This window comes from Homo sapiens, chromosome 1 (assembly GCF_000001405.40).
Source record: "Homo sapiens chromosome 1, GRCh38.p14 Primary Assembly".
In the NCBI taxonomy this organism is placed as follows: domain Eukaryota; kingdom Metazoa; phylum Chordata; class Mammalia; order Primates; family Hominidae; genus Homo; species Homo sapiens.
In genome coordinates, this window is record NC_000001.11 from 233,881,920 (window position 1) to 234,345,277 (window position 463,358).

General features: G+C 42.1%; 1 protein-coding gene, 4 long non-coding RNA genes, 1 other non-coding gene and 2 pseudogenes across 7 annotated transcripts, besides 14 other annotated features; 5 read left to right on the forward strand and 3 right to left on the reverse strand.

Moving 5' to 3' along the window:
• Window positions 1-22,756: 22,756 nt before the first annotated feature.
• On the forward strand, window positions 22,757-442,592 carry SLC35F3 (solute carrier family 35 member F3). 2 transcript variants are annotated; one of them, NM_173508.4, is made up of 8 exons: window positions 22,757-23,211; window positions 23,610-23,839; window positions 349,498-349,822; window positions 427,182-427,401; window positions 434,683-434,808; window positions 436,832-437,024; window positions 438,179-438,268; window positions 441,089-442,592. In NM_173508.4, the coding sequence occupies exons 1-8, from the start codon at window positions 23,159-23,161 to the stop codon at window positions 441,322-441,324; spliced, it is 1,473 nt and encodes a 490-aa protein (NP_775779.1). In that variant the 5' UTR covers window positions 22,757-23,158; the 3' UTR covers window positions 441,325-442,592. The 2 variants fall into 2 exon arrangements, with proteins under 2 accessions (NP_775779.1, NP_001287774.1); NM_001300845.2 differs by lacking the exons at window positions 22,757-23,211; window positions 23,610-23,839 and adding an exon at window positions 332,300-332,655.
• LOC107985363 (uncharacterized) lies at window positions 75,795-85,601 on the forward strand. Its single transcript, XR_001738530.2, has 2 exons — window positions 75,795-77,457; window positions 82,490-85,601. It is a non-coding gene; the product is annotated as an uncharacterized LOC107985363 (long non-coding RNA).
• Window positions 91,515-91,717: a silencer, noted in NCBI's record as "fragment chr1:234109180-234109382 (GRCh37/hg19 assembly coordinates)". NCBI's record gives its function as "represses an EF-1alpha promoter that drives an FKBP-Casp9 reporter gene in an ReSE screen in both phorbol 12-myristate 13-acetate-treated (for megakaryocytic differentiation) and untreated K562 erythroleukemia cells {active_cell/tissue: K562 | K562(+PMA)}" and the evidence as "EXISTENCE:reporter gene assay evidence [ECO:0000049][PMID:32094911]".
• Window positions 141,688-142,887: an enhancer, noted in NCBI's record as "CDK7 strongly-dependent group 2 enhancer chr1:234159353-234160552 (GRCh37/hg19 assembly coordinates)". NCBI's record gives its function as "activates an origin of replication core promoter dependent on BRD2, BRD4, P300/CBP, MED14 and CDK7 cofactors, with strong dependence on CDK7, by STARR-seq in HCT116 cells {active_cell/tissue: HCT116}" and the evidence as "EXISTENCE:reporter gene assay evidence [ECO:0000049][PMID:35650434]".
• Window positions 144,954-145,308, reverse strand: RAC1P7 (Rac family small GTPase 1 pseudogene 7; annotated as a pseudogene).
• Window positions 190,896-192,095: an enhancer, noted in NCBI's record as "BRD4-independent group 4 enhancer chr1:234208561-234209760 (GRCh37/hg19 assembly coordinates)". NCBI's record gives its function as "activates an origin of replication core promoter dependent on BRD2, P300/CBP, MED14 and CDK7 cofactors, and independent of BRD4, by STARR-seq in HCT116 cells {active_cell/tissue: HCT116}" and the evidence as "EXISTENCE:reporter gene assay evidence [ECO:0000049][PMID:35650434]".
• Window positions 249,907-250,076: an enhancer, noted in NCBI's record as "experimental_6338 CRE fragment used in MPRA reporter constructs". NCBI's record gives its function as "activates a minimal promoter by MPRAs in K562 erythroleukemia cells, with activity observed for the introgressed 1:234267657 variant allele {active_cell/tissue: K562}" and the evidence as "EXISTENCE:reporter gene assay evidence [ECO:0000049][PMID:34662402]".
• Window positions 271,500-272,001: an enhancer, noted in NCBI's record as "H3K4me1 hESC enhancer chr1:234289165-234289666 (GRCh37/hg19 assembly coordinates)". NCBI's record gives its function as "activates a minimal SCP1, AML or CMV promoter by ChIP-STARR-seq in primed H9 embryonic stem cells {active_cell/tissue: H9 hESC(primed)}" and the evidence as "EXISTENCE:reporter gene assay evidence [ECO:0000049][PMID:30033119]".
• Window positions 306,334-307,045: an enhancer, noted in NCBI's record as "NANOG-H3K27ac-H3K4me1 hESC enhancer chr1:234323999-234324710 (GRCh37/hg19 assembly coordinates)". NCBI's record gives its function as "activates a minimal SCP1, AML or CMV promoter by ChIP-STARR-seq in primed H9 embryonic stem cells {active_cell/tissue: H9 hESC(primed)}" and the evidence as "EXISTENCE:reporter gene assay evidence [ECO:0000049][PMID:30033119]".
• Window positions 325,044-325,338: an enhancer, noted in NCBI's record as "tiled region #1313; HepG2 Activating non-DNase unmatched - State 10:DNaseD, and K562 Activating non-DNase unmatched - State 20:ReprD". NCBI's record gives its function as "activates a minimal TATA promoter and a strong SV40 promoter by Sharpr-MPRA in HepG2 and K562 cells {active_cell/tissue: HepG2 | K562}" and the evidence as "EXISTENCE:reporter gene assay evidence [ECO:0000049][PMID:27701403]".
• Window positions 330,798-333,163, reverse strand: LOC124904553 (uncharacterized). Its single transcript, XR_007066948.1, has 2 exons — window positions 332,949-333,163; window positions 330,798-332,192 (listed from the first exon to the last, which is right to left on the reverse strand). It is a non-coding gene; the product is annotated as an uncharacterized LOC124904553 (long non-coding RNA).
• Window positions 332,409-332,508: a silencer, noted in NCBI's record as "silent region_1966". NCBI's record gives its function as "represses an Ori minimal core promoter by ATAC-STARR-seq in GM12878 lymphoblastoid cells {active_cell/tissue: GM12878}" and the evidence as "EXISTENCE:reporter gene assay evidence [ECO:0000049][PMID:35858748]".
• Window positions 332,609-332,708: a silencer, noted in NCBI's record as "silent region_1967". NCBI's record gives its function as "represses an Ori minimal core promoter by ATAC-STARR-seq in GM12878 lymphoblastoid cells {active_cell/tissue: GM12878}" and the evidence as "EXISTENCE:reporter gene assay evidence [ECO:0000049][PMID:35858748]".
• Window positions 332,759-332,878: a silencer, noted in NCBI's record as "silent region_1968". NCBI's record gives its function as "represses an Ori minimal core promoter by ATAC-STARR-seq in GM12878 lymphoblastoid cells {active_cell/tissue: GM12878}" and the evidence as "EXISTENCE:reporter gene assay evidence [ECO:0000049][PMID:35858748]".
• Window positions 334,388-334,477: an enhancer, noted in NCBI's record as "active region_2745". NCBI's record gives its function as "activates an Ori minimal core promoter by ATAC-STARR-seq in GM12878 lymphoblastoid cells {active_cell/tissue: GM12878}" and the evidence as "EXISTENCE:reporter gene assay evidence [ECO:0000049][PMID:35858748]".
• Window positions 364,905-365,044: an enhancer, noted in NCBI's record as "active region_2746". NCBI's record gives its function as "activates an Ori minimal core promoter by ATAC-STARR-seq in GM12878 lymphoblastoid cells {active_cell/tissue: GM12878}" and the evidence as "EXISTENCE:reporter gene assay evidence [ECO:0000049][PMID:35858748]".
• On the reverse strand, window positions 388,489-391,103 carry SLC35F3-AS1 (SLC35F3 antisense RNA 1). Its single transcript, NR_183711.1, has 2 exons — window positions 390,283-391,103; window positions 388,489-389,512 (listed from the first exon to the last, which is right to left on the reverse strand). It is a non-coding gene; the product is annotated as an SLC35F3 antisense RNA 1 (long non-coding RNA).
• LOC105373206 (uncharacterized) lies at window positions 391,144-394,910 on the forward strand. The gene is made up of 2 exons (XR_949283.4): window positions 391,144-391,964; window positions 392,249-394,910. It is a non-coding gene; the product is annotated as an uncharacterized LOC105373206 (long non-coding RNA).
• On the forward strand, window positions 403,032-403,737 carry RPL9P10 (ribosomal protein L9 pseudogene 10; annotated as a pseudogene).
• MIR4671 (microRNA 4671) lies at window positions 424,548-424,620 on the forward strand. Its single transcript, NR_039818.1, has one exon. It is a non-coding gene; the product is annotated as a microRNA 4671 (primary transcript).
• Window positions 432,124-432,418: an enhancer, noted in NCBI's record as "tiled region #10620; HepG2 Activating DNase matched - State 5:Enh". NCBI's record gives its function as "activates a minimal TATA promoter and a strong SV40 promoter by Sharpr-MPRA in HepG2 cells {active_cell/tissue: HepG2}" and the evidence as "EXISTENCE:reporter gene assay evidence [ECO:0000049][PMID:27701403]".
• Window positions 444,663-444,832: an enhancer, noted in NCBI's record as "experimental_6359 CRE fragment used in MPRA reporter constructs". NCBI's record gives its function as "activates a minimal promoter by MPRAs in K562 erythroleukemia cells, with activity observed for the non-introgressed 1:234462413 variant allele {active_cell/tissue: K562}" and the evidence as "EXISTENCE:reporter gene assay evidence [ECO:0000049][PMID:34662402]".

Here is a 463,358-nt window from a genome sequence, read left to right on the forward strand (position 1 = left end):
AATCCCATGGTTTTCTTAGCACTGGGGCATGCTGCCAGCATTGGGAGGCCAGGGGCTAGTCCTCCTTTGCCTTCTTTCTCTCTCTCTCTCTCTCTCTCTATCTCCCTCTGTTGCTTGCGTCATTAAGCAAGTAGCTCCTAAGTCTAGAAGTAGCACACATAACTTCTACCTACATTCCCATTGGCTGCTGAAAGTACCTCAAGCAGGTCATTTGCTATATTAGAAATCAACAGCCTTCCTCTGTTGTGCCTTGGGAAATAAGCCACTAACCCTGATGTTCTTGGTGTCCCCTATACTTTCTTGGAAGCTTCTATGGCACCTTGACCCTACTTCTGGAGATGTACACTCAAGTCTGGGTAGAAAAGGGGTTGATTCCTTATCTTGGCTATTGTGAATAGTGCTGCAATAAACATGAGAATACAGCTATCTCTTTGACATACTGATTTTCTTTCTTTTGGATATGTATCTATCAGAGGGATTGCTGGATCATATGGTATTTTTATTTTTAGTTTTTTTTTTTTTTCTTTTTTTGAGGCAGAGTCTCACTCTGTCGCCTATGCTGGAGTACAGTGGCACGATCTCAGCTCACTGCAACCTCTGCCTCCCAGGTTCATGCCATTCTCCTGCCTCAGCCTCCCAAGTAGCTGGGACTACAGGTGCCCACAACCACGCCCGGCTAGTTTTTTGTATTTTTGATAGAGACGGGGTTTCACCGTGTTAGCCAGGATGGTCTCGATTTCCTGACCTCATGATCCGCCTGCCTTGGCCTCCCAAAGTGCTGGGATTGCAGGCGTGAGCCACCGTGCTTGGCCTATTTTTAGTTTTTTAAAGAACTTCCATACTCTTTTCCATGGTGACTGCACTAATTGACAAGAAATGGGAATCTTGACCTTTGTCATCTTTGTTCTACTTCTGTCTCTCTCTTGCTTCCCATAATTCATATGGGAAGCTCCCCTCTTCTTTCTGTTTGGGTAAGACTTCCCTAACGGCAGACTCTTCTTCTACTTCCCAAACTTACCTTGGCTCTTCGCCCTCCCCTAGAGTTCTAGCAAAATGGCTGCCATAGAATACTGTTTACAGAGAACAGGAATGCAACACACATTGACTTAGAAATATCAAATGATAATTCTTACTACATCTAATCTCTATCAGATGGCCAAGAGAAAAGAGAAGAGAAAAAGACAGAGAAGAGGCCATAAGATCCAAACCATTTGGTTATTAGATGGCAATCCCACTGAATGATTTGATGGGATATTAACTAAAACTGTTGGTTTAAATGGAAGTTTTAAATAATATGAGTATACCATTATATGTGTGTGCATATATATATGTATGTATGTATATGCATGTGTGTGTATATATATATAGACATATATACACATACACAAACATGCGTGCATGCACACACACAGAGATACTCTTCCCTACTCCTCTGGATGACTGAGAGTTGGTTATAACTACCATTTAAAACAAATTGTTATTAAAAATAGATAATTGGGAGCCTAGTACATGGATGATTCATCAATAATGGTAGCAAGAAGTTGGAAGGAAACATTAAAGAAGGGGTAGCAGAAACCATAGCAGAAATTGTGCTTACACTGATACATTCCCTGACCTCTATGTGGATTCATCCCACTGAGAACATGCTGCTGGAAACACAGGAAAAGCCTGTCTTGGCGACAGCTCACGATTCCTGTTATTCACGCAGACTCCCTCCTGCTTTTCTGTTTGAACCCACTGACACCTGAATCTTTAATCTTGTGGTTCTGCATTCTGATTTCCGAAACCTGCCTCAACCCTCTTCATCTGAAGCTTCATTTGAATCCTCTTCTCTGACTCTGACCCTCAGAATCTTCTCTCTGTGAGCATGACATTGCTTTCATCCACCTAAACCTGTGTGCAAGAGCAAGCGCCTCCTCTCCCTGCTTGCAGGATGCATACCTGCTGGACCAGCCTGCCTGGATTTCTTGCAAATGATGGGCTGGGAAGAACTGTGGAGTCACGTGCTCATCAATTCTGGCAGTGACAAAATATCTCCAACAAAAAACACTGCAGACATTCTTGCAAGACTTTACTTATCAACAGGCAAGTAGAAAACAAGTAGAATTGGCAAGTAGAAAACAGATGCAAAATTTAAATAACTTTGCATGGAGTCATAGAAAGAGAATTGGAATCAATCTTAGAAATCACCTAGTACAATGCTCATTTTTCTTAAGAGTGCACTGAGGTATTTGAAAGTTAATGGAATTACTACTTAAGATTATATAGTTATTTGTTACCAACATTTACAATCCTACCATGTATGAATGTCATTAACATCATCACTTGGAGGGTGGCAAGAATGCAATGTTGAATGACTGAATGTAATAGACTTACTATTGCAAGAGGCTGTTAAGTATGCCACAAATTACAACCAAATCCTTCATCTTATCTCACTAGTAGCACTGTATTCGTCAGTTCGTGTTTCTTTATAGAAATACCTGAGGCTGGGTAATTTATAAAGGTTTATTTGGCTTACAGTTCTGCAAGCTGCACATGAAGCACAGTGCCAGCATCTGCTTCTGGTGAGGGCCTCAGAAAGTTTCCAATCATAGTGGAAGGCAAAGAGCCATCATGTCACGTAGCAGGAGAGGGCACAAGGGGGCGGGAGAAGGTTCCACACTCTTTTAAACAACCAGATCTTGCAAGAACTTACTCACTGCCACAAGGAGGGCACCAAGTCATTCATGAGGGATCTGCCCCTATGACCCAAACACCTCCCACCCACCGCCAACATTAAGGATCACATTTCAACATGTGATTTGGAGGGGATACACTCCAAGCCATATCAAAAACTTTTAGCCAAGGATAACACATAAGGGACTTCCCTATTAAGATTAAGTGTATGAACAACAAGCATGGCATATGTTCATTGCAGCACTATTCACAATAGCAAAGACATGGAATCAACCCAAATCCCCATCAATGATAGACTGGATAAAGAAAATGTGGTTACATATACACCATGGAATGCTATGCAACCATAAAAAGGAATGAGATCATGTCCTTTTCAGTGACGTGGATGGAGTTGTAAGCCATTATGCTCAGCAAACTAACACAGAACAGAAAGCCAAACACCACATATTCTCACTTATAAGTGGGAGCTAAACAATGAGAACACATTGACACAGGGAGAGGAACAACACACACTGGAGCCTGTTGGGGGAGGGTGTGCGTGGGGGGAGAGCATCAGGAAAAATAGCTAATGCATGCTGGGCTTACTACTCGGTGATGGGTTGATAGGTGCAGCAAACCACCATGGCACACGTTTGCCTACGTAACGAGCCTGCACATCCTGCACATGTATCCCAGAACTTAAACTTTAAAAAGAAAAAGATAAAGTGTATGTCTGTTTCCCCCTAGATGATGTGTGTCCTTAGGATTAAAGAGTGTGCCTCATTCACATTTGCCTCATGACTAATACTGTGTTTGACCAGAGTCAGTGTTTAGCAAATTCTCAGTAATTTAAATGGAATGAAAAGGGACCATTCCTCTGTTTTGCTGTAATGCGTGAATTCCTAATTTGAGGTCCATAGGTGATCTTCAGAATGTCTGTGAATTTCCTGAAATAACATTCTAAATTGTACATGTGTGTGTTTGCACTTATACATCCCTGCTCACTCCAGGAGACATTACGGTTTTTGGCAGCAGCATCTCAAAGGGATTAAAAGATTAGTTTAGCAAAGGAAAGACTGACATGTTGAATGCACGTGTTGACTCACTGAGTTCCCCTGCAGTCTTCGGAGGTCCTGGAGGGCACGGGGCCAAAACAGCTAGAAATGGGAATTCCTCCAAACAGAAGCTTCGGCATCACTGAAGAGAGGGAAATGGCTCAGAGTGATCATGATGGAGTGGTTGTAACTCTCCAGCACCTATTGGAGAACAAAACAAGATAAATCACAGTGAGCCTAAGGGCAAGAGGCACAAAGTCTGACTCCACCTTTCTCCAACAGAAGAGCTGTGGACAAATATCTGTACCTTCTCTCATTCCTCTTTCTCCATACAGAGATTTGTTATTTCTCTCCACTCATATGACATTCCTGCCTCAATGAATCAATGAAACATTATTAGAAAGGAACAAACAAACATTAAATAAAGTTCAAAATGGAAGTGATTCATGTGCTTAAGCTATTTAAGCCAGATGCCACATAAAGTATTTCTCACTGAAAAAGACCCCAGGATTAGCTGACTACTCAAGTCTTTTCTCGAAAACCTAATGTATTTAATTGTGAGGAATCTTATATTGGTTACTTGTCCATGTAGAGGGCAAAGTCACAAACACCTCCCCTAAGATGTATGATGCTTAAAGAATTTACATTTATTTGTAGACATTCTGTTTGAAATTAGTTTCCTGTGTCTACTGATATCTGTTCGGGTTAAAACTGAAATTGTTTTAATTCCCAGAGCCCATACACACTGACAAGAGTTGAAAATTTTGATACATGCTGGCAGGCAGGAATCAGCTTAGAATTTAAAATATGAAGTGGATATTTCACAAAGCAGATAAAGTGCACGTGTAGGTGATAAATTATTAGGAACGGAGGGAGGGGCAGAGTAAGAATTTTTTTAAATAATTTGGGCCATACATTTATTGCACTTAATTTGCAATATAGAAAGTAATCACTTCTTCCTCTGAATTCTTACAGAACTTTCTGTTTAACTTAAGCACCCTGTACTTTTTTCACCTTTATTTTCATTATTTGTGTTTGTGTCTTGTCTTCTGCTGCCTTGTAATTCCTTGAGGACAGAGCTTTCAGCTTTTATAGTATTCAGTGTGCCGGAAAATGTTGGAAAGATACAAGAGGATTGTTTTTTTCTGAATTAACTTTTCTTTCTTTTTCGTTTTCTGTGAATCAACAAAAATGCCAGAAACATGAACCATATAGATAAGCAGAAACATAGAGCCAAGTAAAAGGTGAGAGGAGAACCATAAAAAATTTGTGCTAGTACATTGTATTATTCAAGGTGAGCTAGATAATGCTTTTATGCTGCAGCAACAAAGAAATTTGAAAATGTCAGTGGCTTACCACCCATGAAAAGTTTTAGTTTTATATTTTAACACAATTAAAGTTTTGCTTTTTTTATCATGAAATATCCAAAGAGTTTGTTCCTGATTAGGTGGCTCTCCAAGGCAGCTCTCTTCCAGATGAAGACTCAGGGACCCAGGTTCCTTCCTCCTAGTGGCTTCATTATTCTCAGCATCAAAACAGAGAGAGCATGTAAAGTATTTCTCAAGAAGTCACAGGGAACAAGTGTGCAAGTAGCACACATAACTTCCACACAAGTTCCAGTGTCAATAATGCATTTCATGGCTTCACTTTTAAGGGAGGATCAGACATGTAATCTTATGCCCAGGTTAGGGTATATAAGATGGGTGAAATAGGATGAAAAATATAAAGCATTATCTGCCACAGTGACCAAATATTCATTTTATCACTATTTGAGCTTATATGCTCATTCCTCCCCTTAACAACAACGACAAAGACTCCACATTTCATTGAATCATTGTATCTAGTTCAAAGTCCAGGATCTCTCAGTGATGTAAGTTTTTAATTTTCCTCTTCCTAGATTCAAATGTGACTTCTTAAAGCAATCTTTAAGAAAACATAAAATTATCTGGTTGTTTATACACACTCAAAACATAATCATGGAATAATGACAGATGCCAGCATCAAATACTCCCTGGCGAAAAGGGAAGGGAATAGATAGAAAACACTGATCTAGAGCATGATGAAATTCTGTAGAGAAGGCTTTGGAATGGCTCCCTACTGTCGGGATAGGCATAATTATTTAACTAAATCCTGCTACTGATTTTAAGAAGAAATCTCTTGTCCACTTTTCCCCATCACTCTTGGTTCAGTCCTTTGGGAAGTTTTTTTTTTTTTTTCCGTTTTCCTCCTTGGCTACAACAGAAATTAGCATTGAGGAGAATGCTCTCCATGAGATCTATAAAGCTTTTGCAGTCTGCTTCCTGTCCTAAGTCAGAGCCCAAACATAGTATGAGGTGTCTAATAGTCAAAGGCATTTTTAGTTGGAACTTATGTTTCTTTGGCTGTATATTTCTCTTAAAAATGTATCTGTTGGCTTCCAGTTGGTTCTATGTGCCATCAACTATGCCCCAATTTTTTTTGCTAGACATAGTTTTCATGTCTGCCTTACTTCTTTGCTTTCTCTTCGAAAATTATTGCCTTTTAATTTAAAGGCAACTACACTGAGGCTAGTAGGACTGGGAAGATTCACGTTTCATTTTTCAAAGCCTTCAAAGTCTCATATCATACTCTTTGGAGTCTAGAAGCAAATGGCTTTATCAGTCCTGCATGACTCTGAATTTCTAGACAGTATCTGTTTCTTTTCTTTTCCTCTTACAAGTTGGCATTCTCTCTGGAACTCATCTCTTTCTTATAATGCCTTAACAAACACAGATGATAGTAGCCAATATGGTTTGGCTCTGTGTCCCCACCCAAATCTCACCTTGAATTGTAATAATCCCCATGTGTCATGAGAGGGACCAGGTGGGAGGTAATTGAATCATGAGGGCGGATTTTTTCCATGCTGTTCTCATGATAGTGAATAAGTCTCATGATATCTGATGGTTTTATAAAAGGGAGTTCCCCTGCACAAGCTCTCTTGCCTGCTGCCATGTAAGACATGACTTTCCTCCTCATTCACCTTCCACCATGATTATGAGGCCTCCCCAGTCATGTGGAACTGTGAGTTCATTAAACCTATTTTTCTTTATAAATTACTCAGTCTTGGTATATCTTTATTAGCAGTGTAAGAACAGAATAATACAGTAGCCAACACAGAGGAATACTTTGAAACATGTAGCATTGTCTTTGCTACAATTATGTCACAGTCATATTTGAGGATATTGATCTTAACTGATCTGGTCAAATATTTGCAGAATCTGAGTAAAGACTTTGTTTTCTAATGCACATTGTGCAACATTAGAAATCTACTTTTCTTTCCATGATAGTGGTTAATCCACCAATAATATTTACTTAGTCATTGAGAATGGGAAGAGTTAGAAAAGATGAAAAACATGATGCCTAAATTAAAAGAGGCTGCCATTTATTGGGACATAATAAACAAAATGCAGTACGTGTGGGCATATATCTTGTATCAGTTCATTTTCACGCTGCTGATAAAGACATACCCGAGACTGGGTAATTTACACAGGAAAAAGCGTTTAATGGACTTACAGCTCCATATGGCTGGGGAGGCCTCACAATCATGGTGGAAGGCAAGGAGGAGCAAGCCACGTCTTACATGGATGGCAGAAGCCAAAGAGAGAGAGAGAGCTTGTGCAGGGGAAATCCTCTTATAAAACCATCAGATCTTGTGAGACTTATTCACTATCACGAGAACAGCATGAGAAAGACCTGCCCCCATAATTCAGTTACCTCCCACTAGGTCCCTCTCACAACACATGGAAATTCAACATGAGATTTGGGTGGGGACATTGCCAAATATATCATATCTCTATCTATCTATCTATCTATCTATCTATCTACCTACCTACCTATCATAACCCATATACCTTACATAAGATATCAGAGAAATATATCACAGCAACTATATTTTCTGACCCAAAAATTGTGACATATTATCTGACAAAGACCATACTCTTTGAAAACAATGGAACAGGGAATTTGAAATCACAACTGATTCAGAAAATTCAGGACAGTTGGTTGCTACACATACTGTCTGGGTTAAAGCCCCAGAGGAAATTGGCTGGGAGGACATTTGAAGTCTCCCCAATGCCAACCTTTTATGGAGAATTTAGTGTTAACCTAGAAGTGGATACTGACAATAGCAGATAGTCTAAATAAATTTTGTAAAGTTGCATGCAATTAATTCCTCACATAGCTTATTTTCCAATTACTGTCTCCCTCAGTTTTACTCGTTTCCTCATTTGTTTAACGAATAATTATTTTAGCAGAACCTACACAGGTATTACATCAGATATCAGAGTCACAATGAAAGCAAAAGAATTTTTGCCTCATATAATTTTTAGCCTAGTGTGGGAATCAGGCACTAACCAAATAACACTGTAACTTAATCTGTAATAATACTCTGAGAAGGGTTATAAAGGCAATTATAGAGTATCATAGGGTTATAAAGGGAAAACTTGGTCCAATTTGGGAAGGGTCAGGAAAGCCTTCCTGGAGAGAGGCAGTCTCAGCAGAAAATTCAAGGCAGGTGAAGGAGTTGACAAGGTATGGAGGTGGGAGGTGGAAGGCCTTCCCAGGCAGGGAGGGTGTCTTGTGCACTACCCAGAAGGCAAGAGAAAGTAAAGCACATTCCATGGGCTCCAAGAGGCTGGTATGGATAAAGAACAGCTACAGGGTGCAAGTCAGGAGGCAGCTCAGGAGAAGGATTGGGTCTTGATATGGTTTGGCTGTGTCCCCACCCAAATCTCATCTTGAATTGTAATTCCCATAATCCTCACAAGTCATGGGAGGGACCCAAAGGGAGGTAATTGAATCATGGGGGCAGTTACTCCCATGCTGCTGTTCTCATGATAGTGGTGAGTTCTCGTGAGATCTGATGGTTTTATAAGGGGTTTTCCCCCTTTTGCTAAGCACTTCTCCTTCCTGCCATCATGTGAAGAAGGACATGTTTGCTTCCCCTTCTACCATGATTGCAAGTTTCCTGAGGCCTCCCCAGCCCTGTGTAATTGTGAGTCACTTAAAGCTTTTTCCTTTATAAATTACCCAGTCTCGGGTATGTCTTTATTAGCAGCATGAGAACAGACTAATACAGTAAGTTGGTATCACAGAGAGTGGGGGTGCTGCTATAAGGATATCCAAAAATGTGGAAGTGACTCTGGAACTGGGTAACAGGCAGACGTTGGAACAGTTTGGATACTCAGAAGAAGACAGGAAAATGTGGAAAAGTTTGGAAATTTCTAGAGACTTGTTGAATGGTTTGACCAAAATATTGATCATGATATGGACAATGAAGTCCAGGCTGAGGTGTCTCAGAGGGAGATAAGGAACTTGTTGGGAACTGCAGCAGAGGTGACTCTTGTTATGCTTTAGCAGAGAGATTGGTGGCATTTTGCCCCTGCCCTAGAGATTTGTGGAACTTTGAACTTAAGTGAGATGATTTAGGGGAACTGGTGGAAGAAATTTCTAAGCAGCAAAGCATTCAAGAGGAAGCAGAATATAACAGTTTGGAAAATTTGCAGCCCAACGATACAGCAGAAAAGAAAAACTCATTTTCTGAGGATAAATTCAAGCCTAGTGCAGAAATTAGCATAACAAATGAGGAGCCAAATGTTAATCACCAAGACAATGGGGAAAATGTCTCCAGGGCATGTCAGAGGTCTTCACAGCAGCCCCTCCCATCACAGGCCCAGAGGCCTAGGGGGAAAAATGATTTTTGGACTGGTCCCAGGGCCCCTCTGCTGCTCTGTGCAGCCTTAGGACTTGGTGCCCTGTGTCCTATGTATAGCTAAAAGGGGCCAATGTACAGCTCAGGCCATTGCTTCAGAGGATGCAAGCCCAAGGCCTTGGCAGCTTCCACATATTGTTAAGCCTGTGGGTACGCAGAAGTCAAGAATTGAGGTTTGGAAACCACCACCTAGATTTCAGAGGATGTATAGAAACACCTGGATTTCCAGGCAGAAGTCTGCTGCAGGGGCAGAGCCTTCATTGAGAACCTCTGCTAGAGCAGTGCAGAAGGGAAATGTGCAATTGGAGTCCCCGCACAGAGTCTCCACTGTGGCACTGCCTGGTGGAGCTGTGAGAAGATGGCCATCATCCTGCAGACCCCAGAATGATAGATCCACTAACAGCTTGCAGCTTGCACCATGTGTCAGGAAAAGCCATAGGCACTCAACACCAGCTCATGAAAGCAGCATGGAGGGAGGCTGTACCCTGCAAAGCTACAGGGGCAGAGCTACCCAAGGCCATGGGAGCCCACCTCTTGCATCAGTGTGACCTGAATGTGAGACATGGAATCAAAGGAGATCATTTCGGAGCTTTAAGATTTGACTGCCCCACTGGATTTTGGACTTGCATGAAGCCTGTAGCCCCTTTGTTTTGGCCAATTTCTTCCATTTGGAATAGGTGTTTTTACCCAATGCCCCCCATTGTATCTAGAAAGTAACTGATTTGCTTTTGATTTTACAGGCTCGTGAGCAGAAGTGACTTGTCTTTTCTCAGGTGGACTTTGGACTTGGACTTTTGGGTTAACGCTGGAATGAATTAAGACTTTGGGTGACTGTTGGGAAGGCATGATTGTGTTTTGAAGTGTGAGAACATGATATTTGGGAGGGGCCAGGGCAGAAGGATATGGTTTGGCTGTGTCCCCACCCAAATTTCATGAATTGTAGCTCTCATAATCCCCACATGTCCTGGGAGGGACCCGGTGGGAGGTAATTGAATCACAGGGATGGTAACACCCATGCTGCTATTCTCATGATAGTGAGTGAGTTCTCATGAGATCTGATGGTTTTATAAAGGACTTTTCCCCCTTTGCTTGGTACTTCTTCTTGCCATCGTGTGAAGAAGGATGTGTTTGCTTCCCCTATCACCATGATTGTAAATTTACTGAGGCCTCCCTAGCCCTGTGGGACTGTGAGTCAATTAAACATCTTTCCTTTATAAATTACCCAGTCTTGGGTATGTCTTTATCAACAGCATGAAAGGGGACAAATACAGGTCTCTTGCTTAAATAAATGAGATACCACTGAAAGAGCTTTACATGGGAAAGTGACATGATCAAATGGCCTTTGCAAGGATTGCTCTGGCAAAGGAGGTAGAGGGAGTGGATGTGGGAAGGAGCCAGTTAGGATTCTACTTCAGTATTCCAAGAAGTAATAATGGTGGCTTTATTTACAAAGCTCTTTGTGGCTTCTCCACTCTCCACCTATTACAGCCTCCTCATCCATACTGTACCCTCTAAATAGGTTGCTGTCTTACACCTCCAGGCCTTTGCACCTATTGCTTTTTCCTTCTTTAACTCCTTCTTCTTGTTTTCCTGGCTAATTTCTATTTATTTTTCAAAACTAATTTGTGTCATTGTATTAGTCCATTTTCATGCTGCTATAAATAACTACATGAGACTGGGTGATTTGTGAAGAAACGAGGTTTAATTGACTCACAGTTCTGCAGGCTACACAGGAAGCATGACTGGGAGGCCTCAGGAAACTTACAATCATGGTAGAAGGTGAAGGGGAAGCAAGCAGCTTCTTCACAGGGCAACAGGAGAGCGAGAGAGAGTGAGGGGGGAGGTGTCACACCTTTAAGCCATCAGATGAGAACTCACTCACTGTTATGAGAACAGCGTGGGGGAAGTCCACCCCCATGATCCAGTTGCCTTCCACCAGGTCCCTCCCCTGACACATGGGGATTACAATTCGACATGAGATTTGTGTGGGGACACAGAGCCAAACCATGTCAGTCATCTAATCTGGGAAGCCTTATCTGACATCTCTCTGGTGCCCCATCTTCTTCATTCTTTCTCTAGTACTGACTTGTAAATCCCTCCTGCATGCTTCCCTAGTGTCATTTGCATGCATCCACCATGGCCCATGTTGCACTACATTGCAATTGTTTGTCTGTTTATTTATTACGTTGTGGGTTTGTTAAGGGCAGAAAATGACTGTCTTATTTGTCTTACTAGCCTCCATCTTAGAACCTAGCACACAGCATGTACTCAATACATTTTTATTTAATTAATTTAAAAACAGACGTATATGTAAATATCCTAAATATTTCAGGAAACCTGGACCTTTTGTAAAAAATAAATCATTCTCATGTCAAAAAACACATTTTTAATAAAGTTATTTTTAAAAGTTAATGAGTTAAACTTTCATTTGGTGATTTAAAAAATACAGTTATTATCCATGGGGAATTGATTCCAGGACAACCCTTTTATCCCCCAACCCCACCAAAATCTGCAGATGCTCATGTCTGCTCAAATAATTTGCATATAAACTACACACATTCTCCTGAATATGTTAAATCATCCATAGATTACTTATAATACCTAATGCAATGTAAATGCTGTGTAAACAGTTGTTATAATGTACTGGGGTTTTTTGTTGTTTTTATTTTTATTTTTATAATTTCAACTTTTATTTTAGATTTGGGGGGTACATGTGCAGGTTTGTTATCTGGGTATATTGTATGTTATGTGTTGATTTTTAAATTTGTATTCTTTTGTATTGTGTTTTTTCCAAATAGTTTTTGTCTGAGGCTGGTTGACTCCAACAATGTAGAACTCGGAAATACAGAGGGCTGACTGTAAGCTATAGAAACATATATGCAGAATTTATTCCTTATTTAAAAGTAGCATATGATCAGCTTGGCTTTCAACCCAGGACTCATTGGAAGAAATTTACTCATTGAGGTTTTATTATGGGAAGAAAATGAAAAGCGCATAACTTCATTCAGGCAGTGAGTATAATTCCTTTAGACAGAGGATACAGATATATTGACTGGTTGCTGTTGAAACCCTCGTCTCAGAACTGAAATCAATCAAAAGTGAATACAGTGCCAGCTAAGCAAAATGAAGCCAGTGCATGATCATTTCTATCCTTGACCCCTTTCCTTCAAATTAACCCAGGAACCATAGGGAAGACAGAAGGGGAAAAGCATCTTTACATGTTACATTTCTGAATATATCCTGATAAATGTGTTAGCTTTGATATAATTACACACATGTTTTGAAAAAGAAAAATAGATAAACATATATAAAATTGTGTATCAGGAATATATCTACATGCAGATAGGATGTATCAAATTTTGGAGTGCCAACAATTAGAAAAGCCAGTATATATTTTTAAAGACATCAGAAAGCTGTGGAAGGAACATGTATTAGGTGAATTAATAATCTAGAGAATTAATTCTATTCTAAGGTGAGCTGATGGTTGCCAACAGCCATTTGTTTGTTTTTTGTTGGTTTGTTTTATACCTGGGAGCACTTGCCAATTTGGAGTGCAAGCCAAAAGTTGAAAAAGACCCTGGAAGAGGGCCTTTTCCTAAGATCAGTGAAATTAGTGAGGGTTTCAGTGATTAAACAGAGCTGGGGAATAAATTGGAAACTTAAAGGGCCCCAAGTTTTCCCCATGGAATATTTACTAAGTTCTGGGGTTGGATGAGAGGTGGAAGAAGTAGGTCAAAACTTCTAAAGACAGAAGAAGCCATATCTTAGTGGTGATTAAGCAACAAAGACTCACCGAGAGAGGGACTGACTAAAAAATGCCAACAGTCTCTCTCTTAAGCTATTTAGCGATTTTTAAAGCTATAAAGATAGGTGGCTGGAGACCTGGGCTGGGGATCTCTGAAGCGCAGAGATAGATTTCTTGCTGTGAAAGCCCTAGGAGGACAATGCACAAAGAAAAAGGGAAAAGTAGAGCTAGAACCTTACTAAAACTGCAATTAAACCTCAAGCCAGTTTACTGTCTGATTAGGTTAAGATGATCTATTTGTCATGCTACCTGATTAACAGAAGAAGAAAATATTCTCTTCTGGGGAATACAATCATCTGAAGGCTCTATAGTGTTTCAAATCAAAACATCTAGAATAGGAAAAAATTACTAGACATGCAAATAAGCAAGAAAATATGACCAAAAATCAACAGAAAAATAGACAATAGAAGCATATTCACATATGACCTCCATATTAGAGCTAACAGATAAGAACTTTAACATAACTATGGCGAATATGTTAAAAGAACCACAGAGAAGCTCTTTGAAAAATGCTTAATTGCAGTCCATATATAGAAGTTTCTTACTGAGGGATCTGAAGAGCAGTCTGAAATTAGTGTGTAAAAATGCTTCCACATGGTTTTGAGACACTCCTTTCTCTAAGGGGTGTCATTCACTAGTTATCTACATCAGCCTCATCAGGTTGCCTATTAAAATTTAGCTTATCAGGCCTACTTGGAGGGGGGAACCTTCCCTATAATTGGATAGGATATGAGAGCCTGCATTTTGAAGTAGCATCTGAGGTGATTCTGGAGAACTATAAACTTTAAGAACCAGGAGCATAGAGAATTTCTGCTTTGTGATTCTGAGGATTCTGAATATCCCAGGCAGAGCTGGTCTCAAGATCTTGTTGATATTCTTGAGGCACCCATAATGTCTACAGGTTATAATAAAATCAACTTACACCAAATTGTACCACACATGCACAGTTATTAAACAAACAGCATTTACTGGCAAGTGTTCAGAAAAATGTTTATATGGCCTGTTTCGTAGCTCACACAAAGGGCAGCATTCTGTTCTTATAGACCCTCTAACCACAAAAAAACATAAAAAGCTCACTCAGAAGCAACAATATTCTAGAGCAGGATTCTTTGCCCAGGTTGGAGTGCAGTGGCACGATGATCTCGGCTCACTGCAACCTCCGCCTCCCAGGTTCAAGCGATTCTCCTGCCTCAGCCTCCCAAGTAGCTGGGATTACAAGCACGCACCACCATGCCCAGCTAATTTTTGTATTTTTAGTAAAGACGGGTTTCTCCATAGTTGTTAGGCTGGTCTCAAACTCCTGACCTCAGGTGGTCCACCCACTTCAGCTTCCCAAACTGCTGGAATTATAGGCGTGAGCCACTGCGTCCTGCTCTACTACTCTTAGAGTTGGCATCAGGCAACTAAAATTATATAAATGTTGGCTGGAAAAACGATGGCAAATTTTGGGTACTATCCCTAGGAATAGAAGTTAAATCCTGGGTAACCTGATGGAGAGGGTCTCTGAAATATTGTATCCAATCCACACACCATGTACATCTGTAATTCCCCAAGGCAAACTCATTTCTTACACTTATAGATACCATTTAAAAAGCAAAATTTTCACCAGTGAGAGCCCACTTCTGATATTCACTGTGCCAAAATGCAAAGCATTAGGTGTTAATTGACATGTGGATAATAGAAGAACCTATGGTGGCTGTTCTGCAATGTGGCATTTATGGTATAATGCTGGCTGATCACAGCTGATTGGAAGAGTGGTTTGCTGGCCTCGACTAGTGAATGCACACCTGGTATCACATGGTCCAAGCCAAAGTATTTAACTTGAGAGTTATAGCCATAAAGAGAACTGTCTGGAGAGGTGAGGGTACCGAGGGGTAAGGAGATAAAAGAGGTTCCCCTGTAGCACTTGGTGGGAGCAGCAGCAGTAATTGCAATGGCTGACAAAGTCCAGATCCAGAAACTTCCTGAGATGTTATGGAAATTGCTACATTTGACAAGTGGAAACGTTATAGAAGTGACAATAATAATCATTGCAATATTTACTGATAATAATCATTGCAATATTTACTGAGCACTAAACTCAGGCTCTGCGCTGTGCTAACTTCTTAATTGTTCAATTCATTTAATCTTTATAATAACTATTTGAGATTGATGCGAAAAATGAGGATTGGAGGAGTTCAATACCTTTCCCAGTTTGTCCAGCTGGTGAGTGGAGAAGCCAGTATTTAAGCCATTGTATTTGATTCCAAAACCCAAGCTATTGACTTTTTAAAAGGGAGAGGAGAGTGATGTGGCTTAGCAACTGCACATGTAAAAATTAAATAGGGATTTTAGTCAACATGAAACTTGGGTATGAGTCAACAGTTTCATGTGGCTGTCAAAAAGCCGAAGTCAACCTTTAGCTGCACTGCTAATTATATTAACTCAGATCTGTTGAGTACGGGGCATGTGCTAAGCACTTTACATGTATTAATGCATTGTATCTTTACAACAGTCTTACAAGGTCTTCCCTTTTATATTGATGAGGGAACTGATAGAAAGGTTAAAGACCTTACCCAGAGTTAGAGCAGCCTAAGAGAGAGAATGTGGTGATTAAATGGGGAGAGGCCTATATTCTGGTTATGCCTGAATCTTACCCTTAGTTTACCCAACGTGATTTTAAAAGCAAGGGGAGGATTTTGAGCTAACAAAACTTCGGTCATTGTTTACATTAGTGGTTCTCAAACATTAGTGTGCATAAAGTTTGTCTGGGGAATTCAGTGAAATTTACAACTCCCATGCCAACTTTGAGAGGTGATGATTCAGAATTAGCATTTAAACAACTGTCATGAGTGATCTCATGTCGGGTTGTGCTCAATGATCCCCTAAGGATGCTCTGAGAAACATTCGATGAGGTGTTCTTTGTAGTAGTTCAAGACTAGCTTAAGATGAAATACTTCAGGTATAAGGAAAAAAGGAGTCTTGTCCTACAGTCTCAGAAAGAGGGATTAAAAGCTTTCTGGCACACACGAAAGTGCACATGCATTCACACACACACAGAAAGAGGGAGAGAGAGCACCTTGTTTCTAAGGATCTCACAAAAAGAAGAGTCAAATTTATGTAGAATTATGAAGGATCTTATTTTTAATTTATACACCCAGATATTACTTGTTACTTTTAAAATAATGGCTTTGTAGTTTTTATTATTATAACAGCTATACAATAACAATACAGCAAGTGAGAATAATATTTTATCCAAAATATTACTGCCCAGAACAATGTCAAGATTTCCCCCTGTGCTTTCTTTATGAGTTTGATAGTATCAGGTCTTATGTTTAAGTCTTCAATCCAGCTTGAGTTGATTTTTGTATATGGTTTGAAATAAGGGTCAAATGTCATTCTTCTGCATGTGGTTATCCAGTTTTCCCAATACCATTTATTAAAGAGACTTTCCTTTCCCCATTGTATGTTCTTAGCACCTTTGCCAAAGATCATTTAACTAAATGTGTGAATTTATCTCTGGGCTCTCACTTTTGTTCCAGTAGGGTATAGGTCTGTTTTCATGGCAGTAACATGCTGTTTTGATTACTATAGCTTTGCAGTGCATTTTGAAATCATGTAGTGTGATGCTTCCACCTTCATTGTTTTTGCTCAAGATTGCTTTGGCTATTCAGGGTCTTACAGGGTTCCACACAAATTTCAAGATTGTTTTTCTATTTATGTAAAAAAATGGCATTGGAATTTTGATAGGGATTGCATTGAATCTGTGGATAACTTGGGGTGATATAGACATTTTAACAATACTAATCTTCCAATCCATGAACATGGGATATATTTCCATTTATTTGTGTCACCTTAAATTTCTTTCATCAATGTTTTAAAATCAGTGAACAAATGTTTTACCTCTTTGGTTAAATTTACTCCTAAAATTTTAAATTTTTTGGTAGCTATTATAAATAGGATTTATTTCTTGAAATATTTTTTCAGATCTTTGTAGATAGTGTATAGTGTATAGGAAAGCAATTGATTTTTGTATTTTGATTTTGTATCCTGTAACTTTATTGAATTCATTTATTCTACCAGTTTTTTTTGTTGGAGATTTTAGGGCGATATATATCATATATATATATGATAATGTCATCTGCCAAAAAAAGACAATTTTACTTCATTCTTTCCAATCTGGATTTCTTTTATTTCTTTTCTTGTCTGGTTGATCTCACTAGGACTTCTAGTACTATATTGAATAGAAGTGATGAGAGTGACATCTTTGTCTTGTTCCAAACCTTAGAGGAAACATTTTTAACTTTTCATCATTGAGTATAATGTTAGCTGTGGGTTTTTATACATGGATTTTATTATGTTGAGATATATTCCTTTTATGCCTAATTTGTTGAGAGCTTTTATCATGGAAGGATATTGAATTTTGTCAAGTGCTTTTTCTACATTTAATAAGATGATCATGTGGTTTTTTATCCTTCACTCTATTGATGTGGTATATTACATTGATTTGTGTATATTAATCAATTCCTGCGTCCAGGGATAAATCTCACTTGATCATGGTGTATGATCCCTTTAATATGCTGTTGAATTTGGTTTGCCAGTATTTTGTTTAGGACTTTTGCATCTACGTTCATCAGGGATATTGGTCTATAGTTTTCCTTTTTTGTAGCCTTCTTCTCTGGCTTCAGTATTATGGTAAGCTGGCTTCTTAAAATAAATTGGAAAGTCTTCCCTTCTCTTCAATTTTTTGGAAAAGTTTGAGAAGGACTGATATTAACTCATTCTTAAATGTTTTTTAGAATTCATCAGTGAAGCCATTAGGTCCTGGGCTTTTCTTTCTTGGGAGGATTTTAATTACTGGTTCAATCTTCTTACTAATTATAGGTCTATTCAGATTTTCTATGTCTTCATTAGTTAGTCTGGGTAGTTGTATGTTTCTAGGAATTTATCCATTTTTTTCTAGGTTATCCAGTTTGTTGGTGTATAGTTGTTCATAGTAGTTTCTTAAGATACTTCGTATTTCTGTGGTATCAGTCGCAATATTTCCTTTTTCAGTTCTGATTTATTTGAGTCTTCTCTCTTTTTTCTAGTTTGTCTAGCTAAAGGTTTGTCAATTTTGCTTTTTTTTAAAAAAAATTGACTCTTCACTTCACAATTTTTTGGATATGAACCCCAAAGCACACTCAACAAAAGCAAAAATAGATAAATAGGATTGCATCACACTGAAAAGTTTCTGCCCACCAAAGGAAATAATCAACAGAGTGAAGAGACAACATAAGGAATGAGGGAAGATGCTTGTAAACCATATATCTGATAAGAGGTTAATCACCAAAATACATAAGGAACACAAAAACTCAGTAGCAACAAAACAAATAACCCAATTAAAAAATGGACAAAGGACAGGAATAGACATTTCTCAAAAGAAGACACACAAATGGCCAAAAGGTATATGAAAAAATGCTCAATGTCAGTAATTATAAGAGAAATGCAAATTAAAATGACAACGAAATATCACCTTACACCTTTTAAAATGGCTTTCTTCAAAAAGACAAAAGAAAACAAGTATTGGTGAGGCTATGGAGAGAAGGGAACTCTTATAAACTGTTGGTGGGAATGTAAATTAATACAGCCATTATGGGAAAATGTATGCAGGTAACTGAGAAAACTAAAAATAGAACTACCATATGATCCAGCAAACCAATTTCTGGGAATATATCCACAGGAAATGAAATCAGTATATCAAAGAGATATCTGCACTCCTATGTTTATTGCAGCACTGTTCACAATAGTCAAGTTATGAAATCATCCTAAGTGTCAATTGATGGATGAATAGATAAATAAAATATTATATATACACATATATTTATACACACACATGCAATGAAATACTCTTCAGCCTCAAAAAGAAAAGACAATCCCGTCATTTGCAATAACATGGATAAGCCTGAAGGACATTGTGCTAAGTAAAGTAAGCCAGGTATGGAAAGACAAATACCACATGATCTCACTTACAAGTGGAACATTTTAAAAAGTTGAACTCATAGAAGCGGAGAGCAGAATGGTGATTGCTAGAAGCTGTGACTATGGGGAGGAATGGGAAGATGTTGGTCAAAGTGTGCAAGGTTTCAGTTAGACAGGGTGAATAAGATCTAGGGTTCTAACATACAGCGTGGTGAGTATAGTTAACAATAATGTATGTATACTTGAAAACTGCTCACAGAGTAAATCTTACATGTTCTCCTAAAAAATGTTAAGTATTTGGTGTGTCAGATATGATAATTAGTTTGATTTAATCATTTTACAGTGTATCCATATATCAAAACATCATGTTTTACACTGTAAGCATATATAATTTCTATTTGTCACTTAACCTTAATAAAACTGGAAAATATTTTAGAAGAACATAGTGACATAGAAAAGCAGCATAATGAAGTTTTTAAAATAGACTTTTTTTAAAGAACGATTTCAGGTTCACAGCAAATTTGAGGAGAAAGTACAGAAAGTTTTTAAATACCTTCCCCCTGTCACACACCCACAGCTTCTCTCCACCCACGTCAACATCCTGCACCAGTGGTACATTCGTTACAAATAATGAGCCAACATTGACACATCACTATCACCCAAAGTCTATAGTTTACATTGGGGTTAACTCTTAGGGTTGTGCATCCACTGAGTTTTGACATATGTATAATGATATATATCTACCATTACAGTACTATACAAAATCAACCCACTGCCCTAAAAATCCTCTGTGTTCTGCCTGTTCATCCCATCCTCTCCCCAACCATTGGGAACCAGTGATCTTTAAACTATCTCCATAGTTTTGCCTCTCTCAGACCGGTTTCTTTCACTTAGCAATATGTTTTCAATTTCCTTCATGTCTTTTTGCAGCTTGATAGCTCATTTTATCACTGAACGGAATATTCTTTTGTATGGATGTACCACAGTATGTTTATTCATTCAGCTACTGAAGGACATCTTGGCAATCATGAAAAAAGTTCCTATAAACATTTGTGTGCAGATTTTTGTGGGGACTTAAGTTTTGAACTCATCCAGGTAAATATCAAGGAGCATGACTGATGGGTTGCATGGTAACAGTATGATTAATTTTGTAAGGAACTCAAACTGTCTACCAAAGTGCTGTACCATTTTGCATTCCCACCAGCAATGAATGAGAGACTTCTTGCTGTTCCACATCCTGCCAGCATTTGATGTTGTCAGCGTTTGGGATTTTATTCATTCTAGTAGGTGTATAGCAATACATCTTTTTTGTCTTAATTTGGAATTCCCTAATGATGTATGATGTGGAGCATCTTTTCATGTGCTGATTTACCATCTGTATATCATCTCTATTGATATGTTTGTTCAGCTGTTTTGCCAATTTTTTAATTGGGATCATTTTCTTATTGTTGAGTTCTAATTATTCTTATTTTTTATTACAGTTCTTAATCATGTATATGATTTGACATATTTTCTATTGGTCTGTAGCTTTTCTTCCCATTGTTTTAACAGTGTCTTTTGTAGAGCAGAAGTTATTAATCTTAACGAAGTCCAATACCAATTTTTACTTTCATGGATCATGCCTTTGATGTTGTATCTAAAATGTCATTTACAAACCCAAGGTCACCTAGGTTTTCTCCTTTTTATCTTCTAAGAGTTTTATAGTTTTGCATTTTATATTTAGGTCTATGATCTATTTTGAGTTAATTTTTGTGAAAGGTGTAAGGTCTGTATCTATGTATCCAGCTTCTTTTCTTTTTTTCTCTCTTTCTTTCTTTTTTTTTTTTGTGATTGGATGTCTAGTTGTTCTAGCACCATTTGTTGAAAAGGTGATCTTTTCTCCATTAGATTTCTTTTGCTCCTTTGTCAAAGATCACTTGACTCTATGTGTGGGTCTATCTTGGCCTCTCTATTCTGTTCCATTAATCTATTTGTCTGCTCTTTCACCAATACCACACTGTCTTGATTACTGTAACTATAGTAAGTCTTGAAGTTGGGCAATATCAGTCCTCAGACTTTGTTCTTCTCCTTTAATATTGTGTTGGCTATTATGGGTCTTTTGCCTTTTCATATAAACTTGAGAATCAGTTTGTGATATTCACAAAATAACCTCCTGGGATTCTGATTGGAATTACTTTGAATCTATAGATGAAGTTGGGAAGAACTGACATCTTAACAATATTAAATTTTTCCATCCATGAACATAAAATATCTCTCTATTTATTTAGTTCTTTGATTTCTTTCATCACAGTTTTGTAGTTTTTCTCATATAGATATTGTACATATTTATTAGATTTGTACCTAAATATTTCATTTGAGTGGTGTGCTAATATAAATAGTATTGTGGTTTTAATTTCAAATTCCCATTGTTCGTTGCTAGTATATAGAAAAGCAGTTGACTTTTGTACATTAATTTTGTATCCTTCAATCTTACCATAATTGCTTATTAGTAACAGGAGAGTTTTTTTGTCAATTGAAATTTTTCTACATCAACAGTCATGTCAGCTGCAAAGACAGTTTTCTTTTACCTTTTCCTTCACAATACGTATACTTTTAATTTCCTTTTCTTGTCTAATTTCATTAGCTGGGACTTTCAGTATGATGCTGAAAAGGATTGCTGAGTAGAGACATACTTGCCCTGTTCCTTATTTTAACAGGAAAGCTTCTAGTTTCTCACCATTAAGCATGGTGTTAGCTGTACGCTTTTGTAAATGTTCTTTTTCAAGTTGAGAAAGTTCCCCTCTATTCATAGTTTGCTGCTATACAATATGATTTTAATATAAAAAAAGCAGTACATAAAGTAGTGTGTACAATTTCATTCCGATTTTTGTGACAACTGTATTTTGCGTTGGAAAAAAGCCTGGAAGAGAATACGTTCATAATTGAAAGTCGTCATTTTTGGCTGGATAATGGATATTTTCTTCTCCACATACTTCTATCTTTTCTAAATTTGCCCCGATGAAAAATAATATTAGGAAAGGTGATTAGGTAGTCTGAAGAGAATGCCTTTCGGCCGTCGGGGGCAGTGGGGTGGTAAGGAAAAAGATGAGAAGCTTTTAAAATGGAAATCTATGAAGAGAGAACTGATTTCGTAATTGCATCATCAGTGGGAAAGTAAGCTCTCTGAGGACCAGGTCTGACTGAGAGATCCCCACAGCGTAATAGATAATACATTTTGTGTCTCAGCGTTGCCTATGAAACGCCATTTATTCACTTGGCATGCTGAGCATGGAACCAGGTTTCTTTCTTTCCAAGTAGTTTTGCTAATTTAGAGAAAGAGAGAGACAGACATATACATAGAGAGAGAGAGAGAGAGAGAGAGAGAGAGAGAGAGAGAGAGTGTGAGAGAGAGAGAGAAAAGTACTGAACTGGGAGCGGCAGGGTTTGAGTCAAAAGAGAAGGGTGGAGGAGCGCGTCCGGTGCCCCAAGGCTTCCAGGCGGAGCGCGGGCGCGAGGTGCGGGCTCCGGGGCGGAGCGCACGCCCGGGAGGCGGGAAGTGGGCAGCAGCGCCCCCGCCTGGCCCCTGTGCGCCCCGACCCGACGCCTCCCCGCCCGACCAGGTGCCTCGAGAGCGCACAGCTGGGAGGGCTCTCCCGGTCGCGGCGAGACTCACGCCTGCGGTGTGCTAGGGCGGCGGCGACGGTGACGGGCGTGGGGCGCGGCGCTGCCTCGGCTGCCGGGTCGTTGCGGCGAGCGCGCGGGCCGGCCTGGAGTCACCGGGCTGAACCGCCGCGCCTGCATCGTGCCGCACGCCGCGGAGGCGCTCGGGTACAGACCGCGCGGGCGCGCACAAAGCGGCCCGGGGCGGCCGGCGCGGCGCAGACCCTCGGTGGGCAGCGCACTCCAGTCTTCCCAGGCTAGCGGCTGCAGGGAGCTCCGGCCCGCGGCCCCTCCGCCTCAAGTCTGGGAGCTGCCGGTCCCACTCTGTCTTTGCCTATGGGGATTCGAGAGTTTCCCAGCGGCGCACCCAGGGGCAAGAGCATTGCCGTGTGAGTAGCGCCCCGGGCGTGGGTGAGCGAGCCGGCGGGCGGGAGGCCGGAGCGCCGGGGTAGCCCTTTGCAGCTGGGACACTGGGCAGTCTGAGGCTCGGGGAAGGGCGGCGCGCGCGGTGGAGCTGCTCGGGAAGTTTCAGTCATTCTTTCCCTCGCCACTCGCCCCAACCCGCACTGCCCCGAGACGCCCAGGATAGGGCACTGGGGACAGCTGCCCGGGGAAGTGGGTGAGTGGCGGCGGGAAGGGAGGAGCGCGGGCTCTGCCGCGGCGCTCGCCCCCGGAGGGCCCCGGCCGCGCTCTTGCTCTCGCCCTGGGATCTGCTCCTCACGAATCCCCTCCTCTCTGTCCATGCTCCCCCTGCCCACCCACCTGCCCGTGGCGCCTGCGACCGCAGTGGCATGAGGAGGTCACCGGACGTCAGCCCCCGGAGACTGTCCGACATCAGCCCCCAGCTCCGGCAGCTCAAGTACTTGGTGGTGGACGAGGCGATTAAGGAGGATCTGAAATGGTCGCGCTCCGTGGAGGATCTCACCAGCGGGCCGGTGGGGCTCACGTCCATCGAGGAGCGGATCCTGCGCATCACTGGCTACTATGGCTACCAGCCCTGGGCAGCGAGCTGCAAAAGTAAGACCCCCTCACGTCATGTTTCCCGTTCACTGGTCCATCTTCTTACCATTGTCACAGCAGCCTCGGGGAGCGCACGCAGTGAGGCGTCCAGCCACCCCCTCCCGCCCTGCCTGCTGATACAGACCCAGGTTTGCAACTTCGAGGAAGAGGCCCGGAGACGGAGTTCTCCTGGACCTCTGAGGCGTTCTGATGCGTTCTCTTACACCCCTTCCTCTCCCACACACAGGATCTCTCTGTATCCTTATCTCTCCACTGCCAAATACGGAGGACACTCCTATGTGGCAGACCGTGGGAAACAGATCAGAAACTCAAAGTATCCCGGACAGTGTGGCTTCCCCGCGGATCTGAAAGTCTCACAGGGCCCTCGGTCAGGTCTCACCAGGCTCAGATGGAGATGCTGACTTACATAGCCAGGATTTTAACTCTTCCTTGCATCTCCTAGCCCTGATGATAGAGGACAATTCTTGGGGTCTTCATTTTGGATGCCGTTCACGCCCTTCTCCCCTGGATTTTATCGGTCTTCAGTAAGGAGGTTCTATAGGGATCATTCTAGATAGTGGTGTTGGTCCCTGCAAGTTGAATGTTTGGTGTCAGGTGGAGAAGCTGAAATGTTTTTCTTTCCGTGGGTCCTAGCTAATGGCTTTGAGGATGCTGTGATCAATTAGACAGACATTATCTTATGTCACCAGGACTAATTTGGTGGACATTTCTTTTTCTCACTTTGCAAGAGAGAGGTTGATTATGATGAAATCCAGATATCTATAAATATAACCATAATTAGGTGGTCTCATCACTGTAGTTTGACATAAGAGATTGCCATTTGCCACCTCAGTCCGTATGAGAAATGGGCCTTGACGTCTTTCATTTGTAATAAAGACTAGATTAATAGCTTGTTGATTTTGAGTTTTTTTCGACCTTTTATTGCTTAAAATTGAAACATTATTTATTGGTCTTTAAGGGGAAAACGGGCGTTTGTAATTTAATCATATTCATCACTAAAAAAAAATGTCTATCTTTAGATTATTCCTAAAACCTGCGAGTCCAAGGCAAAGGTCAGTGGTATGCTAGCAGTTAGCTGGTTAGTTTAAAATTATTTGCAGGAAGAAACAGGATTTGAATGTTTTGTTTTCATGCAACTTGCTTTTAAAAGACTGTGTTTCATTGGGTATAAGCCTTTAAAAAAATTGTCTGTATCTCTTCCAATCTCTTGCCTCTGCTGCTAAAATTGTAGCTTATTACAAAAGGAAGACAAGGGGCCAAATTCTCTTTTTGGTTGAAAAACCCTGGGCATGGGATAACAAAAATTAAACCCCATTGGAAACCATATTTCTTATGGGCATGGATAGAACGCTCAAGTTTTACTTCTGCTTTCTAAATTTCTATTAGAAAATAGCAATTTTCTATTCTTATTTCCATTTTCTGCTTCCTTAATAACAAAAGACAGTGGTATAAATGACAGCCTTCATAAAGTCATCTCTTTGGTGCTTGAAGTCATAAAAAGGTTTTATCTTTATAAATCTATTTGTGACTGGCTGTATGTGCTTTGTGGAAGTTATCACCAAGGTTTGTGATTTGGGGGCTTGCCAGAGAGCTTACAGCAGTGATGACTGTTTGGTACAACATGTTTTGTAATTAAGACAAGAGAAGGGCCATGTGGAAATGGAGTCCCTTGCATCACTGGAGGTAATTCTTAAATGCCTCTCTCTGAGGCTTCACTGGAAGAGTAAATAGTAGCAGGGAAGGCTACAGTGATCATTGAAATATGAATAAAATCAGCTCATTCCACTCTCTCTATTCCTGTGAGGATTCTTCTTTATTCCAAGGTATTTCCTTGTTACTATAACGCTTTAGGTGACAACTGACATTTTGGTGAATTAATTAGGTGTAATGTTTAAATTTAGAGAAGGTAATGTTTTATTAATGTATTAATGCAGCAAAAGAGGTTGTCTTTTTGTTTTTTTTTTCTTTGTTTTTTGAGAGGGAGTCTCACTCTGTCACCCAGGCTGGAGTGTAGAGTGCAGTGGCATGATCTTGGCTCACTGCAACCTCCACCTCCTGAGTTCAAGTGATTCTCCTGCCTCAGCCTCCTGCGTAGCTGGGATTACAGGCGTGCGCCACCACATCCTGCTAATTTTTGTATTTTTAGTAGAGATGAGGTTTCACTATGTTGGCCAGGCTGGTCTTGAACTCCTGACCTCAGGTTATCCACCCACCTTGGCCTCCCAAAGTGCTGGGATTATAGGCGTGAGCCACCACGCCCGGCCCAGAAGAGGTTTTAAGGCAGAACTTTTGCTGTTTGCCATTTCTACTCAATTGATAATAATAAAGAGGCTTATCTATTACCTGTAGGTATCACCTAGTTGCTTTATTTGTTGGTTGGTAATTGTACTCTATAAATGGGGAGAGATGATGGTTACAAAAAAAACAAAACAAAGACAAAAAAAAAAAATTCTCATGATCTCCAGAGTGAGTTATGGAAGCTCCAAGCTATTATGTCACCTTTCAGTCATCTTTCAAAGTGATTTATCTGTGTCCTAACTGAAGGAGTTGCCAGTGAAAGTTTCTGGATGTAAGTCATTTGCCCTTGTAGCAGAAGAAACCATTTGAATGACCCAATATTCATTTGTATCCTCTTCATTTTTAGATTTTGTTTGGGTTGTTAAGATAAATGAGGTAATTGTGAACAGTACAGAAATTACCTTTGCTCAGTATTCTCAACTCAGTCATTTGGATTCGCAAGTTTCGCTCTAGACAAGAGAATTTTGTAAAGGATTCTTTTTTTTTTTTTTTTTTTTTTTTTGACAGAGTCTTATTCTGTCACCCAGGCTGGAGTGCAATGGTGCAATCTCGGCTCACTGCAACTTCCACCTCCCGGGTTCAAGCGATTCTCCTGCTTCAGCCTTCTGAGTAGCTGGGACTAGCACCACCATGCCTGGCTAATTTTTTGTATTTTTAGTAAAGATGGGGTTTCACCATGTTGGCCAGGCTGGTCTCGAACTCCTGATCTCATGATCTGCCCACCTCGGCCTCCCAAAGTGCTGGAATTACAGTCGTGAGCCACCGTGCCTGGCTTAAAATTTGCCCAGCTTCCCCAAATAATAGTATTTTTTTTTAGAAGGAGTTTTGCTCTGTCGCCCAGGCTAGAGTGCAGTGGCACAATCTCAGCTCACTGCAACCTCTGCCTCACAGGTTCAAGCGATTCTCCTACCTCAGCTTCCTCCTGAGTAGCTGGGACTACAGGCACCCACCACCATGCCCGGCTAATTTTTGTATTTTTAGTAGAGACAGGGTTTCACCATGTTGGTCAGGCTGGTCTCGAACTCCTGATCTTGTGATCTGCCCTCCTCGGCCTCCCAAAGTAATGGGATTACAGGCATGAGCCACCGCACCCAGCCTAGGATTCTTTTTTAAAAATCCCAAAGGCTCCTGGGTCTGAAAGGGATGGCTTTTGTGAAACATTCAACTGAGAATTAAACTGTAAACAAGGAAGTAAGAAGGGCCCAGTTCCTCTTCTCAGTGGCAAAAGTCCTCCAAGCTCCACATTCCATGTTTTTGAACCAAACCACTTGGCAGTATTCCTGGGAATTCTTCAAATTATCATCTGTTGAGTGGATCCAGGGCCCAGAAAGCACCTGGGCCACAGGAGGGACTCAATAAATATTTGTTGAATGAATGGATGGCTGCTGCACGAAATACTGACCTCTGGGACAGGGAGCTTTGAATATGCCTCTGTAGTGATTTGTATCATTTACCTCTTTATGCTGACTTCCTGTTATGTGGAATTGCTCTACTCTTTCCTAGTTCTTCCATCACAAGTGCTTCCTGAACCACAGACTGGACCAGAATTCTTGGTGATAAGCTTTGGTTTGGCCCAGGGTTTCTTGATCTCAGCACTATTAACCCTTTGTGCTGTATAAGTATTTGTTGTAGGGAGCTGTCATGTACATTGTAGGATGTTTAGCAGTATCTCTGACCTCTGCCTATTAGATGTCAGTAGCTTACCACCCTGCCCCCTAAGTTGTAGCAACTCAGTATCCCATGGGGGGCAGCCTTTAGTTGAGACCCACTCATTTAGGGTAACCCCCAAATTTATGCTGCAATAGAACTCTCTTCTGTTGCCCAGTAATGCTAAACAAGCAGGCCTACCTTACAAATTCCTGACCCTCTCCTTCCTCACCTTTCTTCCTGGACCACTTTTTAGGTTTTCAGGATGGCCAGATCGAGTAATCATCACCACTGGCAGTGCAAGTGTCTTCTGAAGATTTGAAAGAGCCTGTTCCTTCTGCAGCTGGCATGATTCCACAACCAATCATCATAAATTGACACCCTGTAGGAAGTGCTTTAGAATTCAGGAGACTCTGAACAGTTTCTTTTAATAACTTCCTTTTCTTTCCTACCTTTTGCCCCAGTAGAAGAGAAATGACTGATTAGAATATCTTCTGCTTCCTTTTCCTTTCTCATTTCTCTGGGATGGACACCAATTAGGGAGGAGATGGCTAGAGAAGGGATGAGGAGAATCAAAGACCAGGAAAAATCTGTATAGTAGACAGCCAGCCCCAGGCATCTGATAGGGTGGGACAGCTGGTGGCATTTCCATACAGGAATGATTGAAGGAACATATCTTGGAGTTTCCAGATAGAGGCTCTGCTGCAGGATGAAGGAACATCTGCGAATACTCCTTTATTTTCATTTATTCATTTAAAAAACCTTTTTTCAGCAGTCAGTGTATGTCAGAATAGAGAGAGAAGTGCTGGAAGAGGTGGCTCACTGTCCAGGTGTGCCTTCGTCTAGAAATACAGGTCAACACAAACCTGCATTAGAACACAGACATTCTAAGGGTGGGCAGGATGTTTCCCTTTCCGAAAGGTTTCCCTAAAGGATGTTTTCAAATATTGAACTCTTAAATCCTTTTCTGGGTAAAAAGTCCCCAAAACATTTTACGAATAGCTTTTTTGAAGGGGGTCATGCTTATTGCTTAACATGAAGTGCAATTATCATTTGAGTAGGTTTATACACTTTGTTGAACGTCAACTATTATTCACTACAGGTTCTGGTATGTTGAGATTTAAATGCTTTTTTCCAGAATGTGAATGGAATGAGTTTTAAGTCATTTGTAGAATGGAGAGAGGGTCAGTCTTAAAAGACCAACTGTCTCTAGCCCACTCCAGCCCGCTATTGGCAACGTGAACCTGGGACAGGAACATGCAGGTTAATGAACAAATCCCAGCTTATCTGGGTGGAGGTTTTCTAGTTCAAGCTGAAAAAATGTAGGGCACTGAATAACACACCTGGTGACAAGGAAATTGCATGTTTCAGGATTCTCCAGGTTTAAAAGTTGTAAAGGGTTTGTATGAGGTGAGGGGGAAGGGCTCATGGAAAGGCTGTCTTCCTAGCGTCCCTGTTAGTTCACCCTGAACTGTGAGTATATGTTGCTGGCGTAGATACCGGTGCTAAATGGAACAGTGACTTATAGTATCATTGAATTCATGGTGAGCAACTTCTGTCTGATCCTCCTAAAATAGTAAAGGTCAGGTCAGCAATTCAAAAATGACCCACTTGTAAGAGATGTATAATTTGGTTGTAAAAGTTTATTCTAGAATGGAGCTTGGCATATGAAATATGAGATGGAGAAGATTTTAAAAGAAAAGAGTTAGAGGGCTTGAGGGGGTGGTGAGTTGAGCATTAGAGCACAGCATTTTTTATTGGGTCAGAGAATTAATTTTATTCTTAAATATGCTAACAATTTAGTAAATAGTTTCTGAGTTTTGATGTAATGAAAATGCAGAACTATTATCTTTTAAGGAAACGAGGTGACCCCAGCTCACTTAGATCATTGCCATGGGGTTATAAACCCTTCGCATCTGCCATGGGGTTAGAAATCCCTCGTGCCTATTAATGTGCCTTTATTTTCATTTGTTCATTTAGCAAACTTTTAAAGCATTTACTATGTGCCAGAATACAGAGATAAGTGATGGGAGACACAGTCCTCACCCTAAAAGCTTTCCAACTAGAGCAGGTGAAATCTGAAGTACGCATATGGTGGTGATGGGGAAATGGCCTCACCTCCAGGGAAGTGAAGTCTTCCAGGCTTTAGGGAGACGTGGGCAAGGAGAGTTCTCCCTGCTCTTCAGAAGTCCCTCCTGGATCTCATTAAAAAGAGTCTAGTCTAGTCTAAAACTCTCCAGCTTTGAGCCTTGGTCCTTTCCTTAAGCAGCTGGAAACATTCAGGTTAGTTGCATTCAAACATAAATCCACATGCAAATGCACCATTGATGTTTGTTAAGCATTTTACTGTAAGCTGTTAGGGATGCTCTGGCCCTGCAGCCCTGAGGGGTGTCCACTTAGTTTTTTTAATGTCTGGAGGAGCAGAGGAAATAGAATTCACATCCCAGCTTCATAGCTATATGACAAGTTCACTGCTATGAGCCTCTAGTTTCGCCGTGCGCGGTGGCTCATGCCTGTAATCTCAATGCTTTGGGAGGCCAAGGCGGGTGAATCACGAGGTCAGGAGTTCAATACCAGCCTGGCCAAGATGGTGAAACCCCGTCTCTACTAAAAATACAAAAATTAGACCGGCATGGTGGTGGGCACCTGTAATCCCAGCTTCTCGGGAGGCTGAGGCAGAGAATTGCTTGAATCCGGGAGGCGGAGGTTGCAGTGAGCCGAGATCGTGCCACTGCACTCCATCCTGGGCGACAGAGTGAGACTCCATCACAAAAACAAACAAACAAAGAAACAAACAAACAAAAAAAACGAAAAGGAGATAATAGAACTACTTTCTAGGATTGTCGTGAAGATTAAATGAAATACAGTAGTCCCGCTTTATCGGAGGGAGAATGCATTCCAGGCCCCCCAGTGGATACTGTGGATAGTACTGAACCCAATATACACTATTTTTTCTTATATAGTAGTGAGCAGGTGGCGTAGACAGCGTGGATACGCTGGACAAAGGGATGATTCACATCCTGGGTGGGATGAAGTGGGAAGGTTCAAGATTTCATCATGCAACTCAAAATGGCACACAATTCAAAACTTGTGATATGTTTGTTTCTGGAATTTTCCTTTTAGTATTTTCAGACCATAGTTGACCAAGGATAACTGAAACCATGGGAAGCAAAACCATGGAAAAGGGAGGACTCTTCCAATGTCTGTACAGCTGGCATCTATTAATGCACCTTTATATCCATTTAGCAAATCTTTTGAGCATTTACTTTGTGCCAGAATGCAGAGATTAGTGATGGCAGACACAGTCCTTGCCCTAAAAGCTTACTTACTGGAGTAGGTAAAATCTGAAGTGTTTATATGGTGTGATAAAGATCAGTTTGCAGTGCCTGGGGAGCCCTTTCTCATATCAGTGAGTTCATTCTTCAGCTGGAGGAGTCATTCACAACAGAAATAGAGGGGAGGTTTGCATTCCAAGCAAAGGGACAACATATGCACGGGAATGTAGTCAGCTATTGCTAGACGGTAATTCCGCTTGATTAGAACATCATGGGGCAGGAGTGTCGTGTATGAAGTTGGACTTGTGAGCAGAAACAGACTACAGTACATTACAGTACCAGTCATCTGATGCCTGTCACCTTCCTCATCCAGGTCCCAGCCTAAGTGTCACCTCCTCCCAAGAGCCTTTACTGATTACAGGAGGTGCTCTTGCATCTCCTATAGTGTTGTCACTTCTTTTACATAGTCACGACTAGTTTAAGAATGTGGCTGAAGCTGTTGCAGATAGAAAGCTCTCTAGGGGCAGGGCTTGTTATTGTGTCTCCACCCCTCACTGTGGTCTTGGCACATAGAACTCTGGTGATTCTTCCACAGTGCACAGAGTATCTCGATCAATAAACATTTGTTAAATGTACTTATTAAAGGCCTAAGTGGCCGTTTCCTCAGGCACATACACAAATGGCTCCTAAGTAAGCATCTACATTTCTGTAGGGTCGTCCAGAATTATCCTGCATAGAAACACTTCTAATTGCATTCCTCTGTCAAGAAATGGGACTTCTGTTGCTGGTTCTCTTCAGTCTTCACTTTAACCCTGCTAAAAACACTGACAAGTAATCGCACTCCTAGAACTTACATTATCCAGTCTTATATTGGGGTGTTCTGTCCAGTTTTGGTAACTTTAAAAATGATGTGGAAAAAATGAACAGGGCCCAGGGAAATACAGAAAATGTATTGATGGAATCAAATATGTGTTCTACAGGCAAGGTTAAAGGATTAGGGGAGGAGGAAATTAGGGAAGAACGTGACATGTCTTCATGAGAACCATCAGAGCAGGCACCTTTGGAATGGCTTCCCAGCTCAAGACCCCTTAACTGCCCTGTACTACATCCTCCGTTTGGGCCCTTAGCAGCCAGACTGACATCATCTTCCTCCTGGGCCGTGTAGATTAGACCAGGGGTAGACTCCTGATCCATGCTAACTCACTCAGCTCCTCTCTCCTCCAATTCGAGATTAACACCAGAAAGTTGGGGTCTAGTCTGACAGAGCGGTCTATTGAGTGGAGGAGGCTAGTCTGTCTCCCATATGGATAGAGAGGCAGAGAAAGCTAGTCTACATAAAAGAAGGCAGCGGCAGGTGTGTCAAGTAACCCAGAGAGAGCAGTGGTGGTTTCCAGGACTCCATGCTGGGGCCTGTTTCCCTCCTACATCAATGTCTTGCTGCAGCTCCTCCTCCAAGCCCCTGAGACACCACTGTTGCAAAGCAACAGCCTTCTTCCTGCTAAGTGAGCAGAAACCAGGTTCTGTTGTGTGCAACTACAGGCTCCTTTCTGGATAGGATTTCAGAGCCATTTCCATTCAAGCTCGTGCATGACAAAATAAGGATCTACATACCAATGAAGTTTCAACTGGAAATACAAAATCACTTTCTGACTACTAAGATCATAAAGAAGGTCAGGAAGCCTCAGTCACTGGAGAGATTCACAAAGATGTGGACACCCAGTCACTTGAGCTGGATGAAGTACTTACTTGTCCCACAGCAGGAGGATGAACCATATTTCTTTTTTTTTTGTACATGATGTCTTTTGGTTCAAAGCAGTGGTGAATGTGCATTGATTAATAGAGCAGGGAACCAGTTTTGTTTCATTATCTTACTGCACAGCCTAGAAAGGGACTTGTGCAGTTAGGAACCTGGCAAATTCTTCTGGTGGATGATGGTGGCAAGCACTGAAACAATTGCCTAGGACATGGGCACAGATTTTTCTTTCATGCAGCTTAATTTATGACAGCATTTGAGATTGGAGGAAACGAATTGCTCTCCTCAGGTGATTTGCAGTGTTAAAGGCTACAGGCTGTTTTGAACTCCTCAAACAGAGATATTCAGTGCAACTGCTCAGAACAGTTTTCTGGTTTTGAGAAATGTTTTCTGTGACATTCAAATTTTCTCCTTGTCAATCTGCTATCTACCATTTCCAGTGCTTGACCAGATCAGGATCTATCAGGAAACTATTTTTATCCTTCTTCACCATCTACTTGTAACAATGTACTGTTATAAAAATTCAGGTCTATCCTCAAAGTTTTATTCAAAAGGGTCAGAAGAAAAATGTTTCTTAGTGTATGTCAATTTCGCTACCTTACTTTCTTTTCAGAAATTGAGTCAGCTCATTTTTGATGAATGTATATTAAGATGTCCTGTTCTTAGCCAGCAATGGTGGTGCGCACGTGTAGTCCCAGCTACTCTGGAGGCTGAGGTGGGAGGATCACTTGAGTCCAGGATCTCAAGGCTGCAGTGACGTATGTATGATTGCACCACTGCATTCCAGCCTGGGTGATAGAGCAAATTCTTGTTTTTTTTTAAAAAAGTCCCTTGTTTCTAAAAGAAAAAAAGGAATAGAATGATGATGGCAGGTGTATTAGTCTGTTTCACGCTGCTAATAAAGACATATCTGAGATTGGGCAATTTACAAAAGGAAGAGGTTTAATTGGACTTACAGTTCCACGTGGCTGGGGAAGCCTCACAATCATGGTGGAAGGCAAGGAGGAGCAAGTCACATCTTACATGGATGGCTGCAGGCAAAGAGAGAGAGAGCTTGTTCAGAGGAACTCCTCTTTTTAAAACCATCAGATCTCATGAGACTTATTCACTATCATGAGAACAACATGGGAAAGACCTGCCTCCATGATTCAATTATCTCCCGCCAGGTCCCTCCCACAACATGTGGGAATTCAAGATGAGATTTGGGTGGGGACACAGCCAAACCAGATCAGTAGGTATGGGACAGTTGGGTTTTGTGCAGCATTCTGTTCATGCTGTGCACGTGTGGGAGTTTAATAAACATTTTCCATGGCAAAAGTGCATTACACTGGTGTGAGTACTAAGGAAGAACTGAAGTCCCTTCCTATATACTTTCTTTTCTTTAAATAATTGGCCAGATAAAATATAGTTTGAAGACTTTTAAATGCCATATTCCAGAACAACTAATTTCAAAGGTTTATTCAAACACTTTTACTTTAAGTCGACATTTTGTTTTATTAACTATTAAATGTAAAAATATTTCATTTACTTATTTATTTATTTTTATTTTTAGAGGCAAGGCCTAGCTCTGTTGCCCAGCCTGGAGTGCAGTGGCACAATCATCGCTCACTGCAGCCTCTAACTCCTGGGCTCAAGCAATCCTCCCGCCTCAGCCTCTTGAGTAGCTGGGACTATAGGCTTGCACCACCACATCTGGCTAACTTTTTAAAAAACCTTTGTAGAGACCAGGGCCTCACTATGTTGCCCATGCTTATCTCAGACTCCTGGCCTCAAGCAGTCCTCTCACTTTAGCCTTCCAAAGTATAAACTTCTTTTATAGGTTTATCTGATTTAGCAGTGGGTACGATTTCAAAGTTACGTGTAAATAAAGTATATGTAATTACGATTAATTGTAAAAATCCTCAGAAAACATAGTACTGGTGTATAAGAAAATGTGTTTGTTCTATCCGCAACTGACATTGTATCTGGTGATTGTCTCTCAATACGTTGGAGAGTTCCTATGTGGTGGCTGGAAGGTGGAAGAAGGAATATTTTTCAGCAGGACACACCACCACCATGTGGTCCCTCTTTAGAAGCCCATGGACGAGGCCGAGGCTTCAGAAAATCACTACATGAAATTTCAGACACTATTCATGGAGGAATTCATTTGTGAATGGGTTGGAAGCAGATGAAACAAAGGAACCAACTGTTGAATGTAAATTCATTTATTTGTTAATCTATTTATTCAGTGATTCATTCCTTCTTCATTCAGTCATCAAATAATCCACGATCTCTAAAACACGGCAAATGTATTAGCTCCTCAGGGAAGTATATACTAAATATATGGTATGGTTGTTATTTCCTAGAAAATAACATAGTGGGATTACAAGACATATACATCTCGATCCGTCAGTTGGATTGGATTGGCTCCATGCCATACTTTCTTTGTCTTGGAGCCCTCTCACAGGTCCCGTAAATGTCTCTTTTTGCTCCTTCTCTAAATATCTTGGGAGTATTTTCAATCAACAATGACCAGCCTTAAACTAAACTCTATATTATGTACATAATTTTGCATAGTATTTTATTGTAGGGCACCATAAACAGCTTCTTAGCTACAGGGGGAGATACTTCAGGAAACTTCTTTTTCTCTTCCTTTGGAAACTTGAGCTCTGCTGCTGTAATCAGAGTTCTAATTTGTTCATTTGGTGTATCCCAGTCATTAAACATTTTTTTTTTCTCTTTCATGAAATCACGCAACAATGAAGATTTTTGACTGGGTTGATGAGATCAAGCTACTAAACCAGCACATTTCTTCTCTAATGTTTTATGCTGCCAGCATTCTCTTTCTTTCCAGCTCTAAAAAAGCTAGCCTGAGACATTTTTCTTCCTCTAGCAGAACTAACATGGACTAGAATTTAAAGGAGTTGGGATATGCTCCCAGCTCTACCTTTTCTCTCTTGCACTACTGTACATTATGTTTGTAGAGTTTCTCCAATTCCTTTAGGAGAAAATTCCCAAGTTCATAGAAATGATCTTTTAAAGCTGTTTTCTTGGCTGTTCCACTTCACAATAATAGCACTATCCAATTCATATAGATGTGAATGGAGTGATGTTTCTAAGGGGAGTCTCTACATTTATACGCTAATAAAAACCAAAATACCCTGGTGAATGTGACTGTTACTTTACATAATGTCGACAACAGTAAGATCTGGAGTTTTATTCAGCACTTCCGTGCTTGAGTTGATCCTGGAATCCCTTTCTACAGTGGATACATGTAAGACTCAGGGATTTGGCTTAGCTAAAATGCAGGGAAGTTTGGGTTGTTAAAGGATTATCCTTCCTGCTCCTCTCTTCCTGACTTGCTTGCTTCTGATCTTGATCCCCACCTTTTCTTTGTGCTGAGCACGTGGAAGTCTGAGTCCCAAAGGGAAGGCTGTGCCTCTTTGGAACAGATGACTCCTAATGGTCAGCAGGTGGTCTGAGGTCACTTGAATACCCAGGGCCATGCCCTGGATTTCTTAATGGTTTTTAGGCTGATGTGGCTTCTTTGTAGTGAGGGAGGTAGCTTAGGCTGCCAGAATCTCTTGGCCACCTGTGCCTGATAAGATGGCTGTGTGTGATAACAGTTATCTTATGGTGGCTTGGCTCTCTTGTCCCGAGACCTCAGCAGTGCACTGGGACTGCCTCATTTTCTATGTGGAGGTGTCTGTGTGATTTTGGGGGAAACATAGCTATAAAAGACATTTTGGAGCCAGTTGGGAAAATTTGAAGGTCTGTTGCTTATTAAATTATTGTATGGGGGCCAGGCACTGTGGCTCAAGCCTGTAATCCCAGCACTTTGGCCAGGAGTTTGAGACCAGCCTGGCCAATGTGGCAAAACCCTGTCCTACTAAAAATACAAAAATTAGCCGGGTGTAGTGGCGGGCACCTGTAATGCCAGCTACTTGGGAGGCTGAGGCAGGAGAAGTGCTTGAGCCTGGGAGGCGGAGGTTGCAGTGAGCCAAGATCATACCATGCACTCCAGCCTGGGTGACAAGAGTGAGACTCCGTCTCTCTCTCTCTCTTTCTCTCTCTCTCTCTCTCTTTCTCTCTCTCTCTCTCTCTATATATATATATATATATTTGTGTGTTTGTGTGTGTGTGTTTATTTCTTGTGCTTAATAGTACTAGTGTGGTTATAAAAGGTCCTTTTTCTTAACAGATGCTGAGATATTGTCATTTTGTCTGTAATGTACTTTAAGTAGTTCAACAAAAGTACACACAGATACATCAAATGACAGATGAATAAAATGTGGCCAAATTTTAATATTTGATGAATCTATCTATATATATATGTTCATGGGACCATTTTTTCAACCTTTCTGTAAATGTGAACATTTTCAAAATAAAAAATGTCATTGCTTCAGCCAATGGCCTTACGTAATTCAGGCTTGAAAGGGAAATACTATGCCTATTTACTTCAGTTATTGCAAAGTAAGTTAGCCAGAGCAGGGAGAATGGTGTGAATTTTGGCTAGTTGTCCTGAGGGAAGGTGGAAATTCTTTGTGACAAAGGGCAGCACTTGTCGTTGCTGGCTTCAACCACACTTAGTGCCATCTTCCAGATAGAACTGTGCCTAGGACAGAGTCCACCTTGGTTGCAACCCCCCAACCTCTGGCCACATCACTGTCCCTCAGATATGCTCATTGGTGTGTGGTGACCAATAAACATGCTTGTCTCAGGCTCCAGAATTCTTTTGATAAAGGAAATCTGTTTTTTCAGAGATTTAGACTTCTGGTTCATTTCTTTAAATGGTCTAATGTTGCACCCTAAAAATAAACATATGTCCCGATTTGGGGACCACTTGCCTTACCCAGGAGTGGGCAGGTAGCATAGAAACTTAGTCTGCAAAATAGACAGTTTTTAAAGGACTCATTGGCCTGTAGTGCAGATTGCATTTTGTGTACTTGGTCTTCTGAATGCTGGTGTCTTATCTTCCTATTATATTTTGCATCTTTCCCAACCAATTTTCATTTATGCTCAGGCGTTCTGTCCTTCCCCCCGGCTACCAAGACTTAGGGTGAGGTCACAGGGCGGGGGTTGGTGTGGGGATGGGGAAGCCGTTTTGAGGGCTGCTCTGGAGGAAGTTGCTGTATCACTGCTCCCTGGAGAAGGATGGGCTTGTGGCAAGAGAGAAAGAATCAAACAGGCTTCTCAATCTCCTTCCTCGCTCTGTACTCCGGCCTCAGACCACTGAGGATTTCCATTTGCCTTCCGCTGCTTAGAACCCTTGGTAGGATTCACCTCATGGGTGAGTCATCTCTAGGAGGGTGTTGTTAATGCCGTTTGCAGATAGAGAGAGACCTGAAGTTACAGAGTAATGAAGAGATTACACAGGAGTTCAATCAGAGATAATACTGCTTTTGTCTCAAGGTGAATATATGAGAATTGGAGGCAATATTGTAAGTTACGGGGTTACCCTTATTAAAAAGGGGAAGATCTGTTTCTTAAGAACAAGAAAAAGGGAGGTCACAGAGAAAGCAGAAATGCTATAATGTTAAAGAACAAGTATGCATTATTCTGGGAGTGGGAGCAATTGATTGGTTTCAGAATGAAATATGCACAAGGTCGGAGAAAGGAGTATTGAGTGGAAGGCAAGAGTGGAGTTTGAATTTCAAATAGTATTTGTGAGAGGAAGCCTGTGTGATCATGCCAACCGTGAAGGAGGAGAGATGGTGACTACTCATAAAGCTGCCACAAGCATGTTTGCAGTTGTCTGAAATGAATGGAAGCACTCATTTCTACATACACATCCAGGAGTGGGATGTCAGGGTTGTAGTGTCCTGACGGACAAACTCTAAGGTGAGCACCAGGTACCCCCTCTGGTGTTCATACCCTTGAATAATCACCTCCCCTTGAGTGTGCGTGGGACCTGTGACTAACTTCTAAGCAAAAGAATATGGCACATACTGGGATATCAATTGTGGAATTGTGTTATGTTACATGAGATTCCGTCTTGCTAGCAAATTCACTTCAGAACTTCTCTCACCCTCTTTTCAGCCTTGATGAAACAATGACCATGTTGGGAGGCTTATGTGGCAAAGGATGGCAGGCGGCCTTTAAGAGTTGAGGGCAGCCTCTGACCAAGAGCCAGCAAAAATCTGAAGCTCTCAGTCCTACAACCACAGTCAACAACGCTGTAGGCAGAAAAACAAATCTTTCCCTGATTGAGCTCCTGGATGGAACAGCCCTGGCTGCTTTCTTGATGTCAGCTTTGTGATACCCTAAACAGAGGGCCAACTAAGCTGTACCCAGATCCCTGATTCACAGAAACTGTGAGATAACACATGTGTCTTGTTGGGTTTGTGATAATTTGCTACATAGCAATATATCACTATTAGAAGACAAATCAGGATTCAAAGAAGCAGAACCACAAGACATATAGAACTCCCTTAACCAAAGTACACTTTCAAAGGAAATGAATAAATTCTCAAAAATAACATTTTATAATAGAACACTATGTAATTTTTTAATAGACTACTTTTCAGAGCTCTTTTAAGTTCATACCAAAATTGAGCAGAAAGTACAGAGATTTCTTATATCCGCCCCACCCCGACACATGCACAGTCTCCCCCATCTTTAACATCACCCACTAGACGGGTCCATTTGTTACGACTGATGAGCCTGCACTGACACATCATTATCACCCAGAGTCCATAGTTTACACCAGGGCTCACTCTTAGTGGCACACATTCTATGGCTTTCTACAAATATCTAATGACGTTTATTCACCATTACAGTATCATAACGAATAGTTTCACTGCCCTAAAAAATCCTCCATGCTCTACCTATTCATCCCTCCCTCCCCTCAAACCCTCTCTGGCAATCGCTAATCTTTTTCCATAGCATTGCCTTTTCTGGAATGTCAGGTAGTTGAAGTCACATAGTAGGCAGCTTTTTCTTTTTTTTTATTATTATACTTTAAGTTCTAGGGTACATGTGCACAACGTGCAGGTATGTTACATATGTATACATGTGCCATGTTGGTGTGCTGCACCCATTAACCCGTCATTTACATTAGGTATTTCTCCTAATGCTATCCCTCCCCCCTCCCCCCAACAGGCCCCAGTGTGTGATGTTCCCCACCCAGTGTACAAGTGTCCATTGTTCAATTCCCACCTGTGAGTGAGAACATGGGTATTTGGTTTTCTGTCCTTGCGATAGTTTGCTCAGAATGATGGTTTCCAGCTTCATCCGTGTCCCTACAAAGGACATGAACTCATCCTTTTGTATGGCTGCATAGTATTCCATGGTGTATATGTGCCACGTTTTCTTTATCCAGTCTATCATTGTTGGACATTTGGCTTGGTTCCAAGTCTTTGCTATTGTGAATAGTGCTGCAGTAAACATATGTGTGCATGTGTCTTTAAAGCAGCATGATTTATAATCCTTTGGGTATATACCCAGTAATGGGATGGCTGGGTCAAATGGTATTTCTAGTTCTAGATCCTTGAGGAACCTCCACCTGTCTTCCACAATGGTTGAACTAGTTTACAGTCCCACCAACAGTGTAAAAGTGTTCCTATTTCTCCACATCCTCTCCAGCACCTGTTGTTTCCTGACTTTTTAATGATCGCCATTCTAACTGGTGTGAGATGGTATCTCATTGTGGTTTTGATTTGCATTTCTCTGATGGCCAGTGATGATGAGCATTTTTTCATGTGTCTTTTGGCTGCATAAATGTCTTCTTTTGAGAAGTGTCTGTTCATATCTTTTGCCCACTTTTTGATGGCCTTTTTTTTTTTTTTTTTTTCTTGTAAATTTGTTTAAGTCCTTTGTAGATTCTGGATATTAGCCCTTTGTCAGATGGGTAGATTGCAAAAATTTTCTCCCATTCTGTAGGTTGCCTGTTCACTCTGATGGTAGTTTCTTTTGCTGTGCAGCAACTCTTTAGTTTAATTAGATCCCATTTGTCAATTTTGGCTTTTGTTGCCATTGCCTTTGGTGTTTTAGTCATGAAGTCCTTGCCCATACCCATGTCATGAATGGTATTGCCTAGGTTTTCTTCTAGAGTTTTTATGGTTTTAGGTCTAACATTTATGTCTTTAATCCATCTTGAATTAATTTTTGTATAAGGTGTAAGGAAGTGATCCAGTTTCAGCTTTCTACATATGGCTAGCCAGTTTTCCCAGCACCATTTATTAAATCGGGAATCGTTTCCCCATTTCTTGTTTTTGTCAGGTTTGTCAAAGATCAGATGGTTGTAGATGTGTGGTATTATTTCTGAGGGCTCTATTATGTACCATTGGTCTATATCCGCGTTTTGGTACCAATACCATGCTGTTTTGGTTACTGTAGCCTTGTAGTATAGTTTAAAGTCAGGTAGCGTGATGCCTCCAGGTTTGTTCTTTTGGCTTAGAATTGTCTTGACAATGTGGGCTCTTTTTTGGTTCCATATGAACTTTAAAGTAGTTTTTTCCAATTCTGTGAAGAAAGTCATTGGTAGCTTGATGGGTATGGCATTGAATCTATAAATTACCTTGGGCAGTATGGCCATTTTCATGATATTGATTCTTCCTATCCATGAGCATGGAATGTTCTTCCATTTGTTTGTGTCCTCTTTTATTTCATTGAGCAGTGCTTTGTAGTTCTCCTTGAAGAGGCCCTTCACATCCCTGTAAGTTGTATTCCTAGGTATTTTATTCTCTTTGAAGCAATTGTGAATGGGAGTTCACTCATGATTTGGCTCTCTGTTTGTCTGCTATTGGTGTATAGGAATTCTTGTGATTTTTGCACATTGATTTTGTATCCTGAGACTTTGCTGAAGTTGCCTATCAGCTTAAGGAGATTTTGGGCTGAGACAGTGGGGTTTTCTAAATATACAATCATGTCATCTGCAAACAGGGACAATTTGACTTCCTCTTTTCCTAATTGAATACCCTTTATTTCCTTCTCCTGCCTGATTGCCCTGGCCAGAACTTCCAACACTATGTTGAATAGGAGTGGTGAGAGAGGGCATCCCTGTCTTGTGCCAGTTTTCAAAGGGAATGCTTCCAGTTTTTGCCCATTTAGTATGATATTGGCTGTGAGTTTGTCATAAATAGCTCTTATTTTGAGATACATTCCATCGACACCTAGTTTATGAGAGTTTTTAGCATGAAGGGCTGTTGAATTTTGTTGAAGGCCTTTTCTGCATCTATTGAGATAATCATGTGGTTTTTGTCGATGGTTCTGTTTAAGTGATGGATTACGTTTGTTGATTTGTGTATGTTGAACAAGCCTTGCTTCCCAGGGATGAAGCCAACTCGATCGTGGTGGATAAGCTTTTTGATGTGCTGCTGGATTTGTTTTGCCAGTATTTTATTGAGGATTTTTGCATCGTTGTTCATCAGGAATATTGGTCTAAAATTATCTTTTTTTGTTGTGTCTCTGCCAGGCTTTGGTATCAGGATGATGCTGACCTCATAAAATGATTTACGGAAAATTCCCTTTTTTTCTGTTGATTGGAATAGTTTTAGAAGGAATGGTAACAGCTCCTCTTTGTACCTCTGGTAGAATTCGGCTGTGAATCCATCTGGTCCTACAGTTTTTTTGGTTGCTATGCTATTAATTATTGCCTCAATTTCAGAGCCTGTTATTGGTCTATTCAGGGATTCAACTTCTTCCTGGTTTAGTCTTGGGACGGTGTATGTGTCCAGGAATTTATCAATTTCTTCTAGATTTTCTAGTTTATTTGCATAGAGATGTTTATAGTATTCTCTGATGGTAGTTTGTATTTCTGTGGGATCGGTGGTGATATCTGCCTTATCATTTTTTATTGCATCTATTTGATTCTTCTTTATTAGTCTTGCTAGCAGTCTATCAATTTTGTTGATCTTTTCAAAAAACCAGCTGTTGGGTTCATTGATTTTTTGAAGGGTTTTTTGTTTCTCTATCTCCTTCAGTTCTGCTCTGATCTTAGTTATTTCTTGCCTTCTGCTAGCTTTTGAATGTGTTTGCTCTTGCTTCTCTTGTTCTTTTAATTGTGATGTTATGGTGTCAATTTTAGATCTTTCCTGCTTTCTCTTATGGCCATTTAGTGCTATAAATTTCCCTCTACACACTGCTTTAAATGTGTCCCAGAGATTCTGGTATGTTGTGTCTTTGTTCTCATTGGTTTCAAAGAACATCTGTATTTCTGCCTTCATTTCGTTGTTTACCCAGTAGTCATTCAGGAGCAGGTTGTTCAGTTTCCATGTAGATGTGCGGTTCTGAGTGAGTTTCTTAATCCTGAGTTCTAGTTTGATTGCACTGTGGTCTGAGAGACAGTTTGTTATAATTTCTGTTCTTTTACATTTGCTGAGGAGTGCTTTACTTCCAACTATGTGGTCAATTTTGGAATAGGTGTGGTGTGGTGCTGAGAAGAATGTATATTCTGTTGATTTGGGGTGGAGGGTTCTGTAGATGTCTATTAGGTCCTCTTGGTGCAGAGCTGAGTTCAAGTCCTGGATATCCTTGTTAACTTTCTGTCTCGTTGATCTGTCTAATATTGACAGTGGGGTGTTAAAGTCTCCCATTATTATTGTGTGGGAGTCTGAGTCTCTTTGTAGGTCTCTAAGGACTTGCTTTATGAATCTGGGTGCTCCAGTATTGGGTGCATATATATTTATAATAGTTAGCTCTTCTTGTTGAATTGATCCCTTTACCATTATGTAATGGCCTTCTTTGTGTCTTTTGATCTTTGTTGGTTTAAAGTCTGTTTTATCAGAGACTAGGATTGCAACCCCTGCTTTTTTTTTGTTTTCCGTTTGCTTGGTAGATCTTCCTCCATCCCTTTATTTTGAGCCTATGTGTGTCTGCACATGAGATGGGTCTCCTGAATACAGCACACTGATGGGTCTTGACTCTTTATCCAATTTGCCAGTCTGTGTCTTTTAATTGGAGCATTTAGCCCATTTACATTCAAGGTTAATATTGTTATGTGTGAATTTGATCCTGTCATTATGATGTTAGCTGGTTATTTTGCTCATTAGTTGATGCAGTTTCTTCCTAGCATCGATGGTCTTTACAATTTGGCATGTTTTTACAGTGGCTGTTACCAGTTGTTTCTTTCCATGTTTAGTGCTTCCTTCAGGAGCTCTTGTAAGGCAGGCCTGGTGGTGACAAAATCTCTGAGCATTTGCTTGTCTGTTAAGGATTTTATTTCTCCTTCACTTATGATGCTTAGTTTGGCTGGATATGAAATTCTGGGTTGAAAATTCTTTTCTTTAAGAATGTTGAATATTGGCCCCCACTCTCTTCTGGCTTGTAGAGTTTCTGCTGGGAGAGCCGCTGTTAGTCTGATAGGCTTCCCTTTGTGGGTAACCCAACCTTTCTCTCTGGCTGCCCTTAACATTTTTTCCTTCATTTCAACCTTGGTGAATCTGACAGTTAGGTGTCTTGGGGTTGCTCTTCTCGAGGAGTATCTTTGTGGCATTCTCTGTATTTCCTGAATTTGAATGTTGGCCTGCCTTGCTAGATTGGGGAAGTTCTCCTGGATAACATCCTGAAGAGTGTTTTCCAACTCGGTTCCATTCTCCCTGTCACTTTCAGGTACACCAATCAGATGTAAATTTGGTCTTTTCACATAGTCTCATATTTCTTGGCGGCTTTATTCGTTTCTTTTTACTCTTTTTTCTCTAAACTTCTCTTCTTGCTTCATTTTATTCATTTGATTTTCAATCACTGATACCTTTCTTCCACTTGATTGAATCGGCTACTGAAGCTTTTGCAAGCGTCACATAGTTCTCATGCCATAGTTTTCATTTCCTTCAGGTCATTTAAGGTCTTCTCTATGCTGTTTATTCTAGTTAGCCATTCATCTAATGTTTTTTCAAGGTTTTTAGCTTCTTTGTGATGGGTTCCTACATCCTCCTTTAGCTTGGAGAAGTTTGTTATTACCGATCTTCTGAAGCCTACTTCTGTCAACTCATCAAAGTCATTTTCTGTCCAGCTTTGTTCCGTTGCTGGCAAGGAGCTGCGTTCCTTTGAAGGAGAAGAGGTGCTCTGATTTTTAGAATTTTCAGCTTTTCTTCTCTGGTTTCTCCCCATCTTTGTGGTTTTATCTACCTTTGGTCTTTGATGATGGCGACCTACAGATGGGGTTTTGGTGTGGTTGTCTTTTTTGTTGATGTTGATGCTATTCCTTTCTGCTTGTTAGTTTTCCTTCTAACAGTCAGGACCCTCAGCTGCAGGTCTGTTGGAGTTTGCTGGGGGTTCACTCCAGACCCTGTTTGACTGGGTATCACCAGCGGAGGCTGCAGAACAGCAAATATTGCAGAACGGCAAATGTTGCTGGTAGGCAGCTTTTTCAAATTGGCTTCTTTCACTTAGTAACATGTACTTAAGGTTCCTGCACATCTTTTCTTAGCTTGATAGCTCATTTCTTTTCAGCATTGAATAACATTGTATTGTCTAGCTGTATCACAGTTTATTCATCCATTTACCACTGGAAGACATCATGATTTGTTTTGGTAATTATGAATAAAGTTTCTATAAACAAACAATCATGTGTAGATTTTGTGTGAACATAAGTTTTCAACTCCTTTGGGTAAATGTTAAAGAGTTAGATTGCTGGATTGATCTCTGTAATTTTTGATATGTAAGTAGGAATGAGCTTAACTCATTGAATAATATTTATTTCCATAAGAAAATTTTTACATTTGTATCATCTAATTTACTTCAAAATGGTTTTTCAAAATTTATACCTATAACAACAAAAAATAAGAATAAGATTGATGCTAAACTCTCTCATTCTAGCAGTAATACTCATGTATGGGCACGTGTACTACTTAAAAAAATTTCCGTCCATTTTACTAAGAGACGCATTCTAATAATTTTATGTTAAATAACTATCGAACTTGTGAGATGTTTACATAATTTTCATTTGAAGTACTAATAAAAACTGAAATTTTAACCCAATTCAGAAGACATTTTTGAACACTAAAATACATATGGACACAGAAAATTAAATAACTGAATTTCCATTCTTATACTTAATTTTTGTCTCCCAGAGTATGATCTATGTCCATGATGCTTCACAGATAAATATATAAGGGAGAAAATGGAATGGTATAAAATTGCTTGTTGCTAAAGAAAACTATCATTTATGTATTTTAAAATAGATTATTATTGGTATCAAATAACTATGGTAATTAGATTCCTTAAATAGATATAAAAAGTAATGTAGTAGCTTTATTTTAAAGTATTAATATTTATAAATTCTGAAAATCATATCTTATAACTTTCAAATTTATTATGGAAAAGATTCAGAATGAATGAAAACATTCAAACATGATACATTTTTTTTCAGAAGTCTTTTATGGAGGGTACAGAAGTCAAAATGTTTGAAGACCTCTGATAAACCCTTCCAACTTCCCTGTTCTTGGCACTGTAAATTTTCTGCATAAGCCCTAGCCCTCTGCTTCCTCACATGTTGCCAGCAATAAACAATGGGCAGCAGTAATCATGGAAGTCAAGTCGACCTATAGTGAGCAAATTTTCTGGTAAAGCCAAGGAGAAATGGGATAATTTTCTGAGCACTGAGGTCACACTATGGGTTCTGTAAGAGGTAATTTATCAAATAGTTTTTTAGAAGAAATGTGAGCACATCACTGAGTGAGTGAGTCACTGTCTCTCCCTTTCCTTTACTCACAAATAATAATAATAATTGGAACCTGCAGTTTTACACATAACCTAAATCTACTGAGAGAGAATATAGTAGAGTGATTAAGATGATGGACTTAATTAGTCATTGCTGAGTTTGAATCCCGCTACCTGCTTACTGCCTGGGCTCTGGGGAAACTAGTCAGCCTCTCTGAACCTACTTTTCCTTTTTCCTTTTCCGTAAAATGACAGTTCTAGTTCAGATAGTTGTTGAAAATATTTTGAGATAATGCATCCAAAGGGCTGAATACAGTACTGGTGTTTGGAAGGTGGCTAGTTAGTGACAACTTTGGTTAATATTAGATTATTATTGTTGAAAGTCTTGACTTACAAAAGGAATCTTATGAAAGGGGTTCATTATAGGGCCCTTTCAAAAGGAGAGCTTCTCTGATATATTTGAAATATAATTCGACTTCCGAAAATAATGCAGGGTGGTAAGTAGTATCAGCGAGCTGTTACTGTGTAATGCTTCCTGGCAACTTACCCTGATCTGATCTCTATACCTTATTATGTATTGAAACATGGCTATGCACTCCATGAATATGTACAAGTCTGATTTGTCAATTTAAAAATTAAATTAAATTTAAATAAAGTCTTAGTGGCTTCAAGCAATAGTACAAACATTTAAAGCCTGTGTTCTCCTCATGTCTGTTAATATAGAATACATTTGGCCAAAATAAGTCTCATGGTCAACCCCAAGTCAGAGGGCAAGGCAGTACTCTGTCTACCATGAAACCATGGCAATCTGCAAATATAGTGAGGAGTAAAGATTTGGCCCAATAATACAATCTACCACAAGGGTAGAGAAACAGAATTAGCCCTTAGGGCACACCTGAATTCTAGTTTTGGGGCTGCCAATTCCGTTGGTGTCATAGACCAAGTCTCTTATCCAGCTTGACCAACATTACCTTTTATGTTCAATTAAGGGATTCAGCAAGATTACATCCTGAATCTCTTCCAGCACTAAACTTTTAATGCGTCTAAGATTTATTTACAATGTCTTAGGAAATGTACTACTCTGTAAGTGAGAGTTATTGAGAAAAGCAGCCTAATCTGACCTCTTCACTTTGTAGTGGAAAAAGCCCACTACTTTACCCCGATCCTAAATCACTGGAAATGGACACACATAATAAAATAGTTCCTTTTCTTCTTACCACTCTTTTTCCTTTTCATTTCTTTTAGTACATTGACTAAAAATATATTGACTAAATCTCTTTGGATTAATTATGTTGAACACTACTATGTGGTGGATTGAGTGTTTGCATTTCAAAGCTTTGGAAATGAGAGGAATGACCACTTGGATTTCTAATGCAACCCTTAAAGAGCCTGAGAATTTCTCTTGGCCTCAGGAGCACCAGGTTCTGGGGTAGCATTTTCCAGAGAGCAGAGGAAACAGAAGAGGCAACCAAGAGACCACTCTGGTTTTCACTGGTTTGTTTACCTATGACAACTACAGGGATTAGAATAAGTTTCTTGTAAAGGATGTTGTGCCACTGTTGAAGCCATTTCAAAGCTCACTGGGATCTTTGTGGAGAGTGACTTTCTAGAGATAGAGCAGATGGAATCAATCTGGCTGAGACCTATTCCTGGAGGTGAGGAAGATGACAGAAATAGAGGAATTTTAAGAGCTAGGTGCAGTGGTTCACGACTCTAGTCCCAGCTACTCAGGAGACTGAGGTGGGAAGATCTCTTGAGTTTATGAGTTTGAAGCCATGATGAGCTATGATTCTGCTATTGTACTCCAGCCTGGCTGCCAGAGTGAGACCCCATTTCTTAAAAGAAAAAAAAAAAAGGAAGAGAGAGAGAGAAAAACTTTGAAAGGTTCTTGAGAGGTACAGCTCCTGAGAGTTGTCACTTTGAGAACAATTGATGAGGGAAGCTACCGCAGCCCCGGATGTAGAGTTATTTATTCTACCACTGGAGATTCCTAATGAACAGAATTGTCTCTGCCATTGCAACATGAGCTCCCTTTAATTGGGTGCTCATCAAAAATCTTTTGATTTTCTTTCTTACTGCAAAGAGGTATTATAATTTCCCACCTGGCAATCTATAGATGTTAGAAGGTGAGATGAGAACTATTGAACAATTTATTCATACGACCCTTATATTTTTATGTGGTTCTCAGAGTGCCATTGAAGTTTGTGAACTTTGAAAAAAGGCCTTATCTCAACAGGTGACCCTTGAAAAACATGGGGGTTGATGCACACATTCTTTATATAGTAAAAAACTACATGTGATGTTTGACTTCCCCAAAACTCAACTACCAGTAGCTTACCGTTGACTGGGAGTCTTACTGATAGCATAAACAGTCAATTAACACATATTTCATATGTCATGTTCATTATAGCTTATTGTATACTATGTTCTTACAATAAATTAAGCTGTAGAAAAGAAAATGTTATTAAGAGAATCTCAAGGAAAAGAAAATATATTTACTATTCATTAAATGGAAGTGGATCATCATAAAATTCTTCATCCTTGTCATCTTCACCTTGAGTAGGCTGAGGAGTGGGAGGAAAATAAGGGGCTGGTCAAAAACAGCATGGTACTGGTACCAAAACAGATATATAGACCAATGGAACAGAACAGAGGCCTCAGAAATAACACCACACATCTACAACCATCTGATCTTTGTCAAACTTGACACAAACAAGCAATGGGGAAGGATTCCCTATTTAATAAATGGTGTCGGGAAAACTGGCTAGCCATATGCAGAAACTAAAACTGGACCCCTTTCTTACACCTTATACAAAAATCAACTCAAGATGGATTAAAGACTTAAGCATAAGACCTAAAACTGTAAAAATCCTAGAAGAAAACCTGGGCAATACCATTCAGGACATAGGCATGGGCAAAGACTTCATGTCTAAAACACCAAAAGCAATGGCAACAAAAGCCAAAAGTGACAAATGGGATCTAATTAAACTAAAGAGCTTCTGCACAGCGAAAGAAACTATCATCAGAGTGAACAGGCAACCTACAGAATGGGAGAAAATTTTTACAATCTATCCATCTGACAAAGGGCAAATACCCAGAATCTACAAAGAACTTAAACAAATTTACAAGAAACAACAACAGCAACAGCAAAAAACATCAAAAAGTGGGCAAAGGTTATGAACCGACGCTTCTCAAAAGAAGACATTTATGCAGCCAACAAACATGAAAAATGCTCATCATCACTGGTCATTAGAGAAATGCAAATCAAAACCACAAGGAGATACCATCTCACACCAGTTAGAATGGCGGTCATTAAAAAGTCAGGAAACAACAGATGCTGGAGAGGATGTGGAGAAATAGGAACGCTTTTACACTGTTGGTGGGACTGTAAACTAGTTCAACCATTGTGGAAGACAGTGTGGCAATTCCTCAAGGATTTAGAACTAGGAATACCATTTGACCCAGCCATCCCATTACTGGGTATATACCCAAAGGATTATAAATCATGCTACTATAAAGACACATGTACACGTATGTTTATTGCAGCACTATTCACAATAGCAAAGACTTGGAACCAACCCAAATGTCCATCAATGATAGTCTGGATAAAGAAAATGTGGCACATATACACCATGGAATACTATGCAGCCATAAAAGAGGATGAGTTCATGTCCTTTGCAGGGATATGGATGAAGCTGGAAACTATCATTCTGAGCAAACTATCACAAGAGCAGAAAACCAAACACCACATATTCTCACTCATAAGTGGAGTGGAACAATGAGAACACATGGATGGACACAGGGCGGGGAACATCACACACCGGGGCCTGTCTGGGGGTGGGGGGCTAGGAGAGGGAGAGCATTAGGAGAAATACCTAATGTAGATGACAGGTTGATGAGTGCAGCAAACCACCATGGCATTTCTATACCTATGTAACAAAACCACACATTCTGTACGTGTACCCCAGAACTTAAAGTATAACAAAAAAAGAAGGGGTTGGTCTTGCTGTCTCAGGGGTGGCAGAGGCATAAACAAATCTGTGTATAAGTGGACCCTTGCAGTTCAAATCTGTGTTGTCGAAGGTCACCTGCATAATATGCCGACTCTATAAAGTTCAAAAACTAGCAAAACCAATCTGTGGTGATAATGATCCGACGAGTGGATACACTTAGGTGTATGGACTGGGAAGAGGTGTGTGGAAGCCTTCTTTCTGGGGTGGCAGAAATCTATCATCTTCTGGGTGGCAATGTATGTGTATGTAAAAGGGTATGCACGTATGTAAGAATTCATCAAGTGCTTTGCTAGCTATGTTATACCACAATTTAAAAATCTCTTAAAAAGGTGGTATTTAGGGAAAGGGAGCCACTCCACATACAGACATTGATCCTTGATGGATCAGTTGTTTATACAGGATGATGACCACCTAGGACCTATGGAAATCAGAACCGGAAAATGAGAACTCTGCTTCCTTTGTTGATGGTGTTGTTCCATTAGTCTTGACATTAGTCTTGAATAGTGAGATAACTCTTAAACATAATCCCATTTGTTTTGGATATCTACATGTTTGTAAATGGAAGCACATCTTATTTTCCCTTTTAAAATAAATGCTGCCTTTCTTAACTTCCTGGAAATTACACTTACTGATTTAGGTGCTGCTTTATTGCAACATAATTTCTGAAGAGCATATGCTTAAAGAAAACCACAGTTTTGGGCTATTTAAGTAAAAAAAAAAAAAAAAAAACTATGACCATGGTAAAAATAATCAGGACTTTGTATATGCTATACCATTCCTTGCCATTATTTTACTACTTATTTGTTTTCCCCCAAAAGATGACAAAGGAGGCAGAAGAATAGTGAAGCACAGTTGGTTCATTTAAAAGTTTTATCTATGTTAATTGCAAGTTTTTATGAAAGAAGCAGCTTGAACAAAGGTTTGAGGGGTTTTCCCTATTTATATTTCCATGGTTTAATTCCAAATAGTCCAACCAAATTATTGTTGTATACCGTTATTTTTTTTTTACTAAAAAGTTATTTTTTAACTTTTTTTTTCTTAAAGACAGGGTCTCCCTCTGCCATCCTGGCTGGAGTGCAGTGGTGCAATTCTAGCTCACTGCAACCTTGAACTCCTGGACTGAAGCAATCATCCTGCTACAGGCGCACACTACCATGCCCAGTTAATTATTTATTTTTGTGTAGAGAACTCAGATGAGGACTCTGGAACTGGAGGTGAAGAGCATTTCAGGGGTTGGGAAGTAAGAAAAGGGAACTGGGCTGGGTGTGGTGGCTCAGTGCTTGGGGAGGCCGAGGCGGGCAGATGACTTGAGGCCGGGAGTTCAAGACTAGCCTGTCCAACATGGCAAAAACCTGTTTCTAATAAGTTAGTTGGGTGTGGTGACATGCACCTGTAATCCCAACTACTGAGGAGGCTGAGGCAGGAGAATCGCTTGAACCTGGAAGGCGTAGGCGTAGGCGCAGGCTGCAGTGGGTGGAGATGGTGCCATTGCATTCCAACTTGAATGACAGAGTGAGACTCCATCTCAAAAAAGGAAAGGGAAGCACACGGAAGAGGAAGAAAAGGAGAGTGTCCCAGGAAGGATGTTGCAGAGGAGGGACTCTTACTTTATTTCCAAAGCACGTAGAGATCATCTAATGTTTTGAGGCTATTCACTCCTCTTTGTTTTCTACTCTATTAGCACAAATAGTCTAGAGTTTAGCGGGAAGTGCTTTATTCCATTTGAAACATGATTGCATAACTTGCTCAGAGTTTTTCACATGCTGCTAAGGATAGCATAGGATATCAGTTATTCTTCAAAGTGAATTCAGAGTATGTCTTTAGGTTCAGAAGTATTCAGGCTATGAACCGGATGCATATTTTATCCTACACATTAAAAGTGGCCTTTATTCAGGTAAGCTTCCTTAAGTGAGGTTTTAGGGGAAACTGAGTGCCCCAGGGGTTAATATTCAGTTCCTCATTTTCTAAGACACTTCCCCACTTTCTAAGACATTAATTTGCTGCTTGAGTTGCCATTACATTTGTTTCTAGGTTTTTTCTATATGTATGAATTCCTTATTCTTAAAATCAACCTTCACGAATACACCCATGTAAAGCAAATAATTTCCCTGATAATAACTAGTCAGCTAGATGGGTTATACTATTGAGTTACATGTGCATTTATCTTGTTTTACAAATTACCATTAGACAAGAAAAAAATCAATTATTACAGAGATATTTTAATGAGCTGTCTTAAAAATACACTTCTTGTTGAAGTAAAATATCCAAAATGAAATGAATGTTAATTATAAGTGTACAGCTTGATGAATTATTACAAAATGAATATACCTTTCTTTACTGCATCTAGAGCAAGAAACAGAATATTACTGGCATGTAAGTGATTTTTTCAGATACCACTATACAGGAGATCTTATTAATTTTAAAATAATCAAAAAAGCCACTGGCTTTCCCTCTGAAGCAAAGGTAGCTCCCTATGCAGATAAACAATGTTTCAATGAAAATCTAAGTGGATCCTGTCTTTTACAAAGAAGCTGTGTCTAGCCTGGTATTCTGCCAGGATGATCAAGATAGCTTACATACATTCTAATCAGTGTATCATGTGAAAAATGGGATCTTATCATGCTTCTTGGAAGCTTTAGGTTTTCTTTGTAATTTTAATATCCCTTTGCAAGAGCTGACTTCCAGGCAAGATCTCTGTGCTGAAATTCCCATATGTTATGTATGTTTACTTGCTTTTCCACTAGATACCTTAACATTTCAGTCATGATTATTTTAAAGTTTCATTCTGGTGAAACCAGGTTGTCTCTGCATCTGGTTCTATTGATGGCTTTATTTCTTCACAATGAGCTGGGTTTTCCTTGCCCTTTTTTTTTTTTTTTTTTTTTTTTTTTTGCATACCTGAAAATACATGATTGAATACTGGCTATTGTGTGGAAAAGAACAGAAGAGACTGAGCCATACATTATTGATATCCAAAAGTGGACACACATCTTTTTGTGTCAGGCCATTAGTGGAAGGTTGAGTCAGTCTAGCTGGGAATTGATTTAGGTTTGAGTGTGTTTGACTGCCTCTTCTAACTTTCCTCCAGCAGCAATTGACCTTTGCCTGTATCCTGGAGGCAGGGCACTTCCTATATTGTCCTCAAAGTGAGCTGAAGTTTATCCTACTCCTAACCCAGAAGCAACCGATTTTTTTTTCCTTGGCCCTAGGTTGACGGAGTTTGCTGTCCAGTGACTTAAGACTTTTGCTTTCTGTAAGGGTTGAGAAAGTAGGCAGGGCTTTATGCCTGTCCCCAGCAGCAACTATCTGATCACCTCCCACAAGCTTATGTTGCCTTGAGAGGCTCTTTCTGTCTCTTGCCCTGCCCCAGTTCCTCTCATGAGCTACTTAGTGGAGGCTCAGGGGTAAGAACTTGAGCCCGAGTGCAAGCTTCCCTGTGCCTGAGACATCCACCTATTCCAAATTGACACGTTACTCTATATTTTGCCTTTAAGGATTCATTTAAAATGTAGCTGATTCCTTGTTACTCATTGGTATGGATGCCTCCTTTTTCATTCATCCTCTGCTAAAGGTAAAGCAGACGGTGTGTTTCATATTAACTCAGGAGTGCTTGGCACTTGAATTCAGTTTGTTTGCCTTTCAACAACCTCAGCTCTTGATGGGCTCAATAAATAACATAATTCTGTTGACTGTCCAGCTTTCTCTTGTAATTTTCTCTTGGGTCTTTCTGCATCCTAAGCAGAAGTAGAATTTGGTTGTAGGTTTTAAGTAGTGTTAACTATGTATTTGTTTTTGGTGCTGGTAAAAAGACCAGAGAAGAAGAGGTAAATATTATTACCTATCTGAGATCATTCCTTTTCAGTAGCCATGGCCCCCCCAGGGTTGCAGGTTAGCCTAGTGAAGATAGAAAAGGAAGATAGGAAGAAAGGAGATGTTATTGATATTTTGGTAATTGTTTATAAAAGGAGAGCAGCAGACAGAGTGACATCTCCAGCTCAGTTCAACAAGTAAACTTTTACTGGATAAGTTTTTCTAGGATACTATCCTGTCTGTATCATAATATCGTCTCTCTGTTTCTTATAGCCTGTGCCTGTCATTATAAAAACCTACATCTCAGAACAAGAGGGTAGTGGGGAACATTTGATGCTTCCCTTCTTGAATCCTATCCAGTGCCTCTTTCACCTTCTTGTTCTCCTCCTCCTCCTCCTTCTTCCTCCTCCTCCTCCTCTTTCTTCTTCTTCTCCTCCTTCCTCTTCCTCCTCCTCTTCTTCCCTGTCTTCTTCCTCTCCTCCTCCTCCTCATTCTTCTTCTTCTTCCTCTTCTCCTCCTCCTTTCTTCCCCTTCTTCTTTTTCTCCATCTCCTTCTCCTTCTTCTTTTTTTGAGACAGGGTCTTGCTATGTCGCCCAAGCTGAAGTGCAGTGGTGTGATCATGGTTCACTGCAGCCTTGACCTCCCAGGCTTAAGCAGTCCTCCCACCTCAGCTTCCCAAGTACCTGGGACTGCAGGTGTGTGCCACCATGCTGGGCTGATTTTTCAGAAATGTTTTGTAGAGACGGGGCCTCCTTGTGTTGCCTAGGCTGGTCTCGAACTCCTGAACTTAAGTGATCTTCCTGCCTTGGCCTCCCAAAGTGTTGAGATTACAGGCGTGACCACTGCATCTGGCCACCTCTGTCTTCTTACAGGCTCTGACATTTTGTGATAACAAGACTTGCCAGTCAGCATTTTACCATCCCTGCTTCCACTCCCATCTACCCCCATGAATCTAGCAGTTCACAACACTTGGCACCAGCATCAAAATAAGATACTTCCTCAAGTTTCATAGAAAGGGGAAAATCAAGAAGAACTGAACCTTAATGTAATGAAAGACAGAAGAAAAGCCTCATGGTAAATTAGGGTGCTGCTCATGTGAGAACCTAGATTTTAAAAAGGAGATTAAGGGCAATTTAGAAAATGATATCTTTGATAAAGATCAGGATACAAAAAGTAGCTGAATGCAAATTAAATGGATGAAGAGTATTTGGGATATCCATTCTGTTAAAATCAAGATGTGATACACCTTTTGTTTTAAAGTCAAGAGAAAAATTGTCCAAGGCTGCCTGTCTGAAGACTTCTGCCCCTGCAGAGACCAGTAAAGATAATCCAGCCATCTGATTATCCCTCTGTTTATGCTTGCCCAAAATAAGCAAAATGAGGACTTTTCCTATGAATCCTGAGACATCAGTTATTTTATTTTAGTACTAAAGTGCCCCACTGGAGTTGTTTGATGTTTTGGAAGGGCAAATTTGTAGACAAAGAAGAACCTTTGAAGTATTTGAAAAAGGGAAGTGATGGGATTGAATTTTCATTTTGAAAAATATACTCTGAAACAAAACGGAGAAGGGACTGAAAGCATTGCCTGGTTAGGAAGCTAATGCTATAATTTAGCAAAAGAAGATGAAGGTCACAACTAAGGCTGGGTCAGTGGGGATGCAGAAGGTGAGATAGAAGCAAGGATAGTCAGGGGGCAAGGATGGGAGACAGAGTTCGATAGTGTTGGTGAGTGCGGGAGAGGGGTGAGTGGAGGATGATGTTCAAATTTCTGACTCAGGTGACTTGTTAATGTTCAGGTAGTGATGTCCGTTAATTAGTTGAAAGTAGTTTGCAGAATTCAGGAGAGAAGATTGGGTTGACAATAGTCATTAAATTATAGGTGACAGAAGACAGGTGAAGCCTTGAATCAATGCCATTGCCCCCATTGATTAGTTGGGGTTCTTGGTTGAAAGCAACAGACATTCAATGTTTTCATCATAGGCAAAAAAATAAATTTCTGGAAGTAACTAAAAATTCACAGAAACAATAGGAGAATAGATGGCCAGACCTAAAAAGTGGGCATGATGTGGGGGCCCCAGATACTAGCAAGCAGAGAATACAATAAAGCTCATCCCTCAAAAGAAAGCCTGCAGCTGTGAAAGCTAGTTTTCAATTTGTCCCTCTGTCTTCATTGTACTGGCTTAAGATTTACAGGAATCTGATTGGCTGAACCCGGGTTATATGGTCTTTCTGTGGCTCTCCTAGGAGGTAGAATGTTGAAGAATCATATACCCTTGGCTTAGGAAGCTGCAGTGAGAGGCAACCTAAGAATATTGCCTTCTGACGTTGTACACAGTGGAAATTTCCCTTCAAATGGATTTTGGGATTCTAATATCAAAGGGATGGATGCTAGAGAACAACACAAGGGTCATTATACCTAAGGAAAAAGGTAATTATACCTAAGGTCAGTGAGAAGACGAAGAGCTAACAATGGATGGACAGATGGATGGATAGATGGATGGATGGATGGATGGAAGGATGGAGGGATGGATTGGTGGGTGGATGGATGGATGGATGGATGGATGAATGGATGGATGGATGGATGGATGAATGGAAGTATAGGTGGATGGATGGAAAGATGGGTGGATGGATAGACACAGAGGAACTAGTCTAGGGAACTGAATGATCGGAAAGGAAAGCAAATACAAGAAATTGAGTCATAGAAGTGAGGAAAGGAAAAACTTATCAGAAAGCAGTATTGGTTAACAATGTCAAACTGCAACACTGCAGTCAAGGAAGATGAGGACTAAAAAGCATCCGTTCGGCTTAACTATTAGTAGATTACTGGGTCCCTAAGCACCCAGTCTCCATTATCCATCATAGGGTTTGGAACTGCCAGCATATCCATTCTTCCCAATCCTTGTTATGATGCTTCTGGTTCTTTCAGGTTGCCAAGATCTGCAAGTGGTAGTCAGCTCTTAGAACACTAACTTAAATAAATAAATACCACTTCTTGTCTAATTGACATAGATACTGGTATAGTTAAGTATTGTTGGCCAGGTGCAGTGGCTTACTCCTGTAATCCCAGTACTTTGGGAGGCCTGGGCAAGTGGATCTCTTGAGGCCAAGAGTTCAAGACCAGCCTGGGCAACAAAACAACACCCTGTCTGTGCAAAAAAAATTTAAAAAATTGGTTGGGTATGGAAGCATGTGCCTGTAGTCCCAGCTACTCAGGAGCCTGAGGTGAGAGGATCACTTGAGCCCAGGAGATTGAGGCTGCAGTGAGCTGCAATGGTGCCACTCCACTCCAGCCTGGGTGACAGAGCAATATCCTGTCTCCGAAAAGAAAAAAAATTGAAAACATTCCTCTTGTAAAGAAGAGGCTAAATCTCAGCTTATATTAGAACTGTGTTCTTTACATGATTATGAACGGGTGTGTTCCAGAGAGTTGAGAAGAGGCTAAATCTCAGCTTATATTAGAGCTGTGTTCTTTACATGATTATGAACGGCTGTGTTCCAGAGAGTTGAGAAGAGTCGTTGCTATAGCTGAGAGATGTCAGAGTGCCTTAACCATGGACAGTGCTGATCCCTGCTCCTGGCACTTATGGGCTCACTTGGGGAAGAACCACTTACAGAAGTCAGCGTGAAGCCTGTTTAGGAGAATGGTTCACTTAAGCTTTCCTGGGACTGAACATGTCCTGAATCAAGGCAGCACACAACTTCAAAGAGGATGGAGCCTGAGAAACTATGGAAACCATTAAAAATTCAAAGATCAAAGGTCACAGTAGGTCCTTTATTCCATCTTTTAAGACTTTTTTCTCCTTGTCAAATTATATTAAACTTAATAATACACACAATAAATAACATCCAATAATTACTCCTGCTCAGTTTTCTAAAACCACTCCCTAGAGGTGACCACTATTTATATATTGGGATGAGCCTAATTAATTTTATTATGGGCATCCACACTCAGTCACATACATTCACACATGCAGTTTTTGCTAGAATGGGATCATAATCTGCACTTTGTTCTGCGGTTTGCCTTTTTCACTTAATCTATGTATGCATATATTATTATGTATGCACACACACACATATAAAATATTGTTGATGTCTTTCAGTGCTGGTACCTCTCAATCACAGAGGAAAAAAAGCAGCATATGAATATTGAACTTATTTCTATTTAAGTATTTGGGTTTTAGAGGAAGAGATCCAGAAAGAGGCCAAGGGATACAGACACACACACACACACACAGAGAGAGAGAGAGAGAGAGAGAGAGATAGGAATAAAACAATTGAAGTGGTTCTGCAGCACCTGCTTGCCATTCTGCTCCATCTGCTCTTTCCTTAGTAGGTCTCAATCCCTGCCTAACTCTGCGCAAAGTATGTGCACTTTGCCACAATCAACATGATTCTCCCATTCAAAGATAGATTTCTAAGCAAGGTTCCTAAACAGAAGCCAATCCCTTCATTTGTTACTCACCTGACAATACAGCAGTAAGGTATAATTTTGACCGAAGTAAACCTAACTCTCAAATAAGATATATTTCCTTGTGCTCCTCTATTTGCATTATGCTGTCATTTATTTAAGTCTTTCCCTATTGAGAGACAATGAGATTGTTTCCAGTTTTTCACTGTTGCTAAAAATTTCTGCACTGACTAGCCTTATGCATTCCTTGTGTAGATTTCTCTTTGGTTTTCTGTGTGATGGATTTTTAGACATGCAATTACTGGGTCAAAGAGAATGCACATTAATATTATTGATAAGATACTATTACTACAAAATGTCTTTCAAAAAGGGTATACTGATTTACAACACTCACCCACTGCCCGTGAAGATACCTACCTACTTCCTCATGTAGTGGATAGGCCATAAACTTATTTTTCATTATTTTTCCCCAGTTGTCACCACTAAGAATCCCTTGACTGACTGCTGCATCGTGCTTGCATTTAGTGTAGGCAGTTGGAACAGTAACGGAAATGAACTGCTGTCTTTCCACACACCGTATATGGTTATAACTAAGGTGCCGAGTCTCTGTGAGCATGCCTTCCTGCCTTCCTCTCATTTTTGTAACTATGGTATTTCCACTTCTCAGTCATTCTACTGGTATTTCAGTTACTTTTCATAGCACATTAAGACCCTTTTCTAGATACCCAATTTCTCTGAGCTGATTTAACCTTGCATTATAACATTTTACTGGAATAAGTGTACAGATTTATCACCTTGTAACTGAATTTTCTAGGATGCAGTAAGGGATATGTCTTTAAGGCTACTATATAACAATTGTCACTAAATATTTACTGATTTCATGTGAATCTCTCGCATTAGAACAAACACAGTTAGAGGAACCTCCAGGAAGGCAGGGGTCATCTTGCTGTGCACTATGGTACCTGGGCGTCTAAAACAGTGGCTGATACACAGTTTGTGCCCAGAACACATTTGTGAAGTAAATTAACCAGTTAATTAAAGTTTTGTGGGGTTCAAAAAACCAATTATACCAAACTGAAACACACAAATGATTGTCATAACTCCCCGATGATCAGGGAACTCTGTACCTAATGACACCAATCCTGCAATTGCTCAGAGCATTTATATATTGCACCAAAAAAATAGTTTTCATTTGATTATCCCTGGGGTGGAAAATCACTAACCTTTAGGACTAGATTTTTTAACAGCTTTATTGAGATATGGTTCATATACAGAAAACTGCACCCATTTAATGTACACTATCTGATGAGTCTGAATGTATGCGTACACCCATGGAACCATCACCAATTAAGGTAATAGACATATTCATCATCTCAAAAGTTTCCTTGTGCCTCTTGGGGTTGTTTTTTGTTTTTTTGTTTTTTTTTTTTTTTTTTAGATGGAGTCTCACTCTGTCTCCAGGCTGGAGTTCAGTGGCACGATCTCGGATCACTGCAACCTCCACCTCCCAGGTTGAAGCGATTCTCCTGCCTCAGCCTCCCAAGTAGCCGGGATTACAGGTGCCCGCCACCACACCCAGCTAATTTTTTGTATTTTTTAGCAGAGACGGGGTTTCACTATGTTGGCCAGGCTGGTCTCGAACTCCTGACCTTGTGAGCCGCCCGCCTCAGCCTCCCAAAGTGCTGGGATTACAGGTGTGAGCCACCGTGCCCGGCATACAGCCTCTTTTAAAGAAAGACACTGAGCTTGTGACAAAATAGGGAATGCCAGAAAGGGGGAGGGGGAGAGGCCAAATGCCTCTTGGGGTTTTTGATGTTGTTTTGTGTGACCTGTGATATGAGCACTTAATATGACATATAACCTTTATTCATTTATTTATTTTATTTATTTATTTTGAGACAGGGTTTTGCTCTGTCACCTAGGCTAGAGTGCGATGGCACAATCATGGCTCACTGCAGCCTTGACCTCCTGGGCTCAAATAATTCAGCCTCCCAAATAGATGAGGCTACAGGTGTGCTGCCAGCACACCTGACTAATTATTGTAATTTTTGTAGAGATAGAGTTTCACCATATTGCCCAAGCTGGTCTCAAACTCCCAGGCTCAAGCAATCTGCCCGCCTTGGCCTCCAAAGTGTTAGGACTACAGACATGAGCCGCTGAGCCCAGACAACATCTACCCTTTTAACAAATGTTTAAGTGCAAATGCAGTACTCTTAACTCTAGGCTCTATGTTGTACAGCAGATCTAGAACTTACTCATCTTGCATGACTGGAGCTTTAATGACTGAAACCCATTGAATAACAACTCTCCATTTCTCCCTCTCCCCAGCCCCTGGCAACCACCATTCTACTCTCTGCTTCTGTAAATATGACTATTTTAGACTCCTCTTATAAGTGGAATCATGCAGTATTTGTCGTTTTATGACTGGCTTACTTCACTTAGCGTAATGTCCTCCAGATTCATTCATGCTGTTGCAAATGACAGGATTTCCTGTTGTTCTCAATACCCAAGATATGAAACCAACCCAGTGTTCATTGACAAATGAATGGAGGCTAGATTTTATTGTAGGAAATAGCCAAACATCATTTCCAGGGTAATTCTGGTGATGAAAATGGTGATCACAATGGATAACGCTCTGTGACATTCATTTCCTATGAAACAAGGTGATTTACCTTATTTGGCTTATAAGCTAATTCAAAGAGTGGTCTATAGGTGTCCATCAATTATCAGTAATCCAAAGGGAATTTGGTAATTTTCTGCAGGGAAAGTGGTGAAATAATCTTGTTCACAGATATTTCCCTAATTTTAAAGTAAGATTCCACAATTTTGTTCTTTATAGCTCAGTCAATACACAAATCATGTTTTATTAACAAGATGCAAGTAGCTTTGCCCAATATGTTTATGTATCATGTTCCAGTTATTACATCTACTAAGTTTACACTTTTCATTGTTTCTGTTGTGTGATATTACATTCCTGGTATAAGAAATGGATGAGTGTTGCAAATTTGATTCATCAAAGTGTAGGCACAGGAATAAAAGGGTAATAAAAATATTTCGGTCTAGAACAACCCATTGAATTTAAAAATGCAAAGGACTCCAGTGTAAATATGGAATAAATCCATATGGGCTTGGCTATATATATCTGGTAATGTGATCACTTTGAATAAGGAAATGAAAGGAAAGGTGTAAAAAGATAAACCTTGATGAAGATGTTTGAAATGGAAAGTTATTGGATAACACATCCATTTGCCTGTAGCCACAAGTGTGTTGTGATGCAACTTTATCAAATATTGAGGTTTAAGGAAATAATCAGCTTTAATTTTTTATTTTTATTCCTTCATTCTTCTTTGAGGTTTCCTTACATGGAAATTGAATAACCTGCTCCTGAATGACTTTTGGGGAAAAAATGGAATTAAGGCAGAAATCAAGAAGTTCTTTGAAACTAATGAGGACAAAGATACAACGTACCAGAATCTCTGGGACACAGCTAAGTCAGTGTTAAGAGGGAAATTTATAGCACTAAATGCCCTATCCAAAAGCTAGAAAGATCTCAATTTAACAACCTAACCTCATAACTAAAAGAACTAGAAAGCCAAAAGAAAACCAACCTGAAAGCTAGCAGAAGATAAGAAATAACCAAAATCAGAGCTGAACTGAAGGAGATTGAGACACAAAAAAACATCCAGTAGATCAACAAATCCAGGAGTTGTTTTTTTGAAAAAAGTAATAAAATAGACTGCTAGCTGTAATGTTTTAAAGCCTTCTCAGTTGAACACTTGCTTCATTTATTTCTAAATTTTATGGTTTAATATATATATGTATATAAGGCTGTCAGTACCAGTTTAATTGTATTCCAAGTTTTGATGTGTAGTGCTTGTATATGCATACAATTCTCAATATTTTCTAGTCATTTTAGTTTTCAGTTTAGTTTTAGTTTCTGGGTCAAAGCTTCTACATCTAGTAGAGGGTGTGACAACTGCAGCTCATATCCATCGAAGGTGCAGCTCGGGAGTTCCGGTACCTCTGGATTGACTGTGTTTTTACCCATTGGCTGAGGCAGACATCCAAAGCCTGTTTTGGTCAGTTTCATAGAAAGCACACTGACTTCTAGTAAACCAGGTATTTCTAGAGGAACACAGGATAAATGTTTCTGGTATGAAAGGGTTGGATTTTGTTGCTAACAGCAGAGGAGAAACAAAAAGCTATAGAAGAATTTAAAGTGCCCTGCTTGTTGCAGAAACTGGTACAAGTCTATTGCCAAGAAGCTTGTAAAACCAGCTGCAAAGTTAATGATAAACGATGCTCTTACGATTGTAGAGGGGACGGAAGGGACCATGGCAACATTCCTTAGTTAAATGACACCGATGGAACCTGCATGATATCTGTAGCATATAATTGGAAGAACAATTGCTATTGGTTGTGCATCCTAGGAGGTATTTTGTTTTGCACTTGGATGAAACCACTGGTGTGCAAAGTGTGAATTAGTATACCTGTGAGCATATATGAGAGGCTAAGGCTTGGTGGATTTTTGTTGTTCTGTTCATAATTGAAAATCCATACAAGGAGAAGAGAATTTTCATTCGGTTAGTGATCATGTTGTGAGCCCTGACGTCAACCAGAAAAGGTGATTCAAAATCAATATTGATGGAGCACCAGTGAAATGTACAAGCAGAAAGGGCACTGCTATTTGAATAAAAGCCTTTGCTCCTGAAGGCCAGGCGGCATGCAGCCTCACTTACAGAGCACAGTTGGAAGTCCCCAGTATGCCTCCAATTGTAATTCAGCACTAAGGAAATAGTGGAAATTATTAATTCAGCAACATTATAACAATAAGTGTACTTCTTTTCAGAGGATTTTTAAGAAGCAATAAGCTGCAAGTACAAAACTGTTCTTCCACAAGGATGTGTCTGGTTATTGAAGGAAAGATGTTCTGTAATGGGGATGAAATGAAATGTTTCTTCATGGTATCCACAGCATCTGGAAAAGGTTCCTATGATTTTGAGCAAATTGTTCAGGTCACATATCTCAGGGATGTTGATACAGTTTGGCTGTGTCCTCACCCAGATCTCATCTTGAGTTATAATAATCCCCATGTGTCAAAGGCAGAGCCAGGTGGAGATAATTGAATCATGGGGGCGGTTTCCCCCATACTGTTCTTGTGGTAATGAGTAAGTCTCACGAGATCTGATGGTTTTATAAACAGGAGTTCCCCTGCACAGGCTCTCTGGCCTGCTGCCACATAAGATGTGACTTTGCTTCTCATTCACCTTCGACCATGATTGTGAGGCCTCCCCAGCCATGTGTGACTGTGAGTCAATTAAACCTCAGCAATCTCAGGTATGTCTTTATTAGCACAGTGAGAACAGACTAATACAGATACATTCAATGTTTTAAATAGCCAAAAGCTACCACTTTGGGGCCAAACTATGATAACTTTTAAAGTGGAAGATAGACTTTCAGAACTTCTTAAAGAGACCAAGCTGGTACATACAATTTGATTGCTAAATATTTGATTCTTTCCCAGTAGTCACTGGTTTTCTTTAATAGTTGAAGTAAGAAATTTTTGACTGTACAAATACTGCAACTGACCAGGAAGAAATACTTGACAGAGCCCAGTGCGGAAAAGAGTGCTGGAGCAGTCACGGTGTACAACTGCTCAAGCTTTAGCACTTGAAGGGCACTGAAGATGCTGTTGATGTAGCATCTACTGAAGCAAAGATTTCTTCAACAAGATTCTTTTATCTCCCCACAAATTCAGGATACATGTTTCATCTGAATATCCAGAACTCAGACAAAGCCAGCCAACACTGGCTCATGTTTCAAATGGCCTATAATTTTGTTTGGACTTACTAATAGAATACAAATAAAAATTAAGAAAAGATATCGAATGAATATAATCCAAGCTCTCTGTCTTGGAACCAGATATACTTGTGAACAGTTGCAAATTATCCCATTGCTGTGAAACAATTACTATTGTCATTTATAATGTTTTCTTATTAAATTTTTTTCTTATTTAAATTTTCTTATTTAAATTTTTTGGATGAACTTTTAAAGACGATTTATGTAAGACCAGTGGTGTACGTGCCAATGCTTGTTATGGTCAGTGGATGTTGAGAATTTGGAAAGCACTGCTCTGAGGCCCTTCATGGAGGAGAAACGTGTGTTGGACAATGGTAACCACTGAACTGACTGTGCGTGCACCTGAGGTGAAATGGGCACTGCATTTAGAAGTGCAAGTTCATGTGTAAATGGTGAAGATGACTGAGGAAACAGAGCAGGAGAACCTGTGTTCTAGTCATTTCTGCCACTGCCTGGCAGACAGGAATGTCACCTAGGAATGTGTGTGTGACCCAGGAATGTCACTCATCCCTTCTGGTCTCAATTTTACCATCTGTGAAATGGGAGAGCTGGATTAAATTTTGGGCAAAATATTCAAATGTCATTGATAGATAAGCAAGTAAAATAAATGACTGAAGTGGGTCATTTGGGAGCAGTGGGTCACCTGCTTCTGCCATCTGTTACCATGGATAGATCTTGGACTTTTTCAAGAGAAACTTAAAATTAGGATTTCTGGGTAAAAACTCCTAAATTTTAATATTTGCAACTAATTCAAGTTTTTAAAAGCTAGTTTAAAAAACCCACTGGGCTAAAAAGAATACTTCTGTGGGCTCAAGGCTACTTGAGATTCACCAACTTCTGATTTCTGATATATAATCCTAAAAATCTATGCCACATAGGGCATATGTCCATACTCCCACAGGGCATATGTCCATACTCCCTGAAACAGTAAGAGGGAGGAGAGAGAGAGAGAGAGAGAGGAAGAAAGAGAATGTGTGAATGTGTAGCAAGATGATTTATTCTTAAGGCTGAGAGCCAAAAAAAGAGAAGTCTTAGTGGGCATTATCAAAGTTTGTTCTTCCTCCAGCCCCATCTTCGATCCTGCTGGGACTCCCAGGAGGGATTTCCATGTCAGTCTCAGTGCTTTGCATTGAGGTCAGCGTCTTCTCAAGCGAAGGGCTCAAATGGGTACCACTACAGTTAAACCACAAGGCTAGATAATTAGGAAAAATTATCTAAAAAACAGGGCTGGAAACAGGCGTTTCTATGATAGACTTGCTTGCACCTCATATGGGAACCAGGATGATCTGAATTTTATCAAGCATCCCACAGGACATGTGTCCATACTCCCTGGGACAGTAAGAGGGAGGAGAGAGAGAGAGAGAGAGAAGAGAGAGGAGAGAGAGAATGTGTGAACGTGTAGCAAGATGATTTATTCTCAAGGCTGAGAGCCAAAAAAAGAGAAGTCTTAGTGGGCATTATCAAAGTTTGTTCTTCCTCCAGCCCCATCTTTGATCCTGCTGGGACTCCCAGGAGGGATTTCCATGTCAATCTCAGTGGTTTGTAATTGAGGTCAGTGTCTTCCCAAGTGAAGGGCTCAAATGGGTACCACTACAGTTAAACCACAAGGCTAGATAATTAGGAAAAATTATTTAAAAAAAAAAGAGGCTGGAAACAGGTGGAAAATTAGGTAAGGCATTTCTATGATAGACTTGCTTGCACCTCATGTGGGAACCAGGATGATCTGAATTTTATCAAGCATCCCACAGGGCATGTGTCCATACTCCCTGGAACGGTAAGAGGGAGGGGAGAGAGAGAGAGGGAGAGAGGGAGAGAGGGAGAGAGGGAGAGAGAGAGAGAGAGAGAGAGAGAGAATGTGTGAATGTGTAGCAAGATGATTTATCCTCAAGGCTGAGAGCCAAAAAAAGAGAAGTCTTAGTGGGCATTATCAAAGTTTGTTCTTCCTCCAGCCCCATCTTTGATCTTGCTGGGACTCCCAGGAGGGATTTCCATGTCAATCTCAGTGGTTTGCAATTGAGGTCAGCGTCTTCCCAAGCGAAGGGTTCAAGTGGGTACCACAACAGTTAAACCACAAGGCTAGATAATTAGGAAAAATTATTAAAAACAAGGCTGGAAACTGGTGGAAAGTTAGGTAAGGCGTTTCTTTTTTTTTTTTCTTTTTTTAATTTTTTATTATACTTTAAGTTTTAGGGTACATGTGCACATTGTGCAGGTTAGTTACATATGTATACATGAGCCATGCTGGTGTGCTGCACCCACTAACTCGTCATCTAGCATTAGGTATATCTCCCAATGCCATCCCTACCCCCTCCCCCGACCCCACAACAGTCCCCAGAGTGTGATATTCCCCTTCCTATGTCCATGTGATCTCATTGTTCAGTTCCCACCTATGAGTGAGAATATGCGGTGTTTGGTTTTTTGTTCTTGCGATAGTTTACTGAGAGGTAAGGCGTTTCTATGATAGACTTGCTTGCAACAATTCAAACAAGCCTGGCACAAGCATTTTCTAAGCTGGGAGGCTGTTTCTCCCTCACAGCCTTACAGGGGGCCAGGAAGAACTTGCTGAGCTGGCATGAGGACACACAGCTGGTGGTGGAACCAGCACTAGAGCCCCCAACCTCCCATTCCAGAGCTCCTTCCATCAGTAGTTCACACATAATCTCGTCTGAAAGTTCTGTCCATTCCATCATGTAGGATCATGCCCATGGGAGAACAAGCCCATGGATCACTGGGCTTGTTCTCCCGTAATCTCACATTCAGTCCTTGGAAGAGAGATGTCTGCCATTCTTCACACTCCTAACTTTTCCTCGAATGCCTCATTTTCTTTCCCTTTTCTCATGTCAGCCTCCACGTCACCTGAATTATATTAGTGGGGTCCTTGAGCACATGAAGCAAGTTAGCCAAGGCTCCTACATCCTTCCTGGTGTGCCAGGAGTGCTGGGCCTGATGATAGATAAGGCAAGTACTTTAAACATCGTGATGTTCACGGATAGTATTCCATGAGTGTAATGTCTAGAGGGAGAGGAAGACCAGTGAAAAACAGTATATTTGCTCAAGGAGCCAGGTGGGGCAATGTTATAGAAGAGGGAAAATGCAAAGATGGAGGGAATTAACCAAAAGTCAGTTCTGTTTCCAGCTGGGAGATCACCATGGCTGGTGGATGGATCAAGTGGCTAGTGAGAATTTCCCCAGGACCATGCTGTTTACAGAGCACTTGAGAAGCGTGCCGTCCAGAGAGACCTTAGCCCTTTTACAGCATTCACTGGGGCTTGTCATGTTAGGATCGCTGGGCAGGTTAATTAGTGTCGCTAGCAGCCCGAGTGAGGCTCTGACAGACTTGGATGTTTAGACCGTCTGCTGTACCGCTAAATTAAATGAGCACAGAGAACGTAAGACATCAGGGAACCCAAGCTAATGCTCTTGGTGGGGCAGCCCCAAAGCAGAATGTTAGCAAGAAGCCAAAGTGAGAGACCCAAAAGCCGTACTTCAGACCCTGGGCAGAGATGCCCTGGGCACAGCAAACAGCTAAGATGTTTGTTGCTGGTTAAGGCAGCCTCTAGTCAGGCCTGGTGGGGAACAGCCTATTTGTCCCCAGTTTTTTTCAGACACCTCTGCACACGAGGTGAGAAAACCTGTGGGCACCAGCACTTTTGGACACAAAGGACAGCCTTCTATTTCCATTGTATTGATTGGTTCTCAAAGAGAACACTCTCTGGAGGAAAAAGAGAAAATCAGGTATTTGGGAGGCTGAGGTGGGTGGATCACGAGGTCAGGAGATCGAAACCATCCTGGCTAACATGGTGAAACCCCGTCTCTACTAAAAATACAAAAAATTAGCCTGGCGTGGTGGCAGGTGCCTGTAGTCCCAGCTACTCGGGAGGCTGAGGCAGGAGAATGACATGGACCCATGAGGCGGAGCTTGCAGTGAGCCGAGATCACGCCACTGCACTCCAGCCTGGGTGACAGAGCAAGACTCTGTCTCAAAAAAAAAAAAAAAAAAAAAAAATGAAAATAAGGTAGAAAATGGTCAGCAAAGAAATGTTTCCTTCCTTCTTTCCTTCCTTCCTTCCTTCCTTCCTTCCTTTCTCCCTCCCCACTTCCTCCCTTCCTTCCTTCCTTTTTCCTTCCTTCCTTCCCTCCTTCACTCTTTCCTCCTTCTCCCCTGCTTCTTTCCTTCGTACCTCCTTCCTCTTTCCCTCCTCCCTCCATCCCTCCACCCTTTCTCCCTCCATATGTTGAGTGCCACCTCAAACCAAAAATGGCAGAGAAAAACAAATCAGAGAGACTAGGAAAAAAATCTAAAAGAACATCTCCTATCACACTTCATCCCTTTCCTTTGCTTTATTTTTTCTCATCAGAGTTTTAACTCCCTTGACATCTATATTTTTATTAATTTATCTGCTTGTTTTCTGTCTTCCCTCACTAACATGGAAACTTTTGTTGGTTTTTTTTCCCCCTGCAATATCCCTGCAATATCCCCAGTGTCTGACTTTAAGGTTTGACTGAACAAACCTTCTAGCTTTTAGAGTAACAAGCTCTGATGACAGTAACCAAAAGTAAAGAAATAGGAAAGATTTCTAATCAACACACTTCTCCCTGGACAGTTTGAGAAGGAAGGAGAAGTGGAGAGTGGGGTCCAATTTATTGGCCAGAAATGCTTTTCATGTCCAGCTTCATGCTCTATAATATATGATAACACGTCTCTTGGATCAAGTATGCCTGGACATGGTAAATCAGGGTTTTGAAAGAACATAGAGTCATGCACCATGTAACAATGTTTTGTTCCATGATGGACTGCATATGCAATGATGCTGCCATAAGATTATACTGAAGCTGAAACGTTTCTATCACCTAGTGACATCATAACTGTTGTAGCATGATTAGTTAGTGTAGCCTAAGTGTACAGTGTTTATAAAGTCTCCAGTAGTGTACAGTAATGTTCTAGGCCTTCACGTTCACCCACCACCCACTCACTGACTCACCCAGAGCAACTTCTAGTCCTGCAAGCTCCATTCATGGTAAGTGCCCTCTACAGGTGTACCTTTCTTTAAAAAAAAAATCCATTATACCATATTTTTTTCTGTACCTTTTCTTTGTTTAGATATGTTTAGATGCATAAATACTTTTGTGCTATAATTGCCTACAGCAGGGGTTCCCAACTCCTGGGCCATGGACCAGTTCATAGCCTGTTAGGAATGGGGGTGCACCAGCAGGAGCAGTATTTAACTAGGATGTCTCAGAGCTGACTCTTCTGTGTCAGTTTCTCCTGGGATATTTTGTAACCTTTCCACATGTAGATGATTCTTCTTCTTCTTTTTGTGTGTGTGTGTGTTTTGTTTTGTTTTTTTGTTTTGAGAGAGAGATGGGGTCTCACTATGTTGCCCAGGCTGATTCCTGGGCTCAAGTGATCCTCTCCCTTGGGCCTCCCAAAGTGCTGAGATTATAGGCATGAACCACCATGCCCAGCTATCAAGACTTCTTTTATGTCAAATATATTTTAAAATATTTACTTTGTTCATTATTTGAGTTTCTGTCCTCTGGGATTTCAATTATATATATGTTGGTTCTCCTTTGCCTGTCTTTCACATCTATCATTTTTTTCTCTAATCCCAATAACTTTTCCTATACTTTCTTTTCATTTTGCTTGATTTTTCATTTCTAACCTCTGTCATTTATGATGTCAGCAGTGGTTATTCTTCCTTCTGTTCTTACAATTTCGTTTTCTTTTTATGGTGCTTTTTTTTTCTTCTACTTCTTTCATGAACTTGAAGATATAGTTTCTTCAGAGATGTTCCTACTTCATTATGCTTTGTTAAATGCTTTGATCAATGGTCACAACTTTCATCTGCTCTGTGGGAACATTTTTTCTGTATTCTTTATCTGCCATTTGCTTTTACCATGACTTTCCTCCTTTTTTGACTACTTATCTTGGAAGCAGGTGACTTTCTCCTAGAACAATTATTTGTGGAAAGCTGGGGTTGAGGTGGGTGTGGGCTGTGCTCCAATATAGCTGGAAATTCCTTATAACCCAGGGATTTATGTTTAATTGTACCTAGATTTTATTTCTCCCCATCCATTGAAGATAAACTGTGGTTTTTCATAGGGCAAAGTCTCTTCCACACCATTGCTACAGAGATAGGCTTCTTCCTCCACACAGACTCCCACCTGTGTTTTGTCTGTGAGTCCTGTCTCTTTTTCTTCTTGCAACCAAATCACATCCAGTGTCTCCCACACACCACACCCCTGCTGTGGTGAACAAAACATTTAGGTTTTGCAGCTCAGGATATGCCTGTCAACTTTGAGAACCATGCTTTCTTCACTCTGTTTGTAACCCTTGGCATCTGGTTTCTCTCTCCTCTCCCTCACATGTGCACTGCTGTCCATTTACCATTGACACGGGTAGGCTTTCCACTCATTTTGGGAGTTGAGGATTTTAACTCTTAGTATCATCAAAAGATGGAATTCGCCCCCCTCCCCGCCCCACAATTCTCTTTGTTGCTTTGGGATGATTTCCAAAAAGATGAGGGAGAAAATATTGATTTTATTCCACCCTCTTTAAAATAGTAGTCTTCCCAAATGGAGGGCTCTGATCTTTAGCCTGTGAGAGATGGGTAGCCATTACAAACCTTTGAATAGTGAGACAATGTGAAAAAAGAGCTTGAGACTTAATATTGTGGTTGTATTGGGAAGAATGAGCTCGAAATAGGAAAAGACTAGAGCCTGGGAGATCAGCTGGAAACCTAAAATAACATTGAGTTGTGAGAATAATGGCCAATAATAGCCTCAAATAAGCTAATAATGATAGGACTGCAAAGAAAAGATACAAAAACATTAAGAATGAAAAAAATCAGTAATACTTGAAGGTATATTACATTTGATAGAGGAAAAAGAGTTAAGAGTGTTTTAAATTTTGAGCCTAAATGAGACATAATAAACGGGACTATGGAATTATAGCTGGGAATTCACTGAGGTTTGATATTTTTGATAAAATAAATGAGATTACCCTCTGAGAGTGAACTTAAAAGTCAACACATCAGTAATGATTGTGGGTCTGAACAGTTAGGTTAGAATGAGAGACCGGGAGACACTTTGTAAAGGTATTGCAAGTGCCCTTCAAATCACATCCCAGAGGACGGTGATCTTTGTCAACTCTCCGTCATAGCTCTGTTGGCACAGCCACCCTGTGGAGGAGATGGATGCACCACGCTGCCTTGGCTGATGGCATCTGTTTAGCAGGCAGCTGGCTCTTCAGGAAGAAGATTTAGGAGAGAAGTGGTCACCTGCACAGATACACGCACATCCATGAAGTGTCGCAGGGTAGAATGTACAGAGAGAAAATCAGTGACTAAGGCTGGATCCTTTAGGAACAATGACATAGAATGGGAGGGGAAAAAAGACCTGGGTAAGTCAAAGAGGCAGGAACAGTACTGGAAGGTGCAGCATCAAAAAGGAAAAGAAATGTGTAGACCATGGGAGCAACAGTAAGATGTGGCCCAGGCTGCATTTCTGAAAAGAGCACTTCCTGACAATCATGATAGGTAATAGGCCCATTTCACTTCTTCAGTGATGGGCCGCATCTGAACAGAGGTCCAAAACTAGAGCCTCTTTTTTTTTTTTTTTTGAGACGGAGTCTCGCTCTGTCATCCAGGCTGGAGTGCAGGGGCACAATCTCGGCTCACTGCAACCTCCACCTCCCGGGTTCAAGCTATTCTCCTGCCTCGGCCTCCCGAGTAGCTGGGACTACAGGCATGTGCCACCGCACCTGGGTAATTTTTTGTATTTTTAGTAGAGATGATATTTCGCCGTGTTAGCCAGGATGGTCTCCATCTCCTGACCTCGTGATCCGCCCACCTTGCCCTCCCAAAGTGCTGGGATTACAGGCGTGAGCCACTGCTCCCGGCCTAGAGCCTCTTTTAAAGAAAGACACTGAGCTTCTGACAAAATAAGGAATGCCAGAAAGGGGTGGGGGTGTGGTGGGAGGGGCCAAATGCCCTGCACCATGCAGGAGTTAGGCCAGGGAAAGAGAATACTAAGGAGGAGGTGTTACAAGGAGTCTCAGAAAACTAGAGTGCTTTTGTGGCTGGCTTCTCCTCCTTGTCACTCTAATGTGAAAGCTCTTCTGGCAAGCAACTCAATCCTAAGCATCCTTTGTAGCTAAGGGTGACCCATGCAGTGGTTTTGGACAATGAAATATATACAGAAGTACCTGGCATAGGAGTCGCTTTCTAAATAAAAGGGCAAAGCCTCCCAAAGATAAAGGGCTTTATCTTTTGCTCTTCCCTTTTCCCCCCTGCTGAGATTAGGACAGACATGGTACTGTAGCCTTCTTGCAGCCTTGAGGATGAAAGCTCCCTGATAAGCATAGCAAACCAGGAAGATAGAAGAAGGCTGGGTCTTTGCTGACATCCATACCATCCTGGGACAAGGAATCCCCAGTCTTCAATTTTTTTTCTTTTTTGAGATGGAGTCTCACTCTGTTGCCCAGCCTGGAGTGCAATGGTGCGATCTTGGCTCACTGCAACCTCTGCTTCCCGGGTTCCAGCGATTCTCGTGCCTTGGCTTCCTGAGTAGCTGGGATTACAGGCACACACCACCACGCCCGGCTAATTTTTGTATTTTTAGTGGAGATGGGGTTTCACCATGTTGCCCAGGCTACTCTTGAGCTCCTGAACTCAGGTGATCCACCTGCCTCAGCCTCCCTAAGTGCTGGGATTACAGGCACGAGCCACCGCACCAGGCCAGTCTTCTTATGTGAAAAAAATCAGCCTTACTGTTTCAGCCATTGTTGGCTGGCTTCCTGTTATTTGCAACAGAATTGATTCTCAACTGAGACAGCTATACACTTCTGAGTTGTAGGAAGAAAGATTTAAATTCCACCAAGAAGGTCTTTCTATTGATTAGAGTAGTTCAGCAATAAAATGGACTTCCTTTATCTTTTTCTCTGAAACTGCTCTTCCTCCCTGCAACCCCCAGCGTATGCCCCAATCTGGTGAATGTCCCCACCAGCTCTCTGCTCATCTTGGCCGGGGACTAGTAGTCAACCTTGATTCATCCTCCTACAACCTGCATATCTAATTGGTGGACACTTCGGTTGCTCCTATTTCTGTGACATTTGTGGGCTTGGGATCCAGAGGACACGTATGAGGATGATGTGTGTGAAGTGGGTGATATTATTTTCAGGTCACCCTTCTGCCCCCCTGTCTTGCTGCTTTTGTTCAGGTTTTAAAACATCTCTTACCTGCACTACCACAGGACACTTGCAACTGGTCTCCTAGCCTCTGATCGTTCACACTGATACTCAGTAATCCTTCCGAAATGCAATCTGTTCCTGTGACTTCTCTACTTGAAAATCTCACGAACTGTTTTTTTTTTTTTTTTTGAGACGGAGTTTTGGTCTTGTCTCCCAGGCTGGTCTTTGGTCAACTGTGTTTCCATTGTTGACCACAAGGGAGTCAGCAGAGGAGGTGTGGGTATCTTTTTTTTTTTTTTTTTTTTTTTTTTTGAGTTGGTGTCTCGCTCTCTTGCCCAGGCTGGAGTGCAGTGGCGTGATCTCGGCTCACTGCAACTTCCACCTCCTGGGTTCAGGCTATTCTTCTGCCTCAGTCTCTCGAGTAGCTGGCATTATAGGCATGCGCCACCACGCCTGGCTAATTTTTGTATGTTTAGTGAAGACAGGGTTTCACCATGTTGGCCAGGCTAGTCTCAAACTCCTGACCTCAGGTGATCCTCCCGTCTCACCCTCCCAAAGTGCTGGGATTACAGGCATGAGCCACAGTGCCCAGCCCTGCAAACTATTAAGTTAGTTTAGAAGTTAAAAGTTGAGTGTGACTTCTCCTATTGCTCTAGAATTGGTAGCAGAGTCCATATTCTAAAGAAAGTCAGCAAATATTAGGGCCAGATCTTCCTGCACCCTCTTCATACACACACACACACATGCAACTAACCAGGTATTTGTAGGAGGCAAAGGAGCTGGCCCCACTGCAGTCTCTCACCACTCTAGTTTATATAAGGTAAGGGCCAGGGTATGGCCATAAAACCATTTCTAGTTTCATTGCTATTGCTATGGTTGTGGGGGAAAGGCAATGTTTATGCTGAGACTTTTTCTCCCCTCTCCCTGGTTCTTTCTTCTTCCCCTATGGAAGAGTAGAGTGCACATCTGCATAGGTACTAGGCCTATCTGAGCAGGAAAAGTAATTGGAAAGAGAGGCAGAGCAGAGGGAAAGAGGGCAACAGGGGAGCAGCCTGCCAGCTGCCTTTTGAATGGCTGATGAAGTGTACCTTTTCCATGGAAGGCAACTGGGCGTGAGACATTTCCATTACCCCTCCAAGGGGGCTGCCTGCCAGCAAGGGTCCTGCAGCCTCAAGCAGCTGTGGATGAAACCTGGTGGGAGGTGAGAATGGCGGAGGCGGGTAAAGAACTGAAGCTGAACCCTAAACTCCTTTCCCATTCATGGGGAAGCTTGCAAGGCCCCCTAGGAATCCACACAGGTGCCCCCGCCTAGTGGTGGAATGCCAGAAAAAGGATAGGGGTAGAGGCCAAATGGCAAGCCGTGACCATGCATCATGCAGGAGTTAGCACATGGAGGGCATCGACCTCTTCTGCTAGCCACAGGAGCTAACCAGGACTGGATCACAACTGCTCCCAGGTAAGTGAAGAAGCCTTTGCCGGTTTTATTTTTCCTGGTATCCTCTCTCTTACCCCGAAGGTCCAGGACCCTAAGAAACATGGGTAGGAGAAGAATAAAAGCTCTCACCCCTATTCCAAGACCTGGATCACAGTCTAGTTTCCAGAGTGGGAGGAGATTGTTTTATGTCAGATATGAAATTGGATTTTTGAACTGGACTGAAATGTACTACTTAAGGAGGCTGAATATAAAGGAATCTGAACCATAACAAAGGTAGGAGGAATGGCTGGAGGAAGCGATGCCACTCCATCTTCATTCTACTAACTGATGCGCTACTCAGTTCATCAGGGTGTGGGCTCTGTCACCTTTGTAGCCTCATTTATTCCACTCCTTTCAGGATTCCCTGTATTCTAGCCTTACTAAATTCTGTGATGTTTTCTGAATGTTTCAGTTGGCTCTAGCTCCATAATTACATCAAAATTTAGTGGCATAAATACAATAACTGGCTGTGTGTGGTGGCTCGTGCCTGTAATCCCAGCACTTTGGGAGGCCGAGGCAGGTGGATCACCTGAAGTCAGGAGTTCGAGACCAGCCTGGCCAACACGGTGAAAGCTCGTCTCTAATTAAAGTACAAAAATTAGTTAGGCATGGTGGTGGGTGCCTGTACTCCCAGCTACTTGGGAGGCTGAGGCAGGAGAATCACTTGAACCCAAGAGGATGAGGTTGCATTGAGCCGAGACTGCATGATTGCACTCCACCTAGGGCGACAAAAGCGAAACTCCATCTCAAAAAAAAAATACAATAATCATTTTATTATTGCTTGTGGTTTTATGAGATGGCTGGGCTCAGCTGGGCAGCTCTTCTGCTGGTAGTTCTTGAGGCCTTTTATATGTTTGTGGTCAAGTGGGTCTAGGGTTCAACTTTGCTGAGGCTTAACTAGGACTTGATGACTAGACCGCTTTTCCAAATGTTAGGACTTTTCACTCCTTGTGGCCCTTTGTGTAGCTTCTCCATGTGCTTTCTTCACCATTCCAAAGGAAGGACAGAGAACTGCCAGTCCTCTTAGAGACGAGGCAGGACATGGACATAATGTCACCACTGCTGCCTTCACCACACTGAGGACTCTCTTCTATTTTATGTTTCTAATTTTTTGATTATGATGACTCTTTTGATGATATGAACTACCTGCCCCTTAAGCCTTCTCTGAATAGCACTTATCAACTCAAGCTAGGTCTGATCACTGTCTTCTGTGTGCCCTGAACATAGGTTTTGGTTTAGTTGCCACTTTTTCCCCAGCTAGACTAGAAGCTAACAAATGGTCATGCCTTTCTCACTCTTTTTCCTTAGGGCTAGCAAGAGGTGTTGCTGGACACATAGTAGGCAAGTAGTAAGCATTTATTGAATCAATGAATGAATGAATGAGCTTATTTATACCTATGAGGTCTATTCCAGCTGAGGTGATCACCATAAGGATTTTTGTGGAACACACTCCAGCAAGTTCAACCAAGTGACATCTGATATCTTTTCCAACTAAGAAATTTTATGAATCTTGATCAAGAGAGGGGACAGCTTTGGGGCAAGAGTGGGAGGATGTGTTGTGAGAGATAATGCATGAGGAAGTATTTTTAAAATTACAAAATGTAAGAGCAAGTATTATTAGTCTCTCAATTTCAAGATCCCAGTGGATAGCTATACCACAGGACTTAAATCCAAGATTACCTTGTGATGTTTGGAGAGGAGAGAGTTAAAGATTAGTTCCAAGTTACATAATATGAAATAAGAAAAAGACAAACAAGTTCTTTTGACCTCACTTAAGTTTTACTTGACCTTTGAATACAAAATAACGCATGAGCAGCTGCCCCAAATGTTACCCTTTTTTCCATGATAGAAAATAGAAAAACATTTCCAACAATTGTTTATATCATGTTTTTCTTTTGGAACTGTGTGTATGATCAGATGCCTCAGAAAACACCAAAGATAATGAAAAAGCCCTTGGTTCCTGAAGAAGAAAGGTTAAGGGTCCATTTCCCTTTCATCGCTAGAGGCCATTGTAAAGTAATACATATTTTAATCGCTTATGGAATAATTTCTATTGACCTTTGTGTGTTTGAGTAACTCTAAAGCTTAGTCTCTTTTTCCTAATCACCTAATTTATTCTCACGTATAAAGTAGCGTACAGTAGTCATGCATTAAAGTTACTTATCACTGATTTAGGTGTTTTTTTTTTTAAAGGAGGCAGCTTAGTCTTATCTGCAGTTCCAGCAATGAATAATCTGACAGTCAGATATTTCAAAATACTTAACGACTTTTTGCCCTTAACTGCAGCTGCTACAGAAAAGAAAAAAGCAGTAAGTACACATAATGGAAATCTCTCCCCAATGGCCTTTTCATTTCCTCCAAGCCCAGGGGAAAAGCATTTCATGGGGTAGCAGGCATAGGGAGGGTTAGCAGCAAACAATATTAAAAGAGGTATGAAAGATATAATTTTTTTTCAGTAACAGTAGGTCACACCAGGAAACTAATGGAATTCTGTGGTTTGATCCTTGTGAGTACCATGAATGTCAGTCAGGTTTTAAGACTAAATGGGTAGAAATAACTAGAAGCTTTAAAAGTTTCATGGAACAATAGGACATGTATTGCTGAAGAAGACCTCAGCCATGGATCTTTCTTATCTTCTAAGTTTCAGCTGGACCCAAGAAGGTTAAGTGCCTTGGCCAGGATTTCTTTGTTGGTGGCAGAGTGGGGATTAGATCCACGCTTCTCAACCTGGGACTGTACCTTGAAACCACTTTGGAGTCTCAAAAATCTCAATGTCTGGATCCACCCCCAGATATCCTGACTGTGATCAGTCAGGTGTGACCTGGACATTGAGACCTGGAGTGCCCAACTTCTCTTTCAGGATGCTTTCCACATCCTCACCCACCTTGTGCAGTGTTTTGTTGGGGACAGGACCTAGACATACTTGCCACAGTGTGTTTCCTCTTCAGCACATGTGCCTTTCTATCTTCCTGCCTCCTGCAGACTCATCTCTGAAGCTAGGAACTGAGCAAGATTGTTGCAATCTAGATCCCGACCTGTCTGTCTAGGTGTGGGTTCCATTCTCATATAAACTGCATGTTTTTGTCTTTGCGCAATATGCCAATTGGTGTGCAGAGCTCTGCTGTTAACATGCCATCCGTTCTCCTTCCTTCACCTAAATGAGCAGCTGTACCCTCATTTCTGCCTTCCTGGGGAAGCAAGTCCCTCGTTTCCCCTCACCTGTCACTTTGCCAGGAGAAGACACAGTGAGGAAGCTCCTCACTCGCCTTTAGGTGAGGACATTAAACATGTCTTTTTCTCCGTTATCCTCCAATACAAGCGGCCACTTTTCCCACCAAGCAGGTAACCCCGTGTCAGTTTAAAACACAGAATTTAGAGTTGGAAAGGACCTTCAAGATCATCTGGCTCTGTGTCTCACTGGGCAGAAATCCTTTCTCTGTTCGCCTGGCAGATGGCTCTCTGGCTTTGACTTGGATGCCCACTGTGAAAGGAGCTCATTTTGTCCCATCCCAGCCCATGCAGCTGTTGAGTAATGCTAGTTATTAGCATAACTTTTTAAGTTAGATCATTTCTCATATTCCCCTGGCAGATTTCCCAATTATAAATGCCACCACTGGGTCCTAGTCAACTCTGTTTCATCACAGAAGATGGGTTTAGGAGAATGGCCAGAATGGAACCCCACTGCCAGCATTCCCCCTTGGAAGGACCAGTGAATGAGGCATGTCTGAAATGGGGTACCTAACAAGCTGTAAGTTCTTTCGACCTTGACCTTGCATAACTCATTTTCTCCATTAGCTGAGAGCATCAGCTGCATTCTGTGCAAAGGCAGGTTATTAGAGTGAGCCTGTGTCTCTCGGTGGCTCCACACACCTGCACCACCATGCCAAGAGCCCAGATCAAAACAACCTCATGGAGATGAGTGCATGCTTCCCCAGGAGGGTGCTATGTCTTGCTAGTGGTGCAGTTCCTCACACTGCCTATAAATCCCTGAGCTCCCCAGAAGGTTGTTTATGAGAGAAGGATGTTGGATCACATACTTCTTCAAAAAGCAACAAAATATTTGCAGTGGTGCCTGATTTTGCCTTAGCGATGGATGAAACTCCAGAAAGAATATAGATATAACCTACGAGTATCCGCTGAATGCTCGAACAGGTGGGGATTTTGAAAAAACCTGTGAAGGCACTCTCTGTGCCTTGCTACCCAGTGTGCGGTGGGCAGACTGGCAGCTTATTAATCACCTGGGGGCTTGTTAGAAAGGCAAGATCTTGGGCCCCACCCAGAACTACTGAGAAGAGCTGCTTGAGAGATCTTTCAGAACACTTGCGTTTCCACCTCCCAAATCCCGACTGACGTGTCCTCATTTCAGCTTTCTTTTTTTTTTTCCTCTCTTTTTTTTTTTTTTTTCTTGAGACAAAGTCTCGCTTTGTCCTCCAGGCTGGAGGGCTATGGCGTGATCTCGGCTCACTGCAGCCTCTGCCTCCTGGGTTCCAGCGATTTTCCCACCTCAGCCACCCAGGTAGCTGGGATAACAGGCGCACACCACCACACCTGGCTAATTTTGTGTTTTTGGTAGAGATGGGGTTTCACCATGTTGGCCAGGCTAGTCTTGAACTCCTGGCCTCAGATGATCCACTTGCTTTGGCCTCCCAAAGTGCTAGGATTATAGGCGTGAGCCACAGCGCCTGGCCTCTCATTTCAGCTTTTTTAGAGATCTGCTGTCTGTCAGGTCGTAGCTCTCTAGCTCATTATAATAATGGAAAATAGGTGCATTTCATGAAAATAAGGTGCATTTTAACTGGATGGAGACAGCATCTTAACCCAGAACAGTGGGCAACGTGGCAATGAAGTGAGTGGTTACTGGGACAGAAGAACTTCTGGCGTGTTTTAATCCAAAGGCATAGGGATGAGGCTGCAAGATCATGGGGCGATCATTCTTGAATTATCATGGGGTCATTCATTTGTTCATTCATTCATTCATTCTAAGAGTAGATATGATCATTGTAGCAACTTGATTAAATACAGAAGTGTATAGATCAAAAATTAAAACCATACATATTTCCACCACACCAAAAACTATTGGTAACATTTTATTGTGGTGCATGTGCTTACAGATATTTTTCTATTAAAGACCTACCATTTATATAATATGCATTTGTATGTTTGCTTAACTTTGACATAATATTATGAGCAGTTTCTATTTATCTGTATTCTTCAAGAATGTGATCTGATTTTAAATAGTTGCAATGTATATACTTATCAAACTATGCTTGTCCAAGTTCTTATTGCTGGAAATTTAGTGTGTTTTATTTACAGTTCATCTTCATTATAAGTAGCATTGGGATAAGCATCAGTGTGCATGAATCTCCGTGCACACATTTAACATTTATTGAATTCCAATGTGCCTTACACTAATTGCCAGGCATGCAAAATTAAGTCCAATGGAATCTTGCTCTTTGTGAGGGGCTTATATGCAGAGTTCATAATAAAATGAATCAAGGTCTTTGGTAATGTCTACAGAAAGTTAAAGTCAGTGTGTTCGTATTTTTATCCTGTGCATTTTTCTCCTTTGTTTTGTACCTTGAGGAGTTGCTTCATTCAACGTTTCACAGGTGACACACTTCTTAATTACTAAAGGAGACGGTACTGATAATAATTCCTAATTGAGCATATAGTGTTTAACATCTCAGGCAGAATCTAAACATGACATTTTCAAGATATTCTCAAAACCTCTACAGTGCATTCCTTTTCATAGTTGAGCCTTGTGACTAGGATGGGACTGTAATGGGAATATTGCATTTTTTGGCATGGCAGTGATGAATTAATCCTCACTCTTTGCACGGACCTTGTAATGAAGAAAGCCATGACTTGCATAGCAAAATGGCTTAGCATTTTGGAGGAGCAACAGTGAATTTTGTGCATAGCTGCAATCTCTTTCAACCATGATGGGGATGTGTCCCAGACCCTCAGCTGCAGAGCCCTGCTGGAGTACAGAGACAAGCATTAGCCCTGTGACTCATTCCAGCCCTCGGTAGCTATCTTTTCTTTTGCTCTTGCAGCCTTTCACTGGTAGCATTGAGGCTTCGTTTTGTACATTTTAAGTGATAGGTCACTGTCAATGTTGGGGGTGGGTACTTCTGCCTTTCACATATCTGAATCCCATTTCTCCAGTCTATTTCTCCCCATTGTGGAGAGGCTTTGGGGCAGGTCATAGCTTTCTTTTTTCTTTCTTTCTTTTTTTTTTTTCTTTTTTTGAGATGGAGTCTCGCTCTGTCGCCCAGACTGGAGTGCAGTGGTGCAATCTCGGCTCACTGCAAGCTCCGCCTCCCAGGTTCACGCCATTCTTCTGCCTCAGCCTCCCAAGTAGCTGGTACTACAGGAACCCGCCACCACGCCCAGCTAATTTTTTTGTATTTTTAGTAGAGATGGGGTTTCACCATGTTAGCCAGGATGGTCTCGATCTCCTGATCTCGTGATCTGCCCACCTCGGCCTCCCAAAGTGCTGGGATTACAGGCATGAGCCACCGTGCCCGGCCAGGGCAGGTCATAGCTTTCTTTAGTGTTTGGCGCAGGTCAGTTCCGTAAGAGGCAGGTGCCAGGGGTGAGGGCAGAGTTCCACAGGCAAACACAGAAGCCTGCATGCTCTTCAGCCTCTCAGATGTGGGGGAGGTGAAGGTCATGTTTCATCTTACACTGCTGACTAATCTAGAGCAGTGTCAGAGCATCTCATTGCACAGCCATAAGGAGGTCATTCACTATCACACAATTATTGCCCCACATTTGCACTTATAGTTGGCTCTTCTCAGCTGGAGTCACTCTGGGTTCTGGAGCCTAGTTTTTTTCTGGGATCAGGTTGGCTGATGCACCTGGGGGGCCCATACCCCAGATCTCAGCTTCTCCATAGCAGGTTGAAAGACTTATCATCATTTCTAAAGAGTTTAGCAGAAACTCAAGTTACTCTCTATATAAACCTGGCAGTTCAAACTTTTCAAAGTGCCTCTGGAAGGTCCTTGTCATTGGGACCTCCTAATACTCTGAGGAGTTGCCTCACTTTACGTCTGGCAGGCCAGGGCTCCAGCCTGTGAGCTCAGTGACTTGCTTTGGGTCCACACTTGCACCACTCTGAATTCTTCCCAGGTGTGGAAGAGTGAAAATCCTGATTCTGAGCTCACAAAGGAGTAGACGGCTAGTTAGTGCCAAGAGGGGTAGATGTGAGGCGTGCTCAAAATGCACACAGCCATACGTAGAACCTGCCACCCACAGTCTCTTCTGAAGTGGCCTGGGGCTGGATGAAGGTTTCAGAGTGCACCCTCAGCTCCACTCTGCTTATTCCTTCACCTACAGATACTCAACTGGAGCTTTCCCAATGCCAGGCACCTTCACAGCATGGAGGACCTCACCATGAGGGAGGCAGATGTGGTGTTTATAGAAGAATGAGATCAACAAACAAGAAGTTAAATATGGAGCAAGATGGCTTCAAGAATCCAGTACATGCTGTAAAGGAGGCGAATCAGGGTGTTAAGACTGTTCATGTGTCGCGAAGGCATGCGAGGAGCCAACATTCAAGCTAAGAGCTAAACAATGGGAGAAGTCAGTTGTTAGTGGATGAGCTACAGACAGAGGGACAAAGGAGTGACAGCAGAGAGATGTGCAACAGAGAGAAATGCAATGCAATATGAGTTCTGATGGTAGCACCTATGCCATGCTGATGAGTTCCTTTGAGGGCTGTGCCATCCTGGGTGTTATCATTGTCTGCCTGGCCATTTCCCCTCTTGAGGACATGTTACCAACTGCTGTGATTGAGAATTCAGGGGACCACACTAACATCAGAGGAAACTAGTGCACACTAACCTCTTGCATAAAGTGAAAGGAAATTGATCTACCACCAAGATTCTTATAAGTGATGTTTTTCCCAATCCCTGACCATGGCCAGTGTCATGAAGTTGTCATTGCAATTGGACTCAGAACATTAGGGGCCTGGAGAAAGAAATACAGGATTAGGTCTTCTAAGCCTTTGTTTATACCCTGGGTCCTTTTAAAATTCCTATTTCAGACTCTGGGCCTGTGGTCCTTCCTAAAATGTACAACTAAAGCAATTCTCTAAGGGTTGAAGTTTTTTTAGAGGGACATTAAATGGTTTTTCTTCAAAAATTTGACTCAAAGAAGGAAGGGACCAAAGATATACACATATTCTTTGGTACCGTTACTTGCACTTAGAATCTGCATGAAAATGTTTAAATAGCTACCCCAGGCTTACAGCTTGTGGGCTGAGCTTTTTATCCCTATCTCCTGGTGCTCACCTCTTTGTCTAATTCCTTCCCCTTGAGTATGGGCAGGACCTGTGATTGCTTTTAACCAATAGAATACAGCAAAAAGAGTGGGCCATTGTTCCCATGGTTCTATTATGTAAGGTTTTGTTTTGGTTGCCAACATGAGAGACTCTCCTTGCTGGCTGGATGAAGTAAGCAGGCATTTTGAGGAAGCTATGTGGCATGGGTTAACAGGCAGCCTCTAGGAGCTAAGGACAGCCTCCCAACATCAGAAAGAAGCCAAGGGCCTCATTCTCACAACCTCAAAGAAATAAATGCTGCCAATAACTGGAGTGAGCTTGGAAGTGGATTCTTCCCCACTCCAGCCTCCAGATGAGAACACAGCCTGGTCAATACCTTGATTATAGCTCTGTAAGACCCTGAGCAGAAGACCCAGTAAAGTTGTGTCCAGATTCCTAATACCTCAAAACTGTGAAATAATTAATGCGTGCTGTCATAAACCTCTATGTAGGGGTAATTTGTTATGTGGCATAGCAAACTAATACATTTATGAATCTATTTAACCTGGGATTGATAAAAGCAGTGGCTTTGGCTAGGTTGGATATTTTCATGGGCAGCAGTTCTCTAAGTGACTTATGGGTCTGTGAGGTGAAATCTCCATGGTCTGGGGCTTGGCTGTGGGCAGGAGAGATGACCCAGAGTCAAGATAGAGAGTGGCCAAGACCAGCCCTTAGGCCAAACCCCAGCCTGCCTCCACCCACAAGAGGGAAATGGTCTTCCAGTAAGTTATTTATAGGCAACAGAGGTTGTTAGCAGCCAGCAGAAAAAGCTTACATTTGGGAAGAAAAAGTACCAAGATAGCAAAAGTGAAGAAAAGACTAGTGGTAAAGAAAAAAGAGATAAGAAATGGTAGGAAAGATTTTCAATAAGAGGTGACGGGTCTGGGCTAATATGAATGGGGTTACCCTAATCAGACCTAATCAGGACAGGGATACCCTAATCAGACTTAATCTCAATGGGAATACTTAAATCAGACCTAATCTGGATGGAGACACCCCCAGTGAGGCCCCATCTGGATGAGTACACCCCAATCAGACCCAATCTGGACAGGAACACCCCAGTCAGACCCAACCTGGATGCAAATGGCCAATCAGATTTCATCTGGATGGGGACACCCTAATCAGACCTAATCTGGATGGGGAAAGCCCAATCAGAACTAATCTGGATGGGAGATACCCACCAACTCTTGCTCCCTAGCCAGCTAAATTGCCAACTCCAAGAATTTATAAAGATCCTATTAAAAAAATAATAACATTAGGAAAGCAACCTCTGGCACTTACAGCAGAAAACTAGAACTCATTCATTTAAAGAACAGCTTTAGAATTTTCTAAATCATAGAAAGCCTTCCTTCTCTCACAAGCTAATTCTGCAAAGGATCAAATACAGATTTATGGGGGTGGTTCTAGGAGTCTAATTGAAAAGTAAAGGAAATTCATGACTGTGCTTCAGTTCCTTTATTTTCTTTGGAGGCAAAGCATCAGTGCTGGCCCTGAACGAACAAGTATAACCAACTTCCAGCCCTGTGTGAGATATTACTGGTATTGTCTTTTTCTGCATCAAAAAGGTCCTTTGCATCTGTGGAACTTCTACAGGGTCATGAGTCAACTTTCTACCTATACTTTTTGAGTAGGGTTGCCAGACTGAGCAAATAGAAATACAGGGCACTAAATTATATTTTAATTTCAGATCAACAAAAAATAATTTCTCAGTATAATTCTATGTCAAATATTGCTTGGGACATACTTATCCTAAAACCAAAATTCATTGTTAATCTGAAATTCACATTTTATTGGGCATGCTGTATTTTTATCTGCAGTCCTATCATAGACGCATTTCAATGAAAAATGCAAGCCCCCCCCACCCCAAACATGTGTTTGAAGTTTTCTTTTAGGAACATCATTCCACTGTAAGAGCTTTAAAAAAGAAAAGCCAAGATTATTAGTAAGGATTCTAGGCATCTATATGTAGTTTTAACTTTACCTTATTAGATAAGAATTAATTTTTAGCTAGATTATCTGGCCGATGAACTATGATGAATATAAACAATTGAGGATCTCATAGTACCTGTTCTTCAGTATTTTATATAAGAAGGAAATGTAAAATAAATTTGACTTTGAATGTCAGTATCTGCATTGCCACCTTCTATTTAACATGGTAACCATGTTTTACTGATCATGTTTATGATAAACAGTCCATTATCATTTTATGAGTTGAGACCAATGTGGAACCCAGTAAGAAGAAATATTCCTCTAGAAACTACATGCAGGATGACTTCACATTTAAATAATCTTTTAAAAGTAGATTTAATTTAGTCTGAGAAACAACAGCCCCATGTCTAAACAAATTTTTCCACTCCGGAGTATAGAAAGGCAAGTATTTATTCTGAGGCCTAAGACAGGTTTAATTGCTATTGAAAACAAAAACGAAGTTATTTAGTGTTTTCATTATAAATCTTGGTTTTTGACTTAAAAAGGAGAAACAGAAAAAACAACCCATGGCTCCAAACTGAAACTGCAATTTTACCACTGAATGGAAAGTTTTAGGAACATGCGGTGAATTGTTTCCCCAGGACTGCCATAAACCAAGTACCACAAACTGGATGGCTGAAAATAATAAACCGTGTTGTCTCATGTATTTGGAGGCTAGAAGTCCCAGATGGAGGGATCTGCACAGTGGGTTCCTTCTAAGAGCTGTGAGGGAGAATCTGTCGCATGCCTCTCTCCCTCTCTCCTAGTTTCTGGGGGTTGCCAGCAGTCAATGGCATTTCTTAGCTTGTGGATCCATCACTCCAATCTCTGCCTCCATCTTCATATCTCCCTGAGTGCATTCTGCCTGAGTGTCTGAGTCTTCACATGGCTGACTTCTTATAAGGACACAAATCATTTTGGATTAGGGGTCCTTTTGACTCCGGTATGACCTTATCTTAACTAATGACATCTGAAATGACCCTATTTCTTTTTTTTTCCAACTTTTATTTTAGATTCAGAAAGCATATGTGCAAGTTTGTTACATGGGTAAATTGTGTGTCACTGAAGTTTGGTATACAAATGTGAGCATAGTACTAAATAGGTAGTTTTTCTTTTTCTTTTTCTTTTTCTTTTTCTTTTGTTTTTGAGACAGTTTCACTCTGTCACCCATGCTGGAGTGTGGTGGCATAATCTTGGCTCACTGCAACCTCTGTCTCCTGGGTTCAAGTGATTCTGCCTCGGCCTCCCAAGTAGCTAGGATTACAGGTGCACACCACCACACCCTGCTAACTTTTGTATTTTTAGTAAACACGGGGTTTCACCATCTTGGCCAGGCTGGTCTTGAACTCCTTACCTCAAGTGATCCACCCATCTCGTCCTCCCAAAGTGCTGGTATTATAGGCATGAGCCACTGCACCCAGCCAATAGGTAGTTTTTCAACCCTCATCCCCCTCCCACTCTCCCTCTTCTAGTAATCCCTAATTTCTATTATTCCTGTCTTTATGATCATGTATACTTAATGTTTACCTCCCACTTATAAGTGAGAACATGCAGTATTTGGTTTTCTGTTCCTGCATTAATTTGCATTAATTGGCCTCTAGCTGCATCTGTGTTGTTGCAAAGGACACGATTTCAAAGACCCCATTTCTAAAGAAGATCCCATTATGAGGTACTAGGAGTTAGAATTTTGACATATTTTGGGGGGGGGGACACAATTCAACCCATAACATAGAGTATACACATTTCAGCCAAGCAAAGTTTACAAAATGTTGCCTAATTTTTCCTCCTTTTTTGCAATTCTCATCTTCAGTTTTCAGACGTCTGAAGTCTCCTCCATGCCGATTTTGATCTATTTCTCCTGAGATGTTTCCCCTTCCACGAAGACCAGAGGATCTAAAGGGGCTATAGGAATGGCTGATTTTCAATGGGCAGAGAGTTCTGTGCAGTGGCCGCGTGTGCGGTCATGATGGGCACTGTCGGTGGAGAGCTGACATGGTGTGATCATCAGGAGGTGCAGCTCTGGGGGCTGCCATCTGCGGTGCCTCCTCATCTTAGCGCCTCCCATCCTTTGCCCTTCTTCTTTCCTTTCTTCTCTCTGGTGCCGTTCCTGCCTTAGTGTGGCCACCTCCTGTCTGTTCTCCTGGTGTTCCTGCACCTCTGTTGGGCAGTGAGAGGAAGATTAGCTGTTTGAAATCTCTCTGTGTAGCTCCCCTGCTTCTTCAAAGAAAAACTGTCACATAAAAGTCACAAGTAATTAAGTCTGGAATGTAGACTGCAGCACAGGGCATTGGGCCTAGTGTTGGAAGGCATGGCTCGTTCGAATGACTGCTAAGAAAGACCTGAAATAGTAATCGTATGAAAAGATAAGTCTCTGTTTTTCTCTCACTTCACGTGAGTTCCATAACTATGCAAGCCAAGGCTAGTAGGGTGGTGCCATGAGATCCTGTGAGATGCAGGCCCCTCTTGTCTGTCTGCTCCACCATCGAGGATCCTGGATTCTGAGATCTGGTCATCACACCTTCCCTCCAGGCAGGAGAAATGGCTGGGGAACGGGGAAGGATTCTCTCTCCTCTCTGAGTAAGGCTCCCTTCCAGAGCTTCCTGGGAGCCCTGACCAATGACTTCTGCTCCTGCCTCATCGGATGCCCTCTGTCTAAGGGAGGCTTGGAAAAATACTTCTAGTGGGACAGTTTGCTACCTCTCAGCAATGCAAGGGTCCTGTTTGAAAATAAAAGGAGGAAAGGAGATGATGGGCAAGCACTGGTGGCCTCTGCCACAGCCTGACCCAGCCTTATGGTGACACCTGGGACTGGTGCACCACTAATTGTGTCTCCTCCTGTCTGCTGGATGGGCATCAGAGTTAGCACCCGGCCACCTTCTGGGGGTCTTGGGAAAGGGAACAGTGATGGGAATGCTCAGTGAGTTCTTCAGAAGAAGCCACCCCCTTCAAGGGTCTGTGATCCAAACAACGGCAAGACCCACAGCCTGAGGATGGATCAGACCTCGAGTCTCACCTGTGCCTGATGCAGATAATATTACATGAGATTTTGGGCTTAGAGTTGATGCCAGACTGGGTTAAGATTTGAGGGCTTTTGAATGAGGTGAATGTATCTTGCATGAGGAAAAGGACATGAATTTAGGGGGCAGGGGGTGGAGTTTGATAGGCTGAAATGTGTCCCACCTCCCAAATTCACTTGCTGAAGTCCTAACCCCTAGTATCTCCGAACATGGCTATATTTGAAGACAGGGCCTTTAAAGAGGCAGTTAAATTAAAATGAGGTCATTAGGGTGGGCCCCAATCCAATAGGCCTTGTGTCTTAATAAGAAGAGAAAATTTAGGGACAGAGACATCAAGGGAAGACTATATGAAGAGACAGAGAGAAGACGGCCATCTGCAGGCTAAGGAGAGAGGCCTCAGAAGAGACCAATGCTGCAGACACCTGGATCTCAGCCTTCCAGCCTCCAGCAGTGTGAGAGCATACATTTCTATTGCTTAAACCACTGTTTATGTGGTTCTTTGTTATGGCAGTCCTAGCAAGCTAATAAGGATTTTAGACTGTGTTCAATTCCTAAACTTGCAGGATACTCTTTAGCTGGGCTTATTCAATGGCACTGAATGAGAAGAATTGTTTTGTTTTTATCTTTCTGTATGTGGCTAGCCTCTTCACTCATGTCTAGACCCTGACACAGAGGCAGAGTGTTGAAAGCCAGGGACTTCCCTTCTGATCACAGGCACCATGAGCCAATGTGCAGAATTTGCTTCTGAATCTGAATGGCATTGATATACATCTGACTGGGGTGCACACATACCCTCTCCTCCAATTTCAGAGTCGTCAGCCAAGTAAAGGGAGCACTGGCTGCCCAGAAGGGAGAGGCCCCTTTCCAGACCCACTTCATCACAGTTCCCTCCGACTAAAACTGAACCTCATTACGAAGGAGAAGAACCACTTCTGAGAGCTGTTGGTAAACAAAATTTTAATGTAGTGTCTGGTGACAGCAAGGAAAGAGAGGAGGAAAAAACTGCTCTTCAGGTCAAATCCTATGAAAATAAGGACAGTTATCAAAAGATACCCAGCTGGGCGCGGTGGCTCACGCACAGGCGTGAAATCCCAGCACTTTGGGAGGCCGAGGCGGGTGGATCACAAGGTCAGGAGTTCAAGACCAGCCCAGCCAACATGGTGAAACCCTGTCTTTACTAAGAATACAAAAATTAGCCAGCGTGGTGGTGGTAGCCTGTAATCCCAGCTACTTGGGAGGTTGAGGCAGAGAATTGCTTGAACCCGGGAGGTGGAGATTGCAGTGAGCCGAGATCACGCCACTGCACTCCAGCCTGGGTGACAGAGCGAGACTCCGACTCAAAAAAAAAAAAAAAAAGATACCCAGGCCTCCTCTGCTGACTCCCTTGTGGTCAACAATGGGACCACGGTTGACCAAAGACCAGTCTTATTAGCTGGGCATCGACTGCATGAGAGGGAGGCTGAGGCACATACTGGAAAGGATTGACCATCCACTTACACCCTGCATGGCCCAGGCCTGTCACCCCTGAGGGGAAGGGACATCCCCCGCTGCCCGAGAGCTCAGCCTACAGCGTGCTGGCCTGCACAATGCCTCAACCTGTGCCAGTGCCGTGTGTGTGTCAGGGACCCTGGAGGTGAGGGAGCCCCAGCAGCTGGTGGCTGTCACTCCCCTTTCACCCATGGCTCCTCGGGTAACAGTATTTGAAACAATGTACAAAAGCTATTTGGCCATGACAACTAAGGTTGCTGGCTGCAAATGTGTGATTGTCTGTTTGAAATGAGAACAGCGTGGTGGATTGTTTAAGCCCATGAGCTTTGGTGTTAGACTGCTGGGCTTCAAATCCTACCTCAGTGTCCCCAGGATTAAACAGGTGAATTGTGACGTCTAGGTCAAAGGACTTATCTGAACATTAAACAGCATAATATGTCAAGAAGCATCAAGCATATTTTACATGATGGCTGAAACATTATGAACACTCAGTAAATGTGAGCTCTTTATGTTTTATATATATGTATGATATATTTCCCTGTTCCTAGATGGGTATAAACAGTGAAGAGTAATGATTAAGAGCACAGCTGGGATTGAGTCCTAGCTCCACCTTCTATAGCAGTGTGACTCCTCTCTGTGCCTCAGTTTCCTCATCTTGAAGATGTGGACAGTGCTGATATTACCTCACATGGCTGTTTTGAGGAGCAAATGGACCAAACCATGCACAGCATTTAGGATAGAGCCTGGCACATGGCGAGCCTGGTAAATCATGGTTATTATCATTATCATCATCATCATAATTATTACAACAGATTCAGAGGAGAGGTCAAGATGGACAACGAAGGCCTTTTTCTCATTTCTCTGTTCAAACATTACTTGGGTGTATGAGGCATCGTGATGACTTACATACATTGTATAATTTAATTGTCACTCAAGTCTGATAGTTGGCTGTTTTATTTATTTTAGAGATGAGAAATGTAAGATTCAGGCATTGGGGCCATTTCACCATGTCACTAAGTAACAAGGCTGGAAATCAACGGCAGACAGCCCTGACCCAGGGCCACCTGAGCCCACTGTGCCTTGCCCTTCCCCTGTCATATTGGTCCCCACTGTGACTAAAAGAGGAGCCCCAGGCTCATCATAGCTCTGTGTCCTCATCTGACCACACTTCTTGTCTCTGGCAATAAATATGCCTGAAGGCAAAAAGACACTGTCCCCTTGGGTCACGATAAAATCATGTGACTCAGCAGCCACATCTGCAGGGTGCATTAGTCATCAGAGGCACATGGCTCCCATGTCCCCTGTAGAGTCGAGAATAATATATTTTGGTGCTGAAATCTAGGGTCTGTGAGAGCCACAGCTTGCAAAGCAGAGCCCCAGGACTTGACTTCACAGTCTGGGCACCTCTAGTGGTGAAAGGTGCCATGGAAAGCTGAGCAGTTACAAGGAGGGGAAGACAGATTCCCCGGGTCATTTCAAGTAGGGGTCCAGGAAGACCATGTTCAGGCACATGAGGTGGCCCAGTAATCCCGCAATCTTGAACAACTTGGGGATCGAGTATGATATTGCAAAATGGAGTCTGATGGCATTGACTGTAAATACAGATGAGCTTTCAGAAATACTCAGACATTAACGATGCTTCAGCTACTTCCCAGGTTCTTGGGAGGAATTGAGGATGCAGAGTCTTGTGAGACATGGTTCCTGTTGCTGAGAAGCTTATGAGTTAGATGAGAGGCTGAAGTCTGTAGGTACAATTTATAACCGACAAAAGGCTAAGCGAGATGTATGCACAGGTCTCTTTGGCCACGTGGGTGGGGAAGCAAGGCAGACACTTCCACTGAGGTGTGGAAAAAAAGCACAAATGCACGTGGTCACATGGCAGAGATAGAGCAGCTTAACCTTAATCTTAATGAAACTTTTATTAGCATTGTGAACAGGTTCAGCTTTTGCTGAAACTGGTAATTTCTAAGCATAAATTTTTTTTCTTTTCTTTTCTTTTTGAAACCAGTGCAGACTGTCCTTGTATTACTTAGCTAGTCAGAAGTCTGATTACAGACTTGGCTAGACAATTGATTCTGAAGAAATAATTTTAGCCTATCTAATACCTTCATACTGATTTTTGATTATTTCTCCAAGCCTCTGGCTACATGTAAATCCATACTGATGACTTGGTACGTTTGCTTATTGAATAGAAACTTTATCTGATGGCAATGTTCTTTTCGTTCCCTGAAAACGTTAGTTTTCCAGGAAAAAGCTAAACCCACTCTTGGGCAGGAGACTATTACATTCCAGGATGTATTTCTATTTCTTTTTTTTTTTTTTTTTTTTTTTTTTTGAGATGGAGTTTCACTCTTGTTGCCCAGGCTGAAGTGCAATGGCACAATCTCGGCTCACTGCAACCTCCGCCTCCTGGGTTCAAGCAATTCTCCTTCCTCCGCCTCCTGAGTAGCTGGGATTACAGGTGCCCACCACCACCCTCGGCAGATTTTGTATTTTTAGTAGACGTAGTTTCTCCATGTTGGCCAGGCTGGTCTCAAACTCCTGACCTCAGGTGATCTGCCTGCTTCAGCCTCCCAAAGTGCTGGGATACAGGTGTGAGCCACCGTGCCCGGCCTCTATTTGTTCTCTAATAAAACTAATTTGAGTGATTATACTGGAAACCAAATTGTGTTCTTCCTCCTTGAGCAAAGTCAAGTTTTCTCATAGTGGCCCAGTTAGCACTTCCTTTCATTTTAATCTACTTTCTACCCATTTGCTGTTTCTTATGTCTTTGTTCTCATCAACTCTTGGGATTGATTTTCATAGTTTCGAAGCAGTGGCTCCATGCTCTCCACAAACATGTCAGTGACATGAATGTACTAAACGTGCAGCAAAGACATTTGAGTTTTCTCAAAAGTCAGAGTTTTGTTCATTTTTTGTCCCAGAGAAACTGAAAAGAGGGATTTGGACATTTACTATGCACAAGAGATGTAGACCTTGATTATTCTGAGATCATAATGTTGGAGGGAAACGTACCACATAACGTAATGTTGGAGAAGTAAATGGAATCAGATTCTAACCTGTGCATAACAAGGTGCAAAGCTCAGAAAGGCTTAGAGAGAAGACATCAAGATAAGCTATGTAGTTCAGGGACACCCCTGGGCATGGAAGGTGAGCGAGGCTGCAAAGTAGAGGCTCTGAACAAGTGAAGACCATCATCTACAGAGAAGCCAGAATGAAGATTTCCAGGCCCCATTCCCAGAGAGTCAGAGTCAGGAAGTCAGGCCTGCGGCCTAGGAACCTGCATTTTAACAACTGCTCTGTGCCCTTCTTATGTAGGTGGTCCATAGACCATATTTTGATAAATACAACCTTACAAGGTAGTTAAAGGGTTTCTGTGGATAAAATAAGGGGCAGCATTTTGATGTTAAAAACAAGCACCCAGCTGGAAAGTCATAGACCCCTGGTAGTTGCTAATGGCAGAAAGTGCTCACTGATGGAACCCTCCATGTTACTGAGCCAGAGCCCTTAGGGGACCTTGGAAAACCAATTTTAGTATGCCATAACTGCGGAATACCTTTCTCCAAGAAGCTGAAATAACCTGTGTCAATCACGGCCCCGTGAGTCTGGCAGATTGTGTTTGGGGGGAGAATGAAGACAAGTTGCTCTTTCCCCATTTGACAAATGAGGAAATAATGGCAGCACCAGAGGGGCCGTCCTTGCCGACTGTTAGTGATAGACATGATATCCATGATGGGACTCCAAGGGCACTTTGTGGTGGGAGAGGGGCGCTGCTGTGGGCAGGAGCGTGGTTGAACGGGGAGCAACAGGCCATCCAGTGAGGAAGTGGCTGGGAGCTGCTGCCCAGGGCGACATGCGTCGGCCAGCACCCAGAGTGGCCACGGGAGGCTCAGGAAGTTCTCAGTACCCGGAGCACATGTGCAGCTCGGAGGTGCAGGTTGCCAGGGCAGGGGTGGAACTGGACAGCCCTTAGACCTGCCTGTACTGGCTTTCTGCTCCTCTGTTTCCAGAAAGGACTTGAAGATGTGCTTCAATAAATGACCCAGAGGTGTACACACGTATGGTGTGTGTTTTATATGTGCGTGAGTTAGAGATGGCATATCAGGGCCATGAGAAAGAGGAAGAAATAAGATAATCCTGAAACGTAAGATCATTACCCTTAGTGAACCAGTGCAAAAAAGAAAATATGCTGGGTTATATAATTTTTGTTATGAAGAAGGCGAAGGAGGAGGAGGGAGGGAGAAAGACAGAGGAGGAGGAGACAAATTTTTAAGAAAATCTACATTTTTATGGCACAATGTTTTTTAAGTAGCCTGGCTCTTTATCATAAAGATACTATAGTCTCCTTGTAGAAAATTTTAAGATGGCATGAAAAGATAAACAAGAAAAAGCAGAAATTGTCACTGATCCTACTACACAATATTAAACACAGTTCACATTTTATTCTATTTTTAACAACTCCTTTCATTTTTCTTTTTTTATCCTTCTTACTATGGTAAATTGCAGGCTTACGCAAAAGTAGGGAGCAGAGTAGAGATCTCCCATATATCCAGCACAACTTCAGCAATAGTCAGCGTTCTGCTGTATTTTACTAGCTTCTCGGCTTCAAACTATACATGAAGATGTACCTGTTGTTTTCTCAGTGTGTGTCCTATTTTGAGTTTACTTTTATTGCTATGTCATTTAAAAGTATCTGTAAACAAAATCTGTAATGTTGTGCATAATTTCATAGTATGGTTGGTACTCAATTTTTTTTTTTCTTGAGATGGAGTTTCACTCTGTCACCCAGACTGGAGTGCAGTGGCACCATCTCAGCTCACTGCAACCTCTGACTCCTGGGTTCAAGCAATTCTCCTGCCTCAGCCTCCCAAGGAGCTGGGATTACAGGTGTCTGCCACCACGCCCAGCTAATTTTTGTGTTTTTAGTAGAGACATGGTTTCACCATGTTCGTAAGGCTGGTCTCAAACTCCTGACCTCAGGTAATCCACCCACCTCGGCCTCCCCAAGTGCTGGAATTACAGGCGTGAGCCACCATGCCCGGCTGGTACTCAATTTTAAAGAGAAGTTATCATCCAAATGTGATACTGGTAGCCTTTTGACAATTGCTCTCACTGTGGGTTTACAGCAAATACAGAAGCCAGCTCTGGGAGACCTTTCTCAAAGCATCCTTGTTAAAGTTAAAGAGTAGGACTTTCAAATGTCACCTGGTGAAAGGGGCTCTGCGCATGCCCTTCAGGTTAGCTCAGCCAGCAGTGTCCCATCCACCCACCTCCCCGTGGGTCTGAGAGTCAGGCTTCCATATTGCAGCCCTGCACCTGCTTCTCTCTGGGCTTGTGTTTTGGAGCCTGGTGCTTCCCTTAAGTTGTTGCAAATATTCTTTTCTCTTCCTGCGATAGCTGTTTCTTGCAAGTAATTTTATTAGAGAGTTGAACAAGTCATCCACCTCCATATGCTTATGGGATTACAAAATTGCAGCTTTGTCTTTTAGAAGAGAAAATTCACAGAGAAGGCAGGCCTTTGTAGTCACAGCTCTCATATTAAAGAAGCAAGGGCTCAGAGTTCAGCTCTCTCACCTCCCAATGTGCCAGAGTACCTGGTTCTGGTATCATCTGATAGAGTTAGGGGACAGGGAGCTGCACGTACAACAGTGGCCTTGCTGTTGGATTCTCTTTTTCAGGATTGCAATCATGAAGTATCTACTTCATAGTATTTCCTGAGGGCTACTCTATGCTATATATTTTAAGTATTGTTGCTATGTGCTGATAAATTGTACTAATATCCTCATCATCCATGAAACATTTTGGCCACTTGCTTGCATAAATTATGGCATCAAGTCTGTCTTGGGACTGAAGCCCTCAACAGCAGTTCAGATATTTGCTTATTAAGTTGCCCATAGTATTGCAGGTGCTGCTCTGCGCTCAAGATGCAGATACAAGTCTTATAAGTCTACCAAGCAGGACTTCTGGCAAAGTAAGCAATTGTCAGGCCAGGGCGTTTGGACTCGGTGAGTGGATGCTTTTTGTTTGACATGGAAAATTAGGAGAAGCCTGATGACCTCAAACAGAAAGTGGGAAGGAGCTGTACCTCTGCTTTATGCAGGTTCAGAGACGACAAGGGATAGCAACTCATAGGTTTCCTTCTAGGCCATACCATCAGGTGTCCGGAAGCTATCCCTGCATCCAGTAAAGTATTTCTGCAGGTTGCTGGGATGTCCCACGTGCTTGACTCTGGGGAAGTTGATTGAGGTTGCTGGAGGCTAGCAGGTGTTTGCCACTGGAGGAGGCAAGGCTCTGAAGAAGGAAAAAAAAAGGTAGTAAAGGGAGACAGGACAGAGCAGAGAAACTGGGTTGGCAGTGGCTTGTTGAAGGTATCCAGCACACCGCGCTGTTTTTGGCCACTATCAATCTACATTGTTCATGCCACACTGAGGTTGTATGTGGAACCACTGCCTGATTGCATGAACGTGATTCAATTGCATTGATTTCTTATTTTACAAAGAAGACTTCTTAAAGGCGTATGTAATGACGAGGGTTTTATTGGTTCTCTTCTGCACAGACTTGTGTGTAGAATACATTTGTTTTCCAAAGAACCTGGTTGTTACCTAAAGCCACCCCATATTACAAGGCACTAAAACAGATGATGACTATAATGACAATAAACAGCTGAAGTCTTCCTAGACAAAACCTGATGCTGGGACTGCGGCTGCAATCCAGGATCCCTGTGGGGAAGAAAGTGTACCCTTGTGTGGGTTTATGAATAATTTTCTACCAGAGAGCTCTGCTCCTGATGTCTTGCCACTGCATCATTCATGGTGTTTATAGGATGTCACCTCTGATCTCATCCAGAAAGTAAGGGAAAATAGTTGTTAAGGATTAAATGAAGTCAGGTGCGGTGGCTCACGCCTGTAATCCCAGCACTTTGGGAGGCCGAGGCGGGCGGATCACCTGAGGTCAGGAGTTCAGGACCAGCCTGGCCAACATAGTTAAACCCCCATCTCTACTAAAGATACAAAAATTAGTATTTTTAGACCTGGTGGTGGATGCCTGTAATCCCAGCTACTCGGGAGGCTGAGGCAGGAGAATCGCTTGAGCCTGGGAGGCAGAGGTTGCAGTGAGCCGAGATTCAGCCATTGCACTCCAGCCTGGACGACAGAGTGAAACTCCGTTTCCAATTAAAAAAAAAAAAACAAAAAGCAAAACAAAACAAAAAAACAAAAAAGAAAAAGAAAAAGAATTAAATGAAATGAACAGTGTGATTCAGGGCCAGGCCAGTCCACAGAACGTGGTCTAAGAAGACTTGAATTTCAATTCTTACTTACACTGCTCCTTTCTGTGCTTCAGGAAGGTACCTGGCCTCTCAGCACCAGTTTTCTCATCTGTAAAATGGGAGAGCTGGTTCCATCTGGACATTCAAGTCTCTCTTCACGTTAGGGGATTTTTAACTCTGCCAAAATGATTAGAAAAGCAATTTGAGTTTAAGGCCCACAGGAATAATAAAAGCAGGCATATGGTGAATTATTCGGGCCGAACAGTACCCAAGCCTTTCAGACAGCATGATATGAAGAGAAAGGACATTTTGTCCTTATATTTGGCAGCCTAACTTTGTTCGCTCGCTTCTACGAATGACAGCAGTAGGCTCATTCATCTTGCAGAGACCTTACCCAGGTGGACAGATGTTAAATAGCGTGTGCTCTGTGGATAGATATATTGCCTCGTCATTGGATAGGTTAGGTCAAAGCAATAAAATAGGTGGGAACTGCTTAGGCTCCATGCACTGTTTTAAAAAAAACTTTCAGCAACGGATAGCTGCTCTTCATTCAGACTTTCACTTCTTGCTCCTGGGGTTAATGCACTGGGGCCACCTGCTTCTGTAGGTGAGTGGTTATGGGTTCTGAACAGGCTGCACCGGTCTGATGCAGAAGGGTGATATGTAGCCACAGGCATATGAAAATTAAAGAAACTCCATGGGAACTCCATCTGGTTCCGTCGTTTGATAGGTGAGGGAGCCCGTGGTCGTGATGGCATAAGTCTTGTCACCATCAACTTCAGGTGACCTGGTGAGGCTGAGGTGGGTTTGGGCAACCTGAAAGCAGACAGGGCTGTCACCCCTGCACCTGATCTCCACCAGTTGTGCCCCTCTAAGATATAGCCAGGCTTCCTGGCAGGAGGTAGAGAGGACTGGTATGTTTGAGTTCCCACTATGCGTGTTGTGTGCCAGCTCTGCCTTTGCAACCATTTCTTTTAATCTTTACCACACACACAGCCTTGTGAAGAACATAGAATATGCCCTTGAAGGATGAGGAGGACTTTGGTGTTGGGAAGAATGAGAAGAAATTACAGATTCTCAATTCAGCAGATACTTATTTTGCATCTACTATATACCAGACCCTGTGTTAGGTCCTAGAGATTCAAGAGCAAGCAGCCTGGCTCTCAAAAGCCTCACAATACAGTGTTGATGATGATGATGCCAACGACAATGATGGCCCATAAAAAGCCCAGGACTTAAAAGGCAGAATGAATTAGTGCCCACCTGGGACTTGGCCTTGGTCTCTTCTCCGCATCATGCTACTCCCACTGCAAGGCCTGTGTCTCCCCAGCCCACATCCCTTGCAGGGACTTTCTGACTCCCCCGTGTTGAGCATGCTCAGGGTTATTGCTTTCTAGAAGCCTAAACTGCCAGAATTGGCTCTTCTTCTGGCCCTCGTGGGAGAAGGCAAGGTGCGTGACTAAAGACTGAGGGCACATCTCGGTCTTTAGTGGATTCTCAGCTTGAAATAAGCTGAGAATTTCCAAACGGAATGATGTTATATTTTCATCTTTGTACCTATGTGAAACTGAATTTTTAAAAGAATGATGATGATTTTGTTAATACACTGAAACAAGTGAGAAATTTGAGCTCCCTTCACATCGTACTGTCAATTGTGATAATTGATAGTAATCATTACTATTATCAAATAATAATAGGCAACATTCATTGGGCATTTGGTGACAAGCATTGTCTTAGCATGTTTAATGCATTAACAAATCTAATCCTCATGACAAATCTACTAGGTAATATTATTTCCCTCATTTTGAAAGTGAAGAAACTAAAGCATAGATAAATTAGTTCATTTTTGTCCTCCTAACTCACACACATGGGAAGTGTCTGAGTTTTTATCTTTTAATTTTGAAGTAATTAAAGATGGATGGAAAGATACAGAAAGAACAGAAAGAGATACTGTGTATGCCTCATTCAGTTTTCCCCGCTGGTAGCATTTTACATAACTATAGTACAATATCACAACCAGGAAATTGACTTGGGTACAATCCACAGACTTTATTAAGATTTCATCAGTTTTATGTGTACGTGTGTGTGTGTGTACTTTATGCATTGCATAATCAAGACACAGAACGGATCCTTCACCACAAAGATCTACCTCATGCTGCCCCTTCACAGTCACGCTTACTCCTTTTTCTGCCGCCTCTAACCCTACACAATCACTAATCTCTTCCCCATCTCTATACTTCTGTTATTTCAAGAATGCTATACACATGGAATCATATCGTATAATCTCATCTTCTGAGACTGGCTTCTTTCTCTCAGCAGAAGGTCCTGGAGATTCATCCAAGTCACGTGGTGCAGGATCCTTGCTTTTTCTTGCTGAGCGGGATTCAACAGCGTGGATGTGTCACAATTTGTTTTACTGTCTACGCATTGAAGAACATCCATGTTGTCTTAAGTGTTTGGCTGGTATGAATAAAGTTGCCATGAACATTCATGTACAGGTCTTTGTGTGGACAGAATTCCACTTTTCTCTGGAAAAAAAAAAAAAGCTCAGGAATGCAGTTTTTGGGTTGCGTAGTAAGTGTATGTTTAATTTTTTAAGAAACTGCCAAAGTGTTTTTCAAAGTGGTGGTAGTATTTTACATTCCAAATAGCAGTGTGTGAATGATCTCATTTCTCTGCATCCTTGACAGCGTTTGATGTCATTGCTATTGTTTATTTTAATGTTCTAGTAGGTACGTAATAATATCTCACCATGTTTTTAATTTGCATTTTCCTAATAGCTAATGATGTTGAACGTTTTTTTGTTGTTGTTGAGACAGAGTCTCCCTCTGTCGCCCAGGCTGCAGTGCAGTGGTGCAACCTCACTGCAACCTCCACCTTCCAGGTTCAAGTGATTCTCGTGCCTCAGCTGCCTGAGTGGTTGGAACCACAGGCTTGTGCCACCACGCCCAACTAATTTTTTTAAATTTTTAGTAGAGATGGGGTTTTGCCATGTTGGCCAGGCTGGTCTCAAACTCCTGGCCTCAAGCAATCTGCCCGCCTCGGCCTTCCAAAGTCTTGGGATTACCGGCATGAGCCATGACGCCCAGCTGTGATGTTGAACATACTTCTGTGTGCCCATTTGCCATTTAAATACCCTCTTTGGTGAACTGTACTATCAGTCCACGTCTTTTGTCCATTTTTAAATTGATTTTTAGATTTTTTTAACTGTTCAGTTTGAGAGGTTTTTTTAAATTTATTTTTATTTTATTTTATTTTTTGACATAGTTTTGCTCTTGTTGCCCAGGCTGGAGTGCAATGGCATGACCTTGGCTCAGTGCAACCTCTGTCTCCCGGGTTCAAGTGATTCTCCTGCCTCAGCCTCCTGGGTAGCTGGGTTTACAGGCATGCGCCACCATGCTCGGCTAATTTTGTATTTTTAGTGGAGATGGGGTTTCTCCATGTTGGTCAGCCTGGTCTCGAACTCCTGACCTCAGGTGATCCGCCCACCTTGGCCTCCCAAAGTGCTGGGGAGAGTTCTTTATATATTTTAGATATGATTCTTTTGTCAGATACCCACATCTTTTTTTTGTTTGTTTGTTTACTGACTATATGCAAGGCACCGACACAGCACCTGAGGATTTGGCAATGAACAAACATCATTGTCCCTGCCTACACAAAGTTTATTCTCTGATCGGGAGGGAGACGTTAACAACTACCCTGTTAGAAATTTTTAGCTGTGGTCATAAAGGATTCTGAGGGAGAACTGTGGGTGCTATGAGAACAGATGATGGCAAGAGGGACCTTGCCTAACCAGGGGAGTTGGGAACCCTGGAGCTGAACCAAGATCTGAAAGAGCAGGATATGACCAGGAGCAGGCGCGTGCCAGGTGTGTGCCAGGGGCAGGTAGGAGCGCAGTTCCTGTAGCTCTCCACGTGGCTGCACGTCATCCCCCTGCTCTTACTAGAAGCTCATTTTTCATCCCTGATAAGAAAGTGCACCAAGAACAATAAAGAAACCACAGAACTTTGTATTCATCTTTGAGATCAAGTCCTCCCTCTGCCGCCCTCCCTCTCTATCTCTCAACAATCAGAAAATACATTTCAAATTTTTTGCCATCATGAAACTTGTTACATTAAGATTAAAAAAAAATTAATTAAGCCAAAAGAAGGACTATTTGTTTCCTTTATTACACAATCCTTCATCGAGCTCGGGAACAAGTACCTTATTATAGGAGGAAGGTGGTAACTTCATTTACAACAGAATTGGATTCATAAATAATATCCTCCCTACAAATTTAATTTTGAAAAATTGAGTAATTTCATAAAACATCTACAATCGATTTCTATTTGTGCAGTACCCCCACAGAAGCATAGCAAAAGGCAAGAGTATAAAACGTGAAAAATATCTTTGATGATTTCTGTTTAACTTTTATCCTACCTTTTACAGATAGAATTACTCCAAGTGTTTCCTCTATTGTCAGTTTCTTAATTTGCATGCGAAGTTTAAGGTTGCAGATTTCCTTCTTCCCTTGCTAGCCATCATTACCAGCTAGCTCCTTTGGAAACCACTTCATCAACAGAATTTAAGATGATCAGTGTCCAATATACATAACTTCAAATTAAAGTGAAATCTCCCACTGGTGTTCTCACTGTAAAAGCAATAAATAGGGACCATTTCTCTCAGTCAAAATTTTAGAAGCAAATAAAAGAGCCCCATGAGGCGGCATATCTGAGCATTTGTGAGTTTCCTTTGGATTTGGAATCAGTGCTTCCTGAACTGAACTAAGACCACATGGTATGACACCAAGATACAACGTTCTAATCAAGACTATGCCGGAAAGCTCAGGAACTAGGATTATCATACCCAACGCATTTGATTTGCTAGTCACTGTTGCCCCAACCACATCCTGCGTTTTCCCTCCTCTCTGGCCTTGTTCAGGATATGTTTCTCCTCTATGCTTTCATCAGGAGAAATTAGATCAAGATGAAGCGCATAGGTGCTTGGTCCCAGGAAGGTATTTTCTTCCCTAATGTTGGGATTCAAAAAGCTACTCGGCTCTTCTCTTTTGTTCACCTAAGCTCACCACAATATGAATATTCCTGCACTGCTGCCTCTGTAAGATTTGGGCTAAAACCCAAGAAAAGCAACAAGTATTTTGAAAGTGTTATAGAACTGAACTGGGGTCCACTACTCCACGGAGTAGGACCAGATATGCACACCGAGGTTTGCAGCAGTAGAAAGGAAGGTGTTTCTTTGCAAAGCGCCAAGCAAGGAGGACCAGGCAGCTGATGCTCAATCCTGACCTCCCTGATGGCTTGCAAGTAAGAGTTTTTAACGGGATGGGTAAGTTTTAGGAAAGCAGAAGCCACGGGCAAAATTGCAAATCAATACGTGGAGGTTACACATTGGCTCTGGCCTGAAAGAGCGGAATGACTTGAAGTGAGGGCTTACAGGTCAGAGGTAGACTCAAAGATTTTCTGATTTGCAATCACTTAAGGAAGAGAAGCTTTGTTTACAAATTTGGGGTCAGTAGAAAAGAATGTTGTCTCTGGCTCGTGAGTGTGACTCCCTCCAGGACCCTCAGGAAGAAATTTAGAACAAAGAATGGCAGTCAGAGTTGCGTCCTCAGTTTCCCCTTAGCTGAGGTCTACAGGCCAGTGGATGTCTTTGGTGGGGGTCTAGGATTCTGAAGAGCAACCCAGGGACATATGTTAAGATGTTATCTTTAATTTCTATAAGAAAACCAAACATCCCATGATTCTAGCTTCCTTGGTTATTGTTTTAAGCTGCTATCATCTTCTTGTTCATCAAGTTGCTTATTTATTTCTCAGGACTAGCTAGGTGCCTGGAATTTCCTGTAAAGGAAATCAAGATTTTCCTTTATTTTCATGCAGGGGTTGGGGGGGTGCCCCTAAGAGGGGTCCCTGCTCCATCTCCAAGGTGTAAAATGTCATATAAAAGGCTGGTAATGATGCTGATGTTCTGGTGGTGAGGTCTGCTCAACGGCCCTTAAAGGACAGAAAGAATTCACTGTGAATTCATCAAAGTTTCTTTCCTAGAAAATCAGTGAGACCCCTCAGTGGCATATGTCGTCATATCTTCTGATTCCAGATGAGATTCTCCCTTCTGAAATAATAGCGTTTACCAAACAGCACACAGTAGAGTTTAAAGAGAAAAATTGAACAGAGCAAAACTTGTCATGTAGCTTCTGTTTGTGCTCCATGCAGAGTCTTTTTGTAGGATGGATTAAATATTGCATAAATTGTGCAGTCATTTCTGCTTTTATCTGATCTTATTTTTATTGAATCTATAGCTGAAGAATCTATCAACTGTTTCCAAATTTAGAGATATGGAAGACTGATTTAAATCTTTAATTTCTTAACATGTCATGTAAGTGTGCAGTAGTCTTGTGACCATTAAGAAAAAAATTCCACTTTGATTCTTGGAGCCGCTTGAGACCCACACAGTTCTTTCTCCATCTAATTCTAATTACAATCATTGGTACGTGATGTAAGTTAGTGAGAGTACATTTTCAGCACAGCCTTTCAGCAATCTGCCTTTCTTTAGACATTCTGGGGGTGCTTTATTGGAACGTTTTAAATGACCATGTTGGATAATTCTCTAAGCTAAAATCATCCACAAAAGTATAAGACAGAGAATACTGGAACCATAGCTGTCCACCAGTCTTTATGTGGGTGCAGACTTTGGGAAAGTTCCTGGTCCTGCCTGGAGAAACTTCCTGCAGAGGTTGATGAACTTTTAATCAAACAAACGTTCTTGTTGTAGCTTTTAAGTGTCTTCCTTTGTAGTATAACAGAGAGTTGAAGATTGAAGGCTCTGGGCCCAGGCTGTGTGGGTTAAAATTCTGCTTTTACTGCTTCCTAGCTGTGCACCCTTGAGCAACTTACTTAAGGTCTTTGGACCTTAGTACCCTGATCTTAAAAATGTGTATTATAACAATAGCACTTAGCTCATACAATTGCTGGGAAGAGAAAATGAGTTAAATCATGTAGAGTGCTTCAAACACAATATATATGCAGTAATGTTAGCTATTACTCTTACATTCTGCCCTTATTAGTCTGTTTTTGCATTTCTTTTAATTTTTATTTTTATAAAATAATACATGTATCTTTCTTTTAAAATTTTCAAATAATTCTTTGAGGATTTTAGGTTTTACCCAACTTCTCTCCACCCCAAGTTCCCACTTATGTGAGGCTGCCACATTCAACTCTCTTCTTCTTTTTTCTGCTTTCATAAATGTTTGTTCTGAATATTCTTCCAATTTTTAACATGGTGGTTTAGCTTCCAAATGTAGAAAATAAAGATTTATCTCTCATGATTTGTGCATCAACATCTAGACAGTTTATGAGCTTGGCTATAGCATATATGTATATGTATGTATTATATGTTGTTATATATTATATACTATTATAGCCAAGCTAATAAAATATACATATGTTTATGTGTATCTGTTTGAGGCATTTTGTATACTGTGAGTATATTTCTTCTCTTTAACTTTTTCCCTTGCAGTTCTTAATTGAATGATTTTAACATTTGCTTATTTTTGTATTTGTATCTTCCTAACTTAGCCCATACCCTTCAACAGATGAAAATCTCCCCTTGATGGGTTCAACCATCTAGATCATCTATTTCTTTCACTTTTTTATTTCTTTGCAGACATTCCTTTTGGAGTCTTCTGTTCTGCTGCAACATGGATTGATTACGTCCCAGGCTTTCTGGGATCTTCCTTCATCATCCTCCTGGAAATTTCCTTCAGTTCTTTTCTGTATTGGATCCTCTGTTTCCTCACCTCATTTTTTCTTTTTGTATGTGTGTTCTTTCTGATTTTATTGAGCCAAAACCTTCATTAGCAGCTTCAGAAATGATGCAAGAGGCTGGGAGCACTCATGCTTTTAATCCCAGCACTTTGAGAGGCTGAGGCAGGCGGATCACCTGAGGTCAGGAGTTTGAGACCAGCCTGGCCAACATGATAAAACCCCATCTCTACCAAAAATACAAAAAAAATTAGCCAGGCGTGGTGGCACATGCCTGTAATCTCAGCTACTCCAGAGGCTGAGGCACAAGAATCACTTGAGCTGGGAGACAGAGGTTGCAATGAGCCAAGATCGCACCACTGCACTCCAGCCTGGGAGACAGAGTGAGACTCCATCTCAAAAAGAAAGAAAAAGAAATGATGCAAGATTGCCACAAATTTGTGACCTTGTATGTTTGAAAATGCCTGTCTACTGCCCTTTTCTTGATTGAGATTTACTGAGTATGGAATTCTAAGTATCAATTTATTTCCTTTCTGGACTTTGAATGTACTTCTCCATTCTATTCTAGGTATATTGCAGTGTTGCTAAGGAGAAGTCTGAAGCTTTTTTGATTCCCCATCTTTTTATTTTGATCTATCTTTTCTCTTTGGAAGCTTTTAGTATATTGATTTTGCATCTGGTATTTTGACGTCTTACAATAATATGACTTGACCTTGTGACTTTTAAAATGATTTTTGCTGGCTATCTGGTGGAATCTCTCAGTCCAAAAGTTCACGTTTTCTCAGATTTGGGAATAATATTTATTTGCTCATTCATTCCCTCCCATTTTCCCTCTTCTCTCTCTCTGGACCACCTGTTACTCAGATGTTGGACTTCCTAGACTAATCTTTTAATCTTCTTATATTTGATCTCATATTTTCCAAATGTCTACCTTTTACAGAGATTTCTCCAAATTTATGTTTCAACCCTTCTATTTATTTCTTCCCTCCTGATACCATATTTTAATTTTAATGAGTTCTTTTATATTGTTATTTCAGTTTCTTCTCACTCCTCAAAGTCTTGAAGGTTAATAATTATAGCAATAGATTTTAAGTGGTCTTCTGCCTTCTTCATTGATTTTGTTTCTGTTTGCTTTTGTCTCAGTTTTATATGCTAGAATATTTCCTCTCATGTCTGTGATTTTTACTGTTCATTCATTTTTAAGCCAGAAATACACAAGGTCTATGTGGGAGCTCTGAGAACACGAGTGGTATTTATCAAGCAGTGAGCTTCATTTCAGGGTCACGGTCTAGGGATCAGATGGTTTCATTAAAAGACTCCAAAATATTAGTAACTGGAAATCTTTTCTCTTGTGTTTCTCCAGAAAGCAATCATCCAGGCTCTTGCTTAAAAGGTATGAAGCTGGTTGCTACTTTTTAGGGAAATGAATGGGGACAGAGGCTCACCACTGGATATGTAAACTTGAACTTAATTCCCTACTTTCAGTTGAGCCAATTGTATGTGGATATCCCAGAGCTCTTGCTTGTCTACACATATTCAGAATCTAACTGCTTCTGATACAGACTTGCTATCAGTTCCCCTATTGTCAACCCCACCTGTGCCTTTGCCTTCAGAAGTGCCTGGTGCTATTCGTGTCTGAGCTCTTTGAGGGTCCTGTGGCTCAAACATGCTTGCTTTCTGTCTTAATTCCCACCCTCCACATGCTCTTTCCATCCTCCACACAGGCACGCTTTCAGCTTCCTTTGGGTGTCCTAAGTAAGCTGCCATTTGTCCATCTGTTGCTTACTTCTAAAATTATATGGACTTCTCTGTCTCTTATAACTTTTTCTCCCATTTTCTCTGTTCTTGTGCAGTTTTGTCCTCGTTATCCTTTACTATCATTTAAGTGAGATTTCCAGAGAATTGTAAAACTTCTGCCAAGCCTTACCAGATGTTTCTCCTTAAGTTTCAAAAGAAGATTCCAACCCTACTCCTGCCCATTTGATTGTCAAAGCAGTGCAATAGAGTTGATTGAGAGGCAGCAGATCATGGTGGTGGAAAGCAAAGTTCTCCAAGAATGGACAGATGATCCACTGACATTAGAAAACTATTAAATTTCCATGTATATTTTAATCCAAAAATATAAAGAATTTAGATTCACACTGTTAATATTCTAATTTTTCATGTTTGATGCTGGATTGATCCATTTGTCAAGATGGTCACAGATTACACATAGTGCCCAGGACTTCCTGGTACCAGAGGAGTATAGGGAACTCCCTGACATAGCAAGCTGGACAGTGGGGCTGCACGCATTCTCTTTCAGAATGTTTAAATACATCACCCTTTGATAGTGCTCCAAGTTAGCTTGATCTGGCTAGTTTCATTACAACAATACTAAAATAATGCAATATTTACTAAGCTTTATAATGACAGAGAATTTCTATGAAAACTTTTTTGTTTCATAATGAAATTTTCTGTTTGTATTATAGCAAAATCCTCAGAAATGTTGACCTTAAGGATGTTATACATTTATGTTTTTCTTTTGCAAAAAGTCAAGCAATATAAGCTGTGGCCTTCTCTGTTACAACAGAGGCTGTCAGAATGTGGTACTAAGCAAATATTACACACAAAGAAACAAACAGATTCTATCCAATAAAGGGAAAGGTGATGTTTTCATGAGTGAGAAAATAACGTATTTTTAAAAGGAACTGGTGATTCATAGAGAACATTTTGAAACTACATGTTTTAAAATATTTCTAGTATTATATGAATATTTTCACTGAAAAAAATGCTACATGTTAAAACTCATACCTAAACTCTTTTTCAGAAATTAGAAACAAATTTTGTAACCAGTTTAAAGATATTCCTGAAATGAAGAGCTTTAGTAGGTTTTGAATCCATTCATGAAACATATATAAATATCTGACCTTCTGATTAGTTTGCACCTGAGTTCAAGAAAATTTGAAATTTACTAGCTGGGCTATCACAAAAATCTTTGACTAATTGGTGGATGAGATTGAAAAAAATGATTATCGTTATTTAATAAGAAACTCAGATATACATATTGCATTTTGATCCCCATGTCTTTGTATAGAATATTTTTTAGTCGTGAGTATCTGTGTCAAAGGAAACTTAAGTTACATTCAGATCTTTGGATCACTGTATCATAAACTAGCAAACCAAGGTTTTAAAAAATAATGATGTGTTATTCATAATATTAGTGATAGCAGAAGATTGTACTAGTAATAAAGAAAAAATTTAAATATTATTTTATTTCCTCTTTAGGTTTTTCATCCTTTAAAATATATGTTTTAGCGGTTTCACAATGGACATAATAGTATTTATTCATTAATACATAATTTACGTAAAAGTGACTCACATATACTAGAAGTGCATGCTCAAGTTTTATTTTAGTGTTTGGAGTGTATGAATTTAATAAAACACAAAGACTGAGTTTACAGCCAAGGATTTAGAGTAGACTGACCTTGATTCTAAGCTCAGCTTTGTTACTTATTAGCAATGTGAACATGGGAAAATTCACATCCAATTTTCTATTTTTTCCATTGTTTCTTTACTTAAATAATATTCAGGGGGTGGAAAAAATGGGACGAAGTTAGTCAAAGGGTACTCACTTTGAGTTGTAAAATCAGTAACTTCTAGAGACCTAATGTACAGCATGGTGACTGTACTTAATAGCAATGTATTGCATTCTTGGATTTTGCTAAGGGAGTAGATCTTAGGTATTCTCGCCATACACACACACACAAAGGTAACTCTGTGAGGTGATGGATATGTGAATTGACTTGATTGCAGTAATCATTTTACAATGTGTGCACATATCAAAACATTACATTGCATACCTTGAATACTCACATTTTAAAATGTGTCAATTACACATCCGTAAAGCTGAAAAAATACTCAAGCATCAAAAAATATATACAATATGTGTAAACTGTTTAATTAAATGCCTAGAAAATAGTAACTGCAAAATAATTGGCATCTGTTGTAAAGGTATGTATGAAATGATAATGAAGATTCTGTTGACAGTGATGATGGTGATGCAGCCTGCAAATCTGCCCTTATGTAATAGAAGGGAACATCTGTATTCCACATCCTTTCAGAAGTGAGCATTGTGAACTCTCCAAGGCCCCTCTTTTATTAAAATGATGTTCCTGGTAAATCTTCTAAAGAGAGACTGCAAATATGTGCAGTGAGTCCTGCTTTCCATCGCTGCAGTGGTGTCAGTAACTGTGCCCTTCTTCCTAAGGCTGGACCTCTGGCACAGCCCCAGCATCTTGCAGGTAGTACTCCAGAAAGCCACAGCTGTAGTGAGCAGAAGGGAGTGAAGACAGAAAGGGAAAGTGGGAGGGCAGCCTGTCTGGGCCCCTGTGGCAGCTTCCAAAAATCATCTCCCACAAATGCTTACCCTCTGTGCTGTAGATGCTTCCCAAATACACTTTGTGATTTGAATGTTCTTGAAACGCCCGTGCCTTGCCTAATGCTCCCTTTGCTCTTCATGTTGGGAATACTTAGCTCATCAGATCCTGCAAACTAACTTCCATGGAAGAAAAAAAAAGAAAAAGAAAAGAAAAATAAAGAAAAAAGAAAAAAAACTAGAGGGTACAATTACCTGGCTGCTGATTCAGACTTAGAGAGTGTTCAATTCCTCCTTTGTTCTTGGATTACTCTCTCCTGTCCAAAAGCGATGAACTTTGCCAGCTCATTGGGCCCCTTGTGCTATAGTGTTAAGGAAAACTTACCCTAATTTGTTTTTTACTTATGACCACTACAAGTATTTTAGCTAATTAGTGTCTCTTTTTTGTTCTGGCTACCAGGAAGCTCAACAACTAACATAGTCTGTATTTTGCAACTTCAAAGGTACCTTTCATGCATTTAGAGGACTAAGTTTTGCCTCCAGCTACTTTTCATCATCATCATCAGCATCATCATTATTTTGCCTGTTTATTTAATTTTATATTATTACCTGCATATTACATATTTTTATGAAATACCCCAAAATCAAGTTGAATAAAACAAAATGAAAACATAAGCCTGTGAATTTTCCTAACACAAAGAAAAAGAACTTCTCTTGAAATATTTAATGGATAATTGCTCAAGCCTCCATTGCATTGATAAGAAATGGGAACATTGTGGCGAGTAAATGCAGGAATTTGTAAGGTCAGTTGGAGAATAGAAGCAGACACCCAACCCACACGATGGTGAGCAACCTTCCAATCCCAGACGGCCGTGGTGCTCTCTGGACAAGAATGTGAGAGGGTGGGATTGGTGGGCAAAGGGCAGGAGGGACACCCCCTCTGTTCATTTATTTTGAGATCTGTTTGCCCCATCACACTAAATAAATACAATAAGTGAATGCTATTTTATCTGGTAAAGGAACCCATCTGTCTTAGTCCATTTCTGTGTTGGTATTAAGAACACCTCAAGCTGGGTAACTTATAAAGAGGTTTATGTAGCTCATAATCTTGCAGGCAGGGAAGTTCAAGAGCGTGGCCCTGACTTTTGGCAAGGCCTTTCTTGCTGCATCACATCATCTCAGAGAAGGTCGACGGGGAAGTGGACACATGTCAAGGGTGGAAATATTGAGGGGTGTCCTGGCTCTGTAACAACCCACTCTCTTAGGAACTAATCTGTTCCCATGAGAACTAATGCAGTCTTGCAAAAGAGAGAACTCACTCACTACCTCGAGAATAGCACCAAACCATTCATGAGGGGTCTGTCCTATGACCCAAACACTTTTCACTAAGCCCAGTTCTCAATGCCATCACACTGGGGATCAAATTTCAACATGAGTTTTGGTGAGACAAACACACTATATCCAAACCATAGCACCATTGTTAACAATCCAAATATACAATGATTCTTACAAGAGTTCATCTCGATGGGGAATGTAGCAGGGACAGGGATTATTACAAGAGCATCTTAGAAAAGAGAGGGCATCTGGAGTGAGATGTGAAGCAAAGGAGAGAAAACAGAAATGGAAAGTGGGAGGGCAGCCTGTCTGAAAGGGAAAGTGGGAGGGCAGCCTGTCTGGGCCCCTGTGGCAGCTCCCAAAAATCATCTCCCACAAATGCTTACCCTCTGTGCTGTAGATGCTTCCCAAATACACTTTGTCATTTGAATGTACTTGAAATGCCCGTGCCTTGCCTAATGCTCCCTTTGCTCTTCATGTTGCTCTTCAAACTGACTTCCATGGAAGAAAAAAAAATCCAGAGGGTACAATTAGCTGTCCACCGTGCCCGGCTAATTTTATATTTTTAGTAGAGACGGGGTTTCACCATGTTAGCCAGGCTGGTCTCGAACTCCTGACCTCAAGTGATCCACCCAACTCAGCCTCCCAAAGTACTGGGATTACAGATGTGAGCCACCGTGACTGGACCAAACATTTTTACTGAGCTCTCAGTGAGCATGAGATGGTCAGTTTTGCTGGGCTGGTGGTCCAGGGAAGTAGAACTCACCCTTGGAAGAGAAAGCGATATGCTGAATGGGAAGATCTAACTTCCTTAACCTCGTGAGAAACTTGCTTGGAAGCCCCAGCTCACTAGCTAAAACTCACAGCTTTCTTTATGATAGATTCATCAAAATTCTCTTTTAAATCTGAAGGGCATCATATAATAAATTTTTCTCATACAACTAGCCTTTCTTAGGTAATCAAAGACCTTCAGTGCTAAGGGCCCATTGAGGGGCTCTCTGCTCTAATACCCTCATTTTACAGCTGAGGAAGCAGAGATCCAGGCCATTAAACGATGCATCTAAGATCACACGGATCTTAGGGGCAGAGTCGAGCCCAGAGCTGGCCTTTTGAAGTCTAGTTCAGTCACTATTCTCAACAACACCTGACCTCCTGAAATCTCGGATCCTGGACCTGAGTCAGCATAGAGTTCATCTGCACTGGTGACTCTGTATCTGTTCTCAGCTCAGCTAATACCTGGGGAACGATTAATGGCTCTTCTCAAAACCATGGTCCCTAATTGTACCTCTCAGGAAGTACAGATGACTCAGCTGCCCAACCTGCCGCATGCTCAAATGAATCAGAGTGAGGTGTTTTGAGCAGTTTCATTGTGTGAAAAGACTGTCAGTTGCCTGGTTACCAGAGTGAAAAATATAAAGTAATTGTGCTTCTCTATAGCCATGGGGGAAAGGTATTTAATTGTCACCGTGCAATCTGAGAATTAGAGTCAAAGGCCAAGTTCCTGACAGATAGATTTGAAACATTTGTTACTTTCTGCAGCTTTGTCTTGCCGTGTTATTGGCATAGGTCATGCAGAGACAGGCCAGTGGAGAAGAGAGTAGCAATTATATTAATGATAGATAGATAAAATCGTATGAGCCCTTACTATGGACTAGGTAGGATCTGAGTACATGATCTTTGAAACTTTATAAGAAGTTTTTGAGATAGGTGCTCTTATTATGCCCATTTTACAGATGAGGAAACTGAGGATGAGAAAGGTTATCCAAAATGGCAGACCTCATAAGAGTGCATAGGGTAGGAATTTATACTCAGGTTGCTACAACTCAAGAGTGCAGCTCCTAACTACAACCCTATTCAGCTTCTCTGTAAATGTCAGAGTGTGGTGTGTATCAGCCAATCCTCCTGTAGGAACACCGGCCTGTTTTCTAAATGCTGGATACTGGTTAAGTTGTGAATCAAAGCAGAGGCAGTCTGCCTTGTTCCTTCTTGACTTTCATTGGAAGAGCCTGCTCAGCCCAAGGGAGTTAATGAGGCTTCCCTACCCTTCTTTCTCCTTATTCCAGAATGCAGCCAAGGATTACATCTAGAGAGGTTTCCTGGTATAAAAGTATTTTATGGAAATTAAGTGATTGGGTTGTAGCCCAGGCTTAACCACTGGCTCTCACATGACTTTGGAAAAGGCGGTTCCCCAGCCCTCAATTTCCTCATCTCTAGAATGGATTGTTGAATAGGCAGTTTCTAAGTTTTTCGAGCTCTTAAACAAACAAGAAAAAAAAAAACCCAAACCAAAATACTCCAAAATTTGAAATTACATCATAACCTGATGGGAAGAACACAGATTCTGGAGATAGCTCACCTTGGTTTGAGCCCCAGCACCTTCACATCTTGTGTGAATTTTATTAAGTTAATCTTCATAAACCTCAGATATTACATTTGTAAAAATAGAGTGATCTACCTCATAGAGTCATTAGGAGGATTAGACATGCTACCATGTGTGCAATGCACAGCACAATGCCAGCTACAAGTACATAAATGTCCAATAAATGTTAACCGTCATCAACATCATCATCAATGGGAGATATGGGATTAAAACTAGTCTAGAACTCAATACTAAGTATATGTGTAAAACATATCCTTGATCAAATACTGACATACACATTTTTCCAGAGGACAGAGGCAGATATATAGGTCTGGAGGTTCATGGAGTGGGGATTTGCCATTAGTGCTTCTGAATGAGGGCAGAGAATGGTTTGTTGTGAAGGAGATGGCAGGAGAGTCAGGCATGATTGCAAGCTGTGGAGATAGAGGGTGGGAGCCCCTGGCCAGATGGATAAACCTGAGCCTGGCTGGCGTTTCTGCCTGTATATTCCCATATTCATGGGCGAGCATTTATTTTAAATGAAGTGTTAAGGATGCCTGATCCCTCCACTTGTGTTAAGACTGATTACTGATCTTTGATGGGAAAGCTGCTTTGATCTGTGATAAAGTCAGCCAGGCAGTCAGCATCCCAAATTGCTTCTACATATTTTCTGATGACTTCACGCGGAGGCTTTTCTTGGACAAGTCTCAGTATAACAACAGCAGCAGAGGAGAGGAAGGCAAAGGTCCCTGCTTATCCCTGGTAAACAGCACGTGTCTCATGGCATGCATCTGGGCACCCCATTGTTACAAGTTCAGCAGCCTTCAAAAGTCAGTGAGCCTGTGGACTACATCCCTCCTGCAGCAAGGAGGCAGGACTGTAACGGGTGGGACCTGTGCCTACTGCTAAATCAAACATCTGCAGCCTCTTGGTTAACCCCCATTCTAGTATATTTTTCTAGCATTTCTTTCTGGCTCCTTTAGGATTAGCATAGCTTGAGAGAAGAGGAAAGCAAAGTTTTTCTTATCTTTATTCTGAGTGCCTGGCAGACTTATCAATTGAACAAAATTGAATTGTCCTCAACTGTGGGCATTTTATTGACATCTTTGAACAGTTGGAGCATTTTATTAATATTTTATATATATACACAGTTGGCACTCCATATTTCTGGGTTTCACATTCATAGATTCAACCAATCAAGAATTGAAAATATTCAGGAAAAAACGGTTAATTGTGTCTGTACTGAACATGTACAGACTTAAAAAATTATCGTTGTTCCCTAAACAATACAGTATAACAGCTATTTACATAGCATTTACATTGTGTTAGAGATTATAAGTAATCTAGAGATAACAAAGTATATAGGAGGATGTGTGTAGGTTATATGCAAACACCATGCTACTTATCTACGGGAATGGAGCATCCTCGGATTTTGGTATTTGAGGAGGATCTTGGAACCAATCCCTCATGGATACTGAGGGGCAACTCTGTATGTGCATGTGTTATTCCTAGTGCTCGGCCCACCAGGTGTGAATTTGGAAGGGTTGCCAATTCAGGTGAGGAAAAGTGAGCTAAGAGACATCCTCAGGGGAGGATGAGGACTTGGGGGGAATTTGTGGGTTCCCTGACAGCCTCACACTGGTTGCCAAACCCTTCCCTCTTTGGAATGTGCCATGGCAAGGCATTTATTTCCTCACATGGTGATCATTTTCACTCACACATAGGGTGTGTCCAAGGGTATTCCACTCTACAATGATTAATAATGATTAGCCATCATTGGGGGTTGGGAGGGACCAGGCTCTGTGCCGAATGGCACTTATTTGCACTCTCTCATTCGATACTCTCAGCAAGCAGGCAATCTCATCCCATTTTAAAAAGTGAGAAAACTGAAGTTCGACTTGGTTCAGAGGCTTGCTGAAATTTGAATAGCTGGCAACTGGCAGAATGGGATTTGACTCCATATTGGGTGACCCTGTGACCCCCCACCCCTTACTCTTTGTAACCACCATTTTATATTTGACATTTTGGGGTGTTTTTCGATTTCACATGTAAGTGAGATCATCTGGTATTTGTCTTTTTGTGTCTGGCTTATTTCATATAGCATAATGTCCTTCAGGTTCATCTATCTTGTCACAAATGACAGGATTTCCGTCTTTTTTCAGGCTGACTATTCCATTGCATATATACACCACAATTTCTTTCTCCACTCCCCTGTGGTTGAACACTCGCGTTGCTTCCACATCCTGGCTCTTCTGAATAGTGTTGCTGTGAACATGGGCGTGCAGACATCTGATGAGCTTGTGATTTCATTTCCTTTGGGTATATATCCAGCAGAGGGATTGATGGGTCATAATGATCATTTGAGTTTTAATTTTGGGGGTATCTCCATACTGTTCTCCATAATAGCTGTACCAATTTACACTCCCCCCACAACAATGAAAAAAGGGTTTCCTTTTCTCCACCTCCTCATCTATACTGTCTTTTTGATGATAGTCACTCTAATGGGTGTGAGGTGATATCTCATTGTGGTTTTGATTTGCATTTCTCCAATGATGAGTGAGGCTGAGCACCTTTGCATATACCTGTTGGTCATTTGTATGTCTTCTTTGGAAAAACATGCGTTCAGATCCCACTTTCAGCCTTTCTTGATCCTCCTACCCTCATAATAAGCATCGTTCTCCCTGGGGGCACACCATTCCTTCTTGCACCACAATACTGATTCTTTTCTTTTCTATGCTCTTTCACTTCTTTTATTTTGAGAAATATAATATTCTGAGTGGGAATGAACAACTGCTAACATGTTCATATTTTCTTTCTTTTTTTTTTCTTTTGAGACAGAGTGTTACTCTGTCATCCAGGCTGGAGTGCAATGGCACAATCTTGGCTCACTGCAACCTCCGCCTCCCAGGTTCAAGTAATTCTCCTTCCTCAGCTTCCCAAGTAGCTGGGATTACAGGCACCCACCACCATGCTTGGCTAATTTTTGTATTTTTAGTAGATATGGGGTTTCACCATGTTGGTCAGGCTGGTCTCGAACTCCTGACCTCAGGTGATCCACCCACCTCGGCCTCCCAAAGTGCTGGGATTATAGGAGTGAGCCACCGCGCCCAGCCCGTATTTTCTTCGAGTCTATTTTTAATTAAAAACGAAAGCATTATAGATGGATATGTGTGTATTCATATATAATATATACTATGGTTCTGCGTGTTTAAATTCTAATGTCTCATACTATAAGCAAATAAAGTCTGGTTCAATCATTTAAACTGCCCCTGTGGTATTCTATCCTATGAGTATGCCCAATTCAATCATTCTCCTACCTAGCTAGCTTCTCATTGTTATATGCATTGGATATCAGGGATTTGTCATATGTGTTGCAAATATGATAGCATCTAATTATATAATTAATATATCTCTTCTTCCTCTACGTAGCTATAAACTCTTTCGGGGCAAAAATCATGTCGGATTTTTCTCTGTGTTCCCAACACTTACTGAGTATTATACCAGATACAGAATGACCATTTGTTGGAATGTAATGGAACAGGGCTGGAATGTGGAGGACTCTTCAGAGGAGATGCTATGCCTGACTAGTGTAGTGATTTTCCACTTAGGAAGGGATTTCTCTCAGGAAATCATACGAGATTATAAAAAAGCCCTATCAAAAAGAACAGTAATGGAGATGTTCTCTAATGAACTGTTCAACTCAGTAGACACTAGTCACATGGGACTGCTAAGCGCCTAGAATGTGGCTAGTCTTATTAAGAAACTGAATTTTAAATTTTATCTAATGTTGATTAATTTAAATTTAAATAGCCACATGTGGCTTGTGACAGTTATAGCAGCAGGAGTTAAAGGAACATCTAATATCTGATGATAGTGGGAAATAGAGGATTTTACTGATGTGTTCTTACGTGATCATTTTGGTACTTATTAATGATGAGTACTTTAATAAATATTTTGCAAGTATCAGCCTCTGGGTGCCAGACAGTTTCTTCACCTACAGAGTACAGCCCTTGATGCTTACTTTATAGGATTACTGATGGAGTTAAATAGGGTAATTATGCAAAGCCCTTGAGCCTCATGCTCAATACAGACGGCAGCTGTCAGAGTTCTCATTTTTCCATTATTACTACATAGCAAGCATTAGGGATCTGGATATGACTGTCAGTTCCTGGCCTCAAGCTGGGAAGACAAGACAGGACAGATGCAACCCAGGGTATCCCCTTTGTCTAAGCTGTGTTCCTGAGACAAGCTGAGGTCATCCCACGTTTTTTCCACCGCGTCCCAATTACCCACTGACTTAGAATATAAACTCCAGGATATTTTAGCACCAATTCCGAGTGATCATTCACGGCAGAGCTTCTGAGCTCTTTTAATCCTTCTAGGCCTTGTCACCTTGTGTCCATTGTCTCTCCTGTCCCCTCCATTCAGCACGTCACAAGAACAGTTTCCCCAAAGCACCACTCTTATCCTATTTCTCTGCCGCTCCATATCTTCCAAGGGCTCCTTATTTCCTGGAAGCCAAAGCCTAGGTTCGATGCCATCCAGGCTGATCTCTGCTGTTCCGTGTGGGGATTCTGCTTTGCCGGACTGTTTGCTGTCATTTCAGCACATGTTCAGCTTTCCTGTATTGTGCCTTTGCTTGTTTCCTGTTTCGCTTCCCATCTTCAGTGCCTCCACTTATCCCTTCCGGCCCTGCTCTCCTGCCTACTGAGACTCTATCCCCCAGTGTCAGTCAAAGGCTGCCTCTGCCATGCAAGTGGCCGAGCCCATTTGTGCTCTGCAGCACACTCTTTCATACCTCGTATTTTCTGTTTGTGCTACCTTACAGTGTATTTATTTGCATTAATTTCCTTTCTAGACTTTAACATTTGTGAAAACAGGGATGGCATCTTTACCTCTCTGCATCCCTCACTGCATGAGTATACCAAACACAGAAGATGATAAAGATTTGTTAACAAGTGAATAAATAAATGAAAACATTTCAACATTTAGGATATGATTTCTTCTTTAAAGCAAAGTCCTTTTATCATGAGAATGACCCCTGAACTCTCTCGCACAATATGACAATGTTCCTAGAAAAGCCCTTTAAAGGGCTATATAAAATCACAAAATGCATCCTCTTAATCACAAAAACTCTGATCGCTGTGTAACGAGGATATTCAAAGATTTTTAAAGTGAGTATGAATACTCACAGTGAATCACAAGGGTTCTAACTAAGCAAAGAATTAATATACGCAAAGAGTAGAAAACATGGGCTGCGTTCCATTTCATTGGTGAAAAACAGCTCCCTATTCCTAGTGCAATAAGCATGTATGTAGTTAGTTAGGATTGCAGTCCAACTCAGAAACTAAAGATGGAATTTAACTCCTTGCCTTTCACTTTGATTTTGCTTTCAATATAGGTTTGATATTGACATTACCATGAAAATAGTTTACCTTTGTTCCCAATTTTACGCAATGGCAGGGGACACATTGCTGACTAACAAGGCTCTCTGAAATCAACAATGTATGTATTGGACATCTTAATGTGCTTGGCCCAGTACTAGGTGCCACAGGAAATTATTAAGAAAGACATGGAGGTGCTCATCATATCCAACAGAGAGATGGTTTATAAACCATTGCTGCGTACAAGCAGTGCTACTGATTTCTGGATTAGACTACAAAAGCAATTGTTGAGTGCCCCTCTGTGACCAAAAACTGGAATGGAACAGAAGCTAGGAAAGGGCTGAATTCACTGCAAATGGAAATGTAAAAATCCAGCTGTTTTTGATTTTTTATAGTACAAATGGGAGTTAGCACATTGTCGAGCTTACAGAGGAAGTCACACAGCTACCCCTTTGTCAGGGCTTGTAGGGGACAGGCCAGAGCGGGTGTGGAGCTGTTGGGGAAGCTAATTTCTTTATTCAAGCTGAGCTCTGCTTCCTCTGGCTATTGTTGCTGTAATTGGCATCAAGGGAGGATGGCTGCCACTGTTTGACAGTGACAATGACATTCTCCTCAAGGGCTAATACTTTAATTTATGAGAGACAAAGAGAAGGAGCAAGTCTTACGCCAAGAGGCAGGAGTACAAAGAGAACTTGATCCGTACAGATGTCAGCTTCTTGAAAAGAGAGTCCTGACAGGGCAGTTTGGCCTGTAACGTGCAGCCACATGACACATCTGGAAAAGCTCTTTTTTTGTGTGAGGGATGATGCCTATGGCTGGCCTGCTGGACCAAGATGGATGGCAAGGCAAACATCTGTGGACCTCAAAGTGTTCACACTTTCAGAGATTTTGTCATGCTTTATGACATATCAAGACCTTAAATTAACATGTGGACTTCTTTTTAATGTATCAAGGAAAGCCAGTAATGCAGGTGGCATCTTTCTTTTTAACCAACTCTTGATCAACAAGCAACACTTACTTAAATAAGCTCTGGAAAATGCCAGTGAGGCAATAGTGGTTGCTGTTCATTTACTCATATGACAAATATTGGAAATTGGATTTCCAATATTGAATGAATGGCTATTGTCATAATTGTTATCAGTCATGCTAAGAAAAGTTTTCATTTATATTGTGCTTTATAAGGCTCCAAGTGTTTTTGCCTAAGTATTCCCTCTGGATTCTCATGATAATACTAGCAGGTATACAAGGTAGGTGTCACTCCCCTTTTACATGCAAGAAAACTCTGAGGCCAACAGAAGTGACCAGGGGTATTACTGATGCAGTAGAGACGTTATTACTGTTGGTAGTTGATTATTTACAGGTTCTGCAGTTTAAGAAATCTTTTTCTTATTCAGTGGGAAAGAAAAGACTTTAGCAAGGAAGAGGGCAAAACCATAGATTGATTTTACACTCTGCATCCTACTATGTGTATTTGAAATTTCTTGGATGAATCCACTATTCCCCCATCTTGCAGGGAAATATGCACTGAATGATTTTCTATTTTGGCATATCCATCATCTTCTTTGCTGGCCCTCATCATCAAGCTGTCCTAAATTTCCAAAGGCTTACTATGAGCACTTAGTAACAGTGGCAAATCCATTTAAACAAGTGTGTTTGCTCCAATAGCTGAAAAGCACTCACTGACTCACCCTGTAGGAGGACCAGCCTCTGCCTGGGGGTGAGTTGTGCTGCTGGCTGTAGACAGGACTTTCAGCATGAACAGAGAGTCTTGCACCTCTCTATTTTTTTTAAGTAAGTGTTTTCATTTTATGATACTTTTGGATTTACAGATCAATTGTGAAGATAGTACAGAGAGTTCCTATATATCCAGTACCCAGTTTCCCTATTATTAACCTCACACAAAACATTTGTCATAATTGAGGAACCAGTATAGATGCACTATTGTTAATGTAAGGCCACATTTTATTTAGGTGTCCTGAGTTTTTCCCTAAGGTCCTTTTTCTGTTGTAGGATCCCATCCAGGACACCACATTATCTTTATTGCCATCATGTCCCCTTAGATTCCTCTGAGCTGTGACAGTGTCTCAGACTTTCTTTGATTTTGAAGACCTGGAAAGTTTTGAGAAATATTGGTTAAGTATTTTATAGACTGTCTCACAGTAGGAATTTGTCTGATTTTTTTTATCATGATTAAACTAGGGTTAGGGTTTGGGGAGAAAGACCTCAAAGGCCACGTTTATGATGTTGTGTCCAGGTTACATGCTACCCACTTGACTTATACAGTTGACGTTGGCCTTGATCACCTGGCTGAGGTTGTGTTAGTCAGATTCCCCCACTATAAAGTTACTCTTTGCTCCACTCCTTCATACCATACTTGTTGGAAGGAAGTTGCTATGCATAGCCCACCCTTAAGGAGGGTTGCGTCTACCTCCTTGAAGGTGGAGAGTCTACATAAATCATTTGGATTTCTTCTACAAGGGAGAATTGTCTCTCATCCCCCATGTATTTATTCATTTACTTATGTCAGTATGGACTCATGGATATTTATTTTATCCTTTGAGCTACAACCTGACACTATTTATTTTCTTGTTTGCATTGTTCTGGATGTGCCTACTAGCCACTCTTTCAGTTGGCTACTATGTTCCTTTGACATACCTCCATCATTGTGTCTGACATTTTTGTTGATCTTTTTGTTTTGAGCACTTTCTTAATTCCTGCCGCTACAAGATACTCCAGACACATTTTGTATGTTTCCTGCCCCAGTCCTAGAATCAGCCATTTCTCCAAGAAGCCCTGGTTCTTTTCGTTGAAGAGTGGTGTTGGAAACCAAGATCTGTGTGAATCTTTTCTTCCCATTGGTAACAATGTTTTTAAATATTTGCAGGAAATGGATAAGAAATATATGAAATATTTTGCTTCTAGGGATGCTGGAGAATTAGTAATCAAGTCCAACTGTCTCCATATCAGGACCTGAGGCCTGCAGGTGTTATGTCACTTTTACAGATCACTCCCATAGTCAGTGGAAGAGCAGAGGACTCTTTATGTTTCACTATCAGAGACAATAATATGACAGGTAATTGATGGTTTTTCCAACAGGAAAAAACAGATTATTCAGTAAATGAGATTGCCCCATGGGTGAGCCATACAAAACAAAGTTAGGCTTCTACAACCAGCCAATTTAACCAATAAGTTAAAATCCAAACATTAAAAAATGAAACTTTATTAGAAAAAAATGTGGCAGTATATTTGCACAAGCTTACAGGAGGGACAGCTTCTTAAACAGACACACACAAAAGGGCAAAATCCATAACAGGAAAATATTGTTAAATCCAACTACATTAGCATTTAAACCTTATGGATTACAAAGGACAGCATGAAACCAGTTCCAGGCTAAGGGAAGTTGTCATGGAGGAATACGGAATGAACTCCTACACATGATAGTCAAACGACAAACCAAGAAATGGTAAAATAAGAAATGCAAGCATTCGGTTCACAAAAAAAGGAAAATCAGAATGGTCAATTAAATGATGCTCAGCCTTACCCCTAATTAGGAGAATGCACATTAAAGCACTAATGAAGTATAATTTTTCATTGATCAGATTGTCCAAGAATTTAGCAGTGTGATAATATGGACAGCTGGCAATGTTAAGAAAGGCAATACTTATATATGACTGATGGGAGAATAAATGACTGCAGCCACTAGGAAGGGCAATTTGATAGAATCTAATAACACTGTCACCAAGCTTCCCCTATGCCTTAGAAAGTGAGTTTTAAAATATCTGTCCCAGAGAAATGCAAACATAGATCCACGTGGATACGACAAATGGGAATGTTCTCTACATCATTATAACAGCAAAAAATTAGAAACAATCTAATGTCTGTCAATAGAAGGATGTATAAATAAAATATACTAAATGATTACAATGGAAAACAAAACACATTCAGAAGGAAGGAATGAATGAGAGCTGTCCTTTCATCCATTTTATCTATTTTCTGTCTGCATTTCAAAATGGATATATCTCAGAAATATTTCTCAGTTAAAAGGCAAACTGCAGAAGGAAACAATATTAACACACAGAATAGTGTAATATATTTTCTATGTTTATATCCATATAGATATAAAAGTATTTTTAAAGGTAGTTAATGACACTCAATTATCATAATTTTGGTTATAATTGGGGGTGATAAGGGGAGTGGGATTGGAAGTGTGGAACAAAATATATGCTGATGGTCTATTTTTAATAAGGAAAATAGACTCTGTATTGAGTCAAATTAAAAACTAATTTTGAAAAGAAAAACTTGTACAGAAAGAAATTACAGAAAAGGAAAGATAATAAATTACAGCTCTTCATAAAGGCAAACTGCTTTTCTAACCATACTTATCAAAATTCCAAGAGCTGTCATTTATTTCTGAAGGGAAAATAGCTTTTCTTGGTTAGAAATCAGGTAATTTTCTGATAAATGCACCTGTATCATGCCCCCAGTACATGAGTCACTGTAATTTTCCTCTCTTCTTTATTTTCAAATGGCTTTTCTACCTTAGAGGTTCTGAATCATCCTCTCACTTGCAAATTTGCAACTCAGTCAATATGCATTAAGATGGAAATTCATTAATCATAGAAGCAATAATCTTTAGATAAAAGGCATTTATTTAACAGAATTTTAAGGGGAGAATCTTAAGCAGGAAATGAAAGAATTTTTTATTCTTGATTAAAAGAATAAAATAGAAAAGCTGAAAATCTTTAAAGTCTTTTAAAAAGATTTTAAAGACAAATTTTTATTACTCGTTGATTCCTTCAAGCCTGGATTGGAACCACAAGAGGTCAACCACTTCAGTCTCCTGAAAAAACCTAACCTAAACCCTAGATGACATTTTGCAGATCTCTGGGAATGAAAATTTAGGTTATCAGAATGTTCTAAAACTACCCAGGACTAATAATAAGGAAGCAATTATTTTTTCCTTAATTTTAATCTAAATCTTACGGTGAAACCATTTTCTTGAGCTCAGCTTCATATGAGTGACTTGTTCGATGTGGTACATATGACGTTGAGTCACCTTACAACCTGACTTTCCTTATTTCCTGATCATCATATACTTGGTGGATTGTTTCCCTGCCTCCTGCAGATCTAATTCTTGTTAATTCACCAGGTGAAATGAAAATAAACCTCCACTAAAGCAATGGAGGCTGCTGCTGCTGCTGACGACAAATAGATAACGTTGATAATGACAAATAGATAATATTGATCAGTGGTGATGTGTGGAGCCAATGGGATTTCTGTGGGGGATGACTGTTTGGTGATACAAACATTTGTCTCTATGCATATGCTAATTTGGATGCATATCTATGTTGTTGCTAAATGCCACAAAATTAGGGGCAGGAAGAGGCGCCCTAACCTGATTCTTGAAGTGAGAGTTACAGGAACGGCTCTTGCCATCTCTAAAGCCCAGAGCCAGACAAAGTGAGATTGAGACAGAGGTCACTAAATCAAGTTGGATGGTTTGTGTGGAAAGACTACGAAGCATTAGAGGCAGGACTCTGGCCACAGAGACAGAAGACTGGATCACGCATCCTGACTCTGCTGCCACCCCAATCTCTTAATTTTGGGCAAATTTTTGAACCATGCTTTTTTTCTCTGGGAGATGAGCACATTGACTTAGATAATGTTTATGGTTCCTTCCTACTGATATATTCCAGGATGATGCATTGGTACTTCACTACCTCGATACTTCAGAAGAAACAGAATTAAAGAGTTTCCCTGGTTCTTCTTTTGAATCTGAGACATAGGAGAGGTTTGAATCTACTGGAGCCCATCCTTTATCTCCTTCAGGCTGGAGGCTGGGAACAGTGACATCACTCTTCTCAAGACTCTGTTTCCCCTTATATATGACTGATGGGAGAATAAATGGCTAGTTCATATTTGCAGTGAACCAGGCATTTTCTATGAACCAAGCCACGTAAGTTTATAAGTACAACTCCAGGAACAAATGGACAGACTAAAATTAAGATTTTTCTGAAAAACCCAAGAGATAGAGTGATTTATTTTGCTTCACCAATTGCATAGCCACCAAGAGCAATCTTTGGTTACCTGATCCACAGATCAAACTCCTTATCCCTATGCTTCTCAAACTGTGCAGACCCCTTTTAACGGGGAAAAAAATTCATAAACACCCAATGTTTTCTCAGTCAATAGAATTCTCACTGCCACTACACAGAGGTTTCTGTATTCCATGTGTGATACTAAAGTATATGGTGTGTGCCTCAGTTTCCCCTACTTTTCACAGGCTACACAAACAAAATAACTTTTACCTTGAAGGCACCATTCATCCATTCATTCCTTGTGCAAATATTTATTTAGCACTTACTATGTTGCAGAAGCCAGCATGGCTGCAGCAGAATGAGGGAGTGGAAGAAGAGATGAGAGCTGGGTACAAAGCATGAGGAGTAGAGGCCTGGTAAGGACTTTGCTTTTATGCTGAATGAAGTGGGGAGCTACCATAACTGTCATTGGACCTTCCTCCTGTGGCTATTCACTTGTATATTAAGTTCATTGATGGGATACATCAATGAACAAATCCATTTCCTGTCCATGGAGAACCTTTATTCTAGACCAGCGGTTGGCAAATATCTTGTAAAGGAACATAGAGAAAATCTTTTCAGCTTTGTAGCCATTTTTTGTTCTTTGTCACAACTCTGCTGCTGTTGATCCGAAACAGCCATTGATAACTGCAGCCATAGACGGATGGACCTGGTTGTGTTCCCGTAAAACTTAATATTAATAAATAACAGATGGTGGGCTGGATTTGGCTCAAGGCTGTAGTTTTCTGATCCCTGTTCTAGACAATAAACAATAAACCTAATAAAAAAGCAAATTATTAATATATAATAGCTAGAAGGTAAGTGATATGGAAAAGGAAAACATTGAGCAGGGAAAGGTGATTTGGAGTGCTGAGTGAATGAGGATGCAGTTTTAATTAGGAGGGAAAGTGGTACTTGAGCAAAGCCTTGAAGAAGGAGAGTGAGCCCTGGAGCTCTCTGAGGGGAGCAAGTGCAAGTTGTAAGCAGAGGGAACACCCAGGGCCAAGTTCCTCCTGCGGAGAAGGGCCTAGTGTGGGTGCAGAAGCCAGCATGGCTGCAGCAGAATGAGGGAGTGGAAGAAGAGATGAGAGCTGGGTACAAAGCATGAGGAGTAGAGGCCTGGTAAGGACTTTGCTTTTATGCCGAACGAAGTGGGGAGCTACCATAACTGTCATTGGACCTTCCTCCTGTGACTATTCACTTGTATATTAAGTTTCCTTTGCTTCCTTTGCTCTTTAGCTACCAACCATAAAAGTCACAGCACAGCTTGGAACCCACAGGATTGTAACCTCAGATGTAATGCTGCATGTTGAAATTTTTGGTTAATGGGCAGTCATTGCAATGATCTCAATATACTTTTACTAACAGCCTTAAGATAATCATAAAAATAAAAGTGTAAAAATGCTTAGAATTGGTCATTAAAAATTCATGGATTTCCCAGGAATATGTACATGGAGTCCTATTGGATCTGCATTGTGCCATAGTCAGCTTTTTTACATGTTGCTTTATATGGAATTCAGGTTGGTGATGGGTGGCATAGAGGAACATTATGAGACTAGGGCTAAATAGATGAATGCATTTAAGGAAAAATGAAGGTTAGTAATTAAAAATGATTAAGATTTATCTTCTCTGTATTCCACATTCTAGAGTCCTAGGAACGGATTCCTTGGAGGCTCTGTTGTCCCAGATGCCTTTGCACTGGAACATATTCAGCATGTACCTTTCTTCTCTCGTTCCTTGTCTTCTCTCACTCATCTATTAGATTCTTCTAAAAAGAGTTTCAGCCTCCAAAGATCCCATTATGATAGCTATTTAGTCAACACCAATGGAGGACACCATGATTGCTGGTATTGAATTCAGGGAAGGCAGAAACATGCTGTCAGGAGCCAGGTTTTCTGAAGCTAAAATACTGTTTCAGATACTTGCTTATGATGCACCATCATTTGCTTTTCCCTGTTATTTGCCTCTGTGTTAGGACTGTATGCTCTGAATGAAAGAGAACATAATTTCCTAGCCAGAAGTAGGTCCCTCTCTGGTCAGGGGTCTAAAGGTGTTCATTCTTTCATCCTTTTCTCTTCTTTTTGTCCTTGATGGTAAAGCCATTTGTTTACGAAGACTGCTATACAGTCTCCTTTTTCTGCACTACAGAAAGTTCTTTCATAGCTTTATGCTGAAGTGTTTTACTCATCTCTACTGCTTTCTTCTACTGCTACCCTTGTTCAGGCTTAATGTTATACTTCATTAAACAGAAGCACTTGCTCTAGGAAGAGTTTCCAAGTACAGCCTGCCCTGGAGGAGTATCTGACAGTGCCATCTTTGCTCATTCCTGTTTGTGTTTCCTAAAATGGCACTTGCTTCTTCAACTTCTGTTGGCTGTCACCCAGCCCCTCAGGACCCCTTCTGTCATGACTGTTCTTGGTAGTCTCCAATCTGAGACTCCAGATTCCTGGATGCTGCCTGACTGACTTCTGTTCCAAGTTTTTGGTGGACAAGATGGACTTCATTCAGTTATCAGACTGATTCCTGGTGTTCCCTTTTCCTTTTTTCTGGAGATAAAGGGTAAACCTCATTTTTTGGATATCATATCACTCACCTACACAGATTACATAAAGTTAATACTCTAAAAGGCAAAGTTTGTTTGTTTTAACTTCAACATAGTTTTGAATGTTGCTAAATATCAGAGAAATGTGGATCTCTTTCTGTATGTTCCCCCAAAATTCCTGCAATTTCCTATCTATCGAAAAAAAGCAGACCAGAGCTATTCAATTTAATGATTTAAATAAATAAAGTAATTTAAGCAGAAAATGAATATAGGCTTTTTTCCTTCTATTTTTCAAATGTATTTTGCAAAACACTGCAGAATTCCATGCTAGGTGCCACTGGCAACTCTGTGTTTGAAGATACTTGTGGTATTTAATTTTCTTGGATATTTCTTATCAATTTATTTCACACTCAAGTTGATTCAAGTGCAGTCCTCATAATTCCATTAACTTTGCGACTGTTCCCACATCAACTAGAAGGATGACATGTAATCACACAGGGCTCCTCTGAACCAGAATTTTCTTTTAATTTGCTTATCCCAATCTAAGATTGTTTTCTGCCTTTTTGAATCAGGGCAAATAAATTACAACTCATTCCCCAGCTCTATCTCAGGGGGTTATAATGTACCTCCCAACCACCCTACTCAGCTTTGCTGCATAATAACATTCAGCTGAACACCAGAATTGTGCAGTTTACTGAACAGCCTTCACTTGTCAGAGTTCAGATACGTAAAGGATCTATGTTACTCTGTGAGATTTGTGTTAATTTCATATTTGTCAGCAGTCTACAAAAACTGTGATGCTTTAAAAAAAAATCAGTCTTTATCACCTACAAGTGAATCCCAATATGACTATCAGCAGATTGCTCAGCAGAACCCCTTCTGGCCAAGAGAGAGTGGGATGTTATACTCAAAGTGCTGAGGGAATAAAATTATCAACCAAGAATACTTTACCTGACAAAACTGTCCTTCCCCAGACAAACAAAAGCCAAGAGATTTATCACTACTAGGCCTGCCTTACAAGAATTGCTAAAGGGAGTTCTTCAACTTGAAATAAATTGAAATTAAAATTAGTAACATAAAACATACAAAAATATAAAACTTGATGGTATAAGTAATATAAAGTCATATTCAAAATACATTAGGACTGCAATGGTGACATGTAAAGCAATTTTATCTCTAGTACGAGGCTTAAAAGAAAAATTATTAAAGCAATTGTGGATAAAACAAATTGTCAAGATACAGATTACAAAATGATGAAAGTTTTGATGTCAAAAGCATTTAAGGGGGACACTAAAAGTAGAGAGTTGTTGTAGGTAATCAAAGTTATGTTGTTATCAGCTTGAAATACCTGGTTATAAGATGTTTTATGTAAGTCTCACAAAGCAAAGATTTGTAGTAGATGCACAAAACATAAATTGAAAGATTCAAAGCATATCACTGTGGAAAACCATGAAACCACAAGGGAAGACAGCAGGAGAGAAAAAATGAAGCAAAGTATCTACAAAATAACCAGAAAACAAATTACAAATGACAGTAACAAGTCCTTACCTATCAATAATTACTTTGAATGTAAATAGATTAAAATCTCCAATAAAAAGACAGAGTGGCTGGTTGAATTTTAAAAACAAATTAAAAAGACTCAACTTTATGCTGCCTATAAGAGACTCATCTCACTTTTGAGGTGATATGTCCCTTGTTGAAAGGTGTTAGAGTCCCCTACTATTATAACATTGCAGTCTATCTCTTCCTTTAGATCCTTGAATATTTGCTTTGTATATTTAGGTGCTCCAATGTTAGAGCACCTAAATATAGACTGAACGTGAAGGGATGGAAAGAGATGGAAAGAAAAGGAGAACAGGAGTAGCTATATTTATATCAGTCAAAATAGACTTTATGTCAAAAACTATAAAAAGAGACAGAGAAGGGCATTATATAATGATAAAGGAGTCAATTCATCAAAAGGATATAACAATTATTAACACATATACAGTAAGTTTTCCCTTGATGTCATCAGTAGGTTCTTGGAAACTGAGGTTTTAAGTGAATATGTATAACCAAATCCATTTTACCATAGGCTAATTCATATAAGCAAGAGTTAAGTTCCTATGGCATATTTCTGGTCACAAAAACATCACCAAACTTCTAAACAAAGACCCCAAACACTTCTAATATTAAATACTGAAATAAATGTGAGCTACTATACATTTATGAAAGAGTAATAACAACAAGTAAGATAATTATTTATCAAATTTTTTGTGAATCAGTGTAGGATGTTAGTCATCACGGTGGTGGATTAAATCAAAGAATAATTGTTTACAAAGCAAAAATTACAAGGAATGCCTCCAACCAACATGCAGTTCAAAAATAATTACAGATATGACAGGATTGCAGAGTGCTTTCACACTGCATTGTTTATTCCTCTGCATTTGTATAATTATTGTATGCTTTGCGAATATTTATTTTACAATAATTTATATGTATTTATTTATTCATTTTCCAATGTGTTTATTCCAGTTAAGGGTCACAAATGGCCAGAGCCTATCCCAGCAGCCCAGGGCACAAGGTGGGAACCAACTGTGAACAGAACTCCATCACATTGCAAGGCATACTCACGCACACACACACCCAGACTCACTCACACTAAGACAGTTTAGACATGCCAGTTAACCTAATGTGCTCATCTCAGGATGTGGGAGGAAGTGAGAGCACTTGAAGAAAATCCACGTAGACATGGAGACAACATGCAAACTCTATGCAGACAGTGGCCCTAGCCCAAAATTGATATTTTTCTTATCAATGTTATCATGAAATGACTTTGAATGCAACATCACTATTCAAGGACCTGCTGTACACCCAACATTGGAGCACTGAAGGGGTGGCCTGCCCCTCCACACCTGTGGGAATATCTCATCAGGTGGGATGAGAGACTGAGAAAAGAAATAAGACACAGAGACAAAGTATAGAGAAAGAAAAGTGGGCCCAGGGGACTGGCACTTAGCATACCAAGGACCTGCACGGGCACCGGTCTCTGAGTTCCCTCAGTTTTTATTGATTATTATTTTCACTATCTCAGCAAGAAGAATGCGGTAGGAGAGCAGGGTGATAATAGGAAGAAGGTCAGCAAGAAAACATGTGAGCAAAAGAATCTGTGTCATAATTAAGTTTAAGGGGAGGCACTATGCCTGGATGTGCACATAGGCCAGATTTATATTTCTCTCTGCCCAAACATCTCAGTGGAGTAAAGAATAACAAGGCAGCATTGCTGCCAACATGTCTCGCCTCCCGCCATAGGGTGGTTTTTCTCCTATCTCAGAATTGAACAAATGTACAATTGGGTTTTATACTGAGACATTTAGTTCCCAGGGGCAGGCAGGAGACAGTGGCCTTCCTCTATCTCAACTGCAAGAGGCTTTCCTCTTTTACTAATCCACCTCAGCACAGACCCTGTATGGGTGTTGGGCTGGGGGACATTCAGGTCTTTCTCATCCCACGAGGCCATATTTCAAACTATCACATGGGGAGAAACCTTGGAAAATACCCAGCTTTCCAGGACAGAGGTCCCTGCGGCTTTCCGCAGTGCATTGTGCCCCTGGTTTATCGAGACTAGAGAATGGTGATGACTTTTACCAAGCATACTGCTTGTAAACATTTTGTTAACAAGGCATGTCCTGCACAGCCCTAGATCCCTTAAACCTTGATTTCATACAACACATGTTTTTGTGAGCTCAAAGTTGGAGCAAAGTGGCTGGGGCAAAGTTACAAATTAACAGCATCTCAGCAAAGCAATTGTTCAAGGTACAGGTCAAAATGGAATTTCTTATGTCTTCCCTTTCTACATAGACACAGTAACAGTCTGATCTCTCTTTCTTTGCCCTACAAGCACCTAAATATACAAAGCAAATATTAAAGGATCTGAAGGAAGAGATAGACTCAATATTATAATAGTATGGGACTCTAATACCCCACTACCAACAATGGATATATCATCTAGACAGAAAATTAATAGGACAATATTGGCCTTGATCTATAAAACATCAAATAGAACTAAAAGACACGTACAGAACATTTCATCTAACAGCATCGGAATACTCATTCTTCTCAAGCACACATGAAACATCCTCCAGGATAGGCATATGTTAGACCACAAAACAAATCTGAATAAATTTAAGAGGATTCAAATTGTATCAGATATCTTTTCTGATCACAGTAGTATCAAACTAGAAATCAATAACAGGAGAAATCTTGGAAAATTTACAAAGGAGTAAAAATTAAACAACATGCTCGTGAACAACCAATGAGTCAAAGAAGAAATCAAAAGGGAAATTTTTAAAATTTTTGAGACAAATTAAAATAGCAAAAACAACCTACAGGATGCAAAAACTTACAGGATGCATCAACAGGAATTCTAAGGAGAAATTTTTAGCAATAAGCACTTATGTCAAAAAAGAAGAAAGATCTCAAATAAACAACCTAATGTTATACCTCAAGGAACTAGAAAAAGAAGAACAAAGTACAAAGTTAGGAGAAGGAAGGAAATAACAAAAATCAAAGCAGAAATAAATGAAACAGAGACTAGAAAAACAATAGAAAAAAAAAACAATGAAACTACAGAGCTGTTTTTTGAAAAGATAAGCAAAAGCAAAAAGCCCTTAGCTAGGCTAAGAAGAAAAGAGAGAAGACTCAAATAAAATCAGAACTCAGAGAGGAGACATTACAACTGATACCGCAGAAACACAAAGGATTCTAAGAGATTACTATGAATCATTATATGCCAACAACTTGAATAACCCAGAAGAAACTGATACATTCCTGGAACTATACAATTACCAAGACGGAATTGTGAAGAAACAAAATCTGAACTGACCAGTAACGAGTAAAGAGACTGAGTTAGTAATAAAAACTTTCCCATCAAAAAAAAAAAAAGAGCCCAGAGCTTCACTGCTACTGCTGAATTCTGTCAAATATTTTTAAAAATAATACCAATCTTTCTTAAACCTTTCAAAAATTATGAGGAAAGCCATACATCTGATAAGAGGTGAACTCATTTTTTAAGGCCAGCCTTACCCTGATACCAAAGCCAGACAAGGATATTACAAGAAAAGAAAATTATAGACCAATATTCCTGATGAATACAGATGAAAAAATCCTCAATAAAATACCAGCAAACAATTCAACAGCACAGTGAAAGAATCACTCATGTAATCAAGTGGGATTTATTCCTGCGATGCAAGGATGGTTCCACATACACAAATCCATAAATGTGATGCACCACAGTGACAGAATGAAGGACAAACGCCATATGATCATCTCATTAGATGCAGAGAAAGCATTTGACAAATTTAACATTTTTTATAATGAAACTCTCTACAAATTAGATGTAGAAGAAATAATCTACTTTAGCACAATAGAGGCCGTATATGAAAAACCCACAGCTAACACTATACTAAAAGCTTTTCCTCTGAGATCAGGAACAAGATAAGAATGCCCACTCTAACCGCTTCTGTTCAACATTTTAGTGGAAGTACTACTAGCCAGAGCAATTAGACAAAAGAAAAAAATAAAGGTCATCCAGATAGGAAAAGAAGAAGTTAAATTGTCCCTGTTTGCAGATGACATGATCTTGTATGTATGTATAACTTTGACCACTCCACCCAAAAACTGTTAGAAGTAATAAATGCATATGGTAAAGTTACAGATTACAAAACTAATACACAAAAATCAGTAGCATTTCTATATACTAACAATGAACTATCTGAAAAAGAAATTAAGAAAAAATTCCATTTACGCTAACTAAAACAAAATAAAATGCATAGGAATAAATTTAAACAAAGAGGTGAAAGATCTGTACGTTGAAAACTATAAAGATCATTGAAAAAAATTATAAAAGGCACAAGTAAATGGAAAGGTATTCTGCATTCATGGATAAGAAGAATTAATATTGTTAAAATATCCATACTACCCAAAGCAATCTACAGATTCAATGCAATCCTTATCAAAATTTCAGTAACACTTTTCACAGAAATAGAAAAACAATCCTAAAATTAATATAGAATCACAAAAAATCCTGGAAGTCAAGATAATCTTGAACAAAAAGAACAAAGCTTGAATGGCCAAGTGTGGCTAGCTGGGTACAGTGGCTCATGCCTGTAATCCCAGCACTTTGGGAGGCCGAGGCGGGTGCATCACTTCAGGTCAGGAGTTCGAGACCAGCCTGGCCAACATGGTGAAACCCTGTCTCTACTAAAAATACAAAAGTTAGCCAGGTGCGGTGTGGTGTGCCCCTGTAATCCCAGTTACTTGAGAGGCTGAGACAGGAAAATCACTTGAACCCAGGAGGCGGAGTTTGCAGTGAGCCGATATTGTACTGCTGCACTCTAGCCTGGGCGACAGAGCAAGACTCTATATCAAAAAAAAAAAAAAAATGCAAGAACAAAACTGGAAGCATCACACTACTTGATTTCTAACTATCTTATAAAGCTATAGATATTAGAACAGTGTGATACTGGCATAAAAATAGACACATGGACTTATGGAACAGAATAGAGAGCTCAGAAATGAACCTATGCATTTTCAGTCAATTGATTTTCAACAAAGGTGCCAAGAACACACTATGGGGGAAAGGTCAGTCTCTTCAATAAAGGGTGTTGGGAAAACTGGATATCTACATGCAGAAGAATGAAATTGGACCCTCATCTCACACCTTATACAAAAATAAACTCAAAATGGATTAAAGATTTAAACATAAGACCTGAAACTGTAAAACTATAAGAAGAAGACATAGGGGAAAGCTACATTGCTCTGGGCAATGATGTTTTGAATTTGACTCCAAATGCTCCAGTACCAAAAGCAAAAATAAATAAACGGGATTACAACAAACTAAAAATTTTCTGCACCGCAAAGGAAACAATAAAGTGAGGACACAGTCTACAGATTGGGAGAAAATATTTATAAGCCATACATCTGATAAGGGGTGAATATCCAAATTATATAAGGAACCCAAAAGAACTCAATAGCAAGAAAACAAATAAATTAGAAATGGACAAAGAACTTGAATAGACATTTCTCCAAAAAAGACATACAAATGCCCAAGAGATATGTTTTAAAAAATGTTCCACATCACTAATCATTAGGGAAATGCAAATTAAAACCACAGTGAAATATCACATCACACCTGTCAAAGTGGCAATTATCAAAAAAATGAAACATAAGTGTTGGTGAGGATGTAGAGAAAAAGGAACCCTTGTGCACTGTTGATGGGAGTGTGAATTAGTACAGCCACTATGGAAAACAGCCATTATGGAAAACTGAAAAAGTTAAAAATAGAATTACCAGCAATCTCACTTCTGAATATGTAGCCTAAGGATTTGAAACCAGTATGTTGAAGAGCTATCTGCACTCTCACTTTCATTGTGTTATGGTTCACCATAACCAAATTATGGAATCAACCTAAGGATCCATCAATGGATTAATGGATAAAGAAAATGTAGTATATTATATATGCATGATGAGGTACTATTCAGTCTTTAAAAGGAAGGACATTCTGTCATTTGTGACAATGTAGATGAACGTGGAGGACAACATACTAAATGAAATAAGCCACACATGGAAAGACAAATACAATGTGACCTCATACTTCTGTGTGGAATTCAGCTCATAGATGAAGAGTAGAATGATGGTTACCAGAGGCTGGAGTGTTGTGAGGAGAGGAGCACATATATCATTGTGCCACAAAACTTTTGGATAATTTGATGAATGTATTTCAATGCAATTGATTTCTTTTGTAATCCCATGTGCTTGATGTTAGGAGTTTACAAATACTATAGTCTATTTATAGATTTCACTAGTCTGCCAAGTAGTCTGTGGTACAAAGAATTTAAGAAGCCCCGGTCTAAGGTTTGTGCCTTTGTTCGCTTACACCACTAACACCACTCCAGGAGGAAGGGGGAGGCAGATGGCAGGCAGTATAGCTCAGAGGGCACACGTGTGGGCTCTGGAGTCTTCCTGGATTTGAATTCTTGTCCCAAACAGTTACTGGCTCTGTTATTAACTTGGGCAATTCATTTAACCCCATTAAACATCATTCCTTAATCTGCGTGTCTTAGTAACAGTAGTCCATACCTTATTGGGTGACCAATAAGAATTATACAAAATAACGTGTCCAGTACAATCAGTTCTCATTTGCAGTAGTTATGCTCCACAAAGTTACCATGAAGAGCGAATTAGTGAATACTGAACAGTTTCTTTTTAAGCTGCCAACACCAAAGCTAGGGTTGGAGTGCCAGAAAACTCAATGATCAAAAGAAATAATAATTCTCATTATTCAAGTGGTGATGTTCTATAAAGTCATCATGAACACTGAATTAAGGAATACTGAAGCATTGCTCCTGGGAAAAAGACAAGGTTAGGTTCCTGTGAGCTTCTGGTCACATTTTCATCAACTGACCAAATATAATTTTCTTTGATGTGTGTTTCTGTTTAAAGACACCTTGCAGCCGGGCGCAGTGGCTCATGCATGTAGTCCCAGCACTTTGGGAGGCTGAGGCGGGTGGATCACGAGGTCAGGAGATCGAAACCATCCTGGCTAACACTGTGAAACCCCGTCTCTACTAAAAAATACAAAAAATTAGCCTGGCACAGTGGCGGGTGCCTGTAGTCCCAGCTACTCGGGAGGCTGAGGCAGGAGAATGGCATGAACCCATGAGGCGGAGCTTGCAGTGAGCCGAGATCGCACCACTGTACTCCAGCCTGGGAGACAGAGCGAGACTTTGTCTCAGAAAAAAAAAAAAAAAAAAAGACACCTTGCTTAGTATTGGTGCAAAAGTAATTGCTGTTTTTGCCATTACTTTCAATGGCAAAAACCGTGATTACTTTTGCACCAAGCAAATATATGGTTGATTGATTAACATTGAACCCCTAGCCAACAGAACTACAACTCATGTCTCAAGGAAGCTTCTCTAAGGCACATCAGAGCCTCCCTGTGCTTAGGAATAGGAGACAGCATTTCACCACTCAATTTGGGGGGTGTTTTAAACAGCAAAGTCACTGAAAAAAAAAACTCCACAAAAATGAAAATCGTGACACTCAGTAGATCTAGAAAAGGGCACTTGTTTACAATATGGGAGATGAAACAAGAAGGCAGAGGCCTTCTTTGGCTTCAGCTGGAAAAATACGTGTCAGGCAACTCTCTGCACATGTCCACAAATGTCTGTGAAAACGCCGTGAATATTGATCTGGGGATAGACATAAATTTTAGCAAGTAGGTGAACTTGCAAATACAGAATCCGTGAATAATGAGGATCCACTGTATCTAACATAATAATTTCTGGAAAATGGTCAGTTCTTATTATTCTCATTACTTTATGCCCTAGAAGAAAGGCAATGATGGGCAAGGACACAGCCCTGCCCCACCTCCTCCATTCAGCTGGCTCTGAGGAATGTACAGCCAGGAATACAGGAAACAGTAGGGGAAGAGCATGTCCCCCGATTTCTCTTTGCTGATTGTCCCCCAATTTTCCTTCTATATGTTCTCCTGCTTCTCCTTCCTTTTTTCCCTCCTTCCACACTTCTTAGCATGTGCAAGAGCCTAGCTTAGTACAGTAATGGATAAAAAGACCACAGGACATCGCCTCTTCCTTCAAGGGACTGCAGCACTGGGAAGACAAACATTTATATCACAAAATGCCAGACACCATGTAACCTCATGAACACACTGCTGAATCCAATCAGAGGTGTCTAGATCCATTCTATTAACCTCCCTTCCTGTGCTTGATAAACATAACAAACACTGATTCAAGCATCTCTGCCAAAAATTCATTTCAATTGACTTTTCCTTGACTCAGAACCCATCTTGGCAACATGGTCCAGGGTGTCATTTGGGAAGTTCTCTAATTTTCCTATACATTTGTTTAAGCATCTATTTTCTTTCGCTCTAATATAATTTTTTGGTTGGGTGTGCGCACTGAGTACATGCTGCCTTTCTGGAGACGAATTAATTGCGTGTTATGACTTGCATTGATAATTCAAGAAATAGCAGCTAGAGGTTTGAAGATAGAAGAGCAATGCTACCTTTGGCCAGGCACATGTCCCAACCTGACCAGGTGGAAGCAGATTGACTTGGCCCAGAGGATGTGCCCAGCACATGTCTGCCAGAACCAGAGTCTAAAATGCAGAGAAGTGTATTCCAGCCAAGTCTAAGAGGAGACTTTCTGACAGCTCCTGCTGCCCTCTGAGGTAGTGAACTCACTATCACTAGGGTCTTCTGCCTGGTTGAGATGATCACATGTCAGGAAGCATGTCTCTCCTGAACCTTGAGTTGCAGGCTGGAAGGGGTGAGGTCTGAGGTCACTCCCTATATTAGTCTGGTTCTCCAGAAAACAGTAACAAAACCAACAGGGTGTGTATGTGCATGTATATGTGTGTGTGTAATGAGAGAGAGAGACAGAGACAGAAACAGAGAGAAATTTACTTTAAGGAACTGGCTCACCAATTGTGGAGGCTGGCAAATTCAAAAGTCCAGCGGGCTGGAAGCTCAAGAAAGAGTCGATGTTGCAGCTTGAGTCTGAAGGCCATCTGGAGGCAGAATTCTCTCTTCCTTTGGGGACCTCAGGGGTTTTTTTCCTCAAGGCCTTCAACTGATTAGATGAGGCCCACCTACATTTTGGAAATCAATCTGCTTTCCTCAACATCCACAGATTTAAGTTTTAGTCACATCCAAAAAAATAGCTTCACAGCAACATCTAGACTGGTGTTTGACCAAAAAACTGGGTTCCCCAGCCCAGTTAAATGTTCACATAGGCTCAACCATCCAACAGGGCCCCTCCCTAGGTGTCTTCAGACTCAACATCTCTGGCGCAGTACATGTAATTAAAATTCAAGTCTCAGAAATAACACACATTTCCACTGTATTTAGCGTGTAAGGTCCCTTGCTATGTTGCCTAGTTAACATTACAAATGTGAAATTTGTCATTCTAAGAGTGAGGTTGTTACTCAGTTGACACATTCTGAAGGTTCACTCAAGGGCAAGTTGAGTTGCAATGTGGCCTGATAACTGTTGATCCAGGAGGTGCTCCAGCAAGAAAAATACATGTTTAGCAAGGAGAGAATGAGTTAGACAACAGGGTTGAAAATGAGACTCTATGTTACTAGGGCATCCCAAAGCCATGTGGGTAAGCTGCACGCCATTCCATCCCACACAAAAAAAAAAATTGAAACAATGGTTTTGATAGAGTGTCTACCTTATTGTTATATTGGGGTTATTTCATTGTATTGTAGTTTTAGTCATTCTGACCTAATTTTTAGCATTTTTTGTTTCTGTTGGTTTATTGGCTTTCAAATATTTCATGTGCCTCTATAGTTCTCATTTGTTTGCCCTTGGATGAACTTCTTAAGAGGACATATTTCTGTCATAACAAAATTATTATCTTTGTACTTAGAAATGTAGATAAAAACATAGACAGAGGCAGGCTATTATTATAAAGTCCTTGTTCTTCCTGACATTAAAAATCTAATATGCAGGAAACACACTACCTTTTATTTCTTTTTTCTTTTTTCTTCTTCCTCTCTGTCCCTCCCCCTTTTTTTGAAAATTATGATTTTTCTAGATACTAAACTGGCAGTGGGATAAATTAGGTTGCTTAAAGTTTGCTTAAATTGAAATTACTCTTTTGAAGTTTGGTCCTTCTATTTCAATGACTCCTATGAACATTAACTTGAGAAGATTGTAATTGGAAGCAATTCTTTCAGTGCTACAGAATTTGTGTGTGTGTGTGAATTACTATTTTTTTCTTCTGAATACAATAAGAGCCTGAGATTTTAGGCTGGAAAATGGCTTCAAAATCACAGATCTCTAGCAGCCATTCCTCTCCTAGCCCTGAGAATTTTCTCCAGTGTTCCTAGGCTTGTCCTTACACTGAACAAAGGCATTTCTCAGTTCATTCTTTAAAGATACTATTTAGCAAATGGTCCAGAGCATTCAATTGCTACTTTGAGATGCTCGAAATGCAAAATTGATGTGGGGAATGCACAGCTGGTTCTCAGAAGGCCGCATAAAGGCATAGCTGCGGAGATTTTAGATTTTGGAAAGAACTTCTATCCAGCCTTTTCTTTTTCAAGGGAAGTTGAGGCTCAGGAAGCCCCCATGATGCATCAGACCACCTACCCTAAAAGGCAGAACAGATCTTGCACACGTCTTTGATGCCAAGACAGAGCTTGTGACCCTAGGAGACATTGCCCCGCCCCCAGCAGGCTCCAGACCTTGCACAACCAGGTCACTGCTGAGGCTAGCAAATTGGTACAGGTTGGTGCTCTGGAAAAATGTGGTCTTGAAGCTGGGCAGTAATGGAAGGAAGGCAGTGGGGGAAACCAAAGGGATTTTGATATTGTGTTCTAACATAGACCCAGCATCCTCATGCTCCCTCATCATCAGAAACCCGAAGACCCCAATCAATGTCATATCATCATCCCTTCTTTGAAATGAGAAAGCTGGAAAGTTTTCCCAATGGCCCTACCATTTAAAATATTTTATCAACCAACTGGACTTATTAAATGATTACTCATTGCTTCATTGTTTGTTCATCAAAGCCATGCATAACCACATGTGATAATCAGGCCTGATTGTATTAATATCACCTAGGATCACCATTACATCACCCAAATGATATAACCCAGCCAAAGGCAGACAGCCAATGTTGAAATTAGACCATGTTGTGTATTAGGCTGTTGAAACTTGGGAAAGAGCTTAAGGACTTTCACATTGCCTTTGGGAACCTGTAGGGTCTGCAACCTCCCTTTCCTTACCACTGGCTTTACTATTCCACGCACACCATTCAGGTTTTTATTCTTGGTTAATTTCCCCCCATCTTAGGACCACCTATAATGTTCATTTTTTTCAAGCTTTTATCTACCAAAAATATTTTCAAAGGATGGAGCAGTGACACGTACTGTGACTAGCCTGAGATTTGTACAGTCCCAAGAGTGTATTGTGCCCAGCTTCCCACCCATGAGATCACTCTGGTGAATGCAGACCTTGGTTGTTATGTTGAATACATCTGTCAGTTCCAAGCTTGGGCATTTCTGAAAAGCAAGTCCAGGGATGATAGTGTTCATTATTCTCAAAAAGGTCAAAGGAGAGCATAAAATAATTTACAGGCAAGATATTTAGTTAATACATTTATTAATACAGGGTCTTCTTCCTGGTTGAGATGATCACATGTCAGGAAGCATGATTCCCCTGAACCGTTGAGTTGCAGGCTGGAAGGCTAAGGTCCGGGGTCACTCCCTGTATTAGTCTGGGTTCTCCAGAAAACATAAACAAAACCAACAGGTTGTGTATGTGCATGTATATGCATGTGTGTAATAAGAGAGAGAAACAGAGAGATAAATTTACTTTAAGGAACTGGCTCTCCAATTGTGGAGGCTGGCAAGTTCAAAAGTACAGCGGGCTGGAGGCTCAAGAAAGAGTCAACGCTGCAGCTTGAGTCTGAAGGCCATATGGAGGCAGAATTCCCTCTTCCTTTGGGGACCTCACAGGTTTTTTTCCTCAAGGCCTTCAACTGATTAGAGGAGGCCCACCCACATTATGGAATGCAGTCTGCTTTATTCAACATCCACAGATTTAAGTGTTAGTCACATCTAGAAAATATCTTCACAGGGACCTCTAGACTGGTGTTTGACCAAACAACTTGGTTCTCTAGCCCAGCCAAGTGTTCATGTAGGTTCAATGATCCAACAGGGCCCCTCCCTAGGAGTCTTTAGATTCAACATCTCTGGCTCAGTACATGTAATTAAAATTTAAGTCTCAGAAAAAAAGGCATATTTCTACTGTATACAGCATGTTCCACTGTATTGAGCCTTGCCACGTTGGCTATTCTTATTAATATTAATACTAATACTAATAAGATATATTTAGTGAGTTTTCCATGCTATGCCAATCCTGCCTCTGACCAGTTTCTTTCTTAGAAGCTGAAAACACTGTCCCTGCACAGAGGTGGTTCAGTCTATTAGAGGTGTCAAACAAATGAACACTAGTACAGCAGTACAGTAAGGGGCTGTGGGATCACAGAACAGGGACTAACATCTAGGCTTGGAGGGAAATCAAAGAAGTTTCCCCAGAAAAAGAGGTACCTGAGCTAAGGTTTGAACACATGAGGAATTATTTCAGTATGGGAGAGGGATGGAGGAGGAGTGGAGGTTACAAGACTCGCAGCCCATGGAGGAAGAAAAAGGGAGAAGACCCAGGGCACACCCATTGCCATCTTGATTTCTAATACCTGCCCCAATAAGTGAACCAGGGCATTAGTCCTTGGAGAAACAGCTGATTTTAGAGCTGAGGAAGAAATATACAGATAAGCCTGGAGTATCTTGCTGCACCAGAAAGTAAGGAAGTACTCAAACAAAACAAAGCATTGATGAGGGTATGTCGTGGTGTACAGGAGCCAACTGAAAGGGCTCCCAGTGGCCGAAGCTGGAACAATTTGAACAACAAAATAAAGAGAGTAGTATTTGATTATATGTATGAAATAAATATGCATGAGTACATACTGATGTAAAAAATAAGTGAATAAATTAAGAAATGGGGGAGAGGAGACAAATCTCCTTTGCAGTACAAGTACAAATAACTTAGATAGACACTCCACTCTCAAGGAAGTGGAGCTGTGCATGGTGACTTCTTTCCAAAGAGTAGTGTACGGAAGGGATGTTAGTTGGAATTGTAACTTAACAGTGGAGAAACCTGGGCAATCACCGCCTCAGGCAAGTCATCAGGGTCCACATCATGCTGGTAAGTCACGCTGATAATATGCACCCTTGACACGATGTGATGAAATGCCACTTTACCTCCATGGTCTTCTTCCCCGAGCCCAATAACGCCAATCTAGTTCTGAAAAAAAAAAAATACAGAAAGCCCAGTTGAAAGCCATTCTATAAAATTCCTGACCAATACTTCTCAACACTGTTAAGGCCCTTGAAACCAAAGAAAATCTGAGAAACTGTCTCAGCCAAGTGGAACCTAAGGAGTCCTAATGACTAAATGTAATACCATATCCTGGAAGGGATCCTCAAACAGAAAAAGGGCATTAGGTAAGGACAATCTGAATAATGTATGGACATGAATTAATACTAATGTATTTAATTGATTCACCACTTGTGACAAATGCATGCATCAAAGTAATGTAAGATCTTCACAGTTGGGGGAAACTAGATGAGGGGTATATAGGAACCCTTTATGCTATCTTTTCAATTTTTCTATAAATCAAAACTATTCTAAAAATAAACGCTTCTGATAAAAAAAAAAAGCACTAGGCATTAGAGGAACTGAAGATAATTCAGTTTGGCTGGAGCAGAGAGAGTGAAGTGAGAAGTGGTGAGGGAAGATGCTGAGAACAGGAGTGGGACCAGGCCAGACAGCCTTTGTGCCAAGCTCGGGGCTTCAAACTTCACCCAGTGGAGGTGTTTGGAAGCCATGGGAAAGTTCTGAGGAGAGCAGTGACATGATTAGTATCTTAGTCTGTTTTCTATTCCCTGAAACTGGGCAGTTTATAAAGAAAACAAATTTCTTTCTTACAGTTATGGAGGCTCAGAAGTCCAAGGTGGAGTGACTGCATCTGATGAAAGCCCTTTTGCTGTTGGGGACTCTGCTGAGTCACCAGGTCCCCACGTGAAGGACACCACATGATGAAGGAGCTGGGTGTGCATGTTCATATTCCTCTGCCTCTTCTTATAAAGCCCTGCTCCTGTGATAACCCATGATCCACTAACTCATTGATCCATTAATCCATCAGTGGATTATTTCCTTCATGAGCAACGAACCCTCGTGACCCCATCACCTCTTAAAGGCCCCACCTCTCAATACTGCCACATTGGGGATTTAGTTTCTTTTTTTCTTTCCAACTGTTATTTTAGGTTTGGGGTTACATGTGCAGGTTTGTTACATGGGTAAATTGAGTGTCATTGAGGTTTGCTCTACAAATGATTCCATCACCCAGGTAGTGAGCATACTACCTGATAGGTAATTTTCTAATCCTTACCCTGTCCCACCCTCCCTCTTCTTGTAGTCCCCAGTGTCTATTGTTGCCATCTTTATGATCGTGTACACTCAGTTTTTAGCTTCCCGTTATAAGGAGAACATGTGGTATTTGATTTTCCACTCCTGGATTAATTCACTTAGGATAATGGCCTCCGGCCACATTCATGTTGGTGCAAAGTACATGATTTTGTTCTTTTTTTGGCTGTGTAGTACTCCATGGTGTGTATGTACCACATTTTCTTTATCCAGTCCACCACTGATGGGCATCTAGGTTGATTCCATGTCTTTGTTATTGTAAATAGTGCTGCAAGGAACTTATAAGTGCATATGTCCTTTTGGCAGAATGATTTATTTTCCTTTGGGTATATACCCAGTAATGGGATTGCTGGGTTGAATGGTAATTCTGTTTTAAGTTCTTTGAGAAATCTCCAAACTGCTTCTCACAGTGACTGAACTAGTTTACATTTTCATCATCAGTATATAAGCATAGCCTTTTCTTGGCAAGCTCACCAATGTCTGTTGTTTTTTGACATTTTAATAAAACCCATTCTGACTGGTTTGAGATGGTGTCTCATTGTAGTTTTGATTTGCATTGCTCTAATGAATAATGATGTTGAGCATTTTTTCATATATTTGTTGGCCAGATGTATTTCTTCTTTTGGGAAGTGTCTGTTCACGTCCTTTGCCTATTTTTTAATGGGATTATTTGGGTTTTGCTTGTTGATTTAAGTTTCTGATAGATTCTGGATGTTAGACCTTTGTAGGGTGCCATTTGTAAATATTTTCTCCATTCTGTAGGTCGTCTGTTTACTCTGTTGATAGTTTCTTTTGCTGTGCTGAAGCTCTTTAGTTTAATTAGTTCCCAATTGTCAATTTTTGTTTTGTTGCTTTTGGGAACTTAACCATAAATTATTTGCCAAATTGATGTCCAGAATGGTAGTTCCTGGGTTTTCTTCAAGGATTTTTATAGTTTTAGGTCTTACATTTTAAGTCGTTAATTAATCGTGAGTTAATTTGAGGTGAAAGGTAGTGGTCCACTTTCATTCTTTTGCATTTGGATAGCCAGTTATCCCAGCACCATTTATTGAATAGGGAGCCCTTTCCCCATTATGTACTGTTGACTTTATCAAAGATCAGATGGTTGTAGGTGTAGGGCTTTATTTCTGGGCTCTCTATTCTGCAATTGGTCTATGTGTCTATTTTTGTACCAGTACCATGCTGTTTTGGTTTTTGGTAGCCCTATAGTATAGTTTTAAGTAGGGTAGTGTGATGCCTGCAGCTTTGTTGTGTTTGCTTAGAATTGTTTTGGCTATTTGGGCTCTTCTTTGGTTCAGTATGAATTTTAGAATAGTTTTTTATAGTTCTGTAAGGAACAAAGGTTGATAAATTACTGGTATGTTAAATGGCAATGTTTTGTTAAGGAAGCTGTTCTGCTTTACATATCTGAAAACTACTTAGAAAGTGTCTGCATTTCCTAACTTCAGAAGCTACAGTCTTTTTAAAGACAAAGGCCTTTATACAGTTTAGTGCTCAGTGTCCTTAGCACAAGAAAACAATTTAGTTCTGAAGGTAGGTTGGCAACTCTTAAACTAAACAAGAATAGGGGCTTTGAAAAATAAGCGTTTAAGAAGGCTTGTTAGCCAGGTGTGGTGGCTTACACCTATAATCCCCATATTCTGGGAGGCTAAGGTGAGAGGATCACTTGAGACCAGGAGTTCAAGCCCAGCCTGGGCGACAGAGCAAGACCTTGGCTCCAAAAAAAAAAAGAGCTTGTCGTTTTAGAGTCTAAACTCTTACACCTTAAAATTACTGCTTGGTTCAAAATGGTTTTATGGGAAAATTAAATCTGTACCAAAAACTTGGCATTGAGTATGAAGGTGCCACCATTTTCTCAGCAAAGTGTACAAAGGCTCCCTAACATCAAGTTCAATTCCCACAAGGATGACAAAAGTGTTTGGAAAGTAGTGGTGCCACACTTTAGGATACCACTTTGCACCAGCAGTTTCAAATGATGTGGGACTCCCAAGGGAAAAGCAAATTAAGAGCACGTCTGTGTGCAGATAGGATAGGGGGCATAGTTTCTTGTCCAGTTGTATTCCATAAGCCCAGATACACTGATTTTCCAAGTACCATAACATTGGCAGAACAGTTGTCAAAGACAGTGAGGATATAGTCTCCAGGAAATGAGTTGGTTGTATAACCAGTCAATAGGCAAGTTTTACCTGCAGCTCTGTCTCCCACCACCACACGCTTGATGGCCTGCATCTGGGCTGCTCACTGGGCCACAGAGGGCAGTGGCAGCTGGGTGCTGAGATGGGAAGCTGTGGACTTGGGGCACGGCAGACAGGCAGGCAGCTTGCAGTGGAGTGTGGGGCACCAGGGCCGCTGTCCGTGCCACCTCACCATCCACAGACTGGAAACTGAAGCCTGGCAGTGGCCACCACCCGCAGCTGAGGAAAACTGCCTGGAGATTAAGTTTCGACTTGAGTTTTGGAGGGGACACACATTCAAACCACAGCGATTAACTTTCAATTTCAGTCCATTCGGTAGTGGTTTAAAGAATGGAGAGTGGGGTCTTAGACTCGCAATAGGTAGGCTAGAAGGCTGTTCTCTGATCTAAGCAAGACAAAAACGAGGGCCTAAACTAAGCTGGTCACAGATAGTAGAAAGAAAGGGACAGATGTGAATGATAGTGAGAAAATAAAATTGATAAAAATTGGTGACCAGTTGTTTGGATGAAGAGAGGGTAATTTTGTTTGTTTATTCCCTGTATTCCTTCATTTAGTAAAAATTCACTGGGAGCCTGCGCCAGTTTAGCACTGGGTATTTAGCAGGGAACACAATGAACCATTTCCACACTCTCAGAGCTTTCATTCTAAGGAGGGGAGATGGATGATAAAGGAATAAGCCCGTGTAAAAGCGAGGTAATTTCAGCTGGTGATAGCAACCATGTTGAGTAAGCAGTATTGATCAAAGGGGAAATTCAGGAGGGGAATCGATCGCACAGGAGTAAAGTATCAAATTTGGCCAGTAAGTAGAAGGAATTAAGTTAATAAATTCGGGTAAAACTATATAGGCCAGCTAGATCTTATGGAAAAAGCCATGGAAAGGAGAGAAAGCAGGCCAACCTGCAGACTGAAGTGTGTTCTTCTGACTGCAAGTTAGTGTTAGAAGGAACATGGTAGGAACCCTGAGACCTACAAGCAGAGGGTCTTGGTCAAGGCTCCAGGGCCCATCTTCCACCTCTGTTTGCACTGGCTGTGCCCCCGATCCAGCTTCTGATCCTCAGATAAAACAGGTGAAGTAAGCTGTAATTAGAGGTGGAGCCACTGTGTGGTCTACGTAGCTCTACCATTAGGTGATGATCTGGGGTAAAGTTGGGAAATGTTTCATGGATTTGAGCCTGTGAGGTTAAAAGAGTTTCTGGGTGCTGTCGTGCTCCTGGGCTGTGGTCCAGTTGGTGATGAGCACCTGAATGCCCGCATGGCCTCACACATCTACTCACCAGCATCCCTGTCGGAAGAGACCCAAGGACTGGGTGAAAGAGGATGTTTGCTGTCCTGGTGTTCTGTGGAGGTAGGCTGGAGACTGGGGCAAGCATAGCTCCCTGTCCATACCATCACCAAAGAACTGGGATTTTGTTTTAAGAAAAGAAAGTCGTAAGAATGTTTATGTGTTGACGGGAAAGAAACACAATACTAATACAGAGCAAGAGAGACTCTCTATAGAAAAGAGAGGTAACTGGCAAAGCTACAGGAGGTGGGATTCAGACTACAGGTGTAGAAAGTGGCATCTCTTCCTATAACAGTGCCTGCAGGTTCACACCAGGTCACCTCAATTTCCTCTGAGGTGGGAGGAGTTTGCTGAGAGAGAGGTGGGCAGGCTAGAATCAGGAGCTTAAGTAGCATGGTGATGGTTTGGACAAGCTGCCATAGAGGGTGAGAGAGGAAATGTTTAGAAGCAAGCACGATGATTTCCGTGGGGAGCTGAAGACACAGCTAAAACTTGAATGAACTCAGGCATGAGGGACTTAAATGGAAATATTGGAAGCATCTTACTTTTTATGATACATTGCTCCTGAAAATTTACTTATAAATAACATTTTGACAAATTCTGTTTCTTTCATTCGAAAAACATCGGTCATTTTCTGCCCAGTGAGCTTGGGGCTGGGTGATAACATCGATTAAGAAACCAGACTCCAGGGCTCTTCATCTACAGGAGAAACAGATAGGCAATAGACCCATGCCTCTGGGGTAGAGGCAACAGAGAGACGATGTAGACACCGGGTCTTGTGGCTGGGAGTGGGGTCAGCAAAGGTGATAATTAAATTGGCAGCTAAAGCAATTCATCAAATGGAGGAGCATTCCCGCAGATGGCACAGGCTGTGAGACACAGGAACGTGAAAGGCCTCTACAAAGTGTTGAAGGATCTTGCTATTGAGGAGCAGTCAATGGTGACGGGTCTTACATGGCATTTGGATGTGGCAGGTGGAGACATGTGGCTCATCTCACCTGAAGCAACTGCTCTGAATCCAGGTGCCCTAGAACCATGATACTGGCCTTCCAGAAAGCTAGATGTGGTTTGGGGAGACTACATTTACTGACAGAAGGAACCCACATTTCTTTATTTTAATGGAAAGAATGCAGCAATTGAGACCAATCTGAAAAGAAAAAGTCATTGGTTTCTTCCTATTTTCCACCCTTTCCCAACTGTTTCCCTGTGTTGTACCACTCTTTAAAAGTTTCGATTCTGGGCTGAACATGGTAGCACATGCCTATGGTGCTGGCTACTTGAGAAGCAGAGGCAGGAGGATCGCTTGAACCCAGGAGGTCAAGACTGCTGTGAGCCGTGATCATGCCACTGCACTCCAGCCTGGGCAATAGAGAGAGACTCTGTCTCAAATAATAATAATAATTAAAAGTTAAAAAAATAAGGATTTGATTCTGTACAGAATTTCTTCTTGTATCTCTTTCTTTCCATTGCCTCAGAATTAGTTTTTCTGCCATGCTTCTTGGCCAAAGAGACGTTAGGTTCCTAAAGACTAATAATATTCAAATAATGTTCAAATTATATTCAATCACTTAAATTAAATATGTATAATTAAATGTAGCACTCAGCTCTAATAATCATTATTCTTCTGAAATATGATTCACTCAGACAGAATACACTATTCCCAATATTATCTTTCACATAAATTATTATACTTAATTAGTATAACCAAACCCAGTTTCCCACAGAAACGGTGACCCTTCCACTCCTACCTACGGCCACCACTTGGCTTCATCCTATGGATTAGCCTTCCACAGTGCTGTCTGTGCTGCTCACTGTTAGTTTGGATCTAGAGGAATAATGAACCTGTTTGCTGGGGATTTATGGCATCATTAGAGATCACCAGAGAAGAAGAATATGCCCACAGGTGCTCACAGCTCATTCAGTACAGAGGACTGTCCTGGCTCTGAGTCTAACTAGAGACCCCAGTACCAGAGACTAGGAGAAGGGCTGACTGCTTCTGGGTCAACTTTGAATATGCAAAACTCTTTTCATTGATTAGGGCCAGTTGATTATTTTACATTCCCCTGAGAAAGCACAGTTATAAAGCGTTAACTCCTCCAAGGCTCATTCATCCATTGTACGGGATTAAATACCTAACTTAGAGGGCAGGCACAAAAATAGGAGGAGATTAGGTTGGATAGCATGAAATTGCTGATATTTGATTACTTTTTGACCTACAAAAACAAGTGTTTTTGTATATCATCTAATATATCAACATGATGTGAATTCATGTTACAATTATACAGTTATAACACCTATAACATCATGTATCAATCCATAGATTTCTTGCATTTCAAGAGGGAAGATTGGGATAAACCAAGAGAAAAGATGATTCTAACAGTTACTCTCCTAATCGACATTGCTTGTGAAGTCTGTGCCACTTTTAGGTCTCAGCTCAAATGGAGAACAAGGCAGACTAAATCTTATTATTCTGCCAGTTTTCTGCTTACATGGAGGGAAATGGATTAAATCAGGGTTGTTGCTTTCTCAGCCTGTTACCATCATTCATGTCAGGGGAGGCAGGAAGAGAGAAGAAAAGCCAAGACTTATAGAAGAGTTTGCTGGGAATTTACACCATTTGCACCTGAAAGATCCACAACCAAGTGGCCTCTTGTGCCAGTCCCCTCTCTTGCTCCAGATGAGCTCTTTCTGACAAGCGCACCCACTTTCTGGGTGCAGATGGTCTTTCCAATAGGATTCCACTCACGTTCTCAATCATTCAGCAAAAACCCACTGTGTTCAAAGGACCATATTGTGGGTTTCATTGTTTCTCTGGAGATGATAAGTTAGCCCTAGACCCTATCACCTATGTGTGAACTCAAAAAGGACCTGGTCCCCTCTACACCTGTTGGACCTCATTTTCAATTCCAGGCTGCGTATCAATGAAGGAGCACATGGCTACTGATGCCATAGAATGGTAACTTGGCAGAGTCACAGCTACTAGCTGCCATAATGAGCCTTGTATTGCTCCAGCATTAACATTCCTGCTCTATCCAAGATAATCCATTTGCCATGTTCTGAGTGTAACTCCTTTTTGGGGGGGCATGGGGGACAAGGCCTCACTCTGTCACCCAGGCTGGAGTGCAGTGGCGTGATCATAGCTCACTGCAACCTCAAACTCCTGGCCTCAACCCATCCCCCTGCCTTGGCCTCCCATTTCATTGGTATTACAGGTGCGAGCCACTGCCCCCAGTCCAACTCCTCTTCTTTGACCTGTAGATTCTACACTAGTCATATCCTGAAATTGGCTTTTGTCACAACTGTGTCCATTTCAAGGTCTCCTGCCTGTTATTCAGGTGCGTTTCTTAACTCCTAGACCCACCTTGGACACCAAACATTATCTTTACCAACACTGTCTAGACACAGCCTGGAACCATTTCCTTGCTTCTTAAAATTTATGTATTATGGACAAATACATGAATCAAATAGTTTTATAAGATGTGTAGACAAAAACAACAGCCCACTGCACCCCTCCAACCCATCCATTTTCCCATTCCTGAAGGCAACCTGTTTTAGTTTTTCAGTTGACCTCGTTGGTGTTTAATTCCATATTTCTGAATAGCATGTTTGCATTGATACTTCGTGATTGTTCTGCTCTCGGCATTCTCTATTGACTTCGTACTATAAAAAAATAAGAGTTGAGCTATCTTTTCTCTCTGTGTTCGTATGATCCCCAAGCACCCTTCCCAGCCATCTAGTCTCCAGTTCATTTATATCATTATTTTTAAATATACTCATCATGTTTATATTATTATAAGTCAAATTCACCATTGAACTTGTGGTAAATTATTATTGCTATTCTTTCATGAGCAACCTTTCATCATTTTCTTAGATTCTTTTTATATTTTTTTCTTTTAAAAAAAAATTCAATAGGTTTTTGGAGAGCAGGTGGTGTTTGGTAACATGAACAAGTTCTTTAGTGGTGATCTCTGTGATTTTGATGCACCCATCACCCAAGCAGTGTACACAGAGTACAGTTTTATTCCTCACCTCCCTTCCACACTTCCCCCCGATCCCCAAAGTCCCTTGTATTATTCTTATGCCTTTATGTCCTCATAGATTAGCTCCCAATTACAAGTGAGAATATACAATGTTTGGTTTTCCATTCCTGGGTTACTTCACTTAGAATAATGGTCTCCAATTCCATCCAAGTTGCTGCAAATGCCATTATTTCATTCCTTTTTGTGGCTGAGTTATTTTTTGTGGTGGAATATTCCATGGTATAAGTATACCACATTTTCTTTATCCACTCATTGATTCATGGGCATTTGTTCCATATTTTTGCAGTTGCAAGTTGTGCTGCTATAAACGTGTGTGCAAGTGTCTTTTTTCATATAATGACTTCTTTTCCTCTGGGTAGCTACCCAGTAGTGGGATTGCTGGATCAAATGGTAGATCGACTTTTATTTCTTTAAGGAATCCCCATACTGTTTTCCATAGTAGTTATACTAGTTTATATTCCCACGAACAGTGTAAAAGTGTTCCCTTTTCACCACATTCATGCCAATATCTTTTTTTTTTTAATTATGGCCATTCTTGCAGGAGTAAGATGATATCCCATTGTGGCTTTGATTTGCGTTTCCCTGATAATTAGTGATGTTGAGCATTTTCCCTTATGTTTGTTGGCCATTTGTATATTTTCTTTTGAGAATTGTCTATACATGTCCTTAGCCCACTTTTTGAGGGGATTTTTGTTTTTTTCTTGCAATTTGTTTGAGTTCTTTGTAGATTCTGGATATTAGTCCTTTGTCAGATGCATAGTTTGTGAAGATTTTCTCCCACTCTGTGGGTTGTCTGTTTCCTCTGCTGATTATTTCTTTGGCTGTGCGGAAGTTTTTAGTTTAATTAAGTCCCATCTATTTATCTTTGTTTTTGTTGCATTTGCTTTGGGATTCCTGGTAATGAATTCTTTGCCTAAGCCAATGTCTAGAAGGGTTTTTCCAATGTTACCTTCTAGAATTTTTATAGTTTCAGGTCTTAGATTTAAGTCTTTGATCCATCTCGAGTTGGCTTTTGCATAGGATGAGAGATGAGAATCCAGTTTCATTCTTCTACATGTGACTTGCCAATTATCCCAGCACCATTTGTTGAATAGGGTGTCTTTCCCCACTTGGTGTTTTTGTTCGCTTTGTCGAAGATCAGTTGGCTCTAAGTATTTGGCTTTACTTCCAGATTCTCTGTTCTGTTTCATTGGTCTATGCGCCTATTTTTATACCAGTATCATGCTGTTTCAGTGACTATAGTAGCCTTATAGTAGTTTGAAGTCAGGTAATGTGATGCCTCCGAAATTGTTCTTTTTGCTTAGTCTTGCTTTGGCTATGTGGACACTTTTTTGGTTCCATATGAACTTTAGGATGCTTTTTCTAGTTCTGTGAAGAATGACAATGGTGTTTTGATGGGAATCGCATCGAATATGTAGATTGCTTCTGGCAGTGTGGTAATTTTCACAATATTGAGTCTGTCCAGCCATAAACATGGAGTGTTCTTCCATTTGTTTTTGTTGTCTATGATTTCTTTCAGCAGTGTTTTATAGTTTACCTTGTGGACATCTTTCACCGCCTTGGTTAGGTATATTCCTAAGTATTTTATGTTTTTTGCAGCTGTAATAAAAGGGGTTGAGTTCTTGATTTGATTCTCAGCTTGGTCGCTGTTGATGTTTAGCAGTGCTACTCATTTGTGCACATTGACTTTGTATTCTGAAACTTTACTGAATTCATTTATCAGATTTAGGAGCTTTTTGGATGAGTCTTTAGGGTATACAATCATATCATCAGCGAACAGCAACAATTTGACTTCCTCTTTACCAATTTGGATGCCCTTTCTTTCTTTTGTCTGATTGTTCCAGCTAGGACTTCCAGTACTATGTTGAATAGGAGTGGTGAAAGTGGGCATCCTTGTCTTGTTCCAGGTCTCAGGTGGAATACTTCCAACTTTTCCCCATTCAGTATAAAGTTGGCTATGGGTTTGTCATAGACGGCTTTTGTTTTTATTTATTTATTCATTCATTCATTCATTTATTTTTTGAGACAGAGTCAATGCTGTGTCGCCTAGGCTGGAGTGCAGTGGCATGATCTCGGCTCACTGCAACCTCTGCCTCCCGGATTCAAGCGATTATCCTGCCTCAGCCTCCCAAGTAGCTGGGATTATAGGCACGTGCCACCACACCCGGCTAATTTTTTTGTATTTTTGGTAGAGATGGGGTTTTGCCATGTTGGCCAGGCTAGTCTCGAACTCCTAGCCTCAAGTGATCCACCTACCTTGGCTTCCCAAAGTGCTGGGATTATAGGCATGAGCCACTGTGCCCAGCCCATAGATGGCTTTTATTACCTTAAGGTATGTCATGAGTAACCTTTTAATTCTCCATAAAATTAATTATTGTGTTTTTTGTTTGCTTGGTTTTCTATGACCCTATCATAAATTCAACTCCAAACTCTGCACCAATTTTTTTTAAACTTTACTCAAGAATTTAGGCCACATAAACATTCCAACAAATTTGTCTTCGTAGGTAAATCTTTTCCAGAGTTTTCCCACTATGCCTAATGCGCAGCTGTCATCCTGGCATCTCATTCTGGGTATTCACTCCCTGCCTTCCGATCCCTGCATCTTGTATCTTTCTTTCTGGGATTGTTCCCTTATTTGGTAGAACACATCATCTAGGAGCATACAGAGAAAGGGGGCATGGAAGTACATGTTTTGAGACCTTGCACATCTGAACCTTTCTTTAATCTATTTTTATACTTAACTGATAATTTGGCTAGAGTTGAAAATAATGATCCTAGAGAATTTTAAAGTTCTTGCTCTTGTGTCCTTTAACATCCAAAATTGTTATTGAGAAGTCGGAAGCCAAGTTAATTCCTGACCTTTGAATATACCTTTAAAAAAAAAATCTTCCCTGGAAGCAAGTAGTAGCTTTTGTAATTTCAGAATTATATGCCTTAACGTGGGTTTATTTTCATCTATTGGAACACTCAGAAACTCAGATGTTTCAGTTTTAGTAAATCTTCTTGAATTGTATTATAAATAATTTGTTTCCTTCCATCTCTCTTTTCTAAACTGTGTATTACGTTCATGCTGAGTTTCATGACCTGGCCCTGGCCCTCTAATTATCTTTGCTTTTCTGTTTCCTTCTGTTTCCTACCTCTTTGTGCTTTTACTCCACTTTCTAAGCTCCTTAGATTTGTTTTACAACCCTTCCACTGAGTTATAAATTTCTGTTTTATATGTTTAATTACAAGAGCTCTTTTTTGTTTGCCAACTTTTTAAATTTAACATTCTATCCTCATTTCGTGGATGCAATATTTTCTCTTATCTCTTTGAACACATAACAGATCTTTTGGACTTTATTCTCCTTGAAGAGTCTGTTTCCACCAAAGTGGTTGTTTTTTCTGTTTGTTTCAGCTCCTATATTTCAAATTAAAGAATAAATAAAGACTTCCAGTGAGCCTTGGCTGTCCGCTCATACTTAGGAGCAGGGCACTATAAAGTTGATGGGAAGCTCTGAGCTCATGGGTTAGAATGGATGACTTTAAGTTTAACTCTAGGGTTATCTAGTTGTGGGTTTGTTTGTTCATTCATTTTTAGAGGTGGGATCTCACTCTGTCACCCAGGTTGGAGTGCAGTGGCATGATCATAGCTTATTGCTACCTCAAGCAATCCTCCACCCTCAGCCTCCCAAGTAGCTGGGACTACAGGTGTGCACTACCATGCCCAGCTAATTTTTGTTTGTTTGTTTTTAGAGACAGGATCTCGTGATATTGCCCAGACTTGCCTCGAATTCTTGGGCTCAAGCAATCCTCCCAGCTTAGCGTCCCAAGTCACTGAGATTACAGGCATGAGCCACCATGCCCAGCTTAGTTGGGCTATTTAATTGAGGGATATTAGTGTACATATCTTTGGATCTTTTTTCTTGGTCTCTCAGGTTTCCAAGATAAGACTCTTCCAGTATCCCTCATGGAGAGAAGTGGCCTGACAGCCTCCTGGGAGCTGAGAAGGAGGAGAGCTATAGTATCAGCATCTGGCAGGTGTCCATGTAATTAATTTCCTATTTTATCTGTGGCATCCCCATCTTCAATTTTGACATGTGTCCACTAGTCCAGAGATTGTGTTCTATCTTTTCACAACTATTCAGCTCCAGTCTTTTGTCAGTGTCGGGAGGGACAGTACTCTTATTGCTGGGAATAGAGGAAGCTGGAGGGTATAACTGCTCAGTAAACAGACTTTCCACCAATGCATCTTTATTTTAGTGCCACCTCATTTGCCCTCACTTCCAAAGGTATTCACTGCCATCAATTTCTGAGCCTTCTTGGGGTTTTGTAGTATAATTAGTTTGGTTCTCAGTTTTCCCCACTGCTGGGTCTAGGATTTAGTTTCTTCAGGTCAACTAAGTCATTTATTATAAGTAAGTAGTTTTCCAATGTACAAAAACTTGTATTAATCAAACATCTCTTGGACACAATCTATAGAAAATGGTTTAGAGTCTAAGGACTCATTAACTTCACAAATATTTATAGTAAGCCTACTCGATGTTAGATACTATTTGTCCTAGTCTGTTTTGTGTTGCTATAAAGGAATACCTGAGGTTGGGTCATTTACTAACAAAAGAGATTTATTTGGTTCACAATTCTGTAGGCTGTACATAAAATGAGGCATAGTGCCAGCATCTGCTTATGATAAGGGCCTCAGGAAGCTTCCAATTGTGGTGGAAGGTGGAGGGGAGCAGGCATCACATGGTAATAGGAAGGAAGCAAGAGAGAGAGGGGAGGGAGGTATCAGGCTGCTTTTAGCAATCAGTTCTTGCAGGAGCTAATAAAGCAAAAACTACTCACTCACTGTCCCGAGAATGGCACAAAGCTATTCATGAGGGATCTGCCCCCATGACCCAAACACCTGCCACCAGGCCCCACTTCCAACATTGGTATCACATTTTAACATGAGATTTGGAGAGGACAAATATGCAAACTATATCACTATTCTGTTCACAAGAGGTACAGTGAATAAAACAGACAATAGCCCTACTTCATGGAGGTTACAATCTAGTGAGCTTGCATTTATATAGATTACATTCCAAACAACTAAATAAGTGGATGGATAATAGAACGTCAGGTAGGTATGGAAGAAAAAATAAAGCTAGGTAGCCATGCGAGAGCATGCTGTTTTAGAAGGATGCTCAGGGAATTCCTCTCTGATGAAGTGACATTTGACCAGACTTGAATGTGGCATGTAAATTGGTCATGCATGTGCCTGCTAAGAACTTTCCAAACATGGGCAACTTCAGGTGCAGAAGTCCTGAAACAGGAGTGTGCTTGGCCTGTTTGAGAAACAAGAAGGAAGCCCCTTTGCCTGGTAAGAGTAGTGAGGGTAAAGGCACAGAGCCATCTCGGGTCAGCTCATGCAAAGGTTCCAAGAGTCAGACTGTGTGTTTTTGTTTTGTTTTGTTTTCTTTTCTTTTCTTTTTTATTATTATTATACTTTAAGTTTTAGGGTACATGTGCACAATATGCAGGTTAGTTACATATGTATACATGTGCCATGTTGGGGTGCTGCACCCATTAACTTGTCATTTAGCATTAGGTATATCTCCTAATGCTATCCCTTCCCCCTCCCCCCACCCCACAACAGTCCCCAGAGTGTGATGTTCCCCTTCCTGTGTCCATGTGTTCTCACTGTTCAATTCCCACCTATGAGTGAGAACATGTGGTGTTTGGTTTTTTGTCCTTGCGATAGTTTACTGAGAATGATGATTTCCAATTTCATCCATGTCCCTACAAAGGACATGAACTCATCCTTTTTTATGGCTGCATAGTATTCCATGGTGTATATGTGCCACATTTTCTTAATCCAGTCTATCATTGTTGGACATTTGAGTTGGTTCCAAGTCTTTGCTATTGTGAATAGTGCCACAATAAACATACATATGCATGTGTCTTTATAGCAGCATGATTTATAGTCCTTTGGGTATATACCCAGTAATGGGATGGCTGGGTCAAATGGTATTTCTAGTTCTAGATCCCTGAGGAATCGCCACACTGACTTCCACAATGGTTGAACTAGTTTACAGTCCCACCAACAGTGTAAAAAACAGACACTTCTCAAAAGAAGACATTTATGCAGCCAAAAGACACATGAAAAAATGCTCATCATCAGACTGTGTGTTTTATTCAAAATGCAGTGGGGAACCATTGAAGGGCTCAAGTAGGGAACTGATAAGCCAAATTTAAATTTTAAAAGGATCATTCTGGCTGCCCTCTGGAGTCCATTTTGAGGTTGTTATAGTGTCCAAATAAGAGATGGTGAGGAGTGGTTAGATTCAAGACATCACTGAAGATAACACCCATAGGATTTGATTCTGGGTTGGAAGTGGCATATGAAAGACCAGCCTAGGTTTCTGGACTGGGAAAATGGAAAAGGAGAATTTCAATCCTGAGATGAGGAAGATTAAAGAAGGAGCAAGCTGTGAGGAAAGCATGGAGAAATGCAGTTCTATTTTCATTCTGAGATGCCCAATAGACATTTAAGAAGAGATGGATGGATATTATGAATTTTGGAGCCTAGAGTTAAGGGAAGAAGTTTGTGACAGAGTTACTTGTTTGAGAGTCATCAGTTTTTAGAAGGTATTCGAAGCTCTAAACAGGATGAAATCATCTGCAGAGTGAGTTTAGAGAGAAAAGAGAGGAGGCTAAATGAATGAGCCCTGATGCACAGCAAAACCCACAAGGGGGACTGAAAGGAGCATACAGTGATAGAAAGAAAATCCAGACAGGAGAGTATCCTCGAAGTCAAGGAATGAAACCATTCAAAGAAGTTTCCCCTAAGAAGTCCATCATCTGGTTGGAAAGATAGGCTTCTAAATCAATGCATAGAAGTACAAGCTTATAAACATTAAAATAGGGTATAAACAAAGTGCTATGGGAGTCCCAAGGAACAAGCTTTAACACCTCCCATGGAAGGTGAGGGAGGCTTCACTGAGCAACATTAAACTGTATTCATTGATTAGTAGAAATTGCTGAGTGAGAAAGTGCAGGGAGGGCACGGCTCCCAGATGAAACAAGCATGGAGAGGCAGAGATACTGAGACATCCACACAGTCACGGAGCTGTGTTTCATCCTTGCTGGTGACTGCAGCATGACAGTTAGTGATGCAGGATATTTTCTTGACCCCTTCATGGAACCCATGACAGGGGTGCTCCATTTACTCAGCCTGCCATGCTCAACCCCTCGTGGGAGAGAGTGAGTAGGAGAGGGACTACAGGAACCAGCCGGCCGCTTTGCAGCTGGCAGGAGCAAACTCCATGCACGCCCCGCGGCAGCATCCAGGTGGGGGTGCCTGCAACCCCAAGGCCCCAGAAGGCACCGTTACAATGCTCTCTTAGTTCCGCCATCCACAGACAGCAATGTGTTATCAGCTCAGTGGGCCCTCTGCCTCATCACATGGGGTGGCTGCCCTCCACCAGTGAGGGCAAAGGACCAGTTTGACAGCCTTTTTTGGGTACCAGCACTTGGTGGGTCCCAAATTCTTGTCCAGTGCCCAAAAAGAATGAGATGACATGGATGAATTGAATAATGGTAAATGTGGAGAATTTTACTGAGTGATGGAAGTGGCTCTCAGTGGAGAAGGCAGCTGGAAAGGGGACAGTAAAGGCAGGTCACTCTCCCCTGAAGTCAAGTTGCCTCTCCGCCTCTCTCCTCTGAAGTCAAGTTGCCTCTCTCCGATGTCCAGCCATTGTCTCTGAAGTCAAGTTTCTCTCCCTGACATCCAGCTGCTTCTTTCCTCTACCAGCTGAATCTGGGGTCTTTATAGGCACAGAATGGGGGAGCAGGATGGGCAACATTTGATTTGTAAAAAGACGTTATTCAAAAGGAACCAATCAGGAGAGAGAGGGCAAATAGGGATAGAAGTTCTCGCTTTGGGTCACAGGTTTCAGGCTTTTTGACTTGAAGGCCGGGCTTCACCAGGGACCCGCCCCTGTCTGCCTAGAGTTTCTCTGCCCCCTGCTTCTATCATTCAGAATGTACGATTTAGCAGAAGAAAGTGTGGTAGACCCACACAAGCATCCACACTGACAGAGGAGGCACCTGGCTTTGAGACTTTCCTTTGTGGGTTGGCTGCATCAACTGCTTCCTGTCATGGATGAAACCACAGAGCCTCATGATTATGGTCCTGGCTCTCACCTGGATGACAAGGCTGCATAGGCACTCTGGCCTTTGATGCCTCTTGAGGATGGAGTAGGAGAGAATTACAAAGTGGTTAACAACTAAGAAGACCTAAGGAGGGTCCGGCATCCTAGGGAAAGTTTGGGGACCGACTTTATTCTGGGATATGTCTGAAAAAAGATTCAAAAGAAAACATGTCTGGGCCTGCCACATAGAAGGCACCCAAGTTATTAATTCAACCAGACTCTGCAGCTGCGAACAGATGAGTAATGCTATGGATCATTTGCAGGGTCCTGCAGGAGAGTTGGCTGAACGTAAGACGTGTTATGATATGAATAACCTTTCATGGGTAGAAACACATGTGCTATCTCTGCAGAGGTATATTCGTTTTTAACTTTCTTCTTAGCAGCACAGTAATGTAAAATCTCCTTCTTTGGTAATGATGTCATCAACATCATTACTCTAGGGCTAATCTGCTTCTACAGTTAATTGTGAAACACAGGACAATTAACACTACTACTGTAATAAATACCCTCAAATTCTCAATGGCTTAACACATTAAGTGTTTGTTTCTCACTCCTGTCACTGTGTGACAGTGGTCTGCTGGATCTTTCTCCTCCAAGTGGTGACTCAGGGATCCATGATCATCCTTCTTGTACTACGTCCACCTTCTGTACATAGTCGCTGTGATCTCCAGGAAGGGGGAAAAGGACTACGGAGGGATTTCTTTCCAGACCTGAAATTGATATACATCATTTCCACCTACATCCATTGACCAGAATCCAGTCACATGCACCCAATCTAACTGCAAAGGAAGTTGTGTCCAGGAAGAAAAAAATGAAGTTTGAGAGCATACATGCAGCTATCCATCTAGTGTGTCTGCCTGTATGTATCTATATGCATTCACACTCACACACACCTGTGGCAGACTTAAAAGAAAATAGCATAACCACAGCATGTTTTATAATTGTTCTTGCAAATACTCTTCTAATCACTTGCACATTTTATAACAAAGATTCTGTTTGCAAAGCAGGACTGCATCACAACTTACTTGAAGGTGAATGAGATTATATTCTATTACACCTGTGATTTTTACGGAGGCACAGTTTCCATTATACATGCATAGTACCCAGCATGGTGCAAAAGCATGTAGGTATTCAATAATCATATTGACCAGATCCTTAGATGGGTGGATGATGGGTGGGCAGTTCAAATCAGAAATCATTTTTGTTGTGGTTCTGTGACACACAGGAAGGAGTCCTGGGTGATGCCTTCTGAGCTCATGGCACCATCTTTATGCACGTGCATGTCCCCCTTATGGCATCAGTGGGGCCCATGCATGTAGAAGTAGGCCAGCTGCCCAGTAAATCTCCCTCCTACTGCTAGACAGTAAAGGCAGGTCACTCTTCCCTGACGTCAAGTTGCCCCTCTGGCTTTCTCCTCCGAAGTCAACTTGCCTTGGGGTTCTCTCTCCAGCAAACAGCTGCCACTGACAGAGTCAGAGGAAATGGTACATAATAAGCAGTATAATAAATAGTCCATTGGACCTTCCATGTGGATCATTATCAAGTCATTTGTATCAGAATTAATATTTCATATAGCATAGTTATATGAGAACACTGAAAGAAACAGGGGCATGATTAATACATTCTGATGATATGGTACCAATTTTATATTATTCAGTAAAGTTAATTCTGTCTCTAAAGAAAGGCTCCTACCATTTCAAGTTTAAAAAAGACTATCTATGATCATGGTCTTTAGGATATAAAAGGTTGGCAACTACTGATGTAAAAAGAACCAAAGAATAAAAAGAATCCAAATGACAGCCATAATCAATATCTTCCCCAAGCGGAAACAAATTCTTTTTTCTTTTGTTTTTTTCAACATCAGTTAAAGAGCATGCATCTGTCTTTTTTGATACATTGCTAATTTAAAAAGTAATTTTAGGCTGTGTAAGCAATACAACCACAGAGGATATGGGAATGAAAGAAAGTTCCATAATCACAACATCCTGACACAATTATTTTATCACTTCATTTCCTTCGAGAGTTTATTTCCATCTGTATGTTCTGCATAGTTGCAAGCATGGTGCGTGTAACCTTTTCCTTTTTTTCATTCCTTGTGTTGAAGATCCCGTTTTTATGAAGTGTAGTAGGTGCACCTAGTAACAACTGAAATGGTGTCGAAGAGCCTGCTTTGACGAGCAGCCGTCTTCCGCCTTCGCTCACCCACCTCTAGTCTCACACCCCATTGAAAACTTCTTAACTGTTTTGGTTATCAGTAGTTCTGCTAATTACTTCCGTAAGTCTAAGTAATATGCTTATAACTTTATGTCTTTTTATTATGAACTAAATACATTAAAAGGTACAAATGTATGATGTAACCACCATCTAGTTGTATTAAATGCAAATATTTTGTTGTACGTTGCTTCCGTTTCTTAAGAAAAATATGTTGCAGATACATTTGAGCCTCTATCCCTACCTCCAGCCCCATCACTTTGTCTCTCCTCCCCCTCCTCAGAGTGACCTTACACTTGATGTTCATCTTTCCTAGGTATGCTCTTACAGTAGCAGTTGTCAAACATTTTGGTCTCAGAATCCCTTCACATTCTTAAAAATTATTCAAGACCTTAACATTGTTTCTGTTAATGCTCATTATAACTATCATTATTTACAGTGTTTGAAATAAAGGCTAAGACATTTTAGAAACATTCATTAATTAATTTAAAATTATATTAAACTCATACACATTAGTATAAATAATATAAAAGGTAAATATATTTTCTAAAGTTAAAGAAGAGTAGCATTGTTTTACATTGTGCAAATTTCTTTAACGTCTGGCATGCTCAAAGACAGTGGGATTCTCAGATCTGTTTCCACATTCAACTGTTGTGTTACATGTTATGCAGCCTGTGGAAAACTCTGGTACACTCATGAGAATATAAGAGTAAAGGAAAAAAATTAGTATTATTATGAAAATAGTTTTGACCTCACAGAATCTCTGAAAAGGTCTCCAGGACCATTTGAGAATGATATTTTATGACATCAGTAGATAAATATAATTGTAAACTATGTAAAATTATTTTGCTGGTTTTCAAGTTCTGTTATGTAGTTTGTATTATTCTATACATAGCATTATGAAATTTGCTTTATTTACTCAATATGGGTTTTTATATTTATAAACTTCCAACATGAGCTCAAATTACTTTCGCTTTGTATGTTACATAATTATATCATGATATCATATTTTCCTAGTCTTTTTTTCATGGTGCTATGGTTTGCATACGCTTTGTCTCTCCCAAAACTTATGTTGAAATTTAGTTGCCAATGTAACAGTGTTGACAGGTAGAACCTTTACCAGGTAGGGCCTAATGGGAAGCTTTTATGTCCTGGTGGCTCCATCCTCATGAGTGGCTTGGTGACCTTCTCACGGTAGTGAGTTCTCACTCTCAAGAGACTGGAATAGTTCTCTTGGGAATGGATTAGTTTCTGCAAGATAGTGTTTGGCCTGTTTGCATGTGTCCACTTTGCCTTTGACCTTCTTCCATGCCCTGCTCAAGCAGGAAAGCCCTTTCCAAAAGTCAGTGCCATGCCCTTGAACTTCCCAGCCTGCCAAACTGTGAACCAAATAAACCTCTTTTCTTTATAAATTACCCAGCCTCAGGGATTCTGTTATAGCAACACAAAATGGGCTAGATTGATACTTGAAATTTTGAAAGTTTTTCCCTGTTACTAACAAAGTTTTAAAGAATATTCTTGTCTTTGTCTACTCTCAAGATTTTGTAATAAATGGAGCTAGGTGGAAAATTGTCCTGTTGAAAGAAATATGTTCCTTTGACTTTTCTAGATATTGCCAAATTGCTGTGCAGAGTAGCCTTGCCAGTTTACACATCCACCAGATGTATGAGAATTCCTGCTGTTCTACAAGGTTGACATTTGTTACCATCAGATTTTCAATTTTTGGTCAATTTCAAGGGTATAAAATTATTCATTTTTATTGCTTCAATTTGCATTTCCTAGATTACCAATACATTTTTTAGTCATTAATGTTTCTTCATCACTGCATTTTCTGTGCATTTCCTTTGCCAATTTTTTCAGTTGGGTTATTTATCATAAATATGTCACAGCTCTTCGTAAGTTCTGATTTCCAATCCTGTGTTGATCATATGGGTGGTAGTTATCATATGTTTTTCTAAATGAAGCATTTACTTATTTAGGAGGCACCTAGAGAGTCAGAGCCCAGTCTCTGGAGGCCAACCGGTTGAGTTCAAATCCTGATTTGCAATTCTTTATATATTCTGAGTATTAAATCTATTGCCAGTTATCTGCATTGCAAAATCTTTACTCATGAGGAACCTTGAGTAAGTCTCCCTGTGCTTCAAGGTTGCTATGAGAGTTAAATTAATTAACATATATAAAGCATTTAAATAGCACCTGTCAGTAGAAGGGGTTTTGTATGTGTCTCCTATAGCTGAAGTGCTGGTTGCCTGCCTTCTAGAACTCATTCTCTCCCTCTCCAGACATAACCCATGTACTAAAAGGTGTATAACCTCATAGTTTATGTTTTCCTATATTTATCTTAGGGGTATATTTTTATAATGAAGTTTTCACAAATAGAATCAGATTGTATTTACCATGCTTCAGCTTGTGTTTCTTAGTTAACATTTCCAATATAGTTTAAATCTTATAATTATAGCTAATGTTTATGGAGAGCTTGCTATATGAAAGCTATGTGATCTTTATATAGCAATCATTTAATGTTCACAGTGGTGCTCTGAAGTAGGTGTATTACTCTGTATAGTCCTTGCTTTGCAGGTGAAGAAACTGAAGAACAGTAATCTTAAGTAACTTGCCTAAAGTCACACAGCTATGAAGTGCAAGAGCCAGCATTCTCAACCAGGCAGTCTAGCTCTAGAACTTGCACTTGTAACCACATGCTGTATACCTAGAATAAGATACAAAGAAGAGTACACAATAACGTATTATATGCACAAGAATCTACCACCTAGCTTAATCAAAACCTATTATTGTGCCACGTTCATTTTAAGGTTTTTTTTTTTTAAAGAAATAGAATATTACAGATACAATTGTGACCTTCTTCATCCTCAGGGGGAATTACTATTGTAAATTGTGTGTTTATCATTTCCATGCATATTTTTATGCTTTACTGCATATATGTGGATCCATTTAAATTATATATTGTTGTGTATTTTTCAAAATTTATATAAGTGCCACAAAACTGGAGTACCATTTAGCAATATCCTTGTTCAACTACTATTTATTATATTTATTCATGTTAATACATAGATATGCTAATATTCAACTACAATACTCCATTGTAGCTGAATAATATGCTATGTTTATCCTTTACCTGTTGATGGACATTTAGTTTATTTCTCACATTTTGCTACTGAAAACAGCACTGCAGGAAACATTTTGTATAGGTTTCTTTGTGCATGTATAACAGAGTTTCTCCAGAGTGTGTACAGCAAAGTAAAATTGTGAGGTCAGAGTTATGAGCATATTTGGCTTTTAAGAGCATGTTACACCAAATTAAATTTATTCTAGAAATGTGTAAGCAGTGTTTAAAGGCTCACTATTCTATATTCTTACTAACACCTGCTATTGAAGATTTTAAATACTTTTTCAATCTAATGCTTATGAAGTGGATGGTATCTTTTTATGGTTTTATTGAGTAATTTTCTGCTTTCTAGTGAGGGTGACCATATTTTCATATTCAAGTGTCCTCTTCACTAAATTGCTGCTCATTGTGTTCACTAACTTTTCAATTGAATTGTCTTTTCTGTATTGATTTGTAATTCTTTATATAGTCTGGATAAATCCTTCGTCAATTATCTGTATTGCAAAATCTCCCTTGCTGTGGTTTTTATTTGCACTTTGTTTGTGAGGTCTTTTTTGTTTGTGCAAGTTAATATTTATGAATGATTTTACTCATGGTTTATACTTTTTCATATATACATATTTCTTGTCTAAGAAGTACTTCTGTAGTCTGAGATTATAAAGATATTCTTCTACTATTTTGAAAATTTTAAACATTTCCTTTATGCATTTAGTTATTTAATCCCTGAAATTTGTCTGTAATGATAATAGACCTCTAATGCTAATATGAAGTACATCTCTAATTCTAGTTTTTTTCGGTATTAAGTAATCTCATTAACTGCAGTGCATCTTGTCAGTTTTCAAAATTTCACATACACATAGGTTTGTTTCTTTTACTATCCACTGAATCTCCCTGTAATTAAGTGCCACACAACCTTAGTTACTCTAGCTGTACTATAAGTCTCACTTCCTAACAGGTCAAATCCTCTATTTGGCTTTCTTCTTAGTCATGTCAAATATACTTGTCCATAGTTCTTTAATATTAATTTTAAGATGAACTTGTCAAGTTTTGTAGAAACGCTTTTTGAGATTTTGATTAAACATAGCTTACTTTTTCATATTCTTCTGAGGGAAAAGTCAACAAATGTATCATAATGAGTTCTCTAATATGTGAACATGATATGTCTCTCCATTTATTCATTTCCTCTTTTATGTCCCTTGTGATTGTCAATTATATGAGTCAACCTGACTGGGCCACAGGGTGCCTGGATATTTGCTCAAACATTATTCTGAGTGTGTCTCTGAGTGTGCTTTTTGATGAGATTACCATTTGACTTAGTAAACTAACAGTAGACTGAGTAAAGCAGATTGCTTTATTCAGTGTGGGTGGACCCCATGCAATCAGTTGAAAGCCTGAATAGAAAGAAGGCTGACCCTTTTACAAGGAAGAGGGAATTCCTCTTGCCTGACTGCTTCAGCTGGGATAACAGCTTTCTTCCTGCCTTCAGATTAAAATTGAATCATTGGTTCTTCCTGCGTCATGAACTTACTGGCCTTTGGACTATAATAGAACTATACCATCAGCTGTCTTGGGTCTCCAGCTTGTCAGCTGAAGATCTTGGGACTTGTCAGCCACTATAATCATGTGAGTCAATTTCTTATAAGAAATCATACACATACACACACACACATACATACACACACACACACAGGATCTGTTACTCTGGAAAACTCTGACTAATATAGATTTTGGTGGAGATGGGGTGGTTGAAGGAGTTTTGAGGACCATGCTAGTAAAACATTAGATTACTGTGAAGGGACTGTTGATAGAAATATGGATGTTAACGATGATTCTGGTGAGGGCTCAGAAAGGTAAGAAGAGAATTGAAGAGAAAGCCTCCATCTTCTTAGAAAATAAGTGAATAATCATGAACAGAATGTTGGTATAGGTATGGACAATACCTATACCATTCTGGTGCCATTCTGGTGGTCTCAGACAGAAATGGGGAACAAGTTATTGGAAATTGGAGGAAAGATGATTCCTCTTATAAAGTGACAAAGAACTTCGCTGAATTGTGTTCTAGTGGAATGCAACTTAGTTGCAAGCAACTAAGTTGGATATTTAGCTGAGGAATTTTCTAAACAAAGTGTTGAAAGAGCAGCTTAGTTTCTACTTAGTGTTTACAGTAAAATGTGAGAGAAGAAAGATAAATTGAAAGAAGTGGTAAGCAAAAGGAAACCAGAACTTAAAAATTTGGAAATTTCTCAGCATTTGTATGTTATGAAAAATGAGGAAACATTCTGGAGAGAACAACAAAGATGTGGTTGGACAATCGCTCCATAAAGAGGTTATCCATGATGTTAATGAGCCATCTCAGCAGAAGCCAGGGATAGAGATGAGATTATACTGGCAGAGACACTGTCAGTATGGACCAAAGGGGACAGTGTTAAACAGTAGAGCTGTTTGGTTGTGAACATGCTTCATCCTGCAAGAAAAGGGAAGAATGACCTGAAGGTGAGCCAGAGATTATCAGGGCTACCACTTCCACCATGGGATCATGGGTCAAAACTGCCTCTACCTCATTTTCAAAGGCTAGGGCCACTACCACAGTTTCACTGGCCAGGCCGCATCACCTGGAGCCTTGGGAGCAATGCCACCTAGTAGCTTGGGGTTGGAACCACCTGGCATACATTCAGGGGTGGGACCATTGCCCCAGTGGGTCTGAGAGGCAGGAGCAATTTTCCATTGGGTCCAGAAGGTAAGGTAGAGCCCAGTGGGTTCAGAAGGCAGTACATTGAGCCAAAGAGGATTGTTCCTGAGCCTTAAGATTTAGTGTAACTTGCCTTGATAGGTCTTCACCTTCCTTGGGACCAATCATCCCTCCCTTCTTTCTATCTCTCTCTTTTGAAATGGGAATGTCTATCCTGTGCCTGTTTCTTCATTGCATTTTTGACACACATAAACTTGTCTTGTTTGACAGGTTCACAACTGGATAAGAATTTGCCTCAGCATGATTTCACCTTGAGTCTCAACTATATCTGATTTAAATCATATTTATATGAAACTTTGGGCTTTAGACTTTAGAGTTGATGAGTTGATGCTGAAATTAGTTAAGACTTTGGAGGTTGTTGGGATGAAATGAAGGAATTTTGCATTTGAGAAGGACATGAATTCTGGAAGTGCTAGGGGTGGAATATCCTGGACTGAATATTTGTACCCCCCACCCCAATACATATGTAAATAATTAAGGTTAAATTATGTAATAAGAGTGCTGCCCTGATCCAATAGGATTAGTGGCCTTTAAAGAAGAGATACCAGGGAGTGTGCTCACTCTTGCTCTCTCTCTATCTCCTCTCTCTTCTCTCTCTCTCCTCTCTCTTTCTCCCCCTCTCCTGTGTGTGTGTGTGCACATTGGAAAGATCATTTAAGGACACAACAAGAAGCCAGCCATTTACAAGTTAGGACGAGAATTCCCAAAGAAACCAAATTTCTGGCACCTTGATCAGGACTTCTAGCCTCCAGAAATGTGAGAAAATGCATTTCTGTTGTTTAGGCCACTCAGTCTGTGGTATTTTATTAGGGAAGCCCAAGCTAATACATCCCTCAATACTAATTTTGTATTTTTTGTTTGTTTGTTTGTTTGTTTTATTATACTTTAAGTTCTAGGGTACATGTGCACAACATGCAGGTTTGTTACATATGTATACATGTGCCATGTTGGTGTGCTGCACCCATTAACTCGTCATTTACATTAGGTGTATCTCCTAATGCTATCCCTCCCCACTACCCCAACCCCACGACGGGCCCCGGTGTGTGATGTTCCCTTTCCTGTGTCCAAGTGTTCTCATTGTTCAATTCCCACCTATGAGTAAGAACATAAGGTGTTTGGTTTTCTGTCCTTGCGATAGGTTGCTGAGAATGATGGTTTCCAGCTTCATCCATGTCCCTACAAAGGACATGAACTCATCCTTTTTTATGGCTGCATAGTATTCCATGGTGTATATGTGCCACACTTTATTAATCCAGTCTATCATTGATGGACATTTGGGTTGGTTCCAAGTCTTTGCTATTGTGAGTAGTGCCACAATAAACATACGTGTGCATGTGTCTTTATAGCAGCATGACTTATAATCCTTTGGGTATATACCCAGTAATGGGATAGCTGGGTCAAATGGTATTTCTAGTTCTAGATCCTTGAGGAATCGCCACACTGTCTTCCACAATGGTTGAACTAGTTTACAGTCCCACCAACAGTGTAAAAGTGTTCCTTTTTCTCCACATCCTCTCCAGCACCTGTTGTTTCCTGACTTTTCAATGATCGCCATTCTAACTGGTGTGAGATGGTATCTCATTGTGGTTTTGATTTGCATTTCTCTGATGACCAGTGATGATGAGCATTTTTTCATGTGTCTGTTGGCTGCATAAATGTCTTCTTTTGAGAAGTGTCTGTTCATATCCTTTGCCCACTTTTTGATGGGGTTGTTTGATTTTTTCCTATAAATTTGTTTAAGTTCTTTGTAGATTCTGGATATTAGCCCTTTGTCAGATGAGTAGATTGCAAAAATTTTTCCCATTCTGTAAGTTGCCTGTTCACTCTGATGGTAGTTTCTTTTGCTGTGCAGAAGCTCTTTAGTTTAATTAGATCCCATTTATCAATTTTGGCTTTTGTTGCCATTGCTTTTGGTGTTTTAGTCATGAAATCCTTGCCCATGCCTATGTCCTGAATGATATTGCCTAGGTTTTCTTATAGGGTTTTTATGGTTTTAGGTCTAACATTTAAGTCTTTAACCCATCTTGAATTAATTTTTGGATAAGGTGTAAGGAAGGAATCCAGTTTCAGCTTTCTACATATGGCTAGCCAGTTTTCCCAGCACCATTTATTAAATCGGGAATCATTTCCCCATTTCTTGTTTTTGTCAGGTTTGTCAAAGATCACATGGTTGTAGATGTGTGGTATTATTTCTGAAGGCTCTGTTCTCTTCCATTGGTCTATATCTCTGTTTTGGTACTAGTGCCATGTTGTTTTGGTTACTGTAGCCTGGTAGTATAGTTTGAAGTCAGGTAGCGTGATGCCTCCAGGTTTGTTCTTTTGGCTTAGGATTGTCTTGGCATTGCGGGCTCTTTTTTTGGTTCCATATGAACTTTAAAGTAGTTTTTTCCAATTCTGTGAAGAAAGTCATTGGTAGCTTGATTGGGATGGCATTGAATCTGTAAATTACCTTGGGCAGTATGACCATTTTCACAATATTGATTCTTCCTATCCATGAGCATGGAATGTTCTTCCATTTGTTTGTGTCCTCTTTTATTTCATTGAGCAGTGGTTTGTAGTTCTCCTTCAAGAGGTCCTTCACATCCCTTCTAAGTTGGATTCCTAGGTATTTTATTCTCTTTGGAGCAATTGTGAATGGGAGTTCACTCATGATTTGGCTCTCTGTTTGTCTGTTATTGGTGTATAGGAATGCTTGTGATTTTTGCACATTGATTTTATATTCTGAGACTTTGCTGAAGTTGCTTATCAGCATAAGGAGATTTTGGGCTGAGATGATGGGGTTTTCTAAATATACAATCATGTCATCTGCAAACAGAGACAATTTGACTTCCTGTTTTCCTAGTTGAATACCCTTTATTTCTTTCTCCTGCCTGATTACCCTGGCCAGAACTTCCAACACTATGTTGAATAGGAGTGGTGAGAGAGAGCATCCCTGTCTTGTGCCAGTTTTCAAAGGGAATGCTTCCAGTTTTTGCCCATTCAGTATGATATTGGCTGTGGGTTTGTCATAAATAGCTCTTATTATTTTGAGATACGTCCCATCAATACCTAGTTTATTGAGAGTTTTTCGCATGAAGCACTGTTGAATTCTGTTGAAGGCCTTTTCTGCATCTATTGAGATAATCATGTGGTTTTTGTCTTTGGTTCCGTTTAAGTGATGGATTACGTTTATTGATTTGCGTATGTTGAACAAGCCTTGCATCACAGGGATGAAGCCAACTTGATCGTGGTGGATAAGCTTTTTGATGTGCTGCTGGATTCGGTTTGCCAGTATTTTATTGAGGATTTTTGCATGGATGTTCATCAGGGATATTGGTCTAAAATTATCTTTTTTTGTTGTGTCTCTGCCAGGCTTTGGTATCAGGATGATGCTGGCCTCATAAAATGAGTTAGGGAGGATTCCCTCTTTTTCTATTGATTGGAAGTTTCAGAAGGAATGGTACCAGCTCCTCTTTGTACCTCTGGTAGAATTTGGCTGTGAATCCGTCTGGTCCTGGACTTTTTTTGTTGGTATGCTATTAATTATTGCCTCAATTTCAGAGCCTGTTATTGGTCTATTCAGGGATTCCGCTTCTTACTGGTTTAGTCTTGGGAGGGTGTATATGTCCAGGAATTTATCCATTTCTTCTAGATTTTCTAGTTTATTTGCATAGAGGTGTTTATAGTATTCTCTGATGGTAGCTTGTATTTCTGTGGGATCAGTGGTGATATCCCCTTTATCATATTTTATTGCATCTAGTTGATTCTTCTCTCTTTTCTTCTTTATTAGTCTTACTAGCGTTCTTTCAATTTTGTTGATCTTTTCAAAAAATGAGCTCCTGGATTCATTGATTTTTTTGAAGGTTTTTTTGTGTCTCTATTTTCTTCAGTTCTGCTCTGATCTTAGTTATTTCTTGCCTTCTGCTAGCTTTTAATGTGTTTGCTCTTGCTTCTGTAGTTCTTTTAATTGTGATATTAAGGTGTCAATTTTAGATCTTTCCTGCTTTCTCTTGTGGGCATTTAGTGCTATAAATTTCCCTCTACACACTGCTTTACATGTGTCCCAGAGATTCTGGTATGTTGTGTCTTTGTTCTCATTGGTTTCAAAGAACATCTTTATTTCTGCCTTCATTTCGTTATGTACCCAGTAGTCACTCAGGAGCAGGTTGTTCAGTTTCCATGTAGTTGAGCAGCTTTGAGTGAGTTTCTTAATCCTGAGTTCTAGTTTGATTGCACTGTGGTCTGAGAGACAGTTTGTTATAATTTCTGTTCTTTTACATTTGCTGAGGAGTGCTTTACTTCCAACTATGTGGTCAATTATGGAATAAGTGTGATGTGGTGCTGAGAAGAATGTATATTTTGTTGATTTCGGGTGGAGAGTTCTGTAGACGTCTATTAGGTCCTCTTGGTGCAGAGCTGAGTTCAAGTCCTGGATATCCTTGTTAACTTTCTGTCTCGTTGATCTGTCTAATGTTGACAGTGGGGTGTTAAAGTCTCCCATTATTACTGTGTGGGAGTCTAAGTCTCTTTGTAGATCTCTAAGGACTTGCTTTATGAATCTGGGTGCTCCTGTATTGGGTGCATATATATTTAGGATAGTTAGCTCTTTTTGTTTAATTGATTCCTTTACCATGTAATGGCCTTCTTTGTGTCTTTTGAGCTTTGTTGGTTTAAAGTCTGTTTTATCAGAGACTAGGATTGCAACCCCTGCTTTTTTTGTTGTTTGTTTTCTATTTCCTTGGTTGATCTTCCTCCATCCCTTTATTTTGAGCCTATGTGTGTCTCTGCATGTGAGATGGGTCTCCTGAATATAGCACACTGTTGGGTCTTCACTCTTTATCCAGTTTGCCAGTCTGTGTCTTTTAATTGGGGCATTTAGCCCATTTACATTTAAGGTTAATATTGTTATGTGTGAATTTGATCCTGTCATTATGATGTTAGCTGGTTATTTTGCTCATTCGTTGATGCAGTTTCTTCCTAGCATCGATGGTCTTTACAATTTGGCATGTTTTTGCAGTGGCTGGTACCATTTGTTCCTTTCCATGTTTAGTGCTTCCTTCAGGAGCTCTTGTAAGGCAGGCCTGGTGGTGACAGAATCTCTGAGCATTTGCTTGTCTGTAAAGGATTTTATTTCTCCTTCAATTATGAAGCTTAGTTTGGCTTGATATGAAATTCTGGGTTGAAAATTCTTTTCTTTAAGAATGTTGAATATTGGCCCCCACTCTCTTCTGGCTTGTAGAGTTTCTGCTGAGAGATTTGCTGTTAGTCTGATGGGCTTCCCTTTGTGGGTAACCAGACCTTTCTCTCTGGCACCCTTAACATTTTTTCCTTCATTTCAACTTTGGTGAATCTGACAATTATGTGTCTTGGAGTTGCTCCTCTCGAGGAGTATCTTTGTGGCATTCTCTGTATTTCCTGAATTTGAATGTTGGCCTGCCTTGCTAGGTTGGGGAAGTTCTCCTGGATAATATCCTGCAAAGTGTTTTCCAACTTGGTTCCATTCTCCCTGTCACTTTCAGGTACACCATTCAGACGTAGATTTGGTGTTTTCACATAGTCCCATATTTCTTGGAGACTTTGTTTGTTTCTTTTTACTCTTTTTTCTCTAAACTTCTCTTCTCACTTCATTTCATTCATTTGATGTTCAATCACTGACTCTTTCTTCCACTTGATCGAATCGGCTACTGAAGCTTGTGCATGCATCATGTAGTTCTCGTGCCATGGTTTTCAACTCCATCAGGTCATTTAAGGTCTTCTCTATGCTGTTTATTCTAGTTAGCCATTCATCTAATGTTTTTTCAAGGTTTTTAGCTTCTTTGTGATGGGTTCGAACATTCTCCTTTAGTTCAGAGAAGTTTATTACCGATTGTCTGAAGCCTTCTTCTGTCAACTCATCAAAGTCATTCTCTGTCCGGCTTTGTTCTGTTGTTGGCAAAGAGCTGCGTTCCTTTGGAGGAGAAGAGGCGCTCTGATTTTTAGAATTTTCAGCTTTTCTGCTCTGGTTTCTCCCCATCTTTGTGGTTTTATGTACCTTTGGTCTTTAATGATGGTGACGTACAGATGGGGTTTTGGTGTGGATGTCCTTTCTGTTTGTTAGTTTTCCTTCTAACAGTCAGGACCCTCAGCTGCAGGTCTGTTGGAGTTTGCTGGAGGTCCACTCCAGATGCTGTTTGCCTGAGTATCACCAGCGGAGGCTGTAGAACAGCAAATATTGCAGAACGGCAAATGTTGCTACCTGATCATTCCTCTGGAAGCTTCGTCCCAGAGGGGCACTCGGCCGTATGAGGTGTCAGGTGCCCCTACTGGGAGGTGCCTCCCAGTTAGACTACTCGGGGGTCAGGGACCCACTTGAGGAGGCAGTCTGTAGGTTCTCAGATCTCAAACTCCATGCTGGGAGATCCACTACTCTCTTCAAAGCTGTCAGGCAGAGACGTTTAAGTCTGCAGAAGTTTCTGTTGCCTTTTGTTCAGCTATGCCCTGCCCCCAGAGGTCTACAGAGTCTATAGAGTCTACAGAGGCAGGCAGGCCTCCTTGAGCTGCAGTGGGCTCCACTCAGTTCGAGCTTCCCGGCCTCTTTGTTTACCTACTCAAGCCTCAGCAATGGCGGACACCCCTCTCCCAGACTTGCTGCCACCTTGCAGTTCGATTTCAGACTGCTGTGCTAGCAGTGAGCAAGGCTCCATGGGCGTGGGACCCTCCTAGCCATGCATGGGATATAATCTCCTGGTGAGCCATTTGCTAAGACCATTGGAAAAGCGCAGGATTAGGGTGGGAGTTTCCCGATTTTCCTGGTACCGTCTGTCACGGCTTCCCTTGGCTAGGAAAGGGAATTCCTCAACCCCTTGTGCTTCCCGGGTGAGGTGATGCCCTGCCCTACTTCAGCTCATGCTCCAGGGGCTGCACCCACTGTCTGACAAGCCCCAGTGAGATGAACCCAGTACCACAGTTGGAAATGCAGAAATCACCCATCTTCTGCGTCGCTCACACTGGGAGCTGTAGACTGGAGCTGTTCCTATTCGGCCATCTTGGAACCCTCTGTATTTTGTTTTTGATAGAGATTTTACTCATCTTTTACTAGGCTTCTTCTTAGATGCTTTTAGATTTTGTTACTATTGTGGATAATTTCTTTTAAAATATTTTATAATTGGATATTACCAGCTCACAGAAATGCCTCTGAGTGTTTACACTTATTTTTGTATTCAGAAAACTTACTGAACTCTTGGATTTACCATATTGACAATTATATTGTCCTGTAACTTTGTAGCTTGTTTTCTAGTTTTTTTAAGTCTTCATTAAATTTTTCTTGGTTACTGCATTAGCCAGAATCTCCTGAATTGATTTGAGTGTCTCTTTTACTTTTGTTTATGGTTTCTTACCTTTATATTTTGCTCAAGATTCTAGAAGTGTTCCTTTCATTTATTCTTCAATCACTTTATTGGTTCATTTTTATTTTCTAAGATGTCCTTTTTCTTTCTTTTTTATAAAATCATGCTCTTATTTTAAAGATATAATATTAATTAATCTCTGAGTTTATTTCTTAAATGTCTTTGAGCACAGTGACATCAATTTATTTTTTAATTTTCTTCTACATCTTGAAACATGTTTTTAATAGTTTTTTATGTATAACTCACATACTATAAAATTCTTCTATTTAATATGTACAACTCAATGTATATTAGTACATGGTATCTGTGCAACTATCACCACAGTCCATTTTAGAACACTTTAATGACTTCAAAAGACATACCATACCCCTAGTTTTACTTGCTATTCCCCCCTCCACCCAGCACCATGCAACCACTAATCTACTTTCTGTCTATAGATGTGCCTATTCTGGACATTTCATGTAAGTAAAAGCATACAATATGTGGTCTTTTGTGAACATCTTCCTTGACTTGGCATAATGTTTTCAAGGTTCATCCAATTCATCTATTTTTTCTTTTGCTACTCATGCTTTTGATGTCCTATCTAAGAATCCATTGCCAAGTCTGAGGTCATGAAGATTTATCCTTGTGTTTTCTTCTAACAGTTTGGTAGCCTTAGACCTTATGTTTTGGTCTTTGATCCATTTTGAGTTAATTTTTGTGTATGATGTGAGAAAGGGTCTAACTCATCCTTTTTTGTGTGGATACCCAGTTGTGCCAGCATCATTTGTTGAAAAGACTACTCTTTCTCAATTGTATGGTATTGGCAACTTGTCAAAAATCAGTTAACCATAGATGTATGGGTTTATGTCTGGATTCTCAACTCTATTTTCTTGATCTACATATCTGTTCTTGTGACAGCACCCAATGTATTGATTGCTATTTTTTTCAAGTAAGCTTGGAAATCAGAAAGTGTGACTCCTTCTATTTTGCTTTTCTTTTTGAAGATTGTTTTGGCTATCCAGGGATCTTTGTAATTCCATATGAATTTTAGAGTCTGTGTATTGATTTCTATAAAAACATCAGTGAGAATTCTGGTAGGAATTGCACTGACTAGGTAGATTAATTTGGGGAAGTATTGCCATTTAACAGTGTTAAATTTTCTCATCTAGTAACATGGTATCCTTTTTCATTCATTTAAATCTTATTTAATTTCTTTCAGCATTTTAGTTTTTAGAATGTAACTTTTGCACTTCATTTGTTGAATTTATTCCACAGTATTTTATTATTTTTTATGCTATTGTAAATGGAACTGTTTTCTTAATTTCATTTTCAGACTGGTCATTTCAAGTATATAGAAATGCAATTGATTTTTTATCCTGCTAGTTTGCTGAACTCATTTATTAGTTCTAATAGCTGTTTAGTGGATTTCTTAGGACTTTCTGTATACATGATTATGTATCTGTGAATAAAAATAGTTTTACTTTTTCCTTTCCAATTTGGGTACCTTTTATTTCTGTTTCTGTTTCAATTGCTTTGGCTAGAACCTCCAGTCTAATGTTGAATGAAACTGATGAGAGCAGATATCTGTGTCTTTCTTTATTTTTGAGACAGAGTCTCACTCTGTTGCCCAGGCTGTAATGCAGTGGTGTGATCTTGGCTCACTGCAATCTCCACCTCCCAGATTGATGCAATTCTCCTGCCTCAGCCTTCTGAGTAGCTGGAATTACAGTTGTGCACCACCAGGCCCAGCTAATTTTTGTGTTTTTTAGTAGAGATGGGGTTTCACTATGTTGACCAGGCTGGTCTCGAACTCCTGACCTCAGGTGATCCACCCGCCTCAGCTACCCAAAGGGCTGGGATTACAGGTATGAGACACTGCATCCGGCCATGTGTCTTTCTTCTTATTTGAGTGGGAAGGCATCCATTCTTTCACTGTTAAATATAATATTTGTTATGGGTTTGCATACATACCCTTATCAGGGTGATAAAGTTCACTTCTAGCCTTAGGTTTGTTGAGCGCTTTAATATGAAAGAGTGTCACATATTGTCAATTTTTTTTGGTTTGCTTTGGGTTTTTTTTTCGAGGATTTTTGCTTTATATTTCATTCACAATACCAATTTATGAATGTTAAACCAACCTTGTATTCCTATAATAAGTCTCAGTCTCACTTAGTTATGGTGTATAATTGTCTTTATAAATGTTCCTGAATTTTTTTTTTTTTTTTTTTTTTTTTTTTTTCAGTTAAACAGGGTCTCACCCTGTTGCCCAGGCTGGAGTGCAGTGACATGAGCATGATTCACTGTAGCCTCGACCTTCCAGGAACAAGCAGGCCTCCCACCTTAGCTTCCTGAGTAGCTGAGACTATAGGCATGCACCATTATGCTCAGCTAATTTTAAATTTTTTGTAGAGACAGGGTCTCACTCTGTTTCCCAAGCTGGTCTCAGAACTTCTGGCCTGAAATGATCCTCCCACCTCAGGCTCCCAAAGTGTTGGGATAACAGGCATGAGCCATTGTGCCCAGTCCCTGGATTTTGTTTGGTATTATTTTATCGAGAATTTTTGCACCCATTTTTGTAAGAAGTATCATTCTATAGTTTTCTTGTGAATGACTTTGTCTGGTTTTCTTATCGAGGTAATGCCGCCCTCATAGAATGATTTGAGAAGTGTTCCTCATTTTTTTGGGTTTTTTTTGGTTTATTGTTTGTTTGTTTGACTAATAAAATCTCTTTACTCATTATGTATCTATTTAAATGGCCTATTTCTCTTGAATTAGTTTCAGTAGTTTGTGTCTTTCTGGCAATTTGTCCATTTCATCTAAGTTATCTGATTTATCTGCATACAATTGTTCTTAGTATTCCCTTATGATACTTTATATTTCTGTAAAGTTGGCCTTAATTTCCTTGTTTCATTTCTGATTCTAATCATTTGAGTTTTCTCTTTTTCTTCTTGGTCAGTCTAGCTACTAAAAGTTTGTTAATTGTATTGTTCTCTTCAAGTGAATAGCTTTTCGTTTCATCCATTTTTCTCTATTGTTTTTCTATTCTCTATATCGGTAAGTTCCACTGTAATCTTAATTTCTTCCTCCTTATTTTTTAGGTTTGGTTCTTTTCTCGGTGTCTTATGGTAGAAGATTAGGTTTCTGATTTGATATGTGTCTTCTTTCTTAATACAGGCATTTATAACTATAAACTTTCCTCCAAGCACTGTTTTAGCTGCACTCCACATATTTTTTTTTCATTTTTTTGTAAGTGTGTCTTCATTTTCATTCATCTCAAAGTATTTTCTAATTTCTCTTTGGTTTCTTCTTTAATCCCTTGGTTATTTAAGACTATTTTATTTACTTTACACATATTTATGAGTTTCCCAAAATTGTTTTTGTTATTGATTCCTAAATTCAGATCCTGTATTAGTCAGGGTTCTCTTAGAGGGACAGAACTAACAGGAGATAGAGGTAGAGATAGAGCTAGAGCTAGAGCTAGAGACATAGACATAGACTAGACATAGACATAGACATAGACATAGACATAGACATAGACATAGACATAGACATAGACATAGACAGACATAGACATAGACAAGCTTACTTATCAACTTACATGATCACAAGATCCCACAATAGGCTATCTGCAAGCTGAGGAGCAAGGACAGCCAGTCCGAGTCCCAAAATTGAAAAACTTGGGGCCTGATGTTTGAGGGCAGGGAGCATCCAGCACGGGAGAAAGATGTAGGCTGGGAGGCTAGGCCCATCTCACCACTTCATGTTTTTCTGTCTGCTTTATGTTTGCTGATTAGATGGTGCCCACTGAATTAAGGGTGGGTCTGCCTTCCCCAGCCCACTGACTCAAATGTTAATCTCCTTTGGCAACACCCTTACAGATACACCCAAGATCAATATTGCATCCTTCAATCTAATCAAGTTGACAGTATTAACCGTCACAGATCCCAGTGAAATGAAATTAAGAATCAATAACAAAACATACTTAATGTTATTTCAGTACTTTAAACTTTAGTGAGGTTTATTTTATGGCCTAGCTTGTGGTCTGTCCTGGAGATGTTTTGTGTGCACTTGAGAACAAAGCATGTTCTCCTACTGTTGTGTAGAGTATCCTATAGATGTCTGTTAGGTCTAGCTGATTTTTAGATTTTTACTGAAGTCTTCTACTTCTTTGTTGATCTTTTTCCTCATTGCTTGTCTACTATTGGAAATGAGGTATTGAAGTTTCTAACTATTATTGTTGAATTTTCTATTTCTTCTGTCATTTCTATCAGATTTGTGCTAACTTAATTGCAGTGAGCGATAGGAATGTTACTCCTATTTATGTATTTATTTATTTATTTATTTTGAGACAGGGTCTCACTCTGTCACCCAGGTTGAAGTGCAGTAGCACAATCTCAGCTCACTGCAACTTCCACCTCCCAGGCTCAAGTGATCTTCCCATCTCAGCCTCCCGAATAGCTGGAACCACAGACACATGCCACCATGCCTGGCTAATTTTTTATGTTTATTTTTGGTAGAGACCGGGTTTTACCATGTTGCCCAGTCTGGTCTTGAATTTTTGAGCTCAGGCAATCCACCTGCCTTGGCCTCCCAAAGTGCTAGGATTACAGGCATGAGCTACTGTGCCCCACCCTACTCCTATTTATTTTTAATCACTTCCCCACCTTTAATCATTTCTGTTTCTCTCCATTTCTTCCTGTGTATTTGAGTTACAATCTGAAGTAATCTCTTTATCCCAACATAGCTTTGCTCCTACTCATTTCATCTTGTGCTGTTACTGGCAATATATTCTATTTCTATGTCTTATAGGGCACAGCATACATTATACACAGACTTTTTAATATAATTGCTTTTTACATTACTTACGAGAATAAGGGAAAAGAAATATGCATCTATACTGTCCTTTATAATTACATAATTACTTTTAATGGCTTTTTGTGTGCATGTATTTTTGTGTAAACTCAAATTACTCTCTAGACTTACTTGCTTTCAGCCTGAAGAATTTATTTTAGTACTTCTCGTAAGTCTTGTCTTCTAGCAACAAATTCTCAGTTTTTGTTTATCTCAAGGCGTCTTTTCTTTTCTTTTTTGTCATGATTTTTTTAATGATACCTTAACTAGTTGTAGGATTCTCTGTTGACAGGTTTTTTTAAATATGTTATCACACTGCCCTTTGGCTACTGTTGTTTCTATTGAGAAGTCAGCTGTTAATCTTATTGAGATTCTCTTTTAAATGATAAGCCAGTTTTCTCTTTCTGCTTTCAAAACTTTCTCTGTCTTAAGATTTTAGAATTTTACTGTCACGTGTCTGTGACTCTCTTTTTGGTTGTTCTACTTGACGTTTGTTGAGTTTTCTGCATGTGTAGATCACTGTTTTTTACAAAATTTGGAAAATTTTTAAGCCATTATTTCTCCAAATATTTTTTTCTGCTCTTTTCTCTCTTCTTTTGGTTTGCCCATTATGTATATATTGGTAATTGGTGTGCTTAGTGTCACAACTTTTCTGAGTCTCTGCTAATTTTTTTTATTCTTTTGTTTCTCTGTTCTTCAGGTTACATAATCTTTGTCAATCTATCCCCAAGTCTGCTAATTTTTCTTCTGCCAGTTTAAATCCACTGTTGAGTCCCTCTACTAAATTTTTCTTTTAGTTGTTATACTTTTCAACTCCAGAATTTACGTTTGGCTTTTTAAAAAAATAATATTTGTCTCTTTAGTGGTACTCTATTAGGTGCAACATTGTCATCATATCTTTATCTTTTAAAACATGGTTTCTTTTCGTTTTTTTGAAAATATTTATAACAGTTACTTGAAACTTTGCCTTTTAAATATGACATCTGGTCACTCTCACAGTCAGTTTCTGTTGTCTATTTTTTGGAGGTATGGGTCACAATTTCCTGTTTCTTATATGTCTCACAATATTTTTTGTTGGATACTAGACAAAAATGTTACCTAAAACCCCACTGTAGAGAACATACTGTTGTAACTCTGAGTACTTCTCCCCATCCCTAGGACTTGGAATTGCTCTTTGCTTACTGACAACTTTTGTTACTGTCTGGATCATTTAGTGAGGTTTATTTTCCTCTTGTTCTTTCTCGTTATAGCTCCATTGCCTGAAGTTTCTGATGTTATTCTTTGGTGGTAAGGCCTTGGGTATACCCTGAGTCACCCTAGGATGACAGTGGTGTTGGCAAAGCTATCTTTGACTTTTTCTTTCCCTGGTCACACCTAGTTATTAAACTCCACTACGCACAAACTGGTTATGTCCTGGGGGCATAAATTGTTCTACAGACTATTCAATCTATTGTGGCTCTTTTGAATAGTTTTCAGGTCAATGTTTGAGATTCATGTGGAACCCCGGAGGGCTCCTCCCAGCTGTCTCCTTCCTTGGACCTCTCTGACAAACTAGTAAGCCTAAAGTTGTCTTTTACCACAATATCAGCTGGTTTTGATTGTGCCCTTAGGCCTGAACTTTTCCTGGCTCTGTTGCAAATGAAGTCAATTTCTTTAGGAAATAATTAAGAGATTTCTGTTTTCTGTTCTTTTCTTTCATCCATGAGCAAAATCTTTTTTTTTTTTTTGAGACGGAGCCTTGCTCTGTCGCCCAGGCTGGAGTACAGTGGCGCAATCTCCTTTCCCTGCAAGCTCTGCCCCCTGGGTTCATGCCATTCTCCTGCCTCAGTCTCCCTGAGTAGCTGGGACTACAGGTGCCCACCACGCCTGGCTAATTTTTTTTTTTTTTTTTTGTATTTTTAGTAGAGACGTGGTTTCACCGTGTTCACCGGGATGGTCTCGAACTCCTGACCTTGTGATCCGCCCGCCTCGGCCTCCCAAAGTGCTGGGATTACAGGTGTGAGCCACCATGCCCGGCCTAGCAAAATCTCTTAATCAAGGTTCTGTGTGTGGAGAAAATGACATGCTTCTCTCTGAGTTTAACCCCCACTTCAGGATCTGAGCAAGAGCAAGCACCATCAGGGTCCTAGGATTCCTATTAGTGTCCTGCCCAAAGTAGAGCCTCCGTCCTGTTCCCGGACCAAATTGAGGGTTGGGCTGCTCTTTCTCATGGCCCAGTGAGGAGTTACAGATGAACTGGGGAGGAAGAGAGCTTTTATTTCTGCAACCAGTTACAGAAGGCCTGGAAATTATCACCAGACCAACTCAAAATTACAAAAATTTCCAGAGCTTATATACCTTCTAAGCTATATGTCTATGTGTAAGTGTGAATGCATCTAAAGACATAAGTGATTAACTTCTTTTAATCTATAACTAAGGTCTGAGTCCTGAAGACCTTCCTCTGGAGCCTCAGTAAATTTACTTAATCTAAATGGGTACAGGTGCTGGGGTGATTACCCCTATCTTGTCTCCTGCTAAACTACAGAGGTTTGGGGAGTTCCTTCAGACCTCCAATAAGCTTGTTTATGGAGGCCTGGGGAGTTTCTTCAGATCCCCCCAATAAAACTTGTTTAATCCTAAATGGGTCCTGTTAACAATTCCTTTGTTATTTTGTCATGTTTTAAGGCCTAGGAAAGACCTAGGCAAAACTCTTGGTGGGCTTTTGTCATATTTCAGCCTTGGTATAAGGGCACTGGCTTTTGTTTAGCTTTTAATATTTAACTTAACCACTCAGTCAATACTGAAACAGTTGTTATGGAGGCCTGAATTACTGAGACCCAGCCTGCCACAATCCCAGCATGGAGGACTAGGCAGAAAAAGGGAGCATCCACTTTTTGGCATTCACCTAGAACTTGGCCTCATCAACAGGTAGCTAGGAACGATCTGAGACCTGCCAATGGCCGCTTCTTCTGTGAAGATAGTCCTACATGTGGGATCTGAGGGTCCAGATAGTCCTGTATTGTTAACTGCACCTGGAATGAAATCTCCATCTCACTGAACTGTTTGTTTTTATAATTTCACCATTTTCACTGGGAAGCATGTCTGTGGAGCCCCTCCTGGTGTCATGCTGGAAGTAGATATCTAAACATTTGGATTTTTTGGTGGGGGGGACTGTTTCCTTTGTCTGTTTTATACTTTTGCTTTCATAGCCCTAGATCCCCTCCATTGCCTTGTGATCCTTGATCACATCTGAGAAAGGACTGTGTGTTTCCCTTGAATTTATTTTTCTGTTTTCCAGCTATGTGTCTTGCGTGTGATCCTTTTGACTGGGAAATGGGCTGCTAGGCTTTTGATCTCCAAATGTTAGAATAAGAAGGACTTTATTCTATGGTTAATTTAATATTTAAGAGACCAAAATATATCTTATTATAATTTTCATTTATTTATCAGGGTTATAGAAAATTCCTCTAAAACCTTTTACCATTCTTTTTAGGATTCAGTGGAGTCACCAGAATTCCACTCCAACTCTGTAAGCAAGATGTTTTCCTAGATGTTTTCCTCCAGCAGGTTTCGGCTGTCACATAACACAACTGGAGATGCTACCCCCAGGGTCCTGTGGCTCACCCTGACACAATCACATGCAATCTCTTTCTTTATAGTTGTTGTGCTGTGGCTAATTGTGCTCATTTTATGTAATTAATTCCGCAGGATTTTAATGTGTGCTATTAAATCAAGTTAAAACATGATAATTGTTTGATTTAACTGCCTTAGAACACTGCGTTCAAATAGATCCCAGGGTAGACCAGAGGTAGTTCAGGCATCATAGTACCTAGGGCCATAAATTGTTACTAAAGTTTCTTATCCTCTAACAGCAACCCAGGAAAGTAAGGAACTCTAGTGCATTTACACCTGTCTGTATAGGAAGCAGATATTGAAAGCCGGCCAGAATAGGATATTCTGAAGGGTCATGATCAAAGTACTGAAGACTATTTTCTTTTATAAGAGGTAAAAAGAAGACAGCGAAAAATAGTGCCAGTTGCCTTAAGTAACCTGGTTATAACAAAACATGGAGCATGACTATGATAAGAGAAAGAACAGTTGGTGTGCATCTGGGAAGTTTTTACTGTATGCTTACAGTGCTCATGGTTCTAAGTGTGGAAAGGGAGACTGTGAAAAGTGATGTGAGATCTACTGATCAAACACTTTTTTTTTTTTTGAGACAAAGTCTCGCTCTGTCTCCAGACTGGAGTGCAGTAGCACAATCTCGGCTTACTGCAACTTCGGCCTCCTGGGTTCAAGGGATTCTCCTGCCTCAGCCTCCTGAGTAGCTGGGACTACAGACGCGTGCCACCACGCCCGGCTAATTTTTTGTATTTTTTAGTAGAAACGCGGTTTCACCGTGTTAGCCAGGCTGTTCTGGACTTCCTGATCTCGTGACTCGCCCACCTCAGCCTCCCAAAGTGCTGGTATTACAGGCGTGAGCCACCGCGCCAGGCCCAAACTCTTATTTTTTAAAATAAATTGGCTTCTGGTTTGACATTTTTGTTTTCAGGTCTAGGGAGATTTAGGACTTAAGAATACAAGATTTACTTTTATACATATATCCTTTTACTATTGTTGTGTTTAAAATAAAATTTCTATATCACAATATATGAGTCTGCCACGAGCGCTATGAGAAAAATAGATCATGTCCCACTTTGGTGGGCATGTGATGTTAGTAAAGACTTAAAAACAGTATGTATGACCTTTTGAAAATAAAACATTTCTTGGTTGACTACACCTTAACCACAGTAATTTCTTGAAACTATATGAGCACAACATTTATTTACAAAATTAACTATTTTTCTAGAACGAGTTTAGATGAGTGTACTTCCATTTAAGAAAATAAAATGAATTACAATTAGGATTAAAACAATAAACTAATACAGTAAAAACTTGCCATACATGAGGTCCAGAAATTTCAGTTGCGTTAAACACGGGGTGACGTTGTCGTGAGGTCAGTGAATGACTTGAGGGCCCTTCGCTGGTCCGGAGGCAAGAGCCAAATCGGTTCCATCCCGGTTGCATCTTGGCGCCACCTGGTGGCACGATTCTGCTCTGGTATCCGTATCAATGGGAATGGTTTGGGGTCCAGTAGCTCGCTGGAGAAAAAATAATTATCATTATTATATTAGGAATTCCAAGGAATTCCAGTTTCCACAGTTCTTTTTGTGAAGACTGATGAAGAGAAGCACTGAGTTACTAGGACCGTGGTTTTTTTCTTTGGCTGCCCGTTGCTCAAGCCTTTTGTCAGCACAGCAGCTGAAGTCAGGTGAGGTCCCTCCTCTGCTATAGCGATTCCCATCTTACTCCCAGGAGAAATCTCCAAGGCCCTCAGATCTTCTCTTCCCCCACATCCTCCCCACCTCTCTGGCCTCATCTAGTACCACTTTCTCCTTGCTCATTCTGCCCCAACTACGCTGGCCTCATTGCTGTTTCTGGATCCCACCAGGGTGGTTAGCTGGAACTCCAGGCTGCAGCGGTGAGTCCAGGTTTCCTCATGGTTTTTAAGCAATCCATGGAGGTAGGAATGGGAGGACGCCAGGAAGGCCATGTGCTTCTTACCTATGGAAATAGGGTTGCCTTCCATTATGCTCCTGGTCTCTTCCTCTTCACTTCCCACTACCTTCTCCTTCCCAAAGATAAAAAGGGTTGCCCCTGCCCTACTTCTCAAATAGAAGTTGGACGAGGGCAAAGAATAGAAGCCAACCTCTCTCTCTGTCTCTCTCTCTCTTTCCCTCCCTCCCTTTCTCTCTCTTTCTCTCCCTCTCTCTCTCTTTCCTTCCCTCTCTCTCTCTCTTTCTCTCCCTTTGTCTCTCTCTGTCTCTGTCCCTCTCTCTCCCACACACACACACACACACACACACACACACACACACACACACACAATTATATTAAAATCTCTGTTATTGCAAGCTGTTTTTGTACCCACTTTCTGCAGTTCATTAGGGAATACATAATTCCATGACTTCATTTGCGTATGAATAAAGCTAGTCACTTAAAGGATCAAACATTTTTACAAATAACTCTTATAATAAATAACTTTCTTAAATGTGTACTGTTCTACTCTGCTTTCTTAGTTCTGATTTGTCAAAGTTTATCACCACAATCATCATTTGTTATATCCCATTTTAATAAGGACATAAGTATATTGCAGAGGCAATTGTGATTTTTTTTTCTACCTACACACTGCAAATGACAACTGATTTGAGGCTTTTTGAGATCTCAACTTAGGGGTTTATATTTGCCTCAATTATTTTCCTATTTCTGAAGATTTCAACGGCTATTGTCGCTACCTTTAGCATACTCGCCTCTAGTAACCAATGTCTATTGACAATTCTAACTTACTATATTAGGATAATATCCCATGGGCTAAAAAGCCAAATAAAAATTTTATTAGAAAATATCAAACACCGGTCCGTGGTCTCTGAGCAAGGGTGTGGTGGATCATTTGCAGCATGACCTCCGCATATCCTCTCCTTATGTCCGCATCCGTGAGTGGTCTTCTTGACTCTGACTCTGGGCTTGATCAGCTGACTTGCTTAGCCTAAGAAGCAACTTTTGAGCCCTGAAATCTGGGGGCCTTACAGCTTCTTTTCTCAGAACCCTGAGACTACCTGGCGAAGAAGCTTGGGTTGTCCTCCTGGAGGATAAGAAATCACGTGGCAAAGAGAGTCCCAGCCAATAGCCAGCACCACCACACATGTGAGTGAGGACATTTGATACCACCTAGCCCGAGCTGAGCCTCCAGATGACTGCAGCTGCATGCATGACCCCTGGCAAAACCAGCAGAACTGCTTGACTGAGTCCAGTCCTGATTGTTCATTCACAGAGTGAGGAGCAAATGAAGGGGTCATGGGTCATGGTGGTGGTGATTTGTTACACAGGAAAGGGTAATTCATGCACAAGGCCTCTGCCATTTACCTTCAAATAAAGTAGCTGGGTTTGGTGAAGACCTCTGAAATATCTGTTTGGCCTCCAGAGGTGGGCTTTACTTATTCCAAAATTCTGGGCTTGGTTTCAGGTAACCGAGAGCCTTCCAACTAAATGCCATTTACTCACATTATGAAAACCTCATGGCTCTCCTAGAGATGTTTAAGCAATTTAAGGATAATGAACCACTTATGAGATTGGAAGGGAGACAGATAAGCTTAAAAGTGTTAGGAGCCTCTGCCAACCGAAACTCCATCAGAAATGAAAATGAAGTGTCTCTAAATGTGTTAAGAAAGTGACTGTAAACGTGGGATTCAATGCGAAAAATTCCACGCACCTCAAACTTTCAGAAATAGTGAATGCACTCTGTCCCTGCCTTTTGGTTTATGGCTTCCTCTTGAAACTCCTGTATTAAGAAAACTTCAACAACTGCTGTCAGCCAGATGCAGTCAAGGGTGCTGTGAAAGGTGCAAAGGTAAGTTAGCCCTGACTCTCATCTGATTCACAGTCTGTAACAGAAGACTCACATGCTAACAGCTACAAGAAGCAGCTCAGCCTCCCAAGTAGCTGGGACTACAGGCGCGTGCCACCATGCCTTAGCTATGAGAGAAGCCATCATAGAACCCATAATTGCTGTCCCTGAAACAGAAGTAGGCACAAATAGGAACTATAATAGAAGTAGGAACAAAGTACAGTAGGAGCAGGAATAGCCAGTAATCTGGGAGTCAGAGAGGTGTGTGTGTGAGCAAGCATGTGTGTGTGCATGTGTGCATGCAGTAAGAGGCAAGAGTGCAGACCACGTAGGCCTTGCAGACCGCTGTAAATGCTTGGCTTTTGTTCCTTGTGAGACAGGAATAAAGAAATGTCCAAGCAGAGGAGTGACAGGATAAGATTTGAGACATTATATATATATATATATATATATATATATATATGGCATATTTATATATATTTTACATATTTTTTATATTTATATATTATATATATTTTTATATGTAATATATTATATATAAAATTATATAATTTTACTACATATAATATATAAAATTATATAATTTTACTACATATAATATATAAAATTATATAATTTTACTATATATAATATATAAAATTATATAATTTTATATATAATATATATTATAATATATATTATATGCAATATATATTATATATTATATTATAATATATTGTATATTTTTGTATATAAAATATATAATATATAATATATTTATAGACAATAATATATAATATAATATATAAAATTTTATATATAAATACATATTTATATATTATATTATATATAATTTTATATAAAAATATATAATATATATATAAAATACATTTTTTTTTTTTTGAGAGGGAGTCTTGCTCTGTCACCCAGGCTGGAGTGCAGTGGTGCAATCTCAGCTCATTGCAACCTCCACCTCCCAGGTTCAAGTGATTCTCCTGGCTCAGCCTCCTAAGTAGCTGGGACTACAGGCATGTGCCACCACACCTGGCTAACTTTATATTTTCAGTAGAGACGGAGTTTCACCGTGTTAGCCAGGATGGTCTTGATCTTCTGATCTCATGATCCACCCGCCTCAGCCTCCCAAAGTACTGGGATTACCGGCATGAGCCACCGCACCCGGCTGAGATTTATATTTTGAAAGCATCTCTCTGTCTGCAGTGCTAAGAGCCAAAAGGTGGAGAACAAGTTGCCAGAACTTACGAGTCTTCTTAGGCCTCACTCACAGGCTCATGGGAGCCCAGCCTCCCCCAGGGTCCTCAGAACAGGGGTCCCAAAGTCCCTGAGGTAGTCCTCTCTTGGCTACCACCCCGGCACTCTTAACACAGTCTTGCATTTGCCTGCCATTTCTGTTGCTCTTCCTGTAGCTCAGACATTCTCCCCTTGTCCCTGATGGGCACCATGCTCAGTTGTGTCTTGATTTCATTGCCACCAGTCTCGTACTGCCCAGACTGTGCTACATTCTGGCTGCCAGCTTCTGTGTGCCTGGAGGATACCCTTCATTCTTACTTGAGCTGGCCTTGGTTATACAGGAATGGAGACAGCACCACCTTGTGCTCTAATCTCATACAGAGCTTTCAAACCCAAATCTTCTTCCAACCACCTCCTCCACCAGGAAGTTGGTTTAAATGGCTGGAAAGAACGTGCAGAGCCAAAGAAGCCTGAGCAGCACATACTCTGCGGGATTCAAGGCCATCCTTTCTGCCCATTCTAAACTGACCTTGCTCCTTAGAGCCCTGTACAAACACAGCATCCTCTGGTGTGAAGATGAGATCTCATGCATTCCCCAGAAGGTTCTGACCTTCCTTCATACAGCAGGTTCCTGGAAGGCCTACCTGCTGGCTCTAGTGGGTGAATATGATGAAGCCTGCAGGCTGCCTGGCCAATTACTTCATTAATGCTGACATGAAAGCACAGCACATCAAAATAGAAAACATGGTTTTTATGCCTTCATTTCCCAGTAGGCTTTTAAATAATTTACTTTTCCTATACATGGAGGAATTTATTTATGCGTATACCAACCAAATAGTCTTGATTTTTTAAAGTATGTATTCCAAGTATTTTTATCCTGGTTTCAGGTCACCTTGACTAATTTCCAGTTTAGCAAATATGGTGACCATAGCCATATTATGCCTCTGTCCCATAGACAAATCTAACAGAATGTTGGGTGTGTCCGCAATTTGTTTTTAATTACCTTTATAGATAGTTTCCATGTGTATTATTGTTTTTTAATCTCATCAGGTTCATAGAATTGTTCTAACAATTCATATTAGTTAACATCTTTTTCTGTTTTTCCATATTTTAAGAATTTGTCTATTTCCTGCAGTTTTTTTTTGTAAGGTTATAATTGACATATTTTTATGCCACCCCATAACATATCAGTTCATTTTAGTAATTTTGTATGATGGCCTCCTTAAAATAAATAATTAATGCTCCTCTCAACCTTCTAGATTTGTGCAGAGTTACAATTGGAGACTGTTAGAACTAGGAAGAATCTGAGAGCTTACCCTCAACTCCCATTTTGGGAGATGAGGAAATAGATGCAGAGCAATCCCGTCTCACCTGAAGCCCTGCCTCCAGGCAGCCGACAGAGCCTCACGACTCTATCAGAGAAAGTCTGTCTTGTTAGGTATACAGTGAAGAGACTGTATACCTTTCAAAGGAGTTGTCCCTCCTCTGGCCCTATGTGTGGAGAGGACCCAAGAGCAGACCCGGCAGAGTCTAGGGACCTGGCAAGTCAAGAATCTATCAATAATATCGCTACAACACATGAGTACCTGCTGGGGGTCAGGTGCTAGTCAAATGCTTTCTTTATTTCCTTGACAATTACTTACTGAGAAACTATGGGCCAGGCACTGTTCAAAGTCCTTGGGACTCTCCAGAGAGTAAAATGGTAAAACAGCTCCATCATCATGGTGCTTCTTTTAGAACCATTTTCAGAAAGCTTGTTCCCATCCTGGTTTCATTAGAGCAAAGACGACGTTCTTGTCACTCCTGCTGGGTCCTCCACCCCTGGCAGAGAGCCTGTAAGTTAATGGGTGGGTGGACAGTCCTTACGTGACCAAATTCATGTGTTTCCAAATCTTTGCCATTTCTCTCACCTCTGATAGGAGTAGAGCATTAATGGGTTAAACAGAAATTATCAGTTTAGTAGGCTCTCACCATGAAAGTTACAACAAATAACATTTTTAGGAATATTTAATGAACATTCCATGTTATTCAGATCTATGAACATGCAATTTGTCATTGAAGAAGTGAGGCCTTGGGAAGAAAGCAGCAGAATGCTTCAAAAGGTGTCTAATTTCCACCTACAAACCTATTAATAACAGCTCCTCCCAAACTCCGTACCTCCTATTGGCATGCCTCGTTAAGATGTAATTAATGGCCAAGGACCACCCTTTCTACTCCCCAAATTGTTGGCTAGTTGTTGAAGTTATGGGAGTTAAGAAACTCCACTATCCCTTGTCAATAAAGTTTCATTATATCCCACAGGGCACAATTGGCACCATTTACTGGCCTGGACAGAAAAAGGAATCAGGGGACTCATGAGTGTGGTTGCTTGAATTGGGAATGAGAGAACTTATGACAATGTAGCTGAGTGGAAATAACTGTTTTTAGAGTCAGATTTATGTAAGTGACTACTGAAATTAATTCAACAACAGTAGATATTGTAGGCAGCATGACTGCTTTATGTGCTGTTGCTAACTCCAAGGATTTCTAGAAGAATAGGACAATCCTAACAGTGCTGGTTTATTTTGGATATTTTTCTGTCTTGTCTAAGTAGCTGTGCCCTGGGTTTACATTTATTTATCTGTGAAGAAGGTTGCACTTAATAAAAGGCACTTGCTATGGTCATATGTTTCTTTCTGCCTTTATTCAGATGCAAACATAATTTTCTGTTAGTGACAATTGCCTGTGCCAGTCATTGGGCCCTTAATTCACTCAACAGATACTTCCTGAGCACTCATCAGACACTGATGGAGATAATGCAGTGAACAAAACAAAACCCTGGCCCTCCTTGGTAGAAAGAGAGAGACATGAAGCAAATATACAATTAAATATGTAACATGTTAGGTAGCGTTTAATACGATGGAGAAAAATTAAGCCAGGAGGGCCTGGGACAGACAGGAGAACTTGCCATTTTCTATGCGGTGACCGGGGAAGTATCTCTGATGTGAAGATAATTGAACAGAGAAAGGGGTGGGGGGCTGTGGATCTCGGGAAGAACGGTGTTCCAGGCAGAAAAGAAAGCCAATGCAACCCCTTGCAATGAGGCTATGCTTGAAGTGTTTGGGGAACAGGAGGAAGCCAAAATGGCTGCGGCCTATGAGTCAGCAAAGAGTGGCAGGACCCATGGGCAAGGGGGCAAGGGTCCCCATCACACCAGGCCTCAGAGGTCTTGTAAGGACCTTGGCTTGGCATGGAGAGATGGGAAGACCCTGGAAGGCTTTGATTAGAGGAGTGGCATGAACTAACTTAGGTTTGAAAAGAATCACTTTGGTTGTTATATGGCAAAGCAGATGGTGGGAGGACAGGCGTGGGCACTGGGAGACCTGGCGAGGGTGTTTGTGATAACCCAGTGGAGAGATGATGGAGGTGGCTGCAGAGGCAGTACAAAGTGATCCCATTGACTCATCTGTTCCGTGTGGATGTGTCTGTACCTTTCCCACAAGAACACAAATGTCAGATGGGCAGATATGCTAGCTTCTATTTCCTTTTGATTTTTATTTTACAGATAGGGTCTTGCTGTGTCACCCAGGCTGGAATGCAGTGACGTGATCATAGCACACTGCAGCCTTGAACTCCTGGGCTCAAGCAATCCTCCCACCTCAGCTTCCCATGTATGTGGAACTATAGCCATGAGCCACCAAGTCTGGCTAATTTAAAAAAAAATTTTGTAGAGATGGGATCGCACTGTGTTACACAGACTGGTCCTGAAATCCTGGGCTCAAGAGATCCTCCTGCCTTGCCTTCCAAAGTGCTAGGATTACAGGCATGAACCACCATGCCCAGTCCCCTATCTTCTATTTCTTGAGTCCTTCCATAAGCACCTTGCATAGCTGGATAATCGAAACACAAAAGTCATCATGGAAAGAAGCAGCAGCCATTGCTGTTGGAGACTGTGAACAAACCATTCAGCCTATCCATCAGGATACCCGTCACCTACCTCCCGGTTCCTTCAAAGGTACTGGGAAATCATTCTGAAATTCTGTGAATCAGATCAATTTAAATCACTTCCTCCGACATGATAAATATATGATACATACCACTCATTTCATTGTCCATATAAAATAAAAATCCAGTATAAACTGTGAAACCACTGGACTTTTTTCTCTTCTTTCCCTCATTTTTCCCATTTGCTTGTGGGTGTCCCAGGAAAAAGTCCCAAGTTTGATGTCGTACTTGCTTCAGTTTCTTTTTTTATTATTAAATGTGGTAAAATATTTGTAACATAAAATTTACCATCTGGGCCATTTTTAAGTGTGCATTCGATCGTGTTAAGTGTCTTTATATTGTGTATCATTGTCCAAGCTTTAGTTTCTTTTTCTGCTAGGTCTGGCAGGCCTGGAAGCCATATTGAGTGTGGCAAAATTCTCCATCTATTCTTCTACTGTTTTTCTATTAATGTGCTTGGTGCTACATTTTAAGAAACGTCCCTCTTGTCTCACGGTCTGAAAACTACCTTCTTTTCACAGGTGTCGGGTGTCATCCTACTCTTCATAAGTTAAACACTCCCTTCAGCTTTCCCTTTAAAATGTACGTCAAGGTCACGGGTCACATGGCTGGTCAGTAGCAGAAGCTTCCATCCTGATTGCTGGTCCTGTTCTCTTTTCATTACCTGCTATTATCTCTTCTGGACCCACTTCTTTCTCTTTTGACTTCATCATCAGTTAACAATGATTGAACACTGGGCACTTCTAAAAGCAATGCCAGAGCAAGCAGCTGCCCTAAAGGAGTATGTCAAGTATAAGAGGCAACTAGCAAATAGACATAGATATTGAAAACACAAATGACAAAATCTGTAACCACAGCCATGACAGCTCAACCCATGCAGATATGTATATATGAGTTCTCAGTGCCCAAGTAGGTGGAAAGATGAAGTGGGGGAGGGTAGGATGACTTCTACAGACACTGGAGCCCCAGGGGGCCCAGTCAGAAAAGGCAAGACAGGCAGGGGTGGAGCTCAAGCGGAATTTTAAAGGTTTCAAAGCTCATGATTTCTTAGAGGCAGAAGGTGATCTTTTCTCAGAGGCATAGAGAAGGTTCAGAAAGTTTGCAGAAAGCAATCAAAGTAGAGAGGGTGGAGCGGAATTTGTGGGAACTGAGTGAGGTTAGGGCAAAAATACTTCAAGTGCATGTTATTTTCATTTGGTAGGAAAAGCAACTGGTAGCCACTGTTGGCATTGAAGAAAGGAAATCCAGGTGACACTGATGAGAATCTGCTTTTACCACATTTGAGATGTCTGGGGAGGAGCTGAGACTGAAATAAGGAAAGTCAACTAAAGGCGTTGATCAAGAGCCTGAGCTTGGGCTGTGACGTCTGAGTTTTTTTGATGTTGGGACCAAAGGAAAATTATGGCAATGAGGACTTAGGAATCAAGGAGAAAATAAAGAACTCAGTCTGAAAAGTTTAATTTTACATGGTAGTGAGATACACCGATGAGAGAGTACTAACAATGTGGAAATCATACAGTGAAAGAGAAATTGAGAAGTTAGTGATATAAATCTGAGAGACATATGTTCCATGTTAGAACAAAGGACACAGATGATTTAGGCAAAATAATGAACCAAAAACGGACCTTGGGTGAAGAAACATCTCAGCAAAGGAAACAAACAAACTGGTAAGAGGAAAACTACTAGTCAACAGTAGTGGCGACCCCACATGCATGCCAAGCCCTTCACCTCATTATGGGGAGAGCCAACGGAAGTGGTCTCCATCAGCCTTGTGCCTTAGAAAGAGCATATATTTTAATATATGTACAAAAATACGGGAGCATTTGCAAAGAAACATGTCTTTAGTGCAAGCTAATAGCATGTGGGCTAGGCACATTGTGCTGATAAAGTGATAGAATAAGAATAGTTATTTTGAGAAGATTCCAGATAAAATGTGTGGGAAGCACTTTCAGCAAATCATTCCGCACTGAGAAACAACTGAGGTCGTTAGAAAAGAGGACCAAGCTATGCACACTGTAGAGCAGTCAGGAGTAAATAAAATAGCTTATTATCTAGGTAGTGGTGTGAAATCTGGAGAACGTTAAGGAAAGTAAAGACCCCAATTCACTGCCAAAAGGAAAAAAATAAGCTGGAAGCTGAGTCTTGCAAGAAGCTGCCTTTCCTTTTGTTCCTAAGCAGGTAGCTACAGATAAAAGGTTAAACAACACCACAGGTAGCTACTCTGTGTTCACCTTATCTTACATAAAGTGCTGATATACTGAGTAATTGACTATTCCCCTACCTGCTCCTTTTCTCCTGCAACTTGTGGATTACCACACCCGCGCTTTTTTGCTCTAGACTGCTTTTTCCATTTAAATATTGAAGCCCTGGAGTTCAGCTTTGGAGAAAGGCACAGACCGCAGACTGTTTTCTGTGATTCCATGTTATTTTCTTCTGGGTATGTTCTTAACCTTGGCAAAATAAAATTCTGAAATGATTGAGACCTGTCTCAGATACTTTTTGTTTTACAGTTGAAATATTGGAAAGGTAATAATGGCAATAATTCACTCCTCGGTTTTTTTTCTTTGGTAAAGTTAAAAAGCTATGAAATTTTGTCATGTATTGCCAGGTGGTACCAATACATTTTAAACGTATTATCAAGGTGACAGCCCCATTAATTCTGAGAGGATAGTTTGGAACCCAGAAAGCATATTTTAAAAGAAAAAGGTAGTAGCTGGGTGTGGTGGCTCATGCCTGTAATCCCAACATTTTAAGAGGCTGAGGTGAGAGGATCACTTGAGCCCAAGAGTTTGAGACCCACCTGGGCAACATAGTGAGACCCTGTCTCTCTCTACAAAAATAATAATAATCATCATAATAATTTTTTTTTTTTTTGGAGATGGAGTCTCACTCTGTCGCCCAGGCTGGAGTGCAGTGGCACAAACTTGGCTCACTGCAACCTCCACCTCCCAGGTTCAAGCAATTCTTCTGCCTCAGCCTACCAAGTAGCTGGGATTATGGGTGCCCGCCATCATGCCCTGCTAATTTTTGTATTTTAGTAGAGATGGGGTTTCACCATGTTGGCCAGGCTGTTCTCGAACTCATGACCTCAGGTGATCCACCAGCCTCGCCCTCCCAAAGTGCTGGGATTACAGGCATGAGCCACCATGCCTAGCCACAATAATAATATTAATTAAAAGAAAAAGCTAGAATCCTAGCAGTTCTCTTCTGTCGATAAAGTGTGCCACCCAAGGGGAGAGAGCCTGGCAGGGGTGTGTCCTGCAATGGAAATGCAGAGTTGCCAGTGAGTTACCAAAGCATCTTACTAATGGTGGGTGTATTAGTCCATTTTCACACTGCTAAAAAGAACAGTCTGAGACTGGATAATTTATAAAAGAAAGAGGTTTTTTTTTTGTTTTTTTTTTTTTTTTTGAGACGGAGTCTCGCTCTGTCGCCCAGGCCGGACTGCGGACTGCAGTGGCGCAATCTCGGCTCACTGCAAGCTCCGCTTCCCGGGTTCACGCCATTCTCCTGCCTCAGCCTCCCCAGTAGCTGGGACTACAGGCGCCCGCCACCGCGCCCGGCTAATTTTTTGTATTTTTAGTAGAGACGGGGTTTCACCTTGTTAGCCAGGATGGTCTCGATCTCCTGACCTCATGATCCACCCGCCTCGGCCTCCCAAAGTGCTGGGATTACAGGCGTGAGCCACCGCGCCCGGCCAAGAAAGAGGTTTAATTGACTCACAGTTCAACATGTCTGGAGAGGCCTCAGGAAACTTACAATCATGACAGAAGGTGAAGGGAAAGCAAGGCACCTTTTTCACAAGGCTGCAGGAAGGAGAAGTGCTGAATGAAGTGGGCAGAGCCCCTTATAAAACCATTAGATCTCCTGAAAACTCACTATCATGAGAACAGCATGGGGGAAACCACCCCCATGATTCAATTACCTCCACCTTGTTTCTCCCTTGACATGTGGGGATTATGGGGATTACAATTCAAGATAAGATTTGGGTGGGGACATAAAGCCTGACCATACCAGTGGGTGTGCAGTGTCATGCTGACTGGGAGGTTGGCTACCACGGATCAGGCACCCTTCAGAGATCCAGTAAGCTTTGGGCAGGCGGTGGGTTCTCATAGCCTGCACCTCAGCTGTGGGGCTCAACTCCAGAAAAATCTCACAGCACAGTGAACAGCGACCCCTCTCAATTCACACAGTCTGCAGTGCTGCCTGGCACCCTCCAGGGTTTCTCAATTCAGTTGTGTGCCTCTTCTCTGGAGCCTCCACCCTCCACCTCCAAGGGTCTTCATGAACACTTTATTCCCAGCAGATGACATTGAGGGTTGCTCCCCAGAGAATATGAAAGATGTCAGGGAGGAATTACTTCAGCTCTCCACCACTGAGTCTACAAACCTCTGTCATCACCCACTATTCTCTCCTTGACTCCTACTGCAGAGGAAGATGTCCTCCAACTAAGGCCAGTCCCTTCACCTGCAGGTTGAATCCTGTCCCCTTCCAACTTTCAACAAGTCTTGTGGCCTCCTTCATCTCTCTGCCCCTGTGCATTCATCTTTTTCCTTTAGGTTCCTTTCCTCTACCATTTAAATTGGTCTTAAGTCTTTCTCATATTAAAAATCAAAACTACACAAAAACTGCCTCTCTTAAAGATTTGTCTTCCTCTTCTTCCTCCTCCTCCTCCTTCAGCACCCACTGTTTCTCTCCAATTTTCTCAGAATAGTTATCCACACTCACTGCTCCATTTCCTCACCTCCTACTCATTCCTCATTCCACTCCAGCTGGCTTCTGGGCATGTTATTCCACCAAATCTCACTTCACCAAGATCACCAGAGACCTCTATGTTAAGTTTAACCATAGGCATTTTTCAGTCTTCAGTGAACTCATCTTCCGCAACAGTCAGCCCTGTTGATCCCCCTTGCTCCTTTCTGAAGGAATCCTCTCCATTGGTTTCTCTCCTTCCACAAGTCCCTGGATTTCTTTGACCTCTCTAAAAGCTAAGCCTCAGATTCCTTTGCAGGCCCTTTCTTCTGTATCTGGCCAATAGATGCTTGGATTCCTTGGGACTCTAAGCCCTTTTGTGCTTTGTGTTCTCTTTCTGACTCTCAAAATAGGCAATTAAGTCCTTTTCTATGGCTAATTTTTTTTGTAAGATGTTACAATCAGATCTGGAACTTAAAAATTATCCAGTTCAATATCTTACTTTATACAAGGAAAAGCAGTCACTGAACAAGGACATGACTGACCTTGCAGGTCAGAACTGAGGTCTCTGTTTTTATTTAAATGTTCTTTCACCCTCACCACACTGTGATCTGCAAAGAGAGAATTAAAAGAGCTTGAAATTTCAACTGCCTCTTTTCCAGAAAAAAATCAAAAGCGGTTCTAAATTCATATAGAAAAACAAGGGACACTGAAAAGCCTAAATAATCTTGAGAAAGAACAAAGTTGGAAGACTTGCACTTTCCAATTTCAAAAGGTACTACAAAGCAACTGTAATCAAGACAGTGTGCTGCTGGTACAGGGATAGACATATAGTTCAAGGGAATAGAATGACATAGTTCAGAAAGAAACCCATATATAAATAATCAGTTGATTTTCAACAAGGGTACCAAGACTATTCAATGGGGAAGTAACCTTGTCAACAAATGGTGCTGGGACATGAGTCTATTTTTTTTATACGGTGTGAGATTAGGGGTCTAACTTCATTATTTTGAAGACCTAAATGTCAGAGCTAAAACAGTAAAGCTCTTAGAAGAAAACATAGGAGTAAATATTCATGATTTTAGATTAGGCATCAATTTCTTAAATATCAAACAAAAAGCACAAGCCACTAAAGAAAAACAGATACTTTGGACTTCAGAGTAAAAAGACAACCTACAGAAAGGCACAACGATTTTGCAAATTATATATTTTGAGTTTAGCATTCAGAATATACAATGAAAAAGTCAACAATAAAACTCAACAATAAAAAAGTCATGAATGAAAAATGGGCAAAGGATTTAAGTAAGCATTTATCTCAAGAAGATACACAAATGATCAATAATCACCAATGAAATGTCTAACATCATTCATTATTAGGGAAATGCAATTTGAAACCACAATGAAATATCATTTTCCACCCATTTATGATGACTAGAATAAAACTTTCTTTAAAAAACTGAAAATAAGAAATATTAACGAGGATATAGAGAAATCGGAACCTTCATATATTGCTGGTGAGAAAGTAAAATGATGCAGCCACTATAAAAAACAGTTTGACAGTGTGATAGTGTGATATAAAAAGACACAATATATTTGGCTTTTGTCTCTGGTTTCTGTAACAGAGCTCCTAAAACGCTAGAGATTTCTTGAGTGATGGGGTGAGACAGCATCTTTTGTTATTCTTAAAAAACCCCTTTCATCAATACCTGAGTGTGTGCTAATGAGGTGACTCTTGGAGGGTGAGGGCTGGTTGCTGGAGGTGATCAACAAGGTGATCAAAGGGATAGAACTTTCAGCCCCACCCCCGACCTCCAGGGAGAGGAGAGGCTGAGCGTTCACTTAATCACCCATGGCTAATGATTTAATCACCCCTGCCTATAAAATGAAGCCTCCATTCAAACCCAAAAAGTTGGAGTTTGGGGGAGCTTCCAGGTTGGTGAGCAAATCAAGGTGCTGAGAGGTTGCTGTGCCTGGGAGGGCATGGAAGCTCCATGCCCTTTTATTATTATTATTTCTTATTACATTACAGTATCACAGGTGGTTCCTCAATTATGAAGTTACCATAGGACCCAGCAATTCCCCTCAGGTATATACCCAAGAGAATAGAAAACATATATTCACACAAAAACATGCATATGAATGTTCCTAACCACATTATTCATTATTATAGCTAAAATATGGAAACAGCCCAACTGATGAATGAATAAACAAATTTGATATATTAATACAATGGAATATTATGCAACCATTAAAAGGAATGAAGTGCTGATGAATGCTTCCCATTAAAAGGAATGAAGTGCTGATGAATGCTTCAACATGGATGAATCCTGAAAACATTATGATAAGTGAAAGAAGCCATACACACAAAACTACAAAATGTACGATTCCATTTATATGAAGTGTCTAAAATAGACAAATCCATACAGAAAGAAAGTAGGTTAGTGGTTGCCAGGGAAGGGAAGTGGAAGGAACTAGGAATGGTTACTCACAGGTATAAGATTTCTTTCTGCGTCAATGGAAATATTTCAAATAAGATAGTGGTGATGAGTATACCACATCATGAATATTCTACAAACCAGTGAATCGTGTACTTTAAGATGGTGAGTTTTATGTTATGTGGATTTTTATCTCAATAAAAAATTGCAAAAAAAACCCTTCAAAGTAATATTTAATTCTTTTTCTTCTCTGTCCTCCCTACTTGCCACAATTATTCAACCATACAGCCCCAGGCCAACTTAGCGACCTCTTAAAAATTTCCTTTGCTTCTCATTCCTACTGCCATATATTCAATAATAGCCTCCCACCTGGTCTTCCTTCTTCAGTCTCTTCAGTCTTTCCCAAAGCTCTTGAATCCTACATGAACCCATGCCTCGGTCAAAATATTACAGGCTGCAGCCAATCTTCAAGTGGCATACAGGCCAAACATCCATTTATAATATGGTTGGAATTCCTAACACATTTTATCATAGATCTAATGCCATACAATAGGTGGAGGTTAGATCCTCACGCAACTCATGAAAGCATGTTTCATCTTCGAATAACTGAGAGCTAGTTCTAATAGTACTAGAGAATCTCATCATTGCAAACATTGTTTTTGTTGGAAAATAAGCTCAGAGTTCTAATTTGTACTCCCTTGATCCAAGCTGCTGGTTCCTGTTTCCCAGAGTCAGGACCTGGGGGAGGGGCTACGGGAGGCAGGGGATTGAGTGGGCAGCAGTGGGTCACTGTGGATGGGGTGAATATCCTTCCATTATAACCACAGAGCCCTGTCTCTGACTGGAGTTACCTATTCAACCCTATTCTTTGCTTTTCTTTACACTGCCTTTTCTTGATGCCTTTAACCAGGGCTTCTGTCTTGTCCACTGTAAAAGAGAATACTCCATCAAAGCTTGTGTGCCTTCCAGGTGTGGACCCCTGGGGCAAGCTGGTAAGTTGGCACCTTTCTTTTTTTTTTTCTTTGACACAGAGTCTCACTCTGTTGCCCAGGCTGGAGTGCAGTGGCGCGATCTGGGCTCACTGCAAGCTCCGCCTCCCAGGTTCATGCCATTTTTCTGCCTCAGCCTTCAGAGTAACTGGGACTACAGGCGCCTGCCACCATGCCTGGCTAATTTTTTTTTTTTTTTTTTTTTTTTTTTTTTTTAGTAGAGACAGGGTTTCACCATGTTAGCCAGGATGGTCTCGATCTCCTGAACTCGTGATCCACCCACCTCGGCCTCCCTAAGTGCTGGAATTACAGGCGTGAGCCACTGCGCCCAGCCCAAATTGGCATCTTTTCTAGCAATGCTTTCTGCACTTACTCACTGAGGTCAAAGAGGGACTGAATTTTATATTAATATACAAAACAGATTCCATAATAATTCATGTCTGCCAGCAGAAGTGTTCTTATAAAATTTGGCAAATTGTAGATCAGTTTTCTGCGGTTCATGTTATCTCCTCTGTTTCCTCTGTAATTTTATAAACAAGACAACTTCTCGGAGAAGTACATCAAATGGCTTTATGTATAAATAAGAGGAATCTCTGTAAATGCCACTACATCATGCATTATTTGATTTCACAAATTCAATTCGCTGCCTGCCTGAAGCTAACTGTAACCATGTCACAAAAATTCTCAACCTAGACAGAGCAGTGTGATAAAGAGTGTTTGCTTGTTTTTTGGTTTTACATTCTGCTTGTTTTCATTCCCAAAGTTGCTGCCTTGTCATTTATGTAAAGACTGTGTCTGGAAACCTGAGTTAACTGGAGTCCTCTTGTAAAATTTGTGCCAGTGATAGTTGACACTGTAGTATCACAGGGACCACCAAACTTATTTGTATTAGTATGTTTTCACACTGCTGATGAAGACATACCCAAGACTGGGTAATTTATAAAGAAAAAGAGGTTTAATGGACTCACAGTTTCATGTGGCTGGGGAGGCCTCACAATCATGGCAGCAGGCGAGAGAGAAAATTGGAGCCAAGCGAAAGGCAAAACCCTTTATAAAAACATCAGATCTCATGAGACATATTCACCACCAGGAGAACAGTATGGGGGAAACCGCCCCCATGATTCAGTTATCTCCCATTGGGCCCCTCCTACAACACCTGGGAATTATGGGAGCCACATGGGAGCTGCAATTAAAGATGAGATTTGGGTGGGGACACAACCAAACCATATCACAATCCCACTTAATCTTTCCTTGCTTCCTAACTGTGAGCTATGCAACCTTTGGAATTTTATCTAAGTATTTCATTTTTGCTCAATTACCTGTTATACTGGAGGAGAATAAGAGAGAGAAGGCATTTTTCCTCTTTCTGTTTCCTCCTTAATTTTTCTTTCTTAATTCTAGGCAAAGACATGTTAATGATAATGTTGGTTTGGGGCACACAGAAGTCTGTTGTCTTCAAAACTGCAACTATACTGGCAGCTAACTCCAGTGATTAGCAGAATTGCTGCTAATTAAGGTTTAAGAAAAGCAAGCATGCTAATTCTCAAAGCAGTCTTTGATAGAGTGGATCAGGTCAGAGTATTCTGGTGTGGCTGTTTTCTTCTTTAGACTCTTAGATACTGGTTTCGTATCACCTGCGCTACTTCATGCTTCTTAGTATCTTGTTTTTTCATTTTGTTTTCTGACACACATTGCTCTGTTGTGCATTGGCATTCGACCTGGACTGCTTTCTGTTGAGTTGTTCCATTCTATAGTACCCATATACATCATACACAATCTCTGCACAGAATCATACACATAGGGCTTCAATAATGACTGCTTCTCTGCTTTCTCTCTGAGTACCTTCTGCACCCTCGATGTCTTCATTCCAGAGTGCTTATGAAGCGGGGCTGCTGTCAGATCTCCAATCATTTCTTATGAAAGGCTGGATAAGCATTGGACTACTTCCTAGAAATGTCTCACTCATGTAGATTTTGTTCCCAAAGCACTGCAGTCTTGTCATCAGAATCACTGCCTACTCTGAGCTTGCTGTCAATTTACCACTTTGAGTGGGAAAAGCATTGTGAGGCAGGAGGCAATGAGCTTTCTAGTACAAACAACATTTGTTTTTGGTTTTGGCTTTTTTTTTTTTTTTGAGATGGAGTTTCGCTCTTGTTGCCCAGGCTGGAGTGCAATGGCGTGATCTCGGCTCACCACAACCTCCGCCTCCTGGGTTCAAGCGATTCTCCTGCCTCAGCCTCCTGAGTAGCTGGGATTACAGGCATATGTCACCATGCCCGGCTAATTTTTTGTATTCTTAGTAGAGATGGGGTTTCTCCATGTTGGTCAGGCTGGTCTTGAACTCCCAACCTCAGGTGATCTGCCTGCCTCAGCCTGCCAAAGTGCTGGGATTACAGGTGTGAGCCACCGTGCCTGGCCAACAACATTTGTTAAACAAGCAATTATCATTCTCATGAGGCATTTTCTCTAATTGTTGGTCACTGTTGGTGATAAGGAATAGACACACACACACACACACACACACACACACAATTTTGTGTGTAGAGAGGAGGGCAAGTTATTTACAAATAGTTTTTATCTTGGAGATATTATATGTGCCTGTGTGGATTATATCTACCTGTGAATCCCATTCAGTTATTTGCACGTTGCCAAACAAATATGAGACATAAAATCCTCAACTGAATCAACCCATTTCAAAAGCCCAGTCTGCACAGTGAAAAACAACATGTTTTCCAAGCTCAGAACCAACTAACTTTTGCAGCCTAAAATGCACAGCATTAAGTCATTTATATACATATATATGCATATATTTTAAAGAAATTATTCCAAAGTAATTATGTGCTATAAACAAATGTTAGAGAATATTTAAGTTTGTTTATGTCAGGAAAATTAGCAAAGAAGATCTTGATTGACTGAATGGAACTGCCCACTTCCAGACTCCTTTTAGCCCTCGCAACTCCAGGTGTTCTGCTCTATTGAAGTATAAAATGGGTTATCATGTTTCTAGAGAATATCAAAGAAGTCAGGTGGGAAGTGGATTTCAGAAATGACATACTACCCAACCAGGATCTGGTTGTTCCTGACACTGACTGGATGTATTGTAGTATCTTCAGATTGGAGCACCTCCCTGGATTTGTTTTTGGGATTCTTCACTATTAGAAGGACTGAGGGGCCACATTAGAAGTGGATATTCTGCAGTCAGCCTAAATCCCATGTGGAAGTGGATTCAACCATTAAAAGGAATGAAGTACTGATGTGTGCTTTAACATGGATGAATCCTGAAAGCATTATGACAAGTGAAAGAAGCCATACACAAAAGGCTGTGTATTGTATGATTCTGTTTATGTGAAATGTCTAAAATAGGCAAATCCATACAGAAAGAAAGGAGGTTAGCCTAGAAGGGAGAGTCTAGAACACCAGTAAATGCTGGGTTTCTGGCTGTGTCTTGCAGAAGAGCCTCAATTTTGTGCTTATACTGAAGGTATGTCTAAGCTGGGTCCAAGGTAATTGTTAGCTTCTCTCCATGAATCTTTGGCAGAGGAATGCTTCAGTGTCCATGAGATATATTTGTGTGGAACAGAGGAAGGCAGCTATGGATATTTCCCCACCTATTGATGATAATTAAAAATCACCCATGCCTGGATCTTTATGATCAACTTGGGCCTTCAAAAATTGGTTTTTGTTTCCTAAGTCCTATTGGGATTTCTGCCCAGCCAGATTTGGAGATAAGTATTCCCCAATCATTGTGCTATGATCCTTATTTCCCTCTGTCTGAATGGATTGGGATGTTATTATTTTGGCTTGCATTTGCACGAATATGGCAATCAATCTTGAGATGTAATTTGTATTGGGCTACCTTGTACCCAGACCTCAGTGTGCCCACCCTTTAGATGTTTGCTTTTATTTGGGGGATATAAAGGTCATAAACCTTGAGCCCTATCAATGACATCACCTACAGTCTCAGATCTTTTCTTCCCCTCCCCATACTTTATAAAACTCAGTGCTTATATTACTAGTAAATTCCATGTCCATGTTAGTGTGATGTCTTGGTCCTGTAAAGAGTTTGTCTGTGTGTGATATGGAACTCAATAAGCCCATTGTGATTCGGACTGCTCTTTGGGAAGTTTCAGTTGCTCTCTAATTCTAAGCAGGGACAATTTCTGGTCCTCAGTTGAGAAATCACCTGGCAATAGTTGATATTAGGCATAACTATTAGGTTGAACTATATACCCTGTCTTGTATGTCAAAAATAGTCAAATATCAGTAATATTGTGTGTTTTCACTAAAGGGAGTGTGATTTCCTTGAGATCAGGATATATCTTGCTCATTTTTGTTCATACCCTTCCATCATACCATCCTAACACAGTGCCTGATAAAATTATTGAAGAAATGAGTGAATGAATGTATGCATTAGTTCCCCATTTGAAGTGCTCATGTCTAACTCAGGACCTGGATGTACCCCTGTATGCTGCATTCATTTCCTTACTATCAGAGGACCATCCTGTATTACACAAGAACTGTGTTTGAAAACAACAAGCTGTCTTGCTTAGTTCAAGCTTAAGGTGCATTCTGAGGAACGGGAGAAATGAGTCAGGGGCTGAATGTTGGGTGAGACTATGAAGGGCTATGAGTGACATTCCTGGGACTTTGGATCTTACTCCATAGCCAACTGGGAGTTATTATTGGGTTTTGAAGCAGAAATCCAACTGTTTTTGCTTTAGTGGAACATGTCTGTATTTTAAAAGAAAACTATATTTATTCATCCTTTGATGGACAGAATGCTAATATCGAAAAGACAGATGTATTTACCTTGAGGAAAGGGATAATTTATGTGCATTCAATCCTACAAAATCCTTCACATAGCACAGTATAAGCCTGATTACACATGATTAATAATTGCACACGGGCTGATTGCTGGGCATTCTTGGCTGGGATGTTGTTGTAGATAATTAAAGATTTATTTGGCTGAAAATACCTACCCTAGCTAGAGAGTGGTTGGCTGTTGTTGCTAGAAAATCTCCTCACATGCATGACAGTTCAGGAGGATGATGATGTTTTAGAAGCATCCACTTGGAGATGCCAGGAAATGGAAAGCCTGTGTGAAGGACATGTAGAGATTTACAGATGCCCCTAGCTGTGTCCACAGAGCAGCAAATTCTGACTTATCGTCCCTGCCTTGACAACATGTGAATAAATTTCTGACAGGCGTTAGCAATTGAATTTCCCCAGGTATAATAAATTGCCTCTCTCTCTGATCATTTCATATTGTATGCTGAGTCTTTTCAAAGCTTTGAGCCTGAGCTATAAACCTGACATGACCTGTTTGAACTTCTAGGAAGGGCAGGTGCTTGGCAAAGATGTGGATAAGAGGAAGTGTCTCTCCTTTTCTGCCTGCCTTTCTGGCCACCAGCAATACCCCCACCACCACTGCTTCCAAGCCTTTGGTGTGTGCCATGCTCATCTAGGGATGGGGAAAGGGATTCCTCTTCTAACAGTGAGTCATATAAAATAAACCATTCTTGCCCACCTTTAGAACCTTCATAAGTCTTTCATGCCACATGTCAGCCCAGCCATCTGTGACAATGATTAAATAGTTGCTGTCACTGGTGGTGTATCTGTTAGGTGTGGTTAAATGTTCAATACCAAGATTCAGAATGTTGGAGCCGGTATTATCCGAAGGTCCACAATCCGAGGTTGCTCCTTCATACTTACAGAGGGGCACAGAACTGCCCAGAGTTAAGTGTTCTGCCTAACGACACCCAATAAGCCAAGAGTTAAATGTCCTGTTCAACATCACCCAACCAAGCTAGTGAACAAGCCAGGCCTGGGACCAAGGAAACTGGACTTTAGCCTAGGATCCTCCCACTGCACTGTGCTTTCTTCATTCCATTCATCAGACAACAGCTTTGGTGAGCCTTTCAAAGCATAAAACAAATTGTATCACTCTTCTGTTAAAAAAAACCCTCCAATGGCTTCTCAACCCACCCAGAAACAAATTCAAGGTCCTTAAATGTGAAGTCCCGGGTGGTCTAACCTCATCCACATCTCCCAGCTCATTTCCCTCTGCCCTCTCTGTTACAGCCATGGGGCTTCCTTGGTGATAGTGGTCACACACACCAGGGTTATCCCTGCCTCAAAACTTTAGCACAACATTCTTCTGCCTGCACTGCACCTGCCTCAGATAGTGACATGGCCCTTCTTTATTCATTGTTCACGGGTCCTTTTCTTGACCCTTTCTAAAACATCCCCTCCACACCTGCCTCCAGCTTAGTCTCCTCATTCTGATATATTCTTCTATATTTACTTCTTTGTGTTTTCATTCCTCCCTCCCAGGAGAATGTAAGCTCCATGAATGCAGGGGATTTCTCTCTTCTGTACGTTGTATTTCCAGCACCTACAGCAGTGATTTGCAGATAGAAGGTACTCAGTAAACAGTTTTGTTGTTGTTGTTGTTTTGAGACAGAGTCTCACTCTGTTGTTTTGTTTTGATACAGAGTCTTGCTCTGTTGTTTTGAGACAGAGTCTCGCCCAGGCTGCAGTACAGTGGCGCGATCTCGGCTCACTGCAACCTCCATCTCCTGGGTTCAAGCAATTCTCCTGCCTCAGCCTCCCAAGTAGCTGGGATTACAGGCATGCACAACCATGCGCAGCTAATTTTTGTATTTTTAGTAGAAAGGGATTTTTGCCATGTTGGCCAGGCTGGTCTCGAACTCCTGACCTCAGGTGATCCACCCACCTCGGCCTCCCAAAGTGCTGGGATTACAGGCGTGAGCCACTGTGCCCAGCCAGTAAACAGTTTTGAATCAATGAATGACTGGATTTATTTTCAGGTTTTTTCAGAATCTATTGTCATTTATTTGCTAACTCAATAGAAGTACCGAATTAAAATATTTTCAGTTTAGTTTGTCTAGTACTTTTTAAGCATGCATTTTGTGTTTTGCCATATTTTGTATGTTGTGGGGGCTGACAAAGAACTGCACACCACAGACTATTAGGGATTTTACACATGTCATAAGGAATGTTACAGAACACAGAAGATTTCTTTTTTTCTTTATTTTTGAGACAGAGTCTCTCTCTGTCATCCAGACTGGAGTTCAGTGGCACGATCTTGGCTTACTGCAACCTCCACCTCCCAGGTTCAAGCAATTCTGGTACCTCAGCCTCCTGAGTAGCTGGAATGACAGGCACACACCACCACACCCAGCTAATTTTTGTATTTTTAGTAGAGAGGAGGTTTTGCCATGTTGCCCAGGCTGGTCTCCAACTTCAGGGCTCCAGCAATCTGCCCACCTCGGCCCCCCAGAGTGCTGGGATTACAGGCATTAGCCATGGTGCCTGGCTGAGGATTCCAGGTAATCGTTTATGCACAAAGAAAACTGGTGTTCCACGAGGCAGTGTTGGCATTAAGAAGAACTTGGATTTAAGAGTCCTCACCCAGGGCACACACTTTTCCACCGAGCATAGTCCCAGCTCCTCCTTGTTGTGTAATGTCTGATAATTTCACTCATTAAATTACCCAGACAGACCATAAAGTCCTCTCAGTTTGCATCACCTGAAAGTCAGTCAGCCTGGGCTGTGAGGATTGTGAGGTAGAACTCACTGTGGAAGGACGGCATTAGGGAAGACTTTAGGAAAATGGAGAGAGAACCAAGGGGCTTTCTAATAGATGAAAGCAGCATGTGCCAAGCACAGGGAATAGGAATGATAGTGTTGGCCATTCAGGTGGTTGGATGGTGGGTGTTGAGTGCAGCTGGGAGAAAAACAGATGAAGGACCCTGCAGTGTCTTCACATCAGTGTTCAGGCAGGCAGAGGGCAAATGCAGGACAGCAAAGCTGCATTTCAGAAGGTTCGTCTGCTGCCTCCAGTGGACAGAAAGCACATGAGCAGGGAGGGAGGTCAGGTGTACCCCGGGGTGGTCACATCTTAATATGCACAGGGCTTTTTAGAAGTTTCCACCTCATAGAAGACAGAAAATGAGTGTGTGCACCAGCTCACTGGGTAGGAGGAGAGGCAGTTCGCCACTGGAGGGGATAGGTTGGGGCTCTGTCCACCTATAAATATTGAGGTACCCTTGTCACCCATGGGGCAGAAAGTGAGAGAGAAGTGGCATAGAGTATGGAAATAAAGAAACAGACAGGGATGCACTGATGTACTAGATAAGATAGGAAAATGTGAAAGATAAAAAGATATACCAAGATAACTCCACAGGCCCAGGCCTTTGAAACCAGGAGAATTCCTTTTGAAAGAATACTTTCCTTTGCAGATCATATATATTTTTAAGTACATGGAAAGGTAGAGGGCTATCAAATCTTGTTTGAAGAGCCCAGATACCAAGCAATGATAAATTTTAAACAAGGCTCTTTGGTGTGACAATTTGGCAATGTGCTGTCAATCACAGAGAGCCTTTTGAGGTTGGTGGCTCTCAGCCCTCAGTCCTTGAAGCATTGCTTCATGTCGTTCACTCATTGAATCATCCTTAGTCAATGCTGAGCACTGTGTGCTATGTGCCAGAGGCACAACACACTCACAGCACAGCAAAGAGACAAACCTTTGCCTTAGAATGGGTAAGAGCTATGAAAGATTTGCACACAGCCGTGATACTACGGGAAGGTGCACATACTGCTGTCACAGATTGTTACGGACCAGATTTGTTCTGCCAGCATGCAGTGAGCCAATCACTGCAGCAACAGGTTTTGCAAAAGAGAAAATATTTTTTATTCACAAGGCTGCAGAGCAAGGAGACAGGAGAATAAATCTCAAATCCACCTCTCCAGAAATAAGGCTCGGGGGTACTTATAGGAAAGTAGGCAGCATGGTCTAAAGTATGGGGAAAGTTAACTGGCAGGTACGAAAGGTGAGGTAATCAGGGTTTCTGTGCAAGCATCATCAAGCTACATGGCTCTTCTTAAGACCCATGGTCAGAAAATAGCAGCGTTAGCATGATCTAAGGGTGGAGTTTTTGGCTCTCTGACATCAAAAGGACACTTTTTGGGTTCCTGCACAGGCCTAGTTGAAGGGTCAGTGGTCTCAACCAGCTTGAACTGGACAAGAGCTGCCCTCAGTTCCTGAAAAACAACTATAAGCACCTGTTAAGTCAATGACCCACAGCCAGAAATGTTATCTATAAAGAAGCTAGTGGGAGTTTTAAGACTAGAAGTAATCAATTACAGCAAGCAAGGCAGGTGAAGTTTGGCAGGCTCAATCTGGTTAGCCCTCCGTTTCAACACGGGGAGGAACATATTTTCTTCAAGGGTTCCTGACACACCACTGAGTTGTTCAAGCACCAAAACTTCAATGGTGCAATAACTTCACTTTAGCTTTGTTTGTTTTGCTTTTTAATTACGCAAGTAATACATGAACATGTTTGCATATAAAAGATACACCCAATACAAAAATAGATATAATAAAAAGCAAAAGTTTCCTTCATTCATTCCCACTAACCGAACTCCTACACCTTCTTGGAAATAACTACTGTTAATAACTATGATGATAGCTTGACCTAGTCCTCACTCTATCCCCTAGCGGCTCTGAGGCACTATCACCCTACCTTGAGGCTTTTGTTCTCCAGCCCTGCTGTCTGTTTACTCTCAGTCCTTTAATGGACAAAAACCAAGGCCCTTTCTTCCTGTAGGTTTTCTCCTAAAATTTCTTCAAGTCCAACTGGATATGCAGCAAACACTCACCCCTGCCTTAATCAGCTTATTTGTGGGACCACGACCTGAGGAGGGGAACCCTTGGAGGAAATTACAAAGTGCTCACTTCTCTGAGACCAGGGTGGAAAGTCTGTTCATGCATCTCCAACCCTGGGCCCTGCCAGTGCATTCTCTGCCCTGCTCAAAAGGGAGAAGCAGTCAAGCCAAAAAGCCAAACTCCTACACCTTCTCAGAAATAACAACTCTTATTAATTTGGTTTGTGGTCTTCTAAACCTTTTTTCTATACACCATTTAGGTATATCCAGAAATATATGGAAAGGATGGTATTTATATTTAAATGAGCCTCTTCCCTATGCATTATTTTATAACTTGCTTTTTTCACTCACTGTGTCATAGATTTCTGCACCTCTCTGTGTCTATCTTAAACAGTTGTTTTAGTATCCATGGGTTGACTGAGCCGTATTTAGTTAAGTCTGCCTCACTTAGTATTGGCTGTTTTCCCCACGCAGTATTAGTGCCTATCTTGTCCTCACGCTACCTGCTTGGAGGCAGAAGGGGAGCTTGCCCCACTGGGCTTTCTTTGGTTGTGAGAAGCAAGCTTCTTGTCCCATGAAGGCCAAGCACAGCTGTTACTACATGCCCTTGTGCCACCACTGAAGGGCTCAGCCATTTGGTTTTTAAAATTTCACTTCCAGGAGCTGGAAGGCAGCCAACCCTGGAGAAAAGAGAACTTGGTGCCTACTGTGAGCTCAGAAGACACACCCAGAGGGAAGTTTCTCCTGGAGGTTTAAGTTCCAAAAACATTCTGCCAGGTTATAGGCTGCCTTTCCCTGAGTTTATCTCTGTCTGGCTTTATTATCAAGTTCCTTTACAGAAACTTGGGTAAGACTTTACCAAAGCAGTGAAGTAAAAATGTATTAATAGGGAGTTGAATGTTACTCTATTCTTAGAGTCTTCCTTTCTCTCTTCCATTCCCTCAGGAGTTCTCTTAGACCAGGCTGTTATAAAAGTGAGAGGACCCCTCTCCCACCCCCTCCTACACTTGCCCCAGAGTTTCTTGCCATTTCTGAACACCTAAGAGGACTGTATTGTTACAGAAATGGCATTGGAACCAACATGGCACTGTGAAAAGCCTTGGCTTGATGCTGAGGCTACAGACCTGTCATATTTGGATTGCAAAGTGCTGCGAATAAAAATGAATGTAGGAGGCTGGCTAGCATGGCAGTTCACACCTGTAATCTCAGCATTTTGGGAGGCCAAGGCAGGAGGATCACTTGAGCCCGGGAATTTGAGACCAGCTTGGACAACATAGCAAGATCCCATTTCTGCAAAAATTTAAAAATTAGCTGGGCATGGTTGGTGCATGCCTATAGTCCCAGCTACTCGGGAAGCTGAGGCAGGAGCATCACTTGAGCCCAGGAGTTCGAGGCTGCAGTGACCCATAATTGCACCAGTGCACTCCAGCCTGGATGACAGAGCAAGACCCTGTCTCTAAAAAAGAAAATTAAATTAAAAGATAAATAAAATAAAGATGAATGTTGGTCACTGAAGAAACATCTCTACTCTCCAGTCGGCTGAGTCTCCACCACTCCCTGTTTCATTCATTTATGCTTCTAAACTAATCCTATAGGCACGAAGTGGGTGAAGTCTGACGTCTTGGCTTGGCTTTGCCACATAGAGTGTCTGGATTGTGGGACACTCATTTAACATCTTTGGGCCTCAATTTCCTAATTTGTGGAAAGTTATAGCATGAGCTAATTGTATATATCAGCTCTGGTAAACAATAAAGACTAACCCATGAGAATGTGCAGGACAATATTAATTACACTCACAGCATGCCTCCCAACATTGTCTCTTTGCCAGAATGTATATTTGAGAACAAAAGGCTTTATCTGGCTCAATTTTGAGCTTATCTACTCCCAGATAACTTTTCTGACATATTCCCACTGCATTCTGATAAGATAAAAACACTCTGCAAACAGAAAAGTACTACAAAATATCATCAATGATAGCCTCACAGTAACCTAGTCCTCACCGTATCTCCCAGTGGCTCTGAGGCACCATCACCCTACCTTGAGGCTTTTGTTTTCCAGCCCTGCTCTCTGTTTACTATCAGTCCTTTCATGGACAAAGACCAAGGCCTTTTCTTCCTATAGGTTTTCTCCTAAAATTGCTTCAAGTCCAACTGGACATGCAACAAACACTCACCCCTGCCTTATCAGCTTATTTGTGGGACCACGACCCGAGGAGGGGAACCCTTGGAGGAAATTGCAAGATTCTCACTTCTCTGAGACCAGGGTGGAAAGTCTGTTTGTGCAGCTCCAGCCCCGGGCCCTGCCGGGGCATTCTCTGCCCAGCTCCAAAGGGACAACCAGTCTAGCCAAGAAAGAAAGGAAATGCCAGCCTCCTAAATATGCTGTGGACAGAAACAAAGACAAGTTACCCTATGTCTTGCCATTTCCCCTGTGCACGTGGTGACAAGATGATCCAAGTAGGATGGGCAAGAAAAACTGGAACACTCTTGGAGAGGGAGTCTGCAGCTGCAGGATGTTTTTGCCAGATGCAAACACATTGGCCAAGAACAGTGCTTGCTCTGCAGCCAGCGCTGTCCAAGCAGCAGACCGCCCAGACGGCCAGGAAGCAGAGGCCCTGGAGCACATGGCCCACAGTCGCTGTGCACTCAGGTGTCAGGTCAAACTTCCAGGACTGGTGCAGACTGTGGTCTCCTGTGCCTACCTTCCTGGCAGAGTGAATTAGCCTTCACCTCTGGGGACTCAGCCGCTGCCCAGAATTTGATTCTCTTTCCACCAGTAACTTCAATTTAGAGAAAAATTTAGAAGCCTATTTTCATGAAGACAGATGAAGGAGTCTGTGCTGGTTCCTTTTCTGCCTCTGTTTCTGGAGGGAGACCAACTAAATGAAATTCAGCAGCAGAATCCAACCGGAACTAGTAGGAAATTGATTTGCTTTTTAAATCCTCTAGCTTCATGCAATGAATTATCTTAAGTTCAGCTTCAGATAGCAAGAGCACTATATGCTCATGGCAATTTCCCCAGCCAGGGTCTGCTTCAGTAGAGTGACACTTTGTTATCAGAGAGGCTGTCTTGGGTGCTACAGGCAATTCCCTGTTGGTGCCTGATTGTTTTCTGTAAATCTTTTAGTTAGTGGTGTCCATGGAAACAGCATGTGATTGATGGGCCATTATTAGGTTGGACACTGTCTAACCATTAGTGGAACTAGGAGCTGACCCTGAGCCCCAGGAATGAAGGCCTCTGATTTCCAAACCCCTCTCTATCTCTACAGTTTCTGAAGTATATGGCATTATAGGATTCGGCAGGGGGCGCTTTTATGAGGCATGAGGGAGGCTTGATAGGGGCTTTGAAGGCACTGATGGCAATTGGTGAAGTAGACTTTTATCTAAAGGGGGCAGAGATGGCAGGTGATGGCTTAAAATGGCAGGAGAGATCAATGGTTCAGTCTGCCTATCTCTGTCTAGTACATGGGTAGACATGTGCACACATACACATAACAAGGAAGGAAATTGCTTACCTGCTAGTTCTCATTTTTGTAACTGGTCATAAACCATAGTTAGTACTTACTACTTCCTTTTGTCACTACACATTGCACTTTACATCCACCCTCCGCTGGCAGGGGGGTTTATCTGATCAGTTGACTCAACCTTTATTCCTGAGAAGTCTGAATCCTCAGTGGTTCTGCCTATTTTTGGTTGCTGTCATTTTCTATTAAATTTTACTATTTATTAGATATGAAATTACTCCCAGAGAAGAAGAGAGAAAATGATCTAGGCCTAGGAAACTATCTAGTGAGATTGCTGAAGAGCACCAGGGGCCTCCATGAAGTTCATGGTCATTAACTTAAAATGGAGCCAGTCAGTATAACTGTGGGTGGTGAGCTGGATTTAAACAGATTTGGGCCTTTGCCAGGTGAGTAGGAAGGAGGGAGAGGGGCTCAGGGAGCTGGAGGTATATCCAAAAGCATGATTATAACAATGAACCATGAGGTTCTGGCTAAATGATGAGGAAAGAACAAGCATGAAAGGGAACCAGCACATGCAAAGGTGGGAAGAGGGATGGATTCGAAGTCAAGAGAAGTGATGTGACTGGAGCCATGTTATTCCCCACTTCAGTTAGGCTTGTTTGTAAGTTCAATGCTCGTAATTTGGAGACTATATAAACTTTTTAGAGTTCCTGATAACTTTCTTAGACATTTTATTTATATGACATGATTTAATTCATGAGAGCATGGGTATTGGTATCATGAAGGGCAACAGATTGTCATCATTGACTCGGGCATCCCAGGAGTCAACCTACTTGGGGTCTAATCATAGTTCTGCCACTTACTTGCTGGGGGAACTTCAGCAGGTTGTTCCACCTTTCTGTGCCTCAGTTTTCTCATCTGTAAAATGGGAATAATAGTCTCTGTCATAGGGAGATGGTGGGGATGAATGAGTTAATGTTCACTTAGCACTTGGAAATGTGCCTGGCACATCATAAAGTCTCATGAAGTATTAGCTATTACTGTTGTAATCAGTGAGTGCTTTTCTACTGTGCAATGGGACATTTTCTATTTTAATTCCATCCTGAAATAGGTGAGAGATTTTGCTTCCATTTCTTCTTTGTTTCATGTGTTTCTTACCTAAGCAAGAAAATAGTTTCTAGCCCAAACTGTGCTTATGTTTATCAAAGCAGGCTTTCAAGCACCTTTTCTTCTTTCTAACATTTTGCTCTTTGACACTCCATGTGTTCTGTAAATATTTCCTTTTCTCCCCTCAGTGTCCTTTCCACGACTTGTAGTGTCCAGGGTTTTCCTGTACTCCTTTATCTCTGAAGGAATCAGGAAACATTAGCAAAATGTCTACCTCTCTTTCCCCACATCACCCTTTTTCCTCGGCTCTCCCAGCCTCCCTGGGAAAGCAGCCCGCTTCTCCCTCCGTTTGGCTACACAGGAAGGATCAGTTGTAAAGCTCTGCTTGGAGAGGGATTCCGTTAAATAGCTACACTCTGTAGCTCTGGCCAACCCATGGAACGTGCTTCATCAATATTTATTTCATTGTCGATCTTCCATCAGCCAGCTCTTTATCACATGTATAGCTACAAAGAATGTAGTCCATCTCTATCTTGACAGGTTTGCCTCTCTCCACAGCAGAACATGAGTGTCTTTATTTGTGGGGCATTTGAGGAACTACAAATTGTTCTGCATAGCTGGAACAAAAAGCCCCAGAGCCAGTGGTGAGAGGCAAGACTGGAGAAGGTTGGGGGAGCTAGATTCTTAGTCTGAAAATATAGTATAGGCTTCACTGCAGCATTTTCTCACAATAGTCTGGTAAATGGATTTGAGGGTGGGTAAGCCTGAGTGGAGACAGGAAGACCAATTACAAGGCTATTTCAATGACCTAATATTGCAGTGATAGAAAAGATGTCTTTCTTTGCAGGGTAGATACCCAGCAGTGGAATTGCTGGATCGAACGGTAAATCTACTTTGTTAAATTCTTTTTTTTTTTTTTTTTTCTTGAGACGGAGTTTCACTCTTGTTGCCCAGGCTGGAGTGCAATGGTGTGCTCTCGGCTCACCACAACTTCCACCTCCTGGGTTCAAGCGATTCTCCTGCCTCAGCCTCCTGAGTAGCTGGGATTATGAGCATGCGCCACCAGGCATGGCTAATTTTGCATTTTTAGTAGAGACAGGGTTTCTTCACGTTGGTCAGGCTGGTCTCGAACTCCCGACCTCAGGTGATCTGCCCACCTCAGCCTCCCAAAGTGCTAGGATTACAGGCATGAGCCACCGGGCCCAGACTACTTTGGGAAATTCTTTAAGAAATCTCCATACTGTTTTCCATAGAGATTGTATTAATTTACACTCCCACCAGCAGTGTCTAAGTGTTCCCTTTTCACCACTACACAATTCATCCATGTAACCAAAAATCACTTGTACCCCAAAGCTATCAAAATTAAAAAGAAAATTAAAAAGATGTCTTCCATTTATTGAGCACCTACCTTGTACAGCATGACCTCATTTCATCCTAACATCCACTGAGAGTTTTGGGTGTCACTGTGTCCCATTTAGAGAGGGAGCACCTGGGCTCAGGGAAATTAAGAGATAGCAAAGTGTCAGAGCTGGAATTTGAACCAAAGTCTACACACACATACACGCACACACACGCACACACGCACATTATTTGTTTTTTTCTCACTGCATACTGCCTAATACAAGTAGCCTCCCTCATCTGGGGGAGAAGTCATGGAACCTGAGCTAAGATAATGGCTGTGGGAATTAAGAGGAGGAGGTAGAAGTGATAAGACCTGGTGACTGGATTTGAAGTAAAGGAGAAGAAGGAATCCAGGATGATTCCCAAGGTTTGGGCTTGTCTGACTGGGAAATGATGGTACAATTTACAAATATAGGCCATGACAGAAAATACAGGTGTGGTAGAGATAAGAATTTTGCATATATGAAAGAGATGAAGAGACATGTCAGTGTCTTGCACATTCAAGACACTTGCCAAGTGAAGGTGATGTGATGGTGGTGGTAGTGATGGTGTTATAGGGTGATGGTGGAGGTGGTGACTGTGTTGGTGGTGGCAGTTCAGATGGTGGTGGTAGTGACGGTGTTATAGGGTGATGATGGAGGTGGTGACTGTGTTGGTGGTGGTGGTGGCAGTTCAGATGGTGGTGGTAGTGATGGTGTCATAGGGTGATGATGGAGGTGGTGACTGTGTTAGTGGTGGTGGTGGTGGCAGTTCAGATGGTGGTGGTAGTGATGGTGTTATACGGTGATGATGGAGGTGGTGACTGTGTTGGTGGTGACAGTTCAGATGGTGGTGGTAGTGACGGTGTCATAGGGTGATGATGGAGGTGGTGATTGTGTGTTGGTGGTGGTGGTGGTGGCAGTTCAGATGGTGGTAGTGATGGTGTTATAGGGTGATGATGGAGGTGGTGATTGTGTTGGTGGTGGTGGTGGCAGTTCAGATGGTGGTGGTAGTGATGGTGTCATAGGGTGATGATGGAGGTGGTGATTGTGTTGGTGGTGGTGGTGGCAGTTCAGATGGTGGTGGTAGTGACAGTGTTATAGGGTGATGATGGAGGTGGTGACTGTTGGTGGTGGCAGTTCGGATGGTGGTGGTAGTGACTGTGTTATAGAGTGATGATGGTGGTGGTGATTATTGGTGGTGGTGGTGGCAATTCAGATGGCGGTGGTAGTGACAGTGTTATAGGGTGATGGTGGTGACTGTATTGGTGGTGGTGGTGGCAGTTCAGATGGTGGTGGTAGTGACGGTGTTATAGGGTGATGGTGGTGACTGTATTGGTGGTGGTAGTGGCAGTTCAGATGGCAGTGGTAGTGATGGTGTTATAGGGTGATGGTGGTGACTGTGTTGGTGGTGGTGGTGGCAGTTCAGATGGCGGTGGTAGTGATGGTGTTATAGGGTCATGATGGAGGTGGTGACTATGTTGGTGGTGGTGGCAGTTCAGATGGCGGTGGTAGTGACGGTGTTATAGGGTGATGGTGGTGACTGTGTTGGTGGTGGTGGCAGTTCGGATGGTGGTGGTAGTGATGGTGTTATAGGGTGATGATGGAGGTGGTGACTGTGTTGCTGGTGGTGATAGCAGTGCAGATGGTGGTGGTAGTGATAGTGGTACCTGCATTGAAGCAACAGCAATAGGAGTGGCAATAAATTGTTGTTTTCACCATAGTCCTTTCCTATATTCCACATGTTCTGTTACAGAGGGAGATAGATTTGCTAGAAAAGGCAGAAATCATATCATAACCACAATGATGGAGGTCCAAGTCTGTTATTGGCGTGCTGAAACTTAAACTACCATAGTTTACTTAGCAGTGGTTTCTGGGGAGCAACAAAGTGCAATAGAATAATATTGGGAATGATAATGTTTGGTTCTTCTTGAGACAAACTTTTAGATACCTTAAAAAAAGATTTTACCGGCCGTGCGCTGTGGCTCACGCCTGTAATCCCAGCACTTTGGGAGGCTGAGGCAGGCAGATCACGAGGTCAAGAGATCGAGACCATCCTGGCCAACATGGTGAAACCTCGTCTCTACTAAAAATACAAAAATTAGCTGGGTGTGGTGGCGGGAGCCTGCAGTCCCAGCTACTCAGGTGGCTGAGGCAGAAGAATCGCTTGAACCCTGGAGGTGGACGTTGCAGTGAGCTGAGATCGCGCCACTGCACTCCAGCCTGGCAACAGAGCGAGACTCTGTCTAAAAAAAAAAAAAAAAAAAACAAAAAAAAGATTTTACCAACATGTACTGCATCTTAGTCAAGGAGCAATACAAGAGAACACAGAGTTGCATTCTCTTCCAACACAGCCACCTTCCTAAGCAATTTGTCTTCTCTCAGTGTGATGCACCCTGCACAATGAGGTTGAATAGCTACTGGATAACTGAAGGATCTAGTGGAGAAGAATGAAAGATTGTGGAAAGCAAAATGAAAACATTCTACACTTTTGAGTTGATGTGAGTTTGATATTGCAAGCCTGCTTTAGAAGTATTTGCTAAGTGCACAGAGCATTGTATAATTCTGTTAACAATTAAGGAATAGACTTGGAGTGTCAATGAGTCTTAAATAACAATTGCTTTATATAATCCACATACTACTTTATATTAAACATGGCAGTAGCAGACATTAACACTCAAGGTGTTCTGCATGATTAGGTGTTGTGAATCTTAATTCTTAATCAAGTATATATAAATTGGGGTTTGTGGTGCTTATTAAACATGACAGCTAAATTAACAAAAGAAGAGGAAGAAACTAAATGAAAATGAAATTGTGAATACCATTATCATCACTATTCCACCCCCACTTTCTCCAATCCTACCTTTGAGTCAAGATTCTGAATGAAACCTTTGTGGAAAGAACCAGGCTCTATCTGATATTATAATTATTTCTCCAACGTCTGCCGAGAAACAGTCCCTCAGGCTTTGCTACAATATTTCCAATAACAGTTATATTATTATTTAGATGCACCTATATCGACGTCTTTTAATGTCTATCTGTTGTTCCTCATGTGGTATTTTTGAGTGAAACTCGCTAAAAAGGCAGAGAGGTAGCCAAGAAGCTGGTGTTGCCTTGTGGACAGATAATCAAAAAAGTGTGATGAGCATTCTCCCTTAGAATTCCTGGGAGATTTTGTTCAATGTGTTTATTTCCCATGGAAATGTTTCTAAGTCTGTTTGTGGTTATAATCAATCTAAATGGTCCTGGAACAACTTGGTGATCTAACTTGGAAATAAATAGATTAAAAGTGTAGATACACATATGCACATTAATACTCTGAGGGAGGGAGACTAAAAGGAATAGAGGGACAGAGAGACCCTTTCTATCTATACCTAAGCCAGTGAACTCAAACATGGCCTCCCCATGGAGCAAAAAAATGGGTGCCTCATGCAGGAGTATGCTTTTGCTTCCACAGAGCATATTACTTCTGCCAGAAAGTGCGATGCCAGGATGGGGCAGGAATCCTAACTAGGCTACTTTGTGATTCATGCCTCGATTGCATATACACAGTGTTTTCCGGAGCTCTTTTTGGTGGTGATCCACCTCATCAGCCTCCTCACCCATCACTCTTCATTTCACCAACCACACCTCAACCACTTGGGGCTTTTTCCAGTCCCTGGAACACAAGCCCCTTCCTACCAGATGGCCTCCTCCCATACCTTTCCCTCTGCTTGGAATGCTTTCAGATAACCTTCCTATTTCAAATTAGCTAACTCCTCCTTGCCCTTCAAGTCTCAGAGAGGTGACCCTGTGCCACAAAAGCAGGTTGGGTGCCCTGCAGTATGGACTCAGCACTCACGGCAGTCAATGGTTATTCATTAAGTATAATAGTTGGGTCTGTTTTCCTTTACATACATAAGCTCCATGAGGGTAGAGAGCCTCCCTTTCTCACTCAGTCAATATTTTTATTCAACAAGTACTTCCGGTTGACTATTTATAAAAGAAACATGGCACCATGTTCTTGCCCAGACACTCCTGAAAACTGGAAGAAGGTGGAGATAGTAACAGAACCAACACCTAGCTGATGTCATTGTCATACCAATGTTCTTCCCCTTATGTCTGTAGTTCCTCTACTATTAATACAAGTTAATCTGGGAAGTTAATAAACATGTTTTCTTCTTAGTATAGTTACTCTGAGTGTATATTGGATTGTCGTGAGGATTAAATAAGAAAGCATACGAAATGGTTCTTGGCTCACAGTAAGTGCTTAAAAAATGTTGGTTATTTTCCTGAGCCCAGAATAGCACTTACAGCACTTTTCTAGACCTTTCTATACCCAAGAATTCCCAGGCATGACGGGGGTTGAAAGCACTGTGTAAACATTTAGCAAACAAATCATGTACCTTTTTCTTGACACATTCTTAGGACAGAAAAAATATTGGAAGGGACGTGGGTCAAATAGTGGCTAGGAGAGAAGATAAATCAGAGATTCTACGTCCTTAAGAATCAATTAGCTATCTGCAAAGTATTTTATTTTGCTGTAGCAATATCAGGATAAACTTAAAATAGGCCACAGGCATGTTCTGCCTCCGATTCAAGAAGCCGGAAGCATAGATTAGAGGATTCCCATTCCGCTCCATAGAGAGAACAATGTTCCTGACTCACACACCAGGTACCACTGCAGGAGCACAGGGCTGCCACAGCACACCTGACTGCTGAGGAAGTCACTGGATTTGGTTTACAGCTCTTCAGAAAGTATCACTACCCATGGTCACGTAGAAGGAATTTACTTTCCCCCTTTCCATGTGGAGAAAAAGAGGAACTCCATATCTTTCATCCCCTGGGACCTCTTTAGAGAAGAGATGCTCTGTTTGATAAAAGCAAAAGCTTGAGTTTTAAATCCAGATCTGCCATTGCCCTCTTGAAACTTGAGAACAAGAGCTCAGGATGGATTCAGACCCGGATCAGGTTTGTTTGGAATGGTTTTTTGGGGAGGTGTGTGTGTGTTTGTGTGTGTGTGTATTTTATCATGATTCCTTGTTTTGAAGAAGACAGAAAAGTGAGTTTGAGAAATGACTCCTGAACCATCTGCTCAAGGAAAGAGACAGAAGTCCTTTTCCAGAAGAGCCCAGTCGTGTGCAAGATCTAACCTTTCAGTATCTGTGCTTTCTTAGTCTGTAAATTGTGAGCATTCTTTCTCCCTGTAGAGGGGAAGAGATGAATGAGTTAGTGCCTAAGCCTTGGCGTGTTTCATTGCCCAGGAGGTGAGAATCAAACTGGGATGAAAAGCATCAGAAACCCCAAATGTCATCCAAGCTGTGACTGCTGCCTGTGACATAACAACTTCAGCTCTCCACGACTCCCCTCTTGCTCCTTCTGCAATTACAGACCCACTAAACAAGCACAAGAGTCTAGCTGCCCAAGCAGCTGCCGGCTTTCCACGCGAAGATTCCAAACCACAGCCGCTAAAGTCGGAACTTCTGAAAAAGCACTTGGCAGGAAACACACACAGATGGCTAACCAAGTTCATTATCCACTTGTAACGAAATAGAAGCCAAACAAACAAGGGAGAAGTAAAAGTGGGCAGGGTAGAGCATGGGAAAATTTACTGCCATCAGTATTAATCTGCCTGTCCAATCAACATTATGCAAAGTTCAGTGTCACTCTACACAGACGTTCAAGTGCTTTGGGAAAAAAACCATAAAATATGTGTATAAGATTAGATTCACTCTAAAGAGATGAAAGTTGGTGAATAAGGCAAAAAAGACAATTGCAACATTGTGGGCAAAATTTGGAACCCAGCCTTCTGATCTACCTGTAAGAAAAAGAGTGTGAGCAGTGTGTTAAGGTGCAGCTGCCTGGCTATGAAAAGGTGACTAACAAATTTTCCTTGATTGGTACCCACCCCCACCCTCTCTCAATGCTTCCCTGATGTTGCCTTGGCAATTTCATTATTATTCATAAGAAAAATTCACTGCATCTGAGCATCTGCCTTCAATCACAACTACATCTGGCCTTCAAGGCCACCCTCAGAGGCCAAGGGTCCCAGGGTGGGTGGGGAAGGGTGAGGTGGCCGAGTCCACAGGCTGTGCATGAGCAAGCGTTCTCCAAAACCCTGCCTGCTGAGTGATGGGGCCTCTGGGACAGCAAAGCATAAACCTCAGCAGCCTGAGTCTTGGCCACAGGTATGGTACCACATGGGACATCCAATGCCACTATAGCCAGCTTCACATTTTGTCGGGGGTTGTATAGTAGCTCTTATAATGATTCAGATCTAAGCTGAAATCGTTGGCCCAGACCTCTAAGCAAGATCTTCCTGTCAGGGGCAGACTCTGCTTGCCCTACACAATAGCTGTATCCTCTTCTTTGGTGACAGAAACACCCTCCATTAGCCCGCATTATTGTTTCCAAATATTCATTGTCTCTTCTTGGGAAAGGATTATACTTCCCCACTCATTGACTTCAGCTTGGCCATAGACCTGTTCCAGCCAATGAAATGGGATTGGAAGTGATGGATGCCACTTCTGAGCAAAACCATTAAAAGCCTGCAAGTCATCCACCGTGTTCTTTTCCCTTAGCCATGAGATTAGCGGCATTCCAAATAGAGAAGTTCCAGCAGCCTAGGTCTCAGAATGAGGTCAACATGGGGCAAGTCAGCTGACCCACCACAAGTGTATAAAAATGGGTGAAAATCAAAACTTGTTTTTGTTAGTCATTGAGATTTGGAAATTTGTTATTACCTTAGTATAACCTTGCCTATTCCCCATAATTGGCACCAGCATATATGACATTGGCTTTGGTTCTGGGAAGTGAGCAAAGAAGAAACCTTATCCTAGGCTGGAAAGATGGCAGCCCATGTTATGCAGTGATGAAAGATTAGGTGAAATAGTCACCTACAATAACTTGGAAAGCAGATAATGTCACTAAAGTGTCTATAGCTTCAAGTAAAAAACTGGGAAAATATAATGTTCATAGCAAGATTTGGTTGCTCTTGAATATAGGTAGCAAGGTATAAGAAAAAAAACTATAAAGAAAGAAAAATCAGCCCTGTTGAAAGGGAATAGAGAATGTCTAGAAGTTCAGAGACCTGCATGATTAAAAGATGCAAAAGATAAAAGATTACACTGAGTAGGCCTTTAAATGACAACAGCCAATTACAAGTCACCCTTGTGCTAAGAGCCACATCAATGGCATGGCTATAATGCTTTTTCTTGAAACATCTGAATTCATTAAGATGACCTGTAGCAAATATTTTCTTTCAGGTAAAATGGTCCAAGAAAAGGAGCTAAAGATATAGTTGTACCAAGGATAGACTCAAAATACAATTGCCTAAGTCTAGAAAGAGTGGTGCATCTCAAAAAATGTAGTTGTGGTTAAAGGCCTATGGAACTGACTGAAAACAAATTAGTACAAATATGATTTAATTTTATGAGAGTGATAATGACAAATGGCCCACCAGTTTGGATGAAAGCAGACTGTGTCATTTGAGATTTAAAACAATCTTTGTGGCTGGGCACGGTGGCTTATGCCTGTAATCCCAGCACTTTGGGAGGCCGAGGCAGGCGGATCACGGGGTCAGGTGTTTGAGACCAGCCTGGCCAACATGGTGAAACCCCGTCTCTACTAAAAATACAAAATTAGCTGGGCGTGGTGGCGGGCACCTGTAGTCCCAGCTACTCTGGAGGCTGAGGCAGGAGAATGGCGTGAACCGGGGAGGCAAAGCTTGCAGTCAGCCGAGATCGTGCCACTGCACTCTGGCCTGGGCGACAATGTGAGACTCCGTTAAAAAAAAAAAAAAAAAACCTTTGGGCTCCAACCCTCTTTGAGTAGGAAGAAGGCCTTGAGAGATTGTGCTTCAGTTCCCACGAAAAGGAATATTCTCCAATTCTCTTTCTGATTTGTCCAAGGAGGATAACTGGGGAAAGAAGGACCTCCCAGAGAATGGAGTCAATGATCAAGATGAACAATTGACTGGGGAAGCTGCTCCCAAGAAGTGAGACTAGGACCTCATCAAAGAAGACCTTCTGTCCCCAGGGCAGGGGCTCTCCATGTATCTGCTTAGTGGGACTTCAGAATCCCTATGGGTCAATAGGTGTTCTGTATATCCAGTTGTTTCTCTTTCAGATGGGGCTTTGTTGCAGATATCCTATTCCTATCCAGCAGGTATTCACCATTGCATATTGGGTTTGAGGAGTGGCTGGTAAGGGACAGCCTCCAAAGAAAGAGGAGCCATGTCTGCACCTCTTGCAAGATCCTACTAGGCACCACTCAGAGACTCTTGGACTTTGAGCTGGACAGTAACTGAATGGAATCATTGGGTTGTCTCTTTTCCAAAGGAAATGAAAGTACTCTGTATATAGGAAGAGAAGAGAATATTTGTCATCAGAAAGGCAAACTGATTGTATTGATGTTCACAAAGCTCAGTTTCCCTCCCTGGAGGAGTATTGTCCTTCCCTGCCCCATTGCTATCGGGACTGGACAAGAGATTTACCCAGCTAATAAAACGTAAATGGAGATGAGGCATGTTACTTCTGGGTAGAAGCTATAGAGCCAGCTCGTAGCTGATCCTGTTCCCTTTTCCCTCAACTACAATATCAGCCACGTTCCAGTTAGAGATGTTCTATTATTCCGGATGTCAGAGCAAAGAAACTGTAGGGCAGAGCTGCAGCCAACCCACAGCAGACATGCCCTGTGAGTGTGAGACAAGCCTTTGTTCTTGTGAGCCACTGAAATTTATGACTACGGTTTATTATGGCTTATTCTGAAGGACATACTCCCGAAATTTGTTTGGGTGGCATTGTTCCCAGTCCAAGGTAGTTCACCATGATTGGTCTATGCCAATGCTGGCAATCCCATTCTTCTTTGCCAGCTATTGGTCTAGAGTGGTCATGTGGCCCAGTTCTGGGCAACAAGCCAAGGGTAAGTGTCTGCTGGGGACTTCTGGGAAGGATTTCTTCCATGATAAAAGAAAGAAAGAGCAATACAAAAGAAGCTCCTTTACCCTTCTGTCTTAGTCTGCTCAGGCTGCCATGAGAAAAGATCACAGGCTAGGTGGTTTAAACAACACACCTTTATGTCTTCACAATTCTGGAGGCTGGAAGACCAAGATCAGGGTGCCAGCAGGTTTGCCTTCTGGTGAGGCCTCTCTCTTTGGACTGCAGACAGCACCTCCTTGCTGTATCCTCACATGGCGTTTCCTCCATGCACACACAGAGCCAGCTCTAGTGTCTTCCTCTTTTTATAAGAACACTAGTGCTATTAGATAGGGCCCCATCTCAGTGACCTCACTTAATCTTAACCACCTTTTTAAAGGCCCTTTCTTCAAACACATTCACATTGAGGGTTAAGGCTTCAATATATGAATTGTGGGGAGGGAGAGACAATTCAGTCCATAGCACCTGCCCCTTTACTTTCTCCTTGAAATGTTGTCATTTGAAGATACAATGTATGGAGCTATTGCAACCAACAGGGTTCCATGAGGGGGAACTTTGCTGAGACACAGAGGACGGCCAAGTGGCAGAATGAAGAACATTGGTCTTTGATAACAATAAGGATCCACCAAACCAACCCTGGAGCTACCATCCTCCATCCTTCTTGTCATTTATAAAATTGTTTAAGTCACTTTTTAATCATCTCCATTGGCAATATTAACACAATAATGTTATGTAACAACCAAACTCAAAATCTCAGTGTCTTACAACAACAAAAACATTCTCTAGTATGTGGGTCTGCAGGTTGGGAGGTCTCTACTGAGCCGAGCTGAGCACCTCTGCATCAGGCCACAGTCACCTGGGCAGGGCTCTAGGCTATGGTTTAGGCTTCAGGTGGTGCCACTTGCCTCCCAAATTCCTGGGACCAAGAGCTACCCACCCTGGGCTTGTTCTTATGACAAAGCAAGTCAATGGCCAAACAACCATTTTAATGGGTTGGAAAAGTATACTCCACCTGCAGTGGGGAAGGTATTGCAAAGTTAAGTGACAAAAGGTGTGGCTGTATAATCCCATAACAGGGGAGTGAAGAATTGGCACCAGTAATTTAATCTACCATTTCAGCTATTATGTTAAGCAATAGACTTTAATTTCTTCATGATTCTGGAGGCTGGAAGTCCAAGATCAAGGTGCCAGCAGGGTTGCTATTACCGGGGAGTAAAGAATTGGCACCAGTAATTTAATCTACCACTTCAGCTATTATAGTACCTACAGTGGAGAGCATCATGACTAGTTCACTATCATGTGTATGACTACTAGATGAAGCACCCTAAAGCAGAAAGGACACAGACCTTCTATTTACATAGAGCTCCTGGCTCTATTTACCCAGCTCCTGGCATTTCTAACTAAATGGCTTCAGTCCATTTATCTACATTCTCTGAGCCTTGGTTTCCTCAGCTATAAAAGAAGTTTTACAAATCAAATGAGAAAGCATTAAAAGACAGCTCGCAGAGGCCCTGGTACACAGGAGGTAAACAATAAATCTGTTTGCCTTCCATTCTTTTATTAATGGAAGCACTCAAAGTACACTTTATAGAAAAACATGGTTAGACTGACTGAGCAACTCCCTTTGTTTTCCCTCTATGTATTATTTGGAAAACCTGACTTGCTTACTTGGGCACTAGCCTCACAGAACTATTAGCAGTCAGCTATGTCTGTAATTCTTTATTTGTCTTCCAAGTATGAATGACGGGTAATGATAAGCATAAGCCCCCTAAGGAAAAAAAAGCACTGCTTAAGTGCTAGCATTTACTGAAACAAGCCACAGAAATGGCTGTTATTCCCAATCTTCCATTAAAAATATAGTGACCAACCTTGTGCAACATAGCGATACCCTGTTTCAAATGGAAGTGAGATATATATATAAAAGATATATATATTTATATATATAAAAGATATATATATTTATATATATAAAAGATATATATATTTATATATATAAAAGATATATATTATTTATATATAAAGATATATATTTATATATATAAAAGATATATATTATTTATATATATAAAAGATATATATTTATATATATGATATATATTATTTATATATATAAAAGATATATATTTATATATATGATATATATTATTTATATATAAAAGATATATATAAAAGATATATATTATTTATATATATAAAAGATATATATATAAAAGATATATATTATTTATATATATAAATGATATATATTATTTATATATAAAAGATATATATTATTTATATATAAAAGATATATATTATTTATATATATAAAAGATATACATATAAAAGATATATATTTATATATAAAAGATATATATATTTATATATAAAAGATACATATATTTATATATATAAAAGATATATATATTTTTATATATAAAATATATATTATATATATAAAAGATATATATAAATATATATATCTTTTATATATAAAAGATATATATAAATATATATATCTTTTATATATAAAAGATATATATATTTATATATATATAAAAGATATATATATATCTTTTTTGATTTCTTTAAATATGTTTCTCTCATAGCCCAGGTATAAATCTCCACAAGCAATTGCTATAGCCATTACCAGATGTCTGGACACAGTCGTTCTGATCATTTATGGACTTTATTTCAGGTGGCAAGTGGCCTCAGAGTGTCTCCTGCTCTGGAAGTGTTTGAAATGCCTGCCACCAATCTCAGGGAGTGGAGTATTCTACTTGTGAAAGTCATTCTGCTCTGACCATCCTGATAGGCAGCCCCACACACTGAGGCGTTTTGTTTTGCAGAAGGAGAGCTGCTGTGAGCAGTCTTCTTTATGTGTGCATTGTTTGCAGTAAGAGTGAGTCAAGCCACCAGTGGGTGGAGGCCAGGCTCAAGAAATTTTCACATTGCCTAGAGGCTTGTGAAAGAAAGTAACACTCCCTGCTAAAGATTTCTTTCTTCATAGTTTTAGGGCAGGAAGGAATTTTAGAGAAAGGCTAGGAACACGGAGGCCATTTCTAGAATTTTTGCTTTAGAGCCTAGCCTGTAGGTTAAATGTGTGTCAAGTGAAGATGAGAGTCTCAAAGAAGAGGCACATGAAAGAAGGTGGAAGCAGATGCATCCTAAAGCCATAGGCAGCTCATCTCCTCATGGTTGGAGGGAGGAAACCCCAGAGAACCCACCTTGAATGTTTTTAGGAGTCTCCCTTTCCATCTCATCACTGTTTCTCTGTGCGGTTGACTTCCTTCTTACACATTGACTCCTCCACATGGTTGCTAGCACCTTTATTTATCTATAATATGTATGTCCTCATTCATTCTTCAATTCAGTGAACACTTAGGGAGGGACTACTGTGTGCTAGGACTGTTCTAGGCAACAGGATGCAAAAGTGAGCTCGTACTGTCTGATCTCAAAGATGGTAGGGAGAGGGGGAGGACAAAGAGGTGACGGCCACTGGAAGGAGTGGACCATGCTCTGGGTGTTCCAGAGAGGGCGCAGTGGATGCCACCTGGGCTCTGAAGTCAGGAGGATCTGGCCCACAGTAATAGGGATACTTTCTTAGAGAAGGAGGCATTTGAGCTGGGCTTTGAAGATGGGTGTGGCGAGATGCCATGGCCAGGGGCACAGCTGCCAGAAAATGTAGCACCTGTTTAGAGAACAGCAACTAGCTCTGGTTGGCAGGGCTATGGTATGACTAGGAAAGTGAAGGACGGAAAGTGAAGGATAGTATGACTAGGAAAGTGAAGGATGGAAAGCGAAGGACAGGTAAGATGGGCCCAGAAGCGCAAAGACCCTGGAGCTCAAGCTAGAGAATTGAGAAGGTGGAGAAAAGGGAAGGTTTCTGATCAGAGGAAAGGTAGACTGCTCCAGCATCAGTTTGTAGGTTGAATACGGAGGAGGAAGATCACTTCAGATCCTATATTCCTTGCAAGAGCTCTTGGATGCCTGGATAAGAGTTAGTGGTTGTGGAAATAAAAAAAGGGGATGACACTTAGAGACATTTTCAAGGTGAATTTCCTAGAATGTGTCAATTGATGGAAGATGGCAATGACACTCACACCGGTTCTCAAATCAGCCGACAGGAGGCACTAACTGGAATGGCAGAGCCAGGAAGGGATGGTGTCCTGCGGCAGAGGCCATTAAGATTTTGGTTCAGGATAATGTGTGTGGTTTTAGCACAGTGTCTTATACACAGTAGGTGTTCAATAAACATTTGCTGAATGAGTGGACAGATGGATAAAATTGTGTTTTAAATACATATACAATTAATGCATGAAGAAAACCATACAATACAGCCAATCTTTTTAGTAAGCAAAAGAATGCAAAACACAATAACCATATTCCATTTTTTGGACAAATAACACAATTAGAATTACAGTGCTAGCCAGGATGCTATGGAAGACAGTTTCATCCACAGCTGATGGGAATGTAAATTTGGAAGGGTTTTTAGCCAGATAGATCTTATACCCTCAGACACAATAATTCACTTCTAGCAACTGGTCTTGAGAAAATAATACAAACTACAGAAAAATCTTTTGCTATAAAATGACAAAAATTTTAAACACTCCAAATAGGATGTCAAGTAAGTCTGTTAAGGTGGATCCACATTATGGAATTGTGTAGCCCCATAAAACAAAATTTTAAAAGATGAGAAGACTCTTATTTTTGTAATTATGTGAAAAATCTAGTATAAGCTTTATTAAGTTCATAGTGGCTATCTCTAGACGGTGAGATTTTAGAACATTGTTATAGGAAATGGGAAACAGAAAAGTTTAAGATGAGAAATAAGGTAAACATTTGTTTTATAATCAGAGGAAAGAAATCCATTGGATTTTCTTGTAAGAGAGTGAATTTAATTTTTAATTATTTAATTAAAAAAATAAAATTTTAATTTAGTTTTCTTGTAAGAGAGTGAATTAATTTAATCTAGCTCCTGATCTGTGTTCATGTGGACTTGTTTGACTTTGCTGGTGAAAAGGCCCCTGTATTTTTTGTTTTGTTTTGTTTTATGAGACGGAGTTTCGCTCTTTTTGCCCAGGCTGGAGTGTAATGGCGCAATCTCAGCTCACTGCAACCTCCACCTCCCAGGTCCAAGCGATTCTCCTGCCTCAGCCTCCTGAGTAGCTGGGATTACAAGTGTGCACCACCATGCCTGGCTAATTTTCATATTTTCAGTAGAGACGGGGGTCTCACCATGCTGGCCAGGCTGGTCTCGAACTCCTGACCTCAGGTCATCCGCCCGCCTCGGCTTCCCAAAGTGCTCGGATTACAGGCGTGAGCCGCTGCGCCCGGTTGTCCTCTGTGCTTTCTGAAGACTCCGTGCTGAAGAGCCAGCAGCACAGTGGCCACATCGTGTGACCCATGCTCCCTCTGCTGACTCCAGCCAGCAGTGACGATCCAGTCCCAAGCTGCTGGGTACCACATTCCAGGCCAACAGGAAGAGCTTCCCCAGGACAGCGGCCTCAGAGCTCAGGCCTGGAGAAAGCTGAGAATTATGCTAAGGAAAGAAAAGAAGACTTTTTTAAAAATAGGAGAAACAATGAGATGGGGCTTTCAGAACACAGCAAGATGTTTAGGGTGAGGTTGGCCTTGTCCTTCTGTATCCTGTGTAGTCCCCATCAGGATCCTGGGGGAGACAAGCGCCTGAGAATAGCTCATCCTCCGAGTGGAGCAGCCTGAGATAAATGCAGGCCATGCTTTCGGCAGAACCTCAGATCTTTCTCATCCTTGCCATGGCTGTGCTGGTTAATTCAGTGCTTAGACCAGGTGCAGTGGCTCATGCCTGTAAACCCAGCACTTTGGGAGGCAGTGGCAGGAGGATCACTTGAGCCCAGGAGTTCAAGACTAGCCTGGGCAGTGAGACTTCGTCTTTACAAAAAAATAAAAATAAAAAAGAAAATAAAGGAGCCAGGCATGGTGGTGCATGCCTGTGACCCCAGCTGCTCAGGAGGCTGAGGTAGGAGGATTCCTTGAGCCTGGGAGTAGTTCGAGGCTGCAGTGAGCCAGGATCACACCACTGCACTCCAGCATGGGTGATGGAATGAGAACCTGTCACAAACAAAACAAAAAAATCTGTGCTTAGACACATACTTTCCCTATAACAATGCACAGAACACCTTGCTGTCCTTTTCTCTCATGTGACTCATATCAGAGTTTATCTTCTACCCCGTATTTCCAAAAGTAATCCCAAATAGTTATTGTCTTGTATTGTGTTTGGAAATTTTACCCAATCTTTTGTGAAGTTTATAATTCACACTCTTTTTTTTTTTTTTTTTGAGACAGAGTCTCACTCTGTCACCCAGGCTGGAGTGCAGTGCCGCTATCTCGGCTCGCTGCAAGCTCCGCCTCCTGGGTTCACCCCATTCTCCTTCCTCAGCCTCCAGAGTAGCTGGGACTACAGGCGTCCGCCACCATGCCCAGCTAATTTTTTTTTTTTTTTTTTTTTTTTTTTGCATTTTTAGTAGAGACAGGGTTTCACCTGTTAGCCAGGAAGGTCTCGATCTCCTGACCTCATGATCCACCCTCCTCGGCCTCCCAAAGTGCTGGGATTACAGGCGTGAGCCACCGTGCCCGGCCTATAATTCACATTCTTAATGACCGGTTTCAGAAATAACTTTTACTTGAGGCTGGGCATGGTGGCATATGCCTGTAGTCCCAGCTACTCAGGAGGCTGAGGTGAAAAGATCGCTCAAGCCCAGTAGTTTGAGACCAATGAGCCCAGGAGTTCGAGACCAGCCTGGGCAAAAGAGCAAAACCTCATCCCCATTTTAAAAAAAGAAGAAGAAAAAGAAAAGAAAGAAAAGAAATAACTATTAATATATGTGCTGTGCTTAAAGTTTCTGACATAATCAAAGCACTCTTATGAGCCCCTGATAATTTCCACATTTGTCCTCTCCGTCCAACCACAGACTAAATTGCCATAATCATCAAAGTAAGCCCTTGGCCTTAGACCTGGGACATAAAAGAATCAGGATGGAGCCAGGAGAAACCTGGCAGTTGTCTGGAGATCCCTTAAGCATTTGTTTTTTGTTTGCATTCCAGGAAAACTGTTTCATAAAGTAAGCTCTGAACATACTCACTACAGGCTAATACTTATTTTCTCTTGATTTATGAGAAATTTAAAGAAGCTAGAGGAGGAAGAAGCTGCTAAATGTAAATGTAATGTTGGAAGGTATAATTGGGATTTAAGATATTAAATTGTTTAATTATAGGCTGCCCTAAAATGAAGTCTTTCTTGTGTTCATAGACTTTAGTTCATGACCATTAAGATTTCGGTGACATGTAGGCAAGCATGGTGGCTCACGCCTGTAATCCCAGCACTTTGGGAGGATGAGATGGGCAGATCACCTGAGATCAGGAGTTCAAGACCAGCCTGACCAACATGATGAAACCCGTCTCCACTAAAAATACAAAAATTAGCCAGGCATGATGGCATGCGTCTGTAATCCCAGCTACTCGGGAGGCTGAGGCAGGAGAATTGCTTGAACCCGGGAGGTGGAGGTTGCAGCAAGCCGAGATCGTGCCATTGCACTCCAGCCTGGGCAGCAAGAGCAGAACGCCATCTCCAAAATAAAAAAATAAGAAAAGGTTTTGGTGACACGTAAGAGATTTCTCAGCAAAGTGCAAAGACTCGGATACAAGTGTTCTCTTGCCTCCCTTATGCAATGTGTGCTGGTAAGAGTTTAACAATCGGCTCTCCAGGAGGAGACTGGGGCAAGAGGGACCCTGATTTGCAGCATTTGCCAGTTCCGCAGGGTAAGTGCTCCCACTATGGCTGGTTTCAAACTACCAGTGTGACATCACAGACTGTGTTTGGAAGGAGATACACACGATAGTCTTATGAGCCAGTATGAGTTGGCTCCAGCACACCACTGCATGCCATTAATAGATTTCTGCTGTTCTTTGGAAATTTATATCATGGTATTTATTGCTGATGAGAAGATAATGAGTTTTTGCTTAAGTTTGGGAAAGGAAAACAAATTTGAAAAATGTGCACTGAAATTGTTATGAAAAGCTCCTAATTCTTGAGTTTTTGTTGTTATTGCTGTTTTTAAAAGATTGCTTGTTTGGTCCTTCAAATGTGAGTAAAGGAAAGAAGATAAAACTACATTTCCAATATGGCTGATTTGTTTTTAATTATAAACTGACATATTTATGAAAGGTTCTATTTTAATGGAGTACTATTAGTTTGAAGGGAGAATTGCAGAATACCGTGAGATAGTTAAGGGATTTGTGAATCAAGACTAATCTGTTTTTGCTATTCTCCACTTGTGTTCATGTACACTTAACTTTGAAAAGAATGTCTTTGTTTGCTGAGAATTGAGATTTAATTCTTTTAATGTGTTTTTAAGAGTAATTTTAGCTCAGAAGAAGAAATTTTAAACCTAGGAAAATTTTAGGTTGGAATGAGGAGGGATTTCCCTTTCTTGGACATTTGGGGAAGAGTTGGAAAGAGGCGTTTTTCATTGTGCAGACACAAGATGGCGCTAAAGGAGTATAATTTAAGCATGGCTTCCTTTATTTCAAAACAGTATTTGGAAACGGGTCATCTTGAGATGCGGCGTGCATTTGAGATGCGGCGTGCATTTTGCCACATGTTGGTGGGTTTTTTGTTTGTTTGTTGTGGCTGTCATTGTTTATAAAGAGACAGCTTTAAAGGGGACCGGGTATTGAGTTGATATTAAAATATGGTAGAAAGGTATCCATATGGTCTATAAAATAAAACGGGTCAATATGATGAGGTCTTCTGGCTCTGCCTCTAGTGTTTTGGGTTTCTGTTCCTCCAAGGAAGCGCATTCATCTTGCCTGTACTTGCTTGTGGCTGCCAAAGTGTTCAGGTAGGTTTCTGCCCCAGTAAGGAAGTGTCTAAGAATCTCCTGGAAGAAGCTGGATGTGCAAGCTTTCTCTGCCTTTTGAGGGACCTCATAATTCACTTTCCAAGTACTCATCGACACCTTTTACTCTTTAATATTGCTGCCCCTTTTACTCCTGGCTGCCCACACATCTGCCTATGCGTGGACTTGTGGTGCTTTGGAATCTGTGGTTTTAATTTGTGTCCTTTGTCCTCTGGTCCTTCCCTTGTATGCACTTACATAATGGGCTGCTCTGAGGACCAATGCTTTGCCAACCCAAAGCATTTCCCCAGGAACATTCCACTGCCTTGTCTACCCTCAGCTTCCCTTTTGGCCTCTTCTCTGGGCTTAGGACCACCCACTCTTGGAATCCAAATGCTTAGGAATAAAGTAAACCTAAGATCTACTCACTATCCCCACTTAACATGTTCAACTTTTTATTTTGAAATAATTTCAGACTTAGAGAAAAGTTGCAAAAATAGTAAAAGAATTTCCATATCCACTTGGATTCTCAAATGTTAACATTTGCTTTATTCTGTCTTCTGAACCATTTGAGAACAAGCCATGGGTATAATGCTCCTTTTCCTTCACCTCGAAATATCTCAGTGTGTATTTTATAAAATCAAGGGCATTTTATTACATAACCATTGTAAACCAAAAAGTATCTGAGACTTATCTCAATCAGTTTTGAGGTTAATTTTGCCAGGGTTGAAGATGCACCTGGGAAAAAGCAACAGAAACCTGCAGGAACAATCTGTGATCCGAGCTTTTGACAAAAAGGGTCTGGGAACGTCAATAATTAAGGGGAAAGGGTGAGCAGTAGGGGAAAGAGGAAGAAAGAAAAGGGGGAGATGGTAGATAAAAGGGGCAAGCAGTTGCATTCTTTCAAGTCTTTGATCAGCGTTCACCAAATCCACATTTCATATGTGAAAGGAGGGCATAAAGGAATAGTCAATTATGTATTTGTCTCATGCTTAGTAAATCTGCACTTTACATAAAGTCAATATAAAGTAGCTACCTGTGGAGACATCTGGCCTCGGTCTGTAGCTATCTGCTTAGGAGCAAAAGGGAAAGCAATTCCTTCCAAAAGATTTATGAGCTCTGTGTCAGGAACTGGGGTCAAAGAGACCAAATATTAGAACAAAAGATGCACCTATGGCCCTTACAGCTCAGGAAATTCAAGGGCTTTAGAAGCTGTGTGCCAAGACTCAGTCAGGGGAAAAGACCAAATAAATATTTCTTATTAAGTCACAAGACCACAGGGCTATGTTATTATCATTATTTATTTTGGTGCTCACATTGTCCCAAATTTAGCAGTAGAGCCACCCTCCCTCCCACCCCCCATTATTTTTGTTTTTATTTATTTATTTATTTATTTTGAGACAGCGTTTTGCTCTGTTGCCCAGGCTGGAGTGCAATGGCGCAATCTCAGCTCACTGCAACCTCCGTCTCCCAGGTTCAAGCAATTCTCCTGCCTCAGCCTCCCAAGTAGCTGAGATTACAGACACATGCCACCATGCCTGGCTCATTTCTTTGTATTTTTAGTAGAGACAGGGTTTTACCATATTGGCCAGGCTGGTCATGAACTCCTGACCTCAAGTGATCCACCCGCCTTGGCCTCCCAAAGTGCTGGGATTACAGGCGTGAGCCACCGCGCCCAGCCTAGAGCCCCTTTTAAGCTGGGGGTTTTGTTCTTTTTACATATTCCCATCATTCTTTGAGCAATGATTTACTTTCCAGTGCAACAAGATGTCCAGGCTTATTTTGTACTATCTCAGCCCCAGCCCTGGAATCAGCCAAGTCTCCAAGGAGCAATGGTTTATCTTATGGAGGATGGTCTTTAAAAACAGAGATCTAGTGACTAATGGAATTACTCCAAGGTAGATTGCCTTCTTATTACCTGTCTTTATTCTTGTCACCAAAAGCAAACCAAATTCAGTAAGAGAAAGTTAATATTTTTACCTTAGAGCATCTATGTAACCCAAGCTGTAGAATTTCTGGTGCTTCAAAAAGCGAGGACTAAGTATCCCTTTGTTGGGCCTACCCCTGCTGACACTAAGCATGACTCTTAGCTCTGAGTGCTATATTCAGATGTTGACCCCAAACAGCTCTGGTTTGAAGGGTTTCATGCAAGATTCACCCTAATACAATATACAAGAGGCCAGGTGCAGTGGCTCACGCCTGTAATCCCAGCATTTTGGGAGGCTGAGGTGGGCAGATCACCTGAGGTCGGAGTTTCCAGACCAGCCTGGGCAACATGGTGAAATCCTGTCTCTACTAAAAATACAAAAATTAGCTGGGTATGGTGGCACACCCTTGTAATCCCAGCTACTTGGGAGGCTGAGGCACGAAAATCACTTGAACCTGGGAGATGGAGGTTGCAGTGAGCCGAGATCGCACCATTGCACTCCAGCCTGGGTGACAGAGTGAGACCCTGTCTAAAAAAAAAAAACAGGCTGGGCGCAGTGGCTCATGCCTGTCATCCCAGAACTTTGGGAGGCTGAGGCTGGTGGATCACGAGGTCAGGAGATACAGACCATCCTGGCTAACATGGTGAAACCCCGTCTCTACTAAAATTACAAAAAATTAGCCGGGCGTGGTGGTGGGCGCCTGTAATCCCAGCTACTCAGGAGGCTGAGGCAGGAGAATGGTGTGAACCCGGCAGGCGGAGCTTGCAGTGAGCCGAGATGGTGCCACTGCACTCCAGCCTGGGTGACAGAGTGAGACTCTGTCTCAAAAAAGAAAAAAAAAAAGACTATATATGTGTGTGTGTGTGTGTGTGTGTGTGTGTGTGTGTGTGTGTGTGTGTGTGTGTATATATATATAAAACCACAAGAAACTGTGAGATACACAGAAAGAGCTCATAACCTTTAAGGCCAGAGTTAATTTCATTATGCCAGGATGTGATAAAACATGGGATATCCAGACTCAATTGGGATTGCTAGTTAACACTGTGCTTTGTTTTATTTTTAAAAATCTAGACTTCGGAAGACAAAATAATAGCAATTCCAAGATACTGCTTCCTGTGTCATTTTGCAAAAACTTGAATACACTGTGGATGCTAAGTAACCGAATAGCATCCTGACTTCATGTTACCCTGATCTGTTGTTGTTGTAATGCACTTTTATCCCACCTTTCCACAGACATCAGGCAGGGACTGGAAACAAGCATTTTGTATGAAGAGTTTGTATCGTCGGATTTCCATCTCCATTGACACACAACCCCCATCCCTAACTTTTTACCTTTTAATGATCCTTTCAAATTCAGGGGTCAGCAAACTTTGGCTGGAAGTTCAACTTTGCCCCAAGGCCTGTTTGCATATCGCTGGCGGGCTATGAATGGGTTTTACAGTTTTAGAGGGTTGTAGAAGAAAGAGGAGGAGAGAGAGGAGAGGAAAAGGAGGAAGAGGGAAGAGTGACAGTGACCAGATATGGCTTACAAAGGCTCCAGCATTTACTCTCTGACCCTTTATAGAAAATGTTGGCCAATCCTGGCTCTATGTGATTCATTTAGCCATGGTGTCAGGTAAGCAGCAGCAAAATTCTTATTTCCCTTTTTAAAATGAGGAAACTGAGGCTCAGGGAGGTGAAATGACCTGTACAAGGTCACACGCTGATATTCAGAAGAACTAGAACTAGAACCAACTCTTCTGATTCAAAAAGGTCCATTTAATCTATTCATTTGCTTCTCCTTTAGTGACAAATAAGCAAATTATTTTTTTCTTTTTTTCTTTTCTTTTTTTTTTTTTACAAAACCTCTTGCACTACCTGAATATTCTTAGAGTAAGGTACTAAAAATGGAGCTAAGTTGGAGTGAATCATCTAAATCATTCTGTATTAGTTGGCTTTGCTGCAGAGGACAGATCAAGAGAGCTGGCAGGAACCCATCACACCTCTTGAAGTTTCTGCTCAGACAAGGCACATGTTAGATCCCTGTACATCAATCAGCACATCCCATGACTGAGCTCTTTCCATAAGAGAGGCAGAAATCACATGGCAGGGGTGGGGTGTGTAAGGGTAAGAGAAGGGGAGTGAATACTTGTGAGCAGTCATGCCACCTACCACACACACAAATGCTTTGCTGCCTGGGCCTTTGCACACTAGCCTCCATCTTTTCCACAGCCTTATAGGGCCTCTCAATTCATGGTGATTTTTTTTTTTTTTTTCTGAAAGCGTTCAAACAAAAATCTCTTAACTGCCACAATGTTATGAAGACATCAGGGATGAACAAACCAAATAAACCATGAAAAATCTGTCTCGTGGCAAAGCTAATTCCAAATTATAGCTAATTTGTTATTAAAAAGTTTAAAATAGCATGATGGGTCCGCCGTTGGATAGACATTTCCCATTCATAACGGTAGCATCACAAAAGCTTCCAATGCAGGGAGGCGAGTCCTTTCTTGGTCATAGGCTGAGCTGAAAGGAAAACGAAGCTCTGTTCCTTCCTTTGTGAACACTTCATCTAATCTAATCATTAGATAATTGCTCCCATGCATCCCTGGTAGAAATAATCCTGTTTTAGATGCTTATATTAGATACTTAACTATTGCACTCTGTTTTATCTGTGCCAGCTAGTATTAGGGGTGGGGAAATGAACAGGATAGTCAAAACAGCTAAAAGTAGCAGATGAGAAGCTGAAAATAGCATAGTTGCCTATTATATAACAAATAGACTTCCATCACGCAGCAATATGCACTATTTTCTTTTTCGCACACACACACTCAATTTACAGCCTCTAACACTTTTCTCCCATGGTTGAAGCTGTTTTTGGTGTGCTGCCATTGTCAGAGCACCAGCCCTGAACTGAGAAGGCCTTGCCAAGTAGAAGCCCCTTTGTGGCTTCATGGCACCTTCCACTGTGCTGGCAGGTGCATGGGGAGCTGGAGGTGCAGGCTGCAGAAGGGACAGTTCATGCTTTGCCTCCCAGAACTTGGAAAACACTGGAATTCCATTTTCTCCAGCAGTGGGCAAGGGGACCACTGCCAGAATGACATTAGGTGACCTCTCTGTGTTTCTTAGAGATAAAATTGAGGCATCTCAAATGGCATAATTTCACTCGGCTTACATTCTTATCACTACTGAATCGAAGTTGGGGTTTCCATTTTGTATGCAATGAAAATAAATGTGAAGTATCTTCTTAAGTTAAAGTATTGGGAGTCAGTGCTGACAGTGCTATAATATAAACTGCAGGACTTTTTATTGTTCTGGGAATAATAGCAATAATAGCAGATCAGCTAGCATTTGCTGGGCATCTGTGATAATTCAGAAACCGTGCTCAGCATGTCCATATATACATTTGAATCCTTTGAGAACCGCAGTTCCTCTGAGCCTCTAATGCACATTGCACTCTTTCCCCTTTGATTGCCCAGTATGGCCAAGCATTCAAGTTCAAGGCACAAAGCTGTTGTTGCCAGAAGTAGCCAAGTTACTGTGTACATCTGGGGCCATAATTACACAAAAGTACAAAAGATCACACCTGGCTTGACAGTCGTTATCAGCCTCATTTTGAGCAGCAAGAGCGTGAAGCTCAAGACAGCCCTTGGTCTCCTTCTTCTCAGCCAAGGAGGGGCAGTTGGACCTCCTTATATGAGTCACCGCCATGCCCTGCAGGACGCCTCACTGCCAGACACTCCAATCTGTTTGCAGTTCTCCACTCAGTCCTACTTAAAATTCTGATCAACTTTATTTACAATCGAGGGATCTTTTAAGCATTCACTAAATCTAGCATTTGCTAAATCTAATCAATTCTCACTAATGCCTTGAAATGTTTTTTATGTGTCTTAGTATAATTTTCAAGCAGTTTTTTAGCATTTGGTCTCTTTTGGATTCAAGCATGGGATGCGACATATTTAAAAATCTTAGGAACAAACTTTTGAGTTTTAACCATTGTTTGCAACTCTTCAATAGAAAAAAATAGCCCATGATAATTTTTTTTTCTGAGTTCTGGTCATTTTATTTTTATCAATTTGAAGATGAAAAATTACTTTTTTTTTTTTTTTTTTTTTGAGACGGAGTCTTGCTGTGTGGCCCAGGCTGGACTGCAGTGGCGCAATCTTGGCTCACTGCAAGCTCCACCTCCCGGGTTCATTCCATTCTCCTGCCTCAGCCTCCTCAGTAGCTGGGATTACAGGCGCCCGCCACCACACCCGGCTAATTTTTTTGTATTTCTTAGTAGAGACGGGGTTTCACCATGTTAGCCAGGATGGTCTCGATCTCCTGACCTCGTGATCCGCCCGCCTCGGCCTCCCAAAGTGCTGGGATTACAGGCATGAGCCACCACGCCCAGCCGAAAAATTACTTTCTTAATGCAGAGTAAATATAATATATTTTAGAAGAAAGACTTGGAAATGTCAGATGCTTAGTAAAGCTGAATAGTAATGAAAAGCATTAATAATTAAAGAAGCTTTTTTTTTCTTTTTTTCTTTTTATTATACTTTAAGTTCTAGGGTACATGTGCACAACATGCAGGTTTGTTACATATGTATACATGTGCCATGTTGGTTTGCTGCACCCATTAACTCGTCATTTACATTAAGTATATCTCCTAATGCTATCCCTCCACCATCCTCCCACCCCCTGACAGGCCCCGGTGTGTGATGTTCCCTGCCCTGTGTCCAGGTGTTCTCATTGTTCAATTCCCACCTATGAGTGAGAACATGTGGTGTTTGGTTTTCTGTCCTTATGATAGTTTGCTCAGAATGATGGTTTCCAGCTACATCCACATCGCTACAAAGGACATGAACTCATCCTTTTTTATGGCTGAATAGTATTCCATGGTGTATATGTACCACACTTTCTTAATCCAGTCTATCAATCACTGATGGACATTTGGGTTGGTTCCAAGTCTTTGCTATTGTGAATAGTGCTGCAATAAATATATGTGTGCATGTGTCTTTATAGTAACAAGATTTATAATCCTTTGGGTATGTACCCAGCAATGGGATCGCTGGGTCAAATGGTATTTCTAGTTCTAGATCCTTGAGGAATTGCCACACTGTCTTCCACAGTGGTTGAACTAGTTTACACTCCCACCAACTGTGTAAAAGCTTAATATTGACTTTAACATTATCCCTACAGTAATTAAGAATTCTGCAGGTTAATCAAAAGCATTCATGTGTTGTAATGATACATCTGAAAACTTTGACGTCTGACCAGGCATTCCGTTTCTTCTTTTTTAAATCTGTGTCTTCCACAACATGCTCACCAGAGATGAAAAGTACTTTTTAAATATATAGGCAAATAGCTATACCAATATTTGAGTAATGATTCTAGAAAATGACTTCAAATGGCATCATATTTGGGGCATTTTTTTAAAATTTTACTTTAAGTTCCAGGATACATGTGTAGAACGTGCAGGTGTGTTACATAGGTATACATGTACCATGGTGGTTTGCTGCACCTATCAACCCATCATCTAGGTTTTAAGCCCCATATGCATTAGGCATTTGTCCTAATGCTCTCCCTCCCCTTGTCCCCCATGGCCCAACAGGCCTCAGTATGTGTTGTTCCCCTCTCTGTGTCCATGTGTTCTCATTGTTCAGCTCCCATTTATGAGAACCTGTGGTGTTTGGTTTTCTGTTCCTGTGTTAGTCTGCTGAGAATGATGGCTTGCAGCTTCATCATCCACGTCCCTGCAAAGGACATGATCTCATTCTTTTTTATGGCTGTATAGTATTCCATGGTGTATACATGCCACGTTTTCTTTATGCAGTCTATCATTGATGGGCATTTGGGTTGGTTCCAAGCCTTTGCTCTTATAAATAGTGCTGCAATAAATATATATATGCTTGTATCTTTATATTAGAATGATTTATAATCCTTTGGGTACATACCCAGTAATGGGATCGCTGGGTCAAATGGTATTTCTGGTTCTAGATCCTTGAGGAATTGCCACACTCTCTTCCACAGTGGTTGAACTAATTTGTACTCCCACCAACAGTATAAAAGTGTTTCTCTTTCTCCACAGCCTCTCCAGCATCTATTGTTTCTTGATTTTTTAATAATCACCATTCTGACTGGAGTGAGAGGGTATCTCATTGTGGTTTGGATTTGCATTTCTCTAATGATCAGTGATGATGAGCTTTTTTTCATGTTTGTTGGCCACATAAATGTCTTCTTTTGAGAAGTGTCTGTTAATATCCTTTGCCCACTTTTTGATGGGGTTGTTTTTCTCTTGTAAATTTGTTTAAGCATTTTTATAGTGCAAGGTAGCACAAATAGTATTGTGCATCTGGGGCCATAACCAGTGTTAAGCATGTTTTGTTTTGTTTTGTTTTTTGAGACACAATCTTACTCTATCGCTCAGGCTGGAGTACAGTGGTGTAATCATAGCTCACTGCAGCCTCGACCTTTCAGGCTTAAGTGATCCTCCCACTTCAGTCTCCCGAGTAGCTGGGACTACAGGCGTGTGCCACCATGCCTGGTTAATTTTTTTTTTTTTGTATTTTTAGTAGAGACAGGGTTTCGCTATGTTGCCCAGGCTATTCTTGAACTCCTGGGCTCAAGACAACTGCCTGCCTCAGCCTCCCAAAGTGCTGGGATTACAGGTATCAGCCACCATGCCCAGCTGAGCATTGATTTCTAATCCAACACTTCTTGCAATGATATTCCCTTTATCTGTGAAGAGGAATTTTTAAAAATCAAGCTGATGTAAGAAAAGAATCTAAAAGCCCATCTTCAGGCCTGCAGCTCTGGGGACAAAGGGCCCTGGTGAGTAGTTTTAACAGCTGTGATTTAAGACAGCATTTGTTCTGGAAGAGACAGTTATTCATTTACTCGCCTTGGTGATTTGAGTTAGCCAAGCAACCAGCTCAGTCCCCATAATGCTCACTCCTGTGAGGTTGATATCTCAGACACACTCTCTGAAGGCAGCCATCTGTGAGTTTGATGATGTCACAGGAAACAGAGCCAGAAGCAAAGATATGATATCGTAGAGGACATGGAGCTTTCCCACTGAGAGTCTTCAGTGTTCATTTTACCAACAACTCTGAACTCTTACTGGATACCAGCCAGAGACGAATGATGTAGTGTCAATGAGCAAGAAACCACCCAAAGAGCAGTGCTCTCCTAGCCAGTTCCCAAACGCCTTCTAGGTAACTCGGTCCTGTTAAGTGGGACAGTAAAGGAGAACATTTTGTCCAAGACTCAGAATTCACAATTATTCATCAAATGCCTTCTAATCGGTATTCCCACTAAGCTTCACCCACAGCTCACATTTATACATTTTCAAAGGTGAATAGAGAAGATTTAGGGAGAAACTGTCAAGTCTGACTTTCTTCTTCCTCTTCCTCCACCAACCCAAGATCATTTTCTTCCCCTAGGGGCTGAAATAAATTATTATCATTTAGCACCATATATGTACTGAAAACAGAGACAAGGAAAACAGAGATGAGGGAGAATTCTAGGGAAAGAATGAAGCTAAAGAAACTGAATTCCAGCTGGGCACAGTGGCTCATGCCTGTAATCCCAGTGCTTTGGGAGGCTGCGGTGGGAGCGTTACTTGAGGCCAGGAGTTCAGGATCAGCCTGAGCAACATAGCAAGACCCCATCTCTACGAAAAAATTAAAAAATTATCCGAGCATGGTACTGCATACCTGTAGCCCCAGCTACTCAGGAAGCTGAGGTGGGAGGATCACTTGAGCCTAGTAGTTTGAGGTTTCAGGGAGCTATGAGCAACAGAGAAAGACTCCATCTCTTTAAAAACAAGAGAGAAATTGTGAATTCCAAGATTCACAATTCTGGTGATGGAGACTCTGTGTCTATGTGTACACGCATGTGTCCATGCATGCATTGCACACACTTGTCCTTTCTCAGCTTTCTTTTGGTTTGTAAGTGATCATCTGGTGATCTTCAAGGTGGCAGTGCCTTGTGCCAGATTCTAGGCATTGTGTTTTATAGCTTATTCTACTGAAATTTGAATAGGGGAATGTCTCAGAAAATAATCCAGTGTGGCTCCTTTGTGTCACCATCCTATCCCGCCTCATATCTAGGACACAGTGTCAAGTGATGAGACCAACACTGCTCAGTTTAGAGCCTCACACCTGAGCCAGTCACTCACGTCCCTTCTTGCTACCCCAAATTATCCTGCTTGTATCAGCCAAATTGCCCAGTTCACGCTGATATAACAAACGACCCCCGAATCTCAACAATTAACAACAACATAAGCTTGTTTCTCACTTAAGCTCCATGTCCATTTTGAATGGGCTTCCTCCCTGCGCTACATCCAGGACCCGGGCTGACGGATCATCCCCTGTCACATTTCAATGTCCAAAGCAAATCACGTGGCTGCTCTTGAGTTCACGTACTCAAGTATACTCCTCCCCCAGGAGGCGCTCTAAGTCCATGGCTGCACCTGCTGTCAGTGAGGCCGGGAGGTATAGCCCACCCCAGGCAGGGCCAGCTAATGTTTGAGCAGCCAGACAGTCCACACGTTCCTCCAGCTGTTCCCAGCTCCTGACCGGTCCGGGCTTGTGCTGACTGCCCTGTCCCTAACCCAGTCTCTGTTTCTCAATCCCCCTTCTAGAATGCCAACAAAGTTATTTTCCTAAAGAACATCTCTCTGATCACGGTGACACTTCAGAGAAATTTTTCATCCTCTGCATTGTTCACATATTATAGTCAAAATTATTTGGCACGGCACTCCCCGCCTTCTCAGCTCCGGCATATACCTGCCTCTCCATTTTCATCTTGCACCACAACCCTCGGACCCCTCGTTCCCTAGTGACTCAGAACCACTTAGCGCTGCTGGGCCGGGAGCCGTGCAGTGTGTGATGAAGAACAGTCTCTGCAGTTCTGTGCTTCCGCGCACTAGCTCTGCAATCCTGAGCAAGGAGCTCCGCCGCTCTAGGGTCACACTGTTGACTCTAAAGACATTCAAGTCCCTGGTGAATGGGGATTTTAATAGTACCCAGTTCATGAGTTGTGATGGTAGTAAATGACTGGCTGTGTGAAAAAGTTTATGTCCATTCTTTATGCTCAATAAATAGGAACTATTGTTTTCTGTTGCTGGGACTATTTTCTAACTGCATCTTTCAGATTCACGCATCTCTCTCTACCCAAGCCACTCCGTCCCCCTTGAAGCCTTCTCCTCTCCCCACCAGCCAAATCCAGCTCATCTCTACCTATTAAAGCCCTACTCATCTTTTGTTTTAGCTAAAGTTTTAATTGAAATAGTTGTAAATTCATATGTTGTTGTAAGAGGTAATACAGAGAGATCTCAGTTACCGTTACCCAGTTTCCACCAATGGTAACATCTTGCAAAACTGTAGTACCATGTGACAACCAGGATATCGACATTGATACAATCCACTGATCTGCCCCTGTTTTACATGTGTGTGTGTGTGTATTTAGTTCTACATGATTTTATTACCTATGTAGGTTTATGTATCCATCACTACAGTCAAGACCACACAGGTCCATGACCGCAGGCTCCCTCTTGCCCTTTCATAAGTGCACCCATCTTCTTCCTACCACATCACCTGCTTCTCCAACCGCTGGAAGCCACCAATGTGCTCTCCATTTCTATAATGTTTTCTTTTCTTTCTTTCTTTCTTCTTTTTTGATACAGAGTCTTGCTCTGTCACCCAGGCTGGAGTGGAGTACAGAAGCACAATCATAGCTCACTGCAGCCTTGAACTCCTGGGCTCAAGCTATCTTCCCATCTCAGCCTCCCAAATAGCTGGGACTACAGGCACGCACTACCGTGCTGGGCTAATTTTTTAATTTTTGTGTAGAGATGGGGTCTCACTATGTTGCTTAAGCTGGTCTCAAACTCTTGACCTCAAGCAATCCTCCTACCTCTGCCTCCCAAAGCACTGGGATTACAGGCATGAGCCACCCCACCCAAGCCTTCTTTGATGTTTCATTTCAGAAATGCTATATAAGTAAAATCCTACAACATGCAACTTTCTAGGCTTGGCTTTCTTCTCTCAGCATAATTCCCTGGAGAATCATCCATTTCGTGTGTATCAGTAGTTTATTCCTTTTTATTGCTGCCTACTCATCTTTTAAGGTCCTTTATGATACCTAATTGAATACTCAATGCCCCTGACTGGAATAATCAATTTTTCTGTGCTCACTTACCAATCTTTAATAACTGTCTGTGATTCACAGCTATTTAATAACCAGGTTTTATATTTGCATAACTCTTCAGGGCTTATGAAGTACTCTTGCATTCATTATTTTATCTCATCTTATGTAAATGTCTCTATCATGTCATTGCACCTATTTTGATGAAATAGACATGTACCCCCTCCCTTCGAGTTGGGGGCATCAAGTTCAATGCCTCTTACATCGTGTGCTGCCAGGAACTGCTGCATGGGTGAGATCCTTTTGTATAGAAAGCCATCTCCTGGGTGTGATTCAAGCCAGCTAAATAATGCTGTCATTCGATGCAGCTCAAGGGGCAGATGTTCCTGGCTCTAGGTAAAATAGAAATTGTAGAACAAGGAGTGTTTTTTTAATGTAAGAGAATGTCATAATAGACTGATTTAAAAGCCTCCTTTGGGAGATGATAACTAAGGTATTTCAATATGCAAGTATTACCATAATAAAAGCTGAGTATTAAAAATATGATGAGATTTTCTTTGAAGGAAATAAATTAAACACGAGTTTACATTAGAATAGATTTATAAGCATGATAATGTTCCCCTTTAGCATAAATTGGGGAAGATTATGTGTTGCCTAGGAATGCACTAGAAGAGTCAAAGTAGTATTGTTTAAAGGTCAGACAGATATATATGAACATATGCACATGACATGAATCACCAATACCTGGTGATCTCCAATGTGTATTGAAAATTATCTGTCCATTGCTCCCTCCAGAGGACAAGGACACACGCTGAGGACCTGACATTGGGTTGGGAGCCCAGGGAGAGGACTCAGAGGGGCAAGATGATTATCAGGAGTGGGAAGAGTTGGAGTTAAGTGCCGGCTGCGTCTTCAAAGTGATGCCGACAAACAGGCATTAAGACCATAAGGAAGAGTAAGATCTAGAAAGGTCATGAACTGAATATATTGAGAGACACAGTGGGAGCAGGAAGGAAGCGAGAAGGTCCAAGACACTTTCCAGAGAGCTAGTGTGTCTGGGGCATGTTTTGATTTGGCTTCCAGCTGTTTGATGCATGTGTACAGCAGGGCCATGTTTTACCCTCTGCTGTCTCTGCATCACCTGGCGAAGGACAATAGAAGATTCAGGCGCTGAAAGCCACAGTTAATGTGGAATGAGCTCTTCAGGGTGAGGCTGACCAGGGGTGAAGCAGGGCTGAAGAGTCTCTGGGTTAGAAGGTGCTGGCCAGTTGCATGCCTGCTCTGAAAGTTAGCATCTTGGACGGTGGGTGAGGGATGAGAATGAGGTGAGGAATGGCGGAGGTGGAGCATTAGGAGTGCTGAGAACTGGAAATGAGCAAAAGCAGCATCAGAGACATAGCTGAGACTGAATTCAGTGAGGGAAATGCATGAAGAGGGGATGATAGTTTGAGATCAAGTAAGAAAGGGCATTCCAGGCCAAGGAAAGAGCTTAAGAAAAGGCATGGGTATGCAAAGGCATGTTATGTCCAGGGAATTATAGTAGTTCCTTGGTGCTATGATGTAGGATCTGTGGAGAGAGAAGGAAAAGGACATATCTCTCTTTGCTTAAATTTTAAATGTCTGGAGAGCAAGCACTTTCCATCACATTTCTTTCACTCTGTCGGAAAATCGGGGACACCGCAGTAGATTCGTAACTTGGGGGCCAGGTTCTAAAGGTAATTGAGCAAGTAAAAAATCACTGTAATCAAAGTTGCTCTTGAAAAATCAATTAAATTGTCCATAAAACACAGTAAATACACATCCAGCCTTGTGGTAAATTCCACACAAACATGTTTTTGTCCAGCACTAGAAGAGATTGATTTGTCGCAGTTGAACACAGAGTGAAGTCGTTGGTTTGCATTGATGTTTATCAAGACACCATTAATAGAGAAAGAAGGCAAGCTAGAAGAAGGCAAGTAGAAGAAGATATTTAAAATACATACACCTCCAACAGGACTTAAAAACATAAATAGGCACTTTACAATAGAGGATATGCAGATGGCCAATACACATGAGAAGGTGCTCGACCTCATTGATCATCAGGGAAATACAAATTGAAGCCACAATGAGATGTGTATACCTTTACCAGAATGGTTACAATCTAAAAGAAAGTAATACTACAATAGACTCAAAAACACCAAATACCTAGCAATACATTACACAAAAAATATAGAATACTTCTTGATGAGAACTACAAAACTACAAAAGATTGCAGAAAAATATTAGAGAAGACCTAAATAAATGAAAAGATACACCATGTTTATGGTTTGGAAGACTCAACATTTAGATGTCACTTCCCCAACATTGATCCATAAAGTCAATGAAATCTCAGTCAAAATCCTGGAGGGCTTTTTAGGAGATTGACAAACAGATTCTGAATTGAATGTGGAAATACAAAAGAACTCAGACTAGCCAAGAACAAAGTTAGATAACTACATTACCAGATTCCAAAAATTATAAATTTACGCTAATTAGGACAGTGTAGTATTGGTGTTAGGATAGACAAATAGATAATAGAAAAGAATACAGCATTCATAAAAACATCCACACCTGCACTCACTTGATTTTTGACAAAGGCACCAATACAATGCAATACGGAAAGAATGTTTTTTTAATTAATGATGCTGAAACAAATGAATATCCATATGGGGGGGAACTAACCTTGACCTACACCTGACCATAAACAAAAATTAATTCTAAATGATTCACAGACCTAAACATAAAAGCTAATACTATAAAACCTCCAGAGGAAAACATAAGAAAATATCTTTAATCTTCCTATGAAAGGACACAAACAGTGTAAGAAAGTAGTAAGTTGGTGTCATCAAATATAAAAACTCGAAGACACCATTTAGAAACACAAGCCATAAACTGCAAGAAAATATTTACAATGTATACATCTGATGAAGGACTTACCCAGAACACATAATTAATTCCTTCAAATTAACAATAGGAATTCAAACAAGTTGATTTTAAAATGGACCAAACAACCAAACAGGTATTTTACAAAATAAGTTATCCAAATGGCCAATAAGCATATGAAAATTTGTTCAACAATTGTTGCTATCAGGGAAATTCATACATAAATCACACTTTATACCACTACACACCCACACAGTAATTTTAATTTTTAAAAAACTCTCGGCCGGGTGCAGTGGCTCATGCCTGTAATCCCAGCACTTTGGGAGGCCGAGGCGGGCAGATCACGAGGTCAGGAGATCGAGGCCATCCTGGCTAACACGGTGAAACCCCGTCTCTAAAAAAAAAAAAAAAATTAGCCAGGCGTGGTGGCGAGCACCTGTAGTCTCAGCTACTTGGGAGGCTGAGGCAGGAGAATGGCGTGAACCCGGGAGGTGGAGCTTCCAGTGAGCCGAGAGATCGTGCCACTGCACTCCAGCCCAGGTGACAGAGAGAGAGAGACTCTGTCAAAAAAAAAAAAAGAAAGACCTCTCAGTACCAAGTGTGGGCAAGGAGGTGGAGCAAATGAAACTCTCATACACTGCTGGTAGAAGCATATATTGGCACCATCACTTTGTAAAGAAATGTTTTAAAGTGTTATTGAAATTGAATGTATTTATGCCAAACAACCCAGAAATTCCACGCCAAAGTATAAACTAATGGAAATGCATGTATATGCAGGCCAAAAATAGGTACAAAATGCATTAGTCATAATAGTTAAAACGTGGAAGCAACCAAACTGTTTTGTGACAATAGAATGGATAAAAAAAATTTATATATTCAGACACAGGAATACTATACAGGATGAAAATGAAGACGCCATTAAGTGGAACAACATAGAAAAACCTCACAAACAAAAACATATTGTACAATTTTATGTTTATAAAGTTCAAAGAGAGACAAAGCTGATCTGCGATGTTAGAAGTGGGGATATTGGTTAACTTTGGGATGAAAGAGGGAATAGTTAAGAGGGGCATGAGGGGGCTTCTGAGGTTGTGGTGATGTTCTATTTTTGCCGTGTATGCTTAAAATTTGTCGTTTTCCTGTGTGCATATTATACTGAAATAAAAAGCTTATTAATGTTGTGGTAGGATCTCCTTAGGAAAATATGGGAAATAATTAAGTGAATATTTGCATATCTATGTTTCTGTTTCTTCTCCGTAGAGGTAGCTGGGCCCTGGAATTGTAATCTGAAGGTCATAGGAAGGCTGTGGCCCTACCCAGCTTCCATGGCACATCTGGCACCAAACTCATGAGCCCCTCACCCAGCCCCCCTTCCCCCCATCCCAGTCTCAGCAGCAGCTGTCTTCCTGCTTAACATCCTTATAGAGTATTTATGTACACGGTGTTGCTGAATAACTTAAGCCAAGGTCAAAAGTAAACCGGACATGGAACTTGAGTTAAAGACTGTGATGTTCATACATCCGTCTGAGCTCACAGTTGTAGCGAGCAAGGAAGGGATTCAACATCTCTCAGCATTGATGTTAGGGAGCACGTCGTAAACAAACTAGAATCTGCAGCAAATTTAAAGATGCTGCTCACTGTGTGTCTTTCTCCTGATTGGAGTGAGGAGTCTGGAGGGGAGTAGCTTTTAATAGACCCAAAGACTAGAAAGCGTTTGGCAGGTGACTGTGTTTCTGGGAGCCAGGCGTGTATTAGCCTAATTTAGAACAGATCACTTACCACTTTTTTTAAAGAACTGTTGATGCTCAGCAAATAATAAGCGATAATAATAAGGTTCTCTTGTGAAAACAAAGATTTTGTTTATTCTAGACTATGTATAAACTTCGGGGAGTGGAGTGGAGGAGAGGCTGTGCAGTTCTTTTCCCTAGAAGCAGCTGAGATGGGAAACATCACAAATATTGCCTAACACAGAAGTCAGAAAGAAAGTAATAGGAGGTTTGGAACATCTCTTAATAGCAAATGAACTTACTTCATCTAACAAGATGGAAGTCAGATAAGATGGCTCAGGCAGTCAGATTCTCCTGCATGCTCTGTCTCTCTCTTCCCCGACCCTCACTCTCACTCCCCTTCTCTCCTTTTGAACATTTCCTCATATTATATAACATCCTGCTTCAACATGATTTGTAATTTCTGCCTCGTACATTGCTAATTTAAATTATACCATTTTGTTACATATTTAGGGGTTTTAAATACTTCATTGCTATAAGCAATGTACAATAAGCACTAGTATACATCCATAATTAGTTTCCTAAGATAATTTCTGGAAGTAGAATTGCTAAGAATATACAAAATTTCACATTTTTGGCATGTGCGGCCAAGTTTGCATCCAAAGGTTGGACTTCCTACTAGTGCATAAGCATGCTCATTTCCCTGCACTTTCAGCAGCATTGTGTATTAACATTTTATCTAATCTTTGCAGTTTGATTCAAAAGAAACATTGTGTATTGCGATTTAAATATGTAAGTTTATATAAAACTTTTTCATATTTTTGGACCATATTTTTTAATTTATGGATTAACTCTTCAAATCATTTGCTGATTTTTATTGCAGTGTTAATTTTTTATTGTTGAAATGTTAGATCTCTTTACATATTAAAAATCTATTCTGTGCTGCAAAAATGTTTATTTTGCATGGTTCTGGTAATTTTATTCATGGTGGTTTATGATTTCAATCCATGGTGTTGTATTTATAAAGAGCCTTCCCACTCCAAAATATGAACATTCCACGCAAAATTTCTAGTGGAAGCCAGAAACAGCAGCTAACAACTATTGAGTGCTGACTCTGTGCTGGACACTGTTCAAAGTGTTTAATCATTTAACACTCATAATACCTTGATGAGGTAAGCAACTATTATTGTGCCAGTTTTATAGATGAGGAAACTGTGGCACAGAGCGGTTGAGTAACTTGTCTAGGATCCAAAACTAGTAAGTAGTGAAGCTGGGATTTTAATGCAGTATGCCTGACTCTGCACATAATATTATCTCTCCTTCAGTTTTTTTCTTTTTGGTGGGGAGTGTCTTTTCAAAGAATTACAGCAAATTTCTCTTTCATTTACTTAAAGCTCATTCCAAAGTAACTAGAATAATTTGTGTAATAAGATCATTTTTCCCCAAAGAATAATTATCCTCAAGATCCATTCCACAATGAGAAAAACAATGTAAGTTTTTAAGAGACCCACAGAAATGAAATGTCTCTTAAATTCCTAGGAGAGCTTTTCTTTGATTCGTATTTAAAGGCATCTAGAGGCCTAAGTGAAGATTATCCACACTACATGGAAGACCAAGCCGTAACTGAAGAAATGCTGTCCCCTTCCAGGAGGCCTGCAGGGTCCCCAGCAGCTCATAGTCAAGTTCCCTGCAGCAGATGACCAACAGAGGCATCTGACATGGGGGTTAGTGCTGGCATCACCACTTTGGCAACTTGGAACACCTGTAATATTCTATTTTCTATACCAGGTTCTCAACACTGGCCCAGATAATCAAGAGTTAAATTTAGGAAAAAGCAAAGCATGCAGTGAACAGTGACATCAGGCATTTTAACTATGGGCAATTTTAATCAAGGTACCAAGTTAGAAATAAGATAGAGGCCATAACCCTCTTTTCTGGTGAGCTATTTATCCCTTGTAATGAGTAGTGCTAAAACTAGCGGCTTAATTATCTTTGCTCTGACCTCTCTTTGATTTTATGAATCCAGAAATCATTCAGTGCAACTCACAGAAAGAACACCTGCTATGAACAAGAGACTGTTCTAAGTAAACCCTGGGAGACACAGAGTCTTTGGTCTAATGGAAGAGGTGGATGAATATGTGACCACATGGCTCTAGTATAGAAAGACTCTGATTAGTATATGATAAATGGGGTAGAGCCAAAATAATCCATAAAGCGTATAGACCATATGTCAGAGAAGTACATGAAAATAGCAAGATAAGTTGGCTTTTTCAGATCATGGAGAGCTTTAAATGCCATCCCAAAGAGAATCATTTGTTCTTTCATTTAACAAATATTTATTTTAACCATCCATTATATAGCGATTACTATTGTAGGCACTGAAGATGTAGCAGTGAACAAAACTGACTAAGTTTCTGCTCTTGTAAAGTGTATTTTCTAATGGGAAAATTGTATATATATAATTAATTATATATTAATTGTAATTAATAATAATTATATGCAATTATATATACAAACAAATTATACAAATGTGTTAAATATTTATTACTTTATGTGTGTATATAAATATAAATTCATTCATTATGCATGTGTATTAATTTCTGGTAGATAAATGTATATTCGTGTAAATTATATAAATATCCAAATTAAATATGTATATTTAATCTATATAAAATATAGATTATATTTGTATATTATATATAATTTTTAAATAAATTTATACATAATGTTTCAGGTAACAGTACAATAAAGGAAAATAAAACTGGATAAAAGGACAGAGTTTTAGGCCTCAGTCTCAACCCTGCCTGCACATTAAAATCAACCAGAAAGGTTTGGAAAATGATGATGCCTAGGCCCCCACTCAAGAACAAGGGGATTAAAACCTTTGTAGTGGGCCCTGGCACTGGTTTTTTTGTGGGTTTTTTGGTTTGTTTTTTTGAGACAGTCTCGCTCTGTTGCCCAGGCTGGAGTGCAGTGGCGCAATCTTGGTTCACTGCAACCTCTGCCTCACAGGTTCACGCCATTCTCCTGCCTCAGCCTCCCTAGTAGCTGGCATTACAGGCATGTGCCACCACGCCCGGATAATTTTTGTATTTTTAGTAGAGACGGGGTTTAGCTTGTTGGCCAGGCTGGTCTTGAACTCCTGACCTCAGTGATCCACCTGCCTCGGCCTCCCAAAGTGCTAGGATTACAGGCCTGAGCCACCACGCCCAGCCAGCATTGGTATTTTCTAATTTGCATCCCAGGCAAGAACCAACAAGACAGAGAATGAGGACATGCATTTAAACAGGCTGATCAGGGAAGGCCTCTGTAATTGAGCAGAGACTTAAATAGAGTGAAGGAATAGGCCATACAGATAGGTGGAAAGGCTATACAGTGAACAGCTAGCCCAACATGTGGCACTTAGTTATCATGAAAGAGTGAATGATTAGTAGCACAAAGAATTGACAAGTGCTTGAGGTAATAGATACCCCATTTACCATGATGTGACTGTTATGTATTGTATGCCTGTATCAAAATATCTTATGTACCTGTAAGTATATGCACCTATTATGTACCAATAAAAATGAAAAAAATTAAAAAGAATGGATGAATGGATGCATCAGGATATGGAATAGTGTCAGAGAAGAAATTAACTGGGCACCTGCATTCAGGGTCACAAGCCCACCCCAGGTTTACTGATTGGCAAGAAGGACTCACAAGGACCCAGCATATATGGTCATACTCAGGGCTCAGATTTGTTACAGCAACAGGATACAAAGTAAAATCAGCAAAGGGAAGTCCAGAGGAAACCAGGTGCAAGTTTCCAGGAGCCCTCTTAATTGCTCCAGCGACAAGCTGGGACAACACCTGTGAAATGGTGTCTATCCAGGAAGCTCGTTAGAGGCTCAGTACTCAGGTCTTTACTGAAGCTGGTCACATAAGCGCCCTCTGCCTTGCATGAGGCATTCCAGACTCCTGAAAGGAAAGCAGGTGTTCAGCATAAACCATATTATTGAGGCAAATAGTTTAGGCATAGCTTGTCAGGGAATGGTGGGAACACCGCTGAGATCCAAGTTCACTGATGCCAGCCAAGAACCAAACTTGCAAGCAAGCCTTTTTAAGGAGGGCAGTCCCAGTCCTCCGCTGTGTTAACTCTTTTCTGCACCGTGCCATATACCAAGGGCCGGATCAAGGGCACTGGGGATGAGAATAGAAAGCAAAAAGATATACTTGAGAATTTTAACAACTGTTTATAGATATGAAAGGTGAAGAATATGAAACAGAATCTCTGGTTTTCAGAGATGTTTACAGGTTACCTCTTAGGAAGCCTTCCCTGAAACCCAAGTACAGCTTAGCTTTTCCCCATAGCACCCTCCACCCTCTTTCTTCCTTCTTCCCTCCCTTCCCTCCTTTATTTTCTTCTCTTCCCTTCCCTTCTCCTTCCTCCCTTCCTCTCTTTCTCTTTCTTTTTCTGTCTTTCTTTCTCTCTCTTTCTCTCTTCTTTATTTTTCTTTCTCCTTTCTCTCTTTCTTTTTCCTTCCTTCCCTCTTTGTTTTTTCTTTTCTTTATCCTTCCTTCCTTCTTTCTTTCTATTTCTTTTTTTTCCTAGAGACAGGGTCTCACTATGTTGCCTGGGCTGGCTGTGAACTTCTGGGCTCAAGTTATTCTTCCACCCCAGCCTCTCAAGTAGCTGGGATTACAAGCATGTACCACAGCACCCAGCTCCCTTTATCTTTCTTAATGGTGCATATTACAGTTGTAATTCACTAAACAGATATTCCCACAAATAGTTGAGTCTGGTCTCCCCAGCTAGACTATAAACTTCATAAAGTTTTTCTCAGCACATAGGCAACTTTCTTACACAAAATAACTACTCAACAAACATATAGTGAATGAATTAATGAACGCATGAGAGTATCAGGTAGAGGCTTGAGGCAAGAACCCGATTTGAGTCTGAGGTTCAGGCCAGGTGCCTATGTGCAGATGCAGGCCAGCCTGTTGACCTGCAGCAGGTGTGTGCACAGCTTAGGCTCGAACAGAGCCCAGAGTGGATCTCAGAGATCAGTCTTCCAGTGCTTTAGTTGTCATGACCCTCACCACAGGGGCCACCGCTTTGGTAGTTGATTAAAATAATGCATGTATCTCTAAGGGTTCCTTTTGTGAACCTTCTTCAGCATTCATTCTGCAAATATTTATTGGGGCCCTACTGGATTCCCGGTTTGGTACTGCCTTTTGGAGTTGATGAAATGAATTAGTAGACATGGCTCCAGCTTTAGGGACTGGAAGCACCATGAGTGAACTGGACAAGGTAACCAATCCAAATAACACAGGGCCATGTAACAGATGCATGCACACGTACCTGTCACAAAATTGGTGCTCAAGACATAGTCAATGAATGCTTTTGAATGAAGGTGTAACCTTGGGTAAAGCAGATGTTTTATAGGTTGGTGAGGAAAAGAAGCCTGCAAAGGAGGTTGAGAAAGAGCAGTCAGAGAGGTGGCAGAAAAACCAGGTGGCAGGAGGGCAATTCAGAGATCAACAGTGGGCAAGCCTGAGAGGCAAAGTGGTCAGGAATGTCAGGTGCTTTTGTGAGGCATGAGAGATAAGCATCAAAGAGCAATCATTGACTTAGCAATCCCCAGAGCATCAGTGATCATGGGAAGAGCACATAGAGCTTGTGTTGGGGGCAGAAGCCAGTCTGTGGGGGTTGAGGAAGGAATGGGAAGTAAAGGACTTAAAGAGAGCTCATGGAACGCCTCCTCAAGAACCTTGGCTTTGAATGAAAGGAAAGAGAGAGAGACACAGCTTGAGGATTTGTCAGGTAAAGGTGGAAGGAGTCAATCCTGAGTAAGAGGCATCTTCGTGTCGTTAGTTACATGCTCAGGGAAGACTTGTGGAGAGGAGAACCGAAGATGGAGCTGAAAGTATGCGTTGGAAAGAGACATCAAAGAAAGCAGGAGCACATGTCGCAGCAAGTAGCTGCAAATTAGCAGGAGAGACAGGGTCTCCACTGAAGACAGCAGCAGGAGCTGGTGGGCATGAATTTAAGTATTTAGGTGGAAGGAAAGAGAAATGGTCCCCATCTGACTGGCGAGGAAAAAGAAGGCTGGATGCGAGAGGGGTTGAAAAGGTTAGATTTGGGTTGGGGTGAGTGGGGCAGAGGGTGGTGATGGTCATTGTTTCTTTCAGTGTAAAGAATGGAAGAGAGAGAGTTAATAAGAAAGTTGCCAACAATATGGCAAGCACTTTGAAAAAAGGAGTTGAAGCATTTGCTGCTTAGATATTCTTCACAGTAAGCAGGAGTAATACCATGTCTGTGTACTTTGGAGTCAGACCTGAAGTTCAGTTTCAACATCTATCTTAAAAACAACTTTAGGTTACACTATATAACATTGCCACTTTTGTAGGTTAAAATAAATTGCATATTGTCAATTTTGTATGGCTGTATCTCTATAATACTTATCTCAGAAGTTGTGGTGAGGATTAAATAAGACAATACACCTGAAACTACATTACTTTCCCTTTCAATGGATCTTCAGTTAATACTGGGGCTTCTCGGTTTCCACCAGCCCATTCTGGCAGAGGAGGAGGAGGGTCAATGGTTCTCAGATACCTTCCAGCAAAGAAGGGGTAAATATATGCACACTCAAGACCAGCTTTTCCTCTTCCTCACTGAGAAGGACCAAGAGAAGAGGTGCTGAGGGCACAGTTTCAATTTATGTGGATTTGGCAGGGAGAGTTTATACCAAAACACACAGAATCAAGAAGTGAACTTGTTTTTGTTTTACAGACAGAGTCTTGCTCTGTCATCCAGGCTGGAGTGCAGTCATAGCTCACGGCAGCCTTGACCTCCTGTGCACAAATGATCCTCCCACCTCAGCCTTCCAAGTAGCTGTGATTATAGGTGTGCGCCACCATGCTTAGCTAATTTTTTATTTTTACTTTTATAGAGATGGGTGTCACTATGCTGCACAGGCTGGTCTTGAACTCCTGGCATCAAGTGATTCTTCCTCCTCAGCCTCCCAAAGTGTTGGAATTATACAGGCGAGAGCCACTGCCCCTGGCCTTGTTGCTTTGGAAGAAAGAATATAGCCATTGTTTAAGAGCCTTGACTCAAGCCAAACAAATCCTACTCTTCTCCGTCTTCATCTCAGTTTTGTCATCTTTCTGGTGTGATGCTACTTGTTTCTTGAGGCTGTTGTGAGGATTAAAGAGTTTTGCAAAGCATTTTTGGTAGTGACTATTTGTACAGTAAGCACTTATATACAGTACCTCTTGACTGTGGCTACTGTTGACTTTTGTTTAGGCAAAGTGGCACTGAGGTCAGACAGACTGAGGAAGACAACCTCTTTATGTCCTTCTAACAACCCTATATGATTCCCAAAGTGGCCATTTCTTCTAAGGTGGGTAAAAGTTGGTGGTCACAAGACTAAACTCTATTACTTTATTATTAGATGTAGTTGCATGTAGTTGTTCCTTTCTTGAGACATTAGGAAAAAATGTTTAAGAAATGTAGTATGTTATCACTGATATCTCTTCCAGGACATGGTGGGATAGGTGTAGAAGGCTCAAATGGACAACGCAAATTGTAGCTCCACTTCTTCCTGAAATAATACTGTAGATCCCAAAAAGATAGACACATTATACTTTTTAAAAATCCTCTAAGTAAAGGCACTCTACAATAGTCTATGAAAATGTAATATGGGACACACTTATAGTTTTTATATCGTCCTTTTACATAAAATTGTTCCTTTCCCATGCGTAAAAAAGAATACAGTCGTCCCCACTTATCCTTGGTTTCACTTTCCATGGTCAAGTTGCCCGTGGTCAAGTGCGGTCAGACAATATGACATCACTAGTCTTGTAAAATAAGGGTGACTTGGCCCGGTGCGGTGTCTCACACCTGTAATCCCAGCACTTTGGGAGGCCGAGGTGGGCGGATCATGAGGTCAGGAGTTTGAGACCATCCTGGCCAACATGGTGAAACCCCGTCTCTACTAAAAATACAAAAATTAGCCAGGCATGGTGGCACACGCCTGTAGTCCCAACTACTCAGGAGGCTGAGGCAGGAGAATCGCTTGAACCCGGGAGGCAGAGGTTGCAGTGAGCCGAGATGGTGCCCCTGCACTCCAGCCTGGCAACAGAGCGAGACTCCATCTCAAAATAATAAAATAAAATAAAATAAAATAAAATAAAATAAAATAAAATAAAATAAAGTAAGTGACTTGAACACAAGTACTGAGATACTGCAACTGTCTATCTGATAGCAGATCTGGCTACTAAGTGACTAATGGGCAGGTAGTGTATACAACATGGATATGCCGGACAAAGGGGTGATTCACATCCTGGGCAGGATGGCAGAGATCCTCTCGCACTACTCAGAACAGAGCACAATTTTAAACCTATGAGCCGTTTCTGGAATTTTTCCATTTACGTCACAATGCCTATGTTATTTATCTCATCTCATTTCATCTCATCACGCAGGCATTTAATCATCTCGCATCATCACATGGAAGAAGGGTGAGTACAGTACAATTAGATATTTTGAGAGAGAGAATATATTCACATAAATTTTATTATAGGATATTATTATATTTGTTCTATTTTACTATTAGTTCTTGTTAATCTCTCTCTGTGCCTAGTGAATAAATTAAACTTTATTATAGGTAAGTATGTATGTGGGAAAAAAACATAGTAGTTGCAGGATTCGGTACTGGCCAGTTTCACCCATCCAGTGGGGGGTCTTGGAACATATCCCCATAGATAAGGGTGTCTACTGTAGTGGAATGATATCCTCTGATCTGCTTCTCCCCATTCAATCTAGACGCTTAGGCTTCGGTAAATCACACAAAAGTTCAGAAACGGCAGACGAACACTCAGGGGGATGCTCATAATAAAAATTCGGCAATGGAAACTATGCGATGTATTGTCTTACTCACCCCTCCTTTGTATATCTCGAAGTCAGGTTCAAGGCAAGCTACGGAACCTCCTTGCTCATTTAAAAAATAAAAAGAGGCTGACCCTGTTTATCTCACAGGCCTACCCTGGTAAATTTTGCCCAAATGAAATTCAATTTAAGCCTCAAGTTGCCAAGGAGTCACCATTCTCCTGGGTTGGCAAAAGGGTTTACTTATAGAATCCTTGATGTGTATGCTTGAAAATTTCAAAGAGAGAAGAATGACAAGGGTCATGGCAGCTGTTAATTGGACTAGATTACATTTATCATTAGGCATTTTCCACAGGGTATCAATCTAATTATGGAGCGACCATGTAGTGGAACAAAGATCATTTTTCAAAGCAGTCACTGAGGATGGGCCCTGCAGAATGACAGTCAGCCTCTTCTTGTTTGACATGCAGATGGTGTCCTCCCTGGCATTTTTATTGGGTAATATATTACCATAAGAAGGTCTATGATAAGTGAAAAAGTAAAACTTGGGATAATTAGGGAGTTTTATAAGCTAATGAGTCATGTCCTTTCAATAGCTTCTTGGAATGTTCAGTATGGCTCCAGCTCTACATGGTGCATGTGGAGACCCGGGCCCTAGACCCTGCCCCTCACAGGTCCTGCATGGTGAACAACTCCCCTTTCTCCCCCTTTTTTAAAACTTTACTAAGGGTTAATTGGTATACAAAAAGTTTCACATATTTCGTACATACTTCTTGATGAGTTTGGATATATACATACACCTGTATGTAGACATCACCACAATCAAGGTACTAAACATGTCCACCACCTCCAAAAATTTCCTTGTGTTCTTTTGCGCATTTTGTTTTGTGCTAAGAACACTTAGTCTGATATCTATCCTCCTAACGGTGGCTTTACATTGCCTTTTCAGAGAAATTCCAAGCTACTTCACAAAGGCCTCCTGGTCTACTCAGCCCACCATGTTAGCTTATCTTTGGAGAACTCGCTTCAGCTCACATCAGAGTTCTGCCCATCGGACCACTTGCTAAGTCCTCTCTACCTCCCACACCTTTGCCCATGTTAAACCTTTTGCCTAAAATACTCCTCTGGCTCCTTCTGTATGCCCTTAGCCCTAACTCTTTTGCTTAGATAACACCTACTCATCCTAGGATCTTTTCCTCAAGGCAGCCAGCCCTCCTCACTCATGCCATCCACTGAGAGCACCCAAAGTGCCTTACTGACATATCACTTATTTCACTGTATTGTAATTATCCTTTGTCCCCCATTAGATGCAGCGAAGCGTGCATCTCTCTTCTTCACCACTGTCTCCCCCTCTGCCTGGTAGATGGTAGCCCCTTGGTAAATATTTATTAAATGAAAGAAGGAAGATCATCGAAAGACTAAGCTCATGCTACTAGAAGGCAGAGTAAAGAGAGGATTACAACCTAGGACATGGTTCTGAGTGCGTGCAAGGGGCGTAGGAGGACATCAACATGACATCGCACTTAACACTTCTGTTCTTGCAGAATTCATTTAAAGTAGGAACTGTTTGCAGGGAGAATAATAAATAAAGCTTACGAAAAAAAAGATGTTTAGACCATGGAACTAATCAGTGGACTCTTGGACTCTTTGCACTAAAGGTTGGCTTCCCCAGGCTCTGGTGAGATGCTGTTCATGAACAAGAAAGGAGCTCATGCCCACGGCCCTGAGCAGCCTGGGAGACTAGGAATAGAGCCGTTTTGTCCACTGCGGTGGAGAGGGCTGCTGCAGTGAATGACTGAGACCTCTGGAAAGGGTTTCGGGGTGCAGAGCAGCCTGTTGGAATTAGACGTTATGCTTGCTCAAAAAAAGGAGTTTCATTTTCATTAAATGGAAATATTTACTGCCCAGGGGCATTTGGTGAAAAACAGTTTGGTATTGGGAAGTGGGGTCAGGCTCTGTGCCTTTGATAAAACTCATGCCAGCCTCAAAAAAAAAACGCATGATGTGTCGCTATATGGGGGGACCCTATGGTTGGAGGTCTTACAAATCCAATGGGGCCAGTGTATTAAATATGGCCCTTTTCCCATAGAGTTGGTCATCATGATGTTTACCATGTTTCAGATTCAAGGTATCTGATCTCACCAGGGTCACATGGCCAAATATGTAACTCTCATTAAAAGATTGAGTTATATAGTCAGTATGGGGAAATCTCTATTCACTCTGGTGAACTGTGACATATTTTATTTATCATTTTTAATTATATATATTTAAGGTGTACAACATGATGTTTTGATATGCATATACATAGTGAAATGATTATTACAGTCAAGCAAATTAACATATCCGTCACCTCACTCAGTTACCTTTTCTTATGGTCAGAGCACCTAAAATCTGCTTTCTTAGAACCTGTTCGGTATAGGCACAATATTATTAACTTATCATCCTCATGCTGTACTTTAGACCTCTAGATTTCTTCATCCTATCTAACTGCAACTCTGTACCCTTTAAGCTACGTCCCTACTCTTTGTACCCTTTGTCCCTACTCTCCCTGACTCTACCTCTGGGAACCACTGTTCTCTCTGCTTCTATGAGTTTGACTCTTTTCTTTTCTTTTCTTTTTTTTTTTTTTTTTGAGATAAAGGCTCACTCTTGTGGCCCAGGCTGGAGTGCAGTGGCGTGATTTTGGCTCATTGCAATCTCCGCCTTCCAGGTTCAAGCGATTCTCCTGCCTCAGCCTCCCAAGTAGCTGGGATTATAGGTGCACACCATCATGCCCGGCTAATTTTTTGTATTTTTAGTAGAGACGGGGATTCACCAAATTGGCCAGGCTGGTCTGAACTCCTGACCTCAGGTGATCCACCTGCCTCGGCCATCCCTCGGACTGCTGGGATTACAGACATGAGCCACCACGCCCAGCCAAATTTGACTCTTTTTGATTCCATGTATAAGTGACAACATCTGGTATTTGCTGTTCTGTGCCTGGCTTATTTCACTTAGCACAATGTCCTCCAGGTTTATCCATGTTGACATGGATGGCATAAGAAAAGGTCATGTATTTATGACACAATTTCCTTATCCATTCATCATGTATTGATAAACATTTAGGTTTATTCCGTATCTTGGCTATTGTAAATGATGTTGCAATGAACATGGGGGTTGCAGACATTGCTATGAGTTGCTGACTTCATTTCCTTTAGGATAAATACCCAGAAGTGGGATGGCTGGGTCATATGATGGAGGGATCTCTTGTTTACAGGGGTCACAGGGTAACTTGAGCAGTGCCCCTAGGGATATAGGAATGGCTTAGCAGCTCAGTCTAAGGTAGCCAAGAGAGCACAAGAAAGAAGGTGTCCCACTGCCTGCCACTGCGCAGTGAAGGATGAATGCTGGTACTCCAGGGAAAGAGATTCTGAAAAGTGAGACGGGGTGTAGCAGGGGAGATGGCACCACGCAGTGTGAAGCACATGCCCATTCTTGAATGAAGCTATAAGCTTCCTGTGTACTAAATACCTCTCCCAGTGCTTCTCAGTTCTAACACCCTGCACAGGAAACACAGAGATGCTCCATAGTTGCCTGTTGAGTGTCGGTGCTCTTGGGATGTGCAGGGCTGACTGCAGGGTGTCCTCAGTTTCCAAGGGCAGGTGCAGGATGCAGTTGTAAATGCAAGGGGGTTAGGGAACATCTCTAAAGCCACTAATAAACACACAACTCCTTCGAAGAAAAGGTCCTTCATGACTTCTCATGATGGAATGGTGGTTCCATTTGGTAATTCTTTGCAGCATATTATTTCTACCTCTCACTGATGGCTTTCATCATTGAATCCTCCAGCCATGTGTGTCTTTGCTGTTTGTTTTTAGGTGAGTATTTATGGTCTATGGGTTGTTCAGACATATATTTTTATTTAGAAGCGAAATTAGCACCTGCTAGGCAACTATTTTAAATCTTGTAATTCTTGTAGCAGTTAAACAGATTTTTTTTCTTTCATGAGTTTCTGATTCACTTAATAAATATCTACTAAGATACTTTGCTAGACTGTGGGGATACAGAGATGAATAAATCAGGGCCCCCTTTCTCATGGACTTAGAGTCTAATGGATGAGACTCGTGTGAAAACAAATAAATATTGTGCGGGGTGATAAGTATAAGGATAGAGGGGTGTCCAATAGACAGTATGATGAAGTTGCACAGAGAACAGAGATGGTCAGCCAAGAGGACAAGGAATACGTGGTGTGGGAGCAGGGAGAGGAGTGTGCCAGCTGTAGGAAATAGCATGTGTAGTGCTGTGTCATTCTCTTGATAATAATCATCTTCTCCGCAGCACTGATCTTTCTGTGTGATATTCACTGTGTTCTTTTTGAACAATTGTAGTATCCTCCAGGTTAACAAAGGAAATATTAAACAGCGCAAGGCTCAGGACTAACTTTCATCACAGCAGCCCTGAGGGTTTTCACTGTATCCTGAGGAAATTCCTTGGAACCTCAGGGTGATACCAGTTTTGAAGTTTTTACCGCACTGTCCCGCTGTGAGTGGTACTGCATTATAATAGACTCTTCTAGTACTTTCAGGAACAAAATCCACTTTGGATGTCATCCTAGTCTCATATTGAAGTGAGTTTTGACCTAACTGGATCATGCTATTGGGGGAAGCTCTGGAGTATTTTGAATTTAACTAGTCATCCAACACAGTCTTCAGATCTTTAGTATATCTGCTTCTTTTTTTCTGCTTGATCAGTTTCTGAAAAAGCTATTTTAATATCCATCTTCAGTTAGGAATCTTTTTTCTCCCTGTGGTTCAGTCTATTGCTTCTCTTCATTTTCTGAGGCTGAGTTGTTAGAGACATGCAGTCAGTACTCCATATCCATGAGCCGTGGACTCCAACAACCACGGATCAAAAATATTCGGGAAAAAAATGATGGTTGTCTCTATATTGAACCTGTATAGACTTTTTTTTCTTGTCATTATTCCCTAAACAATACAGTACAACATTTACACTGTATTAGGTATTATAAGTAATCTAGAGATTATTTACAGTATACAGAAGATATGCATGGGTTATATGCAAATACTACACCATTTTATACCGGGGCTAGAGCATCTGTGATTTTGGTATCCTCAGTGGGTCCTGGAACCAATCCCCCAGGGATACCATGGGACAAGTGTATATGTTTATGACGATCATATCATCTTTCTCTTTTTTCCTTTATTATGTATACTGTCCTTTCTTTGTATTTATGATCATTGTATCTTGTCACCTATTAAGATTATACCCCAGCTTTCTAACTGTATTTGCATGCGGAATCTTTTTCAACTTTTAACTTTCAACCTTTTTACATCATTTTTGTTTTAATTGAACCTCTTTATAAACAACATGTAGGTGGATCTTTTTTTCTTCTTTTTAATCTGGTAATTTCTAGAGGTTTAAAATTTAATCATTTTAATTACTGGTGGCAACTGTAATTTTATAACTGGTTTCTGCAATTTTGTTTTCTATTTTTCATTTAATGTATTTTTTGTCTCTCCTGAATTCCACTGCATAAATTTTCTTCATGTTCTTCTGATGGAATAATATAACTATCACTAAACTTAGAATCTCCATTCATTCTTTAAACTTATCAATATCTGTCTCTCTCACCTCACAAGACAAATATTTTAGCATGTTCTGACATCCCTTCAGTCTCTCCTATCCAGCTTCATTTCCATGATATTACTATTGCCTAATTTTTAGTTTTTAATTTTTATGGATACACTTTCTTTTCTTTGAGCCTAGCCATTTTTTAATCTAAAATAAAAGTTACCAAGATATTTGCTCTTTTTTTTTTTTTTTTTTTTTTTTCTGGAGACGGAGTTTCGCTCTTGTTGCCCAGGCTGGAATGCAATGGTGTGATCTCTGCTCACTGCAACCTCCACCTCCCACTCACTGCAACCTCCACCTCCCGGGTTCAAGTGATTCTCCTGCCTCAGCCTCCCAAGTAGCTGGGATTACAGGCATGTGCCACCACGCCTGGCTAATTTTGTATTTTTAGTAGAGACGGGGTTTCTCCATGTTTGTCAGGCTGGTCTCCAGCTCCCGACTTCAGGTAATCCACCCGCCTCGGCCTCCCAAAGTGCTGGGATTACAGGCATGAGCCACCGTGCCCGGCCTCATCTTTCTTTCCATATGTCTTTCAGTATCAATATGATTTTTCTGCTCTTTTTAATGAAGACTTTTTTCTATGTGTTTTGGTGTCTTAGTGTGAAAAAACTGAGATCTTGTGGATGAGAGGTTTGCTTCAGATTCAGATGACAGTTTAGCTGAGTATAAAATTATAGGTTCAAAGATATTGGAAAATCTTATTTCACTGTCTTTTTTTACACCCAGTGCTGCTACTGTGACTCCTGATATCATTTCATTCTAGTTCCTTGGTGAGTAATCTGCTTTCTTTCTGAAGAGACTTTAGAATTTTCACTTTGTCTTTAATGTTGGTAAGTTTTACTGTATTAAAGGATGGACTTACCTTATCTCTCCTATTTGACACCCTTTAATTCTGGGAAATTACATAGTTTGCCCTTTCTATTTTCTTTTTTTTTTTTTTTTGTCCTGTTGGAAATCATAGTGTAAAATATTGGTAATTCTTCTCTCCCTCACATCTCTTAGCTTTCTTTTATATTTTCTGCATCCAACTTGCTGTTTATCCAATTTACTGTGTTTTTTGTTTCACCTGTTATTGTATCATATGTAATATTTGTACATAATTCTTTATGTTTCATATTATTGCTTCATATTTATCTTTTTAAGTAGAGTTATACTTATTTTAAATCTTTTTGTGCTTCTGTTGTAATATCTCTGCTTTGGATGGTTCTGTTTTTTGTCTTTCATTTATAGCATGTGTACTCCTCAGTTATGAAGTTATTTTGACCTGTAAGCTCATGTTTCTTTGGGAGAATCGGTTACTCTGGTAATTTTTTGGATAAAGGGCCAAAAGTCAGCTTAGTACCGGAGAATTTCAGGATCAGGTTGAGGAATAAACTCTGAGGGCAGCCAGGAGCCTGTGCATCAGAAGACCCACTTTTGGTCCCTACCACTCTCCTGCTCAGGTTTTTACTTTCAGACCCTTAGAGGCGTGGTTTTCAAGCTTCATTGTGAATCTGAATGACCGGAGAGCTTATTACAGTACAGAGTGCTGGGTTCCACCCCCAGAGTCTCTTGAGTGGCTTGTTCAGGATGGACCTGGTGATTGGCATCTCTAACAAGTCCACCGGTGATGCAGATGCTGTTGGTCTTGGGACCACATTTTGAGAAATGCTGCCTTAGGGAGGGCCACAGTGGGAGGAGTCAGGTTCCCTGAACTGTAACTCACTGATTATAACGGCAAGAAGGGGAGAGAAAGAGAGAGTGATTGTCCAAGGAGGGGCTGATCAGCACTCACTGGTCTTCAAAGATTCACCCCGGCAAGGTTTGGCACTGCCAAGTTATCCCTTCCTGTACACACCTGGGGCTGGGCTCTTCCTGCAGACCTCCAGGTGGAAGATATCTGCCTAAGACATGAAGCGAAAAGGCAAGAGCAGGGAGAGCTTTCCTCTGACCTCCTTCACTTTGTCTACAGCTGTCTTCTTGATGCTTATCCACACGCACTCAAGATGGACTTCAGACTTTTCAGCCATTTCTCACTGCTTTGTTTTCATTTTCATTTTTTCACTTCTTTACCTTTATTCTTCCAGAGCTGTTTTGCAGGGAAAGAGCAACAGTCTATGCTAGCTCACTAGCTTGAACTCTGAAGCTGTCATTATGAAACCCTGTTCAACAGTTTCCTCTTGATGTTAAACTAGAGACAGAAAATCTATACCTCAAAAGGACAGGAGGAGAATGGCATATCACATCTAGAGAGGCAGGGAGAGCCACGTCATGCTGGGCTCTGTAGGATGGGAGGGAATTTTTACAACAGTGTATCATGAAACACTGATGATTTATTTAGAAAAGAGACATCACTCGATTTACATTTTAAGATCACTCTGGCTGCTTTACAAAGTATAGATGGTGGTTTGACAAAAACGAAAGCAGGGAGACCAGTTATAAATTATCTAAGCAGGTGATTTGAACTAAGATGGTGGCAATGGAGATGGGGAGAAGTGAATGGATTAAAGATATTGCTTGGAGATAGATATGACAGAATGTACTGATGAACTGGATATGAGGGAAGAGGAAAAAAAAGAAATTGACTCCTAGGTTTTTAGCTTGAGCAACTGGATGGAGACTGGTGCCATTTCCTGTGATGGGAAAACATGTAGGGGCATGAGGTGGGGGCAGGGGATGGAATGGGAGCAGAGATTAATGGTTCTATTTAGTATATGTGAAGTTTAAGACTTAGTCATCCAAGTGAAGATGTCAAATCAGTGGTTGGCTCTACTGGAGCACACAGGAGAGTGCAGGTGGGAACACACATGTAGGAGTCATTGGCACATAAATGAATGAAATCAATGACGGAATCTGTGTGGATGGAAAAGGGGAGAACCAAGTCCTGACACAGGGTTCCCTCTCTGCTGTTTGAGTGAAGATGGAACATTACAGGGCCCCTTGGGGACATAAAATACCCATGGGGGACATTGTGAACAGGATTTCAACATGAGGTAGGAAATTAGACAAAGTGACTTCCCAGTCCTGAGCTTCTAAATTTCTTTCTTCCCAAAGTCCAATCTGGATGCGTAATCTTTCTCACAGCGCCCACATTTTTAGTTATTGTGAGTCACTAAAGAGTTAGTAATGGTTTTAGAGCATGGTGATGTGCCTGCTGACTGTTTGGGGATATTCCAAGTGGCTGTGATACTGTAACTATGACATTTACATGAATGACTTCAACGCAGTCCTGTGGTCCCTAGAATACCCTAACAGCTGTACTCCTATCCATCAGTTCATCCCTGATGGCTTCCTCCATGAACCAAAGAGAGGCATCCCTAATCCTATGAATTCCTGGACATCTGTTTCATATGCTCTTTTCTTCCTGCCCTTAAAAAACGCCCTGAGAGCTATGTTTCATGTTTGATATTTTCAAAAGAATATAAGCTGTCTCAGATCATTGGCCAAATCCTGTGGAATCAGGAGCATGCTTTTCTTGTGACTACATATTACTTTTAATTTTTCTATTGGAAGTCAGTTCAATAGAGAGAAACATGCCAAAAATGTAAATAAGAAAATGCTTTGCCATTCAAAATGTATTTAACTGCCCAGAACAGTCCAATCTCAGGCCAACCCAACGGTACCTGGAAACCAGATCCTTCCAGCAGGGCTGGTGATTAATGTGCTACAGGATGCATTTTGTGCTTTCTCCAGAGAGGTTCCTCATGTTGATCCCTTGCCATAGAAAGGTGCAAATCACCAGTGATTCCCACACATCCTTATCCCATAGACTTTGGCTCCAACCAGCAAGCAAAGCTGCCTTCTGAGAATTTTTGCTCATCCAATCCTACTACTCAAAATGAAAACTTCTAGGAAACTAGATTTATCCTCTAAAGGTTCAGCTAATTGTCCGCATTTAAATTGTGCTCAAATGGAAGCGGTAATTCTCTACACTTGCTGAGGCAGAATATGTATGAATGTAAACTCACTGTAAATAAAGCAACCAATTTCCTTGAGCTTCTTAAGGAGAAGACTAATTTGGTGACCCAAATTGTGAGGAAGAGTGTTGTTGGTTTGAAGACCTCGGAGTAGGAAGGCCTGGTGACTGTGTCTTTCTCTGGGCCTTTTTATTTCCAGCCGATGCTACACCATCATCTTATACATTTTTGTCAGGTCTGTGTGTCTGTACCTTTTCTAATTCTGTGCTAAGTATATTTAAGTAATCTCCATGTAATGCTAACATTTTTAAAAAATGTTTGTTCCCTTTACTTTTCATCCCTTATCTTACCTCTCATATCTTATCTCATTGGATAAGCTCATCAAAATAGATCCCATGTCTGCTATGCTACAGTCTACCTCTGGCTGCCGAAAGGTCAGACAGGTATGGAGAGGATTCTGGGACGATGGTAGCAGAGGCAGTGTCGTTTTTCCATTCTGTCTATATTCCTACATTAAAATAAAGCAACTAAATAGCAAAGACAAAAGCCCAGGAACATTTGTAACAAAACCCGATGAAAATATATTCCCGGCACCCCAGAATACAGACCACCAGCAAGCCACAGGGCCTGCCTGGTGTCTGTGGGGGAAAGAAAGAAGCAATGATGGACCCAGTGTTGGCAGTGACTGAGGGAACTGAGAACAAAAGGACCCAAAATTGCCATCAGGAATTCCCAGGAAAGAACAGAGTACTTTAAGAAGCACGCTAAAACTGGATGGGGTTCTGCTGACTCCAATACCAGGTCAGTGTAAGAGGCTCAGGGCAAGAAGGACTGAAGGATCCAGAGCCTTCGAGCCCTATGGACACTAGAAACTGGCCCAGCAGAGCTCCCTCCTGGGATGGGGCCCACACTGAGGAGGGGCTGCTGGGATGAGGTCAGAATTGAGCAGGATGGGGACAAACAGAAAGGAAGAAAAAATAAATTCCAGACCAAAGCCAGGGAGGGAGATAGAGCCAGGAAATCCCAGAAAGCAAGCTGCCATTTACATAAACTATCAGAAAAAAAAAAACAGAAGAGGAAGCTCAGTGGAGCTAGCATGACTTTCCTGAGCCCCATCTCATTCAAAAAGTTTAGAAAAATCAATTTCACAGGAAAATGAGCATGAGAAAAATATTAAAGTAAAATCCCAGGCTAAGTTATTATAAGAAAAAGGAACCCAAGGGGCAGAATAAAAACTCTACACAATGAAAGTGTGACGGAAAAATGTGCCCACAAATTGAACAAAACTGAAACCTGGCATTTCAAAATGGTAGAAAATTATATAAGATGTGAAAAAAAAAACCATAAACCAGAATTAGCAAAACTCAGAAATGAGGAAAGAGTTCAAAATAAAAGAAAAAGTCATTTCAAAAATTAAGATTAAACTAGAAGAAACTCAAGAGCATATAAACGTAGCGTCGTGCCTTAAGAGAAATAAAAGGTAAAAAGGATTCTAAAAGTTAAAAGAAATGAAATGATTTTTACAAAGTGAGAGAAACTGACAAATATTGAAGATGGGCAAAAAGATCAAACATACAGCTCATAGTAGTTCCTTACAGGATTAAAAACCCCACAAAATCCAAAGCAATGGAACAAAACAAATACTGAAAACTATAATTCAAGAAAACTTTCCAGAAATAAAGAAAAATTGAAATTGCATATTTAAAGAGCATTTTATACCTTAAGGGATTTCTGTTTGCCGTATGGTTGATCGTTTTGCCCACCTTCAATATTTGTCACCTTCTCTCCCTTTTTTTTTATCATTTCATTTCATTTTAACTTTTAGAATATCTGAGAATAATAACCCCCAAATGACCAAGACCCAGATATTTTCTTGTAAAGTTATGGGAGTTTAGAGAAAAGAAAAAAATTTATTTGACACATAGGAAAAAAAAGTGTATATGATTTTTTTAAATGAAAGAAAAAAGATAATCAATTTTTTGACAGCAGTGCTAAAAGAAAATGGAGTAACATTATTATTATTATTGTTATTATTATTATTATTATTATTATACTTTAAATTCTGGGATACATGTGCAGAACGTGCAGGTTTGTTACATAGGAATACACGTGCCATGGTGGTTTGCTGCACTCATTAACCCGTCATCTACGTTAGGTATTTCTCCTAATGCTATCTCTCCCCTAGCCTCCCATCCACTGACAGGCCCCGGTGTTCCCCTCCCTGTGTCCATGTGTTCTCATTGTTCACCTCCCACCTATGAGTGAGAACATGCAGTGTTTGGTTTTCTGTTCCTGTGTTAGCTTGCTGAGAATGATGGTTTCCAGCTTCATCCATGTCCCTGCAAAGGACATGAACTCATCCTTTTTTATGATTGCATAGTATTCCGTGGTGTATATATGCCACATTTTCTTTATCCATTCTATCATTGATGGGCATTTGGGTTGGTTCCAAGTCTTTGCTATTGTGAACAGTGCTGCAATAAATATACGTGTGCATGTGTCTTTATAGTAGAATGATTTATAATCCTTTGGGTATATACCCAGTAATGGGATTGCTGGGTAAAATGGTATTTCTGGTTCTAGATCCTTGAAAAATCGCCACACTGTCTTCCACAATAGTTGAACTAATTTATACTCCCACCAACAATGTAAAAGCGTTTCTATTTATCCACATCCTCTCCAGCATCTGTTGCTTCCTGACTTTTTAATGATCCCCACTCTAACTGGCGTGAGATGGTGTCTCATTGTGGCTTTGATTTGCATTTCTCTAATGACCAGTGATGATGAACTTTTTTTCATATGTATGTTGGCAACATAAAATTTCATGTTTGTTGGTCTTCTTTTGAGAAGAGTCTGTTTAACCTGCTCAAGTAAAGGAAGTGTCATCCTAGGATTTTATATCAAGTCTAAAGGACATCCACTCTTATCAACATGCAAAAACTCAAGGAATATTGTTCTCATGAACACTTCCTAAAGAATCTTCTGGAAACCAAGCTTCAGACAATCACATGACTAGAGAGACCCTAATAGTAAGAACTGGTGTGGAGCATTACAGTAAGTGGGGCAGGCTCAGACAGTATAGTGTATCTGTGCTCTCACAATATAGATACAGCCCAGTGATAAAAATGGAGGAACAGGTGGCTCATGCCTATAATTCCAGCACTTAGGGAGGCCAAGTTGGGAGGACTGTTTGAGGCCAGGAGTTCAAGACCAGCCTGGGCAACATAGCGAGACTCTCATCTCTACAAATAATAATAAAATAAAATACAAATGGGGGAAGAACAAGGAAAGCACATACCAAAATATGTTAATGCTTTCAGTTATCATGTAGGTGGTAGTATTAGGGGTGTTATTCAGAGGCTGTTGAGTAACATAAAACAAATGAGCAATTATGATATACTGTATTTTAGTTGTTTTCCTGGTGTCTTTGAAAACTCACATTCTGGCTGGGCACAATGGCTCACACCTGTAATCCCAGGATTTTGGGAGGCAGAGGTGGGCAGATCACTTGAGCCTAGGAGTTTGATACCAGCCATGGGCAACATGGCAAAACCCCATCTCCACTAAAAATACAAAAACTAGCTGGGTGGGGGCCGGACGCAGTGGCTCACGCCTGTAATCCCAGCACTTTGGGAGGCTGAGGCGGGCGGATCACGAGGTCAGGAGATCGAGACCATGCTGGCTAACCCCGTCTCTACTAAAAATACAAAAAATTAGCCGGGCATGGCGGCAGGCGCCTGTAGTCCCAGGTACTCGGGAGGCTGAGGCAGGAGAAGGCGTGAACCCAGGAGACGGAGCTTGCAGTGAGCCGAGATCACACCACTGCACTCCAGCCTGGGCAACAGAGCGAGACTCCGTCTCAAAAAAAAAAACAAAAAACAAAAAACTAGCTGGGTGGGGTGGTATATGCCTGTAGTCCCAGCTACTTAGGAGGCTGAGGTGGGAGAAGTAAAGCAGAAAGTGACAAATGAGCTCAGGAAGTAGAAGCTGCAGTGAGCTGTGATTACGCCACAGCACTCCAGCCGGAGCGATAGAGTGAGACCCTGTCTCAAAAAAAGAAAAGAAAACTCACATTCACAGGGCACAGGAAAGGAGCTCAGATGTAATGGGGGAAGTTAAGCACACACCCTAATGTCTTGGAATTGAATTGGAAATCTCAATATGAACTCATAAAATATTTTATGTATGTGTCCATCTATCTATTGGCATACAAATATTTCTTAGTTCAACTGCCAATCCAGTAGCAGTGAGCATTCCTCACCCACTAATAGAAACCAACCCTTCTTGGAGAAACAGTTGCTTCCAAGTCTAAGCCGGAAATGTGTAAGATGAGCCTGGGATCTCTTATAATACCAGGGAGCCGGGAAGTTATCAGAGGCCACAGGGGTCAGGCAGGGGAGCACAAATTTGATGTCTGGCATTCTCCTTCCCCCAATAGTTTAAATAGTTATCATAACTAAAATTTTAAAAATCAAATACGTGTCAGAATTCCTTACATTTACTTTTGATCAGCAAATGTTAATAATGTAGGCATGGGATGCCACCATAATCTTTTTAGTAGTTAGTATTTCTAAAGGTTTTACTCCAGCCTCCTTCAGGCCTACCCAAGAGCCCTCCTTGATCCAGAATTTAGAGGCTCCTGCCTGATGTAATGACAAAAGAAATCCACCAGGGGGAGAGATAAGCAAGTATGTAAATCATCCATCTATATCCGGGGGCGATTTGACTCCAGGACTCCCAGAGATACCAAAATTCCAGGATGCTCAAGTCTCTTAGGCAAAATGATGTGTTATTTGTATATAACCTATGCACATCCTCCATATACCTGAAACCATCTCTAAATTACTTATAATACCTAACACAATGTAAATGCTATGTTAATAGTTGTTATGCTGTATTTTTTACTTCTATTATTATTTATTGTTATTTTTCTTTTTTGTTCAAATATTTTCAATCCGTAGTTGGTTGAATCTGTGTATGCAAACTCGTGGATACAGAGGGCTGATTACATAGGGGGAGAATTGATTTATCTGCTTTGTTTCATTGTTTTAAGACAATTTTATTTGAGAGAGAAATATTACTTTGGGACAGATTGTCTAATAAAGGTTTCTACTGGGACTGGTTTCTTAGCCCCTTCTTTTAAAGGATGTTGATAAACTTCCATGTCCTTCTAAGTGAAAACTGCTATTCACCTGATTATTATTATTATTATTATTATTATTTTTGAGAGACAAAGTCTTACTGTTTTGCCCAGGCTGCAGTACAGTGGCACAATCTTGGCTCACTGCAACTTCTGACTCCCGGGTTGAAGCGATTCTCCTGCCTCAGTTTCCCAAGTAGCTGGGACTACAGGCGTGCCTTAAAAGATTTTAGAATACCTATATTAAACCAGAACAATTAAAATATTGTTAAAATAATGTTACTACCTAAATATACACAGTTTAATGGAAAGGAATAGAAAGTAAGGGATCTAATGACATATAAGAATTAAATGAATGCTAACAATTGCCTGAAAAATTATTGGGGAAAGGATGGATTATTCAAAGATAGGAGAGTTAGAACTCTACTTCACACAATATACCAAAAAAAAAACCCCAAAAACAAAAACCAATAGGGTGGAGTAATTTTTAAATGTAAAAAATAATATTCAATTACTATAAGAAAATATGTTCCATATTTATATATTCTTTTGGTCAGTAAGACTTTTCTAAACATGATACCAAATGTTGAAGCCATTAAAAATATACTGATAAATATATCTGTCTAAAAACTTGAACTTCTATTTGGTGAGGAATACCAAAAAGAAAATTAAAAGGTAAACAACAAATTGGAAAAATTATCTATAACATATACAAATCAAAAGTTTATACTTTTAATATATGAAAAGGTTTCAAAAATAAGACAAAGAACCACCAATGAACACATTAAACATATTTCAAGTTAACAATGTCATGGATAAAAAAAATTAACAATGTCAAGAAATAGAACAAAGGTGATAATTTTTTCCACATTGGATTGGAAAAGATTAAAAAGAACAGTAATACTCGGAGTCTGGGAGAATGTGGTAAAGTTGAAAATCATACATTATTGGCGCAATTACAAATTGGTACGACCTCTCTGGAAGATAATTCCGCGATACGGCTGAAGCCTTTGTAAAGTGCACACACTGTAACCCCGCAGTACCACTTCGAGAAATGTACCCAAAAGCGATCATCGAGTATGCGATATGGTGCACAAAAACGTTCAGGATTAAAAGACAGATAATGTTGGTGAGGATGAGGAGTCGTAACTGTCATGCATTGCTGATGGAAACGGAAAACGGTAAAGACACTTTGGGAAACAGTTGAGCAGTTCCTCAAAAAGCTACAGTTACTTAGAAAAAAGTTTAACTTAGAGAACTCTAAGGGCCTTAGGTGTATATTCAAGAGAAATGAAAACATATACCCACAAAACAATCTTGTATAGGAGTGTTCAGAGCAGCATTATTCATCATAGCCAAAAAGTAGAAATACCCCAGATCTCCATTAACTGATGAATAAATAAACAAAATGTGATATATCCATACTTTTTATTAAGTAATAAAAAGAAATGAAGTACCGATACATGATACAACATGAATGAACCTTGAAAATATGATGATAAGTGAAAGAAGTCTGTCACAAAAGGGCACATGTTGTATAACACCATTTAAATGAGGTGTCCAGATTAGGTAAGCGCAGAGAGACAGCAAGTAGATTAGTAGTTGCCTAGGGTTGAGGAGGGTGGGAAATAGAGAGTGAATGCTAACGGGTACAGAGATTTTGGGAGGAGATGATAAAAATGTTATAAAATTTATTACGGTGGTGATGGTACAACTCCATAATTATGCCAAAAACCGTTGAAGTGTGCACTTTAAGTGGATGAATTGTATAGTATGTATCTTATATCTCAATAAAACTGTAATTTTTAAGATGTTCAGAATGATACTCTTAACAATAGGGGAAAAATCTGTATGTTTTACCTCCTCCCTGCTACCACGTAATCCAAGCCATCATCATCTCATCCTTAGATTATTGCAATGACCTCTTAGCTCGTTTTTCTTTTTTATATTCTCATCTCCTGCAGTCGACTTTCCACGCAGCAGTCGGAGTGACCCTTTTAAACATAAGCCAGATCACGCTGCTGCGCTGCTCAGAACCGTCCGTGGACTCCTACCTCGTGCAATAGCCACTGGGCACTAGTGGCCTGGCGATTACCTCTCTGACATCATCTTCTACTTTGGTGTATATTTAACATATTTCCATATTAATAATTAAAAAAAAGAAGGAAAGGACCCAATTTTATTGAGTTAATTTACATGAGGACGCAATTCTGAAAACACAGTGCAAGCATGGTTGTTTTCTCTCGGGAAAGATTTTGTTTTCAGCATCCATGTCTTCACACGGCACTTGAGCAAGGTGGCGGGGCCCATTTCCTTTGCACATTGTATTCTCCTTGTACTCTGGGTTTTTGAATCATTAACCTCATTGGCTGGCACTTACAGTACATGCAAAGCTGCTGGTGGCTCACGTGCAGAAACTTGATGAAGCACTTAATTCTTAATTTTATATTGTTCTGCATTCAGACCTGATCATGACATTTCTTCACCAGAAATAACTCTGTTGAAAGGAGGAAAAACAGGAAAGTATTTCAGGAGGCATGTTGTTTGACTTTTTTTTCTTTTGGTACATACGTCAATATTTTGTGATTTTCCATACTTCCCAATAAAATGGCCTCTGAAACCTTGCAGGTGTATTGACTCTTAGCTTGTTTCACAGCCATTTATGAGTCGATTCAGCCAGTCATCTACTTCCGGGACTCATCTTCACTAAATCATGACTTTAACTTTAGCCTCTCCTTTGTTTCTGGGGTTGAGAAGTGATGGTTCAGATTTCAAACAAGATTCTTGTTTCTTGCATTTGGACCTAATGTGGGTGAGGGAATAACTTCATTTTCTCCATTCCGTTAAATCGTGTTAGTCCTGCAAGCCATCTTATTGCTTCTAACTAATCTGCATAATTATTTCTACTAACAGAATTACCTAAAAATAGTTTTAATTGCTTTCCTTGTTGCAAAACTAATACATATCTATTGTAAAAAACTTCAGAAGATATGAATAAGCAAAGTTATCTATAACTTTACCCCAACAATGGGATAGTTGTCTATCCTTTCAATACTTATAGTTTTGCTTACATTAAAAATTGAGTTATTTTCTATAATACTTTATTATTTCTTCACTGAAAAATAAATACATATTGAATACTTTCTGCCACATATTTTTACATCATAGACATTTCTATATCATTTTTCATCACTGTCTAGTATTTGTTGGTGTGGACATACTATAATCTACTATAATCTCCTATCATTGGGTATTTAGTTTCTAGTTTTTCATGATCATAAGGAAGCTTTGTTATAAACATTCTTCTGGTTTAATATTTGCATACCTTCATGATTTCCCTAGTATCAACTCCTAGACATGGAATTGGTTGTCAAAAAGCATGTGCATATTTAAGACGTTCCCTGTATTTTGCCAAATAATTCATTCTCTTTGTATTTTGTCAAGTACATTACCTGTGGTGGACAAAAGATCTGAGAACAGTGAACTAAGAAATATATGTAATCACTGCTTTATAAGATATTAGAAAAGAACCCTCCCTTTTTTGTGCTTTATAGATAAGAAAACTAATGAACAAAGGAGATTTTTCCCCATAGTAGACCATACTTTTATGAAATAAATAATAAAGATATTTAGAGTTTTTTGTTGATCTGTTGAACTTTGGAACAATGTTTCACTATTTTTTTAATGGAACCCACTTTTGCTTCATACCAGGACTGCATGGGATCTCTAATACCCAGAGCATTATAGATGTTATAGAATTTTCTCAGTGCAAGACTCTTCACACACACGAATGTGAAGTTTGTGGAAGATGTGCAACATGTTTAAGATGAACATTTACTAACTGAGACCTAAACCCACGCATGCCATTCTCAGTATTTCTAAGAAACTAACCCTTGCCAAGGAAAACAAGCAGTAAGAAGACCTACTGGCACTTCAGACACTTAAGAACCTACATAGGCTGGGCACGGTGGTTCACGCCTGTATCCAGCACTTTGGGAGACTGAGGTGGGTGGATCACCTGAGGTCAGGAGTTTGAGACCAGCCTGGCCAACATGGTGAAACGCCGTCTCTACCAAAAATATAAAAATCAGCTGGGCGTGGTGGCAGGTGCCTATAATCCCAGCTCCTCAGGAGGCTGAGGCGGGAGAATCACTTGAACCCGGGAGGCAGAGGTTGCAGTGAGCCGAGATCACACCACTGCACTCCGTCTCAAAAAAAAAAGAACCTATATGGAGAAGAAACTTTTGCCAATAAAAAAGTACTGAAGTAACATTGCCTTGGGAATTCTCAGATAGGCTTTACAAACTGGAGCCATCAATGTCTCACCCCCTTTGGTCACCCTCTTTGTAATCTCATAATCAAAATTTTGTTTCACATCTGGAATTTTCCTTCTAGAGTGTAATTTGTAGGCAAGGGATTCATCCATGCCTTCATTCCCTCACTCATTCAGTTGTGTATTTACCCTCATGGTCTAGGTGGGGATGCTAAAAATAATCACTACACAATCATGGCAGAAATGACCTGAAAAGTATACCTTTATCAGGCCCTTTGTGTCTGGACTAATTTCTCGTAAGATTTTAGACCTGTATATGTTGCAGGAATCACTGGTGCCAAAGACCTACTTGAGGACAATGGGGCATAGAGAAGTTAAAGAGACACAGAGGACATTTTTCATGCACTCAAACCTGCCTCCTTCATTTACTAGGATCATTAATATCTGTTGATAGGATTTGGATTCAAGGATAAAGTCCTATATTTCTCCATCAAGGGCCCAGCCTCACACCATATAGGCTAATGGCAATTGCCATGAAAACTCAATATCCTCACTAAGCATACATGATTATCTTTGAGGACAGAAATATATAGCAGGCCTACACATAACAATTTTAAAAATAGCACCCCTGCTCTTCTTCCACTGCCGTTAATGTTGAAGTTTCAGGCCAGCATCAACCCAGGAGCCATGAAGGACTCAGGGCTGTACTTGCAAGAAAGTTAGAGAAGACCCAGGCAGCACAACAGCGTTGTTGGAGACAAGGCTGTTCCAGTCTTTTGCTATAGGAGCAACAGTGGCTCTGGAACTCAAGGCCTCAACTCCAAAGGTGAAGCTAATGGCTCCACCTCTGTCCAGGGAGAACCTAGAGACTTCACTTGTGGACTTCCCCTTTGAGTTGGGTTAAATATGGATCACCCAAGCCAGGGTACAAGAAGTGTCAGAAAGACACTATTCCTATTACGCCAGGACAATAAGCACAGGCCAGGACTGTCCAGGGCAACCCAGGACATATGGTCACTCTACTTACAGTGGTCCCCAAGTCTTCTTGAGGCTCTTGGTCCCAGCTAACCAAGAGCATCAGGAAGCACTGAGCCCCTTGTTAACCCAAATGATTGACTAGCCAACAGTCCTAGTCCCATCTTCATGAGACCCTATGGCTTTCGCTGCAGCTGTTCTCTGCTCTGTGAGGCAACTTTAACCCAAGTGTACATGTCATGCATATTGGACACACATCAAAGCTGAAGCACAGTTATCACTTATAAAATTGGGTATCTTTTCTCTTTGTGTGGATCAACATCTGTCTTTGTCAACAATGCCATGTATGTCATCCATAAAATGCTAAATTAATAGGGTCAGGCTCTTCCTCCATCTCTCTTGGATCCAGGCTTTCCTGCTTCTCTCCATTTCTGTGACCCTCAGTGACGATGGCCCAGGCTCCAGACACTGCAGCTGCTTTGTAGTGTCACCCTGCTCTCAGCACTCACCTTCCACTCATACTGTCATTCTGCACTCAACAGGAAGAATTACCAGCCTTGGTTCAGTTACTTTTTGTGATTTACTCTGTGCCAGCCACTAGGCTAAGTGTTTTCACTTGTTGTCTCACTTATCTCACAATGGCCTTCCGAGGTAGGCAGTATTATGATCCCAACTTTACAGATGGAGGAAAGAAGCATAGAAATGTGAAGTACCTTGCTCGAGATCAAATTGGTAGTAGATTCTGGGGCGAGGATTTTAATCCAAATCTGTCTTTCTGCAGAGGTTGATGCTACACTGCACTTAGAGCTACACTATGCTGCTTCCCATCTTTTTGGCAAATTATGCCTCTTCCTGGGCTCTTCTAGTGACTATCCATCAAAACTCCTTGAGGCCAGGCACAGTGACTCATGCCTGTAATCCCAGCTCTTTGTGAGGCCAAGGCAGGCAGATCACTTGAGCCCAGGAGTTTGAGACCAGGCTGGAGAAACCCCATCTCTACAAAAAATACAAAAATTTTCCAGTTGCTAGCAGCTGGAAAATGTAAAACAAAAAATACGTATATAAAACTTAGCGAGGTGTGGTGGCATGCACCTGTTGTCTTAGCTACTAAGGAGGCTGAGGTGGGAGGATCACTTGAGCCTGGGAGGTTGAAGCTGCAGCGAGCTGTGATCGTGCCACTGCACTACAGCTTGGGTGACAGAGTGAGACCCCATCTCAAAAAAATATATATCAAAATACTTTGGCTTGTGCATAAACTTCAGGGCCCAACCCCCTGGGCACCCTTTCTGGATCTCCCGCTGAATGCAAGATTTGATGTGTACTTTCCTCCCCTCTCCCACCCATTTATGGCCTCAAAGAGATACTGCAGCCTAACCCCCTGCCCCAGTTCGTATCTAAGCACAGGTCCCTTGGGCCACCCTTGCTGCCACCCAGGTCTAATCGACCTGTGCTGTCTAGGGCTCACCCCTACCTCTTTACTGATTTACCCTGCAGCAGGGCTCGCCATTGCTGGGAGAAAACCCATAAGTTCTTGACCCTCCTGAGATGTGCTCCTCGGTGCCAGCCCAGCCTGTGGTGTAGATTCATGGTGAAATCCAACATAGAGAGGACTTGCCACTGGTCAGTAGCAGGGTGTCCCATGGAGTGTGGGAAGTCTGTGGCTACGATGCTGTGTCCTCCCTCTTGGAGAAGCTCAGAGTGGCTTCTCTTCCCTGCCCCACTCTCATCCCCATATCCTCAAGTGAAGAGGAGGATTTCATGGATTCCAGGAACATTCAACTAAGCCTCTGTGCAAAAAAAAAAAAAAAAAAAAAAAAAAAAAGCAATCTTTAACAGAAGGTGGAGAGGGATTATAAGTGGAACCTGGGCAACACCTGCTTCAGTTCCTTTCCCCTTCTAAGGAAGGCTGTCTCTCCTGTATAGCTGGTGTGACAGGGCAGGACTGGGTCCAGACCACTTTCTCCTTGCCCCCCTCACCCCTCCCTCACCTAGCTCACCTCTGCTCTCCCCAGCCCAGCCCCTCACATACCAAAGCCCAGCAGAGCTTAGAGTGAGCAGATTTCTCTTTACTTGACCTATGTAGCCATTGAAGCCTTAATACCTCAAGGCCTTAGAAAAAGGAACCAAGGATATCAGAGCAAAAAAGTCAAAGGGATGATTAAGACTCAGTCCAGCTTGCTGGCAGGATGGCAGATGATAAAGGGCCTAAGCCAGACAGTAATGAACCCTGTCTGTTTGCCTGGGGTTCCCTGTGCATATTTCTCTCAGGAATTCAAGGTGTGAAGATAGCTTAGTCATTGCCAAATTCTTCCTAATTCATAGAGAGGGTACCCAGCATGCAGCTTCCCCTGGGTAGTAACACTCTGCCAAAAGTAGATGCTCTAAGAATGTTGATGGTAAAGAAGAATCATGACCTAGGTCCCACTCTGCCCATGTCTGTAAAGACTCCACTCTCCATCACAGCTCCCACAGCTCCTTGCACAGACCGTTTTGCTCTTTGGGGAATTTCTCCCTCTCCCTTGAAGGTTGCTCAGTGCCTATACCCAGAAGGACTACCCCATTTCTAAGACATCACAAAATTTTGAACTTTCATCAGTTTTGGTTTTTTCTTGCAGTATTTGGTATTTCCGCAAGGTACATCATACAATACACCTTAGATGTTGATGTTAGTACCTTCCTTCTCTCGTAAGTACCCACATGCCTCGGTGATGCAGTGCACCTCTTGTTTGCTGGATTCTGAGTGTTAGGGAGAAAGAGGAGGGAAGTCATGTGATAGGTGGCACAGGGAAAGAGTTACACACAGAATGGGACAGAGGAAGGCGGAGACAAAGACAGACGTCCTGTAGAGCAAGATCTGGGTTGCTGAGACAGAGTGAGTGAGTGAGTGAGTGAGAGTGTAAACAGGTGACTCCAGCCCAGTGTGTTCAGTGATGGAGGGAGAAGGGCAAGGAAAACAAATGGTGAGTGAGAGGGCCCAGCTTGCCATGCCTGAGGGAACTGCAGACTGGGGCTGCTATGCCTGTCCATTTGATATGAAACACTTCCCTCTTGATAGACTTCCAAGAGCAAATGCTTTCTGTAGAGAAGAACATGCACCCAACAGATGGATGTTTCAGTGCCCATCAAACAGCCTTATTTTTAAACTCATAGACTAAGTTTGGCAAAGCTCTTTCTCTCTCTCCAGAGCTACCCTGTGAACCTGACTTTGATTCTCTTCCAGATCTGCCATGCCCTCCTCCTACGGGGTTTCCCCTTTTGCTGCACCTCTCTCTGAGAAACATTTCACTTCTCTTTGCTCAGTGCCGAGGAGTGAAAGAACTTATTCAGTAACTGTCAGATTTCTTATCCCAATTTCAGGAATAAAAGGAATATTTCTTCTCAAAATAAAATAGAAGAAAAAAATATCTCCTTCCTAATGCAAAAAAAAAGCAAATTAGAATGTAGCAGAGACTGTAGAAGAAAAAGAAGAAATATGGATTGTAGAAATAGCTCTGTCTCTCTCCCTCTCTCTCTTTCTCTCTCTCTCCTCTACCTCTCTCTCCTTCTCTTTTTCTCTTTCTCTGCTTTCGCTCTTCCCCCTACCCTGCCTCCCTTGCTTTTCTCTTTCTCCTTTTCTATTTCTATCTATTTCTTTATCTTTTTCTGTCTCCTTTTCTCTTTCTCTTTCCCATCTCCCTCCCTTACTCCCTCCCATTCTCTCTCCCTCTTTCTCTTTCCCTCTCTTTCTCTCTCCCTATCTCTCTCCGTCTTTCTCTCTCCCCCCTCCCTCCTTCTTTCCCCTCTCTCCTCAACTTCTTTCCCCTCTCTCTCCCCGCTCCCTCCCTCTTTCTTTTTCCTCTCCCTCTCTTCCTCTCTCCTCTCCTGTTTTCTCCTTCCACATACCCCAGGCTTGTGAGTAGCAGCTGAGCAAGTACCATCCACCACCTTGCAGTCACTCCAGGCACAGTCATTGGAAGGGCGGCCACGTGGCTTGCACAGACAGTGATACTTAAAATACAGACATCAAAGCTGTTGGTTTGTTGTTTTTACCTTCTTGTCTAACAGTATGCAGGGTCACCTACCTCCTGCTGGCCCATCACAGCTAGCAGGAATGAAGAACAAGTCCTCCCATGTGAATGAGACATCAGAGCAATTTACCATGGCACTCTGTAAACATTGCTGGGACTTTTCTCAAGGAGAGTTGTGTTTAGCCATTACTGAGACTGAGAAAGATATTTTTCTGACATTTTGCAAAATGATACTGTGATTTGGGTGGGGGGGGGGGTTGGCACAGAGACATTATTTCCTGTGTTTTGGAAAAATAAGATATTGTCTGTAAACAGACAAGTGTTTGAGCTGTTGACCAAACTCTACCATAAATGACTGTAGTACCAACATGCTATAGTTGGGACTGCTTTGGTGAAAGGGCTGCTCAGTTGATTTCATGGTCAGCTTACCTCTAGCTTCAATTTGTGTGTGTGTGTGTGTGTGTGTGTGTGTGTGTGTGTGTGTGTGTGTAAAATAAAACTTTATTTGCAAAAACAGGCTACTTGCCTGAGTAGCATTAGTATATAGTATATATAGCGTATATATAGCATTGAATATAGTTACGGCTTGTTTAAATCTCAGAGTTGACTTTGTAGCATAGATTAAAGGAAAGCACTTAAATTTGCTTATGAGTAGATATTATTCCATGTCAGCAAAGGAGTTTATTTAACATGTCTGTTTCATTCTGTCATCATCTGGTTTTATCCTCTCTCTTATAATTCAGTCGCTATTATGAAGGGCTCTGTGTGTCCTGCTCATTTGCTAGAGAGAGAAGAAAGGCAAAAATCAAATTTTTTGTAGAGAGAGAAGGTCTCCCCTTTCAGTTGAATACAGTTGAATTCAAAAGAATTCAACATGAACAAGTTATACATTAGAAAATATATTCATAAAATAGTGGATCTCAAAACGTTTGGTCTTAGAACCTCTTTACATTATTTTTTCTCCCTTTTTGTGGAGAATGGGATCTTGCTATGTTGCCCCAGCTGATCTCAAATTCCTGGGCTCAAGCCATCCTCCCACCTCTGCCTCCCTATGTACTGGGATTACAGGCATGAGCCACCACACCTGGCTCATTCTTTTTTCTTTTTAATTTTGATTTTTTTATTTCAATAGCTTTAGGGGTACAAGTGCTTTTAGGTTACATGGATGAAATTTGTGGTGGTGAAGTCTGGGATTTTAGTGTACCCCTCACCCAAGTCGTGTACATTGTACCCTGTGGGTAGTTTTTCATCCCTCATCCTCCCTTCCTTCTGAGTCTCCAGTGTCCATTACACCACTCTAGCTGCCTTTGCGCACTCATAGCTTAGCTTCCACTTGTAAGTGAGAACATGCGGTATTTGGTTTTCCATTCCTGAGCTACTTTACTTAGAATAATGGCCTCCAGTTCCGTCCAAGTTGATGCAAAAAATATTATCTTGTTCTTTTTTATGGCTGAGTAGTATTCCATGGTGTATATATAACCGCATTTTCTTTATCCACTCATCAGTTGATGGGCACTTAAGTTGATTCCATGTCTTTGCAACTGTGAACTGAATTTTTTAATAGACTTTAGAGTAGTTTTAGGTTCAGAGCAAATTGAGCAGAAAGTACAGAGAGTTCCCATATACCTCCTGTCCCCACACAGACACAGCCTCCCACACTGTCAACATCCCCCACCAGAGCGGTCCATTTGTTACAACCAATGACCCTGCACTGACACATCATTATCACCCAGAGTCCATAGTTTATATTAAGGCTCACTCTTACTTGGTGTTGTACGTTCTGTGAGTTTGGACAAATGTATAATGGCATTTATCCACCTTATAGTACCATACAAAAGCTTAATTTTAATAATAGAGAAAATAGATCATTTCATCTCCACTATCACCTCTCACCCTTGCAGGAAGGGCAGCAGCTGTCCTGTCTGGGCTGTGTGTGCCTGTCTGGAAGCCAAGCTGGGGCTTAGACTCTAGGGGTATGTTTGGCAGAGACAGGCTGAGGGTGTCCCAGGATTCTGAAGAGAGGACCAGGTGGCCCAAGGGCTGCATCCCCTAAACTTCTGTGTCCCTTGAAGTTCAACAGGATAGGAGGGAGCAGGAAGGCCCTCTAACCTAGGTCAGACAGAATGCTGTGCGGATTGCACTAAAATTAAGGACTCTCGAACCATTCTGGATGCAGTAAGGCCCCTTGGCTTACACCAAGGCATTCTTTAGAAAGTTGAAAGATCTTGTGGTTCCTTTCTCAGTTCACCGTTCTTCAGTAGCAGTTTCATGGGGTTAACTAACAGACCCAGACCACTAGAGAAAGCATAAACTCATGAGGCTTCCATTGTCATTCCACGCCCTAAGGGAATGGATTTGAAATGATTTTTTGCCTCAAGATAGTGGTGTCAGCCACTTGTAGGGTGTGCAAGTAGCCATTTGTCATTGCTCTGGGTCACTTAGGTTTTGCCCAGAAATGGAGAACTGCTCCCCTCTCTGGGGGCCAGATCTATTTCAGGAGCCAGGTTAGAAATTACTATCTACCATTGCCTTCTTTTCATTCTCCTGTCTTTCCGGCTCAGACCCCTTGTGCAAGTCCCTCACACCCTCTCAGCTGTTCATTCCAGAATTGGGATGAAAATAAGAGCTCACATTTTTAGAGCCACCTTTCTATGTCACCATGTCTCATTACGTCTTCACCACACTTCTATTGGCATTGCTGTTTTTCAAGTGGGGAAACTGAGGCTCAGAGAAGCCAAGGAAATGCCTAAGGCCCCACAGCTCACATGGGCTGCAGCCCTGCTGGGAGAGCAGGCCACCTCCCAGAGTGCCCAGTGGGGATGTGCATGACTCACCACAAAGGAGCACTGGATCCCCCCAAATCCATGGCTCCTCAGGCTATCCCATGACAAGTCAATCAAAATGGAGCTACTGTATTTTGATTTAACCTGGCTGGCAGCTCCAGATTTCTCATCTCAAGAATAATATTTGTAGGAGAGTCTTACCACAACAGAGCATCTTTAACTTTTCAGAGTGCTTTCATATCTACTGTAAAATAATAACCACTTTTTGAAGCAGATAGAGCAGCCGTCACAAACGCCACTTCATAGCAAGCAGAGAGAGAAGGATTCATACTGAATAGGTCACATGTGCCGAGAAATCATATCATTTCATCCCCACCACCTCATGGTAGGGTAAATATCATTGATCCCATTCTACAGATAAGAAAGCTGAGGTGAGGTGCGCTGAGGCTAAATGGTTCCAGGTTCCCTAAGGGACCTGTCTTGCCTCCCAGCCCATGTTCTATCCCCTAGACCTGAGGTTGGCGCACTTTCTGGAATAAGCGAGATTGTGAATCTTTTTCTTTGTGGGCCTATAGCCCCTGTTAGAACTACTTAGCTTTGCCGTGCCATTGTAGCCCAAGAGTAGTCAGTGACAATTCCTGCACACTTGTGTGTCTGTATGCAGATGAACTCGTATGTACAAAAACAAATGATAGGCCAGGTCAGGCCTGAGGTCCCTGCCCTGGACCTCACAGTTCTCTGAAGTCAAGAACCTCTAAAGTGGCAAGCTGTGCTTCACTTGAGCCATGGTGCAGACTCAATGCCAGGGTCCTGTCTGCACCCTAGGGCTGGAATATGACTTTCAGATGCTGTCTGAAGGCTCCTTAGAGATTTCCTGCCACATGCGTGGCACTGAGCTTCTCAGAGAAACTGTGATGGCCGGGGTACTCCCCCAGGGGTCCGTGCAACTGGATGGCCTTCAGATCCCTGCTGACGTGGCATGTCACTCCATACAGCCCAGTCATTTGCAGGCACTTCTCCATTAACCTCTAGAGCCCTTCATTCTCCCTTTCTGTAATTAATAAAGTGGAGGTGCAGGACTGTGCTCAGACCATCCTGTAAGTGTCATTGCTATTCTGGCCATCATGCAGCAGAGTGCCTCTCCGGGCCGCCGTTCCAAGTTGGACAGGACAAGACAGCTTGCCAGAAGGTCACCATTGTTTACAGCAGTGGCTGTTAATGCCTCTTGGCATATGGAGCACAGTATCTATGATTCTGCTGCTGAGTGCCTGCCAGGAAATGCAGAGGTGAGGGTTCAAGACTGCATTTGCTATGCCCAGCAGAACAGTGAGGCTGGGCAGTGGCAGGGAGGCCTCTGGGATAGAAAAGTGGCTTTGCGGTCTCAGAAACCTAACCGTGAAGAGGGAAGCCACTGTGGGGACTCCCTCTAGGCAGGAGCAGACACACAGCGAAACGACCCCAGCCCTGCCTATTGGGAGCTGGGGGAGTCACACTCCATCCTCTCTTGGAGAGAGATCTATAGAAGAGGAGATTTATTATGGGAATTGGCTTACATGGTTATGGAGGCCGAGAAAGCCAAGGATCTGTTGTTTGGAAGCTAGAGTGCTAGGAAAGCTGGTGGTGAAATTCAGACCAAGTATAAAGGCCTGAGAACCAAGGGAACTGATGGTGTGACTCCCAGTCAGAGTCCAAAGAGCCGAGAATCAGGACCCCCAGTGGCTAATGCCAGAAGAAGATGGATGTCTCCACTCAAGAAGAGAGCAAATTTGTCCTTCCTCTGCCCTTTTCTTCTATTCCAGCCTTCGGTGGATTGGAGGATGCCCACCCGCATTGGCAAGGGCAGATCTTCTTTACTCAGCCTACTGTTTGAAATGCTCATCTTTTCCAGAAACACCCTCACAGACGCACCAGGAGTGTCTCACCAGCTGCCTGGGCATCCCTTAGCCCAGTCAAGCTGACACATAAGATTAATGATTTCAGTGTAGGAGTCATCATGAGGAGGTCCGGGTCCTCACCTCAGCCCAGCAGATGGTTAGCAACATGACAAGGACAAAGCGTTCCCGGCTGTGGGCTCCCAGGCTCTAACATTCTGGGATTGTGTCACAACGGGCAGCCAGAGGGGCACTGGCCTCTGCCTGAAAACTTTGCTGGATTTCTGGGAGTTTCTGGCTGTGATGCTCTGGACAGGGACATACTGCCTGTCAGGGACATCTTGTTGACCATGGGGCCCACAGCTCCACTACGGGAGGAGGTCAAGTACCTGCTCCACAGGAAGTCCAGGCTTAGAGGCTGCTTTCCTCACCATGGCCCAGTAAGATGAATGTACAGCCCCCAGCTGTCCTGCTAGGAAGGAGATGCACATTCTTCCCAGGGGAACATCTGTTTTGTTTTGTTTTGTTTTGTTTTTGAGTTGGAGTCTCACTCTGTCTCCCAGGCTGGAGTGCAGTAGTGCGATCTCAGCTCACTGCAAGCTCCGCCTCCCGGGTTCACGCCATTCTCCTGCCTCAGCCTCCGGAGTAGCTGGGACTACAGGCACCCACCACCATGCCAGGCAACTTTTTTGTATTTTTAGTGGAGACGGGGTTTCACCGTGTTAGCCAGGATGGTCTCGATCTCCTGACCTCATGATCCGCCTGCCTCGGCCTCCCAAAATGCTGGGATTACAGGCGTGAGCCACTGCACCTGGCCTCCAGGGGAACATCTTAATCCTTCATGCCTCTTCTCCAGCCCCACTCTCTCAGCCTCCTACCCTAAGACAGGCTGAAAGAACAGAACCCTAAGTATAGCCAGTCATGAAGTCCCTTGTGCTGGCACTGTGCTGGGGGCTATTCCATGAGTTACTGTCCCATTTAATCCTCATTGGAGCTTCACAGATGGCCTGACCCCATTATAGAGGGGGGCACGGCAGCTCGTAGGGGTTAAACCACTTACTCGTATGGAAAGGAGCTTGAGCTTGATCTAGCTGTTGCAGAAACAAAGTTATTTCTGTCTCACTGTGCTGTCTCCCAGGTAGGAGCTAAAGCCAAGTAGCCAGTACAGAAGTGAGAATTCTACCACTGCAGCACACGTTTTGACCAGATGTCCTTAGGCGGCTTCTTGGTGGTCAGGTCACCTGCTGGCAGGCAGACCCCAGGGTGTAGAGTACCCGTTCCAACCCAAGACAACCCCGAGTAAGACCCCTCCCAGAAGCAAACGACTCATCTCCCTGAGGTATCCTACCCCTCACCACAGGCCTGAGCTTTTCCTAAGGCTCCAGGATTTAACTTTATAAGTGCAGCATTCACAACACAGACCAAAAACTGCCTGAGGCCAGAGCTGAAAACAAGATTTGGTCCTCAAACAGCAGAAGAGGTGACCAGGTTACCTAACTTAACCTAAGGGTGAGTTTGAGGAGCGTTCAAGGAAGAACATTTACAAGAAGTACTTAACGGTTGCACGAACGCAATTTCCTTTCCTCCCAAGTCACTTTGATGTGGCCTTGCCGTGGGGACAGTCGGCCCCTCAGGATCTTGGCAAGCCAAAGCAGTCTTGTTGGGTGAAGCCAAGAGCACAATTAAGAAATTTAATTTGCAGACTCACAGTTAGCTCACTTAAGAAAACTTTCCATGCATCCTCTAATCATAGAAATAGGTTCAGCGTTTGTCAGCTATGGGGCTGTGCTCTTAATCTTCTCATTCTGCTCACTTCTCCCCAACCCAGGGGTTCCCCAAAGTTTGGTCCTGAAACCACCAGCAGCACCTGAGAACTTGTTAGAAAGGCACATTCCCAGGCCCCATTCCAGAACCCCTGAATCAGAAGCTGGAGTGGGGCAAGGTAACCTGAGTTGCAGCTAGCTCTCCAGGGGATTCTGCATACTGGGACCATTGAGGAAGCCTTGAAGGGTACTAATGCTCTGTCCCCAGCCCCAGAGGCCCTGGCTTAATTAGTCTGGGATGAGGCTGGGACACAGGGATTTTTCAAAACTCCCATGGTGATTCTAACGTGTAGCTGGGGTGACAATGACTGCTTTTGAGAGCTTTGCACAGTGGGGGCGATGTGATCTGGCACATGTTGAGATAGATGTAAATTTCTTACACAGAGGGGGGTGTCTGTGCAGTGCCAATGTCTACTTTAAGATTTACCTGGATAATTATTCAATACAAATTCCTGGCTTCCAAGCCCACCAAATCAAGGAAAGAGCCTGAGAAATTGCAGCTTTTTAAATTAAACTAGTGCCCCAAGACAGATGATACTTATCATCAGAGAGTTGGGGACACTGTGGTTCTCAACAGAGGACACTAGAGGCTGGGAAGGGTAGGAGGAAAGAGAGGATAGGGAGGGATTTGTTAAAAGTTACAAAATTACAGCTAGACAGGAAGAATAATTTCTAGTGTTCTATATTACTGTAGAATAACTGTAGTTAAGAATAATATATAGTTGCAAAGAGCTAGAAGGAACATGATAAATGTTTGAGATGATAGATATGCTAATTACCTTGATCTGATCACTATACATTATATGTACCGGAACATCACTATGAACCCCATAAATGTATGTAATTTTTATATGGACTGTGGACTCAGTTATCCCCCTCACCCCCCACCGCCCTACTTCCCCAACCCCAGAAACTGATGACTGTTTCTACCCAGTGAAAAGTGAGAAGGAATGTCCAGCTCATCTTCTTTTTAGCACAGATTCACATCTGACCATTGCTTGCATGGATTTCTGTGTCCTCACCTTTCCTGGCCTCTAGCACCCAGTTGGACACCTCCAGTCCAGACCCCCACCTAACCTTCTAGCTAGTCCCTAAGCTGAAATCTCAGGGTGCCTTGCAATAGGGTCAGTGCCACAGCCCCAAGAACACATCAATTATTTTTTAACTATTTATTTATTTATGACAAAGTCTTGCTCTTTCACCCAGGCTGGAGTGCAGTGGCACAATCTTGGCTCACTGCAACCTCCACCTCCCAGGTTCAAGGCTGACTCAGCCTCCCAAGTAGCTGGGACTACAGGTGCGTGCCACCACGCCCAGCTAATATTTGTATTTTTAGTAGAGATGGGGTTTCACTGTGTTGGCCAGGCTGGTCTCGAACTCATGACCTCAGGGGATCCACCCACCTTGGCCTCCCGAAGTGCTAGGATTACAGGTGTGAGGCACCTGGCCGAATTGTTTAAGTATTTATTCTTAAAATAGTTCAGTGTCACTTAATGGGATTCATTCTGAGAAACGCATCTCTAGGCGACTTCATCATTGTGCAAACATCATAGCGAGCACTCACAAACCTAGATGGTATAGCCTACTATACACCTAGGCTATATGCTATTTCCTCTGCTTCTAGGCTACAAACTGGTACAGCATGTGACTGTTCTCAATACTATAGGCAATTGTAACACAATGGCAAGTATTTGTGTCTCTAAACATATCTAAATGTAGAAAAGGTACAGTAAAAATGCAGTATTATAATCCGATGTGGCCACAGTCATATATGCGGTCTGTTGTTGACTGAAACATCACTATGCAGTGCGTGGCTGTGATTTTCATCTCACAGGATGTTGCAAAAATAGCAGAGAGGCCCCATGTGTCCCTCTTCCAGCTTCCCCCAATGGTAACATCATCCCTGACCTTAGGGCAAAATTGAACCCAGGAAATTCTCATTGACACAACACAGTTGGGTAGATAACAGACCTATTCAGATTTCACCAAACAATCATTTTTCATGCTTTTTAATGCCTGTGCCCCCTTAACTAAGGGCTCTGATAGCCAGCTGACCAAGGGGTAGAGTCATTGTCCAGCATTTCACTAGGAACAGGTGGAGGGGCTGGAGTACGAACTGCTTTCCAGCTCCCTCGTGGAAGCTCATAAATGATCATGATGAAAATACCAAATACTTATATAGGATTATTATACGCCAGATGTTGTTCTAAGTACTTCAGGTACATTAACTCATTTAGTCCTTACAAAAGCCCTGAAAGGTAGACACTCTTATTATCACCCTAGTACTACATGTGAGGAGCGAGAGGCCCAGAGAGGGTAAGTGGCTTACCCAGAATCACAGAGCTAGTTAGGAGTTCAGCCATAATTCGAGCTAGGCAGCCTGGCTGCAGGGTCTTTGTCCTTCAACCCCATGCATTTCTACTTCCTGCAATGCCACACCCTTATCTCTCAAACTGGGGAACTAATAACCTCTGGGGTCACAGGTTGGAGAACAGAGGTAGGGGGTGGAGCAAAAGCACTGGCTAAGCATGGTTCCAGATTCAGGCAGCACAGAAGATTCATTATTAAAAGCAGCCACAATGTGGATTCGAATGCAAAATCCTTGGGAAGTTTTAGGATGGAATGTGGGGTTTTAAATACCTTTTGCCTTTGCAGTGGGACATTCTGACCATAGCCCCTGCCTCCAGGAGCTAAAGCTACCCCAAGGCCATTTGGACTCCTTCAGTGGGAGAGAAGGGAAGCATTGCCTTAAATTAAGAGTCCAGCCTCTGCTGAGGACAAGAGTTTCCTCCGCTCTCTGACAAATTAATCAGGTCTGAAAGTGAGAAGGTGGGCTTGGGAGCGATTTTCTCCTCTGGAGCCTGGGGAATGTGCCCATGTGTGCCCCACAGGACCCCTGTGTACAGCAGAAAAGGGGCTACCTGGGGAATTAGAACCAGAGGCCTCTTCCAGGCCCCACTCACCCCTCACTCTGGTGCATCCTGATACAAGCACGAGCTGGACAGCTCTGCGTGGCAGTCCTGTGTTCCTGCGGCATGGTGCCACAGAGAATGTTTTGTCCCTGTGCTAATGGCCTCTGTTGAACACTGGCTTTGCCACTTCATGGCAACTCTGTGCCAAAGATGTGAGATGAATGAAGGGAGGCACCAGAGCACCTGTTCACCTCATGTGTACCCTGAGAACAAGCAGATAGTGCCCCTAACAAAACCCACTGGAGACTGAGCCCATAGCCTCCCTGTCCCTTCACTCCAGCCTTCCATCTGTTAGTTCACTACCACCTGGCCTTGCATTAGTGGATCCAAAAACTGGTTGTTTTACTCACTTTGAAAAGATAATGAAAATCATAGCTTCTATTTGTTGAGGACCTACTATGTGCCAGGCACGATTTTATGCTTATGCGTCACAGACACTGTCTTACTTAATCCCGCCCTGTCTCTGAGAGAGCTGGTTATCATCCCCATTCTGCACACAAGGAATCTGAGATTCAGAGAAGTCAGTCACCTGCCCGAGGTCACACAGCTAGCAGATGCTGAAACAGGTTCCACTCCACTGCGTGTATATGTATAAACATCTCTGTGTGTGCATAAACACACTCTTCCCAACCAGAGATCCGGCAGAAAGCACATCCCTGGAGAAAACACAGAAGAAATGTGAGCAGGAGGCTGGAAGGTCCTCTTTGTGAGTGGGCAATCTTGGAAAATGTTTGTGTGAAACATCGTCAACAAGGTGCCTATCAATTTCATTCAGGCAGCAGCCCAACAAGGGCACTGTTCTTTACCTAAGCCACAAAGAAAAAGCTTTCACCAAGGGACCAAGGGAATGTTAGGCAGGGAATGAAGGAGAGAAGGCTGAGATCTGCATCCAACAAAGAGTTCAGTCCTCCTGGGGACAGGAAGGGAGGTGGAAGGCGTCTTGTCATCTGAGATACTAGCAGACTCGTAGGCAGATTTTGCTGCTGATTCCCATCCTATATTTTTTAGAGATCTTCCGTGAATTTTAGAATTTGCTTAGGCTCAGAAAGACGCATACGGCTTTTGTATCTTGAGTGGGGCTGTCACCATAGTTACCCTGTCCAATAAACTTTCTCATTTAAATGCCTCTCACTTCAATGTACTATTTTATTCAGATCTCTGTCTAATCAAGGAGGCTCTAGCAGTATCTGCCCTGGGAAAATCCTCTTCATTTTGGTCCAAAGAAGCAATCTTTATTAACTATTTTCTTCTCTCGCATTGTCCATAAGAAGTAGGACAATTAATTTTTTATCATTTTTCTTAAATGCTATCTGCATTTCCCCTTGTGCACAACAGGTAAGAACCATGTCTTCACCCTTTGATGAAGCAAAAGGAGGAGGTTATTTAGAACCATCCCAAAAACCTATTTAAATCTCCCATGTATTGGAAGAAATAGCAACCCCACACCACCAGCTGGCTAGGAGAGGGTCTGGGCTTCATGCCACGGCTCATGCCTTTAGTCCCAGCTATGTGGGAGGCTGAGCCAGGAGGAGCACTTGGGCTCAGGAGTTCAAGGTTACAGTGAGCTGTGATTGCACCACTGCACTCCAGCCTGGGCAACAGAGTGAGACCCTGTCTCAAAAAAAAAAAAAAAAAAAAGGAAGAGAGTCTAGATAAACCAATGGGTCTGAAGGACTGTCTATGGTTTCTAGACAGCAAAGACCAGGGCCAAGAGCTCAGCTCTCTGCAGAGGACAGAGGCAGCACTGGGTGTGGAGCAGCTCTCAGAGCCAAGAGCCGTCAGTGGGTTCCCAGTAGGATGGCCAGGTCAGTGTGGAGGCAGGTCCACCATCCGCACCCCTTGCTGCACTGTGCCATTTGTCTCCTTATGAGTGTTGGGTCCCTGGCCTCCAATCTTTCTCCAGCCAAATCCTTTCTTTCTCAAGCATATCTCTGAGCCCACTCTCCCCTTCAAAGATTCCACCTGCCTCAAAAGTGCTTGCCAACATTAAGTGCCTGGGACTTGTCCCCACCCACCTTCAGCCCTTCTTCTGAGGATCAGAAGGCAGAGCATGGGACATCCCTTTTTTCTGGGACATAGATGATCTCCTACCTGAGCCATATGCTGGAGTTCCGCATGAAACAAATTCTGCCGCCAAGAAGCTCTGAAGCCATTCTCCACACTCTGCTGCACTTGGCAGCTCCCCATTCTTACCCAAAGAGGAAGAATCACACAGCAGTTGCGGATGGCTAGAGATTTCAAGTGTTTTAAGGCAGTTAATTTTGGGGGAAAAGAGAAAGCTGCTCAAAGAGAAAGCTGCTCCATCTGTTCATAGAGTGGAAAAGCCTATTCCCAACCTGGACAAAGGAAGATCTTTGATGCGATGCTGTGAAGGGACTCAGCTGCAGTAACTCACGCTTGTTCCACTCACAGCACCTTGAGGACCCCAGAGCCCCCTCACCCATAAATGTGTAGGACAAGCTGGTTCCTCTGACTTTGATCTTCTATGAAGGAACAGCATCTCTATCAGAATCAATTGGGAAGCCCTTTGAGATGGTCACTAGACTCACACTCACAGCCCATCAGAAAAGAACCCAGCCAAGGTGGGCTGACAGGGAGCTGAGGGGGTAGCCTTCTGTCTGAAGCATTCTACTTCAGAACCACCATGGCTCCATCTGGGTGGTCATAAAAAATGCAAGTCCCTGGGTTGTACCCCAGACAGACTGAACTTGAACATCTACAAGTGGAGATCAGGAGCCTACTTTAATTAAAAAACAATAACAACAAAACACCTCTCCTGGTTCTTGTTGTGATACTTTCTGGACTACTATAACCATGTTCCAGAAGCTCTGAGCAAGGTCTTTCCCTACACCCAAACAGCACCAGAACTGAAATTTCTTCTTTGGAGAATTATTCTTGTGAGGGCCCTGGAATGTTGTTTGAGTTGTGGTTGATATGGTTTGGCTGTGTCGCCACCCAAGTCTCATCTTGAATTGTAATTCCCACAATTCCCACATGTCATGGGAGGAACCCAGCGGGAGGTGAGTGAATCATGCAGGTAGGTCTTTCCTGCACTGTTCTCATGAGAGTGAATGAGTCTCATGAGATCTGATGGTTTTAAAAATGGGAGTTTCCCTGCACAAGTGCTCTCTCTTTGCCTGCTGCCATCCATGTAAGATGTGACTTGCTCCTCCTTGCCTTCCACCATGATTGTGAGGCCTCCCCAGCCATGTGGAACTGTGAGTCCAATTAAACCTCTTTCTTTTGTAAATTGCCCAGTGTCAGGTATGTCTTTATCAGCAGCATAAAAATGGGCTAATACAGTGGTCTTCTAAGGCTTCAGGTTAAACCATAAATACTCCTAAGAGGGAAGCACCTCCAAGCCACCTGGATGAGAGAAGTACACAAGAACAGAGCTAAACTCTCTTTGTGAGTGAGGAAGCCAGAAAGGGGGAAAACAGCATGAAAAAGCCTAGGGGTTCATGGACAGGCTAGGACCCTGCCCAGTGTCGAAGCCCCCAATGCAAAGACCACATAAAGACGGCTTTACTACACTTACTGATCAGGGAGAGCACTAACTTGTCAGAGTCTGTGTCTCTAAAGGAGGAACTTACAGAGTTGTAGGGGCTCAGTTAGTTATGGGGTACTGTTTAAGGTAGAAGTTAGGAAGCAGAGATTGGTAAGAATTTGCAAATCAGGTGAGTTGCTGAACTCAGATGGTCTTTGAAATGCATGGGTCCATGAGAAGTTACTCTTAACTCAGTCCGTGGTCTTATATTGGAACATATGGATTGGAACTTGACAAGCTGACATCAAAACAATTTGATCTTAGATAGTACAGGGCATGTCATGGTTTAATACAATTTTCTGTTGTGCAATCATAGTACAGTTTTGCTTGGATGGCATCTCTATCATTTCTCACCGCCAAACAAGAACATCAGCTCATCATTGCTTTATAATCACTTGAGCGCATGCTTTACTTATCACACTGTAACCCTTTCCAGAAACCAAATTCATAACTTGAGAATGCTAAAATGAGATTCTGGAAACTTGTTCCAAAAGAGGAATAAAAGTGTTAGAACAATGATAGCATTTTAGTAATAAGAGCACCATGCCCCAGTTGCCTCCTCTGAAAGACTATTATCATTCAGTTGTGGAAATTCCAGTGGGCCCATCACCCCACTACATACTTGGGCTATGTTGCTTCTCACATAAAGTCCCGAGGCATAGGTGGTAAGGAGATCACCTAGCCCATGCCCCTTGCCACCGAACTCATCCCTCCAATGCTTTCAGTCAATTGGAATACTATGACTTTTAAGAATAAGCACACTACATATATTTATCTGGCCATTTTCAGCTGCCATTTATATTGTTTCTCTCATTGACCTTCTCAGAAGTCTTAGGAGATAGGTCAGGAAGCTTCTACCCTCTCCTAAGGAAAAAAAAAAAAAAGACTTTTTAGAACAGTTTTAGGTTCACAGCAAAACTAAGCAGAAAGTTCCCATATAACCCCTTGCTCCCATACCCGCACAGCCTGCCACACTGTCAGCATCCCCCAGTGGTGTGCTGCATTTGCTACCATTCATGAACCCATACTGACACATCATCACCACCCAGAGCTCCTAGTTTACATTATGGTTCAGTCTTGATGATGTACATTCTGTGGATGTACATCATCCACAGCCTGCCACACTGTCAGCATCCCCCATTGGTGTGCTGCGTTTGCTACCATTCATGAACCCATACTGACACATCATCACCACCCAGAGCTCCTAGTTTACATTATGGTTCAGTCTTGATGTTGTACATTCTGTGGATCTTGACAAATGTCTAATGACATGTGTATCTATCATTACAGTATCAGAGCCATTTCATTGCCCTAAAAATCCTTCCCCCAACCCCTGGAAATTACTGATCTTATACTATCTCCACAGTTTTTCCTTTTCCAACATATCATAAGCTGGACTCTCGTCTCCTTTTAATGAACATGGAAACGTGCACAGAGAGGTGTGTGATGGCTCAGTGTGATACAGGCAGCCCCAGGTGTTCCATCTCCAGGCCCCACATTCCCTCCACTGAGCCTCCTTCACGACTCTGTTTCTTGACTCTGCAGAGCTGAGAACTTCCTCAGCTGCGATCATTTCAGACCTGAGTAGAATAGAACTCCTACGCCGAGTGTTTCAGTGAACAGAGAATTTTAGGGAATGTTCCAATTTGGCTGAAGGTCCATCTTCTTGGTGAAGCTAATAGATGAAGCTAATGGAAAGCATTTAAGACAAAGACAATTAGGGGAGACTTTGTTTTATAAAACAAATCTGAATACTTGGGAGAGCAGGTTTAGCTCAAATGTTCAAAAATTCCTTCACTAATACCCGGCTCTAAAAACATTTTCTTAGTTGACAAATAGTAATTGTATGTATTCGTGATGTACAATAATTGTACATCATGGTTCTATTTCAATACACATAAGGTATAGTGATCAGTCCAGGGTAATTCGCATATTTATTATCTCAAACATTTATCATTTCTTTGTGTTGGGAACATTCACTATCCTCCTCCTAGCTATTTGAAACTAATAATATATCGTTGTTAACTATAGTCATCCTACAGTTAATACCTGGCATCAGCACTGAGTTGAAACACATCTAAGGAAAAGAAAGGGTTTTATGAGCCAAGGACATGGCATTAACTCTCTTGAATTTTTACCAATTATGTTAAAAATAACCATGCAATTCAGGTTCAATTAAAGAGGAGAATAAAGGGAGTGGAGCAGCACATAGCAGAATGAAGCATTTATCTGAGACTGACAGCAAAAGCCTCTTTGACTTCAGCAGTGGAATTCAGTATGCTTCTTTAGAACGAAAGAGCAAAAGAAAAAAGGTAAAAAGCCTTTCCCCCGACTCTATCCTCTTCTCAAGTTCCATGACCTTGGGCTGTCAGACTTACTGCAGAAGGAAAATTTCAGCAGTTCAGCAGTATCACTCCTATAGCTCGATCCTAGAATTGTTTGGGCTTGATTTCCATAGACATTTTTTGTAACCCACTGCCAACCTCTAGGAAATAGGGATGAGTGACAACAGCACCTGGCTAGAAATGACAGTCTGTGGCTCCAGTTCTGGTGGTTTGTTGGTTCTACAGGTGAGCCTCAGGTGGTCATCTCCCCACTGTGGGGCTCTCTGACTTCCCTCTTTTTCAAAAGGATGTGGCTAATCATTCACATTAGATCTTCCCAAAGATGCCTAATGATCTTAGGGTCAGTGCATGCCATGGTGTTTCCTTGGGTGCAAGTTTAGAGCTTACTGAAATAGGGACAGAGGGATGGCCACCTTGACCTTCAGGTTTTCTTAAATCCCTTTCTTCAGAAGGAGGGGCTCAGGTAAAGGAAACACATCACTTCTGCATGGTGAATGCAGCTGAGAGCACACTCCTCCCTGCTAAGTGAGACCTAGCTAGCAACTCAAGGAAGATGCTCATGTCCCACTAGGACTTTAGAACACACACATGCACACCTTTATCTAACTCCAGGCATCTGGTTAGGAGAGATCATGTCGCTAAATTTAGAATTGTCAGGTCACTCTCTATTTAAAGTTGTAGTCTTGGGGACTTCATTCACCTCTCTTCCTATTTCCCTCATTGGCCACCTCCTACTGCAAAGGCACCTGAGAGTGGATTTGAATCCCATAACGTTTAGAGGAACCTTGGAGTAAAGTGTTCCAGAAATAAAAGTCATCACATACCCAGGCAGGGAAGGAGGGAAGATACAGGAGATTCCTATTCCTTTATTTAATTTTTATTAATTTAATTTTGTCTTAGCTTTTTATTATCAAAAATTCAACATTTACAAAGTGGAAATCGTACAATGAACTGCCATGTATCCATCACCCAGTTTCAACAATTAGCAACTCAAGACCAATCTCATTTCATCTATACCACCATCCGTTCCCTCTTCCCATCAGATTGATTTGAAGAAAATCCAGACATCATATAATTTCTTTTGAGGCATTTCTAAATGTATGTATTTCTTAAAAATGGCCAGGCGCGGTGGCTGGATTGTAATCCAGCACTTTGGGAACCTGAGATGGGTGGATCACTTGCAGTCAGGAGTTGGAGACCAGCCTGGCCAACATGGCAAAATCCTCTGTCTACAAAAAAAAATACAATAAATTAGCCAACATGGTGGCATGTTCCTGTAATTCCAGCTACTTGGGAGACTGAGGCACAAGAATCACTTGAATCCAGGAGGTGGAGGTTGCAGTGAGTCGAGATTGTGTCACTGCACTCCAGTCTGGGTGACGGAGTGAGACTCTGTCTCAAGAAAAAAAAAAAAAAAAAGAAAGAAAGAAAAAGAAAAGAAAAAAGAGAGAAAAAAGAATAAGCACTCTTTTTTAAAATGTTATCACAGTATTAGAAATTATCCACTGTTTGATCCCTCCAGTTATCTCAGAAATCCATTTTTAAATAGTTTGTTTGCATCAGGATCTAAATAAGGTCCATATCCACATGTTGCAATTAGTTGACAGGTCTCTAAAATATCTTTTAATCTATAGGTGCCTCCTCCATTTTTTCCTTGCCTCTTCTAACTCATTTGTTGAAGAGAGCAGTTTGTCTTGAGAATTTTCCACAGTGTGAATGTTGCTGATGGCATCTCTGTGGTGTCATTTACCATGTTATTTTGTCCTCCGTATTTCCTGTAAGTTGATAATTAGATGTAATTAGATAAAAGTTTGCTTGCATTGTGACCTTATTCTGGTTTTTTCTTTATTTCTTTGTTTTTGGTTTCTTTTTTAGGATAATTCACATGTGGTTCTGTGTATTTTCATCACAAAATACATATTGTCTGGTTATCTGTTTATCAATAGCAACTATTTATGAACTGCCTAAATTCATTAATTGATCAGAGATTGTCCAGTAGTTATATTCTATCATCTTCTTTTTACTAACTGGAAAACTTCTGTAAAGAGAAGCTTCCTCTCATCAATGATTTGATTTCCCTAAAGTACATTTCATATACGAATGGCGAAAGGAATTAATTTTTTCCTTTTTTTAACTGATTTAAAAACAGTAAGTTGGATTTCTAATATCTCCTAAAGTTAACCAGTAAGGTTTTTTCCAAATATTTTTATAAATTCAGGGATTCATGCATGTTCTGTGTGTTCAAGTCCATTACAGTTATTATCCTTAATGATATTCCAATTGTCCCTTCATTGGCCAGAGCAAGCTTCTAAAAGTTAGATCACTTCCTTTTGACCTGACTCTTTGAGAGCTAGATTGATTGATTGATTGATTGATCTCTTGTATGACAACATGTTCTGGAATCCATCTTGCACATTTATTACTCCATACCTGGAATTAGCCATTTTTTAAGGAGCCCTGTGTCTTTCAGTAAGAAACAGTATTGAGAGACCCTGATCTGGGCTCTAGGAGTGCTGTTGCTTTCTTCAGCTCCATTGTCTGGCCGTGTCCTGGTTTGTTCACCTTCTCCTATTGGTGGGTATTTGTGCTGCATGTAATACATATCCTGTGCATACATCTTTGGGTATCTTTCTTGAGATCGATTGCCAGAAGTAGGATAATTGGAGCAAAAGGTAAATTTATACATCATTTTTCTGGACAATGCCAAATTCCTCTTTATAGGGGTTGTACCATTTTATATTCCCACCAGCAATGACCGACAGTGCCCATTTCCCCACAGCATTGCTAATTACATGATATTGTCAAACTTTGGGATTTTTTCCAATTTGATAAATGAGAAATCATATTAGTGCAGTTTTAAATTTCATTTTTCTCTTATGAATGAGATTGAGCATATAGTGAAGTGCTATTTGCATTTCTCTTCCTGTGAACTCTGACCATATCTCTAGTCCATTTTCTATACAATCATTGGTCTTTTGTTTCTCTATTTTTCTAATCTTTTCTATATTAGGGATATTAATCCTTTGAGTTATAATTTACATTTTTAAAATTTTATTTGCCTTTTTACTTTGCTTAAGACTTTTTGTTTGTTTGTTTTTGAGATGGAGTCTCACTCTGTCACCCAGGCTAGAGTGCAGTGGCACAATCTCAGCTCACTGCAACCTCCACCTTGCAGATTCAAGCAATTCTCATGCCTCAGCCTCCTGAGTAACTGAGATTACAGATGCACACCACCACACCCAGCTAATTCTTGTATTTTTTTGTAGAGGCAGGGTTTCACCATATTGGCCAGGCTGGTCTCGAACTCTTGACCTTAAGTGATCTGCCCACCTCAGCCTTCAAAGTGCTGGGACTACACGCGTGAGCCACTGCACCTGGCCAGATTTTCTTAATGATACAAAAGTTCTTATTTTTATAGAATCATCTTTATAAGTTTTTTTCTGATTTTTTTCTGGATTTTGAAAGAAACCATTTAAGAAAATGCATATGGTTGTTTTTTACGTATGTAAATATTTCAGAGTGATGTATTCCAATTTTTTAAAGCAAATGAATTCTTATTTTGTCATTGTGAAAACCTAAGGTACTCAGGACTTGACATGAAATAGACCTTCAGTGAGTGTATATGCATAAATACGTAGCAGGCTGTATCCTTTTTCATTAAACGATACTGTGTCGCTGGCCTGGTCGACTGAGTCCTTGGTAGCTCTATATCCATATGTCATCAATGCCTGTATGCAGAGTTTATCTTTTGTCAGTTAAGGACAAGCTGTACAGTGTGGCTCCCATTATTTAATAATGGTGACTATGACCCTGTAAATGTTCGTATCTCATTTTCATACGACTTCTGGTTCAAGTACAAAATACCACGCTGTGGACCCATTCACAAAGCCATAAGGGTGCCTACCCCTGTCTTCCTCTCTCCATTCATTCATTTTTTGTTTAACAACATTCCTTTGTTGAATACCTGCTATGTGCTAGACACCAGCAGAGCAGTTTACAATTTATTCTATTTATCTGTTAACCTACACTCATTGAGATCTTAAGAGACCTATCAGCTATAACAAAAAAAGGAGCACTCAGTTCAAATTCACATTGGTTACTTTGTAGGCTATGTGTTAGATGTATTGAAAATATGTATAGCTGTTTTAAGGATATTGTTCTTTGCTAGTTAATTCTTTACTAGCATGGAACACAGTTTTTTTAAAAAAAAAAAACAAAAAACCTAAATGCACATGTTGCTATGTCATTTATCATCAGTAGTTGGATTACTTAGGAACCATAATGATCTTCCTTGCTGCTATTGCTTACATTGCGACTTTTCTTCTTTCCCCAGGAAATAGGATCTTATTAAAAATATTCAGTCCCATAGCAAAATATCATTTCTCTGTGTAAGCTTGATGTTTTCAGTATTCAAACTATTTTATGTGGTTTGTAAAGTTGACAAAACAGTGGCTTCTGGAATGAAGCATGTTTTGAGCCTACACACTGTGAGACCTATGACTTTAATATTTAGCAGTGATAGAGAAAACCACCCAAGGAATGCTTATTTAATGGGCAGGAAATTTTCGAGGCTATGAGACCTGACATTTTGTCTTTTTTGTCAGCGCCGTCCCATAGTGCCTGATGCATGTTGTTTTTCTCATAGAAGGAACGTGGGAATGCTGCCGCAGGCCAGAGCAGGTGGGAGGAGTGTGGAGCCCATCCTGGCTCTGGGATGACCAAAGGCCAGCACACAGTTTCCAGGGCCTCTACATATTTGTTCCTCAAAGGGAACTGAGGACTCAGCTCCGCAGGCCATGGTGGAGAATAGGTGAAAGAGCCCATGATGAATAACTATTTATTGAAAATCTACCACACACGTGACATTGTCCTAGATATGATAGTCCCTTGGTACTCAAAGTGTGGTCCCTAGACAGACCAGCTTTGACATTACCTGACAGCTTATTAGAAATGCAGAATCTCAGGGCCTGCCCCCAGAGAGACTCACTGAGTCAGACTGCATTTTAACAAGATCTTGGGCATTTGTACCACACACTGCATCTGAGAAGCATTCTATGGAGAACACCAAGGTGGGCACAGTCCCTGCGAAAAAGCAACCCTGCAACAGGAGGGAAGCTACATAATCATAATGTTATGAATCTAAACAATACATCGAGGGAGAGTAAAAGACACAGGAATGATTATGAGACAAATACTTGCAGAAGGAGGAGGGAGCTCTACAAGATGGGGTGACCAGGAAAGGCATTCTGGGGTGGGGGTGTACGCTGGTTCTGGGAAGTTGGGTAGGATTAGAGCCAAGGAGAAGGAGAGGACACTTTGGGAGGCAAAACCATCACCAGAGGTGAGAAGGGACACCCGAGATGTGTCCCAGGATCGCTGAATATCCAAATGTGTCTGAAGCCAATCGCATTGCTCAGCTCTTTGCTGGACTCTTCACTACGAGGAGTAGAAAGAGGCAGCCCTGCAGAAAAGTGAATGTTCTAGGAGACTAGCAAATACATTTCATTTTGTAATTTTAAGTTAGGCCATTCCAAAAGGTCTATTTATTATTCATTAATTAGTAGCTTGTGTAGTACCTAAGGCATTAATGCTTCTTCTGGGGTGGAACCCTTGGCTAGCCTGCCTTCACATGGCTGGGGCACTCCAGTGACCTCTGTCCTGGATGCTGAGCTGACTGCTCCTCCCCTGGGGCCACTCTGAAAAGCCATCTCTGCTTTACAGAATACCCAGGGGTGATGGCAGGGACTTGGAAGGGGATACTTAAGGAGTCCTCAAATGTGGACCTAAGGTATTGATTCTGAAGATATTCAGTGCTGTGTTACCATTCATCACATCACCATTTGGATACCCGCTGAATTGCAGGTCTGTGCCAATAATGCATTGATTTTATAATATGTTTGCTCTGTTATTATCCCTGTATGAAGAAGAGATTGTCCCCTTTTGTTTCAAATTCTAACCATTTTTTTATCATCACTCTCTTTGAGCAACTCATGATGTCCTGCTGGTTTTAACGTTCACTGTCTGTAAAAAGATTCCTAGTTTACCTACTGACTGCCATAGGCTGAGTGCCGCGTAGACAGTTTGTCTGAAGGCAGCATTTTAAGGAGGTCCCCACTAACAGAGATAGAAACAGGCACCAGGGAAGGGTTGCTGGCAATATACTCAGCTGCAGCGAATGTTCTTACCTACAGGTGTTTGGAGTGTGATTCACCCAGCAGGGCGCAGATTGACTAAGCAGTCTCATTGCATTAATATCCCTGGCACCTCATTTGAGGTGAGATATGACTTGCTTCAAAGCATTGCTCAAGCATGCAGTGGGCTCCGCTCTGCTGAGTCAGACTCATGATGTTGGCCAAATGCTCCTGGCTTTGGCTGTCAAGACCAAGTGAACTTTAACAACTGACCAGTATTTGTTTTTTAAGGCATGGCCAGCAAACAGAGATTCAGCGGAAGGACTGATGCCAAATTTCAGTGGATGCGTAGCAAACCCTGAGCAAAGGGCTGACTTTGCCCCTCTGCTCTGAGAAGGAGACAAGCTGGGTGCCGTCTCCTAGCCCTGATCTCTCCTCCCAGTCCTTCTGAATTCTTGCCCTAGGCCAACCTGGCACCTCATTTGAGGTGAGATGTGACATGTGCCCTGAGACTCTGAAGTGTCAAGTGGTAGGTGGAGAGGGAGCACATGCCATCAGGATCTCAGATAGTCTGTTCTGTTGACACAACTTGGGTCTGATCATGGGTCCACCATCTTAATAATTATTTTAAATAACACTGGTAGTTGTAGGGACTCCGTAAAGTCAACATGCTGGACCAGGTATCCCATGTACATTAGCTCCTTTAAACCTCACAGCAACCTGCAGGGTAGGTATTATTGACATATTGATGGAATACTATGGGAAGAGGCCCCATAGTGAGCCTGAGACTTCAGAAATGCTCAGGGCTGTGGAGCTCCTTCCTTTTTGGTTGTTGTTGTTTGGTTGGTTCTGATGTGCTCTCACTCTTTGCTTTCTAACCTGGCTCTGCATCCTGTGTCTCTCTCATTCCTCCTTCCCCATCTCAGGTACTCTAGCTTTTCCTGCCCTCCCTTGCACAGCCAGACCTCCTGGCTCTGTGGATCCAGGGGAATTGGCCTGAATCACAGAGAAACTCCCTTATCAGGAAGGGGAAATTGATGATGGGCTCTTGTCAATGTTGATGCTTTCCATCTGCACCTCTTTAGGGATACCAGCTGCTGCCTGCCAGCCCCAGGTGATGTGAAAGGAACAAGCAACCAACCACCACACAGCGGTTTGTAAATTGTATACTATACCTAAAGTTCCCAACCTCCTAGGCGAATGGAAAACCCACCATTCTCACTTGCACAAATGCAAAGTTGTTCAAGAAGTGACTCAAATGGGGAAGAAGAGAGGATCCCAGGCACAGAAGGTATGAAAGAGCAGCTCCAAGGAGAGGGGGGAAAATGGCGGACAGGAGGCAGGACTAAATTGCAGCTTTCACTCGGATGGATAGAGCAGCATGTCGGGAGTCACATTGTGAACTTCTGCTCCAAGAACTACTGCAGGAATATACCAGGAAAGCCAAGAGAATCCACAGACCCTTTGAAGGAAGCGGATTACTCCCGCAGGACCCAGGAGACAGCCCAAATACTGTGCATGCCCAAACTGTGAAAGTGGGAAAGGAGGATCATCCGCCCATGAACGCGTGCCCTCACTGGGGAACCTGAAAGTCCAGATCATGGGAGAAGGATTTGAGCTGAGACAATGTAGACACCTGAGTGAACTACAGAGGTAGAGGAAGCAGCAGGAAAAGCCCTGCAGTCTCTCTGGGTCCCCATGTAAGCCATTTCTGACTTGTCTCACAGGGGTCCCTGGGGAGGGCTGCCAGAGGAACTGGGAAAAGACTACAGGGAGAAGGAAACCTCCAGCTGAACTTTGTAACAATTACAACCAGAGTTTCCTAGCCAGAACTCCGGGTAGGGCATGAATCTGATGTGCAGACTCAACAGGTGGGGAGGCATGAAAGGCCAGGCGCGGTTTCTCAACGCCTGTAATCCCAGCACTTTGGGAGGCCGAGGCGGGCGGATCACGAAGTCAGGAGATCGAGACCATCCTGGCTAACACAGTGAAACCCCGTCTCTACTAAAAATACAAAAAATTAGCTGGGCATGGTGGCACATGCCTGTAATCCCAGCTACTTGGTAGGCTGAGGCAGGAGAATCGCTTGAACCCGGGAGGCGGAGGTTGCGGTGAGCCAAGATCGGGCCACTGCACTCCAGCCTGGGCAACAAGAGCGAAACTCCGCCTCAAAAAAAAAAAAAAAGTCCTGCTTGCTTTCTCAGCCTGGAGGCTGGTAGCCTGGTGCAAGTTCTGAGCCCTGTTCACCCACTGCCTGGAAACAGACTCAGTGCTGGTGAGGTGGGGGGCAGGGGGCATGGTGGAAATGAGACTGGCCTTTTGGGTTGTGCGGGAGCTGGATGAGGCCTGTAACTGCCAGCTTTCCCCGACTTCCTGACAACCTGCATGACACAGCACAGGCAGCCATAATCCTCTTGGGAACACAATTCTATTGACCTGGAACCACACCCCCATTCCCCACAGCAGCCACAGCAAGCCCCTCCCAAGGAGAGTCTGAGCTCAGACATGCCTAGCCGTGCCCCCACCTGATGGTCCTTCCCTACTCACCCTGGTAGCTGAAAACAAAGGGCATATTCTCTTGGGAGTTCTAGGGCTCTGCCCACCACCTGACCCTCCCTTTACTACCACAGCTGATGCTCTCTCGAAAGCGCCACCTCCTGGCAGGAGGGCAACCAGCACAGAACTACAATAAACAACAATAATATAATTAAGGACCCTCCCAGAGTCCATTTCACTCCCCTGCCACCGCCACTGGAGCAAGTGCTGGTATCCATGGCTGAGAGACCTAAAGATAGTTTATATCACAGGACTCTATGCAGACATCTCCTAGTACCAGCCCAGAGCCTGGTAGCCCATCTGGGTGGCTAGATCCAGAAGAGAAATAACAATTACTACCGTTCGGCTCTCAGGAAGCCACATCCCTAGGAAAAGGGGGAGAGGAGAGTACTACATCCAAGGGAGCACCCCATGGGACAAAAGAATCTGAACAGCAGCCTTGAGCCCCAGATCTTCCCTCTGACATAGCCTACCCAAATGAGAAGGAACCAGAAAAATAATTCTGGCAATATGACAAAACAAGGTTCTTTAACACCTCAAAAAAGAAAAAGAAAAAAAACACTAGCTCACCAGCAACAAATCCAAACCAAGAAATGCTTGAATTGCCAGAACAAGAATTCAGAAGGTTGATTATTAAGCTAATCAAGGAGGTACCAGAGAAAGGTGAAGTCCGACTTAAGGAAATTTTTAAAAATATACGAGATATAAAGGGAGAAATCTTCAGTGAGATAGATAGCATAAATAAAAAATAGTCACAACTTCAGGAAATAAAGGACACACTTAGAGAAATGCAAGATGTACTGGAAAGTCTCAGCAATAGAATCAAACAAGCAGAAGAACGAACTTCAGAGCTCGAAGACAAGGTTTTGAAATAACTCAATCCAACACAGACAAAAAAAAAAAAAGAATTTTTAAAAAATTAACAAAGCCTCCGAGAAGTCTGGGGTTATGTTAAATTACCAAACCTAAGAATTGGCATTCCTGAGGAAGAAGAGAAATCTAGAAGTTTGGAAGACATATTTGGGGGAATAATTAAGGAGAACTTCCTCAGCCTTGCTAGAGAGCTAGACATCCAAATACAAGAAGCTCAAAGAACACCTGGGAAATTCATCACAAAAAGATCCTCACCTAGGCACATAGTTATCAAGTTATCCAAAGTCAAGACAAAGGAAAGAATCGTAAGAGCTGTAAGGCAAAAGCATCAGATACCTATAAAGGAAAACCTATCAGATTAACAGCAGATTTCTCAACAGAAACCATACAAGCTAGAAGGGATTGGGGCCCTATATTCAGCCTCCTTAAACAAAACAATTATCAGCCAAGAATTTTGTACCCAGTGAAACTAAGCTTCATAAATGAAGGAAAGATAGTCTTTTTCAGACAAACACACACTAAGAGAATTCATCACTACCAAGCCAGCACTACAAGAACTGCTAAAAGGAGCTCTAAATCTTGAAACAAATCCTGGAAACACACCAAAACAGAACCTCTTTAAAGCATGGGTCTCACGGGATCTATACAACAAAAACACACACAAAAAAACCGAGGTATTCAAGCAACAAATAGCATGATGAATTGAATAGTACCTCACATCTCAATACTAACATTGAATGTAAATGGTCTAAATGCTCTGCTTAAAAAATACAGAATTGCAGAATGGATAAGAATTCACCAACTAAGTGTCTGCTACCTTTAAGAGACTCACCTAACACATAAGGACTCACATAAACTTAAGGTAAAGGGGTGGAAAAAGATATTACATGTAAATGGACACCAAAAGTGAGTAGGAATAGCTATTCTTATATCAGACAAAACAAACTTGAAAGCAACAGCAGTTAAAAAAGACAAAGAGGGACATTATATAATGATGAAAGGCCTTAACAGGAAAATGTCACAATCATCCTAAATATACATGCACCTAATGCTGGAGCTCCCAAATTTATAAAACAAATACTGCTAGACATAAGAAATGGGATAGCAACACAATAATAGTGGGGGACTTCAATATTCCACTGACAGCACTAGACAAATCATCAAGACAGAAAGTCAACAAAGACATACTGGGTTTAAACTATACCCTAGAACAACTTGACTTAACGGATATTTTACAGAATATTCTACCCAACAACCACAGAATATACATTCTATTTCATCAGTGTGGCCGACTGCCACAGCTACTACTTGAGACCCTCATTGCAGCAATTATTACTGTTACTGCTTGAGACCGTCATTACAAGACTGAACAAAGGGATGAACGTAGAAATGGTAACAAAAAACAAAAGTAACTATTTTAAGGAAAGGCTAGCATGGGGAAGAAGAAGAGAAGAGAAAAAGAAAAGAAAAGGGCTCCCTGCTTCTAGTGAGCAAAGGCAGCTGCCGAGCTTCCACAGCCCTTCTTATATATTAGGTAACAAGAGCAAGAAGGAGGAGGTAATGATTGGTTAGCTGTTTACTTGCTCACAGGTTCTCATTATTGCTAACAGGCTTCAATTATGCCTAATCATAAGAAATACTTGTGCAGCCTCCAACACATCAGCACATGGAATTTTCTCTAAGATAGACCATATGATTGCCACAAAACAAGTCTCAATAAATTTAAGAAAACTGAAATTATGTCAAGTACTCTCTCAGACCACAGTGGAATAAAACTGGAAATTAACTCCAAAAGGAAACTTCAAAACCATGCAAATATATGAAAATTAAATAACCTGCTCCTGAATGATCACTGGGTCAAAAATAAAATCAACATGAAAATTTAAAACCTTTGAACTAAACTACAGTAATGACACAACTTATCAAAACCTCTGGGATACAAGCAAAGGCAGTGCTAAGAGGAAAATTCATAGCCTTAAATGCCTACATCAAAAAGTCTGAAAAAGCACAAATAGGCAATCTAAGACCACACCTCAAGGAACTAGAGAAACAAGAACAAACCACCTCCAAGCCCAGCAGAAGAAGAGAAATAACCCAGATCAGAGAAGAACTAAATGAAATTGAAACAACAACAAAAAAAAATACGAAAGACAAATGAAACAAAAAGCTGGTTCTTTGAAAAGATAAATAAAATTGATAGACCATTAGAAAGATTAACCAAGAAAAGAAGAGAGAAGATCCAAATAAGCACAGCTGGAAATGAAATGGGAGATATTACAACCAACGCCACAGAAATACAAAAGATCATTCAAGACTACTACTGTGAACACCTTTACACACATAAACTAGAAAACCTAGAGGAGATGGATAAATTCCTGGAAATATACAACCCTCCTAGATTAAGTCAGGAAGAATTAGAAACCCTGAACAGACCAATAACAAGGAGCAAGACTCAAATAATAATTTAAAAATTACCAACAAAAAAAAAAGTCCAGGACCAGATGGGTTCACAGCTGAATTCTATCAGACATTCAAAGAAGAATTGGTACCAATCCTATTAACACTATTCCACAAGACAGAGAAAGAGGGAATCCTCCTAAATCATTCTATGAAGTCAGTATCACCCTAATACCAAAACCAGGAAAGGACATAATAAAAAAAGAAAACTACAAACCAACATCTCTGATGAACATAGATGCAAAAATCATAAATGCTAGTGAACCAAATCCAACAGCATATCAGAAAGATAATCCACCATAATCAAGTGGGTTTCATACCAGGGATGCAGGGATGGTTTAACATATGCAAGTCAATAAATGTAATACCACATAAAGAGAATTAAAAACAAAAATCACATGATCATCTCAATAGATGCAGAAAAAGCATTTGACAAAGTCCAGCATCTCTTTATGATTAAAACCTTCAGCAAAATCAGCATACAAAGGATACACCTCAGTGTAGTAAAAACTGTCTATGACAAATCCACAGCCAACATAATACTGAATGGGGAAAAGTTGAAAGCATTCCTTCTGAGAACAAGACAAGGATGCCCACTCTCACTACTTCTATTCAACATAGTACTGGAGGCCCTAGCTAGAGCAATCAGACAAGAGAAACAAATAAAGGACATCCAGATCAGTAAAGAGGAAGGCAAACTGTTGCTGTTTGCTGATGATATAATCGTAAACCTAGAAAACCCTAAAGACTCCTCCAAAAAGCTCCTAGAACTGTTAAATAAATTCAGCAAATTTCAGGATACAAAATTAATGTACACAAATCAGTAGCTGTGCTATACACCAACAGCGACCAAGTTGAGAATCAAATCAAGAACTCGACCCTTTTTACAAATGCTGCAAAAATCAAATAAAATAAAATACTTTGGAATATACCTAAACAAGGTGAAAGCCATCTACAAGGAAAACTACAAAACACTGCTGAAAGAAATCATAGACAACACAAACAAATGGAAACACATCCCCTGCTTATGGATGGGTAGAATCAATATTGTGAAAATGACCATACTGCCAAAAGCAACCTACAAATTTAATGAAATTCCCATCAAAATGCTACCATCATTCTTCACAGAACTAGTAAAAACAATCCTAACATGTGGAACCAAAAAAGAGCTCACATAGCCAAAGCAAGACTAAGCAAAAAGAGCAAATCTAGAGGCATCACACTACCTGACTTCAAACTATACTATAAGGCCATAGTCACTAAAACAGCATGGTACTGGTATAAAAATAGGCACATAGACCAACGGAACAGAATACAGAACCCAGAAGTAAACCCAAATACTTATAGCCAACTGATCTTGGACAAAGCAAACAAAAACATAAAGTGTGGAAAGGCCACCCTATTCAACAAATGGTGTGGGGATAATTGGCAAGCTGCATATAGGAGGATAAAACTGAATCTTCATCTCTCACCTTACACAAAAATCAACTCAAAATGGATCAAGGAACTAAATCAAAGATCTGAAACTATAAAAATTCTAGAAGATAACATTAGAAAAACCCTTCTAGACATTGGCTTAGGCAAAGACTTCATGACCAAGAACCCAAAAGCAAATGCAACAAAAACAAAAATAAATAGGTGGGACTTAATTGAACTAAAGAGCTTCTGCACAGCAAAAGGAAGAGTCAGCAGAGTAAAGAGACAACCAACAGAGTGGGAGAAAAATCTTCACAACTTGTAATCCTACAAAGGACTAATATCCAGAATCTACAACAAACTCAAACAAATTAGCAAGAAAGAAACAAACAGTCCCATCAAGAAGTGGGGTAAGGACATGAATAGACAGTTCTCAAAAGAAGATATACAAATGGCCAACAAACATATGAAAAAATGCTCAACATCACTAATGATAAAGGAAATGTAAATGAAAACCGCAATACAATACCATCTTACTCCTGCAAGAATAGCCATAAATCATAAAAGCAAAAAATAATAGATGTTGGCATGGATATGGTGAAAAGGGAACACTTCTACACTGTTGGTGGGAATGTAAACTAGTACAACCACTATGGAAAACAGTGTTTTATTTAAAGTTTAATAGTTAAAGAAATAAAAGTAGAACTTCCATTTGATCCAAAAGTCCCATTACTGGGTATATACCCAGAGGAAAAGAAGTCATTATTAAAAAAAGATACTTGCATACGCAAGCTTATAGCAGCACAATTCGCAATTGCAAAAAATATGGAACCAGCCCTAATGCTCATCAATCAATGAGTGGATAAACACATTGTTTATGGAATACTACTCAGCCATAAAAAGGAAAGAACTAATGGCATTTGCGCTACCTGGATGGAGCTGGTAACTATTATTCTAAGAGAAGTGACTCAGGAATGAAAACAACAAACATCGCATGTTCTCACTCATAAGTGGGAGCTAAGCAATGAGGATGCAAAGGCATAAGAATAATACAGTGGAATTTGGGGACTCAGGAGAGAGGGTGGGAGGAGGGTGAGGGATAAAAGACTACAAATTGGGTTCAGCGTTTACTGCTCAGGTGATGCATGCACCAAAATCTCCCAAATCACCACTAAAGGACTTACTTATGTAACCAAATACCACCTGTTCCCCCTCAAACCTATGGAAATTTTTTAAAAAATTAATGCAATAAAAAAAAAGAAAAGAAAGAGCAGCTTCAAGACCCACAGAGATGTCCCCAAGACCCCTTAAAGGCTTAGAAACATATGTGGGTGTCAACATGAGAGACCCTCTAGGCATCTCCAGAATCTCTTCTACAGTGATATTGGAGGAGGTGATTCTAATAGTGAATCAGAATTCACCTCCAACACATCCTGGTCTTGGAATATTCCAATTCAAACATGGGTTTTTAACCCATGTTCCTGTTTCCTGTCCTGTTAGCCCACACTGCACCCAGTTATGCTGAGGAGCAATTAGGGCGACAGACAGATGACGGGTTTCTACATGTTTGGAAAGAGCATATATTTTGGGAGCCACTCTTGACCACCATACTTTCAGCATCCTCCAGGCAGCTTTACTGTGGATACCCCAAGACACTTCTTTCTGAGCAGGGCACATAGCTGTGGCTCATCAAGACTGCACTCAAGCTCTGGGAGAAAAAGGGAAACCAGTTGCACCCGGGAAGCAAATCAGCAAGTGGAAAGTAACCCAAGGACACGTGTGGACAGAACCCTTCCACTGTCTCCCATTTCTTTGCCCACTGCTTTCCAGGCTGTGCCTACCTAGGAGCAAGTATGACAGCCTTTGTCAAAAAAATCAGACCATCCCAGCCTCCTGTGTGCTCCAGCCACTTTGAGCCACAGAACCATCTGAGTACGGCATTGCCCTCATCTCTCGCCTCACTTCCATCCAATTCCACAGTCCAATTTCTTGATTCAAACTTGACTTTATTCAGGCTTATTTGCCCCCCTTCCAAATCACAAGCATTACTCTGGCTTTTAAAATCTAAATGTATCAAGGCTCAAGGCATGTGGGGTGGATTCCTGCCTATTCCACTGGCCTTATCTATTGCTCTATTCTTATAGCATCAAGCTCCTTTTCATTGTGTCCCCTTTGACTGGAAGGCCCTTCTCCCCACTCTTTAAAAGATTAGCTTATCTTCCTTTAGGTTTCGGTCCAATTTTACTTTCTCTAGAGACCATCCTGAAAACCCATTAATACCCCCCTGCAACCACGTACCTGCCACAGTGAGATAGAAAGTATGATATGGTTTGGCTGCATCCTCACCCAAATCTCGTCTTGAATTGCAGCTCCCATAATTCCCATGTGTTGTGGGAGGAACCCAGTGGGAGACAACTGAATCATGGGGGCGGTTTCCCCCATACTGTTTTCATAGTAGTGAATAAGTCTCACAAGATCTGATGGTTTTATAAAGGGAAACCCCTTTCACCTGGCTTTCATTCTCTCTCTTGTCTGCCACCATGTAAGACATGCCTTTCGCCTTCCACCGTGATTGTGAGGACTCCCCAGCCACGTGGAATTGTGAGTCCATTAAACCTCTTTTTCTTTATAAATTACCCAGTCTTGGGTATGTTTTTATCAGCAGTGTGGAAATGGACTAATACAAGGTGGGACTGGACTCCCCAGAGGAGGGGCTCAGACACTGGACCAAACTGAGAACTAGGGATGGGGCAGAAGCAGCTTTCCCTAGGACACGCCCACCAGTGTGTCATGTTAATTTACCATTGCCATGGCAACACCCAAAAATTACTGCCCCCTTCCATGGCAACAACCTCATGACCCAGAAGTTACTCCTCTTTTCCAAGAAATTTCTGCGTAATCTTCCCCTTAATTTGCATGTAATTAAAAGTGGATATAAATATGGCTGCAGAACTGCCTCCAAGCTGCTACCCTGGGCACACTGCCTGTGGGGTAGCCCTGCTCTGCAGTGAGCAGTACCTCTGCTGCTGCTGCTGCTGTACACTCTGCCACTAAAATAAAAGTTGCTGCCTAACACCACTGGCTCACCCTTGAATTCTTCCCTGAGTGAAGCCAAGAGCCCTCCTGGCACTAAGCCCCAATCTGGGGGTTTGCCTGCCCTGCATCAACATCACCCAACATCCTTCTTTTACTTGTTCACTGCCTGGCTCCCCACTAACATGTAAGCCCGAGGAGGGCAGATTCTGGAAATGTTGTCTGTATTGCTGTATCCTGTCAAAGACAAACATAGGCTGGGCATGGTGGCTCACACCTGTAAGCCCAGCACTTCAGGAGGCTGAGGTGGGCGGATCACCTGAGGTTAGGAGTTCGAGACCAGCCTGGCCAAGATGGTGAAACCTCGTCTCTACTAAAAAAATACAAAAATTAGCCAGGCGTGGTGGCACATGCCTGTAATCCCAGCTACTCCGGAGGCTGAGGCAGGAGAATTGCTTGGACCTGGGAGGCGGAGGTTGCAGTGAGCCAAGATAGTGCCACTGCACTCCAGCCTGGGCAACATAGCAAGACTCCATATTGGGAAAAAAAAAGAAAGACAAAGATAAACATAGCTGGACATTAGTTAAGGCAGTAAAAACAGATTTTATGCAATAACTGCTGTCAGTAAAGGAAAGAACTGAGCTTCAATCTGATTAATGCAGAGGTGACTGGGCATTTTAAAGGGTCTTGAGCAGAGTTAGGGAAATGAAAAATTATAAAAGTTATAAAAAGTGATAAGGGGAAGTTGATCCATGTGAAACTCATCTGGGTTTGCTAACTGGTGCATATCAAAGTTAGGCTCCTACCCACTCCCACTGAGGCTGGGAGACAGGGACCCTATCATGAGGTGTTGCTGGAACAAACAGTAAACTCTTTGGGCAGCCTTGAGTTTTCTCAGACAGGCACTTCAAGGGGGAGGGGAAGGCCATCTGGGGGATAAGGCTTTGTGCTGTTAGAAACTCTATTAGTGTTTGTTCAAGTCCTTCCAGGGCAAAGGTGAGGGCTAGTGGAGAAGAGGACTCAGAGGAACCTGGTCAAGGAGAGAGTTCGGTTAAGGAGAGTCAATCAATCTCCAGCACAGTGCCTGGTACATAGTGAGTGCTCATAAAACATTTATTGGACCAATGAACAAATGAGTGAATGACTAACGGGAGGATGAACCCCCTCCATGATCACTCCCTGATGTGGAGAGGGAGCAAGAAGGGTGCTGGGGGAAGTGAGAGGGGCAGTTCTCCTGCCCACAAGAACCCCAGGGTAGAGGGTGGCAGCTCAGCAGAGCTCAGCCCTCAAGCCTGCTCTCACTCCCCACGGAGGGCTGCAGTCCTTGCAAAGTGGGGCATAGCAGAGATGCTAGAATCTTCATTGACCTTAACTCAATAACATCAATTTGAGGGAAAAGAAATTTCAAAAGCACCAGCATCAGGTTGTAATGTGAGCATGTTTGCAGCAATAACACATCTGTTGTGTTGAAAAACCAACAAGAAAAACAGAAACACCTGAACAACACCTACATTTTTTATTCTTGACAAGATCAAATAGGTTTATTCCTCCAATAAGCTACACAAACTCTGGTCATAATTAGCACTTGGCTGTGAGAAGCCTCTGCCAGATTTTTCTGTCACCTGTGATATGCTGTAAACATAAAACACAGGATGGGCATCTGACAGATGGTTAACCTGTGAGTCTCAACTCTGCAGAGTGATTTTAGAGGAAAAGGGAAGGAAATACCTAGCACAGCAGTGAACAGGTGTTCTTGATTAGCACCTTTTGCTCAGGTAAGAAATGATTTCCTGTGAAGGCTTTTTGGTCATTTTCATGTTGATTATATGGATTATGTACAGTATTTCTTGACAAAGATGAAACATTTCCTAGGAAAAGTGTGCTGGATGAGAGTGCAGAACATTGATGTTTTGGGGAGGATTTCACTTTGAATTATTATGCATAATGCTGCTCTGAACATTTATGCACAAGTTTCTGTACAGACATATGTTTTCTTTTCTTATGGGTATATACCTAGAAGTGGAATTGCTGGGTAGTATAGTAATTCTGTTTACTCTTTTGAGGAAGTGCCAGGCCATTTTCCAAAGTGGATTTCCACCAGCAGTGGATGAGGACTGTAATTTCTCTACATCCTCTCCAACAGTTGCTATTGTCTGCTTTTTTTATTCTAGCCATTCTAGCAGGTATGAAGTGGTACCTCATTGTGTTTTTTTAAAATTAATTAGTTTTGTTCATCAACAATTAATAATTATATATATGTATGGGGTACAATGTGATGTTTTGATCTATGCATACATTGTAGAAAGATTAAGTCAAGATCGTTAACATGCCTCATTAACTTACCATTTTTTGTGGTGAGAATGTAAAGAATCTATTCTTTAGCAATTTTGAAATATATAATACATTAATATTAACTGTGGTCACCATTCCCTGAATAGCCAAAGATATCTTGAGCAAAAAGAACAAAGCTGGAGGTATCACACTACCTAATTTCAAAATATATTATAAAGCTATTGTAATCAAAACAGCATGGCAGCTGGGTGCAATGGCTCATGTCTATAATCCCGGAACATTGGGAGACCAAGGCAGAAGGATACCTTGATTCCAGGAGTTCAAGCCTAGCTTGGGCAACATAGTGAGTCCTTATTTCTACAAAAAAAAAAAAAAAATTAAAAACTGGCCAGTTATGGTGGTGCATGCCTATAGTCCCAGCTACTCTGGAGGCTGAGATGGGAGGATTGCTTAAGCTCGGGTGTTTAAGGCTGCAGTGAGCTATGATTGCACCACCACACTCCAGCCTGGGCAACAGAGTGAGACCCTGTCTCGAAAAAAAGAAAACGAAAAGAAAAAAAACAAAAGTCGTAATGGCACTGGCATGACGACAGACACATCAACCAGTGGAACAGGATATAAAGCCCAGAAGTAAACCCAAGTATTTATGGGCAATTTATTTTCAATAACAGTGCCAAGAAGACACAATGGGGAAAGAGCAGTCTCTTCAATAAATGGTGCTGGGAAAACTGTATGTTCATTCACATGCAGAAGAATGAAATTGGACCTTATCTCAGACATTATATACAAAAAAATCAACTCAAAGTAGATTAAAGACAAATGTAAGACCTGCAATTGTAAAGCTCCTAGAAGAAAACATAGGAGAAAGACTTTGTGACATTGGTCTGGGCAATGATTTTTTGGTTGACTCCAAAAGCATAGGCAACAAAAGCAAAAACAGTCATATGGGATTACATCAACATAAAAAGTTTCTGCACAGCCAAGGAAATGACTAACAGAATGAAGAAACAATCCACAGATTGGAAGAAAATATTTGCAAACCATACATCTGATAAGGGGCTAATATACAAAAAAATAAGTAACTCAAACAACTCAATAGCAAGAAAACAAATAATCCAATTAAAAAACGGGCAAAGGACCTGAACAGGCATTTGTCAAAAGAAGAGATACAAATGGTCAACAGGTATATGAAAAAATGCTCAACATCTCTATCAGGTAAATGCAAGTTAAAACCACAATGAGCTATTACCTCATACCTGTTAGAATGCAGTTACCAAAAAGGTGAATAATAGCACACGTTTGGTGAAGGTGCAGAGTAACAGGGACAACACACTGTTGGTGGGAATGTAAATTAATATCACCATTTCAGAAAAGAGTATGGAGGTTCCTTCAAATCTAAAAATAGAACTACCATATGATCCAGTAACCCCACTTCTGGGTATAGAGCCAAAGGAATTAAAATCACTACGTCAAAAAAAATGTCTGTGTTCTCATGTTTATCGAGGTTTTGATTTGCATTTCTCTGATGGCTAATGACGTTAAGCATCTTTTCATGTGTTTGTTGGCCTTGGTATATCTTCTTTGGGGAAATACTTCTTCAGATTCTTTGCCCATTTTTTAATTGGGTTGTCTTTTTATTTTTGAGTTATAAGAGTTCTTCACATATTCTAGATGCTAATTTCTTATTAGATATATAATTTGCAAATATTTTCTCCTATTCTATGGGTTGTCTTTTCAATGCTTTGATGGTGAGAAGCATGAGTTTGCTGTTGTGCTGAATGCCTTCCTTTCTGACAAAACTGCCTGATAGCCTTACCAGATGCCCTAATTCACCCATCATCTCTCCCAGGAGCCTCACATTTTCCAAAAAACTTCCACTTGGATCTGAGATGCACTTACATGGCCTTTTATTTCTTAAAATTAAGTATTTTTTTTTCCTAAAGGCACAATTTCCTTTCCCAAAAGGAGTCATTTCAAAGACACTATAATTTCCTGAATCTTGTCCAAAGTTTAAAACTGATATCCAAGAAGGAGTGGCCTCTTTATTTTACCTCCAGAAATGTCTCTGAAATGCAGGCAGGTCCCATCAATCTAAAATACTCTCGGCTTCATTGCAGCTGCAGCTGCGAGACAGACCTCGTCATTTTGGCTGTTTATGCACTTCTGGAGGTATATTTAGGTTGCTTCTATTTAGTGTTCCCAGAATAGCCATAGTTTTTTGTTTCTCTATCATCCTCTTAGTTTTATTCCTTCCTGTCCCAAACTGCGGGTGATATACAAGATGATTTCCAAAACCCTTTCTACCTCAGAAAGTCTATGCTCTTAAACAGTGTCCAGGCCCTCCTTTGCAGGAGCACAGTATATCATCTCTAGCCATAACCCACAGTCCACTAGCAAGCAGCAGAGAACAGTCACCAAATGCAGGAGAGGCCCCATGGCTCATAACTGAATTGGGCTCATGTACTCCAAATCCCAGTGTGATTTGATCACTACTATTTAAATTCATAGACAAGTATCCTATGAATTAATATGTAATGTGCTTGGATGAAGACAAACTTGGGTTTACCTATATCATTTCTGGGCAGGGCTGTAGCTAAACATTTTGCAGTGAAAGTGATTTTTGATTCCAGTTCATGCTAACAAGTTAAGCTGACATATTTGATAGCTTCAACTAGCTCCATGGGTGGTCGAGTAAAGTTTTTTGTGCTTCATGTTGTCCATCCCATTAATAAATCAAATAATGCTGCAGGTACCATGGTTACATGTGCCTTAAATTTTGAGAACGACACTGCCAGAGACAGATTTTCAAATTACAAACATCCTTCATATCTTAGATGATGTATTAGGTTGCTACAAATCCCAAATTAGAATCCTGCTATCAATAGAGCATTTAATGCCCACTCACTTTAAATAAGCAATCAAAGTTAAAATAAAAATCAGTGAGCTTCTCCTATGAGTATTTCCCACAAATTCAGCTCAGCAGAGAGCTCTTCTGAGGACGGTCCCCACCCCCAGGAGTGAAATACAAGACTTGAATGGGTTGATGCCTGATAGTTTTCTGCTGACGATGTTTTTGGTTTTGCGTGTGGTTTTTTCCATCTTTGTAGTTTTACAAAAAGCAATGGTTTAAAGAAGGGGTTAACAGGAGGTGGAGCTTGTAGTGAGCCGAGACTGCGCCACTGCACTCCAGCCTGGGCTACAGAGCTAGACTTCTTCTCAAAAAAAAAAAAAAAAAAAGAAGGAGTTAAGGTGTGTGCAAATGCAAAAGCAAAGACATGGAATCAACCTAAATGCCCATCAATGCTAGACTGAATAAAGAAAATATAGTACATATACACCATGGAATACTATGCATATAGTATAAAAGGAACAAGCTATAAAAAGGAAAAAGATCACGTCCTTTGCAGGGACATAGATGGAGTTGGAAGCCATTATCCTCAGCAAACTGATGCAGGAACAGAAAACCAAACACCACATGTTTCACTTATAAGTCGGAACTGAATGATGAGAACACATGGACATGTGGTGCAGAACAACACATACTAGGGTCTGTCGGGCAGTGGGGGTGGGAAATAGAAATAAAATAAAATAAAACCTTTTTTTAAAAAGGTGTGTGCAAATGCTCAGGGCCATGTTTTAAACAGTGGCAAAGAAAAAAAGTTGAGAGACAAGGGGGAAGTCTTGAATTGTGTCATAGTTTGTTCATTTGAGCTTTAACATATCAAAGCCAAATAAATTTACACCAAGAAGTATTTATATTGATAAACAATATGTAATGGGAAACTACAAACCCATTTGTAAACACCATATCTAAATAATAATTTCTAACCAGTGCGCCCTGAGGCTGATGCCTGTGAATGACGTGCTGAAAGGGATGAAAGCAATGCATTGAGGGGCTGTTTTGCTGTCTTTCCCACCACTGTGCCAGAACACAAGCCTCCTTCATGGGCGGGAGCCCTCCGCATTTCAAGCAGCTGCCATTCCAAGGTGCCAGGGCACCACAGAGATTGGCCAGGATGTGAGGAGATGGCCTGTGCACCTGTCTAAGACAGATAACAATACAATAGCCTCTTCACTCACACATACTCAAAGGAAAAGTAAAAAACCTTATGTCAGCTGAAATGAAGAGATTGGGGAGAGGACTAGGAAAGGCTGCAATGAGGCTGCAGCAAAGACAGAAGCATCCTAAAGAAGCAGCAGGAAGAAAAGGGAACTAACTGCTCCTTGCTGAAACACCAATAGAGAGGGGCACCTGGGTGGAAGAGCAACCATGACTCTCCCCAGCTCAGAGCTCTAGCTATGGATTCCTTCATTCCTGAAGGAATGGTTGCAGAAAACCAATACTGTCATTAAAAGCATCTCTCACCTTCTCCTTTCTCCATGTTTCATTACCAGCATGTTCTGAAAATTTATATTGCAAGAAAAAATAAAAAGGATGTGAGGAAACAAAATATTTAAAATATGGAAAATGGGAGTGATCATTTACTTTTGTTGCTTTAATAAATATACTTATAAAAAGACAAAGGGACAATGACATTAAAAGCACAGACTTAAAAGAGTTTTACATTTTAAAAAACAGAAATTGTCAAAATATTTTAAAAGTGAAAAGTTTCCTTCTTCTCTTACACATTCTAGTTCATGAAGACGTTTCCCATTTTTATTCTCATTTGTACCTGTTTACAAGAGACTCATTTTTTAGCCCCTTTAAACTATTCTTAAGCATCAAGAATGGTTTTGGCCAGGCGCAAGGGCTCATGCCTGTAATCCCAGCACTTTGGGAAGCCAAGGTGGGAGGATCATGAGGTCAGGAGTTCGAGACCAGCCTGACCAATATGGTGAAACCCCATCTCTACTAAAAATAGAAAAATTAGCCAGATGTGCTGGCATGTGCCTGTAATCCGAGCTTCTCAGGAGGCTGAGGCAGGAGAATCACTTGAACCTGGGTGGCAGAGGTTGTGGTGAGCCGAGATCACGCCACTGCACTTCAGCCTGGTGACAGAGCAAGACTCCATCTCAAAAAAAAAAAAAGAATGGCTTCAACCCAATCCCCCAGTGAACCGAATTTTAAAAGCAGACAAGCTTCTCTGTCAGAGAAGTCTCAAGGAAAAAATAACTCACTGTTGTTACTTATGGTAGTTAGAACACATGAAAACTTTTAAAAAGTGGAAGTTTATTCAATTTTTTTCTGAATATATATGAGGTAGGTATAGATAATATGTAGCTAACATACGTACACACATATGTTGAGTTATATGATCTACATAAGGGAATATGTAGTATGCATACGGACTATGTGGGCTGTCAAATGCATGCCTTTTTTCCTCTCTAGCATTTTCCCTGTGTTATTGAATAACTTATTTTCTTAGCTGTCTTATAATCTTTTGTGTAAATACACCATACTTTATTTCCCATTTCCCTTCTGATGAACATTTAGGTTATTTCCAGTGTATTAATAGCAATAAAACTTAGATGAACATCTTTGAAGCTTATCTATATTCACATCAGTTTATTTTTTAGAAAAAAAAATAGAAACGGTGAATAAGAGGCCAGAACTTTGATATATATTATCAACCTTCTAAAAAGATATATCAATTTTTATTCTCATCAGCAGTACATGGAATTTCTAAAGATAATCATCTTAAAAGCAAAACAGATTGACAAAAACCCAAAAACAAATTTGGTCTAGATCATGTTGAAAGGTTCCCATCAAGCTACAACATTATTATCTTGTTGATACACTCTGACATACACAAACCCAGCGTGATTCCCCTGCCAAGGACTCTGGGCTGGTCACAATTACGATGGCCCTAAAGCTTCACCTCAGATGCACCCCTGGAGCCCTGAGGAGCTCACCTTTGTCCTAATGCCTAAGGAGCTATCTGTTAGAAGGTAGTTTAGGAAGCCACAGCCAGAAACACTGTGGCACCAACTAGATAATTTTAGGAACAAACCATGTATACATTTAGCCCTCCAAACCCTGCCGGGAACTCTAGGGAATTATTGGGGATTCAGTTGACTTTTTGCCGTACACTAACAAATCCATCTTTGGGAAAAGGCATGACCCACAGTGGCTCAATCAGGAGCAGGACACACCTCTACACCTCATCTCTTTTTGCTTTCATCCAGCTTTAGCAGGGCCTTCTCTTTCTGCTTCACAGAAAGGAACAGGCTTTGCCTTAAGCAGGATTTTGGGTTGTTTGCTTGCTTTTGCAAAAAGCAAGGTGTGTTGCCCAAATCTGATTAAATTTTGGAACATCTCTCTCCCTTTTTCCTGCAGCTACTCTTCTGGTGACTAGTGCAATTTCTTATGAATACAACTGACTCTAAATGCCTAGTGTAAGCCAACAAATATGTGAAAAACAAGGGAGAAAGAGCCACCCTCAGTGCTTGTTGGTGGAAACACACAATTATTTCTTTGGAGCACTTTATATTTTTTTGGCCAATAGGGTCATTTGGCAATCTGTGATGTGCAAAATTTTCACTCCCATTCAGTGAGTTCCCAGGACAGTTCTAGTGGACTTGGGTGGGCCGCACTCTGAGGTAATGGTCTCAGCATGTCCTGCCTTTGGGGAGTATTACTGATCACAGCTCACCTTCATGATTACTAAGCAGAAACATAGCGCCAGGAACAGAATGGCTTCTTTCGGTGAGGTGGTAGCCCAAGAGACAGTGCTCAAAATTGCTTGAACCCGAGAGGCAGAGGTCGCAGTGAGCTGAGATCGCGCCAGTGCACTCCAGCCTGGGCAACAGAGTGAGACTCCGTCTCAAAGCAGAGACAATGCCTGAGAACAGCTAGCACCAGGAATGCTGGAGTTGTACTTGAACTCCCTCCCACTTGGAGAATCTAGGCTTGCTGGACTCCACTAGGGCTCTGACCTTTCTCTGAAGCCAGTCTGAGGGGCAGAAACAGCTAGAAGCCTAGAGAAAGGCATGAGGGCTTCCAATAAAAGAAACTCTGCCAAGAGTCAAACCCAGTGCTATGAGGAGTTGTTCTTTGAGATAGATGGAGAGAAGCGTGCACCAATATCCAGAAGAAAATTCCTCACTAGAGGCAAAGTAAGCCAGCACCAAGCCCTCAGGAAAGCAAACAGAGCAAGGAGGAGGGTTTTAGGAGCCAGAAATCCAGGGGCCTCCCCCTGCCTGAGCAGATAGCAGAAGACACTCCCCAAGAGGCTCCTCTTGCCTGAGATGACCAGGGGACCTGGGGGTGCAGGGGGTGGTGGGTGAGGGGTCCGTGTAGAGGAAGGAGGAGAAGAAGGCTATGTTGGGAGGAAGGACCTGCTGCTGAGGGCACGCTGTGGATGAGGAGGATGGTGTGGAGAGGGAGGACTTGCTGGTGAGGATGTTATAGGGATGAGGGGCACGTGGCAGCTGGGGGAGCTAGGAAATGCGGAGAGGCAGGGAGATGTGACAAGTACTTTTCAGCACCTCTCTGTGTGACACTCCATAAACCCACTGCACCACTCCTACATGGAAAACACTGCAGAGTTTTTGTGATCTTTGCAGGCATCTGGTGTTTATATGATGAGTGGAGCAGCAGAGCTGGGTCAGGCTGGGTCAGGCATTAAGAGGGCCTGGTTATTTCCTAGATCCACTGGCCTAAGCACGCAGTCGGGGAGGAGAGCCGGTTTCTCAGGTAGCAGAAAAGAAACCAGCGGGGGATGAGGGACAGTGTGAGGAGCAGGGTGCCCAGAGGCATCCGGCACCCAAAGGGTTCTCACTGTGCGGCGCTCCTTTGAGTCATGGCAGGACTTTCCTGGTTCCTGGGGGTGGGGGGGACTATTTCCAAGGGACGCTATTTCCCGGGGGGGGGCTATTTCCAGGGCTCACATTGCCTGCATCCAAAGACGTGCCCACCTTGACCCCTGGAAAAGTCCTGCTTATTTCTGCCCTAGTGACTTTCCACGCATTCGTTCACTCAACAATGATTATTGATATCCTGTTTACTACCAAGGTCCCCACCGTAGAGAGTTGACAGCCCAGCAGGAAGCTGTAGCAAGTATACAAATAACTTCAAAGCAAGCCAGAACATGATGGCTGCCTTCGGAGAGAGGCAAAGGGCTTCGCAGTGCGTAGGAGACCCCTATCTCAGAGATCAGGACTTCTGAAACTGGGTCTGCCCAACGTTGAGCCTCCGAGGACCTCATTGAACAAGACCTTGCCTGCAGGTCCCGGCCAGCCTGTGCTCAGGAATAACTAAGGAGTGGAGCCGCATCAACCTCCTTCCCAAATCCGGACGTCTTCCTCCGACTCAAGCCCAGCCTGAGGGCCATTCTCCTTGATTCACCCTTGGAAACAGACACCAGCCAAGGGAGCTGTCTCCTGGCGTTGACGAGGATCCGATTTAGGTCAGTATTCTAGTTCCCACTCCACAGAGGAATCTGACTGGAGGCCAGCTGTGGTCGATGAGTCATCCGGAACACAAGCAGGCAGCTATTTCCGAACTAAATGGCATCTGATCTCCCTCCTCACCTTGAGTCCAGTGCCCTGGTCTCCAAAAAAAGCTTCCTCTGAGATCAAGCCAGGGAGAGAGATACAGAGACCTGAGCAGAGGGGAGCCACCGTGGCTTCATCACTCCTGGTGCCATGCAGGCAGCAAAGGAACATCTGGAATAAAGCAGGCAATTCTAGAAGATTCTAGAATTCCAGGTCCTGTTAATAGACTGCCTCCATCCTTTACCTTTTTTCCTTCCATCCTTCCTTCCTCCCTCCCTCCTTCCTTTCTCCCTCCCTCTTTCCTGCTTCCTTTTTTCTTCTTTCCTTCCTTCCTCCTCAAGGATCGATTTAATTAACTGGAGACATGAAAGATAATGGTTAAGATCTTTGTAGGCAGTGACAATTGTAATACCTAGGACAATAATTTCATATACCCCAAATTTTAAAGGCTAACAAGACCTAGGAGATTACCTAGTTGGTGGTTTTCTAAACTTTCTTTTAGCCATGACATCTCTTTTATAAACCAATTCTAACATAGTACTCCAACAAATAAAAGTAGAGTTGCTTTGCAGAGACCAAGAAACAGTTTGGGCTGGGCATGGTGGTCATGCCTATAATCCTAGTGCTTTGAGAGTCCAAGGCAGGAGGATTGCTTGAGACCAGGAGTTTTAGACAAGCCTGGGCAACATAGTAAGCTCACATCTCTACAAAAGAAATAATTTTTAAAAATTAGTCAGGTGTGATGGTGCACACCTGTAGTCCTAGCTGCTCAGGAGGCTTAGGTGGAAAGATTGCTTGAGCCTAGGAGTTCAAGGCTGCAGTGAGCTGTGATCACATCATGGCACTGCAGCCTGGGCATCAGAGCAAGATCCTGTCTCTTTTATGAAAGAAAAAAAGAAAAGAAAAATATACAGCTGGAAAACTGCCAAAGGTGTCCAATTCTTTCAGGCCCATATCAGGAAACTGAGGCCAGAGGAGACTTGGTGGCCACTGCAGGTTGGCTGCTTCTTCCTGGAAGAGCTGGAGTTCAAACTCAAGATGTTGGCTATACTTTAAGGCATTTTCCATGCTCTGTCGGTCTCAAGGGAATCATAAGTATCACTTAACTCTAGCAAATGGATTGATGCCTTATTGGAATCGTAAAGTGGGACTATAGATATTTACATACCCCTGCATGGGAATGAATAGACCAGAGGCCCCTGTAGATGTCGTACATGTGAACCAGTCCAAGTAGGGCAACAAGAGGCTATTTGTACAACCCAGGCTGGAATTCTGTACCAGGAAGAAGAGTAACAAACCTCCAGAATCCGAGGAATCAGGTGGGCCCAACATAGCTACCCTCTTCCTGATGATCAGCCCAGGCCTGTCTGCTTTCTCATTCTAAAGGGCCATGGCTGGGTCCTTGCCCTGAGGGTCACGATTTCAATACAGCCCCTGGGTGGTCAGAGAAACTGGGCATTTTGACTCCTTTCTTATCTAGGACTCCTTTTTTACTGCCTTTCGCTGTGGTTTGCATGTGAGGAGTTGGGAGGAGGCAGGGAGTATAAAACTTACACTCCTGGCATGTGAGCTCTGCATCTGTTCACTTCTATATCTACCCAGCACACCCACTTCAGTATCCAGACCTCTGCTGAGATCACAAAACCCAGTCACTCTTCATAAGTCTGCCATACCAGACTACCATAAATTGTCATTAAATACCCATCCAATTCCCAGCCATATCAATGAAAAACAAACAAGAGAGTGGGGCTAGTGATAAAGAACAGGCTCCTATCAGAATAGACACCATCACACATCGCTGAGGAGATCCTTGGCTTTGATGAGCAAACTGTTGCACAGTACATTCTTAGAAGATGACAAGGAAGACCTGTTTAATGAGTAAAAGCTGAAAAAGTCAGCCCAGTTCCTTTTCCCAGCTCCTGTAATACTAAAGTCAAGACAGATAGGTGCCCAATGATCTCATCAAGATATTATCTCATGCTAACACCCTCAAAAGAGGAATAGGGGTCAGAGGTCAAATGACCCATCCTTTTGTCTGGATATTATTTATACAGTATTGTTGCCATTGATATGTCAGGGGTCTCAGCTCTCTTTTTTGGAAGAATTATTAGCACTTTTTTTTTGGAATGTGAGATTTGAGTTTTTGTGAGATTTGAGTTTTTAAGTGGGGCTTGGGCAATTTTGTAAGTATCCTAGAATAGGTTATTATGGCCTAACTCCAGTTAGGCCATAATAAAAAAAAAGCTCCAGTGAAGCTTTAAATTGTTGGAATTCTCAAAACAGTAGTGCATGCTTATACACCAGTACACCATTAGCTTCCTGGATAATTTTGTTTATGTGAGTTTTTAAATAGGCATTCCCACCACATCCCACTCCCAAAAAGAAGTGTTCACTTAAGGAATATCCATATTCATATGGTCAATTAGACAGAAAACTCCTGATTTGAAAAGGAGTATGGGAAGTTTGGTTTTTTGAGGGGTAGCAGGATAGGGCAGGGCAGCTGTTGAAACACAACAGAGCAGACAGAGCACATAGGACTGATGGGATTGAGTATGGAAAATGAAAAATAGAAACAGCATGGAGTGCTTAAAATTAAAGGGAAGAAGTTGAGATGGCAATTAGTAACTCCTCTTCGGCAAGCAGAAGTTAACAGACATGAGGAGGTGATGACCTCCCAAATATCAAAAACTCCTGGGGTAAGCTGCATGTGAAAAAAAAAGGATTTAGTGATCTTTAACAATATTTGTTAACTATTTGACTCTGTACACAACATTGCATTAAACAGAAAGTAGAATTTTAAAAACAGACAAATATTTATTGAGCACTTACGATATGGTTTGGCTGTGTCCCCACCCAAATCTCATCTTGAATTTCCATATGTTGTGGGAGGGACCCACTGGGAGGTAATTGAATCATGGGGGCAGGTCTTTCCCATGCTGTTCTCATGAGAGTGAGTAAGTCTCATGAGAAACGATGGTTCTATAATGGAGAGTTTCCCTGCACAAGCTCTCTCTTTGCCTGCTGCCATCCACGTAAGACATGACTTGCTCCTCCTTGCCTTCCAGCATGATTGTGAGGCCTCCCCAGCTACATGGAAATATAAGTCCATTAAACCTCTTTTTCTTCCCAGTCTTGGGTATGTCTTTATCAGCAGCATGAAGATGGGCTAATATAGTAAATTGGTACCAGTAAAGTGAGGCATTGCTGAAAAGATACCCGAGAATATGGAAGTGACTTTGAAACTGAGCAATAGGCAGAGATTGGGACAGTTTGGAGGGCTCAGAAGAAGATAAGAAAATGTGGGAAAGTTTGGAACTTCCTAGAGACTTGTTGAATGGCTTTGCCCAAAATGCTGATAGCAATATGGACAAAAAAGTCCAAGCTGAGGTGGTCTCAGATGGAGATTAGGAACTTGTTGGGAACTGGAGCAAAGGTGACTCTTGGCATTTTGCCCCTGCCCTAGAGATTTGTGAAACTGAACTTGAGAGAGATGATTTAGGTTATCTGGCAGAAGAAATTTCTAAGCAGCAAAGCATTCAACAGGTGACTTGGGTGCTGTTAAAGGCATTCAGTTTGAAAAGGGAAGCAGAGCATAAAAGTTTGGAAAATGTGCAGCCTGATGCAATAGAAAATTTGTAGCCTCAATGCAATAGAAAGGAAAATCCCATTTTCCGGGGAGAAATTCAAGCCAACTGCAGAAATTTGCATAAATAACAAGGAGCTGAATGTTAATCACCAAGACAATGGGGAAAATGTCTCTGGGACGTGACAGAGGTCTTCACAACAGCCCCTTCCATCACAGGCCCGGAAGCCTAGGAGGAAAAGATGGTTTCCTGGGCCAGGCCCAGGGTCCCCATTCTGTGTGCAGCCTAGGGACTTTGTGCCCTGCATCCGAGCTGCTCCAGCAGTAGCTGAAAGGGGCCAACATAGAGCTTGGGCTGTTGCTTCAGGAGGTGTAAACCCCAAGCCTTGGCAATTTCCATGTGGTGTTGAGCCTGCAAGTGCAGAGAAGTCAAGGATTGGGGTTTGGGAACCTTTACCTAGATTTCAGAGGATTATGAAAACACCTGGATGCCCAGACAGAAGTTTGCTGCAGGGGTGGCACCCTCATGGAGAACCTCTACTAGGTCAGTGCAAAAGCAAAATTTGGGGTCAGAGCCCACACACACAGTCCCTACTGGGGCACTGCCTAGTGGAGCTATGAGAAGAGGGCCACTGTCCTCCAGACCCCAGAATGGTAGATCCACAGACAGCTTGCACTCTGTGCCTGGAAAAGCCACAGACACTCAATGCCAGCCCATGAAAGCAGCTGGGAGGGAGGCTGTACCCTGCAAGGCCACAGAGGCAGAGCTGCCCAAGAACATGGGAACCCCCCCCTTACATTGGTGTGACCCAGATGTGAGACATGGAGTCAAAGGAGAGCATTTCAAAGCTTTAAGATTCAACTGCCCTGCTAGATTTTGGACTTGCATGAGGCCTGTAGCCACTTCGTTTTGGCCAGTTCCTCCCATTTTGAACAGCTGTATTTACCCAATGCCTGTACCCCCATTTATCCAGGAAGTAACTAACTTGCTTTTGATTTTACAGGCTCATAGGTGGAAGGGACTTCCCTTGTCTCAAATGAGGCTTTGGACTGTGGACTTTTGAGTTAATGCTGAAATGAATTAAGACTTTGGGGGATAGATGGGAAGGCAAGATTGGTTTTGAAATATGAGGATATGAGATTTGGGAGGTGCCAGGGGTAGAATGATATGGTTTGGCAGTGTCCCCACCCAAATCTCATCTTGAATTCCCATATGTTGTGGGAGGGACCCACTGGGAGGTAATTGAATCATGGGGGCAGGCCTTTCCCATGCTGCTCTCATGATAGTGAATAAGTTTCATGAGATCTGATGATTCTATAAGGGGGAGTTTCCCTGCACAAGCACTCTCTTTGCCTGCTGCCATCCATGTAAGACGTGGCTTGCTCCTCCTTGCCTTCCACCATGATTGTGAGGCCTCCCCAGCCACGTGGAAATATAAGTCCATTAAACCTCTTTTTCTTCCCAGTCTCAGGTATGTCTTTATCAGCAGGGTGAAAACAGACTAGTACAACTTGTCATTGTGACTTGCCTAGTAGAACACGTGTGTAGAGGCCAATGTGAAGTGCTGGAGGACATCCACATCAGCACAAGTATAAACCAGTTTCCCCAGGAGTGTACAGATGCTCAGGCACGGTGAAGTCATGTATCATATATCAAAACCACATTCAAACTTGACACGTATCTCTCAGCTGACTTGGAATAGCTATGAGGAATTTTTGCATTTTATCTCTCCAACATGTAAGAGAATAACGTACTGGTTATAAGTTCAGGCTTTTGAATAGTTCACACTTGGATTTAAATCCCCGCTTGGCCAGTTACTCAGTCTGTGACCTGCGACATTATCCTCTCAGCCTCAGTTTCCCCATCTATGAAACGAGATAACAACAATCTTACAGAGCTTTTGAGAGTAGGAAATGAAATTATTTATGTAAAACAGTTAACATAAATAATACATAGCATGTGCTTAAAAACGTGTGCAATTATTATGTGATATTTGTTTTAGTTACTATATATAATAAATTTTATTGATGAACTTGATGAAACACATAGAAGTATTATTTTGTAGTAAAAAGATCCTCTTTAATATACAACATGTAATTCTTTTGCTGTAAGCTTATTCCAAAGAAGGAAGTGGCTTATTGGCTTATTGTAGTGTCATCACTAGGAGTCTTGGAACGTTTCCTGTAAGAGGCGTATAATGTGGAGGGGTACCACTAGAGGGCTCTGCAGGGACCCTATATACCTTTTCCTTGGCTGTAGTGGTGAGGAAGCAACCCTGAGAAGCCCTGGCCTTTTGGAGATCAGAGCCATTCCATTCATTACAGCTGTTCAAGAGGGCAATTAATAAGAATCCAACAAGAGCAACTCCTAGGAGCCACTTCTGCCAGAGAGCTGGGGGTTGCAGGTGGATGTCACCAGAAACATCTGGTAGGTGCTGAGCTAGGAAACCCTATTGCTTGAGTTTCACTCTCCCCTGTACCACTCCACAGAGCTACCCTTGTGGGGACTTGAATGACATAATACAATGAAGTTTTAACTTTGAGACAGGAAACCAGGTAGCATTGAAGGTTCTGAAATTCTGGGCAAAGATCTAACCAACAATAATAACAAAACCCACCTTGAATCTCAACTGATCCTTGAGGCTGGGACCCACACTGATGGCTGGGCATCTGTAAAGGAGATGAACACAAGGCCCTGGGAGTTCTGGGGCTGCATGAGCCCTGTGTGTCCTACCTGCAGGGATGATAGCAGGGCACCTCTGATGATGCACTGTCATGGGATAAATGCCCCTCCGGACTCAGTGGTCACTCAGGGATTGTGCTGGCAAGTGATGCAATAGGTATATGTCATAGCTTTTTAATGAGCACCATCGGCCAGTAGCTTACAGCTGTGTCTGAGTGCCAGCAGTGAAGCTGGTGCCTGCAGAGGCAAATGTCAGATCTGCAGCTGAAGCAAGAACCTGGGAGCTGGGCAGAAAAGGAGCTTTCCTGCTACCGAGGTGAGTTTGGATCTCCAGACTGAGGCGGTGGGGTGGGAGCAGAAATCTCTTCAAGCCTTTGTTTTCTTGTGGCTGTTTTGCTTCTGTGGTGTTTGAACCACCCCCCACTCCACCCCGCAAAAAAATAGCTGTCCACGGGGCCAGACAAGATAATGTGCCTCTAGACTCAAGAAGTGAATGGCAGCCTTGGGAAGCTTTGCTTTTTCTAACTCTCCCTGTGAAATAATTCAGGACTTCCGCACACTGAAGAGTCAACTCTCAATCCAAAGTCAAGCACTTCCCTTTTTAAACTTGTGCAACGCTGAGGCTTAAGTTCTCAGGGTCTCCCCTCCGCAGGCGCTGGTCCTTTTAAAGGGCTTCTCAGAGAGGTGGTGGCCAGAGGCTGCAGTCAGGACCTGGCTGGGAGGAAGACAGGGATGAGGGCTGCGGGGCTGGGCGTCCCGGGGAGGAGGGCGGAGCAGGTGAGCTGCGGGGTGGGAGCAGGGAGTGCACTTGTACGTGACGTTGGAGTTTGCAGCAACCTCCAAGTAGGAGGCTGTGCGCGCGTGTGTGTGGAGTGGCTGCGCGGCCGGGGAGGATGTGCGCTGCAGGGCGGCCGCCGCAGTGAGCAACGCGGCAACCGGAGCCCGGCGGGCAGCCGGGGAGGCCGGGACTGAGAGGGGCGAGCCGCTGGTGCTCCCCGGCGGCAGAGGGCCGCGTCGGCCACGGGCCCGGGAGAGACGCGCTCCAGCCGGCCCCAGGATGTAGGCGATCGGCGGCAGCGCTCCTGCAGGCGGCCGGCTCATCATGAAGAAGCACTCGGCCCGGGTGGCCCCGCTCAGCGCCTGCAACAGTCCGGTCCTGACCCTTACCAAAGTGGAAGGTAATGCGCGGCCGCCTCGCCCCGGGGGTCCCTGCACCCTAGCCGGGGAATGCTGCCACCCTGAGGGGGGCTGTCTGGCTGCGGGGCGCCGGGGCTGGGGGTACTGCTCCCCCAGGACGCGGCTCCGCAGTGCAGAGCGCCGCCGCCTGCGTGGGGGGATCTGGCAGCTTCAGGGGCTGCCCTGAGCTCCCTGGCGAGCAGGAGTGAGCTGCTGCGGCGAGTGAGCACCCGGCTCCCCAACCCTCTCCTTCCTGGGCAGCACCCAGCGCATCTGGCAGCAGCTGCACCCTCACCTCCATCCCAGTTTGTCCTGGGGCTCTTGTCTGTTCGGCAGGAGGGGGTCGTCCAGCCGCTCCCAGTGTCCCCTTACCACACACACACTTGAGTTGCCTGGGTGTGGAGCTCTGTGCCTCACCCCCAGGCCGACCAAAGGTGCTGCCCGCAGTTGGTAGAGGCGGGAGAGGGCTGCAGCGGGCTAAGGAGACGTCTGTCCTGCGTGTTCCGAAGCCTTTCCGGCCACCAGCCAACTGACTGCCCTGCTCTTTGGGAATGGGCGGGGCGCACAGGTGAGGGAAGAGCCAGCACCAGTCTGTAAACAGGCTCTTTCCCAGGCCCTGGAGAGGGATTGGAAGGGCTGTGAGAGGCCCCCAGAAGGTGTCCTCCTCCCCGTGTTGTCCTTTCTGCCTGGAACTGCTCCCACCCAGGAAATGTGAGCGAGAGGACAGGGGAAGAAGCAGCCCACCGAGGAGAGCTTCCTCAGACACAGCTGGCTTCTGCTGGCCTAAGGGGCCTTGCTTTCCAATGGAGAAGGGGGGCAGAGGGCCAGTCCCAGTTCTTAACTCCTCCTCCCAGGAGGCAGAGGTGGAATGACTAACTCCCTCTGCCAGGAGCAAGCCACCTTGGCCAGGTGAGGCAGACAGACCATCCCCTGGGTCCCAGGAGCTCCCCTCTAGGCTTTTGCTTGTGCTGAGCTAACAGAGCCCATGAGCATCAGCGGTGAATGAGGGGCAGCCATGGGCTCCGACAGAGCCTGGCTTCTGCCCTTCCCAGGAAGCCTGGACTTCTCTAGGCTACTGTTGACCCTGCTTCCCACTCGTGACTTCTTGTTTATTACAATGAATCTCAGAACCAGCGAGGACAAGACAGAGGCTGGCTTGGTAATTGTATATCCCAAGCTTAGCTGTCCACACAGGCCTGCCTGCAGCTGCCCTAGTACTGTGATCCCCATCCTACTGAGGAGCACTGTGAGGCCCAGCAAGGTGGGTTAACGTGTCCTAGACCCACAGTTGGTAGGTGGTGAAGCAGGAATGGAATCCTGGGCTGTCCGATCCAAAGCTCAAGCATTTTTTCCAGAACATCAGTTTGCACTGAACTGCAACTACTTACCTATTTCTCAACATTTTCTATCTTTAGGAGGTTGGGTTTTTTTCCTTCTTGTGGCTGTCTTCTTCTCTCCTCCATCCCAACCTCAGGAATGACTTGATATCAGCCATCTACACCTGAGTTTAGTGCAAGTGCTACCTCTTCCAGGGGTGTTTGTATTTCTAAGCCTACCCAGACATTGCCCACATGCATGTGTGAATTGGGGAGGGAAGGATTGGCCATTTATTTCTCTGAGGGAAGCAGGGAGTGAGTGTCTGCTCACTCATAGGGTCCTCATGGGAAGCTGCCCACTCCTACCTCCTAGTAGGACAGATTGGTTCTGCTCTCCAGCAGCAGGGGGTCTCCCTGGGAAACTCCCAGCCCACCTTAGGCAGGACAGGTTCGAACTGCACTGGAAGTGGGGCAGGACGCGGATGGTGGGGCTACCTGAACTGGGTGCTGTGGCCTCAGAGGTGCTGCAGGAGGCAGTGAGTGGCATGCGAGGCACAGGTACTTCCCTATGGCCAAGCCTGGAGGTTGCCTTCAGGGAATGAAAGTGAAAATTATCTCCCACTAACCACCAACCCCCCAAAAAGTCCCTTAGGGCTGCTGCCAAAAGAGCTTTGAGTCTCCTGCACCTGCTAACGCCAGCAGCTGCCTCGCCACGGGCTTGGCTTTGGAACTAGCATTTCCTCATAAATGCCTGTGGATAACGGAAATGTATAGTGAACTAAGAAATGGTGAGATTGAGGATCAAGACTGGGCCCTGCCCCTTTTCCAGTTGGATTTGTGTAAATCACGAACACAGCCTCAGTTTCCGCAAACGTAAAAGAGAAGGAACAACCTACTTCAGCAGGCTGTGAGGAGATGCAATAAGGTAGAGGTAGCTGAAAATGCCTGGCAAGCCCCCAGTTGCATTTTTCGTGGGATACCTACAAGTATCCCATGCAAAATTCTGCCCCTCGGGGCCTCATAAAACCTGCTCTTGGTATGCCTGGCTCACATATAGCTCTTTCTCTCTGCCTAGTTTTTTTCCTTGGTGTTTTTATTCAGTTTGGCTTTTGGTCTATTTTTTGGAAACCATTTGCATCTTATGTGCTGGTTTTGGAAGTGTTGAATCATTTCATTTTAACTTGAATGCACAGGGCAAGGTGGTCCCCATGCTGTGGGTGTTTCTGTATGGATGGCAGACAGGCTACAGGGAGGGAATGCAGCCAGCGAGGAATATTTATTAGCTTGCAGAGTGTGTCATCTAAGGGGAGGCAAGAAGGCACCAGCATGTGGTACATATAAAACCAAAATAGAAAAGGCAAAGCTTGGTTAAACTCAAACACAGGAAGATGGGCAAGATGACTTCATTTACTCAACAAATACTTCATCCAACCCTACTCTGTGTCCTGTGACAATTTAGCAAGGCCCTGGAAAGGCAAAAAGGAACAATTCTAGCTTCATTCTCTTAAGGACGTTTTAGTCTAGAGGGGAAGAGACATACAGATAGATAGATAAATTATCAAATACAAAGTAGTAAGTTCTGGTATCGAACTGAAAAGCAAGGTGTCACGGGGACACTGAGAGTTGAGCAATCTGAGGAGGTGTTCCTGAGGAGGAGGCCTTCATGAGGAGGAGGGTTTCTACAGAGGAATACTTTCTGAGGGGGGCCTTTCTGAGGGGAAGGCCTTTCTGAGAAGGAGGCCTTTCTAAGAAGAGGCCTTTCTGAGGAGAAGATATTCCTAAGAAGAGGAGGCTTTTCTGAGAAGGAGGGCTTCTAAGGAGAAGGCCTTGCCGGGGAAGCCTCCTCAGAAAGATCTCTGAGGAGGAGGCCATTCTAACAAAAGGGCCTTTTTGAGGAAGAGGCCATCTAAGAAGGAAGCCTTCCTCAGGAAGAGGCCTTTCTGAGGAGATATTCCTGAGGAACAGGCCTTTCTAAGATGGAGCCATTCTAAGGAGGGGGCCTTCCTGAGGAGGAGGCCTTATGAGGCATCACAGCTGAGGCTGGGGGGATATGAGAAAGCTTGTTGGTGCAGAGGGGAGGAGAGGCAGTTTCAGGCAGAGAGAACATGGATGCTAGGGCTCAGCCCAGAAGCATGAGGAGAGTGGGGCTGGGCCTTAGATAGGGGTTAAGGTTTGAAAAGTGTGTTCTGGCGAGATTGATGGCATCTGTCATGTCTAAAAACATACCTTGTTTTCACAGATCCTTTGCTTGGCTTTCCTTTCAGAAGCAGAGCATTGGTCAGTAGCACATCTCTAATAGACTAGTGTTTACTGGGATCAGCTCTACTCACAATCAACTCATTCATGTTCAGTGAAATTACATTCAATAGGGATTAATCATTGAGAACAGTACAATGAATTCCCCCAAGAGGCGTGCAGCAAGTAGTGTTGTGGAAAGGGTGAGGGCTTTGGAATTAGATGGACTGGGTCTATCCAGCTGTCATGCTAGGTGAGTGATTTCTGGCTAATGAATAAAGCTCTCCAGGAATCAGTTCCGTCCTAGGAAAGGAGGGGTGATGACATCTTGCTCTTAATACTCAAATAATAGTTTTTGCTAATGAATGCCTCCTATATTGCAGGTACTATGCTAGGAGAGATTGTTCCATTATCTCTATTTTTTCCCTAAGCAAGGGTAAGTATTGTTATCCAACTTTATAGATAAGGAAACTGAGGCTCAGAAAACTCATTCACGAAGGAACTGTAATTAGAAAGCAAGGATCCCAGGCTTCAAATCTATATCTACCTGGCTGCAAATGTTGCAAGACCTTTGCACAACTGCATTTCATTTGAGTAGGAGAGAGAATTATATCAGCTCATGGCACTTTGTAGATGCTCAGTAAATGCTCCCTAAAGCTCCCATTGTATGTAATTCCAGCAGTTTGGGAGGCCGAGGTGGGTGGATCATGAGGTCAAGAGAGCAAGACCATCCTAGCCAACATGGTGAAACCCTGTCACTACTAAAAATACAAAAATTAGCTGGACATGGTGGCGTGCACCTGCAGTCCCAGCTACTTGGGAGGCTGAGGCAGGAGAATCACTTGAACCCAGGAGGCGGAAGTTGCAGTGAGCCCAGATCATGCCACTGCACGCCAGCCTGGTGACCTGGTGACATAGAGAGACTCCATCTCAAAAAAAAAAAAAAAAAAAAAGCTCCCACTGTAATATAACTAATATAACTCAGTGGTTGGGACCCCCATGGGGGGTTCATAGGCCCCATGGCTGTGTGCCATATTCTTAGTGCCTCTCCTTTGGGAGTGTTGGGTGATCTCAGCTGCCCCCAGAGTAGGTCTGACTACCTTGTTCCTGTCAACAGGATAAGACGGTTATCCTGGAATGCTCAATTAATAGTATATAAAGACCCAGGATGCTGGCCCAGTCCAAGAGGATTCTTGAGAAGTATACTGCCAAAGAGTTTCCCCAAACCCAAAATATTTCCCTGATTGGCTAGCTCTAGGTCTGAAACTTCAGTGGCAAAAGTCATTCATGTAGTGATCAAATATTTTACCTAATATACGCAAGAGAATGAACCAGATGTTTGGGAGGATTCTAAGAGGAGTGAAACATAATCCTTGATCCAACAGAGCTTCCAATCGAGTGAGGAATGTCAGAAAGGCATACCAATAAAGAATGCATGCTGAAATGTAATGTTTTTGATTCTATGGAAGAAGTATAAAGTAAATGTTGCATTTCAGCTGAGGGTGAACTCAGTTCTGGCTGGGACGCAGATGGCCCCTGCGCAGCACTCTTGCTTGCCGTCATTACCCCCTTCTTCGCCAAAATGACCTGATCTGACAGGATACTCTTTCCTGCTGAGCCTGGATGTGGCCTCAGAATTCTTCTTGTCACCACACTCCAGGTGACGGCCTAAACATTTATTGGAACTGCTTTTCCTGGAAGCACGGTCGGGATGGCATGGTAGAGGAGTTTGCCTCTGCCCTGGGCTGTCAGAGGTGGGAGGTGAGAACACAGCATTTCCTGACAGAGGGAGCCACAGACGAAGGCGCAGAGCTAGGAGAGGGTGGCGCTGGGAGACCAGCAGGCAGTCTACTGGGCCAGAGCGTAGTGATCAGAAGAAGCAGGAGGAGGGGAGGTTAAGCTAGACCATGGGCAGATGCTGAGGCATCCTGAACGCTGGACTCGGAAGACAGGATTGAAACAGGGGGAGCCAGAGAAGAGAAGAAAACACCATCCGAAACTGAGAAAAGACGGTCATGGGCAGCAGTGGTGTTCAAACTGGGTTATGAAATCTCTTTCATCAGTCGCAATAAGTATTTCTTATCAAAGGAATTAGAATAGAATAAAAACTGCCACTGTCTATCAAATGTAATAAGAGACAGAGTGGATCCAAGATGCTTTCATTTCAGGGGTGTGTGTGTGTGTGTGCTCATGTGTACATGCTCATACGTGTGTGTCATATTGAAGGTATAGCGAAAAATTTTTTAAACTCTGCTGGAAAGTATCCAGTGGTGACAAGGAGACATGTTGGGGAGTGACAGCAGCAGTCCACACATGAGCTCATGGTAATAACTGCGGTAGTAATATTTGCTTCCTCCTCGCCATGAGCCCTTGACCTGGGTTGCCTCATTTAGTCCTCACAACATGCCTCTACAGTGGCTCCTAACGTAATTCCCACTGTGCAATGAGGACTTGGATTGCAGGGGGATCAGGTAACCCACTCTCTGAGACAACTGCCATGTGGTATGCCCACGTCCTAACCACTGTACCATCTGATGGCAAGGACAAGGACAGGATAGAGGAGGAATCAACAGGCTGTGGTGAGAGTGTGAAGTAGGAAGGCTGAAAAGAGCCATGAAATACAGCTTTGAAGATTATGCCTAAACAATTCTGGGAATGGAGATGCCATTAGCAGTAACAGTGAAGATAGGAAGGGAAACTCATCTGGGAGGGAGAGATGGGGGAGTCACGTTTAGAAAAGTTGAGTTTGAGGCCAATGCCTGCAAACACAGGTATGTAGGAGGCAGGGAAGTGGCAGAAAGAGGTGGTGAAGCCTGAGAAACCAATCAGGTGATATGGAAATAAATGGGCAAGCACAGAATCCTGGTGACCGTGCACATTTAGGACATAAGGGAGGCAGGAGAGAAGTTTGACCGGCCAGACCAGAGAACTCAGATAGTACGGTGGCATGGAGACAACCAGAAGAAAACCGAGAAGAAAGAGAGAGAGTGATGTGTCAGATGCAACCAAGAGAGGGTGATTTTGTGGAAACAGTTTTAAGCGGGTGCTGGTCTGCCAGCCAGATTGCAAGGGTGGGTGGGGGCATTACTGGATACTTGGTTGAAGTGTTTGACAGTGAGGGAAGTTTGAGAAGCTATGCTGTCTTAAGGGGGAGGGAGATAACTTTTGAGAGAGCCAGGCTGATTCCAGGGCAGGTCTGAGGTTGCCCCGAAAGAAAGATGATTGATGCAACAATTAATGCAACGGTGGCCTAGAGGAGGCAGCATACCGGGGAGGAAGCACAAGACAGAGAAAGGGAATGATCGGCTTTGAAAAGGAACAGAGAAAGCTTAATGGGCAAAGACAAGAATCATGAAGATGCAGAGGAGGGAAGCTAAGGGAGCTGTGCTGGTGACTTTGATCTTTGTAATGTAGGAAGTGTCATCGTTTGCCGCAAATGATGGATGGGGACTGAAGACTTGAAGAGGTGGGAAAGGGTTCAGAACAGCCCTATTGGGACATCCAAGAAGAGATTTAATTCTTAAAAGCCTTTTTGGCGCATAATACATTTCCATTGGTTAAGACATCATGTAGCTCAGGAGAAGGGACTGGAGGGAAGAACACTGGATGAGGTGTCAGGACATTCAAGTGTCATTTTCTGCTCCTCCATTAGCTAATTAATATATTGGACATGTCGCCTGGCCTCTTGCAGCCTGGGCTTCTCCTGCTGCAAAGAAAGAGGATTATAATAGATCTTCCATTGTCTTTTTAGGCAGGAACATTCTAAGAGTCTACTAAGTAGCTTAATCATTAGCAGAGATTGGCTTATCTGATTAAAACTCTTCATTAGCTATAGTCAGAGAGCAGAGCTTTGAGGAATTGAGACCAGGAACAATAAGGAATCTAGCATGTGCATGTATGTGAGCATATGTGTGCATGTAAACAGGTGCTCTTTCTGAGAGTAGATTTTGGTATTTGAGCAGGGGATGGAAAGACTAGCTACATGAGTACAACTTGCTCCATGAGACAGAACCCCAGATGATGTGATGGCATAAAAGGAGGTACAGAAAGAAGCCAAAGAGAAGCTGTGCATCTTCCAAGCTTTGCCTGGGGCTGGTCTCAGTCCCTGTGTTTCTGTGTTAAATCTCAATGCCCAGGAATGAGCTGAGCCATGTCACCCATTGTTGGTTCAGAATGTCTATCCTTGGGTAGGAGATTAAGCCTGAGAGGTCATGTTTAATACCTTAAGGCCAACCCCACCTTGGTCCTTGACCAAGCAAGTTTAGTCCTGCCTTGTTGATGCATAACGACTCTGCTGAGAACTGGAGTTATGTTTGAGAAAACGGTGTTTTAATTTTGCTCTGTTCTGCTCATTTTCATCTAACACTCCATCCAACCAAAACCCACACCTCTTCTGATTAGAGGACCAGAGATGCCATACTCCCCCATCCCCCCATAGCTGCCCAGCACCGCCTTGGTGAGTCTGGTGGGCTGGCCACTTCACAGGAGAAGGCTCCAGCATGTCCCTCTTCCTCAAGAGCCCTCAGGCTGCAGGAGAGGGCAGTGTCTTTGCCTGGAGGTACTGTCCTGCATATAACCTGCCCTCCTGTAAAACTGTGGTTCATCCTTTGCATTCCAACAGCCAAATTTCAGTCCACATAGAAGCCAAAGAATCTGGAGATGCTAACAATCTGATGAGGAAAAACACCAGCAAAGAGGAGTATGCATATTTGTCTGGGTTTTGTGTGCAGGTCATTAGCAGCACCAAAACATCACCAGGTAAACCAACTGGTGTATATGGAGGCATCATGTGCCCAGGCCACAGAAAATGGTGAAATTCCAGGAGGCTGCACAAGCCATAACTAGCAGTGCATATGGATTAAAACTGATGCCCTCAAGTTCAGATGCTTTCAGACCAAGTATTAAAACATAGCGCTCTGCTTCCTCCCAAGAGGAGGCGCTGACTCTTCCCCCAGGGCACAAACAGTATTATTTAAGGCTTACCCATACCCTGTCAGTTTCTCGAGAGTCATGATTCACCTTAGGCTGAGTACATTCCAGGACTGTCTTAAATCCACTGCATGAAATTATTCAGACCTTTGAGAGTTATTCGGGACCTCTAAGGAAATGGAAGTGAGGTAGAAATGCCGATTTAGGTGTCTGATTACTGAGATGGTGATGATGGGTGGGAAAAGTGAGCTGGATCACGACCTGACTCTTACCAGCTCTCAGACTGCTTCAGAGTAGATCAGACACATCTCAAAGAAGCCTCCACCACCCCATTCCAGCCCCAAAAGGCAACTTTTGTTCACCTCCTGATTCTTTATCCTAACCAGAGGAATAATTTCCCAGTGCAAAACACTAATTTTGTTTTTAAACACAACTTCACAACTCTCATGTTTTCTCCTAGCTCTACACACTGCCTCCAGAAATAACTTTACAACAAAGATTCAAGCAATTCACAGGAGGCAAACAAATATAAGATAGCATATAATATTTATAACCCAATAAAGTTATTTATTCTCCTAATAGGTTATCAAAATAGATACTCTGCCATCTGTAGCATGTCATACACATTCTGCAGAGTGGTGGCTCTTGGTCCATGCCTTACACCTTCTCAAGCACAGTACACTCTCTACTGTAACCCCTTGTATTAGCTAGCACCACCATAACAACATATCATAGCTTTTAAAAAAGGACATTTTTTTACTCACAGTACTGGAGGCTGGAAATCTGAAATCAAGGTGCTGGCAAATTTAGTTTCTGGGGAGGGCTCTCTTCTTGGTTTGCAGATGGCCGCCTTCTGTGTCCTCACATGACCCCTTCTCTTGATGTGTGTATGGAGAGAGAGAGATAGAAAACAAACTCCCTGATGTCTCTTCTTATAAGAAAACTAATCCTACAAGATTAGAATTCCATCCTTATGACCTCATTTAACCTTTTTCGGTTTTTTGTTTGTTTGTTTGTTTGTTTGTTTTTTAAGACAGGGTCTCACTCCTATGCCCAGGCTGGAGTGCACTGGCGCAATCACTGGTCATTGCAGCCTCAACTTTCTGGGCTCGGGCAATCCTGCCACCTCAGCCTCCCAGGTAGCTGGGACTATAGGCAAGCACCACCATGCGCAGCTAATTTTTTGTATTTTTTTATAGAGATGGAGTTTCGCCATGTTGCCAACACTGGTCTTGAACCCCTGGGCTCAAGCAATCCACCCATCTCGGCCTCCCAAACCTCTGGGATTACAGGCGTGAGCCACTGCTCCCAGCCTCTTTAATTTTAATTACTTTCTTAGAGGCCCTGTCTCCAAACACAACCACACTGGATGTTAGGGCTTCAACACGTGAATTTGGGAAGAACACAATCACTCAGTCCATAACACCCTCTTTCCAGAATAGCATATCCTAGTGCAGGGTCCCATACACACTCAGTCTTTTCCATGTTACAAATGTGTTTCTGTCCTCTGCATACCTGAAGTCCCTCTTTAGTGACATGCAGTTCTGAATGAGATGTTCAGCACCATGACCTTGGTCAACTTTCAAAGGGGAGAACGAGAGGAATGAGTACATTCTGTATTCCCGTTGATGCTCTGGAGTCAAACAGAACCAAGTTAAAACAGTGCCTTAGCCGCTCACTGATTTGTATCCTTGGGATATTAACTCTCAGAACCTCAGCTGTCCAATATACAAAAGAGAAATAACCTTACTGATCTCCACCATCATGATGGATATAAAAAGATATGTAACATCTACTGGCAGAGAGTGTGGTGTATGTATTGGGTGTCTAACCACCACTTGCCCCTTTAATTCTCCATACTATCTCCTTTTCCTTTACCCACGGTCAACACCTAACTTCAATTATCTATAGATTATGTTCTTTCCCTGGAACCTATGCTAGTCAGGAGCATGACTGGGGCTTCGGCCGCATGTGAATGGTGGCAGCGTTTTCTGACCCAAAGTCCAGGAATCCATATGGATGATCTGGAAAGGGCAAGTGGGTTGGGACACGTGAAGTGCGAATTGCTTTGGGACGTTTGGGGCATGTAGTTGGCCTTACGCGTGTGAAAGCCTTTTCTGCAAGTCTCCCCCCCTTTCCTCTACATCACTGCCTAAAAATAATGTCACACATAAATTCACTGAGCAAGTATTTAATGAGTAGAAAAGATAAACAAAGCCTGAAATGGATTGTTTGGAAGACAAGTTACACTTGCAAATGGCCATAAACAAAAGCTTTCTTCTAAGCTCCTCATTTTGCAAAACTTTTTGGTTTGTTGGCCAGGTCCTGGGATGGTGTACTCATCAGTAATCAATAAATGGGAAAGTTTTCATCAGACCCTGTCTTTCATGCAGTCTAGGAAAAAGGGGCAGGAGTTGAGGGATGGGGGAAGCTGGAACTCTAGTTTCCAGAGCAGCTCTCAACTGTATCCCATTTGGACGCAATTAGATGCACTTAAGCCTCTAAAATGTGGGTACTTTAAGCACTGCCACTTGGACTAAGCAAGCTCCATGAGGGAAAAGTTCTATCTGCCTTGTACCGCAAAGTAGGTGGTCAAATAAGATTTGTTGAATGAGTGGCCTAAAAACTAGTCCACCCAAGAGAAATAAATATATATCCACACAAAGACTTATAGGTGAATGTTCATAGCAGCATTCTTCACAGCAGCCCCAAACTGAAAGCAATCTGCATGTCCATCGATAGATGAATGGATAAGCCAAATTTGGTATATCCATACAATGGAATTCTCTTCAGGCATCAAAAGAATGAACTGCTGACACACGCTACAACGTGGATAAACCCCAAAGACATGATGTTAAATGAAAGAAGTCAGATGTGAAAGTCTGTATATGTATATGAAATGTTCAGGATATGCAAATTATTATAGAGACAGAAAACACATTCATGGTTGTCTAGGGTTGAGGCTGGGAACAGGGAGAACTTCAAATGGGCACAAGAACTCGTTTCGGCATGATAGAAATGTTCCAAAATGATACTATGGTAATGGTTTCACAATTCAAATTTGCTAAAACTTACTGAGTTGTGTACTTAACTGAATTTTATAGTATGAGAATTATATCTCAATAAAGCTGTAAACAAATAAAATAACTCTATAGACCTTACTGAAATAGATGTCAGTTGCAAGGCATCATCTCCCATTTCCTGTGCAATTCTATCTCCTTTACATTTGAAAGGCTTGAGTCACACCAGCCAGCTGGTGGTCTTTGATCCCCGCTCTGGGTCCCTTACCCTAAAGAAAGGACTTGAGCACTTTCTAAGGGTAAACTCTCTGGAGACTTTTTCAGAAAGGACTCAACAAGGGTCCACTTATTCTCGGGGAAGCTCATAAAAGAAACATTATTGGTCTCTTGAAAGTTCAAAAGGGCCATTTTATGAGATGAGAATGAATGACTTTCCATTCTTTCTTGCTTTTCATTGTAGAAGTGACTTACATTAAGTTAAAAAAAAAAAAAAAAAGCACCCAATTCATCATTTTCTCAGGCCTAAGCAGTGGACAGCTCATGGGACTAAGGATGTGCCTTGGTACCCGAATGAGTTGGTAGCTAACCTCGACCTTCAGCTCACCCATTGTGACCTGAGTTTCCTTCTGCTGTGCAGACATTGCCTCTAGGTACTACTTCTGCTTAACCAAAGAGTGTGAATCCTTTCTCTCTTTGGTCAAGAGTCTTTGGTCACAAGCAAAAAGTGTGATTTTGCAGGTGGCGGGTTTATTGCCTGACAGCCCTCAGGACACTAAGACAGGGCTAAAATGGAAGCTCACACACAGGCGTGGTTACATCTCACCATGCCATGGAGTATATAAAGTGCACAAAAGAACACTCCCCCTGCACTGGCGTGCGCGCACGCGTGCACACACACACACACACACACACACGTGCTCAATGGAAGCAACTCAGGCAACAGAACTGGGATGAACCCGCCTGTCCTCCAGCATTTATGGATGAATTAAGTAGCATAAACAGAATTTAGAGGTGACACAGCTTCAGGGAGATGTTTGAATCCACAATTACAGCGTCTGTCAGCACGAGCATTGGGCCAGAGTGTATAATCTACTTTGCATTGCTCCCAGAACTGCTGGCTAAAGTACAAGATTAGAATTTAAGGCACAAGATGATCATAAACAGAGGGATTGTTAGTGGGGAAGGGGTGTTGGAGAGTGAAGGTGAGGGTGACATAAATAGTATTTCTAGTTGTGTACTAATGGTCCCAGGAGCTGTGGCAGTAAACAGTGTGAGACAAATTTTGGCATCGATTTCCTTGAGGCACTGCCTCTTTCTTTCTTTTTTTTTTTTTTTTTTTTTTTTGAGATGGAGTCTAGCTCTGTTGCCCAGGCTGGAGTCCAGTGGCGCAATCTCGGCTTACTACAAGCTCCGCCTCCCAGGTTCACGCCATTCTCCTGCCTCAGGCTCCTGAGTAGCTGGGACTACAGGTGCCCACCACCACGCCCGGCTAATTTTTCGTATTTTTAGGAGAGACGGGGTTTCACCATGTTAGCCAGGATGGTCTCGATCTCCTGACCTCGTGATCCGCCCACCTCGGCCTCCCAAAGTGCTGGGATTACAGGCGTGAGCCACCGTGCCCGGCCGGCACTGCCTCTTTCAACTGTGATAAAAGAGTGAAATCAAACAAAGGCAACACTTGACCTGAAATTTTGGAGGTGGGGGGCAGAATTAAACAAAAGTTTCCTACACTTAGAAGATTTGAAAGGCTTCTGAAAAGAGATATAGCTTCCTCATTGTAACTCCTTCTGTCTGAAACCTGTTTGAGCATCAATTGGCCAGTTCATTGAAAATGACCCTAGAAATGATGTCAAGTGTGGGGTGCATTTGTTGCATTTCCAATAGTAGAAAATAAATGCATCTGCTAAGCAAAATTATTGTGTCACTCTACATTTATTCTTCAACTAATTATATTACTTTGTTATGGATGTTGTGGCTTGCACTTCCTTAATAAAGTAGGATCAGTCCACATCTGAGTTTGCTCCAGTCCCTTCAGCAAACCTGGCAGTTTCTCCTGTGGCATGTCTAACCAAAGCAAGATGAGGCATTGCAGAGTGACGAGATGGCAGTGCATTTCAGATCTCACCACCATCCTCACTGCCCCTCCAGGTCATGTGTATTCCTGACCCTGAACTTTGCTCCTATTTTACTTACTTTTATGTTCTATCCTCCAAGACCCAGGCCAACCACCTGCCTCTTCTGATTCTTTTCACTATTATCCCAATGCACACTGGCCACGCTCTCTGCAGAATTCCTGTTATATAGTCAGAATCTCTATTTTACACGTAATTGTTCTGTAATTCCTTCATGGATCTTTCGTCACTCTGACATAGACTGTCCATTCCTGAAAGATGGTAATCATGCTTTACACTTATTTATAGACCACCCAAAGCTCTTGGCACAGGGCACATGTTTCACAGTGATTTCCTGTCTGATTGAAAGGCTCTGAGGATGCATTGCACCATACATAGCCCTGTGAGATGTAAAAAGTGCATGCCGTTCATTATAAGTTAGGTTAAATAAATGAAAGATAAAAACACAGTGTGATCCCAATTTTTCAGTGTGTGTGTGTGGGTTTGTGTGTCCATTTGTACTAGGGGCACGGTTCTGCTGAGAGGGGTGTGTGTATGTGTGTGTGTCTGTGTGTTGCACAGACACAAAAGACTAGGGAAAATGCGGCAGCCAATGTGAATTGTGATATCCCTGGGTGCTAACATCACTAAAAATTGCTTTTTCTTTTTACTATTTAGCACTTTTGTGATGTATGTATAAAGAATACTTTTTATTTATATGAGGTGTGACGTGTTTAGCAGTATGAAGAATGAGGTAATGAAATTGATGAGTGATTATTATTATTATAAGAGACACAGTATAGTGAAGTGGGAGGTTTGCAATGAATGGGGTTTGGTTGTCTATTATTCTTTATGGGTATATTCCAGTGTTTCCCAAAGTATGTTCCAGAGCACAGTAGTCCCTACCACAGGCGTTACACATTTAAATAATATGGGAAGCAGCCTCTTGAAAATTCACAATATCCATTGACCCTGAATATTCCTACAGCAAAGGAACCTGTCTGTTCTACTTGGTGTTTTTCAAATCTATCCAAGCATGGAATATGTTTTCCTTATAACGCCTGTTAACTGCATTACATTTTGGAAAACGTTCTATTTATATGTGGTTATTTTCAAATAACAGTGTAGTGAGTTTGGTTCTAAGTGTCTTAATTTTTTTTGTAATTGTTCATATTCCTTTGTTTTGAGGATCCAGAGAGGTTACAAAGTTAGAGAACAACTTCTTTAATCCAAATCCATAGAAACATTTTAGCAATACCAAATTACATGATTTGATGATTTTCTCCTTCATTGTAAAAGCTATGCAGCATCACTGCCTAGTTTGCTAAGTTTTAAAGCTTAATTTGCTATAATGAAAACATTCAATGAAGAAACATGCTGTGAGCTGAATTTATTCAGCCTCTTTTGGAGTCCATTCTTTCACTGGAAGTTATTACTGTGAAGCTGCATTTTATTTTTGTGAACTTTTTTTTCATCTCTACAATCATCTTTTCAGGATGAGTTTTTGACAGTGATGCTAATAGTGACAAACCCCTCTAACCTCCAACACTCCTTGCAAATTATCCCGATAATGAACAGCTGCAGATGTTAATTCAAAATGGCAGGTAATCCGTGTGTAAATTGAAATGTGCATGCTTCTGTCTGAAACTGCAATTGCATTAAGTTGTGGAAATTCACGGTGAGGAAAGTCAAGAGATCCTGGTAGGAGGGCATAAGCGCGCAGATCCCCCAAAAGGCTGGAAATCAATCTTCCTTTTTGTCCTCCACATCTTTCTGCCCTGCAGCCCATGCAGGAACAGACGGCTTGTCAGAAGCTCAGAGGGTGGCGAGACATTTGGTTTTCCAGGGGCTTTTCAACTTGGATATGTGAGCACATGAAAAGTTAGAGAAGGAGGGAGGTTATTAATAAAGCAAGTAATGAAGCACAATAGAGATGGTGTGAAACAGTTTGGCCCAATAAAGTACATTATCTCTCTTTGACTAACCATGTAATGCTTCGGTTTATCTTTGGCTAAAACAGATACAGCACAGCTGGTGGTTAACGATATTAGCTAACACCTGAAAAATAGATTACATTGAATCACAATTTTGCCTCATAGACTCATAATGCTTCAGAAAGTATGATATACAAAACTCAGTTTGTTATTAAAGTTATTTAAGTTTAAGCAATGTAGAGAAAGCACGTTTGACCCCAATATATTCAGGACTCATCTCCTCCCCTAGAGTGAAAATGGCCTCTTAGCACTAATGTGCCTCCATTCAGCTAGGTGCCAGGCACAACATCATTATAAAAGGCAAGTACACTGCCTTCTGGAAATTTGCATCCATCCGTAGTTACACCCGACACAAGCTACAGCTTTGTTTAAATTTCCAGCTGACTGACACGCACACAATCATGAATGAAAAAGCAAACAGTGGAAAATAACGCCTTTTCACCTTCCTCTGGTCTGCGGGAACAACACTGCCGCAGAGCCAAGCTTTGGGCTGCAGCCTGGTTTCCAGAAATCACACCGCTCTAGAATGGAGTGTCTGTGGCCTTTCACACACCAGCTGCCAGAGGTTGTGGTTTTTAAGTAAAGCTTCGAAGTGGGACTGGAGGCTATCAGCAGGAAGCCAGTTAAAGCAGATAGAAAAGTAAGAGTGGCGAAGTCTATTTTTGCTGTACGTACAAAATAAGAGGAGAGAGTCTTGGCCAACTGTGCCTTTAAGTAACAGGCCACTTCTGTCAAGGTACTGGGACCTTTTAGAGGTCAGGACCTCCCCCTGTAGGAATCTCCAGCCCCCAGTACTGCCCCGCACCCAGGAGCACGTGAGTACTCGTCAACTGACATAAATGAGAGTGGAGATATTTCAGCTGCTCTGTGTGTTCTGGAGGAGTGTTTCCCAAAGCACGCAGATCACCTGAGGAATGCAGGTTCTGATTTTGGAGTCTGGGGTGAGCCCTGAGATTCTGCATTTCCAACACGTTCCGGGGACGGACGGGGAAGGGTGCTGACGCTGCCCGGCCCAGGGACCACACTTGGAGAGCCTCGGACCTGGAGGACAGGAAAACCAGTGCAAACGTTTTCTATTGCAGCTTGCTGTCACACAGCCGCCCTGGAAGCCGCCCCTGCACCCGCTATCTCCCCGGGCCCCCAGGTAGCTGGTGGTGACAATGGCTGCAGGGCAGCGCCCTGCGAAGTGCAGGGGTGAAGGTCTGCAGGCCCCGCTAACCACGCCCTTCTCTTCCCCAGGGGAGGAGCGCCCCCGGGACTCCCCGGGCCCGGCGGAGGCCCAGGCACCGGCCGGGGTGGAGGCCGGCGGGAGAGCGAGTCGCCGCTGCTGGACGTGCTCCCGGGCGCAACTCAAGAAGATCTTCTGGGGCGTGGCGGTCGTGCTGTGCGTGTGCTCCTCGTGGGCGGGCTCCACGCAGCTCGCCAAGCTGACCTTCAGGAAGTTCGACGCGCCCTTCACCCTCACGTGGTTTGCCACCAACTGGAACTTTTTATTCTTCCCGTTGTACTACGTGGGGCACGTCTGCAAGTCCACAGAGAAGCAGTCTGTGAAGCAGCGATACAGGTAGGCGCGTCCTGCATGAGGAGGCCTCCTGACCCCGGGCTGCTCCATCCAGCGCTGACTCTGCAGAGCTGCCCCTGGTGGCAGGCGCTGGGATGAGCCGGTGGGAGCCCGTGGAGAGATGTTGCAGTGAATGCACCTGCTCTCAGTGGGGTCGGGAGCAGAATTCTGTCTACCCTGGGTAGTGAACGCCTCCTTCCTCTACCTCCTGCCCCTCAGCCCTGGGAGCCCCTTTATATAAAAGCAGGCAGCAGCGTCTTCCAGAGACGGCAAGTAGTAGGTCCCCAGAACGCTTAGAAATGGGAGAACTGTGTAGCTCAGTTCATCCCTCAGCAAGCTTGGGGTGAGGACCGCAAGGCCATGGAGCCAGGTCACTCGGACGCTTCCTGTAGCTGACTTCCCTCGCGGAGATGTTCGCTGCAGAGACTTCCTTACTCATCCTCTTTCTAATCCCAAGACATGCCCCCCTTCGCGTATGTAATTGCATGGGTCTGAATATCTCCCAGTGTGATGGTCAAAACCAAAGCAGTGTCTGGACTTTGTTGACTATATTTTCTCAAATGGAGTCCATTGGAATGACGTCCCTTTCAAAAAGAGGCCAGAAACCCTGACCTCAACCCCTACCTCAGTATGCAGGAGGGCTCATGCAGCCCTCCCCGGGAGTCACACTGTAGGTGTTGACCCGTGGCGCTCATCTGTGCCAATTAAGAGCATCTCGTGTTTCCCCAAAGTGGAGGCCTTCTGTGGGCCATGTCATGGGCGTCCCAAATCAGGCCTAGTCAAAAAAAAAAAAAAAAAAAAAGAAAAAGAAAAAAAGAAACAGAAATGAATGCTGGCCAAGGTGACACAGTAGGCCCTGGAAACTTTTATCAGCCCCAGAGGTGAGGAGAAATTGAGCATTTAAGAGTCTTCATTCCTTCACCACTGCCTTCTTCCCCACCACACCCCACCCCACCCTGACAAACACATAACCCCATAAGATTGCTATGTCCTGAAGTTCCCCTTAGAAGATACAAGGTAACTAAAAACATCATTGGGTCCAAGGAACAAAGAGGTTTGGAAATGGAGGTCTACCCCTGGACCAGAATTTCTTTCCGGGAATCTACCATGTTGTTCCTGTAAACTTGTAGCTGGAAGTACGGGTGTGATACTTTTTTAATGTTCAGAGGGAATTCTGGCTCCTTTAAAATACCAACTTGTAAATCAGAGCACGAATTCTGGAGGAGGGGGCTCTGATGGAGCTTGAATAGAATCACATGGCCAGTCTCACATGTCCCCTTAGTGAAACGGATTTGGTGCAAAGAATTCTGATCCTCAGGGTTGACCTAAACCAGTGGCTCATGGACCAGCCAGAAATTGCTAAAGAGGCACTTAATGCACCCTCTTCTGAATAGAAGCCAAAAGCAGAAGGAAACAAATCATTAGCACCCAAGATTGTCCCAAAGGCAAGAGTAAAATAGTCCCAGAGAAAAGCTAATATTTAGTAAATGATGTATTTAACAGTTAAGTATCCCTAAGTGTATTTAATTTGTAATTAGGCGGTAACCCTTCATTAAAACTGATTAGGATGGTATGCTACTGCCTCTAACGAAATGCTCAAAGTGAGCTTATATGCACGTTCTTGATCAAGAATTATTGGGAGAGAAGATGAAATTCTTCTTTCCTGCTACCTTCAACCATACAGGCTGAAAGAGGACCCCCAAGTGGTAACACTGGCTGTTGTCCCAAATGTGCTCCATGGCTACCACTTACCTGGGAAGACTGTCACCACCAGCCACTTAGGGCGGGCCTGGCACCATTAAACTATTGTGCTGAAAACCGCACAGATGGAATCAAGATCAAGTGGTGCTTATACGGTCAATGTAGGAAAAAATGGAAGGTCATTGAAGATTAGTTATACATAGAAAAGCATCAGCACCTTGATTTCAACCTATTGTCTTCCTATAAAAAGTGCTCAAAAAGAATCATTTAAAAAATCTGATGACTGCCCTGTTAACTGGCGAACAATGTAAAAGAGGGAGGATAATCCCAACTTTATTGGTAAACTGGTTAAAAGCTTTCCCAATTTCTGTCATCACATTCTGCTCCAGCTCTTTAAAAAAGTTGTTTTGTTTTGTTTTGTTTTTTGTTTGTTTTTTTCTGATTATAAGCTGTGTTAGCCCCGTGGCTAGGCAGAGATGCTAATTTACCAGCCAATTATTAGGCATGTCAATCAAGCCATATACACCATTGGAGGGGTGAAGAGAGATCCTTCCTCAAAAGGAGAGAAAAATTTTAACATCACAGACCTTCCTTAGGACATCACAATTCTGTCACAACTCATATTGGGAGTACTTTAAACAGACTTTAGGATTCTCAGAGATCAAGGAAGACTGAAATCACATCTTTCATCTTCATGCTTTATCAAAATTAATGCCAGAGAGAAGATTTTGATTTGTCTGAGGAGATGAGTCTCTTGGCTAAAAGTGTTTAGCAGGGAGCTGGGAAGAAAAGGAGATGAACAGAGACCTGTTCCACCAAGAGGGGAGCTGGACAGATACAGCAGCTTTTCTTGCAGTTATCAGGAGGCAATCAGATGGAAGCTTCTTTTCTCTAAACCCTCCCCAACTGAGCCGCTTCCCCAGGGTGAAGCCGGAGCCGAGAGAGGAAGGCATGTGTTCCCCAGCACAGAGCTCCGCAACCTGCAACGCCCTGTGAGGCTCCCTGGGGTCTTGTTGAAGGCAGACTCTGATTCAGTGGGTCTGAGTGGATCTGAGATTCCGCTTTTCTAGGGAACTTCCAGGGAATCCTAGTGCTGCTGGCCCACAGGCTGCACTTTAACTGTAAATGCCCTGGAGTTGTTGAGTCCCAGCTACAGATTTTTTTTTTAAATGCTGCTGATTTTACCAAATGTTAGAACTAGGATTCACCTCACCATGTAGAACTGATGAGTGACTCCATTGAGCCCCAGAGGATGTTCGAGCCCTGGTCCTCTTCAAGCCCTGGTCCTCTGCCACTCATGACGGGAGGCTCCGTGGGCAAGTCCTCAAAGCTCTCAGAGCCTCAGATGCCCATTTGTAAATGGGAGGTGATGATATATGCACTGTCTTGTACAAAAGACTGCTGTGTGATCAAATGACACGCTGTATATGAAAGCGCCCTATACACTGTAACATGCTGTGTAAACGCGAGGAACAAGTACTGTGTTGTGATAGCCTCTGTGGGTTGTACTGAAGGCTGTTGCCCATGCTTTGTTCGTGAGCTGCCTTGTGGTGGCCAATTTAAACTACGAGAGTGCCAACCCCTATGCTGCATGCAAGTGTCAGTCCTGAAGAAATCAACTTGTGGCCCTAGTGCCTTCACAGGGCATACAAGAACACTGATCAGGGCTTCTCATGATCAGATACTGTTGTCAAGAATTAGATGTGAATGGGCAAACCTCTCAGCCTAACTCATCTGGGTTTTCAGCCCCTGCCTTAGTCTTCCTAGCAAGCACTCAACCATCCAGGAGTACAATGAGCTGCTTCCTTCTCCAATATGATAGGCAGCCCAACCCTTATCTTCACTGTTTCTCAATGAAGGTGGCCACAAGGATGTTCTGAGGAAGCAATAGTGCCCAGAACTCAGAGAGGGCTTCAGTCATGAGACGCTTGAGGGTGCTTGGGAACCACAGTTTCCTGGACCACCTAGCATCTAGGGGAGGCACAGGGAAGTGGCTGTATCAGGTCTGTGTTTGGGAGAGACTGTTGAGCACATGTGTGATGACACACAGCCTCCTGGCCCCTCTGACCTTGGAACAGGAATGCAGCTTTTCAGATCTGAGAGGTCAGCAGAGCTGGAGCAGATCTGGGGCATTTTCAGTCTTGTCCAAAGGTCTTCCAGGAATTTGCAGCAGTAATGACCTGCTTTCGAAAGCAAATGCTGAGACCTTCTGCTATCATGCAGCTGCCAAAAAAAGTGAACGGTGCAGTGGTGACAGATGTTTTTCTCTGCCTTTTGTAGTTCCAGGCTTTCTGTAAGCCAGCCAATTGATTCTGCTTCAGATATTCTGAGCAACAGTAGAGCCAAGAAAGGGAAAAGGGCAGTTTAGATGCCTTTCATCTTAAACCCTGCAAGGGCCCGGTGTGTGTACCTTGCCACCCAGACTTACGCAGGAACCATATCGGGTCTTGCAGCTGTAACATTTATCGGCCATTTAAAATCTAAAGAGCAGAGTGGAGCAGTTGCAAACCGGAGCTTTGTTCTGAAAATAGTTACTGTGCGTCTTCTCTAGGCAATGCACTAGAAATACAAGATAAATGGACTCTGGAAAGGGAGTCAGATAGCCAAACAGGGTGGGGGTGCATGCAAGGGAGCTGAGAGTGGGGGAAGGCCCAGATACATGTCCAGATACATGTGTCCTGGGGCAGGGTACAAAAGTTTCTTAGAAGAAGTTAGCTAGGGCCTGGCATGGTGGCTCTTGTCTGTAATCCCAGCACTTTGGTGGGCTGAGGAGGGCAGATTGATTGAGCCCAGAAGTTCAAGACCAGCCTTGGCAACATGGCAAAACCCTGTCTCTACTAAAAATACTAAAAATTAGCCAGGCGTGATGGTGCACCTGTAGTCCCAGCTACTCAGGGGACTAGGCAGGAGGATCACCTGAGCCTTGGGAGGTTAAGGCTGTAATAAGCAGTGATCAGACCACTGCACTCCAGCCTGGGTAACAGCGTGAGACCCTGTCTCAAAACAAAAAAAAAGAAGTTAGCCAGAAACAATTTATTTAAGGACAAGCAGATGGTTCTCTAGGTGCCGAAGGAGAAGGTCAAGAACATTCTAAGCAGACAGTAGCCTGGATAAAGGACACAGCCTGGACAAAGAGCACGGAGCTCTTCTTAGGATGTAGGATGTAATTGGGGTAAGGTGAAAGAGAAGACCCAGCAGTTAGGCAGAGCAGATGCTGGCAAGCCTCCTACACTATGCTGAGGAGTTTCACTTCCAGTGTGAATATCAGGAGTCATGGAAGCAATGATCAGATTGGATCTTTCAAAATGCAGCTGCTGCGACTCTGTAGAAAATGGAATGAAGGACAAGGCTGGAGGTCAATCCAGGTCAACATATACTTCTTTGATATCTATGTGGGCACGTGGACAGATGTGGATGACAATTGTTGTTCTTGACCCTAAGGAACTCACAACTGAGTGGGAGACAGTCTCCTATTAAAAAAAAAATTATATATATATATATATATATATATATATATATATATATGGAGGAAATGGGGCGAGAGCTGAGGGCAGACTGGCTTGGCTGTAGTTTGGCTGTGAAGACAGGGCACAGTAGATCTTGGGACTCCAAATTCAGCTGAAGGCCAGATGGGAAGGACTTGGGGTGCCCGATCAAGGAGTTGGGGCTTTATTCTCCAGGCAAGTGGAGCCTCCAGAAGTTTTTAGTATAATCAGAGCTGCTTTCAAAAGTAGGATTCATGGTACTAATTATGTAACTGGCTACAGCATACGGTCCCATTTCACATAAGAGGTGGAATGACTGTCAGGTGTTTGTTTGTTGGGGGACAGGATGCCTAGTTCCTGAGCAGTAGCAAGAACTTTGAGTGTGAATCCTGAAGTATTATAAAACTTGTTGAACTGTCAACTTTTTGAGACTACATCACACTCTTCTGTTGATAAAAAGCACTTTAATTGTCATTTTCACCAAACTCAAGTGTTCTGAAAACATGGGAAATATCTTCTTTTCAGGAAATATTTGTACAACTTTTCAGGCACAGTGGTAAATGCTAAGGCATTGCCAAGGGAGCCCTAATTAGCGATGCCCAGCATCTCCCTGCCTTCCTGCTGTCAGGCCTCACATTTCAGAAAGCTGATGCATTTCTTACCCTGAACCCCAGACACATTCCAGCCTGTTGTTCCTATCAACAGTTGTTCTTTATAGAGTAAGGCCCCTTTGGAAACAAGGTGACAGGGCCCCTCATCCTAGGAGAGAGATAGTGCTTCATTCGTTCCACAAAATCTTTCCAGCACCTTCTCTGTCTCAGGTGCTGTTCTAGGAACTGAGGATACAGCAGTGACAAGAGCAAGTGGAAATGCCCTTTACCTTCACCCTTCCTCCTACCTCATAGCAGTCTCATTTCCTGTCTGATTTCTTCGTTATTGTTATTGTATTAAATAATTTTTGTAGAGATGAGGTTTCGCCATGTTGCCCAGGCTAGTCTCATACTCCTGCTCTCAAGCGATCTGCCCACCTTGGCCCCCCAAAGTGCTGGGATTAAAGGCATGAGCCACTGCACCCAGCCTTTCCTGTCTGATTTCTAAGAATTATCCACCCAGAAAGTGATGAGCTACATTCATAACTCTTACAGTTGATGTTTTTGTTGTTTGTTTGTGTGTTTATTTTTGTAACTGGTTTAGAAAAAATTGACAAAATATTGGAAGACTGCAGTTTGTAATTTGGCCCATGGCTTGAGTGTGGTGGTGAATAATGGCAATTATGCATACACATCCTCATGTATAGCCAGGAGATTTTGCTAGCCTAAGGCAAAATACCATGCCCCATACACACACACATAGCCAGCTGAATAGCAGATGTCTGGTACAGCCACAGGAAATCATGTAATCAATGCTCCAAGTCTAAATGAGAAGTCATAATGGGCACCGGTGTCAGCAAAGGAAGAAATGAGATGGGGGAGGCTGAATAGGTTTGGGTTGTCTCTGCCTGTTTTAAGACAACACTTGCCATATTCAAGAATACATCAGTGGTGAAATGAAACAGAACATCGTCCACATGCCCCAGATTGTGACATCACCGTCTGAGTTTACACCAGGTCCCACCACTCCATATAGTCTTCCCTTTCATCCTATCATTGTGGTATTCATAGATTAGCTCATTTATTTTTCCTCTGGCATCTCCCCCCACCCCACCACCACATCTCAGTTAACATATGCTGGCTTCATCCCAGTGAAATTCAATGACAGCCAAACACCCCTACAGACAAGTTCAGAATATTCTTTCTACAAGTGATTTTTAGGCTTTCACTGAGGCAAGCAGAACATTTTCATTACCTCTTGATCTCCTTTTTTTCTATACTTCAGCCATCCCACATCCCAATTATCTGAGATTGCTATTCATCTTTGAACAGAAATCAAGGATATGGCTTTGAAGTTTAGCAGTTTAAGAAGGTTATCTGTCTTATAACCTTATAATTCCAGAGCTTGTCTTATTCAGCTATAGCAATGTTATTTCAATTTCACTGAAATTCTTTGAAAGGTCAGTGCCAACGCTCATGTTTGTGTTTAAGGTGCGGGTTTGAAGAATAACAGCCATTTAAATAACTGCCATATGAGTGTAATTATGACTTTTATGCGGTCATGATACCTGAGGCTGGAATTATCAACAAGGGATTTGGTAACATTTTTAGCTTAAGTGCCATGGTCCCTGTGAATATTTGCAAGATAGATGTGACAGTGAAATCAAAGGTGGGAAGCAATGAAGGATGGTCTCCCAGAGGAGCATCCTTCAACTGGTGGATTTTGAGGATCAGTTAATCTTTGTGCGGGTCAGATGAGAAGGAGGGCCCATGTAGGCGGCATACAAAAGTCACAAGTGTGTACGGATTTGCAGGATGTAACCAGTATGCTCAGGCACCACCCCATCCTATCCCAATGTAAGAAATGTGGAGCCATTTCTTACTTTCCATGTGGTTTTTCATCGAGTCAAGACTAGTAAGCCAGCCGATAGGCACATTGAAACTTAAAAATCTCACCACATTTAGCAAAGGATCATCTGCACAGAGACCTGGAAAGATCAAAAAAGGACTTTGAGGATTCTCTGATCCAACTTATTCATATTATCAATGAGTCCAGAGATGCTCAGAGAAAGGGCAAGAGAGCCCTGTGCTCTGCAGCCTCAGACCTCTCCAGAAATACTACTAGGAAAGAAGTGGGTCAGCGCTATCTGTCCTTATAGGAAGGAACCTGGAGGCGGTGCCTGGGCAGGTTGGAGCAACAGAGGTAGGAGTGCTACTAGCCCATGCTGGGACATTGTGATAGATGATAAGAACATATGCTTGCCATTAGATAGTTTGGGCAGGAAACTCATCTCTTCCTTTATTTGGCAACATGGTCATAGGTAAGTCAACTGAAAGCTCTTAGTCTCAGCTCTTACTTGAAAAAAATGGAGACTTTAATTCCCACTTCCAAAGGTCACTGTGGGATTGAGTGTCCCTCCTGTGGGCTCCCACAGCTTCTGTGTAGATCGTGTTTGAAATGAACAAAATTAAACACGATGGTGTGTAAAAAGTTCTAAACTGTTCTTGGTCCAGGGATTTCCTAACCATCTTTGATTGACTCCTAACGTGGATACCAAAACTCATTCAAACCATGCCTACTGCTCTCTCTAAATCATAAAGTGATGATGATGATGTCATAAAATGATGCTGATAATGATAATGATTATGAGGTCATAAAATGATGAGGGGGAGGGCTGGGCATGGTGGCTCATGCCTGTAATCCCAGCATTTTGGGAGGCTGAGTCGGGCGGATCACTTGAGCCCAGGAGTTCGAGACCAGCCTGGCCAACATGACGAAACCCCGTCTCTACTGAAAACACAAAAATTAGCTGGACGTGGTGGCATATGCCTGTAGTCCCAGCATTTTGGGAGGCTGAGTCGGGTGGATCACTTGAGTCCAGGAGTTCAAGACCAGCCTGGCCAACATGACAAAACCCCATCTCTACAGAAAATACAAAAATTAGCTGGACATGGTGGCACGTCCCTGTAGTCCCAGCTACTTGGGAGGCTGAGATAGGAGAATCACTTGAATCCAGGAGGCAGAGGTTGCAGTGAGCCAAGATCATGCCGCTGCACTCCAGCCTGGGTGACAGAGTGAGACCCTCTCTGAAAAAAAAAAATAAAAAAGCCAAATATGTATATATATAAAATGACAAGGAGGAGGTCCTAAAATGATGATGATGATCATGAGGTCATAAAATAATAATGATGATGATGATAACATAGTAGAACCCCAGGTAACTGAGTCTTCCTCCTTATGAAGATTCAGTTCAGATTAACCAGGTAGCTGATTTGGAGCCCACAGCAAGAAGGACAGCATTGTGCCCTGTCATTGTTTTAGGCTGTTGCAGGAGGAAGGAGCCTTTCTTGGCAGAGATGAACTTTGAGACAAGTCCTGACAGGAGGGGCAGAGAACTGATGTGGAACTTATCATTGTCATGACCTTCCAGGATATGAGCTGAAAGCCAGATGGAAATGTGAGGTGATCCATTTGTCTAGAAAGCAATGTCCTGTCAAGCTCTTGATGCTTTTTATTTTTCTAAAGCTTAAAAGCAAAAAGGAGAAAACATGCTAGTGCCATACAGAAGCTAAAGCAGATGTGTTTCTTTTCTTTCTTTTCTTTTCTGCTGGCACCCCTTTTGCCTTTATTGTATACAAATCCTAGCTAAATTGGAACGACCACCCTGCCCTTCATAGAAACAGACATTATACGGGCTTCCCAAATAACTAACCCACTTTCCTGCCACATGCGGCACAGGGGTACATACAAGTGTTGTACGCACAGGAGGCTCCAGGGATATAGAAAGGAATGAGACCACGTGTGGAGGGAAGGGACCTGAGCTTTGACTCAGGCTTGTTCCAGTTCTCAGATCCACTGTTTACACCCCACATGACTTTGGGTAAGTTATTTGTAAGGGCTCCTGCAGCTTCCGTTTTCTCATATTTAAAAATGGATCCAGGACAGCCGCGGTGGCTCACTTCAGTAACCCCAGCACTTGGGAGGCAGAGGCGGGTGGATCACCTGAAGTCAGGAGTTCAAGACCAGCCTGACCAACATGGCAAAACCCCATTTCTACTAAAAATACAAAATTAGCTGGGCATGGTAGCACATGCCTGTAATCCCAGCTACTTGTGAGGCTGAGGCAGGAGAATTGCTTGAATCCGGAAGGTGGAGGTTGCAGTGAGCTGAGATTGTACCATTGCACTCCAGCCTGGGCAACAAGAGTGACACTCTGTCTCAAAAAAAAAAAAAAAAAAAAATGGAGACAATAATGCCTGTTTACACGGTGGGCTACAAGGTTTGGGGTGCAAATCAGCTCGCCTGGAACATGGCCCTGGGTCAGTGCTGCAGTAACAGTGGTCACTGGTACCCCTGCTGCTGGTCAATGATTACCCGAGTGGTGATTATTATTGCTGTTCATCATCCAGTCTTCCTTGATGGCCTTTCTGCACATGCCATATTTCTTTGGGTAATAATCCATTTCTAATTGAGCCACAGGGTAAAGGCTTTTTGGCACTGGCATTCTCTCCCATATTATTTTGTGATATCACATTCCACATAAGCTTTGCTTGGCTAATGAAACAGGAGCCAGTGGGAACAGGAATCGTGGGAAATTGCTATGCTGGATTTTTAAACCAAAATCAAATCACATGCTTTTGGATAGCCAGTGTCTGTGCTAAGTGCTCCATAAGTCAGCCTCCAGTTCACCAGAATGCAGCTGTGTCTACTTCAAGCATGAACCAGAACAGATGGGGCCACATGCCTACCCCATCTTGGGCCAGGCCTCCCTTCCACCCGCTTCCCAGCCTGCTCTAGATCTGGTCCTGAAAGAGAAGGGGGCTCCACAAGGAGGGTCCCTAGGAAACTTCCTCTGATGCGTTTTCCAGCCTGGGTCATCCCATTCAAAGAGAGGTTCCAGCTGTGAGTGGGTTCACTGTGTCTTTCAGCTGGTGAACTTGTTCTCGGAAAGCTCTTAATTATTTAAAGTGCGTATTGGTTTTTGTGGCCACACCTCATACTGTCTAGCTGAGTTCGTTAAAAAAGACAAAAAATCCAATTGGCCAGAGGAATCTCCCTTTTCTGATATTTGGGCAAGTTCTATTCATATGCTTCCTGGATCATTTAAAATACAACTATACTAATTACATACACCTCCTAGGCTGGATTCTTTGTTGAGCAGAGAGAAAACAAAGATGATTTATGTACTTAATGTAACATTCAGGAGTGCATCAGAAGCATTTCACGCTTTTCTTACCTAAGTGCCTTATTTTATGACACTTACATTTAATGAGTTACTCTCAATCATATATACTTTATTAATTTATGACAAAATAAATTAAAAGCACTGGATATTAAAGCTCCCTTGTTGCAGGAACACATCATTAGAAACACTAGATAGCATTATTTTGCTACATGTTTCTCAGGGAAAAACAGAAGAGAACTTTGTCAAAGAAAGACTTTAAGTGTTTCACCAACAAAATGGAGACAGGCTTATCAGTATTTTACTATGAATTAGTGGGGGAGTAGGGGGAATGGGTCTTCCAAATGCTTATTGGTTAAAAGTGTTTTGTTTTGGCCGGGTGTGGTAGCTCATGCCTGTAATCCCAGCACTTTGAGAGGCCAAGGCAGGCAGATCATTTGAGGTCAGGAGTTCAAGACCAGCCTGTCCAACATGGTGAAACCCTGTCTCTACTAACAATACAAAAAAATTAGCTGGGCGTGGTGGTGCACACCTGTAATTCCAGCTACTCGGGAGGTTGAGGCACGAGAATCACTTGAACCTGGGAGACAGAGGTTGCAGAGATCACGCCACTGCACTCTAGCCTGGGCGACAGAGTGAGACTCCGCCTCAAAAAAAAATAATAAAGTGTTACTGGGGGTATGCTCACCTGCGTATCCCCAATAACACTTTATTATTAGATAACCGACTGTTATTAAAGTTGGACAAAAGTTGGTGTATTTATGCCCAGCTTAGAAAGTGCCTTTGTCTCTTGGTAAAGATGTTTTCTCGCATGTAGCAAGTGGAGGGAATTCACAAAGTAGATTGAGGGACACATGTAAACGTGCATTTTGCAGAATCCTTTTAGAGGATGTAGGAGGTGTAATAGATCTTCTCTAAAGAGGAAGGTTGGCACCTTCTAGGTTTCCTGGCCAAGCCCCCAGCTCTCAGGAGTCCTAAGCAAGCCACTGGTGTCCCGTTTGACTTTGCAAAACCACATCATTCTGAGACAGAGATGGGTGACTCTGAAGCCAAGATCCCTGCTCCTGCTACAGTGCAGGGTTGCTGCAGGGAGGGCTGTGCAGCCAGAGACTACTACATCTCCCAGCCTCCCCTGGCATCTAACTTGGGCTAAGTGACTTCCCTCCAAATGGCTAGCAGTCAACCAAGACAGATAATAAGCAGATGGGCATTTTCCTCCACTTCCCTGTTCCACTGGCCACATCACAGAATCCCCAGGCTTCAAGGGATTGCATAGCTGCAAGGTGGGAGAAGGCTCACCAACGGGTGAAATGACACCTGTCAACCAGTAACATGAATCAAAACTAAACTTCTGTGTGCCAAGCCTCTGAACAGAAGAGTTTGGCATAACAGCTAGCATGACATTGATTAGTATGATCTCCATCTCTCCCCACAAGCTCAGAGTTGGAGTCAGTCTGAGAGCCTACATCCTCTACCATGCATACTTAGATATCCTTATTGGCCAAAAGCTTCCATGTGGCTTTATTTTTATTCTGAATATAATAAAAATTTTTAAAGAGTATCTGGACAGAAAATGTCAATCTTTGAACACCACAAGGACAGGGATCATGTCCGTCTTGCTCACCTGCATGTCCCCAGCACCTTGCACAGTGCCCGGTGGGGTGCTGGTAGAAAGGGGTTGGGGGAAGGAAGAAACTATCCATGGGCAGTGGTGGTGATATCAATATCATGTTCACAATCAGAGTAGACTTGCTAAGATCAGCTCTCGGCAGGCAGTCTCCAAGGAGCAATGCAGGAATCATTTCCCTCTGTCCTTATAAGAAGCTGTTCCTCTATCATCCAGAATGATAAACTAATCCTATTCAGAAAGAGCCCTTGAATGACAAAGTAAGTTTTAGAAAAAGAAGTGCTTGATTATCACTTTTTTTTTTTTTTGGAAATTAGTCAGGTCTGAAATTAGTAGACTAGCAGAGGGGAAGTTCCATTATGCCATCTGATTGAACTGAGAGTAAAAACCCATCTTCAGGAAGTTTCAATTCCACATTTATACTGGCTAGAATTTCACAAGTTCCTAAAGCTCACTGAGTCCTGGAAGAGAAGAATTTAGAGGATTTGTGCATTTAGGGTCTTTAAAGTCCTGCTAACTTTTTTATCAATATAAAATATATATTATGTGTAAATGTGTTTTTTACATGCATAGACTATGTAATGATCAAGTCACTATTGGGGGTTTCCATCACTTTGAGTATTTGTCATTTTTATGCATTGATATCATTTCATGTCCTCTCTTCTCATTAGTTTGAAATACACAAAATATTGTTTGCTAAGCATCGTCACCCTAGTCTTTTTCCTTAGTACTCTTTTCTTCTATCTAACTGTATGTTTGTCCCCATTAACCAACTTCACTTCACTCCTACCCTCTACCACCACCTACCTTTCCCAGTCTCTGGTACTATTATTCTGTTCTCTGTGTCCTTGAGATCAAGTGTTTTTAGCTCCTGCATGAGTGAGAACATGCAGTATTTCTCTTTCTGTGCCTGGATTATTTCAATTAACAGAATGACCTCCAGTTCCATCCATGTTGCTGCAAATGACATGATTTCATTCCTTTTTACAGCGGAATGGTATTCCATTGTGTATATATGCCACATTTTCTTTATCCATTTGTCCATTGATGGACACATAAGTTGATTCCATATCTTGGCTGTTGTGAATAGTGCTGTGATAAACATGTGAGTGCAGGTATCCCTTTGAGATACTGATTTATTTTCCTTTGGATAAATACCCAGCAATGGGATTGCTTCCTGCTATGGGATTTGAGAACCTACATCTGTTTCAGTTACTATTACTCTTTAACAAACTAATCTGAACCTTAATGGCATTAACAACTCCTTTGTTGGCATCAAGGGATGGCTTTTCCCCTGCTCCATGATGCTTAGAGCGTGTGCTGGAGGGGGCAACTCAACAGCTGGGGGCTAGGCACATCTGTTGTCTTCCTCCAATGTCTGGAAGTTGATGCTGGTTGTCATGGGCCACCTAAGCTGGAGCTGTCAACCTGAGGGTCTACACTTGGCCTCTTCTGATGGCCTGGGCTTCCTCACAGGAGGGTGGTCCGTGGTAATCACACTGCGTTCATGGTTGCAGCTCAGAGCCCCAGAGGGATCAGTGGACACACAGCAGAAACTCCATTCCTTTTAGGACCTAGCCTCAAAGTCACATAGTGTCACTTCCACCATAGTTTATGTCAAGGCAGTTACGAGCCTGCCCAGTTTCAAGGGGGAGGGGGACATCAACTTTGCCTCTTGACTGGAGGGTGGCAAGATCATCTCGGGGAAGAGTACATGGAATGGGAGGTATTGCTGCTACCACCTTTGGAAAATATTATCTTCCACAGCATCTGAAGCAAAGGTGGTGTTTAGAGAGAGTAGTACACTGGCCTCTGTTAGGAAGATGTGTTACTGGGCTAGGAAAGGCTGCCAGTGGCAGAGGCTTGGGGTTTGGGAGGCAGGAGGAGTGGCTCAGATGGAGAATTCTACCAGGGCAGCAGCAGTTCACTTTCTCTAACCTGACCCCAGAGAGCAATCAGGACCCTGATTTACCCCCAAGCTTTTGGGTGCAGCTGGTCTAGCTTCAAGCCCTTCTAGACACCCTGGGACCTACCCAGGTTCCCCCAGACTTCAGCTGCAGCATCTGCTGTCTCCTTTCTCTGAGAAGCAGGGCCTGTATCAGTAAAGCAGAAAATAATATCAACCTGGATAGAGAGGACTAATAAAAGTGATAATAAATTATTCAGAGAGTGGAAAACTACTCTGGAGCTGCCAAATGATAAGAGCAAACACACGATGTGTTTTCTGTCCATGAATCTTCTGGATTCCTTTTTCCATACTGATGTTTTCCCCTTCTGAATAGGTGAAGTATTTTTATGCAAATAGTGCCCAAGAAGTACAGTAATGCAGGCCACTGACAACACAGTCATGTATAACCCAAGTCACATCCTTTTATGCACTGAACTGCCAGGGGACCTAGCATTAATAAAAACCACACGTAAAACAGAAACAGCCATATGCTGAGTTAAGGCATGAATAAGAAATCACTCCCAGAAGTGGTGAGAACAGCAGAGCAGAGTGCTATTGTGGCTCTGTAGGTTGAGTGCTCTGAGAATTGGGAGGCCCTGTCGGCTGCTGTATGTGTTCAAGTCAGATGGTGTCGGTCGGGGGTAAGGCCAGACCATGGTGCTGTCCTAGGAGCCAGGCACAGCACAGAGGAGGTGGCAGACACGGCAGGGTGTGATGGTCTCAAAATAGCAGAAACCACAGCCAAGTTCAAGACCCAGTTACCAGTTCATGGGGCTGGAAACCTGGAAACCAAGGTGTGAAACCAAACAGGTGGGAGCTTGAGCACCAGCAATGGTGTCTTAAATAGTTCCAAGCCCAAGTTGTATGGGAAGGTTGGGTGCTAGGTGCTTGAAACAAAAAAAGAAGAGAAACTCTGTGTGGCAGGGAGTAGTGGAATTATGTGAATGCATGGGTGCATGTATGCATGTGTCTATGTGTGCATATGTGTATAATAGAGCAATGGTTTTAAACTTTGTCATTTGATTGTTGGGTTGGTCAGTTGATTGGCTGGTCCATTGTTTGATAGTTTGGTTGGCTGTTCCATTGTTCGGTAGGTTGGTTGGCTGGTCCATTTTTAGGTGGGTTGGTTGGCTGGTCCATTGTTTGGTGGGTTGGTTGGTTGGTCCATTGTTTGGTGGGTTGGTTGGTTGGTTGGTCCATTGCTTGGTGGATTGCTTGGCTGGTCCATTGTTCAGTAGGTTGATTGGATGGTCCATTGTTCAGTGGGTTGGTTGCCTGGTTCGTTGTTCAGTGGGTTGATTGGCTGGTCCATTGTTTGGTGGGTTGAATGGCTGGTCTATTGTTCAGTAGGTTGGTTGGCTGGTCCATTGTTTGGGGGGCTGGTTGGCTGGTCAGTTGTTCTGTGGGTCGGTTGGCTGGTCCATTGTTCAGTGGGTTGGTTGGCTGGTCCATTGTTTGGTGGGTCGGTTGGCTGGTCCATTGTTTGGTGGGTTGGTTGGCTGGTTCATTGTTCAGTGGGTTGGTTGGCTGGTCCATTGTTTCATGGGTCAGTTGGCTGGTGCATTGTTTGATGGGTCAGTTGGCTGGTGCATTGTTTGATGGGTCAGTTGGCTGGTCCGTTGTTTGGTGGGTAGGTTGGTTGGTCCATTGCTTGGTGGGTTGGTTGGTTGGTCCATTGCTTGGTGGATTGCTTGGCTGGTCCATTGTTCAGTAGGTTGGTTGACTGGTTCGTTGTTCGGTGGGTTGATTGGCTGGTCCATTGTTTGGTAGGTTGAATGGCTGGTCTATTGTTCAGTAGGTTGGTTGGCTGGTCCATTGTTTGGGGGGCTGGTTGGCTGGTCAGTTGTTCTGTGGGTCGGTTGGCTGGTCCATTGTTCAGTGGGTTGGTTGGCTGGTCCATTGTTTGATGGGTCAGTTGGCTGGTCCATTGTTTGGTGGGTTGGTTGGTTGGTCCATTGTTTGGTGGGTCGGTTGTTTGGTCCATTGTTTGATGGGTCAGTTGGCTGGTCCATTGTTTGGTGGGTTGGTTGGTTGGTCCATTGTTTGGTGGGTTGGTTGGCTGGTCCATTGTTTGATGGGTCAGTTGGCCGGTCCATTGTTCAGTGGGTTGGTTGGCTGGTCCATTGTTTGATGGGTCAGTTGGCTGGTGCATTGTTTGGTGGGTTGGTTGGCTGGTCCATTGTTTGATGGGTCAGTTGGCTGGTGCATTGTTTGGTGGGTTGGTTGGCTCGTCCATTGTTTGATGGGTCAGTTGGCTGGTGCATTGTTTGGTGGGTTGGTTGGCTGGTTCATTTTTGGTTTCAGGGGTATTTAGCAGAGGAACACTTCCTTCTAATTGAAAAACATCACATAAAGAAATGCCATATGAAAAAGAGATTCAAGAGGAGCTGTTCTGGCTATATTCAAAAAGCACTCAGATTTTTCCCAGGCTTATTTCAGATCCTCTTGATCAGAGGCTAAGCCCCAAGATACAAATCTGTTCCTGCCAGAAGCACCATGTCACAGCCCAGAAATCAAACTCTGTTCCTTGTTGCCACTTAGGTGACCAAGGTGTCTTCCCACACTCCCTGCCCTTCCAGAGTCATAGACCCCTACTCAGAGTGAAGGCCAGGTGAAAACCTCACCTGTGCAGCCACCAGGGAAACCTTCAGATACGTGTGAGGGATCCTCCAGGTTTCTTCTGTTGGAATCCCTTGCTTGTACAGCAAATCCAGAGGGAGTAGATTTTGCAGGTGCTCTGGGTGAATCTTAGGGAATGCACCCCAGGAAGCAACCCACTGGCCAGCGAGTAAGTCAGGATTTCCTGAATCTCTGCAGGGATTCGCTAACTAATCGTAAATGGAAAACACAATATCCTCCTGGGAGTGGCAGGGCTGGAGCTAGGAGTGAGGCAATTGTATCCTACCCACTCAGTAGGACCCTCACCTTGCATGAATGGTCTCATCCTTATCACCACCTCCAGGCGTGTATACTGTCATATTCTTCTGCTCAAGTTCTCTCTACCCCTTTACACATATCTAGCTTCTTTCACAGGTTTTTCCTCTATCCCATACGGAAGCTTCCATCCTCCCTAGTGAGAAAGAGGAATTCTTCATGGCCTTGCCTAAAGGAGGCCGGGCTGTGTGTGAACCCTCAGGCAGGAGAGGAACCTCCCCCTTATCCCATGGGTCTGAACAGATTCCTTATGCCACCTCTTGTGGCACATTTGGTGGGCATGTCGGTGAGGGTTTCTTGCCCACCTTCATCCAAGTACCAAGTACATCTGGAGGAGAGGGGTGGTCACTGGTCTGCTGTGGGTTGGGGCAGGGGTCCTATGGGAAAGTGAGATTGACTGCCCCACCCCTGGCCAGGGCCCTGCGTTTTTATTTTGTTGCAAGTAAAATTGGGTCCCCAAAATTATGTAGTCATCCTAAGGGTAAAAGCCAGTTTGAATTCAAATGGTCTCTCACCATTATCGTTCATGGGTGAACTTGACACTTTAGCCCAAGTAGATGATTGACAGCACAGGTATCTGGGGCATAATAACTCAGACAGACCTCTGTGCGTCTAGCCCTGAGGCTGCATCCCCCGAAGTGTGTTCCACACAATGTTAGTAATGCACCATGTTAATTAGGCTTCTGTGGTCAAAGCAGTTTGTGGAATGTATAGTTTTTGACTGCAGAACTCCTTACTCTTTAAAGTGCTAATATGTACCGGAACCCTCCGAGGGAGTATACAGTATGCCGTGTCTCCCAGCATATTTTACCAAACTAGGAAAAAAGCTAGAAATATATATGGGAGAAGAAGGAAATTATAGGCCCTGTAGTAGACCTTCTTTTCCACTGAATATAACACCTGTGCCAGCATTCTAAGAAGCACATTTTTGAAGATACTATTTATTCAAAATAAAATAAGAGATAGATGGAACTGTGAGCTAAAAAGAGATACAATATGTGGACACTGGTGACTATGATAGTTAGAAAACAGTAATTTGTTTAGGACAAAGCAAAGGCAAAGAGGAGGCTAAATGGAGTGGGGCAATGGCCCCTGTCTTCGCCTGTTTGTGTTGCTATAAAGGAATACCTGAGGCTGGGTCACTTACAAAGAAAAGAAGTTCCTTGGGCCGGGCGCGGTGGCTCACGCCTGTAATCCCAGCACTTTGGGAGGCCGAGGCGGGCGGATCACGAGGTCAGGAGATCGAGACCATCCCGGCTAAAACGGTGAAACCCCGTCTCTACTAAAAATACAAAAAATTAGCCGGGCGTAGTGGCGGGCGCCTGTAGTCCCAGCTACTTGGGAGGCTGAGGCAGGAGAATGGCGTGAACCCGGGAGGCGGAGCTTGCAGTGAGCCGAGATCCCGCCACTGCACTCCAGCCTGGGCGACAGAGCGAGACTCCGTCTCAAAAAAAAAAAAAAAAAAAGAAGTTCCTTTGATTCATCATTTTGCAGGATATACAAGAAGCATGGTGCCAGCGTTTGCATCTAGTAAGAACCTCAGACTGCTTCCACTCATGATGGAAGGTGAAGCAGAGATTATATGACAAGAAGCAAAAAGAGAGAGGAGGGGGCACCACACTCTTTTTAACAATTGGCTGCCACAGGAGCTAATAGAGTGAGAACTCACTCATTACTGCAAAGACTGCACCAAGCCATTCAGGAGGGATTTGCCCCTGTGATACAAAGACCTCCCATTAGGCCCCACCTCCAGCACTGGGGATCAGATTTCAACATGAGATTTGGAGGGGCCAAACAAATGAAACCATAGCAATCCCCTAGCAAATGAAGGCTTGAGGTGCCTCCTGCTTGGAACAGATGACAATGCCAACAAAGTCTGAAAGGAACAACTAAGAGTAGTGGAGTATTTCGACATCTTGACCAATGCTGGATGCCTCATTAAACTAGACTTTGGTCCTCTAATAAATTTCTGACCTCCTTTAGGATGATTTCATTGCTCAAGAGGTAAAGGAAATAGCAAGGACTGGTTTGACCAACAAGGAAAGACTGCTTAGTGAGTGAAGGTTACAGGGACAAAAGGGAAAGTAACCATGGCATCCTAAAGTTTATGAAAGGAAAGTGCATGGTGAGTGGATGTATGATTTTCAATTAGGAGATCATTTGAGTTTGACCCTTTCGCCCGATAGGGTAATGATGGGAACAACAGCCAGGTAGAAACTATATATATAGAAGAAAAGAGCCCATTTACAAACTAAACCAAAAAAAAAAAAAAAAACACACACACACACTTTTAAATCCCTGGTAGTAAATGTAATAAAAATTTATAGAACTGCATAAAGAAAGCTTTAAAACTCTCTCAAGAATCAACAACATAAAAATGTCCATCCTTCCTATGTTAATTTATAAACTGAGTGTTATCCCAATTAAAATGTCCAAATGTTTGTTTTAGGAAATGGACAAGAATACTCTGGAAAAGAAGAGCAATAGGGAGAACTAGCTGTTCTACAGGTTAAAATATACTCTGAAGCCTCAGTAATTAAAGCAATGTGGTACTGGTACATGTTCAGACAAATGTCCTGAAATAGACCTAAATACAGAAAGAACTTTAGTACATAATAATCTTGTATAAGTGAAGGAAAGATACATTACTTAGTAAGTAATACTGGGGCAACTAAGAAACCACCTAGAAAAAAAATAATTTGATCATACCTCCTACTGTAAGCCTAGATAAATTCCAAATGGAATTTAGGTGTAAAACCTGAAATCTTACCAATACTAGATAAAGACATGGAGCAATTATTTTATGACTTGTCTCACTGTGGTACAAAGTTTAGAAGTTATCAAAGAAAAGATTGATTGTAAATTAAACTACTTTTTTTTTTTGAGACAGAGTCTCTCTGTCTCCCAAGCTGGAGTGCGATGGCATGATCTCAGCTCACTGAAACCTCTGCGTCCCAGATTCAAGTGATTCTCCTGCCTCAGCCTCCAAAGTAGTTGGGATTATAGGCCCACACCACTACGCCTGGCTAATTTTTGTATTTTTAGTAGAGACGGTGTTTCACCGTGTTGGTCAGGCTGGTCTCAAACTCCTGGCCTCAAGTGATTCGCCCACCTCAGCCTTCCAAAGTGCTGGGATTATAGGCGTGAGCTACCATGCTTGGCCCTAAACTATATTTTTTAAAAATGCTTAAAGACTACTGCTTGGCAAAAAATAAAAATAAAAAATAATAACGAAATCACCATCAGCAAAGTAAGAATCCAAATTAGCAAACTAGAAAAAATATGTGTAACGCATATGATAAACAAAGGGCTAATCTCTGTTAACAATCAACAACTCAATAGAGAAATGAACAAAGGATATAAACAGATACTGCATAGGAAAGGACATTGAAATGACTCAAATACATATGAAAAGATGCTTACTTTCACTCTTACGAGAGAAATGTGAATTAAAACATATTTTTATCTGTCAAATTAACAAATAAATTTTAAAAAGGAGACTTGATAATATGCCATGTTAGCAAAGCTGAAAGAAAACAAGTACTTAATACATTGCCAAGGCAGTACTCACGACACTGATAAACCTTATGTGGAGTAATTTTTATAACAGTACCCATCAAAATCACAAAGGCATATCTGCTTTGACCTGGTAGCTTTACTCCTAGGAATTTACATTAGAGGATGTACAAGCAAGCATGGACGATAAAGTTTGAACATGATATCATTACAGCATTGTTTGTAATTAGCTAAAGATTAGAAACAACCTAAAATATTCAACAATCAGGAACTGGCTAAAGAGATTGTGGTATACAACCTTTGGTAGAATGCTGTTCAGCTGGCCAGGCGCAGTGGCTCACGCCTGTAATCCCAGCACTTTGGGAGGCCAAGGCGGGTGGATCACCTGAGGTCAGGAGTTCGAGACCAGCCTGGCCAATATGATGAAACCCTGTCTCTACTAAAAATACAAAAATTAACTGGGCATAGTGGGGCACACCTGTAATCCCAGCTACTCAGGAGGCTGAGGCAGGAGGATCACTTGAACCCGGGAGGCAGAGGTTGCAGTAAGCCAAAATGGCGCCACCGCACTCCAGCCTGGGCAACAAGAGCAAAAAAACTTCATCTCAAAAAAAATAATAATAATTAAAAAAAAAACAGAATGCTGTTCACCTGTAAATAAAAGGGCTAGTGTTTATGCAATAAGGAAAGATCTCTAAGAAATATTGTTCAGTGAAAAAGCAACCATTTGAATTTAAAAAAAAAAAGGAGAATAGATATTTGTATGGCTTGAATATTCATTTAAAACCTCTAGAAGGATAAACAAGAAAACTAAAAACAGTGGTTTCCTGTTAGTAGGATGGGAAGAGGGCAAATGGTTAAATGCATTATGTTGTCAAAAAGAAGTATATAATTTAAAAAAAACAGCAACAACTAGAAAGAGTGGGGGCAGTTCCAAAAAAATAAGAACCAAGAGCGTCAGTATGACCATCCAGGGTGTTCTCTGATGAGCTCAGTTTTTAAAAGCATGTATAGAAAATGGACAGAGAGGCACATACCCAAGGCTGAATGCCAAATAAGGTCAAGAGCAGCCTCCAGATGAAATAAGCCTTGAACAATGTCAAGGGCAAGGACATTTTTTTTCAGTCATTGTGAGGGAGTATATAACAAGGAAGGTCAATGTCACTGTGAGGGGTAGAGTGAGATGGCAGGATGCTAGCTGGTGACAGACAGAAAGGAGAACCACTTCCCTATTATGACCCTACTGCCTCTCACATGGGGATCCTTTAAGTCCTGCTTGTACTTGGGACTCTGAACTTCATCCATGTCCAAAACCAGGCAAAGGCTGCCCTCCCATGTGGGAAAAATTATTCTCTCGCTTGTGACTCTCTGGATTCATTGACTTCCATGAAGACTGGCCTTGGTTTTCCTTTGGCTTAATGATCTAAGAGTGCCATATTTGGCTTGTCTGTGGGCTGGTTCATTTTTTTATGCCTTTGGCTTCTTCAAAACTTCCCTATGCACTGGCTTTCTATATCCTTAGTAGTGTTCACACTCTTCTCTATTCTCAAAACCCAACCCATCTGGAACTCATTTCAGCCTCAAGCAGTTACATCAGACCTAACAAGTCAACCAAGAAGGCTCCCACCAGGCATTGGGCCTCTTCTTTCCAGAGGTCACCAATGGTGCAGATGTGGGTTTTACTTTTTTGGTGTCAAACCATCGGAGAGAAATGTCACCATCTTCTCCCATCCAAGAATAATAATCTTTAAATAGGGTAAGGACAATGAAGCACAAACGTTATGAAGAAGGAGGTAAAATCTAAGAAAGGAGACAAGATATAAACACACTTAGCCACTTTAAAAAATCTTCAAGTCTTTAGGCCCAAGTTAATTCTATCCCAGGGTAATAAAAAGGCTTGCAAACAGGATTGTAAAAGATACTATAAAGAAAAGGAATTATTTTGGAAGATCATTTCTCAGTTTTCTAAATGGTGAGAAAAAATTCTCTTAACCAAACAGGCATACCACTCACTCTCTGTAAAGTTCACGAATAAATTATTAACCAGTTTGTAAGCACTTAATAAACAAAGGTGTTGCTAGAAGCAAGCATAATTTCTTTATAAAAATATGCCAAATCAGCTGAGAAATCTTTGTCAACATGTTTTAGTTCATCATTGCCAATCTGGAGGGAGACATCCAGATGTTCACCACTGATCCTGACTTATTTAGTACTTTTGTTAGTAACTAAGTTGTACAGATATGACCAAGGTCTTTGTTATTACAAGATAATTTGTTTTGCGTAATTTATTTTTAAATGTCATTGTTAATTAAAAATGTCTGCTCTGTGAAAGAGATTGTTAAGAACATCAAAAAATTAGCCACCAACTGGGAGAAAATATTTACAAAACATCTGATGAAAGACTGATATCTAAAACGTACAGAGAACCCTTAAAACTAAACTACATGAAAACCCAACTCAAAAGTAGGCAAAAGATCAAAAAAGATACCTCACCAAAGATGATATACAGACAGCAAATTAGTATATGAAAAAATAATGTCATGTCATCAGAGAATTGCAGTTTAAAACAACAATGAGATACCACTACACACCTATTAAAATAGCCAAGATCTAGAACACTGACAACACCAAATATTGCTGAGAATGTGGAGCAATAGGAACTCTTCTTATTCATTGCTGGGGAAATGCAAAATAGCACAGCCACTTTAGAAAACAGCTTGGTGTTTTCTTACAGAACTAAACATACCTGTATAAAAGATCCAGCAATTGTGCTTTTTGGTGTTTACCCAAATGAGCTGAAAACTTATATCCACACAAAAACCTGCACACAGATATTTATAGCAGCTTTATTCATAATTGCCAAAAATTGGAAGAACCAAGATGTCCCTTGGAAGACATTGAACAACCTTAAATGCATATTACTAAGTGAAAGAAGCCAGTCTGAAAAGGCTATAGACTGTTTGATTCCAGCTATGTAACATTCTGCAAAAGGCAAAATTATAAAGACAATAAAAATCAGTGATGATTTGAACCCTGGAAGGGTTGGGGATGAAGGGATGAATCAGTGGAGCTTGGGGGATTAAAACACTTAGAGCAGTGAAATAATTCTGTATGATACTGTAATGGTAGATACATAACATTATGCATTTATTTAAAACAAAAACAAACCAAAAACCCTACAAATCCAAAACTGTACAACACAAAGAGTAAGCCCTAATTTAAACTACAGGCTTTAGTTAATAATAAAAAATCATGACTGGTTCATCAATCATAACAAATGTACATCAATGCAAGATATTAATAATGGGGAGGAGGGAGTATATGAGAACTCCCTCTAGTTTCTGCTCATTTTTTCTGTAAACCTAAAACTGCTCTGAAAAATAAAGTCTATTCATAATTTTAATGTCATAAGAGTGGAAAAAACATTTGATTGGAACTTTTGAAAAATGAATCTAAAAATGGTGAAAAGCATTTTCAAAATATAGTTTACCAATGCAATGATGAATTATTAGAATTAATAAAAAGTGAATTAAGTAAATTTTGGGAGTGATGGAAATATTCTATATCTTGACTGTGGCTGAGAAATAGAAATAAAATTCGAAGCTCCCCTGAATGATTGAACAGACCTCCTCTTGGCCAAGAGGACCCCAGAAGAAGCTTGGAAGCTGAATTTTCAGCTATGATGGGATGGTAGGACAAACCTCCTTATATCCTCTCCTTTGCTAACTGTCGTTAGGCTCTTTTGCCTAAGGGCTTGCCAGAAACCAGCCCTTTCAAAAGACTTCATCAGTGATTTCACAGCCTCATGACTCCTCCTCTCTTTTGTGGTTTGACAAAACAACCAACCAGCATTCCTTCACTGACCACGGAGTGGTTCTGGCCAGTCTATGAATGATGTGCATGAGGGTTTTTGTATCCTCTGCTTCACCTTTTGATGTCAGAGAACCAAAAACTCCACCATCAGATTATGCTAATGCCACCATTTGTCTAACATGGGACCCACAAAGGAGCATGAAGCTCAATTGTGCATGTGCACGTTTCTCCTTTTGTAAATATTCGTGACTGCTCCTATTGCTTATTGAATATGTATATTTGGCCACCCCATCCAGCATAAATCCCTGTCTTATTCTTCTGACCCTTGAAGTGCTTGCTCCCAGCTTCCTGGCCAGAGGCTACGCTTCTCAGCCTGTCCCAGTGGCCACGCTTCAGGCTGCAACTGTTTATGAGAAAGCTCTCCTTTCTAAATTTATGAACCTTGTCACTCTTCAGTTGATACAATAATAGTTTCATGGTAATAAAAATTTATCAAAACACATGGATACTTACAACTTAAAACGGGTGCATTTTATTGTATGTAAATTATACTTTAATGAGGTTAATTTTTTAAACTGAGATAAGTAGGTTGGGGATATAATTTTATGACCAAACTATAATAGTGCAACATATTGTCTGTCACCTTATGCTTGACTTTTACTCCATGATCCTGAAGAAAATGATTTTTACATAAATATTCAAGTACTTTGTCAATTTTTCCAGTCTCCTCTAAATCCTTTAATATTCAAGTCATTCTCTTTTAAACCCTCTTTGAAGTTATTATCCTTGTTGAATTTCTCTTCTTTAGTTGTTAATTCTCCTAAATCTGCTGTTTCTAGTTGGTCAGTGGTTTTTTTGTATGATTTGAGTTGTTCTCTTAACATCACTGCCATAGATTACTGATTTGATTTTGTCTTTTTAAGATTTGCCATTTGCTTTGTAACAAATTGCCATGTATTTGCACACAGCAAAAGAAGATGGACAAGGATTTGAATCAAAGGATGGACATAGATGCCAGTGTTGAAAAGGGAAAGATATTTGAGTTGGAAGTACTTCTATATTGCATTATAGCTGGTTCATTAGGGAATAATTTTATGTTAGGGTGAATTTTGCTTTTCTATACAACTTCGTAACTACAGAGACTGCAATAAGAAAGTTGTAAAAGTGCGTTCAAGAAAGAGGATGCATTTTAAAAATCAAATGGTTACATAAAATCAAGCAAAACTAATAGCTAATACAGTGGATGGCCGTATTGAGATTTAAAAACATATTGACAAGGTTGAAATGATCAGCCTAAGCCAGGAAGGGGAGATTTAACAAGCATTCCTTTTATAGGTAATTGCATTTGATAGGTATATGCATTACCTATTTAAGTATAAATGTCCAGTGTAGGTTGGACCTGTGGCTTGTCTGTAGTGCTTACAGGAAACCCTTGGTTTTGTAATCACCTGACAGTGTAATCGCCTGCAGTTCTTGCCCACTGTACAGATAAAGCCAATTCACTGAGATGGTGGTATTGCAGTAGAGAAAGTGTTTAATAATCATATGGTTCACCAAGTGGAAGAAGGGGAGTTAATTACTCAAGTCAGCCTCCCCGAAAGCTTGGAGGCTATCTTCAAGAATAGTTTGGTGGGCAAGGGTTTAGGGAATGGGGAATGCTGATTTGTTGAGTTAAGGATGAAATCATAATGGGGGGTCAAAGCTGTCTTCTTGCACTGAGTCAGTTCCTGGGCGGGAGTTCACAGGACTGGTTGAATTAGTTCCTCAATATGAGTCACAGGTCCAGGTGGACTCCCTCAGTGAACAAATTGGAAAAGTCTGAAAAATACCTCAAACACCAATCTTAGGTTTTACGATAATGATATTACCTGTGGGAGCAATTAGAGAAGTTACAAATATTGTGACTATCCCTACATGACTCCTGAGCAGTAAACAATGACTAGTTATCATTTAACTATGCCTAGGTCTTAGTGGAATTCAGGCCCCTCCCATAATTCTAATCTTGTGACCTTTCATTAGTTTTACAAAGGCAGTTCCATCCTGAACAAGGAGCGAATAGTTTTGGAAAGAGGCTATTATCATCCTTGCTTTAAGGTTAAACTATAAACTAAATTCTTCCCATAGCTATCTTGGCCTATGCCCAGGAATGAGCAAGAGGTTGTGAGGTTAGAAGCAAGATGGAGTCAGCTATGTCAGATTTCTCTCAGATTTCTCTTACTGTCCTAGTTTTGCAAAGGCATTTCAGTTTCAGATCATGTCTGGGTCAGTACAAGCCAACAGTATCAGATAACAACAAAAGAAGCTAATGTCATTCTGTCTGGGTTAATTAAGGTACACCATCCAACTAGTGGAAATAAAAGTCATGCTGTGTTCTACACTGATGCAAACACTTGGAATAGTATGTCCTGTTCTGAGCTCCACCCTCTTAGAAAGGTGTTGATAAGTTATTGAATCCAGAGGAAGGTATATGGGGTATTCGGGGAAAGGGGAGAGTAAAAACCACTTCTTATGAAGAATGGTTGAGAGCAGTGGGAATATTAATCCTGGATGAAGTAAGACTTTGGGAGAGCCTAATAGCTGTCTTCAGACCTTCAAACCAAAAAATAGAGATCTGTAGCATTTTCCTGTTGGACAAGATGACCTCTAAAACTCCTTCTCCCTGGAAGATTCTTATTCCTATTGTGTTAAATCTTCACTTTAAAAGACCTTCTATTCGTACATTCTACTTCTTCCTCCAGTATATTGCATAAGCCTTAAACGAAAACCTATCACTATCATTTGACAGCAAGCTAACAGCTTCCCACCTCCCATTAGCTAATTGAAATCAACAATAATAAGAAAGAAATAGGGTTTTTATTCAATCCAGACGGCCACACACATAACTGAGCTGCTAAGTAGAAAGTTCCAGGATGCTTCTCCAGATGCAGCCTGAGGGGTCCTCCAGTTCCTCTGGGGCAGGGTTGCTCAAACATAAAGAAGCCATCTTATTAGCCAGGCATGGTGGTGTGCGTACCTGTAGTCCCAGCTACTCGGGAGGCTGAGACAGGAAAATTGCTTGAACCCAGGAGGCAGAGGTTGCAGTGAGCGGAGATCGTGCCGCTGCACTCCGGCCTGGGTGACAAAGCGAGACTCCATCTCAAATAATAATAATGATAATAATAATAATAATAATTTATCTCCTGATTTACACTCACACCATTGTTTAGGCAGGGACAGGGTAATTTCTCTAGTGGACTGTTTTTGTTTTCTGGTGGTTGCCTATCTACAGATATCACTATATCTATAGATCCATGAGCTATAGATATCACTATATTCAGTGATATCTTTGTTTTGATGCTCTTCCTTAAAGAGTATAATCACAGCTTCAATATAATAAAATCAAATTCATTCAGACCCCTTTCATTAAGAGTTAATTTTGATAGAGATTAAACTGCCCCTCGTAGTTTTCTGAGCTACTCCTGAACAAGAAGTTTGCTAAGCAAATGGATAGGGTAGGACAGGTGGGGAAAGGGTGTTTAACTTCTACGGCAAAAAAAATGAATAGGTTTTTAAATCTTTTGAAGCTTCCATCTACTTGAAATCAGTTGGCATGATAAGTGAATATTCTCTTTTCTGTACATCACACTCCTTAGTACTGGTTACTATGTCTCAAAACAGTTTTCAGGGTTTAGTGTGTAGAAGAATCACCCAGGAAGCTGGTTAAATGCTGATCCCAAGGCTCAGCCTCTAGACATTCTGCACTTCGTGAAAGGCTGCCATATGGACCCAAAAGCAAAAATATGCCCTTCTCTTCTACTTCATTATGTTCTCACTTAAAAAAAAGAGAAAAAACTACTTGTTTAGACCAAAGAAGTGAAATTTCACATTGTAGTTCAGAAAAGAATTCAGCGATGGCCATCTGGAATTAAGGCAGAAGTCACCTGGGGAGCTTGGGGTTTCTCTATATGAGTTCTGCTCAGGATCCCAGAGAGCCCTCTGGACGGAGATCATGGTCTTCCATACTGGGTCCTCCTTCTTTGAGTTTTGAACGGTAAGACTAGCCTAGGCTGAGGGGTAACATTCTGGGGTCAGGACTTGGGATATGAAATTCAGTTATCTTAATACTATGGACAGCCTGCTTAACTTTGCAGAGCCTCATCTTTTTCATCTATAGAAGGGGGATAACAAACGATCTTAATGTAGTCAGGTTAGTATGAGGCTCAGGTGAGTCATTTCCTGATTAAGCACATGGCACCGGGAGAAACTCCGCATACATAAGTGCCTCACGTCTCCCTCCATTTCCTCCACCAAAGTTACCCAACAGCAAGAACAAGACACTTTACTGCACGGACTTCCTGTGTTCGCCTCCCTCGATTGTAACCTCCAAGTATACACAGAGTTCCCATGAGAGGGAAATAGTTAAACATCAAAACAGGTATGAGCAACTTATGTTTTCTGCTTCACATGAAGCCAAACCTAGAAAAATGGAAGAGTTTAAGGACCGAAATTCTTTTTCCCTTAAAAATGAAAATAATTGTATTAAGTAAAATTTTGGCTAACACAATGCTAAGTGGGGCTTGTTGGTGGCAACCCATCCAGGCTACCTCCCGAGAAAGTGTTACCAGAAAGGAGTCCTGATCCAGACCCCAAGAAAGGGTTCTTGGATCTCATGCAAGAAAGAATTAGAGGTGAGTTTACAGAATAAAGTGAAAGCAAGTTTATTAAGAAAGTAAAGGAATAAAAGAACGGCCACTCCATAGGCAGAGAAGCCCTAAGGGCTGCTGGTTGTTTCTTGATCATATGGTAAACAAGGGGTGGTTTATTTGAGTTTTCTGGGAAAGGGGCAGGGAATTCCTGGAACTGAGGGAATTCCTGGATCTATAACTGATATAGTTATCCTATATCCATATAGAATAACTTCTGGATGTTGCCGTGGCATTTGTAAATGGTAATGGTGCTGGTGGGAGTGTCTTTTGGCATGCTAATGACTTATAATTAGTGTATAATGAGCAGTGAGGATGATCAGCTGTCACTTTTGTCACCATCTTGGTTTTGGCGGGTTTTGGCCGGCTTCTTTATTACATCCTGTTTTATCAGCAGGGTCTTTGTGACCTGTATCTTGTGCCTATCTCATCCTGTGACTAAGAATGCCTAACCTCCTGGGGATGCAGCCCAGCAGGTCTCATTTTACCCACACTCTATTCAAAATGGAGTCACTCTTGTTCAAATGCCTCTGACAAAAGCGGTGTGACAAGCCTGGGATTCCCATAGTGATCATGCTGGTAGGAGTGAGGTGTTATTATTTAGAAACACTATTGCACCCGCTAAGGATATGCATGGATAAGGTGAGTGAGAAAAATGAAAGGGCTTAACTAGTGTCGTACAGCCAGTGAACAGCAGGGCAGAGACTCAAACTTGGGTTTGCAGATGAGAAATCCTTCACCTTTCTATCTCCACAGTATTGACATCTCCCCAGCCTCTAAGGCTCACCCCAGGACAGTTGCCTGGTTGGGTAGGAAGCTGTTGGTGTTCATCTCAACAAATATTTACTGAGCACTTACAATGTGCCATGCTCCATATTAAATGCTGGAGGGTAAAGTGATGACTAAGAAAACCTCAACTTTCAAGGCATTCTATAATGTGCTACAAAGGGGAGGGAGTTACTTTAGGAAAGGGAGAAAGAGTGTGAAGCAATGTGCTAGTAATTATCAGTGAGAAGGATAACGTTGGACTAGCAGGGGGAGAGCCCTGCTGTGGCACTGACTTGCTTGCTGTGCATTTAGGCGAGATATTTCTTCTTGTGAGCCTCTGTTTTCTCACCTGTGAGATAGGGTTAATAGACTGATGTAACAAGCTTGTTTGATATGACTATAAGAAATACTTTGAGAATACATGCATTAATGAAAGCCCTCTCCAGTGCCTGGCATGTGGTTGGCACTCAGGAATGGTGGTGTCTGTCCTGGGAGTGGTGGTTGCAGTGGCTGCTTTAGGATCTGGCTCTTCTTACAGGAGAAAGAAACAGTTCCACTTCCTTCTAGGTAAGCTGTTTTTATTACTCCCTTCCTGGTCCTCCGGAGGGCCGCTGGCATTTGACTTTGGCAGAATTAGGACCTGAGTATGCCAAATGAAGCCTCTCTGGTGCCCATACTATCAGCCTGGATCCTGCAGGTAAGCTGCAAGCTGCAACAGCTTCAGGCACTGGTACAGAATGCGGTTCCGGTTGTGGTCTGAGGGCAGGTGGTGAGACCCTCTGCACCACCAAGTCACAGGCTCTGTTCCCCACTTCTCCTTTCCAGCCCCAAGGTGCGGGTTATTGGAATTCAGCTAGCTTTGGGAAAACAGGACTGTTTGTATTCTAACACAGAGCTGAGTCTCTATTAGGCAAACAGCCCTTTGACTAATGGACTTGGCCTTGGAACAAGAGCAAGCTGCTTACATTCCCAGGTTGCCACAGTTCTGGGCTACAGTTTGTATCCGGAGCAGATATGCCAGTGATCATGTGGCTTTGCATATGGGTACCCTGCTGATGGGATCACACACATAAGTCACATACAAGACTGCTGGTGAAAAAAAAGGAGTTGCTATGTACCTCAGATGACTGATCCTGCTAATCCTGGTCCGGGTGCTACCTGCAGGGGCCAAAACTGAGAAGCTCTGTTTGAGAAAGGGAGAGACTAACAGAAGCATGATGAGAAAAATCTGGGAGTTGGGGACTAGGAGTTAAGGCATATTTAGGTTCTATTTAGGATGGGGAACTTAAAAGAGATATGAATTTTAAAAGAACAAAAATTTTAAAGAGAGCTAAAAGAATGTTAAAGGAGTACAGGAATTTCTGATGAGAATTTTAACTCTTATTAAAATTATTATTTAGTATGCAAAATAAACCCTCTGTTCCACCTCCCTTGTGAAATCTTAGGTAAAATTCATCTTGCTTGCGTCTATATTTATGGGCTTTGTTGACTCGGGAGAGTATGCAACAGCATTTTGAGCCTTGATTTAAGGCTGGGAGGTTCTCAAAATGTGATCCCTGGAGCAAGAACATGAGTACCACCCAGGAGCTTGCTGGAATTGTGGTCTCAGGTCCCACCCCAGACCTGAAACAGAAACTCTGGGGATGAGGCCCAATCCTCTGGGTAATTCTAATGCAGTTGAAGTTTAAGAACCACTGGGGCAGGGTGACATCCTAGAAGCAGCACTTAGAGACAGCCAACACTTGAGATTTACTAGTGTCACCCACGAGAAAGCTAGGACACTTGTGCTCAAGGCTGGCTGACATTAGAATCACCAGGGGAGCTTTTAAGAGTCCAGATGCTGGCCCAGCATGGTGGCTCACGCTTGTAATCCAGCAATTTGGGAGGCCGAGGCGGGCAGATGACCTGAGGTCAGGAGTTCGAGACCAGCCTGGCCAACATGGTGAAGCCCTGTCTCTACTAAAAATACAAAAATTAGCCAGGCATAGTGGCAGGCACCTGTAATCCCAGCTACTCAGGAGGCTGAGGCAGGAGAATCACTTGAACCCAGGAGGCAGAGGTTGCAGTGAGCCAAGATCACACCACTACACTCCAGCCTGGGCGACAGAGCAAAACTCTGTCTTAACAACAACAACAAAAAATGCCATAAATTGGGAGGAAATGTTAGCAATACAGAAATATTAGCAATACAAATAACTGAAAAGGATTAATATCCAAATACCATTCACCACACCCTGAGACTAACCCACCAGGTGTGCACAAGGAACCTTCCACTTGGTGTCTGTTCAAGGACCTCACTCCAGCAGTTGTTCCCACCTTCTGCTGGATCATGTTCATCGCTCATTATAATATGATAGCTCTAAGAATTTAAAAAGTACACCTGGCCAGGTGCCACCTTATTTATCTCTCTGAATCCAGCAAAACTTACCGGAAGAGTAGTCTGTACTCTGTCTCCCTTTCTCTCTTAAACCTACACCACTATGGATGAGCTCTTATCAGAGTCATATGTTGCCAAATCCAGTGACCATTCTTAGTTGTCATCTTACTGTTAATTTTTGTTTTTATTTTTTCATCTCGTTGATAGAGGATCTTGCTCTGTTACCCATGCTGGAGTGGAGTGGCATGATCATAGCTCCATCATTACTACAGCCTCAAACTCTGGGGCGGAAATGATCCTCCAACATCAGCTTCCTGAGTAGCTAGGACTGCAGGCACACACCATCATGCCTGCTAATTTCTAAATTTTTTGTAGAGATGGGGTCTTTCTGTGTTGCACAGGTTGGCTTCAAACTCCTGGGCTCAAGTGATCCTCCCACATCAGCCTCCTGAGTAGCCAGGACTACAGGCATGCTCCTCCATACCTGGCCAGTATTCCTTTTACCTAAGCTAACACTTGAACCCTCCTTATTGTTTACCTGGGACACTGAACTTTTTGTGTCATCTCCCTTCCTCTCTGGCTGTTCCTTCTCAGGCTGCTTTACTGGTTCCTCCGGCCTCCCTGAACTCTGAACAGTCCAGGGCCCCACGCTCAGTCCTTTGTCCTCTCCTCTGCAGTGTCTACGCTTGCTCGCTAGGTGAGCCCCTCCTGTCTCATGTCTCCCTGATGATGACCCCCAGATGCATGCCCTCAGCCTGGACCTCTTTCATGAATTCCAAGACCTATAACCAACAGCCTGTTCAACACCTGCCCTCGAATAGCAAGTAGACATCTCAAATATAACATGTGAAAAATCAAACCCTTCATGTTCTATTCCTCTCACAATCCTCCCCACCTTGAATTACAGCAGCACCATTCTTGCAGTTGCACAGGCCAAAAATCTCAGCATTATTTCTTCTTTTTTTCTTTTTCTTTTTCTTTTTGTTTTTTTGGTAGAGATGGGGTCTTGCTATGTTACACAGGCTGGCCTCAACTCCTGGACTCAAGCGATCCTCCCGCCTCACCCTCCCTGAATGCTGGGATTATAGGTGTGAGCCACTGCATCCAGCCTCAGCATTATTTCTGATGCCTGTCTTTCCCTCATGCCCCTAGCCAAGCCAGCAGGGACCCCTTTTGACTGTACTTCCAGAACATATGTAGAAACTGACCACTTCTCACCAGCCCCACCATGTCCCCCCAAGACGAAGACATCATTCTCTCCCTTGTGTCACAAGGTTAGCCTCCCAAGCGTTCTCCATTCTTCTTTCCTTACCTCCCTGCAGTCTGTTCTCAACACAGAACAGTCCTTGAGACAGAAGCCTCCTGTCACTCCCCTACTCAAACCCCTGTAGTGCCCCCACCACATCACTCAAAATGAAAGCCAGAGTCTATGTACCCCACATGATGGAGGCCCTGATCCTTCTCCTCCCTTCTCAGCTGGGTCTCTGTCCCAGGCTCCACCCACACTCCAGCCTTTCCTCAGGTCCCCTGCCCTTTGTGTTTGCTCTTCCTCCATGGCTCTTCCCATGACGTCTGCAGGCCTCACCCTCTTACTCTGTTCAGGCCTTTGCTCAAATATCACCCCTTCAGGCTTTTCCTGACCCTACAGCTCAGCAGTCCCACTCCCTCTCTCCTGCCCAGCTCTGTTTTTCTCTACAAGGCATAGGAGCATTGACACACTATTTACTCTATATGTGTTTGTTTGCTCTCTGTACTAGGATACATGAGGAGAGGGACTTTGTTTTATTCACTGCTGTATCCCACAACCTAGAGTAGTGCCTGGTGTAGAATGAGCACTCCATTTCTCAAACAACTTAAATATTTTTTAAAGTTCTGCATATTATAAAAAAATACAGTAGAAAATGGGCAAAAGATTTTGACCTGCATGTAGAAAAGACACAAATGGCCAACAAACATGAAAAAAAAATGCTCCACTTATTTAGTAGTCTTGGAACTCCAACTAAAACTAACAGTTTATGCCTTTTGTGCCCACCAGAATGGCAGAACTAACAAAGCAGACAGTATCAGGCGAGGTGAGGATGTGCAAGTTCTGAACCTACATTCATTGTCAGTAGAAGGATAAATATTTACTATTCCTTTTGAAAACACTTTTACATCATATCCATACAGTCTTCCATCATGTAACATTGGGGATACATTCTGAGAAATGTATCCTTAGGGATTTCGTTGTTGTGTGAACATCATATAGTGTACTTACACAAGCCTCGACGGTATAGCCTGCTGCACACCTAGGCTATAATGGGATAGCCTAATTGTTCGTAGGCTGCAAACCTATGCAGCGTGTTACGGTACTGAATACTGTAGACAACTGTAACACAATGGTAAGTATTTTTATATCTAGACATATCTAAACATAGAAAAGGTCCAGTAAAATATGGTATTAACATCTTATGAAACCACCGGTATATATGCAATCCATCATTGACCAAAATGTCCATATGAAGCACATGGTTTTTTTTTTTTTTTTTTTTTTTTATTGATCATTCTTGGGTGTTTCTCGCAGAGGGGGATTTGGCAGGGTCATAGGACAATAGTGGAGGGAAGGTCAGCAGATAAACAAGTGAACAAAGGTCTCTGGTTTTCCTAGGCAGAGGACCCTGCGGCCTTCCGCAGTGTTTGTGTCCCTGGGTACTTAAGATTAGGGAGTGGTGATGACTCTTAAGGAGCATGCTGCCTTCAAGCATCTGTTTAACAAAGCACATCTTGCACCGCCCTTAATCCATTTAACCCTGAGTGGACACAACACATGTTTCAGAGAGCACAGGGTTGGGGATAAGGTCACAGATCAACAGGATCCCAAGGCAGAAGAATTTTTCTTAGTACAGAACAAAATGAAAAGTCTCCCATGTCTACTTCTATCCACACAGACCCGGCAACCATCCGATTTCTCAATTTTTTCCCCACCCTTCCCGCCTTTCTATTCCACAAAACCGCCATTGTCATCATGGCCCATCCCCAATGAGCCGCTGGGCACACCTCCCAGACGGGGTCGTGGCCGGGCAGAGGGGCTCCTCACTTCCCAGTAGGGGCGGCCGGGCAGAAGCGCCCCTCACCTCCCGGATGGGGCGGCTGGCCGGGCGGGGGGCTGACCCCCCCACCTCCCTCCCGGACGGGGCGGCTGGCCGGGCAGAGGGGTCCTCACTTCCCAGTAGGGGCGGCCGGGCAGAGGCACCCCTCACCTCCTGGATGGGGCGGCTGGCCAGGCGGGGGGCTGACCCCCCCACCTCCCTCCCGGACGGGGCGGCTGCCGGGCGGAGACGCTCCTCACTTCCCAGACGGGGTGGCTGCCGGACGGAGGGGCTCCTCACTTCTCAGACGGGGCGGTTGCCAGGCAGAGGGTTTCCTCACTTCTCAGATGGGGCGGCCGGGCAGAGACGCTCCTCACCTCCCAGACAGGGTTGCGCCCAGCAGAGGCGCTCCTCACATCCCAGACAGGGCGGCGGGGCAGAGGTGCTCCCCACATCTCAGACGATGGGCTGCCGGGCAGAGACGCTCCTCACTTCCTAGATGGGATGGCAGCCGGGCAGAGACGCTCCTCACTTCCCTGACTGGGCAGCCAGGCAGAGGGGCTCCTCACATCCCAGACGATGGGCGGCCAAGCAGAGACGCTCCTCACTTCCCAGACGGGGTGGCGGCCGGGCAGAGGCTGCAATCTCGGCTCTTTGGGAGGCCAAGGCAGGCGGCTGGGAGGTGGAGGTTGTAGCGAGCCGAGATCACGCCACTGCACTCCAGCCTGGGCAACATTGAGCACTGAGTGAACCAGACTCCGTCTGCAATCCCGGCACCTCGGGAGGCCGAGGCTGGCGGATCACTCGCGATTAGGAGCTGGAGACCAGCCCGGCCAACACAGCGAAACCCCGTCTCCACCAAAAAAAAACGAAAACCAGTCAGGCGTGGCGGCGCGCGCCTGCAATCGCACGCACTCGGCAGGCTGTCAGGAGAATCAGGCAGGGAGGTTGCAGTGAGCCGAGATGGCAGCAGTACCGTCCAGCTTTGGCTCGGCATCAGAGGGAGACCGTGGAAAGGAGACCGTGGAGAGAGGGAGAGGGAGAGGGAGGGGGAGAGGGAGAGAAAGCACATGGTTATATACTTATGACCTAACAATTCCATGCTAGGCTTTTATGGATTGGAATCCAAAGAAACTGTACAAAAAAGAATGATAGCAGCAGCAGTGTTTTTAATAACAAAACACCCAAAAGCAACCCAAATGTTCCAACAGAGGAATGGAAGTCATTAGACCACTTCCTACCAGCCCTACCATGTCTACCCAAGACTGAGACATCAACGTGGGGATCTCATGTTGAAATATGATCCTGATTGTTCCACGTGCCACACGATGGAATATCATACGGCAGTGAAAATCAGTGGACTTCGGCAGTAGACTTCTCCATGGAGGACTCTCTGCAACATAGTGTTAGACAAAAAAACTAAAGCAAATCACAGATTAATACAGTGTGATTCCACTGATGTGATGTTTGAGGCCTGCACACCTAAACTATATGTTGATTACACACACATACACACACAGACACATATATAGTACATACCTATTATAAATACTATAAAAAACGTAAAAGGAATATAAGCCCATGATAATAGTAGTCTATTGGGGAAAAGGAAGGACTCATGGAGTCTTCAAAGTTACTGAAAATGTTCTAGTTTTTAAGCTTATTGTTGAGCATACTGTTATTTCACCTTTCATGTAGTGTAAATATTTTTACACATCCAATATTTAGTTTAATATGTTAAAGAATATTTCATTTAATATTTTAAAGAAAATTTTAATTGGAGGAGGACCATTTCCTGATATTGAACTGTTAACAGAAGCAAAAAAGGGGCCTCACCCTTCCCACAGCTGGTGAGATTATCAAACCATGATTACTGAGAGATGGTGTCTAAAGGGCCTCCTATACAGGCAAGGTGGGAAGTAACCAGAATAGAACAGAATAGATCAACCAGGTGGTACATCTTCCAGGGATGCCCAGGATCAAATGCAGGGCTAATTTATGCTAAGTTGACAAAAGTACCTATTTTGGTCACTGTCCCTCCTTCCTGCAGCCCAGTGTGTCCCAGACCCCACCCACCCACTCAGGCATGCATGCTGCCCTCCCTTTACATTCCCAAAACTGGCACCCCTTGGTGAGTTGCAGAGCATGCTATATTTCTAAGTGCCATAGTTTGGATGTTTGTCCCCTCTAAATCTCATGTTGAGATTCAATCCCCATTATTCGATGCGGGGCCTAATGGGAGATGTTTGGCTCATGGGGGCATGAATAGATTCTGGGTTGTGTGAGTTGTCACCCTGTTAGTTCCCATGAATAGAACCCCTGGATTTGGGATGTGTGTGTTCTCACCCTATTAGTTCTCATAAGAGCTGGTTTTTTAAAAAATGGCTGGCACCCCAACCTTCTCTCTTGCTTCCCCTCTCACCACGTGATCTCTGCACACACTGGCTCCCCTTCCGCTTCTGCCATGAGTGGAAGCTCCCGGAGGCCTCCCCAGAAGCAGGTGCTGGTGTCATGCTTCTTGTACAGCCTGCAAACCATGAGCTAAACAAACCTCTCTTCTTTATAAATTCCCCAGCCTCAGGTATTCCTTTATAGCAACACTAAATGGACCAAAACACTAACCTTCACATCTTCATTAAAGCCCACAAACCCATGCCCATTGTCCACTTGCTCTTCTAGGACAAACTGAGTTACAAGGATTAAAAATTCTCACTAATACATGAAGACTAATACCTCCTGATTAATACCTTCATTCCTACATGTGGATTTTGTTTTCGTTCATTTTGGTTATGCAAAATTTTTGGCACCTGCCCCCTGCCTCAATTCCTCCCACACCAAGAAACCATCTCAGAGTCATTTTGCTTCTGCCAGTGAGTCATAAAATCATCCTGGCTTCAGAAAGGGAAGCCACCAGCCTCAAGGAGAGGGTCCATTCTACAAATTCTATAAAGAAATTCTCAGGTTATCTTATCTTCTCAGAAATAAAACAGATAAATCTATTGTTGTTTACATATTGAGGGGTATGTGGTTGAGGCATGGCCGGTGATACAGATAAATAATTTTAGGCTAAATTAAACATTTCATCATGTTGATCTGTGGCAGAATGCAGCTTTTAGACCACAATGCTACCGTTCCAATGACATTCACTTCACCCTCATCCTACAGAGCCCTTGGAGAAAGTGGTAATTGCCTACAAAGCTCATTGCACATTCTGGAGGTCCGTGCTGGCCCAGCCCTGCTAACTGTGATGGATGGACATTCTAAGCTGAGATGAGAGCAAAGGCTTTTTGCGAGACAAAAAGGCAACTGATTGTTTCAGGCATCACTCTTGAAGGATGTTCGTGTAACAACTTGCAAGGCCAAATTGGGATGATGCCTGCCTGACGCAGGGCTTGTCAAGGTGGGAGGCAGGTGTTGTAGTGGCCCAGGAGAGGCAAGCTTGATGATGCTGCTCAGAAGTTGTCCTCATCATGCTTATAGAAGGTTTAGTGTTGACCAGTGCCAATTCTATGCATGTTGTGATATGGGAAAACATGGCCTCTTCTGGGAAGAAGGGATCATCTTCTCTCCAGCAACACAACTCCAACAGCAGAATAATTTGATTGTAGGCAATAGCCTAAGTGTGCATTTCTTGGATTCTAAAGAACCCATTTCCTGTGGAATTTTATTGCTGTTAAAACTTGGATGAAGTTCAAATCATAGGCTTTCTAAAATAGTCAGAGGCCAGCTATAAATTTAAAGATGTGTGGGAAATATGAGTCAGTCGAGTCCATTCGGTTGCCCCAATCATTACTACTGAGATAGACTTTCTACGTAGGTTTATTCCTATTGTTGTCATGAGGGTCCGAGAAGGCACAAGAACTGAGCAAAAAACACACTTATTTTGAAGCATATACAGGGCACCTATAGTATGATGAGTCATTCTTCATTTTCAGATCGTTAAAAAGAAAAGTCCTTGAAATCTTGTTGCTGAACTCTTGTGGAAACTAGTAATACAGAAACTGAAAACAGAATTATTAGTAAATGTCTCACCTTCTCTGGTTCAGAGTTTTTTCGTTTTGTGAAAGAGAAATAATGCTCTTTCTGTTATCTTTGATTGAACAGGTGTTTGTGAGGTCCCTTGAGACCCATCAGGGAAAATGTAAAAGGTGCTATAAATTTTAAAATGTTATTTATTATGCATTGATGTTATTTAATAATAATACATTTGCCGAAAGCAAGAACTTCATTCATTGAGATTTGTGTCTCAGGTTTTATCATATCATGAATAGACTTTGTACACAAAGAAAAACTAAAATATTGCTAGTAAATCAATCTGGTACCATGATCCCAGTGAATAATGATAATTCCTTGACCTTCAATTAATGAGTGCAGGGATTGAGCTCCATTTAAGAAATGTGTGAAGAGAACAAGGCCAGATGCAGTGGCTCAGGTCTGTAATCCCAGAACTTTGGGAGGCGAAGGTGGGTGGATCGCTTGAGTCCAGGAGTTCAAGACCAGCCTGGACAACATGGCAAAACCCCGTCTCTACAAAAAAATACAAAAATTAGCCAGGCATGGTGGAGCATGCCTGTAGTGCCAGCTACTTGACAGGCTGAGGCAGGAGGATCATTTGAGCTCAGGATGCAGAGGCTGTAGTGAGCCAAGATCATGCCATTGCACTCCAGCCTGGGCAACAGAGCGAGACTCTGTCTCAAAAAAAGAAAGAAACAAATGTGTGAAGACAACAGGCAGAGAATGATAAAATCCATTCATATTTAAGAATCCTTACCTGGCCCTCCTAATGGAATATTCTAGAACCGTGTATACTTTCCAGGGTATGGAAAGTAGGAGTAATAGAAGGGCAGCACGTAATTATTAATAAAACTTTTCAAAGAGGACAGGAAACAAGACCTAAAGCGTTCTAGAAGTGGAGAAACTCACTTCAACCACAGACTATAAGACCAGACAAGTTAAGAAGTAGCACTTCCAGAACATCTTTGCATGTATACTTTTGGAGTAACATCTTCATCTCTGATCCTCCCCTGCATTTGAAATTGTTCTGAGATAGGGTGGACTGGGATTGTGGGGTGAGGGTAGGGTACAGACATAGACCAATCCAGCCGTCTTCAGATGAGTCATGAAGGAAGTCGAGAGATGGATGAGGACTTGGCCTCTGTGCTCTTCAAGATCCCTTCCACCCTGGAGAGTCTGTGTCCTGTGACTTCCCCAAAGAAGCTTTATTGCTCTTTCTGAAGATGCTTCTAGAACAGCATTGGGTCTTTCTTAAATCTCAGGTTTTCCCATTCTTTTTCCTTTCCATGATAGTGACCACTCCCATATAGACTTGCTTTCCAAATGGCGTGCTGCCTGGTTCCACATGTCCTCTTGGTGGGTGGCTGCCTGCCCCTGTTTGTTGTTCTCTTGCCTGGCTGCTGCTTCTCCCAGCCAGTGTGGACAGCAGGCTCGCTGCCCCTGATGTGCCATGGGGTCAGCACAGCATCAGAACTCTCAGGTGGACTTGGAAGCCCGCGCAGGACAGTCACAGCCCCTGGGGGCTTTACTAATGAGGCTACATGAACTGCCTCTCTGGTCGGCACTCCTCGGATCCCTCTCTTGCTTTTCTGTCACCTTTTCCTTGTATTCCCTAATCCATTATTGAATCATGTGTGCATTATGTCATCATCTGACACCTGCTGCATTCAGGGAATTGCCAGCATGGGCTCACTCCAGCTGTCCCTGCCTGGTTCTCTGGAGTTGGCACTCCTACCTTCAATGCATCGATTTGAATCATTATTTCCAAACCCAGACGTCTGACTGCCAGCTGTGTCTACTTATTTTTACTATCCCTTATACAGGCTGTTGCCTATAAGTCTTCAGAAGCTTGGCGATGGCTTTCTTTGACTTTCTTTATTGATGACTGCCCAGAAGGGCCCACACCGGTGTGAGTGGTACAGGGGATGCAGGGAACGCAAGCCCAGGCAACCCCCCTCCCACGAGCCTCCCTACAATTCCAGCAGTCTGTCCTGCCCCCCTATCTGGAGTAGCCAAGAACTTAGGTTTGTGCTGAGCATTTTTGAAGAGGCAGCAGGAAGGCCAGAAGCACATCCTGCTATCACAAAATAATACTCCATCTTTCAGGATCGTGAAAATTTGAGTTATAAATTACGTGATACAGATTCTAAATTATGCAAGACTTCACAAGAGGTCAGGTGAAGGCTGGATGGCCTCAGAAGGATGGCTTCAGAAGGCCTTCAGAAGGATTGCTACAATTCATCATGCACAAGGTGTTGAGGGTCTGGAGCAGGGAAGGAATCGGGGGCATCTGAATGGAGAAATGGGGACTTGATGGAGGATTCATGAAATGATTTTTAGGATACTTGAGGGCTTGGGAGGAATACACACAGTCTGGAAAGTCCCCCTGCTTAAGGGTGCCACAATCCAGCTCCCGGAGGCATCCAGATGAAGCAAAAGGTAAGACTGACCAGCACAAGTGACTGTGGACCGCATACTCATTACATGCTGCACATGGTAGCATTTGTGTACAAAATAGGCCACATGCTGGATAGTGTTTTGGTTAAAAAAAAACCATCACATGCATTGAACTCCACTTTTAAAAGGAAAAACAGATACAAAGTCAGTTATCTATGGTCTCCATAGCTTGATTCTTAAAAATTGGGGTTAGCGAAATGTTGATAGTTCTCAGGGGGAAATGTGAACGTTGGTTCTAATTAAAACTGTCTTATTGGAATTTCCAGGCAGCTGGAGAACAAATACAAAAATCTTAATTAAAAGACCGTTTTGTGAGGTCTTCAACTTCTTCTCCATTTCACCAACACGCTGCACAGTCTGTGTATTCAGCGTCACCAAAGAGATTTTTAATTCATCAGCCTGGTTTTTGTGGATTGTTCGTTGCCTTCTCAGTGCTGTAACACATAGAGACACTGGTACAGGCATTAGGAAGGATGGGAGAAGATACCAAATGGTATAAGACATGGTCTGGTATTTCCAGGGATAGGATCATCCATTTAGGAAAACAGCTACATAGAGACATGCACAACATTACAAAGAAACTCGAGAAATTTCACAGAAAACAGCACATAATCAATTGTCAAGTGGGATCCCTGGATAGTAACTTCAGGAAAGAGGAATGTCTGTGAGTGAGCACACCAAGGCCAGGGCACGAGACGCCAGGGCTCCCTGCTGACAGTAGGATAATGCACTTCTCTGCTCATCTCCTAACCACACTTGGAAAAGCCATCCAAGCCAAGGCGATTGTGATGGTGCAGATTCCAACTGCTGAGGAAGAACACCCTGGCTGGTGACTTTGCCCCTAGTCCTTGTCTATCTAGTCCTCACAAACATTAATCTTCAATGTTGTATACAAAAGCAGACAGAATTCTGCATTTCAAGGACTCTATTTCTGTCTTAAAAGTGGCATGCAGGCTTGGAGGATGCCAAAGAACAAAAAATGCCATGCAGAATACTAGAGAGGGATTTTATTTGCATTAAATGAAAAAGAATGAGTTCTCCATCAATGCCCTACTTCTTTCTTCATATACCACATTCCCACCCACTCCTATTCTATTCCAGACCCTCACCACCTTGTGACATATATTGCCACAACCCTTCTGAAAGCCTCCCTCATCGGAAAATCCAAAATCTGAAATGCTTCAAATCTGAAGGTTTCTGAGCACCGACAAGACCCAAGTGGAAAATTTCACACCGGACCTCATTTGATGCGTCACAGTCAAAACGTAGTCAAAGCTTTGTTACATGCACAAAATTCTTTAAAATATTGTAGAAAATTACCCTCAGGCTATGTGTACAAAGTGTATCAGAAACGTAAATGGTTTTCTTGTTTAGACTTGGGTTCCGTCCCCTGAGATAACATCATTGTGGATATGTAAACATCCCAAAATCCCAAAAAAAAAAAAATTAGAAATTCAAAATACTTCTGGTCCCAAGCATTTTGGATAAGGAATACTCAGCCTATATCTCATTCATTAAGATATCAATTTCATTCCCCTGAATTCCTTATTTTATGTCACCCCTAGTTAAGAGAACACAGATTCTTTTCTCAATATTGCAGAGACAGAGGGATGCTCAAAACTCCTACATCAGCTGAGATAGATAGGTGGGTGGGTTGGCTTGTAGGTAGGTAGTTAGGTAGGTAGATAGACAGACAGACAGACACACACACACACACAAACATACACACACAACACATATCCTGAAACAGACACACATCACTCAGGTCCTGACCTCAGATAGTCAGTTTTCCTGCAGTATGTTCTCCGATCAGGTCAACTCTGATAAATGAAACATCATTGGTAAGTATTGAAAAAAAAAAAATATATATATATATATATAGCACAGAAGATGCTGCTGCTGCTGCTGCTAGCTAACATTTGTTTAGTATTAATATGTGCCAGGTACTATTCTAAGCACTGTGCACATATTAAATAATGTAAACCGAATAAGAACTCAGTAGAGTAGGTACCTTTATTTTCTTCATTTCCATATAAGACTGAGGCACCAGCAGCTTTCATCCTTTGCGCAACACAACACAGCTATGAAATGAAAGAGTCAGAAGATGAGCTCAGGTGGTCCAAGCCCAGAGCCCACACTCTTCATCATATATGAGGCAACATTGGGAGAGGGTAGGTAGTTGCTATGAGACCTAGTAATGGTCATCAACTCAGCATTTTATCACCCCTTTTTACAGTTAATTAAGTAGGATATTTTAATGCAACAGAAATCAGGACAAATTCTCATTATAGCCAGTCTGTAAAGAGAAATGCTAAATTAAGCCTCTTCAATTTCAGAAATGCTGAAATCTAGTATATTTCCGGTCCTCCAACATGATGCGGCTATGGACCTGAGATAAGCTCTGAATGCCTGTCTTTTCTCATCCACAGTGAGACTCATTCACCAGAATCTGTGCATGTTCAGAACAGAGAGACTTAGAAGCTAGAGGAGGTCACGCAAGGTCGTGTAGCAGAGGCAGTGCTGGGCAGCTCAGTGTGGGAGACCCTCCCAGTATCCCTCTACTGTGTATAAGGCAGAGTACACATTCTAGATAACATTACAGCTTATTGTACATGGATTCTAACTAACTCAGTAGAAAGCTTCATGAAGATGGGAGCTGTGTCCTGTTGATCCATATCTATCACCAGGACCTGGCCCAGTGCCTGAGACAGAAGACATAACGGGTAATTAACAAGGAGGATTATGCACAGGAGAACAAACAGAACACACCTCTCTATTGCGACAACTCTCATTCAAGCAGACTTATTCTCCAGGCAGGTCACGTTCTATGCCTGTATTTCTGCTTTATAAATGGCTTGCAGGCCTGGCAGGTGCCAAAGAAAAAATAAAATGTCATGCAGAAAAATAGCGATTTTATTAAATGAAAAATGAGGAAGACTCTTATTTGGATGTTAATGGAATCCAGCTAGGGCCTTGCTATAAATAACATTTGGTGCCCAGCATCTGGCCTCTTGCCACTGGCATCAACAGTGAAGCAGGTGGAGGGCAAGAGGGGCTGATGTGGGCACCCAGGGGGAGTTTGGGGGTGTTCCTCTTCCCCTCAATGCTGGGCTTTCTCTGAACACTCATAACTTAAAATAGCAGTTTCTCAATTGTTTAAGAGGAAAGGGGAAAGACCAGAGCCATTCTCACAGGGATGATGGTGCCCTTCTCTAATGTCATCCCAGCCCTTGGCTCTTCACAAAACCATCATCCACAGTCCAATGAGAGAAACTAAATCCAGCTACCAGGGCTCTGTGTGGCCGGCGGTAGGTTGGGGGTTGAGGGGGAGTGTCCTCCCTGTCCCTGTGGATGAAGGTAATGGGGAGAGGCCAGCAGGCAGTGAAATGAGTGAGGGAGAGACAGGATGGTGTGGTTTGGAGGCTGCTGGACCGCACTTGTCAGATGTCATTGTTTTCTGGCTAGGAAGCTTTGGAAGAGAGGCAGCTCACCAAACAGCCGTGTGCTATAGCCAGAATCTCTAGCCCAAAGGGGAATCCCTTTACCCAGACACACTGGCCATCTCAGCACGACTCAAAGGCATCTTTACATCAGTGCTGCATAGGTAGAAAAACGTTTTCTACATTTCTGGCCCTTTACTTTAGTACTCTTCTAAATTATTGGCATTGGAAGTGGGTTTGTGTTCTAGCCCAAAGTCTTATGAAATGCTAACTGAACTTTACTAAAGAAAATACACAACAAAGGGTGCCACTGTTTCCTCCCACCCTGTCTATCAACTTCAGTACAGATTCCTATTGTTCTCTCATCATAACCAAGTAGAAATGGTATGCCTGCAAGGATGCAGCAATACACTGTGGATAGAAATTAGGACAAACAAGACTGATGGTTTTATATTTGTTTTCTGGAAGGCAAACGACACTGCGAAATGAGAGAGGAAATGGCTGACAAAGAAGTTATTAACTCTAAAAGGAGGATGTGCGGCATCACTTGGGAAAAAGAAAGACTAAAACAGCTGGGCGCGGTGGCTCACGCCTGTAATCTCAGTTGTTTGGGAAGCTGAGGAGGGAAGATGGCTTAAGCCAAGGAGTATACAACCAGCCTGGGCAACATGGTGAAACCCCATCTCTACAAAAAATACAAAATTAGCCAGGCATAGAGGCATGCGCCTGTGGTCCCACCTGCTCAGGAGGCTAAGGTGGGAGGATTGCCTGAGCCTGGGGGTTGGAGGCTGCAGTGAGCCACGATCACGCCACTGCACTCCAGTCTGGGCAATAAAGCAAGACCCCATCTCGAAAAAAAAATAAAAGGGCCGGGTGCGGTGGCTCATGCCTGTAATCCCCGCACTTTGAGAGGCCAAGGCTGGTGACCACCTGAGGTCAGGATTTTGAGACCAGCCTGGCCAACATAGTGAAACCCCATTGCTACCAAAAATACAAAAATTAGACTGGTGCAATGGCACGGGCCTGTAGTCCCAGCTACTCAGGAGGCTGAAGCACAAGAATTGCTTGAACCTGGGAGGCAGAGATTGCAGTAAGCCAAGACTGCACCACTGCACTCCAGCCTGGGCAACAGAGCGAGACTCTGTTTCAAAAGAAAAAAAAAAACGAAAAAAAAAGAGAAAAAACTAAAGCTGAGTTGTCATTCGCATTTCTTTCTCCTAAGATAACTTTTTGTGGGACTTGATTGGCCTCTTAGTCCTTTCAGGTTGCTGTAACAAATGACCATAGACTGGGTGGCTTTGACAACAAATATGTACTTCTCACAGTTCTGGAGGCTGGGAAGTTCAAGATCAAGGTGCTAGCAGATCCAGTGTCTGATGAGGACCTATTTCCCGGTTTGCAGAGAGCTGTCTTCTTGTTGTACCCTTATGAGGCAGAGAGAGCAAGCTCTCTTTTGTCTCTCTTACCAGGCCATTAATCCCACTGTGAGGGCCCCAACGCCATGACCTCATCACCTTCCAAAGGTGCCTCTCTGATACCATCACACTGGGGGTTAGGATTCAACATATGAATTTTGGCGGTGTGAACCCTGAATATCTGAGACAGGTATCAGTCAATTTAGGAAGTTTATTTTGCCAAAGTGAAGGATGTGCGCTCCTGACAGCCTCACGAGGTCCTGATGACATGTGCCCAAGGTGGTCCGAGCACAGCTTGGTTTTATGCATTTTAGAGAAACATGAGACATCAATCAATATATGTAAGATGAACATTGGTTTAGTCTGGAAAGGTGGGATGGCTCCAAGCAAAGGCAGGACAACTGTAAGTGGGGAGGGGACTTCCAGGTCATAGGCAGATAAGAGACAAATGGTTACATTCTTTTGAGTTTCTGATGAGCCTCTCCAAAGGGGGCAATCAGATATGCATCTATCTCAGGGAGCAAGGGGTGACTGAATAGAATAGGAGGCAGGTTTGCCCTAAGCAGTTCCCAGCTTGACTTTTCCCTTTAGGTTAGTGATTTTGGGGCCCCAAGATTTATTGCCCTTTCACAGGGGGCACACAAATTTAGTCCATAACAGCTTTTTAGGTGGGTTTTAAAACAGAAATCGGAAGACAGAGGGGAGACGAACATGAGGCTTACAATTTTTGATTCCCTGCTAGTCTGAGGGCCCAGAGAGTGAGGGACAGAGAGCCAGGAGCTGAGTGTGTCAGTAAGTCAGAGAAGAACATCGGCATGGTGTTCAAACAGACCTTCACAGATGGTGGGAAGTGGAGAACCTCACTGAAATCGTGCAGGGCTAGGAGCCCAGCACCCAAGTGAACATGGGCAAAATGTCTGGGAAATACCAGGCTGCCTGTGGAGTGGGCCTGGGTCGGCTGCTTACAGGGTGGGTCTAGAATAGAAAAAATGATTATGGCCAAAGCCTGCCTCACAGTGGAGAATAAAAACTAAAAATGCTAATTTGTGAATTGGTCCCATTTAAGGTTCTTTTCTCAGACCTTGGCTTTGCTCCATTCATTATGTTTTCTCCATCCCATCAAATTAGGGATGTGTTTTTCTTTCACAGGCACATTAGTTGGACTTTCCTAGACTGGCAGCATATCAGATAGGATAACTCAATTCAGGTAACAAATGATCACACTTGGCAATGGCTACATAAGTTGGAACCTGGCTCATTAAGTGACTCATGGTTCAACTACCTAGAGGGGTCTCCTCTGTGGTCTTTGATCCTCACACAAGAGCCACACAGAGCCCTACCCTAACAGAACATTTGCCTTCCCTTCCCATATAGAACATATTAACTAACATTTCAATGGCAGGGATTCCTCATTGGCTTCAATCCATTGCACATTAAAGAACATTCCTGCTTCCTTCTCAGCCCATGGCTTCCCCCAAAACGAGGGGGCCTACCAAATCATTTTAGGCAACAAATAGGCTTCCTCCTAAACTTTGTCTTCTCCTTATTCTTGCTGACCATCTGCTCTCAGATGCCTAAGCACATTGGTGATACAGAGAAGGGGCTATAATTAGAGTAAGAGTAACTAATGGCTGTTTAAACCTTTCTACTGAGAATCATCATTAGATATATTCACTCTGTAGCTGAAACCGGTTTTCTGTTTATTGGAAGCCAATGGAGAGAAGAATAACCCAAGTGACCAGGAAGTCTCAGCACAATATTGAGCTTGACAGCCTTCAGAATGGAGTGTGGGTAGAACAAGAAAATGGCTGAGTAAAGCTGAATTAAAGACAGGAAGCATGGTGACGAGGCCCTTTCACAGCCTGGGATGATTCTCCCAAGGTCAAGACAGTCTTTACATGTCATTATGAAGAGCCACATTTCTCAGCACTCACCACGTGCTGGTGTGGTACTAAGCACATGTGCGTACTCTATCTCACTTCCACCGCACAGTCATCCTGACAGGTAAGCATAATGACTGTGTTCCTTTTGCAAATGGGGAAACTGAGGCTCAGAGAGATTGAACAACTTGTCATTTGTCACAGGCAGAATTTGCACCCAAGTAGGACTCCAGATCCTACCTGGCTTACTCACTACTCTGCCCTCATCCCAACCAGAATGCTGAAGTTCTGTGTGCACCAGCTGGGGCTCCCATATGAAGGGCTGCGGATCCTGCACAGCAGCTTGGGTTCCATGCTGCATGCCTTCCTAAAGGCGGGAGTCAGCCAAGGGCATGCCTTCCCAGCCTACTGTGTTCTTATGTGAGTGTTATGGGCTAAATTGTGTCCCCCCCCCATGCTCAAATTCATATGCTGAAGCCCTAACCCCCAGTACTTCAGAATGTAACTGCATTTGGAGATAGGTCTTTACAGAAGTAATTAGGTAAAAGTGAGGTCCTTGGGCTCTGATCCAGTCTGACAGGTGTGCCTATAAGAAGAGGAGATGAAGACACAGAAGGGTGATGGTAGGAAGACACAGTGAGGAGATGGCCATCTACAAGCAAAGGAGAGAAACCCAGAAGAAACAGCACTGCCAACACCTTGATCTCAGACTTCTAGCTTCCAAATCGTGAACAAATAAGAATGTGTTAAGCCCCCAGTCTGTGGTGCCTCCTTATGGCAGCCCAGGCAGACCCAGACATACAAGTTTGCAGCCCTTGTTTGCTCTTTGTACCCATTTGGCAGAGCAGAGTGGATCAAAGTCAGTCTCCATCCATTATGAGCACTTTTTCATTGGAAACAGTGATGTAAGAAGATGTTAAAACAGACTTTTCAAAACATCTCAGAACAACAACAACAAAATAGCTGGTAGTTTAAAATAGAATCCTGAGACATACATCATGGGATAAATCTATGCAAACAAAGTAGGCAGCTCAGTTTTGTTCTTGAACTGGAAAGGGGTCCATAATAAATGGTGACTAACCCACACCTCCAAGGTGACCTTCAAATGGCTCCACCTTTCGCTTGGAAAGAGATGCCCTGTGCTGCCAGATCCTGTGAATCAACCGTATCGAGCTTATGTGAAGACTTCTGTTTACTTTGTCTCGGGGGTAGAGTACATTGTGAAGACCCAACCAACCACGCGCTCATCTGTTCTTCATCATGTCAAATCACTGTCAGAGCTGCAGCCTTGGCCAGGGAGCAAGGAGCACGCAATGGCTGTGAGGCTGAGGCTCGGCTTAAGCGCTGTTTTTTTCCAAAGCACGCATGTCCCCTGGTACGTCTTGTGAAGTGGGATCCTGTCTCACAGCCCTGTGGAGTGAGCTGCCAGATGGAACAAAGGCCTCTCTCAACACCCTCCGGCATCATTGTGCCCAGATGCACACAGTGCCTGTTAGTCACTCTCTGCAGGAAAGAAATAGCCATAATCCTTCGCTAGACAGCTACTGCTGTGCTCAGTTTGGAGGAATAAATAAGTGCAGCGGACCCACCAGGCTGATACTCAGTCTCTATTGCCAGCCAGGACTAGAGTCTCCAGTGCTTATCTGATCTACAAGCCTGCTAATGGTGTGTGTGAGCCGTGTGAGCCTCTAGGCCCCTCCTATGTCCTTAGTACATGATACAGATGGGGCTGGACCCTGAAATTGGTGGTCTTCTCCCACCCCTGCCCTTGGCCTGGGTCTGACCTCAGAAGACAGCCCCACTCACAGTCCAGAGCAGGGCCTTCCCTTGCTGTCTAACCAGGCTGCCTATCCTGGAACCCAGCTGAACTTTTACTTAGCCTTGCTGGGGAGGGCCTTACCCATGTGGGAGATGCCCCAGCGACCAGGTGTGTCTCCCTCAACCAGCTGGGGGAGAATGAAAGATGGCAGAGCACCGCCAAAAGAAAACTGGTTCCATGCAAGTGTGAGCTGCTCTCACCCAGTTCTTTTTGATGTTCTCTTTGCACTCCCCATTCAAAAGCTCCCCTCACTTCTCTAAGGTCCCCCATTTAGCTCCTGACCCAAATCCGAACTCCTCCTCTCTGGGCCTGGCATTGGCATGGGTTGTTCTTGTACGCACATTGTGTTAACGGTTGCAGTGTGCCAGGCCACCATCCTTTCTGACAGGCTGTTTTAGTGCATAAACCAATAGTTGTGACAATGATCCTTGGGGAATGGGTTATTAAAGGTGATTGTGAAGTCTCCCCTTCTGAAGCTCTGTACAAACAAGACTAGAAAGAGAACCTGGAGAACTAGATTACTTCTTGAAGATTACGCCAAACCACGAGGTGCTGTTCTTTCTTAAAAGAAATAAAGAAAAATGCTTCCTGCCACCCAGAAACAGCCTTGGATGTTAGTCTTTGAGTGAGCACATGAGTAGCATCAGGGCCATGGGATTGAAGAAAATGTCCCACCTCCATCTCCATTTGGGGACAATGAGGGAATGCACCTCTTCATCCCGTGCAGGGCCCCGAAACACACTTCCTGAGGGATGACCAATTCCATGGTCAACTCCCATCAGGCTGGGCCAAGCCAACGTGCACATCAGCATAAGCCAAATTTTAATTTTGTAGGATTGATTTTTTAACTACCTTTCCTTCTTATGCTTTACCCACCAAGTATTCTTTAAACACAAAAGACAGATATTTTGTGATCATTACTGTCATTTTCTCCATCCACAAGTAACTAAGAATAAACAATTGTGCAACTCACTGCTAATTAGCAGCCCTGGGTTTAAGTCCACCTGATGCTTTGTTGAAGTTATTGTGGAATGCAAAGTAGCACTGCAAACCAAAAGATACTTGGATTGGTCCAGTTGTTCCTAAGGCAGACGGATACTAACAAGAGGGAGATTTAATGGACTGCATAATGTTGGCTGCTACGGAAAGATAGCTGAATTCTAGAATCATTGAGAGGGAAGAAATCATTAAAAGAGGGAGAATCCCCCATAACAGAGAATACGGGCCTGGATGATCAACCATCACAGCTCTTATCACCAGCAGACACTACACAGGCACTCTGCAGTGGAAATGGTGACAGGGAATAAAAATTGCAGTGCCAAGACATTACAGCATGAGAATGATCAGCCTTGGTACCTAGGAATTTGTAATTATCATAGTAAAGAGCATTTGCAGTACCAATACCCCTTTTGTAGCTCTTATACATGTCAGCAATCTTTAGACACAATATCAAATTAAATATTTTTTTGAGACAGGGTCTCACTCTGTCACCCAGGCTGGAGTGCGGTTGTGCAATCATAGCTCATTGCAGCCTCAAACTCCTAGGCTCAAGCGATCCTTCCTCCTCAGCACCAGGAGTAGCTGGGACTACAGGTGCACACCACCACACCTGACTAATTTTTTAATTTCTTGCAGACATGGGTCTCACTATGTTGCCCAGGCTGGTCTTGAACTCCCGGGCTCAAGCAATCCTCCCACCTTGGCCTCCCAAAGTGTTGGGATTATAGACATGAGCTACGGTGCCTGTCCAGATAATAACTTTTTAAGATAGGTTTTATTATCTCCATTTTGTAGATGACAAAATGGAGGCTCAGAGAAGAAAATTAACTTTCCCAAGATCTCACAGCTAGGAGGTGATAAGGGCAGAATTCAAGCCCAGATGTGTCTGACTTCTATGTCTATGCACAAGACAACTGTTTGCCACATAGCACGTGGCTGCCCCTCCACCTACTCCTGCTCATGTTCCACATAAATATTTCCTTCGCACTCTTCATCTCCCTGTGTGAGTGGTTACTGGAACTATCAGTTTGGTTTCAGATAGGATTCATGCATCTGGCAGATGCAAATGGAGCTCTTTCTGTGTGCCTGGACTGTTGTAGTGGCCTGGACAATGTTGGAAGACGTAAAAGAGAAAGCAAAGTGCCTTTGATTGTGATCGTGCCTCTTGTGTCAAAGAATTCAAAAGACTAAGCAGGGAAAGGAGGGGTTACTGAAAGTCCAGACAGAGATGGGGGCGAGAGAATGCCTGGCCCTTCCAAATGCAGGCATCCAGGTAACTCGTTCTGAATGATGATGCTCCGGGGTATCAACAGAACTAGCAAGTGAGGCTACTGACTCACAGCTCTTTGAGGAGCTTTGTAGAGAAAGGAGAGCAGAATAGAGACAGGCAAGGGAAGAGGAATTCACACTTGTATGCATGATTTTGATCCCAGGTCAGGTACTAGAATGGTTCCAAACGGAATGGTTTGTGAGCCTTTAAATTAACAAAAGTGGCTTTTGCCGTATCTACTGCAAGAATGAAGACCATTCGCAGAAATCAGACTATAGATGTTCCAGAAATTGTCAACATCCCTCCGAAGAGATGCAGTTAATTGTATAGGGCCACAGGGGAACCCTGCAGAGGAGCTTCAGCTGCATCAATGTAGAACTCAGTCTCCTTGGCAAACAAAGAAGCAGCTCTGGGTTGACAAAATGGTAGGAAAATAGGAAGGAGGTGGCTACTCTTCACACTACGTGTAGACTCATGCACAGAACATGATCAAGGACATTTCACTGGGCTTCCCTCAGAAGATGAGGCTGCTCACTTCCCCCATCAACATCCTTATCCAGAAGAATGGGTCTCTTGTTGAAATCTGAAATTTCTTGGGTGGAAAATACATCCGCAGGGTTCAGATGAGGCCAGGTGTTGCTTGTTCAGTATCTCAAGCCAAGAGAGATGAATTAATCCTTGAAGAAAATGACGTTGAGCTTGTTTCCAGCTCAGCAGGTCTGATTCAGCAAGTTGCAACAGTAAAAACAAGTAAAAACAGAAAATTTTGGGGTGCCATCTATGTCTCTGTAACAGGAACAGTTCAGCAGGCTGATGAATATGATCTAAGAGTTGTCCAGCTACAGACACAGATGCCAGATGATTCCTAAGACTTATTTGTGATATTTTAATGATGCAATAACAGACCTATTAATTGGAGACTTTTTCTTAAACTGAAAAACATTAATTAGTTATTAACATAGGTAGTGATTAGTAGGAGGCAGCTCACGTTCTCTGAGGATACATCATGTCAATCAAGCGCCATTTCCTTTGTGGGTGAGGATTCCTGAGGGGTAGCGGGAGAATGTGTGGTGGACACTGTGTAACTGAACTCCAGCAAAGCAGCTGATCTCATCATGGAAGAGGCTTTAATGGAGAAAGAAGAGTTGAAAGTAAGGCAGGTAGGGGTTAGAATAATGGCCCCAAAGATGTGTGTCCCTTATCTCAGTCAACCCAAAGGGAAATTTCTCGGGACTTATAACTGGGCTTAGTCCATCACCTTGTCTGGTTCAATATTTTTATCAATGACTTTGGTAAAATCATAAAACTTACATTTGTAAAAGTTATCAATGACACAAAATCAGAGAGCATAGTGATATCGTATGTGTTAAAATCAGGATCCCAAAAGGTCTGATAATAACGTTTTAAGATAGGTGTTATTATCTCCATTTTGTAGATGACAAAATTGAGGCTCAGAGAGGAAAATTAACTTTCTCAAGATCTCACAGCTAGGAGGTGATAAGGGCAGAATTCAAACCCAGATGTGTCTGACTTCTAAATCCATGCACAAGACAGCTATTGGCTACAACTGGCTGGCTGGAAAGAAGGGCCAAATAGAACAGAAAATTTAATAGGAATAAATGTAAGGTATCCACATGGATCTATAAGATACAGGAACAGTGGCTGGGGCCAGGGGCGGGGGCGGGCAGCCCGAATGCCACAGGTGGGAAAGGGATTTTGATGGATTATAACTTTACCGTGAGTTATGTGCATGATACAGCCACCCAAAAATCTGATGTAATCCAGTTATGTAACAAACTGTAGTAATTTGAATTAAGGATATGACAGCATTGTTCTCTTCTGCAATGACTGGATAATACTAGTAATATTATGTGGGGCCACATTTTAAGAGAGACACAGGTGAGAGTCCATGAGGATGATGAGGGAGCTCAAAATGAACTCCTACAAGAAGCAACAAACATTTGATTGTCTCTCTAAACAGAAAACGTATTAGATGGGTTTTAAGAAGTAGAATTAGGAACAATATGTAAAAGTTATATGGAGCTAGAAAATAAAACAGGATAAAAGGGGAAACTTCTGTCACGACATGACAAAGGCGGATTTCCTCAAACGTTGTGAGTTTTGCGTTAGTTCAAAAATAAATAAATAAATAAAAGTAACTATGGCTGGGCACAGTTGCTTATGCCTGTAATCCTAGCATTTTAGGAGGCCAAGGCAGGAGGATTGCTTCAGGCCAGGAGTTTGAGATCAGCTTGGGCAACATAGCAGGCTGTGTTACCCAGCCTACAAAAGTTAAAGTTTCTACAAAAAGTTAAAATTAAAAAATTAGCTTGGCACGGTGGTGTGTACCTTTAGTCCCAGCTACTTGGGAGGCTGCGGTAGGAAGATCACGTGAGCCTGGGAGTTCCAGGCTCCAGGGAGCTATGATCAATCCACTGCACTCCAGCCTGGGCAACAGAGTGAGACCCTAAAAAATAAATAAAAATAAAAATTTAAAAAGCAACTAATGTTAATTATACAGCAGCCAGACACTGCATTTTGCCACATACACTCTCATTTTACCTTCACAATAATTCCTTAAGATATGCCTTATACCCATATGAGACATAAACATTCATAGAGGTTAAATAATTTACACAAGTCACATAACAAATAAGTGAAAGAGTAAGGATTTGGTTCCACAACGGCCCACCACCAAAATCTGTGACCTACTAGGACAGGTTGACTATTGAGCCTTCCTAAGGAGGGGTATATGTACTTCCAAAAAGATCACTAATAATAATAGTAGCTAACATTTATTGAATACTTACTATATCCCAGGCACTAACCTAAGCACCTAACACAAAGCAGTTCATTTCATTCACCCGACAACCATAAGGAGTGAATATTAGTATCCCATGTTATAAATGATGAAGGTGAGACACAGAGAGGTTAAGGAAGCCGACTCAAGTCAGTATCCTACCCAGGATTTAAACCCAGGCAATCTGGCTCTAGGGCCCATCAATGAAGGGCCACTGCAGTGTAGTGAAAACTTTTGCTTGAGGATGTAAGACTTAAATATGTGGATAGGATCATTCACTTTGTCTGTAAGCTTAATTTTCCAATTCCTTCATTTGCATTTACTTTGGATTGAAAGACTATTGCCTTGAACTTGGAATTGGTGGCGAAATTTTTTTTAGAGAGGTAGAGTCTTGCTTTGTCACCCAGGCTGGAGTGCAGTAGCACAATCATAGCTCACTGTAACCTTGAACGCCTGAGCTCAAGCAGTCCTCCTGCCTCAGCCCCCCAAGTATCTAGGACTACAGGTGTGCATCACCACACCTCACTAATTTTGTATTTTTTGTGGAGACTGGGGTCTCGCTATGTTGCCCAGCCTTGTCTTAAACTCCTGGCTTCAAGCAATCCTCCTGCCTCAGCCTCCCAAGGCACTAGGATTACAGGTGTAAACCACCACGCCTAGCCTGCTGGGAAAATCTTTATGTAACCCAAACGTCAAGTGCAGCAACTACACCATAATACAGACCCTCCCCGCCGCCACTTTCCCCAAGCCAGGAGCAGCTGCGAAAACAAAGAAGGCAGTAAAATTCACAGCATTAGGAAATTGACATGGCTGAATTCAATCTATAAAATCTATATAAATCATTATGCATTTAGTGCTTTTCAAAATAACCCCTGTAACTCTTATGGTTTAGAGACTATTAATAACATTTTCTGAAATGCAGTCAGACTAGTCGCTGTGTCCACTGTGATTTGGTAAAAAATATGAAGGATGTTTTTAGTCTATGTCTGTTGGCAGCATGAGAGATTAGACTCAAGCCTCAAAGGATTTCCCATAAACTGACGTCTGTCCTTTTTGAAGGAAGGGTATGGCAAGAAAGAAAAGATAATCAAGGAGTTTCTCTCATGCCAGCCTCTTTGCTGATTGCTCAACTCATATCATCTCATTTTCCTGCTACCACCACAGTTTCACAAAGTTGCTATTCAAATGTCCATTTTCCTGATAAGGAAACTAAGGATCCCAAAGATTCTAGAAGATGCATATGGCTCCATTATTGATAAATAGTGGAAGCAGGGTTCAAACCCTTGTCTTTCTGGCTTCAAAAATTATCATGCCTTATTCACTGATCCACACTGCCTCCTGATCAAAGCAGGAGGAACTAGGGGCTGAGAGATCCAAAGGGTATAGCTTGAATGTTACCCATTTCAAATGGGATTATTTCCTCTGGGACTCATTCAGAAGCTCTGGCTTCCTCAATCACTTAGACAAAGAATAATAAGCATCACACTCACAGTAATCCAGGGGAAAAGGGGGGAAGAGAAAGCATAGCCATGATGAGCACAATTTTGAGGCAGAGGCAGTGCCCAGAGCCTTGAAAAGTGAATTAATTGATGTCCAATGACGTCATGGCATTTGAGCTTCCTTAGGAGAGGATCACCCCCCTGGGGTCCTGGGGCATACAAAAAGCCTTTGTCTCTGAAATTTCCCATCACTGTGTAGACCACATTGGCTTGAGAAATTCTGTCCCTGTTCTGCTCCAAATATGATAGGAATGCTGAATAAAATTCCACACAAGTTTAAAGAAAATACATACTGTTCTTGAAAATAAGGAATGGAAGGCGACAGGTGCCAGAAATGAAGAACCAAACTTCCCACCGGGCTACTAGAATTAACTACATATCCTGGGGCTGGGTTAAGTCTGTAGGCCTCCCACCTTACTGGAAATATGACTGTACCTCTCTATATAAAGGTGGAAATCCAAGAAGGGCCTTCCCACACATCAAAGGAGACTGGAGTAACTCTGCCTATCAGACCAGCGTTATGGCACAGAAATCACCCACCCTTGGGATATGAGAAGAAAAAGTCACCTGTTAGAAATTGGAACCTCAAGTTCATGCCATGTGCAAGTATGGAGTCCAAATTCACATTAGCCAAACAGAACCAAAACTGTGAGCTAAGAAATTAACAGAGAAGCCAACCTGAGACTGGGGAAACACATACAGTCCCGGCAGAAGTAAACATGAAACTGTCCCATGGGAACATCTCTACAGTACCACACAGATAGTATTTTAAAAACAAAACAAACACCCACTAAAAGTGATCCCAAAGTCAAAACTTATAAATCACAAAGTAAACCAAAACATTATGAAAGAGAAAGTTAGCAAACAACAACAAATGGTGGAACTTACATCCCAGGAGCTGCTGCACAAACCAAAAGAGCTTTATTAATAGTATGTTTAAAGTTTTCAAAGAAAGAAGAGGGCATTGCACATGAAGAACAAAATTGGAAACTATAAGCACTCCAGAAGGAAAAAATAGTTATAATTTTTTAATGATGAGTTAAGCTATAAACCAGACACAGCTCAAAAGAGAATTAGTGAATTGGAAGATCATTCTGAAGAAATCATCCAAAGTAAAGCACAGAGATATAAAGTGATGAGAAATACAAAAAATAAATGAAGAGATATGGAATGACAAGACACAATGGAATGTTAAGAGATGATAAGAAGCTGTAACATTTACTTCATAGGAGCTTCAGAAGCAAAATGAAGAAAATGGGGAGAAGAAATTGTTTTAAAGAATAATCACAAGAAAAAAATTCTCAAAAATGATATGATATAAATTTTTAGAATATAAAACAGTAAACTACAGGTAAGGGTGAATAAAATATATCAGACTGAGACATATTGTAAGTCTCATATACTCCAGCACATATAAAAAGTATACTCCCACACATGCAGGGTAGACTCCATCACTCAAGAGAAGGGTTAACCTCAGTGCACTTGCAGGGAAGTCTGAAGTGGAAGTGATGGCTTCACTGCCCCATGTCCTGGAGTTGGATGTCAGGGATAGGACACTCATCAACAGGGAGTTGCTGAGAATCCTACTCCATTTCCGTCCCCCACCCTGGATGGGCCCTGGAGGCCGCAGCCTCTGACTGCAAGGGCACTCATCAGGACCACTTAGAAAATTAATCAAACCAGCTCAAACTAGCTTAAGCAAAAAGGCGATTTACTAGAAAGATATTATAGAGGTTGAGAGACTTGTTAGAGGAGTTGAGCACCTGGCCTTAGGATGGAATGAACCAGGACATTAAAGAACCTGAGGGTTCTTTCTGTAACTACAAACTTGAAAAGTGATATAACTCACCTTTTTTTTCCTCCCTTTCCTTCTTTGGTCCCTCTCAATTCTGCTACTCTCTGTACTGGCTTGATTCTCTCTTACTGAAGATTGGATTGGGGGTAAGGAGAGGCCACCAATAGATATGACCTTAAACTTCAGATTCACCGTTAAAGAATAGGCTCTTCACTGGAGACGTGAAAAAGCCAAAGGCTGATTACTGTGGTTGCTGGAGATAGAAGATTTGGGACCAGCTTGGGTCACATGCCTGTTCGCCACCCCCCAAACCACCAACCCCTCCCTGACACACACTGACTGACGCTAATCACTGTAGCCAAAAAAGCAACAGGCAATACCCGTCATTCAATTCTGATTGCTAGAGCAGTGCTTATCAATGCTAACGTGCACACATTAGGGGAACTTGTTAAAATGCAGATTTTGATTTCAAGAAGGAAGTCTGGGTTGGGGCTTGGCATTCCTAACAAGTTCCCAGGCAGAGCTGATGCTGCTGGTCCCCAGACCACATGGTGAGGCCCTTGGCTAGAGCTTGGGGAGAGTCAGAGTAGAGCCAGAGGAGGAACAGTTCCCCAGAAAAATGGAGCAGGGTAGCACAGAGCTGCACTAGAGGATATTTTTTTTAAGAGATGGAGTCTTGCTCTGTCACCCAGGCTGAAGTGCAGTGGTGCAATCATGGCTCACTGCAGTCTCTTCAGTCTCCCAAGTGGCTGAAACTACAGGCACGTACCACCACAAGTGGCTAAATTTTTTTAAGAGGCAGGTCTCACTCTGTTGCCCAGGCTGGTCTCGAACTCCTGGGCTCAAGTGATCCTCCTGCCTTTGCCTCCCAAAGTGCTGGGATTACAGGTATGAGCCACCATTCTAGGCCTCTAGTGGGGTTTTCGTGATGGAGAAGCCACCATAATTTGTATTTACGCTAATTAGGGTAATCTTGCCTTCCAGAAGCAAAATTGACTGCAGTTGGTCCTTGTACTTTCCAAATACACTTTAAGGCAAAAGCCAAAAATATTGGGAGCTAGTGATGTCCTTGGTGTGCAGAAGACAAAAAAGAAGCACCAGACTGAGATGGGATGAGAGTAACGGGATCAAGAGGTCAAGAGTGGCAGCGGCAGATCCCTGACTGTCTTAGCTCCAGGGAAACCATAGCTCACCACGCCTGGACTGCACGTGTCTGGGTTTGGTTGCAGGACTGGTGGTAGCATGTGCTTCTGCATCTTGGAGTGAGGGAGCAGAGATTTGTAAGGCTTTGATGCATCCACTCCTATAAACACTGCTGCAGTGCCTATCTGCTGCCTTTTGTGCCAAGTTCTGGCAGCCCAGCACATTGAGAATCATGCAAGGAAAGCAATGTGTGAGGCAGTTGATCTCTTGCAAACCTGGCTAAGGACAGCAGGGAGGCCATCTGGCCTCTCAGCAGTGGCCCTCTACAGATCAGCAGGGTCTTGATTCTGGGCTTGCATAGACAACATGGTCAGGGAAGATTTTGACTCCCTTGACCCACTTATGCCTAGTGTTCCATTATTGGAACGCCAAGCATGTCGGAGTTATTTATATCCTACTGCTCAAGGTCATCGCCAATGTCTGATTTTTAAATTCAAATTAAATTCAAAAAATCTCAACCTCCAGCATAAATGGGTTAACCATCTGGCTCCAGAACTGTTACCAAGAAATGACTAAAACAATTGTGGTGCCTGTTGGGGCATCCTGGGGTCTGGAATAAATGATAAATGTTAGAATCCCACCCATGGGTGTATGTCACCCCCAAATGTTCTGTCTTGGAATGGGAAAGGGCCCTGGGGCTCATACTAGGGTGGTTTTAATATGCTCGGTGAGAAGCTTTGCTGCTGTTTAGAGTTGCCCTTGTTCTTATGAACTGTCAGTTCCCTGCCATGAACAGAGAGGAAGCATAGTGCAGGCGGGACCTGTCCTCCTGCCACCTCCCAAACTAGGGCCCTTCAACAGTGATGTTTTCTCCAGGCCTGGGCCTCTCCTCCAGAAAGGTACTTCCAGCTTTAGATTTTCAAGTTATCAGGATTTGAATCTCATATTCACTGATTTTTGACTGTGAAAGGATCCTAGAGGCCATTGGACCTGGCCCTTCATTTCACAAATGAAGAAAACAACTGACACCCAGAGATTACAGCTAATTCATTTTTAGACTTATGATGTCTAAGACTCATTATCCGGTTCCCAAAAAGGGCACTCGAGCAAGATCCTGCCTCCAGACCCCTCTGATGCCATAGGCAGATGAGAGTAACTTTATTTTGAAAAGCTCCACTTTTTCTAGAAAAGATAGACTACCTCTCTCACAGCTAGAGCTGACTGTCACTGGGTGTCCATAGACTCCAAGTGCACAGAAAGGAGCCATAAACAAGAATCACAGCAAGATGGGAACTAGGAAGGCCTGTCGGGAAGCCTCTGGAGCAGGCAGGAGCCCTGAGGATGGCAGCTTCCGGGGTGCAAGCCTGAGTCTAGGAGGCGAGGAACTGAGAGCCGGAGCTCAGCTGTACCCAGGAGCTTTCTCTATGCTGGGAAAACATCCAAAAACAAGGATAACTTTCTGTCAACCCATTTTGAATCCTTGAATCTCTGTGTCGTCTTCAAGGGTGAACTATGCATGTCTCTGATCCGCATCACATGCAGGGCCAGGGAGCACACATTTAGATGGTTAGTCAAATCTAAATTATATTTACAAGAAGCCATCAGCATGTGCCATGGAAATCCATCCAGCTCTAAAGTCTATGCTGTTGGTCTGGATGTAGGCAGTTCTGGCTGTGTGTGTGAGGAAGAGAGAAAGAGAGACAGACATACCCAAACAGCACATCTGCCTTCAAAACCAGTGCACCCAGACACACCAGTCTCCTGGGGCTGGCCTTGAAAAGCTTTCCAATTAATAGAAATCAGTGTTATCCAAAAAGGCACATTATGGAGTTGACCCCATCCATAAGCATTCTTGCCCTTGAGATATAACAACCTTTAATTTCAACTTTCATAAAACTGTTCTCTTTAGGAATGATCCTGATTTTTCAAAAGCTGTTGAATTGGGGTCATCTTCGTCTTACTCCAGGTTTGAGACCAGGAAAACACAGCCTGTTCATTTGATGCTGAATTCCACAAGTCGTTATGTCTCTTCAGTTTGAAGGAGGCTGTTTTCTAAAAGCATAAATCATAAGCCAGAGGGAGAGCCCTTGGGATAATTCCCCTGAATGTTTCTTTTCTAAAGACAAATCTATGCCCATGTCTTTAAATAGTTTTAACACAGCTCCTGAAAATAGCAAAGAGCATTGCCTACACATCTGCATAATTAGTTGCAGGGAATAAACCCCAAATCCACATACCCTTTCCTGCAACACCCAGGGAGGCAGGTTCCTTAGGCTCAGCACTCCACACAGGTCCCTCGACAGCGTTGAGCCGAAGCAACGAAGGAACCACCATTGCAACAGGCTTGGCTCTGTTTCCTGGCTCTGTCTCGGCCAGCAGAGTAGGTGGGCAGCGACTCTCTTTCTGGTAAAGATTGTTCCACTTTACCCAGCACATCAGCCACAATTAAGGCTTCACTAAAATAAATGCAGAGAGTGGGGAATTGAATCAGGAGCCCCTAGTTCTAGACTCAGCCCTGCTACTAACTAGCTCCCCATCACCCTGGGCAGAATGCATCACATCCATGCCAGAGCTTTCCTACATCTAAAGTACGGAAGTCGGAGCTCTGACGTCCCTGCCAACTGATAGTTCACAGTTTTAAGATACCCACTTGCTAAACTTTCTGGCAGTATAAATGTGCTGACGTTGGCAAAATCTGCCTAAACGTCAAGCGCTGAGTTCCGCTCATTTATTCACAAATATTTCCTGACTGCCACTTTTGGATTGTGCACTATCCTAGATGCTGGAAGGTACAAAGGTGACTGAGACACAGGCTCCTTCTTCCAGGAAGAGATCGTGCTCTGCTAGGAGAGACAGCTATGTAAACAGTCATGATAGAGCTCTGTGGAGGTGGGAGGGAGGGAGGCACAGAATATTATGGGGGCAGATTTACAGGGTGCCTGGGGGGGGAACCCAAAGTCAAAGAGAAAGCCATGGAAGAGGAGAGAGCCAGTAACTCCATGAAGGAGACAGCAGCAAGGGGATATCTGCAAATTTCTGAAGCCCACGGGGCCTGAGGCAGAAACTGAGTTCAGCCAGATGCAGAGAAATGTCATGATTGTCTAGCGAGGAAGGTTGCCCATCTCAGTGCCTCGCTGTCCCAGCTGGGCCCTGTGATGGCAGCTCTGTGTTCCTGCAGCCTGCTTTAGTGACAGATCACTAGGACAAGATATTGTTCCTGCTCCTCTGAGAAAGGCCAAGGACAGCAGGTGACATTAACATGAGTGACGAAGGGACTACAGTTGGGCTGAAAGCCTTTTGGAATTCCCATAGGGTAATTAAACTATCCCATTACACGTTCTTGAATATCTGTGGGGTAGCTCTGTGAGATAGCTCATTGGATACTGCATTGCTGCCTTGCGAAGCTTGGGCTTTGAAGATTGCCATTCTGCCCACGGATGTGTACCCAATTTCCATTCCCTTTCATGGTGACAAATGCAAAGAGCACATTGGTCAGGCCAGTTCTCAAGTGTCAGTCTCTCGATTGCAAGCACGGGAGCCAGGCTGAGCTTGAGAGGGAGTGCTGCTCGCCCAAGGTCTTCAGGAAATCTCATCAAATGTTTGGAATTTTCATTGGTTGTCTTTCCACACTGTTAGAATCCTAGATCCCTGAAATGTGGTGTGGGGGTACAAAAGCAAGCCCAGCTTTGAAATCTCAGCTGCTTTTCTTGTTAAACAATTATTTGAAAATTCTTTTTCATAGCGAGCTAAATATACTCCTTTCTACCACTGCAAAGCCCTAAATAAATAACCACCCCTGAGGAAGAAAGCCAGGCCAGCCAGCAGATGAACACAGACACCTGCCACAGCTGTGGAGTCCCATTCTGGGACTCTGACGGGCACCCTCAGATCTGGTGTTGCTCCACTGTTCCCACTGAGTCTGAGTTCCAACTTCTTTTAAAGGAGCCAAGTAAAGGTCCACACACTCTGCTGTGTCTTCTCCACTCTGGGATATAAATGCTGTTGGATCATGTGTTATACAAATGTATTCCTGGTTCATCTCTTGACAGTTTAGTGAAACTCAAACCAATCATTGCTGATGTGGAAGTTGTGAAAAAGCAGGAACATAGAAGTGAGAGCCCAGCAGCTGTTATTTTCTGGTACCTGTTGAACAAGAGCTGAGCGCTGTTTCCCTCTGTTTTGCGGAGGGATGTGCTTTCTTAAAGCAGAAGGTTGACACTTTCCTGAGCCGCCTATTCCATTTCAGTACTAACAGCTGTCATTAGAGCCCATCTCCAGCTTGCTCTTCATCTCCTACGTCCATCGCAAAAAAATCACATTTTGCAAGGGATGGTCCTATGGGGTCTTTCTGCTTCAAAAAAAAAAACCTAGTGTGTAACCTCACTGGGTTAAGTGGACTATCACAAACAAAAGTATTCAGAGTAGATTTATTCCATGCAATATTTTAATGGACTCTTTAGAATAGGAAGAGTGGTTTCTGATATGGAGAGGCTGTTTCAGGTTGGAAGGAAATGTGCAGAGGTTCAGAAGGTCCGTCCTTCCTAAGTAGCCAGACTGCTTCACTTGCCATCTTAGTATCCAGACATAAATGGAGGCTGTCAGTCATCTCTGTCTTTGCCACTTCCATCTTCACCTTTGTCATAGAGCTCAGAATCACTTCACTGTGAATCTAGCAAGTTGGCCAGGGGCCCTGTGGACCAGCGATGCTTTGGGAACAGGCACACTCTCGGCACTTCTCAGATACCTCTGCTATTTGACTGAGCATGCAAAATAACCAGCTGGTCCCCAAAGAACAGATTCCTGTGGAGGAGGCTGTAAAACTCCTAGTTAGTGAGACATATATGCAGTCTGTGCTTCTCCACGTTCCCTCTCCAAGACCTTATCGTTCAGGCTGGACCAGTCCTCAAGGGAAAATCTCAGAAACTAAAATTTCTTGTAGGCTGCAAATGCCTTGAACTTACATTTTCTTTTAATGAAACATTTGCCTACAGTGGCTGAACACAGACAATTAAAAAAAACATGTGGTCAAAGGACCTGAATAGACATTTCTCCAAAGAAGACATACAAATGGCCAATAGGTATATGAAAAGATGCTCAGCATCACTAATCATTAGTGAAATGCAAATCAAAACTACAGTGAGATACCACCTCACATCTGTTAGAATGGCTGCCATCATAAGCAAAAGACAACAAGTGTTAGTGATAATATGGAGAAAAGGGAACCCTTGTACACCGTTGTAGAAATGAAAATGGGTACAGCCACCATGGAAAACAGTATGGAGATACCTCAAAAAATTAAAAATAGAACTACCATATGATCCAGAAATCCCGTTACTGGGTATATATACAAAGGAACTGAAATCAGTATGTTAAAGAGGTAATGTCTGCATTCCCATGTTACCACAGCACGATTCACAATAGCCAGCTTCAATGTTTATTGATGGATGAATGGATAAAGTGTGGTATGTATACAACATGTAATACTATTCAGCCTTACAAAAGAAGGAAATCCTGCCATCTGGGCAACATCGATGGACTTAGAGGACATTATGCTAAGTGAAATAAGCCAGACACAAAGGGACAAATACTATATGATCTCACTAATATAAGGGAATAGTTAAAATAGTTAAGCTTGGGCCGGGCACAGTGGCTCACGCCTGTAATCTTAGCACTTTGGGAGGCCAAGGTGGGAAGATTACTTGAGCCCTGGAGATTGAGGCTGCAGTGAGCCATGATCATGCCACTGCACTCCAGCCTGGGTGACAGAGCAATACCCTGTCTCAAAAAAAAAAAAAAAAACAGTTAAACTCATAGAAGCAAGGAGTATAATGGTGGTTGCCAAAGGATAAGGGGGGCAGAAAACAGGGAAGAGTTAGTCAGAGTGCAAAGTTTCAGTTATGCAAGATGAATAAGTCCTAGAGCTCTTCTGTACAGTAGAGTGCCTATAGCTACTCATACTGTGGCATATACTTAAATACGTGCTAACAGGGTAAATCTTATGTTAAGTGTTCTTAACACACACACAAAAAAAGAGGGCTGAGGCAACTTTGGAGGTGATGGATATATTTGTGGCATTAATTGTGGAGTTCATGGGTGTGTACTTACTCCAAACTCATTAAATTGTATACATTAAATATGCACTGCCTTTTTTAGGTCAATCATACCTCAATAAAGACAGGTTTTTTTTGAGAAATGTAAATATGTGACATCTCAGAGAAAGACAGTGTGAGTGATAAAGAAAAAGAAATGAAGGATTAAGGTATGCTGAAAGTGATTGAGGTAGTGTAGTTACTGTTTTATAGAGGGTGTCTGGGAAGGTCTCTGAAGTTTGGTCAGAGATCTGAAGGGGTGAGGAAAAGAACCATGTCCAGATCTTCCCCCATATTTACCTTTTTTACTCCAAAGAAGATGGTAAGCCAATGAAAGTTTTTGAGCAAGAAAATAACATGGTCTGATTTATGTTTAAAAGAAAGAGACAAAGGTATGAAAGAAGGATAATAATAATCTAGGTAAGAAATGATAGTGGCTTAGACGAAGTGTTAGCAAGTGCCCTAGGTGTTAATGGCACAAGTGTTCCTCGGACACATTTTCAGAGATCGTGATCTACCTGGATATGCATCAGAATCTCCTAAGTATATTTTAAAATACGTAAATTTCTGTGCCCCATTCCAGACCTGCTGAAACAGCATCTCTAGATTGGGGCCCAGGAATGATCAATTTGCCACTATTATAACTCTTCTCTGATCACCTACCCAGGGTCATTTCAGAACCTCCTTTGAGCCTCTAAAATTTAGCAGCTTAAATAAAGGTAGGCAATTCGCTGACAGAGTAAATCAGACTAACCCTCCCTTTAAGAAAAATTATAAAAGTTGGAGAAAATACTTTTAAAAATTGTTGTGGGACATCAGAGAGCAACCAATACAGCCAGGATTTAAAGTACCAGGATCCAGAGTGAAGGGACACAGAGGAGGGCAGCCATACATTTGCTGGTGCTTTGCCTTCTTATAGAATTTTCCAGTTCACATTGTGTGTCATAGAAGCCAAACAGAAACCAGCAGCATGGAACTTACAGCATTCATTAGGCTGGGAGGACAAAAAGCTAGAAATTCAAGGCTGGCAACCTAGCCATGGATTGAGATTGATTCAGGATCACAGAAGAGAAGAACTCAACAGAAGTCAATTTAAATTCCATGTGCTGTTACCCCTCAAGGCATTGACTGATACCTAAACTGAATGTTTGGGATCAGACAAGGAGGAACCAAACAAAAAAAGCGTCCACCAAGGCAAAGACTTTAGTAGTCTCATAGTCCTGGGGAGAAAAACCAGAGTTCAAACCCACCAACTGGGAGAAGCCCTTGTAAACAACCAATACTTTTAGTTGAGACCAACGAAAGTTCTATGACCTAAGAGTAAAGGGGGAAAAACAGAAATTGACTAGTATGAACCAGTCAAGGTGATCCTCATGCCAGAAAAAACTAAATCTACACCAGAAGAAAATGACATCATTCAGAGCCCTACAATTTTCTTTACACAGCCTGTCATCAATAAAAAGTAACAAAGCAGGCCAGGCGTGGTGGCTCACACCTGTAATCCCAGCACTTTGGGAGGCCAAGACGGGCAGATCATGAGGTCAGGAGATTGAGATCATCCTGGCTAACACGGTGAAACCCCATCTCTACTAAAAATACAAAAAATTAGCCAGGCATGGTGGCAGGCGCCTGTAGTCCCACCAACTCTGGAGGCTGAGGCAGGAGAATGGCATGAACCTGGGAGGCAGAGTTTGCAGTGAGCTGAGATTGCACCACTGCACTCCAGCCTGAGCGATAGAGCAAGACTCCATCTCAAAAAAAAAAAAAAAAAAAAGAGAAGAAAAAAAATTGTTAAGATTGTAAATGTTATATGTATTTTACCACAATTAAAAATTTAGAAGAACTTTTTAAAAGAGAGAAAGAAAGAAAACAGAGAAAGAGAGAGAAAAGAGCATGAACCTTTGAATTCAAATTTGTTCATGAAAATAATCTGGAAATTTTTAAAAAATACAATGAAGTTCACATTTAATGCAAATTTGCAGTAAAAAAATATAACTATGACATGTTTTATGTATGCATAAAATTTCAAATAATGTGACTTCTCTGAGATTTTAAAAGCTAAACAGGAATCACAATACCAATTCTGGAAGGCCAAGTGAACTATAAATGCCAGGTAATGGTGTTAACATTAACTGGCTGACGAACAGAAACGCAGTGCTACTGGGGGAAAACTAGTCAAGATTTGTAAATTTTGAATGATGGCATGCTGTCAAGAATGCATCCCACATATAAACTGCACCATTCTCTACAAAATTCTTGGCCCCTCACTGGACAGTATGATTAAGTATGTCTGGGGTCAAATCCAAGCAATTGTATTTTTAACAGCTCCCTGGGATTTTTTAAGACAAATGGCCCCATGCTTCATTGTTTGAAAAACCTCTGGTCCTCCATAAAGGAGTAAGTGCATGCATTCTGTAAAAAATTATTTGTAAACATGTATTATATGCTAGGCTATGAGGACATAATATGAAGCAAAAGTATAACAACCACACAGAGTGTATGTTCTAGTGAAGAAGTTGGACAATTAAATAAGCTGCTATTACAATAAAGTGCAATTACAATAAGGGTCCTGTACACTATGATGAGGAAGACAGGGCATTATGGGACCATGTGTCAGGAACACTTCACTGAAGGGGATATACGAGCTGATACCCAATTGATGGAAATTAACCAACCAAAGAGGTTGGCCATTATCCTAAGGGAAGGCCAGGGAAGAGGAGGATCTCTCTGAGTGTAGTGTGGAAAATGGAATGAATCAGATTGGAGGAGGGACAGCAGTGAAGAGAGAAGCTTAACTAGTCTCCAGCAGCAGTAGTTGAAGTGAGAGAGAATAAGGGCATGGGCCAGGGTACTGACCATGAGAATAAAATATTTAGTAGAAATAATCTATAGGCCATGGTGATAAATTAGATGTGAAGACGAAAAAGGAGAAGCTGAAAATGATTCTTAAGTATCTGGCCTGGGTAGAAACATGAATCATGGTAGCATCTCGGGATTGAGGATGCAGGGGAAAGACACTGAGTTTATTTGGGAAGGCTGAATTTGAGGCATCTGGGAATGTCCAGGCAAGGGTGGTATCAGATTTTTTAAAGTGTCCTGATTAAAGAGTCATCAGCTGGGCTTTAAAACCATGACAATAGATGACATTGCTCAGTGACTATTTGTAGGTTGAAGAGAACCCTAAGAAAATATCAAAGAACAGACAAGATCGGGCGTGTTCAGGGTGGTATTGCAATCTACCCATCTGACAAAGGTCTAACATCCAGAATTTACAAAGAACTTAAACATATGCACAAGAAAAAGACAACCCCATCAAAAAGTGGGCAAAGGATATGAACAGACACTTCTCAACAGAAGACATTTACACGGCCAACAAACATATGAAAAAAATGCTCAACATCACTGATCATCAGAGAAATGCAAATCAAAATCAGAATGCGATACCATCTCATGCCAGTCAGAATGGCAATTATTAAAAAGTCAGGAAACAGTAGATGCTGGTGAGGCTGTGGAGAAATAGGAACTTTTACACTTTTGGTAGGAATGTAAATTAGTTCAACTATTGTGGAATACAGTGCAGTAATTCCTCAAGGATCTAGAACCAGAAATACTATTTGACCCAGCAATCCCATTACTGAGTATATACACAAAGGAATCTAAATAATTCTACTATAAAAACACTTGCACACATATGTTTATTGCAGCACTATTTACAATAGCAAAGACATGGAACCAACCCAAATGCCCATCAATGATAGACTGGATAAAGAAAGTGCAGTACATATACACCATGGAATACTATGCAGCCATGAAAAGAAATAAGAACATGTCCTTTGCAGGAACGTGGATGAAGCTGGAAGCCATCAGCCTCAGCAAACTAACACAGGAACAGAAAACCAAACACCCCACATTCTCACTCATAAGTGGGATTTGAACATTGAGAACATGTGGACACAGAGAGGGGAACAACACACACCAGGGCCTGTTGAAGGATGAGGGATGAGGGAAGGGAACTGAGAGGACGGGTCAATAGGTGCAGCAAACCACCATGGCATGCATGTACCTATGTAACACACCTGCACATTCTGCACATGTATCCTGGGTTGTTGTTGTTGTTGTTTTTTTTAAGAAGAAATTAAAAGAAAAAAGAAGAATACCAAAGAAGGCCTACAGAGGAAGTCTAGAGGATGTGGAGAGGTCAAAGGAAACTTTGGGGACTGTGCTAAGTTGGAAGCTAAGAGGGTGTTTCAGGGAGAAACAGTCAACAATGTAGGAGGTTTCTCAGAGTAAGATGAACACCCAAAAGTGCCTTCTGGAATTGGCAATGTGAAGGTCATTCACAGTTGGTCCAGGGGTTTGAATGAGTGTGGGGAGCAGGCATCGACTAGAGTAGCTGGACAGTGAGGAAGGCAAGGTCATGGAGAACTTGAGCGTAGATGGCTATTCTGAAAAGTGTGGCTATGAAAAAGGGGAACAGAGGAAAGGGGCGGGTGAGAGGCTTGTTTTTGTACAGGGGTATGTTAAAGTTGGAAAAGCTTAGACATGTTTAAATGGTGATGAAATGGGTACGGGAAAAAGAGGAACATAAGAGTGTTCACTGAGGAATAAGCCCAGGCTGCAGGTTTGGCTCCGCTACTAACATCTGTTTGAACTTGAGTGGGTCTTTTCGTCTGTCTGGGCTGTGGCATCCTTCACTGTTAATTGCAGGGCTTCTCTCTCTCTCTGTGGTTTTCAAACTGTACCCCTCAAAGCTGTCTGAGTGCCCACATTTCAGCTTCAACCACAGAAACTTTACCTCTCTCTTATGTGTTTTTAATTAACTTAATTTTAGCAATTCAATGCATGCACATACTCTGGAAAAGCAAAATAGTAGTAAAAGAATTATGGTAAAAAGGAGCAACTTCTTCCAGCTCCACATCTGCCTACTCTCAGCCACCCTCAATTCTTGCGGATACTTTTCTCTAGTATTTATACCAATTTAGCTAAATTAAATTCTTATCTCAGTATTTCTTAAATATAGACATCCTCTGATTTCTATCTCACCCTACCCTTTCTTCCCCACCCCCAACACAATAATATCCCAATTTTTAGTTAATAGTGTTTGCATTATCATAAGCACACATATATTGTTCACTGACTCTGCCTCCTTTTGTGAAAAACCTGTCATTTCTCCTGCCAACAATATTTCCCTCTTTTGTCTCATTCATCTTGATTTCCATGTAATGATTGCTATTTTTTCCCCTAAACGTTCTGCCACCTCAAAAGCCTATCACTATTTTCCCTGTTCTTGCTTAATCACAAGACTTCCTCAGAGAATCTCCTCCAGGAGCCTTCTGCGGTTCCCGGTCTGCAGCAGAGCACCCTGTTGATGCTGGGACCCACTTTCTCTCTTGCCCGTGTGGAGCTGGCCTGCTTCCAGCTGCCACGTCTTTTTCCTCCTTGGTCTACACCCTTGCTTTGGTGCAGCCTGTCCTCCAGTGGCTTGGGAGACACCGCTGTTGAGGACTGCATAGCTGAAAATGCCTTCAATCTACCTCCACCTTTGATTGATAATTGATTGGTGATAGAATTCTGGCTGGAAAAAAAATTTTCCTTCAAAAATGTTAATGCGTTGTGCCATGATTGTCTAGCTTCCATTTTGGTTGTGGTGGTGTCTGATGAAATTACAATTTCCTATTTCTTGACCTTGTTTGTTTCATTTCTCTTGGGAGATTTTAGGTTTTCTCTTTATACCTTTATTTTACAAATAGGTGCCTTGTTGTGGTTCTTTCTTTATTCATTTTTTTGGTACTTGGTGGCCCCTTACATTATGAAGATTCATGTCTTTCAGTTCTGAGAAACTGTCTTGAATGATTTATTTTGTAATTTCCTCCACTTCATTTTTTCTGTTTGCTCCTTCTGGGGTTTTTAGTTTGATATTAGACTTTCTGGTTTAATCTCCTAATTTTATCCTTCCTTCCTTCCTTCCTTCCTTCCTTCCTTCCTTCCTTCCTTCTTTCTTTCCTTCCTTTCCTTCCTTCCTTTCTTCCTTCCTTCCTTCCTTCCTTCTTCCTCTCTCCCTCTCTCTCTCATTTTATGGGAGATTATTTTGACTTTATATTCCAACTTTTCTATTAATTATTTTTTTTTGAGACAGAGTCTTGCTCTATTACACAGGCTGGAGTGCAGTGGCATGATCTTGGCTCACTGCAACCTCCACCTCCAAGGTTTAAGCGATTCTCATGCCTCAGCCTCCCAAGTAGCTGGGACTACAGGTGTGTACCACCACACCAGATAATTTTTATATTTTTTTAGTAGAGGCAGGGTTTCACCATATTGGCCAGGCTGGTCTTGAACTCCTGACCTCAAGTGATCTGCCCGCCTTGGCATCCCAAAATGTCTATTAATTTCTAAAATGTAGTTATATATTTAATTTCCAAGATTATATCCTTTTTAATAACCATTTGTTCTTGTTTCATAGATACAATATCTTCTCTTATCTCTGCAAGGATATTATCTCTCTGCCACCCCACGCACATACCTATATAAATCCTTCCTGTCCTTTAGTCCTTCGGTTCAGCTCAAAATCCACATTTTTATGAGGACTTATCCAGTCAGCCCAACTCTCCACTGTAGCATCATTATATTCCACACCATCTATCTCCTATGTGAATATGTTAGGCTTGCATTGCCTCCTATGGAAGGATAAATGTTATCTCCCCAATTACACCTTCTCATGAGCAGGGGCTGCTCTTGAAAATTAAATGTAGGATACCAATATTTTAAAATGTAATAGAAGAGTTGGAATATAAAGTCAAGATAATCTCCCATAAAATAAGATAGAGAAAGCAAGAAGGAAAAAAGAAAATTAGAAGATCAAACCAAAAGATCCAATATCAAACTAAAAGAAGCACCAGAAAAACTGAAATAGAAAAAAACTAAATAGAAAAACTGAAGTGGAGGAAATTACAAAAGAAATAATTCATCTTAGTTTAAAAGAAAAGCTTCCTTAGCTTGAAAAGTTTACTTTTCTGTATCAGCCACAAGGCCTTGTCTAGAATTGTGGGAATGGCAAGTGCTAAACCAGTGTTTGTTGATATGAATTAAATGATAAGCCATCCTCATCCCTAAATGTGTGATATAACCAAATTTTAGAAATTCATAGAAAAGTTAGAATATGAAGTCAAGACAGGCTATCCCAGCTAGGATTCTTTAAAGAGTACTAAGAACATAAGTATGTAAGTATTTGTCAAATAATATGAGTGCAGAACTTATAGATTTTTACCATTTTTTCTTTTACCATGTTTCTTTGAATAATTCTATTGAATAATTAAATATTCAGTAGCAGTATTGCTTTTTTTTTTTTTTTTTTGAGACAGAGTCTTGCTCTGTCACCAGGCTAGAATGCAGTGGCACCACCTTGGCTCACTGCAACCTCCGCCTTCCAGGTTCAAGCGATTCCCCTCCCTCAGTCTCCCAAGTAGCTGGGACTACAGGCGCGCACCACCATGCCTGGCTAATTTTTTTGTGTTTTTAGTAGAAATGGGGTTTCACCATGTTGGTCAGGCTGGTCTCGATCTCCTGACCCTGTGATCCACCCACCTTGGCCTCCCAAAGTGCTGGGATTACAGGCGTGAGCCACCACCCCCAGCCTAGTATTGCTTATTTTTATTAAGTCTTTCTTGAAGCTCTCAATTTAGATTTCATGGAAAAAAAGTTTTCGTTTCCCACTCATATTTCATTGGTTTATGAAATACTTAATTAAACCGTGTAATTGAAATACCAAGAACAGCTAACTGGCACAAGCAGGATCAGAAGTAAATACATCTAATCTTTGTATGTGACTCAATCCATAGGAACAGAAGGACTTGAGTGTTCTGGAAGTAACCTGCCACCCTCTAGTCTTAAGCCTGCCAGCAGCATCAGTGAGCAGAAGGAATGAAGGGTGTTAGACTGTCCCGTCAGTAATGTGGGCGTCAGTCAAGAGAGTGTTGACTGTGCTCCATTTGTATACCAAGAAGAGGGAGGTCTCTGGCAGAAATGGATTCATGTTCATCATCTGTCTTGGGTTCCCTTGCAATCAAGGACGTACATGGGCCAGCCAGATCCTGAGATATTGTGCTGGGTTTTTTTGTTTGTTTGTTTTTTGAGATGGAGTTTCACTCTTGTCACTTAGGCTGGAGTGCAATGGTGCAATCTCAGCTCACTGCAACCTCCGCCTCCCGGGTTCAAGTGATTCTCCTGCCTCAGGCTCCCGAGTAGCTGGGATTACCGGTGCTCACCACCATGCCTGACTAATTTTTGAATTTTTAGTAGAGACAGGGTTTCACCATGTTGGCCAGGCTTGTCTCAAACTCCTGACCTCAGCTGACCCGCCTCGGCCTCTCAAAGTGCTAGGATTACAGGTGTGAGCCACCGCTGCCGGCCAATATTATGCTATTTTAAGACCGAAGACTGTGCGCTAATCTCTTAGCACTGAAGATTAGTGCATAGTCTTTGGTCTCAAAATATCACAAAGCTCACCAGTCCAGGGGGCCAATTGTCTTGGTCTCATTAGAACCAAGACCTACCAACCTAAGCTGTGATCTCCTGGCCATGAGGCCTTAAAGGGCCAGCAGGACTCTGCCAGGCCTCAGAGTCTCACCTTTTTCATCTCCAGGATGGGATCCCCACTCTCTCCCCATTTCCAGCAACTTGGGCCATCAATACCAAGCCATATCTGTGCCCTACCTCCCTTCTCCATCCCATCTACAATGATCAGGCTTTGGAGGAGTCAAATATGGATTTTCAAAGAGGAAGTAGGTTGCCCAGTTAGCCTTGGATGGCCCCTTCCAGAAGATGAATTGTTTTTCATGACAGTGAGCCAGGTGGAACTTGGAAATTCTGCTTGCATGATGTTCTTCTCTTAGAAAGGGAAACCTCTAAGTATAGTGGAGATAGATTGACATTAATGGCCAGAAAGAATATTTGTATTTTATTTTGGTCATACTCAATGGACCAGCATCACTTTGTAGCCACCATAATCACAAACATAAAGGAAGCCATCATTCACGGTCACTGCCCCTGGGGGAACAGACTGTTCTGCAAACAGGGGCTTGGGAAAACCCCATAGAAAATGTAGCTGGAATATTGTATGAAAATTACATGGCAAACAGAAATATCAGCCTCTCAGTTAGATGAGGGTTGCAGCTATATAAAGCCAAAATGGAATCAATTCAGTTGAATCGGTTTCATGATAAATTTAGTGAAGTGAATGTTTTACCTGGCCCCGGTTTGTTCAGAAGCAACATAGGACTCTGTGTACAGAGAGAGGTGGCCAAACTGCACCAGACTCCACAAAACGGTAAGTGTGTTTCTCCTCTCTCAATATCCCAGGCTCTCATGCCTTTCTCTAAGGAGTTTTCCTGTTCCTGCTATGGACATCCCATAGTTGAGTCATGAACAAAGACAGATTTCCTTCTAGATTGATAGGAAGACTAGACAGTAAAATTAAATTTAAAATCTTACCCAATCCCCTTTGACTCTTGTTTTTAATTTTCCTCCTTTTTCTCTGCATTTTAATATTAAGTGGCACAGACCAGAGCTATTCCCCCAACCTAGTGCATTTGGTTTATTCTAGAGATGTCTTTTCTTTTGTTCTCGTGGCAGTTCATTTGGGACTGAGTCTATTTCTAGATCACTAGCAGGCTGACTCCCTTCCTGGCTGGCAGGCCATCCCCAGCTGTGGCAGTGCAGCACCATGTCCATGAGCCTGGACAGGGACTTCCATGAAGCAGTGCCTCCTCACTTGTCCATCTCCTTGCCTAGCTCATCGGGCCCAACCCAGCAATGATCTTCACTCCCCAACAGTCAAGGAAAGAGGCAGCTGTCAACCAAGCCTTCTCAGTGGCCTTTCTCCACACCCGAGCTCCCCACGGCCTCCTCTACTTCCTTCTTCTGCATGTAGAAGACTGGCTTTAATTTTCTTAAAGATTTTTTGAACTATCTGTGATCCTTCCCCCTAGACTCTAGAACGGCATCAAAAGACTTTCTTCTACAGATGTTTCCTCATCTCATTCCCGCGTTAGACTCTGAACTTTTGGATCTGCTTATTCTTCCTGTGCTAGATAGTGTCTTAGAGAAGTGGGGCTTCCACATGGTGGAATAGGTACCCTAAAAATGGCCTCAGGGAGAAAATAGGTCACGAGTTAACACTATTTGTATCATAGCCAAAATGTATTAGATATACCCAAGAAGTGACTGCCCCTGCCTGATCACAAAGATAATTCCAACTGAGGGCAACATTTTTTAAAACTATGTTTCAATGTGTTCTCTTAGAGCAAGCTTGTCCAACCCCCGTCCCACAGGCCACATGTGGTCCAGGCTGGCTTTGAATGAGGCCCAACACAAATTTGTAAACTTTCTTAAAACATTATGAGATTTTTTTTTTTGCGATTTCTTTTTGTAGCTCATCAGCTATCGTTAGTGTTAGTGTAGTTTGTATGTGGCCTAAGACAATTCTTTTTCTAATGTGACCCAGAAAAGCCAAAAGATTAGACACCCTGTCTTCCCCAGAGTATCCATCCTCCTCCATTACCGTCCTTCTCCCACAACCCCCACCCCCAGAGTATCCATCCTCCTCCATTACCGTCCTTCTCCCACAACCCCCACCCCCAGAGTATCCATCCTCCTCCATTACCGTCCTTCTCCCACAACCCCCACCCCAAAAAAGGTTTAGTGACCCCCTTCTCTTACTCAGCAAGTGACAGAATCCCTCAGTCAATCACCATAGAATTAGGCCTTCGGGTCAGATAACACACCAACATTACCTTCTGTATAGAACCATAAATTCCAAGCTTAACATGAACAGAAGGAAGAATCTGTGACATTAGATCACTGTGCAACATTTGTTTCAGTGGACTAAAGCAATAGGTTGAAGGGCTTTAATAGAAAGATGTTTATTAAAAATAATAAATTTTAAAACCCTGCCCCTTCCTATATTTGCTTAAAAAAAAAAAAACTTGCTATAGGAAATAAATGGTCTGTCTGAACCCAGGAAAATAATAACGATGCCTCTCTTTCCTTGTTTTAGGGAATGCTGTCGATTTTTTGGAGACAATGGCTTGACTTTGAAGGTGTTTTTTACCAAGGCAGCACCCTTTGGTGTTCTTTGGACACTCACAAACTACCTGTACTTACATGCAATAAAGAAAATAAACACTACGGATGTCTCCGTGTTGTTCTGCTGCAACAAAGCTTTTGTGTTCTTGCTCTCATGGATCGTTCTCAGGGACAGATTCATGGGAGTGAGGGTAAGTTCCTTATTATCTGTCTTCCTCCCTCACTCAGTCATGTCAACCAAAACCTGCCCATCGGCTTGCTTAGCTCCATGTGCTGGACCATGAGCATAAGCTGCTGACCACTTTCCTTCTGATTTGCAGCAGAAAATGAGCCCAGCAGAGGGCCCGGTTCTTGGTGTGCCTTGCCAACCTTCTTGCTTGCAAACCATACTAGACAAGCATTCATTAAAGCACCTTTCATTTCAAGCATTTCAACAAGCATTCCCTAAAGTGTGTGCCAGTCGGGGACCCAGCCTGGGAATGGCGATGTGCTCCGCTCTCTGCGTGCTCACCCCGTCTCTCATGGGCGGCTTTCCCGGCTGTAGGGCGTGGCATGACCGTGCCCTGCAGCCTGGAGCTTTCTGCTAACACTGCCACTCTCGGGTGAGGATGTGCGTGAAACCCAAAGGATCCTTCGGCATCCATGCGTGCATGCAGTCTTGGCCCTTTGCCTGGGCCTTGTGTACACAGCCAGAGTTGGCCAGACACACTCATGCTAAGTCCCAACTGTGAAGGGCCAGCTTCACTTCCTTCTAACCAATGACGAAGGGGGAGTGAAATTATATCCCTTGAATTACCTCTCATTTTACAACCGAGACCCAGTCAATTACATTAGAAGCTAGTCAAAGTTAGCTCGTCGGATTTCATAACAACTGTATGAAATAGGACACGTGCACTATCAAATATCAGCTGAAATACAGAGAGATTCCCCCGAATAAAAGAAACAGGTGAAGTTTCAAAGCACAGGGCAGAACCCTAGAGACTTCTGACTGGCTCCCTCTTGTGGCCAGGAGCTGTCACTGCCCCGTCATCACCTTGCTACAAACCAGCGCCGAGAGCATTTAGCCAGGCCGCTAGTTCTCCTGTAGTTAGTGTACAGCTTTCCCCTTCAGCCACAAAGCTAAGAGCCGGTTTGAGGGGCAGTCCCATGAAAGTAAACCCTGCTGGCCACCAGTGCAGGGCCCTCTACTTCCGTCCTTCCCTCATTGTCCTGGGAACAATGACATCACCCTAATGGTGCATTCACACCCACCTAAGTTACCCAAACAGCAGTGGGGACGTGAGTCAACTTCTGAGTTATATTTTTAGCTCGCAGTAGGGGGAAAATTTGTTTTGAGGCTTAATGTTAATTTTGGAATAAAAACTCACTCTCTGTGCCACCAGAAAAGCTTTCAGCAAATAAATGATCTGATGCATCTCTGCAAGAAATGCAGATACTTCTCACAGTGAGCCACCCAGCAGGCTGCCTGACTCGATGCTGAAGATCTGAATGTCCTGGGCCCCCCTGCCACCCACCCATGTCCTTCCTGACTTTATTTTGATGTAAAGAGCCAGGAGAATTTATGGAAATTTTTGGCATGACTCAGATGTCCCTAGAAAATTCCAAATGAGACCCTGTTCCTGGGAAGAGAAGCTTCAAGGTTAATTCTGCATCTAGCAGAAGAAACCCATTTTTTTTGAGGTTAAGAGAAGGAGGTGTGAAAAACTTGAAAAATACTCCTAAATTCATAGAAAGCAACATGATGCTTCTAGATCTTTACTGCTATGCATGGATAAGACCCCTCCAACCCCCCACCCAAGAGTCATCCTCAGAATATGGCACATTCCGGCCATGGTGGCCACTTGATTGGTTTGGTCTGTTGCTGATCACTGTGTACTGAGCAAAGTTTTGTGTTGAAGGCCTTTGGTACTAGACTGACACTGAATGAAGATCCCAGGAGCCAGTGTCGGTGATGGCATTGATGGCATTTTGTAATTTGCAAAGCACTGTGCAGTTATGAGTCTCTCTAATAATCATTATTCCTCTCCGAAGTGCATGACCAGTCATCTAAGAGCTTCCTCCCACAGGTTGTGTTGGAACTCCCTCTTCTCTTCTTCAGGAGTTCAGAGAGCTAGCAAAATCCATCATGAGACACTGCCATGTGCCAAAGGGACTGAGAGATTCTCCTTGATAAACAGATGGAGATTTAGTTCCAAGATAATATCTAACTGGTGCATGGGACCGCTCAGACTTCACTCAGACCTGGGTTGGCTGGCACTGTCCATTAGGTAATTTCCAAAGACTGAAAAGAATTAACATAGTTCTCCATCCTGGAGGGCTGAGCATATGAGCTTGAGAGTCAAGCAGACATAAAAATCCATGTTGAAGGCACAGCCTTATGTTTGTGGAATTGGCTGCTAAGGAGACTTTTGTTATTAAGGCAATTATTCAAACCACAAGGGCCATGGTTCCTGGAAAACATCAATAGGTCGAAGTCATGTGCGCAGATCCAAAAGGAAGCAAACGTGTCTTATCATGCTGGGGAGATTCCTGGCCACGTATGGTATGAGAGGGTGAGAAGCCATTGGAGTGTCTGTTTGGAAGGAGCCAAGGTGGCTCCTTGTGTCGCCATCTGACTCTCTGCTTAGGTGTGCTTTCTGTACGTTCCCTGGTTCTCCAGGTCAGGGTTCTAGCTCAGCGATGGAGATGTCCTAGGCTAGAGTCAAGTGACGAGGTCACAGATCTTGGCTCCATTGTTATAAGCTGTTTGGACCTTGAGCAGACTAGTAAATGTCTCTGAGCCTCTGTTAAATGGAGAGAATATTACTACTCATCTTAGAAAACAGTTGTGAGAATAAGATGATGCATGCCTCACACATAAAACTCAACAAATGGTATCTTTTCTCCATGGCATTATTCTTATTATTCCTTCTCAATTGGAGGGGGTTGATGGATCAGCCCAATTCTCTTGTTGGTGGATGAACATTTAGAGAGGCAGTTTAATGTGGCAAAAGCAAGAGTAGGATGAGAGCAGGTAGAACCCTGGGCGCACACTGCCTGCTAGCTGCAGCCAGGCTGAGTGAGACCACCCCCAGCCTCCATGTCAAGGGAAATGGGAGGTGAGATTCTCCGATTGTTCAGGGCTGTTCGGGACCACCAATCACAGTGAGGGTCTTTAAACCAGGAGGGACGGGGGAAGGAGCCAGAAGGTGAGCTAAGAGGTCATCCATGGGGTCCTCAAACCCCAGCGGCACATTCCTGGGGATCATGGACCTTTTTCCAAGATCAGTTCGCATCTCAATCAGATTCCAGCTGATGTTTCCAATAATCAAAATGTTCACAGTGTTTCAAAAGGGGCCATCCATTCCCAAACAGTATCTGGTATCTGGTCCTGACTCCCTGCTGTGTGGGGGGCTGCCCTCTGCAACCTGAGCCCAGCATGGGGGAAGACACAGTGGACAGGCAATGGTGGAGCTCACAGCCCAGGCCACTTTCTACTCTCGGACATAGAAGGTGTGGACTAGAGGATCCCCCAGTTCCCTCCAAACTCCAGTAATCCTTGAGTCAATGAGAGCAGGCCAGCAGCTGGGAGGGAAAGAGTTGGGGGAAGAATGATTAAAAATCAGTCCATTTTTCCCTTTTGTAAAATTGCCTGTAGCTGTGCAAATCTAAAAAGCTTCCAAATGGGGTTCTGTTTGGCAGAGAACAGGCACCCCGCCACGTTTTGTTGTTTGTTTTTTTTAGGTTTTTTTGTTTGTTTGTTTGTTTGTTTGTTTTTGTTTTGCAGAGACAGGATCTCACTATGTCACCCAGGCTGGATTACAGTGGTGCTATCATAGCTCACTGCAGCCTCAACCTTCTGGGCTCAAGTGATCCTTTCACCTCAACCTCCTGAGTAGCTGGTAGTCAGGGGCATGCCACCACACCCAGCTAATTTTTTGCATATTTTGTAGAGACAGAGTCTCACCATGTTGCCCAGGCTGGTCTTGAACTTGTGGGCCCAAGAAATCTGCCCGCCTCAGCCTCCCAAAGCACTGGGATTACAGGTGTGAACCACCGCGCCAGGCCTTGCCACCTTCTAGCAAGACTAAGCAGGAGGAGCCCTAGTCTCAACAGTGATTAGACCTCACCTAGGGCACCACTAACCCTCCTCTCTCCTCTTTAAAGCTCAAAGGTTTCTGTTGCCTTCCCATTCAGCCCCACAGGGAGCAGGGAGCAGAACTGTCATGGAGATGAGTGGTGTGTCTGTGACTCAGGCCTGGGTGCGTGGGACTCAGATCTAGAGCTCTGGCAGCCGGGCAGGTTATGACAGTGGGTCACCATGCTGGATGAGGACAGGAAGATGCTAAGCAGTAATCCCCGGCCTGTGTTCCTTCCTTACCTCCAGCCAACTGTTCCCTAGACAAAGAAGAGGTGGTGGCTCTTACCCATCTCGGTCTTGGGCCACTGTGACCCATCAGTCTTTGTTTCAGGATTGTTCCGTGGGGAGCATTGAGGGCTGGGGGGGACAGGACAGTGTAAGGAAGGAGAGGCATGGGGAGGTCAGGGGAGCTCCGTTGTCATGATTCCACACCCACCCTTAGCACCTGTCCAGGGGCCCCAGTAGGGAGAAGATGTACATGGAGCACATGGAACCACAGGGCGGACTTGACTGGCCTTCCTAGAGAGTTTGTTTTAGTGCAGGAAATGGGCAGGAAAATATTGTCACATGAAAACCCAGAAACTCAGATGTGTCAGGGTGTCAAATGTAACATATGTGCATACTTTTTAAAAGATAGAACTGGAAACTTAACAGGAATTCCAGGCATCAGGAAGGAATCTTGAGCTCTGCTCCCAAAGGCACAGGGCACGTTCCAACCCTGCTGTGCTCCACAGGGTATTGAGAGTAAGGTAGGAACCCTAGTTCACATCCCAGCACATGGGTCCGGTCATAGCAGGGCTGCTGATGTCCAGAGAGTGGAAGGCCCACAGCCAGGGATGTCAACACTGTGCCTTGTGGGCGGGACCCCCAGGAGAAGGCTGGGAGGTGTGGAGGAGGAGATCAGAGTCCCCCGCCTGCCTGTCAGAATGAACTGATGGGGTGGCACAGGCTCCTCTGATGTTTATCTCCTCAACAGACCAAAAGGTCAATGTCCAACCGTGCTCTCATTTCCTACCCCCTTGTCCCTTCCCCCAGCTTAGCTGCACAGTGCAGCCCAGGCAGAAGCTTTTAGCTGTTTATTATTTAATCAATAGAGAACAGAGGAAGAGGTTGGAAATGTGCCCTGCAAGTCTTCAGAAAAAATCACCCCTCACTGTCCTTCATTGCCTCCAACTTCAGCCGTAAGCCTGGAAAGGTAGCTCCAGGTAGCTCAATAAAAGGTAGCTCCAGGCCGGGCACAGTGGCTCATGCCTATAATCCCAACACTTTGGAAAGCCGAGGTGTGTGGATCACCTGAGGTCAGGAGTTTGAGACCAGCCTGGCCAACATGGTGAAACCCCGTCTCTACTAAAAATATAAAATTTAGCCAGGTGTGGTGGCGGGCACCTGTAGTCACAAACTACTCAGGAGGCTGAGGCAGGAAAATCACTTGAGCCCTGGAGGCAGAGGTTGCAGTAAGCCGAGGTAGTGCCATTGCACTCCAACCTGGGCAACAAAGCAAGAATCCATCTCAAAACAAACAAACAAACAAAAAAGCTATCTCCAAAGGGGAGATGCACCAAGCATCTGGAATTGGGCCATTTTCTTCTCTCTGTTCCTTTCTCCTGTATTTTCACTGGGAGTCCTCTGATGCCTGCCCGGTTTGGCGTGTTCCTGACAGCCCCCTTGCATTACATGTGTCCTCTGGAGCAGAAACCAACCCTTTCCCCACCTGCTTTCTCACTTTTCCCTTTTTTATTTTCTTGTGGGGAAAAATTCCCTTATGGTCTTGCTATCTCTGTTTCTTCTCTTAATGAACACTTCTACACAGTACATGTAGCATTTGAATATGAGATGTAGGCATACATCTGATGCAAAACGGTGTGGCTGACTACAAGTGAATTCCCATACCAGAAAGAACACGCAGACAGATTGGGCCAGGCAGTGCTCTCTTACACGACAACCACCTGCTCTCTCAATGCCTCTGCGTTAGGGGTGGATACAGTATTATATAGAAACATAGCGTATAAGGTATAACCTAAGAGAAGTACGTAACTCAGACATACTGCATGAGATTAAGCCACATTATGTTTCACTAACCTAAACATCTTTTGTTTTAACTACTAAGGCAACCTCAATTTGAATCTAACAGTAGGTTGGCAGTACTTCCTATGTGAATCATGCATTCCTGTTTATATATGTAAGCACCAACTTTGCAATTAGGCAGACCTGAAATCTGACTGTGCTCTTCCACATACCAGCTGTGTGGGTTTGGGCAAGTTACTTAACCTCTGTGAGCCTAGGTTTTCATGTCTACAAAATGAGGTGAATGATAATATCTACTGTGAGGATAAAAGGAGAAAATACATAGAAACATATATCCTACGACCACTCAGTTAACCTTAGCTATTTGATATTGTTTTAGACAGCTGAAGTTGACTTTGAATGATTCATAAGAGGGATAAAATTCTCAGTAAATCCAGGAGTGGAAACTTCTGCACACATTTGTTCTACTGACGGCAACCCCCTCTCCACCTCCCACCTGGTGACATTTCTGCAGCTTCATGGCTACCTCAGATCAGTCCTTGTATTGATTCTCTGTGCTGGTGCATTTTCTCCTTTGAGGAATATTGTCCCAGATGGTTTATCTCCTATTTACTCTGGCAATTTCACTTTCCATGAGAGTAATATGTACATCTCCATGAAGCCTCCGTCCCATCTGAGAAGTCAGCATCAGGACAATAACAGGATTGAGGGGAGCCTTGGTGGGTAGGGTGGAGGGGCCTGTGGCCACGAAGGAAAGGAATAGCACCTCCAAGGTTAGGACATTATTTGTAGCCTTGATTGGCAGGTGACATTCTGTCAGGCCCCACTGCTGGGGTAGAAAATGGGGAAAAGATCTGCTGTCCTCCTGGTGGCTTCCCTGTTGAGATATGAAATACATAAAAGCAAGGTCACAGGAGGTACTTTCAGAAGGCTGGGGAAGAACTCAGGTCATCTCCAGGGGCTTCCCAGGGATTATCTACCAGGCTTGTCATGACCAAATAACCTGCCACTGCAACTATGACCACCTCCTTCTCAGGTCCCTAAGAATCGCAGTGACTGGCCACCACCATGCCACCCATTCCCTGCTGCCAGCAGTTTCAGTTCTTTGGTCAAGCCAAGCTTTGCTAAGTGCCCTCTCTAAGCAGCAACAAAAATTTAGACAGGAGTCAGACTTTGCCTGTTGCTCTCCCAAGGAGGAACAAAAAGGAGACACCACTTTCCCCTCACGTGGCTGAACCCCACGCACATTTCCAGCTCTTTGGCGCTTGCATACTCCCTCTGACTCCGTCCCGACTTCCCTGACCAGCATTTTCTTCCGTCTGTCCAGATTGTGGCCGCCATCCTCGCCATCGCTGGCATTGTGATGATGACCTACGCTGATGGCTTCCACAGCCACTCCGTCATCGGCATCGCACTGGTGGTGGCCTCAGCATCGATGTCTGCCCTCTACAAGGTACGCCCGGGGAGTGAACTTTCTCAGCTGGCTGGGCTCTCCTCAGCCAGCACAGCCGGCTTTAGATCGCTTGTCCTTTACTTTTCAACAGCTTCTGATGATACCTGTGCTTCAGGACAGGCAGCTCTAGATAGCTGGAGTCAACTGTGCAACAGGCAGACAGAGACTTCAGTCAAGGGCAAGGGGGAGGTGTGCCACTGCTCTTGGCTTTGGCTCTCTGGGCCTTCCTATCTGTAGCCACATCGTTGCAGCACCTGGGATAAAATGAGTGGTGCCCATCCGCACAGTCAGATTCCTGACATCATTGATGGCAGCGAACAAGTTCAGTGTTTGCTCAGATCATTTGCCACCCTATGGGGTGGGAAGACTTGAATATCTGGTGCAGCTTTGTCATGTAAATCTTTGCCCACACAGTTTTTGCAGCCACCACTGCTCGCTATGAATCCATATGCATTTCAAGTACTGCCTTGAAGGCTAAATAAATAAAAGTACAACGGCTGTAATACGGGGATAATAAAGTATTTTGATGAAATGTTGGGAACCATGGGAAAGCACTTGCCAGCTTCAGGTCTAGAGGAAACAAATTTTTATTCCCACACTCAGGTCCCTTTCTCTGTTCACCTCCTACTTTATCAAGCCCCCTGGCTGCTCTCCCCCCTCACTTCCCTTCTCCTCCTCTCTCCTTCTCCTAAGATCCATAGCAGAGAATGCAAATATTTTCAGGACTCCAAGTTGGAGAACTGACCTAGAAGATTCAATGAGAAAAGAGATTTTAGTTTTGAGACGTATCAGCCCTTTGTGGATCCAGACAATAGGACTGATATAATTAAGTACTGTAGAGAGTCAAAGAAAAGGCATTTTTTTCCCAGCTCTGTGAGTACCATGTGTTCTGGGTTTGGGAAAATGAAATAACTCAGCCTTATCCTTCATCACCTCCCTGCCCTCACCTCCCACAGAGGAAGACACACATGTCATTTTCTTTCTCTGAGCACCTCTCACTGAGGAGATGTGATAATCTAGCACCACTCTGAGACTCTAGCAACTGTCCAAATGCAGGAAATATTAGAAGGCTGCATATACTCTGCTAGACTCAAATAGCTGTGGACTAATGAGAAGCAAAAAACAGGGAGAAACACAATCCACAATGAACACAATATTCTGATTCAGATTCCAGTCTCCAACTCCTCTACCACCTGCAACTTGTCCATGGGGACTCCTAGGTGAGAGGCTGAAAGCCATTTACTACTTCCTGAAAGCCTTCCTACTTCCTGCATTTTTCAGGAAATACATGAATGAGTTGGGAAATGGCTGAACCAAGGAGAAAGCAGGAAAAGTAAGAGAGACAACAATGCAGAGACTCAAATTGGACCACAGCTCACTCAGCGCAGGAGCTGCCCTGGGGCCATCTGCATCTCTCAGTTCAGCTTCTGGCCACTCCCATCACATTCACCCTCTCCTCCCAGCCTTCCAAGCCCCTGAAATGATGTGCAAAAAAAGAACAGGTGCAAGAAAATAAAAGTTTGGTGCATTCCACTAAAACCCATGCCATTTCTGGAATGGACATGGTGGGATGGAGCAGAGATGAGCAAAATCCCTCCACCCTTGATTTACAGAACGTATCTTTGCAGCCAGAGCACTGTTTCTTGGGAGCAGTGGTGTTCAACCTGCTTATACAGGGTCCAGGATCCCTTCCAGGGGTCTCTGAGAGGATGCGTAATCATGGCAGATGTTTTTTAGTGATGTAGTGTCAGGAACACAACACAGACAAATCAAACCTAGTATGAAAACCCATGACTTCCAAAGAAGCTTTCTGTATAGCTAAAGAGCAACCCTCCACTGCCATGTTCCTGGGATTTGAATATGTGAGCAAATGAACACAGGCCAAACCCCATGGAATTCACCTGGAATCTGGTTTCCATCCTGCAGTGCAAACCCAGCGTTGTGGAGTGAACTCTGCTTTGCTTACATCATATTGGGGTCTGAGGTGAGCCTTCACCCCGTCCTCCTCTGCTTTCTCCTACAGGTTTTGTTCAAGCTCCTCCTGGGCAGTGCTAAGTTTGGAGAAGCCGCCTTATTTTTGTCCATCTTGGGTGTGTTTAACATCCTCTTCATCACCTGCATTCCTATTATCCTCTACTTTACCAAAGTGGAATACTGGAGCTCTTTTGATGACATTCCATGGGGAAACCTTTGTGGATTTTCAGTTCTTTTATTGAGTAAGTGCTAATCACCTGTCCAGAATTCCCAGAAAGCAACCACCCACAGAGGACCCTCAGGAAACATGTTCCCTGAAGGCAGAAAACAGTGCTCTTTGCTATTCTTTAGTTCTCACTGGTTTTTAAGATCTTTCTGTTTCACAAAGTAGTCTTTGAAATGATGACATTGGATTTGAATTCCAGAGCCAGAATCAGTGCAGTAGTCGCAGTGGTCACTGCTGCTCTGAATAATGAACTAATACCCCAGGGTGTTGCATGTTACCTACTAAGCACAGTACAGCAAGGAGCTGATAAATTAATACCTGCAGAGGTCTTAGAACATTGCCTGATAAGTGTCAATATTCAATAAATACTATAGATTATCATTATTATTAATATCATCATCATTGTCTCCATTACTTGATATAAGTCTAGAGCTAGGCAGGAATGCAACCAAGGACATGACTTACCCAGTTTCCATCTAAAAACACATATCCCAGCCAGGTACAGTGGCTCATGCCTGTAATCCCAGCACTTTGGGAGGCCAAGATGGGAGGATCGCTTGAGCCCAGGAGTTCGAGACCAGCCTGGGAAACATGATGAGACCTCATCTCCATAAACATTTAAAAATTAGCCAGGTGCAGTGGTGTGCACCTGCAGTCCCAGCTACTCAGGAGGCTGAAGTGGGAGGATCACTTGAGCAGAGGGATTGAGGCTGCAGTGAGCTATGATTGCACCACTGTGCACCACACTCCAGCCTGGGTGATAGTGCAAGACTGTGCCTCAAAACAAAACAAAACAAAACAAAACAAAAAAACAAAAAACAATTCCCAGAGCTCCTGTTCATGCAGTTATCCCAGAAGCATTGCCAGCAGCAGAGAAAAGCAAAATTGGTAAGATGGTCCCAGTCACCTTCTCAGTGGTTACCATTTCCAAACTTATTTCCCTTCTTCAAAACTCAGGGAACAGAGGGGCTGAGTACTCAGAGTGTCTGCTCCTGGTCCCAAGTCCTGGAGCCCCCAGAGGAACTCTGAGTTCACTGAATCAGAGCAGAGGGTCATTGTAACTCCTATGACTCCAGCCTCATCAGGAAAACCTGGGTCAGATAGGCCAGCAGGGAGGTAAAGTACACAGCAGTCATGAATAACACTCGTTGTTTACATTCTTTATTTCAGCATTCAATATTGTATTAAATTTTGGAATTGCCGTTACATATCCCACTCTGATGTCTCTTGGAATCGTCCTCAGCATACCTGTGAATGCAGGTAAACCTATGCGGCTTTCTATATCTGCACATAAGCACACACACTCAGTCACCTACTCACACACACATACACACACTCATGCATACATACACACTCACACATACACTCACATACACACACTCATGCATACACACACACACACATACTCTCACATACATACTCACATATATTATTGCTCTGCCTGCTATAGAATGCGTGTTTAACTGTCTGCCAAAAAAAAAGCATTTAGGTGAAATGTTGCTATTAGTTATATATGCAATATTTTCTCCATAATGGGCTGATTTTCACATACCACTTCAAGACACAGAAAGTCTAAAGGCATCTTGATTCTAACTGGTATGGGGAGCAGAATGAATCTCATCAGCATTATTAACAAATGTAGGAAATGATGTAGCAGAAAAAAAATGTCACTTTTGCAGGTAACTTTCTGGGGGAGAAAATTTGCTCAAGGCATGAGGTAGAAACATGCTGACAAGCTGAAGAAGCGTGAACGGCATTTTCCCTGACCTCCGGGAAGACAGGGAGAGAACGCCCTTTGCCCAGGAACTCGGGACTGCCCTTTGTTTTCCCCTGGGGACTCGTTGCCAAGGCACACAGTTGACAGCTCTTTCAGAAGCTTGTCTTCACCTGCCCCTCACTGCCTTCCTTTTCCTGGCTCGCACGGATAGGAATTTTGGATTTTCTTCCCAGAACCTCCTGGCCTCATACCTGACCTCCCTAGGCATCCTTCTCTCAGCCAGAAAAGGGCTGTGAATCTGTCCTCCCCAGAACACTCACTCCTTTGTCCCTGGCACAGCTTCCTCCAAAGCCATCTCCCAAATCCTGCCACTTCCAGGCCATTAAAAGATTGCCCCCCCCCCACCCCAAAGGAATGGCAAACCCTTATCCTGTTCAATGTGGTGGTGACTATGCCTGCAGGCACCCCAATTTCCCAAGCCTTTCCTCATGACTTGGTTTCCCACCGCTCCCATTCCAAAGGCGCTCGACCTCTCTGCCCCACCATGGCCCAGACTCCCCCAGAAGGACTGCCTCACAGCGGCGGCAGTGTACCAGGCCTGGGGGAGGTGTCAGGAGACAGGGCTCAGGCCCAGCACCACCACAACCCACCTGGAGATCTGTGGTCCCAACATATCTGCTCTCTGAGCCTTAGCTTGCCTCCCCTGCAAATGAAAAGTCATACCTACCCTTGCTACTTCGGTTGATGTGACAACCAGATGAAATAACCGATGAGACAGCATTTCAAAATGCAGAAAGCACCTGAGCTCCTGGACAGCTGGTAAAAAAGAAAAATGGTCCAGATGCTGCAGGCTTCTGAAAAATCACTTGTCACCGTCCTCCCCCTACATTCTTTGCATCTTTAGTTTGTGGTCATACCGTGTTCCTGTCTCCAGAAGGCGTGCTCCAGTTGTCTTCTATAGAAACTTCCTTTCAGCGTATAATATGGCCAGGTGTTTGAGAGATTCATTAAAATCATTTTTCATTACTTACCTGCAACATAAAAGGTTTAATGATGAGTCCAGAAAAGGAATCCCAGGCCACTCTTGATTGGAAGAGAGAAGCCGGGGACCCTGCCGCGTATCTCACTTGTCAAGGCAGAGCCATTGCCTGGCTTTTGGGTTCTCCCCGACATCTGCTCAAGGGACTGGCTGGTTGGCTCTCCTTATCTAGTGAATTAACAGGGTGTTTTACCAATATTAAAAATTAAAATACAGGCCAGGCACGGGAGCTCACGCCTGTAATCCCAGCACTTTGGGAGGCCAAGGTGGGAGGATCGCTTGAGCCCAGGAGTTCTAGACCAGCCTGAGCAACATGACAAAACCCCATCTCTACAAAAATAATAATAATAATAATAATAACAAAAATTAGCCAGGCGTGGTGGCACCTATAGTGCCAGCTACTCAGGAGGCTGGATGGGAGAATCGCTTGAGCCCGGGAGGTGGAGGTTGCAGTGAGCCCTGATGGCACCACTGCACTCCAGCTTGTGTGACAGAGTGAGACCCTGTCTCAAAAAAAAAAAAAAAATACAGTTGACCCTTGAACAATGTAGAGAATGGGGGCACAAACCCCTGAATAGTTGAAAATCCACATACAACTTTCAGTTCCCCAAAAACTTAACTACTAATGGGGTACTGTTGACCAGAAGCCTTACTGATGAAAAACAGTTGATTCACATATGTTGTATGTGTTATTTGTGTTATGTATTGTACTCTTACAATAAAGTTAAAGAAAAGAAAATGTTATTAAGAAAATCGTAAGAAAGAGAAAATATATTTGCTACTTGTTAAGTGGAAGTGGGCCACATAAAGGTCTTCATCTTCACTGTCATCTTCACATTGAGTAGGCTGAGGAGGAGAAGGAAGAGGAGGGGTTGGTCTTGCTGTCTTGGTGTGGCAGAGGTGGAAGAAAATCCACATGTAAGTGGATCCGTACAGTTCAAACCCATGTTGTTCAAGGGTCAAATGCGTGTGTGTGTGTGTGTGTGTGTGTGTGTGTGTGTGTACTATCTATCTCTCATCTCCTCAACTGCCCTTCATTCACTTGTTTTAATCACATAAATCAATGTTTGAACTACCAAGTCAGTTTTGGGAGGTGACATACAAGTGCAAGGCTTCATACCAGAGAGGTTTGATAAAGTTAAGGGTTGTTTACTAGAGGTAACCCCAGCCCACCTGGAACAAAATCATACTGAGGAGAATCCTGTGGTCCAGGGAAGACCACAACACTGCCAGACAGAGGAGGGTGCCCCCAGGCCCTGCCCACTCTCCAGGGACATGCCCCCAACCCTGCAGCTGAGAAACCTCCATGCTCTGTCTCCCACAGTGATTGATCACTACACCAGTCAGATCGTCTTCAATGGGGTCCGGGTCATCGCCATCATCATCATCGGCCTGGGTTTTCTCCTCCTGCTCCTGCCAGAGGAGTGGGATGTCTGGTTGATCAAGCTGCTCACCCGACTCAAAGTGAGGAAGAAGGAGGAGCCTGCAGAGGGCGCTGCCGACCTGAGCTCAGGACCTCAGAGCAAGAACAGAAGAGCCCGCCCTTCCTTCGCCCGCTAACACCACTCCTCTAGAACTCGGTGGTAATGACTGGGAGGTCTATTCCTGCCGGGAGGAACCTCAGTTGGGTAAGGTGTACATACCTGTACAGTTTTGGTCATCTGCGGTAAGTTCTATGGTATTTATTGGCATGTCCAATTTGCTTGCACTTTTCCACATCAGACCTTCCACTTAAGGGTACCAATTCAATACAAAAGAGAAAAGAAGAACCTCTCAGTGCTTTTCCAACGAATGTAAAGTGGGTTTAAAAGTTCCCTGCGTAGATCGTTTTGGATGGCTGACGTTCTTGACAAGCCAGCCATCAGGGCAAGTGTTTTGAATCTTAGCAAGTGTTTTGAATCTTAGCAACTGAACATGACATTGCACACTGTGATTATTTTTCAGCTATGGTAGGTCATATTTTGTTTTATACCAGAGCTGTACTCTTAATTTTAAGGAATTTCAATGAACCAAAAGATAACTGTCAATTTATTTGGATGGATGGATGGAGGGATGGAAGGAGGGAGGGAAGGATGTCTGGGATGTGAAGAGGCAAGGCAGAAATGGATGATGAACATCAAAAACTGTCAGAGGACAGGTCTGTGCCAGGTACCAGGAAGGACAAGATAAGTCCAAGCCCCGGCTGGCCTGCTCTCACGTGTCTGTGTAAGATCATGCAAGAGAAATCACAGTGCCTTCTACAGAATTTTCGTCTTTACCTATGTGAAGCGAGGTGACGTGATACGTCACTGGCGCCGTCTTATAATTTAGATGTAAAAATCTTTAGAAACAAATAAAACTCTCTATATATGTGTATGTCTGTGTACAAAAAAATGACAGAGCTGATGGCCAGTGTATACAGAGCGTGGCCCGCGGTGTACAATACCCATATAAGGTACATTGTGCAGGAGGGGAATTGCTGGCTGCTTTTACTTCCTGACCAAGACTGAAAAATTATTTACTGAAATCTGTAAACCTTTTTATGAAACTTTTAAGCACCAGGCTGTTTACTTACACAATTTAGGTCTGCCAGAAAATTCTATCTGTGATAGATCTGTAAAGAGGGTCAGGGGTTAGAGTTTACTATTTTTGAAGTTTACATTGTTACATATGAAATGGAAACATTATTTTGAAACGTTGTCATAACCCAATGGTGCATTCTGTAACCATGGAGTCTTCTGTTTCCTGGGGGAAAGGGGCATTCATGACCTGAACTTTTTAGCAAATTATTATTCTCAGTTTCCATTACCTGTTTGGCCAAACAGATTAATAAAATATTTGAAAAAGAAGCGTTCAGTGCTGTCTCCATGGCCATTCTGTTACTTTCCCACTGCACCAGTCCTGAAGCAGTCCTCACCACATTCTGGCTTTTCCTCAATTGCACTTGCCCCCAAGAACCTTCAGGGTGGGTAAGCCAGCCCATCTGTCTCAAGGGAAGGAGACTGTAATATCGATAGAATTGACTTTTGCAAAAGTGAAATGCAGAAGCATCCCCAAAGCCTCACAGAAGCTCTAAGTCCTGGGGCAGCCTCTCCCTCCTCCACTTTTCCCCTGTTCCTCTCCCTCTCCCTCAAGGCACCTGCCCTCCGCTCAGCCCTGCCTGTGGCTTCCTTCTCACTTTTTCTTCTGAACGGGATCCGCAGCTCAGTTTACACTGGTCTCTAAGTGCCACCTAGAGCGGCAGCCCCAGTCCATAAATCTACCCAGTCTTCCAGCTCAGCCCCCACAGCCGCCTGCCTGCCTTGGGCATCCTAACTTAATGCTGGCATTTTCAATAATTTGATTGCTCCACTTCAGTAACATTATGCAGCTGTTCCAAGCAGCTGCTATGCCAGGGGCTATGAGAGCCAGTGGGTCTCATTCTAGGGCTACAGAGGGCCAAGTACTCTAGGAAGGGGTGTGAGCCAAGGGGAAACAAGAGCCTTTTTAGTACACCTCATCCCATCACCCACACCTAGAGCGTCTACACTCCATGCACCACACGTACCACTTGACACATGGGCTCTAAACCTGGAGAATCTCGTTATCCAGAGCAGAGAGCTCCCCTACCCCATGTGTCCAGGCATGTCTGGGAGGGGGCAGCTGGGGCAGCAGGATGCTGGGCTAGTTACCTCCACTACCCTGTTGAGGCTCCAAATCCCAGGGAGACAAACAGATATTTCCTTTGTAAGCCAGGACACGAAAAAGTGGGGAAGCCCTGCCTTAGGGTAGATTCATCTTATTCTCCCATTGGGCAAAAATGACCATGAAAACCCAAAAGAGTTGAGAACATGGACTCAAAGGGATATGTGCACACCCACATTCGTGGCAACACTATTCACAACCAAAAGTGGAAGCGGCCCAAGTGCCCATTGACAGAAGAATGGATGAAAAAAATGTGGCATGGCCATACAGTGGAATATTATTCCACTTTAAAAAGAAAGAAAATCTGAGCCAGGTGTAGTGGCTCACACCCATAATCCCAGCACTTTGGGAGGTGGAGGCAGGAGGGTCCCTTGAAGCCAAGAGTTCCAGACAAGCATGAGCAACATAGTGAGTCCCTCTCTTTACAAAAATAAAAATTCAAAAATTAGCTACGCATGGTGGTGCATGCCTGTACCCCTGGTTATTCGGGAGGCAAGAGGATCCTTTGAGCCCAAGCGTTCTAGTCTGCAATGAGCTATGATCACACGAGTGCACTCCAGCCTGGGCAACAAGGCAAGACCCTGTCTCAAAAAAAAGAGGAAAAGAGGAAGAAGAAAGAAGAAGAAGAGGAAGAAGAAGAAGAAGAAGAAGAAGAAGAAGAAGAAGAAGAAGAAGAAGAAGAAGAAGAGGAAGAGGAAGAGGAAGAGGAAGAAGAAAGAAGAAGAAGAAGAAGAGGAAGAGGAAGGAGCAGGAGGAGGATGGAGGATGGAGGATGGAGGATGGAGGGGGAAGGGGGAAAGAATTCTGACACATGCTACAATATGTTGAATCTTGAAGACACTGCTGGGTGACATAAGCCAGTCACAAAAGGACAAATGCTGTCTGATTCCACTTATATGAGGTTCCTGGAGTAGTCAAACTCATAGAGACAGAAGTAGAATGCTGGTTGCCAGTGGCTGGGGAGAGGGGAAATGGAGAGTTATTGTTTAGTGGGCATATAGTTTCAGTTTGCAAAGATGAAAAAAACCTGGTAGCGATTGTTGAACAATGTGAACGTACTTAATGCCACAGAACTGTACGCTTAAAAATAGTTTAAATGGTAAATTTTATGGCACGCGCATTTTATCGAAATTTTTAAAGGGACTATGAAGGGTAACGTGTATGAAATAAAATGGTTAGAACTCTCTTGCGGTCCTTTCGATACATTCTAAACCTGAGTTGGGGTTGCGGGAGGGGTAGGTTGAGAGATTTCTTTCCAGAAAGAAAACAGCCACAACCACAACACCTCCACTCCCCACCGCGCCAGAAGGTGGCCAGCACGGGGATGCGCTGCGGCAAACCTAGGAGGGACCCAAAAGCAGAAAATCCTAGAAAAGAGTTCCTGCGGATGGAACAGCGGGGCGGCTCTGAGATGCAGTCTGTGTCCCCGCTCAGCTGGGGAATTGTCTGCCCTCTAGAGGCGGGTCTGGGTAGCAATTAAAGAATGTTTCTCTGGGCTCCTTTAAAGAGGAAAAGTGAAGCCAAGACGGAGGGTACAAGAGAGGAGACCAGGACTTCCGTCTGCTGCTGATGAAAGAGGCAAAAAGCTCTGGGAAATCTCTGCTCTCTCCTTTCTTTCAGAATGTGATCGTTTGGAGCTAGAGGGCATGAAGTGACCTGCTGGCCGCCTTGCCACACCAAGTCAGAGCCGTCCCTAAGAACCCACACCTGCCGTACAGACCCTGAGCTCCTGCTCCTCTTGAGCCTTCAAGGATAGAGTTAGGCAGGAGGAATTCATGGCCAGAGACTTACTACCCCATAGAACAGATGTGTTTCTAAATCTAGCCAAGGTTGCATAACATGGAATTCTTTATCTTCAATTTTGAAAACAAATGGTTTGTCCTAAAATTAGAATGTGGTGGTGGTTGCACCATTCTGTGAATATACTAAAACTCAATACACTGCATAATTAGATGAGTGAATTTTATGATGTGTGAATTATATCTCAATAAAGCAGTTTAATTAATAAATGGTTGCCCCACAAGCTGATTTTTTTTTTTTTAAGAGATAGGGTCTCACTGTCGCCCAGGCTGGAGTGCAGTGGCACTATCTCGGCTTGCTGCAGCCTCAACCTCCTGGGCTCAGGCAATCTGCCTCCCTCAGCCTCCCAAGTAGCTGGAACCATAGGCATGCGCCACCACACCTGGCTAATTTTTTTATTTTTTTAGAGACAAGGTCTTGCTATGTCGCCCAGGCTGGTCTCAAACTCCTGCACTCAAGTGATCTTCCTCCTTGGCCTCCCAAAGCTCTGGGATCACAGGTGTGAGCCATCGAGCCCAACCTCCACAAAATGATTTAAAATTTCTTTATGGAAATCTCATAAGCACAGAGGACATTTGTTGGGTTGTTTGTGTTCTTGACTGCCCAGCGCCTGATCCCTCTTTGAAATAGCACCTTGCTCTTGCTGTGGAAGCTGAAGGGAACAGAATCTCCATTTCGGATCCTCCCACAGCACAGGAGAGGCGAGGAGGGTGTGAACTGGACTTGGCTCTGAAGCAAGATGCCAGACCCCAAAGAACAGCCGAGAAGGTGGTGCTGACTGGCCAGCTCCTGAGGGCCCTGCGGGGCCTCTGGCCTCTTCCCACCATAAAGGTCCATGGTTCCGGCCCTTTTGCAAACAGATCCTTTGGACTCACAAAGTCCCAACAGGCCTTCCAATCAATTCTCTTTTGTCGAAGACAGCAGGACACCATTTCTGTCGATTGAGTCCAAGAACTCTGAACAATATATGTGAGAGAACTGGGATGTTCAAAGAAAAGCTGAGCATTTGTTTATTTGAGGTTTGTTTGTGTGTTTTAACTTTCTGGTACACTTCTTGAAACTGGGCTTATTATGGCCTAGCAGGACTCCTAGGTCAAACTGCTTTAAAGAATGGGTAAGAATAGCTTATAAGAAATGCATCAATGATATATACATAAGGAGAGCTTAAAAGCTCCTCAGTGCTCTTAAAATATTTTAAAATAATTTTTTAAAAAATAATATTGTCTCTTCCATATATTTTTGTGCACTCAGCATTGCCAAATTCTTGAGAACATCTTTTTCTTAAGTTAAAATAGTGGTAAACCAGCTGGTAAATTTCCTCCAAATTATCAAAAACTTTGGAGTTACTAGAATTATAGGAAATGAGATTTAATGTAAAGACAACTTAATGTGTTAAAAGTTTTAGCTCAAGCCTTTTTTTCTGTCTCTTACTGAAAAAGGTACATGCTTCCTGTAGAATATTGAGAAATACCTATAAACACACAATCTAGTAGTTGTCATTGTAACTGCAGGAGGGGTAGCAGTAGCCTGTGAGGATATGACAGGGGGGCGATCCCTCTGAGAAGGCCTTGAGGGGGCTCTCAGGCACGCTCTCTGGGAGAGAGGTAAGGGCAGGGAATGCCCGTGGGAAGCTAAGTGTACACACCTGCTTAGCTCTACACCTGCTCTTCTATCCCCACAGAAAAGACACTAAGGAGAGGCTCTTGCCAGAAGAAAAACATTAGAGGAAATTACAAACCTCCAGAAGGAAATTCCAGAAATCCCCGGAGTTTATTTCTTATTGGGAATAGAAGAGCATTTGGCCACCTAAGCCTTTTAATTTGTTCAGAATTTGTGGTATGCATGTCATAGGGGGATCTCAGAGGCTAGGGAGAGACAGCCACTGGAACCGCTGTTTCTAAGACCCTCTTCCTACCCGCCCACGGAAGTGGGAATGGGGATGGAAGGCCGCACCAGAGAACACTGGCTGAGACATGACTCAGGGACCCACACTCCTCCTCCCTGCACCTCTCCCATCTTCAACGTGCAGCTTTGCAGTGGCGAGCCAGAGAAGCAAGACGAGGAGGTGGCTCACATCACTGCTGCTCAGACTGGGAAGTGTTTGAACCCTGAGGGTTTGTTTAAACTTCCAGGCCAGTCTCCACACAGCAAGAGTGGGACCATATGGGGGTTAAAAAAAGAAACCCGGTCGGGCGCAGTGGCTCACACCTATAATCCCAGAACTTTGGGAGGCCGAGGCAGGTGGATCATTTGAGGCTAGGAGTTCGAGACCAGCCCGGCCAACATGGTGAAACTCCGTCTTTACTAAAAATACAAAAATTAGCCAGGTATGGTGGTGGGTGCCTGTAATCCCAGCTACTCGGGAGGCTGAGACAGGAGAATCGTTTGAACTCGGGAGGCAGAGGTTGCAGTGAGCCAAGATCATGCCACTGCACTCCAGTCTGGGTGACAGAGTGAGACCCTGTCTCAAAAAAAATAAAACAAAGTAAAATAAAAAAAGAAACCCAGCTGGATGCAGTGGCTCATGCCTGTAATCCCAACAATTTGGGAGGCAGAGGTGGGTGGATCACTTGAGCTCGAGTTCAAGACCAGCCTGGGCAGCATGGTGAAACCCCGTCTCAATAAATAAATAAATAAAAGAAAACCTATCCGTGCATCACAGTGGTGCTCTTTTTTTAATTTATACCTGTTTATCAAGGATTAGAGTATAACTTTTTAAACTAATTTTATTTTGTCCTCAGACCACTCTCTTTTGGCATCTTCATTGATGGGAACTGTAAACCCTGTCACACCAACTAGATATAGCTATTCCCCCAGTGCTCCTGCTTTCCCTCTGTTATCTGCTTTCATTCACATGGTGAAAAATTGAATTTCCGGCATGTCTTCCTTGTGGGGAGGCTGAGAGTCTAGCACCTTTTTAGGATTTTGCAATTATGTGTGCAGTGTCGGTAGCTTGCTGTATGGTCCTGTCCCGTATGTTGAATTTCCTCAAAGATACCATGTGTGCGTATGTGTGTGCGTTTGCCACATTTACTGTGTTGTTTTTGATTAGTATCTCTTTCCCACCAATTAGACTATTGCTATTTGTTTAAATAAATGATCCCTGTAAACTAATCACCATACAATAATCACTACCTCTTTTAAATGATATCATTTAGAAACAGACATATAATCATCAAGGTGCAATCTGGCGACTTTCTTCATTCCCCTATTGCAAGAGTTACCTCTTCCTCTTTTTTTTTTTTTTTTTTTTTTCTGAGACGGAGACTCGCTCTGTCGCCCAGGCTGGAGTGCAGTGGCACAATCTCGGCTCACTGCAAGCTCTGCCTCCTGGGTTCACGCCATTCTCCTCCCTCAGCCTCCAGAGTAGGTGGGACTACAGGTGCCCGCCACAACACCCGGCTAATTTTTTGTATTTTTAGTAGAGACAGGGTTTCACCGTGTTAGCCAGGATGGTCTTGATCTCCTGACCTCATGATCCGCCCGCCTCGGCCTCCCAAAGTGCTGGGATTACAGGCGTGAGCCACGGCGCCCCGCCAAGAGTTACCTCTTAGGTTGACCATGGTGTTTTTCTCCAAAGCTTAATTTAAAAAATTCAAATCTTACCACTAGCACCACCTTAAAGTCCAAAGTACATTTGGACATTTAACTGCCCCCCCAGATTTGACTGTCCCAAGGCCATTATTACATCACAGGTTCTATGGGTTACTTTTATCTAAATTTTATCTCAATTTTCTGATAGCATTTAATTTCCTTTTTAGCTGAGAGAAAGTGCTTTCACACAGCCAGACAAAGTCCCGTCAGCTCCCCATGGACTCAATGACTCACCTCTCATCCTCTGAAGCGTTCACTGTGGGTCATGCACACTTGTCCATATTTCTAAATCCTAGGTCGACAAATAATGTACGCAGCCACCCTCACTCCCTGAACAATCAGAAATGGAGGTTTGGCCAGGCACATGGCTCATGCCTGTAATCCCAACACTTTGGGAGGCCAAGGAAGGTCCAGGAGATTGAGGCTGCAGTGAGCTAAGATTGTGCCACTGCACTCTAGCCTGGCAACAGAGTGAAACTCTGAGAAAGAAAGAGAAAGAGAACAGTGCATAGTCTTTTCATTTAGAATGAATTTTCACACCAAAAATATATCATTTGATCTCACACCTGGATGAATTCAGCACACACTGATGCCCACTTTATCATCTATGTGTTTCTAGAAGTTAGTCTCTTTTCCTTAGTTGATAATCTTTGTTTTCAAATTCTTAAAAATAGAAATCTCTCCAGATTCAGGTGCAGTGGTATGACAGAACAGTGCAATGGTTAATAAAATGAAATTTGCAAGCAGATAGAACTGGATTCAAAGCCCAGCTCTACCATTTATAGTTTTATCTCCTTGGTCAAGTCACTTGACATCTCTGAGTCTCAGTTTTCTCACCTGTAATATGAGGCTAATAATCAACTCTGCCATACAAGGTTGTCAAAGTAAAACAAAGTCATACATATAGAAGCTTAGCACAATCTCTAGACATAAGTAGTTGCTCAATCAGTGATAGCATTTACATCATCATCACCAGCATCATCATCACGGCAGGGCTGCCAAGCTTGAGCAAGAGCGTGTCAGCCAGGGTTGTGGCTGTATTTCTCTGGTTCTCATTCTACAATATCTCTCCCACTCTCCCTGTTTCCCCCTCTCCCAGTCTCTCCTTTGTCTACTCCCATCACATGGGGGTGTCCATCCCTTTCCATCCAAGGCCACATTCACCCTCATTTTCATGCAGTTTTGTGTCTTTAATTTTTACCTCTTTGAAAATCACTTTCAAATCTTCTCTGCCAAACTTCAAATCTGAGTTTTTCACTATCTTCCAGACATTCCTCCCAATGTATCCTAGCAACCCCTCCATCTTAACATGTCCAAAACTAAACACACAATTATCTCACTCAAAAACCTATTCCTCCTTCTTAACCTATTGATGTGAATTGGCATCATGATTATCTTATTTTCCCAAGCATAAAATCTTAATACTGGTCTTTAACTTCTTCCTTACTCCTACACTAGCAATCACTGTGCCATACACTCCAAGGCAGTTTCATTATAACTGCAAAGCATCTCTAGAAGCCTCTCCTCTACCACCACCCTACTTTATACCCCAGGACACACCACCTAGGGCATAGTCAGTCTCCTGATCATTCTCTACACCCTGTTGAGCTGGGATTGCTTCACTTTCTTATGCAAAGATCTTGAGTAGCTTCCTGTACTTTATTAAATAAACCTTCATTCCCTACCCTGGACTCAAGGCCCTCCATAATTTGGCAGTTGGTGACCTTTCCAACTCATGTGTCACTGCAACTACCACTGTCTCCTGCCCTCCAACCACATAGGACTGTTCACTATTTCTCTAATATATCCTATCCTCTCTTGTCCTGGTAACATGGTTTATTCCACATGGGATCCTTCCTCCCCTTCCCTCTCTTTCTGCCTAACCAAACCCTACATGTCCTGAAATATCTACTATACATGTTTCCTCCTTAATGAAACTTCCTCATTCTCCCCACAAGAATTAATATTCCTACTTGGTGACACTCCCCACTGCCACAATTTCTCTGTCTCTTCTGCCTTACACTAGAGTGAAGACTTACCTCCCCTTCTAGATGTAAATATCCTTGAAAGGAAAAGAAAATCTTGCTTTGTGCTTCTTATTCTATTTCCCTAGGCACACAGCAGAATCCCATACAAACAGTAAAATATAAATGTTTATTGACTTTTTTAAACTTTCAAAATAATTAAACATAATTTGTAACAGAGTTGTAGTCCTGTCAACTCTCCCTGACAGTGAAAAGTGAGCTGCTTAGGTATCAGCCATGGCCCATGATCAACCATCATAGAATCCTCCCAGGATCCTGTCAAATCATGATTCAGGTTACCTATCACATCCAGAATGATCCTAGTATTTTGCCCCAAAATACTAAGATTCATGAAAGTGTTATCAAACGGCCAAGAATAGAGATGGTCCTTTTTAATGTGAACTCTGTATCCTCAGACTTCCAGAAACCAGGCCAAGAATAGAGATGGTCCTATTTAATGTGAGCTCTGTATCCTCAGACTTCCAGAAACCAGCACATGGGTTCAGTTTCCCCATTTTCTATGGAAATCCTTGTCACACCTGTTGTCTATGTTGAATATTGCAAGGGGCCTGTTTGGTGTTTGAGTTTGCACTAGGGGCCCAGGAAAGACTGAATATAAAATGGTCCTTCCTAGATGGGCACGGTGGCTCACGCCTGTAATCCTAGCACTTTGGGAGGCCAAGGTGGGTGGATCACTTGAGCCCAGGAGTTCGAGACCAGCCTGGGCAACATTGTGAAACCCCGTCTCTACAAAAAATACAAAAATTAGGTGGGTGTGGTGGTATGCCCCTGTGGTCCCAGCTATTCAAAAGGCTAAGATGGGAGGATCACTGGAGTCCAGGAGGTGGAAGTTGCAGTAACCTGAGATTGTACCACTGCACTCCAGCCTGGGTGACAGAGTGAGACTCTATCTCGGAAAAAAAAAAAAAAAAAAAAAAAAAAATCCTTCGTGAAATAGAGGGATATGTCTTGGCCCCTGATGTAACCAAAAACTCAGATTCTGGGAAAGGCCTTTTTTGTTAAATTTCCTTCAATATCTCTGAGTCAATTCAATTATTTCCCCAATAAAGACACCAAAGCTCTATCAAAAAAAAAAAAAAATTCCCTGCACAACCCAAGCTCTGACTCTTAAACTGTCTGTGCGCAAGCCTTTAGGGCAAGTCTATTGAGAGCTAAAAGCCCTCTGCATTGGATTCAATGTTGAGTCTTGGCAAAATCTTTATTAGCCATCCTAGGCCAAGGCAACTTCAACCACTCCTGCCCTGAGTAACTCTAATTTTCCTCCCCTGGTTCTTGATCCACCACATGAAGTAAATTTTCTTGAACATTAAGCATTTGCAAGTATAAAACAAAGAACACTTTAAATTGGAAATTTAAAATTCAAAAGTGAAACAGACAAAAAAGTGGAGCAATGTGTATAAGAGTTCACCAAACTCAGGAAATAAATTGAAGGAAAAACAAGATCATCTCAGAAATGTGGACTTTGTAAAGTACCTAGGGATAACTGCTTTGACTGAAATTATAGAAATTTAAGTAGAAGAATGAGAAAAATCAAGAGAATTAAAATAAATAGATGATAAAAAGGAGCAAAAAGAAAAAAAGTCTTTAGCTGTTTAACTTTAGCAAAGAAAATCCAACATTTTCAACAGATAAAACTTTGAAGTCCCCTACAAGGAAAACAAAGCAATGGAGCATCGTATTTAAATTAGTAATCCCAAAAAAATGTGTGAAAAAAAGAAGACCTGAGTCTATATAGAAAATATATAGGAAAGATTGAAAATATGACTGAGAAAACTGAACCAGAATGGTCAAACCCAAAATATACTCCTAGTAAAACCATTAGATTTTAAGAAATGGGAAAAATTTTCTCTCAGACTCCATCAAAGATCAAGCCACTTAAAAAGTTAAAAAAAAAAAAAAAAGAAAAAAATCAGGTTGGCATTTGCTAGCCCAATAGCAACATAAAAAGCAAGATAGCAATGGAGAAATAGTTTCTAAAACTCAAGAGAAGAAAAGGGTGAGGCAAGGATGCTATTTATGTCCCGCCAACTGTCCTAGAAGTATCATGCTATAGAGGAGGAGTCACAAATTTTTTTCTGTAAAGGACCGGAGAGTAAATATTTTAGGCTTTGCAAACCATGCAGTTTCTGTCACAATTATTCAGCTCTGCTGTTGTAGTGCAAAAGTCACCAAAGACAAGACAACTACACAAATGGAGGAGAGTGGCTATGTTCCAATTAAACTTATTTATTAAAAACTTCTAGTAGGCTACAGGGACAAGTAGGCCATGGGACAAGGTTTGTTGACCCCGTGGGTAGACTGTTGGGCTTGGCAATTGTATACCTTATTCATGCAAAGAATAAAAAATGGATTGTTCCACAAAAGCTACTTCTATCACTTACAGTGCTGCTTAAGCCATCCTGAAGTCTGAATGTAGATTATGGCTGACTGGGTTACCTACATTCACACATCATCATGAACCATTTAAAAATGAATAATCACAAATAGAATACAACATACCATGTCTATACTCAACTTTCTGGCTTTGAGCATTTGTGGCTCTTCTGCTCAGCCATCCTGCCTGCACTCCCACCCCTACTTGCACCATTTGGTCTGCACCCCAGCCCCCAGCATTCTTCACCACTCAGAAAGGTCAGGTCCTTCCAGAGCTTTGGGGTTCTCAGACAGCAGAATAAAGGCCTTGGACACTCACCCATCCACTGCTGTAAGCCGAGATGCTCACCAAGATTGACATGTTTATTCAATGTTTATTTAGCCCTTTTCTTGTGTTAAGCATAATGCTAGAGGTGAAAATTTAAAAATCACAGAATACAGCTTTCAAGAAGCATGCACTAGACTGCCATCTGCAAAATGGTGAATTAGGCATTTCATTCCTCAAAAGAAATGTAGAAAAACAAGAAGGAACTGTTGACACCAACTTTGTCAGAACTCTGGAAAACAGTCAAAAGTTTTCAGCAACCAAGTGAGCACTGAATAAAGAAAAAGGCATTTCAAAATGGCAGGAAAGTTTTATGATAATTTTACTTACCCTTTTCCAACGCCCTCCCCAGCATAGCAGTACTTAAAGGAGCAGCATCCTTTGTTCCTGCAGAGAAACCCTGGTCCCTGACTCCAGAGAGAGCAGAGTAGACCTTATTCACTAATTATTGTATATATCCATTTTAACTTGCCTGGGGACTATGTAAAAGAATGATGGAAGGCACTCATCTCTGTTTTTCTTAACTCAGAACTCAGGCTAAAAGAGTGATGAGCATTACCAAAAACACTGAAGAATGAACTAACAACCTGGGACAAAAAATTATAGTTGAAACATACATCTGACTGTATGGCACAAAAGATTAGAGAGTAAACATATATCACATTGCCTAAAGCAAAAGCTGGGCTGAGTTTTGTTGGGAATGTAGAATATTCAAAACCAGCCATGTATACTAGGGAATTTAGAAAGCCACGTGCAAGCCTACAACAGAACACATGCTCATAAAAGCCCTATACTTTAACATTGGGTCTTCTCACTAAGGCCCTAAACTTCAACCTAGGGCTGAGCTCTGAGCTCAGTGCAAGCTTAGCTAAATGTTGAAGGAGGGCACTGGCACAGATCCAATCTGCGAAGACTATAAGAGGTATTGTTCTCTCTCTTGCTTTTTGAATGTTTGTTTTATTCGTTGTTTTTGTGTTTAGCTGTCAAAAATTTTTTTTTAATGGATCCAAAAAAATCTCTGTCAAAAAACTAGTTGAACACAAGCTAAGGAACAGAGACTTCAGTGACCACACATGACAAGGAATATAGTGTTTGCAATAGTATTTTGGGAAAGTCACTAGATAAATAGACTACTACAGCTTTCAACAATCAAAAACAAACAGAGGAAAAACACAGAAAACCCTGGGGAAGGGAGACAGTCTGATTTCTGGAGTTATACATTATGATACACAAATGTCCACTTTTTGAAAAAAAAAATCACAAGAACAAGAAAGATATGACCAATTCAAAAGAAACAAAATAAATCAACAAAAACTGTCCTCAAGAAACTCCGAACATCCTACTTACTAAATAAAAACTTCAGAACAACTGTGTTAAGGATGCTCAATAAGCTAAAGGAAAACACAGAAAACTAAGTCAGTAACACTGTGTATGAACAAAATGTGAATATCAATAAAAAGATGTAAATTATAAAGAGGAAAGAACTGAAATTCTGAAGCTGAAAAGTATAATCACTAAAAAGAAAATTTTACTAGAGGAGTTCGGCAGCAGATTTAAGCAGAGGCATCAGCAAACATGAAGATAGGACAATTGAATTGTCAAGTTTGAGGAGCAGAAAGAAAAAAGATTAAAGAAAAATTAACGTAGTCTAAGGGACCTGTGGGATGCCATCAAGTAGACAAAAATACACATAGTGGGAATCAAAAGAAAAAGAGATAGCAGCAGCTATAAATATTCTTTAAAGAAATTATGACTGAAAACTCCCCAGATTTGAAGACAAGAATCTAAAATCCAAAGCAGTTAATGAACTTCAAGTACAATAAACTTAAAGAGACCCACACTGACAAACATTATAATCAGCTGTCAAGAGCAAATGATAAAGAGAATCTTGAAAGAGACAAGAGAGAAATGACATGTCACATACAAAGAATTCTCAATAACATAACAGCTGATTTCTCATCAGAAACAGTGGAGGCTAGAAGACAGTGGGATGACAAAAATCAAAAATTCCTCCCTTAAAATGAGGGAGAAATTAAGACATTCCTAGCTAAACAAATGCTGAGATAGTTTGTTACCTGTACACCTGCCCTGCGAGAAATGCTAAATGGACTTCTTCAGGTTGAAATGGAAACATGCTAGACAATAACTTGAAGGCATATGAAGAAATAAAGATCTCTGATAAGGATAAATACATAGGCAAATATAAAAGCAATCATTGTATTTTTGGCTTGTAACTTCACTTTCTATTTTCTACATGATTTGAAAGACAAATACATAAAAATTATAAATTTATGCTATTGGACACACAATGTGTAAAGATACAAGTTGAGACCAAAAAAATAAAATAAAATATAGAGGAGGATACCCTGGTGGTCTATTGGTTATGGAAGAAAAGGAAAAAAAGAAAAAAGTAAGAAAGAGGGGGAAGGTGGAATTATACGAAGGAGAGTTTGAGTATGCTATCTGAAGTTAAGTTGATATCAATTCAAAATATATTTTTATAAATTTATGATGTTAAATGTAATATCCATGGTAAACAAAGAAAATATAGAATATGTACAAAAGAAAATAAGGGAATAAAAATGGTTTACTATAAAAAAAATCAACTCAATAAAATAGAATTCAGTGCTGAAAGAAATAAAACAGCAAACAAAACGGTGGAGGACATAGAGAAAACAACAAAACGGCAGAAACAAGTGCTTCCTCTTTTTTTTTTCCTTTTTTTTTTTTTTTTTTTGAGACAGAGTCTCTGTCACCCAGGCTGAAGTGCAGTGGCACTATCTCTGCTCACTGCAACCTCCACCTCCCAGGTTCAAGTGATTCTTGTGCCTTAGCCTCCCAAGTAGCTGGGACTACAGGCACCTGCCACCAGTGCCAGGCTAATTTTTGTAATTTTTGGTAGAGATGGAGTTTTGCCATATTGCTCAGTCTGGTCTTGAACTCCTGAGCTCAAGTGATCCGCCCACCTTGGCCTCTCAAAGTGCTGGGATTACAGGCGTGAGCCACCACACCCAGCCAGAAACAAGTACTTCCTAGCCAGTAATTACTTTAAATGTAAACAGATTAAGCTCTCCAAAAAAGAAAAAAAGAGGCAAATTCACAGAATGAATTTTTTGATTTAAAAAAACCTGTGATCCATCTATCTGTCTACAAGAGACTCACTTTAGATCACCAAACACAAATAGATTGAAAGTTAAAAAAATGGGAAAAAATATTCCATACAAAGAGTAGTCAAAAGAAAGCTAGGGTGGCTATACTATCAGACAAAATAGTCTTTTAAGTAAAAAAATGTTAGAAGAGACAAAGAAGGACAATATATATTGATAGAAAGGTTAATTCATCAAGAAAGTATAACAATTATAAAGATATATACACCAAACAATATGTCCCCAAAAACATTTGAAGCAAATATTCATGGAATTGAAGAAATAAATATACATACAAGAATACTACAATAATAGTAGTAGACTTCAATACATCATCTTCAATGATACATAGAACATCTAGGCAGAAGATCAATAAAAATATAGAAGACTTGAATAACACTATTCACCAACTAGACCTAACAAATATATTAAAACATTCCACCCAACAATAGCAGAATACATATTATTCTAACATGCTTGTGAAACACTCTCCAGGGTAGACCATATAGTAGGCCACAAAACAAGTTTCAATAAATTTTAAAAGATTGAAATTATCCAAACTATTCTTTCCAACCACAATGGAATGAAACTAGAAATCAATAACAGAAGGAAAACTGGAAAATTCACAAATTTGTGGAAATTAAACAACACACATTTAAACAACCAATGAGTCAAAGAAAAAAATACAATTGAAATTAGAGAATTACTGATTCAATAATAAGAATTACTAATTCAGAAAGTCTTCAAAATACAAGATCAAGACACAAAAATAAATTATATTTCCATACACCTTCAGTGAACAATCCAAACTGGAAATTGAGAAGGCAATTCCATTTACAATAGCCATCTGAAAGAATAAAATACCTAGGAATAAATTTAACCAAGGTAGTGAAGGACTTGCACAATGAAAACTACAAAACATTGCTGAAAGAAATCACAGGAGAACTAAATAAATAGAAAGATGTCCAATGTTTATGCTTAGGAAGACTTAATATTGTTAAGATGTCAGCATTATGCAATGCAATCTACAGATTCAATTGAATCCCTAGTAAAATGTCAACAGCCTTTTCTGTAGCAGTGGAAAAGCTGATCCTCAAATTCACATTGGACTACAAGAGGCCCAAATAGCCAAAACAATCTTGAAAAACAAGAACAAAGTAAAAGGATTCACAATTTCAGATTTCAAAGTTTAATACAAAGCTATAGTAATCAAAACAGTGTGGTACTGGCATACAGATAAACAGATAAACCAATGGAATACAATTGAGAGCCAGAAATAAGCCTATACAACTATGGTTGATTAATTTTTGGCAAGGGTGCCAAGCCCACTCAATGGCAAAAAAGCAGTCTCTCAGACAAATTGTATTAGGACAACTGGATTTTCATATGCATTAAGGAAGGCAGTTCAAACCCTACCTTATGCCATATAAAAAATTTAATTCAAAACAGCTCAAGAGAAAACCCTACACATGTGAACAAAAACCTTAAAACTCTTAGAAGAAAGAAGTAAATCTTCATGACCTTGGATTTGGCAATGGAATCTCAGATGATGTCAATAACATGAGCAACAAAAGAAAAAATAGATAAGTTGGATTTTATCAAAATTTAAAACATTTGTGCATCAAAAGATATGATCAAGAAAATAAAAATACATCCTAGAGAATGGGGGAAATATTTTCAAATCATATATTTGGTAAGAGCTTAGTATCCAGAATATGTAAAGAGCTCTTAAAACTCAACAACATAAAGACAAACAATTCAAAAATGAGCAAAGAACTTGAATAGACATTTTCTAATGAAGAGGTATAAATGGTAAATAAGCATAGGAGGAGAGGGCTCAACATCCTCAGTCATTAGGGAAATGAAAATCAGAATGAAATACCAATTCATATTTACTAGGATGGCTATAATAACCATGTTTTAAACATAGAAAATAACAAATATGGGTGAGGATATGAAAAAATTGGAGCACTTGTAAATTGCTGACGGGAATGTAACATGATGCAGCCACTGTGGAAGAGCATTGAACTTTGTCAAAAAGCTAAACACAGAATTACAATATGACCTAGCAATTCCACTCCTAAATGTGTACCCAGAAGAACTGAAAACAGGAATTCAAACAGATACTTCTACACCAATTTCATCGAAGCATTATTCACAATAGCCAAAAAGTAGGAACAATCTCAGTGTTCATCAACAGAAGAATGAATAAATCAAATGTGATATATCCACACAATGGAATATTATTCAACCATAAAAAAGGGATGAAGTTCTAATACATACTACAACACAATGCATCTTGAAGACATCATGCTAGGTGACATATTGTCTGATTCCACTTATGGAAGTAACTAGAATGTGAGATACCCCTGGACTTTCTGTCATAGTGACTGAAAGGAGATTAAAGGTTACCAGGACCCTGAGGGAGGGGGGAAAGGGAATCATTGCTTACTGGGTAGAGAATTTCTGTTCGGGATGAAAATTTTTAGAAACAGATAGTGGCAATAGTTATATAACAGTGTGAATGTAATTAATGCCACTGAACTGTACAGTTAAAAATGGTTAACATGGCAAACTTATATCTATTTTGCCACAATTAACAACAACAAAAAAAGCATGGGCTATTAGTAGAGACAGGTTAAAAAAATAAATTGTGATAAGTACTATGAAGGTTATGTATACAAGGATAAGTGGAATAGGACTATAATTAACTAATGCCCCATAAAAAGAAAGAGACTGGGCAAGATTTTAAAGAGTAGATGCCATTTTGGTAGTAGTAGTAGCAGTAATAGTAGTTTTCCAAGTAAATAACATAGAAGAGGAGCACTAAAAACAGAGGGAATAACATATATAAAAATAAGAAAGTGGCCAGGCACGGTGGCTCACGCCTGTAATCCCAGCACTTTGGGAGGCCGAGGCGGGTGGATCACGAGGTCAGGAGATCGAGAACATCCTGGCTAACACGGTGAAACCCCGTCTCTACTAAAAATATAAAAAATTAGCCAGCATGGTGGCGGGCGCCTGTAGTCCCAGCTACTTGGGAGGCTGAGGCAGGAGAATGGCGTGAACCTGGGAGGTGGAGCTTGCAGTGAGCCGAGATTTCGCCACTGCACTCCAGCCTGGGCGACAGAGCCAGACTCTGTCTCAAATAAATAAATAAATAAATAAATAAATAAAATAAGAAGGTAAGAAATAGTAAGCTACAGTTGAAAATTAGTGGCATGCAAGTTGGCTTTACATACAGTGATGACACAGAGTTGTTTTATTTGACTGCCTTTTTAAACACATTTGAGCTAATATTTTTAAATTGGAAGATTTCACATAAGAATATGGATTTCTGGTTTCCCTTGAAAGATTTCTCCTGAATGAAGCTTCTAGCAATTTGAAGCCTGAATTTCACACCAAAAGTCTGCTGAGCCCTAGCTGTGGCTACACTCTTCAGCCAGAGCCATTCACAGATATCTGCGGGTATATTTGCACTGGCCTTTGCTCACTTGCACTATTTATCTGGTTCTATGGTCTGAATGTTTGTGTCTCTCCAAAATTAATATGTCAAAATCCTAACCCTAAAGGTGATGGTATTTGGAGACTAGGGAGCTTTTGGGAAGGTGATTAGGTCACCTAGGGCAGAAGCTTCATGAATGGGATTAGTGTCCCTACAAAAGAGGATCCAGACAGCTCCCTTGCTCCTGCCACCATGTGAGGACACAGTGATAAGGGGCCCTCTATGAATCAGGAAATAGATCCTCATCAGACACAGAATCTGCTGTTGCCTTGATCTTGGACTTCCCAGCCTCCAGAACTGTGAGAAATATTTCTGTTGTTCATAGAATTATAAGGAATTTCACAAGTCTACAATATTTTGTTACAATAACCTCAACAGACCTAAGGTATCTTGGCTCTGTGGGTCTCTGAGATTGCTACCCCTGCCATAGGGAGTTTAGAGGTACAAGTGCATAAATTAGATACATAGATAGATAGATAGATAGATGATTGATTAGATGATTGATAGATGATAGGGAGACCGACAGAGACAGGTGAAAGCATATTTAGAAATATACTGAACAGTGCATAAAGTGTGTATGTATATCTATGACAAAAGATAAAGCTGAAGAGCTATGTAGCACTCAAATCATAAACACTCCTTTCACATATCCACTTTTCTGACTGATGCATAAGCTGACTATGACTAAAAGGAGTGTATGCCAAACATCCGATTGAGGTGCCGTCTCTCCTTCACAAAGCACCACGATGGGACTCTCAGGGAGCAGGCAGCAGACATCTGTCTAAACAGTTCACAGAGAGCAGAGCCAGGGGCAATTGCACACCAGCAGAGCAGGTGGAGGCAGGTTGCTCCTAGAATCCCACCTGGGACTGCCCATGGGCGCCACTGGTCATGTAATTAGCTAATGGAGCTGAGAGCAGGCTGCTTTCCAAGGAGAGATGTGACCAGATCAATCAAGCAAGCAACAACACAAATAGCAAAGAATCAATACGGAGGGCATTTTGCTTCCCTGGACAAGGTCTGGCAGAGAGAGTTCAGTGTGAATGTCTGATGAAAAGCCAGCAAGCAGAAAAGTCAAAACTAAAAATAGAAATTCTTTTAACTTTTATGGGAACTCAGAAATGTATACTATATGGATGATTTTATTAACAATAGAATTAATGATAGATGTTTGCAGGAAACGCTACATATTTCCTAACAACTCAACCATAGGGAATCCTATGATTCTTTAAGGCCATTGCCAGGTTATTTTCTACTTCACTTACAATGAACAAATCAATTCTAAAAATTCTATGTATATTTAAAAACATGTTAAGGACTCAATACATTTACCATTTCATCTGTAGCAGTCTGTCACTCTCATGTATAAATCTGGGAGTTTTTCTAAACATTCAATACTAAAGTTGAGCATGGTCACACATGTCTGCAGTCTCAGCTATTGGGGAGGCAGAGGCGGGAAGATCACTTCAGCTCAGGACTTTGAGTCCAGCCTGGGCAACATACCGAGACTCCACCTCTAAAATAAGCGAGCAAACATTTACTACTAAAAACTAAGTGATTTCTTCAACATATATGATGTTTTGCCGTAATTCATTACTTCTGAGGTTCTACTTATTAAACATTCAATACAGTTTCAGCTTTACAATAGCAAGAAATAGCAGCAATTGTGATTCCATTGGCTTGTTCTTTCACTGGAATAGAGAAGATGCTTTAGAATTGCTTTGGGGTGCGTGTCTATATCTATTCACTTACCACCTTGGTCACTGAAAAACCCTGAGATAGTCACTCTTTTGAGGCATAGCACATCACCTCTGGAAAGCTCTATTTGAAATTCAAAACCAGTATCTGGAAAGAGCCACACATTGAGTTAATATAGCCCATTAATTTATATAATCAAAATTAGCTTAAATGACTTCCTCGCAGTATGCCCCTAAAAGAATGTTACATAGGAAAGCTAGGCCTTTTTGTTTTTTCTTTTTTTTTTTTTTTTCAGATGGAGTAGTCTTGCTCTGTCGCTCAGGCCGGAGGGCAATGGTGCGATCTCGGCTCACTGCAACCTCCACTTCCTGGATTCAAGCGATTCTCCCGCCTCAGCCTCCCAAGTAGCTGGGATTATAGGCACATGCCACCATGCCTGGCTACTTTTTTGTATCTTTAGTAGAGACAGGGTTTTACCATGTTGGCCAGACTGGTCTCAAACTCCTGACCTCGTGATCTGCTCGCCTCAGCCTCCCAAAGTGCTGGGATTATAGGCATGAGCCACTGCTCCCAGCCAAGCTAGGCTTTAAAAAAAAAAAAATTTTTTTTTTTTTGAGATGGAGTCTCGCTGTGTCACCCAGGCTAGAGTGTAATGGCATGATCTCGCTTCACTGCAAGCTCCGCCTCCTGGGTTCACACCATTCTCCTGCCTCAGCCTCCCTAGTAGCTGGGACTACAGGCACCCCCCACCACTCCCAGCTAATCGTTTGTATTTTTAGTAGAGAGGGGTTTTACCGTGTTAGCCAGCATGGTCTTGATCTCCTGAACTCGTGATCCGCCCGCCTCGGCCTACCAAAGTGCTGGGATTACAGACGTGAGCCACCGCGCCAGGACTTTTAAAAAAAATTTTTAGTCAGCTCTCTTAGTTCAAGCTGCTATAACAAACTTATTTTTCATAGTTCTGGAGGATAGAAATCCAAGATCAGGGTGCCAGCATGGTTGGGCTCTAACGAGGGTCTCTTCCAGGTTGCAGATGGCCATCTTCTTCTGCAGGGGCTCACACCTATCATGTCAGCACTTTGGGAGGCAAAGGCAGGAGGATCACTTGAGCCCAGGAGTTTGAGACCAGCCTGGGCAACATAGTGAGACCCCATCTCTACAATACTTTTTATTTAAAAAATAAAAATTAGATGGGCATGATGGTATCTGCCTGTGGTCCCAGCTGCTTGGCAGGCTGAGGTGGGAGGATCACCTGAGCCCAGGAATTTGAGACCAGCCTGGGCAACATAGTGAGACCCCATCTCTACAATACTTTTTATTTAAAACATAAAAATTAGCTGGGCATGATGGTATCTGCCTGTGGTCCCAGCTGCTTGGCAGGCTGAGGTGTGAGGATCACCTGAGCCCAGGAGTTTGAGGCTTCAGTGATCCATGATTATGCCACT

Bases quoted from the DNA above. Each gene is read 5' to 3' on its own strand.
- SLC35F3 (NM_173508.4), top strand. From the start codon at position 23,159: ATGGGGATTCGAGAGTTTCCCAGCGGCGCACCCAGGGGCAAGAGCATT. The intron at 23,212-23,609 runs GTGAGTAGCGCC...CTGCGACCGCAG, and splicing joins AGGGGCAAGAGCATTGCCGT to TGGCATGAGGAGGTCACCGG. The intron at 349,823-427,181 runs GTAGGCGCGTCC...TCCTTGTTTTAG, and splicing joins TCTGTGAAGCAGCGATACAG to GGAATGCTGTCGATTTTTTG.